We start from the raw sequence: 576716 nt of genomic DNA, 5'->3' as shown, positions 1-576716 counted from the left end.
GCATTCGAGAGAAGAAGGAGATGCAGAAGGAGATTCTATCCATCCTGGGGCTCCCAGGACGACCAAGGCCCCATCCGCCTCTACGGCCCCCTTCTTCTGCTCCACTCTTCATGTTGGACCTGTACCATGCCGTCTCCGCTGAGGGGGATGAGGGTCTAGGATTTGGCCTGAATTCTGAGGGAGTCATGCATGCTGACTTCCCCACACTCAGCACACACACGCCTCCTCTGGGCACAGTGGTCAGCGAGGCAGACACCGTCATGAGCTTTGTGAACTTAGGTAAGTGATGGCTTCACTGCATGAAGCCTCAGCTTTATTTCACCAGGCCCTCTGGACACGTGCTGCAGTTATTCATCTTAAGACTAAAACATGACAGTGACTTGTGTTCTGATTGGTCACCCTGCTTTGTGCTTTGTTTTAAGCAGTCCTGGCAGAACCACTCTTTATAACTGAACTGAAGTGAATAAATAAAACACCAAACAATAGTGGAGCTACACTGCCACACAGCTCTGCGGTTCTGAGATCGTGTGTTCAAACCCCACCTCGGGTGAGGAGTTTGTGGTGTTCTCCCAGTGTCTGTGTGGGTTTCCTCTGGGTGCTTCTGTGCCCTCCCACAATTTAAAAACACTTGCACATTCACCAGGGATAAATGAACACACTTTCACACACTCACCATTAGTGTTGATTTAACCCTTTAAATTTGCTGGGTTGATGGAATGACTGAGCAAAAGTAGCCATAGCTTTGAGAATGGACTTGCACCCCATTCAGGGTGTGTTCCTGCCTTGCACCCAATAATTCTGGGTAGGCCCTGAACAGGAATAAGTGTTTAGATATAAATGAATTAATGAATATCTATGATCAGCAGTATCATTTAAATAACCTCGTTTCTACACTTTGTCCATTTTAACAGGTGCTTTTTGTAGTCCTACAATTACAGAATGTAGTCCATCCTCATTATTTTTTAACCCATTTTACCCTGTTCTGCACTGGACAGAACTGCAATACAGGGTCATTCTCAGCACTGCATTGACGTTTCCAGGGTGGTGGTGTGTTAGTGTGTATTTGCGCTGTTATGGCAGAATCAAACATGGTAGTGTGTATATATTGACAGAGAAGTGCTTATGGCTGTTTTGTGCAAGGGTTAATGCCTTTTGTAATATTATGGACTGTTGTTAAGTGACCTGTGCAAATGATGTTTCTGAAATATTCTACATTTCAGCTCAGAGTTGGCCTCAGATACTTTGGCCAAATGGACTGTAGGGTGTATGGAGACAGACAGGATTTGTGGTCCATTGCACTGAGACAACCACACTATCTTTCCAACATCTCTTCTTCCCGTCTCAGCCCAGAGACGATGCTTATCTGTCGCAGAATTGCAATTAAATGTCCCATTCTCAGAAGCCTCCTCCCTTATCTCTTGCTCTCTCTCTCTGTCTCTCTCTTTCTCCCCCTCCAGTATCTTCTTTATAGGAGAACATCTGTCTCCTCTTAGTTTCATCATCACTGACATCATTAGCCAGCAGCCAAAGTCCAGAACAATACTTATTTTTTCTTTTTGAGGCACTGGATTTTTCCGCATTAATGACAGAAAAAAAACCTGTTGTTAATCTGTTATAGCCAGTGCAGAATCAGTCCCTAAGCTCATGTGAGTAAACCCTACTGAAGGAGTGTGTGATGATGCAGAGGGCACACAGCTGTGCGGAATTACAGGCTTCATTGCGAGGCAGAAAGAGGAGGAGGTAGAGGGAAATGAAAATAATGTCAGGCACTCCTCTAAAAATACACAGTGAGGCTGTAATTAGTGGTTGTGTGTTGAGCGGGAGCCGGCCCCACACTGCCTCTAATTACCCTCCAGCACAGGCCTGACCGTGGGTGTTAGTCTGACCCTCAGAGCTCTACAAGGACAAATGTTCATCTCTCTCTCTCTCTCTCTCTCTCTCCTCTCCCCTCTCTCACTCTCTGGCTTTATCCCACTCACCCCCTCCAGTTTGGCCCTTCTTCAACACACGGTCTCGCACCACGGCCAAACGCACTCCCTTTTTGATTTCATCATATCATCATAGCTTCCCCTGCTGAGAAAAAACACACATCTTTAAGTTGAGTTTCTCATCACTTTCACTCTTCATATTTCTTCATATATCACATAGAGCACAGTGAAACACAGAGCATGACTTTATTGTTGCTAAACACATTACAGTTTAAACAGTGAAAATGATGTGCTTTCATTTACATAAAATATAGGCTCACCTTGTCTCAAGTCCACAGTCTCAGAGGATGAGGGGTCTGTTGCTGCATCACTCTCTGACAGTTTCTGAAACTGATTACCATGCGTTTCACAAGTTAACTTTATTGTTTTCTTGGAAATATTCACTCATTTTGATTTTGACGCTTCTCTAATAAATGTCCTGGTGTGAGTGAAGGAATGTGTGTACGTGTGTGAGTGAATGTGTGTGTGCCCAGATATGGATTGGCGCTCTATCCTGGGTGAATCCCCAGTGCTCGATGCACTCCTCCAGATGGACGGCCGTTCCTGGTCGAAAGTACTCTGTGTGCGTTTGGCTGATGCTTCAGTGTGTGTGGATTGAATGTTGGATCGAGTGTTGATTGTAAATCATCCTTGGGTACCTAGGAAGGCACTATATAAGTTTAATGATAAATAAGTAAATAACTAATTAATAACTTGCCTTTGTATGTAGTTTTAGGATATTTAAATACGTGAGGCCAAAATCCAGGAATACACTACCAGTCAAATGTTTGGACACAAACTCAGGGAGGGTTTCCTTGGCCATTTTCTACATATTGTGAATGTACAGTACAAGTCAAAAGTTTGGAAACGTTCTCATTCAATGAGTTTCCTTTGTTTTTTATTATCTACTTCATTGTAAATTAATATGGACACAAGTGGAGTACATATATGCAGTAAACAAAATGATTGTTGAACAAACCATGTGTTTTATAATTTACATTCTTCAAGTAGCCACCTTGTGCTTTGATGACAGCTTTGCACACTCTTGGCTTTCTCTTAGTCAGCTTCATGAGGTCGTCACCTGGAATGGTTTTCAGTGAACAGCTGTGGCCTGTGGTTAATTTGTAGAACTGCTCGCCTTCTTAATGTGTTTGAGACTATATCTTGGGTTGTGCAGAGGTAGGGGCTGATACACAGTGCTGTAGAGTGAACAGCCCTACTCCACCAATGACTAATGGGATGAGGTGTCCAAACTTTTGATTCGTATAATGATATTCAATTTTTCCATCTTCCAATTATTTTGTAACATTCTGTATTTGTCCCTGAATCCTCTGTCCATTCTATGATGGTTTTTCCACATGCTGACATGTTGTTCTGACTCAGCGTCATCCTGTGGAGAAGTGTTTCTTTCTCCACCAGGATGACAGTGCCCCCATTCACAAGACACTACAGGTTGCTGAGTGGTCGGGTGATTAAGATATTTATGTAAATCATACTCTGTGGCCTTTGCACTTTTGGAGTGATGTGTTAAACAATGCTCTCTATCTTTTGGAGAATGGTCATCCTTTTATTCCCATGCACATGCACAGACGGGCTGAAGTTGTTTTGACAGTTTTCTGTGGCCCATTACTTTACTAAGGCAATTTGTATAGGTTTTGTCTATTAATGTATCATCATCTAACTGATCTCTTAAATCCGTCTGTCCTTTCTCTCTTAGTGGAGCATGAGAAAGACCTCCTGCAGTCTCGGCCGTACTGGAAAGAGTTCCGCTTTGATCTCACACCACTTCCCCAGGGAGAGACGGTCACTGCCGCAGAATTCCGCATCTACAAAACCTTGACCATGGGTCAGAGAGCAAACCGCACCCTCCACATTTCAGTCTATGAAATCCAGAGGGAAAAAAGACAAAGGTCTCACTCTGTCCTTCTTAGAGCGCATGTGATCCATTAAGAATGGATACTGTATCTGTTATTTTTATTAGACTTATAAAGTGCAGAATGTAATGGCCTTTTTATGCTGAATGTTAATAAAACCCCAGACATGTATGGTAATATATTTCATCTTGTTTTTTTCTAAATTGCACTGCACTGTTGTTTTACTGCTCTGTCCTGAATGTCTTAAAGCTACGTTGTGTAAAGTTGGTAAAAGACTGAAAAATGTACGATTATTAAACCAGTTGCAAAATGTGTTTCCACATGTTGCATGCAATTAAATATTTCCAGCAGAGAGTTCAGTAAACCCCAAAAGGGGTTACATAGTGGACTTTAAATCATCTTAAAAAGAGAATGATCATTTAAGCCTGTGTCTATAATGTTAATAAAAATAAAAGCAACTCACGCAAACACTGACATGGCTGTATTTCAGGGAGCCTGACCTGGTGTTGTTGGACATGCAGTCTGTTCCAGCAGGGCAGGAGGGCTGGTTGGCCTTTGATGTGACATCTGCCAGCAACCGATGGCTACTGCACCCACGCAGCAACCTGGGCATCCGTCTCTATGTGGAAACAGAGGAGGGTGAGCATCTATGGAAGCAAATCTGTCTCATCAGGCTTTGAAATATTACCACCTTCGAATTTGTAGCACTGAATTTTTTTTTGCACTGAATTTACGCAGCTGAATATAATTGCTCTTGAATTGAACTAGTGAATTTTCAAGAACACGTTTTCACCGTTATTATTCAGTTAATAAATTCAGATTTAAAAAATCAAGCTCAAAAAATTACAACAATATATTTCGAAGTTGCTCAAATTCAGTAGACGAAATTCAGATGCCACATTCTGTCATATCACATGCTATGTTCACAGGGCCATTACATAACATTTCCACAGTAAAATTTCTTCATCCTCAGGATGTCAATAGTCTGTTATATTGTGTCTTTAGTGAGCCTTGAGATAATATCCGCGGAAGGAAGCTAAACGTGTAGTTTTTCCACGGTATGGCAGCTGCGTTTGTATTTCGCCATCTAGCGGCGACAGAATGCAACTACTGCACCATTTAAGGTGAAACAGAAAATCCAAATGAATCGATTGCTCATCCTTGGTGACCCGGATGTGTATCTGAATTTATTTTGTAACTCGTATTTTGGTCTCTGGATTTCGTCTACGGAATTTGAGCAACTTCGAAATCTATTGTTAAAAATTGAGCTTGAATTTTTTTTCTGAATTTATTAACCTTGAATAATAACAGAGAAAACGTGTTCTTGACAATTCATGAGTTCAATTCAAGAGCAAATAAATTCAGATGTGTAATTTCAGTTAAAAAAAATTCAGTGCTACAAATTCAAAGGTGGTAATATTATAGTGTTGCTTCCATAAGCATCTTTTTAAACAAAATAGTATATATATATATACACACACACACAAACATAATTTTATAGCACTTGTAGGTGCACCAACACGAAAACATTTGTCAGGAACCTGGGGTTGTGGGTTCAAGCCCCAAAAAGCACATGTTTGTAGGTGGACTAGCTACTCAATAAGTGTCCATAGGTATGAGTGGTAAAAGACTGAGTGAATATATGAGTGTGTGTCACCCTGGAAAGGACTGGCTCCCCCTCCAGGGTGTGCTCCCCCCTTGCACCTAGTGATTCTGGGTAGGCTCTAGATCCACTGTGACCCCGAACTGGATAAGTGGTTACAGACAATGAACTAATGAAAAAACATTTGTCTAGATGTGTTCTTTGAAAACCTGTCCTTATATGCTGTAATCCCTGAGTGTTGCGGATGGGTGCTGACATATGCACAAGTCTAAAAACTGTTGTCAGAGATTACAGGCATTTACATATTCCCTGATATAAACTAGTCAGTATCCAATATGTTACTACAAACAAATAAAACTGACTGGTATTAAAGACATTCTCTTCAATCTTTTTTATTCATTCTGTTCTGTTTCCATCAGATCGTTCCTTATCCGCAGGGTGGGTAGGCTTGGTTGGACGCAGAGGTCCTCGCTCTAAGCAGCCATTCATGGTGACGTTCTTCAGGGCAAGCCAGGCTCCCTGCCGCCCACCTCGAGCCGTCAGACACAACAACCCACGCAAGAAAAAAAACAAATACGACCTGCCTCATCCAAACAGACCTGGCATATTTGGTAAGTGCAAAGTAGTTCTGTACAGGTACAGAGTTTAGGATTGGCACCTGTGTAATAGCTAATGAATTGGAGGTTTTGTTTGTGCCCTTGTTTTGTGTGTCTTCAGGTGTGTTTTATCAACCATACAAATGGGAATACTGCCAGTTGCTGGCTTAACAATAAGATAAGACTTGATGTAACATATAATTGGATTTAAAAAGGTGATTTCAATGTATTAACAATCAATGTTGTGGATCTACTAGCTCCAGTTTTTAAATGTTTTTCTTGAAATGTGGCAGCTGATTACCTCCTGAGTTTTCATGGCTAAAGGAAGAGCCTCAGCCTCTTTATTGTGTGCAAGAGAACATTAATTTGTTCACATAGTCAAATTCATTAAAATACTTTCTTTTTTTTTCCTCCAGACCAACATCATTCAAACAGTGGGCGGCAGGCCTGTAAGAGGCATGAGCTATACGTCAGTTTCAGTGACCTTGGCTGGAAGGTACACATCCTACATACATCAGATTTACATCTCAACAACAACAAAAAAATCATACTGTGTTTTTGCAGCATGGCTGTTGTCCTGAATCTTAAATGTGATGTGCAAATATCTTCTGACCCCAAAAGCATGGACATGTATGGACATATGTGCCATACAAAAAATCTATATTTACATTCACTGTGAACAGAAACCAAATGTCAAATCCCATTTAAAATATGATTTAAAAAATGAATCATATATTTTTTTTAACCTGAGAACGTTTGATTTGGAATTCAGCTAATACTTCACCTTCTTCTCTTACAGGACTGGGTTTTGGCTCCTCCGGGGTACTCAGCATATTACTGTGATGGGGAATGTGACTATCCTCTGGGCTCCTGTATGAATGCTACTAACCATGCCATGATCCAGCTTGTGGTTCGTACAGTAAAATGCTTCTTGTTTTATTTTTTTTACAAATCCATAACAGGAAAAAATCTTGTCAAAATTTTTATTGTAGACACAATGATACATTTCGTCAGATGTGTGTAATGTTATTAATAGACGTAGTATTCTGCCAGTATTTTCATTTCAAAATGTGAAGCTATGACTGATCATTTTTGTCAGGTCCATCTTATTAAACCAGACGAGGTGCCAAAGGCCTGCTGTGCCCCGACCAAGCTCAGCCCCATATCTGTGCTCTTCTACGATGACAACAACAATGTCATACTTAAGAAACATCGGAACATGGTGGTCAAGACCTGCGGCTGTCTGTAAACAGGAATCAGTGTCTGATCCAGGCTGTGCCAGTCTGACATTATGCCCTGCCACACTACTTCAAGCATACAGTGCTATTCATTTAAGTCTTTAACGCTGCTGTGACACAGTTGTTAGGATTTTCACGTTGGCGGAGTTAATGCACACTTATCCATCACAGTAATATTAACTTTATAAGTGTTTCAGATATCTAAAATAAGCTGATCACATGCAAATAGTCCACACAAACACAGATATTAGTTTGTAATCACTTATAATAAGCAGACATTCAAACTGAGTTGAATATACATCTGGTTTACGATCTTAGAAGTTATTGTTCAAGTTGTCGAAAAAAATTGAATCATCATCATCAGTCTTTTCTTTGTAGGAAGATGTGTACTAAGCCTTGCTTAGCTTTAGGTTTTTAGGTCAGTCCCTAAAATATTTAACAAAATTATACAGCAAGTGCACAGTTTTCTGTGTTCAAATAATTTTGGAGCCATTGTATATTTAATATTTGAGAATCTCAGTCCTTTGTGGATTTATAACTCTGTTCAAATGATACAGCTGAAGGAAAATGTCACATCAGGTGAAGCCGTTATATTGTGCTTGTGTATGTGTGTGTGTGTGTGTGTGTGTGTGTGTGTGTGTGTGTGTGTGAGAGAGAGAGAGAGAGAGAGAGATGAGAGAGAGTGATTCACATGCTGACAGTGATGGAAATAGAGTATATTAATGTATAGCATGTAAAACAACCTGACAAATCTTTATAAAATTGTTTGCCATAACTAAGGGGTCTCCTACAGAAACATGGACGGAATGCATACAATGACCAGAGAAGTCACAAGAAAATGAGTAAATTAGTTATTTGCTTAATACCTGAGACTGTAAGCTAAACTTTTTTTATTTCCATTTTATTACTTTCATTTATCATAACACGTATTACAGATTAAAGTTTATTTTTGTGTAAATTAGTTCACAGAAGCAAAGTGTAAGAAATCCTGATCCTGTCAATGTTACACCCCACTGAATGGGAGCAGAAGAATACAGTCAGTATTAAATGGCAGTGGAGGTTTATTGGCTAGAGCTGTATATACCACACTAGTATGGCCACTTTGACCGTGGCTACAGTTAAAGTCTTATTTAGAGGAGGCATCATGAGGGTTATTATTCCTACATTTATGGCTAAAGAGTAAATGAAGCCATGGCTCAGAACACAAAGTTATTTAAATAAATAATACCTCCATTCATTCATTGTCTGTAACTGCTAATTCAGTTCAGGGTCACGGTGCATCACTGGGCGTGAGGCAGGACCACACCCTGGAGGGGGCCACCAGCCCATCACTGGGCAACACATTCACTCGTGCATTTGCACCTATAGACTACCAGTGTATGTGTTTGGACCGTGGGAGAGCACCCGGAGGAAACCCATGCGGACATGGGAAGAACACTTAATATATTTTAAATAATATAAATAATACACACCCATTACACACAACATTACGATCACCTCCTTGTTTCTACACTCACTGACCATTCTCTCAGTTCCACAGGAAGTTCTACAATTACCGACTGTAGTCCACTTGTTGCTCTGCATACTTTGTTTGCTTACTTTCACCCTGTTCATTACTGGTCAGGATCACCACAAGGCAGGTATGATTTGAGTGGTGGATCATTGTCAGCACTGCAGTGGCACTGACATCGTGGTGGTGTGATAGTGTGTGTTGTAGGATCTGGCACAGCAGTGCTACTGGAATTTTTAAAGACCTCAAAGTCACTGCTGAACTGAGAATAGTCCACCAATAAAAAAAATATATCCAGCCAAGTCTGTCCTGTGTCCCACTGATAAAGGACTAGAGAACAACCACCACAAACTGCAGCAACAGCTGAGCTACTGTCTCTGACTTTACATCTACAGGTGAACACACGCGGGAGGTGGACAGAGTGTTTGGTCACAATGTTCTGACTGATCTGTGTATATATGACACTTTGACTAATTGGAATTAAAGTCTTTTTGTCACTATATATTTACAAAAGGCAATATTCTATAATGCTGCTTGTCTGAAGGCCTATTTGCTGAGTTATACTGCCACCTACCTGCAGAAAATTGATGAGACATTATATTTTCTCTTTATCTTAAATAATAAATGGTCCTTCGCATATTGTGGTACTGATGAATATCAAATATACATTTTTAAATAGATATCTGATAGAATGCACTGGAAAAGAAACTAAACTTTGAGTCAGATTCAGACTCTGACATTTAGCTCACACACACACAAACAAAAATCCATAGCCATTGCTTTTTAAGATCTTTCAAAGAAGGCAAGGACTGTTGGTTTTGAGGAAAGTGTGCAGTGTATATTCTATTCTTAGCTTTTAGAGGTCATGACCCAGTCTGCCAACCAAAATATCCAGCTGACCATAATGTTTATTGTCAGAAACCAACAATCAGTACAGAGCAAATATACAGTAGCAGAGATAAAGCCAGACAGAGACAGAGCCTTGAAAGAGAGAGCAGCTAGTGGAGATACACTGGGAAACTGAGAGGAGAGCAACAAAGCATAATTAATGCTCGATGTTTATTATGGAGTATTATTGCATAAAACTTGAAATAAAAACAATAACAACCTATTTCAAAGATTAAAAAATCAGCAATGATAAAATCAGTAATGCTCACAGTCCAAACAATCAAAGAACTGGATTTAAGGTTAAATCTTCATATTTTATTAATCAAATATTCACTATAATTAGTGGACACCTGCTCATCCAACATTTTGCCTGAAAATAAGTGCTGTATTTTGTGGCAAGAGCAGCTTCTACTTTTCTGGGAATGTTATTATTATCTCCTCTAGGGGTTGGACGTTAAAAATAAATAAATAAAAAGTTTTAGAAGGCTGCCCACTCAGCCTCAGACCAAAACTCAATACATACCAAGAAAATCCCACAAATAATAAGTGCAATAATTTATTGGTATTCAAATTCAGTATTGCCTAATTGCCAGCTTTAAAAGCTTGTTGGAAAACAGGATGATATACCTTCAGAGTGATCACAAGCCAACAATTATTCTAAAGAAAGAAATCAACTCTACTAAGTAAACATAGAGAAAAATAAAAATACAAATATCTGCCCTGTCTATTCTCACCAAAAACAGAGCCCAAAAGAATAAATAGAAAGGCAGATATCCCCTACAAATCCTGTTATAGAATCACAACCGAATGAAAAAAAAAAAAATAAGAGTTTGGTCTGACACTGTTGGGCAGTGAGCTGGACCAGTTTTTTGACCCAGATAGAAGAAACCATCAGAACCAACCAGTGGGAAGTAGGGCATGTGGGTGGAGCAACAGGCAGCAAATCAGCACCAGAAGAGTATTCACCTGCAATAATAATAGTCTCAGAAAAGAGGGAGAGACAGAGAGGAAAAAACCCACAAACTCTCTAAATAAATAAATAAATAAAAAATACAACACAGGACATAACTCTCAAAATTTCAAACCTGAGAAAGAGCATCAGCCAAAACATCATCTGACCCTTTTCTATAACGAATGTCAAGATTGAATTCCTGAACAATAAGTGCCCATCCCATAATTCGTTGATTTGAGTTTTTCAGAATACTCCAGGGTTAGGGTTAACACTAGAAATGATCATTAAACAAGAACAAACTCTACAAAGGAGAATCAGTGTACACCAAAAGTTTACTTGAGCTGCTTTAGACACGGAATTTAAAAAATGATTTGACTTAATATAATGTCTTCTGAAGGATATATATTTTTAATTCCTTTCAATGTGTACTATTTTAAATAACTAGGCTGAACACTTCTTGCAGTATTATAAATCGTCACATTGTTGTATTCAGGTGGTGCTGTAGAATTAGGTGTAAAGCTATGATTTTAACATGTCACAGCTGTGTATTCCAGGTAAACAAACTGGATTAGCACTTAGCTACAGCGGCTGTAATAGCAATGGCACATTTTTGATGATTGACTGTTCAGGGGATTTCCTGTGGGCATCTGTGAGAAGCCGTTATTCAGAATAACTTTGATTTCTAGTCCGGTTACAGAAAAAGTATGTTAAGAATCTTGCTAGAGAACCTTACTGTTGTACAATATTACCATTAAATAGTAAGAAAACTATCCCTCGCCTCCTCCAAAAAACAAAAATATATAATTGTGGGGCATGACCATCATCATGTTTTTATGAGATACACAACCACTTTAGAATTGAGTGAAATGGGTCTCACTGGTTGTTTTTACTGCACATCAGAGAACTGCAGCCATACCAGGCCTTACATCTAGAAGACAATGATAAATTGTATTTGACATTCTCTCATATTTTTAAGGGCTAGTTCTATCAAAGCATAACCATGTCATTATAACTGCTCCTTGCTAAAGAAACACTTTCTGAAAACATCTAGCATTCAGTACCTAAGGTATAATGTTGCTTGTTTAAGAAATGTTTCAGGCCAGTTTTTAAAAAGGTATAAAACACAGATGTATGATTCCTGTAAATAAGCATTTCAGTTTCTCTACAACAGATCATTTCATATCAAACCACACTGTGTGACTTTGTTCACATCTGCTATTGAAAATGAAATAAAACAGGAAAATGGTAATTTCCCTTTAGTGGTTTTGTGCAGTCTCTGAAGAACTGTACTGACAGCTACTGCTGTACCCCAAGAACAGCCAGCTCCATAAATATTCATATTTGTAGCTAACATTTATGCATTAGCATCACAAACAAGTGGGTACATATTAAATGTCTTTAATAGAGCTTTTAATTTTCACATTAACAACTATACAAAGTGAATTAAATGCTAGTCATCTAATTTTTCTGTACGTGGGGGGGGGGGATGTGTGGTACATACAGATTCTACAAAGACATAGCCTGATAAATTTGGCCAAGATTCCCAAAGCTTTCACAACAAATTACTGTTACACATTAGAAAATATAGCAAGTCATTCTACCGCAACACTGCAGTTGGGCTGCAAAGCATCAAGAATGGTCTTGCAGGGGTAAATTCCAAGTACTCCAGTGGATTCCTAAATTGGTACTGCATTTGCGTGCAGAGATTTCACACAACCATTTACTAATATTAGGTATGCAATAAAAGCTTTTATCATTCTTCAACTGTATTCGTCATATCCATAAACGCAAATATGAAAACAAACATAAGCCTGCTCTGTGAATTAAATTTCAATGGCTCTAGCATAAGCCTGAAAGCACTATTCCCCAAACATTTTTGAAACTTTAAAAAAAAAAAAAAAAAAAATCCCCCATTGTAATACCCTCTGTGAAATAGTGAGTTGCAATATTTACCGTCTAAAAAATAAAGAAATAATCCAAGTCAAAACACCAATATGCACCTTCACAAGGACACATTTTTGACTATATGTTCATACATTTATTGAAAACCATAGGAGTGGGGGGGGTCTCAAACATTAGGCAATTTCTGGGCGTCTAGACATCATCCAAAGTACTTTGCATAAGAACATAATTTGTTGCTTTGAAGATTATTCTTGCCAAACTTAACTGATCTAACTATCACAATCCTGGCCATTGTTGTTCATTTCCACAGTGATGCCATTCCTAACTATGGCTTATGTTGAAAGAACAGAAAAAGACATGAGTATCATTGAAGAGTATCTGAGATAATCTGTGCATTGTGGTTAGTATGGTTTCAAACCTTAAAGAATCGTCAAAGAACAGAAGTAAACTTGAAAGTTAGTGGTGTGTAAATATTGAGGGGTTCGATGGGGCATGACAGTGAGGCTGTTAGGGCATGTAGCACACTTGAAATGGCGGTCAGCCTAAATAAAAGGCAGGATACATATAAAAATATAAAACCAAACGGGTGCTGGTGTGCTTTAGTCCATCCATTAAGTGTCCTGTCACTATATGTCCAGATGAGTTGAATCAGTTGGCCAAGCTGAATCGCATCATTTCTTTCCGCAGGGTCTGTGAAATACATTAATGTATAATCAGTGAATTATAATCACTCACAGGACAAGATAGAAAGTTTCCATTAGAGCTTCACACAGGACCCACCCCACTCTCTTCCTACCTGCTGCCACAGAATTTCTGCCCAGCCCACGAGTACCCAAACCACCCGCTACATCACAATGAAAACTATATTCACTTTGCAATGACAACAAACGTACAAATAAAACTGCCACAGAAGAGAAAACATGAATGTAGTGTTTGACTCACCCCAAATGATAGTTAATTCCTTGTATCCTTTATGCCTGCACATCCACCAGCTCAGGGGGCATTGGAGACTTGGGATGTTTGCTTTCAAAATGCTGTTTAAATGTCTTTGGGTCTGGCATCTGTGTCTATAGGGAATAAAGCAGATTTTTTTTTTTTTTTTTTTTGACAAAGTCTTTCAACATATGGACTAAACATAACAGTTTATTTTGTGATAACATTATAGATTTACCCTGCAAACAGGGCATGTGTGGACAAGAGCAGCTTTGGCAGCAGTCTTCTGATCTGCTCCCTGGGCCTTTTTCTTCTCTGCTGCCTTTTTGGCGTTCTTCTGCTGGGACTGAATCTTCTGCTGCCCACGAGCCATGGCTTTCCCTAGAAACACATCATATACTGTCCTAATCAAAACAAGAACCTTTACAGCAAATTGTTAACAATTTAAACAAAGCATGTGGGGGAAAAAAACAAACAAACAAAAAAAAAAACACACACATTTTGGACATTTATATAGATTCATTTAGTATTCAATTTGAACACAACCTGAAGAACATTAAATTCGTTTAAAGCATGCATCAAAGGAAGATTGGATATTTGTTAAGAGTAGATGGTGTTTACTCTGAACAGTGTTTATAATGGGCTACAAGTTGTATTTATTTTTTAATGACTTTGTAACTATCAGTTACTCTTGCTGAACTTTATACATGGGCAATAACAATCATTATCATGAAACAACATTTCCAGTGGCGTGACCCTTGCCAAACACAATACTAGCGAACTTCCTATAACTAATGTAGAGTAAGCTTCTATTTTTAGATCGATAGCAGCGTTTATATAATTACCGTCAGTGTAACATTACCTAACGCCACTGAAGAGGTCCAACTCGGTTAAGGGCCTGCTAGCGCAGTTTTATACAGGTACCGTTCTCTATTATATCGCAGAAATAAAAACGACTTCACGTATAATGTAAAACAGACACGGAGCGGCGGTGTTATCGTGTACTAACACGACACTCTCAGACATGGAACCGAAATATAGGCCGACATTAGTGATATTAACGAGACCCATGTAATTGTCCATTAATCGACTCGTGTTAACAGAGAATAATATGTATCAGCCCTCGACAGGATGAAGCAGGCCAGGCTCGGAGAGCGGTGCGTGAGAGTTAAGGCGTCCGCCATAAAGAGCCGCCGCCATCCCCGTGCTCTCCGTTTCCTCCACCCCGCACTCACACTGCCTCCACAGCCAAGCACACGCTCCACCACAGGCTACCACCCAACAAATAGAGCACAAGCACACACAGACACTACTATAAGACCGAAACAAAGGCTTATATCTCTGAACGGTGTGATTAAGAAATGTTTTCGAGACAATACCTCGGCGCAGGAGGAGCTACAGCTGAGAGTCGCTGAGGCCAAGAACGTATAACACCCAACTTCCGCCAGAGATCCACAATAAAAGCCTTCCCTCCCGGCCTGTAAATGACGTAATCAATTTATCATTGTATATCTTTATCATTCAGAAAATCACTTTTTTACAGGTCCATTAGAGAAGAAGATAAATCCTATATTTCTGTATTCTATATATACAACTGTAACTGTTTAAAATGCCTTACGAAAGAAACATGTTGGTTAAAAGATATTAAATGTATTTACACACCTTCAATCACCCCCAAGAACACTTAAATAATATGCCACATATACATTGATCAGTCCTCTCGCATATTCACCATTAAATGTTCAATAAATAACGGAACAAAAATTAGCATTTAAAATTTATAAATATTTGATCTTAAAGCATTAAAATAAAAATACATTTGCAAATGATTAGGTCTGTACACAATATTTTCACATTTTTATTCCAAATTATAAAAATTAATTTTTACATTTTACACAAAAGAGTGTTTTTTGTGTGTTTTTGCTTAATGTAAAATAAAAATAAAATTGCTGATTGCTTTTACTTTGACTTAATCGGCGACCGGAAAGTGTCTGTGTGCGTCTCGAAGCGGAGTAAAGATGGCGGAGCGGGGCTACAGTTTCTCCCTCACTACATTCAGGTAAAACACTCATATATTCGGCCTGGATACCGCTAGCCACACCGTCACTGTCCAGTCATGTAAAGACTGGGATAGACTCGTAATCTGGCCAATATACAGCGCTGAGTAAATCTGTTGTGTGTGCCTTGCTCTGTGATGCAGTGTCACGCTAGAGAGAGACAGAAACAGAGTATGAAATAGAGTATAAGAGAACATGCAATGAAAAGAGAGAGAAATTTTTATAAACTAGAAGCAGTCAGTATGACTCCACTTTGAAACTGCCGGTCTTCTCCTTTCTTTCAAAAAGTGGATCAGATTCAGCAGGGCTAGTGTTCTTAGTGTCACTGCTGGACTGAGAATTTTCTAAAATATAATATAAAAAATGTATGTATGTATATATATATCTTATTTTTTACTACTGTGGGGACTACGCACCTATGTTTTTCCATTTCTGTTATGTGATGTGACAATTAATCTGATTGGATATCAAAATAACTGTTAAAAACTACAGCGACGCTGCTGTCTGATACACTCATAACAGTACAACACACATGATCCACCACCCAAATCATACCTGCTCTGTGGGGTTTCTGGCCATTGAGAAACAGGATGAAAGGGGGGGGGGGGGTATGCAGAGCAATAGATGGGCTTAGTATTTGCTTATGTGTCCTCCATCCGATAGTTTCGGTGTTGTTTAGACAGGTTACCTTACGGAGCCCGGGAGGGGACGTGGGTTAAAAAAAAATATGAATTTAAGTGAACGATTTACAATTCTTTCACACGTTTTAATTAGAGTGAACGAAGTGCAATTCGTGTGCACGTTTTAGTTCATTCGAGTGAATTGTAAATCGTTCACTTGAATTCATTATTATTTTTTTACCAACGTCCCCTCCAGGGCTCCGTATTATTTAGGCCCCTTTAACATTGTTTTTTTTTCTTTTTCCTTTCAGCCCTTCTGGCAAACTAGTGCAGATTGAGTATGCCCTGGCAGCTGTGGCGGCGGGAGCTCCCTCTGTAGGAATCAAAGGTAATTCATTCTTTTCTATCTCCAAGGTTTTGCAATTGTCCACCGAGGATCATTTTAGTACCATAAACCAGAACACTACCAGTCTGCTTGAAACATTGTAAAATCAAGTTTTTTTATTTTAATGCTTTTGTCCTTGTTTCCCTCACTGTTCAGCTTCCAATGGAGTGGTGCTGGCAACAGAGAAGAAACAAAAATCTATACTTTATGATGAGCAGAGTGTTCACAAAGTTGAACCAATAACTAAACACATTGGCATGGTCTACAGCGGTATGGGTCCTGACTACAGGTATGGAGTGTTTTTCTTCTTTATTCAACAACTGGATATTTAATCATGGTATGAAAATATAGTCTGTATAATTTGCCAAATATAATTTGATAGAGTTTTGCGAAAGTTAGTCAATTTATGTTAAGATTTAATGAATGCTTTCTCATCAAAGGGTGCTGGTAAGAAGAGCCAGAAAATTGGCCCAGCAGTATTACCTGGTTTACCAAGAACCTATTCCTACAGGACAGCTTGTACAAAGAGTGGCCTCAGTAATGCAGGAATACACACAGTCAGGGTATGATGTTATTTATAATACAGAAATCTCCATACATTGTAATTTGGCACTGTATGTTGCAGGATTGCTGTAACTTAGATATTATTACTTTTAGAGGTGTACGTCCATTTGGAGTCTCACTACTCATCGCTGGCTGGGATGAAGACAGACCATACCTTTTTCAGTCTGATCCATCGGTACATTCCTCCACAGCACGTATTGCTGTGATAATTATTTAATATTCTGTTTGATATTCAGCATGTTCTGTAATTACGTCTATAAATTGAAGACTAATGGTACTCAATCCTGCTGTTCTTACAGGGTGCATATTTTGCCTGGAAAGCCACAGCAATGGGAAAGAACTATGTTAATGGAAAAACATTCCTAGAGAAGAGGTAATGTCCACATGTGTGTGAAAATTTGAATATATAGATTTCCAGACGCAAACCTTAACCTTTTAACATCCATTAATGATACCTAAAAATGTACTAATTCCTCTACCTTGGTTTTGGGGAATTAATTCCATAGATTCCTCCATAAGTGGATCATTGAGATGCAAAAGTACTTATAGTGTACACATTAACTCATTAACTGCAGGGAAAAGTACTGGCTGATGTCTTTACAAATGGTGTTGATGGGAGCCAAGGATCACAATGTTAAAAGTACAGTGAAGAAGAATATCAAGTGTTGATCAATGCTTGTATATTTAATTGCAGATATAATGAAGATCTAGAACTTGAGGATGCTATACACACTGCAATCTTGACATTAAAGGTCTGATCTCAGCACTTTTTTTTTCTAAATATGATTTGGGCAACTACAGCCAACACTGTGTTATGTGATTAAAATGCACGAAACATCTGCTTATTTTGTGTATTTAATACAGTATATTTTGTAAATCGTTACACAGGAAAGTTTTGAGGGTCAAATGACAGAAGATAACATTGAAGTGGGAATCTGCAATGAAGCTGGATTCCGCAGACTTTCACCTGCTGAAGTAAAGGATTACCTTGCAGCAATAGCATAAAAATTGCAACCAGTGTTTCTTTACTTTGTTGTTACACACACAAAAACAGCATTTTTATTATTTGTGTCCCCTGTCTCCTTTGTACTAGAATGCAGATTATCAGTAAATATTATCAGCTCAAACCTGTTGATCATACTGATTCTCTTCTGTTCTTCACTGCTTTCACTTTCAAGGGCTTGGAGTATTCAATTTAGAAAATAAGAAATTAAGTAACTATAACTGTATGTTTGCAGGACAGTAGTTAACTTATGTAAGGGCCTATAAATCAGCACTGCTGTATACATGAGACTCAAGCATATTTTATCGATAGGAATCACAAAAGAAAACATTTAATTGAAGAGAAGCATTTAAGGAAATGTTTTTAAAAGCAAAAGTGTCACTGTTGTACAATACTCTTAAATGTAAACACCAGCTCTGATCTGTTTATTTCTGCATTACATTAATGCAAGCTCTTTACCACATCCAACATTTATCCCTTTATTGTAAAGTGTTGCACAAAGTCAGAAAGTGTATAAACTTTGCCACAGCCAATGTTAGCATCCATGCTGATGAAGTCATCAAGATTCATCTTAGACTCTACAAGTAGAGAGATATTTTACTTTTAAAAATATATTTAAACACAAAAAAAAACAAGTAGTGTTTATATATATATATATATATATATAAAATAGTGTATACCTGTCGTTTCTATGCAAGGATATGATGGTGGAGGCATGCGCCATGCCCCATTAGAATGTTTCATGTGGGATCTATCAGAAGCAAACTTCTTCAGGAAGGTGGCAGCTGGTATAACTCGCAATTTCCTAAAAGTAGTAAATACAATTGGTCCATAAAACAAACATAAAACTACTTGCAGTCAAGTATAAGAAACATGTTCAAGCACAAATAGTTTAATTACCTTCGAAATTGTGGTTTTAAGAACAGATCAGACTGAAACGCTTCCCTAGAATAAGTATCGAAAAGACATGGGAAGGGGAGGATTGTATCCAAATCATAGACAAAGCCCTGTCCTTGTTTATTGAAGTGTAACAATACAACATGGTAATCCTGTGGAGAAAAAATTAAGCTGTCATATAGAATTTCTTAGATTGCATTATTATCAAAGATAATCAAACTTACCCAGATCACAGGTTCAGCCCCTTTACAGGACTTTTGTTTCCAAATAGGGACCTAATTTACAGAACACAAAATTTAAAAAATAAAAAAGAAGCATACTATGAAAGCCTTTGTTATAACCAGAATACTCACTGTTCTTCTTTCATTTGATATGAAGACTGCATATACCTCGTCCATTGGACATGTCTGTTGATGCTTAATGTACTCACACAATTTCCAAACATTCTCCTCACTGTGGAGCACAAACCATTTTTACTTGATGAACATAAGCTCTGTTCACAAAACAAAAGCCTGCAAATGTGTATTTTGTATGTGTATCAAAGCTTGGTTTAATCAATTAAGGCATTTATTTAAAATAATAATAATTTAAAAAATAAATAACATAAAATTTTAATGTAAATACTGAAAACCATTTACCCCTCCTCCCTTTAATTACTTTTATCTATGTATTACTTACCTAACCCTGACACTAACCTTAAAACATGCATTCAGCTTAAATGTAATGATATATATTTATAATCCACAGGTCTAAACAGGTGTTTGTCCCCACAACGTGATATATTCCTGGCTCCCAGCACATGTAACACACATAGCTGAGATTTTTACTAGCTGTAGTGAAAGACTGGATCAGCACTGAACGTCAGTGCAAGAGTTATTTAGTAGATTTATACAGTGCAATCCTACCAGTAACAGCTCGTGTATACACACTCTTCTCTTAACGGAGCGATGCCAGTGTGTTCAGGACACACGGCTTCTTCAGACATATTACAACATCCAAAATACACACAAAATAAAATAATCTGTTATCTCCAAGTAGCTCCGCCCTCCTGAACTCACTCGCGTGGGTTACATTCGACGAGTCCGTACAGAAATATAGACCGGAATGTTAGTGCCGGTGTTGTGCCGAATTCAGCACCCCCGCCGCGAGATGCATCCCCGGTATATTTAGTCCTAAGGGAGGTTAATCGGCGTTTTATGACAAAACGGGCAAAATATCATGTTCATTTCCGTCAAAATAAAAATAAATCGCCTTTTCCCCAGTAGAAACACTCTAGATATTGAGATGTAAAAAAGAAAAGGTCGCTTGTAAATAATAAAATGATATAATCTACAGGCACCGCTGCTTTTTCTGAAGTCAGCTTCGACTTATTCTAAAACAAACGTGTACGTTCATTTTCTGACCACAATGAAACTCCTACATATCCTGTCGCAGTTTTTATGGAATATTTAAACACTGGAAATAAGTCCACCTGCCTGAAAAGGCACCCCCTCTTAATTCTGGCTACATTACTGTTATAACCATGAAACTTATACAGGTATTTTACATTGATCCTATAGGTGTACTGACAAAAGCAAACCATATTTGTGTGTACAGGAAGAGAGTTATGATGGGGTGCTTTTTAAGGCAGTCCACCTGCCTGAAAAGGCACCCCCTCTTAATTCTGGCTACATTACTGTTATAACCATGAAACTTATACAGGTATTTTACATTGATCCTATAGGTGTACTGACAAAAACAAACCATATTTGTGTGTACAGAAAGACAGTTACAGGGGGATGCTCTTTAAGGCAGTCCATCTGCCTGAAAAGGCACCCCCTCTTAAAAATGCTGTGTGTTTTAAAGTAAAAAGAAATAAGCACTGTCCCCTCCAGGGTGTATTCCCGCCTTGCGCCCAATGACCCCCCGCGACCCTAAATTGGATAAGCAGTTACAGATAATGGATGGATGGATGGATGGAAATAAGCACTTGATTCAAATAAGATATTTTTTGAAAAATACAACCACACATTTATTTTATAATATAAAAACAATATATTATGAAAGAAAATATATTATTTAAACTGCACATGCAAATAAACATTAGAATCTAGAAAGCTCCTCCTTGGATCACCACCTTAACGTGGTGGAGGGGTTTGCGTGCCTGCGTGAGCCTAGGAGCTATGTTGTCGGGGGCAATAGCCCCTGGTAGGGTCTCCCAAGGCAAATTGGTCCTAGGTGATGGGCCAGACAAAGAGTGATCCACAAAGACACGGATGAAAAAGACAAGAACACGGACACAGCCTCCCTTGCCCGGAGCAGGGTTACCGGGGCCTCACCCTGGAGCCAGGCCTGGGGGAGGGGCTCCTTGGCGAGCGCCTGGTGGCCGGACTTTCACCCATGGGGTCCGGCCGGGCTTAGCCCGAAGGAGATATATGGGTCCACTCTCCCATGGGCCCACCACATGTGGGAGAGGTAGTAATCCGGGTCTGGTGCATTGTGGATCGGGTGGCGGTCGGGGTCGGGGGCCCTGGCGTTCTGATCCTCGGTTACTGAAACTGGCTTTTGGAACATGGAACGTAACCTCTCTGGTGGGAAAAGAGCCTGAGCTGGTGCGCGAGGTTGAGAGGTACCGGCTAGATATAGTTGGGCTCACCTCGACACACAGTATGGGCTCTGAAACCAATCTGAAACCTTGAGAGGGGCTGGATGCTCTTTCACTCTGGAGTTGCCCAGGGTGAGAGGCGTAAGGCAGGTGTGGGCTTACTCATAGCCCCCCGGCTTAGCGCCTGTACGTTGGGGTTTACCCCAGTGGACGAGAGGGTAATTTCCCTGCGCCTTCGGGTTGGGGAAAGGGCTCTGACTGTTGTTTGTGCTTATGCACCGAACAGCAGTTCAGAGTACCATGCCTTCTTGGGGACCCTAGAGGGAGTGCTGGAGAACACTCATTCTGGGGACTCCATTGTTCTGCTGGGGGACTTCAACGCTCACGTGGGTAATGACAGTGAGACCTGGAGGGGCGTGATTGGGAGGAACGGCCCCGCTAATCTGAACCCGAGTGGTGTTCAGTTATTGGATTTCTGTGCTCGTCACAGTTTGTCCATTATGAACACCATGTTCGAACATAAGGGTGTCCACAAGTACACCTGGCATCAGGACACCCTAGGCCGCATTTCGATGATAGACAGAGGCGCTGAGCTGTCAACTGATCACCACCTTGTGGTGAGTTGGATCAGATGGCGGGGGAGGATGCCGGACAGACCTGGCAGGCCCAAACATGTGCTGAGGGTTTGCTGGGAACGTTTGGCAGAGGAACCTGTCAGAAAGATCTTCAACTCCCACATCCGGCAGAGCTTCGACTGCATCCCGGGGGAGGCTGGTGACATTGAGTCCAAGTGGGCCATGTTCCGGACCTCCATTGTTGAGGCGGCTGAACGGAGCTGTGGCTGCAAGGTTGTCGGTGCCTGTCGGGGTGGCAATCCCCGCACTCGGTGGTGGACACCCCGGGTGAGGGGGGCTGTCAAGCTGAAGAAAGAGTCCTATCGAGCCTGGAGAACATGGAAAACGACTTTCGGTCGGCTCTGAGAAGTTTCTGGCAAACCGTCAGGCGACTCAGGAGGGGAAAGCAGTTTTCCACCAACACTGTATATGGTGGGGGTGGGGAACTGTTGACCTCGACTGGGGACGTCACCAGACGGTGGAAGGAATACTTCGAGGATCTTCTCAATCCCACCAGCACGTCTTCTGCAGAGGAAGCAGAGCTTGGGGACCCCGGGGGGGGGCTCGTCTATCACTGGGGCTGAAGTGGCCAAGGTGGTAGGGAAACTCCTTGGCGGTAGGGCCCCGGGGGTGGATGAGGTTCACCCCGGGTTCAAGGCTCTGGATGTTGTGGGGCTGTCCTGGTTCACACGTCTTTGCAACATCGCGTGGACATCGGGGGCAGTGCCTCTGGACTGGCAGACTGGGGTGGTGGTTCCCCTTTTTAAAAAGGGGGATCGGAGGGTGTGTTCCAACTATAGGGGGATCACACTCCTCAGCCTCCCCGGTAAGGTCTATGCGGGGGTACTGGAGAAGAGATTCCGACTGATAGTTGAACCTCGGATCCAGGAGGAACAATGCGGATTCCGCCCCGGTCGTGGAACACAGGACCAGCTCTTTACCCTCGCTAGGATCCTGGAGGTTGCATGGGAGTTTGCTCAACCAGTCTACATGTGTTTTGTGGATCTGGAGAAGGCATTCGACCGTGTCCCTCGGGGTATTCTGTGGGGGGTGCTCAGGGAGTATGGGGTACTGGGCTCTTTGTTACGAGCTATCCAGTCCCTGTACAAACAGAGCAGGAGTCTGGTTTGTGTGGCTGGCAGTAAGTCCGACTGGTTTCCAGTCGGAGTTGGACTCCGTCAGGGCTGCCCGTTGTCACCGGTTCTGTTCACAATTTTTATGGACAGAATTTCTCGGCGTAGCCATGTGGCGGAGGGTGTCCGGTTTGGTGGTCTCAGGATTCCATGTCTGCTTTTTGCAGATGATGTGGTCTTGTTGGCTTCATCGAGCCGGGACCTCCAGCTCTTGCTGGACCAGTTTGCAGCCGAGTGTGAAGCGGTAGGGATGAGGATCAGCACCTCCAAGTCCAAGTCCATGGTACTCAGCCGGAAAAGGGTGGAGTGCTCTCTCCAGGTTGGAAGTGAGATCCTGCCTCAAGTGGAGGAGTTTAAATATCTCGGGGTCTTGTTCACGAGTGAAGGAAAGATGGAGCGTGAGATTGACAGGCGGATCGGTGCAGCATCAGCAGTAATGCGGGCTCTGTACCGGTCCGTTGTGGTGAAGAGAGAGCTGAGCAAAAAAGCAAAGCTCTCGATTTACCGTTCAATCTAAATGAGTTTTCTCCGCAGGATGTCTGGACTCTCCCTTAGAGACAGGGTTAGGAGCTCGGACATCCGGGAGAGACTCGGAGTGGAGCCGCTGCTCCTCCACGTCGAGAGGAGCCAGTTGAGGTGGTTCAGGCATCTGGTTCGGATGCCTCCTGGACGCCTTCCTGGTGAGGTGTTCCGGGCATGTCCAATGGGGCGGAGGCCCCGGGGCAGACCAAGAACACGCTGGAGAGACTATATGTCTCGACTGGCCTGGGAACGCCTCGGTATACCCCCGGAGGAGCTAGAGTCGGTGGCTGGGGAGAGGGAGGTCTGGGTTTCTTTGCTCCGACTGCTTCCCCCGCGACCCGGACCCGGATAAGCGGTGGATAATGGATGGATGGATGGATCTAGAAACAAGTTCAAGCAAACTTGTAGCATAATAATATATTATTATGGCAATTATTTCAATGACAATATATACAAAAGCATGTTAATAAACAAAAAACAAATATTAAAACTATTATAACAATCAAACATTTTTTAAATTATCTTAAAGTACTTTTATCTGAAAATGAACACAATACTGTATACATATATACATACCTTACATTTGCAAATAAACCAACTTTAAAAGATTCAAGTATATTTAACCAAAAAAACATGAGATGTTAGAAAGAAGAACACCCCTATTTGCATGCTCGACACATGTAGTCTCTATGCAGTGTAGCCAGAATTAAGCAGGGGTTTTTCATGTAGATGGACTGCCTTAAAAAGCACCCCATCATAACTCTCTTTCTGTACACACAAATATGGTTTGTTTTTGTCAGTACACCTATAGGATCAATGTAAAATACCTGTATAAGTTTCATGGTTATAACAGTAATGTAGCCAGAATTAAGAGGGGGTGCCTTTTCAGGTAGGTGGACTGCCTTAAAAAGCACCCCATCATAACTCTCTTTCTGTACACACAAATATGGTTTGCTTTTGTCAGTACACCTATAGGATCAATGTAAAATACCTGTATAAGTTTCATGGTTATAACAGTAATGTAGCCAGAATTAAGAGGGGGTGCCTTTTCAGGCAGGTGGACTGCTTTAAAAAGCACCCCATCATAACTCTCTTTCTGTACACACAAATATGGTTTGTTTTTGTCAGTACACCTATAGGATCAATGTAAAATACCTGTATAAGTTTCATGGTTATAACAGTAATGTAGCCAGAATTAAGAGGGGGTGCCTTTTCAGGCAGGTGGACTGCCTTAAAAAGCACCCCATCATAACTCTCTTTCTGTACACACAAATATGGTTTGCTTTTGTCAGTACACCTATAGGATCAATGTAAAATACCTGTATAAGTTTCATGGTTATAACAGTAATGTAGCCAGAATTAAGAGGGGGTGCCTTTTCAGGCAGGTGGACTTATTTCCAGTGTTTAAATATTCCATAAAAACTGCGACAGGATATGTAGGAGTTTCATTGTGGTCAGAAAATGAACGTACACGTTTGTTTTAGAATAAGTCGAAGCTGACTTCAGAAAAAGCAGCGGTGCCTGTAGATTATATCATTTTATTATTTACAAGCGACCTTCTCTTTTTTACATCTCAATATCTAGAGTGTTTCTACTGGGGAAAAGGCGATTTATTTTTATTTTGACGGAAATGAACATGATATTTTGCCCGTTTTGTCATAAAACGCCCATTAACCTCCCTTAGGACTAAATATACCGGGGATGCATCTCGCGGCGGGGGTGCTGAATTCGGCGTTTTATGACAAAACGGGCAAAATATCATGTTCATTTCCGTCAAAATAAAAATAAATCGCCTTTTCCCCAGTAGAAACACTCTAGATATTGAGATGTAAAAAAGAAAAGGTCGCTTGTAAATAATAAAATGATATAATCTACATGCACCGCTGCTTTTTCTGAAGTCAGCTTCGACTTATTCTAAAACAAACGTGTACGTTCATTTTCTGACCACAGTGAAACTCCTACATATCCTGTCGCAATTTTTATGGAATATTTAAACACTGGAAATAAATAGGAATATAGGACAAAAGCAGCGAATTGTAAATAAAATTACCACTTCATTACTGAACTTGCTAAATGTTATATCCATGAAAATATACACATGCTGCCACTGCCTGAACATAACTGCAATATTAATAGTTGAATTAGAAAGAAATGTACCCAATTTTAATTCTGGCTACATTTCTGTTTTTGCCATGAAACTTATACAGGTATTTTACATTGATCCTATAGGTGTACTGACAAAAACAAACCATATTTGTGTGTACAGAAAGAGAGTTATGATGGGGTGCTTTTTAAGGCAGTCCACCTACATGAAAAGGCACCCCTGCTTAATTCTGGCTACACTGCATAGAGACTACATGTGTCCAGCATGCAAATAGGGGTGTTCTTCTTTCTAACATCTCATGTTTTTTTGGTTAAATATACTTGAATCTTTTAAAGTTGGTTTATTTGCAAATGTAAGGTATGTATATATGTATACAGTATTGTGTTCATTTTCAGATAAAAGTACTTTAAGATAATTTAAAAAATGTTTGATTGTTATAATAGTTTTAATATTTGTTTTTTATTTATTAACATGCTTTTGTATATATTGTCATTAAAATAATTGCCATAATAATATATTATTATGCTACAAGTTTGCTTGAACTTGTTTCTAGATCCATCCATTATCCACCGCTTATCCGGGTCCGGGTCGCGGGGGAAGCAGTCGGAGCAAAGAAACCCAGACCTCCCTCTCCTCAGCCACCGACTCTAGCTCCTCCGGGGGTATACCGAGGCGTTCCCAGGCCAGTCGAGACATATAGTCTCTCCAGCGTGTTCTTGGTCTGCCCCGGGGCCTCCGCCCCATTGGACATGCCCGGAACACCTCACCAGGAAGGCGTCCAGGAGGCATCCGAACCAGATGCCCGAACCACCTCAACTGGCTCCTCTCGACGTGGAGGAGCAGCGGCTCCACTCCGAGTCTCTCCCGGATGTCCGAGCTCCTAACCCTGTCTCTAAGGGAGAGTCCAGACATCCTGCGGAGAAAACTCATTTAGATTGAACGGTAAATCGAGAGCTTTGCTTTTTTGCTCAGCTCTCTCTTCACCACAACAGACCGGTACAGAGCCCGCATTACTGCTGATGCTGCACCGATCCGCCTGTCAATCTCACGCTCCATCTTTCCCTCACTCGTGAACAAGACGCCGAGATATTTAAACTCCTCCACTTGAGGCAGGATCTCACTTCCAACCTGGAGAGAGCACTCCACCCTTTTCCGGCTGAGTACCATGGACTCGGACTTGGAGGTGCTGATCCTCATCCCTACCGCTTCACACTCGGCTGCAAACTGGTCCAGCAAGAGCTGGAGGTCCCGGCTCGATGAAGCCAACAAGACCACATCATCTGCAAAAAGCAGACATGGAATCCTGAGACCACCAAACCAGACACCCTCCGCCACTTGGCTACGCCGAGAAATTCTGTCCATAAAAATTGTGAACAGAACCGGTGACAACGGGCAGCCCTGACGGAGTCCAACTCCGACTGGAAATCAGTCGGACTTACTGCCAGCCATACGAACCAGACTCCTGCTCTGTTTGTACAGGGACTGGATAGCTCGTAACAAAGAGCCCAGTACCCCATACTCCCTGAGCACCCCCCACAGAATACCCCGAGGGACACGGTCGAATGCCTTCTCCAGATCCACAAAACACATGTAGACTGGTTGAGCAAACTCCCATGCACCCTCCAGGATCCTAGCGAGGGTAAAGAGCTGGTCCTGTGTTCCACGACCGGGGCGGAATCCGCATTGTTCCTCCTGGATCCGAGGTTCAGCTATCAGTCGGACTCTCTTCTCCAGTACCCCCGCATAGACCTTACCGGGGAGGCTGAGGAGTGTGATCCCCCTATAGTTGGAACACACCCTCCGATCCCCCTTTTTAAAAAGGGGAACCACCACCCCAGTCTGCCAGTCCAGAGGCACTGCCCCCGATGTCCACGCGATGTTGCAAAGACGTGTGAACCAGGACAGCCCCACAACATCCAGAGCCTTGAGGAACCCGAGGTGAACCTCATCCACCCCCGGGGCCCTACCGCCAAGGAGTTTCCCTACCACCTTGGCCACTTCAGCCCCAGTGATAGACGAGCCCCCCCCCCGGGGTCCCCAAGCTCTGCTTCCTCTGCGGAAGACGTGCTGGTGGGATTGAGAAGATCCTCGAAGTATTCCTTCCACCGTCTGGTGACGTCCCCAGTCGAGGTCAACAGTTCCCCACCCCCACCATATACAGTGTTTGTGGAAAACTGCTTTCCCCTCCTGAGTCGCCTGACGGTTTGCCAGAAACTTCTCAGAGCCGACCGAAAGTCGTTTTCCATGTTCTCCCCGAGCTCCTCCCACACCCAAGTTTTTGCCTCAGTGACTGCCGAGGCCGCAAGCCGCTTGGCTCCTCGGTACCTGTCGGCTGCCTCCGGAGTCCCCTGAGCCAACCAGGCTCGATAGGTCTCTTTCTTCAGCTTGACAGCCCCCCTCACCCGGGGTGTCCATCACCGAGTGCGGGGATTGCCACCCCGACAGGCACCGACAACCTTGCAGCCACAGCTCCGTTCAGCCGCCTCAACAATGGAGGTCCGGAACATGGCCCACTCGGACTCAATGTCACCAGCCTCCCCCGGGATGCAGTCGAAGCTCTGCTGGATGTGGGAGTTGAAGATCTTTCTGACAGGTTCCTCTGCCAAACGTTCCCAGCAAACCCTCAGCACACGTTTGGGCCTGCCAGGTCTGTCCGGCATCCTCCCCCGCCATCTGATCCAACTCACCACAAGGTGGTGATCAGTTGACAGCTCAGCGCCTCTGTCTATCATCGAAATGCGGCCTAGGGTGTCCTGATGCCAGGTGTACTTGTGGACACCCTTATGTTCGAACATGGTGTTCATAATGGACAAACTGTGACGAGCACAGAAATCCAATAACTGAACACCACTCGGGTTCAGATTAGCGGGGCCGTTCCTCCCAATCACGCCCCTCCAGGTCTCACTGTCATTACCCACGTGAGCGTTGAAGTCCCCCAGCAGAACAATGGAGTCCCCAGAATGAGTGTTCTCCAGCACTCCCTCTAGGGTCCCCAAGAAGGCATGGTACTCTGAACTGCTGTTCGGTGCATAAGCACAAACAACAGTCAGAGCCCTTTCCCCAACCCGAAGGCGCAGGGAAATTACCCTCTCGTCCACTGGGGTAAACCCCAACGTACAGGCGCTAAGCCAGGGGGCTATGAGTAAGCCCACACCTGCCTTACGCCTCTCACCCTGGGCAACTCCAGAGTGAAAGAGCATCCAGCCCCTCTCAAGGTTTCAGATTGGTTTCAGAGCCCATACTGTGTGTCGAGGTGAGCCCAACTATATCTAGCCGGTACCTCTCAAACCTTGCGCACCAGCTCAGGCTCTTTTCCCACCAGAGAGGTTACGTTCCATGTTCCAAAAGCCAGTTTCAGTAACCGAGGATCAGAATGCCAGGGCCCCTGACCCCGACCGCCACCCGATCCACAATGCACCAGACCCGGATTACTACCTCTCCCACAGGTGGTGGGCCCATGGGAGAGTGGACCCATATATCTCCTTCGGGCTAAGCCCGGCCGGACCCCATGGGTGAAAGTCCGGCCACCAGGCGCTCGCCAAGGAGCCCCTCCCCCAGGCCTGGCTCCAGGGTGAGGCCCCGGTAACCCTGCTCCGGGCGAGGGAGGCTGTGTCCGTGTTCTTGTCTTTTTCATCCGTGTCTTTGTGGATCACTCTTTGTCTGGCCCATCACCTAGGACCAATTTGCCTTGGGAGACCCTACCAGGGGTCACAACATAGCTCCTAGGCTCACGCAGGCACGCAAACCCCTCCACCAGGTGATGGGTTAAGGTGGTGATCCAAGGAGGAGCTTTCTAGATTCTAATGTTTATTTGCATGTGCAGTTTAAATAATATATTTTCTTTCATAATATATTGTTTTTATATTATAAAATAAATGTGTGGTTGTATTTTTCAAAAAATATCTTATTTGAATCAAGTGCTTATTTCTTTTTACTTTAAAACACACAGCATTTTTAAGAGGGGTGCCTTTTCAGGCAGATGGACTGCCTTAAAAAGCACCCCATCATAACTCTCTTTCTGTACACACAAATATGGTTTGTTTTTGTCAGTACACCTATAGGATCAATGTAAAATACCTGTATAAGTTTCATGGCAAAAACAGAAATGTAGCCAGAATTAAAACTGGGTACATTTCTTTCTAATTCAACTATTAATATTGCAGTTATGTTCAGGCAGTGGCAGCGTGTGTACATTTTCATGGATATAACATTTAGCAAGTTCAGTAATGAAGTGGTAATTTTATTTACAATTCGCTGCTTTTGTCCTATATTCCTATTTATTTCCAGTGTTTAAATATTCCATAAAAATTGCGACAGGATATGTAGGAGTTTCACTGTGGTCAGAAAATGAACGTACACGTTTGTTTTAGAATAAGTCGAAGCTGACTTCAGAAAAAGCAGCGGTGCATGTAGATTATATCATTTTATTATTTACAAGCGACCTTTTCTTTTTTACATCTCAATATCTAGAGTGTTTCTACTGGGGAAAAGGCGATTTATTTTTATTTTGACGGAAATGAACATGATATTTTGCCCGTTTTGTCATAAAACGCCGATTAACCTCCCTTAGGACTAAATATACCGGGGATGCATCTCGCGGCGGGGGTGCTGAATTCCGCACAACATAATGGGCCACATTCCATCTTTAACCTCCACATTAAATTAAACCACATTTTAATACTAAACACCGCTTGTCGCCTCAAAGAGGTACCAACTGCAGCATTCACTCATTCAAACCATACATACTGATCTTCCCATTTGTGAATACATTCCAGCAATCTGAGGAATATTGTTTCTCTCTCTCCATGTTAATTGATTGATTCACGATAAATATATCACACATACGTATATATATTTATTTACATTTAAGTAACACCTTACACCGTTGCTTAATTATTTATATGTTAAAGTTCTGCCCACATAATAACATTAAATAACTATTTATCTCCTGCACACTATCACTATCGTGCACTGTTCTCCTCATCTCTCATATGATCAGACTGTCTTTAACAAGCTCACAAATGCTTCTCTATTTTCATAAGATCTAAGACACCTTAAGCAGTAGGTGATAGGAATATTCTTGCTTAAATACAAACTGTATGTCCACGTATCCCCCAATGTTCATTATTTGAATACACCCAACACTTTCATGAAGTATGGTCTAATACAAGCATGCCAGAATGACAACTTTTTTCTCTTAAACGTACACAAAGTGTAAAGAAATGATCGTACATTCTGCTGTAAGTTGCCGTTTGTCAGATTCTCTGAACTGTTTTGGACAGTAACAATATGCAACACTCGCACTTTAAACAATTGCTGGGTAAAATTTATCCATTTATCTCTATAGTAACAAACAACTTTCTACAGGAGTTAGGAAAATAACCCTAACTTACTATAATGAAGTATACACTACCATAGAGCACTGTAGACTACTGTGAGTCAGTACTACATTAAACCTAATGTTTCCTATAGCATTACTATATATATTTTATAAGGGTACATTTTGGCTAAGATGTCATTTTATTTTTAATAAGTAGGTTGTAGTTTTTTAATGCCTTGTGGTAGTGATGTTGTGATCTGGTTCACTCTTGTTTACTGCTGATTTATGACGATGTTAACCTGTAGTTTCCTCAGCATAAATAACAAATATTTAGTTGATTTGGCACAGCAAATATCTGATACATTTTGGTCTGTTCAGGTGTTTACTGTGATCACTAACACATTCTTTGTATGTGAGACTTTACTAAATATGTATTGTTTACTAAATCATGATTTCTCATTATTTTGTTCTTCTTCTTTTTTCTTATAAAGTATAATCTGGGAATGTAAAATGAAGCAGAAAAATGATAATTACTTACATTTAATATATTTATAAAACAGATTCACAATTATAAAAACCTTATCCTTCAAGAGAATGAGGTTTGAATGATGTACAAATACACTACACTACACGTCAGATTAAGCAAGTTTGGGGTTGTCATATTAACGTTGTAAAAACATATAAAATTACTAATTGTTAAAAAACAATGCTTCCAATATTTTCTTTGTCCACATTCACTGTGTGGTGGTGGACAAACCAGAGACATTTTAATATTAAACACCCAGCCGCTAGTCGCCTTAAAGAGGTACCAACTGCAGCATTCACTCATTCAAACCATACATGCTGATCTTCCTATTTGTGAATACATTCCAGCAATCCGAGGACTGCTTACCTTTTTTTAAAAGCCTCATTAATTTCTCTCTCCATGTTCATTGGTTGATTCACGATTAATATCACATACATTTATATGTATTCATTTATATTTAAGTAACACCCTACACTGCTACATTGCTTCATTTTTATTCTAATAATTGAATGTAAAGCGAAATCACCTCACAGATAAAAACAAAGAGAAAGAGTGATTAAAATGGTAAAATGATACAAGCAGAAAAATAGCACAGAAAATAAAACTTATTCAATTTAATAGTACACACACACACACACACACACAATATATAATGTGTTTGAACTGGGATAATGTCAAATAAAAGAAGAAACACTAACACTTATAGGCCAAAACTAACATTAAAATCATGACCACTTTTATCTATCTATCTATCTATCTATCTATCTATCTATCTATCTATCTATCTATCTATCTATCTATCTATCTATCTATCTATCTATTTAAACATTTAAGTGTATTTCGACAGGCAGTGAACATTTCTATTAACAACCAGAAAATATTTGAATAAGGTAAACAAACTGCAGGGGGTGTTCTGTGCAGTTAACACTAGAACTACCAAACTTCTGCCATTTGGCAATTATACCTTTAAATCCCAAAGAACTCCCATTTGGCAGGTGTGAACAGCTCTTCTCACCTCCACTGTAAATGTAAATGTAACTGTAAATGAGGTCATTACATTTGAAAGGAGACACTCTACTGCACTCCACACTCTTCTCTGCTACAAGCTGGTGAACCCCCACCCCCCCAAAAAAGTCAACATTACCAGAAGTTTAGATTCAAGGTAGTTTTATTGGTATATGCACAGGAAAGAAACGTTTTGCTTTGTTTTCCTGTACAATGAAATAGTACTAAAGGAAATATTAAAAGATAAAATAAACATGCAACAATATGATAACAAAAGTATTTATAAATAGAAATGTAAACTATACAGAAACATAAACTATGTTCTTCATGCCACACTGTGCCATCTTTTGCCGTCTCTGTCAGCCACTCGTGTGTCTCCATTTGACCTCTTTTTCCTGGAGGTGGTGAAGTCTCCTCATCTACAGGACCATATGTTTGAGATTTGATTAGTGAAAGGTTGAAATAATGTGAAATTGACACAAACATGGTATTTGAATTATAATTCCAAAACATCTGAAGTATGCCTCCTTTGTGCTAATGTAGGACTGTTTTCACAGTGCAAAAAGTGGCATATTGATTAGTCAAAATAGCTCTGATATTTTGTAACCTTATTTTGAGTAGTTTTTGTCTTTTGAAAAGGTTCTCCAAACAAGATGCTGACATTCAGACAGGTAAGAATTGTAGACAACTGTCTCTAAACAAAACAAAAGCTTCTCTCTGCAGAGAGAAATTATTTATCTCCTGCACACTACCATGCACTGTTCTCCTCATCTCTCATATGATCAGACTGTCTTTAACAAGCTCACAAATGCTTCTCTATTTTCATAAGATCTAAGACACCTGAAGCAGTAGGTGATAGGAATATTCTTGCTTAAATACAAACTGTATGTCCACGTATCCCCCAATGTTCATTATTTGAATGCACCCAACACTTTCATGAAGTATGGTCTAATACAAGCGTGCCAGAATGACAACTTTTGTCTCTTAAACGTTCACAAAGTGTAAAGAAATGATCGTACATTCTGCTGTAAGTTGCCATTTGTCAGATTCTCTGAACTGTTTTGGACAGTAACAATATGCAACACTCGCACTTTAAACAATTGCTGGGTATAATTTATCCATTTATCTCTATAGTAACAAACAACTTTCTACAGGAGTTAGGAAAATAACCCTAACTCACTATAATGAAGTATACACTACCGTAGAGCACTGTAGACTACTGTGAGTCAGTACTACATTAAACCTATGGTTTCCTATAGCATTACTATATATATTTTATGAGGGTGCATTTTGGCTAAGATGTCATTTTATTTTTAATAAGTAGGTTGTAGTTTTTTAAAGCCTTGTGGTAGTGATGTTGTGATTTGGTTCACTCTTGTTTACTGCTGATTTATGACAATGTTAACCTGTAGTTTCCTCAGCATAAATAACAAATATTTAGTTGATTTGGCACAGCAAATATCTGATACATTTTGGTATGTTCAGGTGTTTACTGTGATCACTAACACAACAAATGAATGTAAAGTGAAATCACTTCGCAGACAAAAACAAAGAGAAAGAGTAATTAAAAATGGTAAAATTATACAAGCAGAAAAATAGCACAGAAAATAAAACTTATTAAATTAAATAGGAAACACACACACACAATATAATGTGTGTGAACTGGGATAATGTCAAATAAAAGAAGAAACACTAACACTTATAGGCCAAAACTAACATTAAAATCATGACCACTTCTATCTATCTATCTATCTATCTATCTATCTATCTATCTATCTATCTATCTATCTATCTATCTATCTATCTATCTATCTATCTATCTATCTATTTAATCATTTAGGTGTATTTTGACAGGCAGTGAACATTTCTATTAACAACCAGAAAATATTTGAATAAGGTAAACAAACAGCAGGGGGTGTTCTTTGCAGTTAATGGGCCTCTATCAATGAACCGTTAAAGCCCTGCCCAGATATTAACACCTTATTAGATTTTAAAACAGCAGCAGTTAGTCAGGATTGCTCAGGTGTAATCACCCTGTAGTCCTCTCTGTGTACAGTATATAAAGTTAAACCCCTCACTCTGTTTCTCAGTCGCTCTCTTCTTTCTGAAGCAAACACCATGACCAAAGCCGAGTGTGAGGGTCTGTGTCTGAGGGACGTGTCCAGAAGAGTTCCAAGAAGGAAATACAAACGACACACTAAGGGGACATATGTCAAGCTCCTTGTTTATATCATCCAAGGTTCCCCAAACAAGATGCTGACATTCAGACAGGTAAGCATTGTAGACAACTGTCTCTAAACAAAAACTTGTGAAAAGATGAAAGATCATGTGTGTAAAGGGATTTGTCTTTGCTTCTACAGATCATGGATAAACTGGGTGAATTTGTGTCTGGACACAGAAGGGGCCTGGAAAACAACATCAGAGTGTGTCTGTCGTCTAACAAATGTTTTGTTAAGGTGAGTATTTTTTAGATTACTTCATGTCCATTAACTAAATGTAGTATAATAATGAATGGATATGTAACAGGCCTAGCCAATGTGTATTTTGTGGGCCAAAATTATTACTCCTACTGAATTAAAGTTTTATGTTCTATATTTATGGCACATAGGCCACACAAACGTTGCACTTTGGCCCACTCTTGCTCTTTGTTAATATTTTGTGTAGTTAGCTTATGTGCACAGTATAAAGCAGAATTAACATGTTTCTGAAATTGTACAATAACAAGTGTCCTGAATTTAACCCATCCATATCAATAAACACACACACACATTCATGCACTAGGGGCAGTGTTCAGATAAAGCTGAGATATATTTTAAGGAGAGCTCTCAAAAAATGGAAAATAATATTTCAGGTGGTTGAGATTGTAATAATAATAAAAATATATATTTGTTGTTAACTATAATCATCCAATTCTCTTTTCAGGAGCCAATTGATCCAAACTTCCCACATGCCAAAAGAAACTTCTGGAAAGTGGATGTGAACCACATAACTCCAAAGATGATGCAGCGCCATTTTGGTCATAAGACGACTGAGCTCTCCATCATCAACCCTCAGCGGCAAGGAAAGTGTGAAACTGTGCTAGATTCTGCAGTACCAGCCTCCAGCAGCAAGAACAACAACCCACCCACCAAATTCAGCAGCTCATTCTCCATAGAGTCCCTGCTGAAGGAGGATCACAGCACTCAGCAGCAGATCCCATGTGTTCAAGACAGAGGAGTTCTTTGTGACTTCAGACTGACCTCTGCACCGACCTTCAGTAGTATTGTTTGCTTGGACAGTCCATTGAACAGCTTTACCCACCACAATTCAGAATTCTCAATGATCTCTGCAGAGAGAAATTATTTATCTCCTGCACACTATCACTATCATGCACTGTTCTCCTCATCTCTCATATGATCAGACTGTCTTTAACAAGCTCACAAATGCTTCTCTATTTTCATAAGATCTAAGACACCTGAAGCAGTAGGTGATAGGAATATTCTTGCTTAAATACAAACTATATGTCCACGTATCCCCCAATGTTCATTATTTGAATACACCCAACATTTTCATGAAGTATGGTCTAATACAAGCGTGCCAGAATGACAACTTTTTTCTCTTAAACATACACAAAGTGTAAAGAAATGATCATACATTCTGCTGTAAGTTGCCATTTGTCAGATTCTCTGAACTGTTTTGGACAGTAACAATATGCAACACTCGCACTTTAAACAATTGCTGGGTATAATTTATCCATTTATCTCTATAGTAACAAACAACTTTCTACAGGAGTTAGGAAAATAACCCTAACTTACTATAATGAAGTATACACTACCGTAGAGCACTGTAGACTACTGTGAGTCAGTACTACATTAAACCTAATGTTTCCTATAGCATTACTATATATATATTTATGAGGGTGCATTTTGGCTAAGATGTCATTTTATTTTTAATAATTAGGTTGTAGTTTTTTAAAGCCTTGTGGTAGTGATGTTGTGATTTGGTTCACTCTTGTTTACTGCTGATTTATGACGATGTTAACCTGTAGTTTCCTCAGCATAAATAACAAATATTTAGTTGATTTGGCACAGCAAATATCTGATACATTTTGGTCTGTTCAGGTGTTTACTGTGATCACTAACACATTCTTTGTATGTGAGACTTTACTAAATATGTATTGTTTACTAAATCATGATTTCTCATTATTTTGTTCTTCTTCTTTTTTCTTATAAAGTATAATCTGGGAATGTAAAATGAAGCAGAAAAATGATAATTACTTACATTTAATATATTTATAAAACAGATTCACAATTATAAAAACCTTATCCTTCAAGAGAATGAGGTTTGAATGATGTACAAATACACTACACTACACGTCAGATTAAGCAAGTTTGGGGTTGTCATATTAACGTTGTAAAAACATATAAAATTACTAATTGTTAAAAACAATGCTTCCAATATTTTCTTTTTCCACATTCACTGTGTGGTGGTGGACAAACCAGAGACATTTTAATATTAAACACCCAGCCGCTAGTCGCCTTAAAGAGGTAACAACTGCAGCATTCACTCATTCAAACCATACATGCTGATCTTCCTATTTGTGAATACATTCCAGCAATCTGAGGACTGCTTACCTTTTTTTAAAAGCCTCATTAATTTCTCTCTCCATGTTCATTGGTTGATTCACGATTAATATCACATACATTTATTTGAATTCATTTATATTTAAGTAACACCCTACACTGCTACATTGCTTCATTTTTATTTTAATAATTGAATGTAAAGCGAAATCACCTCACAGATAAAAACAAAGAGAAAGAGTAATTAAAATGGTAAAATGATACAAGCAGAAAAATAGCACAGAAAATAAAACTTATTAAATTAAATAGTACACACACACACACATACACACAATATAATGTGTTTGAACTGGGATAATGTCAAATAAAAGAAGAAACACTAACACCTATAGGCAAACACTAACATTAAAATCATGACCACTTTTATCTATCTATCTATCTATCTATCTATCTATCTATCTATCTATCTATCTATCTATCTATCTATCTATCTATCTATCTATTTAATCATTTAGGTGTATTTTGACAGGCAGTGAACATTTTTATTAACAACCAGAAAATATTTGAATAAGGTAAACAAACAGCAGGGGGTGTTCTGTGCAGTTAATGGGCCTCTATCAATGAACCGTTAAAGCCCTGCCCAGATATTAACACCTTATTAGATTTTAAAACAGCAGCAGTTAGTCAGGATTGCTCAGGTGTAATCACCCTGTAGTCCTCTCTGTGTACAGTATATAAAGTTAAACCCCTCACTCTGTCTCTTAGTCGCTCTCTTCTTTCTGAAGCAAACACCATGACCAAAGTCAAGTGTGAGGGTCTGTGTCTGAGGGACGTGTCCAGAAGAGTTCCAAGAAGGAAATACAAACGACACACTAAGGGGACATATGTCAAGCTCCTTGTTTATATCATCCAAGGTTCCCCAAACAAGATGCTGACATTCAGACAGGTAAGCATTGTTTGTAGACAACTGTCTCTAAACAAAAACTTGTGAAAAGGTGAAAGATCATGTGTGTAAAGGGATTTGTCTTTGCTTCTACAGATCATGGATAAACTGGGTGAATTTGTGTCTGGAGACAGAAGGGGCCTGGAAAACAACATCAGAGTGTGTCTGTCGTCTAACAAATGCTTTGTTAAGGTGAATATTTTTTAGATTACTTCATGTCCATTAACTAAATGTAGTATAATAATGAATGGATATGTAACAGGCCTAGCCAATGTGTATTTTGTGGGCCAAAATTATTACTCCTACTGAATTAAAGTTTTATGTTCTATATTTATGGCACATAGGCCACACAAACGTTGCACTTTGGCCCACTCTTGCTCTTTGTTAATATTTTGTGTAGTTAGCTTATATGCACAGTATAAAGCAGAATTAACATGTTTCTGAAATTGTACAATAACAAGTGTCCTGAATTTAACCCATCCATATCAATAAATACACACACACACATTCATCCACTAGGGGCAGTGATCAGATAAAGCTGAGATATATTTTAAGGAGAGCTCTCAAAAAATGGAAAATAATATTTCAGGTGGCTGAGATTGTAATAATAATAAAAATATATATTTGTTGTTAACTATAATCATCCAATTCTCTTTTCAGGAGCCAATTGATCCAAACTTCCCACATGCCAATAGAAACTTCTGGAAAGTGGATGTGAACCGCATAACTCCAAAGATGATGCAGCGCCATTTCCGTCATAGGACGACTGAGCTCTCCGTCATCAACCCTCAGCGGCAAGGAAAGTGTGAAACTGTGCTAGATTCTGCAGTACCAGCCTCCAGCAGCAAGAACAACAACCCACCCACCAAATTCAGCAGCTCATTCTCCATAGAGTCCCTGCTGAAGGAGGATCACAGCACTCAGCAGCAGATCCCATGTGTTCAAGACAGAGGAGCCCTTTGTGACTTCAGACTGACCTCTGCACCGACCTTCAGTAGTATTGTTTGCTTGGACAGTCCATTGAACAGCTTTACCCACCACAATTCAGAATTCTCAATGATCTCTGCAGAGAGAAATTATTTATCTCATGCACACTATCACTATCACTATCACTATCATGCACTGTTCTCCTCATCTCTCATATGATCAGACTGTCTTTAACAAGCTCATAAATGCTTCTCTACTTTCATAAGATCTAAGACACCTGAAGCAGTAGGTGATAGGAATATTCTTGCTTAAATACAAACTGTATGTCCACGTATCCCCCAATGTTCATTATTTGAATACACCCAACACTTTCATGAAGTATGGTCTAATACAAGCGTGCCAGAATGACAACTTTTTTTTTCTCTTAAACGTACACAAAGTGTAAAGAAATGATCGTACATTCTACTGTAAGTTGCCATTTGTCAGATTCTCTGAACTGTTTTGGACAGTAACAATAAGCAACACTCGCACTTTAAACAATTGCTGGGTAAAATTTATCCATTTATCTCTATAGTAACAAACAACTTTCTACAGGAGTTAGGAAAATAACCCTAACTTACTATAATGAAGTATACACTACCATAGAGCACTGTAGACTACTGTGAGTCAGTACTACATTAAACCTATGGTTTCCTATAGCATTACTATATATATTTTATGAGGGTGCATTTTGGCTAAGATGTCATTTTATTTTTAATAAGTAGGTTGTAGTTTTTTAAAGCCTTGTGGTAGTGATGTTGTGATTTGGTTAACTCTTGTTTACTGCTGATTTATGACAATGTTAACCTGTAGTTTCCTCAGCATAAATAACAAATATTTAGTTGATTTGGCACAGCAAATATCTGATACATTTTGGTCTGTTCAGGTGTTTACTGTGATCACTAACACATTCTTTGTATGTGAGACTTTACTAAATATGTATTGTTTACTAAATCATGATTTCTCATTATTTTGTTCTTCTTCTTTTTTCTTATAAAGTATAATCTGGGAATGTAAAATGAAGCAGAAAAATGATAATTACTTACAATTAATATATTTATAAAACAGATTCACAATTATAAAAAACTTATCCTTCAAGAGAATGAGGTTTGAATGATGTACAAATACACTACACTACACGTCAGATTAAGCAAGTTTGGGGTTGTCATATTAACGTTGTAAAAACATATAAAATTACTAATTGTTAAAAAACAATGCTTCCAATATTTTCTTTGTCCACATTCACTGTGTGGTGGTGGACAAACCAGAGACATTTTAATATTAAACACCCAGCCGCTAGTCGCCTTAAAGAGGTACCAACTGCAGCATTCACTCATTCAAACCATACATGCTGATCTTCCTATTTGTAAATACATTCCAGCCATCTGAGGACTGCTTACCTTTTTTTAAAAGCCTCATTAATTTCTCTCTCCATGTTCATTGGTTGATTCACGATTAATATCACATACATTTATATGTATTCATTTATATTTAAGTAACACCCTACACTGCTACATTGCTTCATTTTTATTCTAATAATTGAATGTAAAGCGAAATCACCTCACAGATAAAAACAAAGAGAAAGAGTGATTAAAATGGTAAAATGATACAAGCAGAAAAATAGCACAGAAAATAAAACTTATTCAATTTAATAGTACACACACACACACAATATAATGTGTTTGAACTGGGATAATGTCAAATATAAGAAGAAACACTAACACTTATAGGCCAAAACTAACATTAAAATCATGACCACTTTTATTTATCTATCTATCTATCTATCTATCTATCTATCTATCTATCTATCTATCTATCTATCTATCTATCTATCTATCTATCTATCTATCTATCTATCTATCTATCTATCTATCTGTCTATCAATCTATCTATCTATCTATTTAAACATTTAGTTGTATTTCGACAGGCAGTGAACATTTCTATTAACAACCAGAAAATATTTGAATAAGGTAAACAAACTGCAGGGGGTGTTCTGTGCAGTTAACACTAGAACTACCAAACTGCTGCCATTTTGCAATTATACCTTTAAATCCCAAAGAACTGCCATTTGGCAGGTGTGAACAGCTCTTCTCACCTCCACTGTAAATGTAAATGTAACTGTAAATGAGGCAATTACATCTGAAAGGAGACACTCTACTGCACTCCACACTCTTCTCTGCAACAAGCTGGTGAACCCCCACCCCCCCAAAAAAGTCAACATTACCAGAAGTTTAGATTCAAGGTAGTTTTATTGGTATATGCACAGGAAAGAAACGTTTTGCTTTGTTTTCCTGTACAATGAAATAGTACTAAAGGAAATAATAAAAGATAAAATAAACATGCAACAATATGATAACAAAAGTATTTATAAATAGAAATGTAAACTATACAGAAACATAAACTATGTTCTTCATGCCACACTGTGCCATCTTTTGCCGTCTCTGTCAGCCACTCGTGTGTCTCCATTTGACCTCTTTTTCCTGGAGGTGGTGAAGTCTCCTCATCTACAGGACCATATGTTTGAGATTTGATTAGTGAAAGGTTGAAATAATGTGAAATTGACACAAACATGGTATTTGAATTATAATTCCAAAACATCTGAAGTATGCCTCCTTTGTGCTAATGTAGGATTGTTTTCACAGTGCAAAAAGTGGCATATTGATTAGTCAAAATAGCTCTGATATTTTGTAACCTTATTTTCAGTAGTTTTTGTCTATTGAAAAGGTTCTCCAAACAAGATGCTGACATTCAGACAGGTAAGAATTGTAGACAACTGTCTCTAAACAAAACAAAAGATTCTCTCTGCAGAGAGAAATTATTTATCTCCTGCACACTATCATGCACTGTTCTCCTCATCTCTCATATGATCAGACTGTCTTTAACAAGCTCACAAATGCTTCTCTATTTTCATAAGATCTAAGACACCTGAAGCAGTAGGTGATAGGAATATTCTTGCTTAAATACAAACTGTATGTCCACGTATCCCCCAATGTTCATTATTTGAATACACCCAACACTTTCATGAAGTATGGTCTAATACAAGCATGCCAGAATGACAACTTTTGTCTCTTAAACGTACACAAAGTGTAAAGAAATGATCGTACATTCTGCTGTAAGTTGCCATTTGTCAGATTCTCTGAACTCTTTTGGACAGTAACAATATGCAACACTCGCACTTTAAACAATTGCTGGGTATAATTTATCCATTTATCTCTATAGTAACAAACAACTTTCTACAGGAGTTAGGAAAATAACCCTAACTCACTATAATGAAGTATACACTACCGTAGAGCACTGTAGACTACTGTGAGTCAGTACTACATTAAACCTATGGTTTCCTATAGCATTACTATATATATTTTATGAGGGTGCATTTTGGCTAAGATGTCATTTTATTTTTAATAAGTAGGTTGTAGTTTTTTAAAGCCTTGTGGTAGTGATGTTGTGATTTGGTTCACTCTTGTTTACTGCTGATTTATGACAATGTTAACCTGTAGTTTCCTCAGCATAAATAACAAATATTTAGTTGATTTGGCACAGCAAATATCTGATACATTTTGGTCTGTTCAGGTGTTTACTGTGATCACTAACACAATAATTGAATGTAAAGTGAAATCACTTCGCAGATAAAAACAAAGAGAAAGAGTAATTAAAAATGGTAAAATGATACAAGCAGAAAAATAGCACAGAAAATAAAACTTATTAAATTAAATAGGAAACACACACACACACAATATAATGTATGTGAACTGGGATAATGTCAAATAAAAGAAGAAACACTAACACTTATAGGCCAAAACTAACATTAAAGTCATGAGCACTTCTATCTATCTATCTATCTGTCTATCTATCTATCTATCTATCTATCTATCTATCTATCTGTCTATCTGTCTATCTATCTATCTATCTATCTATCTATCTATCTATCTATTTAAACATTTAGGTGTATTTTGACAGGCAGTGAACATTTTTATTAACAACCAGAAAATATTTGAATAAGGTAAACAAACAGCAGGGGGTGTTCTGTGCAGTTAATGGGCCTCTATCAATGAACCGTTAAAGCCCTGCCCAGATATTAACACCTTATTAGATTTTAAAACAGCAGCAGTTAGTCAGGATTGCTCAGGTGTAATCACCCTGTAGTCCTCTCTGTGTACAGTATATAAAGTTAAACCCCTCACTCTGTCTCTTAGTTGCTCTCTTCTTTCTGAAGCAAACACCATGACCAAAGTCAAGTGTGAGGGTCTGTGTCTGAGGGACGTGTCCAGAAGAGTTCCAAGAAGGAAATACAAACGACACACTAAGGGGACATATGTCAAGCTCCTTGTTTATATCATTCAAGGTTCCCCAAACAAGATGCTGACATTCAGACAGGTAAGCATTGTAGACAACTGTCTCTAAACAAAAACTTGTGAAAAGATGAAAGATCATGTGTGTAAAGGGATTTGTCTTTGCTTCTACAGATCATGGATAAACTGGGTGAATTTGTGTCTGGACACAGAAGGGGCCTGGAAAACAACATCAGAGTGTGTCTGTCGTCTAACAAATGCTTTGTTAAGGTGAGTATTTTTTAGATTACTTCATGTCCATTAACTAAATGTAGTATAATAATGAATGGATATGTAACAGGCCTAGCCAATGTGTATTTTGTGGGCCAAAATTATTACTCCTACTGAATTAAAGTTTTATATTCTATATTTATGGCACATAGGCCACACAAACGTTGCATTTTGGCCCACTCTTGCTCTTTGTTAATATTTTGTATAGTTAGCTTATATGCACAGTATAAAGCAGAATTAACATGTTTCTGAAATTGTACAATAACAAGTGTCCTGAATTTAACCCATCCATATCAATAAACACACACACACATTCATCCACTAGGGGCAGTGATCAGATAAAGCTGAGATATATTCTAAGGAGAGCTCTCAAAAAATGGAAAATAATATTTCAGGTGGTTGAGATTGTAATAATAATAAAAATATATATTTGTTGTTAACTATAATCATCCAATTCTCTTTTCAGGAGCCAATTGATCCAAACTTCCCACATGCCAAAAGAAACTTCTGGAAAGTGGATGTGAACCGCATAACTCCAAAGATGATGCAGCGCCATTTCGGTCATAAGACGACTGAGCTCTCTGTCATCAACCCTCAGCGGCAAGGAAAGTGTGAAACTGTGCTAGATTCTGCAGTACCAGCCTCCAGCAGCAAGAACAACAACCCACCCACCAAATTCAGCAGCTCATTCTCCATAGAGTCCCTGTTGAAGGAGGATCACAGCACTCAGCAGCAGATCCCATGTGTTCAAGACAGAGGAGTTCTTTGTGACTTCAGACTGACCTCTGCACCGACCTTCAGTAGTATTGTTTGCTTGGACAGTCCATTGAACAGCTTTACCCACCACAATTCAGAATTCTCAATGATCTCTGCAGAGAGAAATTATTTATCTCATGCACACTATCACTATCACTATCACTATCACTATTATGCACTGTTCTCCTCATCTCTCATATGATCAGACTGTCTTTAACAAGCTCATAAATGCTTCTCTATTTTCATAAGATCTAAGACACCTGAAGCAGTAGGTGATAGGAATATTCTTGCTTAAATACAAACTGTATGTCCACGTATCCCCCAATGTTCATTATTTGAATACACCCAACACTTTCATGAAGTATGGTCTAATACAAGCGTGCCAGAATGACAACTTTTTTTTTCTCTTAAACGTACACAAAGTGTAAAGAAATGATCGTACATTCTACTGTAAGTTGCCGTTTGTCAGATTCTCTGAACTGTTTTGGACAGTAACAATATGCAACACTCGCACTTTAAACAATTGCTGGGTATAATTTATCCATTTATCTCTATAGTAACAAACAACTTTCTACAGGAGTTAGGAAAATAACCCTAACTTACTATAATAAAGTATACACTACCGTAGAGCACTGTAGACTACTGTGAGTCAGTACTACATTAAACCTAATGTTTCCTATAGCATTACTGTATATATTTTATGAGGGTGCATTTTGGCTAAGATGTCATTTTATTTTTAATAAGTAGGTTGTAGTTTTTTAATGCCTTGTGGTAGTGATGTTGTGATCTGTTTCACTCTTGTTTACTGCTGATTTATGACGATGTTAACCTGTAGTTTCCTCAGCATAAATAACAAATATTTAGTTGATTTGGCACAGCAAATATCTGATACATTTTGGTCTGTTCAGGTGTTTACTGTGATCACTAACACATTCTTTGTATGTGAGACTTTACTAAATATGTATTGTTTACTAAATCATGATTTCTCATTATTTTGTTCTTCTTCTTTTTTCTTATAAAGTATAATCTGGGAATGTAAAATGAAGCAGAAAAATGATAATTACTTACATTTAATATATTTATAAAACAGATTCACAATTATAAAAACCTTATCCTTCAAGAGAATGAGGTTTGAATGATGTACAAATACACTACACTACACGTCAGATTAAGCAAGTTTGGGGTTGTCATATTAACGTTGTAAAAACATATAAAATTACTAATTGTTAAAAAACAATGCTTCCAATATTTTCTTTGTCCACATTCACTGTGTGGTGGTGGACAAACCAGAGACATTTTAATATTAAACACCCAGCCGCTAGTCGCCTTAAAGAGGTACCAACTGCAGCATTCACTCATTCAAACCATACATGCTGATCTTCCTATTTGTGAATACATTCCAGCAATCCGAGGACTGCTTACCTTTTTTTAAAAGCCTCATTAATTTCTCTCTCCATGTTCATTGGTTGATTCACGATTAATATCACATACATTTATATGTATTCATTTATATTTAAGTAACACCCTACACTGCTACATTGCTTCATTTTTATTCTAATAATTGAATGTAAAGCGAAATCACCTCACAGATAAAAACAAAGAGAAAGAGTGATTAAAATGGTAAAATGATACAAGCAGAAAAATAGCACAGAAAATAAAACTTATTCAATTTAATAGTACACACACACACACAATATAATGTATGTGAACTGGGATAATGTCAAATAAAAGAAGAAACACTAACACTTATAGGCCAAAACTAACATTAAAATCATAACCACTTTTATCTATCTATCTATCTATCTATCTATCTATCTATCTATCTATCTATCTATCTATCTATCTATCTATCTATCTATCTCTCTGTCTATCAATCTATCTATCTATTTAAACATTTAGGTGTATTTCGACAGGCAGTGAACATTTCTATTAACAACCAGAAAATATTTGAATAAGGTAAACAAACTGCAGGGGGTGTTCTGTGCAGTTAACACTAGAACTACCAAACTGCTGCCATTTGGCAATTATACCTTTAAATCCCAAAGAACTGCCATTTGGCAGGTGTGAACAGCTCTTCTCACCTCCACTGTAAATGTAAATGTAACTGTAAATGAGGCAATTACATCTGAAAGGAGACACTCTACTGCACTCCACACTCTTCTCTGCAACAACCTGGTGAACCCCCACCCCCCCAAAAAAGTCAACATTACCAGAAGTTTAGATTCAAGGTAGTTTTATTGGTATATGCACAGGAAAGAAACGTTTTGCTTTGTTTTCCTGTACAATGAAATAGTACTAAAGGAAATAATAAAAGATAAAATAAACATGCAACAATATGATAACAAAAGTATTTATAAATAGAAATGTAAACTATACAGAAACATAAACTATGTTCTTCATGCCACACTGTGCCATCTTTTGCCGTCTCTGTCAGCCACTCGTGTGTCTCCATTTGACCTCTTTTTCCTGGAGGTGGTGAAGTCTCCTCATCTACAGGACCATATGTTTGAGATTTGATTAGTGAAAGGTTGAAATAATGTGAAATTGACACAAACATGGTATTTGAATTATAATTCCAAAACATCTGAAGTATGCCTCCTTTGTGCTAATGTAGGATTGTTTTCACAGTGCAAAAAGTGGCATATTGATTAGTCAAAATAGCTCTGATATTTTGTAACCTTATTTTGAGTAGTTTTTGTCTATTGAAAAGGTTCTCCAAACAAGATGCTGACATTCAGACAGGTAAGAATTGTAGACAACTGTCTCTAAACAAAACAAAAGCTTCTCTCTGCAGAGAGAAATTATTTATCTCCTGCACACTATCATGCACTGTTCTCCTCATCTCTCATATGATCAGACTGTCTTTAACAAGCTCACAAATGCTTCTCTATTTTCATAAGATCTAAGACACCTGAAGCAGTAGGTGATAGGAATATTCTTGCTTAAATACAAACTGTATGTCCACGTATCCCCCAATGTTCATTATTTGAATACACCCAACACTTTCATGAAGTATGGTCTAATACAAGCGTGCCAGAATTACAACTTTTGTCTCTTAAACGTACACAAAGTGTAAAGAAATGATCGTACATTCTGCTGTAAGTTGCCATTTGTCAGATTCTCTGAACTCTTTTGGACAGTAACAATATGCAACACTCGCACTTTAAACAATTGCTGGGTATAATTTATCCATTTATCTCTATAGTAACAAACAACTTTCTACAGGAGTTAGGAAAATAACCCTAACTCACTATAATGAAGTATACACTACCGTAGAGCACTGTAGACTACTGTGAGTCAGTACTACATTAAACCTATGGTTTCCTATAGCATTACTATATATATTTTATGAGGGTGCATTTTGGCTAAGATGTCATTTTATTCTTAATAACTAGGTTGTAGTTTTTTAAAGCCTTGTGGTAGTGATGTTGTGATTTGGTTCACTCTTGTTTACTGCTGATTTATGACAATGTTAACCTGTAGTTTCCTCAGCATAAATAACAAATATTTAGTTGATTTGGCACAGCAAATATCTGATACATTTTGGTCTGTTCAGGTGTTTACTGTGATTACTAACACAATAATTGAATGTAAAGTGAAATCACTTCGCAGATAAAAACAAAGAGAAAGAGTAATTAAAAATGGTAAAATGATACAAGCAGAAAAATAGCACAGAAAATAAAACTTATTAAATTAAATAGGAAACACACACACACACAATATAATGTATGTGAACTGGGATAATGTCAAATAAAAGAAGAAACACTAACACTTATAGGCCAAAACTAACATTAAAGTCATGAGCACTTCTATCTATCTATCTATCTATCTATCTATCTATCTATCTATCTATCTATCTATCTGTCTATCTGTCTATCTATCTATCTATCTATCTATCTATCTATCTATCTATTTAAACATTTAGGTGTATTTTGACAGGCAGTGAACATTTTTATTAACAACCAGAAAATATTTGAATAAGGTAAACAAACAGCAGGGGGTGTTCTGTGCAGTTAATGGGCCTCTATCAATGAACCGTTAAAGCCCTGCCCAGATATTAACACCTTATTAGATTTTAAAACAGCAGCAGTTAGTCAGGATTGCTCAGGTGTAATCACCCTGTAGTCCTCTCTGTGTACAGTATATAAAGTTAAACCCCTCACTCTGTCTCTTAGTTGCTCTCTTCTTTCTGAAGCAAACACCATGACCAAAGTCAAGTGTGAGGGTCTGTGTCTGAGGGACGTGTCCAGAAGAGTTCCAAGAAGGAAATACAAACGACACACTAAGGGGACATATGTCAAGCTCCTTGTTTATATCATTCAAGGTTCCCCAAACAAGATGCTGACATTCAGACAGGTAAGCATTGTAGACAACTGTCTCTAAACAAAAACTTGTGAAAAGATGAAAGATCATGTGTGTAAAGGGATTTGTCTTTGCTTCTACAGATCATGGATAAACTGGGTGAATTTGTGTCTGGACACAGAAGGGGCCTGGAAAACAACATCAGAGTGTGTCTGTCGTCTAACAAATGCTTTGTTAAGGTGAGTATTTTTTAGATTACTTCATGTCCATTAACTAAATGTAGTATAATAATGAATGGATATGTAACAGGCCTAGCCAATGTGTATTTTGTGGGCCAAAATTATTACTCCTACTGAATTAAAGTTTTATATTCTATATTTATGGCACATAGGCCACACAAACGTTGCATTTTGGCCCACTCTTGCTCTTTGTTAATATTTTGTATAGTTAGCTTATATGCACAGTATAAAGCAGAATTAACATGTTTCTGAAATTGTACAATAACAAGTGTCCTGAATTTAACCCATCCATATCAATAAACACACACACACATTCATCCACTAGGGGCAGTGATCAGATAAAGCTGAGATATATTCTAAGGAGAGCTCTCAAAAAATGGAAAATAATATTTCAGGTGGTTGAGATTGTAATAATAATAAAAATATATATTTGTTGTTAACCATAATCATCCAATTCTCTTTTCAGGAGCCAATTGATCCAAACTTCCCACATGCCAAAAGAAACTTCTGGAAAGTGGATGTGAACCGCATAACTCCAAAGATGATGCAGCGCCATTTCGGTCATAAGACGACTGAGCTCTCTGTCATCAACCCTCAGCGGCAAGGAAAGTGTGAAACTGTGCTAGATTCTGCAGTACCAGCCTCCAGCAGCAAGAACAACAACCCACCCACCAAATTCAGCAGCTCATTCTCCATAGAGTCCCTGTTGAAGGAGGATCACAGCACTCAGCACCAGATCCCATGTGTTCAAGACAGAGGAGTTCTTTGTGACTTCAGACTGACCTCTGCACCGACCTTCAGTAGTATTGTTTGCTTGGACAGTCCATTGAACAGCTTTACCCACCACAATTCAGAATTCTCAATGATCTCTGCAGAGAGAAATTATTTATCTCATGCACACTATCACTATCACTATCACTATTATGCACTGTTCTCCTCATCTCTCATATGATCAGACTGTCTTTAACAAGCTCATAAATGCTTCTCTATTTTCATAAGATCTAAGACACCTGAAGCAGTAGGTGATAGGAATATTCTTGCTTAAATACAAACTGTATGTCCATGTATCCCCCAATGTTCATTATTTGAATACACCCAACACTTTCATGAAGTATGGTCTAATACAAGCGTGCCAGAATGACAACTTTTTTTTTCTCTTAAACGTACACAAAGTGTAAAGAAATGATCGTACATTCTACTGTAAGTTGCCGTTTGTCAGATTCTCTGAACTGTTTTGGACAGTAACAATATGCAACACTCGCACTTTAAACAATTGCTGGGTATAATTTATCCATTTATCTCTATAGTAACAAACAACTTTCTACAGGAGTTAGGAAAATAACCCTAACTTACTATAATAAAGTATACACTACCGTAGAGCACTGTAGACTACTGTGAGTCAGTACTACATTAAACCTAATGTTTCCTATAGCATTACTGTATATATTTTATGAGGGTGCATTTTGGCTAAGATGTCATTTTATTTTTAATAAGTAGGTTGTAGTTTTTTAATGCCTTGTGGTAGTGATGTTGTGATCTGTTTCACTCTTGTTTACTGCTGATTTATGACGATGTTAACCTGTAGTTTCCTCAGCATAAATAACAAATATTTAGTTGATTTGGCACAGCAAATATCTGATACATTTTGGTCTGTTCAGGTGTTTACTGTGATCACTAACACATTCTTTGTATGTGAGACTTTACTAAATATGTATTGTTTACTAAATCATGATTTCTCATTATTTTGTTCTTCTTCTTTTTTCTTATAAAGTATAATCTGGGAATGTAAAATGAAGCAGAAAAATGATAATTACTTACATTTAATATATTTATAAAACAGATTCACAATTATAAAAACCTTATCCTTCAAGAGAATGAGGTTTGAATGATGTACAAATACACTACACTACACGTCAGATTAAGCAAGTTTGGGGTTGTCATATTAACGTTGTAAAAACATATAAAATTACTAATTGTTAAAAAACAATGCTTCCAATATTTTCTTTGTCCACATTCACTGTGTGGTGGTGGACAAACCAGAGACATTTTAATATTAAACACCCAGCCGCTAGTCGCCTTAAAGAGGTACCAACTGCAGCATTCACTCATTCAAACCATACATGCTGATCTTCCTATTTGTGAATACATTCCAGCCATCTGAGGACTGCTTACCTTTTTTTAAAAGCCTCATTAATTTCTCTCTCCATGTTCATTGGTTGATTCACGATTAATATCACATACATTTATATGTATTCATTTATATTTAAGTAACACCCTACACTGCTACATTGCTTCATTTTTATTCTAATAATTGAATGTAAAGCGAAATCACCTCACAGATAAAAACAAAGAGAAAGAGTAATTAAAATGGTAAAATGATACAAGCAGAAAAATAGCACAGAAAATAAAACTTATTCAATTTAATAGTACACACACACACACAATATAATGTGTTTGAACTGGGATAATGTCAAATATAAGAAGAAACACTAACACTTATAGGCCAAAACTAACATTAAAATCATGACCACTTTTATTTATCTATCTATCTATCTATCTATCTATCTATCTATCTATCTATCTATCTATCTATCTATCTATCTATCTATCTATCTATCTATCTGTCTATCAATCTATCTATCTATCTATTTAAACATTTAGTTGTATTTCGACAGGCAGTGAACATTTCTATTAACAACCAGAAAATATTTGAATAAGGTAAACAAACTGCAGGGGGTGTTCTGTGCAGTTAACACTAGAACTACCAAACTGCTGCCATTTTGCAATTATACCTTTAAATCCCAAAAAACTGCCATTTGGCAGGTGTGAACAGCTCTTCTCACCTCCACTGTAAATGTAAATGTAACTGTAAATGAGGCAAGTACATCTGAAAGGAGACACTCTACTGCACTCCACACTCTTCTCTGCAACAAGCTGGTGAACCCCCACCCCCCCAAAAAAGTCAACATTACCAGAAGTTTAGATTCAAGGTAGTTTTATTGGTATATGCACAGGAAAGAAACGTTTTGCTTTGTTTTCCTGTACAATGAAATAGTACTAAAGGAAATAATAAAAGATAAAATAAACATGCAACAATATGATAACAAAAGTATTTATAAATAGAAATGTAAACTATACAGAAACATAAACTATGTTCTTCATGCCACACTGTGCCATCTTTTGCCGTCTCTGTCAGCCACTCGTGTGTCTCCATTTGACCTCTTTTTCCTGGAGGTGGTGAAGTCTCCTCATCTACAGGACCATATGTTTGAGATTTGATTAGTGAAAGGTTGAAATAATGTGAAATTGACACAAACATGGTATTTGAATTATAATTCCAAAACATCTGAAGTATGCCTCCTTTGTGCTAATGTAGGATTGTTTTCACAGTGCAAAAAGTGGCATATTGATTAGTCAAAATAGCTCTGATATTTTGTAACCTTATTTTCAGTAGTTTTTGTCTATTGAAAAGGTTCTCCAAACAAGATGCTGACATTCAGACAGGTAAGAATTGTAGACAACTGTCTCTAAACAAAACAAAAGCTTCTCTCTGCAGAGAGAAATTATTTATCTCCTGCACACTATCATGCACTGTTCTCCTCATCTCTCATATGATCAGACTGTCTTTAACAAGCTCACAAATGCTTCTCTATTTTCATAAGATCTAAGACACCTGAAGCAGTAGGTGATAGGAATATTCTTGCTTAAATACAAACTGTATGTCCACGTATCCCCCAATGTTCATTATTTGAATACACCCAACACTTTCATGAAGTATGGTCTAATACAAGCGTGCCAGAATGACAACTTTTTTCTCTTAAACGTACACAAAGTGTAAAGAAATGATCGTACATTCTGCTGTAAGTTGCCATTTGTCAGATTCTCTGAACTCTTTTGGACAGTAACAATATGCAACACTCGCACTTTAAACAATTGCTGGGTATAATTTATCCATTTATCTCTATAGTAACAAACAACTTTCTACAGGAGTTAGGAAAATAACCCTAACTCACTATAATGAAATATACACTACCGTAGAGCACTGTAGACTACTGTGAGTCAGTACTACATTAAACCTATGGTTTCCTATAGCATTACTATATATATTTTATGAGGGTGCATTTTGGCTAAGATGTCATTTTATTTTTAATAAGTAGGTTGTAGTTTTTTAAAGCCTTGTGGTAGTGATGTTGTGATTTGGTTCACTCTTGTTTACTGCTGATTTATGACAATGTTAACCTGTAGTTTCCTCAGCATAAATAACAAATATTTAGTTGATTTGGCACAGCAAATATCTGATACATTTTGGTCTGTTCAGGTGTTTACTGTGATCACTAACACAATAATTGAATGTAAAGTGAAATCACTTCGCAGATAAAAACAAAGAGAAAGAGTAATTAAAAATGGTAAAATGATACAAGCAGAAAAATAGCACAGAAAATAAAACTTATTAAATTAAATAGGAAACACACACACACACAATATGATGTATGTGAACTGGGATAATGTCAAATAAAAGAAGAAACACTAACACTTATAGGCCAAAACTAACATTAAAGTCATGAGCACTTCTATCTATCTATCTATCTATCTATCTATCTATCTATCTATCTATCTATCTATCTATCTATCTATCTATCTATCTATCTATCTATCTATCTGTCTATCTGTCTGTCTATCTATCTATCTATCTATCTATCTATCTATCTATCTATCTATCTATCTATTTAATCATTTAGGTGTATTTCGACAGGCAGTGAACATTTTTATTAACAACCAGAAAATATTTGAATAAGGTAAACAAACAGCAGGGGGTGTTCTGTGCAGTTAATGGGCCTCTATCAATGAACCGTTAAAGCCCTGCCCAGATATTAACACCTTATTAGATTTTAAAACAGCAGCAGTTAGTCAGGATTGCTCAGGTGTAATCACCCTGTAGTCCTCTCTGTGTACAGTATATAAAGTTAAACCCCTCACTCTGTTTCTCAGTCGCTCTCTTCTTTCTGAAGCAATCACCATGACCAAAGTCAAGTGTGAGGGTCTGTGTCTGAGGGACGTGTCCAGAAGAGTTCCAAGAAGGAAATACAAACGACACACTAAGGGGACATATGTCAAGCTCCTTGTTTATATCATTCAAGGTTCCCCAAACAAGATGCTGACATTCAGACAGGTAAGCATTGTAGACAACTGTCTCTAAACAAAAGCTTGTGAAAAGATGAAAGATCATGTGTGTAAAGGGATTTGTCTTTGCTTCTACAGATCATGGATAAACTGGGTGAATTTGTGTCTGGACACAGAAGGGGCCTGGAAAACAACATCAGAGTGTGTCTGTCGTCTAACAAATGCTTTGTTAAGGTGAGTATTTTTTAGATTACTTCATGTCCATTAACTAAATGTAGTATAATAATGAATGGATATGTAACAGGCCTAGCCAATGTGTATTTTGTGGGCCAAAATTATTACTCCTACTGAATTAAAGTTTTATATTCTATATTTATGGCACATAGGCCACACAAACGTTGCATTTTGGCCCACTCTTGCTCTTTGTTAATATTTTGTATAGTTAGCTTATATGCACAGTATAAAGCAGAATTAACATGTTTCTGAAATTGTACAATAACAAGTGTCCTGAATTTAACCCATCCATATCAATAAACACACACACACATTCATCCACTAGGGGCAGTGATCAGATAAAGCTGAGATATATTCTAAGGAGAGCTCTCAAAAAATGGAAAATAATATTTCAGGTGGTTGAGATTGTAATAATAATAAAAATATATATTTGTTGTTAACTATAATCATCCAATTCTCTTTTCAGGAGCCAATTGATCCAAACTTCCCACATGCCAAAAGAAACTTCTGGAAAGTGGATGTGAACCGCATAACTCCAAAGATGATGCAGCGCCATTTCGGTCATAAGACGACTGAGCTCTCTGTCATCAACCCTCAGCGGCAAGGAAAGTGTGAAACTGTGCTAGATTCTGCAGTACCAGCCTCCAGCAGCAAGAACAACAACCCACCCACCAAATTCAGCAGCTCATTCTCCATAGAGTCCCTGTTGAAGGAGGATCACAGCACTCAGCAGCAGATCCCATGTGTTCAAGACAGAGGAGTTCTTTGTGACTTCAGACTGACCTCTGCACCGACCTTCAGTAGTATTGTTTGCTTGGACAGTCCATTGAACAGCTTTACCCACCACAATTCAGAATTCTCAATGATCTCTGCAGAGAGAAATTATTTATCTCATGCACACTATCACTATCACTATCACTATCACTATTATGCACTGTTCTCCTCATCTCTCATATGATCAGACTGTCTTTAACAAGCTCATAAATGCTTCTCTATTTTCATAAGATCTAAGACACCTGAAGCAGTAGGTGATAGGAATATTCTTGCTTAAATACAAACTGTATGTCCACGTATCCCCCAATGTTCATTATTTGAATACACCCAACACTTTCATGAAGTATGGTCTAATACAAGCGTGCCAGAATGACAACTTTTTTTTTCTCTTAAACGTACACAAAGTGTAAAGAAATGATCATACATTCTACTGTAAGTTGCCATTTGTCAGATTCTCTGAACTGTTTTGGACAGTAACAATAAGCAACACTCGCACTTTAAACAATTGCTGGGTAAAATTTATCCATTTATCTCTATAGTAACAAACAACTTTCTACAGGAGTTAGGAAAATAACCCTAACTTACTATAATGAAGTATACACTACCGTAGAGCACTGTAGACTACTGTGAGTCAGTACTACATTAAACCTAATGTTTCCTATAGCATTACTATATATATTTTATAAGGGTACATTTTGGCTAAGATGTCATTTTATTTTTAATAAGTAGGTTGTAGTTTTTTAAAGCCTTGTGGTAGTGATGTTGTGATCTGGTTCACTCTTGTTTACTGCTGATTTATGACGATGTTAACCTGTAGTTTCCTCAGCATCAATAACAAATATTTAGTTGATTTGGCACAGCAAATATCTGATACATTTTGGTCTGTTCAGGTGTTTACTGTGATCACTAACACATTCTTTGTATGTGAGACTTTACTAAATATGTATTGTTTACTAAATCATGATTTCTCATTATTTTGTTCTTCTTCTTTTTTCTTATAAAGTATAATCTGGGAATGTAAAATGAAGCAGAAAAATGATAATTACTTACATTTAATATATTTATAAAACAGATTCACAATTATAAAAACCTTATCCTTCAAGAGAATGAGGTTTGAATGATGTACAAATACACTACACTACACGTCAGATTAAGCAAGTTTGGGGTTGTCATATTAACGTTGTAAAAACATATAAAATTACTAATTGTTAAAAAACAATGCTTCCAATATTTTCTTTGTCCACATTCACTGTGTGGTGGTGGACAAACCAGAGACATTTTAATATTAAACACCCAGCCGCTAGTCGCCTTAAAGAGGTACCAACTGCAGCATTCACTCATTCAAACCATACATGCTGATCTTCCTATTTGTGAATACATTCCAGCAATCTGAGGACTGCTTACCTTTTTTTAAAAGCCTCATTAATTTCTCTCTCCATGTTCATTGGTTGATTCACGATTAATATCACATACATTTATATGTATTCATTTATATTTAAGTAACACCCTACACTGCTACATTGCTTCATTTTTATTCTAATAATTGAATGTAAAGCGAAATCACCTCACAGATAAAAACAAAGAGAAAGAGTGATTAAAATGGTAAAATGATACAAGCAGAAAAATAGCACAGAAAATAAAACTTATTCAATTTAATAGTACACACACACACACAATATAATGTATGTGAACTGGGATAATGTCAAATAAAAGAAGAAACACTAACACTTATAGGCCAAAACTAACATTAAAATCATAACCACTTTTATCTATCTATCTATCTATCTATCTATCTATCTATCTATCTATCTATCTATCTATCTATCTGTCTATCAATCTATCTATCTATTTAAACATTTAGGTGTATTTCGACAGGCAGTGAACATTTCTATTAACAACCAGAAAATATTTGAATAAGGTAAACAAACTGCAGGGGGTGTTCTGTGCAGTTAACACTAGAACTACCAAACTGCTGCCATTTGGCAATTATACCTTTAAATCCCAAAGAACTGCCATTTGGCAGGTGTGAACAGCTCTTCTCACCTCCACTGTAAATGTAAATGTAACTGTAAATGAGGTTATTACATTTGAAAGGAGACACTCTACTGCACTCCACACTCTTCTCTGCTACAAGCTGGTGAACCCCCACCCCCACAAAAAAGTCAACATTACCAGAAGTTTAGATTCAAGGTAGTTTTATTGGTATATGCACAGGAAAAAAACGTTTTGCTTTGTTTCCTGTACAATGAAATAGTACTAAAGGAAATATTAAAAGATAAAATAAACATGCAACAATATGATAACAAAAGTATTTATAAATAGAAATGTAAACTATACAGAAACATAAACTATGTTCTTCATGCCACACTGTGCCATCTTTTGCCGTCTCTGTCAGCCACTCGTGTGTCTCCATTTGACCTCTTTTTCCTGGAGGTGGTGAAGTCTCCTCATCTACAGGACCATATGTTTGAGATTTGATTAGTGAAAGGTTGAAATAATGTGAAATTGACACAAACATGGTATTTGAATTATAATTCCAAAACATCTGAAGTATGCCTCCTTTGTGCTAATGTAGGATTGTTTTCACAGTGCAAAAAGTGGCATATTGATTAGTCAAAATAGCTCTGATATTTTGTAACCTTATTTTCAGTAGTTTTTGTCTATTGAAAAGGTTCTCCAAACAAGATGCTGACATTCAGACAGGTAAGAATTGTAGACAACTGTCTCTAAACAAAACAAAAGCTTCTCTCTGCAGAGAGAAATTATTTATCTCCTGCACACTATCATGCACTGTTCTCCTCATCTCTCATATGATCAGACTGTCTTTAACAAGCTCACAAATGCTTCTCTATTTTCATAAGATCTAAGACACCTTAAGCAGTAGGTGATAGGAATATTCTTGCTTAAATACAAACTGTATGTCCACGTATCCCCCAGTGTTCATTATTTGAATACACCCAACACTTTCATGAAGTATGGTCTAATACAAGCGTGCCAGAATGACAACTTTTTTCTCTTAAACGTACACAAAGTGTAAAGAAATGATCGTACATTCTGCTGTAAGTTGCCATTTGTCAGATTCTCTGAACTCTTTTGGACAGTAACAATATGCAACACTCGCACTTTAAACAATTGCTGGGTATAATTTATCCATTTATCTCTATAGTAACAAACAACTTTCTACAGGAGTTAGGAAAATAACCCTAACTCACTATAATGAAGTATACACTACCGTAGAGCACTGTAGACTACTGTGAGTCAGTACTACATTAAACCTATGGTTTCCTATAGCATTACTATATATATTTTATGAGGGTGCATTTTGGCTAAGATGTCATTTTATTTTTAATAAGTAGGTTGTAGTTTTTTAAAGCCTTGTGGTAGTGATGTTGTGATTTGGTTCACTCTTGTTTACTGCTGATTTATGACAATGTTAACCTGTAGTTTCCTCAGCATAAATAACAAATATTTAGTTGATTTGGCACAGCAAATATCTGATACATTTTGGTCTGTTCAGGTGTTTACTGTGATCACTAACACATTCTTTGTATGTGAGACTTTACTAAATATGTATTGTTTACTAAATCATGATTTCTCATTATTTTGTTCTTCTTCTTTTTGTTCTTATAAAGTATAATCTGGGAATGTAAAATGAAGCAGAAAAATGATAATTACTTACATTTAATATATTTATAAAAGAGATTCACAATTATAAAAACCTTATCCTTCAAGAGAATGAGGTTTGAATGATGTACAAATACACTACACTACATGTCAGATTAAGCAAGTTTGGGGTTGTCATATTAACGTTGTAAAAACATATAAAATTACTAATTGTTAAAAACAATGCTTCCAATATTTTCTTTTTCCACATTCACTGTGTGGTGGTGGACAAACCAGAGACATTTTAATATTAAACACCCAGCCGCTAGTCGCCTTAAAGAGGTACCAACTGCAGCATTCACTCATTCAAACCATACATGCTGATCTTCCTATTTGTGAATACATTCCAGCAATCTGAGGACTGCTTACCTTTTTTTAAAAGCCTCATTAATTTCTCTCTCCATGTTCATTGGTTGATTCACGATTAATATCACATACATTTATTTGTATTCATTTATATTTAAGTAACACCCTACACTGCTACATTGCTTCATTTTTATTCTAATAATTGAATGTAAAGCGAAATCACCTCACAGATAAAAACAAAGAGAAAGAGTAATTAAAATGGTAAAATGATACAAGCAGAAAAATAGCACAGAAAATAAAACTTATTAAATGAAATAGTACACACACACACACACACACACACACACAATATAATGTGTTTGAACTGGGATAATGTCAAATAAAAGAAGAAACACTAACACTTATAGGCCAAAACTAACATTAAAATCATGACCACTTTTATCTATCTATCTATCTATCTATCTATCTATCTATCTATCTATCTATCTATCTATCTATCTATTTAATCATTTAGGTGTATTTCGACAGGCAGTGAACATTTTTATTAACAACCAGAAAATATTTGAATAAGGTAAACAAACAGCAGGGGGTGTTCTGTGCAGTTAATGGGCCTCTATCAATGAACCGTTAAAGCCCTGCCCACATATTAACACCTTATTAGATTTTAAAACAGCAGCAGTTAGTCAGGATTGCTCAGGTGTAATCACCCTGTAGTCCTCTCTGTGTACAGTATATAAAGTTAAACCCCTCATTCTGTCTCTTAGTTGCTCTCTTCTTTCTGAAGCAAACACCATGACCAAAGTCAAGTGTGAGGGTCTGTGTCTGAGGGACGTGTCCAGAAGAGTTCCAAGAAGGAAATACAAACGACACACTAAGGGGACATATGTCAAGCTCCTTGTTTATATCATTCAAGGTTCCCCAAACAAGATGCTGACATTCAGACAGGTAAGCATTGTAGACAACTGTCTCTAAACAAAAGCTTGTGAAAAGATGAAAGATCATGTGTGTAAAGGGATTTGTCTTTGCTTCTACAGATCATGGATAAACTGGGTGAATTTGTGTCTGGACACAGAAGGGGCCTGGAAAACAACATCAGAGTGTGTCTGTCGTCTAACAAATGCTTTGTTAAGGTGAGTATTTTTTAGATTACTTCATGTCCATTAACTAAATGTAGTATAATAATGAATGGATATGTAACAGGCCTAGCCAATGTGTATTTTGTGGGCCAAAATTATTACTCCTACTGAATTAAAGTTTTATATTCTATATTTATGGCACATAGGCCACACAAACGTTGCATTTTGGCCCACTCTTGCTCTTTGTTAATATTTTGTATAGTTAGCTTATATGCACAGTATAAAGCAGAATTAACATGTTTCTGAAATTGTACAATAACAAGTGTCCTGAATTTAACCCATCCATATCAATAAATACACACACACACATTCATCCACTAGGGGCAGTGATCAGATAAAGCTGAGATATATTCTAAGGAGAGCTCTCAAAAAATGGAAAATAATATTTCAGGTGGCTGAGATTGTAATAATAATAAAAATATATATTTGTTGTTAACTATAATCATCCAATTCTCTTTTCAGGAGCCAATTGATCCAAACTTCCCACATGCCAAAAGAAACTTCTGGAAAGTGGATGTGAACCGCATAACTCCAAAGATGATGCAGCGCCATTTCGGTCATAAGACGACTGAGCTCTCTGTCATCAACCCTCAGCGGCAAGGAAAGTGTGAAACTGTGCTAGATTCTGCAGTACCAGCCTCCAGCAGCAAGAACAACAACCCACCCACCAAATTCAGCAGCTCATTCTCCATAGAGTCTCTGCTGAAGGAGGATCACAGCACTCAGCAGCAGATCCCATGTGTTCAAGACAGAGGAGATCTTTGTGACTTCAGACTGACCTCTGCACCGACCTTCAGTAGTATTATTTGCTTGGACAGTCCATTGAACAGCTTTACCCACCACAATTCAGAATTCTCAATGATCTCTGCAGAGAGAAATTATTTATCTCATGCACACTATCACTATCACTATCACTATCACTATTATGCACTGTTCTCCTCATCTCTCATATGATCAGACTGTCTTTAACAAGCTCATAAATGCTTCTCTATTTTCATAAGATCTAAGACACCTGAAGCAGTAGGTGATAGGAATATTCTTGCTTAAATACAAACTGTATGTCCACGTATCCCCCAATGTTCATTATTTGAATACACCCAACACTTTCATGAAGTATGGTCTAATACAAACGTGCCAGAATGACTACTTTTTTTTTCTCTTAAACGTACACAAAGTGTAAAGAAATGATCGTACATTCTACTGTAAGTTGCCATTTGTCAGATTCTCTGAACTGTTTTGGACAGTAACAATATGCAACACTCGCACTTTAAACAATTGCTGGGTATAATTTATCCATTTATCTCTATAGTAACAAACAACTTTCTACAGGAGTTAGGAAAATAACCCTAACTTACTATAATGAAGTATACACTACCGTAGAGCACTGTAGACTACTGTGAGTCAGTACTACATTAAACCTAATGTTTCCTATAGCATTACTATATATATTTTATAAGGGTACATTTTGGCTAAGATGTCATTTTATTTTTAATAAGTAGGTTGTAGTTTTTTAAAGCCTTGTGGTAGTGATGTTGTGATCTGGTTCACTCTTGTTTACTGCTGATTTATGACGATGTTAACCTGTAGTTTCCTCAGCATAAATAACAAATATTTAGTTGATTTGGCACAGCAAATATCTGATACATTTTGGTCTGTTCAGGTGTTTACTGTGATCACTAACACATTCTTTGTATGTGAGACTTTACTAAATATGTATTGTTTACTAAATCATGATTTCTCATTATTTTGTTCTTCTTCTTTTTTCTTATAAAGTATAATCTGGGAATGTAAAATGAAGCAGAAAAATGATAATTACTTACATTTAATATATTTATAAAACAGATTCACAATTATAAAAACCTTATCCTTCAAGAGAATGAGGTTTGAATGATGTACAAATACACTACACTACACGTCAGATTAAGCAAGTTTGGGGTTGTCATATTAACGTTGTAAAAACATATAAAATTACTAATTGTTAAAAAACAATGCTTCCAATATTTTCTTTGTCCACATTCACTGTGTGGTGGTGGACAAACCAGAGACATTTTAATATTAAACACCCAGCCGCTAGTCGCCTTAAAGAGGTACCAACTGCAGCATTCACTCATTCAAACCATACATGCTGATCTTCCTATTTGTGAATACATTCCAGCAATCTGAGGACTGCTTACCTTTTTTTAAAAGCCTCATTAATTTCTCTCTCCATGTTCATTGGTTGATTCACGATTAATATCACATACATTTATATGTATTCATTTATATTTAAGTAACACCCTACACTGCTACATTGCTTCATTTTTATTCTAATAATTGAATGTAAAGCGAAATCACCTCACAGATAAAAACAAAGAGAAAGAGTGATTAAAATGGTAAAATGATACAAGCAGAAAAATAGCACAGAAAATAAAACTTATTCAATTTAATAGTACACACACACACACACACACACAATATATAATGTGTTTGAACTGGGATAATGTCAAATAAAAGAAGAAACACTAACACTTATAGGCCAAAACTAACATTAAAATCATGACCACTTTTATCTATCTATCTATCTATCTATCTATCTATCTATCTATCTATCTATCTATCTATCTATCTATCTATCTATCTGTCTGTCTATCAATCTATCTATCTATTTAAACATTTAGGTGTATTTCGACAGGCAGTGAACATTTCTATTAACAACCAGAAAATATTTGAATAAGGTAAACAAACTGCAGGGGGTGTTCTGTGCAGTTAACACTAGAACTACCAAACTGCTGCCATTTGGCAATTATACCTTTAAATCCCAAAGAACTGCCATTTGGCAGGTGTGAACAGCTCTTCTCACCTCCACTGTAAATGTAAATGTAACTGTAAATGAGGTCATTACATTTGAAAGGAGACACTCTACTGCACTCCACACTCTTCTCTGCTACAAGCTGGTGAACCCCCACCCCCTCAAAAAAGTCAACATTACCAGAAGTTTAGATTCAAGGTAGTTTTATTGGTATATGCACAGGAAAGAAACGTTTTGCTTTGTTTCCTGTACAATGAAATAGTACTAAAGGAAATAATAAAAGATAAAATAAACATGCAACAATATGATAACAAAAGTATTTATAAATAGAAATGTAAACTATACAGAAACATAAACTATGTTCTTCATGCCACACTGTGCCATCTTTTGCCGTCTCTGTCAGCCACTCGTGTGTCTCCATTTGACCTCTTTTTCCTGGAGGTGGTGAAGTCTCCTCATCTACAGGACCATATGTTTGAGATTTGATTAGTGAAAGGTTGAAATAATGTGAAATTGACACAAACATGGTATTTGAATTATAATTCCAAAACATCTGAAGTATGCCTCCTTTGTGCTAATGTAGGATTGTTTTCACAGTGCAAAAAGTGGCATATTGATTAGTCAAAATAGCTCTGATATTTTGTAACCTTATTTTGAGTAGTTTTTGTCTTTTGAAAAGGTTCTCCAAACAAGATGCTGACATTCAGACAGGTAAGAATTGTAGACAACTGTCTCTAAACAAAACAAAAGCTTCTCTCTGCAGAGAGAAATTATTTATCTCCTGCACACTATCATGCACTGTTCTCCTCATCTCTCATATGATCAGACTGTCTTTAACAAGCTCACAAATGCTTCTCTATTTTCATAAGATCTAAGACACCTGAAGCAGTAGGTGATAGGAATATTCTTGCTTAAATACAAACTGTATGTCCACGTATCCCCCAATGTTCATTATTTGAATACACCCAACACTTTCATGAAGTATGGTCTAATACAAGCGTGCCAGAATGACAACTTTTTTCTCTTAAACGTACACAAAGTGTAAAGAAATGATCGTACATTCTGCTGTAAGTTGCCATTTGTCAGATTCTCTGAACTGTTTTGGACAGTAACAATATGCAACACTCGCACTTTAAACAATTGCTGGGTATAATTTATCCATTTATCTCTATAGTAACAAACAACTTTCTACAGGAGTTAGGAAAATAACCCTAACTCACTATAATGAAGTATACACTACCGTAGAGCACTGTAGACTACTGTGAGTCAGTACTACATTAAACCTATGGTTTTCTATAGCATTACTATATATATTTTATGAGGGTGCATTTTGGCTAAGATGTCATTTTATTTTTAATAAGTAGGTTGTAGTTTTTTAAAGCCTTGTGGTAGTGATGTTGTGATTTGGTTCACTCTTGTTTACTGCTGATTTATGACGATGTTAACCTGTAGTTTCCTCAGCATAAATAACAAATATTTAGTTGATTTGGCACAGCAAATATCTGATACATTTTGGTCTGTTCAGGTGTTTACTGTGATCACTAACACAATAAATGAATGTAAAGTGAAATCACTTCGCAGATAAAAACAAAGAGAAAGAGTAATTAAAAATGGTAAAATGATACAAGCAGAAAAATAGCACAGAAAATAAAACTTTTTAAATTAAATAGGAAACACACACACACACAATATAATGTATGTGAACTGGGATAATGTCAAATATAAGAAGAAACACTAACACTTATAGGCCAAAACTAACATTAAAGTCATGAGCACTTCTATCTATCTATCTATCTATCTATCTATCTATCTATCTATCTATCTATCTATCTATCTATCTATTTAAACATTTAGGTGTATTTCGACAGGCAGTGAAAATTTTTATTAACAACCAGAAAATATTTGAATAAGGTAAACAAACAGCAGGGGGTGTTCTGTGCAGTTAATGGGCCTCTATCAATGAACCGTTAAAGCCCTGCCCAGATATTAACACCTTATTAGATTTTAAAACAGCAGCAGTTAGTCAGGATTGTTCAGGTGTAATCACCCTGTAGTCCTCTTTGTGTACAGTATATAAAGTTAAACCCCTCACTCTGTTTCTCAGTCGCTCTCTTCTTTCTGAAGCAAACACCATGACCAAAGCCGAGTGTGAGGGTCTGTGTCTGAGGGACGTGTCCAGAAGAGTTCCAAGAAGGAAATACAAACGACACACTAAGGGGACATATGTCAAGCTCCTTGTTTATATCATTCAAGGTTCCCCAAACAAGATGCTGACATTCAGACAGGTAAGCATTGTAGACAACTGTCTCTAAACAAAAACTTGTGAAAAGATGAAAGATCATGTGTGTAAAGGGATTTGTCTTTGCTTCTACAGATCATGGATAAACTGGGTGAATTTGTGTCTGGAGACAGAAGGGGCCTGGAAAACAACATCAGAGTGTGTCTGTCGTCTAACAAATGCTTTGTTAAGGTGAGTATTTTTTAGATTACTTCATGTCCATTAACTAAATGTAGTATAATAATGAATGGATATGTAACAGGCCTAGCCAATGTGTATTTTGTGGGCCAAAATTATTACTCCTACTGAATTAAAGTTTTATATTCTATATTTATGGCACATAGGCCACACAAACGTTGCATTTTGGCCCACTCTTGCTCTTTGTTAATATTTTGTATAGTTAGCTTATATGCACAGTATAAAGCAGAATTAACATGTTTCTGAAATTGTACAATAACAAGTGTCCTGAATTTAACCCATCCATATCAATAAATACACACACACACATTCATCCACTAGGGGCAGTGATCAGATAAAGCTGAGATATATTCTAAGGAGAGCTCTCAAAAAATGGAAAATAATATTTCAGGTGGCTGAGATTGTAATAATAATAAAAATATATATTTGTTGTTAACTATAATCATCCAATTCTCTTTTCAGGAGCCAATTGATCCAAACTTCCCACATGCCAAAAGAAACTTCTGGAAAGTGGATGTGAACCGCATAACTCCAAAGATGATGCAGCGCCATTTCGGTCATAAGACGACTGAGCTCTCTGTCATCAACCCTCAGCGGCAAGGAAAGTGTGAAACTGTGCTAGATTCTGCAGTACCAGCCTCCAGCAGCAAGAACAACAACCCACCCACCAAATTCAGCAGCTCATTCTCCATAGAGTCTCTGCTGAAGGAGGATCACAGCACTCAGCAGCAGATCCCATGTGTTCAAGACAGAGGAGATCTTTGTGACTTCAGACTGACCTCTGCACCGACCTTCAGTAGTATTATTTGCTTGGACAGTCCATTGAACAGCTTTACCCACCACAATTCAGAATTCTCAATGATCTCTGCAGAGAGAAATTATTTATCTCATGCACACTATCACTATCACTATCACTATCACTATTATGCACTGTTCTCCTCATCTCTCATATGATCAGACTGTCTTTAACAAGCTCATAAATGCTTCTCTATTTTCATAAGATCTAAGACACCTGAAGCAGTAGGTGATAGGAATATTCTTGCTTAAATACAAACTGTATGTCCACGTATCCCCCAATGTTCATTATTTGAATACACCCAACACTTTCATGAAGTATGGTCTAATACAAGCGTGCCAGAATGACTACTTTTTTTTTCTCTTAAACGTACACAAAGTGTAAAGAAATGATCGTACATTCTACTGTAAGTTGCCATTTGTCAGATTCTCTGAACTGTTTTGGACAGTAACAATATGCAACACTCGCACTTTAAACAATTGCTGGGTATAATTTATCCATTTATCTCTATAGTAACAAACAACTTTCTACAGGAGTTAGGAAAATAACCCTAACTTACTATAATGAAGTATACACTACCGTAGAGCACTGTAGACTACTGTGAGTCAGTACTACATTAAACCTAATGTTTCCTATAGCATTACTATATATATTTTATAAGGGTACATTTTGGCTAAGATGTCATTTTATTTTTAATAAGTAGGTTGTAGTTTTTTAAAGCCTTGTGGTAGTGATGTTGTGATCTGGTTCACTCTTGTTTACTGCTGATTTATGACGATGTTAACCTGTAGTTTCCTCAGCATAAATAACAAATATTTAGTTGATTTGGCACAGCAAATATCTGATACATTTTGGTCTGTTCATGTGTTTACTGTGATCACTAACACATTCTTTGTATGTGAGACTTTACTAAATATGTATTGTTTACTAAATCATGATTTCTCATTATTTTGTTCTTCTTCTTTTTTCTTATAAAGTATAATCTGGGAATGTAAAATGAAGCAGAAAAATGATAATTACTTACATTTAATATATTTATAAAACAGATTCACAATTATAAAAACCTTATCCTTCAAGAGAATGAGGTTTGAATGATGTACAAATACACTACACTACACGTCAGATTAAGCAAGTTTGGGGTTGTCATATTAACGTTGTAAAAACATATAAAATTACTAATTGTTAAAAAACAATGCTTCCAATATTTTCTTTGTCCACATTCACTGTGTGGTGGTGGACAAACCAGAGACATTTTAATATTAAACACCCAGCCGCTAGTCGCCTTAAAGAGGTACCAACTGCAGCATTCACTCATTCAAACCATACATGCTGATCTTCCTATTTGTGAATACATTCCAGCAATCTGAGGACTGCTTACCTTTTTTTAAAAGCCTCATTAATTTCTCTCTCCATGTTCATTGGTTGATTCACGATTAATATCACATACATTTATATGTATTCATTTATATTTAAGTAACACCCTACACTGCTACATTGCTTCATTTTTATTCTAATAATTGAATGTAAAGCGAAATCACCTCACAGATAAAAACAAAGAGAAAGAGTGATTAAAATGGTAAAATGATACAAGCAGAAAAATAGCACAGAAAATAAAACTTATTCAATTTAATAGTACACACACACACACACACACACAATATATAATGTGTTTGAACTGGGATAATGTCAAATAAAAGAAGAAACACTAACACTTATAGGCCAAAACTAACATTAAAATCATGACCACTTTTATCTATCTATCTATCTATCTATCTATCTATCTATCTATCTATCTATCTATCTATCTATCTATCTATCTGTCTATCAATCTATCTATCTATTTAAACATTTAGGTGTATTTCGACAGGCAGTGAACATTTCTATTAACAACCAGAAAATATTTGAATAAGGTAAACAAACTGCAGGGGGTGTTCTGTGCAGTTAACACTAGAACTACCAAACTGCTGCCATTTGGCAATTATACCTTTAAATCCCAAAGAACTGCCATTTGGCAGGTGTGAACAGCTCTTCTCACCTCCACTGTAAATGTAAATGTAACTGTAAATGAGGTCATTACATTTGAAAGGAGACACTCTACTGCACTCCACACTCTTCTCTGCTACAAGCTGGTGAACCCCCACCCCCTCAAAAAAGTCAACATTACCAGAAGTTTAGATTCAAGGTAGTTTTATTGGTATATGCACAGGAAAGAAACGTTTTGCTTTGTTTCCTGTACAATGAAATAGTACTAAAGGAAATAATAAAAGATAAAATAAACATGCAACAATATGATAACAAAAGTATTTATAAATAGAAATGTAAACTATACAGAAACATAAACTATGTTCTTCATGCCACACTGTGCCATCTTTTGCCGTCTCTGTCAGCCACTCGTGTGTCTCCATTTGACCTCTTTTTCCTGGAGGTGGTGAAGTCTCCTCATCTACAGGACCATATGTTTGAGATTTGATTAGTGAAAGGTTGAAATAATGTGAAATTGACACAAACATGGTATTTGAATTATAATTCCAAAACATCTGAAGTATGCCTCCTTTGTGCTAATGTAGGATTGTTTTCACAGTGCAAAAAGTGGCATATTGATTAGTCAAAATAGCTCTGATATTTTGTAACCTTATTTTGAGTAGTTTTTGTCTTTTGAAAAGGTTCTCCAAACAAGATGCTGACATTCAGACAGGTAAGAATTGTAGACAACTGTCTCTAAACAAAACAAAAGCTTCTCTCTGCAGAGAGAAATTATTTATCTCCTGCACACTATCATGCACTGTTCTCCTCATCTCTCATATGATCAGACTGTCTTTAACAAGCTCACAAATGCTTCTCTATTTTCATAAGATCTAAGACACCTGAAGCAGTAGGTGATAGGAATATTCTTGCTTAAATACAAACTGTATGTCCACGTATCCCCCAATGTTCATTATTTGAATACACCCAACACTTTCATGAAGTATGGTCTAATACAAGCGTGCCAGAATGACAACTTTTTTCTCTTAAACGTACACAAAGTGTAAAGAAATGATCGTACATTCTGCTGTAAGTTGCCATTTGTCAGATTCTCTGAACTGTTTTGGACAGTAACAATATGCAACACTCGCACTTTAAACAATTGCTGGGTATAATTTATCCATTTATCTCTATAGTAACAAACAACTTTCTACAGGAGTTAGGAAAATAACCCTAACTCACTATAATGAAGTATACACTACCGTAGAGCACTGTAGACTACTGTGAGTCAGTACTACATTAAACCTATGGTTTTCTATAGCATTACTATATATATTTTATGAGGGTGCATTTTGGCTAAGATGTCATTTTATTTTTAATAAGTAGGTTGTAGTTTTTTAAAGCCTTGTGGTAGTGATGTTGTGATTTGGTTCACTCTTGTTTACTGCTGATTTATGACGATGTTAACCTGTAGTTTCCTCAGCATAAATAACAAATATTTAGTTGATTTGGCACAGCAAATATCTGATACATTTTGGTCTGTTCAGGTGTTTACTGTGATCACTAACACAATAAATGAATGTAAAGTGAAATCACTTCGCAGATAAAAACAAAGAGAAAGAGTAATTAAAAATGGTAAAATGATACAAGCAGAAAAATAGCACAGAAAATAAAACTTTTTAAATTAAATAGGAAACACACACACACACAATATAATGTATGTGAACTGGGATAATGTCAAATATAAGAAGAAACACTAACACTTATAGGCCAAAACTAACATTAAAGTCATGAGCACTTCTATCTATCTATCTATCTATCTATCTATCTATCTATCTATCTATCTATCTATCTATTTAAACATTTAGGTGTATTTCGACAGGCAGTGAAAATTTTTATTAACAACCAGAAAATATTTGAATAAGGTAAACAAACAGCAGGGGGTGTTCTGTGCAGTTAATGGGCCTCTATCAATGAACCGTTAAAGCCCTGCCCAGATATTAACACCTTATTAGATTTTAAAACAGCAGCAGTTAGTCAGGATTGTTCAGGTGTAATCACCCTGTAGTCCTCTTTGTGTACAGTATATAAAGTTAAACCCCTCACTCTGTTTCTCAGTCGCTCTCTTCTTTCTGAAGCAAACACCATGACCAAAGCCGAGTGTGAGGGTCTGTGTCTGAGGGACGTGTCCAGAAGAGTTCCAAGAAGGAAATACAAACGACACACTAAGGGGACATATGTCAAGCTCCTTGTTTATATCATTCAAGGTTCCCCAAACAAGATGCTGACATTCAGACAGGTAAGCATTGTAGACAACTGTCTCTAAACAAAAACTTGTGAAAAGATGAAAGATCATGTGTGTAAAGGGATTTGTCTTTGCTTCTACAGATCATGGATAAACTGGGTGAATTTGTGTCTGGAGACAGAAGGGGCCTGGAAAACAACATCAGAGTGTGTCTGTCGTCTAACAAATGCTTTGTTAAGGTGAGTATTTTTTAGATTACTTCATGTCCATTAACTAAATGTAGTATAATAATGAATGGATATGTAACAGGCCTAGCCAATGTGTATTTTGTGGGCCAAAATTATTACTCCTACTGAATTAAAGTTTTATGTTCTATATTTATGGCACATAGGCCACACAAACGTTGCACTTTGGCCCACTCTTGCTCTTTGTTAATATTTTGTGTAGTTAGCTTATATGCACAGTATAAAGCAGAATTAACATGTTTCTGAAATTGTACAATAACAAGTGTCCTGAATTTAACCCATCCATATCAATAAACACACACACACACATTCATGCACTAGGGGCAGTGTTCAGATAAAGCTGAGATATATTTTAAGGAGAGCTCTCAAAAAATGGAAAATAATATTTCAGGTGGTTGAGATTGTAATAATAATAAAAATATATATTTGTTGTTAACTATAATCATCCAATTCTCTTTTCAGGAGCCAATTGATCCAAACTTCCCACATGCCAAAAGAAACTTCTGGAAAGTGGATGTGAACCGCATAACTCCAAAGATGATGCAGCGCCATTTCGGTCATAAGACGACTGAGCTCTCCATCATCAACCCTCAGCGGCAAGGAAAGTGTGAAACTGTGCTAGTTTCTGCAGTACCAGCCTCCAGCAGCAAGAACAACAACCCACCCACCAAATTCAGCAGCTCATTCTCCATAGAGTCCCTGTTGAAGGAGGATCACAGCACTCAGCAGCAGATCCCATGTGTTCAAGACAGAGGAGCCCTTTGTGACTTCAGACTGACCTCTGCACCGACCTTCAGTAGTATTGTTTGCTTGGACAGTCCATTGAACAGCTTTACCCACCACAATTCAGAATTCTCAATGATGTCTGCAGAGAGAAATTATTTATCTCCTGCACACTATCACTATCATGCACTGTTCTCCTCATCTCTCATATGATCAGACTTTCTTTAACAAGCTCACAAATGCTTCTCTATTTTCATAAGATCTAAGACACCTGAAGCAGTAGGTGATAGGAATATTCTTGCTTAAATACAAACTGTATGTCCACGTATCCCCCAATGTTTATTATTTGAATACACCCAACACTTTCATGAAGTATGGTCTAATACAAGCGTGCCAGAATGACAACTTTTTTCTCTTAAACGTACACAAAGTGTAAAGAAATGATCATACATTCTGCTGTAAGTTGCCATTTGTCAGATTCTCTGAACTGTTTTGGACAGTAACAATATGCAACACTCGCACTTTAAACAATTGCTGGGTATAATTTATCCATTTATCTCTATAGTAACAAACAACTTTCTACAGGAGTTAGGAAAATAACCCTAACTTACTATAATGAAGTATACACTACCGTAGAGCACTGTAGACTACTGTGAGTCAGTACTACATTAAACCTATGGTTTCCTATAGCATTACTATATATATTTTATGAGGGTGCATTTTGGCTAAGATGTCATTTTATTTTTAATAAGTAGGTTGTAGTTTTTTAAAGCCTTGTGGTAGTGATGTTGTGATCTGGTTCACTCTTGTTTACTGCTGATTTATGACGATGTTAACCTGTAGTTTCCTCAGCATAAATAACAAATATTTAGTTGATTTGGCACAGCAAATATCTGATACATTTTGGTCTGTTCAGGTGTTTACTGTGATCACTAACACATTCTTTGTATGTGAGACTTTACTAAATATGTATTGTTTACTAAATCATGATTTCTCATTATTTTGTTCTTCTTCTTTTTTCTTATAAAGTATAATCTGGGAATGTAAAATAAAGCAGAAAAATGATAATTATTTACATTTAATATATTTATAAAACAGATTCACAATTATAAAAACCTTATCCTTCAAGAGAATGAGGTTTGAATGATGTACAAATACACTACACTACACGTCAGATTAAGCAAGTTTGGGGTTGTCATATTAACGTTGTAAAAACATATAAAATTACTAATTGTTAAAAAACAATGCTTCCAATATTTTCTTTTTCCACATTCACTGTGTGGTGGTGGACAAACCAGAGACATTTTAATATTAAACACCCAGCCGCTAGTCGCCTTAAAGAGGTACCAACTGCAGCATTCACTCATTCAAACCATACATGCTGATCTTCCTATTTGTGAATACATTCCAGCAATCTGAGGACTGCTTACCTTTTTTTAAAAGCCTCATTAATTTCTCTCTCCATGTTCATTGGTTGATTCACGATTAATATCACATACATTTATTTGTATTCATTTACATTTAAGTAACACCCTACACTGCTACATTGCTTCATTTTTATTCTAATAATTGAATGTAAAGTGAAATCACTTCGCAGATAAAAACAAAGAGAAAGAGTAATTAAAAATCGTAAAATGATACAAGCAGAAAAATAGCACAGAAAATAAAACGTATTAAATTAAATAGGAAACACACACACACACACACACAATATAATGTGTGTGAACTGGGATAATGTCAAATAAAAGAAGAAACACTAACACTTATAGGCCAAAACTAACATTAAAATCATGACCACTTCTATCTATCTATCTATCTATCTATCTATCTATCTATCTATCTATCTGTCTGTCTGTCTGTCTGTCTGTCTATCTGTCTATCTATCTATCTATCTATCTATCTATCTATCTATCTATCTATCTATCTATCTATCTATCTATCTATCAATCTATCTATCTATCTATTTAAACATTTAGGTGTATTTCGACAGGCAGTGAACATTTCTATTAACCACCAGAAAATATTTGAATAAGGTAAAAAAACTGCAGGGGGTGTTCTGTGCAGTTAACACTAGAACTACCAAACTGCTGCCATTTTGCAATTATACCTTTAAATCCCAAATAACTGCCATTTGGCAGGTGTGAACAGCTCTTCTCACCTCCACTGTAAATGTAAATGTAACTGTAAATGAGGCAATTACATTTGAAAGGAGACACTCTACTGCACTCCACACTCTTCTCTGCAACAAGCTGGTGAACCCCCACCCCCCCAAAAAAGTCAACATTACCAGAAGTTTAGATTCAAGGTAGTTTTATTGGTATATGCACAGGAAAGAAACGTTTTGCTTTGTTTTCCTGTACAATGAAATAGTACTAAAGGAAATAATAAAAGATAAAATAAACATGCAACAATATGATAACAAAAGTATTTATAAATAAAAATGTAAACTATACAGAAACATAAACTATGTTCTTCATGCCACACTGTGCCATCTTTTGCCGTCTCTGTCAGCCACTCGTGTGTCTCCATTTGACCTCTTTTTCCTGGAGGTGGTGAAGTCTCCTCATCTACAGGACCATATGTTTGAGATTTGATTAGTGAAAGGTTGAAATAATGTGAAATTGACACAAACATGGTATTTGAATTATAATTCCAAAACATCTGAAGTATGCCTCCTTTGTGCTAATGTAGGATTGTTTTCACAGTGCAAAAAGTGGCATATTGATTAGTCAAAATAGCTCTGATATTTTGTAACCTTATTTTGAGTAGTTTTTGTCTTTTGAAAAGGTTCTCCAAACAAGATGCTGACATTCAGACAGGTAAGAATTGTAGACAACTGTCTCTAAACAAAACAAAAGCTTCTCTCTGCAGAGAGAAATTATTTATCTCCTGCACACTATCATGCACTGTTCTCCTCATCTCTCATATGATCAGACTGTCTTTAACAAGCTCACAAATGCTTCTCTATTTTCATAAGATCTAAGACACCTGAAGCAGTAGGTGATAGGAATATTCTTGCTTAAATACAAACTGTATGTCCACGTATCCCCCAATGTTCATTATTTGAATACACCCAACACTTTCATGAAGTATGGTCTAATACAAGCATGCCAGAATGACAACTTTTTTCTCTTAAACGTACACAAAGTGTAAAGAAATGATCGTACATTCTGCTGTAAGTTGCCATTTGTCAGATTCTCTGAACTGTTTTGGACAGTAACAGTATGCAACACTCGCACTTTAAACAATTGCTGGGTATAATTTATCCATTTATCTCTATAGTAACAAACAACTTTCTACAGGAGTTAGGAAAATAACCCTAACTTACTATAATGAAGTATACACTACCGTAGAGCACTGTAGACTACTGTGAGTCAGTACTACATTAAACCTATGGTTTTCTATAGCATTACTATATATATTTTATGAGGGTGCATTTTGGCTAAGATGTCATTTTATTTTTAATAAGTAGGTTGTAGTTTTTTAATGCCTTGTGGTAGTGATGTTGTGATTTGGTTCACTCTTGTTTACTGCTGATTTATGACGATGTTAACCTGTAGTTTCCTCAGCATAAATAACAAATATTTAGTTGATTTGGCACAGCAAATATCTGATACATTTTGGTCTGTTCAGGTGTTTACTGTGATCACTAACACAATAAATGAATGTAAAGTGAAATCACTTCGAAGATAAAAACAAAGAGAAAGAGTAATTAAAAATCGTAAAATGATACAAGCAGAAAAATAGCACAGAAAATAAAACTTATTAAATTAAATAGGAAACACACACACACACAATATAATGTGTGTGAACTGGGATAATGTCAAATAAAAGAAGAAACACTAACACTTATAGGCCAAAACTAACATTAAAATCATGGCCACTTCTATCTATCTGTCTATCTATCTATTTAAACATTTAGGTGTATTTCGACAGGCAGTGAACATTTTTATTAACAACCAGAAAATATTTGAATAAGGTAAACAAACAGCAGGGGGTGTTCTGTGCAGTTAATGGGCCTCTATCAATGAACCGTTAAAGCCCTGCCCAGATATTAACACCTTATTAGATTTTAAAACAGCAGCAGTTAGTCAGGATAGTTCAGGTGTAATCACCCTGTAGTCCTCTCTGTGTACAGTATATAAAGTTAAACCCCTCACTCTGTTTCTCAGTCGCTCTCTTCTTTCTGAAGCAAACACCATGACCAAAGCCGAGTGTGAGGGTCTGTGTCTGAGGGACGTGTCCAGAAGAGTTCCAAGAAGGAAATACAAACGACACACTAAGGGGACATATGTCAAGCTCCTTGTTTATATCATTCAAGGTTCCCCAAACAAGATGCTGACATTCAGACAGGTAAGCATTGTAGACAACTGTCTCTAAACAAAAACTTGTGAAAAGATGAAAGATCATGTGTGTAAAGGGATTTGTCTTTGCTTCTACAGATCATGGATAAACTGGGTGAATTTGTGTCTGGAGACAGAAGGGGCCTGGAAAACAACATCAGAGTGTGTCTGTCGTCTAACAAATGCTTTGTTAAGGTGAGTATTTTTTAGATTACTTCATGTCCATTAACTAAATGTAGTATAATAATGAATGGATATGTAACAGGCCTAGCCAATGTGTATTTTGTGGGCCAAAATTATTACTCCTACTGAATTAAAGTTTTATGTTCTATATTTATGGCACATAGGCCACACAAACGTTGCACTTTGGCCCACTCTTGCTCTTTGTTAATATTTTGTGTAGTTAGCTTATATGCACAGTATAAAGCAGAATTAACATGTTTCTGAAATTGTACAATAACAAGTGTCCTGAATTTAACCCATCCATATCAATAAACACACACACACATTCATCCACTAGGGGCAGTGTTCAGATAAAGCTGAGATATATTTTAAGGAGAGCTCTCAAAAAATGGAAAATAATATTTCAGGTGGTTGAGATTGTAATAATAATAAAAATATATATTTGTTGTTAACTATAATCATCCAATTCTCTTTTCAGGAGCCAATTGATCCAAACTTCCCACATGCCAAAAGAAACTTCTGGAAAGTGGATGTGAACCACATAACTCCAAAGATGATGCAGCGCCATTTCGGTCATAAGACGACTGAGCTCTCCATCATCAACCCTCAGCGGCAAGGAAAGTGTGAAACTGTGCTAGATTCTGCAGTACCAGCCTCCAGCAGCAAGAACAACAACCCACCCACCAAATTCAGCAGCTCATTCTCCATAGAGTCCCTGTTGAAGGAGGATCACAGCACTCAGCAGCAGATCCCATGTGTTCAAGACAGAGGAGCCCTTTGTGACTTCAGACTGACCTCTGCACCGACCTTCAGTAGTATTGTTTGCTTGGACAGTCCATTGAACAGCTTTACCCACCACAATTCAGAATTCTCAATGATGTCTGCAGAGAGAAATTATTTATCTCCTGCACACTATCACTATCATGCACTGTTCTCCTCATCTCTCATATGATCAGACTGTCTTTAACAAGCTCACAAATGCTTCTCTATTTTCATAAGATCTAAGACACCTGAAGCAGTAGGTGATAGGAATATTCTTGCTTAAATACAAACTATATGTCCACGTATCCCCCAATGTTTATTATTTGAATACACCCAACACTTTCATGAAGTATGGTCTAATACAAGCGTGCCAGAATGACAACTTTTTTCTCTTAAACGTACACAAAGTGTAAAGAAATGATCATACATTCTGCTGTAAGTTGCCATTTGTCAGATTCTCTGAACTGTTTTGGACAGTAACAATATGCAACACTCGCACTTTAAACAATTGCTGGGTATAATTTATCCATTTATCTCTATAGTAACAAACAACTTTCTACAGGAGTTAGGAAAATAACCCTAACTTACTATAATGAAGTATACACTACCGTAGAGCACTGTAGACTACTGTGAGTCAGTACTACATTAAACCTATGGTTTCCTATAGCATTACTATATATATTTTATGAGGGTGCATTTTGGCTAAGATGTCATTTTATTTTTAATAAGTAGGTTGTAGTTTTTTAAAGCCTTGTGGTAGTGATGTTGTGATCTGGTTCACTCTTGTTTACTGCTGATTTATGACGATGTTAACCTGTAGTTTCCTCAGCATCAATAACAAATATTTAGTTGATTTGGCACAGCAAATATCTGATACATTTTGGTCTGTTCAGGTGTTTACTGTGATCACTAACACATTCTTTGTATGTGAGACTTTACTAAATATGTATTGTTTACTAAATCATGATTTCTCATTATTTTGTTCTTCTTCTTTTTTCTTATAAAGTATAATCTGGGAATGTAAAATGAAGCAGAAAAATGATAATTATTTACATTTAATATATTTATAAAACAGATTCACAATTATAAAAACCTTATCCTTCAAGAGAATGAGGTTTGAATGATGTACAAATACACTACACTACACGTCAGATTAAGCAAGTTTGGGGTTGTCATATTAACGTTGTAAAAACATATAAAATTACTAATTGTTAAAAAACAATGCTTCCAATATTTTCTTTTTCCACATTCACTGTGTGGTGGTGGACAAACCAGAGACATTTTAATATTAAACACCCAGCCGCTAGTCGCCTTAAAGAGGTACCAACTGCAGCATTCACTCATTCAAACCATACATGCTGATCTTCCTATTTGTGAATACATTCCAGCAATCTGAGGACTGCTTACCTTTTTTTAAAAGCCTCATTAATTTCTCTTTCCATGTTCATTGGTTGATTCACGATTAATATCACATACATTTATTTGTATTCATTTACATTTAAGTAACACCCTACACTGCTACATTGCTTCATTTTTATTCTAATAATTGAATGTAAAGCGACAGAAAATAAAACTTATTAAATTAAATAGTACACACAAACACACACACAATATAATGTGTGTGAACTGGGATAATATCAAATAAAAGAAGAAACACTAACACATAATCCAACACTAACATTAAAATCATGACCAGTTCAGTATCTATCTATCTATCTATCTATCTATCTATCTATCTATCTATCTATCTATCTATCTATCTATTTAATCATTTAGGTGTATTTTGACAGGCAGTGAACATTTTTATTAACAACCAGAAAATATTTGAATAAGGTAAACAAACAGCAGGGGGTGTTCTGTGCAGTTAATGGGCCTCTATCAATGAACCGTTAAAGCCCTGCCCAGATATTAACACCTTAATAGAGTTTAAAACAGCAGCAGTTAGTCAGGATTGCTCAGGTGTTATCACCCTGTAGTCCTCTCTGTGTACAGTATATAAAGTTAAACCCCTTACTCACTCTTCTTTCTGAAGCAAACATTTCAAGAAGTAAATACAAACGACACACTTATTATACATTGTATAGTTACACCAATTGTGTAACTAATATTACTGCAGTGAATCAGTACATTGACGTATAAACTTGAAGTACATGGCTGAGGCATACTGGTTAAAATGCTTAAAAAAACGTGATTCACTAAAAGAGTGTTTACTTTGGAGATTTTAAGTGGAGCAGAAAAAATAATTAATTACATAAAAAATACATTTGTATGTATAAATATACTATATATTTTTATACAACATATCCACGATTATAAAAATCTTATGATTCACGTAAATAAGGTTTGAATCATGTACAACTACACTGCACACCAGATTAACCAAGTGTGGGATTGTAATATACGTTGTTAAAATACATATCATAATATGCGGCACGGTGACGCAACAGGTAGTGTCGTTCTCACACAGATCCAGGGTCCGGTTTCATTCTGTGGTCCAAATACACACGTTGGTAGGGGGATAGATAGGTGAGAGTGAAGGTGTGAGTGTGCTTTGCCCTGCGAACTGACGCCCTCTGCAGCTTCCTAAAGTAATCCCAAGCTCCTTTTGCTGTATGTAGTATTATAGAATCATAGTTTCTTATGTAATGTATTTTGATACCTCATCAGTGAAAACATTGTAAACTTTTTCTCTCATTGATTTAAAATTCAGGAAATGGAGTTGTACTGTACTAATGATTTTTTTTTGCAGAAACACTAAAAACTAACATTTCTAAAACACACCTAAACGTCTTAGAGGTACATGTAATTTTTAAATGTTTAGATCTAGACAGAAATCCGGATATGTAAATTGTCCATTAACAGGTTGTTAATGATATTATAATGTGTTTTTGTTTACACCAGTGCTATGTTTTTTTCCTGAAGGTGGCAGTAGAAGGTAAATGAAAGAAACCCGCCTGTGATAATGGAAGATTAGCGTCAATAAGTAATCTGATTTAATAATGCTTTAAGCTCAATAAACTGTCGTCAACCTCAACAGATTTACATCTCTTAAGATTTATTTTGACTGGAATTAGGCCTGCTCAGTGCACTTTTCAGCACAGAGATCAGTGTTATTGTTTGGAGGAAAACATGTCACTTTAACAAATTAATTTACAATATTTTATTTATTCGTTTATTTATTTATTTATTTATTTGTTAATAGACCAGCGGTATCGTGCTCTGATTTTCAGGCTTTTTGTTACCTAATAAGTTTGCAGTGTCACCAGGTTGACAGACCACACACACACACACACACACACACACACCACACAACTGTACAAAGATCAAGGTTGCTAAATACAAGAAAGGTGAAATCTGTTTGCCTTTGCTCTAAAAAAGTCGTTTCTACATGTTCAAGTTCATGCCCTTTACCTTCTTTGCAGGCTATACAAACCTTGTGGGAAACATTGCGTCATGTGACCTTATGGCAGATGCTTTTGTCTCAGAAAATTGGTTGAATTTTCCTAGCACAGATTAGGCATGGTCCTAAAATAAGTCTCCATTAGCACAGGTTTATCTTGTCCAAAGCTAGACAAATTATATATAGATGACTGCTTGCCATGTTTTTAGTGCATAAATGATAATCATGGTATATCATGACAGAAGTGGCAGGCTGTGATTGTTGAGTATGTAAGAAATTATGAAATCCTATTGAGACGCAGTGGAGTAGCTGCAGGCATTGTGTATTTGGTCAAGGGGCCTGTGGGCGCTAAAGCAGGCACCATCAGCATTCACAGCTACATCCTACAACATTCCTTCAGTTTATGGGATTACTGATGACCGACCTAGATTGTTAGACAGCTACCCCCTCCGTTCATCCCACTGACCAATCAGCAGAGATTACCGGAGTCAAGTGGACAAGGATCCAGTTTATACATGTGACTGCGAGGGCGGAAAAAAAAAAAAACAACAACACTGTTTTCTTGTTGCCTATACTGCTATCTATATTCTCTTTTATTCCTAGTTGGCTAACTGATCAGATATTGTGTTAAATAATAGTAAGGCTCTGTTCAAGGCAATTGAATCTGGAATTTGCATATGCACATACTGTCTATCCATATATCTATTGAAAATCTATGGGTTTTCTGAAGAGGAATATACAATACGCCAGACCCAACAATGCAGAAGAGCTGGAGGCCACTATTAGAGCAACCTGGGCTCTCATAACACCTGAGCAGTGCCACAGACTGATCAACTCCATGCCACGCCCCATTGCTGCAGTAATTCAGGCAAAAGGAGCCCCAACTATGTATTGAGTGCTGTACATGCTCATACTTTTCATGCTCATTATTTTCAGTTGGCCAACATTTCTAAAAATCCTTCTTTTTTATTGGTCTTAAGTAATATTCTAAATTTCCGAGATACAGAATTTGGGGTTTTCATTAGTTGTTAGTTATAATCATCAAATTAAAAGAAATAAACACTTGAAATATATCAATATGTGTGTAATGAATGAGTATAATACACAAGTTTCACTTTTTGAATGGAAATAAATAAACTTTTTCATGATATTCTAATTTTATGACCAGCACCTGTATATTGTTGGTGACCACTGACTACAAAGGCTGTGGTGTGGTATGTGACACATTAGCTGGTGTAATTGATTTATTATTAATGTACTGCAGACATTATGGTAAACAAGCAAGATTTAAAAAAAAATTACCACGCAATGAGTTAACATGCAAGTCTGAAATGGGCTTAGGACATGTATGGTGTCAGATGCCAGAAAAAGAATGACAGACAGACCTTCCAAAACTAATATGGCTCTTTTCCCATCCAGGTTTTTAATTGAAATCATGTTCCTGGTAGAATAGTCCAGTGAACCCCAGACACCCTCCCACATTATCTTAATTTCAGCACAAGATATTGCATCAGAGCATTGTGACACAAAACATTTATTGTGATATGAGGATTACAAGAATGACTATAAATACTATCAAATTATTGCCTTTGCCCTGACTGTGAATGGACTGAGTCGGTTAAATCAGAAACTCTAAACGCACAAATGTTATAGCAAACATGTGTAAACTGAACTGTGTGATTTATGTTTTCCCAAATCACAAGTAAAACTAGGATTCAAAACCAACTGCACAATAGATTCTACAATGAGCTACTGCTCAGAGGAATGGCTTTGATTCTATCTACAACAATGAACCACAATGGGGTAAAAAAAAATATGCTCCAAACATTTTCTGCACCATTATGTGACCTTGAAAGTTTAACAATACCAAAAGTATACCTTTACTGTACTTTACTACCATTATTTCTAGATTACTGTTCGTTGGCATTACAGGCTTAGCTCTCCACTGGCTAAGGTCAAATCTTACTGAAAGACATCAATACATAACCATTGGTTATCATAATTCTTCTATTGCTCCTGTTGATCGTGGCATACCCCATGGATCTGTTTTTGGACCTCTCCTCTTTATCATATCATCTACCACTTGGTCAGATAATTCGTAACCATGGTTTAAAATCTCACTGCTGTGCTGGTGATATTCAGATCTATGTCAGCACTACCTCTACCTCTACCTCTGTCTCTGCCCAGGCTTTGAGCTCATGCATCTCAGATCTGAAAGTATGGCTGTATAATAATTATCTAAAACTTAAACCTAAAACGAGATAAAACTGAAGTTTTGTTGGAGCAAAATCTGCACTTTTCTGATTAACAAACATTTCTATTGACATAGATGGTGTTGCTATAAAGCCAGCCCAAGTCATTAAGAATCTTGGGTGCCTTCTTGACTCAACACTTTTTTTCGAGTCACACATTAAGTTATTCAGCAAAACTTCATTTTACCATCTGCATAATATTGTACGATTACACGCTATGCTTAAAGATAGTGATGCCAAAATGTTGATTAACACCTTCATCTTTTCCCATACTTCATACCACTCCCATATTTCATCAATTGCATTGGCTTCCTGCAGAGTCTAGGATTAAACATAAAATTCTTCTTTTAACTTTTAAGGCTTTACACAGTCTGGCTCCTACACATCTCTCTGACCTTATATCTTCATATTGTCTCTCTCGCGGTCTTATATCTTCTTTCTCTGGACTTCTTACTGTGCTTTCTTTAAGATTGTTCTACTCTGGGTGGTAGGTCTTTCAACTAATTATTATTATTGTTATTATTAATAACCACATTTGTACATGTATGTGGAAACCGTTACATGTTGTATGGATAAATGTAAATGTTCATTTGTACACATTTTCAACAAGGACTGAATGTTTTTCTTTTAATTTCCTTTTTTTTTAAACAATATATTCATATGTATTTTACTATATTGATAGTAACATTAAAGAGTAATTTTCCCCCTCTCCCACAATGTTAAACTGAGTAAAGACGGTAAACCGTGTTAATATTTTAACTTATTTGACTTACAGAATGAACTAACCTGCTTTAGAACTAAGTGTTTAAACATTCAGGACGGAGTGCTCTAGGCTTGGATTAAACTGTCCTCTGTACCGTGTAATGTTCTTACACTATTTTTACAGGGTGCCGTGGTTGGTTGGCACTGGACGGACGCCAAGCTCTTAAACTCTCAGTGTGTTGTTTACAGCAAACCCACGCTGCCGCAGCGCACAGTTAAGGCGGGAGTTCTCGCTGAGTCTCTCTGATCTTTCTAGAACAAACTGGGATAAACGGAGGCGTTAAGCCCCGCCCCCGCCGCCACGCCGCGCCGCGCCGCGCCGCGCACGTCCTCAGCGCGTGAAGTCAGCCACGTCCCTCCGTCACTGCGTAACGCCCACACGCACAAGTGACTGGTGACTGTACACCACTGGACACAGGTGAGCACAGACCTGAGCTCCACCAGCGCTGCAGTCCTTCACATAGAAGGCCGCGGTACAACACACATGCTCTACCGGGACTAACACGATCTGTTATAGTCTACACCTCACAGAGTACATTACTGATAGTCTAACTGACAGATCAAGGGGTCTTTTGAAAGAGCTGGAAATACAGTGTACCCTTTTCAAGTAATTCATTAATGTATGCATGCTGACATATGAAAACTAAGAAAAATAACCACTATCAAGTTTCTAATCTAATAATAAAGGGATTAATAACAATATTATATATATTATTATATTAATTATATTATATTATATTATATTATATTATATTATATTATATTATATTATATTATGCACATTTCTTATAATAATAATAATAATAATAATAATAATAATGATTATTATTATACAATTACAAATTTTATTAGCATATTTATACAAATATTTACAGATTATGTTTGACACAATATTCCGTGGCTCACTTGTGTTGCTTCTGTTCTAAAACTATTATTGGCATTGCACAGTCACATTCAGTTAATAATCATATTTAATGAATGGTAATGATCAACGCCAGATACTAAAGCCTCAGTGCTTTGGCCATTGTTTTTGATTGTGACCTTGTTTTGAATGTAAAAGGAAATCACCCGCGTCATGATTTTAAGGACAGGAGGTCAATAAAATGATTAACAGACATTTTCTGACATGCCGAGATGTAGCTTGCAGTAATCATTAACAAGATCTGTGCTACAGAACACACATGTAAAAGCACGTATCTATCTGTTCTCCCATCTACCAATTACTAGCAAAGTAACCTCTACAGACCTTGAGGTTTAGCTTGGGCCTGCTTTGCAGTGTGTTTGGCTGAGGGCCTGCTGCTGAGTGGGATGCGCCTTTCCAGCTGTGGCAGATGAACTGTGATGTTTATATTTGAGCTTGTTTTCCCAGAAATTCCCAGCGCTCTTCCTGTGTGTGGACTAATAATAATAACAGTGGCTGAGTATGCTGCTGTGTCAGTGTGATCTTATGCTTGCAGGCAGCTTGTTGTGTCCTTTTAAAATAATTGCCTATATATGTATTACATTTAATTAGTAAACAACGTTTGCTCAGTGAGATTATAATAAGATACATAGAGGATGTATTATGCTATACGAGAGAGGTAGGAATTTCTCTTGCACATGACATGTGGCATAACAACATTTAATTACTTAAGAGCATGACAGGTCTGTAAAGCTAGTTCGGTGGAGGTGCGTCTGTGACTTCTAGAGGTGTCGTGGGCTTAATTCAGCCAAACACAGATGAATGGAGGTGACCCCTGATGACCCCTGAGAAGAGCTAGAGATGTTGTGGTTGCTGGTAGGAACAGAATGAGCTGGAACATATGTATAGCTCTAATGGACTGGCATAGGTTATTTTACATCTTATCCTATGTAATTACAATTAAGTAGGATTGCAATTTTGGTTGTGCACCTGTCTTACATTCAGCCTGCTTTAGAAAACACGGTTACCTTGAACTCTCCTTTGACAGGTACTTGGTCAGTCAGTGTGAGATGTTTTCTTGGAAAACATGAACAGGTTTGGGTGGGTCAGGACAATTTTCCACCTCAGTAACTGATATTGTCTTATCTGCAAAAGCAGTGACCTGTAGCAAGAATGCTAGCATGGCTAGGGTGGACAGAGCAAGACAAACTCCTGTTATTTAAAATATTACCAAAATCTGGTGAATTTTTTAAACAGCCCACTTTTTACTGCCATAACATCGATCCAGTTCACAGAGTTTGTCATACACATGGAATCACCCTGATTTGTGTGACAACAAGCCTTTTATTTGGTGTCAAATAAAACTGTTGTTGTCATATAAATCAGAGATTCCATTTCCACGTTAGCTTGCTACTAGAGACCAGAAGGCTCTCTGTTTGTATGCTAAATTTGCCAACCGCTTTGTTTATGTATTTAATGATTTGTTTATTTTTAACATATATTTGAGAAGTCTTGTTGTTTTGGTGTAACAAAATGTTGTTGAAAAGGTATAATGTGAAAGTGAATCTGCCCACAAAAATATAGTATGAACAACAATTACTGCTAAATGTAAATGACATTACAATTATGAATAAATCCTACAGTTCCAATAAAATGTTTGTGTTTCAGAAATGTTGGTATTTCTTTAGGGAAAATAAATATTTGCTGTTGAAATTGTTAGTATGTTTTAGTGTTTTATTGACATTAAACAGCTACTTATTAATCCTTTGTATATATTTAGCTTCAACACTAAGCTTCATGTTTATCAAAGTACATTCCTTAGATTGAAGAGCAGGTTTTGTCTAAATAAAGATTTGACAGTTTCTTTTCCCAAGTTTTATCTGCAGGCACATATTGAGAAGATTCTTTTGACCAGGTGAAAGGTTTAGAATTGTTCCCAAAGTTGTATTGTCATATTTTCTTGTATATTTACACATGATATTGCTTTCCCTAAAATAAACATTGCTGGTTTCTAATGTGGCATGGCATTGCAATCCAAATAGGGAATGCTTATTTGAAATAAAAACAATACGTGGGTGTCATTAAACTTATGTCATAGAGAAATGCTTATACTTAATGTCTGTAAAAATCAATACTAGGTATTGATGCTTTTAGCAGGATAGCATCCAACAAGAAATAAATAACGTGTAAGAGACAAACCTGTTGTAAGTTAAACATTAAAAAAACCGTTGTGCTTTAAAATCCCTTGGAGGGCGCATAAGCATATGCATGATTTTACGCTATTATCATTATGTGTATCTCTGGTTTCTCTAAAGTTAAATGAATGAGAATGAAGGAAATAAACTGTGAGAAAACTTTTAACCATTCAGCCACATTTTTGAACTAGGAGCATTTAGTAAACTGAGCCTTCTGAATGACTGTCATAAACAAAGATTTAAGGAGAAACTATATTTTTTGTAACTGTTCTACTCTATGGATATGATACTGAGATGTATAACCATGGTGGTGTTCCTATGACATGACCCTTGTAAAGTAGTTTGGAACAACATTTTGGTTCTAAAACAATTACAATGAAAAAAGAGTTTATTACTTTCATTTTTCATAACATTCATTTTGAAATTCTTTGATTCTTCAGTCATTTATTGGTGAGAATGTAAACTGGAAACGTCAACATGTGAAATGTTTTCATTGTCTCAATGGATTTTATTCAGAGCGAACCAACTGAAATGAGTTTGGCTGCTGCTCATTGCCTAGTTTATGATTCACCCATGAACTGGACCCTTGTTCCACACTCATTTATAACTGTCTACCCTTTTTCCAGCTCAACAGTACAGAGGTCCAAAGGGTAAAATTCATCACATGATTTATTCCTCAACAAGGTATAGGACAAAGAACTTGTTTGATCACTATTAAATTGTGTTTACATTACACAGTTAACTACATGAGAATACCAGTTAGGATCAAATAATGATTTCAGTTCATATATCATTTCTACATTGATATTACAAACCCCAATTTTAAAAAATGGTGGGGCATTTTGTAAAGTGCATTAAAAAACTGGTGTTTGTTAATACTCTTGAAGCTTTAACTGAAAAATGTCACAAGCAGAATATATCCAATGGTTTTCAATGTTTCGATGAAAAACAGAACTCTATTTTATATAAACACATTTAGAGTTTGATGCCTGCAACACACTCAAAAAACATAGGGACAGATGCACAATATGAATAAAAACTTTATAGAAAATATATCTGAATCTTAAAACATTACATAATAAGCAAGTGAACTGGTAAGAGGCAAGAGAATCATGATTGGGTACAAAAGGAGTTTCCAACAAAAACTCTCTCTAATCAAGCAAAGAGGGCTTGTGACCAAACTCTGTGAGGAAATAATAAAGCAGTTCAAAAACAAAATTGTAACTTTTCAGTGCAAGATTTTAATATATTTCACAATCAGCTGTGCATAATGCTGTAAAAATCTGGAGAAATCTCTGTCTGTTTGTGGATTACTGTTGAAGTGAATTAATTTGACCCCTCAGATGGCATTAAATTAAAACCTGTCATGCTGCCATGATAAATAAAGAAAATGTGATTGGGAGTCTTTTGGGAATCCCTTGAGACATAACACAGTCCACTGCTTCTTCAAGAAATGCAACCTGAAACTATCACACATGGAGAAAGCCACACATCTGCCCGAGCTCATCTTAAATGATCCACGAGAAATGTGGAAATGTGTGCCTGGACAGAGGAGTCCATGTGTCCGCTTGTTTTCATAAAAGACGGAAGTAGTGTTGTCCATGTTAATGATGAAAGTGACCATGCAGGCTGTTATCAGTCATAGGTGCCAAAGCCAACATCTGGCATTGTGTGTGGGGCCACATCAGTGACCGCTGCATGGAGGACTTGCCTATGTGAGAGGGTTCCACTTATGTGGAGGTGAACATTGGGTGTTTAGAGAGACATATTCTGCCTTCAAGTTTATGTCTTTTTCTGGGAAGTTCATTTTTTTTATTTTATTATTTTAGCAAGACAATGCCAGGCCTCATTTTGTTTGTCTGTGAATACTTGTCCGACCTGCAGTCCAGATCTGTCTACTAGGCACCTCACAAAGAGGAGAAGCAGGAAAACAGTGACCAGACTGTTGAGCAGCTAAAGACTTGTATCAAACCAGAATGGGCAAATAGTCCACTTGCAAAACTTTAACAATTGGTATCCTCAGTTCCCAAAATATTAATAATGTAATTAAAAGGACAGGTGATGTAAAACTGTGGTAAACCTTTGTCTGTCCCAAACTTTTGGAGTCTGTTGCAAGCATCACATTCTAAACGTAGCTAAATGTTCTATCAATTTCATTCTTTTTTTTTTTTTTTTTTGTACATTTTCCCCATAATCACTGGGTGCAAGGCAGGAACACTTTATTAAGGGCAGGGTGCCAGTCCATTATACACTCAAACATTAACAGCTATAGACACTACTGAATACCGAATTTCCCCTACCTACATGTAATCTGACTGGGAGAAAACTAGAGCACCCAGAAGAAACCCACACAGACACAGGGAAAACACACAGAATGCTTCACAGACAGTGACCCAGGCAGTGCTCAAACATACAACCCAAGGAGCTGTGTGATAATGACACCATCTGTTGCATCACCATGACGCCCTGTTAAATTCATTCATTCATTTTCTGAAATTTCGCTTTTCGAGTTCAGGGTTGCATTGGGTCCAGAGCCTACCTAGAATCACTGGGCACAAGGTGGGAACACACCCTGGAGGGGGCGCCAGTCCTTCACAGGGTATCACACAATCACTCACACACACTTATAGACACTTTGAGTTCCACCTACCAACGTGTGTTTTTGGACCATGGGAGGAAACCCACGCGGACAACACACAAAACTCCTAACAGACAGTCACCCGGAGCTGGACTTGCACCCACAACCTCCCGGTCCCTGGTGTTGTGTGACTGCGACACTACCTGCTGTGAAATCATCTGAAATCATCTTTTCTTGGGCTAAAGAATAATTAAATCAAGATTCTTGTTTTACTGAATATTACAAAATTTCCTAACTTCTTTGAACAAGGGTTTTGTAGTTATGATGAAGTTGATGATGACTTCCTTTATATGATGACTACATTCTTTACTGAAAAAGAGTTTAGTGGTAAGTACACACCCTGAGAAACTATTCCAAATCAGACTGAAGACTGAAGCTGTATGACACCACAGGTCATGAGACTCTGAATCACTCCTTAGCATGATTCATATTATATCTGACTAGTGGCATTGCATCATATACTCCACCCTTTCATAGCTCAGAGGAACTGAACCTGATCTTAAATCCTAAGGTATTGTGGAAGATTGAAAACAATTCCGTCAAAATATATCACACATCACTCTTTATAAATTAGTTGCTTTAATTTCCAGTAGTTTATATATATATATATATATATATATATATATATATATTTTTTTTTTTTTTTTTTTTTTTTTTTTTTTTCTTGTTATTTGACAGAATGTTTGAATATAAACTGCAGAGGCCTGATCTTGCTCACTTCATACAGGCCATTGAATTAGCCCTTGCCAAAACCCTGTGAAGAGGGAAAGGTCATTGTTTATTTATTCACTCCGAGAAACGGAATACCTCCAATACAGTGCAAATCTTTTTGCCTCACTGTGAAAAAATAAAAACCTGGAGCTGTAAACTTGGGCCTGGAAAAGAACAGCATGCAAGCTCAGAGACCCGCTAAGCTGGACAGTGACCTCAAGCAAAGGTGAGAAACATATGCTGCTGAACTTCAAATGAACCTGGATGAATATTTTCAGAGCAAAAACGGAAATGATAACTGTTTTTTCCGATTCAGTCAAACAATTGGTTTGTACTGAAACTTTTGCAGCCACAATGCTTGAGTGAATAGGAAGTCTAATACTGTGAAATTCCACTTGCAAAACTGCAACAATTTTTTTTGTCACTTCTTTAAGTGTATTACAGGGAACAATTCCAAATTAGTTTAAAAGTTGCTCAGTTTGGAATCTCCAGATTTTACAGAATCATTGTTTATGTAGATATGAGGCGGGCAAATGCATAAAAACAAGAATCTGTGACATTAAATACTTTAAAAAATTTTATTTGACAAATCTGGAGAAAAATATTCCGAACTGAGCAAGTTTAGACTTGTTTCTTGCAAAACGCTTAAAGAAGTGGCAAGAAACTGTTGCAGTTTTGCAAGAGCAATTCCTGTGAGTTTCTGTACCCCATAATTTATTGATGATTTAAATAAATTAGTGTAAAAATGAATACCATTGTAACAAGAAAACTTCCCACAGTCACTTTGAACTGAAATTACCCACAATAAAGCAAATATATCTTTATGCAAATTCTGTTAACTCTGTGACACATCATGAAGCAAAGACTTGTTTTTTATTTGTTAAAACATTATATTGTTTACCTTTAGTCAATACCGTATGTCAATACGTTTCACTAAAATAGATTGACTCCATGACTCCATGTGCATGATTTGGAAAAAAAATACACATATTGGCATGCACTTTTCCAAAATCCTGTTAATAATAAGCCAGGGGGTTCAGGGGGTTAATTAAATGGGATGGTGTCTCTGAGCTTATGTGGCTTTTCTGGGCTCTGCATGATGAGTCCTTGATCTTGAAAAGGCAGGTGTAGGGAGGCAGACACCTAACATTCAAACACACCAATCTATCAGGTGAAAGTCCATCACTGTTATCAGCATTTTAACAGTCTTTAAACTAGATGTCAAAAGATATTGCACAAATTATATTTGTTCTACTGGGTAACTCACATTGGAATTTCTCAGAGGTTTTTATAATTCAGTGCAAAGCTGTTTTTGTTATGCTTACCAATATGTACAAAAAAACAAACAAACGTTCTCATTCTTGTGTATGCAAAATCATTGTATTCTCTGATCATGTGTTGTGACAGCAATGCCCTGAACATCACAAATATATTGTGATGAAAGATGGAATATTTGCACGTATATATTCCCTGTCACTGGTTCTCCCAGTCTCTGGAGCTGGATTATTTATAGTGGCATATGACTTGTGGTATTTGTATGCAGCATTTAAACAGAAACTGTTCCTAATATATAAACATGCTGGACTGTGTTCAACTATTAGAGATTTCTACCTCACAGTGCAGTAAAATCAACCTTATCAAATGCCATAAGTCTTCTGAAAAAGGAAAGGTCAGGGTTTATAGCCAGGGTTTATATCACACCATTGTAACCCTCTCATAGTAAACACAGTACATGAAGAAAAGATACTCGTCCTGTTTTTGAGTTGAGTTGGGTTCAGTTTGTGGTGTAAGTGGAGCTCGAGAGTTGATTGGCCTAATAGCTATTTCTATGCAATGGCTCTATTGTGAATGCGCCCAGTATTGGGCTTCAGTCTCCTCACACTGGCAGCATTGTACAGATACAGAAATTTCTCTCACACACATACACCCACACACCCTTGTGTGTGCAACACACACTCCAACATAACGTTGCATTAGCTTAGCCATGGATTGCGGAAAATACAAAATTTAAAAGAGGTCCCATTGAATGACCTTTATTAAAAGGACTCACAAACAGGGTTAAAATACACACAACAGTAGACTCTAAACAAAGACACAACTGAAAGTTTTCAGACGTGCATTCACAGAACTGTAGTTCTTAGCAAATGTTTTGGAAGCTCTGCAGGCCGTGGGTTAGAAATACCACCATACTTCCTCCTCCCCCATTGTAGAGCTGAAAGTTGCTTTGGCAACATAATGTTAATGAGTCACACACGTATGCTTGCATGAACACGCGCGCATGGACACGCGCGCACACACACACACAAACAATGTTATTATTATTTACTGGAAGATTTGTTTCTCTAAAACCTGAAACCTGCTATAATATCATTTTACATGTTCATGTGAATTCAGAACACCTACTTTTCTAAAGTATGTCATCATATCTCCTGTCTGCTGTAAGAGGGAGGTAAGACTGAGAGAGGCAGTGTTGCCCAATGACAGTGGGCTCGGCTCACAGTGGGCTGGCCGCACACGCCTTTATAAAACTGCCGGACACATCCTCATCAGGAGCGCGTAGTAAATACTGAAACACCCAGTGAGCACATCTTCAGCAACTGGTCGACTTTAGGGTTTTTTAGTTTTGCCTTTTAGTTCAGCCTTTCACTGGACAATCAAAGCTAAACGGTGAGTAATGAAATCATTCCATACTTAGGCTTAATTCTGAATGCGCTCTGTGATTAATAACTACACGTAAACATCTGTACAGTGTTCGTTTGATGTTCTTATTGTAAGGAACTGTTATAAAACGCCATGTTCTTGAGGCTTCTTGTGGTTTGGTTAACTGGAACCTCTAAATTACTGATTAATGTTGTTTTCTTATCTCACATCCGCCTTTGGGCTAACGTGTTTCTCTTTAAACCACCACAAATGAACAGCACGAGCATGTCCTTGTTTGTTTTATTCTCCACCAGTTTTCCGACACTCTCCGCCCATCCTGCGCTGGGATTGGTCAGTAGTAGTGCTAGTCATTCAAGCAGTCAATGCGTGAGCACATGAAGAAAAAAAGACATTTTAATGGTGACAACAATCCTGTTCCTGACCGACATCTATAACTCTGTCCCACCAGCGGTGTCGAGCGGAATAGTAGTATTGCACTTAAATTAGCACCAACCGATGAAGAAACAAACGCAGTAGGCGATTAAACTTCCAGCCAATCAGACCACAGTGGGCGGGGTTTGTCTTAAAACAGGTGGGATACAAAAATGTGCGCCTGAACTTGTGTTGATAAAAGTTAAGGTGTCTGCGTGTTGTGGCACGTGCGCCATGGCTTCGGCGTGAACAAGGAAAATTTGCTCTTAAACACAACTGAGTGTAAAGGTTTGGACTTCTCCGTTCATGTGACATGTTTTCTTGAATTTCGAAGTGAAAATAAGTTACACATATTCGACAGAGCACGAACTTTACAGAGGCTCTGTACTTATTTTCACTCAGTCTAAACAAAACATGTCATTTGACCAGATTGCTGCATTCAGTGCATACCATATGTTAAAATACGGCGTTTAATATGGTGTTTCAGGTGTTTTAAAATAATGTTAACTGTATTTAATACTTTCTTAACGGAAAAAAGGAATATACCACATTAGCAGGAAATGCCATTAGTAATCCCCTTTAGTTTCTAACCTCATTTCCTGTTTCCACTGAACGAATGTTTTTGGTTTAATGTCTACCTCAGTACATATCTTTTCTGATTTTTGAGCTGGAAGTATGTTGTGGTATAATATTGTTTGATCAGTGTGTTTATACACTGAGCACAATACGGGTTTTTATATTCATTTAAAAGCCCTTATTATGCTCACTGTATGTCTATACACATGTTGACGAAGCCCTTTTTCAGTATGAATCCATAGCCTTCCGTTAGTTAACCACTCGTCTCTCACACTCTCTAACATCCAGATCATTTTAACCTCAGGCTTAAAAGATTTGTATTTTTACAATGCAGTTGTAAATGTGACTCGGATGAAAACAGGGAACCCTCAGTAGAGTTCTGAAGGGTCTTTTAAAAGAGCTTGGTTTTGATGCCCCTCTCAGTCTGAAAATGTAGGTCTACAAAAGCTTAGCTGATTTATTTTTTAGCCCTCTGGATTTGACAGATTAAACGAGTTTCCAAAGATTAGGGCAGCAATCATTGTTTCTGCAGATGCTGAGCTTTCTGGACTTAGCTAGTCTAGTGTCCAGAGATGTCCTTAATTTTACTGCAGTTTGGTAAGTGTTCTCGAAATTAGTCCACACACAGGGACAAGCGAATAGATTTGATGAAGTCAATGCCAGTTTTGTCTGAATCCTCTTTATGCCATGATACAGGATTCCAGGGAATGGCTGGGAAAACAAAATATGCTGAAAAAGTACATCTAAATCTAGATCTTTCATGTGCTTGAATATTCTACTACCTTTTTGCAATGTGCTTTTTGCAATGTTTTACTTATTATTATTATTATTCATTTTTAGTTTTGTGCACATGACGTTTGCCACCATCAGTGTATTCACACATGCATACACTCCTTGGCAGTAAAAACACAGAACATTTAAACAAGAATCGCTGGGTGTATTTATGAAATAATTGGGGTTAATCATGAACCAAGTGCTGGTCCTGTTCTCACGAAGCACAGTGTTTTGATCTTGCTGAGTCTTTTGTGGTGGAACTTTTTTAAATCACCCAGGCAAACAATTAACTAGATGCCTCACATTGCCAACTCTGTGCAGTTTACAGCTCACAGCTGGCAACATTCATCTTTCAGAGCCTGAGGAGCCTGTTTAACCAGGGTGCTACACCTTTCAGTGGTGTTCTTGCAAATATGGTACTTCTGTATAGAACCATGAATTCTCAAAAGCCATATGAATACATACAATTATTTTGCCTGGTTAAAAGGTTTCCTACTGTGAAAATGGTCAAATGGAAAAACAAATGTAAATGGTTTTCGTAAACCTTTAAAAACTGAGTATATAATGTTATGAGTCAAAAGCCCTTTTCAGCACCATATAGCAAGAAGCATGTTTTCTAATAGATTGGTATGTGTATCGTCTTTTAACACACTAAAGTAAATCTAAAGTGAGTTTTAAATAGCACAGAAAATGGTTATATGATTATTACAAGTCAAAAGCCTTTGGTCAATACTAAACACTTTTCATTAAGATCGATTGGGGGGGGGGGCAAATGTTACAGATTTTTACATCATGATGTTTCTATATAAAATTATTCCCTTTCCTAAAAAACACATGAAGGCACTGTTTTTAGGTAAAAACAAATTCATCTTACGTTTGCTTGAATAATTAGTGTTCATCTAAAGTGGAACACCCACATGCTTCCAAACTTGAATTTTTGTGGGATGTGGCACTTCAGCCTCCACAAATGATATAATGAAATACAAGATAATCATGTGTTTCACGCCAACCGCACCAACTACTACTTTTTAGGACTAAATCCTCAGAGTGGATAAAACACAATGTATGTCAAATTCACTTTTCTGCCAAGCGATAAAAGGGTTTGTGTGAAAGGCGTGGAAAATAGGCGTCTGGCAATAGCTGTGTCAGTATCTTCCTGTGTGTGCTGTATCCAGAGCCGACGAGGAGGAAGAGCCTGACTTGTGACCTCTAGAAACCTCTGAGCAAACAAAGAACCTCTTTAAGTTCTCCGTCCATTTACATGCACAGCCACATTTCAGCTGCCAGCTTCAAGACCCTGTAATCTGCAGCATCACTGCCGTTTAACTTCATCATTTCCTGTCTTCTCTTGAGTCTGTTTAGTACAATTTGCTAAAAGTTAACTCTGGAGGTGGCTGAAAGTACAAAGGGCAAATGGATTGATTTTTCCAAAGTGTCTTAAGTTTTGTTCTTGAGTACTTATGCTGGTACCATTATTAGCTGTATTATTCACGCTGTTTGTAAAAAAAAAACAAAAAAAAAACTTTACCTTCCCAAAAAAGAACAAAAGGAAATATGTAACAGACACTTCCTGCTCAGTTGGGACCTGAATAATAAGAGAGATGTAAACAGTCGGAGAGAGGATCCTCCCTCTGCCTTGCCATTTGATACTTCCTTTTATTGCCTCTGGAGGAGTTTGAGACATGGTGCAACAACCGTGATCATAAACTAGACAAACTTTCTTTTGTTCCTAATTTGTATGAATTTGTAATTTCCTCTCTCTCTTATTTATTTTTCAGTTGTCCAAAGACTGAGAATGGAGGAGATCCAGATTGAGTCAAAACCTCTGCTTGTGGAGAAGGACCTCCAGGTGTGTGGTCATTAAAGTTTTGTTTCTGTAGATAGATTTCTGTAAGATTACTTTTCATGTTTTGCCTAAAACCACAACCTGTACCAGTGCATGCATGAGTTACATTGTTATCTTCTTTCCACCCAGGGCCTGAGGGATGCTGTCCAGCAGCTGGAAATAAAGGCAGGTCCAATTTCATGTTGACGTTTTAAACACAATAACACAATGATGTTTTTGCACTTGAGCGTCTATTATGCCTTTAGGCCTTAAAGTAGTTTGTGCTAAGTAAGTCTTAACTGGCGCCATCTAGTGGTGACACTCATCTGATGAATTGTACTATGCACTTCATTACAGCGGGTTGCGATTGTGACACTTCACTGAATGTCGCTGTTTTGTAGTGGGTCTCATTGAATATAAATTTTCCTGAATTAAGTTCATAGTGTGCTGATGCATAAAGAGCCATTCCTAAAGAATATGTTTAGAATGGTTCAGTGGCAGTGACGAGAATCGGAAAACTGAAGCATTTAATACCACTACGAGCTCCTTCACTGGAACTATCTTGAAGCCTAAAACACTAAAACAGTTGTGCAAAAAAGCTTTTTGAGCAGGGCACCGGGTGATTATGGATGGGTAATAAAATATATATATTTATCTTGATCAGTAAAGTGAAATGTCAAAACATTGACAAAACTGTACTTTAAATGAATGCTGATGGATCTGTATCTTCAGACACACACACAAAATAAATGCAGACATTATTAGCTGTTGTTTAGCTGAATATTTTCCATATGTCATTAAGACATCATACTTGATTGGAGGGCCTCATTTCAAAGTCAGGACCCTGGACAAGTCCAGAGTCTAACAGTAGAGCACTGGCATTTTAGCAGAAGAAAAAGGAGAAATGCCTTTACTTGATCCCCAATGGGATCAGATTGCTTCTCTGAATTTGACACATTTGTGGTAGTAAACACACACTAGTGAAGAATTTTTCACACACTAGGGGCAGTGAACACACACAACCAGAGCAGGGGGCTGCTACACACCTCCGTGCCTGGGAAGCAGCTTGAGGGTTAGGTTAGGGTCAGCCATGCTCAAGGGCACTTCAGTCGTGAATGAATTTTCTCCCTCTGGCCTCAAGCTCGCTCTAACCTCAAGACCACGGGTGCCCCATTGTGAATTTTAGTTCACGTTGCTAGTTCAAGCCAAGTGGGTCTTCATTTTATAGATTATGATCACAGAACAATGATCTTCATAACTACAGTATGTCAGAATCCACAAGCAAATTATCAGTCATATAAATTGCATGTCATCACTGGCAGCATCTGTCACTGATTTCCAAAACAATGCCTGCTCTTAGCCCTTTTTTGGTTCTAGTGCTGGGCATGCTTCTTCTGGGATGATTTAGCACAACCTCAGCTCTGCACACCAGTGTCCTGCAGAGGGGTTAGGGATTGGTGATGTGCGGTTATACAGCAGTTTGCTTTCGCGTGATGACCCCCACACAGATTACTCTGGTCATGTTTCCAGGCCATGTGTTGAGTATTTGCATATGTTGACGTGGGCAGCAGAGAGGTGCAACAGCCATCTGCCCAGAACTGGTTTAGGGCTGCTGACACGCCACACGTAAGGCTACTCTGCTTCCTTAAGGGATTAGCACCAATGTGCAGACGACATGTTTGCCTTCACTTTAGCAGCCAAGGAGGAGTGTAAGATTTTAGTTTATCTCCTTGGCTTGTGTTAAATGGGTTAAATGATTTTGTGCTTCTGTTTGATGGAACCCTCACTGGTTTCTGCTCTGTCAGGCTCTTGATCTTTAGCCAAAGCTCTTCCCTCAAGGAATCCTGTTCTTCACAAAAGTGTGCTTGCTCTTACTGAGAATTGTCCGTAGGTCATTGGGTTCACATTTAAATATATTTAAGTTGGAACAGTGTGTGGAATTTAAGGCCAGAGCTGTGTTTGAGAAATGTCAAAGTATTATTGACACTTTTTTTTTTTCTCCCCCTCTTTCGTTTAAGACCTTCCTATAAACAGTGACCATGTTGCTTCAGAGCTCAATATCAGTAAACAAACCAGATGATGAAATCCTGGACCTACTTGTAACACATCACATTGTCTCCACATGAATGATGCTGATTTGACCTAATGGCACGATTGTCAGACCTTATTCAGTATCATCGTGTGTTGGCCTGGCCACACTTTAAACTGACCTTAAAGTTTCCGTTGCTCCAATGCTCCAGTCGTCTGACAATGGCTGATCCAATTTACTGATCTCTATAACTAGAATTAGCTTGTTTTGGTCGGAGCACAATGCATGCTGGGAGCTAGGGGCTTATGAGGGAGAGTGGCAGGAGGGGTATAAAACGTTGCGCACAGATGAAAAGCAGCTAAGCACAGGCTGAAGCTTACCCACAATCGGATCTTACGGAATTACTACACAATTACTGAACTTCAAAGACACACTGTGAAGTTACTAGCACTAACCACACGCTGCAGCCATGGTTCTGGAGGACTCCGAGTCAGAGCCAGTCTTTGAGATTGAAGTTTCTGTGAGTTCTGTGAGTTCTAACTTGGTATTTTTTTATTTGGCCATTTATGGTAATGCTGATTTTTTCTGCTACTGGCAAAATAGCTTTAGATGGCACTTTCGGTAATAAGCCATTGAATTTCATGCATGTTCAGCCAGTCTGGTGTATGTGGATGTGAATATAACTTTTTCAGGCTTTTGTCTGGCATCATTTAATGGCATTAAACATGTCTAATTGTTTGTGATTTAACGTTTTCGGAATGGTTGGAGTAGGCAGTCTTTTAAATGTGTCAAAGATTTGTTCAGTACATGAATTCAACACGATGCACAAGGTTCCTTCAGTCTTAAATGTATTATCTGCTGCCAGTAAAGTATGCACATGGATACATATAAATTATTAAATTAAATTAATGATTAAGGAAATATATATATACACACACTGGTAAATATAATCTACAAAGATGTTTACGGTAGATGCTGATAAATATATTATTGTTGTTGTTGTAATAGGAGCATGATGTGGAGACCCCTTATGGCAGGGTACACTGTACCATGAAAGGTGTTCCTAAAGGAGACCGACCCGTCATTCTCACCCTTCATGACATCGGGCTGAACCGTAAGTGTTGGCCCAAAATCCTCAAATCGCTCTCATGTTCCTAATCTGAAAAAAAGCACAAATATATATTTTATTTATTTACATACTTTCAACAAAACATTTGCTTAACATAGTAACCATTTTGGAGACACCTGCTTGTACAATAATATAGTGTTGTTTCTTACCTGGGGAAAAAAAATCCATGTTTTTTGCTATGTTGCTCTTTTTTTTGAAGACAAGACATGCTTTGACAACTTGTTCAACCATGAGGACATGCAGGAAATCATGCAGCACTTTGCTGTTTGCCATGTGGATGCTCCAGGACAGCAGGAGGGTGCCAACACCTTCTCCACTGGGTGAGCGCTCAGCTGAGCTAAGTTAACCAGTCTATAGCCTTTCACCTTGTACCCGTACTTGCACAAATCTAATCTGGCACAGCACAGAGGTAACCGAGTTCGGTTTGGCAGAATATTCTCTATCAATTATTACCTTTGGCTTAACCCTAATAGTTGACCTCAATCACCTTATTTCAGTGCCAAGGAAACAAACATGTTGTCAGAATGTAGATGGTTCTTTAAACTAGATTTCCTTACTGACTTTAACTGTGACCTAAAATCATTTTTGTGGATTTTTGCATCAGGTACGAATACCCTTCCATGGACCAGCTCTCTGAGACACTTCCTCTGGTCCTCAAACATTTTGGGTAAAGACATATTGCAGTCACTTTTCTCTGATGTTATGGTTTTTTAAGGTTTCTGTTGGTTAACTGGCTTTTGTTTTATGACCCCTTAGTCTTAAGAGTGTGATTGGAATGGGTGTTGGAGCCGGCGCCTATATTCTTGCAAAGTTTGCTGTGAGTTGCCATTTGCTTTGTTCTTAAACACAATTTTTTCTTTAAGAAAAGTTAATCAAATCTAGATTAAAGGGAGCATGTGGATGTTGGCATCGTGGGTGTGTTTTAAGCTGCTGAAGAATTTTCAGAACTGGTTGAACGTCATAGTTCCTCACTGTGTGCAACAGAACATTGTGTGGTACATGATTGTTGTTTACATGCGTCAGAATAATTACAACTTCAGAATTCACACATGCCTTTAGGGAGGATGGTTTGTCTTTTGAGATTTTGACAGAATACATATGTTCCTGTTACAGCTGGATTATCCTACTATGGTAGAGGGTATTGTTCTGATCAACATCAACCCATGTGCTGAGGGATGGATGGACTGGGCAGCTCATAAGGTACTTCTGAATGAATAAGTCTGAACCAAGTATCTAATATCAGTGAGTAGTTGTAGCTGTTGTAAGCTAATGTATTAACTGTATTTCAGATCACCGGCTGGACCCATGCTATGCCCGACATGCTCATCGGCCATCTGTTTGGAAAGGTGAGTCAGCCTCTGCTCTTAATATCGCATAGAATCATGGTCCAATTAAACTCTTTCATTTATAACAATTATTCATTCATTTGATAGAAAATTGTAACAAGGCAAGTGGGAATGAATATTTTAAATGAAGTCTAAAGTTTTAAAAGGTTACAATTGTTGTTTTCCTGCATATAGGAGGAAATTCAGCTGAACCATGACCTGATCGCCACATATCGCCACCACATTTTGAATGACATGAACCAGTTCAACCTACATCTCTTTGTCAAATCCTACAACAGGTGAGTGCAGACATCATCTGCATAAATAAAATATGCCCACAAAAGCCACACACTGATGTGTTCTGTTTCTGCTTTGTAGTCGGAGGGACCTTGAAATTGAGAGGCCTGTTCCCGGTGGAGCCGTCCATGTCCGAACCATCAAGTATGTTTCATAAACTGAGAGGATTGTTCTGAATTTGAGTGTGAATCTGCTACATGTGTCTATTTTTCTTCGTTGTAAATGTCTGGTCTGTTTTCAGGTGCCCCTCTCTCCTAGTGGTTGGAGACAGCTCTCCTGCAGTGGATGCTGTGGTGGGTTTATGTTCACACTCGGAGTGTACTTTATTAACTAAAATGCTAATTCAGTATTATACTGGTATTCACTTTGAGGGGCAGAATTAATGGGGCTACATAAGTGCTACATAAGCCTTTCAGAAGAGTTGACATGAACAAACATTTATAAAGGCTGATGCCAACAAGCTAATGCAGCCCTTAAGAAAACTGACAGTTTTTGGAATACGCTTTTGTAAATGTAGACTTGTATCAGCTGTCATCAAATGATAATCAAGGTTTTGCCTTAAGATTTCCACACTTCAGTAAAAGAACCTTTTAGTAACTCACTGTATGATTTTTGCCAAAGGTGGAGTGCAACACTAAACTGGACCCAACCAAGACCACACTGCTGAAAGTAAGCAAAGTTTTGCCTTTTTTTTGGTACACTTATTTTAGGCTAGCTATTAAATAGGCTGGGTAATGGGCAGGATGGAAAAACAGGAACTGATTAGATTCCAATAGCTCAGCAGCTGGTGACTGATTTACCCAGAGAACACTGAGGCCGGTCTCCTTGTTGAACCCAGGGGCAGAATCCTTCTCTGGCTGACCTACTTTCATCAGCCTCACCCCTATGGCCATGAAGGGAAGCAGATTTATTGTGGCTCAAATGCCCGTTTGTCACTGATAAGTGCTAGGAATAGGCTAGTTAATGGAACACTTTATGATTGAGCCATTTATGTGGTTGGCTGTTGCCATTTCAAGTGTGTGAAATCTGTTTCACTCACTGAGCACTGCAGCATGTGCTGTGGCTGAGATTTTAACCCATTCTTGTTTTTTCCTTCTCCTTTAACAGATGGCTGACTGTGGAGGCTTGCCCCAGGTTGACCAGGTGTGTTGATCGTGTTTACTGCCACTCATTGGCTGGTTTCCTCTAGCTGTGAGATAATCGTTAGGGATGTACAGCAGCTTAAATGGCACACACTGCACAACTCTAATACTCTCCTAAACACCTGCTACTGACAGATGTCTCCTCATTTCACAACACATATTAAGGATTTTTTAATAGACACAGTGTGCTATTCATACTCCAGGGCTGACCCTTTCAATTTTTATCCACAGCCTGGGAAACTGACAGAAGCCTTTAAGTACTTCATCCAGGGCATGGGCTATAGTAAGTATTAATGGCTGCCACTCTTGATTAGTATTATGTGTAATGGGAAATCTGATTTGTAAAGATTACCTTACATTTTGTTGACATTTATTGAAATGACCCTAGTGGTGAAATTGTGCATAGCCTTCATATTGAACTTCTGGAGCCAGGCAATGGTGGACTATACATTTGTACACAGCTGGTCAGATGACATGTTTTGTAATTAGACCAGTGATGTTAAAACCATTGCATGTGACAAGTTTCTTTTCAATGGATATGCTCCCTTCAACATCCAAATTGATTCTAAGATTGAATCCTCTCTGGGGACGTTAAAGTCAAAATATGTAATGTTTACCAAATATCTAATGGTCAAACTCACATAGGTTTTCAGCCCATGGTCAGGAAATGGTGCTTGTTTGTTATTTATATTCCTACTCCTGTCCTCTCTTAGTGCCATCTGCAAGCATGACCCGTCTGGTGCGATCTCGTACAGCCTCTGGCTCCAGTGTCACATCCTTCGATGGCAACCGCAGCCGGTCACACACCAACGAGGGCAGCCGCAGCCGCTCGCATACCAATGAGGGCCGGGCTCGTGCCCACACGGCTGAGAACCAGCGTGGACGCTCCCATACCGATACCATGGACACCTCCGTGGACCAGGCGGTGATGAAATCCACTGAAGTGTCATGTTAGAGCAGCCCCCAAATCCCCTAAACCCCACCACACACTTCCTTTAACCCCTGATCTGTGTGTGCTGCGCTGCCACTAGAACTACTTTTAAAACAAGTGCAGGCCACCAGATTTCAGACCTACACCCAAGCCTCCCCAGTACGCTGTAATAATCCCCTGGTCAGAGTCTGTCGGCATGGGCGTGTTTAAAAGTACCCACTGGCCAGAGATTTTTGGGGATGGTGAAATACACTAGAGAAAGCCAATTTCTCCCTTATTCTGTGGTTCACTCACTCAACTGTTTGAGGGTGGCTTTATTGTTCTTAGGGGCAACGCAGCACAGGGACACTGTGATAGAGGGAAAGTCAGAGTGCTTTGCTCTTAAGGGAGCATACAAGTTTGTACATTTTGTTTTTGTTCATCTCATCTATCATCAATTTAGTTCCTTTGCATTTACTTGACTGTAGTATCACTCACTTCCAGAATGACTGTAAATGGCTGACTTTTATAACAGTTCTATTATTATTTGCTTATTAGTTGTAATACATGATTCATTTTCTGTATATGTTGAAGAGACTGCAATGAGTGATGACAAGAATAGGTTGGTTACTGGGAAGCATTTTTCTACAATGCTACCCTACCTTTTAAAATTAATGGACACGCACAGACTACTTTCCTTTTCATTTATCTCTGTGGGATTGCCCTGCATTTTGGGGTTATATTTGTAACCCAATGATTGTTGTTCTTTAACATGATTTTTTTTTTTTTTTTTTTTTAATCAATGATTAATGATCAAATGATTGTAAGCAGTACATTCAGAGCATTCCATGAGAGGTGATGCCTATTGTTCTTTAAAATGAAACAAACAATAAACCTGTAGGGTCTGTATCTGTATGCTGAGTATTTGGAAAACTGATTTATGCACCATTAATATTGTGAACCTTAATCATTTCTATGCAATTAAGCACAACAGAACAAAACGTGCCATGGAATCCACTGCTTGGAATTAATTTTTTTTTTCTTTTTTTTTTTCCCTGTGGTGGTTTTGAAAGAGCAAAGGGAGAGATAGTAATGCAGCTACTCCTGTACTACTTGCACTACAGTAAAGACCTGCAGGCTTTTTAGGATACCTAGCTTTGTAAAGATGCACAAAGACCCACTGCAGAGCACAGTATACATTTTTAATGGGATAACAGTTTGTATTTATTTAAAAAAGAAAATAAAAAAAAACAATGAAACTCTGCTTGTTGTTGTTCAACTGGTTTCTTGTCCAAATGTCTCTGTCCATAAATAAATGACAAGTCCACCTGAAAACATGCATATATGAAAGTTAAAATGGCCATTCACTCACCCTGATGCCTGTGACCTGTTTTAAAGAACACAACAAAACAGGTCATTACATCAAACCAAGACATATGTTACATTTCTTCTTTACACACTCATAAGTTAATGTTCAAATTCTATTTTTTTTTTTTTACAAATTGAACACAATTTATACAAATGTGCAAATTTGTCAGGTGTTCTTTTGGTCAAAAGCAGAAACCAATTAGACATATTTTAGGAAAGGAAAAATCTTTATGGAAATAAAGATATTAGAAAACAGGTCTAAATTATAAAGTATATTCCATTTCTTTCCAATAGGAAAAAGTCAAAGGTCTCATGAGAGAAAAATGTAGAGTATTTTAAGGTATAAATATATTTAATATAAAAATCCTCATTAATAATAAACAGAAAAAAAATCTGAGGTGTTGCTGGAGTCACATTAAAAGGTTGTTGTTGGATTTAGACTAAGTTTCAGAGTCTTCAAACTTACTCTTAGGATACAATAAAGCTTAAAGAGACATATGTAGGAACAGAAACAATAATCATGTATGAATCTTTCTGCTTACATAAGGTGTTATGAGGTTTTTATGTGTATAAAAAGTACAAGATATCAGTTTTTATGCTCACTAAATTCATAAATTAATTTATAGACTCACTGTGTCACATGGGCATTACCTCCCATTATGGTCATTTTTCTGAAATGGGACAATTAAAAAAAAAAGTGATACTGTGTCCTCAATTCATAACTTCTCGGTTTTCATAGTACTGTTCTAGATCAGTGAAGATGTCGTTGGGGTTCTTGCAGCTGAGGTTGCAGAAACAGGCGTTAATCCACATGACCTGCCAAGTTGCTACTCCTCCATTAGAGCACTGGAACTCCACCTGTATGGTTTTGGACTTGTATGGAATGCAGCAGCGCTCGTCTGTGCAGACTCCACAGAACTTGGGCCTATAGCTCTTCCTACTGATGCAGCCCGAAATGGTGAAATGGGTTGGGTGCTCCTCCCTGTAGATGTTCAGGCACTTCTTCCCAGGCTTGGGGAGAAATTCAGAGACAATTATTGGCTATAATAAGTTTTATAAATTTACATACCTTTTAAATCCCTGAACAAATGGGTTTATGCTCCCCGCAAAAGGGCAGAGGTGAGGTGTTTATGTTTAGAATAGTTTTAGTATAGAATCTGACACAGCCAGGCCACTAGGCATCAGTATATGAAATGTTGTGAACTGCTCTATTAAAGTGAAGAGTATGTCTACCTTAATGTGCTGTGTGATATCCACCTCACAGGGTCTAATATTGCAGAGCCTCCTCTCCTTGATCATGCGGCACTGCTTGTTGGCGTTAGTGATTCGTAAAGACACCCCTCGTCCACAGGTTTTAGAGCAGGGGCTCCAGGAGGTGGTCTGGGTCACACAGTTCTGCTGCCAGTTGTCTTTTCCACTAGAGAGTGCTGGCAGAAAGACAAATAATGATTTTCTTTCTGTTCCAACATATAATAATAATAATAATAATAATAATAATAACTAAATTAAAATAAACAATAACGTTTAAAATGTACAAAAATGTTTTCAAAATGGCTCTAGCTGTGGCTGTGACTTTTTGTAAAAGAAACACCAACACATCCATTTAATTAAAATGAGGGAATGAGAAGGTTATACCACAGTCATAGAGTTGACAGTTGGAAATGTACTTAAAATATCAATTTAATGTGCCTCTTGCTTTTTAAAAAACTATTTAGCATGCTATGCTACACACCATCAGAAGCAGTAATAAGCTGTTTACGTTGTACCTGCCATGGCATGGCGTGGAGCAGTCTTGCGCCCCCTCCTGGACTCATCACATATCCATTGCTCACAGCACTGTCCTGGGATCTTGATCTTGCGAGGACTCTGGCACCATACCCTTGGCGGCTGGGATTCATTACACAGTGGCACACAGCCAATGGCCCCGTTCACACACAGACACTGGTATTTACAGCTGGGCTGAAAACTCTGACCAGTGCGATAGATTACACCGTTGTGTTCGCAGCCCGAGCCAAGCAGATCTGAAGGTTAGTTAGCAAAAAAGTCATTTCTGAGAAGGTGTTAATTAAAGTAACTTTGCCTATGACAATATGCAGACATGCATTCTTGACAGACAAGATATAAACAGCTTTTGAAAGGGCCCAGTTATTATTCTTGTCTATGTTCACAAACATTTTTATAATCTATAGTTCTCATAGAATTAAACAGGGTGTACCCTGCACCTAATTTAAAAACCAGTTCATTCTGAAACCCCTCATAACTTTGACCTAAAATTAGAGCGCTAAACTTCTGAATAAGTGTGAAAATAGTAATATTTGTGTGTTTTTTTGACATCACAAAAACTGCTCTTTAAAGACAAGCTGTTTCTGCAGCTTAGGACTGAAATTTTAAAAGGCACAATTTGTAGAAACCCTGCATAATTATAAAAAATTATAATCATACTTTTTTTTCTGAAAATTTAAAAAATAATAATAATAATAAAAAAAACCCTGCTAACTACCCACTGGTTTTGTTTCTGTTTGTGCATATGCTTTCCAGCTTAATTCACCTCTTTAATCTTTAGCTAATCCTAGAACACAGTGTTAATGTGATTATTGGAGGCTGGAGAACAAGGACATGTTTTAGTGCAGGGGACACTTACATGCACACAGTCCTTTTTCGTACCTCGGCATGTCTGAGCTGTAGTCACAGTAGAGGCCACGGTGGTGGTCACAGTTTTCTGCCTCATTGCACTCCTCCCCAAACTGCTTTGCACAGGTTTTACAGCAGTCGCAGCCATCTGTGATGAGGCTGACCCCTGGGGGACAGCTTGGGGGGATCTTAGGACATATACATGGCCACTTGCAGTACTGAGTACGGTTGTATGGCTCAGCAGTAGTGGTCTCTGGTACAGACTGCATCATGGTGGAGTTCTGGGATACGGCCTGTTGGAAAAGCACATAGAATTACTTTAGTGAAAGTCAAAATATCATGTTCAAAAAAGCATGTAACAAAACATGCAGAGCAGACAGAGGAGCACAGTCACTAATCATAAACCTGCACCCACATGTTAATAAAGCTGATCAAATGTAAATCAGTGTAGAAAAATGCAGGGCATGTAAGGTTATGTATAGATAGATGTATTAAAGTTGTAAGGAAGTATACAAAGTCTCCAAACAACAGGATATTCCAGGCAGAGGTTTATCAATTGTGCAAGAACAGTGCTTTGATGTCATTACAATTACTTTCTTGATTCTATACTCATTTATCAGCTCAACTTTCCTCAACATATATATCACAAAACGACCAGTTAACCTATTTTTAACCTCCGTGTTTATAGTAATATTCCTTACAAAATACATTTTAAGCCAAAAACGTTCCTTTAAAGCATAGTAAGATATCTCAGCCAACAGTTAGGTTTAATGTCATAGTTTCATTTAATTTGCTATGAATGGGATTTTACACATATGAAATGCTTCAGAAGTCTTGTTCCTACCTCCATCATTGTGAACAATTCTGACTCTGCTGACATCTTGAATTAATTATGAAGGAACTATGAAAAATTGTGTAATTCGACTAAATTAACTGGAAAACTGACCTGTGGATTTTTCACATTTTTCTTGTTTTGGCATTTGACAGCTGCTGATGGTCTAAGCATGTAAAAGAGCATTGTACTTTAAAGATTAAAGCTCTTGATCAAATTTAAAATTAAACACTTCTGACATGAACATCAAGATATTTGCTGAAGATTAATTGAAGAGAAATAAAAGCCCTCTTAATCATCTTATGAATGCTTTGTATTTTCCCTTAAGCATGTTCTTGGAGCCTATCTGTCACTTTGGAGACTTTTGGGTATTTGCAGGAGTTGAAGGTTATGGTCATTAATAATGCTGCTGTGCAGTTTTACGATACTACAGATGATACATGAAGGGTCATTCCTTCGGGGGATTGGTTTGGATTACTGCTGTTAAACACAATTATTTCAAAGACAAGAAATACTCTCAGATTTATGAACTCTTCTTTTGTGCAGAGCAAACTAAAAGCAATTAATTTCACAATCTCAAATATTTCCTTTCCCCACTCTGACAGGCTTCTTATAGTAATCACTGGTATCATACTTTTAGGTAAACAAAACATTGATACATATGAATACAAAAACACAGAGCCTCTTAAAATTTATATCTGTGACCTTGCTCAAACACAGCATCTAGTACAACTCTGTCATATGTGACACTAGCAAATCCTGTGTTTACTTGTGTAGGCATTTTATTACTGAACCCCTACTGAACTAATTTTCATTGGTCAATCTACACATATTTCTAATGTTTTATTTTACATTCATTGTGAAACTAAATTCATGCCCTTAACATGTCACCATTTCATCACAGAGTGAAAACCAAAGTAGAATGAGTTCCTGTTTTGAGTCTTGGTTCCTCTCAAGGTTTTCTTCATCATGTCCTGAAGGATTTTTTAATGCTGCTGTTGTCTAACTTTGGGCTAGGACCTGGAAATCTATAAAGCTGCTCTGTGAACACACCAGTGAAAAGTGCTATACACAAACTTAATCTTAATAGAGACATTAAAAAATGGAGGGAGTACGGATTGGGCAAGTTCTCTCACTCATGCAATTTAGCCTGATTTCAGATATGACCTCTACATTCCTGAAATGTCCTTCTCTGTCTCTGTGTGAAATATCAATGTTTCTGATGGGTTCTGGCCCCAGGCCTCTGTGACCTCTGACCTCTTCCTGCCAGGCTGAGATGACCTTTTGAAACGATAGACAAAAACCAAAGCTACCAGTTTTTGCGGTCTTCAATATCAAAAGAAGCTGAGATTTTTATGATGACTTACATTTAACGTTTTAAAACATACTTCTGAGAACTGGAACTCAAAAGTGATATTCAGTCTTAGTGTTATAAAGAGAAACCTCCACTAGACGGCAGCATAGTCCCTAAGATTGCTTCACCAAATTCCTCAAATACGTCGAACGTAATGTAATTTAATGGTGAATAACTTATCTTTTATAAAATGACGCTTATAACAAAATAAAGGCAGAATACGAAGAGTATAGGTTTTTATTAATTCTGCCCAGTACCAGAAGTTACTGTATAAAGAAATACATACGAGAGAGAGTGAGAGATGCTGCTTAAGAGGCATAATTATTACATAACCTTACATTAAAGAAACGCAGAGGAACTTTTGCACAATACACAGCTTTACACAATACACACTGCTTCCCCATCACATTTAGAACGATATCTTTATGCGATTAAAAAAAGTTACAACTTTAAAACATTTCTGTTGTTTTGACATTCAGCTTTTTTCAGTTTGTTAAGTCTTATTTTGCTCATTAAAATGTCTTTTTGAATTTTTGTGCAAACTGAAATCTTCGATAAACGTTTAAAGTTTAAAGTGCTTGCATCAATCCTGCATTTACACTGAACTGATTACAATCACGCACTAGTAACTGACTTTAGGGTTAAAACCAGGCCACTAATAATTTGTATGTTTTCTGCAATAGAGCAAAACCCAACAGCAGTTATTTCCTACCTGGTGTAATCCGACATGAACCAGAAGGCACAGCAGCAGCCCCCTCATCACTGATCCTGAGAGCCAGATTCATCGAGTCCAGAATCAGAGGCTGGTTCAATGTGTTCTCTATCAGGTCCCATTCATTCTACAGACTCACAGGCCTCTACACTGCTACTGTACACTACTGCTCTCCCTCTTTCCCTCTCCTCACTTCTCCTCCTGCTCCACCTGTTTGGGTTTGACGACCCCCATGACGTCACAGTCTCAGGCATGTCCAGTGTTGTCTTTCTTTTTTCCGGTGTTTTCACAGGCCCCGCCCTTTCCACACCGGACTGGCCAGTAGTTTCCCGCCCTCTGCGGATTTGACAGACAGTCGGAACTTTATTTGGAAATTTCCGTGTTTTCAGCTCGAAAGCAACTGTGGATTGTAATCACACAGAACCCAGGTTTTATTTAACTGCTATTCATGTAAATTTACAGTTCTTCAATGTTGGAAAAGATGAAAGGCCATGCTGCCTCCAAGTGCTCTCTTATAAATTCATATCACAATATTGAATTTGTGCTAAAATGGTTTGAAGCAAGTCGGCTGCAAAATAAATCATGCTTTTTAATTTACTTTGGTATTTGTTCTTATTATTTATGCAGGTAAAATATAAAAAGTTGGACTGCACATTTTATGAGTCATTTACAATTCACTGTGAGACCACTCTAACATCAGTTTAGCATTAGCTTAAAATAACAGTAATACAAGTAAAGGTAAAATCCTTTTGAAAATTGAAGGTTGGAGGAACTTGTGAAAACATTTTGTGAATTTTTTTTGGGGGGTTGATATTTGAAGATTGTACAGGAAGTTCACACCCACACACACACACACACACACACACACCCACACACACACACACACACACACACACACACACACAGTATTTTGTGAATTCTGCTTCTTTTTCTTCCTCCAGATGATGTGATGATACAAACCTCACATACCATGTTTGTTCTATTTCTGACATTTGTGAATTTTATTTTTTTATTGTATTTTGTTCCAGTTACATTTTCTCACTCTTACCGCAATGCACAACATCCAACACACATCTGAATGCTTTTGCACTTGCACAGATGGACACTTGATAGCAGAGAGCAACATGACAAATGTGCGACTTTTTGTTTAAGGACAGAACAGATAAAGAACAAACCCAGAGCTGCACCTTAGGGTGGTCTAGTCTTCCTCCAGTGTCATATTTCCATTTAGTCATTCAGAATACAGCATTCACCTAAATACCACAGGGTTTTCCCAGGACAAAAAAAAAGCTGTTTCACGTTTTCAAGCTCTTACAAGAAACTCAATCTGTCAGGTCAAGAGCCACCAGAGTCAAAAAGCTGACTGAAAATTTCACAAATCACTTTCAGTACACAGTGTACATTTCTAGAAAACGTGACACGTATCTAAAAATGCAATAAAAAAATGAAATGTAATTTGTTAATTGATGTGAACATTTATTTAACAGATAATCATTTTGGAATTGAAGGTTAATTGTTGCAGTTTTGTAATTGGAACTGTTGTCTATTCTTGCTGTAAATAAAACTGGAGCTGCTCAACAATCCAATGTTTCTTCTATGGTGTTTTTTTAGCAGCAGCAGCAGCAAAGAGCTGCCATGGCAAAATGAATGTAGCCATACATGCATCATGTGCCATACATTGTCAGCAGGAGGCAAATGTGGACTTCAGGCACGGAAAGACAAATAAATGTACTCTGTCTATGAAGCCATGCTGATGTAACACATGTGGAATGAGGCCTGGCATTGTCCTGCTGAGATAGACATTTTCAGGAGATATTTCTGGGGAGCTGATATAAGATAACAAGGTTCTCCTAACTACCAAGACCTGTTAGACCACTAATAAACATAGGTTTTTTCTGTCCATCCTTCTACTGCTGGAAGACTAGTGAATGCTCTGGATCCAAAAAGATGTGCAGAAGACAAGGGGCTGTAATAGAAAAAAAGGAAGCTGTAATAAATGCCTAGGGACAAAATAAATAGAATGATATATTTGGCAGTTTAGCATTCTGTGTAACTTTCTGTGATGTGCATGTTTCTCTTCTTTCTCCTGCTGAAAATAAATTTGTTCTTAATTTCTTCACTCTAAAGTTGGCCTTTAATTTTTTGACCGTGCTCTATAATAGAAGAAAACGACAGGAGAATCACTGAACAGTGGCTAAAACTGATACTATAGTTAATTGAATGCATGCATTCAACACTGTATGACACCATTTACAGGCCAGATGGAAAACATTTTCCAGCATGATGTCATATGTCTTTATTCAACCAAAAAAGGGAATCCACTGGTGAAGACATTAAAAGACACAATTTGGCCAATAAAATAACGTGTGCTCGTGTGCTATTCTTGTGGAAAATTACCGAAGAAAGTCTAGTGTCCACATGATCTCAAGAGTTATTCCTTATGCAAAGAGCCACATGAAGGCAGAGGGAGGGCAGATGGAGCTCTCTTTAAACAAACACCACACAAAGGTGAAGAGAAGTTTTACTGAAGAAAAGGAACTTTTTAAAATCAAAACAAAGAGCCAGATAGATTTTTGAAAGTGGTTGTTGTGTATTATGTACAAATGTTATTGTAGATGTTTGAGGACTATGACTTTTAACTAGCCTCATACTTCTAGCCATTTAGGGTGGAATGAAAACTCAAATATGAAGCCAAAATGCTGCAAATTTTAAGGCGGTCAGGAAAAAAAATGGATAAGAATAATAAGAATAAGGTGAATATAAAGCTTATGTCAAACTTTGTTTTTTTGTAATGCTAAGGTTTTTTTTTAATAGAAGTTTTTTTTCATACATAGGGCAGGGAAACCTGAAGACAAGGGGTCAATTTATGCATACACTACATGGACAAAAGTATTGGGAAACACCTCCTGATCATTGAAAACATGTGTTACATTCAGTTCCTTTGCCACAGGTGTATAAAATCCAGCAGTTACACAGCAGGGTCACTGAGTTCTGAGAGGCAAAATCATTAACAGTCACCAATGCTCTGCATCAAGCACAATGCCAAACATCAGATGGAGTGGTGTAAAACACGTCCCCATTGCAGTGGAAACGTGTTCTGTGGAATGACAAATCACACATCTCTATCTGGAAGTCTGATGGATGAGTCTGGGTTTGGTGAATGCCAGGAGAACATTACCTGACTGATTGCATAAGGCTATGAGATTTGGCCTAAGCACCTTGGTCCCAGTCAAAGGAAATTAAGTGCTGCAGTGTGCCAAGACATTTTGGACAAGTGTGTGTATCCAATTTGTGGGGACAGTTTGGGGATGTGCACAAAGCATAGTTACATGAGTTTGGCGAGGAAGAACTTATCCATCAAACACCTTTGGGATGGACTAGAACATAGATAAATATCACCCAACATCCATGTCTGACTTCACAAATGCTTTTCCGGATGAATGGGCAAACCTTCCCACAGACACACTCCAAAACCTTGCAGACAGCCTACTCAGAAGATTAGAAGCTGTATTAGCTGCAAAAATGGGATCAACTCCATATCGACACACACTTATTCATACACAGACAAGGAGATATGAAATCAGTTTACAAATTATTATTGTTCCTAGATTATGTATGGTAAGAGCTCTTATTGTTACAGGACAGCCAAAAATCCTGCTATTTATCCTTATTAGTATAATCTTCCCAAGCCAACGCAACTTTGAAGTGAAAGTGATAGAGATGTTTCAGCTCATTCCAGGCATAGTCAATCCTGAGGCCTCAGAAAATACACATCCTGTCAACAAAACTATTAGCTCTAAATAAAGCTGTCTAAACTACCACAAACATACATAAATATGCTATATGTTATAAATCCATCATAGTTTTATAAGGACTTTTGGCCATAAACAATTTGAGCGAAGAAAATGTGACATATATTTGCTAAGTCTTGCCTTTCATTGTGAGTCTATGTTTGGTCAAAATATTCCTCATTTTTCCATGAGTCCTTACAGGACATAGTTTCAGTGTGAGACCGTATTTAGGAAATCCCTTCTGGCTTGTCAATGAAAATGTTTAATCCCTCCCCAAGTAGAGACAAATCAGTGTTTACAGTAGAAAAAGGTGCTGAGAAAGGAGACTAGGGCATGTAAAAATGTGCTATCTCACTGCACAGAGTCATGGGAAAGTTTTTACAAACCAGGCAGATCTAAATATCCAGTCTGAATTGTTTTTGGACTCCGAAATTTGATCAGTAGCAATATGCATACTGTACATTATGGTCCATTGTCTGTATTCATTGGATTTATATTCTATTGCACTCTTATCTGCTGTTGTTATGTGTTTAATGTATTGTATTAACTATGCCTCAATCCTCAGTCAACACATCTGAGACGAGATGGAATGACAGTAAAATGGACATTGATTATTAACTATGAAAGCTTTCTGAATAACATTTCATACTGATCACAAACATTTATTTGGCATTCTCTACATTTTTTTATATCTCATTTACAATTATGGCATTTACCAGATGCTCTTATTCAGAATGAGGTATATAAGTGACTTGGTGTGACCAGGGCTGAAATCTATTTTTTGTTTAAAGCAGCTTTGAGGAAAGAAAAGCAATGAAAATTGATTTGAATGCAAGCATGGTGAATACTATTTGACTGACTAAATGGCTATTGATTGTTTTATCAATAGTAATTTACATAATGAGGCAGCACGGTGGTGCAGCAGGTAGTGTTGCAGTCAAACATCACCAGGAACCTGGAGGTTGTGTGTTCAAGTCCTGCTCCAGGTCTGAGGAGTTTGGTGTGTTCTCCCTGTGTCCACGTGGGGGCGCCAGTCCTTCACAGGGCAGCACACACACACACGCCCACACTCACACCTATGGTCACTTTAGTAGCCAATCTACCTGGAGGAGACCCATGCAGACACAGGGAGAACACACCAAACTCATTGCCCAGTGATTCTGGGTAGGCTCTGGACCCACCACGACCCTGAACTGGATAAGCGGTTACAGATAATGAATGAATGAAATAACTTACATTATTCTTTCATGTATTTTGTGTAATTTGATTCCCTGAAGATGAATTATCCTGTGGCAACGTGTTTATTTATTTAACTCCAGTGCATGTATTAAAGATGACTGTTTCATTGTTGCAAGCCTTGGTAATTTGGTGAGAGAATGGGGATTAAGTGTAGAAAAAATTGGTGGTCATAATGTTATGGCTGATCGGTGTATATTTTAGAACAGAATATGATCTTACTTGTTATTAAACTGAGGTACAATCCAGAGTTTTATTTCCAACAGCAACATTCAGTCAGTGTTACCCACATATAGATCAAGAATAGAGGAACATCCTGATCTTTTTTCATGCCTCTTTCTGAACTGCAGGATATTATTTCTCCATTTAGTGTCATTGCCATGGCAGGAGGTGAAGGTGCCACAGTGCCTTGTTGCTTCTAACTGGACTTTAATTTCTGTTTTTTTTTTCCTTTCTGCCTCTAAAACCAAAATAGCTTGCTCCAAATTTTGCTCAGGGTTCAACTCTGTTGAATTTCAAGTCCTTTCCACATTAAGTCATGTAAAGTGTATCTTTTAACATGCAATGGCAGGTTCAAGTATAAAGCAGACAGTAGCGTGTTTGTGGCTGAAGTTGAACTCGCCTGCAAGCTTTCACAGTGTGAATTACCAAAGAATCCCATTTGCAACTCGAGCTGTTTAGTATGGTAGCACTCAGACGAGAGTCTGCTAGCTGCTAACGGTGAAAGAAACATTTGCTGAATCTTACAATAAGTGTATTATGTTAAAATCGTAGGCTGCAGTATCAACTGAAAAGTAATTTATTAAGGGTGGCAAGACTTTTGTCCAGTACTGCATTTTTAATCTTGCCTGTTTTTCATATCTGATGCTAAGTGAATTCAACAAAGCTAATTTCCTGCAAACCAAAACAAACTCTTGTTTTTGGCAGAGCAGGAGTTTGCACATGATAGCACAATGTGTTTAGAATTCCTGCAGGCCAGCAACTGCCCAGGAGTGTTGGGTTTTCCTTAGTGGAACTTTTCAGCATGATGCTTTTCGGGGAAGTCTAATTTAAATGACTGACTTCAGGGCTGTGCTCCCTACAGTCAGTAAAAAGGACAGACATGAGTAACAGCTTCAGCTAATTTAAGTTTGGGAAAAAGTGACATTCAAAGAGAAACTCAAAACCAGATCTGAATGAGGTTTTTGTCTGTCATTACTCATACCCAAAAAAAAAACATTTACAGAATCTACTACAGATTTATCTAGACTGAGCATCAGCATGGGGTCATCAAGTATTGAGGTTCTCTTCCTTAGACATCAGTGACATTTTATCAGTCCATTTACCTCTGCCTTGTGAAGTCGTTTAACAGAGCTCTGTACTGATCCAGTATCTGATTACAGCAGCTCTTATATCAGAATAGAGTGGGGAGTGTTCCCTGTAGAATGGGGATAATGAATTTAACATTAACAGTCTGTTTCTGGACATAGGAACCACAGGTGAAGATTCCAAACGGATGATTACTCAAGTGAATCACTGTTCCCAGGACTGGACACATTTTGAACTAGGAACTGCCAAATTCCTTCATTTGCTTTAGAGTGCCAGACCAGATTTTGAGTAGTATTTCTAGATCGTAATTACTGAGCCAGTTTTCTTTCACAGCTTCCAACCACAAATATGATCCAGACAATCTTTACAGGTCCATATGAGAGACGTTTTAACAGTTCGTTATGACAACACCCATTATATGAGTAACATATAGAGGAATACACAGAAGTACTGGAGTGCTTCCGAATGCTGGAGGTCAGAGGAACACTTAAAAGACTTGAGTGCTCCAGTGTATTCAGAGGATACTTCCAACTCCAAAATGTACTTTAAGAGATAAAACAGCAAAACTATGTACTCTTTATAAAAAATATAAAAGTAGTACTTTTGGGGGCAATATATTTTTCCACAAAATTTTGAAGGTCATTTCTTTTTGATATTCTTTTAAGTTTTATATAAATGATAAAAGGTAGAACAACATCAAGAACACTGCTTTTTAGTCATTAGCTTTGTTTTCTTTCTTCTCCACTTATTTTCTTCATATTTAAGCAGTATTTTTCTTTTAGGGCACTTTTTTGTGTGTTCCTCCATTTAACTTTGTCTTTGCAACCTCAAATAAACCTGGGTCCAGTACTGTGATTGAAAATTCAAAGACTGTTCTTTCAAACATCAGAACTGTCATCCCATCTGTGTTGCATAAGCACAAGTTTGCAAATACCCACCAATTCACGCCATAGATGACGTCAACACAATAGCACTCCACACCACCCTGACACAATTAGAAGAACTGTTTTATAAGTTATTTGTAAATTTCAGTTCCACAGTTAACAAGTCATCTCAAATAACTGCTCAAAAAACAGGAGATCTTGGTTCTTCTATGTGCTCAAGCTTCATGGGCTGACCACAACAAGGCAAAACTGGAAATCTCATCTCCTTGACCCTAATCCAATATCCAAGAACAGCAGCAGGCTGGGTCTCCACACATGATTGCAACATTTGGGCAATTTTCAGACCAGGAGAAGTCCTGAATAGTGTAAAGAAACAGCTTAAAAGTCTGTCTATGATTTCAATCCAATACACTTTTTGTAAAATTCAGCAAATGTTTCTAGCACTCTGGTCTGTTTGAGCTCTGGCTCCATAAATGGGAAACAAACTAAGTGGTTCACACCAAAAGCAAAAGGGACTGTGGACTATTGCATAACTTTGCATAAAAGCTTACAGGCAAGTTCAGCCTCAGCTGTAAACAAGCTACAGTCTACTTCTTCTTTGAACCTACCATTCCACCTTAAAAGATTCAGCAAGATACATTACTTAAGGTGAATCTGACTCAAAATTTAACAAAGAGACGGAATTCTGTTTCAGAATTCAATTTACTTTTGGGGTTTGACAGAGTTGGCAAGGAACAGCAAGGGGCACAGTGCTGCCTTTGGTGCAAAATTAGCAGAACTCCATGAACTGAACACCCAAAAACTAAATAATAAAAGCCAAGAAAAGAAAGTACATTTAGTGACATTGGAGCACTGAAGCACTTTCCACTCCTGATAGTCAACAGAAAAAAATACCTTGCAGTTCACAGTGTTGCATGAAAAGGGATGAGGATGTTGCTGTGTCCTTGCTCCATTGGTGGGTAACAGAGACTTTAAATTTTGTCTGGTCTGACCAGTCAAATATAGCTTCTAAGTTTAATTGCAAATTCTCTTTTCTAAGTAACAGTTTCATTTGAAATTTTTTAGAACTTTATCCTATTTATCCTTTTAAACACAAACTTATGTGTAATTTTATCAGAAAAAGGAAAAGTAATCCCCAGTTTAAAATACAATATGCAGATTAGCATGAACCTGAAGCCTTCACCCATCACTCAACTTTAATTTATCAGTGCTTTTAGTATCCTGACTAGGGTGACCAGACGTCTTCTTTATCGGGACATTTCCTCTATTTTAGATATCCGGGCGGAATTTCACAAATGTCCGGGATTTTGTTTTTCTGGAGCTTACAAAGAATTTCGAGAAGCGTTTCTTTCACAAACTAGTCCCGCCCTCCCCTACTCCGATTGGTTTGTTTGAGTGAGAAGGTGGCATGGTGAAGAAACCTAAAATCTTCAGATTGCACGGTCTGACTATAGATCTACCGTTATTGGTCGATAAACATGTAATTGGTCAGTCTACACATCAGTAGTCCTTGTTTACGTCAGGCAAAGCTCCTGTACCCCCCAAGTAAACTAGAAGCAAATCCAGGCAGAATTACAGGCCCAGCTCTCAGTGGCCCTGCCAGCTGCTAATGCTGATCATCTACACACTGAACAGCTTCTGATTAACTGAGTAGGTGTGTGTTGGAAAGTGATTTTTTATAAAATACATTAAATATATTAAATATATTTATATTTTCTATTCCTACATATAGGAAAATGTTCCTATTTTCCTTTTAGCGTGCTTGTCACATTCATTTCAGCAACATATTCAAATTCATATCTGTGTTTAGTAAAATAAAAAAGACATTGGTCTTTTAAGATATTTAAGTAAAAATCAATACATGGGGAGGCTTGGTGGTACTTGGTGGGAGTGTTACTGTCACACTGTTCCATTGTTCTGGGTTTAAACCCCACCTTGTGTCACTGGCTGTTTCCCTGTATGCATCCCTATGTGTTCTTACGTCATCATCCACTGCTGAATTTACGTTCCAATATTCAAGAACAAAACAGCACGAAAGATTAAAGTACCCAGATGTTGTTCTGGCTCTGAGGATACATATGTTCATGACTTGCCAACGAGAACAACCTGAAAATCCCATCATTTACTGCAGCATCTTGCAAGGTGTCTTCTCAAGAACATTTTTTCTGTTCACAATTCAAAACGTCATTGTGAATTGGTTATTCAAACGTGTTCACAGTGTGAGTGTATGGTGCACTGTGATGGACTGGCACCCAGTGCCGTGTGTGTTCCTGTCCTTCAACCCACCATCAACCACACCACCGTGTGGGTAGGATGTATGGGTTACAGAAAATGATTAAATGAATGAGTAATGAAGAATATGTATATATAGCTCTGGAAAAAAAGATCACTACAAACGTATCAGTTTCTCTAGTTTTACAATTGATGGGTATGTGTTTGACCAGGCTGAGCAGTTTTGTTTTATTCTATGAACTACTCTGAACATTTATTCCAAATTCCAAATAAAAATATTGTATATTAGAGCATCTATATTTTAGAAAATTACTAATGCTCCAAATATCAAAACATACACAGAAATCTCAGACCACAAACAATTAAAAGTAATCAACCTCATATTAATTTATAAACAAGAGTACTAATATTTCAGCTTCCAGAAATCAATATTGGTTGGAATAACCCACATTTTTGATCACAACTTTCATATGTCTTTGCATGCTTTCCACTGGTCTTTCACATTGCTGTTGGGTAACTTTACACCACCCCTAGCACAGAAATTCCAGGAGCTCGGTTTGTTTGGTGGCTTGTGAACATCCATCTTCCTCAGGTCTGAAGATCGGGCTGATCATGATAGGGTGGTCCCTCATCCACACTTTGACTGACCTGGCTGTGTGACATGGAGCACTGTTGAAAAAGCCAATCATCCGAATTGGGGAACATTTTCAGAGCAGAAGGAAGCAAGTTTTCTTTCAGCACAGTTTTGCAAGTGGCTTGATTCATGTGTCCATCACAAAGACAAATCTGTCCGATTACAGCCTTGCTGAAACACCCCTAGATCATCACTGATCCTACATCAAATTTCACAGTGTGTGCGAGACACTCTGGTTTGTAGGCCTCGCTATCTAACCATTACACAACCAGGTGTTGGACAGAGAAGATGACCTTAATCCAATCCTCCACAGTCCAATTGTTATGGTGTTTTTCAAACTTCAGTCCGGCTCTTCTTTGCTTCTCATTGATAAAGGGCTTTTTTTCTAGCTTTGCCTGGCTTTCTACATTCAGAAGGTTTCGAACCATCCTCGTTGTGCAGTTCACCCCAGCTGCCCTTTGCCATTCTTTTTGCATGTCACTTGACGTCATCTTACGATTGTCACTCAAATGAAGTGACACTCAAATAAGGTGGCGGTCATCACCGTCAGTAGAGAGTTGTTGTTGACCTGCCAGTCTGTAGCTTTGTTGTACCATGTGTTTGCTGCTTGACCTTGTTCTTATGAACTGCAGTTTTTGAAAATTTCAAGATGGAGGAAACCTGACGCTCACTGTATCCCTCTGCCAGTAAAGCTACAACTGAACCCTTCTCTTCCTCATTAAGAGCCTTTCTTTTCAAAGCTTTTGGCATCATCTGCAGTAGTATTTTGACTACACTTATTTAAATGCCCCTGGCAGGTGTAATACTTATTTATTTTGAACTGTTCAGATTCTGTTTCTGGTTGCAGTCATGGAGAGAACCTGAGTTGCATAACTGAATAATGACTTTCATTTCTCTCATTGCAAGCTTAAAACAGCTCTGACAATGACAGTCTCAGTTCTCAGTCCAGCTTCCTGTTCAGCAGTGTTCACAGTGTTTATATTTTGAGTAGTATTCTGTTCTGTGACTTATACATTACTAATAAATGGAGTCAGTAATCATGCTAATATGTTGTTATTAACAGTATTTTTTAGCATACACAAATTAAACTTAATTGCACTGTCATAAACTACACATAAACAATACAGTACTGGACACTTTCATAACTAGCAGGCCCAGCAATTTTAACACTCTCCTTTTTAGTCTACCAAAACAAAAAAAATGCAATAACTTAGCTACAACAAATTCAAACTTTTGCTGTACTAGTTCTCACTAAGTCCCCATCCACACAGATCCAGACATTTTTAAAATGAAGATTTTCCTTCATCCATTTTTGAATATATCCCTGTCCAGACAAATATGAGGTTGCTTTATCATGCCATTGCAGTAATATTCCACAAAGCATAAGAGAAACAAATCTCCACCTTCAAGAGTGTTTTTGAAAACCTCCATTTTCAGTTATCTAAAACAATGTTTTCAGGTGGACAGGAGGCCAAAGCACAGACAATAAACCTTTGTTTTTAAAAAATCTGGATTCATGTGGAAGGGGTCTAAAACCACAATGAGAACACATGGTGTGTCACCTATCTGATATCTAAGACATTACATGGTTTAGCACCAGCTTACCTCTGAGAAACGCTATTGGTTTATGAACAAGGAAGCCCTCTCAGTTCCTCTGGTTCCTCTCTCCTGACTGAATTATTTAATTCAGATTTATGTAATTTAGGTTTGAATGTTTTTACCATATTTTACTTTATATTATCTTAAATAAACTTGTGTTATGGTGATTCAAAGTGGGCAAAATAGCAGCTTGAATGGAATGTAACAGAAGGAGGTATGGATGAATGGATAAATGAATGAATGAAACCTGGATTTCAAAATTTGGAATAGAAACAGTCCCTAGATTTATGCCCAGATGTGAAGGTTGTGTGGATCTGACGGATAATAGAAAAAGGATGGCATGGATTCCTAGGCTTTCTTTTTCACCCTGTCTGTGCACTGTCAGGAATACTGTGCTGGGTTTTCATGAAGCTCCCTGCCTTTGTTCTACAGTCTGGATGCCATGCGAGAGGTGATGTCAAGACAAAAGGAAGGATTTAGGATTTTGCTCAATCTACAAAAGGAAGGCTTTCATACTCCATTCAGAAAGTAGCCTGCTGAGACCAAGTACATAAGCTACCTTTGAGTGTGTAAAAGAATTTTAAATGTCTGAGAGAGATGTACGTGTTTCACTTTTGTCAGAGCAGTATCTGATGATCAGTAGCACAGCTTTTGCTGGGAAGATCAGCCAAGAGTCAGTGAGTACTGTGTAGTATGAGGACTGTGTTCAGTGCCAGTTATAAATATACAGTCCTTGGCTGAGGCTCTTCCAGCACAGCACTATAATCCAGTGTTCCTGATGAGCTTAAAACGACCCGAGAGAAACTTTCCATTTTGATAAGATCATCCAAGTGTTTTCATACAGAAGACTCATATTAGCTAAACATAAAGGACAGAGGAATGAACAGAAACTAGCCATTCAGTGTGTTGTAAGTGGCCGTATCTCATGCACCGTGAGCTTGTAGGTATTTAACAGTAAAATGGCATTGGCTTAATATCAGCCATTAAGCTGTAAGCTCGTGTAAGCTGGGCAAAAGTCAGTGGCCAATGTGAAAATGATCTTTAATTATAGGTTATTTGTCTAGCTTATTTTTTGTATAATTATACAGAGGCCTCAGGAATTGAACAATAATACAAGCTGTTGCTGTTGTTTTCTTTTTAAAATATTCATTCTTTTCCATGATTCTTATAAGCATCTCCAAAGTTCAGACACTGGATGCATTTTCTGCTTCTCCCAAGGTACAAACCCAATATCCATGGTGGGACACGGGGCAGAATATAATTAAAAAAAAACATTACAATGATATGCAACTAATCTGAACCTTATATTTATGTTATAACTGATAAATCTTAATTTATTTTATTTTATGTTTCAGATTTTGGGATGGGGTAGTGTGCTGTTTCACTTCTCCTTTTAACTACACTATACAGGTACTGGTTATAAAATTAGAATATCAGGAAAAAGTTGATTTATTTCAGTAATTCCATTCAAAAAGTGAAACTTGAATATTATACTCTTTCATTACACACAGACTGATATATTAAAAGAAATAAACACTTGAAATATACCAGTCTGTGTGTAATGAAAGAGTATAATATTCAAGTTTCACTTTTTGAATGGAATTTCTGAAATAAATCAACTTTTTCATGATATTCTAATTTTATTACCAGCACCTGTTTGTGTTTGGGAGCTGAGGAGACCAACTGTTGTAGTTCTGAAAGTGACATGTATCCTAATTTCAGCTGCTAAGTTAAGTTCTCCATTATTGTGTTTTTCAATTCAAATTGCACTCATTGTTTGCTATGTGTGACAGGTCTAGACTAGTTTAACATCCAGACTCATTTACTAAGGATCCATGCTGTTGTAATCCATGCAGTATGAGGATTGGCCTTCCCTGAAAAAAAAAAAGATTGTCTGGATGGCAGTGCATGTATACTGTATATTGTTCAGCATTAACAGTGATTTTTCAGTTGTCAGAGTCACCCATGCCATGTGCACTAAAGAAATGTGCTCTATAAATAAACTCGCCTTGTCATGCCTCATGCATCCCCATACCATCTTGGATACTAGCTTTTAAACTGTGCACTTGTAACAAGCCAGATGGTCCTTCTCCTCTTTAGCCTGGAGGACATTCCATTAATGATTGAGAAAAAAGAATTTTAAAGATTCATCAGACCACAGGACCCTTTTCCATTTCACCTCAGTATTAAATGTGCTTGGGTCAAGTGAAGATGTTTGTGTTTCTAGACTCTCTGTATATTTAGTTACTTCTAGGCATTTGTGCATGCAGTTTGGAACTGGGTTCACAGACAAATGCTTTGGGAAGTGTTTCTGAGCCCCTGCAGTGATCTCAACCATAGTATAATGTCTGTTTTTAATGCAGTGTCACATGAGAGCCAGACAGTATTGGTTTTGGTAGAGATCTCTGTATACTTAGAAATGTTTAATATAATGTGCTCTGTACTGTTTTTGGATAAAGATTTGGCCCTTCTAAGTTGCTCTGTTTTTAAAATCAAATCATACCATTGACCTGTTGCCAATTTATTTTCCTGTAGTTCCTCAACCCAAATATTTGAAACTATTTTTTGGCATCAAATTAAAAATAAACAATTTCCCAGTTTCATCATTTTGATATATTGCCTTTGTGCTATTTTCAATTAAACACATGGTTTAAATGATTGGCACATCATTGCATTATGTTTTTGTTTACATTTTGTACAGTGTCCCAACTTACTGACAATGAGATTTCTAATTCAAAACACATTAGATGGGTTTGAGGTCTGGGCTGTAGGATGATCAGATAATTTTCTTTGCTTGGTGATTTTAGAGGGTGCCTAGTGTCAATATCCTAGTGTAGAATTGTTTCTCATTCAGATGTTTTCAGGTGATGCACATGTACTTAACAGTAGTCATGTACCCTTCAATCAAAAACAAATCACCAACTTTGTTATTAAGCTACAAAATGCTCTTTTATATATATACATACTGTTCTATATATACTATACTATATATATAAAACTATTCTGGTTGGAAGCAAGAGTGGTACTTGTACTATTTGTCTCATGGTGACAATATTTATGGTCTCTCAGATCTTGGGCATTTGTAAGAAATCAAAAGTTTTTCTTTATATTTTTAAATCAATTTATTCAAGGGGATTATCTTGTAGTAAATATGTACAGAGATATCTGTAAATCAATGCACATTGAAAAAGTGTTAGTAAAGCAGCTAAGGTGTGTATCAAGCAGCATGTGTGAATTTCTTATTTTTCCTCCATTGAAAATTATGTCCTTTTTTAAGGGAATCATTCCATAATGAAAATAATCCTTTTAATCTACGTTATTCCTGTGTTGAGCTTTCTAAAATGTAATAACATTTAAAGCTTAAAAGAGATTGTAAATCAGATTTAAGGAGCTAAGCAAAGCAACAGAATCTTGGAGTCCGTTTGGCTTCTGCTCAACTTGTGTGAGCCAAAACTGCTTTAAATCATTCGCTCTTATGCAACTGCTCCGAACCTGTCTAAGGAATCAGGTTTACATCTTCACAATGGGACCACAAATGACCAGACTGTGGAAGATCTGAAGCTATTGCAAGTTGTTTTATGTCTAGAACTGTCAAAGAACCAAACCAAGAGCCCAGAAGTTAAATATCCTGATAGCACTACTATACTTGAATAAGTTGTCACATTCATAGCTGCGTTGAATGGAAAAAGAAATAAATAACAAGGGATAGATGCAAAAATCAGTGCTTTAAAATTTGTTTATGCACGACAGGGAGGCAATTTGTCATTATCTACAAAGGAACTCCAGAACACTGCCAGATACAAAGGGAGCTCTATCATTCTGGGAGGGAAAGGAATAATAAATTGTCATCGAGTTTGACCATACATGGAGATATGAGTGACACTGTAAATTCCTCAGACTAGGGAGTCAGGCAAGAATTTTGGCATTGGTTCCTTTGGTGCATTCTTCTCATTTTTTCAGAACATATACAGTGTACACTGTTTCTGTTCAGTCAGGCTGCAATGATGCTGTCTAGATTGAGTATTATATATATTTCAGGTGGACACTATCATGCTGGTAATACATAATGTCAGTAATTACAAAACTAACTGGCAGCACATTATTCACACTTTACTCTTAACACTTTATTCAGCAACTGTACAATATTACATAAAATATTTAATATTTAAATATATATTCTTTATTTATTCTTTATTCACCTCACAAGACTAATGTAGGTCCATAAAGCATTTAATTAAATATGTGACAGCATCAACAAGAGTTTTCATGGATGAAAAATATAAAACATTGATAATCAAAATATTTTTAGAAAGCTGAAAATAGTAATTTTGTTGATCTATCATGTGTTAATTGTTATGCATTATAATATATTGGTCTATGTGACACATAAACTGTTTTTGATGAATCATGAAGATTTGTTTTCCAAATTCAAATTGGATGATAATTCTTATAGATGCTGCTGTAAATCATGGAATTTTCTGCACATCTACAAGTTCTAAAGTTACATCCTGGGCCAAAAGAACAATCTTGGACTGTTTGCTTGACTGCCCATAGAAGTTTACCTTTCTAAAATGCTCACATATATTCTTGACTGGATACTCAGGTGAAAGGAGTTATGGAACTTAGTCATTACTGTATTTTGGTGTTTATCACATTCAGTGTGATAAAACTATAACGATAAATAATCATGGTGAACACCAAATAAAGAGAATGGGGATATTGTACCTCCTCAGTTTGTGTAGTCAGCAAACACAACTGCATCATTATTCTTTGCAATTTTACTGGTGTCCAAAAGATTATTGATCTGCTCATTTAAAATTTCTAGTGAAATTAAAGGTACTAACAATGCATTCGCCCCTTTACTGCACTAACACTTTACAACAGATAATGGAACATTTTGCTAGGACTGTAGGGCATTCAGCCATGAGAACTTTAGTGAGGTCAGGGCCCTATGTTGGATAAATAGTTTTGGCCACAACACAGTTCCATTCCAAATCATGCCAAAGCTACTGAATGCAGCTCCATCACTCCATAGAACTCAAGTTTTATTGCAGCAGAGCACCTTGCTTTATTATCATTGAGAATTTCATCACGGTTTTAAATTGAAGTTATAAAAGCCGTGCATGCTCATTTGAACATCTGTCAACACAAGTTACCATTAGCCGTAGCCTAAAGGTATAGAGAAGCGGGCTTGAGACTGAAAAGACACCAGAGTGACCTTTTCCCCCACCTTCTAACTATAATTCTCAATTTTCTCAATCACTATCAGTCAATAGGCCAGTCTTTGAATGAAAACACCTTAAATATACATAAAGTGAACTGGGTGTAATGAGCAAGGTAATAACAAATGACACTGAGATAAGGGCAGTGAGACATAGGCTGAGTAATGTGATAAAGTAACTCATTATGGGCTGGACCTGGACTCAGAAATGTGGTTGGGTTGCATTTTTGACAGCTGAAAGTTTCACCCACAGTGCCATTACAGGCTAAAGAGGGACTGCCAGAACTCGCAGGTGCCCTAGTCTGCTATATCCAGTGTTTCCCTTAGCCTAATCCCTAACTACTGTTTACTCGCTCTCTCCCTTGTTGGAATATGTCTCTCCTGGTCATTTTTGGGAAAATCGCATTGAATAGCTCAACTAAGCTTAATGTCCCTCCAGAGGGTAGATGTTCCGTAAAGAACAGAAAAAAGAAATAAATGTGACAGCTCTGGATTTCTTTTATAGGATGTATGTCGTAGAAAAAATACCACAGTCTCTGGGAAAAACATTGACTTTGAGAGGAGAAATTTAGAGGCAACTGTTTCATAAAACATTCCTTAGAGAAACCTTCTACTTTTTGTCTTGTTTATCCTCTTTTTTGTAAACACCAAGACTTCCATTTTACACAAATTTGTGTGTTACACTGTACATCTTTTAAGTCTGAAATAAAAATCAGTATAGATATTTGACAAATCATTGCTTAAAATTAGCTGATTGGAGAGTTTCAGTTTGACAATAGTGGACTATGGGGAGAAAAAGTCCAGCATTATTCATTATTATGATACTTAATCAAACATAAATTAATGTCCTTACTAAGAGGGGGATTAACTCAAATAGTACAGCTCCTGCTCACCATGAGAGAGGTAGAAATGTCAATAGCTGCATTTTGGGGAGCAGAGAAGTGAGCTTGAGACCGGAGTATCACTGGATCACTTCCAAGGGCCAGCAGGAAAAAAATTAAGGCATGGCTAAAGTGGTCTTGAGCAAGGCATCAAACCCATAAACTGCTCATCAGACCTTGACATGGTTGGTAGCCCACTGCTTGTAAAGTAAAGAATTGCACATTTTCATGAGACACTTTTTGGTTACTGCAGGACCTTCACTAGAGATGAATGATTAGTGGGGCTAAGCTTTATCCAGTGGTGTCTGGGGTAATTGCCTCAAAGCAGCAGGTTTCTTTGACGAGGTACAGATTAAGCAAAGCTACAAGTAGCTGCTGCCTTTACAAAATAAAAAAAAGAATATCTCTCTACAGATAGAAAAACAAAACTGAGTTATTAACAGCTACTAACTGATTATATACAGGTATCTGTAGAATACATGGTCATAACGTCAGGAAAGTACATAAACATCAGTTCAGTCTGCCTCTAAATACTGCAGTGTTTAATGAATGAACATTTATTTGGCTTTTTCAGCAGGCTTACTTTACCTTCATCAATAATCCTCTCCCCTGTAGGTGGGACTGTGACTTAATTGGCTGCAGAACTGAATGATGGACAGATAATTGGATTGGATAAACAAAGGTTACAACAAATGAAAGCTCCTTCTCTGTTTAGGAATAGTGGAGAGTCTACCTTAGTTGTCACACTGTAAAAAAACTAGTTAAGCAATAAGTCATGACATCTCTTTGTCATTTACCTTAACATATCAAATTATGTTTTGTGATCGCAACTGGATATCATGTTTTTTATTTACTCCAATGAACAGGAAATTTGAAGGAGTGAAATTAACTTGAATTTGTGAGTTATTGTTATGGGCTTTGGTATTCTCAGGACAAGCTCCCAGCATGCACAGCGGGCCCACCTTTTTCACTTGTTTGGAGTTTATTTTAAGGATTTGTTTTCATTGTTGTGTGCTGTGGGTGTGGGAGTAATATATGGGATGTTTGTTGTGTTTGGGCCTGCTAGGTCTTTCTTTGTAGTGAAAACTGTGTTATGTCAGAGACCTCACCTTCAGGGAGAAACACAGCAACTTTGGTGAGGTTCTGGCTGACTCTCTTCATTTGTTGCATTTCTTGATGCAGAGGTGGACTGTGTAAATTAACAATAATTTTCCAAAGTACTCCAGTGTCAATGTGGTTAGATTCATCACAGTATCATGATTTAAATGTGCATGATAGTGCTGCTGTGTAGAAACTGTAACATTCTGGTAAAAATATTGTACTAAGACAACAAACCATAGAATATTGGCTTTACTGAAAAACTAGGCACAAATGTGTTTTTTTCTTTTTCTGAAGCAGCCAATAATCTTTGTCTCTACCAGTCAGTAAAGACAGGTCAGTTAAATTGATGTTTCTTTTCCCTTTTCTTTACATTATTCAGTTCCAAAACAGGCGAGCCTTCACTTGTCTATTTGTAAAAGTTGTTTACTTGTTTACTGTAGAATTTAACATTAATAATGTTTATTCTTAATCCATGACCTAAAAACATACACTATTTTATTCCTTATTCATATGCAGTGAATAGGAGCAAAGGTGTTAATAAAACTCTACATATATCAACAGAACTGGCACACTGGAGCAAATACACACAAGCTTAAGGTTTGCTATGCTGAATGCCAAGCATTAGCTGGAGGGCTGCGGATCAGTGGACTTCTGTTTTGTGGTGTGACTGTGCACTATTTAATACCTTTGGGATAAACTGAAGTGGCTGTTGTGTGCCAGAACTAATCATACATTACTACCTACTCTCACAATTTTTATATGGCTGAATGCTATTAAATCCTCACAGCAGTGTTCCAACATCAATTGTAAAGTCTTCTGGAAAACTAAATCCTTTTAATGCAGCAAAGGCGGCCAACTCCCTATTAGTAACATCGTTTTGGAAGAAATGTTGGATGTTCAGGTTTTCACAAAAATAATGCACATCCAAAAAAGCTTGGCATAGGGATAAACAACATACAACAATAAAATGAGATACTGGAGAAAGGTGGTCTGAATGCTCTGCCTTTATTCACTCAGACAGATACCAAACACTTAGTTCATTACAAGATGTTTTTAGACTTGCTAGCTTCCTCCTTACAGTAACTCACACCTGAATCATTAGGGCTAGCCAGGGGAGCTGTGCCACGTGGTGCTGCTTTAGTGCTGCAAGCTTAGCTATGTGGCACAGTGCAGGGTGCAGATTCTCACAGCTGCAGAGTGCAGTCTGCTCAGTGATATAATCAACACATATGTGTAAGAGTTTCCACTGAGAGCTGTGTGAATAGATGAGTCCTCCAGAGCTATTTGCTTCCAGGTCTACTGTGTTTCTGGCCTCGACTCGAACCCTGCCCCTCAGTACACTGCCTCATCACACAGATCTAAAAGAGAGGATTAAAATAGATTAAGACAGCCTAAATGCCTCAGAGGAATCCTGAGTGAATTTGGCCTGCATGAGCAGTCTGAAAGACCATGGACCAGACCTCACACAATTATCCTGCACTTCTGAGGTTTTGCTAATAAACGGTTAAGGTTCAAAGCTAATGCTGCAGAGCTATAATAACATTAATGTGACTGCATTGCCGTTGTTAAACCTAAAAGAAAATAACCATGTTTTCAGACAAATGGTAGCATTAGCATAGTGAGTTGCCTATTATTTAGCCATAATTCATGCTAAACCTGAAGACACATGGATAAACGCTAAAGAGAATGACTTTAGCAGACTGAAACAAGTCCATGTATTGAGCTCTATTTAGCTCTAGCTGTATGATCTAGATTTTAAAGAAGCAGGAGCTAAAATTAAGACTGAAGACAGAATAAGATAAGTAAGTTCTTGAAATTTGTAACACAGCAGCATGCACTAGGAACTTGAATCTTGAAATAGAAGAACATTTGTTGTGGAAGTATTATAGTATTTAATATGTAGTCTTGTGCATATACTCTGCACCCTGTCGCTGCACATGCACCTCCGAAGTTTTATAAGCTTAGCTTTGTACAAAACAAACACATTTAAAGGAACTTCTGCAAATCAAGAACAAATCCACAGGAATGTATCCCTCTATGAGAGACTACAGAGAGAACGTCAAATGTAACAACGTTCATAGAAGGAGCATGCATCAAAAATACACCTTACAGAATTGCGCAGGGCAAACTTCAGTGAACGTGCAGTAGTGTGCAAATGTCTTAGGCTCCTAAATTTACCATTATTTAAAATAATCTATCTTCTAAATAAGAGTGGTGCTTGTATACAATTATATATAATTATAAATTCAAAATAGGATATTCTTTTCTAAAGGTTTTCTTGGTCGTATGAATTTGTGAAATGAACATCACACATTATTTAGCAAAATGAAGTATGAAAGTACCTCAAATAAAACTGCCCCACCACAAGGAGAAATTTTAAAGGTTAAATTAATACATTAACACAGAATATAACTATATAAACAATAATGTTCTTTGTTTTTATTTTTATTCTCAATTCTCAATTTCTCAGGTGCCTGAAAACCTTTGCAACACACACACACACACACACACACACACACACACACACACACACATTGACATTATGGACACTTTTTTTAAAACTTCAATCCACCTACCAGTGTGTGTTTCTGGACTGTGGGAGGAAACCTGTGCACCTGGAGGAAACCTATGCAGACATGAGACAAACACACCAGACTTCTCACAGACAGTCGCCTTGAATGGAGGTTGAAACCACAAAACCCCAGGACGCTGGAGCTGTGTGACAGCAACACTACCTGTTGTGCCACTGTGCCACCCTACATTAAATGCAAGCAAGGAAAGAATATGTATGAAAACCACTGCAGGCTAAAACAAGTGAAGTCCTGATAACAAAATGACATCATAAAGTTGCTACTTCATGGACAATACAGTGAAAAAATAGGCTTTAAACCAACTATAGCTAATGACTGAAAGGTTACCTTATCAAGGTTAAAAAGAATCTGTACAAAAGCAGAAAATAGTGGGAATTAAACAATAACTATTTCCATAAGTCTCATACAAATAGCACTCAGTTGAATAAGCTAAATCAACAAACTTTTTCACTACATTTTAAGTTGAGTAGCTCAAGCTTGAATACCACTAACGTAAATATCTTTTTTCATATTTGCTATGAATGGTGAGCCCCTAATTTTTACCATACATTTAGATTTGTTTCATACATTTCAGAGCACAAAAAGCTTCAGACCTAATGGATTGGATAGAGATAAGCTGTAAGTCAAGTGCATAGTTGTATGAAACACACAAAGTGTATTTATAATCTTTCTTTCAGTCAGTTGACCAGTGCATTTCTGTGTTAACCACTGTGTCTTCCTGTCTGCCACAGATGACAGAAATGCCTACAGAAAATAACTTGTGCTAGGTTCATGTGGTGGCGGTTTATTCAGAAAAATTAAACTTCACACAAACAGGCACCATGAAATGTTTCCCTTTCATAACTGAAAAAAGAAAAAAGAAAAAGAAATTAATAAATTTAGTAGGACACCACTGAGGACTAAACAAGGACTAGTTCCACAAAAAAACCCACAAGGACTGGTCATAAAAATAGCACTCAGAAAACCAGGCTAAATCTGTCCTTCAAAATTTTGCAGTACAAGTTCGCTGAGTGCATATTTTAATAAAACAATATAATAATATACAATATAATTCAGTGAACAGCAATGTTAAATTATATTTTAAACATACTCTGTTAACCAGTTCTGCTTTTTTGTGTGTGTTTGAACAGCCATAAAATAAAAAAGTAGGCCCAAACCCATAGATGCCAGCTAGTTATTACACTGCAATTTGTTAAAGGCTATGACACACCAAAACTGTGTATAAACACGAATATTGTATTACTGTGATATAATAATAATAATAATAATAATAATAAAGCAAGCAGGAATTTAGGGGCTTCTCGCAGTCTTTGTGTAAGTTTTGCTTACATTTGCATGTATGAGGCCTTATATGCCATTGCCAAATTGCAAAGTTATTGAGTATTTTCATATATGCAGCATTTGTGAGTGGGATCTCTCTGTGCACCTCTCAGTCAGTGTTTGTTGAGAAGCAGAGAGTGGATCTAATATTCAGTGTGGTGAAGCAGCAGAGAAGAGAGAGGGAGAGGAAAGTGGGATTTGTTCAAAAAAACTTGTGTGGTTTGAATGTATTAAGGAGATGTGGAAATGTTGTTTACATTTGCAAGTATGTAGCCTTACACGCTATTGCAGTGTTGTGGGGTAGTGTGTTTGTGTACCATACCTTTATGACCACCTCCTTGTTTTTACAATCACTTTCTATTCTCTGATTTCTACAGACCATAGAGGTGCACTTTGTAGTTTTATAATAAAAAATACAGACCATTTGTTACTCTGTATACTTTATTTCCCCTCTTTCACACCGTTCTTCAATGATCCGGACATCCACTGGACCCCCATTTAGTAGGTATGATTTTGGTGCTGGATCGGTCTCAGTGCAGCTCTATCATCTAGCGATGGTGTATTAATGTGTGTTGTGCTAGGACAAGTGGATCAGACACAGCAGTGATGTTGGAGTTTTAAATCACTGTGTTCATTCACTGTCCAGTGTGTTAAACACACACCTTGTAGATGTAATGTCAGTGTGCTTGAACCCTCAGATAGCCACTAGCAGCTATATTAATAATTATTCACCACCCTCTATTTCACACGGTTCTAGAATCACCTCTATTTCCTCTCGATTCACACATTGTCATAGAATATTCTCCTCCCCACACGAGTTTACAATGTACTGATCATGTTCTAGAATGTTCAGTTTTTTTGTTCTTTGTTCATCAGCAATTTTAACACAAAATTAAACACACACACCTCATTGGTCCACTGCCTTTTAATTATTTTTTTTTTAAGAATCTATAGCATGGATCTTTGGAGGTCCTTAACTTGATCTAAGCATATTATATTATTTCCTGCTGTAATACTAATGGAATATATTTACAAACTAATCTATATGATTTAAAGGTTCTAATTAATCTGAAAGTAGAGATGTATAGTAAAAAAAAGTAACAAACAAAATAACGAACGGTAAATTCCTTTAAAGATATTTCCAACCAATGTAATGTCATAGTGAATGCAGAGTTTACTTAAAGCAACAAGAGGCAGGAAGGAAGAATACGGAAATAATGCTTCATGTGAAAATTAGACACAGTTTAAAAATAAGTGTCATTTGACACTTGAATGCTCTTTAACACGAGTAACTACTGGCATATCTATCCAGTTAGATATTTAGTATGAATTCATAGAATCCATAAAAATGCAGGAGGAACTGTCTGCACAGCAATGTTTATGATATTAATATTGTATGGATGTCAGTCTCTGGGCAGGGTAAGGGGCTCATGGGGGAATCCCAGCATGCACTGCAGTCATCCACTATTCATAGATTTGGTGGTTTATGTCGCTGTTATGTGGTGTGCGTGTGTGTGTGTGTGTTTGGGGTGGACGTTATTGTTTATTGTGTTTATGTGTGTATGTATGCATGTTTGACCTCATTTAATTTTTATAGCACATCTCTGTCTCAGTATCCTTTACCCAGTCTGCCACGATACGCTTTGACTGCATTATACAGGAAAGTATGAACATGGTTTTTCAGTTCAAAGAGATGATATCAAACTGGTGTCTTTCTGTTAACAGCACGAGTCATAATAAACAAAGCTACTCACTGTCTTGCAAAAATAAACTTTTATCTATCTTCCTAAATTCCAGCTGTAAAATATGACGTGACAAGTGTTAACTGGTAAAAGAATAAAAACAATCACCAGTGTAGAAAATAATCTCATGCTTGGGGAAAGAGTACAGCAGCAGGTAGTGTTACAGTCACACAGCTCCAGGGACCTGGAGGTTGTGGGTTTGATACCCGCTCCGGGTGACTGTCTGTGAGAAGTTTGGTGTTTTCTCCCTGTGTCCGCGTGGGTTTCCTCTGAGTGCTCCGGTTTCCTCCCACAGTCCAAAAACACATGTTGGTAGGTGGATTTGCGAATCAAAAGTGTCCATAGGTGTGAGTGTGTGAGTGAATGTGTGAGTGTGTGTGTGTTGCCCTGTGAAGGACTGGCGCCCCATCCAGGGTGTATTCCTGCCTTGCGCCCAATGATTCCAGGTAGGCTCTGGACCCACCGCGACCCTGAACTGGATAAATGGTTACAGATAATGAATGAATTTTTATAATTTAATGATAGTAGTGGGGTCACATGGGATTAATTACTCTGCACTCATCTGGCAAATACTCACATTCAGAGTAACCACAGGAAGCATTACTTTATTCTGAGGTACTGAAGTGTGCTCCCACAGATACTAAAGCCACCCTCATTCTAGTATAAATAGAATTGGACAGTTTGAAGAACTCAAAGCTTCAAGCTTCCTCTTTAGGTGCCAAGAAGAGTTCGGTTGAGGCATCCTCAGTTCTCCTCAAAAAGTTCATGGTTTTCAAGTCTTGTGTCTAGCTCTTGACCAACAGGCTTATCAAAATTCTTATATAAATGTATAAATGCCCTTTAGGTTGAGTTGTTTATAAACTATGCCATCATCCTCCAGAACAAATCTACGTAATCTCCATACAAGAGTTAATCAAGAGAATGAAGTTCTGTGCATGGGACCCAAATTGAGCTTGCTTATTATTCATATTTATCTCATTAATGTATGAATATGGTTTTATTAACACTTTTCATCTGCATTATCCATGGGGCTGTGTAGTACTGCTACCAATATCAGATGGGAGAATGTGATATTTTTGTTTTGAAATAAAGATGTTTTCTCCTTATGCGCAGTAAAACAAACTTCCACCCTTGCACATATTTTTGCTAACTCAGTGTTTGTGTATTGCATCAACATGAAAGCCGAGTCTAACCACTTGGGCTTGCTTTCTTACACAGATTTGTGTCATACAAATACACAGCCCTTAAGTTGCATTTTCCTGATATGCATTAAGCCCATTAATGGCTAATGCGTTAAGCTCATTAATTATTCATGGGCTGGGCTTAATGGGCCCATGTCAATGAGTACCCAAACCACCCACTGTATCACTAGCTCTTCACAGGGGTCATCAGGCAGACACTGCATCATTTACTACATCCTCAAATGGAACCGTTAACTCTATGAAATAAACTATCCATTTACATTCAGAGTAGAGCACCATGTCTGGCCTCAGTGTAGTTAACACAATGCACTCTAATACCTGCAGCTTTTTTGCTACGTCCACCAGCACTGTAGGGATAATTTCTTCTTCCATCAAAAATCTTCCTGCACAAGGTTTCCTTTGACAATTGACAGATTTCTAGACTTGCTTGGTTTAACTTTCAGCCTAGCCAACCTTAGATTATCATTTAACTTCTCCAGCAACTTCCGTGTGCAAGGCACAAAAGCTGTTAGCATTGTCATGTCATCCATGTAAGCCCTAATTGGGGGGAGCCGGGTACTGTCATGCAACCTTTCCTTGCCCACAACCCACTTAGAGGCCCCAATAACTACTTCCATTGCCATTGTAAATGCTAATGGTGAAATCATACATCCAGCCATTATACCTATTTCTAATCACTGCTATGATGTAACAAATTCCCCTGTACTAAAGCAAAATTGAATATGCTCAAAGTATGCTTTAATCAGCCTAGTAACCTTATCTGGCACCTGGAAAAATTCAAAATCTTTCCATATACGTTTATGTGGCACTGAGCCAAAGGCATTAGATAAATCTAGGAAAACAACATGTAAATCCCTACTCTCTTTCTTAGCTGTCTGAATCAGATGCCAGATCATGCTGCTATGTTCCAAACATCCTGCAAAACCAAAAACCCCTGCCTTTTGTACTACTGTATCTATTAATTTGTAACATATTTTCACTCTCCAATTAAAACTGTGTATCTCCATTTTTGTGGAGTATTTAGTTTACTACATCATTTGAACATAGCAGCTACCCATCACATTTTGGTAAAATTTCATGATATATGAACCAATAGAAATCCAAAAGTTATTTGGAATAAAATATTTTTATACTGATGTCCATTTAAAATTAAGGTCTTTCACTTCCCATGTAAAGTTGCTGTTTTGGGAGATACATGTTTTTATTGGACAGCTATGATATATAAATTTGTCCCATCAAAAAACTTGAAAACATAACTGCAAATACAAAACTTTCAGCTTGGATGGTGGTAATACTTTGTTTTTTTCTCAGAAGCTCCAAGCACACAGACATGAAAGATTTTTACCACTTCTCTGTCATGTACAAAATATAAAAGCATGTGATTTTTTTAAAATGAGCATTTTCTGCTGATGTATCGTTTCTGTTCACATAATCACTTCACTGGTTATTTCCCAGGTGCTTTACAGGGTCTGGTGGAAGTAATTTTCCAAGACTACTTTGTTTGGATTCCCAGTTCTGCTCATATTCACACTAAACATTTACTCATTTAATTACACTGATAAAAATCCACACATATTTATAGGTACATACATATAGTCAGGCCAGGAACTGGCGTTCTGGATCAAAAAGTAACTCAAACTCATCCAAGCTATTGAGCATTTCTTCATCACTCCAGGAAACACAGTTCCACAGTTAAACCCCTCCAGTTTGTGGGGATGTATAGCCATTGGGCTAAAATATGGCATTGAGCTTAGTGGACATGAATTCATCTGCAGCTGCTCCTGAGTTTCCCATTGTAATAGCCTTGGTCATTTCTCCTTCCATCAAAACTTTTCCTGCACAAGTTTTCCTTTGACAATCAACAGACTTCTAGACTTGCTTAGTTTAACTTTCAGCCTAGCCAACCTTAGATTATCATTTAACTTCTCCAGCAACTGCCGTGTGCAAGGCACAATAGTTGTTAACATTGTCATGTCATCCATGTAAGCCCTAATTGGGGGGTGCTGAGTATTGTCAGAAAGAATAATTGTTAAGCTATTCAAGAAGGCTGGATTTTAATTAAATACTTGCCTATCTACAAAGCTATCTTTGTAGGCAAAAAGGTGTAAGAAAGCTCACTAGGTGTAAATACATACTGATTAATAAAGTGTAGGACAAAGCACATTGTGCGAAGAGTTTATTCCTGAGTAGGTTCAAATAATATGCAAAAATTAAAATGTTATGGACAACATAAAGTTGCGGGGTATATGTAGATTCTATTTATCTCTCATGAGCTGTGTTTTCACACACAAATGGGTGTATGTGGTGCTATAATTCTGGTTTATTGCTTTAACTTTGGTAATCTGTTGTGTTCCTTAGACATGTTAGTTTGCATGACTACGCTAATGCTACACACTGAGTTATTATATAATATTATCAGCAACAGGAGTAGAAAAGTGCAACCTCCTTTAATTAGTAAAAAACTATGGGCCTCATTTTCTAGAAAATGAAACTAAACATTATTATTATTATTATCATTATTATTATTTCTATATAGAATTACTGTTTATACATGTATATTTACTTAGTCATACAGGCTACAGCTCACATATCTGATGAAACAATATGGTCAGTGGTTCATTTGCCTTCCTCATTTCACCAGAGGAAGTGTGCACCCAGACAGTGCTCACACATTTAGACTTGACGCTGATACTGAAACGGTCAGTACAGGGTGTTCAACAGGTTCTTCAATGTCTAATGCAGATCTTGCCTGTGTAGCTTTTGTTAAGCCAAATATTGTTTAATGAGAAACCTCTGCACTACTTCACCTAGGATGATAGGTCTGCTCTGACATTAGCTATCTGGCTATTGATGACAAATGGACATGTATCAGTTTGACAACTAAAGTAGAGGTGAGTAGCTATTTTTGTTTCCTGTGAGCGCTCAGTTTGACTAGCCATGTTCCTATCTCTTAATGTGGAGCTCAATAATCATTCTGTCAGACTCAAAATTAGCAAGGCCAAATTCAGCTTGGCTTTGTCATTTTCCTAGTTTTATCCTTTCATAGTTCAGTACATAAACATAAAGCTGTTGAAAATAGTGCATGCAGTGTGTGCTCCTTAAAACCTTGTTCTCACCATTGGGCTCCTTTGGTTTTAAGGCCTAAATGCTCGCTATTTCTATTTAAGGCTAGGTAACTGTGGGTGGAACTGGAATTAAACATTTAATAACTATAAAATTTTATTGCTAGTAAAAAGCCTCTATATTAATATAAATATGAAGTAACTCAAAAGGAGACATATCATGTTAGCAAGTTATTAACACGTAGGTTTTCGTTGTCTGCAACGAAACTTGGAACTCTGGAACTTTCTGAACTGTTTTACTTAAAAATAAAATTGCAATATTTATTTATTTATTAAATTTTTTGGGTCATGTTGCAAAGGGGTGTCCAGTGGAAAATTGTGGTATGGTCTGGCTCCCCACCGCTTCCCCATCTATCTGAGTGTGAATAGCAGGAGATAACACTGTAGACACTTTGGGGAAGTTACGAAATGGAAATGCCAGCAATGACAGATGCAGAACTTAAGTGCTATGTTGCCAAATCTATTTGGTTGCAAGCAAAATGAGTTAAATATCTGTGTGCCACTGCAGATTTTCTTCCTGTATCACCAGCATGGGGAATATGATTACAAGTCAAAAGGCTGAGGGACAGCCTGATTCTAATCAGCTTGATGCACCACTAAAAGGTAGGCTGTTTGGATTTTAATCAGATATCTACAATTGTAAATGACAAAGTCTGACTTGTTAGAATTTCTCAAAAATCCATTGTGTAAGAAGTGTTCTATTGTATAAAAAGAAGATTAGTTATTTTACAGCAGAATTTTATATGATGTCAGAGACATCTAATGATGTAAACTGATCAGTCAAAATTGTGATGGTCAGAGCATTTAAAAAACGGCCTGACTTATGGGGAGTTCCATGGGATTAGTACCAAAAGTGGTCCAAAGAGGGACAGCACAACAGCTTTATCAGTCCACAAGTCTAGTGTCACTCACAGCCAACATTAACAGAAATCCAGCAGTTTTAGCTACAGTTTTAGCTTAGTTCTTATGTGAGATAGACCAGACTTTATAGCTTTCATTTCCCATGCACTTTTGTAAATCTTGGGAGACCATGACCATTGTCACTTGTTCTCTGACAGCTTTTGGTACCTACTACTGCATACCAGGAACACATCCCAAGACCTGCTGTCTGGTAGATGCTCTGACCAAAACTATATGACCAGTACAATTTGGGCTCTGTTTAAATCAGCAATATTTTTATACTGGCCAATTTTTCTGCTTCCAACACATCAACTTGGTTCCAGCTCTGTACTCAATGCTTAATGTATCCCACCTTTTCATAGGTGCTACTGTAAAGAGAAGTGTAATCAATGTTCTTAACTTTATCTGTTAGTGTTATTATGATGAATCGTTGTATGTGTAAAATATCTTTTTTAGATATATTTTTAAATATATCCAAAATGGCAAATATTAAGCTTTTAATTAGAAAACAATGTATATAAACAAACTATATAGGAAATGTCTTTATATGTTGGAGCCTAGCAGACAGATTATACAGGAAGAAATGTCGGTATTGCTCCATTCAATGGTGATAAATTTAAATACCCGATGAGTTGTTAAAAACATTTCCAAGCCAGTGCGTGTTAAATGTGGGACCAAATATTCTTTGTAAATTTTAAATATGAATTATATATATTAGAACAAAACATAAGCCTGATGGACTGGTTCTTTAGAAAGTTCTTGATGGCCTTAAAGGCGTCAGCACTGGTTTGTTAAATTAAAAGTTAAAATTAAGTTTAATGTTTAAACTTAAAGTTTAAAATTAATTTCTGTAATTCCACCAAGAACTTCTGCAATATTCTGTTCAATATGTGTTGTTAATTAAAACCATTAAAAGCATAATTTGGGCTTTTTTGGTAAGGGTGTGAACAGACAAATTGCTAATTTTTTAAATATAATTTTCAACATTAGAATTTTTTTGACTTATTGGGTGTTGATTTTGGATAAAATAATTATTAAATGATTTATATTGTTGCTGTCCAATTAAAAACACGTATCTCTCAAAATAGTAACTTTACAGGAGAAGGAAATAACCTTAATTTTCAGTGGAAGTGAATATAAAAAGATTTTATTCAGAGTAATTCTGGAGCATTTCTATAGGTCCATTCATAATGACATTTTCAGACAGCGTAAAAACCATCTGCTGTGTTCAAATGATGTAGTAAATTAAAAATAGCCAAAAATGGAGAAACATAATATACAGATATTAAATATATTTTTGATCTGAGGATTTTCAAAGCTAAGACAATGGAAATATATAATTTGAATATGAAACTGTTGGCATGAAATACATTCAGAAATGTTGCACATATATTATGGACATAAAATGTTCTGGTGCAGACATTTTGATAGCTCATATTTTTGTGGAGTTGTGGAAATATATGAATTTGTAAATATAAATATTATAAAGTTTTCTTCTCTACTGAAGACTACATTCCTCAACATTAGTCCTGCATGATAACATTGACAGTATGCATCTTTTTGTCCTCCCTTAGTCTCAGAGTATGACAACTTGGTGGTACTGGCTGATTACCCCTGCCGTGACATTAGTGAGCCGATCTTTACAATGGGGGAGAGACTCAGGGGTCTGTCTGAGTAAGTATGAAGTTATGAGGATGTCTCTAAAATGACACTGTCCCCAGACTTAGACTCAGTTTTACTGTTTTTATCTGCTGATGTGTGATGTACAGGGAAGGCGGCTGGTGGAAAGTTTGTTCTTTACAGAGAGGAACTGAAAACTATATCCCAAGTAATCATGTGGCAAAGGTCTTTCATGGGTAAGTATTGCTAGTATGCAAACAAGTTGATAAATCACAAGACAATATACACCGAATGACATACTTCAAATGACATGCCACTTGTTATTTTTTTCTTAACGCTTTGAACTCCAATACAATATTAAGTTAATAATCTTAAAGCTCATATTTTGTCACGGCTGTTTATTTATATTTAAATAGTTTTTTATAATTTTGAATGTGAGTAGTCGTAATTGAAAATTTGAGTGCCCCGGGAACCCATAAAAACATGGGTTCCCTATTTGTTTAGCAAATGATATCAAATGGACCTTTTTCATTCAGATTCATCAAAATAGATTAGGTTTACATAATGAAATATTTAATCATTTCTGATATTATTGAACACTGAATGCTGATAGAGTGATTTACTCATACAGTTACTCTACAGAGATGTTCAACTTTCAGATTATTGCAATGACAATACAGGGACTTAGCGGGTTGAAAGGTTAAATTAAAAGTTTACATTTTAAAGCTGTACAATCAAAACAAAATTGTATTCCTTAATCCTGTTGCTGGTATTTTTAAGATGGTTGTTTGAGGGAGTTGTGAGGCAGAAAGCCGAGGAGCTGCTACGTTTACCTGGTAATGCAGTTGGCTCATTTCTTATTAGGGAGAGTCCAAACCAGCGAGGTGAGAACCCTCATAACATTATGACTAACACTTTGGTATGAAAAATAAATTAAACATGAGAAAATACATGGCATCGCTAACAGATGATGTTTCTTGCAGGTATTTATTCTCTTTCTGTAAGACACAGAGCTATTAAGCATTATAAGATCTTCCGTATGGCCAACAGCTGGTACTACATCTCCCCTCGCCTCACCTTCCAGTGTTTGGAGGATATGGTCAACCACTACTCTGGTGAGTAATTCTGAATGGTAACCTTGCCAACAGCAGAGGAATGGTCAGAATATATCAGCATTACACATACACGGCAAAACACTAGCAAAAGTGTGAGGATATTGCTTACTTTTTAATTGATTACTTATCAATAAATGTTAAAATAAAATTAAAAAATGAACTTTTCTGGTTAATAAAAGACATTATTCAGAGTTGTTTGGTGAAATAATCAATTCTGAATAAACAGTCTGAAATGTGTCAGACTTGTTCACAGCGATGTGACAGGAACAATAAATATGTATATTTTAATACCTCTAAAAGCTAACATATATGAAGTTTGAAAACTATATTTACATTTAAGACATTTAGCTGATGCTCTTATGTTAGGTAACAATAGTGCATCACTGTCTACTCAGAAAATATCCTAAGCTAGTTTACTTGAATCCAAAAATACCTCAAGCTTAGATGCACAGCGCTCACAAACTACACTTTGCCTCAATATTAACATTAAAAATTGCTGATGCAAATACCCTTGAATGAGAAGGGTTTTCAGTCAATATTAGAAGACAGCAAAAGTCATTTTACCAACCAGGTGAAGTTCGTTCCAGCCCTTAAATGAGAGGACAGAAAAAATTCTTGCATACACTGCAGATGCAATACATTTGCTCAACAGTTCTATGACAAATGTGGATGTAAGAAAAGTGTGGCAGAATGGGGTTCGGCACAATAATTGATTGGCTCAAAATTATCTTCTAGGTCGGTAATTTGGAACACAATCAAATAAATCAATTAAATTTTATTTATATAGCGCTTTTCACAACAAAAATATGTCACAAAGCAGCTTTACAGGGATCCAGGACCAGTAGGTTCATGGTAAAGCAGGGGCAAAATTATCTTGCAAAAAAGCTTCCATGTGTCTGACAAGAGAACCCAGCAAAAGACAGCGTGTTGGCGGTTACCAGAAAGCTAACTAAAAATCTGTAGGTATGGTAGTATGACAGGGTTAATACAAAGAAATGATATGAAAACCAGCTCTTACATCAGTAGAGAAGGAGTAACCTAAAAGTGAGTGTTTGAATAGGTAGGTCTTTAATCTAGATTTAAAGAATGAGAGTGTGTCTGAAGCCCGAACAGTAACCGGAAGGCTATTCCAGAGTTGAGGAGCTTTGTGAGAAAAGGCTCTTCCTCCTGCAGTGTTTTTCTTAATACGATCAACTAAGAGTAGATGGGTGTCCTGTGAACGAAGTGTACATGGTGGGAGATGACAACTAGAAGTTCAGCAAAATACAGCGGGTTAAGAGTATCTTAGTAGCTAAGTAGCTGAGTATTTTATAGTCAAAGCAAAATTTTACAGGTAGCCAGTGTAGGCACTAAAGAACTGGGGTGATAAGGTCAAATTTTCTAGCTCTAGTGAGCTCTCTGGCTGCCACATTTTGAACTAACTGAACCTTATCTAACCCTTTGCACAAATTCCCTGCCAGGAGCACATTGCAATAGTCTAGACGAGAAGTTATAATTGCATGCACTAGAATTTTTGCATCTTTTAAGAATAAAATGTGGTGAATTTTGGCAATATTGCATAGGTGGATGAAGGCAGTTTTGACTGTATTGAATATGGGTATCAAATGTGTCGAATCAAAAGCTACCCCTAAGTTTTTAATGATGGTACTGTGTATTACTGTGGAATTGTCAATATTAATAGCAGCATTTCTAAGTGAATGTTTCTGAGATTCTGTACCTAATAAAAAGACCTCCGTTTTATTAGAACTCTACAAAACGATACTTTGTTAAAAAGTCCTTGGCTTTATTGAAATGTTTCAAGTTAAGTTATCAAAAAAGCTGCATGGCCACATCTAAAAAAACAATGATTTAATAAGAAACCTTAATTCATGCTAAGTAGCTAATACAGTGCAGCTGTTCTCATTATTTTATTATATGATCCACACAAACACAATTAAGTATTCTCTTTTATCACTGTTTTTATTACATCTATATCACATTGGTATATTAAAGTTTAAGTACTTTAAGTCCAACATATCCATCCATTATCCAGTTCAGAGTCGCAGTGGGTCCATAGCCTACCTGGAATCATTGGGCGCAAGGTGGGAATACACCCTGGAGGGGGCGCCAGTCCTTCACAGGGCAACACACACACTCACACATTCACACCTACGGACACTTTTGATTCGCCAATCCACCTACCAATGTGTGTTTTTGGACTGTGGGAGGAAACCGGAGCACCCGGAGGAAACCCACACGGAATTCCAACAAAAGATAACACAATTATTAACACAAAACATTTAGATGTTAAATATTTCTTCTACCACAAAACCTGTTTTATTTGAAGCTGTCTTTGACTTTTTGTTTTCTATTATTAGTATAGTATATATATATATATATATATTATATATTATATAGTATTAGTATCTGCTTAAAAACAGGCATCTTAACTTTCAGTTTTATTTTCCAAGGCTATTTTAAAAAGCACACACAAGAGTTTATATTGCTTGAGTCATGTTATTAGTTCCAATGTAGCAGCACCAAAAAAGTCATCCTACCACTGTGGTTTCAAAGTGTCCCACAACTTTAAAGGAATTAAAATATGCTAAAAAAAAGGGTTAACCACACACAGTTGCTGTATTTGTATGCTTATTCCTTTGTGGTGTGACAGAAGCATAAGAGAAAAAAAAAACAGGAAATTATTTTTAAAGAACATATTTTTGAAAAGGACATCTCAAAGAAGAAAGATTCACACCAAAGTCCACAGTTAGTCAAATCTTAACATGGCAAAATACTGACAATTTAAATTTATACATAAAAATGATCCTACCTGGAATCTCTCTCTGTTAAACTGAAGCACCTGGAGGAAACCCACACAGTACAATGATAACAACATGCAATTATTTGTCATTGTACAACGAAATGTGTCTTCTGCTTTTAACGCATCTGTGGCAGCAAACTTACACACACTAGTGCACACTAGGGGCTGTGAACACACCCACGCCCAGGGAGCAGTTGTGGGTTCGCTGCCTTGCTCAAGGGCCCCTCAGCCATGAATTGAAGGACAAGGACAGTGCTGTTCCTTCACTCCCTGCTGGTCGTGGGAATCAAACCAACGACCTTTCAGTCCTAAGCCCTCTTGTCTAATCATAAGGGCACAGCTCCCCAGTCACGGGGAGAACACACCAAACTCTGCACACCCACCTGAGGCAGGGCCTGAACCTACAACCCCAGGACCCTGGAGCCACTTGACAGGGATACTGCCTGTTGTTTAACCTCGCTGCCACTGACAGGCTTCATGTGTAACATAAATATTATATACCTGTTGCTGGTCAAAAAGTATAAGAATTTTAACAGAAATATAGACGTGCATGATTGAAATATGAAAACTGACATAAAAAAGTGACCTTGCTATGAATATTTTTGTCAGTTTTTGTGTCACAATAATTGAATCTCTCTCTATAAATGTATTATATATACACATTTGAAATACATACCCAAATTTGTACCCCATTTGCCATCCCACAGGTAGAATAACCTGGTTTAGTCTCACAAATGTCACTGTCACCCTTACTATCTCTACAGATAGTTACATTCATTCATTATCAGTTCAACAAAATTAATTCTTGCTGTGTTGTACTTGGTGTTTTAAGAGCACATAAGTGCAATACTGAATACTTAAGCACTGGTATTGATACACATCAAAACAAACCTCTCTTTTTTGACTTCTCATTCCAGAGTGTTCGGATGGTATCTGCTGTGTTCTCTCTGCCCCGTGTTTATCTCTAGCTAACAATGTGATAAACCCCAATCCACAAGCGCCCCCTGTGGTCATGCGTCGAAACTTTGACTGGAAGAAAGTCAACAGGTGAGTCCTGGTAATTTAGTCTGGCCCCTGGACCGCCAAACAAAAAGGGTACTCACACTGAGTTTTCCCATTTTGCTGCATGAACATATTCTATTGTTAGAATACCCTCCAGATCCCTGGAGCTGTGTGACTGCGACACTACCTGCTGCACCACCGTGCCGGCCTAAATACTGATACTGATATAGCTATACTAATGAACAATGTTGTGTAGCTCTGTTGTGTGGAAATATTTGCATTTAACCATAAGAAGTGGATGGCTAATTAACCTGGATATTTTCCATTAACAGGACCCATTTACTGAACCCCACTGATGTGAGCACTGTGGACAGCAGACAGAGCATGGTGAGCTTTGGAGTGAGGAACAGCATTGCTGACTATCTCTCCATCTCTGAAGTAAAGGAACCGCGCTCAAAAGTCCTCCGCAACAAGAAGAGCAAGTCCGTCTACGTCATACCTGACTCCAGCCTTCAGGATACAGAGGATCTCAATTAACACATGGGCAGAGACTTCAGATTAACAGCTCATGGAAATGTGGTGAGAGAAAAAAGACCACTAATGACTGGAACAATGGTTAGGCAGTTGAGTGTAGTCTTCCTATGGAAACACTGGACTCCTGACTCACCCAAACAGTAAATAGGACTTGGGAATGTTTTGGATATGTGGACATAGATACACCGGGATGTTTTACACATTAGGGGGTACTTGACTCTTAACACATGTGTATGTAATGATCACAAGTACTGTGCAAAAGACCACCCTTCATTTAATATCTAGTCAACATGAACTTCAAATACATGCCATTTTTCAAGAAATGTTTCTCCAGTTATTGGTAACACTGAGTAAACCATCTGTGTAAAGAAGATTAAAATCAAGGAAAGAATTTTAAAAAACTCAGAAAAAAGTGTATTCCGAAGTTTACAAAAAAAAAAAAAATCTACAGGTTTTCTGCTGTCATTCGATTAAGACGAAAACACATTGCATGAGTCTGAAGCGATTACACAACTTAGATTGTGAAAAGCAGAAAATGCAGTGTGGGAAAATATTGCTGTCAATTTCGTTTTCTTTTTTCTTTTAACAAAGCAAATGGTGAACACACTAACCACTAAAAATTGCTCTTATATTTAGGTTTGAGTTTTACTGTTAAATATGTGGTTTCCTGAAGCAGAAATAAATTACTAGTACTTAATGGTTGTTTTGACAGGAAATGAAGGGTGGACTAGGACTTCTGCACAGTGCTGTACACATAAGTATTTACACGAATGCATATCTTCACATCAATGGTTTAACGATTTGAGACTCCTAAGAAGCACTTTATTCATGATTATATGAAAAACAAAAACAATGAGAAGCAAGAGGACCATTTATTTCAAATACTAGTCTGCCCCTGATTCTTTATTTTCATTTTCATTTTGGACTTAATAAGAAGAAGAGCTCAGCTATTTTTTTGTACTGAATTGTTTTGTACTGAATTGCAGTCGTGGGGAACACTGCCTCTGTACACAGCAAACATCGGCACAAAGAGTATGCTGAGCACTCCTTGGCTCACCTCAGCTCTTTGTTTATGCTCTGCTATTTTGATAAAGTGTGTCACATGCTTTACAGCGTTATGCTCAACAAATGGGCTGCTGATTAGAGACATTTGTTTGTGTGAAGCTTCCATCCGAGATGATTTAAGCAGCACTTTAAGCACTTCAAGAGCTTAGATAAGTTCCAGTCCTCTTCATTATTTTTTTGGGACACATGATTCATCGTTTTATAATTTTGGCACTGGATGAAAACTGCTTAACTGTAACACTTTTTAAATATAATAATTAATAGTGTCATTTCATTGTCATATTTTGAAATGTGTTTACATCACTCCTAATGCATCAGAGAGACTTAATCTAACATAAATATGTAGCTAATTACCATTAGCCTTTTATTAGTCTCTGCACATAAAGGACCCTGTTGTCATTTTGCTTATAGACTGTAAACTATTCTCATACAGTTTATAGATTTACATGTACATGTTCGTTTAAAGGGGGTGACAAGAATTTGTGGAAAACTATGTAAATGTAAAGAAAGCCATTCTGAATATTGTGTTCAGTGTCACTTACAGGAACAAAGTATCATACACAGCAGATTTACCAATTATGCTTGCTATCCAAAATGGCAATGTTGATGAAAATGTGTTGAAGAAAATGTGTTGTCTGAGATTTTGCATGTAATAATTTTACTTGTAAATTAAAATCCATGTATTATTTTGTCTTAAAATATTCTTATGGACCTGATTTCACATCAAATCACCCTACAGGAACTTGCTTACATTGTAGCAATTTAATTATGCAGAAAGTTTGGGGAATTTCCTTTTAATATGCCTAATAATTTACCATGGCTTATGCACAACTAGTTATTACACAGATTACAATATGTTTTAAGATATGTGTTTGTGGTTTTTTTTTTTTTTTGTGCGTGTGTGTATTCTGAGATTTGATCCATATCTTCAAATATATGACTTCTAATATTTTTGGATATGAATATTAAAATCACATCATCTCCCACTGGAATGCACTGGATAATCAGCCAGTTCTAAAAGTGGTTCAAAAATTAAGATGCTGTTTATGTGTTGACATGATTAAAGCAATGTCACTGAGTGCAGATCTCACATCTGGTGCAGGTGCTCTCAAACAAAACATTTAGTGAGTGTAAACCACAACTCTGCTGCATTACAGTGAATATAGATATAGCATTTACTATCTTTAGTTGCACTCGCAGGGTTTTTTTTCTTTGGAAAGTGTTGTGAATTCCAGTAAAGTGACAAATTAATAAAAGTTATATACCCTTTATATGGAGCACACTAGATGCTCTAAATGGTATAGAACCCCTTACAGGGAATTCAGCTAAATTAAGGTGCACCCATTCTGCAAAAATAGATGTATACCCATTAAATATAAATAAATAAATAAACAAATAAATAAAACGGGGTATTCTGGAGCAGATTGTGATCCTAAGGTCACCGTGCCTGTGGAGCGATATAACATCTCTGGAATGACAAAGCTCCATTCAATACTTTGGAATGAGCAGAAATGACTTTTTTGATCCAGAAATAACCATCTAACATCAGTGGACCTCACCCTACTGTTGAATAAAAGCTGGATGAGCAAATGTCGTTGTCGTGTAGGCCATTTATTGTTTGTTAAAGACCCCAACCATAAAGTTGGTTCTTACTTTTCGAACCACAATCTTATCAATCTTTAGTCTGTATGTTTATAGATATGTGTTAAAAAGCTTTTAGACACACACGAATGTCTATGTTTATCTGAACAGACCACAGAGTTGTAGAGGTCTCATGAGCCACAGAGATAATAAGAGGCCCTTATACGTTGGCTACAGAAATAATACAGATATGTAGTGCAGTTATGTATGCAGGGCACTAGCCTTATTTAACTTACATACAGCTCTGTAGAACAGTGCATAAACTGCCAATGAACAAACACCCATGAGGATATGACAGAGACAAAACATTTCACAAGGTGAGAGGGAGGAATATGGTTTAACACTAACAAAGTGTATACTTTCAAAGGACAGAGTATGTTACCTCTGATTCACAGATAATACACCTCATGCTGGCCTGGACAGGGCTTAGACAAGATATGTTTATTAAGTTCATTAAGGGAGGCTTGGAGAACTGGTTTGAGACCAAGGACAAGAAAAAAAGTTAGTTGGTATAAGGTTTTTTTTCTTATAGAGCTTTTAAAAAATATATTTTATATTGCAATTTTAATAAGAATTTTTTCTCGAAATGACATTAAATTTTTTATACATTTATCAGTGTTTATCTTTGGAAAGCTTTTACCAGTCTGGTTCCTGAAACAGTAGTGCTTAATAGTGTGCTGAAGTAGACCCTCGGGCCAAATTCTCCTCAGATGAGAGTTTAAAGAACAGAGATTTTCTCTCGGACAACACTTTTTAAAGATATGTTTAGTGCTCCAGCAGATGCCAGGGGCAAGAAAACCACTAAGAAGCAATACGTGATGACTTAGCTTTGCATGTCTAAGCTCTGAAAACATTCAATCTTCCTTTCCATACTGAATAAAAACTCACACCAACAGTGAACCGGTAATGATTAAACGTAATGTGGTCTGTATCACTGACTAGAGGCTAAAGCCCAATAACAGCTGCTGCTGCTGAATAAAAAAATACCCTTGCCACATTCACTCAGAATGGAGTTTGCTGAAAGTGCTGATTCTTTGTTTCTTTTTTGTTTAATTTAAACTGAGAAAGCTTATTAAGCAAAGACAGCTTAATAAGCAGTAAATGGCACTATCACATTTAGATGTTGTGTTTATTTTCTCCAGTTGCAAAAAAAAAAAAACTGATCACAATCTAGGAAACTCAAATTGACACACACTAATGAGTTCTGACATTGATAGTTTGGTTTAATAGTTAAAAATCGGTTGGCTATTTGGTGAATTGTCTATGTATAGATCAGGGTATGAATTACACACAGGCTGCACACACATTTAAATATAACTTCCACAAAATGGCACAATTCATCCTTTTCCATGTGGAATATGAAGGATACTCAAGAAAGTATGTTTGAATTAACCTCTGTTGGGAATGATCTAATTGTCTCAACATTTTGATTATAGCTTGCAGGCATTCCTTCTCTTAATGTGTGACAATAAACTTTATGACCATTTAACACTAAATGCTCAACACAGTTACAAAAAAAGCATATAAGAACTTGTGTGTTTAAGCTAAGTAATACTCTGAAAGTTATCTTGAAAACATGTGATGTACAGAAGCTTGTGTAAATGGAAAGAGAAAGTATTTTCAGGAGCAGACAGAAAAGCCTGACTTGACCAGGCTTACAAATACTACATATGTGTGAGTTATAGTCTGAATCTGCTGGGTATGAAAGAAGTAGGATCTTAGGAACTGCACTCTTCAATACTCTTCCCCTTCTCACTTTAAACAGCTGTGTTCCAGATGTGTTTAAATACAAATAAATAATAACCCAGAAACAAACACGTGGCTTGATGGCGACTGTCTCATTAAAAGATTTCATTTATTATTAAATAATCATCTATATTTGTGTCGCAGTCACACAGCTCCAGGGACCTGGAGGTTGTGGATTCGATTCCCGCTCCGGGTGACTGTCTGTGGGGAGTTGCTGCGTTCTCCCCGTGTCCGCGTGGGTTTCCTCTGGGTGATCCGGTTTCCTCCCACAGTCCAAAAACACACATTGGTCGGTGGATTGGTGACTCCAAAGTGTCCGTAGGTGTAAGTGAGTGTGTGTGTGTCTGTGTTGCCCTGTGAAGGACTGGCGCCCCCTCCAGGGTGTATCCCCGCCTTGCGCCCAATGATTCCAGGTAGGCTCTGGACCCACCACGACCCTGAATTGGATAAGCAGTTACAGATAATGAATGAATGAATATTCATTTATTATTAAAAGATCTTATTTATTGTTTTGTTTGTTTGGCTGCTTTAGTATCTCTGCAATTTCCCTACTCTCTTTCTGTATATATATATATATTTTTTTTTTTTTCTGGACTCTAAAAACAAACAGTGAAGAAGTGAATTTGAATCAGTTTTCAACCACCCCTCAGCTATTACTTCTATGGCCACAGGTGTGCTAAACCAAGCACCTAGGCATGCAGACTGCTTCTACAATTTCAGCGTGGTACCGTTGATAATACTGTATCCCACCAATGCAACGAGTCCAGTCATGAAATTTCCTCGCTACTAAATATTCCATAGTCCACTGTCAGTGGTATTATAACAAACTGGAAGTGATTGGGAACAACAGAAACTACTAAAATGATGCAAAACTTTCTGCATTGTCAATCACTACAGATCCCCAAACTTCATGTGGCCTTCAGATAAGCTCAGGAACAGTGCATAGAGAGCTTCATGGAATAAGTTTCCATGACTGAGCATCTGCATACAAACCTTACATCACCAAGCGCAATGCAAAGACGTGTTCTCTAGAGAGGCTAATTACACTTTTCTCTCTGGCGATCAGACAGATGGATGAATCTGAGTTGGGCAGCTACCAGGAGAAGAGTACTTGTTTGACTGCATTGTGCCAGCTGTAAAGGTTGGTGGAGGTGGGTTTATGGTGTGGGGTTGTTTTATTAGTTGAATTAGGCTTGGCTGCTTAGTTCCAGTGAAATAAACTCTTAATGCTTCAGAATACCAAGAGGTTTTGTCCCAAACCCTTTCTCTTCCAAAATCACTGTGCACCAGTGCACAAAGCAAGGTCCATAAGGACAGGGATGAACATGTTTGGTGTGGAAGAACTTGACTGCACTGCACAGAGTGATGGCCTCAACCTGCTAGAACATTTTGATGTGTTGATGAATTAGAGTGGAGCCAGGCCTTCTCGTCCAACATCAGTGCCTGACCTCACAAATGCGCTTCTGGAAGAATGTTAAAAAATTCCCATAAACACACTCCTAAACCTTGTGAATAGCCTTCCCAGAAGATTTTAAGCTGTTATAGCTGCAAAGAGTGGGGTGACATCATATTAAACCCTATGGATTAAGAATGGGTTGTCACACAAATTCATATGCGAAGGCAAAAAACTGAATACTTTAGGCAATATAGTGTATATACAGTGAAACATTCAAAGCATTCAGTTCACTTGGTTATCTTGCTGTGCAAGCATCTCTGTCGTGTCACTGTTTTTTGTAGCCTTGTAGCATTACATTTGTAAAGTGTAAATTAATTTAAGCGATAGTGCACGAAAAGGAAAACTCCCCCAACCTCTTCCACCAACTGGTGGAATGGAGTAATAGCATTTCAATTCATTTTAATGGGTAAATTTAATTAGATACATGAACAAATTACAAGCTCAGTCACAGAACAAATTAAACCCATAAGTCAAGGTATTACTGTAAATATGTAAAGCCTGACATTAATATATCAAACGTATAAAGAGAATTTGAAAAAAACAAAACAAAAAAAAACAAAAAAAAAAAACACTAAACTAAATAAAAAAAACAAAACAACAGCTTCTATTTCAGGTTCCTTAAAAAGTCCAAGAGGACATGCTGCTGTCCTATGTGACTAAAGGCCTGGTGTCTTCCTCCTTGGTTATCGGAAGTAATGCTTTGGTTGAAACCACAGAGATAAACACAGAATAGGAACGCATGACTAGAACAGAGTTTTTCAACAAGGCCACGTATGCAGCATGAGCGTCTGTCTCTCTCCTCTTTATGAGCTCCAGGTGGGACTCTGGCTAAGTTGATGCTCTTTTCTTGACTCTTAATCATTTCAGATCTGGCCTGCTTTGCTCTGTTCAGACTTTCAACGCACTGCTCCAGCCTCAGTCCCTCAGGAGTACAGCTCTAAAGTGGCGTCACAAGCCTATGTTCTGGGCTCAGACTATAACAGTGGATTCAGAGAATATGCATAATAGGAAAATGGCTCATTGTGGCTGGTTTTCATTTTCAGAAGTCTTTTTTTGAAGGAAAGTTTGAAAAGATCTAATCAGGCTTTGTAAACGTATGTCACAGTAGCTGTGGTCTTTTGTCTTGACTGACAGCTAGTGTAATAGCAGGACTGTTGGTGATCTGTGAGTGTGGCATTGATTAATCACACTTTAATAAGTCTGTCTGTTTCCCCACAGGGGTGAATTCTTCTAGAACAGCAAAGAGAAGCAATTTTTAAGGAACAGTGAACAAAGGTATTTTAAAGAGTGGAATCTATATGAGCATCTGACATCACTATATATTTTTAATCTTTGGTTCACTGCATTTCCTGTTCTTTGGTCTCCTGTGATAAAGTTCAATAGCCCTGAATTAAACAAGTCAAGTTAAATGTTATATATAAGAATCCAAAACCATTCCTATTCAGCACTGAACCAGCCCTTCAACTCTTTAATGTATTATCCTTGAAAATAGAAACAACTTGGTCAGTGGAGTGCCAACTGCAGTGCTTCCTGGACAAGCTGCTCAAACAGAAACACAGACAGTGAAATTTGGAGCTCATTTTAAGCAAAACATCAAAATGAATTTTCACCATAAACATTCAGTTTAACCATTCGCAGTTAATTATGTTCTATAAGAAATCACTCTATTCAAGAAAATAATCTTTAAACATGAATCTAAGTGCAATGGTATTCACTCAGCTTACTACTCCCCATTTGCTCAAGTGCTTCCATTATTCCATTATTTTTGCAGTTACTTTAGTAGACAGTACTTAAAACACAAGCTAGACTCTAAACAACCACACCAAAGTTCTCTGAGAGTGGCATGAATGTTTGGAGTCAGTCTCTACACACAAACACACATCAGTTTGTTCAGTTATGAACCCTGGTGCTGGAGCAAAACACTGCCCTGCATATTTTGGTAATTTTCCTGCTCGTAGCAACTTGATTCAGCTCATTAAGAAGGCCTTCCTGAGTTGTTAGAGCAGGAAAAGCACTGAAATTTGCAGGTGGCACCGTTCAAGTAATTTTGAATATTGTGTAATGAAAGAGTTAAGGAGTTCACTCAAGTAGAGACACTGAACGCATTTCCTGACAGATGCGCTTAAATTTTCTAGAGTTTTCAATTTACTGCCCTTGGAACAAACTCTACAAAGTGGCAATATTACAGAGGAAGGAAATAAGATTTTATTCAGTGCAAAGTTGCTTCTTTCCATTGACCTATTCTGCCTGAAATGCTGACACGTTGATAAGGGAAGCTCAGGGCCTTTTTTTATAGAATTATAGAAAACACTAAAAGCTAAAAAGTCTACCTCAGTATTCTAATATTCATTTTAAACATTCAACCTTACATAATTCTTTTATTGGATTTAATTTCACTCTGGTCTGTAGCTGACTGTGCTTGGGGTTTACAATGATATCATTTTTGTGAGTTTGTGGGACTTTATTGTTTTACTTGTTTTGTCTTTTCTGGGGTTCCTTTTGGTCTGAATAAAATGATATGGGGCCTAACATGTTTCAGTTCCTATGCTGACACGGTAGAGATCAGAATAAGAAAACAATTTGCATTTTTCAAATTCAAATTCACTACAAATTGTAAAAAAACACGTTAAATTTGATAAAATATTAATACTAGCTGAAACTAAGATTACACATTTTTTTATGGTTACGGCTTTCTCAAATGGCTAGGACAGAGAGGATCTTACTTTAAATGACTTCAGCGTATCTACACCCCTGGGTAATCACCAATTCCTCACAACGTTCTGGCTGATTTTGTCATATTCTTAAATGTAAATATAACTGTGCATTAATATTGGTCACTGTAAAACATGCAGTGACATGTGTCTTCTGTATTTAACCCATGTGTGGAAGTGAACACACTACTTGCACATGTGCACTACACACACACCCAGACAGGTGGGCAGACATCCCAAACTTGGGGAGCAGTTGAGGAGTTAGGAGCCTTGCTAAAGGGCACTTCAGCTGTGGACTGAGGGAGGAGTGCTTTTCCTTCATGGTTTGATCATCTTCCAGAAGTTGTCTGTCAGGTTTACATCAGGACCTCTGGCATGCTATTTTATTTTTTCAGTGTTAAGAGCTACACTGTCTTAACAAAATTGCTTCCTGATTGGGAAATCTTTGCAGGAAATAACCTCATGCTGGCAGTTTCTGAAAAAACATTAGCATTTACTTTGCCATGTAGCTGTATAAGAGGCACACTAAGAAAACATCCCCCAGATCCCCTTTGAGAGTCTGCATAACATCTTTTTCTTTTTTGTGTTTGTCTAATGCAGATGACCTACCTTCTTTAGGGACTTGAATGAATAAGTGTCATTTTAAACATTCAGTATTTTAGAAATCATGCTCTTGGATCAACAAAATGTTCTTGCAAGGGCTGAAAGAGTAATCCCATCAGCCTTCATTTAAACAACATCTGTCGTATGGTTTCAGTCATCTCAGAGCGGCTTGCCATCTTGATAAATAGGCTGTGTCTGATAATTAAGGAAATGATCACTAAGGCCAGATTAAAACCAACATTCTCTTATTCTGATCACAGTTAATTTTCCAATTTAAAAGGCATTTTATTTGATATAAAATATTTATAAGATATGAATAGCTAATTATTATAATTTTAATTTGACTTTAAGTTGATGAAAATGCAAGATCTTTAATCTTGATCTCGACTGTAGGTGTTAAACCTAGCTATGTTTCACTGTAGTTTTATGAGCAGTTAATTAGTTTTTTTTTTACTCCATACACTTTGAAATAGAGAGCTTGTACATCTCATTAAATACCACTTCCACTACAATTTCTAGTATTTTTGTGAGCGTGTGTATTCTGTAAAAAAATTCTATCATCCTCCATGAATGTGTAGGCATTGTCTGTGGTTGACGGAGTATGTAAAATAGGCAGGTACACTCACCACAGAAGTATCAAGTGCTTTCAAAGCAGTGATGCATACCTTAACTTTCCAGAGGCGAATAAACCACACAAGTTTCCATATAAACTTTTGAGTCACCTCTTCTCCACTTTGAGGGAAAAATATTATTTAAAAAGACATTCTACTCCCTCTCCCCCTCTGGCCAGGAGTACAACATGGAACACGGAAGCACAAAGCCTAGAAAAGGTAACAGCACTAATACCATTTCAACATTTGGCACAACATCTGAGAGTTATGCAATATGTTCCATACTTGACTGCAGTACTTTCCACAAAATTCCCAATTTTCCACATCAGCTCTGGTGCAAGTTCCAATAGGAAAATATCTGTGAATGTTTGACTGGCAACATGAGATGGGTCAATCCAGTTCCCTGACGTCAGGATTCAGCCATTGTAACAGTAATGTTTTTTACCACCCATACTTTGGGCCACAAATCTCTTGCACTGAAATTGCATGAAATTGCTGCCTCTGTGGTTCAGATAGGGCCCTCAGAACAACATGGCTGCTATATTCCAACATTATGTGAAACCCTACGTTATAAATAATCTTTTTTTTTTGGTCAGATGTTATAAGAATGCCAGTCCAGCACAAAAGTCGTCTTTATGCTGAAGTGATTCTGATGAATTATATTGCCTAGATAAGTTTCAAGTGTTAAAATGACTATGATACAGACTCATTAGATGAATTATAACATGGTTAAAATCTTAATTTACAGAGTTTTTCCACTTAGCCCTGGTGCAAATTATATTTCCTACATTATACTTCCTAAATTATACTTCCTACATTTGACTCTGCAGCTAACAAACTTTATAAGTCAAATCAGCTGAATCATTTTGTTTGTAAGTAAGCCCATTCATCCCATACTGTAAGAAATGCTTTACCATGTATTTGAATGTTTTGCCCAGTCACTTGGATGTGTGGGTTTACAGACATCTGAATTGTAGTGTTTGTTATCAGTGTTAGCATTGTAGCTCCAGGACTAAGCTAACTGGACATGATAGGCTAGCTACATCCTGAGTAATTAGAAAATGGCCTAAATGCTTTTTCCCACCCCCAAACCATTCATTTAACTTTTGGGTTGGACTGTATCAAAAAGAGAGGAGAGGTAATCATTCTGGAAACTTATTGATGGGTCAAAGAACACGTGCAGTTTGTGATGGCTGTAGATCTCTAAACATGGTCTTACAGTCAGAGGTAGGCTGGTGCCACCTGCTGAGCAAGAAGGGTTCTAGTATAGGCATGGAGCTTCCGAATGAAGGCCCGTGAAGAGTAGCTTTATATAAATAGCCTGTTTAAAAAAATGTTAAGAACCATTTTATGGCAATATATTTTTGTCATACACAAACCTGTTGTGATACACGTTTGCTATGATAAAGATATACTTTCAAACATAGTTGAAGCACATATCTGACAACAGTGACATACTCACTGAATATAAAAAACACTCATCGGCACCCTGCAGGAACTATGGCCGGCAGTGCCAAGAAAGGCAGATGAATGACTGCACGAGTTATCCAGTTTGCTATCTTTGCTTCAGAGTAGAAAGCAACTTCAAACCTGATAAGGCCTAAACCGGGCCATAATATCTACTTTCACTCGGTTTTCATTCAACCATCTCAACAAATTTAAGCTTCACAACATGGACACTAACTGCAATGGAACATAGTAACTCCTATCCTGTTAGAGAAGATTTTAATTTCCATTGTGACTGCTTCAGATGTAGTGAGAGTGTGATTTATTTTGTGTAGCAATCAGTTATCTAAGTGCTTTGAAACGTGTAGTGATTACTTTATGGTCTGTATTATGCCACAAAGACATTTTATGTGCAGACTGTAAATAAAATGCCAGGTCCATAGAGCCTCTCAAGCACTGTGTAATGCACTATGTCACCCTCCCTGAATGCTTAGACATCCACATTCTCTCTGGCTGACTGACTATGGAAAGGCCGTGGAAAGGCATGCAAACTGCACCACTAAATTGCAATGTTGCATTGGTCAACAAATCCATAATGAAAACGTTGTTTTGGAAATACCTTTGAATCAGCCAGGCGTCTGACCCCCTACCCTGAAAAATCCCTCCTTGATGAGGCATCCAGACAAGTTTCCACACAAACCTCTGGCAGTGAAACAAAACTGCTCTGCAGCCAGTAGTCAGTTTTGTAATAAATGTAATGCTTTAATGAATTGACTGATTGAAGCCACACACATATGCCAACAGCATAGCAGAATACTCTTCATGTATGATAGGCACTTCCTGAACAGCGTTTATAAAAGCTGAGAGAATTGGTTCACACTTACTCAGCAAACATACACAGAATGGGTAACACCTAGGTGCAGGACGCATTAGAATGGTTGACATAAATGCAGACATGCGCTCACACACACACTCACACCCCTACTACCTGCCTTGTACACAACCAAGATACGCAAGCATAGTGCACATCACAAAATTACACTACATACACATGAATAGAAAAAATAAAAAGCCCAAACTATGTGGACTAGAACTGACCTTCGGTTGATCATGAAAAAGGGTTTGTCCTTTTTGAACATTCCACCCAGTTAAGGGTCATACAAACAATAAATATGAATGAGCCCCCTGACCTGCACTGACTCAAAGCTATTTGAAAATGATACATGGTTTCAAGTCACTCCAAGAGAGAGGTATGTGAGTCCACTCCTTGGAAAAAATGGTTGTCAATAGTATGGGAAAATTTTATTGACAATATCCCACTTCTTTATGCCAGATCACCCCTGGGACATTATAAATACAGATTCGCTCTTTTAAGAATAATAATAATAATAATAATACATTTTATTTGTAATGCAACTTACATTTTAAGCAAACCTCAATATGAAGCAAAGTTAAACATTAAAAATTATTAACTGTAGTAAAAAAAATGTTAAGTCCCTTTTTAAAACTCTCAATCGTCTGTGCTGCCCTGAGATGATATTGTATGAGGTAAATATGAGAAAAAGAGACACCTAGTGGCAACTTTTAAGATAACACTTGAAGAATTGTTAACTATTCTAACAATTATAGAATAAAAGTCATTCACAGAAACACAAACACATCACACTAAACGTGTCGCAGAATATGTAGAATAAATAATAGTGTTAAAAAATATCACCACATGCATTAAGATACAGAACTGTAAAGATTAAGAGGAACTTGTGGTCATCAAATGTATATGGTCATCCCAACTATCTGAGGGTATGCAGTCCATTACAAATAACACAATAATATACAGGACTGTGCACAATCACAAGACATATTTCACTGTAATTTCTCATCAAAAATCGTTATTTCTTCCCCCTGGATCAGTTATCTAATTATACAGACACCTCAACAACTGAATGAAATATCATTTATTTTTGTATTTTGCCTTTGTAAGAGCTCTTTTGCTTTTCATTTTTTTAATCTGCAGGGCTTTTTTTCCACTCCTCTGAAGCTGAGTCTTAGAAGTTGGTTGTATTTTCAAATTTACATACTCTAATTAATCCCAAAGAGCAAAGTACAAAAAGATCTGTATATTTGAATGTGGTAGATGCTGAGAGTCCAGAGGAAGAGACTTGTGCTCTAGTTTCTGATGTGAGAAAGAAAGCTGTACTGTAATTTTAACTCAGGAGTTAGGTGTAGGTGTACCAGACTGAGCATCGTGACAGCCTGGGGGAAGAATCTGCTACCGAGTCATGCTGTGGCCTGGATGCTGACGTAGACTTCGGCAGATGGGAGAGCTGGTAAGGCTCCTTCAGTTTGCTGGAGGCTATGGTCATGATGCATTGAAGGGTATGTATCCTGAAAAGGAGGGAGACACTAGTGATGATCTCAGCTGTTTTGATGTTCTAAAGGGTCTTGCGTTGATAAAATAATAAAAAATAATAATAATAAAAGAAACACATTTTAATCCGTTAGTTTCTGACTCTGCATTCATGCAGCAACACTCAACAGACAAGATAAGCCTGGATACTAGGCCATACATAGCATGTCTAAAAATACATCTGATGTACAGTTTTTAGAACCAGTAGATGGAGCTAGATATTAAACCTGCTAGCACCATATTCCTCTCAATCATTTCATATCAGCTCTCATGTCTAAAATGTCAGAAATAAAAGTACCATGCATATTTCACAGTAGACAACAAAAGTGTGTTGACGAGCAAAAAATAATGGCATCAAAGAGCCATGGACTAATAATGTTTGACAGGAGCTCCACGAGTCGTGCTATTTTCTGACATCAGGGAGCGTGCACTTCATGTGGCAGATACAATATTCCAGTGAGATTTGCAACAGCTGTCATTATGAGCTGGCTGCAGTGAGAAATTGTCGCCATCCGCTGCAATCATAAAAAAAATTGCCCTGATACAAAGAGCTTAGAAGGCTTCAAAGCTCGTATAATCTCTAGTGTTTTCACATGACCCTGCACAAAAAGAAAGTTACTCCTCTAGGTGCCTTAGACCAGAAATCCTATCACCTATTCCTCTCACTATGTATTTGTTGCATTTAGACTGTCCAATCCCACACTGTTACTACAGTTGACCTCAGCTTTGCTGCCAAATGAAGGTCACCCCAAAAAACACCAGCAGACACAGATTTTCGAGTGTCTATGACAATTTTTGTCACAAGTGGTTTCCGTTCAGCTGCCTGATGGGATCATGAGGAAGAATCTGCTGTTGTGTCTGAGCCTTTGAGACGAGATGATTGATGACAAATGGCCAGAGAAAGCCTGAAGCACATTCTGACTCCTCATTATTTACAAAATATAAAATAAAAAAAAAATATAAGCGCGCCTGTGTGGCAAAAATAGTCATATTCTGACACAGGGCACAAAAACATAAAATTGAGATGACAGCCATGAAAGCAAGTAGACAACTGTATAGCAAACAATGCCTAAACAAATCTTCCAGTGGAGAAAACTTTAAAAATATCTTGTGAAAATGGTCGGGTGTACCTACAAAAACTAAGGTAATTGTTACATATAGTAGCTCTCTCAAATAACCATTTAAAAGCACCAGTGAACCCTATGATGTTTCTGTATGATGTCGTTTCATTTAAGAAATAGTTCAATAAAAGCACTAAAGCTATTCTCATAAGCCATGCATTGTATTAAAGAAAAATTTCACATAAATCAGTAAAAACAAAATCACCAAAGCATATGACATGATCTCATTATCTGATATATAACACATGACTCTTAGCAAAAATACAAGATTCTATGTACACTATAAGGACAGAAGTATTGGGACAACTGCACATTACACCTACAGGACATTTTATGACACTCCATTCTTAATCCATAAGCATTTTATATAGTTGGCCTCTGCAATGCAGCTTGTAAAGGCTTCTACTCTTCTGGGAGGGCTTTCTGCAAGATTTTGGAGTGTGTCTATAAGGAACTTCATCCAGAAGATCATTTGTAAGATTAAACATTGATGCTAGATCAGGGGCAATTGGACCAAGGCCCACAGAGTAAGCCAGAGCCAAGAACCCGTGAGTGCACTAGTGCGGACACACTCGCCTTTCTAACATTCCTGGAGTTGGATTCAGGGGGTTGACAAATGTTCCATATTTGAACACTAAAAGCTGTGTTCTGTTTTGAACTGAAATTGGGTGCATTTTATTCCATGCTTCTGTAACGAGGGATGAGTTTTTTGAGACAGACAGAAGCTGTAATGTTACTCAGTCTGACAACATGTGGCTGAGTTGCTGTGGTTGCTAAATACTTCCACTTTCAAAAATACCACTCAGTTTATTGTGGAATATCTAGTAGAAAATAAATTTCATGAAATGACTTCTTATATCGGTGGCATCCAATAGTACCATGTTCTAATGGTCTTTAGTATGTCCCATCATTTCACAATGTGAAATGTGTCAATGGGACTGAATGAAACGATTTCAGTGATTAAGAGATATACTTCTGTCCATTGTTTATTCTATTAGCTCTCGGATAGGATAGGATTCAGGAGCTAGACCTGTGAAATAATAACCTCTGTCCACAGATTAACTAGTCATATCATTTCCAATAAAAGGGATCAAATCTGTGAGAAGAAATAATCACTCTATAGACATCACTCTAAATTTCCCAGTAAGAAAGAAAAGAAGAAATATTTTCTTATAATATAGAGACAGGTTTTCACATGACTGGCCTAGTTCTAACAATCACAAATTTCCACAGCTATAAAGGACCTGTGGTTTTGCTAAGAGTGACAGGTGTGATGAAAATTTGATTATGAAAAAATATATATGGTCAGGTGCTTTTTTTTTAATTACTCTTTTTACGCTTTGGTGTAAACATTAACTGAAACAGTTCAGTGCCTTGAACTAAATAGCACATCTGTGAAAACTGATAATGGTTCTTTGCACTTGGTCATGTTTCTTGGGGGCATAGCCACACTTGCAATAGAGGTTAGAGGCTTGTGTAACAGGGTGTGAGGCTTTTACAATGTGGTGTGATAAATGCTTGGTGTGTCCCAGTTCATTCCTAGTGCTTAAAAAAGCAGAGGCAACCTCTGGCAAAAGCCAGAGATCTTTATTAGGCTTTAACCACTCCCTTTTGCTCTCACATAGCCAGAGGATTTTTTCTGCCTCCAAAACAATAACCTAATTAACTCCACTGACCAGACAGATGTGATATTTACTAGAGATAATTACAAGCAAAAAGAGGTCAAATTCCATACACACACACAGAACATGATTAAACTTCATTCATGTCACACAACACATGACACTTGGTCTACTCAAACCATGCCAACCAGTCACATTGTGTTTGAAAATGTGCCATTTAGCGTTCATATGCTTAAGTTTATAAGCATGATTGATTACATGTGACTGAGACTAAGGTTTAAAAGACCCTTATTAAATGTGTACTATATATATATATATATATATATATATATATATATATATATATATATATATATATATATATATATATAGTACACATATATACACATACATACATACACACACACACACACACACACTCTAATTTGTGTTAACATAAACAAGCAGTAATAACAGCCAATATGGAAGCCGAATTTGACACTGTAACAAAAATAGAAGTATTAATTCTAGCAGCTAAACAAATGATGGTAAATTTCTGTTAAAATTAATAGCAGCTGTTGGTACATAAATCTGTTCAAAACATCAAAAGTGAACCTACGATTTAAAAAAGTCCCTGGAGCTGTGTCACTACCTGCTGCACCACAGTGCCACATAGACAAAGTTGTGATACAGAAAATAAAATGCAAAGCACAAGAGCACCCTCTTGTGGAGCAGTACCTAAATGTAAGTAAGCACAATTAGTCCTCTACACATGGATGAGGTCCATTCTGAGAGCTAGTTTGCAAGTTCAGTTTGTTTGCAGAGATTACAGCAAACATATCTTCTGACTGAAACTTTTATTTTGCAGATTCCTATAGGTATACAGGTAAAATAAACAATATTTATAGAGACACAACATGTGCTAATCAACTTTAAATCTGCACCAGGGCACATGTATACATTTCTGCTGTTCTCAAAGGCAGCCACCAAGTTGTAAAAATGCTTTAACCTACACTTTATTTAAATTCTCGAGTACCACATTGTGTATGAGTGACTGAGGTACAAGCCAATTATGTTTGCAATTAAACCAGCTTTGTCTGTTGGAGCTCCTTCAGTCTGGTTCATACTTACTATGGACTGGGACGAGGCATGTTGGGTATATGTCGCATGCCATTCAAAAAATAAAACAACACACCCTGTCTTCATGGTGACTCAGACATACCTCAATTACTCTTTGACAGAGAAAACAGTTTGTGAGAAGTAGCAAAAGGGGTGGGACCAAAATAAGCCTGCTTTCTCGGAAAGCAAGTATTTTCAAGCCTGCAAAAGGGAAGAAGCTTACTATTAATACCCTTCATTTCAGACTGTATTTTGGATAAGCAGGTGTCCACAAACTTTTGGCCATTTAAAAAATGGTTTTCTATTAAATGATCAGCAAGTGTTTCAGAGAGCAGGAGATATAAAGCCAAAATGTTAAACTGCCCTATACACTGAAGAAAAAAGACAAGCAACTATTTTGGTGTAGGAGAAATGAAGGGGCATTTATGATGAGGTGCTCAAGCTCAGCAGCTTGGAATCTGCTTTTTAGAGAGAAAACATCTCCCAAAATGTAGTGATTTTAATAAGTGTGACATCTCACTTTTGACTTGTGTTTAATCAAAAGGAGAAATATAAAATGTTGTTATGAATAGGATTCAAACTAGTGCTAGGAAACCATTGGATTGTGAGTCAAATGCAACCCGAGCTCTGGCATAAAAGCACATGCCAGGGACAGTGACACGAGGTATGAACATCGAGAAACTCGGTCCAAATGAACCAGCTTTAGAAAGAAAGCACATTTAATACAGACCTGAATCACAGAAGCCACAAACATACTTGCACTGACCGGCACCCAATACAACTGAATCAGGGCTTCCAGCCACTTAATGGTAGTTGTAAATCAAATTAAGAAGATTTAATCCCTGCACCAGGACCAATCAATAATACAGAATGTTAATGGAATTAAAGGAAGAAAGTTCATGGCTACATTTTCTTGATAAATTAATGCACTGAATGCTAAATCTTTCACTGAAAACAAAAATACTGTACTGAGCTTAGTCTCAATCTGAAAGGCACACTCGACTTGACTATGCTAAAATGTACCATACAGACTTTCTGACAAGCAATCGCTAACTAAGCTGAAGAGTGATTTGGCCCAAGAGAACTTGAGTTATACACCTTGGATCAAAATTCTCAGTAAAACGCATATCCTATAAATCTGTTTCTAATTCTAGGGGGAAATATATTTGCTTATCCAACACTTTTCCTGTATGCTAACTCTCACTATTTATGAGCTTTACATTCTGCACACAGACTCTGCTCCTGGAGCTGAGCAACCAAGAGAAACTCAGGGAGAGCTAAACACCGTCAGCAGTTCTAAAAAATGAACAATCTGTTGAAAAGCTATTCTACTTACACTCTATATATTTAAATTGCCACAGCAGTGTGCAGAAATGTGGTCCCTGCTGTGCAAGGCAGCTGTAAAACTTAAATACAAGCAAAAAATAGTACACAGATTAAATGAAATGTGTTTTTTTTTCGTGGTCAAATGAATAGTTTTAAAAGAAAGATATATATGAGAAAATCACAATAACCATTAAATATACAGTCATCATTATGTCTTCTAAATAATTCTGTGGAAAACAGCCTTGATATGAAGTCATAAATAAAGCCTTTACAGTCAAATCAAATTTCTTTTGTTCTGCTGTAGTGTGCTTCAAACACAATTGGAGGAAACATCTGATATTAATGTGAGCTGTCTAAGCAGAGTGGTAAACCTCTGTGCTTGTGCCGGACAGAAATCAACCACATTCAGTTCCCGTCAGTCTGGTGTGGCTCTACGGCTGAGTTTACTTGGCCTAGGCTTCGTTCTCCCTACTTAGGGAAGTGTTCCTATGTCACCTGACACCCGTGACTCAGAGGAAACACACACCCCCTCAAGCCGCCTGGTTTACTGCAGGCACACTGCAACTATGCTGTGCAAACATGTCACTTGTTGCAGGATTGTTTGCTCTGCTCTATGATATGCCATTAAATATTGGAAGGTTATCAGCAGAACCAGAGATTTGCAAAAATGTCTTTAGCTTTGTGAAGAATATATATATAATTACAAATTACAGAGCCAAAAATTCCAAATCTTACTGAGTGTTCCTTTAAATCAGACTTCATTGATAATACAGATGACCATCCTGTAGTGTCCAACAGGTGTGCAAAACAATCATTAATTCTCAGACAATATAGAAAAAGCAAACAGGTCAACATTTTATGAACATCCAAATACGTATAGGGACACTCCAGTCATTATATAAGCTTTGCTACGTCTTGACTCCAATTTCTTGTTTCAAAGTCTAGGGAAACTACCTTCTGGTGAAGAATCTTGGAGATAGAAATAACTTTTTACAGACTATGATCGCTTTGTGTAGGATAATTGAAGGCAGACTGTTTGGGCATTATTTCTTTATTTAGCTAGCTGGCTGAACTGCTGCTTTTACAAGGGGGAAAAAAAAGACCAATTATGTGCAAAATCAATAATGCTTGCTAGGGCCACAATGCATTAATTAGCCTTTAACCTGCATCTATAAAGATTTGATAACTGCTTTAAGCCTGAGCTATGAGATTGTAAGTGATTTTCCTGTTCTGGAAATTGGTCTGATTTAACTGATATATGATGCTGCATATATTCTGAATGTGTGAGAGGAGAAACATGTCAATCTTGCTCTGGAGTGAAAAAAGGCCTCCCTATATTTTAATATAATGAAAACTGGAGTAATTCAGGTAATAGTCAATGAGAAAATTAGGAGAATATATATTTTAAATTGCAAAGAGATGCACAGGCACAGCACACATTCAGTACACCACAGAGATGGAGGATGCTAATTGAAGATTGTCATATGCATGTGTCCATAATGTGTCATGTAGCAGTGATCACAACTGGACTGACAATAAGAAATATCATCTGAGATTTCCTGTGTTTACTCATGTTATCTGTATACACAGAATAATAGTGAGTGATTGCAAGATTTGGAATGTTTGTAGGTTGTGCCTTGATGACATTCACTAGGTATGTGATACCCTCACTTCTATAATCAAGTGTGCGATATTTATAAAAGATAGACAACCAATTCTGTGAAACAAATTACAGCTAAATTGAGATGCTCAGTTTTGGTCATAATCATTAAAAAATATATATATACATCCCAATTTACTCCACAATTATCAGTCTTCACATATTCCTTCTTCTTTGACTCCCCAGTCAGACACAATGCTACCAACGTGCATCCTGTGGGAAGCCAGCCACAACCTCATTTCATTTCAAACTGCAGCTAACACTACATCACTGGACAGTTCAACTTCCTGGAGGAGAATATCACCTGATCAGTCCTGTTATGTCAGGTAACAGAGGCACGCACAGTCCAGCAATGTGCTTGTGCGACTAGGAGTGTGTCACCCACCCAGAGAGTGAGGCCAATGGTACTTACTGGTACTCAATGGTACAACACAGGGCGACACACACTCACACATTCACTTATTCACACACACTTATGGACAATTTGGGTCACCGATACCTGAGCCGGACCTCTCTCTACGCAGGCTGCTTAGGGCCCCACAAATTAACAAAGGCCCCCTCATCTCTCGTCAAATTAGGGAGAGCTAGTGTATCATCAGGAGATGTAGTGAAGCTATCCTTGAGGATATGAAAAGAGGAAAAAAGACTCCAAGAGACTGAGCTATGGGAACAGCAGTCAGGTAAACATATGACTGTTCTTCTCAAGGCTGGACTGTTAATAAATAACAGTGTACAAACCTAGCCGCGGGAATATATTTACAGGTGGCGTGCACTGCGCAGCTGCTTTCCACGACCTTAAAAGCCTCGCACTCTAAAAGTTTCTTACTATTCCATTCCACATTAAAAAATGACAATTACTGCCAAGTGCTAAATTGAATACTTCAAAGGGAGAATACTAGTGCAGAGTCAGGTACAACTGTCAAAAATTGTCACATTTTGGCCTGCAGGGTTCAGGTTGGAGGGCCCCTTATCAAAATTTATCTTAGGGCCCCAGGAAAGTCTGCACCCGCTCAGGGCAATCCACCCAACAACGTGTGATTTTGGACCGCAGGAGAACACAACAAACTCCTCACAGACAGTCACCCGGAGCAGGACTCGAACCCACAACGTCCAGGTCCCTGGAGCTGTGTGACTGCGACACTATGCCGCCACGTTTAGAAACAAAATGTACAATGTATTATGTTTATTGTTCGTATATTGCCGTATATCTTGCACTACTATTTGTCATCTAAAAGTAGGTAAAGCTACTCAAAAATGTACTTGTAAATCTCATCTTTTACATTCTATTGTTTTACTCCTGGTCCGCCCAACAACTGCAAGCCACAGGCAGAAGACCTCACTGTGTGTTGTATGCTGTGCCCCCCACATTGTGTGTGTGTGTGTGTGTGTGTGTGTGTGTGTGTGTGTGTGTGTGTGTGTGTGTGTGTGTGTAGTCCTGCCTGCCCAGCCTCTGGTCTGTGGTTTGCGGCTCCGGTCTGTCGTAGTTGAGTAAACTCCGTCAATAAGAACAGTTCACCCGGAGACGGTAATAAACAACCGTGGATTAAACACACACTGGGGGCTACTTTGGCGGGACTTACCACTCTGTGGACACGAAAGGGTGCGAGGAAGGAGTGTTTAAGCGAGAAACAACATTTATTGAAGCACCCTGTTAGGTTACGTTGACAAACACGCTGGTGCCGTAACCATTAGCAAAGAAGCCGAGAGAGAGGGAGAGAGAGCGCGCGCTGGGCGGGAATGGCTTCGTCTCCGTGCGGCTCCGGCGGCGGTAACTTTGACTGCGGACTGGAAATCAAAACTCGCTCCGTGGAGCAAACCCTCATCCCCCTGGTCTCTCAGGTGAGTCCCTTCGGAAAACTTACATTGTATGAAGGTGCTGGTGGACTCCAGTTATCCGTGCTCCACGCCTTCCATCGCACTGCTCTGGGAAAGCAGAGGAAAAGTGAGAAAATGCCCCTAACAATGTTCTGCTAATGAGGCTGAGTCCAAAACAACATGTAAGCGTACTATAAAGTGTGTCAGAAAAGAGTACTTCACCATTATGTGCTTTAATTGCTGTGGTGTGGATGTGGACGGCAGCTGTAGCCTAGCCCGCACTGCCGCAAGACTCTGAGATTCGCAGTTAGTTTTAGTTGGATTTATAAAACGAGGTTTATTCCTAACGTGGAGGAGAGAAAAGCCCCAGTGCAGCACAGGTAGTAAAGGGAGGACGTCCTCCAGAAAAAAGTACCGTGTTTGTGTCGATAGCAGGCTAAGCTAGTCTGTGGGAACTCAAAGGGAATTATCGCGAAGCCATTAAGTTTATGATGTTGATCTGGGACTGAAATAACTGTCACCTGCTTGTGTTTATATTTGAAAGATCATGAGTAGAGCTTGTGTAAAGATCTTCTGTGGAGCTGATTTTGTGATTTTTGTTGTGGGAAGAAGTTTAATCTGACAACTTTTACTCATTGAGAATCCACAAAAACATAGTCTTTTTTAAACACAGTCGGAAAAATATATATAAAATCGGGAAAAAGAATATCTGTCTCAGCCATCCCATAACACATTAAATATGTCTTTTAATGTCTTCAGTAAGTGAAACTACAGGGATCCAGGTTTTACCTCACAATTCTGGAAAAGTTTTTAAAACCTAAACGAATTAATTATAAAGAAAAAGTAATAACAAAGTAGGCTGTAATGTAAAGTTTATGTAACCCTTAATATTTTTAGTACTTTTTAGTTCAAAAGTAGTTAACAGTAGCTATTAAAGTTAGATTTTTAGTATTGACCTCAGTTTTATATACATTTGTAAATTGTGCCCAGAGGACACCGTTGATAGACCTTTCTTATATATATTTTTTTATATTCTAATATTTAAAAAGTCTTACAGAATTCTACTCTTGTAGGTAAAAAGAGAGTCCTCTCATATGAAGCTGTTACTCATATTGCGCTATATTAACAAAAAGTCCTAGATAGAGGCTGCAACTGTGAACTGGAGGAGACCCCAAATATCATGACCACCATTCATGGTAATGAGGCTTAAAGGTCAGTGATAGGAGACTCGTTGATTGTCTATTCATTGGCCCCCTGAGAAGCAGGACCCTTTTAGAGGCATGCAGTGTTCACACAATAGGTGGCCATGCATCCCAATCACGACCCTCCCCCATTCCTACAGGTTTGTTTAATTGGCCCTTGTTTTAAATAGAGTGAGAGCCGAGGAACAAGTAAACCAGTGAAAATGTTGTGTTGTATGAGGGGAATGATACATACATTTATCCCTACTAAATTGAGATTTTAAACTGCATGTGTTGAATAACACAAACACAGAGTTTATTAAAACATAATGTCAGGCTGTTAAACAAATGGCTGTGTTTTTTTTTTTCTTTTAAAAATCAAACTATTCTTCAGCCTACAGCTTTGTACTTGAAGCACCATGTAGTGAATATCTCCAAACAATAGTGATTTCATCCCTGGCAATGACCATACTGGAGTAAATGATCTGTGTAAATACAAGTGTGACTGTCTGGGTTTAGTAGCGATGGTGTGTGTCCTCTGTGGCTGAGGAAGGGAGCTACACTGATAAACAGGGAGGAAATGAAGTGAGAAAAGGCACTGTGTAGTGTGTTTGTTGATTTGTTGGAAGAGATGTGGTGCTAATCTTTCCCCAGTGTTATCAGTCTCACTCCCACAGCTGAGTAATAATTGTGTTTTTCAACTCAAAGACCATCATGAACCTGTATTTCTGTCTGCCTCAGCATCACGTTTGTACCAGACAGAGAATAATCCAAAGTCCCAAAGTCAGTTCTGGCTGATTTACGTTAATAACATCTAAAGATGTCTCGGTAGTATTTTTCCTTGAACTAGACCTATACCACAATTTAACCCTTGCATCTTAGCTGATTAAAAGGCTATTTTGAATTAAAACACTTCACATAGCATGGAGATTTCCCTGTCTCAGCCCCTTCTAACTCACTGGAATAAACACATATAAACAACAATATGACATCATGCGGTGTGAGCGTGTGCTGTTTCAAGAAAAGTTTGTTATGGATTGCTATTGGATTCTTTTTGTTATACCTTTGTTGACATGGAAAACACAGTGTTAGGATTCGCTTGTACTTAAAGGTTTAGAATGATAACCAGTTGTGTGTTAGATCCTTTTCTCTCTTACAGTTTGGGTTATGATTGAAAAATGTTATTCCTATGCTATTGGTTACAGAGGTAGATTAATTATTACTATGTTAAACTATTTATTTTATTCTTATCTTTTAGCCACAAAACTGCTTTGAGTATGCCACTACACAAGATAAAATAATACAATGATAAAATGACAGATTAAATATGACGTATGTGTACCCACTAAATGTCCAGCTCCCTGTAGTTCTGCAGAATGTTATACATTAGGTTTCAAGTGATACTTTAAGCTTATAAATTCACTTAAAATCTGATCTGATTCTGGTCAGCACTGTGCTGCTGTTGGAACATGGGCCTAGCATCTGACTTGTAGCAATGATAATGAGTGTAGCTTATTGTGCTTGTAAGTGTGGTGTGATCTTGGATCTTAATCCAGGATGGGACTTGTGAAAATTCTGCTGAGTCTTTGATGTGATCAGTCAGATTTTAAATTCCTGTGGCAAGAAAGGCTTGTTATTACATATTTGTACTGGCTCTGTCTTTTTTTCCTGCCAGGATAAGCACAGTTTTTTTTTTTCCCAAAAAAGATTTGCAGCTATAATTGGACTGAAAATTCTTTCTCTGTCTCATTTTGTTATGTTGAATCTTCATGCTTGTGAGTTCCATGCATGTTGTTCTTCTGTGAATATCCATTAAAGGGACATGGAAGTATGGTAGTCTTTTGTAAGTTAAGTGCACAACTTGCAAAAAAAAAAAAAAAATTAGATAGCAAATTCAAAGGAGAAGTATATGCAAAGCTGCTTGAACTAATGTTTTATAGGATCGCTTTGCTGTCTTGGTCCTTGATATTTGAATTATATGCAGAATATGCACATACTAATTTTCCTTGATGTTAGGAAAATTTGGCTGGTGAAACTAATCGGGGCATGATTACAGAGATGAATTACAGAGAGCAGGAAGGATAAACAGCATGTCTCCTGTGGTGATGGTGATGAAGAAGATAGATGAACCTCAGCTCTATGTAAACCACAATGGATTTCAAGGCTACATACCTTCCGGTACTAGAATAACACAGCATCATGTATGGTCTGTATGAATGTGGGGTGTAAGCTGTGTGTGAGTGCCTTTGCCAATGTGTGTTTGCCTCTCCTCCATTATAATTGCTTAACCAGTGCAGATACGAAGGGCAAATCCAGAGCTCTACAACACAGCCAGGATCATGTTAGTTGCATTATACATGAAGCTAGCTAACACCACTAAATACTCTTGGTCTCAGAAGGATATTGTATAATAGGCCTTAAAGTGGCAATCAGCCATTGAGTAATGTCTCCCGTGTCCCCAGTGAGACTGTGGATTTGCATAGCAGTTAGTAAAGTCCTGGATGTGTTTGTGAACAATTATAGATTAGCTTTCAGGACATCAGACCCCTTAAACACTGCATTATTTATGTCCACACGCACGTATTGGAAGTACACTTCTTCATATCTAATGCAATCAATGCCTATTACCAAAATGTGTGAAGAGATTTGGCTTGTTCACAGTGAACAGCTATTTCCTCCTCTTTAAATTTCTATTCACTGGCTTCCAGGAGAACAGTTATCACTTTTGGTGCTTTTCCACCGCATGAGTCCAGCTTTACATGACTCGGCACAGCTCGGCTCGCTTAGAGCTTGTCGCTTTTCTGCTAGCGTAGCTCCCCCACGAAATGGAGCTGGTGACGTTGCAAAACACTGTCTCTAACGGGAATCATGGGCTCTGAAAACCACAACAATGGCGACAGTGAACTTAGGTGCTGTTTACTCATCGTGTTGTTTTTGTTTTTTGGACTGAACATGGCACTGCACCCCAGTTATCACAGATCAGTTCTCCTTGTTGCACGTTCAGTTTTCGCTGGAAATTTTCATCTGCCGTTGGCCCATATATAAATAAATAAATGTGATAAATAAATATATCAATAAATGTGAAAGCTGCTGTAACTTAAGCTATTTTAGCTTGATTTGAATGAGCTCTGAATTTAATGGTGATTGACATGTCTCTCTGGCCTTGGTTTACACATCACCATTTAGTACCTACTAGGCATGATTGGAACCCGGCGCGAAAAGGGACTGAAAAAGTAACCGATTCCAGGGACCAGGTACTAGATTTGTCCAGTGGAAAAGCAAAAGAGCAGAGTCGAGGAGAGTTGTGTAGGTTCCATGCAGTGGAAAAAAGTCTCTATAAAAGCCTATAATAGGTTAATGGCATGTTGATCTGTTGTTTTTTCCTCACTAATATGCAGCCCAATTAATAATTCCTCACATCTCCTTTCAGTCGAAGGTTATTTATCAAGAAGGTCTTTACACTTACCTTTTGATTTTTGCATGATTCTCTTTGTGTTGTATCAGAGGAACAAAGGAAGGAGATATGTATGATAACTACATGTCAGAAGTTGTTAATGTTTGAATAGTCATTATATAGAAAATTAGGGTTTTGATATGGAAATTAGGTTCTCAGAGAACTCAGAGAGAGTGTAGACACAATATAGAACCTGTGTTTTATATTTAGGTCAGATATTCTTATCCGTTTATTCCAAAGAAGAAAGCAAAGCCAGAAAACTGAAGCTGTTTAAAGACACATTAGAATGAGAAATAATCCATCACAGCTCTGGAGGCTCTCGGGTATTGACGTGCAGTTGAAGCTCTCATAGAGTTTTTCAAATAATATTTATTTTGCAGTTAATTTAACTTTTCAGGTAATTATATACAATTGTAAATTGTGAAATTTGGCTAAAGTACTGGTCCCCTTTAAACAACTTTATTATGAATAATCCCGACTGCAGTGAAATGTTACATGTTATAGTAAGGAAAAAGAATATGACACATCTTGTTTGTTTTTCTCCTAATAGTGTACTGGTATCAAAATTCCCTGTGGTGTAAATCCATTTTTCTGAGTACATTGTTAAGTCTTGCATTTTCAGCAGCTTATCTCTCACCAGATTATCCTTGATTGGGCAAGTCCTGCCATTGTGGCCACTTTCAATGTTTTCTGAGCACTATGAATCCTGGCCTTGAGGGCATGAGTTTCCTGCTTCACGTTTTAGCAAAACTGACTGGGAGATGCATGACTTGTTGCTTTCTCTTCTTGGATCATGTGACGGCTTGGCACATCTCCAGGCTATATTTTTGTTTTACTGGCCTGCAGTCTGTCATCAGACAGGACAAGATCTTAATCAGTGCTGGAGTATGATGACACACTCTCATGTGTTTCAGGGCTCATATGACTTCAGAAGCCTGGGATAGAGAGAAAAGAGGTTCCCTTTGGACAGGTCTATATGCTATCTCATTGCTTCTTAGGGCTCTGGGGTAATACTGAGGGACAATGGAGTTGTCAGCTCTGAGGACAAGTGAAGAGCACTGTTGTTTTTCCACTCTGACCGACCACCGGAATTAGTTCGCTGACGTGTTAGTTAGGTGCCATTTACCTAACAAGGAAGAAGTTAAGAGAGAAATGTAATGAGTTCATTTTCTGATTTTTCTTTTCCCCATCCTTCAAAGGTGGGCAGAACATTCATTTGTATCATTCTGCAGTGTACTTTGGCACAGCGTCAGTGCTTGTCTGCAGTTGCTGGGCTTGTGGAATGTAAGGAGTTTGTGACGAATACCCCACTTACCTTAACAGTAATTACAAAACCCTTATTATTCTCCTGCCAGTCCAGCAGAGAGAATCGTGTAAGGCCCATGCATCTCCTCCCAGGACACCAGCACATGCCAGCAAGCAATGTGGTTTGCAGCAGTGATACATGATGATTTTATAACTAACCTCCTTACAGTCCCCTTTTCTGTGATGCAGTTGACTGGACAGTTGGGCCTCTCTGAATTCCTGGGGGTTTAATTGTCGCTGGGCAGCACTCTTCCTCCTCACAGAATAGAGAAAACCCAGATTAATAAAATGGCCCAAGCACCAGCTACATTTGAGCGTATAACTACATGATTTGCTTCAAAAGGATGAGCCATTTTAACAGAACATTCCCTCCAGGTCTCAGTGTGGCTCAGAGGCTGCTGTAAATAAAGCGCCTGATAGCAGACATGGGCTTAGAGCCCTTTGTGATTTTCTCCCTTCTTAGATGCTAGAGTTCCAAAAGTGCTTCATTAGAAACCACAGCCTTTTGAAAGTATAGCCTGGAGCCTCAGGTGATACACTGAAAAGAGCCTGCTCACAGGACTAGCTTTCTGAACACGAAAGGGGGTGTCTTAAAGAGGTGTGTTAAAAGACATTAATCAGTTCTTTAGAACATTCTTTGGAACAATCAAGTAGTAGTTAAGATGATAGATCTCCCCTCTGAGTTTAAAGCAACAATGTTAGAGTGCCATCTCCAATTATGGCATGTCATGGTAAGACTTATAGTGGCCCACAGAGTAATAAAAAACTATAATTGCCAAGGAAACAAAGGGTGACAGCACTGTAAACACAATGATTTAATGTCAACTGACTAACCATAAGTCGCAGTTATACAGGACTAAGGAAGATGAAACATGTACAAGAACACTGCATTGGTGAATGCTCCCACAATGACATTTTTAGCGCACAGAAATCTGAGGAATCTTGCAAGCAACAACTTAGCATGAAGAGTAGAGCTTAAGATAATATTTGAACATTGAAATGACTTAAAGCTAGAGTAGGTGATTTTTGAAGAAACCAGTGAATGTGGGTGGGGTTGGAAAAAAATTTCCCACCCCATTCTTTCAGCCCTCCTTCGAAAGCCACTCCCCCAATTTACATGTGAATAAATACGCAGAGATTAGTAAACAGAGAGAGTGCTGCAGAGGGAATATTTGTCGTACATATAAATAAACACAAATAAATCAGCCAGCTACACCACTTCAACTCACGTCCTGTTCAAAGCCTGTGTGCGTGTGTGTGTGTGTGTATTTAAGCTTTTCATAATGTATAGTATAAAACATAATATAAATACCAACAACCAACACTTGCTCAAACTACAGTGCAGATTACAAACGAGAAAACACAGCCAGATAGTTAGCTGATGACGTTACAAAGGAGCAGCTATTCTAGCTACATAACTATGACAATAAAATTTTACACACACACAAATCCCATATTAACAAAATGATAAATTATATAATTATAAGTAGAAAAAATTGACATGCCTTTCTGTGCTCTTAGTGTTCTCCACCGTTGGAAGGCTCCACTGATATTTACTCGGGTTTGTCCTCTGATTTATCCAACTTTTTTTTATTGAGTACCATCTCAGCAACTGGCTTTTGTTTCATTAGTTGTTGAAGTGCATGCTGTCATCTGTTTCTCTGCAATTTTCCAGCGCTCAGGGGTACAATGTATGTATTAGTGCTGGGCGGAATGACCAAAATTCTATATTACGGTATTTTTCAATATTATATCGGTTTCACAGTATTTGATGTTTTTTTCCCCCATGCATGATGTGTTAATTGCATTGATTGAGAGAAGAATTTCTGCAGTAGAGTGGTTAAGAAAACCACACTCCACTGTCATGAGAATTGTACATTGTACAAAAAAATAATTTTCACATTAGTATTACATGTAATACAGGTTTGCATGGCCCCACAATATCACATAATCAGTTTTCAGAGGGTGGCACTAGATTAGTGAAGGAATCATGGTATGACAGTTGCAGTGAAAATGTAGAACCTTTTTTTTTTTTTTTTCAGACAACTTCAAAACTATTGGCTAATTTTCACAACTTAGGTAAATCAGCTACACTCTATTAATGTTTTCAATCTCGCACCAGTTTTTTTGTTTGTTTGTTTTAGAAAACTTTACCTTCATACATTTACAACATATTTAAAGAAATAAGAGGTATTTAGATATAAAGTAGCCAGGGCCAAAATCCCAAATATCTTCATTAATAAAAACAATATTTTAACAAATAAATAATCACAACATTCATAAATACTAAATCAGTAATACTATTGATAATTTAACTCAACAGCATTTGCAGTAAGTGTTTGTTTGGTCCATGTCCGACCATTTAAATCCGAAGTAACAGGCTCGGCAAAAGTTCTTCTGAGTCATCTTCTACCTCAATATTTGGTACAAATTCTGGTTCAGAACTTCCCCTGTCCATTTTCATTACACCCAAGAACTCGAGTAATACTTGCACTCCATTCCATAAATGTTTAGTGGTGCACGGATTTTGGGCTGGTATGTAGATTGTTAGTTAAGCCATTCAATTGTTTTCTTTGGTCTGGTACAGTTTTTGATATTTTTTTGGCTTATATACACGACAAATCCCTTTCTTTATATCCCTTTAAACTTACTGCCTGTTATCAGGATGTTGAGTATTTTAAGAAATGTAATAAAAAATGTTAAGAAACTCACCTACAGTATCTTTATTAACAAAAATATACATTAAATAATCTTTAATACACATCTATTAAAGTTTCAAAACAATCTCCATTTGTTGAGTGTGTGTGTATATATATATATATATATATATATATATAACGGCATAAAAATCAGCCTTACTTACACTGCATATTAGCCCCATTTTTATTTTGAATTTATAATGAGTGTTTCAGCCTGAACTGCTTTTTTAGTACCAAGGTCTGCGGATTCAGTAATTATTATTGTTGTTAGACCAAAGACAATTTAGTGAGAGAATCACGGGTAAATCAAGAGCCTGTTTTAGAAAGACAATCCTTGCTTAAAAGCTGCTCTTTGTGGTAATTAGTTCCATCAATCATGTCAGACTCGGGCCAGTGGGATTAGCTGTGAGCATCCCTCTCCTGGCCTGATAAGCACTGATAATGCATATGCTAATAATGCTAACATTAGCCATCCGCTCAGGAGCTTTGGCTAGTGTGTCGGTGGATTCCCCGCTCGTCCTCATGAATATTCATTGAACACTCTCAGTCTGAGAGCCAGCTTGTTGGCAGGACGCTGGAGACAGAATCTCTCTCCAGAGCTGGATGATTTCCTCCTCAGCAGCAGCTTCTTAAACACCAACGCTCACTGTCTGCTGTCATCTGCGTTTTTGGTTAACAAAGTCACAAAAATAGTGAGATTTGCTTGCTCAGGACAGCTGCTTTTAGACATGTAGATGCTGTTGGAGCCATGGTGACAGGACAGCCGTTCAGACAGCTGGTGTTCGTATTGAAAGTGACATTTTAAAATTTTCCATTGGAAATATTTCGCCCTGTTTCCAAAACAGAGTTCTCTCAGTTACTGGATTTTTTATTGATTATTTCTGCCTCTTAGCTCATTATAACTACACATGCCATTCTTTAGAATGCACAGAACCAGAAATTAATTGGATATTGCATTCGGGTGTGTAGTCAGGGAAGTAATATATTATGGTTTTAGATAAGGAAGAGTTATTTGTTTGTTTAAAGCTGATAATGTAATTTTCTAAAGATACAGATATGATTCTGTTAACATCATGCATCCTTGGAGTTCAAACCTTAAAACGAATAGAACAAGAAGACTGGAACTTAACACAAAATTTGTAGCAAAGTTACCTTAGACTTCTGAGAGTTGTCCTAGACTCTGTTTGTAGATGAGACTTGGCAAAGAACAATGTTCCAATTTTCCTAGAGTACAGACGTACCTGCTTCAGAATGTACATTAGTATAACAACTAAAGTAAATGTGGAGCTTGTAGATACATAATCATTGTAATATGCCTATTATATAGTTAAGAATGTATAATTATTCATGCAGTATTTTACCAAAAAGTGCATCTACTTTCACTCACGTAAAAAGCATGTCATGTTTGTTAAAAATGTGTTTAATAAAAGTTCATATGTGATGTTTATTCACATGTTTTTGAGCTGTGACAAATGATTTTAACTTCTGCTGTCATCATTTCAATGTTCAGGCTACAATGATATTTTTAGATGTACAGACTTTTTATTTCTGTGAAATGTGAAATTCTTAAATCTTCTGTGAAAAGTGTGGATGTGCATAGTTGTCTGAGCTGTTTTGAAAGTGCCTGAGAGAGAAAGGTGGTAGTGGTCTGGTAGATTCCTCTGTGCAGACGATGGTGTGGCAAGAGCATTCCTGTGTGGGGATCAGGTTGCAAGAGTGAGGTTGAATGTTTATGTGAAGGCAGGGGTGGCTCTAGGAAACAGGGAAAAGGGTTAAAGGGCAAAACTTCAGGGCTAAGACCTGGATACACTCTTGTTTTGCCCGTAATTTGTGACTTATTGCCAAAATCCCATGGGCTTGAACTTCTAATTGCCACAGTCACAGTCTTCTGTGTTCTGCTGGTGATTGTTGCTGGGCTGATTCAGAGCTAGGCTTTTGTTCATCTCTTGAAGTAAATATTTCATTTAATTGGTGACTATTTAATGGCTTTTTTGTCCACTGTAAATAAAGAGTAGATGTCTAACGTTACAAAGGTGACACTTGGGCACTTGGCATTTTTCTTCAACAAAAATACACATGAAAATAATCTAGCAGCTTCATGGTTTGTTACATTTTTTCATTTTCCAAATTACTTTATTCTGATTCTGGTGCTACACTCCTAATGGTCAGCTGGAGCCAGCCTGAGCTGTTTCTTTTGACTCTGTTCCACAATTTGGTGCTGGTGGAAGCAGTTAGATATAAATTGTTTATATTTACAAAATAATTTTATGTTCAACTATCAATCAATTCTTGCTGTGTTAAGTTTTCGCTAAAAGGTTATAATAATTCCAGGGAAGGTTAACAGGTTGCAGTTTTGTTTCAGCATTGCCTGAATTACTTCAACATTAACTACGTCATCTGGTATAAATGAGTAAGATACTAAATCTGACTAAATGGTCTATGAAATCAAAACCGACAAGGATTCATTGAGCGGATAAATCTGAGTCATTCAGGGCCACTGATATCTGGTTTCTTTTTCATAAGGTAGTCAGGTAAAAGGTAATCACAGTTTGGAGTCAGTCAGGTTGAACAACAAAGTATTTGCCAGAGGCCAGGCTCTTAGCTTGATGTGATTTCAAAGGGAGCAGGTTGTTACACTGAATCCCCTGGCCTGGTTTTCACTAATTTGGCAAGAGGGAGAGCAGGAGATTAGCACGTGTCTAAAACATGCCTTTAAGTCTCAATGGCTTTCTTTTATCCCAGAGTAAGGTTAAAGTTTTTCAGGGGAAATGTTTAAATGCGGTATGTTGATATGCATTTAAGCTGAAATGGCTTAAGAGCCGCAAATCCTTGAACAAAAGCAATATTTCTGAAATTTTGAAAATGGCATACATAGCCATGTTAGGACTTCACTGTGTTCTCATTATTTACTCAGGGATAGTTTCTCAGGGAGAGGGTGGAACGTAAGGCTTTGGAGTTGGATAAAACAAACCCACATTGCCACAGGAAAACAAGGGCACAGTGAAATAACGTCTCATGCACACATGTGCAGAGTTAAGAGCTTGTTTGATGATGGCTTTCAGAGCTGTCTCATATGGTCTGAATGAACATGGTACACTCTGATTACAGCAACTGTAAAGAATAGACTGAAATCAGTGAAGAAAGGGCCCATTGTTTGAAACCGTAGGATGTCTCCTGAAAGCCTTGTAATTAGATTCAAGTTTGTAATCTAGAAGTGCCCAGTAAATGGAATTGGAGTGCCATGAAACATGTTTATTGGAACCATATGCCTCTTGTGGTAGAGTTTTGCCAAAAACAAAGATGGCATTGTATAAAATATTGATAAAGACAGCATATTTTAGCGTGAAATTTCAAATTTGCCTTTGTTTCCCATTGGTTGACGCCTGCGTTTTTTCCAAATTCGAAAGTCAAACAAATGTTAATTTACTATCCACTCAATGCCAGCCAATTGAGCTACACTCTGTGGACTTGCAGGCGTGAAATCAAACTAAGGTCAATAATTAATGGTAGCATCAAATATGTATGGAACACTAGCTATATGAGCAGGTCTTAATCAATAAGTGAGGAGCTTTGCAACCGGGATTCCCTATATATTGCATAATAAACCAGATCCATGCATTATATTCTGGGTTTCCAATGTTGTTTTCAATAAGAGTCTTAGGACATTGTCAGCATAAGAACATTAGCGGCAATTTACCAGTGGTTTATTTTCATGCTTTGTCATTTGAGGAATTATATAGAAGAGTGAGTGATTTGTCTTTTACATGATATCTAGTGCAGAGTCCTGCCCTCATCCATGGAAGTGAGAGGTCAAATTGGAGGTTTCTTTCTCTCTTCACAGCTCATCAGTCAGGGCAGATGATGGAGCATGACAGCCGAAGAGAGTGGGCAAAGCATGACAAGTCCTCAAGGTCCCTCTCGGTTCTGCTTTAACACTCTTTAACAGACACAGCCTGTGCTCTCCGGCTCTCGCTGCAGTGAGTCACCACCGAACAATCCAGCACTGCATTATGTTATCTCTTCACAGGAAGAGGCTTACAGATCATCCTCAATATGATTTTTCTTCAAGCACAGCCCCTGTGGGTACTCATTTGCAGCATGTTTCCAGGTCCCTTGCTTAGGGCCTCATAGATGCTCTGTTGTTTAGATTTGCATTGGTTCTGTGAAGCTGCTTGTGAAAACATTCTTTGTTTACTCACATATAAATGATAGGAATAACCTCAGCTCAAACAGATTATAAAATTAAACAGTAATTGAGAAGACTTATGCCATGTAATTGGATGAGTTTTCGAATTTATTTAGTCTATAATAAGTTTTGAAAAAGAAGAATAGAATAGAATAGAAAGTGGCCTCTCCATATTTTCTATATTAGAAGTTCTAAATAAATGTAATATTAATCCTTTATGATTTGGACAACCTGTGCTTTTCTTTCAGCAAAATCCTTTAGAAATCTTTCTCTTGTCAAGGCAGAATTTACATTAATTCCCTCACAATATTATTATTTAATTTATAATGTAGAATTAATGTACAATATAGAATTGTAATACACAAATACAGAAACCTGTTCATTTAATGCTTGTGGTTTGTAATGTATAGGGTCCTGGAACAAGTCTGTTTTTGTGGAGCAGCTGTTCTCAGTGAGCCATCTTATATCTCAGATTTAGAAACTAAAGTCACACCCTGAAGGCTTGATAAATGATCAGTCCCAGAGCACAGCACAAGAGAAAGAGGGAGAAAGAATGACCTAATGTAACACATTCAGGCGTCTGTTTCTGAGACCCTGCCATTTTTGCTTTATCATCTTTCATTTACTGCTCAATTAAGAAGATTCTGAGTCGTGCTTCATTTGAACTTCAGCATCTGCCTGAAAATAGACTTTTATGATGTCTTAGTCAGGTTAGTGTAATCTGACATGACAGAGCTTAGCTCAGTTCAGCAGGGTTCCATATATGAGAACACAGATTCTCGGTAGAATAATTTTTGTTCAGATATTCACTAAATCTAATTAAAAGGATGGAGCATGCTTTCTTTTTAATGAACCATATCTTGCATAGTGTTCCTTAATTTCGGCCATTATACAGTGGAGTGAATTTTGTTTCAAAAGATTTACAAAAGCAGAAAAAAAATCTGCAAGCAAAATTCAGAACTTCAGAAAAACAAATCACTAGGGATGCACCGATTTTGAAATTTTTGTTTGATGTGTGCTGCAATTAGCAGCAATGAGCAATTCTAGTTTAAATGTATTGGTTAAAGCGTTTTTATGAAGGTGCACACAGGAGAAAGAGAGGTGAACTGTAAGTGATCAGTGATCATTCATCCAGATGGCTCCTGTGGGAGTTCCTATATGTGCACTATACAGCACTGCAGCTATCGTCTTGGTCAAAGATGGGGGGCAGAGTATATATCTGAACTTTATCCGACCGTGTAATTTCTGCCAAGCTGGGCGTCCTCAGTGTGGTACATGAAGAGAGATGGTGCTGTTTTAGTCTGCTATGATGTGATATCATCCTCAAATGTCCTGCAGAGGTGTGACAGCTGTGTTGTTTAAATTGTTTGAATACTTGAATTTAAAACCAAAAACAGTGAATATTGCAGTGAGAATAGTTCTATGTTGTTATTAATAAGAAAAAAAAGGAAAAATTGAAAGTGCCATGTAGTTCAAATGTGCTCTTTTGCCCTTGCGGATAGGCATTATACATAGTCTAACTATGTCACATGTGGATAGATTTCCAATGGCCATTACATTTGACTTATTTTAATGTAAACTGGACAGTAATGTTGGATCATCTGGGTTGTCTCGACTACAGTGCTTTAACAAAACTATGGTCCCCTCATAATCTCTAGAGAAATGTTAAGAACACACTCAGATCCTCTCCTCTGCTGAAGTGATCATGGAAATTTTAGAGTCTTAAGTATAGTATAAAAATTCATGAGTTATATTGTACTCATTGAAAGATGTGCATGTGCCTTCATTCTCACAGAAAGATCCAAATTTGGCTTCAGATAAATGGGAAAGAAACTTTACTTTAAGCTTGGGCACTGCAGAGAGTAGATTACATTGAGTTTGAGTTCTTCAATTTGTTTTTGTAATTTGCCTCATTTGTTTTAATTTGTGGTAGTGTTTTACTGAATAGCTGCACCTGAATGCTGAAATATGCCTTTCTGCTCACTTTTTAACAGCATGGTCCTCTTTCAAGAGACAGGGTCAAGCATAGCTGTGTGTTTAGCATAGATGATTTAAGAATGCTCCGTGCCCAGGCACGATGCTGGCTTTCCAATACTGGACACCCCTCGGCATCAGTAATCACGCGCGGGGCTAACTGAAAGGAGGTATTGTGCTCCACTGAATGCACTGAATAGGAGGAGAGTGCTGAGGACCTGAGGCACAAACGAGAATGCAACATTCAAGCAGCCGGCACAAAGTCACCCACCACCAAGGACACACAGCCTTCACAAACCTCAGATGGCACAAAAACTCATAGCAAAGCCTGGGTGACTACAGTATGGATTTACCTTCTTGTGCTTATTCACAGTGTACGAACCAATCAATAAGAAAATCTTGACTCTAGTAGTGATTTTAAGAGGCTAAAAAAATTCAAATGTGTCAATCAATATTTTTCAGGGTTATCAAAAATTAAACAGACTTTAATAATTTACAGTCCGCCCTATAGACAGAGAGACCTGCTGGCAATACACTGAGAGAATTTGGCAATGGCTCCTAAAACTGGATTTGTGTTAAAAATCTTTCTAAAAGTTATGTGAGGCATGTATGGGTTAAGTCTGAGCAAGCATGCAAAAACACTGACAGCAAAAATTCACATGACTATGATGTATTAGTGACAAATTATTAACATCATCTTAGCATTCACATAAATGCATATTTTCCTGTTGACTTCTCTTTAGATTTCTCTTTGTACTGAGCATTTTTGAAGGCACCATTTCAATTTTGGCGTGTAATATTAGCCTACCTTACTTGCTAAGCAACTTTTTATGAGTGCACGTTGACGAACTGCCTGCTCAGTGATGTCTTGCTGCCATAGAGATAGCTTTACAAGGTCTGTGATAGGATGGCAGAAAGCAAAAGCCGATCACAAAAAATGAAGACGGATTGTTACAAAACCTCTCTGTCCAACTTAACGCACTGAAAGTATCAGACTCTCCATCAGCTTGTGGGCGGAGCGTCTGTGGCTGCAACTGCTTACTGAGTAACATTGTCATAAATCAATCTGCTTATTAATATTGCTGTTTGATCTGTGGTATAAATTTCTGTGACATTATTGTCAGCAGCTTTAAACATTTTATTGCTTGGGATTTAAGAGAATAGTAACGTGTCTGCTACTAATAAAAAATCCACCTGATTCTTTTGGATGTGAATAATAGCCTTTAAAATGTATGCAGAAAAAGTAAGCACCAAACACCTTGACATCTCTCTTCTGCCATGTACTCAGTGATTTCTGGAAATACTGAATGATCACAAATAATTCTGTGTTATTAGCTTGTAGTTTGTGATTTGTGAAGCTCACTCCTTTCCTTCCACATTCAGCCATACATCTTCCTGCTGAGGCCCATCCACATTAAATCACAATAAGCCTCAGCAGCTGCTGGATCAGAGTCCAGGATCTCTGTTGGTAAAGCTCAGAGATAAGACTGAGCTAAGAGACCGACAGAGAGAGAGTGGACTGCTCCTCTGCCACTGCTGTATCAACACGAGGGCCTTAGTGCAAATCATGATAAGAGCCAGCTTTTCCCATCACATCTTATCATCCTTTGCTTTTCATAATAACACTGTATTAGTACTGTGACAGCCCACAGTTCTTTGGGATTCAAGCGCCTGATAACTATAGCAGTAATTTCGATAACTCACTGAGAATGTCCATTTGTTTTATTTTGTCTACACGAACAGCCTATCTTTTTAAAGATAATCTGTAGGTCCATTTCTGTAGCTACGTTGTGGATATTGTATTCACTGAAACTGCAACAGAAAGACACATTTGAAAAGACTCTTTCTAAATCAGACAGCCTTTAAAATGTCAGTTGGAAAGCTGTGGCTCCACCTAAACCTTCTTCATATTTGGGGCCTCAGCCTGTCAAACCCACTGACAGAAAAAGTGCCAGGAATGCGTGTAAAGCTGGGCCCACATGCAGTGTGCTTCAGCACTGCCTTTTATATAGACCCTCATACTTTCCATTGTAGAAAAGACCTTTTCTTACTGTAAACTATCAACAAAATTCTTCCTTATGTATCCTGTTGAGTAAGTGTAACGGTAGTCGAAGTATTCTTCTGTAGAGTGTACTTTGGCACTTTTCAGAAGCGATGAGTTCCTAAAATATTTTATTGCATGATTTTAGTAACTAATAAATTTTCAATAGCTGGGTTTCCATAAAAATGTTCACAATTGTAATGTTTAATAAAGAAATCTATTAAAAGCCTGTGGTTGTAGGGTCAGTCCAGGCTCTGATGCATGCACAGCAGGGTTGACCCAACTGAAATTTTATTTGAAAAACCCTTTTGCATTGCGGTTTAACGCTTTGGCAATAATTAAACTTTTTCTCCTCGCCTGAGCATAAAACTTTTGTTGCTAAAATTTAGTGTTTTTGCAAATTTTCCACATAGGTTTATGCACATTTTCATTATTCAAAAACACAGTGGATAGAAAATGGGCTAATAATGAGAAGAACCACTCTTGGTAAGCTCTGAAAACTACTTAAATTGTGGTGAGTCCTCTGTGAGCCTGTTAACAAGAGCAATTAAATGAGTCACTCAGTTACCAGTCAGCTCAGAGTCCACTTCATATGCTTCATATTGTTGCTTTTTGAAAAAAAAAAAACATGTATCTTCAATGTTTATTATTTTAAGATTACTACAGCATTTTAATACTTGTCTTTCACACTGTGTGAAAAATTCACCATGAATTGACTTACAGAAATGCTCCAAAATGACTTTGAATAAAATCTTTTTTTACATTTACTTCCATTTAAATGTAGAAGGTTTTACCATCATGTATGAAGTTTCTATTTTGGAGATACATGTTTTACTTTGGACAGTAGCGATATATTAAACGAACAAGTCCCGAATTATTATTATTATTATAATTTTTTTAAAATTCAACAATCCTCATTTACAATAACATTTCCAGTTATGCTTTATGATCACCCTGACACTGTCCTTAATTTCCAAGGAAGAAATGGCATTTCCTTACTGTTAATGAACAACAGAACTCGTCTTTATACACGTATTCAGTTTAGTAAGAATAAAAATAGTGACAGGGATTTTTTTTTTAAATACTAGTGATTTGTCACCCTTAAACATATGTGTGCTGGGTTCATGCCTGACCGTCATCCTGCTGGGCAATGGCCATGCACTTTGCTGTAATGAGTGTTCTGGAATGCTTCACCAAGTCTTTGTTCTTTAACTACTCTCCCGCTGTCTCATAGTCCCCTGGCCTCTAGGGTAATCAGTGGGACAAGTGCCTGTGTGTGTAGGTAAGGAAGGGCAGTTCCTAACCAAGACCTGTACTTCACTTACTGTATGATGGATCTTGCTGGAATGTCTGAGAGCCCATTATCAATTAGCAATAATTGATAGGAAAAAGCTTTATTGAATAAGAGGGGAAAACAAACGTGGTTAGATTGTGGGTAAAGACAAAAGATCTCTGTTTTTAATGAATTCCACAGTCTTACAAGAGCACCAAAAACCTTATTAGAAACCTCCAGGTAAGATTCTCAAGGATGCCAGCTTACACCTAGAGAGGAGCAAAGTCAAAATGACTTTCAAGTCATTCCGAATTCTTTTGATGGGAATGGGTTGGTACTGTAAACCTAGCACTACATTAAATCCAAACAGGTGATTTGCTAAATCCTCACTGCAGAAGTTATATATAAAGATTGACAGAAGCTTAATGATCACATGTTGTTCTAATTTATAGTGATTGTATGGATGTGTGTCATTACTGCGATGACATATGTGCATGTTGAACTGAAAAATGAAAAGTGTCTTACTAGTTTACAGGGGTTCATAAAGGGAAAATAGAATTAGCTTTTGCGCAAATTGTTTACTATGTGAGCTACTTTCATTACATCATTAACACATTATTTGCTGCTTTAACTTTAAGAATTGTGCTTTAAAGAGTGTGATTAGTAGTTTTATTTATTGTGTGTTTTCACTGATTGTCAAGAATGACACACAAAAAAATGAGAAACCTACTATTAACTACTGTTTTGCTTTGAGACAAGTTATTTTAAAACTTATCTTATTTTAGTTTCTTTAGGTTATCACTATTCATTGCATTTAATGTCATTTCATCAAGTGGCTCCTTGGGGAGAAAACTTCATCTAGCTGATCATTAGTGAAGGAGTGATTCATTCAGTTAACAAGCCAGGTCTATGAGGTCCTGCCTGTCTAAAATATCCAAAATGTTCCTTTTTAAATCCTCATTTTTGAGATGCACTAAAACATACTGAGATTAGAACAGGTATCTCGTTACATTGTCTTATCATTTTTCCTCCCACTGTGAACCTAAGCAGGCTGAGAGTGTACGTTATGTGACCTCTTTAGCTGAAAGATAAGATCAGGCACAATACTAGACCGACTGGCCACTCACAATAGATTGCAGGTGCCGGAGGGTGAAAGGGAAAGAGAGATGTACTTTACTGCCCATTGACTGTAGTAGGCCAGCGGCTCTTGTGTACTTTGTGTCTTCTGTAAGTCTGGCACACTCAACTTTTATCCACTCTTTGTTAGTTATTATCTACTTTTCTTTAGACTGGCTCCAGACCTGCACACATTCCTTCATCTTATCTGAAATGTGTTTATTCATGTTGACCTCACTGCTGAGGACCAAGCTCAAGGGAAATGAGTTTTATTCCCTAAAACATTCCCTTAATGCCCCAAGAGCATTGCTCATTGAGAAACAAAGCCATAATATCAATATAATATCCCCCCACCACTCAAACAAGCTGTGTCCCACTTCTTTACCTATTTTTAAGACTAATAGTGAAAGTCACTATTTAGTGTAAAACTGCAATCTCATTCACCCATGAACTCTTGACATTTTGTTAGTTTTTATGCAATAACTGTAATCGTTTGCCTTCTCTGCTAGCAGTTCTAACACAGTTTTCATTACACAAATACGAATATATGTAAAACAACATATGGAAATTGTATGTTTTGTTTAGAGGGTTATTAGAAGGATAGTTCTATCAAAACAAAACTCCATGGTGTAGCGTGAAGGGATTTGAACTTATGATCACATACAAATCCATTTACAAAACTGTTCGAATCAGTGCTGTTTAGCATTGTTCATTTATGTCTGGTGAGAGAGAACTTTTTTTTGGCTTTGTTACCTGTTCATACATCCATATTCTTATGCTGAGTCTTTCAGTGTTTAATAATGTTTTTCTCAATGTGTTTTGTGCGTAACGCCAAAGAGTGATTTGTATTCATGAAGATGATAATATTGTAATAGTCAATAATAGTCATCAAATATGGCTAATCATGGCAAAGCAATTAGGCCTGATGGATGAAATGAAGTATCTTCTCAGAAAGATGTCAATATGAATGAAATGTGAACCTTCCGTGCTCTTTTGATAAACTGTTTCTGGAGAACAGAGTCAGTGATTTATACCCCAAACCCTTGAGCCTAAGTGAAATTCTTTAAATGACTTCAGTCCTGCAAACAGACATAAAAATTTATATTTTGATAGGGAGAAGAACAATATTGGCACAGCCAGAGGCTCTATTGTTCCGTTTTCTTTCAAAGCCAATCGTCAGAAACCATGGGAGGTTTGGCAAGTGCTTCCAGCTTTTGTTGCTCTGATTTGCAGTCAGATGCAAATCTTCCCTCTTGAAAGTGTGAGGTCCTTTTGATGACATGTACAGATCTGACGTGGATCAAAGTTGTGCTCTGGGTTCATAATGAGCAAATTTTCCAAAAACTGGACTTTGTGTAAGTGTTGGGGAGTGGAAGGGAAATACATAGGAAAAGTTTACGAGTGAAAATGTGGTCACTCCTTATTGTGTTGTTTTAAAAACAATATCCTTCAATTCATTTCAGTTCAAGTTTATCTGTATAGCGCTTTTTGTTTTTAATCAAAACCCAGCCACCAAATGAGAGACCCATGGCCATCAAAAAAACCCTTAAAACAAACAAAGACTCAAAAGGTGAGACCAAGAAAATCTCATCTCAATAAATTAGAATATCATCAAAAAGTAAATTTATTTCAGTAATTCATTACAAAAAGTTAAACTCATATATTAGAGTCATTACAAACGGTGATGTATTTCAAGCGTTTATTCCTTTAAATGAAAACCCATTATATCAGAAAATTTGAATAGTCAACATAAAACACACTAATGATTTCCTGCGTTTTTAAAAGATGAGCTTTTAAAGCAACCTGGGCTTCCATAATACCTCAGCAGTGCCACAGGCTGATCGCCTACATGCCATGCAGCATTGATGCAGTAATTCATGCAAGGGGAGCCCCGACCAAGTATTGAATGCCTATACTGTACATGCTTTTCAGTAGGACAACACTTCTCTATTCAAAATCATTTTTTAAATTGGTCTTGTATAATATTCTAATTTTCTGAGATATTGGCTTTTGGGTTTTCATTGGCTGTAAGCCATAATCATCAACATTATAAGAAATAAATGCTTGAAATAGATCACTCTGTTTATAATACTTTTATATAATATTAGTTTATTTTTTTAATGTAATAAATAAATTAACTTTTTCCGCGACCCTGAAATGGAGAGGCAGAAAAGAAAATGTATGTATATATGTTTGTATGTAAATTAACTTTTTGATGAAATTCTAATTTGAGATGCACCTTCATAAACAAATTTAGATGCTGAAATCAAGACCTGTACAATATCTGCCCATCAAGATCAGATCATCTGATCGATCAAGACCTGTACATATTGGTCTTGATCTACATCTGGAGTTTCTGTTTCAGTGTAGAACTTTTTGCTGCGTTGATTATGTTGCCAATGTCATATCTCAAGCAGTCATGACTTCTTTTCAAGATATTTTGCCTTTAGGTCTTTAGTAAATAAAAATTACCTTTGTGTGGGAAATATATGCCACCAATGATTTTTTTTTTTTTTTTTCATTTTCTTTGGGAAAATTTTTGTGGATATTTTAAGAAGAATATGGTAAAGCGATATGAAAACATGAGATCCATGTGCATATTCTAAACACTCACTTCAGAGCACCAGCTTTGTATCAGTGCCCTGTTACTCTGTTGACTTTGTTTCTAACTAATCTCACATCCTCATATTGCAGCACACACTTTGACTAAAGGCATCTTTCAAATGCTATATATTTTATGAAGCATTAAGCCATGGATTTAAATGGGCTGCCATTTAAACAGTTTAGAACAACACACATAATGAGATTTGTGCTGATATGTGCTTATATTTGTGCAAACGAATGCAGCATTTTTTAATTCCATGATTACTGTTAAGGGCAATAAATTACCTGCTTTCTAATCAACAGGAAACTTAAATGCATTCAACAAAAGCTTCTCAGGCCTCGGTCTGGGCCTGTTTTGCCGCTAATTTAGAGATATGTTTTTTTACATGGTGCTGTGGTAGTGAGAGTGGTGTTTAGAGGTAGTTGGCTCCAGCACTGTGTCACAGCACTGAATCAATATTATGTTTCCTGACCTAGCTTCTCTCTTGTTTACATAGCGCCAACTAGCAGTGTGCGTGACTAGCAGGAAGTAGCAGGTTCTGTGTCACCTGTCATTTCCTTTCACACCAACACACACACACACACACACACACACAAACTTGAACTTTCAAACACATACAGCTTAACCTTCTCTCTCATTCACAAACACAGACACAGACTCTTCACATTTCCATTTCCACATGCAAACACAGGCACTGTCTTAGCCCGACTGCTCACAGAGGCTAATTGAGGTGAAGACCTTTCTCATATTGCTGTGGAGCTGAAAGGCCAGACCTCACTGTGCAACACACACACATTCACACACTCTGGAACACTGCCAACATAGAAGGACATCTTAGAGTTACACAAATTACCTCCTGATTTTGACCTCTATCATGAGATTGCTGAACTTAAATGCATAAACACACACACGCATTCTACAAACCCCATTTCCTATGTAAGGATGCCTTGCAAAATGTAAATTAAAAGAGAATGCAATAATGTGCATATGATTTAAATCACATCTTTAAGTGAAAATAGTACAAACACAATATTTTAAATATTTAAACTCAAAAATAAGGCCTAAAACCAATACTGTCTGGCTGTGATCTTCAGGCTCTCAGGTGTCACAGCGTTAAAAACAGACATGATCCTGTTGAGTGTCCATGATTCTATTGAAGGCCAAACCAAAATGGGACAGTCTATGGCGGATTTCCTGTTTGACTGCTGTCCTTGTCCTTACCGTCACCGAACACTAAATCCTGTTCACTCCTGACTGCTGCTGCACCTTAAAGATGGAGGCAGAAGCTTTCATCTCCATTTCATTATTTTACTCCATACATTAGAGCTGGAGATGAAAGTGTTTTCTTGTAGTGGATTTCACTGAAAATAGTTTGATTATCTAAATTCTGAAAAAGTTAATTCAAACTTTTCATATTCATACATGTTTAAATGATATATTTTTAGTTTATAATTAAATAAATCATAAATTAATGTCTTCTGTCATAATTGGAATTAAAAACAGCCCTTTTAGTTGAACGCTTTATCCCACTGCGTCAACTTTCTGACTTTATATGTTTGTTTTTGGTTACCATTATTATTGATAATAATTATAATAGTAACACAAAAAACTTTTTTTTCCACAAAACAATTGACAGTGGACTTTTATTAAGTATTGAATAAAGAAAGAGTAACATTTCTCTCTCTCTCAGCTCCTTCTTGTCTGTCTCTTTTCTCCAACATTCTCTCCTCACAATAATTCTGTAACACAAAATACACACACAGTAATCTTTAAAATAAACAGTGATCATTTTAATCCAGTGACTGTGGAAAAGGAAAATACTCATTACATGAGCACCTACCACAGCTTTCTCAGATGAACAGAGCTCAACAACCCTCTCCAATAAACAATGATTTACAAATAAATAGAAATAATCACCAATCTCTTCTGCCTTAGCTTCAGTGTCTGTTTATTAACCTAAATCTGAGATATCTCTACTGGTGTAGGATAGTCCTGTTTCATCCTTTGATTCTCAGAAACATAGAAGGATGCAGTTGTTGGCTGTATATGAAGGAGCCTTCAAAATGGGACAGCTTTGTCTCGCTGCTGTGACGTAATCAGCCTATAATTGAGTCCTTCAAAGGATGCAGCCTCTGAATCGAGGCACACCTCGTGTCTTTTTCTGGAAAGGCCTTGCTTATTTCAGGAAAATGGTGCCAAACCAGATTCTGCATGGATTACAACAGAATTGCTTCTTAGTATGTGTCTGTATGTTGAAAGGATCCTGCCCTGTCACCCTTTGAAAAACATTTTTATGAAATGAAAAGACTACAGCTGTTTACCAACTGAAACCCTATAAAAACATTACACGTTCAAAACTATAGCAATTGGTCTCTTCAGTTCCCAAGCATTTACATAAGTTCACTATTGAGGAAAAACAAAAACTTTTTATATAATTCAGATGTTCCCTCATCATTTTCTAGCTCTCTGGTCTGTTTGCTTGCTTGAAACTGGTCTAATGTGTTTACGAAGCCCTACTCTCTGTAAATAAGCAAATAATCAATCTCTCTCTCTTGCTCTCTCTCTCTCTCTCTCTCTGTTCATCTCAGAGGCATCTGGAGTTTTTTAGACAATGGAGAGAACAAATTAATTTCTGTGGTAATTCAAACTGTGAATAAAAGCTTAGAGTCTCACAACTAGGGGTACCCAATACAACAAATATTGTTACAAGACATTTTCTTGTGCATTGCAATGTAAGATTTGTTTGATAAAATTTAACAGAGAATTGATAGCAGTATTTCTTCATTAAAAATGTTAAGTACCATATGTTTTATCAATACTGTATTTCACTACTGCACTTGTAGAGCCTGGGGGTCCGGGCTCATCTTTGATGACTGTGTTTGTGGTGCTCTATGTGTTCTCCCTATGTCTGCTTCCCAGCAAATAAGGATCACAGTGGTCAGTGTGCTCCGAATGCTGGTCCCAAGCCTGGGTGGTATAGGACATTTTTGTCAGGAAGGGCATATGTCCCAAAGCCTGTGCCAAGTTGACCCTGTGTGTTGGTTGGACCTCGTGGCAACCTTATGTGAGAGCAAATGAAGGTGACACCGCAGCAATATCTGCAGTAACGTCTTTCTGTTTGATGGTATTTGTAACATGCTCAGAAAAGAGATTTTGAATGATCATTTTCTGTCCGGTAATAATATCTAATTTGTCATTATAATGGTAAACACCCCCCCCACCCCACTCACATTTTTGATTTGCAACCCACATTTTTAGAAAGGCTGATTTATACCAATTTATTTCAAAAGGTAGGAATGTAGAGCATATTGCATGTAGTTGTGAGGTGGGGTAGTGAGCAGTAACTTCTTTGATCAGATTTCACTGAGCTGAATGAATAGGAATCCCAAGAGCGTACATTTCCCTTCTCAGGTGGGAGACGATGCTGAATAGGGGAAATTAAATGCATTTCTTTTTGCTGGCTGAATAGAGCTTTCCCTTTTTTCAACCCAGAAAATAGAAATAACTATTAATATTCATAAATGAGTAAGATTTATTATCCAGTGCAAATGGTGAAAGCCCTGACAGGGCAGTTGATGAATGATGGTCATAGTGATGGGTAGTGAAAGCTGTAGGGTTCTGATGAATTGCTAATAAGCGTCATGCGTGGTGTCTCTGTGTGCTCCACATGTCCTGGAGTTTTGCTTCAATTACAGGTGTCCTTTAGCACTGTGGCTGGCAGCTGGAGGTGAGGGAGCGCCACTCTTCCGAGAGGAAATTGAAAATGGATGTGTGATACATAATTGATGGGTTTAATCCCTGCTCAGAGGGAACACCTTTACTGTGAAAGTGTTTGTGAAGCTGAGAGTCAGTGTGGTTCTGAAGGACTACAAATAGACAAAGAGACCTCATCTCAACCCTCTCTCTCTTTCTCCCTCCTTTTTTCTGTCCCATGGGCACAGAGTAAATGCTTCGCAGACACAACAGCATAACTTGATTCCCTTCATATTTGTGTCCTCTTTATTCCAGATAACTACACTGATTAACCACAAAGACAAGGTAAAGAAGACCGAAAAGACTTTGCGGGCCATCCAGAAGGTAGGGCAGGCAGTCAGTGTAGCAGTGGGCCGCTTTGTGGCTGTGGGAGAGGCCATCGCGCTGGAGAATGAAGAACTGAAAGAGGAGATGGGCCATGCCTGTTTTGAAGCCCGGAGAGCAGGTATGTGTACCATTGATTCAGCCTATGCTGTTCAGAGTTGCGTAGGGTCCAGAGCCTACATGGGGTCACTAGGCACAAGGCAAGAATACACCCTTGGTGGGGCAACAGTCCAGCACAGGGCAACACACTCACTGACTTACAAACTCACACCTGTGGACTCTTGCATTTTTCCACCTACCAACATGTTTTTTTTTTGTTGGACTGTGGGAGGAAACCAAAGAACACAGACACAACAAGAGCACAACACACAGCCCAGAGACTGTAACTTCATACCACAACCCCAGCACCCTGGAACTGTGTGACAGCAACACTACCTGTTGCACCACTGTGCAGCTCAGTCTGTAAACTACACTGAATTTATGCTATTGATATTCCTCTATTCAAGTACATTCCTTCAGAATGCTGATCCAGAATTTAATGTTTATATGTGCTGTAAACTCACACATACCCATTTGTATGTTTTATACATCGCAACAAAGTTTATATGCAAGCATAAAGTGATCTTCACGATAGTTAAAGAAGTTTAGAGCCATCTCTCCACTCTCTTGCAATATCAGCATCTGAAGTTCTACACTAAATATCGGACCATTCCTGTGAGACTTTGTGGCATTCATCAAAAATGTTATTTAGGTCAAGTACTGATTGAATAATTAGTTTTCAATCACAAAAGCCACTCCAGGTCATTTCAGTTCTGGCGTTCCAGAGCCTACAGCCTACACTTAGCATAGGGCATGATGACCTTAGGCTCTAGAACGCTTCATTTAGTTTTATGTATTACTTGTACGTTATGGAAGCTTGTTTGAGAGCAATTAAATGTGTCTTCAGAGGGTGCACCGTAAATTATATTAATTCACTAATTATAAGGGGTGTTTGTGAGTTTTGGACATAGTGTGTTTCTTCCACAGAATGTGAGAAGGATTGTGAAAATAGTTAGGTTCAGATGTTTACATTGTTCAGTGGATAAACTACCTTCTCTCTTTAATAGATATGAATTAACTTTGGATCAGTCACAGTCAGATCACTGCTTTAAGTTGGGTGTATAAAGGAAGATTTTTATTTCTGTCAGCCTTTTCCCACAGGGGGTTATAAGGCAGCATGTACAGTAAAACAGATGTTATTTATTATATTCCAACCACATCAGGCTTTTAGATAGCCCTTAATTTATGCAATGTATTTAAAGTGGAGTGATGTGTTGAGAAATGGTTTGATTGCATCATGTCCCTCATGAATACAAAGAAAGTGGCTGTAAGAGGAGTTAGTATGAATGCCTTTTGTATGTAATTATGGCTGCCTGGGAAACAGAAAAAGTGCTGTGGCTTTTCTTCTCCTATTGTTAGGTGAGCTCTCTACCCTTCCCTCCACACCTCTAAAAATACCCCTCAAACACTCCATGTCTTCATATGTCTCGTTCCATTATTGCCCTGCTCATTCCGAATGTAACACACATAGCAGGGGGTTGTTTCCACATAGAGATAACTAGCTATAGAGAGGGCATTCAGTTCCACACAAGTGCTTACACACTTTTTATTGGATGTAATCATTATAAAAGTAGTTCACATTTTATATAACTGTTTTTCAGTGGGCTTCTTTTTGTTTGTAATTAGGACACCAACCGAAGAACCAAAGGATTATTTAGTCCAATGCAAACGAAGCCAGCTGCTGTCTAAAATAGAATCTAATTAAATGAATTTTTGGACATGTGTCAAGGCAGACAGTAATGGTGTAGGGGAGAACTCGGAGGTGTGTTCTGTGCTTAAATGACCAAACAAACTCCTCCAATAGAAACTCTTTCCCTCTGTTTTCAGCTGATGGTAACGTTGATCCTCTGTGATGATAGCTTACAGTAAATACAGAGGGCTGCTGGCTGATGTTCTCCACTCCTGTACCTCCCAGTGAGAGAGGCCTTCCACAGCACTGGGATTAGAGTGGGCTTTAGCACTAGCCAGCCCACTCCCCACAGCGCTGAGACACGCAGCCATGCGGCTAATCCTGCTGCTCATTCCCCTGCCTGTTCACACCAATGGGCAAATGTTTCACACTAAGCCAAGTGAAACAGGTAGGGGAACTCTCTGAGGTCCCTCTTAGGAAAAACAGTGACAAGTTGAAGAAGATAAAGGCTCACAAATAATGGTATATATAAAAGTGACATAACAGGCCAGAAACACTCAGCATTCTGTGTAGCAAGGAATGGAGTCTCTAGGCCTTATGTTGATGCATAGATGGATGGATTTGCTTTGAAAAATGAACAGGTATCTTCCAATTTTAGAGAGATATGAGATATGCAATATGTCTGTCATATATACACAGTAATATACAAACGTTTTTATGCACCTGAGAAAAAGAGATTTAAAACTATCCGAGTAGTACGAAAACACACAAAATAACCCTAAAATTAGAATAAAAACCAATAAGATTATAGTATACATAGTAACTAGTGACTATACTTTGTGTGAATGTGTTGGTTTAACCCTTTCCAAATCCATCCTCATGGCAGGCTATTATTATTTGAGGTCATCATCCAATACCTGATATTACCCAGGTTAATAAATACTTCATTCTTTTAAATCAACTGTGCTATTGACTAAAAAATCCATATGATCAAGGAGAACATCTGGAAACAAAACTTGGTCTTCACACTTATATATATATATATATATCACTTATTAAATCAACAGAAGATATATTTTGATCAGAGTTGTTTGAACTTTTGCGTACAGCTGTATGTTTTGTTCCAGATGAAATGAGTGAAAGGCAGAATAATTCTATGTGTAAGTAGAGATAACTTACTTAGATACTGAAGGCTGTTATTAATGAGTACATTGCTTGTGTTACACAGAGCCATTCCTTCCGAACCAAGGTCAAACCTTTTATTTTTTTAATTTTTACTCTTGTAAGGTGAATGTATAAACTTTGCTTAGTCAGCAGACGCAGATGATTTCCATTCCCCTTTTGTGGGCATAAAAATAAGAACACGTACATGTGCTGGAAGTTTGTTTCTCCTGAACGTCTTAGAGGAAAGAATAAATATAGCTTGAATTTTGTGGAACTGAAGATGTGAATGATGTTTAATATATGCGTCTTGGCTGTATGTAAACTGCAACTCTGTTTTAAAGCTCTCAAAGAGAGAAATAAAAGAGGAGGTGGTGAGCCACTGCTAAACCGTGCCATTTAAAGGGCATTGATTCTGGGGTCTTGGACTTTCACCTTCTGGAGCTTCTGTCTGGGCGCACAGCCTCAGGCTCTGTCCCTTTAATGCAGTTCAACTCAGTGACAGGAGCAGGGCCGGAGTGGCAACCATTCAGAGCAGCGCCCCAGGCTTTTCTCTGGTGCCGCAGAGGGGATTCACTCTTAAGCCTCCAAAAAAGACCCCCCCCCTCACACACACACACACACTTTAATGCTCAGGAAAGACACAGAGGTAGAAGAGAATCCCCATTCTGAAGCAGGAATGTATCAGTATGGAAGATAACAACAGAGCCCTGATTGTGCATAGCTCAGGCATTAGGCAGATGAATAAGGCTGTGTGAGCACTCATTGGCAACCTCATTTGGCCCATAGTGCCTCGTTCTGCTCTGTTCAGGCTGAATGTTGCAGCCATTCTGAGGATCTGGCAGTGAACAAGCTGCCGGATGCAATCACAGCTTCAGTGTGATGTCTTTTGGAGAGGAAGCCATTGCAGATACGGAATTGTAGCACTTTTGTTTGCAAAAAAATTATACCCTACTTCACTCCAAAATAAATCTCTGAAAAGATTTCCCCAGCTTTTTCCTCTCTCTTCTTAGTTCATGCTTCCAGCATGTCCCATTGTAAACTAGGCTTATGTTTTTGTTTTTTGGTTATCTACAACCAATAAAATGTCTGCTGTTAACTTAATACGAGAAATTTCTTAGTCAACAGAACAAAGAGTACTGTGTAAAAATGTCACACACAGAATAAGAATTTAAGACTGGTGGAAAAACTTCATTTGCCTTAAGACACAAGTGTTAAGGAATGTCAGGAAGACCTGAGGTGAGGAACAGAGTGAAGAGATGTGACAAGGAAGGCTTGTAAATTTATCAGAAGAAGTGGTGGACAGCTTTTGCCTACTTGGATCAAGTGGAGTATTCACATACTGCCCATATCAAGACTGGGTAAAACAAAGATGAAGGAACATGTACAACCAAATGCCTCTTTCACACACGAATTCCAGAGTATTGGGTCTTGGGGTGATCCTTTCACACATGGAGTGCACAGAGGGAGATTGTGTCAGAAACGTTCTCGGAAATGTTCTGCATTATTTGGCTTGGGGTGGTGTCTGTGCAGCGCATGCAGGAAACATTTCTGAATTGTATCGGCTCCATTGTCACATGTGCTGACTCAGACTTTACCCAAGAGTCTCTACTAATGGGGTAGTGGGATGGTGCGAATGGTGCAGGTGTTTGCATTCACAAACACAGCTCCTTCGGGTAAACTCCGGAACATTTCTGGGTTACCGTAGTATGAAATGGGCATTAGTGTGATGCTCTCCAACATGAGCACATATTTGTCAACTCAAAGGTAAAGTTAATGTTGCTTTGTCATTGGAGGAGAACAGTTTGAAAAAACTGAGAAGGAAGCAAGTGCTATTCTTTATACTGGAACTAGCAAGGACTTTAAATTGTGGGGACAAAAAAAATTATATTTATTTTGGGTTTGATTCAACACTGCAAATCCTCTATACTTTTAGTCCTCTAATTACTGATGTGTACATGGGGGTGGGCTTGTCATGCCCCAGCTCCATATGTTGACTGGTGGCACTGCCAGGTGGTCTAAAATAACTCTAAGCCATACATCTAGACAGTTTTATGCCTCCTGGGTCTTTGAGATGCTCACAAATGACTGCCTGCTGCTTACATACCACTATAAAAATCATCAAAATGTTAGCTACTAGCCTGTGCTCAAACAACTGCCAGGAGAAAGCTACAGGTCAGCAGCGTTTCTCACAGGAAAACGATGAACCAGAAAAATGTTCCTATGAGAATGTTTACTGGTTGCTTTGGGTGTGTGCATGTGTGGAAGATGCTCAATTAGAGAGGGAAAGAAAATCCATCAACTAGGAAACAGCAACAGTAATGAAGCAGTAATGAGAGGGTTTCAAAGCAGCGTGTTTACTTTTTTAATCTCTGTTTGTCTTTCTTTTTTTTTTCGAATCCCAACATCCAATTAGGAGCACTCACAGTAAGTGCTATATATGAGCCAAAAGTTTCAAAGCAGCGCTAGCACTAAATGATTTTTTATGAGATAATCGACAGTAATAAGTTGACATCATCTAAAAGATTTTATTTAATATGTTTTGTGATAGTGCTCAACTGATTCTAATTTATTTTACTTATTGTGACTAGTTAGGTTGTATTGCAGCCCTAATCATACCCATGTTGTTCTATTGTTCAAAAACTCCTTAAGGGTTGTTTACATAAATTATTCGTTAAAATTGAGGAGTCAATATAGCGGCTGTTTTTAACACACTGAAGGCTTTTACCTTGTAATGAGCTGGACTAACACTACATCATTGCAGAACAATACAGATATTACTACATTATCATACTAGATATGATTAAACTTGGTATAAATAAATATGTGTGGATAATTGCCTAAAGGGCGGCACGGTGGTGCAGCAGGTAGTGTCGCATTCACACAGCTCCAGGGACCTTGTTTCAGGTCCGGCTCCGGGTAACTGTCTATGAGGAGTTTGGTGTGTTCTCCCCGTGTCCGCGTGGGTTTCCTCCCATGGTCCAAAAACGCACGTTGGTAGGTGGATTGGCAACTCAAAAGTGTCAAAAGGTGCGAGTGTGTGAGTGAATGTCTGTGTGTTGCCCTGTGAAGGACTGGCGCCCCCTCCAGGGTGTGTTCCTGCCTTGCACCCAATGATTCCAGGTAGGCTCTAGAACCACCACGACCCTGAACAGGATAAGTGGTTACAGACAATGAATGAATGAATGAAGGAATAATTACCTAAAAAATTCCCATAGTCTTAAAATAACACTCCATACTTCAGGCTTGAAGTGCATATAGGGCCTAGGCCACAGGAAAATGCTGAGGCTGATACCAGTATTGATGTTTTGGGTCGTAATTTTGTTAGAATCGAATATATTGGCAAATACCAATTATTATTTTTAAGTTATGTTTTGTTTTATTTTGACACTCTCCCAGTTTTTAACCGGATCCAACTTGAAACACCTCATCAAGTTTGAATCTTAATGAAACTGATTTGAACTCTGAAATCAGTAAGAAAAACAGAAATATATTTAGAGACCAAACCAAACATACCCATCAAAACCCATAATGCTGACTACCACTGAACATTTGTAATATCCAGCTCTTGCAGAGCATTGCTGGGAAAGACTTATCCATTTGATAATGTGTGTGTGTGTGTGTGTGTGTTGCAGGCACAGCCATAGCACAGCTGACTGATGTGTGTGGTGTGGAGCAGACTGAAGCTGATGGACGCAGCACAGTGTTCAGTGACAGGACAGGAATGGTGAAAGCCGCCCGCATGTTGCTGTCCTCCGTCACCAAAGTCCTGGTCCTCGCTGACCGCATCGTAATTAAACAGATCATCAGCTCACGCAACAAAGTGAGAACGGTTTTATTTTATTTATAAAAGCACACCAACTCTCACACACACATACTTTCCTTTTCATGTTTTCACTATGAATATAGACTGTGTTTTCCACATCAGTCATTATGGTGAACCCTGTAACTCAGCAGTCTACTACACTTTTCTGCATGAACACACACAAAGCACTTGTTAAGCTTTTAGATCCTATCATAGCAGGGGCATAGACTCAAAGTCCTGCTTTTTTGGAGATAATTGAAGAGAAGCAGTGCACCCATCTCAGCAGTGCTGTGAGACCTGTTTTTACTGTCAGAAATAGCGTGTGTGAGCGTGTGTGTTTTTGTGTGTGAGTGTGCACTCAGAGCTGGAGCTAATCACGTCCAGTTACCGCTGTTTGAACAGACAGGCAGCAGAGTAGCTCTCCATTAGAGAGGAACCCAATTGAATTTGTCCCTGTCCTGGCCTGATAACGCCCACCACGAACTAGGAGCCTCAAATAGCAGCCACTTTATCTGTTTCCCCCAGTTCAGTCCTCTCACACTGTTTCCTCTCATTGTATCTGCCCATTCAGAGAGTTTCACTCTGAGACATTTGCTTCTTTTTTCCCTACTAATAAAAAGTATGACTGTGTTCTGGCTGCAGCTGGTGGTATATCAGCATTTGAAATGGCATTTCAAACTTCTGATGTTTAGCCTTAAGATTGTGACTTAATGTTATGGCCGAATTGAGTTTTTCTCATGGGATCTCATCAGGGCTTCATGATATTGGACTTTATTGAACTTTTAATTCTGCAGCATGTGTTGTGATAACATCATTGTCAATATATTTAGAAATCAAATTTGAATTTAAAAACAGCAAATGTTGACCAAAATGCTGTCCAACAAAATAGAAAGCACACACGCATCAGATAAAACATAGAAAGCAGAAAAAAACAATAAATAACATACTAAAGATAGAACACAGATATATTAGGATCCATGGCCATATATTAGGAAGTCATTCCATAATTTGGGATCTATAACTTCAAAAGCCCTATCTCCCCAGTGCTTCAACCTATATTTAGGGACCACCAGAAGAAGCTGATCAGCAGATCTGAGTGACATTGATGGAACATAAGGTTGCAACAGTTCAGAGAGGAATTTACACCAGATTTTAATGATCTAGCATGTCATGATGATGTTAATGCATGTTCCGAACCCTAAATAAGGGGCTCATCTGCAAATGAAGAAGGGGTTTCTAGAAGGGTTACAGGAGATTTCAGGAAACTACTTTGTATTCATGGTTAAAATAAGCTTAAGTCTAAAATCCTCAGTATTTCATTAGGGAATTTACATGAATGACAAAAATTTGTCATTTAACATTTTATTTTACCATTGAAATCTCTTTAAGTAGTAAACTTCTATTATTTATACAAATAAAAGTGCAGGTATTCACTGCAGTTGTGTGTCAGTCAACAACTAACAATAAAGATTGTGTGTCGTGCGTCTCAAAGATTGTAGAAATATAAATGATAATGGGCAGACAAATCATATTAAATCCGGTTTATTGTCACGATACATTAACATGTTTGGTGAGTGAAACATTTTGGTGCAAAATCAATACATAAAAATACTATATAGGTACAAAAATAAAGCACAGTATGTACACATTATCTTGCTCTATAAATACAATATTCCACTGGTAAAATAAAGATGTTATATAGAACTAGGAAATGGGCAGATGTATGCATTGCAATACATATGGCATTAGACACAGGTTTGGTATGAGTTCCAAATGTAGTGTGACAAAAACAAAGACTTTGTTGGGTGCAGTAATTAAGCACAGTTCCAGTAGTAAACACATAAATTGCAGGGTGCAGAAAGAGTTTGTATTATGGGGTGGGTAGTGATGAACTCTGGAATGGTTCACATATATCTGCCTCTAGAAGATATATCATAGTAGATATATCATGGAAAAGTGTGAACTGTCCTTTTGTTTCAAACAACAAAAAAGATGTAAACAAAGATATAAACAATAATCTTTCAAAAAAAAGTGTGGTTTTAGCCATTTGGCACTGAAGCACTTTAGAATGGTTTGTTAGCACAGTCAAACCTCTTTCTCTCACTCTCTCACATGACATTGTTGTGTTTGTGCAAGTCAAAATTACAATGCTGAAATGATATATTGTGCTGCTTTAGATCTCATTACACAGAGATTCTGTTTACCAGCAGCTACACAGTAACTGAGGTCTTCCTGCTCTGTTTTTATGAGGCATGGATGGGGTCCTCAAATCAAAACAGACTGCTGCATAAAGTAATGAAAAGGAATAGATTCACAAAATGTGTACCCAGTTTTCTCCTTGCCCCAGATGGAGTAGAGTAGTCAAGTTGTGTCTGATGTCAACGGTTTTCTTGTGTAGATTTACACTGTAGCTTCAAAGTTAGCAAACTTAACTAAAAATATACATTTTATATTTAAAGGGCATATCAGTAATATTAGAGTCAGTAACCGTAATGCTTTGTTGTCTATCCAGAAAATGCATTTCCAGCTAGTTCAAATAGATTACAGTCCAAAATACCCTTGGGCTAAGATACTGCAAGGTACTGGAGCCATTGCTGATGCATAGACCGAGAAAAACTAAATAAAAATAGAATTCTTTTTATTTTTTTTTTTTTTTGTCTGTTCATTTTGGATTTAGCACATGAGGCACTTGTAACAACATGTCATCTAGTGCCACGTTATGAGGTCATACCGCAATACATTTAATTTTTATTTTAACTCAGACGCATTCATATTAACAGAATCGAATTCAAATTTAAGTTCAAGTTCAATGCTATTAAAAGCCCAGAGGAATTTTGAAAAGTGCATTTGTAGCAGAGGACAGAATAAAACATTAAAAACACTTCTATGAAAGTAAATTACAAAAAAGTTTGACAAGTGAAATAGTCTAGTTATTGAAGGAATATCTGTATGTGCTGGTCTTCATTATGTTCACCTTGTAGCAAGTAGTTTAAGAAGGAATAATACTGTGAATGAGGACAGTCCAGAATTATATTCTGAGCCTTACCCATACATCTGTAATTCAAAAGGTACAAAGCGCAGCATTGTAAATGATGGGACTGTACACAAACAACTAATGACGATTCTCTGGAGGAAGGCAACAGGATACACTTTCTTACACAATGTTTGCTGGGCATAAATTACCAAAACACATTTTAAAGTCTATAAAAAAAATATCAATACATTGTATTACTGCGACCCTAAAATGGATTAAGCAGCAAAGATGATGATGATGATGATGAATACATTGTATTGCTGATTGCGCCGGTCCTTTCACTCATACAAACAACAGGTGAATGTGGTGCAGCTGACCAGTTACAGAAATTGTCCTAATGTTGTGAATGCGTGTGTGTGTATTTATATTTTTGAAGGTGCTGATAACACTGGAACAGCTGGAGCAAGTCAGCACCTTTCAAGAGTTTGTACAGATCTTCAGTCAATTTGGAAATGAGATGGTGGAGTTCGCCCACCTTACAGGTGACAGGCAGAATGTAAGTCCCCTCACCTGCCAACTCATAAAGGCTCTAGATCGCGTACACGTATATAATCCCATGGTAAAGAACTTTAGAGCTTGTGTAAAGTTTGTATAAGTTTGCCATATATTGACACAGGATAAATAAATAACAGACGTTTAAGATTGAAAAATGAACACCTCAGAACATCTGTCACATCAATCTACTGGAATATCACCAGAGTAATTAAGTGAGATTAAATAGCTGCATTTATGGAAACAGTAATCTTTTTTGTGTGCAGGAAAAAAGGAACACCTTAAAAGTAATAATTATGTCCAAAGAATCGTATGAGATTACTGTCTCATCAAGATTGAGAACATCTTGACTCACCATATGGAAGTCAACCAAACCAACAGTAATCCAATGTTTTGATGACACATACGTGTAAAACCTGTGGTTATGGAACCACATAGTGAAAAAGAATAAGACATTCAGTTTTACAGTGTAATTAAAGGTGATGGAAAAAAAACAGGAAAAAAATGGTATCTTGCTAAGATTTGTGAGGCCTGGTCTTCAGAGTATCAGAGTAAGGCCTGGTCTTCAGAGTATAAGAAGGATGTTCTATTTTGCAATCCACAAAATCAACTTTTTTTAATTGTATTATTTTCTTGTTAATTGTGCAAAGGAGATCAGTGTTTTGATTGACTCTTCCGTTGCAGGTTTTTTTTTTACATTTTTTTTTTTGTGAATTTGAGTTCCAAGGAAATTTAGTTTTGACAAAGACACATCTTATCCACATTTCCAGCATAGCATATGTGTCATTAATGTGTCTGTGAAAACCACAAATTGCACAAATTTACTTTTTAAAATCAGATTTGGGCCACTTTAATGTGTGGTACTGAAATCCGATCTATATCTGATCTGTGGCAATGTGACTGTCTGAAATTCTGGATTGAAATTTATTCTCAATTTTGCCATTGAGAATGATAGCTGTACACTGGTCCAAAGCATTTTCATTATAATTTGAGGTGTATAGGACATGGAAACAGCCTGGTCAAAGAATTTTTCTTTGGGAAACAAAAAACATGTGAAACAACTTAATCCAGGATCCTGTCACACATTTATTAGGGGAAAAAATGTGGAAAATAATGTTTTTATAAAAACTTAAATGATTAGAACTTTTTTCTTAGTGGTTCTTTATCAATTTTATATTTTTCATGTCGGTGTGAAGGTTGTTTCATGTCGGTTATTTAGAAAAGCTAGAGTTAGAACTATGTGTGCAAAGCTAAACTACATGTGTTCAATACTTTTTCAATGCTACCCACTGTGTATCAGTTTAATCAGTGGAGGTGTAATGGAGAGAGGAGGGCTTTGGAGAGCTGATAGGAGAGTCTTATTTCAAGCCGGAAGCTTCTTCTCTCAGCGAGTCAGTGTTTCACACACACATCACGTCTCTCTGTCTCACTGCAGAGCTATCCTGCCAATCTGCTGCTGCCTCCATCTATTCAGCTTCATAAAGGGAAATATAATAACAGATAATCACATCTGCTTTTGTGGGACAGGCTGGGAGAGCAAGCACAAACACACACACACACACACACACACAAATACACACATATTTAGATGCACATATAGCATATTGGCTCCTACATTTCTTCTGCAGGATAGTGTGCTATACTGATTGAAGTTCCTGCCAGAATGCTTCAGTTGAATCATATCTCACATGTCCTACCTTATCATGCCATGTGGTAGTGCAGTTTGCTCTCAGGCTGCTTGGTCCACATCAAAATCTCTAAAAATTGCTGGGGCCTATTGGTCAGATTCCATATCAGGTGAATGCAGGATTCAGTCTATTTTGGCACGGGAGCCAATTTGTGACAGCATGTCCCCATGAATGTGCACATCATACCTTTTTAGTAGTTTTGTTGTGCATGGAAACATTGCAAAATGCTAAAACCACTAACATAATCCACCTAACATAATCTTTGTCTGTTCTTCTTTTCGTCTCTCAGGACCTGAAGGATGAAAAGAAGAAAGCACGAATGGCTGCGGCTCGTGCTGTGCTGGAGAAGTGCACCATGATGCTTCTCACTGCTTCCAAGGTCAGTGCAGAGGGTACCACCTGCCTGCTTCTGGACAGTTTGATCACTATGTTTAGGTGCAGTTTGACTTTTAAAAGCCAGAATGGTCAAACTTTATCAAATATAAATTATAAAATGAAGATATTGTTAGAAACAGAGTTTGCCATCGCATATCACTTTCTTTGCTACAGGTAAATTGTTTTTGTTGTTGTGTAATTATTATTTTGGTACTTTAAATCACAATGTGTCATTCAGTAGAAAGTTATGTAATTGTTTTACTTTATTATTGTCAGAATATTGGTAATACTTTTTGGATTGTCCACTGTCAATGCAGTGTAGCCACTCAGAGTGTGACATTGTAACTCAAGTAAACATCATGACTCAAGTAAATATTGAGTTACATGACTTATTTCCCTATAATTTATTAATAACAAAATCATCTGTAACCCGTCATCAAGTTGAAGTGTAAGAAAAGGTCAAAATAATGCTTTACTGATCCCAAGGGAAACTGCAGACCACAGGTAATTGAACACATCTGTCACAAGTAAACACTTGCAAATTACATAATATTATACAACACACTTTCTTCCGGTGCTTTCAGTATTTGCAAAGTTCTTTCAATCAAAACGTCAATATGAATGTTTGCTTCAGTTCTAACTTTGGTGTTTTTCCTGTCCCAGACATGTCTTAGACACCCAGACTGTGAGTCTGCACGGATCAACAAGGATGCTGTGTTCACTCGCATGCGTCTTGCCCTGGACCAGGTCATAGAGATAGTAACCGATGCCAGGACCAGCGGTGAAGCCAAAGCACTGCCCATCAGCATCTATGCTGGGATTAAAGACTTCAAGGTGCAGGCATGGGTCAAGGGTTTCTGGACAGATAGTTCAGTTGACAGTGATAATGGACAACCCTTTATCTAAAAGGTCTATATAACCTCACCCATTACAGATATTTTCAGTAATCCTTCAAGTTTAAGACGGTTGTGTTGTCATTACCTGGTCCCTTCCCTTATTTGTTTTCTGATTGAAAGCAGTTAAGGATGTATTCTCCCTCCACTGCCAAACCAAATTTGAAGATTTATAGAATCACCACTTTGGGCCAGTGTTGAGGCTGACTTTGTTTCTGTATGTGTCTTTATGGTTTTCAGGGTAAAGTGGAGGGTCTGAGGAGCTCTTTGTACTGTGTTCCATGTGAGGCTGTGGCAGCACAGCTGGAAGCCCTGGTAGAGCAGACTGAAGACTTCACAGATTCAGCCTACACCAGTCATGAGCAGCGAGAGAGCATACTGCAGCTGTGCCACATCACACGACAAGAAACCCAGCAGCTCATCTCCTGCTGGACCCAGGCGGTATGACATATAGATGACATATGTGAAATCAGTAATAGACATTGGCGATGTCTCTCTATCCTCAGTTAAGATTGTTAGGCTCAGAGAAACTCATGATCTTCTGAATTACTCTGTCACTCATTAATCTCCCATATTAGTAGGCAGAACTCAAGTAACTTCTGTGTGCATTATGGAAAGAAGAAAATCAACATGAACCTGTACAAACAGGGTCTTGCATATTCCTTTATATTTGTACATAAAGGCCTGTAATATGCAGCATATTTGTTGCTAACTTTTATATATTACAGATATTACATATGCATATATTACAGATATGCAAAAACCATTCACTATATCAGAATAATAATACTTCAGGTAGATGGTGAAGATGATCCCACACAGTATAGCACAAGCTGTCACTGTGTTGTTGTTAATGAAGTGACAAGTTCACTATCATATAAGCAAGTCCCATATAAATATATGGAGATTTACAGCCATGTGCACATTTAAATGAGTTTTTCCTTTTTATTTCAGGAAAAAACTGAATTCTGTAGCTTGATTTTTTTTTTATTTTGAATTGCATAAGATTTATTAAATTATTTTTTTCCGCCTGTATTAGGACTAACATGTGCTTCCCTAATCTAGAATAAAAGAACACTTTTTTATGAAGTTATTTATTTCCCCCTGCTCTTATAGCTATTCCTGCCCCCTCATATCCTTCCCTTTTCTGCACATCATAAACAGTGGATTCATCTGCACTTCTGTACAGAGCTCTGCAGTGTAACAGTCCTCAACTATATATGTTCATTCATCCTTGACTACTCTATCGCCTTTTCTAAGACCTTCCAAATAGCTATTCAATTTTCTCTGTTGTTGTGGAGCAGTGGCGTCATCTGTGTGTAAGGTAAAGAGTGTGTGCCTAGCCATCAGGTTTGTTCTTTATCAAACCTAGTAAACGCTAAGGACACAGTCTATAGGTGCAGGAAGTGACTCATAGTTCATCTTAGGGAAGAAACACCACTTTAAGGAGCAAAGAACATTGAAGTTTTAGCAGGAAATACATAGTATTGAATCAGACAGATTATTATTCTTGAAAGATGTAATTGTTGTATTAAGACTTTTTTTTTTTTTAAATAGAAAATTGTGAAGCCTTCTTGAAGGATCGCATCTTACAAAATCTATCTGAAACAAGTTGTCATGCTACATCATTTAAAACAATTTAGGCTTCTAGTACATATATAATATCAGACATTTACTACAGATGGTTCAAGTAAATGCTATTAATGCTCCTACAGGCCTTCAGTGCCTAGATGTAGTGTTTACAGACAGACATGAGCAATAAGATTTGATCGTTTTTTTTTTTTTTTCAGTGTGTACAGATAAATCTATTTTTGTCAGTTTTAGAATTAAGCTTTCCCTCCCTGTTGAAACTCTGTGTATGAGAGGCCTTCTTACATTTTTTGAATTTGAAGAGACCTGTTTGTTTTGCTTTGCTTTCGAATTCCTCACCTTACTGTTTGTGTTCTACCTGTCTGAGTCCTGAGTGGCAGGAGCACTGCGAGTGCGTGCTCATGGAGGTGATAAGAGCTCATTCAGGCACACTGGGATTTCTCGGAGTAGAGTTGGAGGGGTTAGAAGACAGGAGCGTTTGTAGAGCTCCTGCAGGCTGCAGTGTGTCTGCTTTGTGCCTGCTGTTTGTGCTGACGGCCTGCTGTAATCCTCTTGGAAAGGGATCCCTCCCACCTGTCTGCCTGGCCTCTGAAGACAGCACTGCTCCGAGACTATCATGTTTTACAAAGTGCATCTCCCTGGCTACGACAAGCCCACTGACACCACACTGCAATTTTTTTCTCTGCTGTCAAAAAGCTTCCAGTGTTATGAGTGTTATTTGGCAAGGATAAGGCACATTCAGTCAAAGGTCATCTTTTAAGCAGTATTTTGACTGCTTGTTGCTTTCTATCTGTTTCTTCCTTACCATTTCTACTTTTCTCACTCTGTCTCTTTCTGTCCTTGCCAACAGCAGCAGTCGCTCAAAGCCAAAAAAGTGACGGAGGAAATGGAGCTGGCCATTCTGAAAACCTGTCAGAGTGTCAGTGAGCTCAGACGAGAGGTGAGCGATCTAGCAGCTATACACAGGAATTTTATATTGGATGGATCAGAGTCTTGCAAGGAGACCTTTCAGTCAACCCCAGGCAACTGTCTTTTGATCTGTTTTCATTACACCTTCTCACCCTTTGTGTCTATCTGTCTCCTATCCATCTTCCTCCCCCTCATCTCAATCTTCCATCTCTCTATGTGTCTCTCTTGCTCATGTTTCCATTATTGTTGCTCCCTGTTTTTTGTATCAATTGCCCTTTGTTCTCAGCTCCATAAGGTAGCGGTGGGCCGGGCGAGTGAGCTGCTGAAGCTACACTCTGATCATCTGGTGCTGCAGGCTCTAAAGGTGGCTGGTGGTGAGGGGAACCTGGAGGCAGTGGCTGAGTATGGACGCACACTGACTGAGCAGAGGGAGCAGCTGGTGGAGGTGAGCAAAAGCTAGAACTCTGAAGCTTCAGCATTATGATCTTCAGAGCTGCACACCATGTTTGGAATAGACACAACCTCAAAGTTGTCTTAATCCAGAAGTCAAAAGGGTTCTTTATCAATAAAGGAATGATTCGGCAAAAATACCATTTATTCATTCATTCATTATTTGTAACCGCTTATCCAATTCAGGGTCGCGGTGGGTCCAGAGCCTACCTGGAATCATTGGGCGCAAGGCAGCCACCCTAGAGGGGGCGCCAGTCCTTCACAGGGCAACACAGACACACACACACATTCACTCACACACTCACACCTACGGACACTTCAATCCACCTACCAACGTGTGTTTTTGGACTGTGGGAGGAAACCCACGCGGACATGGGGAGAACACTCCAACTTCTCACAGACAGTCACCCGGAGCGGGAATCGAACCCACAACCTCCAGGTCCCTGGAGCTGTGTGGCTGCGACACTACCTGCTGCACCACCGTGCCGCCCAAAAATACCATTTAATCAATGTTTAAAAAACTCTAAATGTAGGCATATTAAACAAACAAATAATTTGTATCTTTAGTTTAGTTAACGGTATTATCTTGTATCACAAGTCTGTAGCCATCCAAAATTCCCCAAAATTTCTCTCAGCCCGCTAAATCCTCACACAGGTCTTCACTGAGGTAACACAAGGCTCGTCCATGTGGTTATACACAGTACAACCTGTAGTTAAAAAAAATAAAACAAAACCATACTATGTAGATGAAGTGAGCAACTAAATATTTTAGATATCATATGTTGTGCCCTCCCCTGCAAAGTGTAATTCTCCTTCATGTTCAAGTACATTTAAACAGATCCTTGTGTTAAATTTAAGAAGTGAAATTTGAGTCAAAAATCTGTTTAAAAGAAATGTGACAATTTTTGGTGACAAAAATGTAAAAAGAACATGTGACATTTATTAGCTGTGCAGGCCCTTTACAGATTTTGTTTTTAGTAGCCAGTAAATTATTTTAACTGTTACTGGGGGAAAACCTCTATTTCTACAGTGGATGGCATAGCCATGTTGCTTTCGTTTAGCAATATTGTTGTTCTATCATTTAATCATCTGTAACTGGAGCTTATTTATGTGTTTTCAGACCTGTCGACTGCTGTGTCACATCTCAGGGACAGAGCCACTTGAGATCACTTGTATTCATGCGGAGGAGACCTTTCATGTCATCGGTCCACAGGTAAAGAAGAGCAGGGTCTGAGACGTTATCTTTTCTTGGGCACGAATACGTTATATAAACACAGAATTACTTATTCTACATTCTGATCCTGGATATTTCTTATGTTAAGGATAATTCTTGTTTTTCATCATTCATTTTGACAGAAACTGGGCAACACCTAGCTGATGATGAACTGGTAGATGCTCTACTTGAGACAGTTACCAAATTTGATTAATTCACAATGAAGGAAACATATATACATATTTTTTTCAAATTGTGTCATGACCTTTAGGCAAAATAGCGGGAAATGTATGATTGTGCTCATTTGTTTGTTCCATAAGCCATTTGAATTGCAGTCCTGCTCCAATCGAGAATGATCTCACATATTGAGTTGTAATGAAGCTTAAAGATCAGACAACAAATAAGACTGTATTAGGTAGCTATAGGGTGTGCATTTTAATCATCCTCATCAGTCATTTAAAAAGCCTCAGGTAGTAAGCACCTGAAATGAGTCCATAATTAGAGATGAACCACATCTTTGATTTTCAGTCCTGATTGCTTTATAGAAAATAATATGTTGTGTAATAGTTGGTATTGCTGTTGAAAAGTTGTTGAGACCGAAATTTACTTATTATGTGATCACAAGAAAAACAGCAGTTTTACTATGGATATTAAACATTTAGTCCATTTTAAGTTTTTAAATATGAATCACTTAGAACTTGCTTACTCTCACTCATTCATTCACTCATTCATTAGCAGGCAAGACATTCTCCAAAGGTGCAGTAAAACATTCATTCATTATCTGTAACCGCTTATCCAATTCAGGGTCGCGGTGGGTCAAGAGCCTACCATTGGACGCAAGGCGGGAATACACCCTGGATGGGGCGCCAGTCCTTCACAGGACAACACAGACACACACACACTCACACCTACTGACACTTTTGAGTCGCCAATCCACCTACCAACGTGTGTTTTTGGACTGTGGGAGGAAACCGGAGCACCCGGAGGAAACCCACACAGACACGGGGAGAACACACCAACTCCTCACAGACAGTCACCCGGAGCGGGAATTGAACCCACAACCTCCAGGTCCCTGGAGCTGTGTGACTGCGACACTACCTGCTGCGCCACCATGCCACCCGAGCAGAGGTTGGCTCAGTGTGACACTCTTCTACATCATGTCCTTATGCTGTATTATTCTCTGAATTTCTCTGTAGATAATCTCAGCAGCACAAACACTAGCCCTGCATCCCAACAGTAAAATAGCCAAAGAGAACCTGGATGTTTTCTGCGAGGCTTGGGAGTCGCAGCTGTGTGACATGTCTGTCCTCCTGAAAGAGATCAACGATGTGTTTGAAGGCCGTAGAGGTAGGCTACCTGTGCTATCACCAGCCTAATTCATGTCAGCCACAACATGATATTACAGTTCATGCAGACTTCTAGACCTTTTACTCAAATAAAACAGAAGAAGTTCATAATAAAACAGTTCACATTGACATTTAGATCTTTACATTCATCTCTGCACTATCTAAGAAGATCGGCCAATAGAAAAACTGTTGTGCTCTCAACCTACCCATCAATTCTACTGGGGTACAACGTTGTTATGAATTTCATAGCTGACATTATCCTAAAGCACCATCAATACGTTTTTTATTGATACACAACAAAGCTTTTGTTACTGATTTATGGTCAGAGTCCCTAAGGACAAAGATTCTTCAAAAGCTGCTGAGATCTGTATCACCTTTGACTATTGAGCTGTGCCTTCATGACATTTACTGTTGACACAAGCCATATAAATTTTCCCCAAAGTAACTGAAGTGGCATAAACCTATGTTGCTATTAGTATAGACATAGACAGCAGTGCATCTGCTGAGAAGTGGTCCTGCTGCTTGCTCCTGGGTATTTGAGTGCTGCCTGCTCCCCAGAGCATTAAACATTTGAAATGTGAAATTGTTTGCTTTTTTAAGAACTGCACCCAATGTGTAGTTCCTGTGACAGTGGTGTTTGTCACAGAGTGAGTGAGAGAAAGAGAGGGAGAGGGATTTAGTGAGCAGCAGGAACAGCTTTGCTGGAAACTCCTGGGGACAGTTTTTATTAGAGTGGAAATTTTCTATTGTGTTCAAAGCTAAGACGAGAATTTTCTATGTACTTTTAAAGATGTAATGTTGTTCTCCTCATTGATATGTTTCATCATCCTCTTGTCAGAATTAGCACATACTTTTGTTGCTATATTACTTGAAATAAATTCTCTACATTTTTTAATTCCTCTTTTCAGGTGATAAAAGAGCATATCTGTCATTACCCAGACCAGGGGTAAGTGTTTTACCCAGTTATCTTAAATCTAGCCAATTTCTGTACAGTTTCTCTTCTTTTGAGATTAAGACTTATTTCTAGACTAGATTTTTTTTTACTTATCCATTGTGTTGTTCCTGAAAATGATCTAACAATGAAATGAGTATTTCCTCACATATAACAATAAATATCTAAAAAATTTGGTATATTTACACTTGCCATTATATCAATTTTACAGTACAGTACAATAACAGCATTAGATCTCCTTAGGAAAATTGTATCACTTCATCGTACTCTTAAGTTCCATTCTCTTTCAGAAGCACTCAGCTAATCTGAAAACAGCAAAGCCTACCAAGCTTGATGCAGAGGTACACACCAAATAAACATTTCATGTTTAAAAGAGAACAGTTCTGTTAGAAAACAGCTAATTTGCTAGTAATTAAACAAAAAAGCTGTGCTATTGTGACACACTCCCCTTGTTGCTTATTTGTGTTGTTGTTAATTGTTAGTTTAAGAAATAGTAATGATTAACACTACGTATTAGACAAAAATACAGTATTTACCTGTAAACTGTGTTGTTCAGGAGCAGACTACCATTGCTAAATTGGGGCTAGAGCTTCGGCTTCTGACCTCAGATGTAGACTCTGAGCTGGAGCACTGGGAGGAGCAGGAGCATGAAGTGGTTCGGCAGAGCCAGAGTATGTCCAGCATGGCCTACTCCATGTACCTTTTCACCAGGTACTGACCTCAACAACACTGTGTATTTTAACAAGCTTTTAGTACATTAGCTAGAATATTGTTAACTGTAATGCCTTATTAGCAAGTCAGTTCACTGCTGCTTAATGCTCCAAAAGCTTTTTAGCCTTAATTTGCGCTTTATGGAAAAAAAAATTCTGAATTCTGTTGGTAGAACTTTAATGTTTTTTCTTGCCTACCTGCCCAGTGATAAGTATATTGACGTATTCCGTTTAAGGAACTGCCTTGAAAAACCAAATGTACACATTTTTTCTTTTATCCAAAGGTAACTGATATGTGAATGCATAGTTGTTGTCAGAAGTTTGCTTCTTTAATTTTGCTTTTGTATAATGAAAGTAATAGAAATGTGATGTTTTGAAGGAAATGTGTGATGATTGATTTTTACAAGCACAAGCATACATAACGTGTTAACTCTAGTGCTAAGACTATTAGCGGTAGGGCTCTTCACCAATCTGTCAAAAACAAATAAAGCCTTTATCTTTAAGAGATAATCCAGCTCTAGGTTGGCTTCAGGAATAAGCTTCAGCCAAACATGTGGTGCCTATTTGGCTTCAGGGTGACATTTTCAACACTTTTTACTGTTGTATTCTTTAACTCTCTTTCTTTTGGTCCATTGTTAAGGGGGGAGGGTCTGCTGAAGACTACACTGGACCTGTTCCACCAAGCCGAGGTATGCTATCTAGTTCAGCTTCTAGGTTCAGGCTCATCAGTAAGAGCAATGAAGTCAGTGGGAACGACTGATCGATATGTTATTAAAAGTAGGAGTCATCATTTGTCTGTGAGATGCAGTGTCTCACCCTCTGCTCTTGAGGGTTTTTGTAGTGAGACTGAGGGGAAACTGCTTAGCTGGCAGACTGTCTGTCAAACCCTGAGAGCTATTGGCCTTCAGCCAGCTCCACGACCTTCCTCTCACTAGCTTCTTCTTTGAGAGAGTAAGCCATTCTGCTTAACCACATAATAAAATGCCTAAGAAAATTGAGAACTTCCCCAGGTAGATTGCAGTCTGAAGCTGCTAAAAAGGTTCTTTGTGATCTGCCACAGATTGTTATTCATTCATGATGCTATCAGTTTGTTTGTAAAGTTTATGGGGTTACGACAAGTAAAGGTCTGTGTGCTTTCAAAGACGGCAAGCCTCTTCTGCCTTATTACATTTAAAATAATAAAATTCACAACCCAAAGCATGAAACAAAGGATTTGCTAAAATGCCAGCAGTTCCTTTTGATCACTATCCAACACAATCCCAATTTAATTTATTTCCCTGACTCGTGCCCTCCCCAGGGACCATTTTGGGTCTGTGTTACTGTTCACTGTAAGGAGGTTGTTTATCTTAAGATGTCACTTTTTTTATCTTAAAACAAGTTTAGTTTTGTTTTCATGAACTGGTAATATGAATATATAGTATGTACATTTTCAGTAGTACTAGTAAAATCTGTAAAACCTCTTGTATGTGGATAATATTAATTAACGTTTGATGTCTAGGGACAAAAATTGTGGGAATGTTTCAAATAAATGTATAGCTCATTTGTACAGTGTAGGTTATTTGGTGCATAGTTTTTTTCCTCATGCATAAAACATAAGTAATTAAATCAAACATACAAGGTGTGTCTTTTTGTTTGGTCATCGTTTCACCTAACAGACAAAATATCTTCTGCTTGTGCCCTACCATAGTTGTGGTTTCACAGCACAGTTAGTTAAAGATATGATTTATTTAATTTTCTTGTTTCAAATAACACTTACATTACTTGAATATCTTAGATTTTCCTGAATATAATCTTTGTTTGTTTTTAGGTTCTGTCAGAGCAAGGTCTTCGTCTGTCCTCATTCCTGCAGTCCTTCTCTTCTCAGGTAGAATGCTTATCACACTCTTAGAAGAGAAGTTACTTAACTGTCAGTGATGTGTTTCTCTACAGGGTATGTCTTCAATACATATAGTTGGGGATTCCATTGCAATTTACTCTCTAATATATTTATTGAATCCATTGATATCCAAATTTGTATTAACTGGTTATGAAAAAAAACACAAAAACACCCCTTTTATTTGTAAAAGGGATTGTGCTGTATATTAAAGGCTCATTTGTGCAACTTGTTTGGACCTTTGTTGTACCATTGTAACTTTTGAATGCACATTTATGTTGTATGAGCCTAAATACAATACCTAACAGTTACATATGTTTTTCCTGATGGTATACTACCATACTAATCATCAGCCTCCTCCACAGCAGCTCCTGAACCCCACTTTAATTTCTCTACCTGTCTCTCTGTAATGAGTGCCATCTATCTCAGAGGGATGGTGATCATGCAGCTATCAGTGTTGGCTAACCCTGCGTGCCTAGGCTGAGGCACTGTCCACTAATACATAATCACGCTGACCAGTGCCTCAACCCATTGCTCTGTTCATTAATATCCTCCAGCAGATCCACTCAGTAATGTAGCTTCTAAACCATTCAGATCCACATTAGGAGAAAGCATGATTACAGCATATCACTCTGCTCAGTGTGTGCCTTTTAGTATAATTAGCAGGAGGAAACTTTGTGACTCTGTGAGTGTTTGATGAACTGCGATGGACTAGCGCCCCATTCAGGGTGTGTTTCTTTCTGGCTTCCAGTGATTTTGGGTAGGTCCTGGACTCACTGTGACGCCGGAACAGGATGAAGCAGTTACAGATAATGAATAAGTGAATGAACAAACGAACGAACGGAAACTTTTAAGAGTGTTCTGTGGAAGTTTTCTTTCCTGGATGTGATCAGAGGCATAACATTAACTGAATGATTTAGAAGCTCGTTAAGGCTAGTCAGGTTCATGGCCCAATCCGCTTTGATGAGAACACTAGCTGCCCATTCTCTTCTGCGATATCCAGAGAATTTGGCTGCCAGTTGTTGGAGGGAACATTTAAAAAACTTCTGAAAATAAGTGAACTCGGGTAATACATTACAGTAATTGTATTTAACTTAGAAGCCTTTAGAAACAATATGTTTTTAAAAGAGGAAAAGCATACACCAAGTGTATCTAAACATTTGACCTGTCACCCAAAACCTGCATTCAACTCATGTTTGTTTTAACAGATACAGGGGAGAGTGCCCTGACTCTGAGCTGGCAGTAGTTTTTGAAGAAGGATGACGACATGTGTTTTTCTTCTTTTGTAGATGGCGGATGAGGAGAGAATGCTGGTGCTGTGTGAGTTGGAGAAGCTGGCGGCTTCCTGTCAGCAACTGCAAGTCTGTGCAAAGACACCTGTCCAGGGAAAGAGTGCTACCTTTCAGAAGGTGACGTGTATAAAAGAAACTATCCAGTATATGTTAATGGCTGGATTTACTGAATATAGACCATCAATGAACTTTCGTTCTAATGTTATCTTTCAAACACATTAACTTTTCCTTCAACACTGTTTGTCCTGACAAAATGGCAGTGTTGAGAGCCATTGCTTTGCTTTGATGAAGCAAAGGTCATAGCCAAAGGCTGGTGTAAATGGCTTTGCGGTAAGTGTGTGTGTGGTAGGGCTGAAACATTGGTCTGAAGAAAAACAAGCTCAATCAAGATCTCTGTGTGTCTCCTGAGGCCTCCTCAAGGTTTCTAGCCATATTATTTTGCAGAAAACTGCAGAGAAACTTATGTCTTCGGCAGCCTGCCTTGCCTATCATCTGTCAAAAAGACTCCAGATTATCGTCTCAGGGTGGGCATGATTACTTTTCAGAATCGTGAGCCCAAACAAGGAGGCATGATGTATTTGTTAAATGTATTTCTGGGTTCCTAACAGTTTGTTCACCTTTCTTTTGGTCTTGTTCAGGTGGATTTGTCCATACAGAACACCAAAGGCATTATGACAGTTCTGCTCTCTCTTCTGCCACTGTGTAGTAAGCTCATCAGAAAGGTGAGAGGACCTCAGGTGTTGGCTCAATAGCAGACATGATATATGTCCAAATATTTGTGGACACTCGCTCCTCCAGCATTTGTTTTAAAATCAAGGGTTTCAAGTGTTTTTCTGCTGCAGTGAAAGCCTGTATTTTTTAAGAAAGGACCTGTAGAACAACTCCTGTGAACGCTGACCTTGAACATTAGTCAGCTCATCTTGTACGGACGATTATTTGTGTATCACAGATCCCCTCCAACACACTGTGAATGTATAGGGAAGTGGTCTGTCACACCAAAGAATTCACAGATCCACAGCCTTTATGCCTATGCATCCGCATTGTGATCTTATGCACCATGAAGCTTCTTTCATTTCATGTTCTTCTATAGAGATGACACTAGCTGTGAGCATGTTTGAACATCTGTCAACTGTCTTAGACAAATAGCTGAATTCAGGGGGTGTTTACAAAACTTTGGACATACAGTCAACATTCATTTCATTAAGTCTTATTAAATACATTATTTGTAATTATAATTTAAAATGATCTGTCCATCTTTCTAATCCTTTTATTAGTGTAACTCAGAGCGCAGTAGTTTGGCCTCTCCTCAGCACTGGAAAGAGAATGACCAGCAGCTCAGCACTCCAGTTAGAGAGGACACGCTGAACGGCAAGGGCTCCAATGGCTTCGGAGTCAAATCCCTGGAACAACACATGGCTAATATGACCTTCCTAGAGAGCAAGTAGCTCTGGTGCCTCCTTCTCTAACAAGTCCTGGAGTATTATTCCACACACACACACACACACAAAGCACATTGCAGTATACTGGCCCATCGTTTGCCTGTATGTATGTTTTGGCTCATATGTTTTCGTGGTGTACAGTAGCTGTTAGCATTACCAGCCTCTCTCTTCTCATGTACACACACACACACACACCAATAAATACTAATCACAACACAAACATGTTCTCTCTCTCCCTCTCTCTGCCTCACACCCTCACTCACTCACCCTCCCTCACTCACATATGCATGTGTTCAGGTCAACTTCAAAACTATTGTGTAGTGGCTGGTGAACAAGCCACCATGAAGTGCATAATTTATCAGCATATATTATCATGTGTTATCAGAATAGCTTATTTGTAAATGCAAATGATAAGTCACCTCAGTTGTTTCTATGTAGGACACTCACACTGTATTTAATATATCTGCCTCATTTATACTTTGACGCCAAATATGTTGTCTATTATGATCACCAGTCATAAACTGGTCTTGCAGACCGTATGACAGGCCACCAGTGAAGTCTGCTAAGCAGCAGTCCATGGACGTTTTTTTTTAATGTGCCGAGTATTACTGTGTTTTAAAAGGGCGTCTCAAGCGAGTCATTTTCCAAAAGCCAATTACAATGGATCTTTCTTTGATCCAAAAGTGACTTTTGCGATATTAAAAAGGAAGATTTTCAGTTTATTTGATTTACATATGGTCAGAGGCGCTTCTTGTGGTATGGACTGCCCTGTAGGTCACTGTGATTTGTTTTGTTACTTGAAACACGATGGATGTTGAGGTCTGGTACGCTAACTCCAAACAGTCCGAATGAAGCCAGAGTATGAGAATCAATAGATTTGACTGGTGTGTATTTTAGAGCAATTGTTCATACAGCAAAGTTCTCTGCTACTTTTCAATACTGTGCACTGCAAAGGATCATGCTTCACTCAGCATTATTTGGCCATTTACAATAAGCTAGACTCCAAAATATTTTTACTAAGGCGTGATGTATGCAGACACACTCTTCAATGTAGTAAATCCTTGCTGAAACTTTTCTCAAAAGTACACTGCAGTCAAACCTTAAGCTTTAGAGATGATTGAGCAGCTATTATTGAGTGGAAATAGTTTTGGACCATTGATCTTTTTTGACAGTTGAATGATTGTTAAACTGAGAAAAAAGAAATAAATATACATTATTTTTTATTAAAACTTTGATTTTTGTCTTGTTTATTTATGCATTTACAAAAATAAATCTGTGTGAATGTTTCAATACTCAAACATTGTAATAAATGTGCATAAGATCTCAAATGACAAGTTCATTTGAACATATCAGGTGAAGGATGTCAAATTAAATGCATGTTTTTATGCATATTCTTTAACAGAATTTCCATAAAAAAAGAATTGCACCAAGAGATATATACCACAAATGAAAAGGTGAAACAAAACACAGCAATGGTGCATTTCTCATCAAATACACAACTAAAGGGAATTCTTCAGGACACAGTAACAGATGTCCAGTTGTTTCAGGTCAGATTCGATCAGGTCACTTTGAGGGAATCCCTTGGTCATTAGAAGGAACATTCCTAAGAGATCTTTAGGGCTGACCTCAGCAAGGCTCTGGCTGTTGCGTAGTCCGTTTAGAGACAACTTCATCATACTGTTCTCTAGTCAGAAGGCCATTTGTGACACACTTGCTCTCCTCCAGTTTGGGCAGAATGACAGCTATGTACCCTTCAGTAGAGGGCTGGATAGATAAAGAAAAATGAAGCATTAGGACACCTGCTGTTGAATGAACAGTGGTGGGCAGAAAAAATATTGAGTTTTTATTATTATTATTATTTATGGGTATATGTACAGTACTAAAGTATTTTAATTTTATGCAGCTTTACTACAGTTCTAAGTTAAATCATTATTATACTTTGTGATGAGGCAACAGTTGCCCATCACTAGAGACTGTGTATGTGAGTGTTATATTAGCCTGTATACTTATTTGTCTCTTTGCTATCAAATTGAGTAAGGTGAGGTTGATTGGACAGAGCCCACCTATGGGAGTAGCGTAGGGCCCACAGCTAGCTTATAGGGAGGGGGAGTCTTGATCACAACCCGGTAAAGAGATACTGTGGATGTATGTGCACTAACCGGTTAAGTTTCTTTAGGCCTTATTTTATATTTCTCATGTTATTTTGCTTTGTTGTTTCTTTTTTAAATAACTGTGTAGCCTATTCTTATGTGGATGGACACACCCCTGGGATTCCAAGGTTAACTCCTGGGGTGGGGCCAATTATATAAGAAGAAGGGGAAACATGTAGAGAGGGAGACAAGCTGCAGAATGCTCACCAGAGTTCAAGGGGGAGCTAGCTTAAAGAAAGAGTCCCAAGGTCTTGCGACCTGGAGCCATACTTACCTGTGCTGCATAAGAGTCAGGTTTACTGTTTTGACTCCGGTTTATTTTCACTTCAGTTTTTGTTTGTTTCTGTTCTGTCTTATTCTAATAAAATTACCCACCGTGCACCAGATACCCAGGAATCACAGTTTTTCCATCTATACCCATCCTCATTCTCACTTGACCACAACCTACCCGGTGACTTCGTGTCTCCTCATTAGGGATTCGGCAAAGCATCATCACATACTTTTACTTTCACAATGAATTTGTTATATTATTAGATACATAAGGCTAGATGGTTTTAAAAGGATTAGTGGGATTAAAACCTTCCCTTAAATACATACAGAATATCCAGTCTGAGCTTAGCAACTTTACTTAGGCCCCAGCAAATCTGAAATGCTCTCCGAATTAATAATATGCCATAATGTCAGGTGTGGAAGACTCTGATGACCAAGTACCACCTATCAATCCCATAATTTGCTTGAATATTTGTAATTTGTATTCATTACACAAAGTTCTTCTAAAGTAATTACTAAAAATTACAGAGCAAATATACAAAAAATAGGCTTAAACTGAATGTTTTAAACACAATTATACATTCATGAGATCATATACAATAATTTTTTGGGAAATACGCATTTTGAAAGAAATAAAATCGTGAAAGATCAATTTAATATATGCTTTAATAGACTATAGGTGAAAAGAGCACTGCACTTGAAGAAGGTGCTCACAGCAGGTGGGTGAAGGAGGTGTGGCAGTATTAAACAGTGTTTTAGGACTCTAATGATGTGAAGAGGGCGGCACGGTGGCGCAGCAGGTAGTGTTGCAGTCAGAGCTCCAGAAACTTGGAGCTTGTGGGTTCAACTCCTGCTCTGGGTCACTGACTTTGAGGAGTTTGGTGTGTTCTTCCTGTGTCCGCTTGGGTTTACTCCAGGGGCTCCGCTTTTCTCCCATGGTCCAAAAACACACATTGTTAGGTGGATTGGAAACTCAAAATAGTGTCCTTAGGTGTGTGTGTGTGTGTGTGTGTGCGCTGCCCTGCCCTGTGAAGGACTGGCACCCCCTCCACGGTGTATTCCCACCTTGCATCCAGGAGGGCTCCAGACCCTCTGCGACCCTGAACTGGATGTGTTCTCTCTATTTATGCCTCTAGATTTAGTCCTTCTCTGTTTTTTGCCGTTATTGCAATAAAATCCAAATTACTCACATCTTTCTTTAACCTTTGCTTACTTTCAGAAACTGGGCTTTCTTTACATGGATTTTGCAAAATACTGGGAGATCATGTTCCCTCCCTGGAAATTAAAAGTCGGGGAACACTGCACCAACTCTTCCCTACTGAATACCATTTCATTTACACAAACTAAGCTTAATTATGACAACCGTGAAACATTATGTAGTTTACACATGAATGTTTTTCAGTTTCAGATTTTATTTTAATTAAGTAGTAATTTTTATGAGGTCACCACTTGCTGCTTTACGTGCCACTAATGGTACGCGTACCACATTTTGAGAACCACTGTTCTAAGGTATTTAACCAGTTTGGCTGACTGCTTTATGATGACGCTGCTCCATTTTCTGACTTTTATCTACCACTGTTTTTATCCTTTGAGAACTTTTATTTGGATTTTATTATGGATGTAATGATCTGAAAGACCAAAACTATAGTAAAACTAACCAAAAAAGGTTGCAGGTCTTCATAAAAAGGTCAGATGGCTCATTTTCAGTCATGCATTCATTCATCGTCTGTAACCTTTTATCCAGTTCAGAATGGCAGTGGGTCCGAAGCCAACCCGGAATCACTGGGCGCAAGGCAAGAACACACCTTGGAGGGAGTGCCAGTCCTTCACAGGGTGACACACACACACACATTCACTCACACACCTAAGTTGCCAATCCACCTACCAACGTGTGTTTTTGGACCATGGGAGAAAACCTGAGCACCCGGAGGAAACTCACATGGACATGGAGATAACACACCAAACTCCTCAGAGACAGTCACCTGGATTGGGACTCGAACCCACGACCCTGGAGCTGTGTGACAGTAAAAGTATCTCCATAGCGACCGTGCTGCCCATGACTCATTTTTCTGGCTTATTTTACAAATAAAATGTGGCAGGCACCATGCAAAGCTCATAATTCCAGTAAAATACTAACTTAAAAATTACCTTCTGGAGTAGCAGGTCAGGCTGTTTGAGGATATCCTCATTGACTTCTAATAGACGTCCTCTGATACAACTGTGAGAAACGTAATAGATACAACAGTTAAAACGCCAGCAAGATCTTTAGGATTAACATATTTGCAATTATTGCAAGATCATTTTATCATTCTATAAAACACCCGTAAGGGTACAGTAAGTGTAACTCACCTGAAAATAGTGTACTCCATGTTGTCTGTACATGTTATTCTACACAGCGGAGCGAACTCTGTGAGAAACTGACCACCCTGCAGAGACCATTAAACATGTTATTTATTTTTACTGAAATGTTGTTGCTGCCCCAGTGTCAGAATCCTCCGCAGCAATAGCACTCACTCTCTTTGACTTCCCAGAAACTTTGTTGTTCAGACGGCTGCATCCATCACTGATGCGGTAGTTGATGCTCTTGATCTTTCTCCCGTTCTGAAGGATTGGGTGAGACTCTGCTAGAGTGATAACACAGATTCTGCAAAGACACATTTTGTTAGATGAGCCCCTCAAAATGAATTCATCACAAGAATTCAGAATGTGAAATATATCTCTACCTGTTTGAATGCTGAAGAATGCAATGGTCTTCACATGGTTTTCCTTTCATATCTAAAAATAAAAGTATAATATCTGAACACACTTGCATTGCTCCAACGTCCCAACATCTCATGAGTTCTCATATGTGGTGCCCAAAAATATTTCCTCATTTTTCCATAATTAAATTATGATGTCACAAAATCATTCAGATTGGTTTAAAGCAAAATGCTTTACTCTGCAGAAATTTACTGTGTATGTTAACAGCATTTAAGGACTCAAATATTTCTCCACAACAAATGATGACATGTATTGGCTGAGCAACTCTGCACAAACCCAGGATCGCTACACAACAATGACAAGCACTGGCCAGAATTTTGTAAATCACACTGGAACTGAACTAAGCAGAGGGCAACACCATACAAGTTTAACAAGTTTGGGGAACTGAAGACATCCCACTCCATACTCAGCTGTTACTCCTACAATATACCAGTTAGTTCTGCTCTTACAATGTGATTGGCTGAGAGACCTCCTAAGAGCCCCAGTATTAAACAATAACTACTGAGTATAATAATAATAATAATAATAATAAGTAATTATTATAAGTAATAAGTAATAATAAGTACTCTGACTGAAGCACTCCAATGATTACTCTGCCACATACACACATAATGTAACAACAATGCCAGCGTACAATTTTGCTGTTCCCCAGTGCCAATATCTTACATTATAGTACTCCATCTTTTGTATTAATGAGCCATGCTCCAAATACCATTAGTTAACCTGCCCAGACACTCACTTTAAGGCTGTGTGTGCAGCCTTTATACATAAAGATATCAAAAATTACCCCAAAAAAAATCCAACACCAACATTCAAATGACTATTTTTAGCAGATGCACTGTTTTGCCCAAAGTATTCGCTCATCTGCCTTTGCACGCATATGAATTGAGTTGCATCCCATTCATAATCCACAGCATTTAATATGTCAGCCCACTCTTTGTTGCTATAACAGCTTCAACTCTTCTGAGAAGGATTTCCACAAGGTTTACAGATGAGTGTTTATAGGTCTTTTTGACCATTCTTCAAGAAGTGCATTTGTGAGGTCAGACACTGATGTTGGATGAGAAGGCCTGGCTCAAAGTCTATGCTCTACTTCATCCCAAAGGTTTTCTATCGGGTACAGGTCAGGGCTCTGTGCAGACCAGTCAAGTTCTTTCAAACCAAACTCGCTCATCCATGTCTTTATGGACCTTGCTTTGGACATAGGTGTGCAGTCATGTTGAAACAGGAAGGGGCCATCCCCAAAAGTTGGGAGCATGAAACTGTCCAAAATCTCTTTGTATGTTGAAGCATTACTAGTTCCTTTCAGGGGCAGATCCCAACTACTGAAAAATAACCCCACAACATAACCCCATCCCACAAAACTTGGCACAATGCAGTCAGACAACTACTGTTCTTCTGGCTACCACCAAACCCAGACTCATCCATTGTATCACCAGATGGAGAAGCATGATGCCCTATAGTCCAGTAGCATGCTTTACACTACTACATCCAATGCTTGCATTGCAGTTGGTGATTTAAAGTTTGGATGCCACTGCTCAGCCATGGAAACCAATTCCATGAAGCTCTCTATGAACTGTTCTTGAGCTAATCTGAAGGCCACATGAAGTTTGGAGATCTGTAGTGATTGATTCTGCAGAAAGTTGGCAACCTCTGCGCACTATGCGCCTCAGCATCTGCTCTTCATTGTACGTGGCCTACCACTTTGTGGCCGAGTTGCTGTAGTTCCCAATCACTTCAACTTTGATATACTTCTACTGACAGTGGAATATTTAGTAGCAAGGAAATTTCATGACTAGATTTGTCACACAGGTATCACAGTACCATGCTGGAATTCACTGAGCTCCTGAGAGCAACCGATTCTTACACAAATGCTTTTAGCAGCAGTCTGCATGCCTAATTTCTTGGTTTTATATACCTGTGTCCATGGAAGAGATTAGAACACCTGAATTAAATTATTTGGATAGGTGAGTAAATTCCGTTTGCAATACAGTTTATGCTTTTCCTCTTGACTCGATAATGTGACATCTTTTAACTTACAAAATCTTACATAGTACAGCTTATATGCCAATCGTGTGGAAATGGGATATCCAACAAGTAAACACAGGCCTGAAGGTCAGTCAACAACAAGTGAACATCCATAACATTATGACAACATCCTTGCTTCTACACTCACTGTCCTTTGTCTCAACTCTGCTGACCATACAGGAGCACTTTGTAAATCTACAATTAGAGCCTGTAGTCCTTCTGTTCCTCTGGCCCATTTTACCTTTCAACAGTCAGGACCCTGACAGGACCACAGCAGAGCAGGTATGATTTGGGTGGTGGATCATTCTCAGTGCTGCAGGGATACTGATGTGGTGGTGGTGTGTTAGTGTGTGTTGCGCTGGCACAAGTGGATGAGACACAGCAGTGCTGTTGGAAATTTTAAACACCGTGTCCACTCACAATCCACACTTTGAGGGTCCTGCCCATTGAAAGGAGGGTGAAAGGTGGCAAACAACGTGCGCAAAACAAAGGAAAACAGTCTGTAATTGTAGAAGTACAAAGAGCTCCTGTATGATAAGCGGAGATGAGAAAATGTACAGTTAGGATCATTAAAGGAGGTGGTATAGGTTTCCCTACAGCAAAGCATTTCACATCAAAACATTAAATGAAATTTTAAATATTCAGACATTTAAAAAGGTGAACTTAATTACCCTTTACTGTGTGTAACAGAGAGAAGTATCTAATTAACTTTCCTTCATCTCAGTTTTACATAAAAAATAAAACTCGTCATTAAGGCTTTTAAAGTGCAAACACTGGCTCCGAGAGTGAATGAGCCGCATTTTCACTCCCAGCAGCAAACCGGTGGTTTATATATTTCATTTGTTACACACGCAAGAAATACAGCACAAGCAATACAAACCAAAGCACGTTACCTGTTTTATACCATCGTGTAAAATATCTGTCAATAACAGAGGGAGCTTTTTGATCTCCTACTTCTTCCATTGCGCACACAGAGGAGCCACTCTTCTCACTCCATGGCTGTGTCTCAAACCACTCCCTCTCTTCCACTTCAAAGTGCACTAAATAGGTCGTGAATGTTGGACTTCCATGGCCAAAAGTGTAATGATTTTAAAAAGAGACAAATACACACAAACGTTATATATACCGACCATAATGAAACGTTTCAGCGTATAAGCTTAAATATTAAATATTCCCTGACCTCCCTAGGGCACTATAAAGGCAATAGAGACTCATTTGGGATAGACCCCATGTGCCCTTCAATGATTACATTCCGACTGGAAACTAACACACAATTAGCAATTTATTGTTGGTTGTGGGTTTTGCAAAACGTTGAATATTTTTGTATTACTCTCTTTATAAATAAACATATAAAGCCTACTGCTGGAGAAAGAAGATTGAGTGTGTGTAGACTGTAAAGAGTAACGGAACCTCTGAGTGAGAGTGAGAGTTCCCCTGTTGTTTTGGGAGAGTGAACGGGAGAGAGCGAGTGAGAGGGAGGAGAGAGATATGGCGACTCCCGTGATGCAGTTGTGTCATGTAGCGTGCAGCGCTAACAGAGCTCCACACGTTGTCTCCTGGAGCAGAGAGGGGTTAATCTCCTTCGGGACCTGCAGTTCCGTGGCTCTGTATGACCCGCAGGTAAACCTCAGCTCTCGGTCCAATATTGTGTATCAGTTACTGAAACCAGAGCTCTGCACGTGTGGGGGCTACGCTAAAGTTAGTCTGGGGAGATGAGTTTAACAAAGCAGTGTTTAACATAACACAAGGTCTCTGACGCGATCAGGTCCCGGTCACAAACACTCCCTCCCTCCCTCACTCACTCACTCACTTACACACACACAAACACACACTCTCTGTCTGTCTGTCTTCATTCATTGTAACTGCATCTGGGAGTTGAGGTCTGGTGTGATACCTGGGTGCTCCCGTCTGTTAAACCACTTCTGTATAGACACCGTACAGTTGTCGTCTTGGAATACGGGGATGTCAGTGTTGTTTTTATTTGCACTAAACTAGTGGTAGTGTCAAAGAGAGGGAACTGTCCCACGAGACTCCTGTAATCCCCACAAGACAAATAAGGCAAATATTTAGCAATGTATTAGAGAAGAGATGATGTAAGCTATGTATATTTTTTATTGATTGACTGGTTCATTTGTTAATTATTTTGTCTGTAGCAAAGTTGTGTTTAAAGTAGATTATATGACAATGCACCAGGCGCAGCAGAGTTAAAGGTGGATTTACATATGACAGTGTTATTGTGACAACACATCAAACCAGGGTTGGTTTTGTGGTCTGGAACTAACCAGTGAATTAGAGGATCATTAAGAGAACTTACATTCAACAGGCTGTTTTCTTGAGGTAATGAAAATGACCTCTGATTTTTGTATTGTCTTATGATTTTTGTGTTTCAGGAGTATAAGGTTGTTGATCTTCTGAATAAACACACAGGGAGGGTCAATGCTGTCCAGTGGGTTCATAGAGAAGACTGTGGTAAGTATGCAGAGCAAAAGGTATTAGGTTGTATCAGGGCTTGATCAGTTCCTGAAATGGACTTGACACATAATCATACTGCTCCTTGACCTGTCCATTGTATCTGATTACACACATGCAACTCTCTTCACAGGTCCAGAAACTCACCTGGTGTCAGGAGGGTCAGATAATAACGTTATTGTGTGGGAGAAGCAAGATAGTAAGGTCCGTTTCTTTTTAGATGTTTCCTTTGTGATTGGATGATTTTCTGATAATGTAAATGCTCTCAAATTTATATTGTAACATGTGTTTTAATGCTGTGGCATCAGTTTTATATGATGCACAGAGTGCCACTAAAGAGTATTGTTCAAAGAGTATCTTGATCATATTAAAACAATCATGTTAATTTTTTTTACTCGTGCTCCAGTTTGCTTTTTCCGCAGTTTGTTCGGGCCACACAGGGCCAGTGTGTGCAGTGGACGGTTTATATCTGCCCTCTGGACAGTTACTGCTAGCGTCTGCTTCATCAGACTCAACTGTCAAACTATGGACTTACAGCAGTGGAAAAGGTGAATGTCAGCTGATGTCAATTTGTAATCATCTTGTAGTGATAAATGAATCATTAATCTGTAATACAGGTGTGAATTCACGTTTTCTCTTTCCCAGTTAAGACTACTGTTTCAAGTCTGACATCTGCTGGTAGACTGTTGTAAAGGAAAACATATGGCTTTAAGGCATACAGCTAATTGTAAGCATTGGAGTGTTATTTATAATGAGTGTGTCATTTTTGTGGTAGATGTGCAATGAGCATTGAAGTCCTTACATGTATGAACTGGACTTATTTATAGGGATTTCAAGTTTACAATCTCATATTCCCAAAGATGAAAAGTTGTTTCTGTTGTTGCTCTCTCAGTGTGTCGCCACCTGGCCTTGTAAACAACTTGAATGATTTAATTTGTGGGGTTTCATTAGCTGTTCACTCAGAATACAGAAGCAGTCAATCATTTTACAGTTTCAACATTTACGTTAGCCATGCTTTTGTGTTTGTGTGATTAATGCCTACAGAGTCCTCTAAGGGTAGTATTTTTAGGTGCACAATTTGTGGTAAGTCTGTTTTTAACCTAATTGTCAAGGAAATTGTCCCAAATAATTGACATGTCAGCTCCAAGGTCATGTAAGTCTAGACTTGATTGAAAGGGCACATCAATTGTTCCTTGAAATGTCCACACTTTCTTTGTCCAAGAGAAATGATGAGTGATCTTCTGTGACAGTGTGTGTGTGTGTGTGTGTGTCTGCAGGAAGTATGTGTGTGGTTGAAGGGAGAGCTGTGTGTGTTGATGTAGTCCGTCTGCCTGTAGGGATGGGATGCTGTGGGAATTAAACAAATTCTGACAGACATCCATCTGGTCTAATTTCAGAAAAAACACACTTTTTTAGTTGTTTATTTCTGATCTTTTAATTTATGTCATAGTTTTGAGGTCCACGCTATTGTTAGTGACTTTAGGGAAGGTGCAACTTATGGACACTTTTTTGCATCAGTGATGTGTCAAACAGTGAAAGGGTACAGTTTATTTTGTAAGTACTGTTGCTTTAAAAGCATGATTTTATTTGGCATAATATTAGCCTTTAAATGAGAAATCTGTTGTCTTAGTTGACCCTGACCCTATTGTTTGACATCATTTGACATTTGAACAGACCACTTTTCTAAGTCTGCATTATACCTTTATTGTTTTTTTGAATAGTAATAGTTCAGCTTTATTTTCTTTATCTGCAGTTTTTATTGTACAGAAGGCTGCAGTTTGCAAGTGAAACAGATCCATGGGGGATTAGAGGTTCATGGAAATAGAGGAGAGAAGTGTGAGGTGGTGGGATTTTGGGATAATTAACCAACTGTTATAAGACGCCTGAGGAGTCTGTAAAACCCAGAGCGGTGCGATCATTTAATGATTTCAGCAGTGTTTGAAAAAATAGCATGCTGAAAATGTGCAGGTTTTCCAATGGAATTTATGACCCAAGTTAAAATATCACATTGCAGTAGACTGCAGCCGTACTGATAACTACTTTAAACCTTTGAAGTGTTTATGGCCAAGCTCTGCATTTTTGTATTTGTAGTTAATCCTAACTAGCTACTTTCTTAACTGGTGTAAGAGAAGGCAAGGCATCCTGTTTAATATTTCAACATAAAGCTCCTGAAGTGCTGAAAATATCAACACACAACTCCTTTTCTCCTGGTTTAATACTGTTTTTAGTACTAATCTGGCATGGAGCCCCTTTCCATTTTGTGCTCTTCAAAAGCAGTGAGACAAGAGGACCCTAATTAATCTCCACAACCTTTTTTTTAACACTTCCTCCAACTCACAGAACATAGCAGTTGTGTAATCACTCCAGGTATTGTTTCAGTTGTTTTGTGCAGTCTGTAACATACCCAGAGTATATAAACTGTGTCTAAATGCATTTTTCCTAAGGACTAACATTCGTTAGGGGGTTGATCAATAGTAATTGTTGGTTGACCTTAGTGCTGACAGAGGATAGTGGCAGGCAGCTACAAAGCCAAGCTGTAGGAACAATAGACACAATCTTCCAGACAAGAATGAAGCCTAGTCTTGGACTAAATTCTAACAGGCACCCATCTGGTCTAATTTCAGAAAAAATAAATTGCATTGTCAGTGGGAACCTGGCCATATATATTAGTAAAATTAGATTACACTCACCAGAGACATGACGGATTAGGAATAAATAGTCTTATCTAGGGCTGCAGCAACTTATTAGACAATTAATTATTAAAAATAGTTTTCTATGAATTTTGTAATCAATTGATTGTAATCCATTGATATTCAGTTTATTACTCTGGGCATGTGCAGCCATTTTAATGTGGGGTATAAACAGACAACCTATTGTGGACCTGCAGGAAAGGATACGATCTAGAGTTTGTGGGTTTATTTTAGTTTATCACTTGTATGATGCTTGTGCATCCCTGGATCCCTGGCACTTCAACACCATCATCTCAGCACATCTTCTCTACAGCAGGCATCGTATCTTTAAAAAATAAATAAAGTGCACCAGCCTCATTCCAGAACATGTAACGTGAACATTTTTGCTCTTTAATTCCTGTAGAAACATGAAGGGTTGGGTGAGTGTAAGTGAACTGGGTGGGAGCATTCATCTGTGTCATCAGTGCAACTACAGACCCTCAGCAGGATGCAGTCCTATCTCTATCATTTTTTAAATATTGCTTAATGTAGGATATTTAGATTTGTCACTATGCCAAAAAAGGTTAAGTGTTGACTAATACAGAACTGCATTTTCTGTTTGGTTTGTATCATTTAGACATTTTACATATGATTGTTAATAACAAGTGCCTTTTATATGTACTTTCCAATAAACTGACCAATTGTTTTAAATAAATAACTAAAATACGTATCAGATTCATCAATTATAAAAGTAATCAATAGTGTTTCAGTCCATAATACTGCTTTCAGTTCCATTTTAGGGCTGCAATGGTTGTGGTGTTGTTTGAAAGAGGCCAGTAAGATGCATTAACTCTAGATAAAAGTGACCTGGATTTGACTCCTACTCATGTCTGCTTGTATCTGCTCTGTGCATTCAGACAGTGTGTGGATTAGAAATACATCAAAACAGCAGCTCCTTTAAAAGATTTGTCATAGCTAAGTGGGTTAATTTTTACTCATGGTGTGTTTATGATCTTTGTTAGCCGAATGCCTCCAGACCATATCTTTTGGGAGCGGATTCATGATGGATGTCTCCTTGGCGCTGTTGCCAGGCAGCGAAGGTAAGCTGTGCTTGCTGCTGTGAACTGAATTGCTTTTCCCTTCGTGCCATTTGTCTCCATTGCCTCTGTGTGACTGAATGTCATGTTAAAATCTCAATGCTTTCGCCCTGTAATGGAGCACCATTATGCAGCCACTAACAATCTGCTGTGCCATGCAAGGCATATGAATTTTGGTTGGCTTTTGTTTATAGGCTGAATCATTTGTCTGTCACATGAATGTGCCTGAGCAGTGAGTCTATGGAGAGTAACTGAGTCTCGTTGTTCATCTAGTGCCTGTCCTGGCTTGTGGTGGAGATGACAGTAAAATCTATATATATGTCCAGCTCAGTGAACAGGTAAGGAAGAGTTTTACTCCACAATAATGTTATGCTGGCTTTTAGTACATAGAGTTTACACACTTCACATTTCTGGATCAGTAATCTTACACCAATCAGCCGTTATATTACGAACACGTCCTTTTTTTTTGCATTTATTGTCCATTCTCTGAGCTCCACTGACAATACAATAGATCTTTGTAAATCTACAATTGCAGACTATAGTTCATCTGTTGCTCTGCATACTTTGTTTGCCCCACTCACCCTGTTCTTCAGTGGTCAGAACCCCATCAGGACCACCACAGAGCAGGAATGATTTGTGGGGTAGATCATTCTCAGCACTGCAGTGACACTGATGTGGTAGTGTGTTAGTGTTTTGTCCTGGTACAAGTGGATCAGCAGTGCTGCTAGAGCAGAAGATGATCCACCACCAAGATCATAGCAGCTTTGTGGTGGTCCTGTCGTGGTCCTGACCAGTGAAAAATAGGGGCCAAACAAAGTATTTAGAGCAACTAATAGACTGCAGTCTGTAATTGTAGAACCGAAATGTTTTCCTGTATGGTCAGTGGAGCCGAGAGTACGGACAGTGAGTGTAGAAACAGGGAGATGGTTATAATATGATATGACATATCTAATCTGTGTGCATATTAATGTATGTGTATAAGTTAATGCTTACAATATTTTGATAAAGTTAGAGATAATCCTTTATTAAATCCCAGTTAAAAAGGCCAGGTGAGACTTTTTTCAGGAGACACTTCTGAGGACATTAAGATACTCAATGTGGCAAAATAGGGGGAAGGTGAAAAGAAACTATGTCAAAGAACAAGAGTCAAGAATAATCTCCATGAGATTATACGGGTGCATCTCAGTAAATTAGAATATCATCAAAATGTTAATTTATTTCAGTAATTCATTTAAAAAAGTGAAACTCATATAGATTAGTTACAAAAAGAGTGATGTATTTCAAGTGTCTATTTTTTTTAATGTTGATGATTTGTGGCTTACAACCAATGAAACCCCCAAAGTCATTATCTCAGAAAATTAGAATAATCAACACAAAATACCTGCAAAGGTTTCCTGAGCCTTTAAAATTCCTTAGTCTGGTTCAGTAGGCTACACAATCATGGGGAAGACTGCTGACTTGACAGATGTCCAGATGGCAGCCATTGTCACCCTCCTGCTGTATCCAAGCGTATTAATGGAAAGTTGAGTGGAAGGACAAATTGTGGTAGGAAAAGGTGCAAAAGCAACAGGGACAACCACGGCCATGAAAGTATTGTCAGAAATACTTCCAGAAAAGTCCATTCAGAAATTTGGAGGAGATTCACAAGGAGTGGACTGCTGCTAGAGTAAGACCTTCAAGAGCCACCACACACAGACGTATCCAGGACATGGTTCACAACTGTCGCATTCCTTGTGTCAAGCCATGGATGACCCAGAGACAACGCCAGAAGTGTTTTACCTGGGACAAGGAGAAAAAGGACTGGACTGTTGCTCAGTGTCCAAAGTCTTCGTTTCAGATGAAAGTAAATTTTGCCTTTCATTTGGAAATCAAGGTCCCAGAGTCTAGAGGAAGAGTGGAGAGGCACACAATCCAAGCTGCTGGAGTCTAGTGTGAAGTTTCTACAATCAGTGATGGTTTGGGGAGCCATGTCATCTGCTGGTGTTGGTCCACTGTGTTATATCAAGTCAAAAGTCAGCGCAGCCATCTACCAGTAAATTTCAGAGCATTTCATGTTTCCCTCTGATGACAAGCTTTATGGAGATGTGGATTTCATTTTCCAGCAGGACTTGGCACCTGTCCACACTGCCAAAAGTACCAATACCTGGTTTAATAACCACAGTATCACTGTGTTTGATTGTCCAGCAAACTCGCCTGACCTAAACCCCATAGAGAATCTATAGGATATTGTCAAGAGGAAGATGAGAGACACCAGACCCAACAATGCAGACGAACTGAAGGCCGGTATTAAAGCAACCAGGGCTTCCATAACACCTCAGCAGTGCCACAGGCTGATTGCCTACATATCACGCCACATTGATGCAGTAATTAATTTAAAAGGAGCCCCGACCAAGTATGGAGTGCATATACTGTACATACTTCCAATTAGACCAAAGTTTCTGTATTAAAAATAAATTTTTAATTTGTGTTATGTATTATTCTAATTTTCTGAGATAATGACTTTTGGGTTTTCATTGGCTGTGAGCCATAATCATCAACATTATAAGAAATAAATGTTTGAAATAGGTCACTCTTTGTAATACATCTATATAATATGAGTTTAATTTTTTTATTTAATTACTGAAATATATAAAATTTTTGATGATATTCTCATTTATTGAGATGCACCTGAAGTACTGAAACTTTCATATTTGTATGAAACAAGCTTCAATGTCGTTTCTGTGAATCTTTCTTCTGTGTATAGTTCCTTTGCTCTCTCTGATGCTGAAAAATGAGTAACTTGTATTCAATTGGCATTTTGTCTGGAAAATTTACTTGTGCACAACATGACAGCTAAGTTTTACAGAAATGCTTAAATGTTTATCTTAATCTCTGTCTGCTGTGTGTGTACAGTTGCTCAATGCTTAGTACAAGAAAAGGAAACGTTGATTCAAAATAATTTATAATTATAACAAAAGAGTGCAGTTACTAGCACACCTTATAAAAATGTGAGAGTTCAATGTGTTTTTCAGTTTCAGAAGGTACTCACACTTCAAGGCCATGAGGATTGGATTCGTGGAGTGGAATGGGCAGCCAAAGGTAAGAGATTGTTTTTCTAAATATGATGCAAAGAAAGCAGTTCATGAACCTATATATACAGTAGTCTGTGTAGTTCAGGTTAAAACCAGGTATACTGAGTTGCAGATAGAACAGTATCTCTGATCAACTACCTTAGCAAGACTCACTCTAGTGAGAGTCTGCTACCCTTCGCCACTTGAACCACCTCCTACAGCAGGTAAAGAAATTAGACTGACACAGAAAAGGACAAATCACAAGTATGCTATATTGGCATGAAGTGTGGAGGCAGTCTGTCATATCTGATCAGTAGCAGAGCCAGTACAAATCGACTCACAGAAGTGCATATACGCTGAAACATGTCAGCCAATCAGAATGCAACTGGCAGAATACTCACAGCGAGGCCAGATTCATAAACTGAAGGTACCAGACTCTCCGTTATCTTGTGGCTGAGACTACATTTTAAATAACCTCTTATTAAAAATGTGTGGTAGTGTACTGACATGGTTCTGAATTTAAAATATTTCACCCACAGGGGCCTCTATCCAAACTGATTTCACTCTGGTGTGCCTTCATAATGCATGAAGCAAGCACATCATGTCAGCTAAAGGCTCCATGCTGAAGCAGCTAAAGCAGGTGTTGTGTTTCCTTGTGTGTGTGTGTGTTCAGATGGGGAGCTGATTTTGGCCAGCTGTGCTCAGGACTGTCTGATCAGAGTGTGGAGGTTAGTGATTAAGTGTGCACCACAGTCAGAGACACCAACTGAAGGAGTCATCAGGATAAAGGAAGACACGTTTGAGGTGAAAGGAAATGGTGAGGCTCAATTCGTTAAAACTCTTTTTCAGGTATCGTTATTGTTCTCTGGTTCCTAATTACTGAATAATAAGCTGAAGGTTATGAACATCCATTAAGTTTAAGCCCTTAAGTGAAAATTACCATGTTTAAAATTGGAAAAAAGTCCATGAAATGTCCCCTTTGAAGGCTGTTAATCAATAACTGTGCAGAATGGAGTGAGTAAAGCTGGGACATGACTGTTTAAGTGAGAAAAGCAAACTGCATAAAACAAGCAGAGACTTTTTATTTTTTTTCAATGCTCTTACTCTCACAGTGTATGCAGTGACCCTTGAGACAGTTTTAGCTGGCCATGAGAACTGGGTGTATGGCATCCACTGGCAACCCCCATTTAAAAAAGGTATCTGCACATACACCCACTACTGTATTGAAGATAATTATGATGCAGAATGTGGTCGATGGCTTTAGTGTTTTGTGATTTGCTGTTTGTCTCCCCCTGCAGGAGATTCAGTGGAACAGCCTCTCAGTTTGCTCTCTGCCTCAATGGACAAGACCATGATCCTTTGGGGGCCGGAGGAGGCATCAGGTGTGTGGGTGGAGAAGGTCAGTCTGGGCACTTAAATCTGCTTCTCTCAGTGTTTTTCTCTACCTCATTTCAGTTTGATTTGTGGCTGGGTTCCACTGACTTGCAAAGTCGCAGTGATGAACTCTGCTTTCTTTATGGTCCTCTGTTTTTAAAACGTTAGAACAGTAGAACTGCTTTTTTATGGGCATCTTTCCTGATGTCACATTGATTTGAGTGTATTCTTTAGGAAACAATGAAATTCATCATGAAACGTTCTTTTTTTTGTTAGGATTTGATTTTATTCAATTGATGACATTGATCAGAATTAGTTTTAAAATATGCAAAATCCATACAAGTGATTGACATCTTTGCAGAAAAAGGAATAACATTCAAAATTTTCCTGAAGTTCTTTATTTTGGAGCCCTTTCAATGATTGTATTTATGTATTGATCCTGCAAAAGATAGCACGGGCTTTAAAATTATGCAAAATAGGTAAACAAGAAAAAAAAAACAGAATTTTTTTTGTGACAACAGCTATATGTATCACAATATTTAGAGTTTCTTAGATTAAATAAGTGGGGGGCGGCACGGTGGCACAGCAGGTAGTATCACATTCTCACAGCTCTAGGAACCTGGAGGTTGTAGGTTCAAGTCCCGCTCCGGGAGACTGTCTGTTAGAAGTTTGGGGTGTTCTCCCCTTGTCCGCGTGGGTTTCCTCCAGGTGCTTGTGTTTCCTCTCACGGTCCAAACACAAAAGTTGGTAGGTGGGTTGGCGACTCAAGTGTCCATAGGTGTGAGTGAATGTGTCAGTGAACGTGACACCCTGTGAAGCACTGGCGCCCCTCCAGGGTGTGGTCCTGCCTTACGCCCAGTGATTCCGGGTAGTCTCCAGACCCACCGCGACCCTGAACTGGATAATTGGTTACTGACAATGCATGAATACATGAGTGGGAACAGAATAGTACAATATACTTAAGTGATTATTATTCAGTATTTTAGATACTTCAATGCTCTAGCTCCAAATAAGCATGGTTAATTATACTTATTGATAAGGATTCACCTAGTTATTAAAGTGTAATATGCACTTTGATAAAGCACAGAACTCTGTGTTGCCCACATTGCCTTCTAATCATTTCTGGAAATATTTAAGAAATGCTGGATGACACTGACCTCTCAGTGCGGGCACTACGCTCTCCTTTTCCTTTGCCTTCGTCCTCTGGCTCTCCTCTCTGCTAGTAGTGAAGCCCTGTGTCCACAGCAGGATGAACAGCGGTAGGAATGAGATCTAGAGCTGGAGCCAGATCCTCTACTGTGCTTCACCTTGTGTTCGCCCAAGAACATCTGTTTGTTCTCTTTGTCCTCTAGAAAGGTCGGCTTGTGGAGAAGCAATATGTTTTCTGTCAGGCTGTAAACTGACATCGCTGAAGGGAGGAACCTGAGATAACCTGCTGGTGTTCAGTGTCAGGCTCAAAGCAGGCCCGTCTTTCCCTTCAGCCATAACAAGGCTTTTTGATTGGCGTCCCAGCAGCAGATAACAGGCATGGCTCTATGGGTGATCAATAAGAGAGGCTACCTTTTGATCTTCCAGAGAGCAGGTACAGCTTTGTGGAGCTCAGATCACTGCTGTCTCCAGAAGTTCCTGTTTCTGACATGGTGTCTTAATGCCAGTTTTCAGCCATCTCCTGTGTGCCATCCAATTAAAACTGATGAGCTACGTGCCCATAGTTTTAAGGGATTGGTTGTGAAAATGGTAAGAGAAATTGTACTTCTCTCTTGTGAATTTAACGTAGTAAGAAATTCATGCACAAATCTTTTTTTTTTTTTTTTTTTTGGCTGCAGCATGGAAATCCATTCAGTTTGCCCTCTGAAATTTGTGATAAAGGGCATTTTATATGAAGTGGGTCATGAACTGGCTTATCAAATGCGACTTGGATCCTTTGAACTGACAGGTTCCCTGCCTCCAAAGGAAGGAAGCGCCTGTTCTCTCACACATTCGCTTGCATCCTCTCCCCACCAACCACTTTCCTCCATTTCACACTGAACTTGACTGGTTAAATACTGGAATTATGTTACTGCTGCCTTCTTATGCAATATCTCCTGACAAAAGTCTAGAATTATAGATAGCTCTGCAAAAGTTGTACAAGAACAGGTTTTTTTTTAAAAAAAGGAAAGGCCTAGATCATACCACATTTCAGTTTCAATAACATTTTGGGGTCATATGATCTGGGCATTTTACTCATAGGCCCTCTATCAGAATGTCACTAAGCAGCAAATGGCCAGCATCAGTGTGGCTAATTAATGCATTTAAAAAGGAGAGTCTCCTCCATAATGATTAGGGTAATTGGTGATTTAGTGGAGAGCTGGCTAGCAGTGGGGTGGCCAGACGGACCGCTGGGTAAAGTATGCCCTGCTAATAAGTCACATGGGCAGTTAGTGTTGTGGTCTGTTGTGGCAAGACCATCGTAAAAGTCTTGTCTGTTCAGAACCATAAGCTGCATGCTAATGCTTAATAAGCTTTGATGAATGTAAGTAGAGGTGGCGACATGGTGGCGCAGCAGGTAGTGTCGCTGTCCCACAGCTCCAGGGTCCTGGGGTTGTGGGTTTGAGCCCCACTCCGGGTGACTGTCTGTGAGGAGTTAGGTGTGTTCTCCCCGTGTCCACGTGGGTTTCCTCCGGGTGCTCTGGTTTGTTCCCACGGTCCAAAAACACACGTTGGTAGGTGGATTGGCGACTCAAAATTGTCCATAGGTTTGAATGTGTGAATGTGTGACGCCCTGCAAAGGATTGGCACCCCACTCCAGTAGTAGAGAGGTGATGAGTAGCTAGTTTAGTGCTCCAGCTCCATACAAAGTTAGGTTAGGTCTAAGTTGATTTGGCTCATTACTTACAGGTAAAAGTTGAGTTAAACAGCTTTTGGCAGTGGAGTTTTCACTTGTAAATAGTCGATCAGTCATTCAAAAATGTGTTGACTAATGATCATTGCAATAAAAGTAAATAAGTGAAAAGTATTTTATTAGAAGCTCACTATGAGGCTAATGGCCAGTGACAAATACAGTGGTTTGAGATGTGAAACTTGTATTGCAGAAAAGATTTTGTTGTTGTATGTTTCAGCTTCAGACACTCTACAAAGGCTGTCTAAATAAAGTGCGACTATAGATTACCCTTTTATAATTAAATTGACTCTGGCTATTTGTGATTTTGTGTACTATTTTATGAGACAAATGGGACACAAAAATTGTTGATCAAATTAAATAATTGTAAAAAGCAATTGCATCAGTTCACATCTTTGAGAGCAAGATCAAGACCTAATTATTGGAACAGAAAACAATTGTACTGTCCTGTTCAATTTTTTTTTTATTTTTGCTTAAAACCAATTCACAACAAAGTTAGAGCTGATGCTACATTTTAACATGACTTTGTATTTGGAAGAGGCCCCGAGGTACACCCAGGGCCCACTGCAGGGATTATATCTCTAGACTGGCCTGGGAATGCCTGGGGAACCCCCAGGAAGAGCTGGAGGAAATAACTAGGGACCAGGCTTTCGTCCTGTTGCCACTGCAAGCCTGAATTGGTCTAAGCAGTAAAGAAGATGAAGATGACATGTCACACTAAATGTCCTGTTTAAAGTCAACATCTATGTTTGTGGGGATCTGCAGTTCTCTCTGTTTACGTTCAGAAGTTTTGTGTCTTTTTATAAGGTGGGACTGTACGTTTGAGGAGGGAAACAACTGTTTTTGTATGTGGCTGTGAAGTTGAACTTTTCTGTAAAGATTCACTGCTTGAATTACCACAGAAACTCATTTGTAAGTCCAGTTTAGTTTTGTAGCATTTTCATTACTTTTGGTCTCACAAATTTAAAGCCAGTTCCACTTTAAGTACTCTGGAACATCAACAATAAGTCAATATTACCCACCTGTGGAACAGGAATAAAGCAATATCCTCATCCCTTTACATGATTTTCAACTTTGAATGGTTCTCTTTCATCTAAACACCTCCAGATGCCGTTTCTCTGCCATGAATAGAGAGAGACCAAGACGCTCATGTATTTTTGTAAACACATCAGACCTGTTTCAAGTGTGCAAACAGAATGGAAAGCTAGCAAATGATGAGGAAATATCCCCTATATCCAGAACTAAACAAGAGTGTTTTTTGATTAAAATCGTGAACATTGCTTTTAATCATCTTCCATAGAAATGAAAGTTAATTTCCTAACCAAATTTGATGTTCTTTAAAACCTGCTCAATCTCAAAAGATCTTATTTCAGCACAGTGTGCAAAGCTGGCAGTGTTTGTGGAATCTTAATTTGCATTTCTATAGGGTGGGCCATTTATATGTATACCTTAATAAAATGGGAATGGTTGGTGATATTAACTTCCTATTTGTGGCACATTAGTATATGGGAGGTGGAAAACATTTCAAGATGGGTGGTGACAATGGTGGCCATTTTGAAGTTAGCCATTTTGCATCCTACTTTTGTTTTTTCAATGGGAAGAGGGTAACTTTATTCTTTTATGAGTTATTTACAAGTTTCTGACCACTGTCAGAAAATGTGTTCAAAGTGCTGCCCCTTATCATTGTGTGAAGACTGGGAGAAGAGGGTTGCATTGACAATCCAACACAGTGGGCAGCACTTTGAACACATTTTATAAGTGGTCAGAAACTTGCAAATAACTCATGAAAGAATAAAGTTAAATACATTAAAACCAAGCACACCATTGTTTTTCTTGTGAAATTCCCAATAGGTTTAATGTGTCCATGACCCTCTTCCCATTGAAAAAACAAAAGTTGGATCCAAAATGTCTGACTTCAAAATGGCCGTCATGGTCACCACCCATCTTGAAAAGTTTCCCCCCTCCCGTATACTAATGCGCCACAAACAGGAAGTTAATATCACCAACCATTCCCATTTTATTAAGGTGTATCCATATAAATGGCCCACTCTGTACATATTATTTTAATCCTTTGTGTTTCATTAAAAAATACTTTTAAATTCTAATTTTCTGCCTCTTCACTGTTCATTTAAAATAAATTTTCTTCCGACACTGTCCCATATCCAAAGACTGGTTATGTTAAATTAATTTTAATTGCCAGTGTATGGACATTAAAAGACAGTTAAGTACCTGGATTAGAAGAACTGGCTTAAATGAAGGCCTGTCCCAGTTACCTTTGTTGCTTTATTTATTTTCAGACTTAAGTAGCTTCCTGTCCTATTTATCTCCTTTATACAGTGAAATATGCCTGCTCATGTTCCAGACCTCTTGCTGGGTGTTTGGACATGTATATTGCACCACAGATCCATACTGTTGTTCCCTCCATAAACAAGACTGATTACACATTTTGCTTGCAGGAACTTGGCATGATGTACGAGCAACAATGTGGACGGAATTCAAAATCAATCTGGTTAATGTTGCGTTGCTCTCTCCACAATGGCTCGCAGAGGTCTGTGCCACTCAAAGTGAAAGGCACACTATATCGTCGTCATTAGTTCCGCCATGTCTCTCAGCAAGATGGGTCTGTGAAGGGCATATCGGCTGCTGGGGCTAAAGAGCGCTAGTACGCCCACCGCTGATAATCAGATGAGATCTTGTATGTTTGGCTTGAATGTGTGAGGAAATAATAATCTTAAAGGTTAGTCACGTCTTCAGCATTCCGATTGAGATTTCATAATCTGCGTGACTGGTTGAAGTAGGCCTTTTCAAACATGCTCAGTAAATAGTACATGCACTGTGCTGTCACATGGCTCAGAATTTACAGCTTCTTTGCCTGCCATGCCAGTAGACTGCCTCTCTTTATTTGTAACCGTGGCACTGCTGACCATGTGAGAAGTGTTTCACTGGCCAAAGCAGCAACTAGTCACCTACTCAAGATCAGAATGTTCATTTTTAGAGCATTCATATTTAGCCTACTCAGAGTCATGGTGGGTGGCAAGTAATATCATCCAGAAACCACAACTTAGAAGGATTTATTTTGATTATATAATTTACACAAATGCAAGCTTTTTTTCTTGATTTTTGTTTTCTTTTTGTCTGGAATAGTTGCCAAATGCAAATGATCTCAATCAGTCTACATTAGTCCTTGCTTGTACACTTCCATAAACACAGGCAAAGCCAGGTTTGCCCTGATATCTTAATCATGACTAATTATCTTGTTTTATATGATGTTAGTGCCTACTTTGCAGTGCGACTGGCTTCCTCCATTAATGTGAGACACTCAAGCGGCATTAAGCATGTTAGACACGAGCCAGACAGAGGGCACAATGCTCTTTTTTTTTTCTAAAATTTGCTGGAGAAATGAATACAGTGCCTTGGTGTTCATAGCTCTGCCAGGTGAGGGGAATATTGTTTATAGTTGAATTCATCGTCCATGCAAGCAAAGCTATATTCTCAAACCTTTTGTTGTGTTTGAGGCACTCCCTTTGCTTTAATATGAACAGCAAATACATTAGCAAATTTGAAAGACTGCATTAACGTATTTTCTTTAATAGCCTCTACTTTTCATAATTCCTCCTTTTACCTGTCTGTTTGATTTATTTGGGGTGCCTCGTGCACTTTATGTTGCTTAATAATAGATGCCTAAACTAAGATGCAGCACAGCTGCAGTCTTCAGCTCCCATTGGCCAGGATTCATTGCCAGTAATTAGTGGCCTCTGTGACCAGCAAATTCATGCGGGGCAATGAGACTGACGCATTCGCTGTGACACCTCTGCTCATTCCTATTTACTGTCAAACAGAGCACGCTGCCGAGTGGCACTCAGCTTCCGTAATTGACAGTCGACGGGAGTAGCTTCACAGAATCTTGAGATGATTTTTCTATGATGGGATTTTGCTGCAAGCCTGTTTTTCACCCCTCACCACTATGAACGTGCTCATAAGACACCTACTTGAAATGATATTGGCCTGAAAGATTTTACTGTTTATCGACATTCCAGCCACTCTAGGAAAGTGGCCTCTCAGAGGCTGGCATTCTGTTCTGTTACTAACGGGACTTAGATGGTGCTAAAGAATGTACAAGTCTACCTTCATTCGTGAGCTCTGCACTGAGACAGATTTCCAAATTTACAACTTGTGTTGGCATGTCCCTAGGTGCGTGTTGGGGAGGTAGGAGGAAACACACTAGGCTTCTTTGGCTGCCAAATGAGTCCTGATGGCTTGAAGATTTTGGCTCATGCTTTCCATGGAGCCCTGCATCTATGGTGTAGAGACAGGGGCCAGCAGGTATGTCCAACACAACACATCAGTCATTTGACAGATCACCCGAGTTCCACACCACTATATTTATATACTTTATTATATTCAAGATTTGCTTACAACGCTTATGGCAATGGTTATGCTTCAAATTTTGCCAGAGTTCCACTTTAAAAGGTGTTTCTATTTAAAGCAAATAAAATGATGCTCACTGTGTCAGGGCTTGTGCGCTTGATATTTATTGGAGTTTAAATATGCTGTGCAGGGAGAATGGACTCCGGGAGTTGTGGTGTCGGGACACTTTAATGCAGTTCAGGATCTGAGCTGGGATCCAGAGGGAGAATTTCTGCTTAGTGTTGGATCAGATCAGACCACAAGGCTCTTCATGCCATGGAGGAGGAAAGACTGCTCACAGGTTTCACTTTTTTCAGCATATCTCCATGTTGAAGTGGTACTAGAATGATATTCCAGTCATTTTGTTTAGTATATCTTCAGCAAAATTTCAGAATTTTCAAAAATGATTCCAAAGTTTTAACAGTAGTTTTTACAGACTAGTGAAATGCTGCACTGTCGAGTACTAAAATAGATATGAGAAGTTAAATGTTCATGTAAATGTTATGGTCAGTTTTATTATATTTTGACTGTGATTAATTCATAAATGACTGTGTGTGTATGTGTGAGATATAGGTGACCTGGCATGAGATTTCCAGGCCTCAGATCCACGGCTATGACATGCAATGCCTGGCCATGGTGGGCCGCTTCCAGTTTGTCTCTGGAGCAGATGAGAAGGTGCTGCGGGTGTTCAAGGCTCCACGCAACTTTGTGGAGAACTTTGCCAACATAGCAGGCTTCTCTCTGGAGAAACTCATGGCTTCTACTGTAAGTATTCACAATGCTCTATTCTTGGAAGTATAATTATGCCACATGAATCCTCAGTGTTAATTACATTTTCTCTGAGTCTTGCAGCATGAATTCGTCTTTAACTCACTTTTCTTTATGTTTAAATAACATACCCCTTAATTAAAACTTCATATACAGTACTTAACATCAGTTCTGTTTTGTGATCACAAGTGTGGTTTATAGATGACATGTAAGTATTTTGGAATTCATGTTATAGAAAATTAACTTTGTACTATCGACACATTGTTAGTACATTTTTAATGTTAAAGTATTGTTAGCTTTAGCATAAAACTTGTTTTTGACTTTATATTTATTTGCTTATATATGATGACAGGATGCAGCAGACTTACCTGAAGGAGCCAGTACACCTGCTCTTGGCCTTTCCAATAAGGCCGTGTTTCAAGGTACACACTCGTTTTGGCATCAGTGATTAGTCTCTTTTGAACACAGCTGTAATGTCCTGCCTGCTATTGTACTGCTAAAGATGATGGTGTTTTATGAAGATTCTGTTTTGATTGATAGCTGACCTTGCCGTTCAGAACACCCAGGAGGAAGGGGATAATTTCAACAGCATGTCTGACCAGTACAAAGAGTCCTACTTCCACCCTCTCAGTCTAATAGGTAAGCTTTTTTATGTTAAAAATGTTCCCAAATTGCAGTTGGGTGTCCCAATTACATGTTTGTTTAGCATAGCAGCAATGAGGATAAACTTGCTAATAATCGTTTGAAGACATTCAAATATTTACATAAATACAGTTTCAAGAGATCCTCATCCAGCTTTTCATCAAGGTCACAACTTGTAGCCAGATTTTTACCTTGATTTTCAGTCCGGTCTGCAGACTCTGGTGTCAGTCAGGGGAATAATCGAGTAGTGTGCGAGGTGCTCAGACTCAGATTTTTTTTACCTCCAAATCACGTTTCAGGGCAGTCGCAGCATATCAAACATGTCTGATTTTGTTTTTACCCGTTTTTGGATGTAGTCGCGTAGTGTAAATTCTTCACCAACTCAAGGCTGAATGAGTCAATAAGAACAGAGCACAGAAAGTAAACACAGGTGCATGCAGGGGAGCTCTACACTGTAGGATGTAAACTATTAAAAAGTAGTTAAAACTATTAAAAACAACCAATCATGTAGAGAATTATCCCCAGTCATGTAGTGTATGCCTGACATTTTTCCCGTCTCCAGTAAAATCTGCAAAAAACAGTTGTGTAGTGTGAGATATCCAGTCTGTTTATAATGTGTCCTGAATTTAAATGTCGTGTTGTGTCTCCAAGACTTTAAGGTACAGTATGATTTACTGTAAGAATATACAAAACTTTATCTGCTTGAGAACAACTTCATGACTTCATGGTCATGACGTCACACAACGTCTAGTCTGATGACTTTGTTAGCAGTGTTAGCCTGGTCAACTCCAGTTATAAAATGAAGAAAACTTAGAACATGAAACCAAGTGTGTTGGTTGATCCACAACATTTGGTGTAAGGGAAAACTACTAATTTAATTAAAGTGATAGCTACAATTATGTGTCCAAAAGCTTATGGACATTTGGCCTGCCTTTACAGTCATGCTGATGGATGATGGATGAGTCTGGGTTTGGCGAATGCCAGCATTCTCTTTGTCTCTTTGTTCGAGTGAATGGAAAAATGAATGTTTCAGCATATCAAGATATTTTGGACATAGTTTCCAACTATGTGGGGGCAGTTTGGGGAAGATCCTTTTCTGTTCCAGATGACTGTGCCCCAGCATACAAAGCAAGGTGCATTAGGGCAAGACTGAGTGAGTTTGGTGTGGAAGAATGTGTTTGGCCCCCACAGAGCCCTGACCTCAACACCATAGACTGTTAGTGGTTGTCCAATTTGTTTGTGGTTTTCCCAAAAGACCAAAATGTTCAATTTTGGTCTTTGATCCTACATATGCCCATCTGCAAACACTCCCACAGACACTCTGAAATCTTGTAGAAAACCTTTCCAGAAGAGTGGAAAGTGTTATAGCTGCAACATGGGGACCAGCTCTATTTTAATGCTTATAGAGTTAGAATGGGATATAATGAAAGCTTATGTCCCAGTAAGCCTATACGGACATGACAACTAAAATAGAAGTGTATTACAGAAGTCTATAGGAGACAATGAATATATGATGTAGTCATTTGGACTGTTCTCTCAGCCTCCTTACAACAACTATTTCAAAGAAATTGAGTGCCATTGTCTCTGTACTTATTGCATTGCTTTCACTGAGGGCAGCACTCTCTGTAGTTATCCCTAGAGTCTGCCTCTCTGAAGGAAACAGAGCAATGAGAGAGCTCCACCTGCTTGAGAAATCTCAGTGCTCTGATGCTGTGTTCATCACTGCTGAACTGCATTCGCACTGCTGAAAGTAGACAAGACTAGGTATCTACTCTGAGAGAATGAGTTCAGGCCCAGAGAGCATAGATCCACCAGCAGCAGCTCTGCTGAGCTCAGCTGAGGCTCCACTGTCCTCTTCTTGGAAGAGACATTGATGTCCCATGTTTCTGGCAAGAGATTATTAGGGACTGCCTTCCCAGGCTTAAGCACATAAATGGGGCATGAATCAAAGATACTGTAGACAAATGTTATTACAGGAGTAGGCCGTGTGAGGGGGGGACTCTGTGTGTTTGTATGTGTGTGTGGTTAATGTTGAGAGGAAGGGGTTTATGTCTCTCTCGCTCCAGGCAAAACAGGCAGACGCTGTCAATGTGATTGAAAAAGCTCCTTAATCTGAAATCATAATTAGAAAGAAGGCTTATATAATTGCAAAGTTAAAATATTGATGACTCTGGGCTATGGGGTGTGCAATGAGGCAGACCTAGAGTTGTTAACAGAATAATGCGACACTCACTCACTCACTCCCGCTCGCACACTCTCTCTCTCTCCTTCTGGAGGGACAAAGAAGGGAATAATTAAAGGAAAATGACAAGCCAGGGTTGAATAAAATATGGGAGAGCTTTCGACTCAGTTTCAAAACCTATCGGGCACGTGTTGCTTGTGTATCTGTTTTTGAATGACGAGAGGCGTTCCCAGTCTCACATTAAGAGAAGTCAATTTGATTTGCTTCAAATTTGAAGCGCTAACAGCCATTGAAAATTGTGCAGAAAGCTTTCATTGTTGAAAATAGCTTTTGAGGTAATTGGTGAGGGATTATTTAGATGCTAAATAGATGAGCCTGGAGGAGAAAAAAAGGGAAAAACATGCCTTGAAGTGCTTACTATATTCTCACAGTATTTATGTGTGTGCTATGTGTTTCCAGAGCCCCCACCAGAGGATCACCTTCTGCAAAACACATTGTGGCCTGAGGTCCAAAAGCTGTACGTCCCATTTATTCTCATTTGTGATTCCTTAGCAGCCCTGATGTGGCTGGAACAGGCAGTAATATTGTGCAGCATCAGTACTAGAGCATCGGTCCTGTGCAGCGCAGCACTAATAATGCAGTGCAGGAGTCTTTTATAAATCACGAGTCCAGACCAAGCACTTTTTCTCCCACAATCTGCTGTGACACGAGGGAAGATAAATTCAGCTCTGCTTTATTAAAGGGAATGTTTTCCCTTTTTTTTTGAAAATGAATGTTGTAGACAAGGTTATTGGCTTGATGTGTCTCTGAAAATTCAACGGTTCTGCTTTATTTCCTACCAGGCTTGTGCTATCACAAAATAGTTCTCATTTGTTTCCTGAGCTTGTTCCATTGTTTCAGCTGTTATTGTGTGTAAAATGAGATTTGTACATTTAGACAATGAAAAGGCATGGCATTGCTGCATTCTCAGTGGCACCTGCAAAGGGAGGTATTAAAACAGCGAATTGCTCTTAACACAGTTCCTCTAATCAGTTATGCCTAATCTGTCTAATCTTATTTTGAGCAGATTAATTAGATTCATATTGACACTGTATTTATAAGAAATGTTTCACATCATGCAAAGACATCTTCCTACAGTGCCTTCATGTTTGGCTGAAATAAAATAATGTGTGTTAAGTAAAGTAATCAGTAGCCATCTCATTCTTTAGTGATTAGCACTAGTGAGCACTTTGAATGATGGCTGATTCTGGTGGTAAATTGAAAGACTCAGATACATTTGCTGAAGTCAGTAGCTGTGGGGTGTCTGTCTTTAGCTTATGGAGCTGTTTACCCAGCATCTTAAATGACTAAGCAGCCGGTATAATAGCAGGTGCAGGTGTAACAAGTGCAGAGCTGCCCCCTCACTCTCAGCCACGCTCTGCTTCCTGCAGGAATGAGCTTCCAGGCTGAAAATGTCATTCTGACAAGTTCTCTGAAGCACCCACTGTGTTAAGGTTTAGTATCTGTGGCAAGAGTGACAGAATTTTCATTAACATAGCCTTTCTTTCTCTCTCCAGGTATGGGCATGGCTTTGAGATGTTCTGTCTGGCATCAGACTCTGCAAGAACAGTGGTGGCCTCAGCGTGTAAGGTACTGTCACAACACATGCCAGACACATTAGCATTACAATATTCTCCCAGTCTCACACCTCCTACCCCACCACCACCCTGCCTGGACTGAACTAGTGCCTTTTCCAGTGTCCTAGTCAGACCTATGCGTTCACAGCTGTTAGCTGGAGAATTGTCTGTTTAACTCACCACTGCATTTTCTTATTCCCTATTGGATAAACTTCTTGTTCATTTTACCTTTTTTTTCTGTACATATTTATTAATCTTGCAAATATTATTCAACCAAAATGGTCCTTGTTGCTCCTCACTTATCCCAAAATAAGCCACTTCTTTTCTTAGTCAGTGTGGGCAGAAATGACTGCCTCTCCAACAGATGAAGCTCTATCACTGATTAGATCTCAAGCGTGCCAGATTCTTGAAAGAACCTGAAATCATGGCAAGTGAAATTAGTTTAGTGTTTGAGATGTTCACAAAGTAGGCACTCGTTGTAAATTAAGTCCAAATACAACCAAATATTTTTTCTCACTCTTACCTCACAGCTGACACACCACAGAGTCCACGTCATTGGCTGCGAGCCAGTTTCTTTCATAATGTGATCCTTATTTATCCCATTGAATTGCAGGCTTCTCTTTCAGTTAATAATAAGACTATTAACTACAATTCATTTTTCAGGAAGTACTGTGAAGCTTATACTTCAGTTATCTGTTGTGTGGAAGTGAAGTTTAGGGCTATGTACCAGTACGTACAGTTAAGGAGACAAGACAATCTTTAAGAAGTAGATGAAAAATCAAATGTGCACGATTTCTCACTTAAGCCAAATGAATTAAAATATTGTCACCAATCATGTCTCAGTTCATTTTTTTCCAAGTTCTGAGGCTACAAGATTGACGTTGCTAACAATCTATAGAAGTCAACAGGACACTTAGATCATTTTTAAATACATTTCTTTGTCCACTTCAGACACCCAGATCTTCATTAAGTTAGTGTACACTTATCGGTGTGATGTACAACATTTATCTACTATCTGTCTATTCAAATTCTGTGGAAGCTATTTTAGACATCAGGTGCTGAGCCAATTTCAAAATCCGTCTAGAGTATTTTTTTCCATGCCATTCCTTAAGACTCACTTTTCATTATGTCTATTCTGTCCTCAGCGACTGTGATGTTCAGCCTGGACACAGTTGACCCTGTGCCTCTATCTGGCCACACCATATACACACAGACACACACCTCGTCTATAATGGGCTCTGGGGTGTTTCTAGACTTTTTGTTGTACTGGGGCACCACAGCATTTAAAGCTGTATAGGGGCAGAACTGTACCCTTCTGCGTCCCAATCAGTCACTGGGGCACAACTGTGCATTTATTAAAAAGTCTGATATTTAGATGAATCTATTTAAAATTAATGTTGACATTACTCTGACATGAGAGCAAAATGAATAACAAATAATAAAGACATTTTTAAATGACATTTCTTTAAGAAATAAAAACTAACAGTATAAATCTCCTGAGTATTTGAGTGCCCCTGTTATGAGATAAGTATAAATAAAGCCTATGTTAATATAATAGATGCCTTCAATTAGTGCCTTTGCTTTAGTGATGTAATATGTAGGCTTTTTTTTAGTAAGGTATAATATTGTGTTTAGAACTAAAACATAGAGCTATGACCTATAATTACCTTGTCTGTTGTTTGGCGGACTTTCTTTTAAATATTTAAAAGAAAGGTCCAATAAAAAACCAAACCAAAACAAAACAAAAAACAATGGAAGTATACTGGCTTATGTAGTTCCTGGACTGAATCTGCTTGGCGTGTTCTCCTTAGCAATCCAGGATAAAACCACCACCGTGATTTTAGTTGGCACAGCTGGTAAACAAACAGTGTCTAGTGACACCTCTGTTGAGCTCCACTGTTGCCCACAGGTGTATGCAATGTAGATAACATACAACTTCAGTTAAAAGATCTCATCTGAGTGGGAAGCAGGAGTGGTTTCTTATGGTTTGAGCCCTTAACCGTTGTGTTTCTCATTAGACCCTTCATGTCTGCTTTTACGGCACTTTTAGTGGTTATTTTGAGTTTAACTGGAGATGATCTCTTGTCAGGGCATGTTGACTTCCAGCTACTGGCGTGATGCACATCGTCCTCAGCTGCCTTTCTTGTAAATATTAAGTCAGAGCTGTGGTCAATTTTTTATTTATTTTTTTTTTTTTTTCCTGAGACGTCTCTCAGATGGCTGAAATGTGTCTCTCATTGCCCACAGGCATCTAAACCAGAGCATGCAGCCATCTTGCTTTGGAATGCCTCTTCATGGAAGCAGCTGCAGGCTCTCCCCTGCCACAGTCTGACTGTCACTCAGATGGCTTTCTCTCCAGATGGACGTCTGCTCCTCGCCGTTTCCCGAGATCGCACCTGGTCACTATGGAGACGGGAGGGCCCTAACACTGATGACTCTGGTAAACACAGGCGTAGGAAATATGTTTTCCAAGTGTATGAGCTAAAGATCAGGACACACATGCGGTCATACAAAGAAAAAGAAAGTCTTTAAATATTGTGTAGTTACTTTTTACACTGCTGCCACCTCTAGGTAAACTTCCCATTCTTCTACTTTCTTCTGTTTCCTTTACAAAGTGTTGCAACAGATTGCTTGTCCTTTTCTCAAACTCAGCACTGTGTTATTAGTTTGGAGGCCAAATACTCCCTCATGTCAGGATTGACTCAATGTGAACCAAATTCTCCATAAAAGCTGCCGCTCAGTGCATGGCCTTCCTCTCTGTGTTGTTTTAAGCATCCATGGCTAAATTGCCACTGACAGGAGTTAAGTGGCTGAGCGGCTGCTTTGTTTTGCCTATTTGCTTGTGTGTGTCTGAGGCGATGGCGGCACTGAGGCCTGGGGAAGACTGCAGTCTGTTCTGGTTGTGGCTGGTATTACTCACAGCCTGCGTGCTGTGGAGGAGGCGAGTCAGTGTCAGTGCTGATGAGGCAGAGGCCCAGCATCAGCAGTGGAGACCCCTTGGCCACACAGATGTGGCATTAAGACCCTAACCTACCCACCTTATTCGCCTCACTCATTTTGGCATTGTGTTTCAAGCAAATGAGTTAAGACTCGCCAATTGGAGATGGACGATTGTTTAAATGTGTGTGTGTGTGTGTGTGTGTGTGTGTGTGTGTGAGAGAGAGAGAGAGAGAGAGAGAGAGAGAGAGAGAGAGAGAGAGAGAGAGAGAGAGAGAGAGAGAGAGAGAGAGAGAGAGAGAGAGAGAGAGAGAGAGAGAGAGAGAGAGAGAGAGAGAGAGAGAGAGAGAGAGAGAGAGAGAGAGAGAGAGAGAGAGAGAGAGAGAGAGAGAGAGAGAGAGAGAGCGCTTGTTATTGGCTGCTGTGATGGAGTGTTTGCTGGGGAGTGATATATGGTCTGAGACAGGCCTGGACTGTAGCTCTTACTGACAGCAGCTAAACAGAGGCAAACGTCGTATGACGTTTTATACTTTTGAACTTTAGAAATCTGGTAGAGACTTGAGCCTGTCACTTTCTTTTCTGGTATCCATTTAAATTCTGACGCTTCTGATAACTTCTCTTAAAGCACTACAGTGGTAACATATTACTATATAGTCCTCCCTTTGGAAAAGTAGCCCATCTTAAATTTAACCACTTTATTGAGAGTTGTTTTTGGCTGAACGTTTTTAGAAAGTGTACAAAAATATATTTAATCACAAGTGTTTAGAGACAAAACTCAGTGAGTGCTCAATACTTTTTTTGCTATAAAGTTATTTTTAGTTTAGTTTCGCAGACCTTTACTGTATGCAGGGTAATTATTGTCTGTGTCAGCCTTTCACAACAGATGTGGCAGGGATTAACTTGAAACAGACTGCTGTTCGTCTTAAGTCTCTGGTTAATGTTAGAGGCAAAACTGTGTTTTTCTATGAACACTGGAGAAAGCAGGGTGTGATTGTTTTTCTCTGTTTCAGAGCCCCGTTTCTCACTCTACACACACAGCACTAAGGACTCAGCTGTGCACACGCGCATCATTTGGTCATGTGACTGGAGCCCTGACAACAAGTACTTTGTGACATCGAGTCGGGATAAAAAGGTGATGTAGAGATTTCCATAGACATGCACAGTAGAGGGCCACTTCTCTGTAATCTGATGCATTCTGTTATACCTTTGTGCTCATAGGTGGTAATGTGGGGTCACAGTGGCTCTCCGGATCCTATTGCTGAGAACAACAGCAGAGATATTAACCCTTGCTCCTCTGTCCTGGATGTTGGAGACTCTGCTACTGCTGTGGCTATCTGCCCTTTCATTCTCACTGACCAAAGGTATAAAAATACATTACCCACAATCCACTGAGAGATTTTTTTTTAATACTTTGTGCCATAAATGAACTATTTTAGGCCCCTTGTTTGTAATGTAGTTTATCTTGCAGGTTTACTTATTTTCTTTTACTCTGATTTGTGTAGCTACCTCTTGGCGGTGGGGTTGGAGAGTGGCCAGATTGTTCTGTATAAATGGAGGCCGAAGGATGACCTGTCCTCTGGGTTAGACTGGAGCAAGTTTGCTGAAACTGACGCCTCGTATCCTTTCCACTGCACTGAACTCACAGCTCCAGCTCCTGTACATTCTTTGGAAGCAGCCATGCTAAAAGACCAAGGCCACAGGGTCCCAGGGCACAAGCACTTTTCACAAAACCTATTTGATCTGATTATGTCTGCTTTTGTGTGATCTGATAACAGCTCTGGGTCTGTCTGATCTAATAACACAGTGCCTCATGGGAGTTAAACAGAGCTGCAGTCATTCTGCTGCACATGTGAGTCCTGTGTACTGCAAATTGACTGAGAGCTGTACCTCAAATCCAGTACAAGCAATTGCTACTAAGCTAAATCTCCTGTATCTTTTCTGTTTAGATGTTTTAAAATATTGGATTATTTACTCTTGATTTTTTTCCTCCCTCCTTTTTTTTTCTGTGTACCTACGCTCCACCAAACAGTCTTATAAACTCCAGGGAGTCAATGGAGGTGGCTGTAGTTGACAGTAAAAGGCAGCTAGGGGCTGTGTGTGTGGGTATGTGTATTTCTGTGTGTGTATTTGTAAAGCAGAGGCAGTAGGCTGAGTATGCAGTTCTTGTGGGCAGGTTCCATGCTGTTGGGGACGTAGGGTGAATGAGGCACCACTAAGAAGCCTGAAAGGCCTAGTGTATTTGTGTATTTGTTTGTTCTCTTAGTGTTTTCACTTAGCCCTCAGCCTCCTCTCACTCTCTCCCTGTTTGCAGTTGCCTCTGAAATCCTTGTTCCACTACAGCACATTCAGAATTCACTCCAGTTTGTTAACTATAAAACCCGCACCTGAAGGTAGTGTGAATTTTCTTGCCTAATTGATGCTTGAACTGGGACCATGTAAAATGTAAAAATCCTTTTTTATGTTGGAGGTTAAGTAGGATATTATGTATTCAGCGAATGCGCGGTAGTGTGCAAATATTTTAGGCTCCTAAAATTATCATTATTTAATATAATGTATCTTCTAAATAAGAGTGGTGCTTGTGTACAATTATATATAATTATAAATACAAAATAGGATATTCTATTCTAAAGGTATATGTATTGGAGCAAATGTAAAAAAAATAGTTTGTTTCCAGATGATTTTCTTGGTCGTATGGAATTGTGAAATGACCATCACACATTATTTATTTAATGAAGTATGAAAGTACCTCAAATAAAACTGCCCCGCCACAAGGAGAGATTTTAAAGGTTAAATTAATACATTAACACAGAATATAACTATATACACAATAATGTTCTTTGTTTTTATTTTTATTTGAGCACATAACCTCTTACTGCTCAGATAATAGCTTCTTAAATCTCATTTTCTCAGGTGCCTGCAAACCTTTGCACAGCACTGTGTACCTCATCTTTTAGACGGCATAATCCTATACTTTCCCATAAGTGAGTAAAAAGTATACATAGAACGAAACTGAAAAGTTCAGATTTGTAAAGTGCACTTCAGTAAAATTGATTTCCGCTCATAACATTTGTTTTCTTTTGTTTTTCTATGGAGATTTTTAAGGCTTTTTGCTGCGGTTCCTCAGCCTGAGCGCTTCCTTATACCTTTGAAATTCATGGGCAGGGATTGCGGTAATGGGATGTTAATTGCAGGGCGGCACAGTGGTGCAGCAGGTAGTGTGGCAGTCACACTGCTCCAGGGACTTGGAGGTTGTGGGTTCGATTCCCGCTCCGGGTGACTGTCTGTGAGGAGTGTGGTGTGTTCTCCCCGTGTCTGCGTGGGTTTCCTCCGGGTGCTCCGGTTTCCTCCCACAGTCCAAAAACACACGTTGGTAGGTGGATTGTCGACTCAAAAGTGTCTGTAGGTATGAATGAATGTGTGTGTGTGTGTGTGTGTGTGTGTGTCTGTGTTACCTTGTGAAGGACTAGCGCCCCCTCCAGGGTGTATTCCTGCCTTGCGCCCAATGATTCCAGGTAGGCTCTGGACCCACCGCGACCCTGAACTGGATAAGCACTTACAGATAATGAATGAATGAATGTATTCCGTTATTGGCTTTGGTTTCATTGGAATTAAAGAGTCATATCACTGCTTGGTTGTATTTTCAACCAGAACATATCAATTAGATTATAGTAGTACCACAGTTTCCTAAGAAGAATACTGTTTTGTGTAAACTAATCTGATGCTTCTACAATTAAAAAATGAGTAAATATTAGGTGTGATTGAGTTGTCAGAAATCACTAGGCTTTCCATTTGTTATGGATTTTTTGGTATGTACCATGAAGCTTATATATATATATATATATATATATATATATATATATATATATATATATATATATATATATATATATATAAAATTGAAGTGTGAGCTCAGAAGGGTGGACCCTTCAGAATACTTCAGAATTATTTTCAATCTCTTCTCTTTCCACTGTATCTGTAGCAAGCATTTATTACCCTTCAGGCTGTTGACTCACACAGTTGTAATAGCAGTCAATGGTCCTTGAAGGTTGAAAAGTGCAGGAATACTCCTTTAAGGGGTTAACTGAGAGTCAGAAGAACAGGAGGGAGGACAGGGCTGGGCCTTTAACCAAAAGAGAGGATGGTAAAGTAGAGTGACAGCAGAGAGACTTGCCTGAACAGCTGTATTTAATCCTATAGCTCTCTCTTGGCTGTGGTTTCCTTGACTGCTCTTGTGGCCTCAGTCAGAGTCACTGTCTGGTGGTAAAGAGACTGCGCTGGAGGCCCAGAGCCCAGAGCCAACACCAGAGCATGAGCGAGAATGACCACCACGCCTGGGTCCAACTGGCCAGTGCCGGAGCTGACTACGCCGTCAAAATCTTCAACATCAACACACTGATTTTGTAGCAGTCTGACGCACACGCCCCCCCCCAGTGACCCCTCAGCCTGTCCGCCCTGACACACACACTGTCCAGCACTGGTCTGCTTCCACTCCCAGCTGTCCTCAGTGTGTGTGTGTTCAGTCATAGATCCACTGGTCAAACTCATGGACTGTGGTTCATAGCTCTGCTCATGGAGCTGGGTGAAGAGGGCAAAAGGTGCTGAAGCTTTGATACTGTTTCTATTGCTGAGGCCTATGAAATATTGTACTATATAATGATTTATATAAAGAAAAAAGTCTGTATTTGTAATAAATTGTTCCTTAATGACAACTAGTGTAAAGTGTATACACTGTCAGAAAATTTGTCACTGTGGTGGTACCCTCAAGGAAACATATTTGTACCTTTAATTAGGGAACATAATTGTACCTTATTTTATTTATACCATCTTTTGTACAGTGCTGTAATGATCACAGTATCAGTGGTCGATGGTATTGAAACTACTTAACTGAAAGGATTGTTTAATTAAAGGTTGATATATGGAGACAAAATAAGGTATAGTTTAGAGGAGTAATATGTAATACTTGCATTATATAATGTGTATATTACTGTACTAAATCATATAATGACCAGTCATCATTAAGAAAACATGCTCAGCACTAGCATCTCTGACAGCAGTGCTGCAGCCTGTTCGCTTTTTTGTTTTTCCTGGGACAAACAGCTTGCTGCAGACAAGCCAGCAAGCAAACTGAGATTTTTAATTAGTACTGTACCTAAAAAGCCTTGCCATTATAAAAAAAGCTCCATGACCAGAGTAAATGTATGCAATTTAAAAGATGGGTGGTGGATTAGAGCCCAGCAGGACTACAGGACAGAATCAGAATTGACTAATGTTCTCCTGAACAGGTAAGCAAGTAATTTCTGAAAAATCCCAGACCGGGATTAAGCCTAGTCCTAGACTATGTCCTCCTTTCAGTGGAAAATCACAATACAAAATGCTGTGTAGTTCAGGACTTGGTTTAGTCCCTGTCTGGGAAAACCCCTATGTATGTGTGTATTAAAGGTGTAAAAGGTGTCTTGTTTGTGTTTTAAAGAAAATGAGTATCAAATATTTCAAAACTAAATTCAGCCTTACAAGTCACCTGTTTAAAGTGGAACAGAAAATTCAAATAAGACAGTGGTGAATAACACCAAGGTTAACCTCTTAAACTGACCTATGCAAGGTGACACAAAATGTTTGAATACAACAGGAGGTCCTCGGGTTACGACGCATCTCCCATTTACTGTATAAAGCCTTATTTCGACTTAAGTGGTTTTGCGTCGTAACGCGAACGTGTTTGGTGTGCGCGGCGGAAGAATACACGGTTACGCGGCTCGGGACCGAGGAGGATATGTGTTAGGATAGGGTAAGTGCTTACAGTATGTTATTTACGTAGAGTATGTACGTATGTTCCGACTCACACCGAAAATCTGTTTACGACGCGACGTAGGAACGGATCAACGTCGTAAGTCGAAGACCCCCTGTACAAGTTTTGTGAATACGAAGCAAATGTCTGTCTCCTAAAATGACATTTTTGTTGGAAGATAAAAAATCAAGAAGGATAACATCGGCCATTTCTAATGAAACAATATGAAAATGGCTCGTTAATTTTTTTTTTTTTTTTACCTTTCTCTAGCACAGGCTTCAGTGAAATGAGGTACACTTTGATTACATTGATAACAGCACATTCGTTTTAGACATCTGTTGCAAAGATAACGAAAGCATCTTGCCCTCTCCCTGAAATGGCTCAGTATACACTATTCCATATATTGATCACTATACAGGGCACTATTTTAGGGGACAACATTGAGGAGGGTAGTGAATGATTTCTGACACTACCTTGTGGGATTTTGCCAAATAGAGCAGTGGATTATGGGTATTTAGACAATCCACTAATGTAAATGGGTTGTACATTTTCTTTTGTGAATTGTGGGATTGCTAGTGCACTGAAAATGAGCAACTATTTTTTGGACACTACTACTCAAGCGTGTGAACATGTTTTCTGTATTACAGATTGCTCCTTTAAAAATATCATTTTTACATATACATTAGACATTTTGGTTTTGGGTAACTGACAGGTTTTCGGTCCTGGTTGAGCCCTTTCTGTGTACCTGACATAAAGGATTTTAAAGTATCCCTGCATTCACATTCTACATCTGAAGTCTTCAAACCCAGTTTATGAATTTGGATGTTGTAATGAGGCCAGTCAAGCAGTTAATATAAAATACCTAACTGAAAATGTAAGATCTCTGTTGGAGACAGCTGATCACACAGGTCAAGCTTCCCCGTGGACTTCAGTGGTCTGCTTCATTAAACACACCTGATTCAATGCAGCAGTTCATTTGAAGCTTGAGGCGGTGGGAAAAACGCTTATCTCTTCGGAGCTGTGATCTGGAAGAAACCCAGTTTGACATGCCTGACCTATAGAGAATGTGACACAATGCAGCCAGTGGTAAAATAAACCATAACTGGTGTTTCATTTTGGTTTTATCTTCACTCTCCAAATATCACATGTAAGTGATGTTTATTTATTTTTATTTTATTTATTTTAATGAGAAATAGACTATACATAAGAGAAGGTTATATATAGGTTTCTCCACTAGCTCTGTTTTCCAGGGTGAATGGCCTGTCCAGCAGTGATTAGGAGCTGGACTGTGGTAGTGAGAGGCTTAGGGCTGGGCTCATCTGCTGACTTGCTAAATATTTGAGCTTGAGGGAGAAGGCACACCGACTCTGACATGAAGGCTCTGCACTCATTCTTCTTGCATCCTGTTTGCCATGGGGCCCTCGTTCCCTCAATTATTTATCACCCTCAGTGTACAGAGTCATTACAGATTCATCTTGCCCATGTCATCATCTGTGTGTGTGTGTGTCTTTAAGAAAGAGAATAGGTTCTGAGCATTACTAGTCAAGACTACTGACCATTAAGTCACCAGCAAAGACATCACTTCATTTTGATTATTTTATTAATAAAAACATTTTTTGCAATAATTTATTAAAAATGTTATGATCTCCATGCAGTTTAAGGGTACAAGAATATGAAATGAGCACATCCACTGATTTTTCAACAGCTCCTGTGTGTGTGTGCTAGTACAAACACACTGATCAGGACAGTTGTGGAGCACAGAAGTGTACACTGGCAAAAGTACTGGATATATAAAAAAAATAAATAAAACAAACAAACAAAAAATCATAACAAAAAAAAAAAAAAGTAAAGAAAAGATAAAAATCGTGATCTCTTTGATCTGGATGGGCACCAATGTTCTGTGTAGTCAAAAAAAGAGAAGTCTTCCAGCACAGAATAGATAGTTTCGAATAGCGATGTGTAAACTTGAAGACGGCACGTTTTTCACAGAGTGGCAAACAGACATACACACTCACCGTCAACATTCTGTAATTTTTTTTATCATTTGTAATGTTCCCCCCACTATCATAGATTAATACCTCTACAGAAAAATGTGTTGTATACATTATATACATTAGAAATAGTCCTTCATTCTCTTGGGGTATGGAGGAGGCCCTCTTATTGTTCCGTATTGTGCTAGTAAACGCACACTTATTACCTCAAAACAAACAAACAAAATAGTCCAGGCTTACATGTTGTAAAAGGTAAATATGTTTGCCCCAATATCTGTCGTCCAGTGTTAAAAGTTTTGTGGGTAACATGACAAAGCTGTGAACTTGGTTCCAGAGTTTATTGCCTGTAACAAGAAGACACTCCACAAATCAGGTCACATGCTGCACTTTATGAACCTCTGTGTCAATGAGTAAACCACGTGTTCAATCAATACACACATTCTCTCTCTCTCTCTCTCACTCTCACAAACACACACATCCATACACAGCGATTTAGATTAAAATTACATAACACTCTCAAAATAAAACCAAACAGGAACCTGGTTGTTTGGTCTCGCTCTGATTTCCCCAGAGAATCAAACAGAAGTCTGCAGGAATTCACAGTTCTTCTCATTGCACGGAATGACCAGCTAATCTCTGTGTGGTCAGCGTATGGACTGTGAGCTAAGAGTGTATGGTCAGTAGGGAATATTGTTTCATATTAGTTTCAAAGGGTCTGTTAATGTGCACAGTCACATTGGGGGGGTGGGGGGCATGCACCATATTCCATCCCCAGTCCCGTGTCCCGTCTCACCCTTCATGTATTACATTTTCAGTCCCAATGGCCATTAAGCAAGTTATTTATTTTTCAGTTTCAGGGAAAAAAAGATTCTCTTTAAGATTTGGATTGAGTTTTCAAAGAAACCTGCAGAGATCTTTTTCAAACCCTAAAAGGTGGATATGTGTTCAGTCCAAATACTCGACGTGTCCTAGACATCTCTTGACCACATAACTTCTTTCTAGGTATAGCACCGACTTGATGCTGTGTACTGTACTTACTATGTTTAGTTCTTACTAGGTATCAGCACCGGCCCTTGTTCTGGCAGTGTCTAAGCTCAAGGGGAGATTGGACTTAAACCTATCTGTAGTAGCTGTGATAAACTTTCTGCTTGAACACTAAGCACTTTTGTGAGTCGCTCTGTATCAGAATGTCTGCTAAATGCTGTAAATGTCTTGACAGCTACACATCCTTTCAGATCCAGAGTTCAGTTTTCATCTCAGAGTAGGGAGATGGTGAGAAACACCTGTACTGTTTTATATTTGTTTGGATCATATTTTAAACTCCAGCTTTGGAAACTATTTTGTTTTCTTCGCTTATTTTCCTGACATTAACGAATTGCATCTTGTACTTAATGGCTATTTTGACTGGGTTTAATTAAACAGAGGGTGGTTTCTGATCACACACATCACTGCCCCTTTATTCTTGGTGATGTGTTGCAGAAATGTTGATTCTGTGCATTAGTTCTCCTGCTCTTCATGGTTTTGTCTTTTTGTGAAATGAGTTATTGATGTAGATTTTGGACTCTCTCTCCAGTGTGATATGATTCAGAATGTGGGTCTCGACGGCCTGCTGGAGCTAATTATTGCCACTTTCATAAATGTTGTGCATTTGTTAGAATTTAATAAGGAAAATAAATTCTACAATGTATGCATAGTATACCATGTATGGAAGTGACAAAAATGCATTAGAAAATCAGTTCTAGACATATTCCAGCCCCTCCCACTTATCACCATGTAATGTTTAACATGTTTGTCATTGTATAATGTTTGTCTGTTAATGTATGAAAAGCTTAATCACCACCATCCACCATCCTCGTGATTTTAATGGACGTGAAACATCACCGGTCTGGGTTAAAGAGTTCTGCACCACTGCGGCTTCCAAGAACATAAAATAAACGTTCAAGTAAATAACACCAAAACAAGCCTCCAATGCCTTCCAACTGATCCAACTTTGCCAGGATTTTTACAAACGCTTCTCTAGATACAGTGTAAATATGCAAACTAATTTGGTCCAAATGAGGAGAATGGGTAAATATCACAGAATGTACCGGCTACAGCACCTGCACCAATCAATGATAATCATGTCTAATTCCAAATAAAGTGATGTAATTTAGACAGAGACGAGAACATTTAGTATTGATTATCCCTTCAGACTCATCTCTAACTGCAAAGCAAAGCAATTTTATCAGCTAGAATATATATGCTCCTAAACTTCAGCTTGCCTTCAATAAAATAACACATTCAGAACGTTTGCCTTTGTCCTTTCAGCATGAATCCAAAAAATGGCATATGTTTGCATTACTCCATCTTTTCTAAGTTAATCTAGTGTTTGCCTATTTCCATGCTGTTGGGTCAAAGTAAAAATCTGCTTGCAAGACATTCCAGCCTCAGCACAGCAGCCAAGCTCCTTTAACTCCAGAGGTCCACCCCGCAGAAGCAAGGCAATGACTCAGGAAATGATGGGGTGAATAGTAGTGAGCCCGTTTACAAGCACCGAACTTCACTGAACCTGCAGCTTTCTCTTAAGAGGGGGTACAAAAAGTGGCATAAGCTTTTCTGATTGAACAAAACTCCCATTGTGTGCTGTTATTTTTATTTTGTGAAAAATCCTTCTTTGATTGGTTTGTATACGCAACGCATCTTACTCAGAATCAGCACTCCAGCTCTAAGATTCCCTCCAAGCTATTCTCATTCATATAAACAGATACTCAAGCCGACTCATCTTCAGATTTTATGACATCCAGGCAGTGCGAATAACCACCGCCCCACCCCAAGAAAGGCATGATTTTGGAATAAAACTATAACGATAGTAAGTATTTTGTTTGTAATGACAGCTGTAGTTTAGTAACTTAAAGTGAAGCCACTGTTCATTCCATTCCTCCTTGGAAAAGTAAGTTAAGAGGTTGTAAAATATGACACTGAAACTCAAGGACAGTAACTGTCCTTTAGATAATTGCCATCATTCAGGGACGGAGACTGAGGTGCCGTGGCATTAGAGATTTTGCTTGACGTTGCTCTGCTTAAAAAGGTCTTTTCCTGTTCATACTGAAGGTGATGTGCACTAGCACTAACACATGGGCCTCTTGGATATTTAGTCTGACTGAAATGAAAACAAACAAACAAAAAAAGAATAGTAAGAAAACAGCTCATGTCTAGAGTTATTTCAAACCTTGCACAACAGAAAGGCAGTTCGGACAAAGCCGTGAAATAAACTCATGGTGTGTTTTACTCTAATTGTTACAGTTGTGTTCCTTTGACCGATGAGCTCAGTTTCTACAATGACCTCCAGGCTCCAAGTACAAGACCACAGGCACAGCATTTAACAAACATGACGAAAAACTAAATCCAAGACACCAACGGTGAGATATCTGCAGAAAGGAAATGTTCTCGAGAGGGATGATACTTAGCTTATTCCAGTATGTTGCATTTCAAATACAATTCCTCTTGTTGTCTTGTTATAGGTTTACAAAAAATAGTATGACAACAGATATACGCCTATGCTCCCTATACCTGTGAGACATTTGTGCAAAAGTTCACAGCACAGAGTTACATTTCTATAGCAACTATGAGGTATGTTCACTGTTGCTAAGTGCCAGGTGATATATTTCCAATGCCACTCGGGGAGGAGAGTGGAGCTCCTGTGCCTGGGGCTGCGGTTAAGTCCTTAGTGTGTGAGCCAATGATGTGCGGCCGACAGCGCGCTCTCCATCTCTGCTTCGCTCGGCTTAAGCTACAACAAGAATCACAGGATGATTCATTTTCCGTGAACAAAACTTGTGGCAGGAAAAAAGAAAAACAAAAAAACAAAAAACCACCACTGCACTGAAGGGCCATAATGAGGTTTTGCTCATGTGACCAATCTAAGACAGGCCCGTTATTGTGCTGCAGATTGCTAACTCCTTTCACCATCATTCCTCTTTCCACAAATGTGGGCTGCCCTGCTTTAACCAGTGGGCTTTAGGCGATGATACGCTTGTTTTTTTGTTTTTTTTTTTTTTTTTTTTGCTTTCAGTAAGTATTATCATCATCACCCCTGTTTGAAGCTTTTAGGCCTTCATGTTGAGACAGGACTTTGATTGCATGCCAAAGTCAGTTCATTGCCAAGGGCCAAAGTGCAAGCCTTGGAGGAATGACCCATCAACGAGTGGTTGTTTTTGACTACAGTCCCTATGAAAGAAGGCCCACACACTCAGCTGAAATGGAAGACTGGCCCTCTGGATTGCCCCAGATATCTCACCTGACCATAAGGCTTGTGCACTTCCATATTGGCTCCTGGGAGTGTGTGCGCTCACGCTTGATTTTACAGAGGGTCTCAGAAGGTCTCGCAGCTGGTCTGTAAGGACATCTCGAGGCCTCACTTGTGAGAAACAGTGTAGTTGCCTCTATCTGCCTTAGTCGTTTTTGCCGTTTTGCACCAAGTCAGTAGCATTTTAACGACTTTTAAGTTACCTAGATCACGTTGGAGTGATATTTTTACGTACAACATATGGTGCAAATCTAGCATTGTGACAAATCAGCAGTGTACTTCTCTTCACATAAAAGAGACAGCCTCTTGTGCCGCGTGATGTTTGCTTGCTGTGGTAAGCAGAAATTACAGTTGACTCACTTTCAATGATCTAATGTTTTTCACACCATGAGTGTACACTTAAACAGTGCCAGTAGGATTGGACCAACCAGCTTCTAATGCCTTTTCTGTTTTTAGTCAACAGTCACTATGCAAAGTTTTTCAGAGGTCATTTTCTGAAGTACCCAGCCTTATCTGAATCCAACGACCCAAGTAATTAATTTCACAGCATACTGAGAGCTTGCTTTGAGGTGGAGGATGGTATTTACATGACTGTTAGCATGGTCAACAGGATGAGTCCTAGGTCACGTGTGGAGTCATCACTGCTGTGGAGAGCCAGCAGGGAGCTACTAATGTCGGACAATTCGACGAGCTGATAGTGGGTCCACTTCTTCAACGACAAAAAATGGTGTCTTTATAAAAACTCCCTTGAAGCAGATAAGGCTACTGCACAGTTGGTGTCCTGTTGCTTCTCTCTGGTTGTTTGGGATTTGGGGGGGGTGATTTTAGGGGTGTGTGGTAGGGGTGGGGGGATGCGAGTGTTGGTGGACACTGTATGTGGGTGAGGACGTCCAGTGACCCCCCCCCCCCCCTCGCAGCCTGGAGGATCAGTTCTGTTCTGACATAGACCAAACACGTGGATGGAGGGAGTGGGGGTCATGGATGTATGAAGAGTCAGACCCCCCGTGTCACTCACACTCTTCCGTTAGCTGCTGACGTGGCTCAGTCTGTTGGACAGAAAACAGAGACTTTCTTCCTCTGAGTGTGGGTCCGGGGCAGCTCTCACAGGCCGGACACCATCACCCTGTAGGAGGGAGGCATGTGCTGTCTGTGGCGGGGGCTGGATGCAGGGCTGCTGGTAGGGCTGCAGCTGGCGTCCACTCCCCCTATGGAGGGTAAATAGGCGTGGTGCAGAATTGGTAGCTGCAAAGACAGCCTACGCTGTATGCTGTGGAAACAGAGGACACGTATCAGAAGGTGGATCAGAGATCACAAAGCACTAAAATACATCACAAAAAAACAGACATGCTCTTAAAGTGAAATCTAAGCCAGAATACATTTGATTTGCCAAGATGTATAGGTGATGACCATGATTCTAATCAGAAAACTATTTTTACACAATTAAGAGGATGGTTCCTCACCATGCACAGACTGGAAACCAGTCTAAAGTATTTGTTAGTAAATGGTTAAAAAAAGAAAAAAAGTGTCTCAGTCTGATATGCTAGGCATGTTTAGACAATGGAGAGACCTCCAAACTTTAAAAAGCATGACGAGAAAGAAGACTGCTCTATTCATGCCCCATAGGTGGGTGATATTGATTTATTTTTGCTGTTTCATATTACTTAAGGTGGAACTGACTTTAAATTTGGGAGACACTAACCCCATGAAAGTAAACACAGATGGAAAGTGTTAGAAAACTAGACAACCCGAGTTACAAATGTGCTTCTGTGGAAATTCAAACAGTGAATAATAAAAACTTCCAGACAAGTAATTTTTCTCCCCTCAAACACACAATTCCACCTTAAAAGATGCTGAGCTTCTGAACATAAACAAACGAGAGAACAACAGTTCCCCAGAATCATCAACATTCCCTTTAACTGATGTTCAATATTTGCCTACTTCCTTCTTCACTGGAGCGACAAGCCCAGTGTAGCTAACATACAAAGAATCTTACAGCCAATCAGCATTGTGGAAACTGCATAGATATTTGCTTCATGTTTGTTAATGAAATAACCCCCTATCACACAGACTGGCATGAAGTATCTAGCACAAAACACTCAACAAAGTTCATCAGAGGAGATTTCCCCAGGCCTGAAGTGGTAAAATATCTCTGTTGGGACCTTTGTTGCACTCTGTAAAAGGGAGCAGGTGTTTTTATAAACTTAATGTGGTAATAACTGTGTTTTTCGTTTTGGCGAGGCTGTCATGTTAAATAATTGAAAATAAACTTGCCTGACACTTTAAGACACATTTGTCTAAGATGATAAACAAAACACAGCAGGAATCTACCAAAATACTGTTTATATTTTTGCTCATTTAGGAACATAACCTCAGTTTTGCCTGAGGGACAATTCTAATGATTTATACAAGCAGTTTGCACAAAGCAAAAGCATTATGGCATTCACTTCCATTACCTGTTAGCTCTATTAGCCTCGTGGCTTTAGAGAACAAAACTACAACACTGCCTGGGCTAAATTTGAGATAAGGGAAAACCCATGTTTCACCTTTAATATTCCAGCTTGAAACCATCCATCCATCCATTATGTGTATCCACTTATCCAGTTCAGGGTCACAATGGGTCCAGAGCCTACCTGGAATCATTGGGCGCAATGCAGGAATACATCCTGGAGGGGGCACCAGTCCTTCACAGGGCAACACACACACATTCACTCACACCTACAAACACTTTTGAGTCGCCAATCCACCTACCAATGTGTGTTTTTGGACTGTGGGAGGAAACCGGAGCACCCGGAGGAAACCCACGCGGACACAGGGAGAACACACCAAACTCCTTACAGACAGTCACCTGGAGCGGGAATCGAACCCCTAACCTCCAGGTCCCTGGAGCTGTGTGACTGTGACACTACCTGCTGTGCCCAGCTTGAAACCATCAAAAAATTATAATAATTAAAAAAAAAAAAATAAAACTTACTAACTGCATTCATTATGTTATGTAACAAGGTGAAGGCAAACAACTTCTTCAGGAGTATTTAATGACTAGATATCCTCTCTTCAATCAATTTTCTGTGAAACGTAAGTACTTCGAAGAAAGTTTGAGACCCATTCTCTCTGGTACTTCATCATAACACTGTGTTCACTTCTATTTACATAAATGTGAGCCCATGTTTGTACAGGAGGGTGACAAATTACAGATTTTAAAGCTCAAGCAGCAGCAATGTTCTGGATGTAAAATACGTGACTGTGGTCTTAAATAAGCTCTTCACACACACAAACTCGCGCGCACACACACACACATTGTGAGTAGGCATAAGCAGGCCTCTGCTGCACAGCCCTCTAATCCACAGTGCTGCTGGCTCTCTGCATCCTCCGACATAAAGTACATTTCATGCCTGCACCTAGTGTCAGTCCTCACCCTGCACCCCAAGAGAGTGACACGCTTTCAAGTCAATTACGTAATCTAAATGCCAGTTACATAAAGGAACACGAACACACACACACACACACACACACACACTTCTTCCTGAGGACTTCCACACTGACATTTCTATAATGTGTTTGATTGAATTAGGTGTGTACCCTTTCACCGTGTAGGAGCCTTGGCCTGGTGGGGATGGGCTGCCCCTCTCTTGGTGAATATGTAATTGCTAGTGTAGGCAATTTTAGGCAAGATAGTGAAAAAGTAGGCCACTTCCAGTTTGTCTGATTGGCATTGATTGAATTTCATAGTGTTCTACTTTTAAAAAAAAACTTTTCTTTTGATGTTTAAGATATTTGAAGATTTTTCACTTTATTTTAAAAGATTTATTACACATAGAGAACTTTGAGGCACTGTTAATTTAATGCAAATGCACCAAATATAAACCAGTGCCTCTGACTGTGCTGCCCTTGTTCTCTTTTTCACAGGATGAAGTATCCTATTGGTTAAGAGGGACCATATTTATGTTAGAAAGGGAAGGATTCATATATTGTATTGCCTGTGCCTCGCTTTTTGGCCTGCAGTCCAAGCATTCCCATTTGAATTGACTCATGTTCTTGTGTTGTCTTTAAAAAGATGATGTATTATAATAAATCAAGTGTATGTCTGAGAACCTCTGAAGTTATTATGACTCTAAATCCATTTCTAAATTACTTCATCTATGTAGCACCTTTTGAGAGTTCATATTCCCCAGAAAAAGCAATCACCTTGAATTTTTGTGTTTTCTTTTACAATATTTTGGCAACAATTTCTGGAGTTTTCCCTGCATTGCAGATGAATCAGATTCCTAATGTAAAAAAAAAAAACAAAGAGTAACAAGTCTAGTTTTGCCGGACTGGAGAAGCCTTGGTGCTTCACATCAATGTCTTTGTGTATATGTGGTTTTATTATGTGATTGTGTTGTACAGAAAATATGGAGGGCAGGACTAATAAATGCAGAAATGAAAAAAGGAGCACAAAGTTTTGTTCATAACATATAACATGGTATCAGTGTTTTTCTTGTTAATTTATTACCAACAAAGAACTAAGAAGACCAAGAACATTATGTTGATTTTAAGAATTACAATTACTTATTTATTCAGTGTAACATGTTAAAGCACACAAAGTTTAAGGAGACTGTGCACAGCTATATGGAGTTTTATAAACACATTAACACCACAAAATGTCACCACTTCCCTTTATGATATTTCAGGCAAAGACACACTCGTGAAATAAGACAAATTGAGCAGTCCTCCTCTCTCTGTGAGATATAATACGTGTGTAAATGTTGCAGAGTTCTGAGCCATTCTGCTGAGCTTGTGAACTAACCAACACGGAGCCAAGGCTCTTGCCGACATGCATGATGTCATGCCAAACACAGCCCCAGAAACACACACAAACAGAGTGTATTCCTGTTTTATTTCCTATTATTCAGCTACGGTTCGCACTGAAGAACCTACTGTTGTTTGGTTCCAGCTGGGAGCAAATTTTTCTGGTTTGCAAAGCAGTTTATGTCGGTCTAAATGTGCCAAACGGTTCCAAATGTAATTTGTTAACTGGAATGTGAAATATGGCTGAACTAACAACAGACGGTGTAGTAGCACCACCTTAAGTTGTTTCTGTGAAACACGGCTGAACTAACAGTTCCTACTTGTGCATGCGTGTTTCAGCATTAGGAGCCAGGAATCATCATTTAGTCTAGGGTGCTATGGAATTATTTTACTTGAGACAGGGTATAAACCTGATGCCAGGCTTAGTCAGAGACTCAGAGTGAAGAAAACTACATTAAAGTTTCTAAAACTGAAAAGTATAAAGTAACTCCCAAAACAGGGAGTGATTTCATTAAATGTTGCTGTAGTTAAAGTAGAAAGGGTCAGGAAATAATGGGCCCATTAGTGACTTTGAATCTCAGCTGATCCTGAAGCGTGACACCTATATTCAGAGTTGGAGATATCTTGAAGGGCAAGGTGATATATTTTAATCTATGAGCAGTGACATGATTTGATGTCAGAAGGTTTCTGAATTACAAATGTGCACGTAACAGATACAAGAATATACAGAACACTAGAAAATATCTTTCTAAGCACAGGCCCGTGAGAACTGTGTGAAAGTATGGGGGGGCCATGTTGATGAAAAGGTAAGCACACTGTACCCTTCCTCCCCCTTGTGATCAAGCATTCATGGGCATTGGGAATAGCTCTAATATTCCTCTCCTGCTCTCCTGTCTATTTTCAGGCCTCGTTGCCTCCATTGCCTGCTGTAAATCACTGGTTATGTAACCTCTTTCTCTCTATGCTTGTCTCTCCTTCTCTCTCTCTGCCTCTCTTCCATCTTACTCCTTCACTCTCTGGGTTAATCTCCTCATGAAAACCTTTCATCCCTCTCTGTACATAAAGAGAAACATGTCTAAATGCTCTTATTATGTGGGTCAGAGGGAACGAAGCAGGTAAATTACTCACTGTTCTGGAGAGTTGATGTCCTCTAGTGGGCCTCTATTTATTCTAGATGGGTCCATAGATCCCCACTGTGCTTGGGGCTTCTGTTCCAGGTGATTTTTCAGAACTGATTTTTCACCATCTACAGAAAAGAAGCACTCCATTGATTGGCTGTTTTTCAAACCTTTAAACGGCAAAGTAGTGTGCACAGCCTTACACATCATTTATTATCAATTTCATAGAGATTGTTAAATACTTATAGTAGCTACCAAATGATTAACCTTAACCGTATATTGAGGCAATAATTGGGGAAGTTATATCCACAAAGATTTTCCTTATACTATATAAGTAACATACATAGAAGTAACCAATATGAAGTTAATGTGTTGTTATTTTAATACATTATGTCAGAGTATACATTTCGGACAATTCTAATAACATTATTTCTTAAAAGCGTGGACCAAGTGCATGTATCATCACAAAAAGAGCTTAATTACTTATTAGTGAATTAGTGCGGTGTGTGATAAGTTCATTAAGCATTATTGCAAAAGCTTTACACTGTATTCTTAAAATACATATAGTTTGATTGGAACATTTATTCTATGATAAATCCTGAGAAAATATCATAAAAATATATTTTAAATTTCATAACACAAGACTTTCTTTACCTTCATATTATGTGCAGGTTCTTTAAACCTGTAAAAGTTTCTAGATCCTTAAATATATCAAAAAATCACCCAACTGAAATGTTCTTTAACACACCAAAGTGTTTTTTCTATGTCAAAAAGAAGCCTTCTCTGGGTTATTTATTTTTAAGGGTGTAATAGCAGTGGAGAAGAAAATAGAATCCGTGTGAGAATGTAACTTTGGCAACAGTGAAGTTTCTGGTTCTGAAGGTGCTTTATTTGTACAGCACCTGACAGCACAGGTGTTGTCTTCACTCTTACACTAACTAAAGCAACACACTCTCTCAATGACGCCAGTCACAGATATGATCAAAGCATCCCTGACAGACAGTTGAGTAATGCAAGGTGTTAGATGAGCTCCACAAACCTTTCCCATCGGTGAAGTTGCGTATGCTCAGGATATTGTTGACGTCCTGGTAATGGTTCTGTTTGATATAAGGCGTCTTCTCTGGAGTGTCTTGGAGCTGCATGGTCACTTCCTCCAGGTCCTTATCCAGCTAAACAAACACAGGAGAGCAATCCTGAATTATCCACAGCTCACAGCTTTAACAGCAGAACTGTACCTCCAGAGCAGAGGCACGTGTGGCAGAGGCTGTGTTTTGTAGGTCATATCTCCCACCTCTGTGATTCTCATGCGGAGACTGTGGTTGTCCGTCTGCAGCATGTCCAGTCGGGATGTATTGGTCTGATTAACGCTGGTCACAGAGGTGGACGTCTTTGAGTCGTCCTTCTTCTGGTTCTGTGTGAACTTCAGTCGTCGGTTCTGAGTGGCTGCATCTGGATTTGTCCTCATTGTGATAAGCTGGAAATGCAGAGAAAGAAATGATTTAGTGGATGAGAGAGAATGTGTTTGGTGTCTAGTCTGGATCTTTAAATTTGCGCTTAGGTTATGAGGCTAATGTAGATATCAAGTGGGTTAAACAAATAGCATGCTATGTAGTGTCAGAAACCATGTGACACTTTTATGTTTAGACAAGATTATAGACAAGGCAAGAGCTTCTATTACTACATTATATATTTCTCCAGTAGTATATAACCAAATCTAAAACATGACATTCTGTTAACTACACATATGGACAAAAACAGCCTTATTGCTACCTAGATTAAACTCATATGTCATGTAAGCTTCAAACCCCACCTCCAGAAAAGCTGAGATTCCTCCTAAAAATGTAATAAAAAGTGAAATCTGTAATTTATTAATTCACTTTTAAATGTTATAGACAAAATGACTCGAAAAAAACATTTCTGTTCTTTTCAGTGAGGAACTCATTTCGGTTTGTTAATTATAAACACATTTAGAAATTGAGAATACAAAATGTAATCAAGTTGTTCAATGAAAATCTTCTCTGTGTACATTTGACAATTACATAAAGATGCAAGAGAATAAACAAATCAGTTTCATTTTATTGGATTTTACTTCACTGGATTTTATATGCCCTAACTTTTCTGGAAATGGGTTTTGCACAATAGCCTTAGACCTCCAGTGTTTTAAACTAAAGAAGGACATTTGGACACAAAAGTATTGGCTGACTGACTACATCTAGAGGAAGGGAACTTTATCTATTGCTATAAATCCATCTCAGAAACTAGAAAATCCATTTGTATTTTCCAAGAGCTTTGATGCAAAACAAATGGTTAACTGCATTGATTACAAAACAACTGCCTTTGCATTTTTTGGAAATAGTGCCAATTGCTCTGTAATCGTGAACTGTGACTTTTTTAGGCCCAAATGTTGTCTGTCTAAGCAAGTAAATGACTCAAAGGTGAATTTTCTTAAAATGGGGGAAGAGCTGAGTTGTGCAAGTTTCTCACCTTTGGCACAAACACCAGGCACAATGTGATGGTGCTGCAGAAGATGATGACCAGGGCTACAATGCAGAACTGCACATTGGGCTGATCCCGGGTCAGAAACGACACAGCCGCTCCAATGATGCACATGATGCCGACGTTGTACACACTCATCCCAATGTACTTGCTGTCATTCAGGGCAGGAATGCTGACGTTCCTCGTTTCCCAAGCCAGGAAACAACCAAACAACTACACAGAGAAGAATGAAAGAGTTTAAACAGACATCTGAGATCTGAAGTGCAATCAGTATTGATAGTGTGCATGCTCTGATAAATAGAATCTGCTTTGATGAGTCTGTCAGGATCTAAGAATCAGAGCTGATCAAATCCATGCTGTGATTAAGCTTTATTATTACTGATAACAATTTAATGAACACATTGATATAACAGAGTCAAAAATACCATGGCACATGCTCATGAAAATAAAAGACAGAAACTAATAGATGCATCAAGTAACTGCAAAAACTACTCAGTGCAACAGACCACTACAACAAACTACAGGTTTGTCATAACAAAACAAAACAAACAAAAAATACTTTTCTTTAACTCGCTTCACTTTGACTATGCAATAAAAACCAGAATATTATCAGTCAATTTTAATAAATATGTAACTGTCCATAACACATGTCTGTCCACACATCATTGACAGGGAATCAAGGTAGAAATGATATGAAAAATGTGGCTCAGGATATTGTCCACTTTAGTTATATGAACAGAATCGGTCACACCAGTCATTAACACAGTTTATGCGCTGTAAATCCCTGATGAGAAAACCTGGACTAAATACCTGTGTTTGTAGAAGTGGGGATCGAAACAAACATTTTATGTGAGGTGCATGATTACAACATGACATTTTAAACTCACTCAGGTTTTAGTGTATATATTTTGGTGTGTGTACTCTAAGAATAGCTGAGCAAAACTTTTGTCTAATTGAATCATTTTTGGTTATACATTAGGACTGAGCTGTTTATAAACACACTTTACTCAACAAGCTGATGAAATCTCAGTTTACATGCAGCCTACAAGTAATCAGATCCAGATCTACCCTAAGTGGCGTGTAGAGAAAGATTATGTAAACTTAGCCAGTGCATCTAAACATAGTCACTGTGAGTATGTGTTTCTGAGAAATTCAGTGTAATAACTGTGTGGTTTGTTTACCCTGTAAATGATTTTTTACATTCTATTGTGCTAAAAGAGATTTGAATTACATTGTTTGTCACTGGATACAATTACCACTGACATGATGTGTGACAATAAATAGAATCAGTCAATCAGTCAATCAGAAACGCTGGAAAACTTTACTATAAAACAAACAGCACTGGATAGTTACAAAAGCTAACAGCTTATCTCTACTCCCTGTACTTCATCCTCTCATAGCTCCCAATTTTAGTTCACAGCTCAAACTAAAATTCAAGAGAATGGAAAAGACCTGCAAAGCAATAATAAGAATATAAAAATACCCATCCTATCCTGCAAATTAAAGCTAATGACTCCTGTTTAGCTTTCAGCGAAATATGAAATTAACACACTATTTGTGGAATTTTGAGAAATGTGACTAAGTAAACTTTCTATATCTCGGAGAGTGCACGCCATCAGCACAGGCTTTAGATCTCATTACATCTCACACACATCCACTGATGTCTAAAGGGTTTTAATCACATGCCTCACTGACATTCTTTGAACAATATTTTTATTTCAATATTTTAAAAAGAGTATAATGAAACTAATCAAAACATCTCCTCCAACTCACTAGACTACATGACATTTTGCTCTTTATTAAAATAGTATAACAATATTATAATTCATATATAAGCTTCTCAGCTTCTATATAAGCTTATTTTAGTAAATTCTACTTCCTTACAGACATTTGTAGTGAAAACATCATGCTGTCATTTACTTCATATAAAATATAACAGTGATTCCAAACTTTAAATAGAATTGTTGTTTTTCTCTCTCTCTGCTCTGTCTCACCCTCTCTTTTATTCCCATTCCTTCCTATTTGCCCCCCTTTCTGTCCACATGTACATGTCAACACTGAATTATTTACTGACTGCACTGGCTAAGCTGGGGTTTTTCAAACACACAAAAAGCTCAGAGAAAGGCTGAAATTTTCATGTGTCCATTCCCTTTTAAACAGCTGAGGGTTGCAGGCCTTTTCAGGCACAATTCAGATATGTTTTGTTTGTGTCTAAATGCCTAGTTTAATAACCATACTCATGGAGAAACACATCTGAAATTGAGGGAGAGCCACAGACAAAGTGGGTGGGGATATTTTATACGCAGCTGAGATATTTTTGCTTAAGCAACTAATGGCGCCCATTTTGCATCATTTTTCCACTTCAAATCTATTGCTACCTAAACTTCTAAATACTAATATTCACTAAATTGTTAGGTGTTTTTAACATACTGGTATTGTCATGTGCATGAATATGTTAAAGAGCAGCTTGCCTCAGTAGAAGGAATGTTAAATTCAGGCATATTCTGATCACATATTGTTGTCACATCAGTGATTTGGCCATTTTGTGTTGGGGTGGTTGTGAGCCAATCACAGGGCATTCCCTCATATGAGCAGATGAAATAGTGTGAGTTTCTGTGGCTTGCCGCTGATCCTCACCGCTGCTTCTTTTCAGGGGCAAAGGGTAAAGACCTGTCAGCCCACTGAGACACACAGCACCATTAGAGCAGTAAGAATAAAAGACTGATTCATTTCAGCAGGCCACAGAGCCGTAAAAAGGGCAAATTTTATTGCCTTGTATTCCAGGATACTGCCATTCCTGCCTTAAATGTAATAGGCAATGCTGATGGCAATTGAATAACATTGCAGTATTTCGAGAAGCACCCTACTGTATGTAATATATATATATATATATATATATATATATATATATATATATATGTGTGTGTGTGTGTGTGTGTGTGTGAATACTGTATATAGAAGTGTATTCTGCATGCTGTATCTATGTAATGTATGTGTGATGTCCTATCCCATTCTTTTGAAATATTGTTTATTAGCACACATCTGTTACATTAAACTCTATATGTAAATGTGCTGAATATGAACTCCTGCTTGTATGCATTGAGACTGAGACTGCCTTTTACAAAAGTAAGTATGATGATGAAAAGCTGCAAGAAACAAATACGGGGTCATCCTTACATCATCACAACAAGATTGCCTGCTCCTCCCTAAAATAAAAAAAAAAATAAATAAAAAACTCTGACCTCAGTCCTATTCAATGAAGGCACTGAAACCAGTCAGATTTGGAGACAGTGTGGCACGAGGAAGCAGATGGCAGGCATGTTTCTAGAATGTTCTCACTTACCATAAGGAGGCCTTTGTAGGCATACACGATCCCCAGCCAAATGGTCATGTGCGTGTTCTCACAGTGCTCCAGGAAGGGCCGGATAGCAATGTCTCGGCCCTGAGGGTCCGCCTGTGGAGACACAGTGGGGGGAAGGGCTCTGTGAGCGGGGATAACGCTCTCAAAATCCACCATCATAATCAACAACAACAACAACAACATCCACAGGATACTGGCTTGTCATGAGCAGAAGCAACGGGCCGGTGGTCACTATCTGGCTCATTCAAAACATAAAAATCTCTTTCTTAGTAGAGTGAAACCCTTGTAACTATTGTACAAATTACAGTACAAATAACATTACAAATAACAGTATAGACTCAGAAACCAGCCTTCATTTAATTCCAGTTCCAGTCAAAAATGTAAATATATATCTGTATATACATGAAAATAAAATCATGAAAATGGTTGTTTAGAGACATTCATCATCATCTACCAATAAAACTCAAACCTGCATGAAGACATCAGTTAACGGTCATTATTGCTGGGGTATTCATGACTATATGTGATTCTCTTTCATTAAGATTCTGCTTCAGGCCTCTCACCTCCCACACCAGTACCACAATATCTCATTTCCTCATTGCATCAATATCTCAGTACCTCAGTACCACAGGCAGCAATGAATGCAGCTCTGGACACTATAGAATTGGGTCACATGACACAGCCTGGGGAGGCATCGCTCACTGTTTTTTTTCCAAAAGGCTGTACAAATAATAAGGCAATTACCTCTGCAGGAAGCCAGGGGGGTAATGCTGATAAACAATAAGACTTTATGGGTCAGAAATTGACTGCTTGACATATTTATGACCAAGTAATTCAAACGAGCAGATCTGCTGTGGAAAAGAGGTCAGTGCACCTCTGCCCGGTGTGAAGGGCACTTCTAAAGTAAATGTGGGGAGGAACAAATTTAACTGAGTTTGCCTCTGTACACAGGGCCTAAAAGTAGTCAGGCTCTAACCCAATTTAATTGCCCCACTTCAGAAAACTCTTAGCATGCCATGGGTGCAGTGCTTCCCCAGAGAAGCACAGAGTCCCAAACACGCAGCGACATCCCTCAGCTCGGCCAATTCTGCTCACTTTAGGCATGCTGTGCAGAGGCCAGCCTTTCATCTGCCCCTTGTCTAAGCACATCTGAGCAATAGAAGGTTTGCATCCTGCACACCAGGGTTTAGAAGTTGACTTTGCAAAGCGGCTGAAGGAGTGAAGTAGGGCACTCTATAGCAGCACTATTTATATATGATGCAGCACTTAACCATGTATACGATGCATAAGCTTCACCAAACTTATTGTCCCTTGCTTAGTCCTCAGATGATTCGTAAAATATGTTCCCTATTCACTGTCCAGTCCAGACAATATTTATAGTCCTCACTTCAGAAAAGGACATAATGTTCTTAACTTTTGATGTACATTAACTTTAAATTAATGTTCACATAAGGACTTCCTTATAAAACAGCAATAATATGCTTTTTTAAGGATGAGAACAAAGGGTGTGAATAACTCAAGTGGAAATGACTAAAAGCTACAGTTAGCGAGGGACCTTGAATATTGCAGCTCAGTTTTCTCTTCTTTGTATAAAAATTGTAAGAATCCTCTTTCTGGCATTCCGAGTCTAATGAATAATAACAGGTACAAGTAAAGAAAAATAGAAATAACATTCTCCTCAAATTAGTTTAATCAGAAGCAAACACAAAAAAAAGAGAATTCAGACCTGACAAGCTGAAAGGTGTCACTGGGGTAATGTTGGTGAACTAACATTAATATTAGACTATACCTTCTCTCTTCCATAATCCCACCACCACCAAATTCTGCAATGAAAGACTACAACAGAACCAAAACAAGGCCTACACCCTCATTACATCAAGCCTCTGCTTCAGATGGACAAGCTGTGTGAGGGTTGCCTGGCAACTGCCAACGGGCAGAGCTGCATAGCTGCTCATTGGTCGCTGCTGTCATTTATCAGCACATTAGGCCTCTAATGTAATTGTTCATCAGAGACTGGAAAGGGCGTGCGACTGACAGGGTGTCTGCATAAAGAGAGAGAGAGAGAGAGAGAGAGAGAGAGAGAGAGAGATGGGGGCATGGGCAGCCAAGCATAGAGTCCCTCAGAGAAGAAAGAGAGTGGGGGGGGCAGTAGAGAGAGATAGAGAGAAAAAGTGAGAGGCAGCAGGGAGAGATGCACAGACAGAGTTTACTTATGAGAGTTGGAACAGTTGAAGGAACAGAATGATGGAGATTTAGCAGAGGAAATGGAGTGTTCACTCACTGTCAACTGAAACAGCCTCGTGCAGATTGAGGGAGAATGAAATTGTGTGGGGAGAGAGAGCGAGAAAGAGAGAGACAGAGACAGAGAGACTTGAGCCCTCTTGACAACAGCTTTTCATCACCCATGACTGTAATATCGGGGGAACCAGGGAACATTCCCCAGACCTCCACAAATGTTGACCTGCACTGACAACCATCTAACACCTCACAATAGTTTGAGGAAAAGCAAGAATGGGCAAAGTCTCTGTTGTGTCATGTCTGTTGTGGTGCAGGATGGATTTGAGGAGAAGAAAAGCTTCCTTGGGTTGAAATATTTTACCCATTAACACTGGGCCTCATTCATGAAGCCTTCATAAAAACTGAAGACAGTATAAACTGTGCTCAATATACGAAGAAAAGGACATTCCCAAAAACCTTCCACCAGATTCATGAACGCTGCGTAAACACCAGATTTTTTAGTAAAAGGTGTGTATGATACTGAATACCAAATGTTCACAAATTGGGTGGGAGTGCATGTTTCATTGCAATCAACATCATTCATTCATTATCTGTAACCGCTTATCCAGTTCAGGGTCGGGATGGGTCCAGAGCCTACCTGAAACCATTGGGCGCCAGTCCTTCACAGGGCAACACACACATTCACACACTCATACCTACAGACACTTTGGAGTCACCAATCCACCTGCCAATGTGGATTGTAGGAGGATACCGGAGCCCCCGGAGGAAACCCACGTGGACATGGGGAAAACACACCAACTCCGCACAGACACCAGGAGTCACCTGGAGCGGGAATCGAACCCACAACCTCCAAGTCCCTGGAGCAGTGTGACTGCCACACTACCTGCTGCACCACTGCACCACAATTAACATCCCATTACCGCAATCCATCCATCCATCCATCCATTATTTGTAACCGCTTATCCAATTTAGGGTCGCGGGGGGTCCAGAGCCTATCTGGAATCATTGGGCGCAAGGCGGGAATACACCCTGGAGGGGACGCCAGTCCTTCACAGGGCAACACAGACACACACACACTCACACCTACGGACACTTTCGAGTCGCCAATCCACCTGCAACGTGTGTTTTTGGACTGTGGGAGGAAACCGGAGCGCCCGGAGGAAACCCACGCGGACACGGGGAGAACACACCACACTCCTCACAGACAGTCACCCGGAGCGGGAATCGAACCCACAACCTCCAAGTCCCTGGAGCAGTGTGACTGCCACACTACCTGCTGCACCACTGTGCCACCCTGCAATTAACATCCCATTACCGCAATCCCTGCCCATGAATTTCAAAGGTATAAGGAAGCGCTCAGGCTGAGGAACCGCAGCAAAAAGCCTTAAAAATCTCCATAGAAAAACAAAAGAAAACAAATGTTATGAGCGGAAATCAATTTTACTGAAGTGCACTTTACAAATCTGAACTTTTCAGTTTCGTTCTATGTATACTTTTTACTCACTTATGGGAAAGTATAGGATTATGCCGTCTAAAAGATGAGGTACACAGTGCTGTGCAAAGGTTTGCAGGCACCTGAGAAAATGAGATTTAAGAAGCTATTATCTGAGCAGTAAGAGGTTATGTGCTCAAATAAAAATAAAAACAAAGAACATTATTGTGTATATAGTTATATTCTGTGTTAATGTATTAATTTAACCTTTAAAATCTCTCCTTGTGGCGGGGCAGTTTTATTTGAGGTACTTTCATACTTCATTAAATAAATAATGTGTGATGGTCATTTCACAAATCCATACGACCAAGAAAATCATCTGGAAACAAACTATTTTTTTTACATTTGCTCCAATACATATACCTTTAGAATAGAATATCCTATTTTGTATTTATAATTATATATAATTGTACACAAGCACCACTCTTATTTAGAAGATACATTATATTAAATAATGATAATTTTAGGAGCCTAAAATATTTGCACACTACTGCACGTTCGCTGAAGTTTGCACATTTCACTTACACATTAATTGTCTGACTACACGAGAAAGAACATTATTCAGCAAGCAATTGATTTTTAGTCACTGGAAGTTGCTCTGAATAACAGGCTGTATTAGGAAGAGGTCTGTTTTGTGAAATTTCATTTGATTATTAAATAACGTATTGTTTATTTATTTAGTTTCCACATTTTAATTATTTTCATTCACTTTTATTTAAAGTTCAGTCAGGTCAGACGATACTTTCAGTGTCTTTCGGGCATTACACACACTTTACGCATTTTCAGGAGCATGTGTAAATATTGTTTGCAACTATTCACTTTTTGAGTCTATGAATATTTTGATGAATCCGGATATTTCCAAAATAATTGATTTATGAACGATTTACATGCAAATTCCTTCTGTGCACACTGTGTCTATAACATCTCCCTGAAATAGCAAAGCTTGGGTACAGCATCTCTGACAGAACATGGCACCCTCAGTGTGGCTAGGCCTGTGACTTAATGTGTGCAGTGGAGAGTGTTAACTGATGTTATACGATTGGCTCTCTCAATCTGACCACAGAAGCTCGAAAGACGAATCCTCAGTGTCAATCAAACAGGATTATGTGCAATTCACCAGCTATCAGTAGAGCCTTGAGAATCGATTTTGAAGGCTATGGTACAACAATGTCCTAAAAACAACATCCCACATAGAGAAGACTGTGGATGCTCAGGGAAACACTTCTAAACACAATGCGGATTAGTCAATTCCAAATTCATTCCAATATCATGACACATAAATGTCCATTAAACCATTAGCCCTGTAGCCTCTTTCTGCAGGCCCCTAGCGGCCATTCCATTAGTGGAATGAAAATCTATTTGGATGTTTTTAATTATTGTTTTAAAATAAACATAGTATCCGATTAACTAGGACACTGTTGTCTGTGACTGCATGACACTGCTACAGAAAAATGATGGATGAGGTATTTCCAAAAACAATGCTTGCAAAAGTAAAATGAACGACAGGCATGATTGAACTGAAAAATAAGAAAGCAGGTAAACACATTAAATGCTTCTGGATCTGTTAATCATACAGCATCCCATTAAAATATTTTGCTCTGAACATAAAGGCCATTAAAAAAAAAAGAGTTATAAATTGCATTCATTGCCTTCAGTGAGAAAAGTGTTAATTATAAATATAACACCTTTAGAGATACAAACTTGACAATATTGCTTACGTATCAGAATGAAAATTTATAATAGTTGCTTAACAACTGTATAATATGCCTAGGGGGGCTGAGAAACAAGTCAGTTAATCATTCACAATTGGAAAGTCAAATAAGCTCAGGTAAACGGGGAACACTCACTTTTGGTTGTGGAATATGCAGAAACCTTTGTATTTAACAACTTCTCTTCCGGTCACTGGTCAAAACGGACTTAAAGACATTTTTACTTAGTCTCTTTGGAGCTCACAGCATGCGGCTGAGTGACCACTCCTGCTGATTCCGGCCAGGGCGAGGGGCAGGGAGCCGGTGTGGCTTCTTTTTTCCCCCCAGTGGAGCTCCAAATGAGGTCTACCTGCTTTTGGCTGCTCTCAGATGGGCCTGCTGCAGGGAGCTTAGTCTCCACGGAGAGTCCTCCTCCTTGCTGATGCTTTTTTTGGGTCCACTGCTCTAAACTCTACTTCAAACACAGGGACTTCAAAGTGGCCCTGCTGCAGCACTGCCGGTGGCGCTCAGGAGCTGCCAGAACTGATTTATTAGGAGCTAACTGCATCATTAAACCAAGCAACTAACCCTGAACATCACACACATTTAAATATGCAAATGAGGTGCATGCCATGGTACATTTTGGGCTGCACCCTTTGTTACCGGAGTTTAAAAAAGCAGCATTTTTTTATTGCTGCCATTCTTTAATCTAACGCTCCGTCGTAACCCAGGTTTAATCACAACTCCCATCTGCTCTCTCTCTGTGAAACTCATGGCACAGGGCACAGATGACTTTCACCAGGCTGCTGTCACGTGACTGCCATGAGTATCCTTACTCGCATAATTACATACACTGCACCTCCCGCACACACACACACCCACACACACACACATGTACAGAGAGAAATAATGGGGCAGATAGATCAATACCAATAGGGCTTGCATTGCCTTGGAGAGTTCTACAGTGTGTCAGTGCTTCTTAAATATCAGAATTCATCTGTACTCTGTTCTGTATATGAACACATTGTCCACTATGTTAGAACTTCACACACACACACACACACACACACACACACACACACACACACACACACACACTCACACACACACACATATATAACACTTCAGTAATGTTGATTTGGAACTCAACCAAAGTGAGTGGCGCAGCAGGTAGTGACGCAGTCACACAACTCCAGGGACCTGGAGGTTGTGGGCTTGAGTCCTGCTCCGGGTGACTGTCTGTGAGGAGTTGGTGTGTTCTCCCCGTGTCCGCGTGGGTTTCCTCCAGGTGCTCCGGTTTCCTCCCACAGTTCAAAAACACACATTGTTAGGTGGACTGGCGACTCAAAAACTTTCCATAAGTGTGTAAGTGAATGTGTGAGTGTGTGTTGCCCTGTGACGGACTGTCGCCCCCTTCAGGGTGTGTTCCTGCCTTGCACCCAGTGATTCCGGGTAGGCTCCAGACCCACCTCGACAATGAACTGGATAAGCGATTACTGACAATAAATGAATGAATTTACTGACAGTTAAAACTGTTTTTGGATATAATTTTTATAGACGGCAATATAATCACAAAACTACCTTTTGCTGACTTTGATTCAGGTTCTGATTTTACACAGATTCTGGCACTGATTATACACACAAAGTCTTGCTCGTGCCAGCTGTCCAGCTTGTTTTCTTCTAACACATCAAACAAGATCTGTTGTCGTCGGGCTGTCCGCACATCCTTGTTGAGCCAAGGACATGCAGAGGTCCCACATACGATAAAGCCATCAGCCATGACACCTCATTAGGACCAGCAGTCCTTCCCCTGCTCGCTCCCGTGAACAGGACACACACTCTAAACTGTGAGGGATGGAGCGGGACTGTGCTCCATCACGCAATGCCAGCTGTCCCGAAGATTACACACACATGCACAAACACATGAACATACAAAAAGGGACTGTTGCGGAAATTACACAACAAGGTATCCTCAGAAAAGCACACAAAATTAATAACAATAATAATACAAACAGTTCAGACAAATATTATAGTTCTCTATCATATTATTTTCTGTGTACTATTACCATACTTCAGGCTGTACATTGAACAGAACAACACCAACAACTGTTGAGTTCCCAGACTGAAAAAATCAAAAACCTGAATGCCTTTAAGGAAAGACAAAAGGCAAATTTAGCTCAACACAAGAAAAACCAAAGTTCTGACAAAGAGAAGACCACTGACCACTGTTGTTACTTGGGTAAGTTATGAACAACAATGGATCCAGCAGTCAGGAAGTATGATGCAGAATAGCTCTTGACAAACAGCGATGAAGGAGCTTGATAAGATCCAGTAATATGTAATGGTTTGACTCTACAAACATCAGAGGATCTGAGCTGTCTATGCCATGATGTCTCTGTGGTTCTTCAGGCAAGATAATGGTCAGCAGAAAGCTGGCTGTTGACAGTCAGAGGAAGGTTAGTCCAGACCAGAGGTGGTCCGAACAATCCTATTTGTCTCTGTATGTAGGAATGTACCTATGTATGTTTATATTCTGGCAGATCAGCCTAACAAAACACAGGGTTTAGAAATAGATCAAGCTGCATATTAACCTTAGGCACAGATCTTTGGCCTTTGAATGGAGCTGCTTAATAACAAATGAGAGGCTAATTTGCTCCTCAAAAGTGCAATCTATTACCTCTGCATTATGAATCCCTCCATATGCCTCACTGCATCAGACACAACGTGTGAACTTCAAACACTCGGCCTGATCTAATATCTGCTCAACATTCCCCGTGTCTGCGTGCTGCTTCTTCCGAGTGCGAGTCTGACCTCATATTTTCCCTCTCCCATGGTTTACTTAGCCTCTGTTGATTCAGCAGGTACACGCTCAGTCTCAGGCTCGCAGGAAATTAGCCCTGTGTTAACATTAATTGAACAGGATTCTGTTTGGCAAAGCAGCAAGCGGGGTGTGATATCTTTCGACAATGTTAATGTGGTTCAAGATAGTCAGTGTTCCAGGTCATAATACTATCAAAGCGTCTGATTAAACAACACACACACACACACACACACACTTACCGTGACCTGCCCAAGTCTCTTTCACTTGACACTATGTGAGACTGTAAAATCTAAAAGAGTTAATGTAGGGTGTAAAGGGTTTTAATGAAGATGTTTGTGCTAGGACTCCTTGTCATTTCTCCACATTTAGTCTGTACTGAGAACAGATGGATGGGTAAAACACTCTTCTTCCACAAGAGAGGCAGTTTAGACACATATATTTTGCCTGTACCTCCCTCTCTCCCCACTCCCCCCACCCCTCCCTTCTATCTAATTGAGTCCTTGGAGGCTGTAGTTACCATGAGGCCAGTTGTACATGTAGCTGGTTAAGGATCTGTTTTACACTTGAATGTGGAGAGAAGAGGCCTACTTATTTACTATCGACAAACACTTGATCGCCACTCATCGCCAGGCCAACATAATGATAACCTTTATGTCCTAATGAAAATGCTTTTTTTTCCAGTGCGGTTGGAATGTAATGTATTTTGAATTGTTTTCTTTTTTCTTTTTTCCCCCCAGAGAGTCTAAACATGTGGTATAAATCATACATGCACACAGCCTACAGCACAACACTCTTTTAGACAAGCCATATTCATAGCTCAGTGCTGTCTCATTAGAAAGACTGATAAGCCCCCACCACTCTCCCTCCCTCTCTCTCTCTCTCCCTCCCTCAATATATAAGGAGTGAAATAACATAACAGTGCAGAATCTCCATTGTGGTTTGAAGCCTCTCCAACTGCCTGGGCTTTGAGCTTATGTATTACAGATTTAAAACTTTGGCTACACAATAATTGTTTAAAACTTAACACTGATAAAACTGAAGGTTTACCTGTCGAAACAAAATCTTCTCTTTCTCATATACCGTACTTTCCTGTTGAAAGGGGTTTCTCCTTGACTCTACACATACCTTTGAGCCCCATGTCAAGTCAGTCACCAAATCGGCATTTTATCATCTGTGTAACAATGCACGTTTACGCCCAATGCTCAGTGACTGTGATGCATTAATGTTGATAAACGCTTCCATATTTTCCCGTATTGATTCCTGTGACTCACTTTACCAAGGTCCTCCAGTTAAACTGATTAATCGTCTTCAGTACACTAACACTTCAGTAAACTCAGCAGCCGGAGTTCTGACTTCCATCAAACACGGCTCATATCACTCCTGTTCTTCGGCAACTCCACTGGCTACCCATTGAGGCTAGGATCAAGTTCAAAATTCTTCTCCTAACCTTCAAGATTCTTCATGGTCTGGCTCCTGTTTATCTCTCAGATGTCATTTCTCTGTATAAACCCTCTCACATACTCATTTCCTCTAACTCCAGTCTTCTAACTGTCTTCAACTAGACTTTGGGTAGCAGATCTTTCAGTGCTGCTGCCTCCAAACTTTGAATTTCTCGACCATCCTCTCTTCGTAACTGTACATCCCTGTTATCTTCCAAACTTAAAACTTTCCTCTTTTCTTCCCCCCCCCCCCTCCCTTTATTTTTTTTCTTTTTGGCTATGTAAAGCATCGCTGGATTTGTGAAATGCGCTGTATAAATTTAACTTATCATTATTAACTGTCCAGTTCTCCTGCCCACAGGCAAACACACAAGGTCATGCAACTCTATCTTTCTGGCTGTGGGGACACCTCTAATTGCTTTAACAGGTTCAAGGGAAACATGGTTTGACGATCTTCGCATTACCTGTAGCAATATCATTTTCAAGGTTTAACAAATGCATGAGAGATATTTCAGATGATTAACATAACAGATAATGACTGGGACAGATAGAAGAATGTGCTATGTCACTAACTGAATGTATACCTATATTGTTTTAAACACCTGCTTCATGTCTGTAACATAGAAAGTAAATAACACAGTGAGTTACTCTGGGAAAAATACAGCTTTAAAGCAGTGGGTTTAAGGTGTAACATGTGGTTACAACTGTCCACACATGGGAAAAAATGACAGGAATCCATACTCTCATTGATACAAAACACTCATTTTGGAAATGTTTTGCATATATTACTAAATAATGAACCTTATATCCAATGTAATGAAAGTATATTTCAGTTTATAGCTCTGCTACTGGAGCCAGTCTCTTTTCCCTAATCACAGAGACTTTAACCCTTTGTGGTCTAAGAACATTTTCTCAATTTTCTGAAATTCGTCTTGTATTTGTACATTTATTATAATATATTGCCCATATGTTTTATATCAAAATGTTCAGAACAATCTCAGCTCTCTCATTAAGAGAGGCCCATGTGCCCTAGAGCATTTTATAAAGAGTTAATCTGTCTCTAACCCTGAAAATCTTCTGAAGAACTTCCGATTTTAGAAAATCTTTATATCTCTTGTGAAAACATCCCTTTACTCATGTGGATGAATTGATTTGGTGATTGAAATAGCTATCAGAGTCTTAAAAACAAGTGAATCCACCAGTTAGATCAAGCTTATTCATTGGCTTGTAACTCGGGATGTACAGTATCGCGTACAGTCTTGCAATAACATGCAATTGAAAGAGCAGTTTCTGCAAATTCACAGTGTGTTTGAACTGTATTTCTGTGCTGTGCTATCACTAAGATATTAAGAAAAACATTGCAAATGGTCGAATTTGATGAGCTGGCACGTTCTTCAACCCCGGAGGGTTAATGAACACAATATATATTAAAGTTTGAAAGTCATTCTTATTCAATAAAGTGGAAAATATTGGAAAATGCTAGAAACAAAGTTCTCAGAGCAGACACAAGATTAAAGCCACTGACAGGTGAAGTGAATAACATTAATTGCCTCATCAGAATGGCACCTGTCATAGGTGGGGCACTTTAGGCAGCAATTGAACAGTCAGATCTTGGAGTCTGAAGCAGGAAAAATTGACAAGCATCCCAAATTTAGTGACTTTCACAAAGGCCAAAATGTGATGGCCATATTGTGAGAATCTCCAAAATGAAAGCTCCTGTATGCAGTAGTTGGTACCTCTCAAAAGTGGTCCAAGGATGGACAAACAGTGAAGGTTATGTCTCACCTGTCTGGTCCACGTCTATAGAAAAGCTGCTGTAGCACAAATTGCTTAAAAAGTTCTTGTGGGCTGGGACAGAAAATAGTTTCTACACAGTAAATTGCAATTTGTATTTTCGGTCACTTGACCATCTATGAGCCTTGGACAGCAATGACCCTGTCACTGGTCTGCACACACCTAGAGATAAAGGGCAGGAAGTAATTTTCCTTAAAGGGAGCTCTAATAAAGCCTGTGGTTTGTGTTGTTTACTGACTCTCAAATTTATTTTAACTGATAAACCACAAGGATTTTTTTATTATTATTAAAGGATTATTTCTTTAAATGTAGATAGAGTTAATTAACTTTGCTACAGAGAAACTTTTAAATGTAAAACACAGGTGCCAAACATCATTAATGAGGGAGAAAAATGCAGGGATTTCAGTGAAAAATGGGAGCGAGTACAGCTTCGAAGTCCCTGGCTGTGGTCAGAACGAGACTGAGGCAGCCTCCTTTTCAGAAGCCTCTTGTTTGAAGTAGCTGTGTTTCTGGCAGCTGTTTTAATTTTATCACCAGCGCAAAGCCACAGCACCTACAGAACAGTGCATAATACAGTACTCACTTCTAACAGCTCATTATTCGCCAAAGTCCCATTCCACCTTAAATAGGGCAGGTCAAAGTATGTCACTACTGCTCAATTTAAGGTGGAATGGGAAAGCTTATGCTATTGTGTGGTCTTTAAAGAGCAAGTATTGTGTTTTGCTCAGTTCTATGGGTGTCCACGGGTGATGATCTTAAAACCTAATGTCATGTTGATTAAATTAAGTTAAAGCGACATTAAGTAAAAAAAAACGTAGAGAGGCGTTGCAGCTCTAAATGTTTTGTTTCTCTGTTAATCCACAGAACAACAGAAGAAAACCACAAGACTGTCAATGTGAAGCACCTTGGTACCCAGGTAGACCCAATTGCTAAAATTGTATGCCTCAGTGCTTTTGTGAGCTTTCAGTAGTGTTCTCCATAACAGACATTACTTTCAACATATGTTGTGATTTTGTGTAAATTTCTCTTGTAATATTGTCTACCATAAGCCAAGAGTCCTCCCCGCCATTCTATTTTTCACCTCCTTCCATGCATATTCAACACCTGACTGTTCACTGGCTGTACAAGGCATCTCACCCCTTCAAATGGTGCTTTTCCACCACATGGGTCCGTCTCTACACGACTCGGCTTGGCGCACTTTAAGCTTTTTCCTTTTCTTGTGGGGCTTCCCTGTGAAATGGAGCTGTTGATGTTGCAAAAGCCTGTCTCTAACAGAAATCGTTGTTGTACTTGTTACACGTTCGGCTTTCACTGGAACTTTTCATCGGCCATCGGTCCAAGGATGTAATTTAAGAGAGCTTACAAGCAGCGGATTGTGCTGGATTTGAATGAGCTCTACATTTCGTGATGATAGACATGCCTCTGGCCAATCAGCTCTCTGCACGGTTTACAAGTCACCGTTTAGTCCCTACTTGGCACGGCTGGAACCCAAAGTGAGCTGGGACTGAAAACTTACTCAGTGCCAGGGGCCAGGTACCAGATTTCTCCAGTGGAAAAGCAAAAGAGCCGAGCCGAGTCGAGTAGAGTTGTATAGGTTCCATGCAGTGGAAAAGTACCAAATGGTTGTTCCTAGGAAATTCATGTTATTCCTTTCGCATCAGTGCATTTAACTTTGTGGCTGCTTAGCATATATAGGTTGTTTTATATCAATTTTATAAATAATTAATTTAGCTCAATATTATTTATCAAAAACTGTGCCCTGGACGGCCCTATACTTGATTAATAACAATCTATAACCACAGCTCTAGGCAGCACCCTGCAGAGCCAAGTGAATTATAGGCTTTGAAGGTCTAGCCAAGGTGAATAGGTATGTTAGCAAAAAAAATAAATAAAAAAAGGTCACAGACTGCTAACTCAGGTCTATCTAAGAGAAACTCAAAAAACATGGCTCCAAAAGAATATCTTTTTTTTAAAATAATTCCTCCCTCCCACAAGGATCCAGCACATATTTAAACCAAATCTCTGATCATTAGCAGCAGTCAGAATTAACGCAGCAATAATGGTGCCAAGTTGACAAACAATTACAATATTTTTTTTACCCATCAAACAGGGGAGGAGAACACAGATCTGAAAACAAAACACTTCAAAAAAAAAAAAAAAAAAAGGCTAATTGGAATTAGTGTTGCAGGGGGCTTTGGTAACACTGAAATCCACTGACTAACCTCAGGGGCTTCCTGAAGTGTAAGTAGAACTGCAGCGTAACAACAGAAGGGACATCAGTGATCCAAGACGGCTTAACAGACTTAGTGAATGATCAAAGGCTGAACAAAACAGCCCTTAACAAGAAATCCATAGGAGCTCTCTTTAAATTGCACTAGCTGCACAAGCTCAAACAGAGAAACATCCAAACTTGCTCAGTCTGCCAAATATAGTTGGTCTGTATTTCTCAGGGTTCGACAGCAGCCATGTTGTGTGTTTTCTCTGTCCCACAAAACTCCTGAAATTATGATACTTGATCGATGCTGTCTGCCTGGTTACCTACAGAACAGAGCACTGGACTAAGTTTTGTCCTGAGTGCTTTTAGGCTCAGTGACGCATGTTGTATCTCTGTGGGAGAGTGTAGCCATGCTGGCCCTGCACAACTGAGACGGGAGCATGATGCCTTATGATGACTGAGTGCTCCCATATGCTCTCTCTCGCGCTCTCTGGCTCTTTCACCCTGACCTGACATGCATGCCGATGAGAGCAGAGCCTTTGTCAGAGGACAAACCTTCACCCACTCTTGCCTCTTGTCACACAATGTAAACATCAAGAAATTGTGCTCCATTTTCCTGTGTATGAGGCGGTTTCATCATGAGTCAGCAAATCACATCCTGATATACAGCACAACTGTTGGGTTTAAATCCTCATCTGACATTCAACAATATAACATTTCCCTAAAATGTCCATCTTTATTTCACAAACAATACTGATAATGTTGTTCTAATGTGCACAGAGAGCCATGTATCCTCCATAGAAAAGGAACACTCCAAAACTGAAAACTCCAGGCCACCTACATACAAGCCTATGGTCACTATATCATCGCTCTCCAAAGATAAAAATCTAACAAAAAGAGTAGGAGCCTGAAGGATGAGTAACTTTCCCATAAACTGTCAATCATGTTTGAATGGGAAATTTCAGCTTCTTCCAAAGGTGGTTAGCACTGGCTGCACCAAGGCTGCGGCGGATTCAGGCCAGACAAGGCCGTAAATAAATCAGGGCGCAGTGCTTGGCTTCTGCCCCACTGTATTTGGACGTGTACTGATAGAATCTGCAAGCTTCCTTCTCCCTGCACAGCAGCCATGCTCTCCCCCCACTGGCCCACGTCATGAGGAGCTAGAACAGTGCCAAAAATCTGTCTTTTTAGCGTAGAAGAGCAGACGTGAAAGGCTTTGGGAAGAGCTGTCTCACGGCCACGCTGACGTATTGAACGCACTGCAGGTTTCAGGAGGAGATGCCAGTGACAGAACTGCACAGACTAAGAGACTGAGGGCGAGGATGAATCTGAGATGACGGAGAGAGTGTTCTGTAGATAGGTAAATAGATAACTATTGATCACTGATATAAAATAAATAAATAAAAAAATTAAAAACACACCTCAGGATAAAATGATTAGTCTAGTCACAGACTTCACAAATCTATACATATCAACTCATCCATAGTGCAACAAACTCACAATATTGCTTAATATTATTGATTATATTTTTGTCATGTCCACTTGGTTTGTTCAGTAACACGGGGGAAATATATTTCAGTAGCAATGGATGTGATTCACAAAAAAACAAAACCAAAAAAGAAACTTTCTCATTCATAGGAAATGCATTTAATACAGAATATAAAAATACATGGACTTAATTTCCAACTTGCTACCAAGCAGATATTGCCATATTTATCATGGTAGCATGACAATTTCCTGTGCCAAGCAATCTGAGGGCTCAAAGATGTACAGTATGTACAGTAGATGGTGAAATATATAGAAATCTTACATTGAACAGTTCAAATATTGGTTTTTGAGCCGATTGACTGGAAAACACTGGAACTCTTTCTTTGTGCTTTTTCAGAAACAAAACACATGAGGATTTCTAGATTATTGAAATTATATTTTCTAAAATGAATATAGGATTGTTTTTTTTTTGCATTTTACAAAATGTCCCAATTTTTCTGATAAATTCCTGATTTGCATTTTCAAAACCAGAGTTCAATTGAATTCTACCAGTGAGATAGCATTAGGGGCTTTGCAGAAAACAACATCACTGAACAAAAGCATTCACATTTAGCTGGGTGCAGACGAACAGCAGCTTAAATGTAGAACAGATCTGCGTATTGAAAACGAGTTCATTAATCATCGCAGACACTTCTGACAATTAGGAATTGTGAATTTCTGATTGGTGTATGTATATAAGAGAACGAGAGAGAAAGACAAAGAACAAGACAAAGAAAGAAAGAGACTGACAAATGACTTAATGATTAATACTATAGAACTCCATTAAGTCGTTTCCATGGCTACAGAGGGGCAGCTCGGTCCTGCTGGAACATTCTGCTCTATGAAGATAAGTGGGCTTTTCTTAACTTCCCTCCTTATGATAAATCATCCCGCACTGTCAAACGCTGAAATCATCTCCCATTCATGCTTTGTGTGTGCGCCATCTTGGATGAGACTAGGAGGTTTTGTTCACCATTTCACTTCTTACTCTGCTTTCATTGATGTTGATCATTAAAGCTGTACTGAAAGGGCTAGTGGTCATGCTCAGTGTGGTGTGTGTTGCAATGTGGCACAGGGGGCACTGATGCCCAGCTGGAGGAAAAGCCTCAGGCTGGATGTGTGTCTCTGTGCGCTGGCAAAGTGTCAGAAGTCCAGCGGAGGGCTCTGTGTACGTGGTGGGCTTCATCTGTGTCCGGCTGGCTGGCAGGCAGGCAGTTTTGCTGTCAGATGGTCAAAGCGGGTTTGTTATAGGACCTCAGCTGCATAGTCTGGAAACAGAGACGGTCACCAGGCGGGGACCACAAACAACTGTTTCACCAGAATGCCAGGAGGGGGCACTGGAGAGGTGGCACATTTTTCTTTGGCACAGCGTAAGAATGTGCCATCGGCAAAGGAGGGCAGAGCTGTTTAAATGTATTGCTGCTTAGGTAAAATAATGAATCAAGCAAGAAGAGCTTAAAAAAAATTATTGGACAGATTAACAAAAGTAGCAGATCCAAAAATCTACTTAAGTACTGAGTAACTTTAGAACTTCCAGCATGTGTCAGCACAGGAAGGGAAGCTTAAACAGCTGTATTGGTCTGGTTTGATGTAGTGTAATATAAAACAACAAATGTCAAATCAACACAGGAGCTGTCATGTAACACACTGAAAATAATGACAAAAAAAAGAATCAGTTATTAATACATTAATTTACCTGAGAAACACTTTACCTTTTACTTCCCACTTCTGAGCATTAGTGTGCTGTAGCTCTATGGGGTTTCCAATAATAGTGCACAGCGCATTATGTGAATGCATGCTGCAGAGAAGATGCCATCATAATCCATCACCCAGTGACTTAGACTACTCTCACTTAGAGCCACAAAACACACAGACTCTCATTAGAGGCAAAAGCTCATTTCACAGCCTAAATTAGTATTGCGCCAAATTACCGGACTGTGTCTGTTTCGTTGACATTCCAATTTCTCACCTCATCTTCAGTCCCGTGGCGGTGGCAGAGCACCTGCAGCACGTCACATTGATCTGTTTCTGCAGTTTATGCCGCAGCACTGGCCTCTCATTTTGGCCAAGCAACACATTTCATTTTCTCTCAGATACAGGCCTTATGAGAATAATGAAGAGCTGCAGTGTGAGCTCTCTGGCTCAGGAGGCTCTGAGGACCGCAAGACTATCGACCCATGTTTACAGGTGCGTGGATGTCCCAGTGTAGCAATATAATGTTCAATTAAACTATGGCACATGAATTTGAACCTTATATGGTGATGATGGGTGGTACATGGGAGCAGGTAAGGTATCAGGCTGAGTTTCTTATATTAAAATCTAGTTTGAGTAAATGTGAGCTACTACAGTAGCCTGCACAGGTGTATCATTGAAAGAAAGAAGACAATCTCCATAATAAGAAAATACTGCAAGACAACAATGTGAGGCTCATAAATACATAGAACACCCAGCTGGGGCAATGATAACAATATGGGTATAGAGAGGGGGCAGAGCTAAAGTGGAATGATGGAAAGGTGAAGGAAACTGACAAAAAGGAGATCTTGTTTTCGGGAATCAATACATATCAATAAGAGCAATACAGGAAATCTGATTTTAAGAGACACTCAGGATTTGTGTCAGTAAACTTGGAAAAACAAAAATTATACTTAAACTGTGGTGTTGTACTTGGAGCCAAGAACTTGCACTAAATTGCAAGTAGTTGCACTACTAATATATAATTTAATTATATTGTTATATTTAAAATATACTGTGTATGTTAGGAATGTGTGAGTGTGTGTGTGTGTGTGTTGCCTGGCGCCCCCTCCAGGGTGTGTTCCTGCTTTGTGCCCAATGATTCAGGGTAGGCTCCAGCCCCAAAACAACCCTAAGCTGGATAAGTGGTTACAGACAATGAATGAATGAATGTGTATGTTAGTTATAGGTTCTATTTCACCACTCTTCTAATATTATTTAAATATATTTATATGCTTAATATAGTATAAGTCATATACTTTCATTTACAAGTAATGTAATTTGTAAATCCATATATCATTTTATTGTGTATTACTGTTTGTTTTCAGTAATGACTTTTTTTTCCAGGTTCTGTTTGTTCATTTCTATTAGTGACATTAATATTTGTTTCATGTTTTATTAATCATTTAAGCACAGTTTGAATGTATTTTTAAAGTCCAATTGGGCAGCTCAAAAAATATTCCTCAACTATATTAGAAGAGTGATAAAAATATATTTTTTCAGTATATTTTAATTGCAACTTATAATAATTAAATGTCATATTTGTAACAATTTAAACATTAGTGGTTAAAAATGGCATATTTGCACAAATATTTCAGCAGAATTTAAGGTGGTGATCGCATCTTTAGCTGAAAAAGACACACTGACAGTTGTGGAACCTCATTATTGTTGTACCTTGAAAATATTTCTAACATTTCATGCTCTAATAATCTAGACTTAGTAAATATACATATTAGTACATAAGTGAGTGAGCTACTGTAGTTATAATGCATGACTCAATAGCTATGGCTACTTTAAAGAACAATCTACAAATGCATGACCAATTAAAATTCTAGAATATTACATAGCTAGAAACAGTATAATTGCGATACATAAACAGGAAGGAAAAGGAAACCGTAGAAATCCCATCATACAGTGTTTATTAGTTCTGACAATCAGGAAAGCCAAAGGTAGGACAGGAACTAGACAGGAAGCAGACAGTGGTTCTTATCAGATCTGGAGCAAAGCAACTGAAAGCAGGGCATAAATTCATTACTCTGGCCTGTCTCCAGACCCAGTCTGTCCAGCTCCTCTGGCTGATGGGATGGTTTGGGCTGCAGACCGTCTGTGCGATTGCATAAGTGTGATAAGGAGCAGAGTTTGCACTCTCAGGGGAGTAAGTCTCACTGAGGATATCTTACTTGAGGCTTCTAGCACACTGATGCCTAAAGCTGCTCTCCGAGCTGTTCTTTACACTGGAGTTGTCCTCTCTGCTCAAGTGAACTCAGTTTAGAAGATAACTTCTACTGTCACTGCTATGAAACAAGGGTGAGAATTAGGAAGAAGGGAGAGGATCTCTCAGCTGTGTATGACCTTCAAAGTGACCTGAGAAAGTCTGAAGCTCCACTGCAATGATTCTTCCTTTTAAAAATGTTTACTTTTAATGAAACAGTGGGTAAAAATCAAATGTAATTTTTAAACTGCTAAAAGTTAGGAAACGATTTTGAAAAGATTTTTTTAACTAAATTAAATTCTGTGGACACATAGCTGTGCTTAGTGCAGTTGAAGGTAAAATTATGTCTGAAACAAAACTAATATTGTCCTAATAGTAACTTCTCAGACTTCACTTGCAATGTGAGTTCATTAAAAATATTTTAACTCCAAGCAGTTTTAGACATTTTCTGTTTGTTCATTCACCATCAGATTTCACAAAGTGTAAAACCACCTGGTGATTTCACATTATAACAAAAACTATGTCACAAATTGAGCTAGGGCTTAAAGTTATTGGTTTTACTTGCAATTGTGTTTGAGATGGCTTGAAATGTGGGCATGCAGAGTGCACAGTGGTCACTGGTGAAGAATAAACATGTGTTACCTGTTAGTTACATTTGCCTCACAGCTCCAAAGCAAAACTAAAGTAGTAAACTTCAGGCACCAACACGTCTTGGCTGATAAGCTACATTTGGGAAAACGGGGAACTGTGTGGATTTGAATTTCAGCCAAATGACTCCTTTAAGAGGGCAAGGATCTTGTAGGTCAGCAGCAAACACACAAGCTTCTGACCAAAGGGACAAGACACAGCCCTCCCCATCCACTGTCCAGCCCCACCAGCAGATGGCCAGCCTGAAATGAATGACACTCAGTGGCTATATTTATCACCCAGTGCACGGCTCACTGCACTGCTGCCAAAAAAACAAGATATTTTTATTGCTTACAAAAACACCCCTGCAGTATATCTCTCCTTCTGATGGGAAATGTTAATGGTAAAAGTAGTAATTACTGCAAGATTAGTAAATTATTATTATTGTTAATTATATTCGCAGTGCCATTCATCAAGGTTTACTTACACATCTCGCATCAACAACCCAAGGAAAGAGTACACGTAACATTGAGAACGTCTGAATGTTTATGTAAGTGATTAATACAATTAGTTTTCTGTTTTACAGTATTCAGTGCAGCCTAGCAGATAATTGTGGCAATATTGGGGTGGGCTTCAGAGGGTCTTTGAAGCACTTTGATGTGACCCTGGTCTAAAGATGCAGAGCTCATCACATAGATCTCTCTGATGTGTCCATTCACTGATCACAAACATACATATCCGCTCACGCGCACACACACACATTACTGTACAGCCAATTCACAGCACAGCCTCACAACTGTATGCATCTCCCTTGAGAACTTATTAGGAAGAAACTGGAATTGTTTCTCTCCATTCTGAGTGTATGAAACAGACATGTCTGAAAGCAATGACAGATAATTAGGAGTGCTCCTGGTCTATGTTAAACACTCAACACTAATGAGTGAAATGCATTAGGACAAGGGTCACGCTGGAACACACTTAACAAAAACATGACCTCAGATCATCACTTCACACACAACAAGCAGTGGGCCTTAATAACAGCCAGACGTTAACACAAATAAGTATGTTCTGTCAGATATGTGGCAGTTGATGGGACTTGAATGTTCATGTCTGGATCAGAAGTTGTTCCCAAAACACATCATATATTCAAAAGACTGACACTCCTTATAATGAGTGTGTTCAGCTATTCCGCTCTGTACGTATTGTACTCATTAAGGTGTGTTCCATTGTGCATGCAGAGTGCACATTTTACAAAGCATGAAATTAAATGGGATGCACCATCCTTTGTCTAAAGGATGCGCTGAAATGGCTTTTGTGATGCAGAATGAATCATCTGACATCCGTACCTCACCTCACCAATGCTTACTTGGTTGAGTGCAATCAAATCCTCACTGCAGCAAAGGGGAACAAACCACCTAAGACCACCCTTCATTTAAAAAAATGTGGCATGAGCAGAGCTCCAGAAACCTTTGGGTAAATAGTGCAAGTGTCAGGCTTGTGATCAAATGTGATGTTAGTGTTGTGACAGAAACAGTGGTAAACAGATGCAGGAGGAAAGCGTGTGACCTCTATGTTATATATAGACACAGTTTTGACAAATCAATAATGATTCACAAAACAGAGACCAAGTGCAGAAAGTAGATTTTTATTTTTTGTGTTTTGGCCCAGCGCATCTTGAACTTCTGTTTATGCCAAGAATTTTTCATTTGCAGTTTACAAAGGCACATGCAAATATCAAAACTGCACTGTCATCTACTCAAAAATGCCATCCTCACCAGTACAAACAAGTTAGAGCCTAAATACCATTGAAATAAGGGTGTACTCATATTGGGTACATCATCACATTGTAATAGCTTGAGGGCTCCATACGTCTTCAGGTGGGCCCAGGCATGGTTCAGTGTATATACCACGCTGATACTTGACAAAGGAATGCACTATAGTGCAACTGACGATTATTCAAATCAATTTAAGGCGAATTTAAGCAAAATTATTGTTCCTTCACATACTGCACAATTAGAGTCTTCAGTCAGAGTTTGAAGTCAACAAGGGCCTGTTTGGACAGGAGGTGGAAGTTTGCTCTACCATCTGGGAGCCAGAATAGAGAAGAGTCCTCATGCTCGTTTTTCATGTGACTTGAAGAATGGTGGTTCATCAGAGTCGTACTTAGAGCTTGAAGGGCTTGGTGCACAGCTTAGATTTTCATTCACTGCTATCATGTAGCGAGCAGCTGATTCATTCATGACCTTGTAGACGAGCATCTGGGGTTTAAATCTGATGCGAGCAGCCCCTGAATGCCAGCAAAGGGAAGGTAGAATTGGAGTAAGATGCATGAACTTCAGAAGATAGAATATCAGCCATGAGGAGAAACTGTATGACCATGTCAGGTTTAAAACAAGTTAAGCGAGATCACATCATCAGAAAATGTAATCAAGCCTGGGTTCAGCTTCAGGCAGAGTGACCATGGAGTTCTTGAAGAAAACAATGAGAGAACCAGTAGATCCTGAGATGCAGAGCAGCTCAGAGTTGCTGGGGTTCAGCTTCAAGTGGTGGGCCATCATCCATGAAGCAATAACAGCCAGGCATGCAGAGATATAACTCCAAATCCAAAAGTTGGAACGTGAGAAAAAATAGGTGGTTTGAGCATTGTCAGTGCAGCTGTAGTAAGAGAACACATGAGAAGATATTGCATCACTGAGTGTAAAAGAGAAGAAGGACCAGCACTGAGCCCTGAGGAACACCCCTGTTACCTCAAACGATCAACCCTGGAGATAGGACTGGAGCCATTTCCATGCAGAGCCGGTGATTCCGAGGTTGGAGGGAATAGAGAGGAAGAACTTGTGGCTGACTCTTTTGATTCATAGCTACTTAACTGGACCGATAACCTCCATGTCTTTTTTCATTGCCACTGTACACTGTACACACACACACGCTTGTGGAAAATCAAGCTTGGCCAGCCCCTCCCGGCAGTGTGCTGTGGCACGCGGGTTAATGAGTGTGCAGATGGTGGACAGGAGGGAGAGCTGGTCCTGGGGTCTGCCTCAGAGCACACACTCATTTGAGACTCCTCTCCCTCTCCCTCCCACTCTGTCTCATTCCTCAAAGCCTGTCTCCTCTACACCTCTTCTACACATATTCCATACATTTAACACCTTTTCGTCTCCAGCCAGAACTCACACAGAGAGTGTTTGAGCGTGTGCATGCATGTGCTGTGTGTGTATGTGCAGACACACCTCATATCCCACCATTCACTTGATTTCACAGCTTTCCTAACAGGAAAGAGTGTGGAGGAAACTCACGTGCATTGTTAATGTTTCCTCACTCAGATCTGGGCCTATAGTACCTGTGGGGTAAATATGTTTTAGTGAGGCCCTGCTGAGCATCTGGGGAAGACTGGCTTCAGGGGTAATTTAGAGTGAGATCTTGGGGAAAAGTTTTAATATTTTATATATATATTTTTTTTATATTTTTTTAATTTGCATTAAAATATATATATATATTAGTTTTTAATAATACATTTTAGATTGAACCAATAAAATAAACAGAAATGTGTTCTCTGTAGAGGACATGTCTTTATTTGACAAGGATATCCAAACATTGGCATATGACTGTATAGCTGCCTGTAACAAAAAAGCAAGGTAAAACCAATTGTGCGCGCTGCTACTGGCAGGACTTAATGGCATTCAGACACAAGGACTTTAGTGAGGAGACGTACTGATGTTAGATAATTAGTTCTGGAGCTCAATACCTGGACAGCAGCTACTGAATGATGTGTTCAATCACGCTCAATCACTCCAGAGAACTCCGTTCCACGGTTCCCTATTGCTTTATACACCCTCTAGAATGGATTGCTCACTTTGCACTGGCTGCATCTAAGGGTTGTGATACATGGTGTTGAAAGATTTCTTGAGTTCCTGGTTGACTTCTCTCTTGCTGATTCACTCCTCGGTGTGCAGGGCAACATCTGCTGTATCCATCCCCATTTACTTAGCATTGTTATGATCTTTTATTATTTTACCCCACAAACCCATTTGTTTTCAGATGCCAGGGCCGGTACTGGGTCAGGGCAGTGGGGCAGAAGGGCAGTTTTGATAAGGGATGAGGCTTCACAGCTCCCTCTGTTCACCTCTCTCACTGTGTGCCACAGGGTTTAATAGTGCCATATGCTTTACAGCCCTCCACACACCATGCCCTTCCTCCCGCACTCACGTAGAGATCCATTCTCAGGCCATTCCCCTTCCTCTTTCTCTTTCTCTCCCTTTCTCCATCCCTCTCTCTGCTTCCGGAGAAGGGATTGCGCCAGCACACATTGGAAGGAGATAAGAGAAGTCAGGAATGGTTTACTGACCAGGGCAAAGTATCCATCTGTACTGGGCATTAGATCATTTTAACATGTACCTGAGTATTTAAACTTTTGTGCTTGCTCTACAAATTTACACTGTGATATGCATTTCAAATGATCATTTATGAAGGCGTAAATAAATGGCCTGCTGTAGTGTAGTCAGGTGTAATTTGTTTTGTAAAAAAATGGTAGAAAAGAGTTTGTAAAGACTGAACAAACATCTGTGTGTGCAATAAAAAAGTGATAATGATTAATGTATTTTTCAGATGCATCTGAAGTAAGTGATCGAAGCTGGTGTGAAGTTTTAAAACTGAAAAAGCCAAATGTCAAAAACTCTCAGGGGAAAACTTCCACCTACACAAAATATCTTCACTGTGCCAAAGGCAGCGGCCCCTCTTTAGAGAGTTTTCAAACCCTGAGCAAACTTAATCAGAGCTCGGAGGGCTTGGAGATAGAGCTCTCACAAATCATCACTGCACCCCACCCTGTTCCATCCATCACTCAGACGGGCACCCAAATAAATCCATGCTCTCCAAAAAGAAAAAAAAAAAAAAAACACACACACACACACACGCATGATGAATGAGTGAATAAGTAAGACCCTCACACTGGCCCAGCAGAGTGAAGGCCGGACTGTGAGAGAGGGCTTTTTCATAACAGCTTCACTGACTCAGGCGCTCTGAGACTCAGACCGAGGGGCCGGATGCTGCCCTCCGCCCTCTGCTCTGTGTCACCAGCTGTCTACATCACACAGTCCAGGTAGGCTGGAGTGGACGCTGCTGCCCAGCCACTGAGAGTTTAATTACCCTTGCCTCTGGGCTAAGGAGCACCAGTAAAATCAGAGGAGTGACAATGATGGGTGTGAGTCGGGACAAAGTGACCTCAGATAGCTGTAAAACAGAGGTGCTCCCCATCTCAGACAGTGTGAGAGACACATGCTAACACCCAGAGAAGCAAAACTGTATACTTGGCTGTGCTCTACTATTGAGAAACGTATTCCAGTGGAGTTAGGCAGAGATGGGGACTCGAGTCTGAGCTCGGACTTGAGTTGCACTTGAGTCGCTTCAGACTCGCCTTCAAATGACTCGTACTCGAGATTTGGGACTCGTGTACAATCCTTGTGTAATATGACAATAATTATTATAGTTATCATTATTATTTTTAATGTATATATTTAATGTTTATTTGGCGGCCTGTGTTCAGTTTCCTCCCTGCCATAGATAACAACACTGGCCGCAGAAACAGGAAGTTCACTCGCTGGAGCTGAGCACTGTATCATTAACTTTGGTTATAAAATATACTTCTTAATAAAGAATTATTCATTACTTTTTGGAGGATTATTATTTACAGTATTAAATGGTCTAAGCCTAGGCTGCATATTTATTTGTAATGACTGCTGATTATTTTTACTATGCGGTCTGCAGTAAAGTACAACCAACCGAAAGTAAAGGTACTAGATTTTTATTCTTGCTTGATATTTATTAAAAATAAGCAGCCCGTTTAACAATATATTAATGTCCACTCGCAGTGATGTAGCCCAAACTGGTCCAAGGCCTCCTCAGCCAAGCTCTCATTCACCACAAGAAGACACGCTTTCCTTGATTGTTCCACAGTCAAACTAGGAGCCAGAGCGGGAGGCACACAAGAGGCAAGCTTTCTTTTAGTTTCCACCAGATGCGGTAAACGTGCTGCGTGAGGCACCAATCAATCTAGCCCACACTTGGCACTGGGCATTCCACTTCATTTCATGTTCCTCTGTGGAGAGCAACGAGTCTCCATTTTAATCACAGAATGCGCCACATTACAAGTTATTTTTTCCCTGTGTACTGTAAACTAAATAGTTTGGACATATTTTCTGATAGCAAAAGTATTTAAAAAAAACTGTATCAGTTTTTTGCATCACTCTTTTGGACACAGCACTCAAAACTAATTTATGAGAGTACAGTGCAGTGAATATACAGAATACAATGCGGAATAACAGGCTACAGTTAAATGTCAAATCTTGTTCTAGAGAACAGCGGCAAAGATCCTAATAAGACTAGAGATGAGGAAATGAGTGAAAACAAACAACAGGAGAGAGTGAGAAAAACTGCTTCCAAACAAGGGAGAGTGTTCAGTCACAGTGTAAAAATCACAGTGCAAATTATTCTCTCACACATTGCTAAAGTTGGAAACACTAGCCTGTTTGAGGAGTTTAAATAAATTCTATGAATAAGCTACATTTATAACCATTAATGGTACATTTTCAGTTTAGGATATAAACGCCAGAACTCAAAATAATAAAAACCTATGATAAGGACTATGCCATGCTAGTATAATATTATTACATAACAGATAAGTTTTTGTCTTCTTAGTGTTAGAATTATTTAATTACTCCTGGTATTTGATCATTATTTTATGCAATATTTATGTAATATTTCATGGTACTGTTATTATCTGTATAGTAAAATTAGCGTGATTTAAGCCTCAGAAGCAGTGTTCCCAGCTTAACCCATACTCCCCTTTCTCTCTCTCTCTCCTCTTTTCTCTGCTCTGTTCTTTGCTCCTGTGCTGTGCTGCTGGCATCTGTATGCGGCATGCCACCACTCTGCTGATGCAGCAGGACAGCTCTGTGGATAACACAACACAACACACACTTCTGCCCTTGCTCCGACACACACTAATGAAGAGCAGTGTCTCTGTATGTGTGTATGTGTGTGTGTGTCTGTATCAGTGTGTATTGAGGTAATTACTAGTCCTCAAAGTATAAACACAAACACAGACACACACTTCCAGTGAAAGTGAGCTGTATCTCCATGTCTTTGTGATATCTCCTTTAAACTCCCACAGTGCTGCTGGAAAGTGTGTGTGTGTGTGTGTGTGTGTGTGTGTGTTAGATTAGTCAGCCTACTTTGGGCTGGTCAGTAAAATTTTCTTCTACATGCTCTCACACACTACCACTCTGAAGTAACCCCCCTGGACCACCACAGCCTTAATGAGCACAACTGTTACACAGCCTCTCACACACTGTGTGCACAAATCTGGGGGTGTACCTGCATGAACATATCGGATCTACTAGGTCTAGTATAGAGTATGCTGGAGTAATCTCTCTCTCTCTCTCTCTCTCTCTCTCTCTCTCTCTCTCTCTCTCTCTCTCTCTCTCTCTCTCTCTCTCTCTCTCTCTCTCTCTCTCTCTCTCTCTCTCTCTCTCTCTCTCTCTCTCTCTCTCTCTCTCTCTCTCACACACACACACACACACACTGAATGAAAAGTAGAAGAGGAAGGAGTAGGAGGAAGAGTAGAACAACAAAAAAAGAAATACAGAATAAAAGTGAGGGATAATATATAGTAGATTAAAAATATATGATATTATAAATAAATGACCGGTATAATTACATTAATTAAAATAAAATAAACAACGACAACAAGAGGAAGAAAAACTAGAAACAGAAAAGAGGAAGAGAAAGTGCAGGAATAAAAGAGGATAAGAAGAGAAGCAAAATGAAGAGGCAGAAGATGAAGACAAATTGTCCTTCTTATTGAAATAAATGACTCTTCTGTTACACAGAAAAACTAAACTAAACAAAAAACCCCATCGTACTCAGAGAAATTAGGCGATGGATTTCACTGAAGATCTGCTTATTGTGTTGAATGTGAGTTTAGGAATGTTTTCTGCTCCTGCAGCACTTCAGACACTCAGAGACTCGCGTTACAAATGAACCAGGAATGGAAGTCATAAATTACCCAGCGTTCAGCGAAATGCACCACACACTGCAGTGTTCATCTGCTTCTGCTGGAGAGGTTTTGGTGAACTCTAGTGAAGGTTTCTCATCTGAGTGTGTGCTAGTCTCCTCCCACTTCCAGCTGTGTGTCGTCCCCTCTCTCACGCGCTGCCAATCTCAGTGTCACAGTGAACTGGCGGACGGACAATACTCTCGTCTAGCTACAGGAACCCTTGACACCACTTTCATTTGGAACGCCTCTAATTGGTAAATTGTATCACCCTCGTGCTCAATCAGTGGTCGCCTAGCAACAGTGGGCAGAGACTAGACCAGATTTTCACACCACATGAGAGAGAGAGAGAGAGAGAGAGAGAGAGAGAGAGAGATCAGCACCATGGGTGAGGGCTGTTTTGACTCTATTACTACAACAAAGCTGCATTATATCAGTTAAGCTATATACATAAATATATGCAGTCCACCAAAACCCACAGCACCATCTCAGGTGCTACATGCTCGCCCTCGCCTCCCGTTGAGGTCTAGCTCTGAGTCTGACTCATGGGAATATGCGTGGAACAGCCAGGAAGGGGAGTGTATCCACATCGCACATGAACTCTCACGCGGGGATTTGCCATGAACGACTGGCTGGCCTTGGTCCAGTTTGACCTTGGCCAACCCGTAGACACCCTCCTGCCAAAACTCTGACTGGTACAGCAAGGTGTTCCTTCTCAAGCTGAAAACTGGACCTTGTCTACTGTCTGGAGGTTAGCACCATTGCCCACCTACATTTCCTTTTACCTAGATGGAGGAGAAATGTCTCACTAAGACTCTAGATACTTTTAATAACAGCCTATTGTGTGCATCCATACTCGACTTTGCTTTCTAATGGAAAAACAACATTCACATTGGAATGAGTTTCCTCTCCTGTCAGACCTGTCAATTAAGAAACCATAAATTCACATAGAGCGGATATATAGTTTTTCCTTTCGTAAAAGATACCGACTCAGTTTAAAGCTTCCCTTCTCTGTAGAACATGCAGTAGACCCAAATAAGCCCCAGTTTAAGCTTCTAGTCCATCCATACCACTCTAATTATAGTCAGGGCAGATGAGGTAAACCAGAGTTAAAGCCATCCCATCACGTATGGCAGCTAATAGCAATGTGCTGCTTAATGCAACACTTACTTTCCCTTCCTCCTCTTCCTGATCGATTCAGACCTGAGGTGGGCACCATTTTAGCCCTAAATGACTCTGTTTGCTTTGTAGAGCCATCGATTCACACAACCACTACAGCCATTTAATATCAAGAGCCACACAAAGTCCTTCAGATTTTCAGACACATACACTTGTATATGAATGCACATTCCTTTGAGGAAGTAACACTAGATGTTTAACAGTTTGTTATTTCAGCTACTAAATCAATGCATTATTTATAATAGTCAGTGCAAAATGATCAGATAGATATAACACATACGAAACACGTTATTACAAAACCACTTGGTCATAATTATTTCAGATGATCACAGCTACTAGACTATGGAATCAGTGACAGAGCCATAGGCTGCTAATGCTCACAAATACACAAGGGGAGCAAAGCTAGCCCTTCTTATCTGTGTGACCATGCTGACCCTGTAGCCATGGGCATTCATGAATCCATCACTGGTTCAACGTTTCCTTCCTTGGAACAATTCTGGTATCTACTTACTACTGTATACCACGAACACCCCACAACACCTGATGTGTCCGAGAAACTCTGAGCAGAACATTATGACCGTCCCAGTTTGGCTCAGGTCCTTACACATGCCCATTATTTCATTTCTTTAATATTATACAACTGATTTTAATTCACCAAACACAAAACAAGTGATAGCTGTGAGTGTTCTTGTGAAGAGAGTTTGCAGGAGGAGATTAGGGAGTTTAATCCACTGGTTGATTTACCATGACATAACTGTATTCTTATAGTACTCTTATCAGTGCAAAACATAACAAACCATAGCAAAGTAAACTGATCAAAATGATTGTAATTGGTAGTTCACTGGGCACCCAGAGCGTTAAAGGCAATGTCCATGACTGTGGGGAAATGCTGTTCTCATGTTTGTTTACATTGAGAAGCACAGTGTCTCTTAAGGGTAACAGAATGTTTCAGGAAAGTAACGACCGTTGCTTGTAGGAGGCTGACATTTAACTCGTCTAAGTTTTTATTCACAGTTTGAAATACCAAACTCATTAGTTACTCAAGTTGTTTAGTTTTGTAGCACTTCAGTTCTGTGATTACTTTCATGCAATTAGTGCTCTCACTAAATTAATGTCAGTTCCATCTACAGCAAAAATAATTCAATATTACCCACCTATGGAGCACAAATAGATCAATATCCTCATCCCCATGCCCATCCCCATCAACATTTAGGGTTCTCTTCATTGTCTTAAATCCCCTAGATGCGAGAGAGAAAGCCTAGCATACCAGACCATGAAACTTTTTTTTTTTTTAAACATTTACAGATACCAAAGTTTCGTAAACAAATTAGATTCCAGTTTCCAGACAGACAGACAGAATCATGCTCAGAATATTAGAAAAAAAAATTCAATTAAAATTGTGAACATCGCCTTTAACTTGCTTTATTTGACAATGATGATTAAAACATTTACTGCAGCCAATCATTTTTCATCACTGTACATCAAAAGGGGTATAAACCTATAGAAACTATTAAGAAAAAAATGCCAGGAAGTACTTAACTAGAGTGATTCACAATTTTAGGCATGCTTCAGCTATAGACAAATGTAGTGTATAGAGTATTGCCCAAGGACTTATTTATACAACTTACTTTGTTGGAGAGCAGCTGTGTTACCCACTTAACTTATTAGCTTTGAGGAAGAACTATTTATATCACAGTCAATCATTTACCTTTGTGTTGTGTGTGTGTGTAACAGGTCTGAACTCAGAGTCAGATGCAGATGTGCCCTTCATGTGTCATTGAGAGGATTCTTTTAGAGCCTGCTTAGTGTGGACAGCACAAGCATAAGATTTATGTGTGTGTTAATGCTGAATATTTATATATTCTGTTATATGCATGCACGTGTGTGTGTATGTGTTCTGAAAGTGACACCCATGCACGCGTATATACAAACACGCACAACCCTTTCCATTATTCAACGCGACTGTCTTTGACGTGGACTGCAGCAGTATATCAGCATTCAGCTTCTTCAAAAGCGAGGAGAGAAGACAGACAATGTGCCAAGTGTAAGTGAGTGAGCATCAAAAAGCCTGACAGGTTGATTTTCCCTTCCCATCCTGCTCCTGACCTGGCCTCTCCCATGGGAGTGTGTCTGTGTGCAAGTCTGTGTGTGTTTGTGTGTATTAGACAGCTCTCCTGCTGGGATTCTGGAAGATTCTGCATCCTCCCTCCAGCCTTCACAGTAAAGCAGGCCACACTCTGGAGTCCAGAGCATTTCTGGCGTCTCCACCAGCCGATAATGAGCGCTTACATGTTCAGACCAATTACTGCCTGTATTAAAGATCCATCTTAGAAAGTGCATTTGCACATCAAAAAAAAACATACTGGTGACTCATGCCCTGCCTGCAGAGAGAGAGAGAGAGAGAGAGAGAGAGAGAGAGAGAGGTGGGAGTAGAGGGAGAGCGACTGGAAGTTAAGAGAGAAATTTGTGGTGTGTGTGAGGGGGAGAGAGAGAGAGAGAGAAAATGGGTGGGAGTAAAGGGAGAGAGTGGAAGTTGATGCAAGTTGAGAGAGAGAAATTGGTGGTGGGAGAAATTGAGAGAGAAAGACAAATATAAGATTAAAAAGGGAAAGTGTGTGAGTGTGTGTGTGTGTGTGTGTGTGTGTGAGAGAGAGAGAGAGAGAGAGAGAGAGAGAGAATGAAGGTGTGAGAGAGAAAAAGAGGATGACAGATAAAGAGAATTAAAAAGCTGTGTGTAAGAGGACAAAGAGATACACTGAGATGATCACTTCAGACATTTATCAGACAACACTGATCAAATTTAGAGACACAACTTTAGGGTCTTTACAAAATAAACAGTCCACTGAAACTATAGAGATAAGTGTGTGTATGCATGTGTGTGTGTGAGAGAGAGAGAAATAAAGAAAATGAGGAGGTAAGAGAAAGCTGTATGACAAACGTTGTGTGCATTTGCATAAACCTGTGAAAGTGGCTATTTCTGTGCATGTACCGCACAATTCTACTGTGTGACTTGATCAGAGAAAGTAAATCTGGGCCAGGTTTTCCTCGGCCCCCACAGTTTCAGTTAAGTGCCACAATCAGCTCTATGAGCTTCTATACAAGCTGTGGTTTTATAACTTATGAGTATATAATACGATGTGTCCTACATTCTAAATTAGTCTGCGTTTGAATGTGACTTTGTGCATGTTACAGATACACGTTTGTCCTGATGCACATAGCCTTGTTTTGGTACGTGTCAAACTGCACAGAGTTTCTGCTGTGGAGTTTATTTCTCCCCTCTGTTTGCGGATCAGGGATGGCGATGCTGGTTTATGGATGTCAGAAACCATGGCCGTTGCCATGGTGATGGCTCCCTGCAATATTGTGTGCAGGCAGACTGTGTTTGCTGCAGCGTCGGCACGGGAACAGGAGCAGAGCAGAGCAGCGGGCACGGAGAGTATTGCAGGAGGACCCTGTAGAATGCTAATCAGCTCTTTGTCCTTCATCACACACACTCCAATACACACACACATAAAGTCACAGGTATTAGAGGTCTATAGGATCCTATATTGCCATGTGGCGCTCTCTCTCTCCCCTTCCCTCTCTTCTAGTCTCTCTCGCCTCATAGATTTTACATCCACAAAATAGTCATGCATTAGGCCACTCACGTTACATTTTTACTGTTTCTTCAATGTCATGCTACAATTCTATACAAAAGACCACTGGTCAAATTACACGTAAATTCAGCTCTTGTGAAAAACACGTATACTTTAATAATGCTGAAATAGTTATGTACTTACGTTATTTTTTAAACCATTAAATTTTCCTAAATCACTACATATTTATTTATTTAAGTTACAATTAATTTAAATTGAATAGTATTAATTAATTTATTAATTTAAATTGAGTAGTCATGTTTTATTTTTCTCTCATACAATTGAACTATATTTCTCAGCCCAACTCTAAATACACATTCATATAGTGCATAAATTAATAATACAAAAAATATACAATAAAAATGTGATTCCTACCACACACACACCTACGGACATTTTTTGAGTCGCCAATCCACCTACCAACGTGTTTTTTTGGAGTGTGGGAGGAAACCGGAGCACCCGGAGGAAACCCACGCAGACATGGGGAGAACACACCAACTCCTCACAGACAGTCACCCGGAGCGGGAATCGAACCCACAACCTCCAGGTTCCTGGAGCTGTGTGACTGCGACACTACCTGCTGCACCGTGCCGCCCTACCCAATATATATTAAGTGTAAATTAATATAATTTAAATGACATTATAGTAGAGGTTTAATACACATTTCTGGCTCCAAAATAAAATATGTACATCAGTATAATTTGAGTAATCTTTTTCACAATAAATTTTCACAGTAGAAATAATTTCTACAAGGAAAAAAAAAGAACCGTTTAACATATGGAAACAAAATGTGTCAAAATATTTGTTTATGCTACATCTTCTGGTTTAGTTCAAATGTTTTTTCCATTATGGTAAATTTAAAAAACAAACATTAAGTGTGCTTAACTACTAGAGTATTCTTTGTTTACTTCATGTCAGGAGTGAAGGCTAGCACACAAATTTCGATCCCAGAGAGGAGCTATTGTGGCACACATTTGGAAAAGTCTTAATGCTGGCTACATCAGAACATTTTCTGAACACACAATGCATTGCAGTTTATGCTACAACAGCTCTTCTTCTGGAATAGTCTATGAGCCTGTCACCAATTCACTGACTGTCCTTCTTCGTACCACTTTTAGTACTTAGTAAACCCTGCATACTGGGAACATCCTCAAGACCTGTTTTCAGAATCAGAACCAGGCTTATGTTACTGTATAACAGACAACTTAGTTATGATCTGTAGATTTAGATATCATCTAGCCTTAACTGACCAAATCACACCACTGTTCATCCCTCAGAATGCACTAGGGTCTATAAAAGCTCTCCATCTCCTTCTCCCAGAGCCTTGTGCTGGTAATGCTGCAAGACTCTGCACCAATGATAGCCCACTTTCCTCCCAATCGGCTCCTCCTGTTCTTTTGGCTGGATTTGTACCAGCACACGCCCAAGTGGAGCAGCTTGACTTTGCTGTGGCCCTGGCTGAGAAACTTTCAACTGAGCAGAGAGGGAGCAGAAGGCCTGCTGCAACTGGGCCAGCATTCTCAACACACGCAGAACACATACACAAGCAATCTGCTATCACCATGTAAGTCAAGCATCATTTACACTTCTGCAGAGACACATGTAAACATATCTGTTAAGAACCTCAGGGAGAACAAGTGCAGGGTAACTTACGTTTTTGTTGGTGTTGGCATGGACACTATCAGAATCCTAACTAAACAACATCCTAATCACACATGCAAGTCCTTCTATTTAGCTCTTGATAGCTTATTCACCTGAAGAACTCCCTGGTCTGTATCTGCCTCCATACCACAGGGAAAAAAAAGTCCTGATTGGACAATTTTCTATTATTTGTCTTAAGACTTACACATGCATTTTTAGGTTTAAAAGATGTTGTAAAATGCCTCCTTAAGTTCTGGGTTTGTGTGTAGAATAGTGGCGACATGGTGGTGCAGCAGGTAGTGTTGCAGTCACAAAGTGTTACCCCTGCTCTAAGCATAACATAACTAATAACTACATGATGCACATCATACATACACACATACACACACACACACACACACACACACAAACCAAGACCTTAAGGAGCTGTTTTAAACCTAAAAATGCAAATCACACAGCTCCAGGGACCTGGAGGTTGTGGGTTAAGTCCCGCTCTGGGTGACTGTCTGTAAAGAGTTGGGTGTGTTCTCCCTGAGTCTGCATGGGTTTCCTCCGGGTGCTCTGGTTTCCTCCCACGGTCCAAAAACGAACATTTGTAGGTGGACTGGAGACTCAAAAAGTGTCCGTAGGTGTGAGCGATTGTGTGTGCATGTGTTGCCCTGTGAAGGCCTGGCGCCCCCTCAAGGATGTTTTCCTGCCTTGCGCCCAATGATTCCGGGTAGGCTCCGGACCCACCGCAATCCTGAACTGGATGAGCGGTTACAGATAATGAATGAATTAATTAATTTATGCTTAGAGTATGCATTAGCTATGTAATTTTTTAAAATGTATTTCGTAATAGAGAAAAAAGACTCATGTTCAGCCCATAAAGTAGAACATAGGGACCCTATGGATTGGCCCTCACTACACAAGAGTAAGAACTTGGGCATCTCTTGATTGCATTACAATCAAGGGATGAGCTTAGGGAGAATGCCTGAAGGGAGGAGTAGTTTATTCTGTGCTTCATTTTGAGTCATTCCCTGGTGAGAACCCTTTTCTGCATAGCCTCATTGACACTGTTATGCTCTGACAGCACATGCCTTTCCCAGAGGTTTCCATTTTTTGTGAAACAGTAATCCACAAGCACATTTAAATCTACACACAAAAGCAGTGATAAGATCAGTGCAAGGACAAAACTTGATTGCTATTCATGAAAAACGTCTGTAATCAACCTTGACTTAATAAATGCACAGCCTGGAGATACAAGACCATTGTGTTCTTAAGTAACGGTCATAAGGTCCATGTCCAGTCAGGCAAGGTCAGCTCTGAAAACCTCTGAATGTCGCCTTCTCAATGCACCTATAGCGTGTCACATAAAGCATTGGAAATGGGGGGAAAAAGGGAGGGGGCCCTTTAAGTACCCAGAAGCAATGGTGGAATGAATGGGCCTTTCCTAGCATCAATAAATCTGCGCTAATCTTCCTGCCTAGACTTCTCCAGGGAGAGGACGACTATGATTCCATCAGCCTGATGGCACAGTCCACAATGGCTGCTTGTGCTGGACGAGTAATTCCCTCTTTCCTCAGCTTCTCTCTGTCTGCTCTGGAGGGCTGGGGGTAGTTTGGGAATCCTAGACCTCTGTGCTTCAGGGAGGCTGCTAAGAGGGGATTGTGGCACAATGGTGAACAAGACCCAATAAGAGAGATATAGAGAAAGTGAAAGTACCAAACAAGTCTCCTCCAGCGGTACTGTAGCCTCTCCATGTGGGTCCCTTAGTGATGTAGACACAGGCATCCACATTTCAGGAGAGAACCATTAACTTCACACACTCCAGAGGTTGTGAAAGAAAAGGCCTTATGTTGGTCAATAGTGCATCAAGCATGTATGTCACTGGTATTAGATTCAATGTGGCGAGGTCTGAATAAGTCAGAGCATACATTCAGCCTAGAGAGAAACTGATTTTCAGCTCAGCTCATTTTAGAAAGGAAACCTTTGTCTAATCAAAGAAATGATATGAGGTGACAGATGTACACTCCTATTCATTCAGCTGATCAGGGGTATCTTTTTCAGATTTTTGCCGGACCGTGTACCGTACAATGCGTGTTGGCCAGATCATCGGCTCGGTGTTGGTTGGTTCAAAAGCTTGTCAGAATGGCTCAGAACTCTGCAACATTTACACATATATTATTTCTCACAGAGAGAGGAGGACTGCTCAATTTGTCTTGTCTTATTTCAAGTGAGTGTCCTTGCCTGAAATTTTAACTGTAATTGTAAAGGGAAGAAGTGTTAGGGAGACATTTTGTGGCATTAATGTGTTTAGAAAACTCCATACAGCTGTGCACAGGCTCCTTCAACTTCACGTGCTTTAACCTGTTGCATTGAATAAATAAGCAATTGTAATTATTAAAATCAAAAAAATGTTTCTGCTGGTCTTTGGTGGTAGATCATCTAGTATTTATTCATTCATTCATTATCTGTAACCGCTTATCCAATTCAGGGTCGCGGTTGGTCCAGAGCCTACCTGGAATCATTGGGCGGGAAATACACCACGGAGGGGGAGGGGGCGCCAGTCCTTCACAGGGCAACACACACCCTTACACATTCACTCACACACTCACACCTACGGACACTTTGGAGTCGCCAATCCACCTACCAACGTGTGTTTTTGGATCGTGGGAGGAAACTGGAGCACCCGGAGGAAACCCCCACGCGGACACGGGGAGAACACACTAACTCCAGGTCCCTGGAGCTGTGTGACTACGACACTAACTGCTGTGCCACCGTGCCACCATCTAGTATTTATTTTTGAATAAAATTAACAAGAAAAGCACTGATGCATGTGTTTTTTAATTATAATCAAACACAAAATAATATATGTAAAATATCCCATGCCGAGCTTCACATAGGGCCCACCATACTCTCTTCCTACCTCCAGCCACAAAATTTCTGTGGTTTGAATCCTACACCTCAACACTAAGGTTGCTGTGGCTGTTTATGACCCGATCAGCAACCAGCTACATCTAACAACATTTAATAGTATCCTACAACTACCAATTAGGTATAGTGTTATATATTATGAACAAATATTTGTGCTCCTTTTTTAATTTCTGCATTTATTAGTCTTGCCCTCCATATTTTCTGCACAACACAATAACATAATAAAAACCACATGTAAACAAAGACATTGATATGAAGCACCAAAGCTTCTCCAGACCTTCCAATGACAAGGGAATGTATTTTGGGCTTTCCTGTTTTTGAAATGCCAGAAACACCAAAACAATGGCTATACGGCTAATGGTGGTCCAGTAAAACTAGGCTTGCCTAGTTTCTCTTTGCTCTTATTTATATATTTCTGTCCACTGTGTATTGCTTTTAGAGATCAAGTTACTTACTAAGACAAATACATAATGATCATTTTTTTCTCTTTTTCTCTTCGCAACAAAGTTAGACATATATTGAATATACACATTTTGACTGCCAATAATACTACATGCATGTTACTGAATGGATATCCAGTTACCTGCAGGAAAAACAAAGCAGCAAATAAAAACTAACAAATACAGGATCACTAGATTAGTTAAACCTTCCTTGGATCTACTCTCATCATCCATTTTATCAGCTGCACTGACCGTAAGGGAGCATTTTATAGCTCTACATTTACAGACTGTAAAGCATGTTTTCTCATCCTCATTTCAATGCTGTATCTGATCCACTGGCACCAGCACAAAACACACTAATACACCACCACATCGCTGTCACTGCAGCTCTGAGAGTAACCCACCATACCAATTATACCTGCTCTGGGGGGGTCCTAACCATTCAAGAGCAGGGTGAAATGAGGATAAAGTATGAAGAGAAACACATGGAATGATGTCTGTAAATGTAGAACAAATAAAAGTGCTCCTGTATGGTTAGTTGAGCTGATAAAATGGGCAATGAGTGTAGATACAAAGTAGGTGTTAATAGCCCATCCAATTATATCAAATTTAATAATAACAATGCACATAATAACAGCAGGATTTGCTGGATAACTAACAAAGGGGGGCTACCCCTTCAGATGAGCCAAAAAGCACTAAACTAAGATATTAAAGATAGAATGCTAATGAGACCTCATCATCTTGTACATGAGGCCGATTCTTCTCACTGGATGAGGGGAGCTAACAAGTTCGTTTGTCTGAGAAATATCTGAAATACCCAGGCATGTAGTATATATGTGTCTCATTAATAAGACTTTTCAAGCATACCCAAAACTGAGGCCCTACTGGTCTGAAAGTCAACTCTCAATCCTTCCTTAATGGGGTTCTGCGACTGAAGGAGGCTGTGGACTGAAGTGAACTATGGTTTGGGCTAATTTAAGTCTATAAGAGATTTAAGCAGTGACCAGTGTTGCTCGGCCAAGTCCATGGTGGTTAAAAGTCTTGTTGGTTTGAGATTTATGAGATTTAAACATTAAGTGATCTAGGTAGCACGAAATACTTTTACACTCATTTGCTGATCCACTTAGAGCATGTCAGTCATGATACTATGCTTCTCAATGCAGGTGTACGAATGGAAAAACACAAACAAACCCAAAAACACCAATCTGCCACAAAACATGATACAATAGCAGAACCATCAGGTCACTGACAACATGATCTTTCCTGGGAATGTGTTCAGTTAAACGTGGCTAATCAGTGGTGGCAGTGCCTGGCACATGACTGAAGCAAGCAGAGCTCCAAAATGTCCAGGCTATTCTGAAACCCTGCTTAATTCTTTTTTCCACACGTCGCCCCCTACACTGCAGTGAGAGGAAGGCTCATCCAAGTGTCTCTTTTCCGACAGCTTATGCCAATACGCCGCATCCCCATTGGCCGACCTCCATCGCGGACATGAGGGGGAGGGGCAGGATGGCTCACTTCCTGGACTGAAAATAACACCAGAACTGAGAAATCTCAGACTGAGATATGTTCATCACAGCTGACCACAATTACGCTTCCGACAGGTTGAATATTAAACCAAGAGCCCAGCCAAAAAGAAAGAAAAAAAAAAAAATACACGACATTCCTCTTAGACCAAATATAGCGGATCAAAGTCCAAAGGAGGCCAATTTTATTTCTTTCTTTAAGAAGACTAAGGAAGATTTTCCCTCATAATTATACGACTGAATCTCATGTGTAAGCCGTTTGTGTTACATATTGTGGAAAAATTTGCTCAGTTTGATAGCTACCCTGTTCTAGTCTCTTCATGTCTGATATAGATGGCTCCAAGGGAAAGCTTTTTAAAACCAGCTTTTTGGCAAAAGCAAAGAGAGAAGTGACAAGCAGCCCCAGACCCACCTCCAAGCTGTACTGTTCAACTGTCCTCTTGAGAGGATCCACAATCTGCCAGCATATAAGAATACACAGATCAATCAGCAGCATCCCCCCTACGATGATCAGCAGCTTCTGGTCCTTGATAATCTGGAGGAAAAGAGAAGAAAGGGATTGAGCAGGGGTGAATGGAGGAAGAGAAAGAGCGACAGTGGCTTCACTCGTACGCTGAACTTTGCAGGATGAAAGCGCTGGACCTGTCTGATCTTTTCTTTTTATTTAACAGTATTTGACCCGGACAGAATCAAAGGAAAGGTCATGGTGAGGAGGCACTGGGTGCACTTTAGAGGAATCGCAAGGGAGAAATGCAACGATTCCTTTCAGGTGCCCCAGCTCTGGGCTCAGAATAGAACCTTCGATTGGTTTTGATCCATGGGCTTTTGATGGCTTTGGAATTGGCCAAACAAAGACAGGCCAAAACCTTCCGTGTCATTGGAAATATTGCAATACATTAGGCTACAAAGACACAGTGAGTGGGCACATGTCTCAAGGGCAAGAGGTCCCCAAACACCCACCAATCAAGGTTCAATCATAACAAACCTGGCTTATACTTGGCCAACCAGTGAGAGTGGAGGAAAACGTGGAGACCGTCTGCCCGGACAGATTCCCTTTATCCACAATCAGACGGAGGTGGACAGTTCAAGTAAACACTCAAACATCTGAAATGACGGAGGATCATAACATTTCACATGGACTTAACAATGTGAAATGTGACCTGCAATTACCAAAGGGTGGTTTTCACCAAATTCTGCAGCTACAGTGCAGGCAATTGTTTACCAGCATAAAAAAAATTGGACAAACCTAAAAAGCAGAGGACATATATTTGCAACAGAATTACAGAGAAGCAGTAACAGAACCGCAGTGATTATCCTGTACTCAGTATTTTACAGACGGCAATAAAATCAAACAATAATATTTGGTACTGCAGCTGAGTGGTTAATCACTGAGCCGAGAAATTGGTGGTTTGTTTAGCTGGGTATAAACGCATATGAAAATGGAGCACGAACCGACATCTGGCTTCACAAATGTATGGGCATCATGTATGGCTCCTGGAACATCTAGAGCAGTATTTTCCAATGGATTTCAAATACAAAAACTGTGATGTGTCCAATCTTGATAAAATGTTGACATTAGTTATAGATTTAACAAAACCAATTCTCTGCACAAACATGTGTTTCTGTGAACACTGTGATGTGCGAAGCACCCACAGTTTAAAGTCGTATTCTGATGTACAACTAATATTTAAGCACTCTGTTGTGCAGTATTATGTTGTGCGCACACGTCCACACACACACACATTGTCTTTGTGGGATATTTCCACTGACTAGTGTAATAAAGCTGAAGATTTTAAACCTATTGCAGGTATCCCTAACGTGGATAAATGTGATGATCTGATGAGCAGATGATCTGATCTAGAACATGTGAGATGGTAGGAGACTGTTAGCAGTATTTTATGGCTGATATCTCCCTGTCTAGATTGAGAATCACATCTTTAATAAGAGCAGGAGATGGTGTCTATAACTGCTGTTCAGCTGCCTCAGAAGGACTTATTAACAGCAGTAGTCAAACCGTTCAAATATTTTGTGGGGACTACCCAAACATCATGGAATAATATGTGCCCTCAAAGATTTAAATACATGCCTGTTCATAACGTCACTGTCCAAAGAAAAAAATGTATCTCCAAAAATAATAACTTTACGTTAGAAGGAAAAAATCTCCTTAACTTTCAATATAATACAAAATTATAATAATTCCAAATAATTTTGGAGCATTTCTATTGGTTCCTTCATTATGAAATTTTCACTAAGTGTGAAGGTTAGCTGCTGCGCTCAAATGATGCAAATTAAGGACTAAATTAAAAATCCACAAAAATGAACATACAGATATTTCATTTCACTGGTGCTCATAGTTCTGGCAGCAGTCATCATTTGTAGCTACCAAAGCCCCAAAGTTTGAATAGCAGGAATCAGCTCACTGTCAGGGTCCTGCAGTGGGGGATCAGTCTTTAGATTAAAGAGCTGAGCCAAGACCCACACTGGCCTCTGCTAACTGCAGCATTAGTCTCTGCACTGATGGAGTGAGATGGATTAAATAGTGCTAATTAGGAGGGTGAGGCCTACACTTTCACAACAAATTCCATGTTATGCTCAGGAGGCACTGAGGTAAATCAGTGTAAAGAAGAGCATTAGAAGAGCATATCAACTTATACATTCTGATGATCAGATCAATGGACAGCCTGCTCCAGAGCTCAGACCTCAACAAAAAAAAAGCGAACGAGAATAAAAAAAAATCTCTGAAAGGAACGAAAGCTGAAATAATGATAAATGGTGCCAACCTTAAATACCACAGAAGGTATTATATTGTTATTTATTATATATTATATTTGAATTTTGTTTCTTCTGGTTTTCTTCTTTTTCCCAACTGACAGATTGAAAGCAGCATTGTCCTGTTTTTATTTTTATTTTTTTTTATCCCCTCCCTCTCTGCTAACTATGGGTTACTGCTGGTGTTGTCACTGCTGTTAATTAGGTGATACCCCCCAGTGTGATTTTGTTTTTATCCACTGCATCTTATTAGATGGCCTAGGGTGTAAACTGTGAGATATGACAAAGTGGTCTAAACACATGGTCTAAACACATCAAAAAGGAGTGTGTGTAAGTGACACTATTCTCTCTCAGTGTATGTGTCCACCGCTATCAGTCTTTCTCTCCTTCTCCATTCCTTTCACTTTCTTTCTTTGAATGAATGTTATGTACCCTTTTCCCCAGGCCTATAACAGACTATCTCCCCTTTTAATCTCTGTCTCTCCAGCTCTCTCTCTTCCTCTCTCCGACAGCTCGCCCACTCTTCCAGCCCCCACACTGAAACAGCAGCAGTAGAGGCAGAGGACTGTGTGTGTGTGTGTGTGTGTGTGTGTGCATGTGTGTGTGTGTGTGTGTGCACTCTATAAATAAAGCAGGGCAGCAGAGCAGTGCAGCTAAGGGCTAGCCATCTTTTACATAATCATTCGCACAACAAAGACACACTGTGTCATCTGCCTCACTCTGCACTCGCAAGCATTCTTATTTTATATCTAAAACTGAGAGGAAGTGGAAATAGAAAGCATGTCAGGAAGAGGTCGGGTTGGTGTGTGTGAAGATCTGATGTAAAAGCAGACATGGCCTTTAATGAACTGTGTTTGACTACAGTGTGAGTGAGTGTGTACAGACAGTGCTGTGAAAATAAGAGCCATAGATCTGTAGAACAGTAGCTGAGGTATGTAAGGGTGGCTGCTTGAGTGAACGTGGGGTGAATGACCCCCTTCGGGAACAGCCGATGTTGGGAAGACACAACTGTAACTCTTTTTTTAAATTGGTGGTTGATGTAGTGTTGAGACTTCTAACATTACATTCACTTATTCACCTTATTCCACCACGCTCCCTTTCAAAACTTTGATTTAGTACGATACAGATGCATGTGTTTTGTGAGTTTTATATAAAGATAGTGTGGAATAACAGTGGCAATAAAGGTGAAAAATCCATGGTCTCTGGGTTTTAAACAAAGAAATTAATTAGACTTGTTTGTCAAAAGATAACTTCAGCCTTGCATAGTCACCTCTTTAAGGTCGAACAGATAATTCAGATGAAGCTGCCGAATAATGGCAATATTATATATTAAATAAATAAACAGGTATAAATAAAATGAACATTTGAATATGACAGTTGAGAATAAGAAGTAATATGACATTTAAAATGATGTTAGGGGCCCATTTAACACTAGACGAGTTGAGAGCCAGGTGTTTTTTTGAGTGCTGAGAGTGAATAAATTTACTCAGAGCAGACAGTCACTGCAGTCACACAAGTGGCTCTCGGTGCTTCCAGGTCTCGGGGGGTTAAAAAGCATAACGCTTCTAGTGTTAAGGCGGAAATACAAATTTAAATATCAAGGTAAAATAAACTAAACTGGGAGAAAAAAACTGCAGTGGCTCATTTGATTTTGCATCACCATGTTCTCCCACTCCTACAGTGATTTCTCTCCATCCAAAGCGGCGGTCAGTTACACCTCCAACGACGCTACTTCAGCACTGTCAACTTTAACACGCACTCAATTTAGAGTCCGGTAAAAGTACAGCTCAGAAATGTAAAAAAATATATTTATTGGAACGTATGTCCAAAAGTATGTCCTAAACAGAAAACACGCTTTTCATTGGTCGTCACCTTTATTTAGCCAATCAGCAGCTAGAGCTATCTGTCCATCATTCAGTGCTGCAGCCAATGGAATCACACGCCCCTCCTACAGGGGGTAATTTTGCAACGGCGCTGAGAGCTGCAGGTCAGAGCGGAAACACTGGGAAATAGAAGCTCTGCTTTAGATAGAACCCCTCAAAACGGACCTGAGCGTCAATTCGTTTGCACATGCGTGGCTACACACAAACTAGTACCAATGGTTGCTAGAAAATGGCAGCAAAACAGACGAAGGCATGTACTTGCAAACTAAAGTCAGTGACAGAAATGGTAATCAATAAAAAAAAGTTGGATTAAGCCTCATAGCAGCAAATGTCTTTGATGAGGTACAGATTAAGCAAAGCCACAAGGAGCTAAAATAACATTAGTTAAGCCATTCAATCATTTTCTTCAGTACAAAAGAAATGATTGGATTAACTATTTACAGTTTTTGTTATTTTTTGGCTTATATAAACAACTAATCTCTTGATGTCATCAGATCTTAAAACTTATTGGCTGCTATCAGGATGTTAAGAGTATTTTGAGAAATATAACAAATGTTTTAAAGAAATTTCACCTACCCTAGCTTTAATGTCTACATTTAACGTGTAAAAAAAGTGAAAACCATTAAAAATGGAGATACGCGTTTTTAATCGGACAGTGAAGATAAGTTTATTTATCATTGCTGTGTGTGTATTCAGTATTAAGGGATCCGCTGTCTCACTGGAGGTTCTAACACAAAGTAAACAAGGGCGGCCCCACCCTTCATGTCATGGATAATAAGGTGAAAATCTGTAACATGAATTAATGAATGAATCTGTTAATTACGCTGGATAAGGGCATCTGCCATACGCCATGAATGTAAAATGCTATTATTAAGTTTGGAAGAATGGAATAGTTAAAAGTGAAGAAGGTTAACAAAAGTTAGGAGCAGATCAAACCTTAAACATTGACTGATTTAATATGGTAAATTAATGTTGAAGGACTGGGTGATTTTCTTTTACATTTACACATTTACATATGAATGAAATTTTGACCGAAATAAATAAATAATGTGTGGTCTCTGACCTTTGCACAGTCCTGTATATGAATGGGATGCGTCACTATTCTCATTGAAATGGTTGCATTTTCCCTTGGCAATGTGAGCAGTAAACAGATAAACAGTAAACAGTGCACGTACACATAAAACCAAAACACACACATTCATTCTGGTAAAGATGGTTAATGTCTGGTGGTGACTGTTCAGTCTGTTCACTTGTGATGATTCATGCTTTTAAGGGCAGCTGTGGTCACTATGTGAGCAGCCTATAGTCGGTGTGTGTGGATACACAGTTTCTGCTGAGAGCTGATTGATCTGAAAGTGAGTTATAGATGGATCTCTTTAGCTCTGAGGAAGTCAGAGATAACTGCTGAACTATGTGACCTTATTGATGATACCATGACCTGCCTGAACACAACTAACATGTCTGCACTGTTCCTCTCACTCGCCTCCATCTTTTTCCTGTCTGTCTCAGCCAACCATCATAGCTCTTTCTCTCCTTTTCCCTCTTCTGTCATTTCACTTCTTTCTCTTTCATTCTGCCCACCCTTCCTCTCTTTCTCCAATCTAACTTTTTACTTTTCTTCCTTCCTTAATTGTCTCATACTTCTTTCATATACGTCTTCTTATCCGTCTCCCTCTTATCTCCTTTCCTTCATTGATTGGACCACCCCTGACTAATTTTCTTTCCTCTTTCACCTTTTGTTTCTTCTTATGCACCTCTCTCTCTCTCTCTCTCTCTCTGATGAATGGTGTTGTATGTGAAGGTGCAGTAGATGTGTTGAGCAGCTGAGAGGAAGCTGTAGTTTAAATGGGAGCAGTGCTGCTGCAGCTGCTGTTAATTATCATCCAGCTCTGTGTTCTGTTCCACTGAACCTGAATAACAGAGTGTGGACAACACACCATCACAGTGCAGACCTCGCCATAGCACACACCCACAACTGCCTTTACAGCCCAAAAATACTGTGCATGAGTGTGTGACCGACATGTTCAAACTTCAACTGATGCCTGAGCTGCCTCTATTCTGATCGCTACAGGGATTTGGAAGGAGACTTTGTAGAGGTGAAATAAGAAATTTTTCATTAGGGGAACATGTCACTGCAGAAACACAACCTTGTATCTCCAGAATGGTATCTGTAATTTGAAAGAGAGCTGTGGAACATTATTTTGTCCAAGTTATATGGAACCATTTGTATTTGTCAATTTTTCTTTTCTTTTCACTCAAAGAAAAGAGCAGAGGAAAATGCCTACACTTGAACAATTTAAACAGGGCCTATACAAACACAAAAATTGAACATATTGTTTAATTGCTTAACAAGATACATTTTCAGTGTAACAGAAAGACTTTTATCACCAGTGTCATTCTTCTGAGTCATTCTGGAGCATTTCTACTTGTGCATTCATCATTTAATTTCCTCACCATGTAAAGGACAGCTGACATTTACAAATGGCATACAAAAAAAACCCCATAAAACCCTAAAAGTGTTTCTTAAATATTGTCTGCAAATATCCTAGACAGCTCACCTTCTTCTTCATCTTGACGTTCTTGAATATGGCGTGCACTCTCCAGGTCTTGGCGAACATGGCTCCGAAGGCAGTAGTGTAACCCACGATGAGAATCCACGTGCGAACCTGAGTAGCACACACATTTATTTAAATACAGTGACTACACTTAAGCCTCATTTGACTGACAGCTCACATTGTAATGGTCACTAAGGCTTTTTTCCCCTTCACTAAAATCCTTTTATTTCCCCCCGTGTGCTATCACACAAATGAATGGCACATGCTCCTACAGCCACAGTACTATTCAACATTTGAAACAATGTCACTATTTTCCAAGTATTAAACAAATTATATCGGTGTAATAAGTTAAATGGTAAGAAAGTTCTGTAGATTTTTTTTTTAAGAATTTCAGAATTGTTTTGTATATGGAAAGTCTTTTGAGATTCTCTGAAGAGTTGGCCTATAAAAGACATGATATGGACTTATAAGCTGAGAATTAAGCTGAATGATGCCCTGCATACAATGAAGAATCTTGAATATTTCTCTTTATTTTACTAATAATTTTTTTCATTTTTATAAAGCTTTTAAAATTCTGGTGTTTTCTGTTGTTTATTTCTAGATTTAAATTAAACTTATGTAGATTTTTTAATGTGGACTTACACTTCTGAATCCTAATCTAGATAATACATTTAGATTTTCATTTACAGTGTAATCAATAGTAATATTTAACATGTATCCAGAGGACTATTTATAGTGTTGCATAGTGTGTTTTGCCAGACAGGGCCCTAGTCTACTGCATAGAGGTCATCCATGTTTACTACTACACTATACCAACCATATATAAGAAACAATGTATTTCCTCAGTAAAAATAGTAAATATCTTTTAGCATTTTTGGTGAAAAAATCTATTACTGAACTGAGCATTGTGTATATCTAATCACATTGACAATACACTGTAGATATATTTCTGCCATTGCTGCTGAATACTGCTGGCTGTGATTGCTCTTTTCTGTGAAGGTATGGTTTGCACTCAAGAAATCATTTTAGCAGAGGGTAAATAAAAGAATTCCAACAAAGAAGGATTTGGCTCTAGCAAAGCCAGCCCTAAGAATAGAGCAGAATGCAGCAGGATCTTCAATAGAACACAACATAATCTTCAAAAAGGGAATATTATTCTTCTAATCTTATTAACTTTGAGGGAAAAATATCTCTTCAGGCATAAACACCTTCTCTTCTATCTGCTCCTGTTTAACCTCTGTTTGTACAAACCAGCAGCCACTAAAAAAGGAGAGAATTAAAAAAAGCTTAAGATAGAAACAATAACAACGTTGTTTAATTGTCTTCGCTTGTCACTGCTGCTAAAACGCTAGTCTTTACTTTCCAGACTGGAGTTAAGTTGAGCTTGGCTGTGGTTGTTAGCATGTACTTTACAGGCACATTTTTAGGACTCCCCTGAGGACTTACGCCTTCACAGCAATCACAGCTTCTTAATTAAACAAAGCTTCAGACTTTCCCGTTCTGACCAAGGCTAGTTAGAGAACCCACAGGATCCAGCCAGAGAAAAGGTCAGTGTTCTACATCATGTGGCTGTCTCCAAATGAAGGTGGCTTGTTTTTAATTACATATGGCCTGGAGTGTAAAAATGCACCAGAGCCTCATCAATCTAAGGATAAATGTTCACCAGCATGGTGGACAGGAAGCTGTATACGTTGAAGTGGTGGTGTTGTTGATATAGACAGTGGAAGTCCGTGCCCACTTGCATAAAACACCTTAGGTTTTTCCCTTAAGTATATAAGGGAAAAACCCCTCAGACGTTTCACTTAACTAAGGGAGAGGGGTAAGGGATTTACTCTAGTGACAGGTTTTGTTGCAGTCAAGTTCTACTGTTTCCATGACAATGACAATAATGCCGCAAACAAACGGAAAGCCCGGAACACCCCGGCTCTCCTGAAAAAATTCTGCTTTTATAACCTCTTTATTCATGTGGGATGAAAACTTAACTGCTTTATCTAGCCGTTGGCAAAGAGCGTCTGACACTCTGAACTGGAGCTGTAGAGCTATAAATCTGCAGGTAAAGTGTGGTTACAATGTGTAGAATGTAGAGGTCACCTTCTAGCTCACTAGTGCTAGTGATTTCATAAACTGAACAACGGTCAAATCTGTATTCCCTTAATAACTGTTCATCACTCAAATGGTCTAGAGAATTTTCTCTATTTCGAAAAACCCAGGTACACGATCATCTTCAAAAACCTCAAAAATACAGCCATGTTCTCTGGCTTCTGAGTGTTAAGGTGACTTTTTGCATCCCTTAAAAATCCTCCAGGGATCTTAGGGTTGTGGGTTCAAGTCCCGCTCCGGGTGACTGTCTGTGAGGGGTTTGGTGTGTTCTCCCCATGTCCGTGTGGGGACTGGCGCCCCCTCAATGGTGTATTCCTGCCTTGCGCCCAATAATTCCAGGAAGGATCCGCACCCAACGCGACCCTGAACTGGATAAGCGGTTACAGATAATGAATGGATGAATTTAAGGGGTTATGACGATTTCCCTTAAGAAAGCTCTTTGGTACCACCTAACGCGTATTTTTCTGCAACACACTTAACTTTAAGGGATGTTTAAGAGAAATCTTATGGTAAATTTTCACTTAAGGTGTTTTATGCAACTGGGCAGTGGTCTTTTGGATTATAATTATATTCAGTAAAGTACGTTCTCATTCCTGGCCAAAATTATATTTTGTTTGCACTTTACAAATACAAAGAAACACCTATAGAGTTTTGTGTATTCACTTATCATAGAATAAAAAATGTAACAGCTTATAATGTATATTGTATTTAACTCACTACTTTATAAATAGTTCTCTAAAATATCAGAAGTAATTGTCTATAATGAGACTGAGATGTGTCTGAACGACTACTCACAGTGCACAAGGTCTCAAACACTTTTTCTGAAACGAAGGAGCCATCCAGACCAAAGAGAAAGATGGAGGCATAAGAGAGCATCCCTCCAAGGATGATCAGGTTATTCATGTAAGGACTGGACATTTTGATCAGTCTGCACAGAAGAAAGACAGCAGAGTTTATACAACTGACTTTGCCTGTGGTGTTTTTGGATGCAAAACCCCTCTTACTACTACGATTATTCAGGGCTACACAGCATGCTTTACCACCAAAAGATGGGTGGGTGCCCCAAATGTAGACATGTTTAATATAGGTTCAGTACATAAGCGCTGACCGTGAAGGTGAAAAAGAGTGACTCTTTGATCCCGTCTACGAATTTGCACAGAACTGTGAGTATAATAAACTTGGTATCAAATTAATTTTCTTGTGGTGCTGTATTCAAGACTTAAGAGAATACGGAGACAATGGAGAAAATAAAATATTTTTTTGAATTTTTGGAAAGTGGTAAAGCTGTCAAATCTTGAATGAATAATTTAAGGCATTCCCCTGTATTCCAGTAAGTTTTAGACGACTGAACACTGATCCCAGAGTTTTAAGAGTTCTGAATGATTGAATAATGCTGTTTAAGCTCAGGCCTGACCTGTGGTTGCGGTTCTTGATGTTGAAGAAGAGAAAGGCTCCTGCCATCAGCATGCCCAGAATGGTGATGGTGGACAGGATGCTGTACAGAGGAACATTAATGTGGCGGCGCTGTAGACGGACGAACGTCCGGTCCTTTGGAGGCTCCACACCTGAGACATAAAAAGTAAATGGGACATACTCAGTGAGTCATCAGCAGCAGTGCCACTTTACTGCAGTTTCAGATTTTATAATGCCATGCCAAGGCAGGAAACAGAACAACCAAACATAAAAATGGCCACACTGCCACAGCAGGGATCAGATGGTGAGTCATGGTTACTGTGGAGATTAGCCAGGGTTTCTACAAGACATCAACCAGTGCTTTATTTATCGTTTCTACTTGGATAAAAGGTTATAATTGACTATAGAGCACAGAAACTACTCGCATTTACTTACAGTTAGTACTGTTTACCTCCTTAAATATTTGACAACATGCCAAAGGTTTCGGATTTTTACTCCTGAAATGAAGGATATTAAGAAGGAGTTGTGTCTTTTCTGCAACAACACTCTCCATGTCTTGGAATGCTTTAGTTGCTGGGACATTTCTGTGAGGGGTTGAGTTAACTTAAGACAAAAAAACTATACAAATGTAGAAGAAAAGTGCTGTACAATCTTCAGTTCTAATTCTGAAAAGTGCTGGAGATTTTATAAAAGAGTCACTGACTTTCTAAAGGCTCAGTATTTAAGCAGTTGTATGTACTTCTATTTGAATCATTATTTACCCAAGTAAGAGTAAATTTACTTCAGAATGGACCTTGACTGTTCTGCCCAACTCTGTATATGAGCAGAATTAGAGAAGACCATGAGAGTCAGAGATCCTGAGAAACAAACTGGCTTACTGCAACATAATGGCCTTAAACAGCATTCAGAGGCAAAGTATCCAGACTCTATTTATTTAGTCTTAGAAGTCTTTTCAAAATGGGCCTTTTATTCAGTGTTTGTGGTCAGTGACCGCAGTGTTTTCTCCCTTTTTTTCCTCCATTGCTTACTCTGTACCCTTTTGTCAGTGTTTCTATCGATTCCTAAGGCTTGTCTTACAAAGTTCTATTTGAGGAAGTACCTGACGTAAAACTGAGCGTTTTCCTTGAAATTGTGGTGTGTGTGTGTGTGTGTGTTTGGATGGGACAGTGTTAAATAAATAAATACTAAATAAATAAATAAATAAAAACAACCAGAAATCTCTGGGGATCAAACAAACGACAAAGAATGTCAAGTCAAATTAGCATTATAGAAAAAAAAGCTTGTAAATTATTCATCAGGTCAAAGCTGCAACAGAAAAATGGAGGGATATGTGTATCTCCCATGAGCACACACACAAACAAATACAAAAACACAAACATGAACACACTGCTGTTACCTTGGAACCTGATGGTGTTGTTGATAAGGTCCAGCACGTCTGCAATGGCGTTGTACTCACCCACCTTCACCTCCTGGCCCTCTGTAACAGACAGAACAACACAGCACAGCTCTGATAAGAGCCACAGTCCCATTCACTGCTTTAGTCTTAGCTCAAATAACACAGTGAATGGGGAATGTGTCTGTGGCTGCTCCACAGCACAGAGATAGTCTAATGTTATCTCCTGGAGTCTGTACTTTACACCACAGCTCTTTGTCAGGTACATAATGCTGCGTACTCCTTATTCTGTAAACACTGTTACGCCTGTCTCATATGACAGATCTTCCAAAGCCAGAGCAATGATAAAAATGTGAGGGACAAATATAAAACATAGTGCTAACTGTTTTTATTTATTTTTAATAGTTAAAAGTTGTCATTTACTGAAACTACCCTGAACTAAACACCACAAACTTTCAGAGGGTTCTCAGAAATAAACACACAGATCAGCCAGAGATCTTGGAGGATTTTTCCTAAAACTGTGTCACTTGATGATACACAATTATAAATAAATAAATAAATATATAAAAACAAAATTCACCCCCCCCCCCCAAAAAAAAAAAAAAAAACACAGACCAGACAGACCACAGCAAAGTAAAATAAAAAAAAAAACAACAACTTGAATTTCTTTCCAAGGCTGCTTATGATACAATGATATTTGCCTTTTCATCTTGACCCAGACTCTCTAGTCAGTCCCATTCACACCGGAACTCTGTTTTTCTTGGATAATGGTAATTTTCTTCTGTTTTTCAAAACCATTTTTGTTGTTACAGAAATGTTATGGTTTTGCAGAATCTTATTTTTGGTGTTCTAGTACCTTTACAGCATTTTGGAGAACACTGGTTGTTGCTGAGTCCTGTGGGAGACATCTTCTAGTCATTAAAATAACCTTCACGGGTTTGCAGAACCATATATGTTTCATTGTTACAATACTTTTTGAGTTTCAGAAATCTTACTCTCGTTTCAGCCGAATCCTTCTCGTTCTCATAGAAACCTTATTTTGTAGTAGAATGAATCTTTTAAAACTATAAAATCATTAGGAAATTCTTTACATTTATCATTATTCCCTGCAGAGAGGAAAACCAGTTTGAGATTACAGCTATAAGACAACACTAAACGTACTATTACAAAATGTGTGGCTTACCACTCTTAAGAGCAGTACGAATATCAGCTGGTAAAATAATCTCTGCAATGAGAACACAACCTCCCAGGAGGAAAAGATGTTAAAAAATAATGAAACAATAAAACAAGAGCCCTATTGCACATTAGCTCCAGTAACTAGATACACTTTGAGGTTATGAGTCTGCAGGTACCATAAAAATGAGTTTCAATGACAGTAAATCCCAAATCGAAATACAAGCACTATCAAACAGCCATATTAGTACTAAGTATTTGTCCCATGTTCATACTTTAATCCTGACTACATATTGACTGACACGCAATGAAAGGCCATCTTGTGCTTCCCAAAGACAGGAAGTTCACTTTGGAGATTAATAATAAAGGATTTAAAAGTCCATCCAGCTCTAATGTTTATGAATCTCCTTGAAATTCCAATTAGAAGTCTTAAAAAAGCCATGTAGTTAACTGCAGCAAATGAACATGTGAGATAAGACCGGCTGGGAGAAATAAATCAAATGAGTTCTTAGTGAAAGAGAAAGGATATTGCTCATTAAAGAAATATCTCCTTCAGCTGCATCATATGGTCACATTACATGGACAATCCTTTCAATAGGTTCATACGAGGCAGCTCGGTCCATGTAAAGTTTATCAGTTCAATTTCTTGATCATTTGAGGCTAAATACAAATATAGAAAATGGGGTTTAAAACTTCAGTTTTTCATTTTTAAACTTTGTTATAGTAAGAAAAAAAATTGGATTTCTGTTCCTCAAGAATTTCAGAAAAAAACAAACAAACAAATAAAAAAATAACTCGATTACATTTTCTCATTTTCACCTTCACTGTGTCTTGTAATCAAAGTGATAGGACTGTACCATCACAGTGGGGGAGACCAACCTGCTGTACCTCTCTGCACATTAACCACAGGCTGCTTACCAAAAAGAAAATAATGTCTTTTTACTCAGACACACTGCAGCAGTGTTAGCATTTACATAATACACAAACAATTTGATTTTACTTTTTAATATCTGGAGCAGTGTGAATTTCATTCACGTTTTGTGGTTTGCTGTACAGTTTTTTTCTGTGCTTTTCCACAAGAAACACAGCTATAGACGCATCCACAGAAGCCTACATGGCATGACTGTCTTTTCTTTAAGTGTAGAAGATTTGACCGCACTCTCCGAGTAAATGCTGGACCTGCTGCTCCGTGTGTCTCTGTATAATGTCAGCCCTTAAGAAGTATGAAGATGTTATCCGCTGTTTAGTGGAATGTCAGTGGTTTACGTATGTCTATGGTTTACGTTCAGAGAGCATGTTTCCCCCGCTGTGATGGTACAGTCCTACTACTTTCATTACAAGACATAGTAAAGGGGAAATTGAGAAAATTGGAAAATCCCATTCTTTTCTTAATATGACAAATAAAAAAAAAGAAAAAATTAAGTTTCCACCCAATTTCCTATATTTGTATTTAGCCTCATACGATCAGGAAATTGAACTGATAAACATTACATGGACCTTGCTCCAAAGTATCCAATGGTGTGTGAATACTTTAACACACCTGTCCACAATGAATGCACATTCAAGTAGCTTAATTCGCTGTTAAAGGTATGTCTACAATATTTTGTACGTAGAGTGTGTTTGTAGTTGTGATGCAAGGCTGGTGTTTGTCTTTTAGAATCACATTGATCAAATGTTTATTCATAGAATTCAGCAACTGCCCAATGCTTTCAAACATATGTGAAGTTGTCTTTCAGAGCTCTATTCAACACTGTGGTGAAATGTCGATTATAACTGGTGGTGTGATGCAGATGCAGCAGATAGAGGTTGTGTTTAAAAGCTGGAGTTTTACTTTAAGCAGAGATCACTGCAGGTCACAATTGAATCTTTGAAAATTGTATACTTTGTTCCTTTACTTTCTCTTTTTTTCCACCCCTTCCTGCTGTTCCCCTTTTTCCACTTGGCTGTAGACAAGTAGAGGTGGCCCAGGCTTTCCAGCTGTCTGTGCTAGTTATGGACCACTGAATGGTCAGCCATGCAAGCCAGCTCTCTCTCAAGTGCAGCACCAATACACCATTAAAGGCCACAGGAGCACAGCTAACTGCAAGCATCCTTAAATCTCTCTCCCTCCCTCTCTCTCTCTCTCTCTCTCTCTCTCTCTCTCTCTCTCTCTCTCTCTCTCTCTCTCTCTCTCTCTCTCTCTCTCTCTCTCTCTCTCTCTCTCTCTCTCTCTCTCTCTCTCTCTCTCTCTCTCTCTCACACACACACACACACACACACACACAAAATCACAGGCACGTACGCACATGCAGCCTCAGCCATTAGCCATCACTGTGCCAAGTGTGTGCTTTAAAGCCTCCTGCACCCTTCACCCTGCTTTTAGAATGGCCTTTCATGCAGGGTGTTTATACAGCAAGAGCGTTTCAGTGGCAAAACAAGGCCTGATGAGTTCATGCAAGCGTGCAGCGCTTAATGGCTTCTCCAAGACACACTGCTCTTATCAGGTGAGGAAAGCTATTGCCTAGTCATTGACCATCAGCTTCCACACATCATATTATCATGTCATTTATTACATGGAGATGGATGGACCCAGCATATGTCAAATACACTGGTGATTACTGCCTGTCACAGTTCATGATAGCATGCCTGATATTTCAGAATGATGAATTACTTAATATAGCAGGACCTTTCAGCACATACCGCGCAGAAATGTCCAGATAGATTAGGTTATATTGAGGCATCCGGGACCTAGGATCTTTCAGTGATTTTGAAACCGCTGAGAATACATATCAGAACATAGATGATCAGGCTGGATCCTGCGTCATCATACATCATCTGCAGTGATGCAGTGACACTACTACATTCCTCATTGTTTAACACTTTCATAATTATACAATACTTTAGCAAAATACTACTATCATATTATCATGGGTTAACATTAAAACATAACATATGTCAAATAAAGCTGGATTTAAAGGGAACGTCAATGATTGTGGGTAATTGCAGTCCTATCTGGTTGTTTACATTTTAGAATTTAAGTGACTTTTAAGGTGGAATGGTATGTTTGAGGTGGGAAAACATTGTTTTATTCATTGTTTGATGTTTCAGAAACACAGTTAACTGTCTCCTGATCTTTGGAGACATTTCCACCTTATCAATATTACCCGCCTATTAAGCAGACACGAGCAATATCCTCAATATGATGAGGAGGTAACATCTTTTGAACTTTATGAAAACGTTTTCTTTGATTACAATCATGAACGGTGCCTTTAAGATCAAACAGCTTTACTATATTTCATCATCTATCAGAATTTACAATTGGCACCTGCTTGGTATTTCAAAATTACGAATTTCATAATAAATCAGGACCTTTTACTCCAATGTCAAACACTCTTAATGTAATACTGAGGTCCTAAAAAGTTTAAAAAAGAAGTTCAAAACACATTGTTCATATTAAACAAAAATTAATTAAATCACCTATGTAGCTAACAATTATTCATTCATTCATTTTCTGTAACCACTGATCCAGTTCAGGGTCATGGTGGGTCCGGAGCCTACCCGGAATCACTGGGCACAAGGCGGAATCATACCCTGGAGGGGGCGCCAGTCCTTCATAGGGAAACACACACACTCACATCTATGACACTTGAGTCATCAATCCACCTACCAATGTGTGTTTTGGACTGTGGGAGGAAACCCAGAGTAAACACACGTGGACACAGGGAGAACACACCATACTCCTCACAGACAGTCACCTGGAGCTGGACTTGAACCCTCAACCTTCAGACACTACCTGCTGCACCAGCTAACAATTAAAAAAGCTTAAACCAAATAATTTGCACCATACCTATGTTATCACCACTTCCTCAAACTCATAATTAATAATCTCAAAATCCTTGTAACGGATCTTGACACTGCATAGACAGCTATAATAATAGATACAATAGTGGGCTCTTTTTTGCAATGCATCTCTGTTAATGTTCCCAGAATGCTTTCAGTTATATATCATAATAGATATATTATGAAAATGTCATTTTTTTCTGTACAATAGCCTGTTAATTTAGGGAATTAATTGTTGCTAATGGTGTTAATATGGTGGCTAATATGGTGCTAATTTCTGTAGCACCTACCAAGCCATAAACTGAAATAAATTAGCATAGTCACATAAACGTATTCTGGATTTGCCCTTGGACACGTAGCATACAGCCACAGATTTTCCATATGAGGGTTCTCACTACAGGAAATGTTCTGCATATTTGAAGCACAGGGGTGGCATCTGCACAGAAGTCTCTGTGTGAATTCACTGTGAATTCTTCAGAAAATTACCTGTTCTGTTCAAACACGTTCTGTTCACACTCAGACATTACCCAGACTCTGTACTAAGGGGCTGGCAGGACAAGCTGCAGGGAATCTCTGATACAAATTATTCTGTCATTTGCATTCACACTGGGTACTGTCTGAAAGGAGCTTAAATCTAAAAACATGCATCAAACAAGTCATTCTGATTTTGGTGCATCTTGTGTAGAGTGCAGGCACTTTAGAGCTGGGCTGCATCCTCATCTGAGAAACTCCAACCACAGCGCTGGACCCGCATTTATGTGAGAGCATACAAACAAGGTAAAACAACATAAAACAAACATAACAAGTGCAGAGAAATATATGCACTAAATAAATATGAGGGCAGAAATTGAGAACAGAGCGACAATGGCTAAAAACCAGAGCTTCTGCTCGTCGTTCCTCACTGTGGGGCTCTCTCGCTGAACAGAGCAGTGGCTCATTCTCATTTAATGGTACAGGTCCAGAAAGAGGTCGTTCTGTACAGGGGGAGAAGCGTGCTGCAGTGTTTGATCCAGCAAGTGAGGCAAGTGATGACTCAGGCAAGTAGTGTACAATATGCCATGGGATATAAGTACTCATAACTTGCTGGTTCCATAAATCTTGCAAATTCAGTTCAAAGCTAACAAAGCAAACTTGTGACACTTTGGACTGATTGGTTACATTTTTGTTGAGTGTGAAAGTGTATGAAAGAAAGGAATGAAACTTCAAGATTTTTTTTTTTTTTTTTAAGGAGAGGAAATCAGTCTCTAAAATAGAACAATGTGTTTGTGTTGTGATTGTGTGTGAGAGAGAGAGAATGTGAGAGAGACTGCTGCCTTGGGCCAGTGTGCCTCTCTGCTGATTGTTCTGGTGAAGCAGTAGCGAGTGCTCTCCACTGCTCTGTTGATGACATTTTTTTTCACCACTTATGCCCCCACTGCCAGCTGCCTTCGAATAGACAGTCAGTTCAATCACCCCACAGCTTAACAGGACTCCCTGTCCAGGGGCTTTACACACACACACACACACAGAGACAGTGACGTAATGGACTACGGGGGTTGCCTCTGCACAGAGGTAGATAAGACTGAGGAGTGTGTATAATGTTGTGGTTGCTGTGGTGTATGCATGTGTATGTGAGGGGGGAATCCCCTGCTCAGAGATTAAATCCTACACCAATATCTCATCTCATCCAACCGCACCCCACTCCACCTCCAGAAGCACACTGGATTATTAAGAGCCCAAAGCCCAGCAGTGCCAGGCCTGACCCCATTAAACTAAACAAAGCAGCAGTGCAGCTGTGATATACACCACTTACACGACCCAAACAGGACTCCACACACAACACAACACCATCAGCACATTCAACTGCAGTGATATATGAACACACTCTTAACTCTTTTAAGTGTAAATTATGAAAATGGAAGCTGACAAAAATGCACCAATGTCACACTATGTAAATTATGGGGTTTTGAAGACCTCTCTGGTGAAAATGCATAACTGAATATAATATAATATAATATGATATATGGGGAAGAACATTAATATGGGTTTTGTGCATTTGAACGTGAAGAGTTTTTTTTTTTTTTTTTTTTTTTTAGGGGAACTCAGTCGAAACCTAGTGTAGGGCATGCTTTCATAGGACAAAAGTGATATCTTCATCAGTGTAGTGCTGGTTTTGCATTTAAGTGCTCATAAACCTTAATCAAGTCAGACCAATTTTTGAGCTGTGCATGCATATGTGTGTGTGTGTGTGTGTGTGTGTGTGTGTGTGTGTGTACACATGTGGTTAACACGTAAAGACAAAAGATGTGGTCACAACCACTCCTAACAAATGTGACCTGACTCCTTGAATTTCTGAATTCAGAGTTTTCAAAGCAAAGCACATTTTGTGTCCTCCTCTCTTGACTCTATAACCCTACTCTGATTATAAACAAAAAACTGACATAGCACAGCTTTACACTGGTAAAATCATTCATCTCAGCAAATTCCTCAGCCATTGTACAGTAAAAACAAAACAAAACAAGGAACCATAAACTATATTACTACTAATAGTAATATAGTTTATTATTATTATTATTTTTATTATTATCATTGTATCATTGTATACATCTATAATCATAGTTCTGTACACAATGCTGATGCTTACCCTGAAACTGGGTGAATTTGATGGTCCCCATGCGCTCTCCATTCCTGAACATCACCTGACCCTGCAAACACACACACAAGATACATTTTAGAGTAAGTGTACATAAAGCCTACTTGGGAAGCATTCATTAGCAAAAGCTTAATTGCTCTGCATTTCATAGTCATTGGGTTAATCCCATATATATCATCTCTAGATGTTCAAACTTTTAACAAACTAACAAATCAAACTTAGCTGCTTTTTTTACAGCAGTATTGGGTTTAGGGCTAGAATTTATACCAGTTGTAGGATCAAGTTAATGGATATTTAGTTGAATGGAAGCTAAATGCTAGCTAAGTATCTACAAGGCCTCTGTAGTGGATTATCCAAATAAAGTGCTATACTCTTATAGTCTTACTGAAAGAGACAGACTGCAGTGTGTACCTACAAGCCTCCATGCCCCATGCCGTGGACCCCGTAATTAAATTAGCGGTCTATAAATTGATCTCTTCATCGAGGCCAGCATAATTAATAGTAGCAAAATGACTGGCTAAATATTAAGAGAACACACAGTGGTCCCTAAGGAGTTCATTCTGCACCAGTCCATGAGATCCCTTCCCTAGTAGTGATCAAAAAATGCAAAATACAGTATGAGGCCAATGTCATTTTGGATTGGGTGGAGACAAAAGCTAAAATGGGTCCCTGGCTGTAACAGATGGGTACAGAATGCATTAGCTCCACCATAGCGTGCATCAAAATACAATACAAAGCCCATCAAACATAATGAATTAATGGATATTTGACAGGTCACCGTGGACGAGCGATTGAATAAATGAAAATCAGGTACAGTAACTAGAGAGCATCATCCATAAAACCCCATCATTTTGTCAAAACATTGTCTCATGCGCTCATTATCTAAGTGTTAAGCAAAGGCCGTGTGCTATCTGTCTGCCCACTGAGCTGGCTAATGAGCCATTTAGCAGGATTGGGGATCACTAGCTCTGGCAAAATAACAGGTGAGAGGCATACAGCATTACCACGGCAATGATTAGAAGCCCATTAGTACCCTGGGAGGGGACTGAGAGCTCATCTCATCTCTAAAGGCGTCCGGCTTTGAAGTGCAGAGCAGGCTGGAGCCCTTTATCATGCTCCTCTTTGTTTACCATGCTCTGATGTGGCTGCTCTGGGTAAATGCTCGCTGTGGTTAAATACATTATAAGTAGACTCACTAATAAATGTGTAAATGCTGTGAAGTGTTAATTAGATTTCTCTCTATTAGATCAAACTTTTCATAAGTATGTTAACCCCTTGAACCTTAGCTTATTAAGATTAAATCATAACACTTAATTCCTTGAGTACTCTTAAAGTAATACATAAGTAATGTAACTCTAAGAGTAAGGAAATGGTGGATGGGTGGATTTCTGGCAATCCATTTAGAGAATTCAGCCTCTTAGTCGTATGAATCTTTTGAGTTTCTATGCTCTACAGTGCTAGAATGAGTATAAGATGCATGGGGTTTCTTTAATGTTTAATGCACTATGATGCATTCTGAGCAACCAACTGTGCTCCTGTAGATCCGTATTCAGCTCCCTACATGGATATTACAGTTGTAAAGTAGGAGTAATGTGTGATTTTTTTTTTTTTTCATTTTCATGTTCAAAATTCTGAATATAAACACTGATCAAAAAACACATTTCAAAAAACATAGCTTTTAACTGCAGTTCAAAGTAGAATCCAATGATATGCAAATAATATACACCCCATATTTAACTGAAAATAGTAGGAAGACAAAAATGTTAAATATTCAATAGATTTCTTTTTTTTTAATATTAATCCATTTTGAAATCGATGCCAGCATCATGTTCCAAAAAAGTTGGAATAGAGGCATGTTTACCACTGTACTGCAATCACACTTTTAACATCACTCTTTAAGTGTTTGGGAACTGAGGAGATCAAATGCTGTGGTTTTTAGTGTTAAATGTTTTCCAATTCTTGTTCATATAGTATTCATATAGTTGTTTTTTAAAGGGTGAAAAGTCTGGAATAGTTTAACACTCAGACCCTCTTCTACTAAGGAGCCATGTTGTAATCCATGCAGAATGTGGCCTTATCTTACTGAAATAAACAAGGTCTTCCCATAAAAAAGCCGTTGTTTAGATGGCAGCATGTTGCTCTACAACCAACAGAGTTGCTGTCAAAAACACAAATTTACATTTTTGTGGACTTTTTTTATTATTACAGTATTTGAACACAGCAATGAAAATATCATGACAAACTTACCCAAGGAAATGCTGCAAATTTACTTGGAATTAAATATTTTTATATTGACTTCCACTGAAAGTTAAAAAGGTTTTCCTTCTGCTGTAAAGTTATGTTCCTGGGAAACACAAGTATTCCCATGCCATCAAGGATGCTGGGTTTTGAATTGTGCTTATGACAGGTCGGACGGCCTGTTTCATCTTTAGGCCAGAGGACACATTTTCAAAAGGAAAAATGAACACTTCATACTGTAGCATTCATGTGCACCATCACATTTTTGCACCAATGGCTTCTGTGTGTTTATTGTGTTTGTGTGTGTGTGTTCATGCATTTGTCTTCTTACTGTTCTAATCTGTGTGTGATCTGACAGACTTCAATCGTCAGACTGAAAAATGCCCACAATTTCTATACAGCCTCTTTATCCTTGTTGTACAGCTGCTGTCCAATCACATAATCCCTCCATTAAAATGTGATCTCCAGACTTTATTTACACTCATCTACCACATCACAGGCAAGGAGCAAAATGTATAAATACACTTTGTTACAATTCATTTCTCGCCATCTGTAAGTGTATTTCAGAAATGTCTGTACTCTGTACATTCGTGAAGAAAGGACTTTTTACTAGTGAGCATTTAGCTTTTGTGTTTAATATTATTGCACACTATTTCTTTAGGACTTCTAGAGTCCTCTGTGACTTGTCATACCTCACTCTGTTTAAGAGTTTTTTTTGTTGTTTTTAATTGCAGAGCAAGCATGCATCAATAAAAAATTGTAAAGAAAAAAAACTTCAGTTCCAGTGCTAACAGATGAAGGATTTCCTTTAATTCTCATGAAAGTTATAATATATTTTCTTGAGATTACAGAGAAAAAAATAAATAAATAAAAATTAGTTACCACTCTACGTCCAATCACAATGACCATTAAGTATGTCACTCATTTGGAGGAGACTTCTAGAGATCAGAGATGTGAAGATTTACTCATTTAGAGTCTGAAGATTTTTAAACGTGAATAAAAATTATTCAAAGATAAAAATAGTGATTCAAAAAACTGTGCAAAGCCTTGATGACCACAAAACCTATTAAATAAACTGCAATTAAAGCTCCACTACTGTTCTAGATCTGGATAAATGCACAGGAAATTCTACCCTTCTACAGAATGTGCAGCAGTACAGACAAAAGTGAACACATTCATTACTAATACTTTATCTCTAGGTTATTTTTACGTGAAATAAAACATCGCTGTCCAATGAAAATCATGTATCTTCATTTTTGCTCATTTTTAGTTTACTACATCACTTGAGCACAGCAGCTGACCTTCACACTGTGGTAAAACTTCAAGATGAATGGACCAATAGAAATGCTTCAAAATCACTTGCAATATAATCTTTTAATATTTCCACCGAATGTTATGAAGGTTTTTATGTTCTCCAGTAATGTTACTATTTTTGGAGATACATGTCAGCGACGATAATGTCATGTTTTATTTATCTGATGATGAAAAATGAATAACATTCACGCTGTTTTCTGATGGGTCTATATATTTCTGCTTGCAGCAGATGGACTGTATACTCTGCTGAGCTATAGGCATCAGCTCTGCACTAAGAGGCAGACAGGCTTGATGAGGAGTATTTATGTACAGTGCAGGGCAATGGGGGGGCAGATGGGAACATCTTATTGATCCCCTCTCCCTCACACAACAGAGCAGGGCCGAAAGAGAGGTGTTAAAAATGTGTGCACACTGATGACGCTTCCATGAGTGCTCCACCTGGGTCTCTAAAGGGGTTTCCGGTTCAATAGTGGTCGCTCAACACTCACCTCACTTAGCACAAATGGGCCCGGTCGTGGTCTCAATATGCACTCGCAATGCATTTGAAATTACCATTCAATTTTCTGTGCTTTGGATAATCATGAAAACTGCTCATAGCTCTGCCTGAAAACACGCCATGCTTGTGCTGTTTTGAGGCAAAGTGAAATGTAGTCATCAACAAGCTCAGTGGAAACGCAAGTGCAGTAATAAACGAGGGGCCCCTTTCCTACAGGGGAAAATTCCACACTAGCTCAAAAACAAAATACAGAAAGTCAATGACTGCGCTTACACACAGACACCAGTAACATATCATTACTTTGAGCAGTAATCCGACGGTTCAAATGGTCATATAGACTGCATGCTCTGATGACTTAGACAGTATTAAAATCATTATCAGATTTCAAGAAATCCAATAAAGTGACTAGAGTTTTGCTTCAATTACTTTCTTTTTTAGCTGAAATGTGCCCTTCTTTTGTTATTCTACTAGAAGGAAAAAAAAATGGAACAAAGAAGAGCTAACCCAGGAAGTAAAGATTTATCATACTTTGTTGTGGTAAGTTTGTTGGCAAGCTTTCTTAAGAAAAATGTGTATTTAACAAAACAACTGATGACTTAGTGACTCATAGTTTTATCTCATTACTTATCAAACACTTACCAAAATCTAATTTTCTAAAGCCATCACATTATTTTGTATGGGTATAAATGCAAATCATAATTATAAATGGGTATAATTATGAAAAGTCTAGATTTCTGAGAATGAGTATGATGTTCTGTTTTACAGTAGCTTATTATTTAAGTATGTCTTCCAGGCCTGTTTCTCAGTCTAAATACTACGTCTGTCAGTACTGTTAATGGAAATCTGTTAATAAGCCTTTGAGACACAGACACTAATTTACACCTTATTTTAATAAGCAGAAGAAAAAGAAAAAAAAGATTTCTGGCCACAAAGCTTTTAGGGAAAAAGCCAGGCTTTCAACATCATTGCCCATTTCATTCCTCCTTCAGACACACACATGGAGTGAGAAATGCATTTGGTGCATAAGCTGCATGTTTAAGCGCATATGCCTTTACAAACCTAACACGCATGCCTTTTCAGTCTGAATGCATCCTATTAGTGTCAGAACACTGCGGAAAAACACTAGAAAGTACATTTAGCCTTCAGTGTGTCTGCCAGGAGCACAAGCTCCCATAACAGTCTCCAACTCTAGGGCTGGCACTCGTGTGAAAGAAAAATAATAAGGTTAATATACTATTTAAAAGGTAGTTTAGGGGTGTTAGAGTGTTAATACTACTTGTGTGTAACATCATACGGTTCTAATACATCATAAGCCTTTTATTACAATTTTTAGAAACTAATAATGGGCAATGGATACAGAGCCCATGTCTAGGTGGCTAATTAAATGTATACATATATAGAGTTGTGTGCATGTTTAACTATTTAGAAAGGGTCAATGTGTTTGACAGGTAGAAGTGTAGTACTATTAGCTCTGGGGAAGCATGAAGTAAATGAATGAGACTGAGGGTCAGCTTTAAAGAAAAATTTGCTGGCTCTCCTCCAGTCAAAAGCTCAGCAGTGATGCACCCCTCCACCTCTCATTCACAGTGATCTGGCCTCCCCAGAGGCTTCGCTAAGCTAATGTTTTACTTCCTGAAGCGTGCTGCCACTCGATCAATAGACTTGCTCGGCGGTTTGAGAGTCTGACGAAGAGAGAGACAGGCAAGTAGCAGCTATTACAGCACAACAACATGCACACAGCTATAAGCAGGGTGTAGGCATGCATGGAAACTATATGAAAATATGACAGTGTGAATAACTAGAACCATGATATAACTAGAACCATGATAAGAGCAGACCTCAGTACTATTCAGATAAACTACCTTCAGATGGGATTTAATTTAAGCAACTATTTGAGTTATATTTTGTCACCTGACCAAAAATGTGGATATATACACTCCGTTCAGCTGCTCACACACCTTAACATTTGATTTAATCTGAATTTTTTTATAAGCAATAAATGAGTTATTAGCACTGGCCTTAGCTTTAAGGATTTTACAGTTAACATATTCCCCATAGGGTGGCACGGTGGCGCAGCAGGTAGTGTCGCAGTCACACAGCTCCAGGGACCTGGAGGTTGTGTATTCCCACTCTGAGTGACAGTCTGTGAGAAGTTTGGTGTGTTCTCCCTGTGTGTGTGTGGGTTTCCTCCAGGTGCTCCCGTCCAAAAACACACGTTGGTAGGTGGATTGGCCACTCAAAAGTGTCCGTAGGTGTGAGTGAATGTCTTAGTGTGTGTGTGTGTTGCCCTGTGAATGACTGGTGCCCCCTCCAGGGTGTATTCCCAGGTAGGCTCGGGACGCACCGCGACCCTGAATTGGATAAGCGCTTACAGATAATGAATGAATGAATGAATGAATGAATATGTAGAGTAATACACAATACACTTGAAATGGTCTTTATATTAATGCTCTTCCTGATATGATGGAGTATTGAGTACATATGATAAACACATTATATGACGTTTTCCACAACTAGCCATTGATTTGGAAGGGAAGAAAATCATTACCAAATTCTGGTAATACATACAGTAATATGCGTGAGAAATCTGAGTGTCCCTAGTTGAATAAGAGTTTGTTTAACTTGCCTGTAAATTGGAATAAAGTAATTTCTAGACAGACCATATTTTGTCTAAACTTAATGCAAGGTTACCGTTTATTAACTGAAATGAATGAGGAAAAATTTTGTTAAAGAGTTACAGCACATTTATTTCATTTCCCCTAATATTAAACTCCGAAAACAAATCCAGAGTTTGCTGCAAAATGAGCAGAAAATCTAATGCGCCCTGGAGATTTAATTTAGAAAATCTACAAAACACTGGAACACTGGAACCCTAGGAACTTTAGCACTGGACTGAGCTTTACTGCATATCCAGGGTGTGTCTATGCATGGGGATAAATGAAAAATGTCATCGTTCAGTCGTCTAGCCATTCCAATCCCTACAACCCCATCACCTGCCATCCAATTTAATTACTGATTTAATTAATTTAACACCCCCCCTCAACAAAATAATCCAAATGTCCCCCGAAATATCATCTCCTAGTAGTGCCTCTGCTCCACCTCCCCACACATTTCCTTTCATCTCCACATGTGCACTTTGGGAAGCGATAGTGGGAATGAGCCTAGTTAGTATCCAGTGGTAATAGATGAGATGGCCCATATACTGAGGTAAAAGAAACCATCTGTGTATACACTAATGCTATATAACCACTCTGGCGTAAATATCCCACACAGCCGTTTGCTCTAAACTCTTGTTTTGCCTTTGTGCTGATGTTGCTGCTCTTTTCCTTCGCTGAGAGCTGTTTGTTTTGCTGCTGTGATTTCCCCTCCATTAGGCCTGCAGTGTGGAGGGAGGAAGGGAGGGAGGGAGGGATGGATGCTGGGGTGTGATTGTGCGGGGCCCTGGCCAGTGGTGCTGGCAGCCTGAGAGTCTGAGATGCGCTCCACCAGGGAGACAGAAAGAGGGCTGATGAGATATAACCTCTGGTTAAGAGCTAAAGAGGTTCTGCTATAGGATGATTCGTACCCACATTCTTCCCTCAGGATGATCCATCTTCTCCTCTATCCAAATCAGCAATCTCTATTTACTCTATATTAGCTCTGGTGCATTACACATTGCTCCTGCTACAGCTTTTACATTTGCTTTCTCCAAGCTTTGAAGGCCTTTTCCCCTCTGTCTCGAGACGTCTCCGGCAGCATCCCATTCTTTCAGTCACACACTCACAGGCACAGACACACACACAAAGCATGTCTGCAGACAGAACGCTCACTGCATACCAAATGTGTCCAGTGCTCTCTTGTTGTCGTTTTTGTACTCATCCTTCTACCCACACCTCTCTCTCTGTCTCTCTTTCACTTTAGGTTCTATAAGATTGTGTGTTCTGCCATTCCAGGTACTGATCTCACCCTCGCCAACCCCCCACCCCCATTCCCCCCCAACCTAAGCCCTGTGTACACTGCTAATATCTCAGCCACACATGTTGACAATGCCTCGGCTCTCTCTCGCCAATCACAGAATGGCCTTTATAATATTTGTGCCTGAGGAAATGTCGCTTGACATCTCGGTGCAAATCACCCCACATGGATCTCGCGAGCTGCTCGTAAAGAGGGAACACTTTTCAGTACGAGTAGCTCGCAGGGATGCCGAGAGTTCGAAGCCAAGACTCTTCAGACAGCTGCGAAGGCCCCTGGGCATAAAGGCATGTCTTCAAAGGTTGAGAGGAAATGTATAGAATCTGAGGCCTTTCTCTGCAAAAGACTTGTTCTTCAAGTCTCATTGGAGATGGCTGTTGTTTTCCCTAGCACACTGCCCTGATTCCATGAATTTAGATGAGGCATCCTAAGGAGTATCACAGTTCATTAGAGACCCAGCTGACAACCTACATTCCACACTCACATCAAAAAAGAATAAAAGAAAAGACAGAAGAAAAAAAAAAACAAGGTCTCACCGTCACTCCAAAGAAATTAGTTTCATTCATCACATCCAGCACCATCTTGCCCACCTCCCGGTCATCCACAGTCATATTGTGGTACATATCGTGCCGCCCCTGCTGCTTTTTGATAAGCTCCATCACACGTTTCAGGGTCTTTGCGATCACCCAGATTCCATCGTATGCGAAGCCATGGAATTTGCTGGTCTCCACTCCTTTCTGCTCCCTCTCCCTGGTGTACTCCAACTCATATTCCTGAGGTGTCTGAACACGGAAGGAAGAAACAAGAGACCTTAGAGGCAGCTGTTGCCTTGTGTACTCTGACAATGTTTAGCTAAATTAGTGATGTGGAATGGACATGTATTTGAACATAAAAAATATGAGAATGTAATTAACCCCAAATTGGTAAGACTTGGCTTTTAACTGTTTATAATTATTAAAACTATACATATCATGCTGCTATATGTATGAATTTGAAAAAAAAATACAACAAGCAAACCTTTCCAGTACCTTTTATAGAAAGTACTTAAAAATGTAAAAATGATAGAAGGGCTTTGGGATTCCATTCAGTGCAAAGAATTTGTTTTTAAATGGACATTGTGGTCAAATGACCAGTGCTTTGCAATTCTAGGCATAGGTAGGACAAGTAGGCATGGCACTTGTAGTGTTAAAAATCATTATGGATTCTTCTGTAAATGTACTGTTTAACAGAAAATAAGAATGGTAAAGGTAATACAGCCAATTTAATAATAATGGTGTTAGATCCATTTTTTACATTTTTTTCAATGTCAATGTCTCTCCATGAAAGCATGTTAACGAGCATGACTAGAGTGCTGAGTGATGGCTTAGGAGCGAGTTACTCTTTGGAAATCTGCTTATAGATACTTCTTAAGCTTGTGTTGACTTCCTGAATATAAAAAAATAATAAAAAATAGCCATTACAGTAAGGAGGGAAAATTACCAACATGGAGTCACAAGACTTCTTTCACCACATTTTAGTTTCTTATTGTAGGATTTGTACATCTACAAATAGGACAACAATATAGGTGTAGTTCATCTGGAGATGGACATGACAAAAAATGCATGCCCATATGTTAGTAAAATTACTACACTATTGTACTGCACTGCCCTGTGGAGAAATGCCACAATACATACACCAATCAAGAATTATGTTGACTACTTTAGCATATTGCAGCATTATGTCCCTGAAGCTTTGGAATTTTAAGCAGATTCTTTTGCACCACAGATTAAGGCCTTGAAGACTAAACAGTTACATATTAAAAGCCTTTGTTTGTTACATGTTCATCACACAGCACATATTTGGGATTCAGAAATAGGGCCCTGCACAGTATAAGTTTAATACCTATAACCCTTAACTATAATGTGCACCACTTGTTTCCTAACCAGAAAATAAGAATAGCACATACCCAAGGCCTTTCTATAGAAGCACTGTTCTATGTCAAATATTTATTTTATTTTGCTTTACTTTTTGCTTCACTTGGTGCTTCCCTGAGCTATATATATATATATAACAGAAATCTGTTACAAACTGTCGATGAAATCAGCTTCAGTACAGCACACACTCACCCTTCCAGAGATGCCTTTGATGCGCTTGGCACTGAGAGGCTCAAAGTCCACACTGATGTATCCCTCCATGGCGGTCAGAAGCTTCTTTGTGGTGCAGTTGGTGGAGTTAGCCTGCTCCCACCAATTGCCTTGGTACCACCCTGGGATGATCCACTGATACTTACTGCCATACATGTTGAGATTGTAGGCCTAGAGCGCACAGACGTACAGAAGGGATTTGTAGCAGAGATTCAATAAACATTTGCTTCATCTCCTAGTTGAGCTACAGAACCAGATGTATTGACTCTGTAATCTTCCGAAAGCTAACCCAGGTGCTCCCTAAAGCTGCATGTGTTTATGATACTGGCTAAAGGGTCAGTGTACTCGTCAGGTGTGTCTTAAATGCTAATAAAACATGAAGCCAGAGATACTGCAATGAAAGCCTCAGCAGAGGAAAATACTTACACAGCAGAAGACTTTAGAAGCCAGGTTTTCATCAAACTGCCCAATGATGATCCTCACATCATTGTCCTACAGACAAAGTTTAAAAACAAAGAGAGGATTCAGCTTGGCGCACTTTGCAACGGTAGGCAATAAAACATTGCAGATTTGCTGGAAAATGCTGGACAACCACTGCTGACGAGAGAAATAAGCTAATTTCTACGTCAAAGATATTGTAGACTCATTCCCATAGAGAATAGAGGGAGTACAGGACAGTGCAGAGCTGGGAAGTGTGCAGGTTCTGAAACTTGTAGGAGGGTGTTTAGCTTGGCTGGGCAGGGCTTTATTATGCTGAGGGACTCCATCCGTTACAGGGCAGACATTAATGTCAGTACTAAGAATTGTTTGATATCCAAAAGGGCCAGAGGAGAGCTCTCCATCAGAACCCCGACCACACGCTGCATGATTGAGTCGGTAAATAATTCAGCCCACTCTCCAGCATTGTTTCCACCTCGTCTGGTTCCGCATCGCAGAAGATCAATCTATCAGCAGCAGCTCGGTACGCTCCAGCTCTGCGGACACCCTTCAGACGCTCCTCACACATTCATCCACAGCAGATAGCAACCAGCCATAATCTACAGGGCATTCACGTTTAGGATGTCTGCTGCCACAGATGATGCACCGGTTCATTAAATATAACTGCATGGAGGGGCAGGACGCAGCTACATCTAATAAGATGTTTTTTGTTCTTGGATCTGTAACTGATGTATGGAGAGGATAAGAGAGGTTCTGGCTGATGCAAATTTAATGTAGCTGTTATGACAACATCACATATGAAACCCTTGAACTAATTTTCATGATATGATTATTGGTATTGATAATCATTGAAATATATACAGTAAAAATTATAATATGCTTATTAATAGTTTACACAATATGCTAAATGCATATGTGCTGCTTTGTAATGCTAATACAAGCTGATGCACAGTCTTTATGTGGTGCAGCTTGTATCCCATCAGCAGTCATCCGGACCTGGACCTGTAACTGATAAACTATAAAGAGCTGTTTAATTTTGAACAGAGTGTTTGTTTTACGTGGTCTGACTCTTCTAGTCATTACAGTTCAGGTTTAGCGCTCCAGGAAATTACCAGACTAATCGCACGCGTTTCTGCATATCACAGGTGAAGCTCAGCCAATCAGTTGTGTGCATTATGATGAGTGCTGTGACACGAATGAGTGACACACACAGGGCAGGGCTCCAGACACCGCTGTCCAGGGCCAGTGAAAATAGCTAAGGGACGTGATAAAAGCTCTTCTGGGACACTTTCAGGACGAGTGTTGTGCGAGTTAAAACTAGAAACTTTAAAAATAAGGGAACGTACACGGGTTGAAATTCTCATTACGCTGAACATGGATTCCCATCCTTTAACAAAAAGAGTCAATCAGCTTGCTGTTAACATATAAAGTCCCACCCTCCAGCAATAAGAACCAATCAGATTGCTGGTTATGTAAGACAGTGAGCCAACCGCAACAACACGTCATTAGGGACTTTAATTACATTTGCATTGATGTAATTATTGCTTTATTTGTAAATTTTACTTGAAATGGAAAAAATACGTGTTATTTAGGGTCTTTGTTTTTTATAAGATTTATAAATGTATTGAAATGTAATTTAAAGGGAAATTTGATTTGAAACTCCATCGTTAATTACATAAACTGTTGCTATAACTACAAGGCTACTTCAATATGCAGGATATGGCACTGATCACACTGCAGGTTATACATTATGTTCATGTAATAATATCATTACAAGAGTTGGTTTTGCAGTGTTGAAGAATTGTATCTGCCTGAAAGACATTCACTTTCTTGAGTAAGAAATAATGAGCCCAAAGGTGAGCTATTTAGATCTGCTTTCATATGAACTGCCAGAGCTATAAGAAACACCAGCCAAATTTATCAGAGTGCATTAATGAGCAGCTTCAGTTGGCCTCAGTGTAAATCTGGGCCACAGCCAGCACACACCAACAACACAATATAGCAAATTCAGCACAGAGCTGTGAATGGTGTGTGGCCTCAGAGTCTCGCTCAGCTTCATTCTGGCACCTTGGAGAAGCCTTCAAAAGACCCTCGCTCTCCACAATACCTCCCCAGCATCACACTGGAGCCACAGAGAACAGGAGGAGATTGGAGCTTTTGTGTGGAACGCTCCTGCTTTCCTTTTCAGGGCGCCGTGCTCGCCTCTTGGACCCCGGTGACTGGAGACCCCTTGCTGGCCCCTCCGCTAAGGACACTTGACCTCAATTCCAGCAGCTGCTCAAATGTTTCCCACTATCCTGGAGTTTTGTCAACAACTCACTCTTCCAAACCAGTCGAATAAAGCTGGTATCCATGCTGGTGCACAAAATGTTTTTTTTTCTTCACTGGCTTTATTGTTTTCACTGTCACTGAGACTTTCCCACAGTGCAGACCACAGTGGCATTGGTGGGGCCAAGTCACAACATTGTGATTTATTGATGCAGCTCATGCTGGAAAAGAGGGGTCTGACAGAAAGCTGAGGATGACTGAAGCTTTTTGTTTAAGGGGCCTCACATATTTACACCTATGAACACCTTGGCACAGCCAACCCACCAACCAGCACTTGTGTTTTATGGGAAGAATCCAGAGCACACAGAAGAAACCCAGGGACAGCATTAAACCCAATGTTCTGGGGCATTAAGGGTGTGTTCAGACTTGTAGTTTGGAAATCTTTTAGGAAAGATTGTTACATTTTAGTCCTGGTTTGGGTAGATTTCACACTGACACACAGCTGGTCTTAATGCACTTATCAGAGTTGTGTGTGTTTACCTGGAGGTAATTTTACCAACTGGAAACACAGCAAGAGGTGGTAAAACAACCCCAGAAATCCCTCCCCTGCAGAAACAGAGCAGCTTTGCTACAGAGAGCAGATGTTACGAGGTTTGTCCTCAGCTCGTTGTTTGTCTTTAAACACACGCTGTTCCCTTGTGGTGTGATTATTGTTACATATTGATACACTTGCTCAGGCGGTCTCGGGTCGCTTGTTTGGTGCGCACGGAGTTCGTAAGCGAGTATTCACACATACTCTAATGAACCATATTAACAGAGCAATTGTTCCGTTTCAATCGACCCTAAGCTGACGAGTCTGAACTCACGCTGAAATCAAAGCAGTAAAAATTCTATTTTATTGTGGATTGCTGAGCAGAACTACAGGACACGCCACACAAATTCACTCAAGGCACTTCATTTCCCATAATGCCCCAGTGACTTTCCAAAAGTTTCAGCAGCTAACACTTACAGTCAGGGCCATTTTTAAAATTTATTTATTTATTTATTTTGCACAGAGTAGTAATGGACATTCATAAATATTTAAATGTAAACCAGTCTTGAAACCGAAAGCTAATGATCGCTCACTGCTGTATGTTTTTTTTAGCTGCCTATAACAGTATAATCTACCAAATATTTATATTACACCACTATAGCAAATAGTTTGGCATTCCCCTTATATGCAAGCAGAGCTGTACAGCTGTGCCCCTCTAAATTCCGTGTTTGCCCCAGTACAACATGTGGTCTAGAGGTGCCTCTGCAGTGGCCTGAGGCAGGAACTGAACCCTCACCCTCCCACTCTGGAGCTGAGAGATAGCAACATTACCCGTAACATCATAGTTCATTTACAAAAAATCTGCCCCTAACAGTCTGCCCCAAAGCCATTGCTGTTTCTCCCAGAAGTGCTTCCCACCATCAAGTTAAATTTTAAAAAAGGGATTTCTCTCTAGTTTTTTTTAAAAAAAAGAAAAAAAATTAAAACCCGTTTTACAACTGTAGAATGTTAGCTGGCATGTTTACAACAGATGTAGCAATGCTTATAACACACAGCAATATTTATTTATTTTTGATTAGCTCGTTTTTGTGACATCAAAATGTAATTCAAAAGCTGATCTGCAGTTTCGTTTCCACATATGGACCAAAAAATTAACAGATATTTATGGCTGTAAAGCTACAACTGGCAATGCATTATTTCAGTCCTTGTATCTAGTTCACACTGTTTAGAATTAAGACAGGACAATTGCAAAATAAGCTAATACAACTCTCTCTCATTCTCTGCTCCAGCAGTTTCAAAAGTTAGCTAAACTGTTTTTATACTATTATAGCAGATCCAATCCAGCTCAGAAGCAGTGCGAGTGGTTTCCCTGTGTAATGTTCTCACTCTCTGAAGGAGGATGTCAAGGAGTAAAAAATCAGGGTCTGCTGAATTTAAAGAAACATGTCTGCGGCAGTTCTCTCCTTGAGGGAAATGGGTGCACAAAGGTACTCTGTCAATTCAGTAATAGGAGTTCTAATGGTTTCAGAGAGGAAAAAAATGCTAGGGCAATATGACTCTGCAAAAAATGGTTAGGACAGGCTGGAGAAAATGGAGCAGTTTGAACAGCAGGAGTGGTGGCCATGCTGAGGAAAACACAAAAAGAACAGACATATAGACTGATAGATAGATGTTCTCCATTTCAGCTTACACTGAAGGCTCACTCATTTTGCATCATTTGTTAATTATCAAATTATACCAAATTCCAGCCAGTCATCAGATTTCAGGCTAAAATTAAACCAGTTATTATCATTTATTGATTGATTTTCCCATTTCTCATGGTTAAAGAAGTGGGCTTGGAACCAGGGGATTGCTGGTTCCGTCCCTTTGACCGGCAGAAAAAAAATGGAGGCAGTGGCAGTAAAGAAACAATGTGGCTCACTCCCTACGTCTAGGGAACAGCTGCCTGCTCCTCCGTGTGTGTTCACTGTCATGGATGGGTTAAATGCAAAGGCACAATATTCTTGTACATTGTGCAATCACAATAAAAAGCATGTTTATAAGCATGTTGCTGTAAATAATGAACAGCAGCAGTGTAGTTCAGCACCATGGACAGTACTGAACACAGGCTATGACCTTTTTTGAAGAAGAGATTTGTGGTCTAAGTGCTTCGGTACTGCAGGCAAGTTGTTCTTGCGCTCAAAACAAATCTTTGGCTGGATGAACTCAGTGAATCGCTCAATTTCTCATACATCAAACATCTGCAAAAGGGAGCAAATCAAACTGGCCATCAATAATTGCAGCATGACCCACTGCTTACTAGAGCAGTTGCAAAGGAACACAGCTTAAAATATGACACTACAAACCTTAACCTGCCTTCTGGTGTATTTACATTTCACATATCATCAGGTCCAGAATCTGTTAAGAAGCATTCACCTTAATTAAAAAAAATTACGAATATCATGGGCGGTACATCTGAAGGAATAGGAAATATAAACAGTACTTTGTGTTGTTATTTAGGTGTGTTCTGTCATTTTGATTTCAGCATACTGGAATGGAATTTAATGCAGTAAACTCTGCATTAAAAAAAACAGTGTGAGGTGGCATGCTGTATAAAATGAAAAATGCGAAATCTATATTTAATACACTCTGAATGGGGTCTTATGAGATGCTTTTACTCAGGGAGTGATTAATGTCTGGCTCCTTACCTTTAGTTTCTTCACATTAACACAGGGGTCATTGGAGAAGCTCTCTGTGTCTGCTATCTGGATATCTGCCTTCTCAAGCTCACTGGTCAAATCATTTCGCACCTGTTTAAAATGAGAGAAAGAACATTAAAATAAGAGAGATGGTGGATGGTAAGGCAGCCAAAAACAAATCTGTCTGATTTATGTCTCAATTCGCTCTAATCTCTGGTGGATCTGACTCCAAAGACACTCTGTTCACATCTGCAGCAGCCTGAAGACTGAAAGCCTGTGGGGCCTGTTCTCCAGTGGTCCCCTGTTCTCCCACTGGGCTTTTCACAGAAGCCAGGAGTTTCCTCTGCCTCCCACAGCCATCATTTGTGCGTAATGTGAGTGTTTATGAGCAACTAACCATCTCACATACAGTAAACAAAACACCTGCGCACTACTTACGCAGGGTTCATGACTTTAATACACCTCCATTCTCATTTTTGACATCAGACAAAAATATCGAAATACCACAATAAACAAATCGAAAAGAACGCTCAAAATTCAATTGGAATAAATACCTGCTGCATTAACTGCCACTGAAAATTAAGACTTCTTTTCTTCCTTTATTTTGGAGAAAAGAGGCTTTGTTTCAGCAGTGATGATATACTACTGATGTTTATACGGCATGGTATAAAATCTTTTCAGAAAAGATTTTAGAAATCCCCTGATAGAAGCTCAGAACAACATATGCCCCCATGACAAATGGATCACAAATATTGCTCTAATAGGCAGGTTCACTCTGGATATCAGACACTGTGCTAGATTGGATTAAGATCGATCACCGGGCCTGGTCCTCCTTTCTCCTGCACTGGACTCCAGCCATAACTTTTAGTGCCTTCACAGGGCTTTCAACTTATTAGAGAAGCAGAAGTCAAAGCACGCTAACTTGAGAGATGGACTGTGAAAAGTCCCTTTCCCGTGCTTGGAGTAAAAAGCCTTGGGAACTGCACACGGAAGGCAGCAATCACATTACATTGGCTCATCCTCTGTCACAAGTAAACATGCCTCAAATGGTCAGCTCTCCTCCACAAGGGGGTCACTCTGGGTAAGCGAGGGACAAACCAGGCACGGGTCTTAAAAAGCAAATGCTACGAGTGCAAATTACAGCAGATTTATTTCAGTTAATGCTGAAAATAAATACAAGTATTTGTAAACTCACTGTTAATTATTTACTACTTGTAATTTACTTACAGTACACTGAACAATTCTGCCAAAAGTGCAAATACCAATCTTTAATAGATACCATGCTTAGGTTTTAAGCAGAAAAGGAGATTTAAGTAAGACTTGAATATGATAAAATATTTTTGTGCACTGTCTGTCTGTGCAGAAATAAATCTCTCTTTTTTTTGCCAGACATGAGACTACAAAAACGCAGAGATGTGCAGGAGTGCAGCTTCCCATTTGGAATGTGAATTAAATATAACTATAACTGTTACTTACTATGAAATTAAAGTTTTTTGTTTTGATTTTTGTTTGTTTTTATTGCTTCTGGGGCTCCCTCTAGTGTAGTTCATTTTTACAGCACCGTACTGAAATCAATGAAGAGGAGGGATGGGGTGGTTTCCTCTGATTGTTACACAGTGCAGTTCCTAGAGCTGGATGATATCGCCATCATTTTATATCACAATATATTTCTTAATTTCGGTCAATACGATATAATTCTGATATTGATATGAACAATAAAAAAACACAGAAAAACTGCCAAAAACTGAAAGCAACATGACATCACCATCAAACAAAAACCTCTTGATTTGGTCAATATTCATATTTTTAAACTAACTTTAAAACTGAGTGCAATGAACTGACTACAGCGTTATGTAATGACATCAGACAGTGACAGATGCTGTAAATAATGTCTATTGAAATATTGAAAATGTTTATAAAGATCCTATCATTGTTATTGAAACATTTTATATTGCGATATATATTGATATTGAATTATTGTCCTTCAGTGCAGAGCCCAGTATAGCAACGACAGAAGCCTTTCATTCATTCATTCATTATCTGTAAGCGCTTATCCAGTTCAGGGTCGCGGTGGGTCCAGAGCCTATCTGGAATCATTGGGCGCAAGGCAGGAATACACCCTGGAGGGGGCACCAGTCCTTCACAGGGCAACACACACACTCACACATTAACACACACATTCACACCTACGGACACTTTTGAGTCGCCAATCCACCTGCAACGTGTGTTTTTGGACTGTGGGAGGAAACCGGAGCTCCCGGAGGAAACCCACACGGACACAGGGAGAACACACCACACTCCTCACAGACAGTCACCCGGAGCGGGAATCGAACCCACAACCTCCAGGTCCCTGGAGCTGTGTGACTGTGACACTACCTGCTGCACCTTAAAAGCTGTGCATTTAAGGTAAAACTATAACGTATAAAGGAACACGTAGTGTTCCTTTAAATATATGATTACATTTGAATAGACAGAAAAAGTAAGGTAATAAAACTCAAATTCTTAGGGTTACATATGACAGCTATGAAGTGAATCCTCAGTTATTTACTTGCTCTGCAAAGAGCAACAAGCTACTTTCAAATTTGTTTTGGGATGAGAATTTCTCCACAGATTTTGGCTGTATAGTGTTATAATGAGAGCACCACCAACCTAAAAACCAGCACAGTACACAAGAGCAGAATTAGCTACATAAGTGCACAAGCAACACTTAATGAAACATGAAAAGGGACATGATGGAGACGTGAATGAATGTGAATCTGAATGACTATGACAAGGGCCAAACTGTGATGGACATAATGTTTTGGTCATGTCCAAAATGGCAGGACTTGTGGAAGGTGTACAGTGGTTAGTACCTACCAAAATATGTCCAAGAAAGGACAATTGGTGAACAGGTGACAGGGTCATGGGTGCCCGAGGATTACTGAGGCGCATGGGGAGTGAAGGGCACGCAGCACCATCTGCAGCAAGCTGCGATGCTGTGGGGATCTAACCAGATTGCACATCAGTGATGAACCTGTTGCATCAGTTGGTTCATCAGTTTTTTTTTAGTCACTAATCGTCACTATCCAGAGAGGAACACATATCTCTATTTTGTGACATTTTAGCTCATTTGAACACAGCGGTTGTCCTTCACAATGTGTAATTTCATGATGAATGGACCAATAGAAATGCTCCAAAATGAATTGAAATGAAATTTTTTACATTGACTTTCATTGAAATATCGGAGAAACGTTTTTCTTTAGACAGAAAAACACTCGCATGGTCATTGCTTGCCAACTGTTCCTGGGTCTAACTGTTCACATGGTGCCTACATCCCACCCCTTGACAGTGCCACTATGATGCAATTGTCAGTGCTTTTAAACCAGTGTAAATTCAGTGTGGAAAGTCAGTTTTTAATGAATGATTCGATGACTTAGCTGTCCTTTTAGAGGTACAGTGTCACCCTTGCGTCTTCATAAATTTATTAGCCATTTTGTGGATTCAGTAACTGATGCAAATGATTAACTCCACTATTCACACCTTCATCACAGTAAGTAGAAAGAAGTGGAAATAATGATGTTAAACACGTGTCTGCTCACCTTAGTGTGGTGCCAGACTGAGAAATGTGCACCCATGTGACCTTTCATACTGTTACTGTAAGTACGGGGAATGAATAATGTGGCTTGTTTCCCGCCGCAGTGTGAACTGTGCGCCAGACGAGCCGGGCTGCTCCACATTGTTTTGATTACTAATGTGGCGAGCACATTTGCAGCTTAATGGAGATCCAGATAATCCCCGTCTAGGTGAGCGCATGGGTGCCAGCGTGAGTGTGTGTGGGTATGTGTATGTGAGTGAGTATGTGTGGTTGCTTGGAGGTGTGTGAGAGAATACACAGAAACAACAGCCTCTGCATAAGTGGTACGGTGCCCCTGGACCCCAGGGATCCCTGCTGAGCAAATATGCGCCAGGCAACTGCCAGGTGAATGCCGAAGAGTAAAGGAGCTCCAGAGGATTACGGGATTTGGGTGCTGGTCTAAAGCTGGGGGTAGAGGAGTGTGATGTGATGAAATACATAATGCATTTACGCAGTGACCTGTCAGGTGAACCCGGCCTAAATAGAGTAAACAGGAAGCAGCGTGACTCAGGAAAAGTGAAGTGGAGCAGAGAGCTGGGTGTGAGCTGTTGCCGCTGGCTAATTTACTACAGTTACGACTATTCACGCCTTACACTCGATTACTCGAGCAAACACTACGTAACACACAGAAACCAAACATTACTGCCCCGTTACACTGTTCCTACTGTGGGCCTTTATGCCCTTCCCGTTCTTCTACTTCAAGGCAGGGCACTTATTGGAAAGAGCAGCCTGAAGTCATAGTCCAGGACTAGAAGTGCTGTATTACCTTCCAATCCAAGGAGCTCTGAGAGTCCAATCTAGAGCCTGAAGAGTGAGAGCGCAATTGTCACGTTGACTTTTCTTCCTGTGGCTCCACCTAGTGTAATTCATTTTTACAGCACTGTATTGAAATCATTGGGGAGGGTGTGGTTTCCCACCCTCCTCCAAAAGTTACATAGTGCTGTTTCTGCAGTGCTGAGCCCAGAGAGGCAATGACAGAGGCTCTACACTCCCTATTACAGGTCAGTGGAGAATCACATTCAATTTGAAGCTCTCGTTTAAAAGTTAAAATATTAGCTAATATTCCTTTAAGATCAGACTAAGCTTCAGTTGAATAGCTCTGAAGCGATTTAAAGTGTGTGTGTGTGAGAAAGAGAGAGAGAGAGAGACTGGGTGAGTGTTTAAAGCCCTTTGATGGACTGGCACACCTCTCCACGGTGTGTTTCCTGCCTTGTGCCCTGTTATTCCAGGTTGACTCTGGACCAAATGCAACCCAATCAGGATGAATCAGTGAACACCAAAGTTTGTGTTCAGATCCAAGCAAAAACACACGTCACCCATTCTTTTGGAACCACCCTGGGAATGAAACTAAATAGCGAACTATGTGTACAGTCTCACTCATAATAACTACCCATCTTTGCTTTAGAGAACACATTTACTCCCCAGAGAACCCACCAATACAAGCTACCCCTCAGTAACTGTGGCTCAGCTCTGTGATAAATGTCTGCTTGTGCTCTGTTGGTGTATCACTATTTTAGCATGTAGCATGTCCCCTGTGTATCCCATTCAGCCTGGCCTGGCCTGCCTGGTCTTCAGCTGATCTGAGCTCTGTCCTACAAGATTCACACACAGAGAACACTGAGATGTCAGGTGGTGTGTGTGCGTGTGTGTGTGTGTGTCAGAAAGATGTGCTTTCTCTCTAACAGGGCTATGAGGGCAGGCAGAGGACAGTAGCCACTGACACTGCACACTACTGACAAATGTCAGCTCTGCTCTATAAACACAGACATCCTGTAATGTTCACCTGCTGAGATACTACATGCATGTGGATGAGAGACCATGTGGAGAGGTCATTTTGTTGTATTGTAATATTTCTACAGCCCACCTACATTTATTTGTAACATTGTCACAAAATTTACAGAGGAAAAAAAGTCTAAAATTTAAATTTAAATTTCTGATTGGCTTGGATTGTGCCTCCCTCAAACAGCTCAGGTCTAAACAGAATCATCAGCCACTGCTTTTAGTTGTGTGGACTGAATGGATAGAGTTACCTCCCACCAACCAGAAACAGCACAACATGTATTTGTCTTCCCTACAATATATGCTCTAATAATAAACATTACTGACTGCATCTGAGATGTGAAAATATTAGAGTTATGGGCTGGAGATTGAGAAACAGACAATTCTAATGATCCATGCTTTATGCCAGTGAAATAATCCAAATGACGAATGTTTATTTTCTTAGATGTGTCAAGGTTTAGAAGGATATCCCTACTGTACCTTAGTAAACAAAGAATTTACCGGTGAGTGTTAGATGGCACAGTGTTTCTTTGAAATGTTTAGTTATACATTTTCTCATGTTTTACTTCATTATATTTTAAGGTGAATATATATATTAGGGCTGTTCGAAGTTAACGCAATAATAACAATCTAAATTTAACGCAAAAAAAAAAGTTCATGTTGAGCCTTGACCGAGCGTGGCATCTCCCATTAAGAGAAGAGGAGTAAGTGAGTGATGGAGAAAGGTCTGTTAAACGAGAAGTTCCATTTGAAAAGTTTTCCCAGATGGCTCACTTGAAAAAGAAAAGGCGAGCTGCGTTGTCCTGTCCTTAAAAGTGTCCGTAGGTGTGAGTGTGTGAGTGAATGTGTGTGTGTGTGTCTTGCCCTGTGAAGGACTGGTGCCCCCTCCAGGGTGTATTCCCACCTTGCGCCCCATGATTCCAGGTAGGCTCTGGACCCACTGCGACCTTGAACTGGATAAGCGCTTACAGACAATGAATGAATGAATGAATATCTGAAATGAGACTGTAGTATGTGACTACATGTCTTATATAGACCACCTCTCTCTAATCTATTACAAATCCCATTGTGTTTTGTAGGTTCAGTATTACTGCCTAGTATGTGAGTGAATAAAACTCCCTTACAGTTTTCTCTTGTCCCAGCAGTTTTTAACATAAAGTACATTTAGCATAAAATGTTTTCACCAGTTTAATTTTAACGGCACTTAAAAATCCTTATTTTCAACATTTACACAGATTAAAAGAATTGCGATTAACTATAAGATTAATCAGGATTAAATTTATACACACACACACACACACACACACACACACACACACACACATACACGTGTGTTTCATATTTCATTTTTGAAAGCATTGTGATTTAATGAAAGAAATTCCGCACCTGAATAAGATACATTATCATCACCAAGAGGACTCTCCTTCACAATAGCTCACCCTCAGCGATTTGCAGCTTGGGAACATCAGTGAATGACAAAATTCATCCTGTGGCCTTTGAACTGTCTTTCTCGTGGTGATTTATGAGCGTCGTGGACAGATAACAGCGATTGTGCTGCTTGAAAGGTTGTCGTTTTTTCTGCGACTCCATGCTGACAGATCTCCTCACGTACCATCCAATATTCATCTCAGTGACCTTGAAACAAATCCCTGCGAGTAGATCATGACTGTGATAGGAGGACTTGCAGCTCGTGAGGGTGCATACTTAAGTCCTTAATGAAGACTTCCAGCTATGGCAAAATGGCGAAAATTTACTCAGTGTCAATTCTAACCTTGTTTTCATTACATTCACTTCCTCTGCCAGCCTTGCAGGAGATCCCTGTTATATTAGGACACACAGACACACACACACAGGTACTAAAACCCCTCAACCCACTACTCAGAGGCAGAGGAAACAACGTAAACAACTGTGCAGACAAGCTAGATCAATAGTACTCGCTTTTGCTCTTCAGAAAGCATAACCACTCAGATCTAGACAAGACGTTACAGTTTCCTGTCTCCACAGATAAGAGCCCTACGCCAAAAGCAATCAAATAAGACGAGAGGCCCAACAGCTACTGGACTCACTGTTTGTCTGAGCAGAGTGAGAAGGACAACAGAGTGACCTTTATTTGCGTTTGATTTTGTGTTGCACTAGTCCCAATGGACAAACATAGCCATGTTTATGCGGATGGCTGCCGGAGAGGCCTGTGAAGGCTGGGTAAAAACAAGTGAGAACTAAAGCTAGGTTTATCACATTCACTGAGATTTTTTGGGAGATTTCTATCCATCCATTATCTGTAACCGCTTATCCAATTTAGGGTCGCGGGGGGTCCAGAGCCTACCTGGAATCATCGGGCGCAAGGCGGGAATACACCCTGGAGGGGACGCCAGTCCTTCACAGAGCAACACAGACACACACACATTCACTCACACACTCACACCTACGGACACTTTCGAGTTGCCAATCCACCTGCAACGTGTGTTTTTGGACTGTGGGAGGAAACCAGAGCACCCGGAGGAAACCCACGCGGACACGGGGAGAACACACCAACTCCTCACAGACAGTCACCCGGAGCTGGAATCGAACCCACAACCTCCAGGCCCCTGGAGCTGTGTGACTGCGACACTACCTGCTGCGCCACCGTGCCGCCCGGGAGATTTCTAATTAAAAATAAAATGATAGACATCACTTCACTCAAAAAAACTGTCACTGTGGTGGTACCTTTTGCTCCCATTGCTCTCAAGGAAACATGATGAATGGACCAATAAAAATGTTACAAAATTGATTAGAATTAAATATTTTACATTGGTTTCCACTGTAAGGCAAGATGTTTTTTTTTTCCTCCTGTAAAGTTACTATATTAAAGATACATGTTGTTCATTGGACAGTGACAAACTGGATTTTAAAACCACTGTTGCACCTTTAAATGTATATTTACATTGTTTGTAGCTTTAGTGACCAATATTGTACCTGTACACTATTTTTGTCTGAGGATATATGATCATGTATTATTAGGACTTCAGGGTCAGGGGTCCCCAGTTACTTTTCCTCAATCACAAAGGCAAGGGCCAGTGTGTCATTCTCATACTATCTCTAGTTTTTCTTGAGGCGTAAATATTTTTATTACGATGACTGTGACTGTTATTACGTCTATGTATATAGGTAGGCCTAACTAACTAAAGTTATTTGATTTTACTCACCATTCAATGAGAGAAGTGACAGTATGTTGAAACCTGAAATTGGGACGGGGCTCATTGACTGATTAGCTTTTTTCAGTCAATCTGGGTTTTTACATCTCACTCTGGCTGTTTCTTAAAACAAAGTACTTCAAGTTGTACAAACTTATTGAGCCCGACTCGTAGGTCCAAAGTTCTGAGGACTGGAGGATGCCGTACTTGATGAGACACTGTCTCAGTGGCGGGAAAAGCCATCATGCTGAGGTTGAGCAAAATGCATTCTGAGATATCTGACTCTCTCAAGTCTAAAGGAATCTTGTCCAAGTGCATCCTCGATAATACGGGTGGAGCAAGAACACATCCGGGTGTTTGGCCGCTAATTGGCTAGATGTGGGTTTTTTTTTTTTTTTTTTTTAACAGAATAGGACTTGGGCTGCGACTGATGACGTTTCCCAAGAACATAAGAATGAAAGAACACACAAGAATGTTATTGAGTACTAAATATTGAGTAGCAGCTTCAGCCTTGTGAAATGGGTGTGGCTGAGTGTGAGGCCAGCAGTCAACAGTTTCACATCTGAAGAGCGCTGGTATTCTAGCGGTAGCAGGGACAGGGAATTTCTGTCTTTTGGAGGACCCTGGCTTAGATAAAGTCTGGCTGACCTTGCAGCCCTCTGTCTGGCTGTTATTAGTCCTGACAGTCTTTGTGAGCGGGATACTCCACATAAGTTAATCCAAAACTTCTCAGCTTCAAGAGTGAACTGGAAGCATCTGAGCATTTAAATGATCAGGTTGGCACATGTCAAGTTTTCTACGCTCCTCAGTAACACTGTCCCACCATCTAAATGTCTCCTTCAGAAGAAAGAATGCTTACCTTTCACAGATTGTAAATATTCTAAGTACATTGTTAGCCCCCTTTCACCCTGATCTTCAATGGCCAGGACCCCACAGGACCACAACAGAGCATATATTATTCAGGTGGTGCATCATACACATCATACAGTGACACTGAGACAGTGGTGGTGGGTTAGTGTGGATCAGACCCAGTGCTGCTTGAATTTTTAAAGCTCTCTGTGATACTGCTGGACTGAGAATAGTCCAACAATCAAAAATATCCAACCAACAGAGTCCTGTGTCGTCTGATGATTAGGCTACTGTCTATGACTTGACAAATTCGAGATGGGCCAACGAGGTAAGTGTCTAAAAGAGTGAACAGGGATTGGACACAGGATTTAAAAACCCCAGCAGCACTGCTGTGTCTGATCCAGCCCCACAGTGACATTGACATGGTAGTAGCTAACTGGTGTTTGTGCAGAAGGGCACATGAGGATACCAGCCTATGTGAAAGCAGTGGGATTCCCCATCCTCCCAGAGCAGCAAACACGCCTTCTAATCCACAGAGGAAGACTTAGACCGGGGCTGGCTCAAACACAAACAAACAGCAGGGGTGTGAGTATATGTGTTTTTTTTTTCTTTCTTTCTTTCTTTTTGTGGGGGGGTGCTCATAATATTTTATGCATCACTGAAGTGAAGGGCATGTTAGAGCAATAAGCTTCTATTTTTAGAGCTTGTTTTAATGAGCCTTCCCACAGCAACAGTCACAGATGAGTACAAAGACAGAGGTACACAACACACAGAGGCATGCCCACCCACGCTTTCTCACACACGCCCACCAAACCGCACAAATATGACGGCAGCCCATAAGCTCCCATCAAAGAAGGAAGAGATAGATGACTTTTGCTTCGGTCATCTCCTCAGGGAATGCAATTAGCTTTGGTAAGCCGGGCTGTTGTGCTCGTGTTGCTAGAATGTTTAATCAGTGATCAAACAAGCAGAAACACACACGCACACACACACTCACACACACACACACACACCAAAATAGAGAGCCATTACTGAAAGAACTGGAGTGTATCATATAGGTCACTAATGGAGCACCTTGGTGTGAAAGAGAACATATAGAAGCAGAGACATAAGGTGAACTGGTTCAAAAGCATGCTCCCCAAACTATTCATTTCAGCATGGTCATTTAGTGAGGGAGTGTGTGTGCGTATATATATCCTCACATGTGTGCTGAGGTGTGTTAATGTAGAGTCATTTTTACACATACAAGACATTTAACAGCAGCAATATATTATCATTGGTGTAGTAAAACATCACATATGGAATACGCCAGTTTGAGAGTAACACTATCCACTTCTAAATTCCCATAATCACAGATAAAGCCTTAACAGGGATTTTGTTTCTTCTTATTCATATAGCTCTGACAAATATCATTTTAGACCATAAATGTCTGTGTAGATTCTCCACTCCCTGCATTATTCATTGTAAAATTTAAAATAATGAGTTTGTGTTAATGAGGTGTATAAATAAAATGTAATTTGAAAGAGATATGACTTTTTAATACAGCAAAATATTATACACCACACTGGACTCATACTTTTGTAAGAACCCTTAATTAATCTAGTCATGTATAATATCAATACATAATATCATATTTTGAATCGATGACATGCTTTCATTCATAATCTGTAAGTGCTGATCCAGTTCAGGGTCGCGGTGGGTCTGGAGCCTACCCAGAATCATTGGGTGCAATGTAGGATCACACCCTGGAGGGGGTGCCAGTCCTTTACAGGGCGACACACACACACCTATGGACACTTGAATCGCCAATCCACCTACTAACGTGTTTATTTTTTGTTTGTTTTTGATTTTTTGGACAGTGGGAGACAGTGGGAACCCGGAGCAGCTGGAAAAAACCCACGCAGACATGGGGAGAACACACCAAACTCCTCACAGACTGTATGTGTGACAGCAACCTACCTGCTGCGCTACCATGCCATTTCTAAAATTGTCAATTGTAAAATTTATAACTTTTTTTGTGTTTTTGGATCAATAAAATAAAGACTGTAAAATAGTAATGTTCCTTGTTGATTAAAATCTGCAACAGCACATCCTCCAAATGGCTTCAGATAATAGTTTAATAAACTATTTAGTTTATATATTTAAAAGATTAAAACAGCAAAACCATTACTAACAAATGTTGATGTTGGAATGAACACTGAATACGGTGTGTGTTTAGTAAAGTACTGTATATGCGAGTGGCACAGACAGTTTCTGACACTGAAATATAATCAACCACATCAGCCTGGCTTAGGTTTATGTTTTCTAATTTAAGTAATGTAAGCAAAGAGCAGGTGCCTCTCTCTGAACTCTCTGAATCTCTCTCTCTTTCTCTGACTACAAATTTTATCATTCTGTATTATCACCCTCCAGGGTCAGTGACAAGACAATCAGTCACAACGGGTAGTAATTCAGTAACCAGTTACCTTGCCTAAAAATAGCCACCTATGAGAGAGAGAGAGAGAGAGAGAGAGAGAGAGAGAGAGAAACACACACACAATCCTACCTGATGTGCAAAGCCTGACAAATAGATTTAATTCCACATTGAGGCCCTAGTCATCTAATCTTTCGCCACATAAAAAAGGCGGATTGGGGCTTAATCTGTAAGACGGCATGCTGGAGTGTGATTCAAAACAGCCCTTAATCCACTTATTGATAGACACTCAGGCACAACACCGCTGACAGCCTCCTGCAATGTGTCAGATATCAAACGCCAGGCAGGACAGGGGGGAAATCACTTCACAAGAGCAACTGGAATTATGGCAGAAAAGAGCTGCAGTATGCCCATGTATACATACATACATTCCCACAGTCACCCACATAATGCCCTTCAGAATTACCCACATCCCCTCATATTCTCTCTCAGACCAGTGGCTGTGTTCATGCAGCATCACAGAGGTTGAGTGCTGATGCAGGATCAGATTCCTCCCTTATGACACACATCCTAATATGGCTGCCAGAGCTTCTAGAATTGCGATCTTGTGTTGGAAGGAGTAGTCCCACTACATCACACATCCCCACCATACTTCAAAGTGGATATTAGGTTCTTACATGCCTGAATGTGTTTTAGTCAGGTGTTGTATGTTTTCTCTCATATCTGGCAACCATTCAAATAGTTTATGGAATAAAGGCTGAAGGTAATTGTTGTTTTGGAGATGTCATGAAGCAAGCGACTCCAGCAATCCTCCAACTGCGATCCACAAGAGTTCTGTCTCTCCACCCACGCTCCTTCCTACACTTGGGAGGTGGGGGGGTTGGTTGGGGGGGTATCCTTTGGTTCCTTTTTAAGGAATCACAGCTCCAGAAATTTCTTAATACTTGCCCTAACAGTACAGATGGCTCTTTGGAACTGTGAAGCTATTTTTATACCCATCGCCCAATATATCAAAGTTAACAAGTTTCTGACACCATTTCACACACATGTTGTTCAGGGAGCTGAATAAATAGTTCAGCAATAGAGCAGGGCCACAATAATCATCAATTATCTCTTAGTTCTCTAACAAATGTAAAATAGAAATGTGAATATGATGATAATTAGATTTTTTTAAACCCATTTAAGATAAAAGTGATATCAAAACAACACAACGCAGGACAGGTTTAATCCCAAATCACTCCATGCTCCCTATGTAGTTCACGTCATGAAAGTCATGAAACTTCTGAATCTATATCAAAATATCCATCCATCCATCGGTTATCTGTAACCGCTTATCCAATTTAGGGTTGCGGGGGGTCCAGAGCCTACCTGGAATCATCGGGTGCAAGGCGGGAATACACCCTGGAGGGGACGCCAGTCCTTCACAGGGCAACACAGACACACACACATTCACTCACACACTCACACCTACAGACACTTTCGAGTCGCCAATCCACCTGCAACGTGTGTTTTTGGACTGTGGGAGGAAACCGGAGCATCAAAATATTATATGTATTATAATACATCATTTGTATTTATTTATATGTGGGAATATGAAATCTAGTGATTTCCGAATGTATACATTGTAGTTTAATGATTTATGTAACTCACTATAGAGGAAATGAGGAGCTATTTCAATTTCAGCTAGAGACAGGACTGCTGCTTCGTTAGCTCCCGTAAACATGACACAACTGAAACTGAAGCTTTTAAAAATCGCCACATTTGGAGAGTGTTTTTTTGATAACCTCAATTTTCAGTCACCCAAAACACAGTTTTCATGTGGACCTTTGTTGTTAAAAATATCCAGATCCATGTGGATGGGGGTCCAAGTCTTATCTGAAATTCTAAATTACAAACTTGTTATTCAGGGTGGAATTATTTCCAGTCCCTAACTTTAATAATAATTTTGTGAAACTTCCACAAATCTGAAGTCAAACTAAAACCAAAACATGTAAGAGATGCAGTCACTTCTCTAGTTTCTAATATATCAGAACTATGTGAAATTATTAGCTACTATAAAAGACAACAGACTACTGTTGTTTGGTTTATTTATGGTCAGCGGTGCCTGAGAAATGCTTTGAAAACCTCTCTTCATTTCCTGTTTTTGCTATTGGTGGTTAGCAAACATTAGCTAGTGAAGGCTAACTGAGACACTCAGGTGCTGTAAATACATAAACGTAGAGGTGAATCACGTTTACAAATTCAGTTCTGTCACTATACAGCTATTTGTCAGTTAGTGGCATTCAAATCTATTTCTGATATATTTTTATTTTCTTATTTCCTTTTATGTTACCACCAACAATCAGGAGAACATGTGAGGAATATACTACCTGAGTCATGTCTCCTATACCAGTAAGCTCTGTCTGAACATACTGGCTCAAACTCAAATTGAGCCTCAAGGGATCTTGTAGTCAATGTACACTGCAGTTTTCAGATCTCTGCCCTTTCCCTGACCCCTGCAGTTGTGCCTTAAGTGGGGAACCTAACCCCAGATTGCTAGGCGAATGCTCAACATGGTTCCTCTGTATCCCCGGCCTCTCCCCTCGTCTCCACACAGAACGGCTTCTCTAGGGCTTTATCAAATATATATAAAGGTTAAAAAAATCAGAGCAAGTTAGAGTCTCTTTGCAAGTCACTGTCCAAGCATGTTCCCAAGAAACGGCCAGAAATGCTATTAGTCCAACAGCTAACGTCAAGCCCAGCTATCTTTACTTCTTAATTTGAATAAAACAACACACGACCTCCTTTCCTGCTCTGAAATGTCACATCTGGCTAAGCGGCTGTCCACATTGCTCTGGTGCACAGCTGATGGTGGCAGTGTGGTGCTAGTATAATGTGCTAATCAGGCTTCTGGAGCCCTCCTCTGCCAGGTTGATGGGATCGGGCCCTTCCCCTCTGTCTGTTTAAGCCCTGCAACTCCATCATGTTGAGTAAGATAAAGGGATTTACCCTTTCCACTGCTCTCGCACAGACTTCTTATTCCCTCTGCCAGTATATTGTGTTCAAGACATTCTCAAGATATTCTCATAATTTTTTTTTTATTAATGGAATGGAAACATTTTTAGATTTGGAAATCTGACTTTACATCTACAAGGCAGACCAAAGTATAAGAGTGTCTAGAGTAGACGATGATTGGACGCTGTGTTTAAAAACTCAGTGACACCTTTATATAACTATATCTTGTTCACGTCGTGAAGCGGCTTGAGATGGATTAATAATTAAAAGTAAATTTCAGGAGTGTCAGTTCTTTGTGCAAGAACAGTGTTCACAACACTGCAGACTGCTCTACTGCTGGAACACACTAATATAAATGAACGTTATTGCTCAATCATATTTAATTCAAATAAAAGTTTGATCATTGCACTTATGGAACAGTGTACACAGAAACTGAATTAACACATTTGCTCTTTCCATCTGCATCATGCATGTGATCAAATTCTAATAAAGTTAACTGAGTTACAGCCTGAGAATATAACAGCAGTGGTGCTGCAAACAACAGGACATTCTAAACTTCAGAAAAAAAACGATGCACAGCTGCAGATAACCCTCTCATACGCATAATATGATCAAATGTGGCTCATATTTCTGAGAATCACTTTTCCACAGTGTGTGGAGCAGCAAACATTTGTGTTGAGTGAAACACTATATGCGTCACTCTTGGACATTTCATTTCCCAAAAGAGAGAGACCTTAATCAGGCAGCAGATGGATTTCACAAATGAATAAATTAGAAAAAAAAAAAGAAAAAACTCTGGGACAGAAAGCAGTACACTTATATCCACTGTAGGGGGAAAAATACAGAGTACATCTGTACAAACGATTTATGACAAAAACAGTCATGGAACATCATAAGCTTCTTTTTCATTTAATTTGACACCGTTTTTGGCAACAACAAAAAATATTGCTCACGCAACCATGTCTGAATCAAATGGATGGCTGTGTGTTACTCTTCTATAAACAAAAATCACATGCTTGAAGTGGATACTGGAATCTTAATTTCATAAATACTAATTATATTTCTTTCAGTTCTCACCTTTCGCTAACCCAAATAGTAAAAAAAATGATCTGACGTGAGCAAAAATATATAAATAAATAAATTCAATAAACCACAAGAGGCCATGCGCTACAGGGATTTTATCACAGGGAAGGTTGGTTTTGGCACAATTCGAAGCATTTAAAATAAAATATAATAAAATACGCAAATGTTGAATTCATAAACTTATTTATTCATAAACAAACAATTCTCAATAAAATATCCTTCTGCCACACAGTGTAGTCCGTTACCGTCGAGCACTGTTGCTAAGCAACATGAGGGCAATACATAGCCACTCCATTGAACAAAACATGTTCAAGTATATTCAGGTATAAAAATACTTTCATTTCTGTCCTCTTTCTGAAGGGACTCTTACTCTAGAGGAGATGCTGCAGGAAGTAATAGGCTAGCCTTGGGCTGTATTTTTAACTCAAGAAACTGGCTGAGTAGCATTAGCTTAATCGAGCACTGTGTCATCTCCTGATTTCATGCTGTTCTTGGATAATTGAATAAAACAGTGACAGTGAACTTCAGTGTTCAATTCATAAATCAAATATGCGAGTAGTATTTGTAATGACCATTCCTTTACCAATGTAAACTCTGGTAGCTAAGCAGTCTAACATGAAAAGTTAGACACTAAATGAAACACCCACTTAATGATTAGGACTGCTGTTTATATTAATCTGGAATATTATAAAACGGAAAGTTCTGGTCCTAACATCTGATTGGCTGTGTTCGAAGCATTTGTAGAATACACAATATATGCACACCTATGACCTGCTCACAACATTTGAATTCCATATTAATGCACTACTGTTTTATGTGCTGCAAAATAGCTCACTACCAACCATAACTTTTGATATATTGGGTAAATATATAACATAACAGTGGATAAATGTTGTGAAGTAATTGACTAGATTAATATAAACAACAGTCCTAATTTTTAATAGGGTGCTTTGTTTAGTGTCTAACTAAAATGTACTGCTCATTATTGACCTGTTCTGTTCCCATGGGACAGTCTCACTAAGCTTTGCCCTATATACATAAGGAATATGATAGTCAGATGAATTTCTGTATAAGCATAAAAATGATCTTTCTTTGCTTGCTGAATTTAATTATTTACACCTACCTCTGAAAACCTCTGGACATCCTGGGTCAGTGTGCCAACTCTGCTCCAGTTGTAGTAGTTAAGGAACTTCACCACAGCAGGATTCACAGCGTTGTCTGATGGAACAGTTCTGAAAAAGTTGGGGTACTTTTTCTTGTCTGCCAGGACAGGTGTCGTTGCTGCAAAGGAAAGCTGAAACACACAGAGAAAATACAGTTGAGTACAAAACAACTAATTTATATTTAATCTTAAAAAAATACAGGTTCCTAAATCATTCCTGGTCTGGATTCACACATCTCTTAATCAACCACAACAGTTTCTAAGCACTACTCACTACTTCTAGGAAGAACTCTATAACCCCAAACTACATCTGCAGTAAGAAGTAAATGAGTCAGATGTATTTGGCTGGAGGGAGGTGGTGTTTATATTTCATCTGTAAAGCTGGAAATTATTTGTGATTAAGCCATCTGGAAGACCACACTCACAGTTGAGTATCGACACTAATTACACCATCCATTGAAAAGTTGTTTTGGGAACCAAATGTAAATGTTCTGAAGCAGTGGTTCTGAATCCTGGTAGTGCTTTGTACATTTTAGAGTTGAACTGAGCCCATCATAACTATACAACTAATGAACTGATTATTCGATCCTTCCAGAGGTGAACTTTTGGAGCAGGGAAACACTACGACATGCAGGACAGTGCCATTAAAGGAGCTGAACTGGGAACCAATTTTCAACAGAAACATTATTTCAAATGCAAAACTGCTGAAGACCTCGGTGAGCCACATACATTGCCAAAAGTATTACAGTATTACAGAAGTATTACAGAAGCACAGGTGTTCCAGAAGTGAGGTCAGACACTGGTGCTGGACAAGAAGTCCTGGCTCACAGTGTCCACACTAATTCATCCCAAAGAACTCTGTGCAGTCCAGTCAAGTTCTTCCACACCAAGCTCAGTCATCCATGTCTTTACGGACCTTGCTTTGTGCACTGGTGCACAGTCATGTTGGAACAAGTAGGAGCCATCCCCAAACATTTCCTTGGGAGCAGGAAATTGTTCAAAATCTCTTGGTGTGCTGATGTATTAAGGGTTCCTTTCACTAGAACTAATGATCTGAGCCCAATTCCTGATCAACAACCCCTCACCATAATCCCCCTTAACCAAACTTTACACTCGACACAATGCAGTCAGACAAGTACCATTCTCCTTTCAACCACCAAACACAGACTCGCACAGAAAAGCTTGATTAGTCACTCCAGAGAACATGTCTCCAGTGGCAGCGTGTTACATTGTCCTTGGTGATGTAAGGTTTGGATGCTCAGCCATGGAAACCAATTCCATGGAGCTCTCTACACACTGTTCTTTAGCTAACCTGAAGGCCATGTTAAGTTTGGAGATCTGTAGTGATTGACTATGCAGAAAGTTGGTGACCTCTGCACACTATGCACCTCAGCATCTGCTAAACCCGCTCTGTCATTTTACCACTTCCTTGCTAAGTTAATGTTGTTCCCAATCACTTCCACTTTGATATAGTACCACTGACAGTTGACTGTGGAATATTTAGCAACGAGAAAATTTCAGAACTGGACTTTTGTACAGGTGGCATCCTTTCACAGTACCACACTGGAATTCACGGAGCTACTGAAAGTGACCCATTCTTTCACAAATGTTTGTAGAAGCCATCTCCATGCCTAGGTGCTTGGTTTTATACACCTGTAACCATAGAAGTGATTGGAACACCTGAATTCAATGATTTGGATTGGTAAGTGAATACCTTTGGCAATACAGACTACAGAGTACAATACAGAATACTGTGTGGGACTCAGGTCTTCAGCTTTTGTGTTAGAATACACTGATATCATCTTGATGTAATTACAGAACATTATGGAGGGCTTGTATGCTAATGGCCCTGTGCATGTCCATTGGCTCTGTGTTTGGCCTTTTCATGCTGGATGGAGGGTGATGAGACAGGTCAAATCCTCTGTGTCAGGATGCTAGGAGTCCAGACTGCAGGTGTGAACAAATCAACACACTCACACATCTCTATAAAAAGACAGAGCTCACACCTTCTGAGGGAGCCCATGGTGACAGCAGCCACCAATGTTTGCACCACTGACAGTCGACCTCAGCTGTGTGCCTTCAGAGTGTCTGTGAGTGTCTGTGAGTGTGGGTGTATCTCCATTTATGAGAATGCAAACAAGGTCCTATTGAAAAGCTCAAAAGTGCTTGCCCAAATCACTCTAATTCACATTGCTATGCAGGGATTAAGATCTATTGCGCCTGTGCTCCCATAGAAAAAGAATTTAAAAAATGCATTTGATTCTCCAAACTAATTGAAGCCCCTTTTAACAACACATTCCATTTCCTGTCCAGAGTCTGCACTGTAAGCAGGTTGAAATCAATTTGTGTTTGAAAAAGAGAGCCAGAGATCTGGTGTTTTCAAAGAGTGTACAGTATAAGTTGAAAAGAAGAAGAGAGAGGGAAAAAAACATCTCTTTCATGTTGTCAAACACCACTGAGTGTATTTTCTGCCTTTGCCGAAGCCAAAATGGAGCAGAACACATCATGGTATGTTGTTTATGACAGCCCTCGCTCAGTAGATTAACACATGTTCCTCAGGCTTTAATATAGCCTGAAGGTTGTTAGTCTCTAAGAGATAAACATATGGAAATTCTTTGATTCTGAATAGCAAAGCAGCTTCATAGCTGTTAAAGGAGCACATTTTTTGCTTACAGTCATGGAGGGTGTGCGCAGGCCTGCACATACAGATTGGACAAAATTTGTATTCTGGTGCAAACACCACAATCCAGCTGAGGAGCAAATCAAAGCCACTTTTGTTCACATAAAAAACTGAAATAATTTTTTTTATTCAAGTAGCCAGGTCTTTGCATAATATTGAAGAATTATATAATATATGTTTCTCCTTATGTGGACAAAGGTGCTGAAATTACAGGAACACATGGACCACAATCAAACTTTCCTCTACTGCTTAATAATTTAAATAAATAAATAAATAAATATCCCCCTTATAACTGCTGAAAATTTCCTTCAGTTAGGAGTTTGAGAGCAGAATTTGTAATGTAGGTATTCGTGACCAGATTGCCAATATTAATGCTAGAAATATTGGATCAATATAATAAAATATAAATACTGAACTGTATCCAGTTAAATATTGTAGTGAGCTAAGATTAGCAACAATCATCATAGCAATTATCATTACAAAGCAGAGAAAGGATTACTCAACAAATGTCATGTCAAATGAAGAAGACAACAAGCTAGAAGCCACGGTTAGAGAAACTGACAGGGTAGAAAAGCATTTGAGATGAAAACATTAAAATGATAAAAGTTCAAGGATTCTTTAAAAGGGCTGAGGGATGTAAATGCTAAATCATACATAAGACACCGAATAACACATCTAACTCTAGTTTTAGGCCTGCATGCCCCCTTAATGGAGTCTTTAATGACTTTAGTGTACAAGCAGGCTTTCCCAGAGTGAAGACACGGTCTGTTCTATTCAGTTCCACTAGAGCATAGGACTTGAAAAGAAAGTGTTTGGAGAATTGAAAAAAGTGCCATTGGTCAAAACTGAATCAGCTGAAAGTTAAATTACATTCCCATCGTAGAAGAGTGGAATGGGAGCTGAAATGGAGTTGACCTTTAGCCTCTGCAGTATGTTGTATTATTGACCTTGCTGCCATGAAGTAGGACATGGGAAATGTGCCTCATCTGCTCTAAGTTCTGGCTCATTTGATAGGTGAAAGTGGTGATGTAATCAGGGGGTTTCAGTCTGTGGTGTCCTGGGTGTACCTCTGTATATTTACCGACCGAGAATGAAGTGGGAATAGAGAGAACGTCTGGCCTCCTGAGTGACAGCGCACACCACCTGATCCTTTTTCCCCGCACTTTTTCGGTTTTTGCATTCAGGCCCGCTTCAACAGCAATTAATGATAAAGAGCTTTCATTTCTCACTCTTTGTTTCTTCTCAGGTTAGGGAGTGTGAAGCAAGAGCGTTCAGAAGACAGCGCTGCTTAAATTACCCATCATCTCACTGATCACATCTCGTCATCTGTCTTGTCTTCTCTCTTGTTGCTTAACAACGTCACTCTCACACCCTCCCCTGCTGCTTCTCACTGAGATTAATGCACACAATCACTTTTGTCGGGTGCAAAAACCTCAGAAGAGCCCAGGAGAGATGGTCTGACTAAATTGATTTCAGAATTACCTTCATTAACATCTACGCTTCTTCGTAAAGGCCGGTGGGCTCATATCTCCTATTTGTTCCAAAGTGTGAGATTAGGCCCTTTTTCTTCAGTTCACCAGACCCTGCTGATGTCCACACTCCCTGACAGCTGAACGTGTGAATAGCAACACTTCTCCATACTGCATTCTGTTAAACCGTGTCATGAACCAGAACTAAAAATATTTAGACAAGAGAACGGAGACAGTTTCGACAAATTCAATTACACCGCAGCAGTGCGGGTAATAAAAGTCCATGATTTAAAGACATAGACAAGTCAAGCTGCTGTGGCGGAAAAAAAGGTGAGAAAATACTATATTTATATCAGCCATTTTGTCAAACACAATCCTGCCTGTAGACAATATGCATTCAGGTTTGGATTTTGACAGTTTGCCTTTCCCTCTGGAGTCTGACTGTCATTTATGCTGTTTAAACGTTTCAAAAGTTCTAGCAGCAAAAATAATAACTTCCTTTCATGATAATTAGGTTAAAACAGTGGGAAGCCGGCACATTCTCCGCCAGCCCTGATAAGTTGTTGTTTTAGAGACAGGAGGTGCTCTCACAGCAGTGAGAAATTGGAATGATCTAATATAATGATTTTGTGTCTTCTAGGAAAGTTATTGATGCTAATCAACAGTGGGTTAATTGCTGTGCTAGGAGAGATAAGACAGTAAGATTGCTGATAATGACAATGATTAGCAGGAGCTGGCAGCATGTTGGAATCTGGACAGACAGTAGCCTCTGCTCACCAGACAAAGTCCCCACTTAACAGTCTTTAAAAAGCTTCAGAGTGTTTAAGAGATATGAGAAGAGAAGATATTTCATAAAAGCACATCGCTGAAATACCAGACGTACAGAACAGAAATTCAGAACCTGGTGCAAAAATGATGGTGTAAAGTCAACGTTTGTTATTTCCCACTGTTATGGTCAGTTTCCCCTCTGCATTGCCTCTCATGTATAAAATCTGCTATTCGGCACCGATGACAGGTCTACAGGTCTCCATGCCGTATTGTATGATGAAATGTCACAATATGCAAATTAGCGAGCCATTGTTCTAACCCACTAATCACACCCTCCTCCTGTCTCACTTATATTGAGGAGATCTGCACTGATCTCCTCATGTGGGGGGTTTCTCTTGTGTTATTAAAAATAAGTAAATAAATTATATATATATATAAAAAAAATAAACAGGACACAGAGACAGAGTTTATCCTTATACTGAGAAACCAAAGCAAAAAATATGGTTTGGGTCTGAAAGTCTGTGTAGCTGCTAAGAAGCCATTACTGAGAGAAGTCAAAAAAAGAAGTCGCACATGTTCAGAACAACGGACTGGCAGCTCCTGACATCAGCATTACTGAATAGGTTTGAGATTACTTATGCCCCTTTCAGACATGTGCGTAATGTGAGAAGGAGCTGTATGTGCGAACGCGACTATATCCTCCTCGCGCCCTAGTAAAAACTCTTGGTAAAGTCAGAGTCAGAACTTCTGAGAACAGCACGGGAAATGTTTCGGAGTTTCTCCTGCACGTGCTGCACAGGCACTGTGCCACGCCTAAAGCATGTGTTTCATCTCCTGCTGCGAGACCACTCCTGAGGCAGAAAATCTCCTGCTGTGCCCTGCATGTATGAAAGACCACTCTGGGACATCTCTTGACCCGATACTCTGGAGTTTCTCTAGAAAATTTTCCGGAGTTCATGTGTGAAAGGGGCATTATACTGTGAGAAGCAGAAAGTGGCAACAACCTCTAATACTACACTCTGGATATGTGGAGAAATTACTTGTAGATGTTTGAAAATGTAAAATCAAGCCTCCCAAAATAATTTAAGCAGATCCTTAACCCTAACACATGTATTTTCAGAATTGAATACATTTCAAAATGGATAAGTTAAAATTTGAATAAAATCCTATTTTCACTGAAAAAAAAATACAAAAAAAATACAAAAAAAAACGCAAGAAGGACCTATGAATTTGCACCATACTGTACATAGCATTTATCCTAAAGCTCTGCCTTCCATTAATCACAAGTCAACCCAGAGATGACCTCTGTGTAATTTCATTTTTAAACCATGTGGCTCTGTAATCCTTATCTCTGAATCGCACACTACAGTAGTATACACTCATGTAAGCAGTTTTATCAGTGTGGATTATGTTCATGTCCTCCAAGTTCTCCATCTATACATTCACCATTATTGGCAGCGTAAAGGGCTCGTCTGAGAGACGGCACAATAGAATACAATTGCTTTCTTAAAGAACTCATGAGTAAAGAACTCCTTAACTAATCATCTATTGATGAACATCAACAACAACCTCAATACAATTTAAAGTCCATTTAGAATCAAATATCCAAAACCAAAGACTTTCTATAAACATGTAACACCTCAGGAACAACTCGTGTCACGCAGTGAATGGAGGTTTACCTGCATCATACGCATGTAATCCTGCTCTAGTGTGAAGAATCCAGAAATGATGGACAGCTCTGAGAGGAGTTCTAGTAGCCCCCTTGCTACCCATCCCATCATTCATTACTGCTCCACAATGTGACTGTTGTTCCAAACACAGGGATTAACGCTGTCAATTAAGAAGGAGGAGGGCCTTTATCATGCCGGTTCTGCTAAATCCAAATCCACCCACGAGACTCACAGAGCTTTAAGGGGTCTTTGGGAGGCCATTGTAAACTTTGTTTAGCTGGGGCTACACCAACACTGGGGGAAGGGGTAACACCAGGGCCTGAGACATGACCTTTAAACTAAAGCCCACCTTAAAATTAAAGACCCAAAACTGTTCTCTAGGGCAAAGCAAAATCAGCTCAAACTCCTAACTGAAGGAAATTTTCAGCTAAAAATTATATAATTATAAAATATATAAATTATATAACGGGGATATTTATTTACCCACCAAGATTCATCTTAATACTTTTACAACATAGACGCTATCTGCTGCTGACAATGCATTCCCAGAATAACCTGATTGTATTTGTCTGTACTAAAAAAAATAAAAATAAAAATAAATAAAATAAAAAGCCTGAATTGTAAGGGTGTTCTGAACAGCGGGGAACCCTCAGGGCACTGCCCACTTAGGCAGGAACATCACACTAAACTAATAAGTGTCCTTTGGCAAGACTCCAAATGCTGCATTAGCCTATCTTAGTAACATGATAACAACTGTAATTTGCCCTGTTGAAATGTCATAAATGTGTATATTCTCTTTGATAGAATCATTGTGGTTGCTGTGTTTAAACTCTGCACTACTTACTGACAGAGTTTATGGCCAATGGAAAAGCATCAAATTCAGATTTTTCCCACCATAATATCTAAGTAGATGCTGCAGATGAGCCATTATTAAGACATTTTAGAAGCTGGACCAACACATCAGATTAAACACTAACATAATTGGAAATGGAAGAGAAATCACAGTTGGATATAATGGGTAGAACCAATTACTGGGACAAGACATCACTTTAGGTCTTCCTAGATACAACAGTGACTGTAAATGCAAGCGGTAGCTTAATCAGATTTCAGTCAAGAAAACAGTGTCAGCAGCTCTTCTGCAGGGCTCTTTACTGAAAGAGTTATTAAGAAACCACAACATATATATGTGCCTCAGACATGGATGTCGTCACATGTTTCTTTAAGAATGGCAAAAATGTACATATAAACTGTTATTAATTTTATGCTAACATAACACTACAATCCCATAGGGGCACTGGGAGAAATTATTTTAAAGGTTTTTTATTCCTCTTTGTCTTTGACTGAATGAGATTTCCTTCATGGTGGATTAATAATATAACATTTATTAAATATAATAATTTGTGAATACTATACAATATCCGGTATTCCAAGGGTGCAATTATGTTTGAATTGCTTCATGCCAATTTTGTCTCATTTGTCCATGTACAGATATTCCTCAAAATTCAATCAAGCGATCAGTGTCCTCTCTGACTCTGTGTAATGACCTGTATTGCATCAGTGAGAGCTTTTGAGCAGTGAGCCCTCGTTTCTGGGGTGAGATTCATCCAGTTTTTCCTGCATTTTCTAGGAAGAGGCAGTACTTATTCAGATGGAAGGGTGAGGCAAGAAAGCCATCACACAGAATTAGGCTTCTTTCCCTTCCTTACATACACACACTCAGCTTTAGACAGGCTCCTTCCACACACCTGCAGCCCAGAACATCTTATTTAAAACAGCCAAGTCTCCACGGAGCGGGGATTGCTGTAGTCTTGCAGGGCATGAGTTTACACAACAACATTATGAGGAATTGTTTTTAATCAAATACTCTCTCTCTGCTACGGCACATGGGCTCTGTCTCACACGCGTAAGCATAAATACACTTGTGCATTACACAGTGTGTTTGTGGTGGGGGGGGGGATACACACAAATGCACTTACTGAGAACGCTGTTCTGTATATGGAGCTATCATGGGATCATGTAGCATTACTGAACACATCTGATTCAAATCTGACTTCTATATACTATCCCACACAAACACACACAGACACACACACACCACCCCCACACACAAAATCACATGCACAGACACATATGTCTATTTATATTACACTTAGTTTATTGTCTGGAATATGTATGTCTCACATGGATTACAAATATAGTCACATGTACACACACATTGTTTTTGTGTGAGGAACAGAACACTTGATTTAGTCATTAACACTTTTTCATTGCAGCCATAAAATAATTTCATGTTGCATTACAATCCTCTGCAAAGTGCACGTCTTCAGCAATAATGTCCAAAGTAAAACCATGCATCTCCTTTTTGTTGATTTTAAGTTTACCACATCATGTTTACCACACATGCATAGAAATGCGCCACCATTATTTTAAAATAATCTTTTTATGTTGACATCCATTAAAAATGTTCTTACAAAGTAACTATTTTGGAGATCTTATTTTTTTGGACAGCGATGATATACTGACAGAAATGTGTATGATATTTATATGTATATATAACCGTGCACCGCACCTTATCCCAACTTTAATAATAAAAATAAATAAATAAATAAATTAAAAAATAATATTTATTTGAATACATGAAATATGGTGCATTTCTAAAGAGCAGTTTATAAATCCAGGTCCATGTTTTTGTGGCTTAGCTCCATCTACAATTCCCATCAAAGCCAGTGCATATCCTGAAAATATATAAAACCTAGTACACACACACACACACACACACCAGCAGTCAGGCACATGGCCCTGCATACTTTATTAGCGGCTGGGAAGTGGTGAGGAAGAGCAGCAGGTGATTCTCCATCCTTCTCCTAATCCCTCTTTCCTTTCCTCCCTTGCACTGTCCCTCCATCTTACCGCTTCACCAAGGTTTTAATTGCCACTGCTGCCACCCCCCCCCCCCTTCCCACCCACCACACACCCCCCTCTAGGGGTAGCGCCGCTCTGACAACCTGCGTCTCCTTTCCATCAATCTCCCGGTGCCAGCGTTAATTAAAACTAGAGAGAAGCCACTGCCTGTCACACCTCTCAGCTCCACAGCCATGGGACTGGAAGGTCACACAGCTTGGCTAATAAGACCAATAAAGGAGATGGCGCTTTTTTTTTTGGTGAAGGAAAATAATAAATGACTTTGAGAGGTGAAGAGGGAGAGAGTGCAATACATCCTGATGCTTTGTGTGTGTGTGTGTGTGTGTGTGTGTGTGCTACAGAGTGAAAGAAGAAAGGAGCTGAAAAATTGAAGCAGGGCCAGTGGAGAAGAGACATTGTGTATTCCGAGCCTGCCCCAACCCTGTGAGGTCTGGTGAAGCAGTTTCTCCTGATGCTCTCAGCCTGCTTCAGTCAATAGACAGCATTTCATTCTCATTAAAGTTCTCCAGCCAATTCCAAAGCACTAGGACCTCACAGAATGAAATATTGACAGGCCAACACAACAACCTCTTAGTCGACTCTCTCTTTCAGCGACTTTCAGAGCAGTACATAAACCTTGAAATATCCTCAGACAAAACTCCACAATGTACAACTTACTGTCTTTCCAGCTTTCCATCCATTTAACGTTTTTTTTTTTAATGATGCTTCATGAACAAACTAAAAAACTGCTAAACCTTCTAGGCTTGTTCTTCTAAGGCCAGGACACCACAGGACCACCACAGAGCAAGTAGCACTGCTGTGTCTGATCTACTTGTACCAACACCACACACACTAAGACTTTACCACCAAGTCAGGGTCACTGCAGTGCTGAAAATGATCAACCACCCAAATCATTCCTGGTCTACGGTGGTCCTGAGGGGTCTCAGACCATGGAAGAACAGGATAAAAGTGGATTGACAAAGTATGCAGAGCAACAGGTGGAGTAGAGTCTGTAATTATAGAAGTACAAAGTGCTCCTGTATAATGAGTGGAGCTGATAAAATGGACAGAGTGCAGTTATTGAATCTTATGTATGAATACCTGTATGTGTATTTTCCTCCTGGGAAATATTTTCCTGTTTGCTAGAGCACTATTTGTTGTTTTCCTCACACAAATTTTAAGTGGATCCGATGCCATAGATTAGGCTACTTCTCTTAAATAAACACTCCCAAGGGCAGAACATTTTCCTCCTGGGAAGGCTCTGGACCCACCGTGACCATGAACAATGACAATGAACGAATGAACCTGCAAAACTGAAAAAATTCTGGCTTTCTCACTGTTACAGGCACTATTCTAAGCCTTCTTATGGGTTATGTGCAATATATTTACAGTTCAGCACTTAGGAGTGTTTTTTTATTTATTAATTTATTATTTTAAACTCTTCTTCATCTATTTTTTTTTTACCATTTCTGCTTCTTTAAACGCTTGATGTGGTAATGCCCTAAGAATTACACAAGACACAGATATCATTACATTTTGTGGTAAGAACATTTTAATGTTCCAGTGAAATCTTTCCTTATGAATTAGAGTAATGTACATACTGTATATACACACACAGACACAGTAATACCTTGACTTACGAGTTTAATTTGTACAAACACGCACTTATTGCCCAGCTCTAAATGTAATGCATGTTTACAACTTCATATAAGCATTTCTTCCACCATTTACAAATATTAATGTAGTGTTTTCATAAGCTATGAGTGGGAAATAAATGAAAATCAAATTCTGGCACCACTGCTAAAAAAAAAACAGCTGTAGAATGCTGTAATTTGAAGGGTTAAAAAGAAACATAGCCTGGGAATCCACTCCTGGAACATGACGTCAAACTGAAATGGCAGACATTGCCTTACTTTAGCCCTGCCAGTGGTTTTCACACATATTCTCCCTGGGCATGAAGAACAGCTTGGTGCCTGTGTCCCCGGAACCACGAGCTGTGCCAGCCAATCGGGTGTGTGCTTGGTCACATCAGGCAGTTGGCAGCGTCTTCGGTGTGCATCCAGCTGCTCAGCACTGCTGCGTGGCCAGTGACTGGGAAACACGCGGTGACTGGCTCCATGCACTTTGGAGGAAGGCATGTATTAGGGGGCAAACCTACAATATTCTGATGCTGGTTCTGTAAACACCGGTAGGAATTCCTCATAAAAAATGAAGTGATACAGGCAGCCTGTGTCTCCAGGGGGAAAGTCGACCTGGAGCTCTGAGGTGAGGGGGAGGCCAAACCGGTTAAATGGGATTTTTAAAGCAGGCGTTCATACTTAAGCCCCACAGCCTTGACATCTGACCCTTCAGCAGCCAGCCTTCCCCAGTATAAGCACCAGCATCAGTAAAGGAGGCAGACTCTCAGAATGAACCATGAAGGGTGATGGATCTGTTCAAAGGCTCAATAATCCAAAGCACTGGCCCTGTCTGACCTTAACATACACCTGCACAGCACAAGACATCAGCTTCATTAAGCCAGAATTAATTGAGCGTGTTTATTCAGTGACCAGTTCCTTAAACGGAGGTCACATTTTGATGATAATGATGTAAAGGTAGATTTTCAAAGATGTACTGAAGGCAACACAGTACAAAGCACCATATTACAGTAACACACAGCAAATTCTCCAGTGTAAAATCAACACTATTAGTGTTAACACTGAGAGTGTTAAATTATTACACTAACAGTGTTAGTGTCTAACACTGGTGAATTTGCTGTGCATAGTGCCTTATTAAAGTAATACATTTTTCCTGTAACTGTATAAGGTAAACTAAAAAAAGGATAATAAATAAATAATAAAAAATAAAATGTTGTCCTCATGTTGGATTACTGACCAACCAAAACTTACCTTAAAGTTACCTGTGTTACTCACACATCTCTAACACTGCAACATCAAATAAGCCCAAAGTATTTAATTTGTAAGTTTTAAAGCAGCTACTGTTTACTGAATATTTTTGCCTGTGTCAAGGAGCATCATCTATTCAGAATATTAATCAAGCATAACAAAATTAGGGACAATGACAGGCCTTTTTAAAGACTGTTTACTTTGATTGGCTAATTCCAAATAAATGACTAACAGGTTTTTCTGTGCACAGCTGTTACAGATGTGTGGGCTTGGATAATAACCGAAAAAAAGTAATTAGTGGTGAGATTTCATTTTCCAGGAGGTAAAAAAGTGAATTATTCCCGTTACAGTTGTATGTATAAAGTAATGGATTACTTCTGAGTATCGCTGTTCTGCACTGGCATAATGCTTGTACCATGATTCCAAGACCTCTGATACATAAACTGAAGGATCACTGGATTCGGAACACCTTATCCATTTTATCAGCTTCACCAACCACAGGGGAGCACTTTATAGTGCTACAATTACAAACTGTAGTCCACCTGTTTCTCAGCATACGTCCTTATCCCTGTTTCACCCTGCTCCTTAAATGGTCAGGACATCCACCAGACCACCACAGAGCAGGTATATGTGGTGGTGGTGTTAGTGGTGTGTTATGCTGGTGCAAGTGGATCAGACACTGCAGTGCTGCTCTGGATTTTAAATTCGCCAGTGTCATTCCTGGACTGAGAAAAGTCCACCAACCAAAAATATCCAGCCAGTCCTGACCCTGAGCATATTGAAGAGCAGGGGGAATTGGGCTAAAATACACAGAGAAACACACTCACACACACACACACACACACACACACAGTGAAACTTACAAGTGAATCAACCTACGAATTTTTCAAAATACAAGCCATCGCTCTGTCAATTTTTTTGCTTTAAGATGTGAGCCAAGATCTTACACCACCTGCCACTAGCCCAGCAAGTGTTCAGTCCACTTGGTCATCTTGCCGTGCCTCTCTGTTGTATTGCTCTTTTTTTGAAGCATTAAGTGTATAGTGAGTAAGTTAGTAAGTGTATAGTAAGTAAGTCTAAGCGATAGAGCACAAAAAGAAAAATTCTCCCAACTTCCTCTGTCAATCTCCTCCACCTCCGCAAGCATCTTCGTCCGATCTTCAAGGTAAATACACTTAATAGAACCAGTTTATTCTTTTATAATGTATTATTCTTTTTTATACATTATTTGTTATTTTTAAATGACAATTTTTCTTATTTAAAAACACATAAAAAAGGGTTTATTTGGGGGGTTGGAGTGGATTAATAACATTTCAATTCATTTTAATGGGGAAATTAAATTTGACATATGAGCAAATTGAGTTACGAGCTCAGTCAAGGTATTACTCTGTGTGTGAATATATATATATATATATGTGTGTGTGTGTGTGTGTGTGTGTGTGTGTGTGTGTGTGTGTGCGCGCGCAAGCATACACAAACTTAGAATATTATGATAGACAAAATGGCTAGATTCTGAATTACAGATGTGGAGTGGAATTGAATTAGTTCTCCACAGGGGAAACATAAGAAAACAGAGGTTTATGGGACATCGATAAAACATGATTAGTGTGTTGGCCTTAGGTCACTGTGCTGATTAATGATTCCAGTGGAATTCCCTAAACAGCTAGTTTCAGCATTAGCATTTATCAAATAGAGATTTACACACACTCACACTTGAACATAACCAATACAGTCAAACAAACACATGAGAGAGGAGTATAAATCCCATTCACTGTCTCTGTTCTACTCCATTCTTTTACAATTCACGACAGATAGAGAAGATATTCACACCAGTGGAAGATGTTAATCAGCGTCTGAGGAGTGTAAAGTCCATATTGAGTCAATTCAACATGCAACAGAGGAATCTGACACACAGCATGATAGCTCAGCTTGATGCTCAGGAGGAACACATTTCAAGGTCCTTCTCATTTTACTTCTTTCTGACAATTTAAATAACACAATTCTCAAATTGACCACATGTAAAACATGCCTCTTAATCACCAATCAGCCACAAGATTAAAACCATTGACAGGCAGCATGAATAACTCTGCTCTCTCTACTTTGAAAATTGTCAAGGCTTGGGATATGCTAGAAGGCAAGTGAACAGTCAGTTTTTGAAGTCAGTGTGTTGGGAGCAGGATAAAGGTGAGAGACTTGGACCAGAGCAAAGCTGTGATGGCCATAATCTTCTAAACTACAGGTCAAACTACAGTGAGGGGAATGCAATGGTTAATACCTGCCAAAAACAATCTAAGGAAATAAGGAAAGGAAAGATAACTGTGGAAAGATAATTGTGAAAGAGAAAATGTGATACAGCAGCAGGCACATGGGCACCCAAGTCTCACTGATGTGCAAGGGGAGCAATAGCTAGACCATCTGGTCTGATCCCAACGAAGAGCTGTTCCCGTGAAAGTCAGTGCTTGCAAATCATGCGAATGCTACCCTCTTCTCTCCCTTGAGTATCAATGGGTCTATGTAATATATAGTATAACGAACATGTGAGCATATGTATGTGTACCAAGTCATTTAATTTGGCGTCCACTCATTTACTTCCAGTTCTCATGCTGCTTCCTTTAAAAACAATAATAATAAATAAATAAATAAATAAATAAAAACTGCACCAACAGATTAACCACAAAAATAATTATTTTTAATTAAACCAAACCTGCCAAGTCTGAGCATACACTTCCAACTGGTTTCTATGTGACATGAGACACAGGGACATTGAGATTTGTGGTAGAAACAGAAAAAGACAGCAGTTGTCCGAGGTATCAGAGCTTTATATCTGTACCCCAATATTCAGAGGACAGAACCTGACCAGACACGCATGCAGCACAGCGCCTTCCACTAATGAAGTGCTAATTGAGGCCATTTAACCCCAATTACTACGATCTATCTGGCAGGTTGTTTAGATGCTTGCTGCCACAGAAATGACCAGCAGGCCCATGTTTCATGGCTTTATTTTCCAGCATGAACAGGGGTCACAAGGGGCGCGGCGTTTTTTCTTGTCTCCCTTCAGCTTACAAGATGTTATGTCACATTGTGTTGTTTACTTATTTATTTATTTCACGTTATTTGTGCAACAATACAAATCGAACCAAATCGTTTTCTGGTGTGTAATGTTTACATCTCAGAAAGCTACTGCATATGACATTGAAACATCTTACTATTTTCAAGATGTACAGTAATTAGAAATTAGAGTTTTAATTGTTATTTAAAATATGTACACTGAATTTACAAGAGTGAGATATTTTTTTAAGAATTAACTGGTCAGTGATAACAAATATAGGTTGAAACTCAATACTAAAATTATACCACGCATCATTCACAGACACAAGTGAAGCAATTCAGTTAGAAGAGTCAAATATATGTTGGTAATTTAATTATTTATTTTGATTTTATCATTCATTTTAGCAACTTACAACTGTGTTTACAGATGTTTATAGAAAGATGATCATTGCCTGATTTTACATTGTAATTTATAACGCATACAGACATACCACATCATCAATTCAGAATGTAAATCAGATGCATACATTAAATAACTTACTTTGTTAAATAAATAATGACTTAATTACAATGACATATTACAGTAAATCAAAAGCAATAACTCGCAGCTTTTCTAAGGCAAGGGAAAAAAACATTGTATTAATTATATCTCAAAATGAAAATCATGGAAGAATGTAATTCAAATTCACCTTAATATTCACCAAGAACAGTCCTTGGGCAAGGCTCCTAATGCTACATATATGATAAAAGCATCTGCCCTGTACCCCAAATGTCCTGATTAAGTTCAGTCCAGGGTGAGTAAACATCGCAGTGATAACTGCTCAATAACTATATGTTCAGTCTTGTTTTGAACTCAGCTCAAGTGCCAGGTTCTGGAATATTCTCCATTATCATCAATAGACCCATGGTCCATCAGATCTACAGGTCTACATATTTCTGGACTCCACAATCTGCATTATGTGTGCTGTCTAAGCAGTTTGAGTCCTGGATAATAATAAAAGCAAGCTGTAGCTGTCATTTCCGGAGGTTAAATTTTGCCAGACCTGAGACAAAAAATATGGCATCTGAAATGAGCACGCTCACAGCTTGAGAGAAACGCAATATCAGCAACGTCAAGGAGACAAAGCTACACACACGCACCCCGCACGCAGGGAGCTGCATGTACCAGGATTGTATCCAAATTAAAAAGTGAGCAAATACTTTTTTACTCTAGCTTTATATGAAGCAAGTCTAAAATTGCAGTTATTGTGTAGATCAACATTCAACATTCACAGTGAACTAACCCAGCACACCAGGCTAAATGAGGACGTATATATTCACGTTTACATTTATGACATCTGGCTGATGCTCTTACCCAGACAACAACATCTCTCTCAGCAGAGAAGCCATCAGGCTGCTGTGTGTTTCAGCAAAAAGCTGGAGAGGCCATAGTGCAAATCAGCACTGAGCATTAGCTTTTACTGACACTTTCCAGTGGAAAAGGGAGGCCCTGTGAGTGGATGACCTGGTGTAATAGCCCAGGAGTATTGATCACATGACTCTGGCGCCCTTCAGGATCCCCCGCTTCCCTGGCTGAGGAAGGGATTTCTCCTTCACCAAGGAAGGAGTGCTCAGGAGCCTTCATTTTATTAGCTTATTGATCTCCTCCGAAGAATCACATCCCCCTCCTGCACTCAGAGTACAAGTGCATGTCATTAAAAATGCATTTAAAATAAAGAAACCTCTCTCCATATGCCTGCAAAGCACATATATTAGAAACTCTTTGAAACAATTAGTAGACTGGGAAGTTTGAAAAGCTTAGCCTGTGCAGGTGTGATGAAATCTAAACTGTCTGACTGCGCTAGCATGCTAATGCTGAAAGAGTGTGGCAAAGCTCGCAGGAGATCAGCAATATGTAGATGCATAATTTATACACTTCTGATGTCTTTCTGTGTTCAGCTCTGTGGGGCACATGGTGAAGTGTGGGAGTGTGGAGTGTTCAACTGAAAAACTGGAAAGTGTGCTGTATATTTAGTATATATTAATACACATAAGGGAAGCCTCAGGGCATTCCAGGCCTTCAGAGATGACCCAGTGATTCCTGTTTAAAAACTGCATGTCATTTTAACTGTAGGTTTATTTAAAAGAAACATCACATTGTTTGCAATAAGGATTTTATTGCATTGTTAAATTTTGGCTACAGCCAATAGTTTACATTTTTAAAATGGCAAACAGCGTTTTCCAATCCAATATAATGTCCTCTGTGATATTTGGGTAGATACTCTAAAGCAGACTCACCCATTGGTCTCCCATTTCTGGTAGTTTTAGGAATGTCACCAACTTTGAACCCATGTGGAAGCCTGATAAGGTTTATGGACCTCTTACAGTCCATTAAAGGTGATAAAAAAAAAAAAAAACACTTATTATACACTTCAGAGAATGGTTCCTCTCTATTTACTAGCTCTCTGTGAGTTTGCCATTGGAAAAAATTCCAGTGTCTGTATATAGTTTTAGCCCATTAAATAGGGAAAAAACCAATGCATAAAGCCTGAGCCATGGCCAAGAAACATTCATCTGGAAAAACCGTATAAAGAGATGAGGATGTCGTACTATTTTTGCTCCGTAGGTAGGTAAAACTGACAAATTTTTGCAGTTACATAATATTTAATGTGGAACTGACTCTGGAACTGAATTTAAGTCTGTAGTTAACTATGCATAAAAGTAAACACTGAATGAAAGTACTACAAAACTCAATGAAATGAGTTTCTGTAGTTATTCAAACAGTGAATAAAAACTTACAGACAAATGTGTGTGTGTGTGATTGTGTGTTGCCCTTATAATCACACACAAATGCAATATGATTCACTATTTATGTTGTTGGAATGAATGCTTAGTAAACCTGCTAATGAAAATTATATATTCATCTATTGCCCCACACAGAAACAAATACAGAGCCCCATTGTTGATATCCCTTATTAATAAATATAACACGGACACAATTTATTAAGGCGTAGGGAGATAATTAATTTGTGATACATGTTGTGGTTAATTATATTGCTGCCATGCCCACAATCATAATTTAATTACATTGTACCCCGTGCCTTACTATATCGTGACCATACATTTTTGCTATTAGGAAGATATCCAAGTAGAGGGGATCTGCCACAAAACCATGCACACCATAGCTCAGTAAAATCAACTAATGACTTCCTGCACTTGATGATTTACATGTGCACTTTTGTGAGGTGAATGGGTTTGGGGATCATATCAGCAGAAACAGTCATAGGTCAGTTGTGCTTATTAACGGCATTAATATTGCACCTCAACACTGAGATTAATTCTGCTAAGAACATCTATTGATTTTTACCTGTGCAGTTTTTCAGGAGGTTCATCAAATTACCTGTTATCTCTGCACAGGAAACACCGGGCCTTAAACAGATGTAAAAAATGAAAGCAGTGTACTCAAAGGGAGATGAATGATTGTGTTCCATCACACACTCTATAACTATCTCTATTTATAAATTGAGATTTGATAGCATAACCTGAAATCGGACTGTGTTCCTGCTGCTGGCAGATCGCTCTGTATGAAAGATTAATGAGCAGATGCTGAACTGTAGAAACCATTATTACCCCACCCCCCCTCTTCCGAGTCACTCTTTCCTTCAGGGAGTGAGCAGATTACATTACATCAGCTACTATTTCTCTACTAAGATCGTCACACATATAAATACACACAAACAAAACTGAACACGCACACGCACATACAAACGCACCCACAAACACCAAATTGCACATACATGTGTAGACAGCGATTACCGTTAATGCATGGTGAAACTAAAATCCATTTTTGAGATGGACTGTCGTCAGGTTACTGTTGAAGTAAACACTTTATAGCATATATCACATTAAGCATGCATCTATAAGCTGAGTGTTTCTTTTCAAGACCCTCCCAGTCCCTAACTCAGTCTTTAGATAATTACCAAAAATGCAGGGATCTTTTTATTATGCTACTTAGACACAAATTGCTCAACCCAGTTTTGTCTTCTCTCCAAAAAAATGTTGTAAACTTGACATAGTATGGTGCTTCCTTAATTGGACAGAGAAACAGTTTATTTTGTTTTGACTCTCTGCTCCAGCACAGGGGTTCCCAACTTATCACCAAAAAATATAGATACACACAGGAAACAAATGCAAACTGTTTTTTTTTTGTATGTTTGTTTGTTTTTGTTTTAACTTTTATAACTGTTTCTGGGACATTTTCAACACCGTGATGACCGGAATGTGATGTGTGTCTCAGAACAAAACTCGAAGAGTGTGCTTATAGATGAAGAATGTTTCTGCAACACAATTTAACATTACTTAATTATAAGTGAACAACAAACACTAGGGCAGTAATTCACAAGCTTTTTCTACAGTGCCCTGCTTTTGTAGGTAAAAATATTTGAGCCCCCCTGCCCCAAAACACATGTACATATCTTTTGTTTCAAACCCCATTGGAATTTATTTTTCATTCATTCATTATCTGTAACCGCTTTTCCAGTTAAGGGTCGCGTTGGGTCCAGAATCATAGGTTGCACACACACACACACCTACAGACACTTTTGAGTTGCCAATCCACCTACCAACAGGAAGAAACTGGAGCACCCAGAGGAAACCTAAGCAGAGACTGAAACGGGACTCGAACCCACAACCTCCAGGTCGCTGGAGCTGTGTGACTGCGACACTAACCTGCTGCACCACTGTGCCACCCAGAATTTATTTAAACAATCTAATTAAAAAATAGCGACAGAATAAATGACAAATCACATTTACTATACAAGTATTACAAGTGACATGCATCATGTGTGTCATTCATGTGCCCCTCCCCCCAATTAATGTGACACCCTCATACATGGGGTGTGTAGATTGAACTGATTCATAGCTCGTGTGTAGAAACAAATATTCAAAAGTGGAGTAAACTGAAGGAGCATTCCTCTAGCTAGAGAATCATCAGAGCCAAAAGCAACCACAAGACACTGCAGCAACCACATCCCATTGGTCAAAAAATTATAAGGCGCACAATTAGATTGGGCAGGAAGGATCTTAGACTCGCCCCTGTTCTTCTGCAAGAATATTTACCCTTGGGTAGCAGGCTGTGGAATATAATATGTGCCTGAGAAGTAACAATGACTTGCCAAAGTCTTGGAGGCTCAGGCTGTAATTGGTTATATATCCGTGAAAGTGCTCCCTTGAAATCAATATAACTGGCAGGCCCATTTCCTCTCTCCATTCACAAAAAAAAGAAAAAAGAAAAAAAGAAAAAACCCTAATCCTCCATTTTCATTTATAATGTCTTAGAGATTGGTACAGCTCTTTCTACATATTACACATCTCCCCAACAGTAATTCAATTTAGAGTCCATCAGGCATCCCCCCCACCAGCCATGGAAAGATCTGTCTGGAGATGATGTGAATCACCAAAGGCACCACTCCAAACTTGTACCTCACACTCAGAGTAAACACTACAGACCACAGTGAAAACACTCAGCACAGAAGAGTACACTTACACTTAAATACACTGGATTACACTTAATGTGGAACTAAAACGATGTTTGTAAAATGGAAAAGGCTTTCAGGATTTTGACTTGCTATATTTTCTATGGTTTATTTGCAATTTTCTCAGAAGGTAAAACTGAATATGGTACAATGCAACATACTTAACACTGTAGCTGTGTTGCGTGATAAACATGCTCCTTCTGTTTTTGGGCTCTATAACAGTATCAAGGATTAGAACAGTCCAGTACACAGGCCTGGAGGCAGAATCAAGCGAAAAGACAAAAGTGACTTCACCAATGAACAACTTGTATATGTGAAATTAGGCTAACAAGTTAACCTGCTAGACATAACATAAACAACTTCAGCATAACACGAGACTTGACTTCCCTGGAGTGGGAGGTTCCAAGACCTACTGTAAATACCAAAATCTAGGGATGCTCAAACCTTATATAAAATTGAGGATTTGTATATAACCTACACACATTCTCCAGTATAATTTTAATCATGTTTAGATGACTAGGGGGGTGACCATACCTGACTGCAACAAAGTAATTATGCAGAATAATTTGATGAACCAATTATAGCCAAGACATTATAACATCATAACACAAACAACAACAACAAAAAGAAGTCTAATACAAATCTCTGCATTACAATGCCAAGAGTGTAAACTTGCTCACACAATATGACATAGTATTTTGCTACACATTATTAGTGTGATGAAGGTATATATCCTTGGTGGAATGGTCCAGATTACATTGGCTATTAAAAGAAATATGTTCCATACATCGAACAAAAAATGAACTGGGGACAGCAGTATGCAGCTATAAGTGGCTCACGTCGGGTGATATTGACTTAAAGGTCTAAGAAGCTCAGTTACAAATTCCCATGGGTGGCTATTATAGTGTAGGGTTACATTACAGGACAAAATAGTAACGCAAAACTAAAGACGGGGACATGTTCCAACTGAGGGGCACTGTCCTCTCATAGTAAGGAGGAAGGGCCTGCTAGTACTTACAGTATATCATATAGCTGGTGAAGGGCAAATATCAAAGTTCAAAACATAGTATAACAATGAAGTCATTCTTGAGTTCTGTAGACTCTGATTATGACTGGCTGTAATTTACAGTAGCTTTGGGAAAAGCTGAACACTAGAGACTTGTGTGATGTCTAAATTTAACCGTATTATGGATACTGTCACTCAGACATCTTGCTGCCATGTGAGTTTCCCCAGAACCAATCAGATTCCAATCTACTCTATTCCAGAGAGAGATTGCTTTGTGTCCTACCATCACTGTAAGAGGCATGATGTCTGGAATTGAGTTTACATGAATGATATTGGCTACTGAGCAGATATGCTATTCAACCTTTGCACATATGCCTATCTGCTTTGATAGCCATGCTATCAGCTGGGCTGTGAGATATTATGCAAATAATAGGAGTCTATAGTGCAATCCATACATAATTGAATGGTGGGAATTTTTCTGTTGTTGCTCAGTATTTCAGCTCACTGTGTTTGATTATGAGGTTAAAAACTGAATGTCAGCTTTAATGTGAGGAGATTTAAATCTATATTATCTGATCAATAAAACATCTTCATCTTATTATATGCTTAAGGCTGGATTATAGTTTCCATATTGAGTTTTGAGCAAATGTTGACGGAAGTGGCACATGTTCCTTACGAAGAAGAAACGTTTATGCTCACTTGTGGCATGTACTGGAGGCGTGACTACAGTCGCGACAGGCTCTCTTCTGAAATCTCTTTGGCTGTGTTCACACAGCAAGGAAAAGTGGCCAAAATCTAGTTTCATTATTAAATCTGAATGTTTTGTTCTGCTGAATACACTGTCTATATACTGTGACCTATATCTGACATAAGTCTGAACAGATCAAGCTTCTAAAGTGACCTGCTTGATGAGGCTCTGACCAGAAGGAAACGTCTGGCGCAGACAAAATAAGTTTAATAGTTACATAAACCCCATTTATGATGCTTCATACTGACATGAACAAAATAAACTATTAGAACTACAAAAAAATATAGAACCGCTTTTGTTTTATTAACATCGTTTTGTTTATATTTTTCTCATAAAGGAGAGACAGGAACCTGGATTAAAAATCTTCCCAATGTGTGTTACTACAGCTTTGGACTGTAGTCTGAAGATCATTCTCAGTGGCCAGAGGGATGTAAATGTCACATGAATTCCAATTTGGCCGTTCAGTCAGTCGCATATGGATCAGATCTAAATACCACATCTTTAAAAATCTGATTTTCAATAGTCATATTCAATGTGATTTGTGCTTTTCATACAACACATATTTGTCACATATGAAGGGACAGATCGGGCAAGTTTTCTGGTGTGTCTGTACATGTGACAATTTTAGCCATGTGGGCCCTCAAGAGTTTGCAACGTGTCATGCATAAACCAGGCATTAGTAAAGCTACTGTCTGTCTCCCTAAAGACCAAAGATGGGCTGAATTGCCAAAACCTTGTAGTATTCACTGCACAGAGAACAAATGTGATGAGAACGGACTTGTAACCGGATGATGGAATGTGGAAAACCTGTAAAAAGAAAGCACAGCTCACCTCATTTGTGACACATGAGCAAGTATAACTGCCAGCAGAATTGGCTCACTTGTCTTTACTGATGATGTGACTGCTGACAGCAGCAGGATGAATTCAGAAGTCTACAGAAGCATCATAAATGCTCAGATCAATTGCCTAAAACTCTGTGGTTGGTGCTTCATCTCGTAGTAGGACTAAGAGGCAAAACTTGCAACGACAGCAACTTTGGAGTTCAGGGCCAAAAACTGGGATGCTCTGGAGATTTCATGTTCAATAAACTGATCAAAAGCCTGCTGAGCATTCCTGAAGAAGAGATTGAAGACAAAAAGCTGCTGAAACAAGCAAGAACCCACAGTGTCCTTTGGCAGATTGCAAAAAAATGTAACAAATTCTTAGTATGACAACGTTATTTCAGATTATTTTAATTGCTATTACCTATGATTCCCTTAAAAAGCGGTGACTAAGTATAAAAAAGGCTGTAACTTCGGCAAAATTCAGGAAAAATAGATGCATGTGTTAAGACTGAAAGATTAAACACTCATCAATTTACAATTTAAAGAGTGATTGAAAAACGAGAAGCTGCCATTTAACTTTAATTGTGGGAAGTGCAGTTCTCTCAGGTTTGTTTATGTTCAGACGCTCTAAATCTTTTAAGGTGGAATGGTATGTTTGAGGGAAAGAAAAACAAACAAACAAAAAACAAACAGCTGCACCGAACGTAAGTTTAATTTCTCTGTAAGTTATTTCACTGTATAAATTACTGAAACTCATTTGTTACTTGAGTTGGAGCGAATTTGGTCTGTGTTTACTTTCATGCACTTAGTGCTTTCCTGAATTTATAGTCAGTTCCAACATTCGAACGGTTTCCAGCATGCAAACAAACTGCAGAGCTAGCAAATAGTGAAGAACCATCTTCTGAGTTTTTAACACCTCATTGTCTCTCCTGGACTGAGAATATTCCACCAACCAAAAATATCTAGCCAACAGCCTCCTGTTGCCCACTGTTGTCCTTTGTCCACTGATGAAGGACTAGACGACAGCCACAACAAACTGTGCAGCAACAGTTGAGCTGCTGTGTCTGACACATACTAAAACAACTGAGAGAATCAACCGTGCATGTAGAAACAAGGAAGTGGCCAAAATGTTATGGTCGATCTGTATATAGTGCCTTCGTAGATACCCAAGTACACTCTACAATCAATACTGCACAGAAAACCATTTCATTCAACACACACACAGTGGCAGCCAAATGCGCACAATGTACTCTCAACCAGAAACTCTCACCTGGAGGACTGCATCAGGCAATAGGGGGTTCACCCAGGATAGAATGCCAATCCATATCTGTACATACACACATATACAGACATTCATTCACATACAACCTTTACACACACACAAAGACAGTTTCTTTTTTTCCTTTTTTGATTCACAAATTCATCCAAACTCCATGTGCCTCCATGGACTGGCACCCCATCCAGGGTGTATTCCTGCCTTGCGCCCAATGATTCCAGGTAGGCTCTGGACCCACCGTGACCCTGAACTGGAAAAGCAATTACAGATAATGAATGAATGAATGAATGAATGAATACAACCTCCATGTTTTTGGACATGCAGTTGCAGGGAGAACATGAATACTTGAAGGACTTGAAGCCAAGACCCCAGTGCTAAGATAAGAACGTTCTAACCACCAAGGCATAAAAAAAAAATAATCATCACTTGTTCATAAAAAGTTGGTTTGTTTATTAGAGTGTTGCTAACTGCTCTGAATGTTTTCTATTTTATTCATTCATTCATTCATTATCTGTAACCCTTATCCAGTTCAGGATCACGGTGGGTCCAGAACCTACGTGGAATCATTGGGCGCAAGGCGGGAATACATCCTGGAGGGGGCACCAGTCCTTCACAGGGCAACAGACACACTCACTCACACCTACAGACACTTTTGAGTCGCCAATCCACCTACCAACGTGTGTTTTTGGACTGTGGGAGGAAACCGGAGCACCCGGAGGAAACCCACGCAGACACGGGGAGAACACACCAACTCCTCACAGACAGTCACCCGGAGCGGGAATCAAACCCACAACCTCCAGGTCCCTGGAGCTGTGACACTACCTGCTGCGCCACCGTGCCGCCCTCTTCTATTTTAATTTATATTAATATTTTTAGCAGTTTTAACAATGTGGCCTTGACAGTGCTGTCTCCAGGAGATGATAAACAACCCCAGTTATGCTCAATTAAAGCATGTGGTTAAGAAATTGGTGAGCAGCAATGACTTTTGTTCTACTAGCTGGATAAGAACCTTTACTTCTTGCCTCTATGGTATATACCATGTGTAGTGAAAAACTCATTTAGTCATTTGAGAATTCTTGCTGTTTGATTTTGTAAAGACACTTTAAATGCGCATGTTGCTTATCAATTGCTCAGAGAGAGTAATCTGAATACCTAATATCGCAGTGGGTGCTTGTGTGTGTTTGTGTGTTAAGCTACTAAGGCCAATTGCCATTGCTTCATCACACGCTTACCAAGTTCCAGGTCACTGAGGGAAGACCCAATGTCTTGTTCACAGTCACATGGTGACAGTGGTATTTGTAGTGTAATCAGTGCCGTGTGTGAACAGGCCGAGGGGAAGCAGCCATGCATGTTAACTTGAACAGCGCCATTAACCCAGCAGCAGCTGCTGATGCAAGCCCAAAGACTAAAGCTCATGTATTATACATGTCCTCACCGTGCATAAAGCTGTATACTTTTTTTGTTGGCCTCCAAATGTTGTACCAGTGCATCATTAAATATAGCACACACTCCCATCCACACCTCCTCATCCACACAGAGCCTATGACACCATTTAAGAATTTCTTAAAAAAGCTCACCATCTTTAATCAGCTTTGGTGGAGAGCGCTTCAGAAGGAGAGTCATGCATAGCTCGGCGGGAAGGGGCCAAATCCTTGTGAGCAGCAACTGGCACATGAATAATGCATGAATTTAATATCCAACCCTGACACTTACGTTGCCTCAATTTCCAGCCACATGCAAGAGCCTCAGCACCGCAGATTACGCTCGCTGGATTATTCCATGCCAGGGGTCTGAGTTTGGGTTACGTGTCATTCTGCGTGCAGACGGATCTTTGACCTAAGCGCCGGTGAGATACATGCTGCTATGATGTGGTAATGATGAGAAGAGAAGAGCTCTTCAAATGCAAATGAGGTCCTGGACTGACATATGGCATCAGCTATGGCAACTTGTCAAAGATGAAAGAGAAAACACTTCGATCTGTCTTCATTTTGGTTGAAGTACAAGGGGATTACATAGTGTTGTCCTGAAAACTGCATGTCCAAATGCTTACAGACAATATCAGGTTAACTGCTTATACACTCAACATTATCAGGTTGCTATATTGTCAGTTTAAAACGTACTGCTTAAAGTGTACATTATCAGTCCATTACATTAACACCGTAATTGTTTAAAATGTGTATGTAGTCAGTGCAGTACATCGCACTGTTCCACTGTTCACAGAGCGTACACTATCAAACAATAAAATAATCTTACATTTTTGGCTTGAAAAAGATGATAAGCTTTGGACCAGTGCTGGGCGATATGAGCGCAAATCAATATCATGATTAATTGTACCACAATTATGATTAATGAATGATTATTTTGTTTCAGTGACGAGGCTTGTACTGTAAATATGCTCCAGTACTAAAGATTGGATATTTTTTCTAATGTTGCTAGGAGCTTGTTCCTCTCTTGTTTTTAGAGCACTGTTTATATTTGGTGTGTGATTTTGCTTTGGTCGCTGAAAATGTTTTTTCTCAGCGTTTACGTTTGTTCATTGTTCTCTTAATTATAGTCAAAACAGAGCTGTGTTTTTCTTTGGTACAAGCTGTTCAAGTTGCTTTGTCAGCCTCAGGGTTTAGGGTGCTTCCATGTTGCAGATAGGGGCAGAATCATGTGACTACAGCTTGGTATCGTGGTTTTAAAGGGACAGTACATGAACACACAGTGGGGACATAACAGAATAAAAATACTCTATATAATCAATATAGACAATATAGAAGTTATGAATGTCAATTTCGATTAATTTTCAATTAATTGCCCAGACCTACTCTGGGCAATAGAGTTCAATAAATGTTCATTTCTATCCCCTCTTAGCACCGCCAATGAAGCAGTCTGGTCATGCAGCACACTATCAGGCAAATATGCCATTAAAATAAATTAATGTTAAAGTCTCATGTTCTTTCTGTGATTGGTGTGTATTTTTTTTCTGCACATATATTTGGCATAAGTATATAAGCACCTGATGGTGTGTTACTTGATCTGCTATGGCCACCCCCTGTCAGAATTTAAGCACTGAAACAACAGTGCAAAGTAAGTTTCTGCAAGTGAAAGTTTCCTTGTGGATTTAAGTAATCTGCATAATATGCGCGTACATATTATGTTCTGATAATACAAATTGAAATATTGCACAGTGATGAACATTTGGTGTATTCTGCATATTTTAGAAGGCTAGCTTGTAAACATTTAATATTGTGATTAATGTTGAGATTAATACTGAAGAATGATATCATCATGTTAACATTTTTTGGCCACATCGCCCAGCTCTAGCATCAGTCCAGTAAAATTGCACTGTCCAATCACTTAAAGACTGTACATTATCAGTGCACTGACAATTGCTTAAAGACACAAATCTGAATTGCTAATATCACAGTGAGCACTGTTGTTGCTGACATTTCTTCCTAAGGTTTGATACATACCAGTGTCAAATACCAGCTGTGGTATTTGTTTAGGTAGCAGTTCAACTTTAATTCTCCCAACAATAAATAAGATTCACAACATGTCAATGAAGGCCCGCCTCCCCGTTACTGTGATTGGTCACATATCACATTGTGTTGAAATACTCGTAAAACTAGCTAGGCCTAATATGTTGGAGAATATGCATCCCACATTGGAAATCCTTTAAACATGAACAACACTCTGGGTTATGACTGCCCTCCTTATCTTTTTTACTTTTTTTTCTTTTATACTTTTTTGTTTTTTCCAACAAATTCCTGATGTTCCCAATAGCAGCGCAGGCTCTTGTAGAGGCAGTCCTGTAGAGGCAGTGTCGGGACACAAGAGTTTGTAGATGCTGGAAGACAACGTGATATTGCTAACTGCATCTGACACACAGGTTTTGCATCTGCCTCCTTGGAGAGCCCATACATCTCCTGCTTGCTCTGATGGAAACTTCAGAAGCTGCTTTTCCTAAAATATAGCAGCATATGCAGCATTTATGACTGTGCCATGCAATGCACTCAAGAAGAAAAAGAATATACAGGAGGAAGCAGCCCCTATCTGGAGACTGTGCGAGGTTCAGGAACAGCCCAAACGATTTCTCATGCAACAGTAATGCAGCCACGCACAACGCTCCTCACTGGGGCTGCGCTGACAAGCTGGGTAATTATATAAGGCCTAGTGCGTGCTGGAGACACTGGAGAGCCTTATTTTAGGACGCAATGACGAGCCTTCGCACGGCTGCGCAGATGAAGAGCAGAAACTGTTGAGGCATGAGAGGCTGAAAAAGGTAAAGGTGGAAGGGATTTAAGCCACAAATTCCCAAATTTTGTAGTAACTGCACTGCAACATGAGAGCAAAGCTGACAACATCCGTTACTCTGCTGTTCTACCAGCTGGGTCTTTTTTCTGCCTGTCAGATCTCCTTAGGTCATTCCAAAATACAGATATGTGGGCTCTGACTTAGCAAACTGCAAGAGATGAACACTGGCAGTGTGAGACATTGGTAATAGAGAGGAGAAACAGGAGACAATGAGTAGCCAAATATAGTACAATGCAAAAGTCTGATGAGTCTGCTATTATCATTTCAACCAAAGCCTTTATCATTCACCTATTATCATTAAGATAATTAAGAACATTAGCATTCACACAAATACTACACAACCACACCTTAGCTGCCGTAGTCATTTCACAATGTACTCTAGACTAGTGATTGAAAAATCATTTTCCCAATCCCACAGTGTTATAAAGCATACAGAGAAAATTGGACTCCTAACAACTGTATAAACCTGGCAGGCCACCATCACTGTCCCCCTTCAGAAGCACCATATATGTAAGCATAGCTCCACTGTAGCTGCAGATTGGTAACAATAATCTGTTCATTCTTCCACCGTTAGATGCACCTCAACACAATCACTCTGAAATGAAACACAGCCTCCAAAGCGGCCGTGTACAGAAAAGGAAAAAGGATGCCTGCGATGTAGAACAAGGTCTTATGAACTGACGAATCTTGTGTGAGGAGCTGTGTACAAAAATATTTTTTGTTAGGGAAGAAATTGAAGTCTATGTTCTCAAGGCATAAGGCTTATGACTGTTTATATCTTCTAACCAATTAAACTTTTAAATGGAGTTTCCAATACAGGGTTTTGTTCTGGAGAAGTTAAAGGGGCTGTGGTTGGGGTGGGGGGGGGGGGGGGGGCAATGCCTCGTCTAATCTCTCCAGTCACCTTTGTGCAGGGTGGACTGGGGTTTGGGATCAGAGCCATGGCCATCATCTCAGTGTCAGCCAAGAGACCAGAGCGCAGTGAAGCATTAGGTGAGGGCCACTAGCACATGAAGGCAATAGACAAGCCTCAACAGGAGTGAAAACATGAACAAGAAAAACTCTCTCTGTAAAATATAAAACCCCCCTGTTTTACATAAAACAATCTTTTGAATAAAACAAGAGGCAGAGGGAGCGAGGGGGGGAGGGGGGGGGTATTCTGTTTGTGTATCAGAGTGAGAGAGAGAGAAGGAAGGGAGACAGATAGATAGAGAGAAAGAATGTGAGGGAGTGTATGAAAGCGAAAATGAGAGAGAGAGAGTGAGGGGTGGATTGGAATGTAAGAGTGACAGAGGGAGGGTGAGGGGTGAGAGAGAAATAGAGTAGGGTAAAAGCGAGCTAGAGAAAGAGAGCGAGGGGGTGGTGGAGGAGGGGAGTTCTGCAGTCCTATGACAGCAGTGATGATGCAGGTGATCTGGGGGGAAAAAAAGCTTCAAGGATTCTCCCCACATAAACCATTTCATTTTCATCAGGCGTCGGAGAGAGGCCGGCTGCAACATTGATCACGCTGATCTGAATCTGCAGACATATTGTGATTGCGCTTTGCAGTGCTATCGACTTTGTGTTAAATCCTGGACCATCACTGAAACTCCGAACAAGTGCCTCCCGCCTTGATTTGCTGCTTCTCTCTCCTCCTTTGCCTATCCCTCATTTTCTACTCATCCCTCTCAGGCATCCCACCACACACTTGCTGTCCTTTTTTACCAGCAGATTTCAAGTGAGGCAAGGGTATGTGTGTTTAATTAACGTGTGACTAACAGGACTGCTCACCCAGTATGATTTATCTCCTTACCCTCCAAAATGATGACCTGTCCAGATGTGTCTGCAGTTTGCTTCTTTAGTTTTGCCCTGCCAACTACAAGGACAAAGAAGCTAACAATAAAAGTAACAGTTGTTTAGATTCAAAGTAAAGTCCATTACTGAATACATTTTAACCCAGACATGCATTCAGGGTTCATCTGAAATCACCTAACCACACGGACTGACTCGATCACAACGCTAACTTCTGTCTTTTAGCACTTTTTATCTACATCAACCTCACAGTTCTGGCATATAACTAGCAAACCAAAACCTCAGGGACATATATGTGTTAACTAAGTTAGGATATTCTGTACTGGAAGGGGATGTTGTATTAATGTAGCCAAAGCATTTCTCTAAGACTATGATTATAGCTTCTTGTAAGCTCAGTTGGAGTCCAGGAGACCTAACATGCTTATATTTTGTATATTTTCCTAACCCAATACATTTTACAACAAACCATGGCCACTAACGATTGAATTTTTAAGAACTTGGCATAGCTTCCTTTTGTTTTAATGACTTTATGGACTCCACAAGTTTGCACAAATTCTCAGATGAGTCAATTACATCAGCCTCTGCCATCAGTCTCTGCTCATGAGTTTCAATGGTCTTAACTAGGGCTGTGTCGAAAACCATTTTAGTGCTTCACAGTTAAAGGCACAGTGTATGACCAGGTTAACCTTTGTGAATGTGGTCTGTTGTAACTTGAGGTATGAAGGTGATAAAATGAGCTATGGCTTTGCCACGCTTTGTTGAGAGGTTTAGGCTGATATAGAGTGCACGACTGTTTTAGGCTTCATTCGTACAAGGATTGGTATAATGATGAGCCCGAATACGGGTGGGATTACTCCTGAAGCAGTGTTTTTAAATAAATTAAACAAACAAATAAACAAACTGCCAAATATCAGAATTAAAAACCAAATATCTACCCAACTAATGAAAGAATGAATTCAGGGTCAGACCTAATCTTAACATGGTCAATATCAAAAATGTGCTTACATTTGAATAATGACCCAAAACATTCTGAATATTGCACCATTCCCCATTTTAATTTTCTTTGTTTTTGGGGGTTTTATTTCATTTTTTTATATTTTCACATTTCTAACACTGTGTATTGTTTTTTCCAGGTTACAATAAAAAAACCCATCTCCAGTGTTTAGCATGGTCAGAGACTAATGAGCCCCTCATTGTGTTTTGCACAAACTAGAATTTTGCTTACAATGGCCTTGTTCAAATGTCAGGCAACACTTAGCTGAGTGCTAAGAGCTAATTGTGAAGTTTTACACTGTACTGAGGTCAGTCCGGACTCATGAATACTGCTGTGTTCCTGAGCCATTATCCTAACAATCCTACTGTTGTGCCTCTGTGGCCTTTAACCAGACCTTACTCAAAAGGCCTCTGTTTTTCTCCCTTCTTCTTAGGTGCTAATTAAGATAATTATGTATTTCTGTTTCCAGTGCCATTTAATCTTGCTAATGCCAAACAAGAAAAGAGCGAAAGTGTCCAGTGGGTCAGAGAAGCACAAGTGTAATACGCAGAAAACAAGTGCATTTCTGTTGTTTGCTAATTCAATACAAAACAAAGCAATAAGTCTCTGAGATAAAGTTTAGTATTAGAACCCTTGGGCTTGGCTACACAATAGTCGTCTGTGTCTTTGTCTGTATTCATTGTGAGCGTGTACGTGTGTATGCATGTGTGTCCTGGATCTGTCAACACCACTGTAACATCCCCACACCATGGGTGTATTAGAGAATGGTGGTTGCTACACTGCTGCACAGGATGAAGCTATCAAGTTCCTTTACTGTAAGACAAGCCTGTTAGCTCCAAGCCCAACTTCTTTCAGACCAATGCAGTCCTTCAACACCTCTGTATAGTGCCACATCCCACAAGGCAACAGGGCTCAGCAGGAGACCAGGAGACGGATATTGTGCTGCAGCTCTCCTGATGGAGGCGGTCCACTGGGGGGTAGCTTCTGTCCCGCTACACTTCTCCCAGCTCTCTTCCTACCTGTCTGTCTGTCTGTCTGTCATGTCCGACCCATTCCCCGTTGCTGTGGAAGATAGACTCTTTATTCTGTATTGCACACAACAGAAGTAAGTCTCTGGGCCTAGAGACTGCACTCCTCCCCTCAGGCGTCTGTACAGCTGAGATGAACATTTGTTCTCATGCATGTTTTGTTCATGCTAAAGGCGCTAGCCTCCACTGGTCAGACATGGCTCTTGCTCATGTTGCACAGACGGCAACCAAGGAGTGTAGGAGGATTCAGGAGAGTATTTTAACATTTAGAAATCAAAATTTGTTGCTGAATTATTGAATAGTAATAATATATTTTTAATAACATTTTTATTAAATAACAAAAAAAGCGACCAAAAAAAAGACAAAAAATAGAGAATATTTTCCTTTTAATGCTAGACTATAGCCACCACCTTTCACAAAATTCAATTAGTAATTAATAAATACTATTTATTATTATTAATCATTTTAATTAATCATTGAACCTTAAGACTCTGCAGTGTTCAAAGATATTTTCTGCTTATTTGCCAATTAATTAATGTGATCATTGATGTCAAATACCATTCTAAATTCCAGGCACATGTAGTGATATTGACTGAATGATAAAACACTGAGAGGAGGCACTTTTAGGGTAATTTATGCTGTTTGACCCATTTTGTGATATTATTATTTTTATTGATCTATTTTGCAATAAATTTTGCATAAACCCTCACACAGAAATTTCATACAGTAAAATACACAGATCCAGGAGGTACTGTGAACATTAACCTATAACAAGCACACAATTTTGTCATCAGTTTGAGGACGTGCCTTATTTAAAAACAAGTTAGAAAAAACATGTAATCATGTATAGAATACTTCAGACACTTAAGCAAGTGTCACAGCCCTTTTTCCAGTTTTCTAAATGAATATTCCTCCTAAAAATGGTTACCATTACTGTGCTGCTGTGTTACAGTCTGCACTGAACTAAGAAAAATAATTAAAAAAGTTTTTTCTTTTTATTTTAAAGTGAAAATGTCTGTAGTTATTTCAGCAGCATTTTGTCAAATTGATCCCCTGCTGTCATGCACATGCCACTTCTTTTTTAATATGCTAATGCTGATACATCATGGAAATGTGCCTTGCCCAGTAGTCATCATTGCCTTGTATTGTTCTCTGAATTCAGCCTGTCATTCAAAGGGTCACTTTAATCCAGTAGACTACCGGGCAGGACATGTAGCACTTTGGCAGCCTGTGTTTTAGGACTGCAATCTTTGATGAGCTGTATTCACAAGGTTTTCTTTACCATTTGATTCCTGACACTCTACTTCTAGCCCTAGCATTTCAGAACTGGCTTGCCTCCTCACTTTCTAGTTAATTGTATCTGAACAGGCACATTTTGCTTTGTATTTGAGCAAGTTGAATATTAGACTGGTGCTTATTTTTTTTTACATAATGGTTGTTAAATTCACCATAATTTTACATTCAACAGTCATTCAACATGTTGCCCAGAATTACTTAGTACAGTGACAGAGGATGGACCACTGCCTGGACAAAACCCATGAAGTCTTAAGTAAAAATGACATACTTCTGCTTATAAAAATCATGTCAGTCAGATCCTGACTCTGATAGGTCTACGACTCACAACCTCTCTGTAGGATTCTGACCCAGTTGCTGCAGCATCTCCCTATTCAGCAGAGCGTCTGTCTGCCATCTGAAGACACCGCTCTGAACAGAGCTGCTAGAAATATCTCCTCACCAGGGAAATGGCTCTGCCTGTCAACCTGAGAAACCAATGTTCCCCCCCTCAAAGCTCAGACACACTCTCGAAATAGTCTGCCTTTCATCAGATGAGGAAAAAGCACATTTCTGTGATTCTGCTCGCCATGAAAGCCCTGTGGCAGAAGGGATGGGAATGGGTGACTGAGTACAGCATCAGAGGAAGAGGTGGAAATCATTTTCCGATAGACCACGGACTTGGAGGTTCAATTATTGACTGAGAATTTTTCTGCTCTTTTGAGCTGTGAAGTACCTTTTTCATTAATTTGCTTCACGTCGCTATGTTTGATAAAGTACATCTGACTGGGGGCAGATTAGCTGATCTCCTAACTTCTGCGCTGACCCATTTAAGCAGGCTCATCCTTTCAAAGATTCATGGATTCAAATGGCAAAAAGGAATTCATGGCATCTTCCAGTCAACAGCACCTAGCAGCTGATGCATGTAGAATGAGGCACTCATAAAAATGTTTTTTTTTTTTTAAGCAATCCCATAGAATAACTAATTTGGTTGTCAGATTGCTGCTGTCCAAAGGAAAACATGTATAGGAGAAGAAGGGGAAAATACAAATCTTCTTAGCTTTAAATGGAACTCAGTGTAAATGATTTAATTTCAAATAATTTTGGAGCATTTCTATTGCCTCATTCATCATGAAATTTTCACACAATGTGAAGGAAAGCTGCTGTGTTCAAATGATGTAGTAAACAAAAAAACTCCACAAAAATGAAGATGTTTTACTCTGGTCAGCGATGAAATCTGACCTCAGGGACCAAGATTTCCACAGGGTCCATGTTTTCACTTTATGTCTAAGTTGTATTTGAAACCAATGCCCTAATGCAGTGGTTCCCAAAGTGTGTGTCATGCCTCCAGGGGTATGAGTGAGATACATAATGTCACTTGTAATATTTTCATTGTAAATGTGATTTGTCATTTTATTTTGTCTTGTTTAATAAGCATTTGCAGTTTTGTATTTATTAGAAATTACAAAGTGTACTATAAATTCCAGTGGAATCTGGAAGCAAAAGACATACTTGAATCTGTGTGTGTGTGTGTGTGTGTGGGGGGGGGGGGGTTATTGAGTTATATTAAACGTCAATATTTTTATTAAAGTGAAAAAGCAAAAAAAGTGAAAAATATGATAAGACACTGTTTAAAATTCTACAGTACACAAGAATGAGACCCCCCCACTGTGTCTATAGTTCACTAAAAACTGCTTTATCCTGCTTCCATGCGGCAATGTCATAACGAAAGTAAGGTCCTTTTTATCTTCACTGCTGGATGTGCTTTCATCAAACTCTGGAGTGGACACATGGATGAACATAAGGAATATTCAGACAGATGAGCTGACCTGACAGCCAGGTTAGTGAGAGAGCAAAGCTAGTTATGCTCTCTTGGACAGCTAGATTAGGATGGCTGAGGCATCACCTGTGATCTCCAAACCACAGGGCCAAACCTCAGACAGCTGTGTCACCTGTGAGTCCCGGTATTCCTCATTTTTAAGAGTGTGGGCAGAGAGGACACCAGAACCTTTTGAAAGGGAAATAGTTGAGGGAAGGGATTTGGGGCACAGAAGTGTGTCCTGTGCCTCTATCAGTGAGGTGGCACATCTCAGAGGCTAACGCCCAGCCCATCTCAGGCAAACACCTGCACTCCGTCATCCGTTGCCCTCACTGCTAGACTGTGATTACGCCATGTTAGCTTGGTCCAACGCTAACGTGACCAGGCTGTCAATAGAGCCCTCCATCCTATCAGGGTATCAGAGCTCATCTGCAGCACACTGGCGCCAAGGACTCTCAATGTGAGACACGCCATCAGGCTCCTGTCCCCAAACACAGCAGACTACAACAGGCTGTCTGTTTTAGGCTGTGGATCTACGGGGTGTTTTATAATCAGAGCTACATAACTCTTTCAAATACAGTAGGAAATAGATTGCAGTTGATTGGAAGCAAATTATTGTTGTGCTCACATTCTCTGAAGCTGTGACACAGCTGTCTGCTGAGGAAGTGTTCATCCCTGACACAAATTATGCAAACAGTGTATATACACTTGACCAGAAAGGGTCCTACATTTTGGCTTAAACATATATTTCTAGGAATTTATGTCAATTTCTAAAATCATTATAATTTTTCCTGCAAAATTAGGGATTAGTAGTTATAATATATATAAACTGAAGTATTGTGTGTGAATGTTTAGAGTTATACTAACACTGAGGGGCTTCAGAGTCTGAGCCTCTCCCAGTGATAAATGTGTGTAAAAAGAAGTACAGACAATACCTGACAGACATGAAAGTATGACATTATTCAGAAATCATTATTCAGAAAAAGACTAAAAATGAGTTACACATTGTAATCAGTCAAGTCATTGTTGCCATTATCTCAACACAAATGCAGCAAGGGGTTAAAAAGGGAACGACCACACTCGAAGCCACATCATCCCTCAGATTACTCTCCCTTCCTCTTCCCCTTCGCTCATGCCTATGGAACACTTCAGACCCCCACCCACTTGCTCTCACACATCATTTCCTATTTCATGCTGATAGCACACTCATAATACAGGCATGTAAAGGGACTGATTAGCCTGGCTCCGGGAGCAGAGTTGAGCAAAGAACACAGAGCAAAATTAATTAACCCGGGTTTGGTCAATCAACAATGGATTCTCCATTACCCCCCCGAAATGCTGCTTATGAAATGTAGCCACAGGCCCCAAGAACAAGAAGTGAACTACAGCAATGGCTCTGCCGATGATAAACCTCACTCAAGGCGAGTTTAATTTTTCAGCAGTGGGTTTCAGATAGCATCTCCAGATCTGTCAGCCAGTCATTCTGAAGAGCAGAGGGACTTCACTGTGTCACAGAGAGACTTCAAAGCGGCGAAGGGCTGGGGCTCGCGGCTCAGAGTGGAGGGACGCTGCCTTTTCAATTTGCCCAGACCTCTGGGGGCAGGAGTGTCCTTAGCTTATGGAGAGGGTCTAAATATTTTAAATCCTTTCACCACTGCTTCTGAGCTAGACATGCTCAAATTCTCCAATGCAGGTCAGAGGTCTGGCGCTTATAAGACGTCAGAACGGCACCACAGCCTAGAGGTCCAGACGGGTCACAAATCACATCTCGACAGAGACATCACTCGGAGGAGTGGCGATTAAAATATTATTAGATTAACTACACAGAAATTTGTGATGCGAATCAAAAGACGCTAATGCTTATGCTTTGTCTCAGCTGCATGTAAAATTGCCACTTGCCTGTGCCAAAATCATTTGGAAGGTGATTAATTAGTTATAGCCAGTATTTATGCTTAGTAATAAAAGAATACAGCTTTAATGACTCAGCTTTGATTTTGCAATTAAATGTCACTGTACACAGTACTGTGCAAAATCAGAGACCAGTGTTTAGATAGTAATTTAATGTATCAATTAATATATTATCAACTGGGGGAGGGGGTGTTCTGTTGTTTTATTTTCTCAGCTAAGCACAGCAGCACTGGTCTGTCACAGGTTGGCACTGTAGTAAATTGTAGTGAGTTATCTCACCCCCACAACCCCCACCAATAACGAGAGTATTTCACACACTGTACCAAGTAAATACTAAGATCTTCCAGCTTCAAAAGAAATGAGAAAATTCAATTCCATCTCAGGACAATGTACTGTTCACCCCAGAACTCAGAACTCTCTGAACGTGTGTGGCGTACCTTACATCATGAGAAGATGAAAATATAACATACAACATACAACTACAATCAAACAAAAAACTGGCAGGACTCTCCTGAGCGTGTTTCCAAACAGATCGGCGTCATGTAAATGTCCGCGTGCATGTGCTCTCCCGCTAAGAGAAGGCTCACACAGTAAGTGACTGGAGATGTGTAGCTAATTGTGTTTGAAACAATTGTAAAGGAGCGGAGCGAGTAGCTAATGGCTGCTGCTTATGCACAGGCAGCTGCACACTGCATTACTCAAGCAAGGCCCCGCTGGCTTCCAGCTCCCTGTAGAGCTGCCGGAGGCAAAGAGAACACAGAGGAAAGAGCATGCTCACCCAGGAGCTCAGAGGAGCAGCCGGAATCAGCTCAGAGTCTATCGAGTGCATCGTTCCCAAATAATGCTGCCCCTCAGACACACAGATCAATGGGGTAAGGAGGGAGAGGTGGAGAATTTGTGAGAAGCAATCAATAGGAAAAATAAATACTTCACACTAGCAGACCGCTGGGACATGGAGTGGCTCGAGCCGTCTGAGTGATCTTTTATGCCGGTGGCATGATAGCCAGGGTTATGGGGTTAAAGGAGGCACTGCTACGTGGGCCAGTCATGATCAATCACAAACATAACTGTGGTTTTATTCTTGGTTTACTGTTCACCTATACAGTATGTGCATAAAGACGGAAGCCAGCTGATTAACACACTTAACATTTTCTGGGATCCTGGGATTCTCTTCAACAACCATCAATGCAGCAGCATCCACCTGGATGATGTGAAGGATACCAATCCACGTCAGTACACTCACCACATCATCAGCTGTTTGTAGAGAAGCAACAAGACAAGAAACACACACTGGACAAGGTGTCGGTCCACTGCCAAGCATCATACACACACCTCTCTCTCTCTCACACACACACACAAACAATTTTGCACAGCTAATCTACCTACATGTGTTTCAGGATTGTGGGTGGAAACCAAACACACCACAAATATCACAGTACTCTGCCATTTAAAAACATAATGAATGAATGAGTGAACTATCTGTAACTGCTTCATCTTGTTTCCATAAGAAGTAATAAACACATTTTCTGCTTTTACTGACATGTTTTAGCCTCATAACAGAGGATACAAATGCCCCTCACATTCTGTTGTTTACACCCTAAACATATAACATTGAAAGCTAACAGCTGTGGAAAACTGTGGTCAGTTCAAATAATTCCAGCGATCAGACGATTACTGTAATAATTTGTGACAGATCCTCTGCCGCCAACAAACACATGCCATATATTTATATTAAAATGTCTACAGTTGCGATAGGCCATAAATAAACACACCTGAACCTAAACACCAGCTTATTGCAAAACAGCCGACACACTCCGAGACATCTGCATTGTGCTCTTTAATAGAAAGCGGAACAAAATGTCAGAGGTATTCTCATCGTTCCTTTTTTAACTGTGTTTGTTAGTTCCGTTTTGATGTTCTAAAGAAAGTAAGGGTTACTTTCAATTATTTCTCTTATTCATATTTAATTGTGTTTATTGCTGGTAAAGGTCAGGCTGGCTGTTTGTGTGCATTTCCCAACATGAGAGGAGGAAGTCTTGCTGGTAAATCAGTGAGCCTCTTTAAAAATGCACAGGCTCCACCACAGGAAGCTCTGACCCACCAGCACTAACCTATTGAACAACAAATATCAGGTAACACAGCCAATCAACTGCCTGTGCTCCAACTGGCATGCTGGTAGGATATGATTGTCAAGGGATAATGGGCTCTCCTTCAGCTTTAAAAGTTAAGGGTGCGTTGTGTAACACCACTGATTGATATAAGGTTGAAATAAATAAGACGTGTAAAAGCAACTACAGTTAATAATTCCCTGAACGTTTAAGTTCAGTGGAAACACACCCTGGTCCCCAGTACAAGAATTTCTATGCAACTTAAAGTATAGCAGCATTAACTCACAGGATAGCTCTGACAAGTGTATTTATTTAATAAGATCAGTCAATTGATCTCAGAGCCATCCATTCAATCTAATAGGATTCTCAGAAAAAATAATAAAACATTTGCAAACACTACACAATTATTACAATTCTGAGAAAAGTAAAAGACAGCAGCAGATCTGAGACAGGCGTTTGAAAGCAGCAGGTAGTAACAGGAATCTACACAAGTAGGCAACACAGTATCTGCCACAGGGTTTAGAATGTGTAACTATAAAATATCCAGCATAGCTACAGTACCTGACACCTTCATAATAACTTTTAGTTATTTTTAGAGTACTGGTCGGCCAAAAGAAATAACCATTACGCCAGTGCAGGGCTGGTTTTCCCCAAGGCTTTGCAGCATGGAGAGCTTAATTAAATGGTAGAGTGCTCATCATTTTAGGCCCAGTCCCCATGTATCTGGATATTTTTGAGAAGAGAAATTTTACTCTAATTTTGAAAATATCCCTGTTCAAATGAACACGAAAACAGCTGCATTATAATGCCACTCCAGAAGGAGGCCATAGTATCTCTTCAAGAGAGACATCAAAACACCACTAATCATAAGTGAATCAGAGAGGTTTAATCTAAAAAGTAGCTCATAGTAGTTCATTACTTATTTCTAATACAACACTGATATTCATTCATATGTGGGAATCTGAAATCTAGAGCTACCTGCGTGTATACATGGCAGTTTTATGTTGCCTCTGTCCAAATATTTTAGGACCTAACTGTATTTTTGGCTGCTTTTTGGCCTCCAATTAACACAAAAACAGTGTTTTACGTTACCGAAAATGGAGGTTTTTTAAAAAAAACTTTCCAAGGTGGAGATTTTTTAAAACCCTGTCATCAGTGGTATCATATTTATGGGCAAAACCAAGCTTTTTGAAAATGCTGATATCACACAGCATGCCTGTTTCTGACTGAAACTGATATATCTTCTGATTCCCTATAAAGTAAAATTTGTAAGTAAGTTCTGTACATTACCACAATGAATTTTGAACAAAACAATTCAGATGCAGTTGAAGTTCAGACTTTCAGCTTTAATTTAGTGGGTTGAACAAAATGACTGCATAAAAATGTGATGAACTAAAGCATTTTTAAACACAGTCTCTTCATTTCAGGGGCTCAAATGTAATTGGACAAATTAAATAATTGTAAATAAAATGTTCATTTCCAATACTTGGTTGAAAACCCTTTGTTGGCAACGACTGCCTGAAGTCTTGAACTCATGGACATCACCAGACGCTGTGTTTCCTCCTTTTTAATGCTCTGCCAACCCTTTACTGCAGCGGTTTTCAGTTGCTGTTTATTTGTGGGCCTTTCTGTCTGATGTTTAGTCTTTAACAATTGAAATGCATGCTCAATTGGGTTGAGATCAGGTGACTGACAAACTTCTGGGGTGCTTTGGCTTTGTGTTTTGGGTCATTGTCCATCTGTTTTATGAGTTTGATTTGGCTGAGTTATCAGATTGGCTGCATTTGTCTGGATTTGAGCACACAGTATGTCTCTGAATACCTCAGAATTCATCTGGCTGTTTCTGTCCTGTGTACATCATCAATAAACACTAGTGACCCAGTGCCACTGGCAGCCATGCATGCCCAAGCCATCACAAATCAAATCAAATCAAATTTTATTTATATAGCGCTTTTCTCAACAAAAAGTCGTCACAAAGCAGCTTTTCAGAGATCCGGGTCCAAGCCTCCTATGAGCAAGCCAGGGGCAACAGTGGCAAGGAAAAACTCCCTCTGCACACGAGGAAGAAACCTTGGAAGGAACCAAGACTCATACAGGGAACCCATCATCCTCGGATCGACACCGGAGACACAACAGAGAACAGAACAGAAGTCACACTATGTTTTACAGATGATGTGGCATGTTTTGGATTATGAGCTGTACCACGCCTTCGCCATACTGTTTCCTTTCCATCATTCTGGTAGAGGTTGATCTTGGTTTCATCAGTCCAAAGAATGCTCTTCCAGAACTGTGCTGGCTTTTTTAGAAGTTTTTTTTTTTTTTTTAGCAAAGTCCAATCTTTTTATTTTGATGATTATGAGTGGCTTGGGTTAGGGTTAGTAAACGGTCTGTATTTACACGCAGTAAACCCTCTGTATTTACTTTCATGCAGTCTTCGCTTTATGGTAGATTTGGATATTGAAATGCCTACCTCCTGGAGGGTGCTGTTCACTTGGTTGGTTGTTGTGAAGGGGTTTCTCTTCACCATGGAAATTATTCTGTGATCATCCACCACTGTTGTCTTCTGTGGGAGTCCAGGTCTTTTTGCATTGATGAATTCACCAGTGCGTTCGTTCTTTCTCAGGATGAGATCAAACTGTAGATTGCCACTCCTAATATTGTAGCAATTTCTCGGAAGGGTTTTTTTCTGTTTTCGCAGCTTAAGGATGGCATGTTTCACCCGCATGGAGAGCTCCTTTGACCGCATATTTTCTTCACAGCAAAATCTTCCAAATGCAAGCACCACACCTCAGATCAACTCCAGGGCTTTTATCTGCTTATTTGAGAATAACATAATGAAGGAATGGCCCATACCTGCCCATGAAATAGCCTTTGAGTCAATTGTCCAATTACATTTAGTCCCTTTAAAAACAGGGTGGCACATGTTAAGGAGCTGAAACTCCTAATCCCTTTATCCAATTGTAATACCCTCAAATGAAAGCTGAAAGTCTGGACTTAATTTCCATGTATTATAAGTATAATAAAAAAATATAATAATCCATTATATAAGTATAACTTGAATGTTTCAGTAAACAGGTAAAAAAATATATATATATATTTGTGTCAGTGTCCAAATATATATGGACCTAACTGTATCTGGAAATGTGTGGACAGGACCTTAACCACTCTTTTCCAGTTAACATGATCTTAATTCTATTAAGCCTGGGAAAACTGGGCCCAGTACGGGAAATGTGCAGCCCTTGTGAAAAGGTACATCATGACTGTAAGTAATAAGGTGAGTCATGAAGTTACCTCCCAACTGTAGTGTTTACTCTATATACACTTTCTGCTCTGGTATAACACATTAGCTGAATTCTACAGTGTACATTCAACTGTTCTTTAGCTCTTCCTAAATTGCTCCTGTACATTATACCCCACTTCTCACATCATCCAATGTGCTAGTGTACAGTGTGTGTGTGTGTGTGTGTGTAGATTTACAGCAGAGAAACAGCACTGTAATGAGCCTCCCTGCTTTTGTCTCCAAGGCCAATTTCTCCAACTGGCTTCACTTGCCTCTGCTTGCTAAAAGGTTCTGATTAAATTTTAAACCAGGCCTCTGCCATGTGCCATCTCCGTGTTTATAATCAAATTGGGTTCTGCAGTATTTTCTCTTTTTTATATTCATTTTTGGGCATTAAAAGTGTTCTGTTTTGGCTTCATGTTCATATAGTGGCCCTGGAGGAATACATCTTCAATCAGGGCAAATTAATACAGCTATGATGCTGCATAGGGTGAATTGTCCTGATGATATGCGCCTGACAGGACATGTTCTCCCTCACAGTGTTCATCAACACAAAGTCTCTCAATGGAATCCTGCCTACATGAAAAAAATATTTCTCTGCATCTCCCTGTTTGTGCATGTTGCGCATGTGTATGTGAACCTCTGGTACATTAGCTTAGAACAGAACCAGGTTGCATTATTACTAGCCACTACTTATATTGTCATTTGTTACCTAGCTTACTGCTGGTTGCTGGTGAGCCAGAAAGCAGTAAGCCTCTCTGTCAGTATACAGCTTTGTGACTAGTAACATCAGTGGGACAGTGAAGCAGTATATATATATATCACACACTCACGGACACTTTTGAGTCGCCAATCCACCTACCAATGTGTGTTTTTGGACTGTGGCAGGAAACCGGACCACACGGACACGGGGAGAACACACCAACTCCTCACAGACAGTCACCTGGAGCGGGAATCGAACCCACAACCTCCAGGCCCCTGGAGCTGTGAGACACTACCTGCTGCGCCACCGTGCCGCCATATATATATATATACACACATATATATATATATATATATATATATATATATATATATATATTTTTTTTTTTTTTTTTTTTTTTTTAAATACACACTTATAATTAAGGAAGTGATGCTGTGAGGTACCTGATGCCACACTGCATTATACAAGTAGTGCCAGAGACTGTCACGTTTCCGTGTGAGTCAGAGTCACAAGTCTGGAGTATAGTGAATTTTATTTTAGTTTTGTTATTATCAGGACACGTTTCATTGTACAAAACGTAATATCTGTCTAAATACCTGGCAGATTACACATCACATAATGAGCATTTTATTGGGATTAGACCAACATGACAGGACTAGAATGTGTTAGCCTGTAGTTTAAAGACTGCATTTGAAAATATCTCGCCTGGTGAAGTTTTAGTAGGCTTTAAAGCAATTTGATCTGTAACTTGCGAAAGCTTCAGCTAGATTATTCCACAACTTTAGCCAAATAAGCTACTGCACCTCATTCCGTCCATCAAACTGAGGGTTCTACAATAAAAGGTTCAGTATTTGAATCTGTAGAGAACCTGATAGCACTGCAAGCTGTGGGAGATTAGCAGAGCGGTAAAGACTGCATGAATCCACAAAAACTAAACTATCCCAGGAACTAAACCTTACTTTGTTGCAGGCCAAACTTCCTGAAGTCTTCAATCTCAATTTCGAGCCAAGTACTGAGTCATTAAAAGTCCAGGTCATGTTTCGAATCAGTCACCATGTGAATCAGTCATATACGACTCGAGTTCCCATTTCTGCTGTATCTAAATGTGCCTCTTCATACAGTGGGTCTGGCGACAGGAGCAAGGCTGAATGTTCTCCAAGCTTCTGACCAGACCTCTTCATGTCAGTGGCACAAGACGATGGTTGCAGGCAGGCTGAGTGGCAGCTTCTTTTGGCAGACTTCAGAATGACTGAGCAGTGCCCTTTGGAGACCTCCATACCCATGCTAGTTGTATTGGTTTATAAATTACCCTGGAAACCACACTTGTCAGAATACTCCTATGATTGGCAGTGGACACTGGATCTTATTGACCACAGCAAAGAACTACTTTTAAAAATCTGTGAACTACTAATTTAACTTCAAAAGCTGTTTTCAGACTCACTAAAATACCAGAATGTAAGACGATATTGCCAAAATTATCACAATATATTTCTTAATCTTGGTTGATACGATAGAATATAAAAGCCACAGAAACATTGTCAAGAACAAACAAGAAACATGACATCACCATTTTCTTGGCTTCGTTAATATTAATATTTTTAGGCTAAATTTAAAATACAACAATCTAACGGCAGCACACGGTAATGAATGTCAGTGACAAATGCTGTAAATAATGTATAAAGAAATATTGAACATGTATTTACAAATCTTATGGTTGTTATTGAAACATTGTATTTTCCAAAATTTGTTGATATTGAGATATTTTCCTGCATTACCAGACGGTATCATGTGCTAAGTGGAATAATGACAGATAAAATAATCAAGCTGAATTTGAGAATTCCTCCCACCAAATAACATTTGTAGAATTAAAATAATAATATGGTTTTGTGCAACTTACAATTTAGACATTCCACTGTCACCCCTTATGTTTATGAAGGGTTTGGAAATGGGGAAAATGGTTCTCTGTTGGGTCTTTCATTGTCTGAATTCATTGGTTCAAAATTACTGTTTTCCACAAATCTGAAAGTAGGCAAAACTGTTGACATTTATCACACAACGGCTTCAGTGGATAACACCGGAAACTGCTCATTTCCACCATAAATGTATTAAACCAGTAACATGGAAGGCTATATGAGAGGTTTCTCTCTTGAAGCAGTTTCACAGAGATTTGCTAGGAAACTGTCACTGGAAGTCAGAGATCACAGGCTTTTGGTGTGCAAACTGGAGTTAGACATGGTTGTGCTTTTTAATATATTCCTGGTGAGACTACTTTGCTATGCCAAGGCATAGAGCAAGAGGCAGGCAGACGTAAATGCTGACTTCAGATTTCTGGGAAACAACTTCAGTATCAAAAGAGTACAGACCAGCACCAAACCCAGATCTGAGTGGATCATTGAGGTGCAGAATGCTGATGACTTTGCAGCAGCAGTTCACAACCCACATGCCCTGCAGCAAACCATAGATTCTGCTTCAAGCTAGAAAAACACAGGACTGAATTTCAACATGCCAAGATCACCTGCAAGAGATGTACAGTTCCCTGTATTAAATACCTTGGCGTTATAACTGGGCCTGTGTTAAATATGCATCTCAGAATTAAAAAGACTGATCCATGGTTTGATATGGCACTGGAATGCCAGATTTCTAAGTCTCTTGACAATCCTTCCATGTCCAGGCATGGCAAGCAGTAGCGTTTGGCTGATTCCCAAAAACAGCAATGCTGCATCAGTCTCTCTAGATACTGTCCGGCCTGCAGTTTACTCTGGAAATCGCTTTTTGTAGAGTAGACTGACCGCACAGAAACAAACCCTAGTGAAAGATCAACAAGTTCAAAATATGAAATATGAATAAGCAATAAGGAAAAGTTTAAAATACAATTTTTTTATTTTTTAAACTTTTTTCAAACTAAAACATATTAATATGAAATACATATATACTTATTATATACAGATAAAACATAACTCCTAATAACCATGCAAGATTTGGAGGAAAACAAAAACCATCATGAGCAGTACTTAAAGCAGCCTTAGTCTTTAGGAAAAGAGCCTGAGGTAAAGAGTAAAGTTTATAAACTGTTGTTGTTACTCTGTCAGTTTCCCCTATGACACAGATTCAACTTGGCAAAGGTCTTATGCTGGATATTCTTCCTGATGCAACCCACCCTTTCCACCGAGGCACAAGGGATGCACTGACCAGCACAACATCCAGCAACTGGGCAACAGACACTTGAAGAAAACACCAAACTCCACACAGTCAGTAACCTGAAGCAGGGGCTAAATAGCAGAACCCCAACACTGAGATTCAGCTCAAGGCTAAGCTTAGTCTTAATGCATGTCTGGGAGACTGGCCGCCGATGTTTAAAATACGGTACAATCCAGACACCTGTCTGAAACCCAGCCTAACACTAAGTGCTCTGAGGCACTTATGATCAGATCCCTCTCCTTCATCAGTCACTTCTACACTAACAGAAATAGCTGAAACCATGACGTGTCTTAGACTCTGTGGCCTTGAAAGCTGTCTTTTTAATAAAAGAAAGAGCAAGCAGAGTCAAGTCACTACTTTACAGATTTTCTCATCCTAATAAAAATGTCACCCGAGTCTATATTCTCTCATGGGCTCACTACTCTGTCTTACTGATGCTTTCAGAATTACAGTGGAAAAAGTGATGACACAAAATGTTTAGCATACATTTGTTTTCTAACTAAGATTCTTCTATCGGAGTACAAACTTGTAAATGAGCTGCTATTTTAATTAGTGAACGTTACTGCAGCATGTCTAAAGCTCTGGTATTCCACTTCCACAGTAATTGCTTATATACACTCAACAGAGTACAGTCCTGAGGAGTCCTCTTTCTTTACACGTTTGTTTATGCCATGGTCCTTTCAGGGAATTGTGTGTGTGTGTGTATGTATTTGTATGAGCACAGCTGTGTAAAGAAAACACCAACTGTCAGAGGAAAATGTTTGATTGACTAGAGGAGAGCAGCCAAGTATCCAAGTGTTTGGAAAATGGTCTAATTTTCCCAGTCTCCAATGTGGAAATAACAGCTAAATCCTTCCAGGGAGCAGCTTACTGATATTTCTTTTCATTCGGGTTACTTGCTTCTGTATCCACTCTTACTGGTCATTTTATTAGAAACACCATATTTGGTACTCATTATAAAATAACTGGAGGTGGGTTGTTTTTACTTTTAAAAAATTATTAGTCATTCATTTTCTCCAGTGACTCTTCTTCATGTTATAAACCTAGTGGCCTGAATGTGGCATAGATTCTGTACTGAGGCCATTTTAAAAATCGTTACTCTCATGTACGGACCCACGCTACACTCTCAGAGAAAAAGGTACAGTAGATGCACTTTATTGTTCACTAAAGGTACCTTTAAACGTACAACAGTGGTGGTCCATACAAGTACATTACATTCTCTTTCCAGGAGAAGTTTTCATTACAACTCTGTGTAAAATAAAACAACATAATATAAATCCCGGAGATGACATGGGGCGAATGATATCAAACCAATTTTAAAATCTACATCCCCTGAGGGTACCACCACAGTGAACCCAAAAGGTAACACCACAGTGACAGTTTTTCTGACAGTGTATGGATCATAAACTATCCAAAGAGTCCTTCTAACTTTATGTCCCTTTTTCTGCATTAAATACAAAAGTGATTGCTAATGTCCTGATTTGATCACCACCAAATTCCCATGGACTCCATCGCCATGGCAACATCTGATGCATGTCACCAGCGGTTGTGCAGCCTACATCCACAAAAATAAACCTAGCAATGCGACTGTGCCAACACAACACATTAACATTTTAGCATTGTCTTGCTATCACCGTTGTGCTGAGTGTGCTTCTCCGGGCTAGTTGGGGTCCTATGATGGTCCCTTTCCACTGATGGGGCAACTGATGAACACTTACAGATGGGCTAAAGTTAGCTATTGCAGAACTGCACAGTGTACCTATATATACATATATAACGGAGATGTATTTAACAAACAAAGAACTCTTCCATAGCAGTTTGATAGCAGTTCCATAAACATTGATATAAGCAAATGGCTGCTGTAATATTCCATTCCCATTGCCATACAGAGCCTCAGTGCTGAAGAAAGAGTGAATGAGGAGCCATTACAGCACTTCCACCCACCATCCCACTCACAGCACACACACAGCGCTGATGATGATTAAATCTGATACTAGTGCCCAGTGTAGCTTGCTGTTTAAGAGGAAGGGAGTGCACACATATACACACTTTTTAAATACATATGTACTGTGCAGAGTCAGAAACCAGCTTTCCATGCAGGTAAACCTTTAATTTTTTATCAGATGTTTCTCAAAATAGACGACAACCCATTTGCATAAGGAAAGGAAAGGCCAATAAGAATAATAAAGCAGGAATAAAATAAATAAATAAATAATAGACAATAGACATCACTGAATGTTTCTGGTTTTGCCTTGGTTGTGAGAAGCAGAAAATGCAATCGGCACCTAACCCAAAACATGCTGCATATTGAACAAAGTTCAAAGTGGACAGTAAATACTGTTAGGATACTGCATTAAGTTACTAAGTTCAGAATGTATGTTTTCAGTTTTTTATTTTTTCGAGTAGTGGAAAAAGGGTCTGGCATACATCAAAAGTTGCAAGAAAGTATATCATATCATTAGGATATGTGCAATGATCTGCCACTGCTCTATGCAACCTATAAAATGATTCATTACGGTGAGCTTCATAAAGCATTTATAATGTACATATAAACAGTATATCGAAGGCAGTGGGCTGTCACAGAGCATAATTTTAGGTGTGTCATCTCAGTCTGAGAAAGTCTCAACAAACACTACATTGATATTAAAAATGTTTTAACACAGGAATTATGCTATATATGTGTTCAGTACAAACAAGATTAAAGCCTGTAATATGAACAAGAAAAAAGCACTACTAACAATTACAAGCTGAGATTTATAAATACATACATATTCATATAGTAAACTATATCTACAGTCATTTTACAATTGGTTTGAGAATATGTTTTACACATTTTTTAATTATTTCAACCAAAAATAGTATTTATCCACTTGTTTTTGGTACGCCACAAGTGGAATATTAGTACAGTTAATTTATACAATCACTGATGTCCAAAGCAATTCCATTTTTGTCGAATGTTAGTTTACATAATGAATGGACCAATAGAAATGCTCCCAAAGTACTTGGAACAAAATCTTTTTACATTGACTTTGATTAAAGTTAAGATCCCCCCCCCCCTTTCTCCAAAAACGTTACTAATTTGAAGACATGTTTTTCTCTGGACAGTGGCGATATGTAAAGCATTCACTGCACTCACACTTACATTGCACTTGACTTCTAAAGGTTAAATATTCATGGACAGGGTTTCCAACGTGCACAGTGGTCTAAACATTTGCTGGATCATCGTTTGATCCACAGTGTAGGCATCTGTAAGCTGGCATAAATTTAAAGTTGTCTGCCAAGTGTGTTGAGCTATCTAATGGCACTGTGCTTGCAGTAGTTCAAAAAGAGTCTGTGGCTAGCTTCTCATGTCTTGGGGGAAGCATGTGCTTGCCCTCTTTGTGTGCAACCGGGGGAGTCCCAATGAACAAGTAGTATAATCGATGGCTTAATAGGGGAGATATTTAAAAAAATGTTCAAATGTGGAAAAGGAAAAAGGTTCTCCCAGAGAGGGGTAGGCAATGTGGGAATATTAGTATTTAATTGTGGTTAAGTAGATAACAACTGGCTTTCCTAAACTTGGATATCAGCTTTACTGAAAGACCAGCCACATACATATTTTTATAAAAAATATACATTTCTCCTATTTTGTTTTTATTCATATATGGAAATCAAGAAATGTTTACAAAATGTTTTTATTCATTTTTGTAGAGTATTTTAATGTAGCACTACTTTCTTTTTGTGTTCCAAACCTTAGAGACAGTAACTATTATAATACAGATCCTGATTCTGAAAACTGAAAGTATCATGATGTTCTATGCTGGCAGTATCGTGCACCTCTACTCTCCCATTGCAATAAGGTGCAGATAATTGGTCACGCAGCAGAACCCTTCTCAAAACGTCTTGCTGTGCCACAAAAAAGTCAGCAGCTGAATGCTCTGTACCACATTCAATCAGATAAACACACTCAGACCAGACTTTTCACATCAAGCGCTTTTGGGTTACAGTCAAGAATGGGAGCGTTTTTGGCACGCCATCGATTGAAGTGCAAATGTGCAGTGCATATAGATGTGAATGGCGCTGCTGCACACAAGTCATTAGCCTGAGCAGTGCAGCAAAGAGGTGGGCTAAATTGCTCAGCTAATGGCCTTCTAACACACTCTAAATGGACTATTATCACAGCTTTTCAAATGGAGCTCTCAACCTCACTCACAGAAAAGGAGAATCAAACCGCAGATCATATTCTTACATCTTATATAACTTCCTTCTCCATATCTGATATGAAATATGTATAATGAAGGGAGGGATTATAGCATTTCGTTTTTGCCAGTGGTGCAGCATAAGAGCTGAATTTTTTGCGTCACAGGCCTTGGGTGCTATGGCAACCTCGACACACAATAACAGAAAGTCGAGGATATTATCTCCTCAGATTCTGTCAAGTGTCATTTACCAAACATAAATCACTGGTCATAATATTTTAAAATACATGTTATATGCCATTATTATTCATATTGTATTATTACTTAGACAATAAAAGCCTAAGTATTTTCTATAAACTATGCTGATTATAAAAGTAAAAACGACTAAACTAATAATTATACTAATCTCTTATACTATACTACTATACTACACTCTCAGGTCCACTGAACAAAGAGGAGCCTTTCATAGTTCTATCAATGAAAGATTTTAATGCCTGTGTCCACACACTCTCCACTCTGTTAGACACACCTACCTCATTGGTCCATCTTGTGGTTGCAGAGACACAGAGACAGCAGCTCATCTGTTGCTGCACATTTTGGGTTGGTCTTCATCTAGTCCTTCATCAGTGGGCACTGTATGCTGTCTACATGATGCTGTTGGCTGGATGTTTTTGACTGGACTATTCTCAGTCCAGTTATGAAACTGAGGGGTTTAAAAATTCCAGCAACACAATCCAATCATACAAGCACAACACACACTACCGCCACGTCAGTGTCACTACAGCACTGAGAATGATCCACCATCAAAATCAAACCTGCTCTGTGGTGGTCCTGATCATCGAAGAGCAGGGTGAAAGGGAACAAACAATGTACAACAGATAGACTACAGTCTTTAACTGTAGAACTACAAAGTGCCCCTGTGTACAGTGGAGCTGGGAGGATAGACAGTAAGTGTAGAAACAAAGAGGTCATAATGTTACTGTCAATATGTGTGTGTATACATATATATTTTTTGATCGACATCTACCATCTACAACTTGGTTCATTATTCTGGAACACAACACTGCTTAACTATTTATTTTAATCCATCTTCCTACTAATTATCTTGCATGCGGAAAATGTTCATGACTGGTGTGATAATATCTTTTATTAATCATTTTATACACACCAAATTGTCATTTTGTTACTGAAATCTCAGATTCCTCTCATGGTTTGAATGGCAGTGTGCATATGCAGAAAGGCAGAGTTCAGATTACTGAGTGATTGAACACTGCTGGAGGTTTTAAATAGCTTTCAGTAAGAGAATGGGTGCTTAAAAATGTCGGTGACCTGCTGTGCTGAAAACATCCTCTTCTCAAATTCAACCTCAAGCATGCTCCAGGCCTCCGCATCCCAACGCTCAATAAAACCAGAGCAGGATGCAGTGAAAACAGAGAGTAGTGAAAAGGTGGCAGGAGATAAAGAGAGAGAAATGGAGAGAAAGGGGGAAAGAGAGGGGCTTGCATTCATGCTAATTAAACAGAATTGCCTCCGAGTGTAACTCAGAGAGGTAATCACCCATTTTGTCTGGGCTTCTATTGCACTGAATCTGCCTGGAGGAAGGGTGGGGGCAAGTGCGAATTAGAAATTAGCCTTAAAGGCCTATAATTGTGTGTGTTTGTGTGTGTGTGAGTAGTCAAGTAAAGATAAGGAAAGATTTACTGTACACAGGGTGGGTGTGTCAGAGAGGGGCACACCTCTACTCTCTCTAGTTCTCTCTTGCTCTCTTTCTCCGATTGTGCATTTATGTTACAGATATTAGTAAGCTGTGTCAGACGTTTAACCGCCCTTTATTGATCTCCAGCTTCGATCTAGCAGAAGCACTTTTTAAATGGATTGTAATGGAGCTGCACTCTGAAGAGGAACCTCTCTTTAAATGTGGTTCAGTCTTTCCTCTCATTTGCAGAGATGTTTAAGGATACTTTTGATAAGCAACAGGACATTTGCCTTGCCCCAGGGACAGATTTTCTTTTTTTTTTTTTTTTGCTCATATTCATGGAAAGTGACAAGTAATGGTGTGTCCTTGGTTGCTGGGTGTTTATTGAAGATGTGACCTAAAATAATCTCTTTTAAAATAGTGAGCTAACAAAATCTCTGCTATAAAAAGTGTCTGAAAGCAGCACTGGTCATAACCCGTTTCTCTCAGATAATTGTAGAATATGGATCAGTATGGTTCACTGAAGTTTACGCAACTGAGACCAGCCCAGTATCCAGCCCAACTGCGACAAGCCCAACTTCTGGAAAACAACCCCACACCATGATACCCCTCCCACCAAAATTGCACAATGCAATCAGACAAGTACTGTTCTCTTTGGCAACTGCCAAACCCAGAATCGTCCATCGGATCGCCAGACGTAAAAGTGTGATTCGTTACTCCAGAGAACGTCTCCACTGCTCCACATCTCCAGAGGTGGCATGCTTTACACCACTGCATCCAACGCTTCACACTTTGCTTGGTGATGTAAGGCTTGGATGCAACTGCTCGGCCAGGGAAACACATTCCATGAAGTTCTCTAGGCACAGTTCTTGAGCTAATCTGAAGGCCTGCAGTGATTGACTCCGTTGGCGATGCCTCAGCATCTGCTGACACCGCTCTGTCATTTTACATGGCCTGCCACTTCATGGCTGAGTTGCTGTCATTCCCAATCACATCTACTTTGTTATAATACCACTGAAAATTCACTGTGGATTATTTACTGGCGAGGAAATTTTATGATTAGACTTACACAGGTGAAAACATATCATGGTACCATGCTGGAATTCACATTCTTTCCCATTCTTTCACAAATGTGTGTAGAAGCAGTCTGCATGCCTATGTGCTTGGATGTATACATCTGTGACCATGGAAGTGATTGGAACATGAATTCAATGATTTGGATTGGTGAGTGAATACTTTTGGCAATATAGTGTGTGTGTGTGTGTATACACAGTACTATGACTACGTTTTAGGCAGATAATGCTATTTTTCTGCGCAGTAAATCTTTATTTGCTAAAACAAAACCAAATAACGCCCAAAATTAGAATAAAACCAAATATCATTACTCCAGTGAGTGTGATATTCTGAGTGTGAATGAGCTGGTTTAACTTTTTCCAAATTTCTCTCGTTGCAGTCCGTATTGTTTGAGGTCATCATCCAATACCTAGTTTTAGCGGTTAATATATAATGATTTTAATAATGTGTGCTGTTGATTTAAAAAATAAAATTCATGCAATCAAGGAGAATCTGAATAAACCATTGTTCTTCAAACTCACTCACACCTACTACTTTATAGAAAAAATGATCTTATATTTCTTTTTTGTTTTATATTATTTTTTGTCTAACTGCTATTAAACTGTATGTCTAAGAAATAGTGATGTCCCAATCAAGTTTTTTGCCCCAAACCCAATTTAAGCCTTTAAATATTGAGTATCTGCCGATACAGAGTCTGATACTGTATCCGATCTGATATATATATATAAATATATATAGACCGTTATATTTTTCTTTCTTTTTGTGTAAGAGAAACAATATCTCAATTCTTCAATGGCCTGGACATATAGTGAACAACAAAGACAACAAAGAGTCCTTGATCCTTGATATCTAAAATATAAACATCCAGTTATGTTGGTTGATATCTGTATCACTATCATGCACAAAAGATTCATACCAGAATGGCTTTATGTGGTTCCTCTGTAATGAATCAGTGAGGAGAGGCTGAGTGAAGAACTAATGCACACATTAATGTAGAAATGCTTAGCAAGGCCTAATTTGCACAGCGGTGTAGAATTAATTGTATCTTGAAATCTCCCAGGTGCTGCAGTACCTTAATGCAACTGCTTTAAAGCTGTGCATTGCTAATGTGGTGTTGTGGAAACAGTGGAAAAACTCTGCACTGCTCACAATTTTATCTGCAATTCCCATGTTGACCTCATGTACAAACAGCCGCAGGGAAACTCAGACGACAGACAGCTTTGCCTTAAACACTGGATTAAAATATACAGAACACTTGTTTGTGACACAGAATGTACTTTGAAATGTTGAAGGATCACTTATTGAGCATTATTGACTGAATGAACTGCACGAAACAAATTGTGGGGGAGGGGGGTGGACGACGTTGTCAAGGCCGCCCCAACTGTAAAGCACTGCGGGAAACACTGGTCTGAAAACAAGCGAACTAAGATGGGCTCTAAACTGCTTAGAAACATGGCTGGCCAACTAATAAGCACTTGTGGTTTAAACACAACAGCAGATGGTTTTCCTAGCAAACTCCAGTTCAAATTCACACAAAGTTAGAGAGAAATGCCTCATACCTGTGAGCACAAAGCAGAGACAAAGGGTCTTCTGAGTATTTAGTCTGTTTTCAGCTTCCTTTTCTTTCATTTAACTCAAACTCAGCGCTAAACTCACAACTGCGGCGAGCTACTGGGCTTGTGTTTTGTGTGAGACATCGGCAGTCAGTGAACTCCTGCAGTGCCCCTCCCTGTTATCTGCAGATGAATGAACTCTGGCCTTGTACTTAAAAACACTAATCAGAACAGGTGTCATGATTTTGAAGTACCGCACTCATTTTGAGATACCGTCCATATTTTTAAATACAGCAGGATACGGAATTACCATTATACTGTCCAATAATTAATAAATAAAATGTATTTATTTATTTCGATATTTTTATTTCCAATGATGAATGGACTAATAGGAACTATGAGGATTTGCTTTGGTCTGATACACAGATATGCAGATGCTTAATTAGCATCACTCACTGAACTACTCTTATATGCAAATGTGTATAATTATGTTGGATGTTGATATTTAATAAAGTAGAAATAAATGCACATCCTCTACTGTGAACACACTTTTCTGCACAACTGAATACAAAATCACTGTCCATTAAAAGACTTATTATACAAAAAAAAATAATAATAATAATAATAAAAAACCACAGAGGTTCATTCTAATTTCAAGGAACAGATGCTGAAACCAGCCATTCAATCCCTTGGACCCTTTTGGTATTTTGACCAAAAGCATGTCAGACATTTTCCTAAGACCCTGGAGAACTGTGGAAACTGGTGAAAAAGGGGTATAACATTTTGCTTTTAATTTAATATTATGGGGAGGGGGAGCAAAACTTTGCATTTAACTATATATCCAAGTGCAATTTTCATCCAAAAATATGGTGCTCTCAGTATATTTAGACAGTTCCCTTTTAATGTACGTTGCTTTGGGCAAAAGTGTCAGCAAATTTACTAAACGTAAATGAAATATATCAGACAAGGAATGCTTTCAAAATTAGAACAGTTCCTGCTAATTATTCTACAACCCACTCCTGATAGTGCAGTGATTAACAGTTATTAACAGTGTCATGTGAAATCCTGAGTGGCGTACTAATATCACATGTAGCTAACAAACGCACAGTCCCCGAGTAACAGCTCTTCAACAAGGTTAACGTGTTGGAAGATGTCATGATAAAACATCCACATAAGTCCATGTGTGAAACTTGTGTCTCATGTTCCCTGAACCACTCTTTCATAATTTGAGTCCGATGAATCCTGGCATTGTCTTCTTGGAATATGCCTGTGCCATCGGGGAAGAAAAATCCATTGATGGAATGACCTTCAGTATATTCAGGTAGTCAGCTGACCTTTTTCTTTAGGCACATAACGTTGCTGAACCTAGACCTGACCAACTGCAGCAACTCCAGATCATAGCCCTGCTCCCACAGGCTTGTATGGCAGGCACAAGGCATGATGGGTTCATCACTTCAGCTGCCTTTCTTTATACCCTGATGCGCCCGTCACGCTGGAACAGGGTAAATCCAGACTCATCAGACCACATGACCTTCTTCTATTGCTCCAGTGTCCAATTGTTATGTTCTCTAGCAAATTGAAACTGTTTTTGCTGGTTAGCCTCACTGATAAGTGGCTTTCTTAAGGCCTCACAGCTGTTTAGTTCCCTTCAAATTGTGTGTGTGGAAATGCTCTTACTTTCACTATTAAATATATCCCCAAGTTCTACGGTTGTTTTTGAATGATTGATCACGATTGTTCAAGATTTTTTCTGACCACATTTCTTCCTCATAGATGTTTCCCCACTGTCCTTCCCATTATAATAACACGTGGAACAGTTTAAACCCAATTTTAGTACTTTCAGCAATCTCCTTAGATGTTTTCTCTGCTTGATGCATGCCAATAATTTGACCCTTCTGAAAAAGATCTTAACATCTTTCGACATAGTTGTTTAACACAGGAGAAGCTACTCAGTGCATCACTTAAATAACTAAGTAACTACTTAAATAATTAAGGTTAAATAACTTGTTGCCACCTGAAAAATAATCACCCATGCAGTAATTATCCAATGGGAGGCTTTTACCTATTTGCTTAGTAAAATCCAGGTAGTGACATTTTTTTTGGCCAGGCAGTGTATTATAATAACATAATGTTACATAACACTGTATTACCGTAACATAAATGTTTACCTATTTAATTGTTACATCTGTAATCAGCTCTTAGAACTTTGATAAGGCTGTTTAAATTAATGTAAATTAGATAAATTATGAAAAAATATATATATTTTTGAGTGTACAAAGACAAGGTTAGATGGTTACTATCAGAGCTTTTAGTGCACTAGTGTTTCTATAACTGTCCTAAACATGAAGGAGGCTTCCTTTATTGTTGAATGCATTGTGATTTATCCCAAGGGAGCTTACAAGCTCTTTCAAGAGTTCATAATATTGATTTGTTTGATTTAAAGTGTATTGCTGGAAAAAAGCTTGACTTATGACTTATAATTATTTTAATTTTTGGAACAAATAATTTAAACACCTATACATGTTAGGCCATGTTAAACATGTTCCTAAAATATAAGAATAAAAATACTTAAGTCTTATGAATGTATCACAAATATTAGCATAGGGATATGTTATTATTATTATTATTATTATAATTATTATTATTATTATTATTATTATTATTATTATTATTATTATTATTATATTGTCAGCTATTGTACAGCAGTACCATGAAATTAAGACTCCATGTTAAACCATTTCATGGCGGTAAACACTCTCTCACACAAACACATGCATACAAATTAGTGTTTAGGTGCAGTTCACATACAAACACACCAGGAGTGGTGGGGCCCAGGGAACAGTTGGAGTTTAGTTCCCTTTGCCCAAGTGCACCACATTAAAGCACTCCAGCATGTTGTGTGGGAGGAGTAAACAGTGAGGAAGGAGAAATCTCTGTTCTTTCACTACCCCTGCCCCAACTTTATCCTGCTGGCCTGGGGGATAGAACCAGCAACCTTTCAGTCCCAAGACACTTCTCTAAACTGTAGGCCATGGCAGCCACCCACGACACTGTTATACATTGACAATGTATGAGAAAGATGAACATGGTCAGACTTTGCCTGTGTTGATGTTACCATGGTTATTTTAGCCCTATTCGAAACTCCTCTGTTAAGATGTCACTGAGATAATATTAACCTTGTTTTACATGTCAGTGTCGTAGAGTACTGAAGACGCTCAGGCAAATTATATGGCATTGACAAGAAGAGGGGGGAAGAAGAAGAGGGAGGAGGGAAAAAAAACAGCACACATTCATGTTCAGCATGTTCATCTTGGCATCATACCAGAATGTTTCTGAATATTATTTCCCAGCTCGTCTGTGGGGGGTGCCGTGTATGGGAGGCATTCATGGCATCCACAAGAAGCCTCTGACAGACTCTAAATACATCAGATTTTGTTTAATTAAACTGTATTATTGATGGATAGGCATTAATTATAGACTCTATTCACTGCTGTATTTCCTTGTTCGCTGCCGTTTTTTTCTAGAAGTAAATGATTCATAGCCCGCTCTTCAAAGTATTATGGAACATGTGACCTAAATAAGGAATATCAAAGCCAAATGCTAAAATAAGCTAAATTAAAACAGATCAAAGAAGGAAAAAATAAAAAGGTTAGTCCCTTAGGCTCACATCGCAGACACAGTTGTAATAAAGTAATGTGTTTTCTTTATACGTCTGAAAATGTACTTGATACATACAATAATGTAGAATTCTATTCATTTCTCAGCAGATTGTTTTGGTCAGGAAATCAAGAGTATACTGCTGTACTACAGGGCTAGAGCATGTGGAAATCAGGGAACATTAATCTATTCTTTCTGAATAAGCACCTATACCTTGTGTTTGTCCGGGGTGTGTGAGAGTCCGTTTGTGGTTTCACAGAAGCCTGGGCAGCATGTAAAGGAGCAATAAAATCATGATTGCATAATGAGGGGTTGACTATGTAACATGCATCTTCATGGAGGTGATGAAAGTAGTCTGGTGTAAATGCAGCACGATTTAGTAAGAAGATTAGAGCAGCACAGCAGGGAATTAGCTAATGTTGCTAATGACTGTGAAGTGGACACATTGCACCGCGAGACGGGTACAAACTCACAGCTAGAAAAGTCCACTGACTGCCACCAATTGACCTAGTGGTATCACACAACTGTGTTCAGTCTGTAGAAACGTATGCGTTCAGACGAGTTTTACAGAATACTAGCAAAAATGAGTAATATCTTAATCTATGAACTTAAGTAGGGTCTTATTAAACCCTCTCCAACATGCCAATATGACTTTCAATAAATTAAAATGTGACAATCATGATATATTGCTAAGAAACTGAATATGGATGAATCAGGACCCAACAAACATTTTAGCCCAAGTTCATTTGCCTTAAAATCAGACTGTTAGTGTAAGTGGCAGCAGTAATCTGCATGCACGTGTGCACATGTGCAAAGAAATGAATATGTGCCCTCTAGTTACGGCTGCATGCTCTGCAAGTTCTAATTGGCTCCTATTGCTTTGGCTCTGTGGCTGAATCTCTTGGAGGCAGGAAGAAGCCCTGGCCACTGCACCTCACACTAAAGGCCAAGTGACCATTCTAATGTGCTTCATTTATCCCATTCCTCCTATTACTGAGCAAAGGGAGACCACAGACCATTTCCTTTAGTAACATTCAACACTTATTTGGTGGAAGAGGTCACTGGCACTGGAGGAGCACCAGTGGGCCAGAGCCATCAAAATGCCCCTCAGCATTGCATTGCTAAAGCTAAGCCAATGATATGGACTTAAACTTGGAGCCTATGAAATATGGATACAGAACAAGAAAGGATCTGACGTCAGCTGAGCAGCATACAGCAGCAGCACATCTTTTATTTAAGAGTTTAGAATGGTGCTTAGAGGGACTGCAGTGAAAACCAGCTTTACTTTTCCAACAGCAGGAAAGCGGTTAAGGGGAAAGACAAGGAGAAAGCGCAAGAACGATTTCTCATTATAAAAGAGCCTATCTGACTGAGAAAACAACAACCAGTTGTCTGGAAGAGGAAGAGCAGTGCTCTTAAAAAAGTAAGCCATCCATGTAGAGTTCAGCATAAATGCCACAAACCTGGATTGGATTTGCTCATATTCTGTCTCTGCTCTTCATCAGGCATTGCTCAGTGTTGCATCAAGGCTGGTGGTGATTAAGGGATTGCAACGCCATGGTCATCAGAGCAGAAGAAGATTGGGATCATGTTCAGAGCTGAGAGAACACAGACAGGCAGCCTTGGCACCGTGAGAGGACACAGAGGCCTTTGGCCATTCAGTGGTCAGTATCCTAAAAGCAAGCATTCCACACCAGGGCTAGGTTTTTAACCGGTGCTTATCACACTGGAGGAGCAAGCAAAATTTAGCACATCACTTAGTAGCTATTGATAGAGCAAACAACTCAGAGATCTTGATGATGGCCACTTTGTCTAAATCTGCACGCTATATACACTGGCCACAGCGGAATACATCAGCTTCTAGATCCGGATCTAATTATGTGCTATCACATTTTCTATCACTGGTTTTAGATGCACAATGTTTCCTTTATTGTTAGATGCACTTTGTGTTTTAAGCTGAAGTTCTTTCCAGACACAATCTGAAAGAGCTAGAGCTAATTACTGGTTTGTATAATGAGACTGCAGATAAAAGTGAGACTTACATTCTGATCTAATGCATTTCCTTGTTCAAAAAGTTTGTGCGACATGAATATTGTATCCATCTTCAGCTTTGCTAGATCACATCATTGAGATATCAAATTCATGCCACAACAGCATTGAGACATGATTAATGAAGGAGAGAAGATTAACAGCAGAAACAGCCAACAGTGGCAGGCAAAGAGCCAAAAAAGACAAACACACAAATTCAGTTGGGTTTCAAATCAAGATTTAAAAAGGAAATGTACTTAACAACATAATACTGTATAAAGTTCTGGGAGCATAGTTCTGGCCTCTCTTTTAAACTGACGATTTTTATTTAGAATATGGTGCACCCATGTCATTGTATAGTATGAAGATGTCGTATGTTGTTGGTTTTCTGGGTGGGAGTGAGCTTAAAATACCAGGCCACATAAAGCATTCTCATGAGCTGACATGGGCCATCTTGGCAGACTATTGTTTGACCAGGCGTGAGAGAACCAGAATGGCAACACAAGTCAAAGCTTAGGGCTTTATAAAAGCTATAAATTAATTTCTGGCACTGAACACTGTACACGTATTTCACTGTTGACAGGACTGATCCACATTTGAAGATCAGGGTCAGACCAAGTCTCTTCCAAGCATTTCTTGGCAAAGTCTTTATGGGGCATGCCAACTCAACCATAAAGTAATGAAGTCGTGATTAGATCATCTGTACAACCCTCTGCCATAGGGGAGCCAAAAGGAAATGGGAAATGCTCTTAAATACGTGAAAAATAGCTCTCTAAGTTGGCTAATATATTGACCTTATTTGTGTTTTGTTGCCAGTTCAGTACACGGTTCTCTAGTTGTTGGTACCCCATAGTGAACTTCACCCACTCGTCATGGGTAGGTTCATCTCTCTTTATCACAGTATTAAGAAAGCTGTGGATGCCTTTCCATCACATAGTTACACAAGGCCTGGTAGAACAGAGCCAGTAGAGTGAGTGTGAATCTCTCACTGATACCATGCTTGGGCATCATGAGTCACAATCAGGATGCGAGAGAGCTGCTTGTGGATCAGTCGTTACATAAATCCGAGGGCAGATGGTGCCTGCAAAATGATCACTGCAGCACCCGTCACAAAGATGTGAGAGCGAGTGTGTGTGTGTGTGTGTGTTCTGAATTCCTCAAAGCAGACATCATGTGATTGTTTTATTCAATAAATGAAAGACAAGCTAATATTACATCTCTATTAAATTCATCTAATTGAAAGTATCATCTCACAATGATTTTCAAACTGGCAGCAAATATATTTCATACACAGTGACTTACATGCAGTGACTTCAAGTGCCTTATTTCAGATCCAGACCTGACCGTCCTAAACCTCACTCAGGTAAGTAATGCTCTCATCAGGATGAGCACATTTTTGACCACAGAGAGTGAACCTGTATGAATGCTGCACACATTTGGAGACATGGCAAAACAAATGAAAATGGTAGCTAAACGATAGACAGATAGAGTCCATTTAGATCTCAATAACAAAAGCACAGCCTTAGCACATGCTCACCTATAAATTTACAGTGGGAGGTGGTTGGGGGCGGGGGGGGGGGTGCAAAATGTATTTCTATTCCCTTGATCATCGCAGTGTTCTAGCCCTCTTGCATGTGGCTGCATATGAATGACTATGGAGCTGCTCTTCCCACTCCTGGTCCTGACGTCAGTGAGGAGGACAGAGTCTGCTGAAGTGTGTCGACAGCAGCCTGCTTCTGGCACCAGTTCGGCAGGGAGCAGATGAGAGTCTGTCGGCTCAGAGTGCAGCGCTGCCTGGATCTCACCCAACACAGCATACTTACTGAGAGCAGAGCCTTTAAACCATCTATAAATCCTAATCTCCCCTCATAAGACCAAAAGTCAGGTCTAAAAGAAAATACAGAGCAATCACTGAAACTGGAAGGAGATGGAAGGGCTGATGCAGATATATACATATCATTTACTAATCTCCCAGCGCCTGTACATGGAGTTAGAAATAGTACTAGATCCACTGAGCAAAGCAATGCAGAGCAATACAAAATTCATATGTTTGTGGTACTGGATGAAGTATGTCGTAAGAAGAATTCAGAATGGCAATGAGGTTAGCAAGAAATGAGATCTGAAAATTGTTATTTTTTTCATTAGCTCTGCAACACCTTTGCTTAACCACATACAATTTAATAAGAATTCCGGTCTTGCTATTTTGAATTCTGCAACCTGTATTCATATAAATTAAAGATTTTAGGGTTGTTGCTTTTTTCCCTTACCACTGAATGCACAGTAAGCAATATATATCTTTACTAATTTCTGTGGTATAGATCAAACTAGCTAAACTTCTGACAACATTTCTTGAGATATATGACAATGATCAACCTACAGTAAGACAAAAATGGACACAGCACAATGTTCAGGAACTAACCTTCACTTGACCTGCCTTGACAAAGATGATTGGCCTATTTGGAGTCAGTTCCACAAAGCATGTTAAAATGTCAGTGGCATGGTATTAATGTCTTGTCATGTGCCACATATAACAAATGTGACAGTTAAATGGGGCTTATTTCATACCAGTGACAGTAATGTGTACTGTAAAGGTTTAAATAGGTCAGTTTACTTCAGCATGTAATTAGTTAAAAAGCAGCTTTAATTATGCCTGACCCATGGTTGCCAATAGCAACAACAGTACATCCTATAGCAATATGCCTGCATAGCATCACCTCCCATCACAGTGGCTTAGATATACCACATGCTATGTGACCCATTCTGAAATAATAAACACACACACACGCATTATATATATATATAAATACCACTGGCTCTTTATCCAGTGAAGCATATACCATATGGCAAACATTTGGGACACCACTCCATCACCATCCAGTGATTGGTGCAAGTTAATGTAGCTCACAAATTAGAACTACTCACAAGTTCACAAATTACAAGGGGTGACGACAAGATTATATGCTCACTTATAGGTTCTTATATCCAAGGCACCCCTGGCCAAACCTGTGAATGTTTAATAATATTCTGTCTTTATTTGAAATAAGAAAACTTCATCTAAGAAATATTTCCCAGATTTTAAACAATAAAAAAATGATCATGGGCAATACTTATTTTGACCAATCTGTGATATTGATGGAACATTGCCGAGTACTATACCAAGTACAAGATCAGATGCGTGACCTTTTTCTCTAGAATGGTTTGGCCTGTACAACTGGAATTTGCTTATCATCATATAATATACATTATTAATACTGATAGTAGGTTGTTATAATTTAATAACCCCAAACCAGCATATCTTCATTTTACTTTCTCAGATGAAAGAGATCACTATCACACACGTTTTCATGTGTGCACCAAGAGAGAATGTAATGTCTATGCTGAATCTAATCATTCCTTAACAGTCAGGGTGACACTGAGTTTGATTCAAAGAGGCTTGACGGGTTTTACTGATGCACAGCGACATAAGAGTGGAGTCTTTCAAAGCCTATAAATGACAATCGACAATCAGAACACCACAAAAGCTGCATGGCACTATTTAATAATAGTGTGTTTTGTAGTAAAACATGCATGAAAGACAGCTTTTGTGATGGACATGCAGGTGCTTATGCCCAACTAGAATAAAAAAAAAATATTCAAATAACCAGTATATATTTAAGATGAGCGAAAGGAGCAGGAGCCGTGCTTCAAGCCTCAATTTAGATGGTTCTGTGAATAAATTCATACACCAATCATTCATTCATTGTCTGAAACCACTTATCCAGGTAAGGGTCGCAGTGGGTCCAGAGCTTACCTGGAATCATTGGGCGCAAGGTGAGAACACACCCTGGAGGGGGCGTCAGTCCTTCACACCGTGACACACACACATTCACACCTATGGACAATCTTCCAAGTTGCCAATCCACCTACCAACGTGTGTCCTTGGATCGTGGGAGGAAACCCACATGGACACAGGGAGGACACAAACTGCTCACAGACAGTCACCCGGAGCGGGACAGCTCTGGGAAGGCTTTCCTCAAGATGTTGGAATATTGCTGTAAGGAGCTTTTTGAATTCAGCCTCCACAAGATCATTACTGAGGTCACATAAGATTAGCTATTAATAATAAACACTCATCCAACTCATCTCACTGGAATTGAACTGAGCTCTATCACTCCATAGAACATATCCACAACTACAAGCCCAACGCTTTGGGTGGTAAGGTATATTCCTCTGTCTGACCTTCAGCACTAGACATGATGACCATAGACTCAAGGGCATCCTATTGTATTTGTGAAGGCATTTCTAAGGAAATTTAACAAGTTCTGTGTAACTATCAGCAATGGGTTTACCTTGACGAAGCGGAAATCACTCAGTATTTGGTGTCTACAAACATTTGAACAAAAAATGTATGCAACTGACAAATCATAAACATCAATCCACACTGACACATAGAGGAGGACTCAGTGACTTAGGCCCTAAAGTCCACTGAAGGCTATTAGTGAAGCCATAACACATCTCATTTGCAAGCACTGCCATATTTCCACTTTCACAAACCTCTTATAAGAGGACTTTTATTAAACCTAATTACCTGATCCATCAACAAGCTCCAGATCAAACATGTCTACTCTGCAATTTAGCATTCTTCTCAAATGTATTTTTGAATTAAAAATAAAGATAGCTTGCAGTATATAGGAGCAATGAGCTAATGCTCAGTTTCGATGGGGCTGGATAATGCTTGTCCTTAATGTTCATCTCCTCTTCTCATTGTGAAATAGATCAGGCTTGCACAGATTAAAGAAGACTAATTAGAGATCTAGTCTGCTGAGGTTAATGGAAGATTAATCCATGAGTTAGGGCATTCGCGAGCCCACCCCCTGTCCAGTCTCTCATGAGGAACTGGCCAGTCAGACTGAGTAGAATCAATTAGCCAAGCATGCTGTTCGTATTCAGATATGTTCTTGATTTAAAATGTTAGTCGGTTAATAAAATAAATACAGGAATTCCATTGGTTTTCAACATTTCTACATCTCAAATCATCCAAATTTGTTGTCTGATGTAAAGCATGTCATTCTCCAGAAAGTTACATGGACATATTTGTACACAGTAAGGCTCATAGGAACCAGATTTCCAATTAATTAATATTTTATTAAAGCTTTTAAGATTTCTTAGGCACTGTATAATAGTTATGAGGTAAAGTTTTGGTGTTATATATATATATATTATATATATAAATAATCCCTGTTGATGCCTCTGCAATTCAAGGCTGGGGAGTCAGAACACACAATTTCCTCCTTCCCTTGGTGGGTTGGATGACCCCCTCTTATTCTATCTGAACGCTGTGATTGCTAGCATGAACGTCTCTCAGCTAACATGATGGATCTGGGCAGTTTGTGTACGTCTAGTGAATTAAGCTATTCAGTAGCATTGTTCCAGCTGCAGTTTGAAAAGTAGAGGTGGTTGGCCTCAAGTGTTCAACCCTAAAACCCAAAATTATATCATGATATATTTCAGTCGATATGATATATCTTCTGTTATCGATATAAACAACATAAAAGCCACATAAAATCTCCCCAGAACAAACAACAAAAATGACATCACGGTCAGTTATAAACATCCTAACTTTGTCAATATTCATATTTTTAAGCCAACTTTAAAATTGAGTGTAGTGAACTGGGCAGCGCCCTTTAATGACAGTCAGTCAGTAGCAGAAGCTGTAAATAATATATAATGAAAATGTATTTTTTATTATATTGAAAATGTGTTTAGAAAGCATATTGTTGTTACTGAAACATTTTATATTGTGATATATATTGATATTTATTAAAAGCAGAGGACCTTTCTTCAGGAAATTGTAGTTGGCTTTCTACATACCATCACTAATGCTTCTGTCCATAAAAACAAACTTGCAGCTGCTGGAAGGGGATTCAGTAGCTGTATCTCCATTACTACTTTCCACACACCAGAACTGTCATTATTATATATACTTGGAAAACCAAATAAAAGCCTCTCCTCCACTACCCCTCAGGTTAGCCTTAATATTCCAAGTCCAATGTGGTCCACAATCCATGAAGACGTTTACAATAATATATAGAATGGGAGTTTAACAGTAAAGAATGACAGTGATCAGCAATCACATAGCATCAAGATTAAGAAAACAGAAATTGTTCTGTGACTCTTACCTGCACAAGATTCCAGCCCTCCAATGACTCCGCAATAATGGATGTCACTGATGGACACACTCCACCAAAGATCATTAAATGTTTCGGACCATAGCAGATCGCATCAAAGAAGGCCCTTAATCCTTTTGCATTGTCACACTGTAGGAGAGAGGGAATGAACAGGGGAGGGGGTGGGAAGAGGGAACCAAATAAGTCAGTGGAAAATGACCAAAATGTGTGCCAAAAAAGCATTTATATAAATGTTTAGCATCAGTTCTTCTAATAATTCTTATGATCAGTGCTACATTTTTTTTCAGAACATTTACATGTACATGTATTCATGGTATTCAGATCCATACAGGCCTCTGAAATCATGACAAAATCGCAATAATAATGAAACTTTTCTTTTTTTTGTGTGTGCTTTGGCAGTAAAACTCTAAATGAAACTTCAGCTTTCCATCAGTGAATATCCAAGAAAATCTAGGTCGTCCGTTTCTGAATGTGTCAAACACAGTCATCTGCAAAAGCGAATCACCCCACTGCTGCAGTGTGCAGCCATTTCACGTTGCCATGGCAACACTCTTTGCTCCTTGAAAACGCTGGAGAAAGAAAAAAAATGAAGTAAGGTCTATTGATTGCAATGTGAGTCTCTAAGCAGTTTTGCTCTGATTTTCTGTGTTTGTAATGGTATTCCTCTTCTGGAAAACACTTGTAAAAAGTGTATTATTGGTCAACCACTACACTTGATAACTCCTGTTCATAAACTGAGACACTGCCAAATATTAGAAGTCAATCAAGTTTTTTTCCAACCTTGCTTTGATTCTTGACATCTGACCACTAAGGCCCTCATGGAAGAAAAGAAAGCAACACCATTTGTTTAGTGCAAAGCAAATATTCACTTAAAAAGGACACCCTGTGCTTCCTTTAGCTTCAACTGACTTGTCACACTCTCACAGAAGATTGAAAATAGACTGAGACTTTACAGTATACTTCAACTGGCCATGGAATGATGTGAGGGGTGTATTCTGCTCATTAGTGAAGAAAGATCACAGTTGACTCCATCTTGTTAAATCTGAATTCCCTGTGTGGTAGTCATTTGTTTTGAGGCGACATGGTGGGCAGGTGGGGTGGCATGCATCTTGTTAACTGGGAGTCTGATTATGAGATGGGTGGGAGCACAAAGCACTAAAGCCCTGCTACTTAAGAAGAGCAGTAGCTTCTGCAGGTATTTGTTCTAGCTTTGCACAACACCACTTGATTTCACTAATGAGCTCTCCTCTGTAAAAAAACCTAATTAGGGAATCCAGGTGTTGTGTTTGTGGTTGGAAAAAACACCTGTAGATACTCTGGGCCTCGAAGGATTCAGCTGAGCATCTATTCTATATAGCTGGCTACATAAAACACTGCTTTGTTTTACCCAACTGTTCAATAGGTCAATCTAACTATATTAGCTCCATAATGGCTTCAAAATAACTGGAGAATAAGTCTTACAGTAGTTAATGGATATCATAGGAACTTTCTCTCACTTGCTTTTTAATAAATATGATTTTGACAGATCAAGTACAACTTTTAAACTTTTCATTCACTCCAGTTTTCCTATTAATTGTTTGGTGATATGACATACAATATATACTTCTACACCCTATAGAGGTTTGCCCTGCTCACTCACAATGAAGTTATAAAGAGTGTTTCAGCATGAACTGCTTTCTGAATGAAGCACAAATAGACAGAGGAATGACATCATTTATATATGTGGCTTAAGAGCAAATTAATAAAAAAGCCCATTTCATTCTAAGGGATAAAGAGAGGATGGTTTCAGTGCATAAACCTACACAAATATAAGTGGACCTCAGAGGAATTAAAAGAAAGAATCTTTAGAATATGGGTTTGAAAGATTAATTATTGAATAATAAGCCTAATTAAGGGGTTAAGAAGAAAGAGATGTCAAGTTCTCAAAGACCATCAAAAACTGCAAGAAGAAAAAGGCCAGAGTGTTTCAGTGCACGCTTAATTAGCAATCAAGTTAGTTATCACATCTCTGAACACAAAGGCCACAGCACCTTGATATGCAAAACATCTTCCCTTGGCTCAAGACTCAGTAACTCGCATTGTACCGGAAACTGCCCCAAGACTACTATCTTCCTTATTAAACCAACCACTTCAGGTCTGTTGCTACATTACAATGATGAGTCTGCTTTTGTGTCCAAAATAGAAATGTTGAAAATAGAAGTGGGTGTATAAAAGGAAATAAGGATGTGGTAAGGCTCTGTAGAATAACTGTACTGAAGTGATAGTGTCCATATTGATGAATAAAATCAGTAGATCTCATTTACATAATTTTCCCCATTCCAACTACCGGTAACTGTGAAATGGAAGCAAGAAAAAAAAATCAATCTGACATTAGCTTTTCACTGAAATCAATTGAGACAATCCAATAACAGTTAAAATGTAGCAAGCACAAAGGACATGCTTTAAAATACATTTTAACAAGTATAACATTGATGTACATTGCTGAAAAGCCATACATTTAGCTTCACAATTAACCAGTACTATTGTGATTTTTGACTTCTAATTATAACTTGTGGTGATCCTTTTTCAGCACATAACCACAGCACAATAAGTAATTAAAAATCGGAATTCATCATATACAGGGATTCCTAATTTTCATGCAGAAGCATGTCATTTGAAGGAAGTCCATTCATATTAGGCAACTCTACTTTTATTAAGAGAGCAGTATTAATGAATAAGGACAATTTTAAAATTGTGGCACTGTAATCACACACGGTAAAAAAGGAAAGGTTAAGATCATTGTCCTTTGAGTCTTTAAAGCCCTCAGGCTGCACATGGTCACTATGCATCAATCTGTCATGCATTTCCATGAAACTAGAGCATCATTCCCGTACAATCTGATGACATGCCAAGAACAAGTCATGTGACAATAGATTCCTGGCATTATCCTCAACAAGGACCCAATCAGTGAACAAAATACAGCATTCAAAGGCATAAAAAAATGGCCATACCTCCATAGTGGAGCCATTTACTCTAAAAATGGAGCTTCTGAATGACATCAAAAACATGTGGTCATTTGCCTTGTAAGGCACATATCCAGAATCTGCCTAGTGGGCTTCCAACATGTTGCCATGGGAACCAGCTTCGCATTTTTAACACTAAATGCGGAAGGAGCCAAGACCGGCATTGACAATTATATTTAGCACTGGTTGAGTCTCACAAGAGCTATTAATTGGAATTGATTCAGAAATTACTTTTGGGGATAAGCATGGATCTGGAGAAAAAAAATGGCAAACTGCTGACACAACACTCAACATCCTTATAGTTTTCTACTACATGGAGCTGGGGACAGAGCCAGAATGATATGTTTACTGAGCCCCTAACAGCTCTTTTTGAGAAATCTGGACCTGAGAGCCAGTGAGTATGAGTCCAACTCGCTTAAATATAACACCCACTACCAGTCAACAAATGGAAAGTTTAGAACTGTCTTTTGCTATAAGAAGTCATCAGTAACTCCATAAGATATGCATGTGCACACATCCATAATTTTGTAATGAAAATACTTTAAGGGGGGATGAAGTATCGCTGTATTTATGCCATCTGTGTTAAAGGAGAATTTAGAGTGGTTTATACCTCTTTGTTGAGAAACAAAACAACAAAGCTCTTTGCAGTGTTACAGACAGGAGCCAGAGGTCATGCTGTGTGTAATGCTAATACAGGCTAGCTGTTTTACATTTTATTTACTATCAAAACACTTCCCCTTTCCACAGAACTAGAGCCTGATTTATGGTTTGTGTGGATTTATCATAGCTTTTTATCAACGGTAACTAAAAGAAGAAATAAAAAAAAAAAACCCACACACTTCTTCTAGTTTTTAATAACACTGCAGCATTCAGTAGTGTTCATAAGCTCGATACACTTATTAGCTTAGCAGGTCTGATAAGAGGTAGGGCTGTATAAGGACACATTAATTGCTCAAATTTGCAACAGTAGCACTGAATGCCTTGGAGGGGACAGAGGACTAAGGATTACTAATGGAACTATTTCTATGAACATCTTCAGCATCACAAAATGGCCAGTCATGGCATTGTGGTAACATCAAGGCATAATCAAGGCTAGCTAACCATGATGAAACGCCTTGTTAGCAGTGGGGACGGTAGCAGCTGCACCTGTCTCCAGTCAATGGCAAATTACTGCACTCAAATAAGCAACCTGAGGCCCCCGGCTTAGAGAGTGAGGTGGGGTGAGGTGAGAGGGAAAGTGCGAGACTCCAAATGGGGAACAGCCCGTCACACACAATCTGCTTTTTGCACAGGGAGTTTGGTAATGGCATGTACAAAATTAGACCAAACAAAAGGGTTGACACACATGACATGCCAAAATTTGACCAGAAGGGAAATTCAGCAGCTCTGCTAAAGCCTGAGCTCAGAGAACCCTGCGCCTGCAGACTACCCGCAGAAAACTTACTGAGGAAATATTATATGAGATCAAAGAAAAACTGTTCATGGCTCAAACAAGTCTGTAATAAGGTGTTTATAAGATGAGGAAATCAGCTAAAAATTGGCCATACTGTATTTTGTTTAACAAATCTGTGTAAAAAGCTACAAAAAAAACTTTAAAATTAATATTTCTTCTTAACATTATAATCCCCATTAAGTCCGTTGTCTGAAAAAGATCATCCAGACCCTGGCCGCTGCGAGTTCACTACTATGGATAATTCATACTAAAACCAGTCTACTCTCCGTCTCTGTTTGTCCAAGTGGATTGTCCAGAAAGCCCTTTTAAACTCATGGCATGCAAAGCAGGGGTTTAGAGTGAGGCACGCGCCAAGTACTGCTATTAAAACAATGTGAGATTAAATGTTGAAAAGAATATCATGGCCAAATGTCAGTTCCACATCCAGGCGAAAGCTGATTATAGGTATTATACGGCTGATTAAAGTCTGGACCTGCCTAATTCTATCCACTATCATCACTTTCCACCTGGACTGTCCACTCAAGACGTATGACATGAGGAAATGGAAAAGATTGTAAGAGACGTTGCTGCTGTAAAAACAATATCTATACAACAGTAACTATATTTACTATTATAGTACTATTTATATGCTTTAAATTTACCGTACGTTAATTTTAGTTTGCATAGTTTTAGTTTTGGGCCATACTCGCCCATTCTTCATGATTAGATCTTCATTGGAGTTGAGCTAAAGTGTAGGTAACATTAGTCCCAGATTTTCATAGGGGCTTTTCTTTGAGATGAGGATGACGAAGAACATGGTTCCTGGAGTGAGACATGTATTGAGAAAGAGTATAAAATGTAAGGAGTCAGGAAGAATGTGCTATGCTAATACACAAGCACAGCACAGAAAGTGTCATTATGTCTGTACCCCATAACTGGTTTTAAAGACCCAGTCAGCTCCACTCACACAAGACAATCAGCCTAGAATTTTAGACCCTAAGACATGTGACCTGGGCTTTGAGATATCAGTGAGTGAAACCCGCCAGTGTGCTTGCTATCGGGATTTTAGTATGAGATATTCTCCCATTTGCAGTACATGAAACTGAACTGAACAGCTTCAGTGCCCTCTGGTAACATTTGTACAGCAGGCCCCAGAGTATTTGCTAAGAGGCTGCATTGATTGAGCAAGAATCACTGAGGCTGCTGGCACTCAGGGCTAACCTGAACAAATTCACACAAACTCTAGAGGTAAGGGTATGTATCATAATTTTTAAATGTTTCAGGGGGTTGCTAACGGGGCCTACCCTCCCGACAGTTAAATCAAGAATCTTTTTTTTTTAACCCCTAACTGCCCACTTGTCTGATGTAGAACTAGAGCTGGACGATATGGCCAAAATTCATATTACAATATATTTCTTAATTTTTGTCAATACGACATAATTCTGATATAATGAAATGAATATTAAAAATGCCACAGAAAAACTGCCAACAACTGAAAGCAACATGACATCACCATCAAATAAAAACTTCTTGGTTTTGTCAATATAAATATTTTTAAACTAACTTTAAAACTGAATGCAATAAACTCATGGCAGCGCCCTGTAATGACTGTCAATCAATAACAGATTCCATAAATTATATTGAAATATTGAAAATGTGTATAAAAATAGCATTGCTATGAAAACATGTTTATTGTGATATATATTGATGTTGAATGATTGGCCAACCCTAAGTGGAACTAAAGATTTTGCCCTGGCTTAGTTTTATTGATACAAGCATTAATGGCAAATATGCTAATGGTAAAAGAAGTCAGGTTTTTACTTACATTTTATTTACAAAAAAAATTTACACAGCATTTTGAATAATCTAATGGTCTAGCTTTTCAAAAATACATAACAATAGCAAGAGCATATCACATTGCCCACTCCTAGATAAAGGTACAAGGCATAAACAACTTCAGTGGGAATTAGCAAGCCCTATGTGACAGTCTGTGTCTCCTGTAAAAAAGCCAGAATTGTCCACTACATCAGGTATTCAACTCTGGCCTTGCATGGCTACAGCTAGACCAGTTTAATGGAGAAATGGTGACGTGGCAAAGCGAGGTCCGGATGATCATCAGATTGCCATGTTGCATTCACAGAGGGCTGAGAAGCCCACATCCCAGGATAAGCCCAAATTGGCTGCAAAAGTGGCAGCCAGTTCACTTCGAACACACTGAACCTTTATTAGCAGTCTGCGCTGGCCAGGAGGGCTCCAGAAGGCTTGACGGAATAAGCGTATTACAGGTTATGCTGCTTGGCAGCAGCACTTGCCATGAGAATATGCGTCATTAAAATTAAGAGGCAAACAAGAGCTGTCCTCCTATGAGTTAGATCCAATGCAGTGTTGACAGGGGAGACTATTAGATAGGAGAAGTCTTAAAAGCATGTGGTGAGAACATAATTTATGGGACAACAAACATTAGCAGACACAAGCACATGTCTAATCTGCATAGGCTAAGGTAACAATCTCAGTCCAGAAGATTTTTTTTCCCAAGAAAGCAGCGTAACATGGCTCTACAACTTCACAACATGTGAGAATGTAGGAAAATAAGCTATTAGTATACTGTATGAAAATGGACCAGGAACAATATACGGTATCTGTGTAATTAGTGGAAACGTGGAAAGAGATAGAATGAGAGGGATGGCTGAGGAAAGGGAGGCCATTATCAAGTTAATTATTTCTTGGCCCGAGGTCCTCCATTCTCCCCAGGATGCCTCCTCTGGAGAGCTAAGGAGGGGAGGCGGGGGTAATTACTGCCATTTTAGATAATTGTGGTGATGCAGTGCGTGGTGTAACATTGGGCCAGAATAAAAGGCAGAGATGTGCAGCCAACGTATCTCCGAAGGAAGGGACGAAAGGCTCAGGGCAGCTCCTGTGCTCTGTTTGGCCCTTTGGAGATTTCAAAAGTGGAACACTCTCTAATTCCCTCAGCCCAATCCTCATCTACCGTCCTCTTCTGCACTGCAATGCTACAAAGGTCTTTGGTGAATCTCCCTCTGTCACGTCTCAGCTTTCTTTCCTGTTTTTATATGCCTAATGACCATAATGCATGTAACACTTCCATGTCCACCATGTAATTATCTTCACCCATGCTCCTACAAGAGAGGAAAAAACAGCAAATAATTTAATGAATAGCCAATTAATACATTAATTTGTCTATTTTGATCTCATCAGCCCCAATCACAGCTTTCAGAACATCAAGCGCAGAACAGAGCCTCACTTCAGAGAGCTGAGAAAAGCTCAAAAGATTTGCTGTGCTGTCAAAAGCAACAGAATTTGAGTATTCAAGGACAGATATTTTTGTTTTCACAAATCTAGGTGCCAATAGGAGCTTTTTAGAACCTGATTCCTTAAGGAAACCACATATGATTCCTGTAAAGTATGGAATGTATGTTCCAGTGTAGTAAATGAGTTGGAAAAGAACCATCTTAATATAAATGGAAATAGAGCCGACCCTCTGCATCTGGTTTCAGGACCCTCCACAGATACCAAATATTGTATATAACCTACTTACAAACATCCTCCTGTATATTTTAAAACATCTCTAGATTACTTGTTATACCGATTACAATGTAAATGCTGTACAATGGCGTTATTAGTGCTGGCCCCGAATATTCCAACATACATTTTATTCATTGGGTATTTTGTTTTTTGGCTTTTTAAAATAAATGTTGCTAATCGATAAAGGGAAAGTGCCACTCTACCCGTTTTCATGCTTGTCAACGTAAAAGTCCTTGTACAAATGAAGCCTAAAGATTTACACTCACAATAAAGTATGGCGAGCTCACAGTTCATTTGTCAGCTTCATACCTCCAGAAAGCTCTGGTTAAGCCAGTCATACACCATGCCCTTAGTTGCACAGTGTACTCACAAGTTAGAGAGCGAAGCTACAATGCAGCCTCTGGTTTTTAAAGCAGTCATCGGATGTAAATTCCCTGGACGACCACAGTCTTGCCTAAATGGTGCAAATTCAACAAACAGTACATAGAGTGAACAATGCTCTTTCAACAAATGCTGGACAGAGACAGGGATCTGTGAAATGGTGACAGGATACAGGAGGGTATGTCCAAATCAAACATTGCATTCCATTTAGATTCAATTTATTGCTTGGTGGGAGGTAAATTCAAGTTTTGTTTTTTGGTTCGTTCTGGAATGTTTTTGTTGGAATATTTTCTTTCTATGATTGGTTGCATCTGCAGATGTGGAAAATGCAGCTACAGAGAACCAACTGTGACTTCTATCAAGACAGCCATCAATGAAATCTGTGAAAGCTCTAAATGAAAGCAGCTGGGCTTCAGGCTAGAATTACAGAAGATTCAAAAGGCCAACTATAAAATGCATCAAGAACCTCCATGTAATGTAAAGGTATTAGATGATATTGAAGATTCATCCTAGAACGGCTGGTAATATGCAAAAAACATTGTACGTATTTTTAAGCGAGTACAGAACTGGAATCCCAGTGAGTGACGCAGTGTTACGTCCCAATTGTTTCTGGAAGACTAGGTTCGGTTGATCCTTTTGATCCTTAGTTGCACTGGGGATGAGTGATTACTCACTCTACCACTCCCTTTCTGTCATGAAACTCCATTTCCCAGGCTTAGAGTCCACAGTGTTTGTGCGTTCCCCATTTATTTCTCATTACACCCACTGCATTGATGGAGCCCATTAAGCAGTTTGTGTAAGAGAGGGAAAACATGTTTCACAAGCTTTTCATCAAAGATTTTCAAGATCTGGCGAATCTTTGACAGAACCCTGTTTCTCCAGCACCACCATAGCTTTAAAAGTTGATGCAGTGCTGTGTCTGATTCTGGGAAGTGTATGATGCAACCGAGTGTGTTCTCTTTGTGTCGGGCACGAGCTGTGTATTTATAAGATGGGTCTGGTCTGCTGCTCCAGCCTCTTAAAACCTCAGGCCTGCATGGCCATAATGTCTGAAGTAATAGGTGTCATTCATCAACCTGCCTGCTCTGGGCACAGGCCAGAGCAAAGGGTGGACAGCTGAGTGGCATGACCATATTACAGACTGCACCCAAGCCCACTGCTCTGAGTCCACTTGCAACATGCAGCATCCATCCACATAACTCTGTATGAGAGATAAGGCCAATTTATTCTTTACTCTGTTTTCTTTTCCTATTCTTTCGAATGTGATCCAGCCTTTGGATAACGTTTTTACTCCATCGTTTATTCCTCTGTGAAGAAACAACGGCTCTGTGCCTCCTGGGTTTGAATGCTTTTTCCAACTCCTCTCATTGGCTATCTCAGTGTCTAGTAACAAGATGTAGGAAGGACCTTTTTTATGACCAGCTTAGCCCTTGTGGTCAGTCTGTAACATCTTGTTTTGCAGACTGGCATCTGGTCCATTTTGTAACAGTATTGTTTTCCTCCTTTTTCATTTTTCCTCTGGTACACGGAGTTCACAGCAGCATACCTATAGTGAAGGAAGGGGAAATGAAGCTTTGCTTGCTGATGCAGTGGAGTGAGAAATTATGCAGAGGCATTGTGCTGTGGAGGGCTGGAGAGCCTGTTCAGATGGAGGGCTTTGAGTGCTGCTGCTGCCGCCCGGCTCTGATTGTGAGGCACAAAGCCACCAGCACACAGATTCATCAGACTGCACGTTTCTACAGCGACTGGAGGAGCCAACAACGAGCTCCAGCAATCACTCATCAATCCATACAGCACTGAACAAACCAGCGGCCAGGTGGCCGGCTGATACACCATGGACATCTGCAAATTGAAGAGCACATGACTGCTTTGTATTTCATTAGGTTGCTGCAGTATGATTACAGGAGAGATGAGGGACTCTGGCTTAGAAAACACACACACACACACACTTTATTTAGCACTGGAAGTGACCACAGAAATTCTACTGTCCATTTGTTCCCACAGTACTACAGTACTGTCTCATTTGAGGAACTGGTGTCAGACATAGTGTTGCTATAGTTACAGAGAAAGAGGAGGGCAGGAGAGAGAGAGAGAGAGAGAGAGAGAGAGAGAGAGAGAGAGAGAGAGAGAGAGAGAGAGAGAGAGAGAGAGGGAGAGAGAGAGAGAGATGGCAAAAGTACTGCATTAGAGAGAGAACAGCAGAGAGAGGGAGAGCGAGAAATAGAAAGATGGTGATCTATTTTTCTAATCTTTTTTTCCCAGTGTCTCATCAGCTGTCAAAGGCCAACATGGCGTCTCGCTTTTGCTGAAAATCTCTGTAATGGTCAACCTTTTCACACTGTGTCTCTGCTGATTCTGTTCTCTCGTTCTAGGTGAGAGTTCTACAGCAGTCTCACTCATGTCACAGACTCACTGCTCACTAAGTCATGATTTAATCTTCATTAGATTTTAAAGGAAATAAAGTCATGTTTGTGCCTTAATCTGATCCATTTATTACTTTTCCTTATTCTCTCTCCAAGTCGCTCTCATGCACAGGGACGCAAACAGGAAACCCCCCAATATCAAAATATCGGTCTTCTGTTTCAGTCATTTCTGAGTTTATGAAGAACAGCAGGAACATGGAGCTTCAATAGCAGTTGAAGTAGGTCATGGAGCCTCTCAGCCAAACTCCTCCTATACTGCATCAAAAATGCAGCAATCCCTCGCATACGTAAACCTCACCACTGTGTCTCTGGGTGGCGTAAGCATATGTCCCGCTTTTTCCTGTTTCCTGTTCTAAATAAAGATGAGGCACTGGTGGTCTAAGCTGTGTACTCAGATTAGAGCTGCAGCAGATTGGGCTCACTCAAACACATAAGCGCACAATTCCAAGGTAACAAAGCAATCTAATCTATTCATATCCATAAAGAGTTTATAAAATATGGTAATCCTTTTAGTTCAAGTTACATTTCCTCACAGAAAGATACTGACACCAGCTTTCGCTTTGGACTGCTGTGTTGACTTAAGCGTCTCTGAAAATAATGGCTTTAAACATTTCTAACAGTCAAGCACAAGACAAATGTGCATTTTTTGTTCAGGAAGTTATTCATATATTCATTCGTTATCTGTAATCGCACTGGGTCTGGAACCTGCACGGAATCATCGGGCACAAGGCAGGAATACACCTGGAGGTGGCGCCAGTCCTTTAAAGGGCAAGACACACACCCCCCCCCCACACACACAGACACGGGGAGAACACACCAAACTCCTCACAGACACCTGGAGCAGGACTTGATCCCACAACCTCCAGGTCCCTGGAGCAGTGTGACTGTGACACTACCTGCTGCACCACCATGCCATGCCTCAAGAAGTTATGAACAGTGTAAATATGCCCACAAATAACAACAACAATCTCAAAGTGTAATTGTGTTCCCTAATTTATTTTAATTTCCTCAAAGCATTCGTACATGTAATTCATCATTTCACAACTTGTTATGCACAGCTTAATTCAGATAAAAATGTAGACTCAATGTAACACAAAAATAAGGTGAATGAAATAAGGTATAATTATGTACCCCAACTCCAAGTGCAGTAGATATTCCCTCAAGGTAATGAGGGGTATGACACTAGTAACACTAGGGCTATATCTGAGAATATTAACATGTTTACAAGCTTATATGCAAGTAACTTATTTTAGAAGTAAGTAACTAAAATAAGTTATTTTAGGAAATTGAAACCATGTTTTCCAGTTTGTAGACTCAATTACCTGAACTTGACCATAATCAAACTAAACTATAACATGGAACATGTATGAGTTTCTTGCCATATAAACCTATCATCAGTCCTCTTTTTCTTCAATTTAATTACCGGATTACACCTACTAATAAAGAAGTGTCTGAATCTTCTCCCAAAATGGTTTGATTATTTGCATGATGTTCTGCAAAAAATCTTGCATAAAATCCTGAGAGTGAGTGGGTCTCTCTTATTATTAACATCTTCAAATCAATCTCTGATAGTCTGACCAATATCAGCCTGGAGCGCATGTTGTAATCACAGCAAGCTTAGGGCAACTAAGGCTTGGACTATAAGAACAAAATCATTTTCACAATCAATCAAATGAAATGTGTGTAGTTGGACAACCAGTTATAGACCAACTTTCAATGGAAGTCAATGTAAAACGATTTCATTCCAAGTAAATTCTATTGGTCCATACCATGAAATTATTACACATTGTGAAGGACAGCTACTGTGCTCAATTTAACTGGTAAAATAAAAATCAGGAGACGCATGTTTTTCTGTGGACAGCGACAATATCAGAAAATGTTCTAAACAGAAATAGAAGCAGAAGATGTGTAGAGCCTAAATCACTGTATGAGAAAAAGATAAGATACTTAGGGGGATAAAAATTGATTCAACATGTACAGTCATTGTACAGTCACACAAATAATTATAGTAAGGTAAGAGTATATAATGCACTTGTGGAAAACAGATTTATTGCGAAATACACATAGCTACAAATATTAAACAATAAGTATGTACATGAGCACATGAGTAAAATATATCGATATATTGTCGACATAATTGTCAACAAAAAATGTTGACGTGCCTTCTAATAAAATTGTACTAGTTGATAATGTTAAACATTCTTAAAACACAGTGCAACACTCACATCAATTATTCAAAACTAATCCAACTACCCTCACACCGATTTTTCAGCCATCTACAATCGTTCTCTTTAGAAACACAAAACACACCCTGCTCTGTCCTGAGTGTTCACACCTGCAGCAAACTGCATTTTAAACCAGTTTAAACCACTGTTAACGTATAAGAGAACCCCAGATTCTGTTTCGTAAATCACTTACGGTCAGAAAAGAGGCGCCGCACAGGTGAAAAAATCCTAAAACATCGGTAAAGTTCCGTATTCACACACTCACCATGCCACAGCAAACAGGCTTTCCTTTCCTGCGTAAGGGTAACGTAGCATTCAGCCGCTCCAAGAACCAGGCAAAGGTACGTTTGGACTTCGTGAATTCAAAGTGTAGTGCGTCCCCCAAGGGGGCAGGGACTATTACAATTCACGGGGGGATGGGCGGGTCAGAAGTAAGTGACACCTTGATTGGTCAAACACCTTTTGGTGAAGGAATGGAACCTCATCGATATGAAAACATTTTAGCATAAACTTACATTTATGTGTTTTACCCCAAAAAAATAAATAAAAACAATACATTTATGTTATGTGACAGACTATTTTAAACGTTTTAGGCATAAGCAGCCCAACTTTAGAAAATGCTGTGAAACTCTAGAATGTTGTAATGTTTCGTTTCATTTTTAACGACAAATTAGAAGTCTCGTGCAAAACGTAAATAGATAAAAGAAAAGTAAAGAAAAAAATATTCTAGGCAGATTAAAAAATCACCACTCCATTCCACATTACAAAGTGCAGCAGCTTGCACCTTGTTCCACCTTAAATATTTTTTTGATTAACTTTTAATCGTTGATAAATTGATAAATCAAACAAATGACAAATTAACAATCTCCAGATTTGCCAGCTTAGTAGGTAGGTGGATTGGCTTATGATACTGCCTTTGACTAAGACCCTGTCCAGGGTGTGCTCCTGCTTTGCACCCAATAATCCCAGTCAGGCTCTAGACCCACCACAACCCTGAATGGGAAAAAGTGGTTACAGACAGTGAGTGAAAGAATAAATGAAAGAATGAAACATCACTAAATAGTTTGAATGTCATGTTATCTTAGACATTTTCCATTAATTAATAATTTGAAACAAGGGTGAAAGCAGGTTTGTAACTAAAATAAAAAGCTTAATACTCACCCATTTGTCAAGGGCAAAATTTGTATTATTTAATAATATTAAGCTATGATAGCACGCCTGCCTTTCAGGCCATATATCACTGCACATATATCAGGAAAACATTGAATTTTTTCAGAAATCTTACATCATGTGGAAGTCCTTCAAAACTTGAACCATCCCTAAGCCATCTACAAATGTAGTTTGTAAATATAAAAAAACAATGGTGCAGGGCAGATTTACCAGGCTCCCCAAAGCTCACTAATTTCCAACACATTCAGAGTAATCTTCAATAAATTACATCTGTCAAACACCTGAATAATAAAAGTTCAACTTTATCTCCAAAGTAGCACATTCAGCATGTCTGTTGTGTGATAACTATGACCAATGACTCAGACGTTCTTTACAGATTAATGTAGAAAGCCAAAGTGTTGGGTCTTAATCATGCCAGAACCTACAAGACACCACAGATGTAGATCCATGGGAGCAGGTTGGATTTCATCATGCTATTCAATCCAACATCCCCATACCTCTGCATCCCACTGGAGGAATAAGCCTGCTTTCTCCTCAATGCTATTCTTATGTTCCCCTAAGTAATAATACATAACTGAATGCACGTTATTGATTTCCAAGACACAAAAAGAAAGAGGATACATTTCTCAAAGCCACATAGCTAAAGGCCTCACTCATTCTGCAAGGTGTGCCTTATCAAAACAAAACATATCACTCAAACTAAGCGGTGTAAATATACAACATTTTAATGAATCATTTCCATGACTGATCTATAGAATTGAATTGATTGAATGCATCAAGTACAGGATTACTTTCACTCTATTGCCATAGTATAAAATTAATTTTTAATATATACTCTTTGCCCAAATGTCACTAACTGTATTAATGTATATGTTCATGAAACTAGGGAGATCTTTTTTATGCTTAAACAAGCCCAGGAATTCTGGTTTGCCCCAAGATACAAGCATACTTAATTTTACATGATTATTAGAATCAATTATAATTGTCCTTAAACAAGAGAGTAGAATCACTTTTACATTCATGTTCATGCAACAAAGCCATTTCCCATCCATACTAGGCCTGCATGGATAATGACCAGCCATAGTGTCCTTCTAAACTCTCCTGACAAGAAGCTCTGGGCATGGTGTGTTCAGAAAGTGACCGCTCAGTGTTCACAGGGCTGTGGCCCAGTTGGGGATCAGGGATTTGATCAGTGGGATCTCACACCATATGCTGTCATTATCTGACAGTGTACTGCACAAAGCCACACAGGATTATACAGGCACAAGTTTCAGTGATTTTCACCCTCCCTCAATGATGCCTGCTTTTCCCTAAAAAGAATTTCATCAGCAGCCATGAACACGAAGCATGAGATTGCAGAAATGAATCATATGCAACAAGAGCTGTACAGCATGGTACAACAAACTTCTGATTTAAATCTGATATTTGTGTGGTAAGGTGGCAGGAAAACTCAGTTTTGCTTGCACTAGTTTAAAATTAACCCACAAATATTAAAATAATTTATTTCCTACCAGGTCAATTTCCTATGGTGTTTGGATCATATATTAATATTAAATCAGTGAAGATGTATATCCATTTGTCAAATATTTCAAAGATGCAAATTTAGTAACAACGGCTCATGCAAGCAGGAAGGCGTATCCAGTAATGTTTCTAACTGATGCATCGGCATCAGTTATATTTCAAATTTTAATCATTATCCAGTTCTATCCAGTGCTGGGTCTCCAGGCCTTCTCCAGTCACACACTGCTACAAAGTTGGAATACTTAATATATCTCTGGGGAAGCAATTTCTATTCTAAATCAGTCTCCTTTTTTTAAGCTTCCACAAATGCAACATCTTTAGACAGTTCAACACTAACTGCTAATTGATATGTGATGTACCTGAAGCCCGCCAATACATTCAATATATGGCATTGTCTGGCAGGTTTTTTATGCATATTTTGAATTCTTCTATTTGTTGTAAGATGCTGTATCAAAAAGCCAAGTAAAATGAAGCAAATATATATCCCGCGTCAATTACTGCTATCATCCTCTTCAAGATTATTTCGAAGGGTGGTCAAATAAGCCCAGAGAGGACTCAGTTGGGTTTCACTTAAACCATATCAAATTTCAGCATTTATACATATTAATTTAACAACATTCGGGTTTTAAAAAATGAATTCGGCTTCACTCTTGGAGTGTTCCAGAACAAGCCTTGAAGCTAAATGGCTGATTCCAACACTGTCAGGCTCGTTCCACCCCAGGAAAACACCACCTGCAGTGAGGCAGAACCAACAGGGGGAGCCAGGGCTGCGAGCCGACAGCTGAATCTCCACGGTGGAGCAGAAAAAAACTCTTTCTCTCCCTGTGTGTGAAGCCACCACCCGCAACAGCACGCACGTGTGATCACACCACAGCTTGACTGACAGGCCATTACAAAATGAGGCCAGTCTTTGTCTCCCTCTCTCAGGAATATGTGATGAGGGAGACAGCTCTCTATCTCCAAGCTCACTATGTCAGCACTACTCTGGATTGTGCTGTAGTTACATATCAGACCCACCATGGATTGCATAATCAATCTTACATTTTTGAAGATGATCCTGGCAGCTGAACTGCACTGTATGGTTTATAGAATGACACACAAAAATGTTCGTCTGTAGATAAAAATAAAGCACAGTTAGAGATATCTTACTTTTTAAACCACCCAAAACTAAGCTTTTGTTTCCTTTGCTCAGACAAGAGCTGAACTTTTCTATAAAAGAAAAAAAACGACAGGTCCCTAAAGGTCCAAAGGATATGCTGCATTTTGAGAGGTTAGAGCATAACAGAGTTAGAATGTGTAGTTGAACTTTCACTTGGGCTCTTGAGCCTCATTAACTGAGCTGGGCACTGGTGAGTAGGCAAGACAAATCTTCAAGCATAGAATAGCACACCCTTTCTGAGTGAGCACACTACCGTGCAGTTCTACCCATATACAATAGAGCACTTCTAGGAAAATCCACTGTTTTGTTTATTTCAATTCCAGGGAAACAACCACTACAAGCACTGAAAAATTAGTCATTTGTCTGTGTCAGAGGTCAGATTAGTTGGATTTTGTGAAGCAGAATAATTTAACAAACTTCTAAGGATGAACTTGTTGATGTATAAATACTTCCCTGCAGATTCTATGACAAACTTTCCTGAAAAAGAACAGGAACTGTAATAAATACAATGTGTGGACACACTGGATAATATATAAATGGATGTCATATTGTGTGGAATATGTCAAATGCATCCAACAGAGTAACTGGAGCTAGACTAGACCAGTTGTACCCATTTTGTGTAACTACCTGCATAAATTAAAGTCTGGATATCTATATTAGTCCCTCTTGTGCTGCTACATCTAAATGTATCCCTAGTCTTAACCTTAGTAACTAAAGAGAATACTTGTCTCTTTTTTTTCCAAATACAATTTCCATTATATATAAAACACATATGGTCATAAGAAAAATGTCTCCATGAGGTCAGATGAAGTGAGTTTAACCGAGCACACAGACTCACTCTTGTAAGTCTCATTGGGCAGATGGGAGCAGGGTGAATGTGTTGGTTTTCTAACATTTTGTTACATACCAAGATGTTTTACTAAATAATTATTTTATAATATGCATCCTTCCCAGAAACTAAAGTGTCATGTGCGTCAGTTGCTATATTCTAAAATACACTTAGGCACAGTTTCTCCAGCCTTATGGCCCACTGTGGGAATGTGCCTATGTATAATTTACTGTGTCTGCAACTCAATTAAGTCACAAAAAAAGGTTTCATCTTAGCTTCAATGCGCATGAGAACCACTCGGTGTTCTAATTGCTCTGCTCTTCACTACCAGACAGTGACTCAACATTTTCAAACAAACACATAGCCTTACTAGACATGTAACTAGTGTGAAATTAAACATTTTACTTAGCCTAAAAGAATCAAGGTATAACCTTTTTATTTACATAAACAGAGTATAACAGATATATATAAACAGAGCAAAACCTAGGAAGCTAATTTAGCATCACAAAGACCAAGTAACTTTGTCCTGTGAAGGACTGACACTCCCTCCAGGGTGTATTTCTGGCTTGCGCAGGCTCTGGACCCACCGCGACCCTGAACTGGATAAGTGGTTACAGATAATAAATGAATGAATGAAAGACAAAGTAATGCAATATTATATAATGAGAGAGTATTAATTTGGGGGATCTGAAACGAGCATTATAAGGATTGTAATGGTAATAGAAAATATTTACATGATTTTAACTACTAACAGCATACGTTGCTGCCAAATTGCCAAATGTGCAAATTAAAGGTAACCTAGTTCTATGGAGATGGATTCATTGGAAGGATTCCTCAGGATCAGAAGTGATGTGCAGATCGATACTGAAATATTAGTACCTCCGATACCAGAACTTTATGCTCTAAAATCGAGTCTCAAATCAAAATATTGATAATTTAGATACTTCAGTCATTTGAGGTAATGTGTATCATTAACAGGAACACAGTGGTAAGTAACTAAAATACTGAGATCTTGTCTAAATGACATGAAATTAAATGATTGGTGGGAACTAATTTTTCTTCCGCCTGGGTAAGTCAATTACATAGACTAGGTGTCATTAAATTATAACTCAGTTATATTGTAAATGAGGCCGCTACCTCAACATACTACAGAGATTTAAACAAACAAATAAATAAATAAATAAATTACTTTGATGTCTTGTATTCTTATTGAAGCTAAGATTTGAAATACACTATATTTTAATAAGAGACGGCGGTCCACGGTTGGTCCACTGAGGGCAAAATTGGATTTCCACTGGCGTTTTGCACAGCATTTTGGTGATTGGGGATTAAACAGAATTTTAGACAAAATGCCACATTTTAGAACTTTTACATTCACAATCCAATTTACTATTTTTTCATTCATTGGGTTATTTTGTTATTCTGAATAATTATGAATTAGATTAGAAAAATAATTTTAATCCAGCACAGTCTCAACATTTTTAGCACAATCATTTTATATCAGGCTTATACTCATTATTATATCTCTCATAGTTATTGGTAATATTTGTATTAGTTTGTTTTCCAGAATAAAAGTCTCTGTGAAATTCAAATGAGTTTGAGGAGATTAAAAATGTGTTATATCCTGTGCACAGGACAGCAGTGGTCTACAGTCAGTGGTGTGCAAACATTTTTACGCCAATGGACCGATATATGATCACTGTCTGAGACAGTGGTGAAGTGTATTTGCACAAAGTATTGGTATCGCCGATACCAGATTAAATTGTACTCAGTATCGGGTCGGAAAGGAAATTGGTGGTATCGAGCTTCACTAAGGATCATATATCTTGTGTTTTAAACAGAGGAATCATAGACATTTTAATGGATGATCACCCCAATGAGTAAACCCATATAATAAATAAAGTATAACACACACATAAGTGAATATAATCAATAATACAGAATTCCACATATAAATTTCTTGTGTTGGTTTAGCAACAAAGTTTAGCAAGAAAGTTTAGCAACTAGCTAGCTTAGCATAGGCTCAATACAGGCTGCAAGGAAGTCATTTAATTTTTAAATATTATTAATAAAATTTATTAATGTATTTCCAAAAATATACTGTATTTTAAAAACCAATAAGAGTTAATACAACATTTAAGGGACCACATCATCTTACACCAGTGCCATACATGTAACATGATCATGTGGATGCCTGACTGAATCTATACTACATTCTAAACAAGGACAGAGAGTGAGAGTGTCCCCTTTTCAGCCGATCCCTTCTCTCGGGAACTCTGCCAATTGCAGCCCTATGGGACTCCTGGCCGAGAACAGCAAATGGTACTGTTCACATGGGATCTAAGTCATGGAGCGCATCTCTGCTTGTAGAGCTGTGTTTTACCAGCACGCCACCTGAGACACATATCTGGTGAGTGAGTTACGTATTCTGATGTTTGGAAGCTGACGTTCAACACTGGAGAGTGAGCAGAGCAGAGATGATCCCTCGCTGTGCTTTCAGCACTTAAAAACGTGTGTGTGATTATTCTGATAGTTCTAGGTCTGCTTCAGTTTGGGAGATGAGGCTCAGTCTGGGTTTTACAGGGACAAAGCTAAGTCTGCTCAAGATCCTCCCTCAAGACACTTGGCACTCTAATATGAATGAAAAATATTCTGGAACACTTTCACATTTCTCTTCATGTTTCAGCATGTGTCACTCATTGCAGTGCTACAGCTGTACCTTGCAGAGCTGGAGCAGATATGTTCCAAGGACAAACTATAGAGGTGGTATAGGACGGGTGATGTGGCAAATATAAAACATCATTTTATTAAATTTGTTAAATCATCATTTGTTATTTTATTTAATGTTGAGATGTGTGAACAATTTATAAAGAGCAACGTACATAAGCAGTATTTTTAAGGAGGTTATGAACAATTTAATCAATCTATATTGATGCATTTGACTATTTATATTATAATTCCAGATTTAATCCCAGCTAATCACATAATTATTTGGAAATAAAAAGACTGTTCAAACTATTTTAAATGGCAAGTTCCATTTATGGCTGTATTAATAAGTCCTTGCAATAGAACCTTATGGCCTGGTGGTTAGGTAACTGGAAGGTTGCTGGTTTAATCCCCAGAGCCGGCAGATCATGACTGAAGTGCCCTTGAGCAAGGCACCTAACCCCCAATTGCTCCCTGGGCACTGTGGCTAGGGCTGCCCACTGCTTTGGGAATGTGTGCCCACTGCCCCCTACTGTTCACTAGGTGTGTGTAAATGTGGGTTTCACTGCACGGATTGGGTTAAATGCGCTGAACAAATTCCTCTTTGTGGAAGCACAACTAAAGCATTTTTTGCTGAAATGTTGAAAAACTATTTTAGTGTTTTTTAAAAACGTCTTTAAACATTGTGATATGATAGAGGTAATAATTACTGCCCAACCCTACCACCGGCGATTGATGGCACTACTCTAAAACATCATAATACTATGATATATGTCACAGAGAAATGTATTATCATATTATGTTTTGACATATTGCCCATCATAATAATGAATTATAATAAATTATTATTGTGCTATCTGCACTAGCTGGGACATAGTGTACAGTACAGGAAATGGGATACACCAGAAAAATCCAACACTACAAACATTAAAACTGTAAGAGTGGAACAAGAGTGAGTACAGAAGTTTTCTGACCATTAGAAGCAGATGTGAAGCGACAGTTTGGGAGCAGTATTCTTTGCCTCTTTCATTAATCTGAGCTGGGCTCTTTCATTTTCTTTGCTGTATTTTTTCTGCTCTCTTTTGCTCCCTGACTGGTTGTTGTAGAATTTGCAAACTCCTTGTGTTTGATTTTCCTCAGCGTAGGCACACATGCACACACGCTTGCACACACACACACACACACACACACACACACATGAGCCTCTTATGTTATTTTGTGACCTATTCTTCACCACAAAAGCTTGCAATACTCTGATAGCCTGCAGTATATCTTTCGTTGACTGTTGGCAGTGTCACTTTTATCTAATTCGTTATTACCAACACAATCACTAAACACTTGTGTTTAGTTACTGAACATTTTCAAGTGTATAATATGCAGACACTACAGTGGCAACACACACTGGGGAGCCCTGAAATAGAATAGTTCAGAATGTTCACTGTCAACGTGAGGACAGCAGGCAGAGATAAGGGAAATAAGGAGAGACAGAAATAAATGTGTTTGTGTGTGTGTGTGTGCGTGTGTGTCATTAAAACAAACTCCATGTTTCTACGCTATCGCACCCTGTTCTCCAGTGGTCAGGACCACCACAAACAGGTATTATTTGTGTGCTGCTGGAGTTCTTGAACACCTCAATGTCAGTGTTTGGTCTGAGAAACTTCCATAAATATCCATATATCATCCACCAAACCTATATGATTTACCCACACAGAATAGACAGTGAGTGTTTGAAATCTCCAGCAGCCCTGCTGTGTCTGATCCACGCAAACTAGCACAACACACATTAACACTCCGCCACATCAATGTCACTGCAGCACTGAGAATGATTCAGCACCCCAGTGATACCTGGTCTAGTCCTGACCACTGAAGAACAGGCTGAAATGGGGCAAAAAAAGTATGCAGTGCTACATATGGATCTAGTTTGAGAGAGAGGACAGGAGAGAAAATTTAGCATTGAATGTGCTGAGATGATGATGTGGGTGGAAGAGCGTGGGCACACAGGCACAGCCTCGCAGGAGCGACACACACACACACACACACACACAGTGTAAGAGAAAGAGAGAGAGCTTCTGCACATATCTTGCTTTTTCTTTCTTTCCCTCCTTTTGAATGACTCCCTCCCTCTTTCAGTTCCACACCGCCTCATCTAAGGGGTACAGGCCATCTTCCCTTTCATGTCTTTTCTCTCTGGTGAGCGGCAACCTCATCCTAATCATTAAAGGCCTCCAACACAAGCAACAGATTGCAGGTAAAAAAAACAAGAAAGAAAAAAGCGAGGTCAAGAGAAGTGAAGGTGGGAAAAAAAAAGACTGTTCCCATTTAATAGAGGAACAAAGATGTATATTTGATTGAGGGAGATGGAGGGAACACCTCCTGTCAACTTACAGCTAGTTTCATCATTATGGCAGGAAATGACGGGCCATAATGCAACACGTCGCATTTGATGTTTGCCCGCGTCTTGTGGAAAAATCGGAGAGAGGCAGAATAAACCGACATTCTGGTCGGCACAGCTGTTGCCATGGCAACAGGATACCTGTTGAGTGGGTTAACCGGTTTTATCTGCATCCAAACCTTAAGCATGATCAAAGTAACAGAACAGTCCGAATTAGGTCGCCGAAGAACGAAGATGATGCGTGAAAAAAAGGGTCTCATTTGGTACGGAATCGTGTGCTTGTCCAAACACGAGTGTGTTCGTGAGAGCCTGTGTTCGAGTGTTCTTTGAATAAAATCTTATTTTTCTCCTCAAGTCAAGAATTGTTTCCATGGTTACCGCGCAACTAAAAGTCATATTTGCTGCGTTTTCTTAAACGACAAGGTCTCAAATTGCTTGCAAGGGCTTTCAGTAGGTGTGCCTTCTCTCCCGGGGGCCTCTCCCTCTGGCCTCAGCATGTTAGACACTAGGAAACCTCTGGAAACCAAAACACTCGCTGTTGCCGAACAATTACACCCTTGGCCCCGGCCAGGCCGCCACTTCGCACATCCAGCATGCTGCTAAGATGCTGTTTTTCTCACTCTGTAGCACAGCCACACAAATTACTGCCCCCCACCCACCCCTCTCACAGGCACTCTGCACACAAACACACAAAGGGTAGCAGGGAATACATTTGATGTCACACTATGAATCATTCATAAGCCATCTCCAACTTCACACAAGCAGAAATCAGTCTTTGGTTTAGTAAGCCTTTATGTACTGTCCTTAGACACTCTGTATCTGACTCTGTTATTGTAAGGCCCAAGTGTCCTGACAGCCACATGCAGCACGCCACTCCACATCACCATACTCTAAACACAAGAGTTATCCTGTGTGTTAGTACATAAATACTATACACCAACCACAGCACCTGGAAACCCACTGAATGTAAGCAGGTTTGAGTCTGGTTAGTCCTTGGAAGGGAGACCTTTGTGACGTGGTGTTGGTGGAGCCAACAGGCCAACTAGGGTTGCTCTCCCTGTGGTCTGTGTCAGGGCTTGGCTTAAAAATCCTGAGGAGACGGAACACAGAGAGCTGAGTGATCCAGCAAGCACACATTGAATGCAAATTCTCCAGAACCTGTTTACGATCTTGTTTTGTCAGTGTGGGGGCAGAGGGGGAAGGTACGCATGCTGTTAACAAACCTTGCTATATATGGACCAGGTAGTGGTGAGTTATAGGGGACAACATTTTTTTGAAACAAAAACACAGTGGTGCCAGATCCATGTGAGTAGGTTCTGGAATTTCTTGTGCTCCGGATATGAAAAGGTGTCAGATCTTGTTCTGACAGGGATACTGCACTGAACAAATGGACAATACAAACCAAGGCCTGACTTTCCATGGTCAAATAAGATCCCTGGACATTTCCTTAAAAACATTTCCACTGGCTTAATCACTCCCTCTATTAACATGAATGCTGTTACTACTCAATGAACCTTGGTGTGAAAAGACTTCACAATGACTGGAATATTCAACTAAATATGACAGATTCCCTGTTTCCCTGTGTCACACACACATTCACACTGAGGCACATAGGATCGCTTACAACTGTTTGTATAACTGAATTAAATAAATCCAGATTGGAGCTCAGAAGGCTCCTACATAAGACAATGAATATGATGTATTCTACATACCAATTCCATGGGCATGTTCTATAAGTGGTCCTAGCCCTAAAGTTACATGCATTAGTGATGTTAGACTGGCATACACATTTGGAGAGTCAATTTAACGCATCACTATTTTCAGCAGGGGTTATAAAGACCATTCACACAACAGGAAAAGAGCAGGGATCGATATTGTTTGTGCTTCACTCTGCTTTGGCCCCTTGCCTACACTTCATGCCTCTCTGAGAGAACATCAGCATCCCTGGAATTCCTCTCTCACACACTCAAACACACACAGAGTTTCAGTATCAGTGTTAGAGAGTTGCTTCTCTTTCCCCAGGTCTTGCTCTTTTATTCGGGCGCTGAATCAGACGACTCAGGGGGTCTCCTCCTCCTCACACTGCCTACGTCCATTGATCTCAATTCTTTCATCATTCCCTCCCATCTGCAAACTGCTACCAATCTCAGCACTGGTTTCTGCTCTACTGAACCCACATCTTGTTTCTGATGCTAGTAAGACCATCACAGAAAATTCATGCTAAGAGGAACAGTGAGTGGCTAGGGGTGGGCAACTGATGGTATGTGATATTAATTGTGATAAATGATGTCATATTTTCTAGTATACTGTGGGTTTATCAGTACTGAATCTGAAGAGCTGCATGCATCATAAAAAAGATCAATGGGCTTATCCATGCCCTACCCACGAATGTGCCCCTTCGAAGCAATTTTTGCAAGTTTGGGAAAGTAGAAGCAGGACAAATATCCCAGTATCAGCAGTGCTGCAGCCCCATTAAAATTATTAGCTTTAAACTTATTTTAAATCAGCTCTTTAATTTATTTTACCCATAAATATAGAGGTTACCCAAACCTCTACCCACACACTGATTGTGCTACATTGACTCATGAGGTTGAATGGGGTTCTGTGTCCACAATCTGAAAGCCTGTCTAACCTAGCATCAGTTACTATAAAATAACACATAAGCAGTCAGCATTTAAAAAACACTGGTGTCCTCAGGCTACTGCAGGTACAAAGATGTATATTTGAGCTGTATTTCTGACTGCCACTGGAATCCTACCTGATGCTCATCTTATGGATATTTGAGTGGACACCTCTGCAGACAAACCCACATGCTTGGTGTAAGCAGAATAAAATTTTCAGACTCTTAAAATGGATATTTCATATTGATCCAGCCAAAACTACAGTTTCTCTGCTGTGAGCAGAGAGAGAAAGCCTAGCATTCCGGAGTGAGACCCATTGTGTTTTTTTTAACCCATTTAGGTTTGGAGACTGGAGAACTAACAAATATTGAGGCAATATCCTCAGAATAAAAAAGAGTTTCTTGATTAAAATTTGTGAATGTTGTCTTTAAAATTTCTAAATTTTCTAAACAGTGAATTTAAAGGTTTTATTTTCAATGGCCTATTTAAAAAAGACAAATTACTCATAGGCCATTAAAAAAAACTTTCCATGTGACTATTGGGAAAGTCACCACTTAAAAACAAAAAGGAAGTGAGGTGCTTCATGATGGTTAGTTGCAATGAATAAGTCAGTGGGTGAGACACACAGGCGGAAAGACCCGGTGCATTAACGGCTCAGTATGAAATGTTAAAATCCAACAGCAAGCTCAGAATCTAAAAGCCACTTCGGCTGCAGCGTTTTCTCTGCCTCGGTACAGCACAAGTGTCAGCTGTGCTCCAGTCTTGTGATGCAGTGGCGTGGAACTGGGCTGCCCTGCCACAGACGCAGCCCTAATGTGAGATCAGGTGGCCAAGTGAGCAGGACCTTCCTGCCTCTCTCACCGGGTTCACCAGGGTTGCCACATGAACAAGGAAACTGAGAGCATTCACAAGAAAACCACTTACACTGACAGTGTACCACCCTCACCACGACTGAGAGGAAGGCCTTACTGAGTCTCACTTCTTAAAGGGGAATTTTAACTCTTCTGTGCACTTCAGTCATTAAGCTGTAAACCAAGTCATTTAGAGTGATCTGAAGTGAAATGCGGCATTCAGGACAAGTTAAAACATAAAGAGGTAATAAATATGTTGTCTGATGCCTGGGACAATGCTTTAAAAAAGTTTGCCATAATAATTTGTTTAAAAAAAGGTTATGGAAAATTATCATCATTATATGTCAAGCTTAGTCTTTAATCCCAAGTCATTATTCAATAACTGCTATAAATTGTATATTTACTATATTCAGATATATAGTAGTATATAATATATATATATATATATACATATATATATATATATATATATATAAGTGAATACAGAAAGTGTATAATATAAATAACAGAATGACATTTACATTTATATATCAACAGACTAAATTATTAATTCATTCATTCATTCACTCATTGTCTGTAACTGCTTATCCAGTTCAGGGTCACGGTGGGTCCGGAGCCTAACCGGATTTACTGGATGCAAGGCAGGATCACACCCTGGAGGGGGCACCAGTCTTTCACAGGGCGCCACATTCACTCACACCTACGGACACGTTTGAGTCACCAATCCACCTACCATTGTGTGTTTTTGGACCATGGGAGGAAACTGGAGCACCCAGAGGAAACCCACGCAAACACAGGGAAAACACACCAAACTCCTCACAGACAGTCACCTGGAGCAGGACTCGAACTCATAACCTCCAGGTCCCTTGAGCTGTGTGATTTCAACACTACCTGCTGCACTGCCCAGACTAAATTAAACAAATAAAATAATAGATTTCACACATTCAATAAGGGGTTCCATAAGATTCTGTTTATCTCAGTAAGCTAATGTATAAATACTAACAGTTAATGAGAAATAATTATTTTATTTACATTATTTTTAATCCGTTGAAATAACTGTAGCTTTAAGACTTAAATTAAGTTCAAATCTTCAATGGAGAATCACCAGTGACATGAACATTAGGCACAGTTTAATCTGTGTTAGGGGAACTAAGCCCAAAAGGCTGTAATAGATACGGAGTCAGAGAACCATAAACAGAGGCGAGAGAGGGCTGGTGTTTGGGACGAGAGTATGATTTTTTAGATGAAGGCTTTTTAGAGAAAGGAATGCTACAGGCTACAGAGAGGTGCTGTCTCTCTAAAAAAGCAGCGAGCAGCGGAAGTGAGGCAGAAGATTCGCATGAATTGAGCTAAAAATAAATACTGTAGTGTGTGTGAATAGGGCTGTAAATGAATAGAGCTGTCCGTGAAGCTGTGACACAGGGTGACTTGGGCAGACAGAGGATAACAGCCTTTACCACCCCCCACCCCACCCTCACACACCCTCCGTAGCTCCCCACAGAGCTCCTCCTCACGTCATTAACTACGACTCCCTCTGGGGATATCTCAGCAACATAACACGCCATGGAAAGGGGAAACACACTTAAAGGCAGAGGAGTTTATGAGAGTTCAACAGATGAAGTCGACACTCCTGAAAAAGAAGGTTCCTAAATGATTAGTGGCTTGGGCATATTTAACATACTTTTAAGCAAGGCTTTTAAGTGGAATACAGCTTTCAGCTAACATGGGACCCTTTCAGCTCCTCAGACTTCTCAACTTGTATCAAGAATTCTTTAAATGAACCATAAACTGACTGGTTCTCCTGGGAACCAGAAGGTGGTTCTCTTATGGCAGGGCTTTATAATAGGAGGCAAGATCCATCTACTTATCACTATTATGTGTGAAAGACCAAATAAAAACAAAACTAATTTGCGGCTCAACAGTTTCATTTCTGGGACATCTGTCAAAGCTAATTTATGTGCCATGTTCGCATGATGGATAGATGTTTTTTTTACTGTTTAAAACCATTTTATAATTCATTTGTACGGTTATGTGAATTATTAGGCAAAATACTGCTACAAAGTGACATTGATGGCTGACTGGACCCCACAGCACAATACCCCACCCCAGATTAGGCTCAATAAAACCTATAAAAAGGCTGAAGAGCCACTTACGAGTGCTCCAAGGCCACTTGTGTTCAACAGCCCCATGATTAAGAATCACTCTTCTTTGGCAATACTCCAGATGAACCTTTTAGCACCTTTTCTTTTACTGTCCATTTAATGAGTTCTTTCAATTAAAATCCTTAATGACACTAAATAATAAAGATAACCTTCATTCTCGTTACAGAATGCTGAATGATATTCATTTGTTCAACCTTTCAAAACAAGTAATTCAGCCAAGAGCCAAGTCAGTGGATTAGACACTGAGAGCTGGGCCCCATGGTCCTGAATTACATTGTTGGGTGAACGTTAGAAGAGATTAAAGAGTTGATTTCATCTCTGATGGAGCTGCAGCACGGCTGGGATCTTTATTGTCCAGTGATTTGGACTGTGCCAGAGGGATGTTTGCAGTGCTGCTGTTGTTGGCGCTTTTTCTATGGGGTGGATAAGCAGGAGCCCACAGCAGTCGAGGAGTGAGTTTCTAGCCATGAGGCTCAAAGCATTATCACAGCCTGCGAATCTGCTAGACAGGATAAAAAGTTCACCTCTTTTTTATCTTCGCAGAAAGGGCATGGTGACTAATTGCCAGCGTTGTTGAGACTCCTGTGGCTTTTTAATTCTCTCTAACCTTTACCAGAGAGGCTCCAGCCAACAGTTAAGAGGTCATCATATTTAAACCGTCATATTTACTGGGTGCTGTGTAAGGCTCACGCACTTCAAGCATACAAAGAAAGAAATAGCAGCATGTATATGTGAAAGGCAGATGAAATACAACATCAAACATTTTTTTTCAAAATGGCTCCTTAAAGTAATCATGGCTATATGCACACGCTTCCACGCCACCTACAACTCAAGCTAGCCCCAATCTCCTGAGTTTTCCACCCTCCTCGACTAACCCCAGGCGTGGTCAATGCTAGCAAAATAGGATTTACAAGTGAGAATTACCTTTATTTCACAAGTAATCTTCCCAGATCAAAAGGACGTAACAGTTATGAGGCGACTGACTAATGTTGGAAGTCTATTAGAAAATGATCTGGACTCCTGACTGCGTTAGACATATTAACTCATATTAACACTCAAACCCTCTTAAAAACACTGTTTACTAGACCTATCGTTATATATTTCTATACGTTATATGCAATAACCGTATAGAAAAACAACCTCCAAACAAGTCTATAATAGCCAATTACCTACTTTCTTTCCAATATATCAGAGCTTAGCAGCTCCCAAACAACACCAAACACAGCTCAAATAAACCAGCATTAGTAATGTCAGCCCTCTCAATGGAATATAGCAGCAAGTCAAATCTTTTTTTAATGTTTCATATGTTTAAGCTTTGACTCTCCAGACCAGCAGGGAAAAAAAGTAAGGTGGGGGTCTCCTTCAATGTCTCCTTCTGTCTCAATATTCATGGCTGAAATATCCTTGACCAAGGCATCTAACATCCAAATGCACCCCCGGCTTTGAGGTGATGTGTGTGTGTGTGATGGGTTAAATTCAGAATACAAATTTGGTTGTACTATTTGCAGTGATGATAAAAGCTTAAATGTTTTCAGGTTATTGTATTCTGATATTTTTTCACAATAATTTAGCTCTGTGCTCATCCATTTACTCTGTTCTATTCCACCGTTCAAGCAATAATAAGTGATAAGAGTAACAAGATCTTGGTATGACCGTATATGGATATTTGCACTGTAAAGGTAACATGGTAGAGATGAGTAAAAGTTAATATAACAGGTTTTATGAAGGGTTAGGTGTGCAGTGAAGGGCCTGGCAGCAGTGAAGCTCATTCTAAATCATGGCAGTAGTGCAGGGGAGATGTTTATGTTGTTGCAGAATATAAATGAATGAATCTGCACAGTACAGTAAATGCTAATGGACTGCCAGGGTATATTCAGCTGTTTCGTCAGCAGGAACACGTCAACAACGTCCTGACAGCAGCAGGCATATGTGTCAGCAAAGGAGCTCAGGAACACACTCACGAGCACACACACCCACACACCCGCACACACACTCAGGCAGAGCGCAATGCACTAGCAGGAGGCAAGAAGGAAAACAACAGAGTGAACTGTAACCTGGAGGATCACAGCCGCAAGCCCCAAGGATGCTGCCAGACAAGAGCAGCCACATGGGCCACCACACCGCATTATACTCCCACCACACACACATACATACACACACACACACACGGTGCCAAGTTTTCTTGTTGAAAATCACCCTCGCTCACCACCCCCCACACACACATTTGCTCTCTCTCTCTCTCTCTCTCTCTCTCTCTCTCTCTCTCTCTCTCTCTCTCTCTCTGTAGTGCCAGTGCTGCGACTCTGATGCCTAGTGGCAGTTCCATCTCCCTGTGTTTCATTTTTTCCCTTTGATAGAGCCTGAGGAGCTAGAAGAGAAAGTGAGAGAGGGGGAGGGCTAACTGGAGAGAAGGAAGAAGGAAGCAAGCAGAGAGAGATGGAGAAAGAGTAGTAAATGCAGAGGGACATGAACGAGAAAGGAATTTATAAAGAAATAAGAGGAAGACAGAGGAACGAAAGAAAGAATGAAAGAATTAAAGAGTAGTAGAAGAAAAAAAGACGGAGGAAAGACAGCATGATTAAATAAAGATTTAAATAGGGAGGGAGAGGAATGACAGAAAAACATTAAAAATTAAATGAGAAAAAAAGAAATAGGAAATTAGAGTAGAAGAAAAACAAATAGTATGGAAAGATAGGGAAAAAGGCAAAAGAGAGAGAAAGGAAACAAGAGGAAGAGCTGAGAAACAGGAAAGGAAAAATAATAGGTAGAGATGGGAAGGAAGCAAATGAGAGAGGGGAAGGAATGAAGAGGCAGCAGAGAGTGGAGGAAAAGAGTGAGTAGAGAAGGAGGGTGGAAAACGGAGAGAGTGCCAGCCTGACAGCCCAGTGTGGGCTCTGCGTCCCAGTGGGTGGTGTTTTCCTCACCGCTACCGTGGCAACGACATGTGACAGAGAGAGCACATGGCACACACACAGAGAGAGAGAGAGAGAGAGGATCTCAGTTCCTTACTCTGTGCCACATCTCCCCAAGCCTGTGATCACCCCAAATCCTCCTTCACTCACTCCACACACCTCAAGTCTTCTCCACACACTCATCCACCACTCTCAGACATTCCCTCCATCCAACAAGGCAGTTCTCAGCAAAAGCTCATGCTTGGGTAAAATTAGCGGCATGCGTGGGCACACACACTGCGACACACTCACAACACATCAGCTTTAACATCCCTCCCAACCGAAAAGCCCGCCCACTCCATCTCCAGCAGGTTAAAGATACGGCTCGAATTAAGCCAGGAATCTCGTCGACTGATATTATTAGTGAATGAAGATAAAAATGTGGGCCACCTTCAGACGAGGGGCAGAAAATCATGATAATGTAAACCAAAATATGCAAACAAGCCTTTATTTCATGCCTTCTGCAAATGTGCAGGTTGATTAGACGCCTTGTAAGGGACTTCCAAGATCCAGGTACAAGAGTTGGAATAGGGAATAGATTAATCTGCTCTGCGGAAACACAGCGAGACATGTCAATAAAATATTCCGCTCTTGTGCAGAGTGCCGTGCGAGCCGGCTCAGGTCCCAGCGCCGAGCCTCTGGCATCTGCTGGTGGCGTTAATATTTCAATTACACTCATGAATAAATGAATTAAATAGGTGCTAACACTGTTCTATGGCATTGTACTGGATGAATCCAGCAGCACTCTAGCTCTTTGAACTGAAACCTGGAGAGTCAAGATGAATAGATAAGCACTGGGTTGTGATTTGGTTTATATCTGTCATGTCTGTCATTAGGCATGAGCTAGACAGAGCTGTACTTGTGAAATTTACTATGTCATTTAAAAAACTAAACCCAAATTAGTGTTAGTACAGTAAGAGGTACTCTAACATTTATAGCAAGTACATGGTATTGTGCAAATGTCTGACACCATCACTTTTTGGGAAAATGACCTTTTATGTTATTAGGGGATTAAAGAGGAGACCGCCCACTCATATGAGGGAAAAAAAAACAGATAAAATAGGCCTTTTTACAACAACAAGCTCTGGTAGACTACTCTTGTCATTAGTTAACCACTCTAAGCTTTCACCTTTGAGATATAGGAGAGCATCAATCTCAATCTCCCTTTAGATTTGAGGTGTCTGTCTGTCCTTTCACTGTGAGAACTGTGAGTGCCATGGGAATGAAAGGGTGCATTACTATCAAGTATTCGTAGCTGAGAAAAGGAAATAGACTCCAGGGCGTCATCATCATTGGATGGGATTGGGATTACCTCAATCGCGAAAAGCAACTTATAAATATTGGCATAAAAAAAAACCTTTCAGATTCCTTTGAAAAGCTGGAGGTCTCCGAAAAAGAAAAGCTGTAATAAATATAAAGGATGGACACAATAAGCAATGAACAATTTTAATTTATTTTGATACAAAATATAATTTCCTGTTAATACTACCTTCTTTTTTTCCTGTGGAGGTAAGGAATTATTCATGTAAATTGCATATTTACTACAAATAAATGAATGAATTAATGAATAGTGATTTTGCACAGTGGTGATCCAAAAATATGTAAAACTGTAAAAAGCTCCTCATCCTATGTGTAATCAGGCCCAAGATGTGCCTTTAATTTAGCTTTTTAATAATATGTAATGTCCAGCCACATGTTGGTGCAATAAACTACCTACGATTTAAAGTTTTCTTACTAAACTTAAAGATAAACAAGTACTTCTGACTCCTGGTCCTGGTGGGCCACTCTCCTGCATGTTGTACTTTTCTCCTCGCTCCATCACACCCACTTGTTAATTAGCTCATTAGTTGCATCAGGTGCATTGGAAACAGAGGGGAAAAAAGTTTAACACTAACATTTAAGGCAGAGGCCTTAACTCCCTTGCCTCAAATCAAAAATTGTGCCAGCATTGGATTTGTCTGTAATTTAGTGCTAAATGTTTAAGTGTGGAATGATTTCTAGTGCCATGCATTGGTGGTGTAATTATATTTGAGTACATTTAACGTAACCCAGACAAGCTGAAGCTTTTCAAATAACAGAAACACACAAAGTACAGACATTTAATCTGGTGCACATACCGGTCATTTGACCTTCATAGGTTTATAATTATTGACTATAACCTATTGGTTGCAAAAATTTATCAACACCCCTCTATCCAACGATCAATAGAAAGGGACCGTTTCTGATGGGATATTGACTGGTGGAGTACTCTCAGTACAACAGTGATAGCAACATGGTTATGGTTGTGCTGGGAATGGTCTACAAACCAAATAAGAGGTGTCTAATTCGAGTTTGTACTGTGATGACCCCCTTCCATTTATTAACAGTGTAGAGGGGTGTTGATAAATTTTGTACTTAGTGCTTCCTGCACCTATATGATAAATATGCCATCCAAGCAGTATTAATATTTAATGTGTTGTTTCTGTTATTTTATACATCCCCTGTATCTCCACATCCCAAGAACCACAACTGTGGCACACTTTTGAGGTCAGGTTGAGTATGGCTTCAGCAATTACAGCTCAGTTATACAACATATCTGTTCTTGGCTAATGAGAATTTATTCTTTTCTATATATCTGCATTTAAATGGTTTGTTACTTGCTGCTTTAGCTGGTCAAAGCTCTTTAAATGTAGCAATACACTATATTTTGATTATGGATATGGAAGGGTTCTCCTTTGTTACACTTTTTGGGGGAGGTTGTAAAGCTGCACTGTGTTCACATGTCAGCTGCATGTTTCCAGTGTATACTGCAGTCACATCTTTGATAATAAGAGCACTCAAGAACGCTTATTAGATGCAGATCACTTCCTTGTGCTCTAAGACTTACTGGATGGCTGGCTTTTCAGGGCACCCTCTTCTGTCAGAATTCATTTAGTGCTCTCTCACAGGCATCTAGACCTTTCCGCAGCCTGACATACGTGACATTTACATTAGCCCTCTATCAGGGAAATAGAAGCAAGGGTCTGGATGCATCCAGTTTCATAACAGTTATGCTCAGAAAGGGTGTTACAAAGATGACCAGCCTTGGGAAAAAAAAGCCTATCAAGACTGCTGAATTACTAGATCTGTGTTCATGTGTAGAGGAGGGGGTGGGCCTGGTCCAGTCGATTTTCTCCAGTGTCACTGTTACAATACCCTGAATGTCCTTCCACAATAGCAGAATCATCTACTGCTGCAGATGCTTGGGCTGAATGGACACTGAATTGCACTCAAATAATGTTCATTATATCTTTCCATGTGCCTCTTTGTCATTGTTTCTTTTCTCTTCTTTGTGGGCTTCTTAAAGGAATTTAGAAAAAAAAAAGTAAAAGAAAGGGAACGTGACAACACTTACTGATGTTGCGCTTATCAGTGGTTGCTCATCCTTTGGGTATTACCATTTCAAAGAAGTGACTGGAGATAAAACAGCGACTGGAGGGGAAATGCTCAAACAGTTCAAAACGCAGGCTTAAAGGACAGAGAGAAATCAATAGAGCTCCCCTACGCCAGACAGAGACAAGAGCAGAAGTATCCGGCGCCTAGGCATGCAAATAATATTTATGAAGATGTCAGGGCCAAACAACCACAGGGAGCATATATAATTCTGATTCATACATCTAAGGAGAGATGATCTTGTAAATACACAACTCCCTCATTCAATACAAACAGATTTTAAAGTAGCAGGGCACTAGGGATAAGCACGAGTTCCCTGTTAATATTTTTCATGGTTACATACCATGATCTTTGGAGGTAAAGTTAGGAACTTGTTTAAATCAGTTTTAATTATACAAGATTTCAACAGCACAATGCAACTTCTAGCGGGACAAAATATTCAAGCCCAATGACAACAGTGAGAGCTATGCTGTTCTTATTTTAGTTTATATAAAACATGTTAAACTGTGAGTAATATGATTTATGACTGTAGCAGCCATATTACCCATTCACCTTTACAGATGGTATTGTTTCTTCATTTACAAACAACTCTACTGTTTTCATCTCCAGTGAAAGACTGCTAACATATTCCTGCTGATGTCGTTATAGCAATGCTAGTGCATGACTGCATCCCAAAATGAAGTGCTTGCAGTGGAGTATAAAACACAGCAAGCTGTTCTCTTCCACAGTAGTAGCACAGGCCTGGAGTGGTGTTGTAGATATGAGAGTGAGCTGAAATTAGGTATCAAGAGCAATCGTTATTTCTCCAGCAGATGGTCTAGAATTATCAGATGTGCATGCAATAATGAAACAACAATCACTTACTGAAGACATCCTATTGGAGTACAAAGACAGACAACCCTCATCTCTAATCTGCCTGCAAAATCACAAGCAGACATGTTTCATTTTCGTTATCAATCATGTTAAACTGAAGCCAAGAGAATCTGCACCACAGCCCAATAAACATCCCAGCAGGGGAGAGCAGTGCGTCTGCACGGCTGGAGAGGAGAGGTCATTACCAGCACAGATTTCATTTGTTCTACAGATCACACAGAGATCAGAATTCAAACAGGGCTTTTGTGCAGGGTGCTACAACTAATCGTAAAAATCCACTGTAAAAATAGTTGCCAACTAATTTGAATATCAATAAGTTGTTCTACAATTTATTCTATAGTAACATGAAAAAATATTAAATCCATTTGTCACTCTGGGCATGCACAACTCTTCATTCATTATCTGTAACCGCTTATCCAGTTCAGGGTCGCGGTGGGTCCAGAACCTACCTGGAATCATTGGGCGCAAGGCAGGAACACACCCTGGAGAGGGTGCCAGTCTTTCACAGGGCAACACACACACTCACACATTCACTCCCACTTATGGACACTTTTGAGTCACCAAACCACCTACCAACGCATGTTTTTGGACAGTGGGAGGAACCCCACGAGGACACAGGTAGAACACACCAAACTCAACACACACTGTCACCCGGAGCAGGAATCAAACCCAAAACCTTCATGTCCCTGGAGCAGTGTGACACTACCTGCTGCGCCACCGTGCCACCCTCATTCTTTCATTCATTCATTCATTATCTTCTCTTCATGGCGTGTCTGGAGCCTACCAGGAGTCATTGGGCGCAAGGCAGGAATACACCCTGGAGGGGGTGGCAGTCCTTCACAGGGCAACACACACACTCACACATTCACTCACACACACACACACACCTATGACCTATGGACACTTTTGAGTTGCCAATCCACCTACCAACGTGTGTTTTCGAACCGTGGGAGGAAACTGGAGGTAACACGGGGAGAACACACCAAACTCCTGTGTGACTGCGACACTACCTGCTACACCACCGTGCCACCTTAGCTCGGTTCTTTTGATAATCCAAACAGAGGAGAAATACTTGATTTCTCTGCGGAGTCGTTTCCAAATTGACCAATTCTTTGGCTCAGGGCATGTCTTAGGTCCTACTTATGCATCCCTAGCACTTCAGAACCATCAGAGCACATCTTCTCTACAGCAGGCAGCGTAGTTTCAAAAAAAGAGAGGCCGCCTTAACTCAGAACATGTGATGTGAAAATTTTTGCTCTGTAATGAAAAGTCCTGTAGAAACATGAAGTTTACCTGTGTCAGTGTCACCACCACAGACCCTCAGCATAGTGCAGCGGTACCTCCATCATTTTTCAAATATTTGTAAATAGAAGATATTTATTTTTCAAACAATGCCAAAAAAAAGTGTTGGCTAATACAAAACTGCATTGTCCACTTTGTTCCATGTATTTAGAATTTATCTTATTTTTTTGCAACATCGTATTAAGAGATGCAAGTACCATACTCTTATTTTATGTTTTTTATTTTTAATTTACTACATAATTTACTTTTTTTTTTAAAAGGAACATTGTTCATTACATTTCAGAGGAATGCTGCAGTAATGTTATAAATATTGTGTTTATATATTTTTTTCAAACAAACAATTTAAAAAATTTAAAATTCAATTGAAAATGGAAAAAAATGACAGATGAATGAATCTTTTATAAAAATAATTGCCTGTTGCAGCTACTCATGAACTGCCTAAATAAAATAAACTCTTTAAAGGACCCATATTACATTTTAATTGATTGAAGTTCAAAAACATTCCAGGATTTTGTGTCTTGAGATTTGTTATAATTTAGTGGATGTTTTTTAGCCAAAACACTGTGCAAAATGTGGCCCAGGTGCCTCTACACTCCAAAAGAATTCTTAAATATATGTTTATAAACACTATGTTTGACTGTAATGTTTAATGCCAGTGGCATCCTGGAGTGAAGCTTCTATGCTTTATATTCCAGCACAGAGCATTTGAATAAATTGTCTAATTCATAAAAGGCTAATATAGGCTATACCCAATATACTCATGTATAAAATGGCCACCCTGTTATGTGCATCATTCATGATTCATAAAGGGGTCAGGTCTGAATCATTCCCTATAAATTCAGCATTAATGTGTGGGGCTAAACAGCTGTGGGTTGAAGAGGGGGATGAATGAATGTCCAATTTCCAATTTCATGTCTAATTCAATACATTAACTTTATAAGACCTTTTCACAAATCAAGTCCTTTAACTTAAAATGTGGCATTCATGACTGCAATTTAAAAAGCAATTTTTATAAAATTCAGAAAATGTTTCCACACGATTTGCTAGCTCTCAGATCTCTTCGGATGCTGGAAAATGGTCTAATGTGTTTACGAAGCCCCAGTGTCTGTAAATGGCTAAAAGAGCACAGTGTCTCAGTCTGGTATGCTAGGCTTTCTCTCTCTGCTCATGGCAGTGAAAAGGCATCTGGAGTTTTTTTGGCTGCAGAGAGCACTATAAATGTTAAAAGCATGACTCTAGATGAGGATGTTGCTCTATTCCTTCTCCATAGGAGGGTAATACTGATTACCTAAGGTGGAAATATCTCCTAAAGTACAAATGAGTTTCTGTGGTAATTCAAACAGTGAGTAAAATTTACAGACGAGTTAAACTTTAGCCATGGACAGACAACAGTCTCTTTTTTTCAAACATACAATTCCACCTTAAAAGACACAAAGCTTCTGAATTTAAACAAAACAGAGAGAACTGCAGTTCTCCAGAATCATAGATGTTCCCTTTAATGCATTTAAATTGAGACGTTTTCTGTGATCCAAATGACTATTAACACAGAATACCACACAAATTCAATAAAATATAAAATTTTATAAAAGAGTGTTGAACTAACAGAACTGAAATATGCTGGTTTCTTAAGTATACACCCATCAAAGTCACTGCTTGGTAGATTCACTTTTGGTAGCATCTAGTTCTTGCCAAAGACTGGCTCACCCTGGCTTTGCTGATCTTCCCTGACTCCTCTTTCCAGAACTTTTCAAGCTGCAAGAGCTTAGATGTTTTTTTGTTTTTTGTTTTTTTTTGCTGATGGACAGCAACCTTCAAGGCATTCTGTAGATTTTTATACTTGTCTTCATCCATCCTCTCCTCAAACCTGACAAAAGTCTCTGCAAATGAGAAAAATCCCCACAATCACAACACCCATGCTTCACCATTGGGACAGTTATGTTTTAGACAAGACCCATGATGGCTTTTCATCATGTTTAAAAGTTTGGCATCAGAAACTCCTATTAAGTTTCATCAGACCAAGAACTTTCTACCAGTCTGTTGCACTGGGAATCCAGATTGACTTTTCTTTAATGATTGATTCTTTGATTGAGAAATGGCTTTCTTCTTGCCACCCTCCAAAAAAGGCCAAATTTGTGCAATATCAGTAATGTTGCTGTGATGCATGTTTTCCTCTGTTGGCCATAAAGCACTTTATTTGGTTTACTGGCAGCTTCTTTGACCAAGTTTCTTCTCTCCCAATCCTCTAGTTTTATTGGTTGCCCAGATTTTGGCAGACTAATTGTGCCATGCCAGGCATTTCATTTATTTTACTGACTTAACAGTGCCCCAGAGTGTCTTCAAAACCTTGGAAATGTTTTTATATCCTTGCATATGTTTTGGGAAGTCTTTGGAGCCCATGCCTCTGTATGGATTGGAAACTTGCAAACTGAAAGGACATAGTAAACAGCTGTTCCAGCCATCGGTAAATGCTGTGATTTCACACAAGTGTTGAAAAGATAAGTGACTGGGAGACCTTGAATAAAAATTCAGGTCTAGGTGGTGTATACTTATCAAACCAAGATATTGTTCCTGTTCATCTTAACATGATGTTAGCTATTCGCTGTCATACTAACTGTTAGGTTTGGTTAGTATGTTTGGTTATTTAATAAAGGATCCTAAATCCAGTTAATTGGCTAACTATATGTGAAAATATATATATATATATATATATATATATATATATATATAGAGAGAGAGAGAGAGAGAGAGAGAGAGAGAGAGAGCATAATGTTTGTGGAGGAATACAGATATATATTTTCTATGTTATATCATCTATCATCTGGTATTCTTTTTGAAAATGTGTTACATCCGGAATTGTCACAAACATATTGGAATGAAGCACGGCAAATGTAAATGAATCAAAACTGACATTCTGCACTTTAACTGCACAGTCATTGTTTAATTTGAAATTCAACATGATGGAATACAAAGCCAAAACAATAACAATTGTGTTACCATCCAATTATGTTCTGCACAGTATGCAGAGCATACACACAAAAGTATTAGTTTTCTCTTTAGCTGCAAAGCAATAGCGCAAGGCGCTTAGGGATGGTGAAGATGCAAAAGAGGGAACTGGAGGTATTCTTTGTCCTTGGACACGAACCAAGAAACTGCAGGCATTATGCCATTGCCTCATCTTTAGTCATCAAATCAATATGTGCAGAAGGGGAATTCAAATAGCAGAGCATTTCTCCAGCAGGAGGATGAGCAGTTGGAGGTAAGCTTACAATTTGTAAAAAAAAAAAAAACAGTCAAGGCTTCTAATCACAATGATACTCAAGGCCAGACGGACTTTATGAAACGTGGATTAGAAGGTATGGAAATGGATGTGAAATAACTTCTTCCTTTTGTACTGTTGGAAAGATCATTTATTTAAGGTGGACTGTCTCTGCCCAGGAAGCCCAAATCAGCTGAAGAACGAGAGTGAAAACAGAGAAAATGCTACACAATGCCTGCATCCCCATAGGGCCTAACCCTGATGCAGTTTTGTGACCTGAACAAACTGTATATGTTACTAAATAAAGCCTTGCTGTAGAGGCCAGTAATACTCATCTGCACTTTTACCTAGGTCAGGAGAACTGTACACCGCAGCCCTAAAGGAATTATGGGAAAGACAGCTTTTCAGTCAAATAAAAAAAGCAAGCTACACACAATGGGCAGGTGATGGGGAGGCTGGAGACAGAAGCCTTCCAGAAACACTTCATTAGCTAGAGACTGGCCTTCATTCACTCCATGAGCCAGGGCATCCATCACACACGGCCTCCTGCAGCTCCATGTTCAATGGCCTATGAAATTGTCCATTTAAGGAGGAGCCTGCTAAATAAATATTGCATCACTACTGTGAAAAAAGACAGCAGCCAAACTGTAGCCTATTTATTTACTATCACTTCAGCTAAATGAAAGATTATAGAGAGGTCTTCCACAAACAAGATTAGGATTTCTTTTTTTTTTTTCCTTTTATGTTTATCCCAGGTTTCACTCCAAAAGATAAGTTACCACAACTCAGGTGTTCATCTGAGCCTGCCATTCTTATACTTTGTGAAAATACTATTTTCACAGAAACACTCAGAGTGTGAAGTCAAATATTAATTACATAACACCGGCTGGCAATTCCAGTCAACAGCAGCTGACTCCTGATCTATCGGGACACATCACAGCAAATTCACAACAGTTTAAACAGACAGTGAGTTGAGTTTGTGTACACCTTTTTTGGAGAGTTCAAGTTTGGGAAAACACTGCCCCTAGTGGTCAGGAGAATCTGTGTTTTCTTGTTGGGTGTTTTATAAGAACTAGCAAAAAAGTAATTCTAAACATGTTTCCTTGGGTTTAGACCTTACAGAAGAATTCGGCTACCTGTGTACTGTCCGTCAAGCTCAAACTTATGGAACAAATGTTGGAAACAAAATGTTTTCTGTAATGTTTTTCTAAGGCAAAAATGCTAATGCCAAACCGTAAAACAGATTTTTCGTTATAGAAAATCATCATTTAAAAGGTAGAATATAATTTAATGGGTTTTAGTGGTTCTTCTAGTGCGTAGATTAAACCACACTGTAACAAAACACTGAATATTATTATTTTTTAATATTATTATTTATTATTGGGTGGCAGCAGGTAGCATCACAGTCACACAGCTCCAGGGACCTGTAGGAGTTTGGTGTGTTCTCCCCGTGGGTTTCCTCCGGGTGCTCTGGTTTGCTCCCATAGTCCAAAAACACATGGTGGTAGGCAGATTGGCGACTCAAAAGTGTCTATAGGAGTGAGCGTGTCACCCTATGAGGGACTGGTGCACCCTGCAGGGTGTGTTCCTGCCTTGCACCCAAAGATTCCGGGTAGGTACTGGACCCACCACGACCCTGAACTGGATAAGCGGATACAGACCATGAATGAATGGATTATTTATTATTGATCAGTACAATCTCAGATACAACAATAAATGGCATCAATATATTGCCAGTAAAATTGTGTTGTGTATTACTTTTTCAGAAAATTGCTGAAATGGTAATATCTGAAACTTTTTTCTTCTCAGAGAGAAAATGACCATGGATATGGATGCATGGCTGGAAATCACAGACTTCAGAGCAGAACTGGCTTCCACCATGATGCAAAGAATGTAGAAGCATTTTAGTGAAGATGCTTTAACAGCTTTTAGAGAAACGCATAGCAAAAGGACTGTAATACACACTGCACCAGTGCTTAGATGTCACCACCTTGCTTATTTGGCCAATAAACCAAAGAGTGCCAACATTCCTGGGAAATTCAAGTGTGATGAATAATAATAAAAATGAGTCAGAACAGACTAAAAGCTCTTGCAAAAAAGCCTATTGTAGTTGGTATCTCCAGTGCTCATGCAAAATGCAAGAAGACACAACAGAAGACATGTAGTACACTAGGTTATTTTCACTCCTATAAGCATTCCATTTATGGGGAACAACATGTTCCCTTACATTATAGTCCTATTTCAATGAGGGGAGTTCTAATCTCCCCCTGTATGTGAAGAATACGTGACTGTATGCAGAGGATTATCAGCAGCATTACCATCATTATACATTGCGCCTTCATGTAAAGAACCTGCCCTATGGCTGCACACAGTGGTACATCCAGTCACCTAGACTACAATCTGATGCAAAATCAGAGACCACTCTTAATTTACTTTGTTTTTTATTTAGCAAATTGCATGTTGTTACTTTTCTTTAGTGAGTAACAGCTTCATGACAGGCACACATCCTTTGAGAAAGTGTTCACATATTTTCACATATATTCTCACAATGGAAAGATGGATAAAAACACCTTAAGCAAGATTAGAAGCTAGCAAATGGCTAATTTCATCCTACCTCAAAGACGAATGTTTTAAGCATTGTTCATGTTAATGATGACAGCTTTGGAGTTCTAGCAGGTCTTGCACAGTTTTAGGTCTAGTTTAAGTCCCAATTTTTGTTTTTTCCCCTTTGACTTCCACCTTCTTTAAGCAGATGAAATATCCTGTGACAAATCTACCCAGTAACATCTCCTGAATTATAAATAAAATGTGCATAATGGCCATTTGTGGCTAAGCATTATATAAAGGGTGGTCTCTCATTGTCTTGTCATGAAAAAGTGATGCTGTCAATACATTTTCATCACAATGCAACAAACATGGCAGAGTACTATAAATAGTACAAAACAAATTGCACGGAAAGTCAGCGCATCTGGTGAGGGAACAGAGAAAGTCTTAAGCCTGATTTAACAGCCAGTCTGTCCACAACATTTTAGTAGTAACCAACACACACACACACACACACACACAAACACGTGTACACATATGAGTTGAATGAGTACTGGTTACTGCCAGCACCTGCACATGGACATTTCCACCACAACGGCCTTTCGTCCCAGAAGAGAGCCAGTCCCGTGGGTTAACATGCACAACACACGCAGATGCAAATGCACAAACACAAACACACACACACACACCGTCTAAGCAGTAGCAGCTCCTTTATTTCTGTTCAGGAATTACACAGGATTTAATGCAATTAAAGGACTGACAAGGGCAAACTTTCCGCTTATTACTCTTTGCAGCCCCTGGAGAAAGTCTGTGTTCACATGGCATTTGTCCAATCTCTAATGACAACACCCTCTCCCTTCTAAATCCTCTTATTTCAGTGCACTCTGCAGAGTTAGAGGACAATGTGTTTCATTACGTCTGGTCATGAAGGGAACATGTACTGAGCATCAAGTGAACATGATTAAAGGGGACATATGTAAAAAAAAACCCACACATTTGGATTCCAGTAGCACATTAACTTGGGGATCTGGAGCTGTTAGCCACACACATACTGTAAACTATCCAGTCAGTTTTTAGTGATTTGAGAAGTCTGAAAACCTGGGATAATACGAGTCATCCCTATTTTGTGCTGTGTCTTATGTTGTTGTCCCACCATCTTGTCCGAGTCTCTCCAATCACAGCACTGGGCCTGTGTTTACATGACAACACAAAGACGAGCTTAAATGAAGAGAAAATTAATGCATGTACAATGTACTGTGCTGAGAAAATATGGCAAAAACAATAGCAGAAAAATCAAGAAGAGAAAAGAAAGTGAACCAAGCAAAAATGATAAAAACCTGCGAATCTGCTCCTCGTGCCTCTCTGCTGGGCCGCTCACATTTGGTTACCCAGAGGCTCATTCTCATTTAAAGCAACAGGCACTGAAACTGGCCATGCAGGGTGAGAATAGTGCTGTTTGGTTTTATCCTTGTGGTATTTTGACTGGCACATCTCAGAGGTTTCTTTAACAGAGAACCGGGTTAAACTGTGGAAATAGATATAATATATCCCCTTTAATATTAAAGTTATTTGACATATAACACTGAATTATGTCTCTCCAGATCAGAGCATGTTCAATTCTTTCACCTCTACAATTGGGGGGAAAGATCCTCTATGTAATCCCAATATTAAAAAATTATTTAAGACAGAGGAGCTAAGGGCATACTGCTAAAGAAAGGTCAACCTCTTCCTCTATGCTGGAGAAAAGCCATCTACTAATTAGGAGCTCACATCAAACTATATAACATTCTTTGGCACAACAGCCCGAAAGTCCAGGGGCCAGGGTGGGGCAGAGTGTTCCAGTTCCACAAAATTATATTTCTCAGTTTAGCCAGACAACTTAAGCCTCAAGTCAATGTGTTCAATAAGAAAAGCACAGAGGGACAATTCTATTGGACATTTTTTCAACTCTGTGCTTAAGTTAACTAACTAACTCAGAATCCTACTTTGTGGAACAGCCCCCATGTCCTCTTCACAAATATCACTTCCCCAGAGAGAGAACACAGAATTTAAAAAATGGTTCAGCTATTTTTTAAAGTTACTTTCCTTTAAAAAAGCTGATTTTTATCAATTCAATAAGACTGCAATATAAATAAATATTGAATTATCTTACACTATACAAATCTCATAATGATACACATTAGACTGCATAGATTTCAGGAGATATTACTTGGCAGTATATGACTGTTTTTCACCTCAGACTTTATGTACTTGTTTAAATCCTTGAGGAAAAACAGCTTTAACTGGATGTTCAACTGTGCAAATAAAACGAGGAACTCTCTGAGGTTAGTGTTTACAAATTCACAGCCCAGAAGACAAGGCCAGATTCAGGCAGTGTCCATTTTGCCTGCAGCATTTTGGCGAGCGAGAAGAGGAACCAGAGTGTATAAGCACCTCCTGCGCCTTCCCCAGGCATTCCATCACACTTCACCCACCTCATCTTCAGCATCAGAACCAATCGCTGAGCAAATGTTTGTTTTATGTTAATAGCAGCCAGATGCTCCAGTCCAGCACCTTTAGAAACAATCACACATCTCATTTGCTTGATAATCAAAGAGGCACATGAAAACGCTAAAGAAAACCAGAGTGCTTTTTGCAAATCTCATTTTTTGTGTGCCTATATACTCTGTTCAGATTCAGCCCACATGGACAGCTGGTGAAAATACTAGCATTTTGTGAATATCAAATTATATTGTCTGATGTCAGTAACTCCATCACTCCTCATACATAAAGTACAGTGCCTTTGCAGCATAACATGATTTTATACAAAATACACCAGTGTTTTATACTATTCATATATTTGACAACGTCAGCACACATATTTATCAAAAAAAATATGAACATTTGCACTATTCACCGACCCAGAATCACTGGGCGCAAGGTGTGATCACACCCTGGGGGGGCACCAGTCCTTCACAGGGCAACACACACTCACACTCACACCTACAGACACTTTTGAGTCACCAATCCACCTACCAATGTGTGTTTTTTTTTGGACTGTGGGAGGAAACCGGAGCACCCGGAGGAAACCCACGCGGACACAGGGAGAACACACCAAACTCCTCACAGACAGTCGCCGGGAGCGGGAATCGAACCCACAACCTCCAGGCCCCTGGAGCTGTGTGACTGCGACACTACCTTCAGTGCAATATAATTTTTAAAACATAAACCTGTCAATGCTAATGTAATCCCAATTTAATCATGCATCCCTATGTGAAATAATATTCAAACCCAAGTTTTGGTGATGCTTCAGAATGCTAGGGTCCTCTCTCTTCATCACTAATGTGAAAAGCCAGGGTCCTGGGCTGCAGCCTTGTGCAGAGGTCTCAGCACATAGAGGTTATTTCTGAATCATCAAATGAGATTTAGGAGGACTTATTAAACTGAGGACACAAATGTTTAGTGCTATCTACAATCTTATCAATGCCAGAATAACAGCAGTGCTACTTGCTTTAAAGGCCATAAATGAATACTCAGGGCAGAGATCAGATTCAGAACAATAGCACGAACATATTTTCTTATCTCCTACTGCTCATCAGACATTGAAATATGCCTCTTGGAGCAGATGTTTTGGCTCTGATAGGACTGCTCTCCTCTGCTGCCACCACAGAACACACAAATACTGCTAGGAGGATGTCTGGTGGATATTTAAATGTTTTTAATTAATGATCAAGAAGAAATATTTTTTAAAAAGTACAAAATAAAAATAGCATTAAAACCCCTCGGCCAACAACATTTTGTCCCTTAAGACCTTCACAGCATGTCAAAATGTTTATACCTCAACCACTTCTCCCTTGAATGATAGCATGAAGCACCGGCGGCTTTCTTCTGACATGGTAGCAGGTGCTTTTCAGAGCTGATGAAATAGCCTATGCCACTAAAAAAGGGCCCAAGCACCACCCTGCACTGATGTTGTTACCCCATGCCCCCAGAGGTTGCGTGAAGCATACTTGTGTTAAATTTCTTGCTCAGCATCCTGCATGTACAGTGTACACAGAAGTTTTCAATGGTATGGTAGCTAGGTCAGAGGGATACTGGCAGAGCATTAGTCTCCTGACTCAAGGCTATGGCTATGATTCAGTGAAAGGTCAGCAATTAACACCATGCATCCAACATCCAGTAACGAACATTTAGCTTTGGCTGGGAGAAAAGGCAACACAGACATGTAAATGGGGAATTAGGCTTAGCAGAAGATTGTGAGGCTCGGTAAGGGAATACCACAATCATTAGGCCTAATTAGATGCAGCAAGAATCTGCCTTCTGTATTATCAGTGAATTAGATTGTGAAAAATGTATTACCATCTTCTTTTCATTTTTTCCATATTGCTTGACTATGATACAAGAGTATCACTGTCCATCTGTATTCAGTGTTTAAATCAAGGTTTACCAAAGATATCATCAATTTTGTGTCAAACCCCTTTATTATCATTTCATGACTGTTAATCATTAACTGGCTCACTCACTCACTCATTTTTAGCAGGCCAAAAACTCTCCACTTGTGGGTGAGAGTGGGAGACAAATTTAATGCCTCATATGAGCAGTCGTTTGGATTAACCTCACTGTCCTCAAATGTATACAATTTATTCCATTTGCCCATTATACTCTACAATTACAGTAAATTACAATCAATAAATATCATTTTATTAACATGCATTTTAGTATTTCAAGTTTTATTTCCTCAGATAAATTTACCATTTTCAAGATATGACAGCAATTGTATTTTTCATATCATATTCTTATCCTCTTCTGTGAAATCTTATAATGAGCAGTACTCAGATTATCAGTGTACACCAATATTGCAATCTATAATATAATATAATATATATTCCCTGAAAAATACAAATCCCACTCAGCTCTGTTTAATGCATTTGTGTTATTCTAATTTTTATTCCTTGCTGATTCCAGCTGCACATTTGATTTTCTGTCAGGAAAACAGCTACTGTACCTGTATTTAATATGGCTTCATAGGATAAGCACGGGGTCACAGGGGTCCAGCAGACATATAAAGAGGGATTTAGAGGAGGACTGTGATTGGGATTTTACGGCTGACCATAAACCCTGTCATGTGTCCATAAACAGTGTTGGGTCCAATAGAATTATGTCTTAGGCCTTGCATTGTCAGACCTTATTGAATGACCATGACGACTGCAAGAGTAGTTACTTGTTTCAATGCTTTCAGTCAGCTAAAGTAAGGTTAGTTTCTAAGCAAATATCCACACTGAATTTGTACTGTTACAGTTTATTCTGGTTACTATTTGCAAATATTAATATGAAAAAAGACATGGAAAACTAAGGACATTATATAAAACAAAGCGATATATAGTGCAGTTTTTAATTAATGTAAAATTCAAGCAAATGGGCTAGAAAAGCTGTTTCATTTTGTTTTGTATAGAAACAATGCATTTATAAGGATAGGTTAACAGTCTATAGCAAGTAAAAATCTACTCATTCACACTGTACTTATAAGAAATGTTTCAGCCTGAACCATGCAGGTCAGCCAATTACCACAGAGACTATTTATATGCATACCATACATACAGGAGCACATTGTACTTTTACATTTACAGAATGTAGTCCATCTGTTCCTCTGCCCTCTTTCACCCTGTTCTTCAAAAGTCAAGACTCTTACAGGATCACCACAGAGCAGGTAAGATTTGGGTTGTGGATCTTTCCCAGCGCTGCAGTGATACTGACCTGATGGTGGTGTGTTTGTGTGTTGCGCTGATACAAGTGGATGAAATACAGCAGTGCTTCTGGAGTTTTTAAATCTCTTGCTTAATAATAAAATTGACAGTTTTCTCGTGTTGCCCCTTAACAATAACCGTACATTTTCCACAATCACACGTTGTCTTAAGCTTTGAGTTCCAATAACCCAAGGCAGAGCTTTTCACAAAACACGTAACACACTGTGACATAAACGGTAAGCAAGTGAGGGGTCTTGGTCTTCGGAGGGGACAAATAATACATGGTAAGGGCACAGACCAATACAAAGGTACCGGTGCTCTGTGTGTAAACCTGACAAGATGCATTTGTTCCCTTGCGAGGCATAAGCACCAGATATATCTGTATGCATTACGCAAGGTCTATAGGGATGTGTTGGACTTAAGGAGGTCAATGGCTAGAGCCGAGCACAAAATGTTATGGATGAGAAAGGGAAATTGGTATTCCATACATGAGTCTGCGAAACCTCACTGTGGAAATCTTTTCGAAGGCTACACGTCCTGTTCTATACTCATCTTGGAACAACCAAGACGCTGTAGAATCAGAGCAAATAAAACTACAATGTTTCTGATATTACAGCCACTTCATGCTTCATTGATGTTTTCAAAGGGAATAATAATCTTCCTGAATCTTGAATTATACTTACATAAGTCTATTCAACACTGATATGCAACAGCTGTGCAAGCGAACATATGAACCAATAGATGACAATTTGCATGCAGACTGTTGAATAGCTATGACAAGAGTAACGTGTGGGTCACGCTGTACTTCCAAAAGGCTAATACAGGGATTCAGATTCTGCACTCCTCTCACCATCTCTTTCTCACACTGAAACACCCTCTACCTCCTTCACCTCACTGTACCACATGAGCTCCAGTGCTCTATGGGGGGTGTGGCCCAAGGCAAGTCACAGCTTCTCAGCGTAGAGCTTTCTCTGACTGTAATAATCAGTTTTACCAGACGAAGCAGTGCAGTGTGTGTAAACGTGTAGACAGTTATATAATCACCCAAAAATCAGCCCTTTACAAATTCACATTATGATGTCATCAAACAAAATTTACATATATTTACCGACTGAAGATTAGCCCCAACCTTTCACACCCAAGTTCTAAGGAGCGTGTCAGATGGGACCTCTTATTAAATGTATTAAATAATAATGCGAAAAAAGTCCAAGCTGTTTCACATATGGAACAGTGTGTTTCATCACTAAATACATTCCTCTAAGCCTAGAGAGTGGCTTTGTCATGTCCCCAGTTCTCTGTGCACGCCTCTGTGTTTGTGTTGGGTGCAGCTCTGTGGATTGGTGCTGTCTGGTGCGGTAGTGTCCCAGCCCAGTGAACGGATGGGTTCTGCATCCTCACGCTCCTCTGAGAGAGGATAAAGGGATAAAGAGACTCTGCTCCGGGACTGATTACTTACATCTGTCTAGTTAAATCCCTACATACATATACTACTAGCACTACTGCACGTTTTTATACTGTATACAAAAACATAGGTACACCATATAGGTAAAAGACAACCAATATTTCATTTCTGGAGCTGTTAATACACTACTAAAATATCTCTGAAGGCTCACGCACAGACTACTAAAGGTCTTTAACTGAATTTATCAGCATTGCCCTCTTCAGGATATAGAGCAATATTTAGATGTTATCAGCATTTCTAGCTCCACTCTGTGGTCTACAATAACACAAGTTTAATAATGATAAGTAAAAGTAGTCCTTCAAATTGGGCCATAACCATCAAAACGTCATGACAATGCCACAATAATGGACACATTTCTGCCAGCTCTATGTGAAATTCTGAAGTACGTTCATACTAACTAATGCACAATCATATGAATATATTTTGCCCATTGTAAATTGTGTGCTACCATCTATAATCATTGCTTTGATATATTTAACCAGGATGTCTACAAGTGGACATAGGAGTACAACCTTTAAATCTATCTTTAAATACAGGTTTTTTTATGATGTTTATTATATAAAAATGAACTAGAAATTGCAGATGTGATTTGTAACATTACTATGCATTCTTTAAAGGTCCAGATGTCCTTCCTATAGTTGTACATTCTTACAGTTCCTCACAGCCGCAAGCAGCTAAAGGCCCTGATCCCTGAGTGCAACACAGAGCTCTGAATTACGAAAGAACTGGGTAAAAGACTCAACAACTCTGCAACTGGCTGAGTTCTCTGGGAGATGTGAGGACAGCAGCTTTTCTATCACGAAAGCAGCCGATGGAATGATGAAGTCAGGGACTGAATGTCCTCCTGTAAGCATGCTGGAGCTTTCAAAAATGATATATAAATATTATGTTGGCACTGGAAATTGCTCATGATGTATAATATAGAAAATACACTCAGATTACGAGTGACAGAGGAGGTTATTTTTTTAAATATGATATCTTAAAGGGGACATATTATGCAAAACTCACTTTTTGAATGCATTTTCTGTGAGTCAGTTGAAAGTTTTTGGTGTCAGGAATCATATGCTTCTATGAGCCGTTTGGACGGTTCCCTTATTGTGACATCACATTCCCACCCTGGCACCACCCCTCACCTTCGTAAACATGGGATGGGTGGGGCGTTGCCAACAACAGCTTATAATAGCCCTTAAACGGCTCATTCTGAAAGGGACTGAAATTGGCAAGAATAGAGCAGGCGAGATCTCTTTATGTGAGTGATTTTGTGCAAAGAACATCATGAACATGTTTTGTAGAAGCCCATAGACCTATTCTAACTTGTTTAAAAAGAGTTATAATAAGTCCCCTTTAAAAAAAATCAGTACAAAAAAACAAGAATCTTTGATGTTCCATTAAACACTGCTTTCTGCTGAGGTAAAAAAAAAAAAGCCATTAAGTTTCAACACATCCAGTTGATGATGATTTGTCACATACTGCAAGGGAAAATTATTAGAACAACTACATCAGCGCACAAAGGCATTATGGGCAAATCCCAGGCAGAATAATTGAGTCAAGCAATCTGTGTAATAGTCTGCAATCTGGTTTATGCTGCACACCAGTCACCACATAAAACGCAAAAAAACAGGAGTTCAGATCAGATAAAAAGCCAGCTATTCTGTGTGCACCTCTCATTATAGCAACTTGCAAATGATGATTTGATCAACCTTGTGACCTTTACTGCAGTGCAGAATCACCACGACAGGGAGATGATTCAGTTTGATGCTTGTAGGTCCAAATTAGTCAGAGTGACAATCTGTTTTAATGAGCCAACTTTTACACATTCTTTACAGCCTGTGTAAATTGCACTTGGCTTTACGTCAATAATGAGCCTATATAAACCCCCTGGCAGAGCTGTCCCTGAGACTTCTCGTGTGCCGGGTCCTACATAAACAAAACAGTGGTGACAAATCCTAGGATCCTTCAGAAACCAAACCCTCTTTCAAAACCGAAGTCTCCATGTTGTTTACTGGCAGTCGGAGCATAAACTCTAATCATTCTAATAAGTCTGAGCATTAACTCCAATAAAACCAACACCTGGTAAAGTATTAGATCAGATATGCGCTCTGGTAACAGTAGCTCAAGGTAGATGTTTGGCTTATGGCATGTAGAGGTCAGTTTTCACTAATCTGTGTTGCCTAGTCAAACAGACGCTCAGGCCCACAGGCAAATACCTGCAGAAGAGTATTGACAAGCAAAGTCATCCACACTCCCACTTGGTTTCCTGAGCTCATCCGGTGCAGCTGACTGTTTCATCTGGGCCTTAACATGTCGAGGCTGCCATTACACTCCGATCCCTGTATCCTTGAAGGAGTCCAGGTCAGACGCAGCAAGAGAGAAACTCTAACAATTACTGCCATCTTCAGGTGTAAAGGAAACCAAGCACACGCAGGTGAGAGAGGAAGCCAAGCTCTGGGCTTTAACATGGGGAACGTGACTGAAGTGAAAGTGGGTGGGTGATGAAAGTGGCACTGTTTATTTTATTTTATTTTTTATTTCATGAAAATCTACATCATCAGGATGCAATAATAAATATACTGAAAAAAATATGGTTCCATGTGCTTGGACCCCTAATGAGAAAAGAAATGTTTGCAGAGATGTTGCTTATTGCACTGTGGCAATGAATGTATGTATACACACAGAGTATGAAGTATAAGTGCTCATATGCCACATCAGGGGATGATATAATGGACAAGGCTGAGCTTTCCACAGCTCTACCTGTGAGAGGAGGGGGACAACGGTGTCACGAGCCATGTGCATGTGGGGGGGGGGGGGGGTAACATGACAATATTTTTTTAATTCCCATCATAATAGGTTTAATTTGTTAGTTTGCTTCTTAGAATACATTGTGGATACAGTCTATACTTCACATCACTTGCATGTTTTGTTTTGTTTTGGTTTTTAAAGTGGAGAACATTCATTAGTATTGGTTTGATTTAATGCAGAGCAGCATGGGAAATATTTTCAATGGTAGTACAGATTGTTTCTGTGGAAAACCCTATTCCTTCATACCTAGTGTGTATTATGAAAAGGTCTATGAGTACTTTTGAGCCTTATACGGCACATATTCCACGGGGGAGGGGAGTAATGTACAGAACCTCGAAGGAAGGGAGGAAGGAAGTGGGTGCTGTGTAAATATGAAGATGTCTGATTGCTGTGATAGTGCTGTTCTGTTGGCTCTGCTTCAAGGAACGTATAACGTCAGATGTGGGACGCATAGCCAGTATATGGTTCAAGCAAAATGATCCCAGACAGGAACGGGAATGGGAATGACACTGGGATTAGAAACATAACACACGTACATTAAGCACGTACAATAAAAGGCAAACATGACGCTGGACGTGTGCGCACCAGCAACGGGACACCCCACCACACACACACACACAAACCAGCAAACAAACAAACAAACAAACTAACAAACAGAGAGCCCCAGACGCACCTCGGTGTCGTAGATCTTGGTGATGAGGGAGAAGGAGAAGCGGCCGGACTCGCGGATGTGGCGGATGGCGAGCTGCACCGCGGGCTCGATGCCCTGGCTGATGCCACTCATGAGCGCGGACTCGTTCATGGGCATGAGCACCATAATGGGCACGTCCTTGGCCGACCACGCCGCTTCCACGCCGCCGTGGCCCGAGTAGTCGTTGCAGACTTTGGCCGTGGCCGCGGACGCCAGGAGCAGCAGCAGCAGCACGCAGCTCGAGGCGAGGAGCGGCGCGCGAGCCATGCTGAAGCCGCTGCTGCGCGTGGGGTGGGGGGGAGGGGGGAGGGCGAGCGGGATGAGCTCGAAAGCTGCACCGGGGGCTCAGCGCACGGGCATTGCGGTGCTCTGGGAGAAAGAGAGGTTGGGGTCCTTTTTTTATTTTGTGGGGAAAGGGGACGGAGGAGGTGGTCGTAGGCGCGCGCGGTGCAGGTGGCAGTGATGACAGAGGTGGGGGGGAGGTAACACGGCAGAAGAGCACGACCGCTGTAATCTGTAATTTGTAATTCCACGACACGGTGAAGATGATAAAGGATGAAGATTCTGAGGAAGGAGAAGAGGACGGGGCGGGGAGGGGGTCTCGAATGCCGGTGGTCCTCAGGTCCTGTGTGTGTTTTCCTCTTCACATGCACACGCACGAGATTCCCCCTCCTCAATCCGCGCGAAGACGCAGAGCGCAAAAGTCTGAGGGAAAGGAGGATGCCGGGGATAGGAAGAGACGGACGCGGGTCCAGAGCGCGTGCACAAACCAAATATGAAGAAAGAATGATGTCCGCGAGCAGCGCAGCGTAGGGTCCCGGAGCCGAGGGCGAAATCCCGAGCAAAAACAAGAGTGAAGACAGAGCGAGGAGAGTGTGGAGCGGCCTGCACGCGCCGCCGCTGCTGCTGCGGAGAGCGCGCGCCTCCTGAGTGTGGCTCAGAAAAAACACGAGGGTGGGGGGGGGTTAAGATTATTTAGAGCTGGAGAGACAGAGAGAGAGAGAGAGAGAGGTGTACAGGAGAGTGAGAGAGATGTATACAGGAGGTGAGAGAGAGAGAGAAAGAGAGGGAGAGAGACGTAGAGAGAGAGAGAGGTGTGTACAGGAGAGAGGTAGATGTATACAGGAGAGAAACACAGAGAGAGAGAGAGAGAGAGAGAGAGAGAGAGAGAGAGAGAGAGAGAGAGAGAGAGAGAGAGAGAGAGAGAGAAGGGGGCGGGGACGTGCTTGCGTGGTTCAGTTACTAAGATTGTTGTTGTATCATGGATCGCGTGCAATGTACGTGGTTCCCCAACCTCTCTCTCTCTCTCTGTCTGTATGTTTTCTATTTAATGTGGAAACATTAAAACGGGCCATGACTCATTATGAACGTCATATGGACGAACAGGATCTGCAGATGTTCAAAGCGGAATTCCAGCGCCTGTGGCGTCCCACGGTTCCAGGACATCAAGCACATTTTCTCCATTTTACATTAAAGATCATATGAGATGAAGTTTGCTGATACAAGACATTTTTACATGCTTCTGACAATGTATGTTGGCTGTGTTGCTTTCACAAATCAGACGATTAAATATATTTAACTATTCCATTCATCAATAAAGATTCAAAGATTAGTGACTAAGTCATGACTTTGCATTTTCTGCTGTGGTGTGTATATATATATATATATATATATATATAAATAATGCAAAGTCATGACTTAGTCACTAATCTTTGAATCTTTATTGATGAATGGAATAGTTAAATATATTTAATCGTTAATATTAATAGTTAATATTAACGAGGAGGTTGTGGGTTCGATTCCCGCTCCGGGTGACTGTCTGTGAGGAGTTGGTGTGTTCTCCCCGTGTCCGCGTGGGTTTCCTCCGGGTGCTCCGGTTTCCTCCCACAGTCCAAAAACACACGTTGGTAGGTGGATTGGCGACTCGAAAGTGTCCGTGAGTGAATGTGTGTGTGTCTGTGTTGCCCTGTGAAGGACTGGCGTCCCCTCCAGGGTGTATTCCCGCCTTGCGCCCAATGATTCCAGGTAGGCTCTGGACCCCCCGCGACCCTAAATTGGATAAGCGGTTACAGATAATGGATAAACTACTAACATGTCCACGGTACTGTCCATGGTCCTGATTCAGAACCTATTCTGTGTTTGGACACAGGATTAACATTGTATTCTTTTTTAACAAATTGTTTAATTTTGTGTTTCATATATTGTTTTGTATGTTGTATTTTGTAAATGTAGTACTACAGTGCTGTTAGCAAATAATTTGTACAAATTTGGATTTGTATTATGAATTATTTTTCTATTATAAAATATGTTGTGGGCTGGAGAGTGGTGCCACAGTTGTAGCTGAGATTTGTAGTGCTATCGAGTCCTATTGTTACACTGGAGCCCCGGAAAGAGAAAGAGAGAGAGAGATCGAAACAAGAAAATGACTCAAATGTCAACTAAGAACCATGCCATATACAAAGTTATAAACTATTAGGAAAAACCAGAGTCACAAAATGGAACATCTATAAATGTCCTTAACAATTTTCTTTTAAAATTCAGTTGGAAATGGCTATTTTCCATGATACGGGCCCTTTAAACTCCTGTTAAACACAAGAAGAACACACTACAGGTACACAACCAGGAGCAAAGTTTACAGGCAAAAGAAGAGAATTCTTCTTGCCCATCACACACACATACACACATACACACACACAAACATACACATCTGCAGGCTTGTCTGACATGTCTCTGCTTAATAGAGATTAATAGGACAGCCCAAGGATATCCTTCAGTGTGCCTCTGACAATGCATTCCTGCCAGACGCAGTCTGAATTCTGAGTGTCAAATATTCAAAACAGCATGAATGAAAAATGAAACCTTAAAAATGCCCATTTCTAGTGTCTCTCTATCTAGTCATTTATTAAGAGAATCATGTCAGGACATGGCGACATGTTTTCTATGAATGATAATAATCCCATTTGATCCTGAGGAAAATAATTTTCATTCATGCATGAGATGTACAGCATGTCATTTGTATAACAGGAAGCTCTTTTTAAAAAGGTTCTTGGATACCAGAAGCAAACACTCCAACAAACCCTTTAGCATTCTGTGCGGTCTGAATAACAGCTCCATCACAGGAATGATATTTAAGGGGTCCTGGAAATTGCAATACAAATTATGCCAGGAGCACAATGATAAATTGCCTCAGATCCATAACAGCAAGGTCAGAGGTTCAATCCCCTGGAGGATGCATTAAAGAAATAAAAATTAAAAGACAAAGAGCTGCAATTTCTACTGCGCCTGGCTTTCAATTTACTGCACCTTTCAACAAACCGTGCCCCAAGATTTAATGAAAAAAATTAAGTGACAAAGCTTGGGTCCACAAATCCATTTTCAAAATTCACAGCATAATGAATGACTTATATGTAATTGCTAACATGTTTGGTCACATTTGGTCACTGAATTATGAGGTCAGACAGGAGTCAGTTTTGTTGAATATTGCTGCATACATGCTATATGCAAAGTTAACAATCCTGTGCATAGAATTTGTATTATACAATTGGCACATCCTACCCAAAATAGCCCATGGGCTTCAGCACATATTGACAGTAGTATTAATTCACTGTCCATGACAGTAGAACATACACATTGTGATCATATGCTGCCTTCTACATGATGTCTTTTTCGGGGCTGTCCCTGCTTGTTTCAACAAGACAAAGCTCAGTCACACTGTGCATGTGATTACGTGTTTAAACAGCATGGCTCCAATAACGCGTGCAGGTATGAAAACAGTCTGCCCACTGTAAATGTGTTTGAGCATTATGATGCACATTATATAAGAGTGAAGACCCCAGACTGTTGAGCAGCTGAAATGTTAAGTATATCAAGTTAGCAGGAGGAAAATAAACATTCTAGTTTCACACAACTAGTGTCCTGAGTTCCCAGATGGTAACGGACCACTGTTGAAAGGAAATGTGATGTAATGCAGTGGTAAACCTATCCCTGGCCCAAAGTTATGAAACATATTTCAGGTAGGAAATTTAGATTTTAAAAAAAGATAATTAGTTGAAACATTACATTGCTTTACATTAGTTCTGCTTTTAGTTGAACGCAGGTCAAAAATAGAGTTTGACAATCATGTTGTTTACTAGCTCTAGAGTTTTTTTATTTGGGCATGTTTCCGATTACAAAATAACACATGACCACAGAGGTCTATTGTGCATGTCCCAAATCAATACCAAGCAATTAACATCTACACTTCTCCCTTAATTCTAAAGGTGCCAAAAAGGGTCCTTTGAGAGATGTAGTAGAACCACTGTCTAAATAACTGTTCAATAAATGGCTAAATGAGATAAGTGAGTGTGAAGAGCCTTTAAAAAAAAGAAAGAAATCTTCATATATATTGTGAAGATTCTATATGAATTCAAAAATCAACAAAATATACATTCAAGCCAAAAATGATTTAGAATATAGTGTTATTATCTGTTAAAGCTACAGCGCCACTTTTTCACCATTTTAACTATCAGATGCATGTGATTAGTCTGATCTGTTTTTCCAATGACAACATCGGCTAACTATTAAGGCTGAGAAAGATCCAGTTGTGCACTTCATATCACCTCATGGCTGCATAATGCTAAGTATAGACAGGGGATTATATAACAAGGTGTCTCCTTATATGTTTATTAGGACCCTCTTTAACACTAACATTACTTCCCTTAGCTACCAGTTGAACAGAGGAATGAACAGGATTTAATGAAAAAAAAAATTACAGAAATATTAAACTAAAAATGAACAGCAGCACTGACACAATTCAAGTCTTAGGATCAAATGTAGGATTTGTATGAATGAATGAATGAATGAATGAATGATAGCTTTCCTAGACACTCAAAGCACTTTACATTTTCTTAGGGAGTTGCCTCAACCACCTCCAATGTGCAGCATCCATATGGATGATGCGACGGCAGGCATTCCGCACCAGCACCCTCACCACACTCAGCTATTAGGTGTAGGGGTAACGATTAAGCCTAAATGTTTTTGAATCCTGAGATGATTAGGACGTCTGGAGTGACAACAGTGTCAGATTTATTGGGACACTGGGGTAAGACTCTTCAAAGGACTGCACCATTGATTCAGTGAAATCCCTCTCACTGTGCTCAAGCATTGGGATCCACACAGACCACAGGGACACAGGAGGCCTCCAATACCATTTACTGCAGCCACCCAGGTTTTCCTTGGGTCCAAATATACAACACTGGTATGAGAACTGTTCCTTAAACTGGGTAGAATATAAATGCCAAACTTCTGACAGACCACACAATTAATATACACTCAAGGCTCAGAAAGAAACTATAAGGCACACAATAAACTAAAGTATTAAACAACTGTAGAGGCTTTGTTACAATTTACATCTGTGAAGTGTATCTTATGAGCACCAAGACAGCGCAATGTCTCCTTACTTCAGACATGCTTGTGATTTATGACGGATTTTTAGTGTTCTTTAGAATAATTGGTTTCTGTATCAAAAGTTGCAGTCTTCAGAGTTGAATGCATACGAGCCCTTTCTGAGAGATCCTTGCAGCAGACATAGCACCTTCTGAGAAAATGCAAGTTCCCTGAGCATGGAGCCTGAGTGCACTTCAGTATCATTGAATGGATCCAATAACCTACAGTGTTCTGTATAAAGATTAAACACAATCAGAATTTAGATATATAGCATACAGAGTCATGTGGAGGTATTCAATCTACATTGCTTTTTGCTCTGGATTATAAATGGTACTTATATTTTTCCAATTTGAATACTAATTGTGAATTCATAACTCATAAACTCTTATGAACTTATAAAACTCAAAATAGGTTATTTGTCTAAAGAGAACAACAACAACAACAAAGTATTCACAACCTATGCATCAATATTTGACTATATATATTAATAGCTGTAAAATATTGTGTAAGTTTACACTGTAGGTTACTAATATTGTAAAAACATTAGCTACATGTCTATATATCGAGCCATTTGTCTTTCTATCAGTGACTGATAAACTAACCACAGACTTGCAGTGATACATCACATCCTACCTATCAGTCCTGGCCCTGTTGCAGAGTTGGAGTCAATGATGCCGATTACCACAGTTAAAAATCAGGTGATCAGTAATTGACCAAACCATGCTCTGGTCACAAATGTGTTCTTTCAAAAACGATTCAGTTCTGCTCTATCAGAAACACTGTCTCTGTGGTGGTACCCTCAACGGCATATATTCAGTGCCTTTAATTAGGGAACATAATGGTATTTCCCTCAATTGGAAGAATTCTCTAAACCTTTGTCAGTGAACATTCAGTGAGTTAAATGTTGGTGGTGCTTTGAGAAAATGTTTTAGCCTGCTCTTCAAGCTAACATAGGCTTCTCAGGCTAAGGAGGGGAAGTTAAAAAAAAAAAGCTACATTTCCATCACGGTAACACAGGACACAAACACCACTCTACACAACCTGACCTATACAAGCCTTTCAAGTTACACTCAAGCCCTAGAAGAACATGGTTTTCACATTTGTTTCACTCTGTTAAAATAAGTTAATTTGGTTTAGATCACAGATTTAATAAAATGACAAACATTTTCTCATCAATGTAATTTTGAACTAAAACAAAGCTTTAAAATGAATATTACCAAATTAGCTTATTTTTTGGGGCAGAAGAAAAATGCTTATTTTTTAATCAAATATCTTGATCAAAATATTGTTATCATTAGAAAATTTTTGTTTTGTTTAATAATTAAATAAATTATGTGACATATTTATTAAACAATAAAATAAAATACAATTATCATAGTAAAATTGATTGAAGCTCCGGTTTCCTCCCACAGTCCAAAAACACACGTTGGTAGGTTGATTGGCGACTCAAAAAGTGACCATTAGGTGTGAGTGTGTGAGTGAATGTTTCAGTGTGTGTGTTGCCCTGTGAAGGACTGGCGCCCCCTCCAGGGTGTATTCCCGCCCTGCGCTCAATGATTCCAGGTAGGCTCTGGACCCACCGCGACCCTGAACTAGATAAGGGTTACAGATAATGGATGGATGGATAAAATTAAATGAAAAAGAAAAGTACATCCGTAGTATTTTAGGTGTTCTGTAAAAAAGCAGCGTAGAGTGTATTTAAAATGTTATATATGCTAATGTTTTAAGCTATTCAAATTTTACAGACAATTTACCTTTGCGCTAATCTTAGCATGTTACTTAAAATAAATAAATAAATAAATGTAAATATACAAAATAAATATCATGCTCTTAAATACTTATTTTTGTTATATATTCTTGCCTTCGGTTGAACAGGATTCCTCACTCAATTTTGTAAACGAAAGTATAATACAAAGAAACAACACTATGAAGTTGTGGGTGGAGCACTGATAAATCTGTTAATAGTTGTGTGGATGCTAGCACAGACATCACAGAGCAATCACCAATGAAAACAAAGAAACTGTAAAGTCCTTTATATGAAAGAAGATATTAAAAGTATGTATTCACCAATGTATCCTTTTCTTTAAGACTCATTTACATTTCAGCTAACATTCTTATTCTTTCTCCACTGTTTCTTAGATTATTCAAAGATTAAAGATTACATTGTAGTAGAGACTCAAGAGTGGCCTGTGATAAATAGGTCACCGGTAAGAGCGTCTTAAAAGGCCATGCTGTAGTGCTGTGCCCTTCTATTTCCTCTGTTTCACTGTTGGTGTGTAATCATGTGAGATTTTGGTAATCCAAGATATTTACATGACAACAAACATTATGACTTCCCTCTATGAGATTCCTGTGGGGCTTAAAGAAGTTCTAGCTACTGGACGTTTAATAAAATAAAATAACTGCCCAAATCTGAGAAGCAAGGGAGGGAGGGGGGAAGCATGAAGTGTGTAGTCTGGGTTCCCCTTCCTTATAAATTCTTTCTGTACATCTTCCAAAAAAATGCCTTATGGACAAAGTCAACTGCATTATGCATATATTCTCTATCTGGACAGACTGCATGCATAATCAAACAACGTGTACGTTCCATGTGCCATCAGCTGCTCAAGTAAAGATCAGGCTTGTCTTGCGATACATATATCGGATGCTTTTGAAGCAGAAAATATAAAGTAATACTGTGGAAATGGTATGTTTATGGTGTCTTGTGTTCTGCTACTGTGTGAAGAGTGAAACTGCACACAGATAAACTGTATACTTTCCTGAAACGAGTGTGGAATAAAACAGCAAATGAACTACAAAAGATTTTATCTACATTATTGGTCTTGTGTTGAATATTTTTAATGAATCTTTGCTACAGAGCAAAATGCATTCCCCCCTGACCTGATTCCCCTCTGACTGTTCACCAATAATGTCTCAATAAGCAGTGTGAGCAGTATGGTTAAGTACCTGAGGACCGTCCCAGAAGTGTCCTTCCATCTGTCACATCCATCACCTGCTCAGCTGAGCACCAGCTGCAAAAAACCCAGTGTATTCTGCTCAGTGCTACAGCAAGATTAAGGAGAAATTAGGTCTGAAACAAAACATTTTTCAGACACAATGGCAGGGAACATGTGTTCTGAACTGTACCTTCATCTAATTGATCCACTGATTCGCACAACGCTAATGTTGGCCTATGCTAGATTGCAACACTGTGCTGTATGTAGATGTCAGTATTTATATGAGGTCTTCCTAATTCTCTCCTGTTTTGTATCTAAATCAGTGTTTAATGGATATTTACTTCACAATCACATGTCTAACGTACTCACCGGAGATGAGACCTGGGGAATTATGCTCATTTTTGCAGCTGATAATCACTACCATCAATTATTTTTATGCACAAAGCTTGACAGTTTCTGAAATGTTAGTTGTGCAGGAACACAATGACCCAACAGATATGCAACATTTTCATCATTATATCGGTATTCTGCTTCTGTTTGTTTTAAGTCTAGTTCATCAACCATAACATTTCTACATTTATGTCAATCTCAGGACCCCACTGTCCTCTCGTATCAACACAACACACACTAACACACCCCTACCATGTCACTGCAGCGCTGAGAATGATCCACCGGCCAAATCATACCTGCTCTGTGGTGGTCCTCTCAGGGTCCTGACCACTAAAAAAAACAAAGTGCTCCTGTATGGTCAATGAAGCTGAGAGCATGAACAGTGAGTGTAGATTACATTAGTAATGTTAATAATAGTTCATTTTACTAACAGGGCAGAGTGGTGGCGCAGCAGGTAGTGTCCCAGTCACACAGCTCCAGGGACCCGCTCTGGGTGACTATCTGTAAGGAGTTTGGTGTGTTCTCCCTGTGTCCGTGTGGGTTTCCCCCGGGTGTTCCTCTCACGGTCCAAAAACACGTTGGTAGGTGGATTAGCGACTCAAAAGTGTCTGTAGGTGTGAGGTGCCCCCTCCAGGGTGTGTTCCTGCCTTTCGCCCAGTGATTCTGGGTAGGCTCCGGACCCACCGCGACCCTGAATTGGAGAAGTGGTTACAGACAATGACAATTAATTTAACTAACTATTTTAAGTAAATAAAATGTATGCCCTATTAAAATATAAATTTTTTATTATTGCATACAACACTTTGTATAAGAATTTGTTCAAAAGAACAACTCATTGAGAAAAGCCCACTGTGAGCCATGGCCCAGCCTGTGTATTCCTCTTGTAGGAGTGTAGGTGTAATAAACAGCAGCTCCTGTTCATTAGCACTCATGCTGTAGGCCTGCCCTGTCTCACAGCAGAGTAGAAGGGAGATGATGGCTATACTGTTTTCTTTGGAAGCACTGCCACTCATGAGCTCCACTGGGTGCAAGTGCCCTCGAAAAAACCTGCCGTCTATCTCATTATCATAGGACATATCGTGGAGGTCTAGGAGAACTTTGAACTGTTTGGGTTTCCCCTCGTTTGCAGGCTGTTTACTTAACTGATTTAAATATCCGTTCACAGGAACCAGGGCCATCATTACCCACATTAGAGAGGATTACTTTTACAGCCACAGTCAGTGCATGACTCTGCCTCATTATGCCGCCATTGCTTATCGGCAGTAGATGGTGGTACAGTAGGGAGGCGAATGACTAAGCAGTCTAGAAGCAATTAAACCCTAGATTCAAGCTTGCTAGTGCACCAGAGAAATGGCTTCAGGTTAGTACTGCAAACTAGGTACAGTATGATTAGTGGGGACTAACTGCAGGTACCACCAAATACTGTAATTCAAATGCCTGTGTTACTGTGCATTTATGATTAATAGAGGACCTCTATTTTAGATGTCTGCTCTGAACATTGGGGTAACACAAATATCATGTAATTAAAACATTCATTCATTGTCTGTAACCGCTTATCCAGTTCAGGGTCACGGTGGGTCTGCCCGGAATCACTGGGCACAAGGCAGAAACACACCCTGGAGGGGGCACCAGTCCTACACAGGGTGACACACACTCACATATTGACACTTTTGAGTCGCCAATCCACATACCAACATGTGTTTTGGACCGTGGAAGGAAACCGGAGCACCCGGAGGAAACCCATGCGGACACAGGGAGAACACACCACTCCTCACAGACAGTCAACCGGAGCGGGAACCCACAACCTCCAGGTCCCTGGAGCTGTGTGACTGCGACACTACCTTCTGCGCCCATAATTAAAGCAATTTAATCAAAAAAGAGCTTAGTTCCTATGTATAGACAGATGTGTAGATTACAAGTTTTCAAAGATTAACACAATGTCAACAGATTTTATTATAAAGCAAGGGAAAAAAATTATCTCTCTATGATACCGATCGTTTAAAACCATCTCACAAACTTATATCCATTCAAAGCTAAATGTACTTTTACAAAAGTCGCTTAATATTTGTTGCATCAAATGGGCAATCGATTAAATCCTGAACAAAGAGCAGGAATGATACACTGTAGCCATGAGCTCCTGACAACTATGCCCAGGGGAACACTTATAAGCACGAGAGTTGGCTAGTTTGTCAGACTCAGATCCAGCAGTGCTGTGACCGGCCTGGCTAACCCCTGCTTCACTCCATAGCCGCTCCAGAGGACTGACCGCTTCTGATGCTTTACATGGCATGTCGGAGTGTATCTACTGCTCCTCCACACACATACTCATTCAGAGAGGCAGACAGGAGCGGGCAATTAACCCTGCATCCTGCCAGGCCCAAAGGACACATCCCACCGACTGTCACCCCCAGCACCTCTGCTGTCAAACACTGGCAAACTCAGGCTGTGCCACCGAAATTACAGCCTACTGTATGAATGTACACACACACACACACACACACTCTGTCTCTCTCTGTCTCTTTTTCTCTAACAATGCAAAGTCATGGAAAGAAACTGTACTTCAAATTAATATTTCGGAAAATACAGGACCCCACTGGACCACATTTTATTTTAATGGTCCCCTGTAACGTAACGTAATGTTTCTGGGGAAACTGAGCTAGTTATGAGCAGAAATACGTTAAACACAACATGTGTCTCAAACAGTGTGCATCAAAGTACAAAGGCCCCGTGTTCAATTTTGGTTTAAATACACAGGAGGTCATTTTCATTTTTGATGAGAGCAGTATAATTATGCTGTATTATTATTTGTATTAAAAAGTCCATAGCGTAGATGGACAAAAAAATCATAAATATAAATAAATGTAGTCCCATTTATTTTGAAATAAATGCATAAATATATAATCTTATATTTTCAATTCAAATGGGCACTTTTCAGAACGAGGAAGCTTTGTGTCAGTCAGTGATGAGTGATTACCTCATCTTGACTGTTGTAAATAAAGACCCCAGGGAAGTGAGTGTTTTAACGCATGTGCTGCCTGGTCAATGAGAGCAAGACAAAACTCACTGTTGATCATTTGACTGAAGAACTGAGCAGATTTCATTACACATGCCATTGATCTGTTGCAGAGAGTTGAATGGAGTCCTGCCATTAGTAGATACATAGCCTCCTCATTCTGGGAAGTGTTCATTTATGAAATGTAATTTTAAAATATAGATCACCTTTCTGTGATATGTACTGGCAGTTTACCACCAGTTATTAGATATAATTAGTCACAAAGTCCTAATTGATTTAATCACGCTATTTAATTATTTATGAGCATGTCAATCTTGTATAACGTCCTACTAAATTGTGCTGTTTTTATACGGAAATTCATAATATTTTACTTTTGATTAACATTTATTTCTCTTTATCCATTAGACTTAAACGCATTTTTTTCATAATATTATACAAACGGCCAGGTTTTCACTCCTACCCTTCCTTGTATTCAGTTCTGGTTTCGCTTCTGTCTCGTTTCTCTTGTATTATTTTCTTTAGTAGTGTTCTCTCAGCTGTGGTTCACTATGTGCTTGTTTCTCACGGACATCTCTGTCTCTGTCTCTGTCTTTTCGCCTCTTCCTCGTCAGAGTGCCTTAACCACGCCCCTTCCATCACGTGACCTTCCTCTCGCAGTTTTGTTGTAGACCTGTTTGCAGACATTCTTTTTAATTCCTGGTTGTGCTTCCTGTGGAACTCTTGTCTGTATATTACGAGTTTTAGGGCCACAGCGGTAAAAAAAAAAAAAAAAAGATTCCGAGATTAAAGTCAGAATTCTGAGAAAAAAAGTCGGAATAATTCTGAGAAAAAAAGTCGGAATAATTCGCTAAGTATATTGAAGCAGACACAGTGTAAAAGAGTAGAACTCCGGCGCCCACGTGGCTCCATCGCGTTACGGCTCGGACTCGTACAAAAAACTAAAGCCTTTATGCATCTCAGTCAGGGGCTGCGTCATGTCTGTGAATGCGTTTAATAAATAATTCGTGCATAAGGCTTTAGTTTTTTGTACGAGTCCGAGCCGTAACGCGATGGAGCCTCGTGGGCGCCGGAGTTCTACTCGTTCTGTATCCATCATTTTCGTGATCATTAATTGTATCGTAAAACTACATGCCCTGGGTTCATACCCGATTCAGGGTTTAAACACTAATCACACTGTGGCCCTAATGTGGAAGAGAAGAGTGTTTATTCCTGAAATCTATACCATAGCATAACTTAAGCAACACATTGCGTTCCACAGTTACACTGTGTCTGCTCCATTACACGCAGCGAATTATTCTGAGTTTTTTTTCTCAGAATTATTCTGACTTTTTTTCTCAGAATTCTGACTTTAATCTCAGAATCTTGTTTTTTTTTTTTCAACGCTGTGGCCCTAAAACTCCGTCGTAGTATATCTCCTGTTTCTAACTCCTCGTATTAATGCTGGTCCTGGTCGTAATGTTTTTTTTTAAGTGTGTCTCTTGGTATGTTCTTTTATGTTGTTTGTGTTACCATTTTAGTAATATTTATGATTGTGTTTTGTCTCTGCTCTCTAGTCTTTGTCTCTGTAAGTGTATAATCCTATTACTTTGTTTTGGGTATATTCCCTATGAGTGGCAGGGTCACACAGCTCCAGAGACCTGGATGTTGTGGGTTCGGGTCCTGCTCCGGGTGACTGTCTGTAAAGAGTTTGATTTGTTTTCCTCATGCCCACTCTGGTTTCCTCCCACAGTCCAAAAACACACATTGGTAGGTGGATTGGCTACTCAAAAGTGTTCGGAGGTATGAGTGAATGTGTGAGTGTGTGTCGCCCTGTGGATGACTGGCGCCCCCTACAGGGTGTGGTCTTGCCTTGCGTCCAGTGATTCCGGGTGGGCTCCACCGTAACCCTAAACTGGATAAACAGTTACAGAAAATGAATGAAGGGTTATATTCTCTGTATTTCTCTAGATCCTGTCTTTGTCCTTATTTAGTTTTAAGGTTTATCTTTGTCTTTAGTTTAGTGCCTGGGAGTTTTTAGTGTCTTTCCTTGTTGTGTTGAGTTGCTTTTTATACTTTTTATGTATTCACTGAATATTTTCTGAACTAATGCATCTGTGCACTTACATCTTCCTCCTACTTTCTATGCCTCGGTTCACCCCTAAATGTGACATTTATGGTTTTGCAGCAAGTCATGCTTCCTGGTTACAGTGTTAATGGAACATTCTGAAGCATAAACAAAGGTGATATTGTCCATCAAATGTTTACTTAAATGCATTTTCTAAGAAAAATAAAATAATATGCCATTTAAATTATACATACTGCAGATGTGAAAAACATTATTTTTAATATACCTGTTTATTGGGGAATAAACATCAAAATAAATATAACTTGGTACCCATGAATGCTGCTGAAAAGCCAGTGGACTAGTTCATCATATACTGTTTTCCCAGGAAAATATACAACTTGCACAAAACTCATTTGTAGCTCATAGCTCCCACTACAATCTCTACATCTGATAATTCCAGTGTTTAAATTATAAGGTGATTATGCGAGCTATAAAATGTGCAACTAAATGCTGATATAAACAATGGGTGAATTTCTAAGTAGATTAATTTAAAAAGTGTCTGAGATTTTTGTCTTTTAGTGTATCCAAATTGTTTATATTTATGTGATAAAGTAGCCAGCACATTGGATTAATCATTACACAAGCAAGTCTGTTTTAATTGCACATGCAATGTTTGTGGTTTTCCTCCAATTATTTGCTTTTGTAAACCACTGCTTTCTTTTAAAGGCAATTTTAACCACAGTGTTCTCGCCCCAAACACGGGGCAATTGAAACAGACAATGTGTAGAATCAACAAAGGAGAAGCCATGAGGAGGAGGCAGAAGAGTGCAAGCCAAGCAGGTAAGTAACTCACAGGCTTTTGTGCTCTTCTTAGAGAGCTTGAAAAGCAAGTAATTTAGAACATCCAACATAACCTACTACAGACACCTTTATTCTCAGTTGTTTGAATGCTATGTGATGGCTGATGCTTACTCTTCCAGCACTTTCCAAACAGTGAATGTGGCTACAGTCATTAACTCTTCTAATATGCTCCAGCTTTGAAAATATCATTTTTAAACAGCTACAGATCAATGTGACATGCATTACTTATGCATTAGTTTATATCTACTTAATATGAGTTACTGAGTAACAGCCCTGATGTGTATTATGTCATGAGTGTGTCCAGTATCCCTGTGGAAGCTTATTCATTTGATTCAGCGCTCTGAAGCACGCATGGCACCCTCATGCTCAACTCTTATACACAACCATGTAGACTTTCCCAGTGCTAATAACAACTGCAAACGCTAAAGCAATCTGCCACCAGTCCACTAGAGATGGCCCTCCAGCATGTTGGAGCAGCAGCATTAATTATAGAATGAGTTGGATCCAAAGAGACGAATGAGCATTTGCTCCTGAAAGGTTAAAAGCTGGTCTATGATTTATACATGCATGCAAAGGGTGTGACTGGACAGGAGCACTGAGTGCAGGGCTGACAGTTTAAAACATGTCCCCACAGCTCTTTTTATGGTCTGTATTGAAAAAGGCATGGTTAGTGGATGCCATCACATTGCTAATGAGCTTGGTCTCACTACTGTCTGTTAAGCAAATACAGTCTAGGCACATTTAAGCCTACAATGACACAATAAACACTGAAAGATCTCTGTAGAGTTTAACCAGATGAAGGAGAATCCTCTGAAAAGAATCGATGCTGTAATAAAGGCAGAGTGTAAACACATTTAAAAAACAGATGACTTTTATAGAACGTTTTTTCATTTTCTTTTGTGTTTCTATGCTTTCATACTTCATGGCCTTTGTGATAAGAATAAATGAAAGATCTCAGAGAGTAAATATCTCATGGCTGACTGTACACTTAGTGGTAACAGGAACCTGGAGTAATTTTCATTTTTGTGATTCATTATTCCAGAATACTGAGGACTACATTACCATGTATGTGTAACATAAGCAGTGATTAATCTCAGGGAGGATATAGAGGTGATTAAGCCAGTCAGGCTAAAATCTGTGATGGAGTTTGTCACTCTTTGACAGCCAGTTGTGAATCTGAGATGGAGACAAAGACACAGTATAATATTAGCATGTAATTTGATTAGCATCTCGAACAGGTGTTGCTCAATCCAATTCTGATGTGTCAAAATATAGCCAAAACAAGCAGGATGTCGTCATGAACTTGATGAGACAAAAGTCATGCAAGATGAATGAATATTGGATTCTTATCCATAATTGATGATATTGCTAAGAATGCAGCATTTAAAAGCAAACATTACACTGAGACAATTAGGTGTTTTTCACCTGAAATTGAGCTTCACAAACACATTCTCCTCATTTTAAATCAAATATGCTCTGAATATCTCTCTCTCTCTCTCTCTCTCTCTCTCTCTCTCCACCACATGCTTGGTTCTTATGGATCTTCTCTTCTCTGTGTGCTGCCCCATCAGCCGATTAAAAGGCTGAGGAACGCATCAGGTGACGGGGTCAATCGATAATGATGCAGACTCCTCTCATTAGGAAGAGAAGCCCCCACAGCCAGACATCCTGCCACAGCCCCCACCCTCTTCATCTCAGCTCATCATCACCCACTGCTAAGATGAACAGTACACTCTAAACTGAAATGCATATCCTGATACCCAGTACTGTATATCATTCATCGCTGTAATCAAAGCTAGCTTTTCAGTTTTACTCCATTTCAAATGTTTTAAACAGTTAACATGTTGCACATCAGTTAATAATTAGAAAAAAGAAGCTTTTGCAATGACAATATATAACAATATTAATTGAATTCAACTGAAATTGTATCTGGATTATTTCAATATTTTCACACCAAACATCAAAGTAGAAAAATGTGATCTAACACAGAGTTCCTTGGTTCAGAATTCAGAATCAGAATCTCCGTGGATTTAAAAATAACAATAAAAATAACTAAATTTTATATATATAGACTGACAGTTCAGTGGGTGGTAATGTCACATTCATGAAAGAGGTCTGAGGAGAAAAGCCTGATAAGCTCAAGCTAACAGGAAGCCTGCAGTAACTCAAATAACCACTCTTTACTACTGTGGTGATCAGAATGCTGAAGTTGAACCATATCAGATTCCCCTCCTGTCAGCTAAGGATGGGAATTTGATGCTACAGTGGGCACAGGGTCACTGAAACTGGACAGATGAGAACGGGAAGAATGTCGCCTAGCTTGATGAATCTCAATTTCTGCTGCAACGTGCAGATAGAAGGGTCAAAATGTGACATAAACATCATAAATCCACAACCACACCATGCCTTGTGTCAACAGTTAAAGCTGGTGGGGGTGGGGTGAGCAACATTTTCTTGGCTCATGTTGGGCCCACACTGCCAAAAGAATGTTGACTTTTGTTGGGGAAATCCTTTATGGACCACAGCACTTCAGAGTCACTGCAGTGCTGAGAATGACCCACCACACAAAGGATTCCAGCTCTGTGGTGGTTTTGGGGGGTCCTGTATGAAGATGGAAAAATGTCTAAATGTAGAATGTTTTTTTGTTTAGTGGAGAAGATAAAATATAAATAAAATATGTATAAAAACAAGGAGGTGGCTTTAAGGTTATGGCTGATTGGTGTATGTAAATATACAAATAACTGGGGATATATTTACATATTTTGCAGCTTGGTTGGGTGGGTGTGACATGCATCTTGTTGGACCACTCTCCAGAAATAATGCATTTCCTTCACTGGTGGTCAGCTTCTGGCTTCATGATGCTGATTGCTGGTTAGTTTTGGTAGGTGGCCTGTATTCTCAGCTCTGCAGTGATACTGCTGTTCAGAGAGCAGTCCACCACATAATACCTGCACAGTTAAACATATTTAAAAAAATGTCAAAAAAAGTAATGTGTAAAGATTTCATTTAAATTTTCAAAGAAATTCAATACTAGGGCTATGAATTACATTAAAATCACAGGTCTTGGAACGACAATGATGCGCTGGCACTTAAAACAGATGAAAGCCAAAAAATTAGCACTTAAGGTCTGAGCTAGGGCAGATGAATGAGGTCTATTTCCATAACACTTTGAACCCCATTTCTTTGAAGCTTCTTTCAGCCCATATAGGGACATCACAGGTCCCTTCTGATTGCACTTAGCACTTTGTCTTTATGAAATATAGGGTTATTATGGAGATAAATGTACTAAAACCAACCAGGCCCCTGCTAAAAAAACACTGTTGTTTTGCTTTGGGGAAGAGTTTTTTTTTTTTTTTTTGTATTACACCTGTCACTTGGGAAGGGGTACGGCATGGATTTTCTCACTGTATAACTAGTTGACTTCAGCAGCTTTGAATCAAGTGCGTTGCCAAGTGTGGAAGCTAAGAGAAATGCGTTGCTCAGCACTGCAGGGATGAGCCATGTTCTATCCATGGCCAACACACAATTGACTGCTTTGATTGGAAGAGAAAGGTGTCAGGGTTGGTCTCTGCACAATCTCTAAGCAACACACCACCAGGTAAGTGAACGGTATAATTCAGCACATGACTTTCTCATCACTTACCAGTGCTACATGGCACTAGTGGACTGGAAAGAGGTGGCAGTAGTATCTTACTGCACTGGGACTAGGCTACAGCAGAAAGATGTCATATGGATGTAATCTGAATATGAAAAAAAAAAAGTGTTCGTGCGGCAGTGGCAGCCATCTGTGCAGAAGAGTGGGGCCTGGTTGGAAACTGCCGCTCCCCAGGGCTGTTGTGGACACACAGCGGGCTCCACAGGGACACACGCTCACACCACCTGAACCAAAACAGTGGGGGCGCCAGCAACCTAGGGCAATTAGCACACCACCGCTGTTTGTGTGAACTTCCTCTCTCCCACCTGACAGCCATAAATGTTCCGGAGCCCCTGGCGCTGGGCCTCATCGATTGCCTCTTTGAAAAGGTCGATATCTTGGCACGGCAGCGGTACCCCCTGCCCACAATCTCTTCACAGCCCACCCACCCACTGCAGAGAGATAGAGAGTGAGAGAGAGAGACTGATCCAGTGCATTAGAGAACACACCGCACACAAAGCCCTGCCTGCCGAGTCAAAGCTTAAACAGTGGTATATGTGCTTTACGCATTAACGTGAAATTTAAGTGAGAGAGCTGAAGTTCATCATAAGCCCTGGCCCACTTTTACTATCAAAAAAGGCAGAGAATCCAAGAAATAAAATGCACTCTTAAACAAATGCATATCACATATTCTGTGAACACGATTTTAATTTAAATTTTATTTATCATCATGGTTTAAAGCTATATTCCTGTGCATCAATGTTGTTGAGCGTGCCTTTACACACATTATTTACAGGCCAGTACCAATCTTCTTGTTCACAGAGTAGATGTAGCAAAGTAGCCAAAAATCCCAAAAACAAATGTTTTGTAAAGGATTTAATACTCAATGAGGAAGAAAACTATTAAATGGAAGCCAGGTAGCCCTTTAATGGTCTTAGTAAAAGATCTGTCTGCTGTTCATTTTGAGGTAAATAAAGGTACACTTTCATTTTGTTTGCTGTTGATTGGCAGCCATGTTTTCCAGACCGTTACTAAATCTTAGTTTTATTTATATCGCTCAGTGTCTAGACTAGCAATCAGGATTGGTTTATACCACAAGTATTTTGACGATTATATAACACCTTTGCATAATGCATGCTGGGTATTGTAGTTACACTGATGAATTAATGCATGAAATTATATAAAATCATGAATTCTGCCAAACCGATGAGGCTGAGTAATGTATGCATAACAGAGTGTAACATAAGTCTAGTTTCAGATCAGAATGCCCCTGAGGTATTATCCTGGTTGTATCTGATGGCTGTTTGGGCGTTAACAGTGTCCCAGTAAAAAAAAATCAAGGCTTTTGAAAGTAAAATTCTACTTCCTTGCCTTTCACTTGAAGGATATGTAAAAATAAGTAATTCTTACTGATTCTTTTTTTTTTTTTTTTTGGCACAGGGATTATCTTTTTTTTTCATTTACAAATACCTCCAAAGGACATAATGTTGCTCAATTAAGCGATTCATCTGAGTGGACGGAGAGGCAGATGCCTGCGGGCAGTCATGCCTGATATCAGCATGCTCTCCACATGAAGCAAAGCCTCATTCTGCACTATTTAGTCTGACTGTGCATCAATCCAGGCTTTTACAGGCGCATATGTGAGCATAACTCAGCTGCACATCCAATCTCATTAGAGACAATATCTAATTAAGCGCACATTCCATGAGACAACAATTACGGATGACCAAAACCAGTAATTTAAAGCATCGGTTTTGTAGGTTCAGTGCGAAGTTACATGTCTAGCAGACCATCTGCGAGAGGCAGAGGATGAGGATGATCCTTCTGTGCTGCACTGTAGTGGAGAAATATACTTTATTTTCATTTCCTTCAGCCACTTGTGAACAACACAGCTCCCCTTTACTCTTTCCACACAATCTGTGGTCCTCAAGGTCCTCTTGGTATAGATCTTTATCCAGGATGTGTCTTCTGACAAGGGCAGGCATGAATGCAGTTGATAATCTTTTTTTTTCAGCTGGAAACTCCCCAGCTTCCTCTATAAAGCCCTACACTTGAAGCCTAACATGCAGCTGTTGGAGAAGTGGTTTATCAGCGAGTTTGGATTAAGGGAAAGACACAGGCACCCAGAACATTTATACAACAGCTGGACATTAACACGCTCCACATTGGTCTTGAAATGTAAGAAGGGAAAGCCCAGAAGGTTCAGCTCTTGGCAGGTTCACAAGAGCCCAACTACCTCCCTGATCCGCAAAAGTCCTCCAGGGACTGGACTGCATTTCTGAGCCCGGAGGGACTCTCGGCCCCTCCCCTCTGACAGTAGATTCTCTGCTCTCAAGAACTGAAGAGACTGAGACCCCCCGGTGGGATCTAAAAGAGGAAAATTTCATCAGGCCTTCACTTGCATCATCTTTTCTATAAATAGACCTTTGATGAAGCGCTCATTTCCTGGCATTATGAATGCATGATAATGCATAAAGGAACACCAAACTATTTATACAGTAATTACAGCAGGTGTGAAGCAGAAGTGACACATGAACCTACATATATATTATTCAAACCATAATTTATACACTCTAAAACTTCAGAGACTACCGTTTTATTTTTAATATCATTTTTATTCTGTTTATGGTGGATGTTATAAATATCCCTGTTCCAATGTGTTTTTCAAAACCAAACAAGTCAAAAGGGAAATCTAGTCAAAAAAATTACAGGAAGTCAGTTAAAGAGACAAACATTATCTAAAAGGATTATCCAAAGATCAAACACAGTTTCAAGCTAAAAGCCAAAACAAATAAACAAACAAACAAAAAAACAGAAAGACAATTCAAGAATTATAGCTAACCTGCTCAGGACTGCAGACAGAAATCAAACGATACTTCACAACCTAATGAACAAAACTGTGAGCTGTTAATTAGAAACAGGTGAAAAAACTAGACAAATATTCTGAGGAGAGAGAACTCTGGTGGCTTGGAGGAGAACCAGCTTGAGCAGATGACAGTGTTACATAAGTTACTCATTTTTTTGCTGCCATAAAACCACTACCCACCATCTCAGATATATGGTGCAGCGTTGTGCAAATGTGCTTCATGAAGTCTATTTCCTTTTTTCAGTAATGGCTTCTTTACAGCTATACATAATTTTCAGAGCCACAGTGTTGTCTCCTCACAGTTGAAGGATGGATAGAAACTTTTTAAAGTGATCTAGAAATAAAAAAAGAATCCCTTAAATAGTTCTGTCACTTATTATGCTTTGATTTTCCCTGTCTTTAGAAAGCATACTATTTTAGAGCTAATTCACACATAGAGCTAATTCATTCAAGGTGTGTTCATGGAGAAATGTGATTGCACTCGCAATGCCTGAAATGACATTTGTATGCCGATAGATAAATAAATAAGTAATGGTTGGGTATAAATAAAATGTAACCCGTAAGACAGGTGTAAACCAAAACATTCCCATGGCTAAAAATATTCAAATACACTTGAACAGACCAGTTAAACACCACACATTGCACATGCATACGCCTTTAGTTTTGAAGTGAAGCGCCTATGATCCTCCATCAACCACCAGAACGAGTTGTTTCAAACGTGTCGAGTGAATTTTCCCCCCTCTGAGAGGGAAACATGCTTGTTTTGACAGGAAATGCCAGGAACATTCGTTTTGGGCTGGAACGATGAGCATACTCCATACTTTGCCCTGCAAGTGTGATATGTGTTCTGACTGTGCTCGTCTCTCTGTCACCATGGAAATGCTTTCTCCACTTTAGGGGGATTTCAGATTGCTAACAGTGATGCCATAAATGTCACTTAAGTCATCAGCGCTAACCATTTTTAGATTGGTGGGCTGCACTGGTGCAGTGTGGAAGCTTGATTTAAATGAAGGAGAAAACAGGAACATTGTGCTTCAGGCATACAGTATTTAGCTATGTATGTATGCAGGCATGTGCACTCTTTCATGCCTGTTGCGAATGAACAAAATTCTAAAAATACTGCATTAATATTATGCAACATTTGGATATGATTTTAATTTAACATCATTGCTCTGGCTTAAAAAAATGAATAATTAAAGTTGCAGCACCATTCAGACAGTTCACATGAACGTCACTGCCCAAACTAAAATAATAAATAAATAAATGAACAGACTTGAGGTATTATATCTGGATAATTCAGAAATACATTGGAGATTGGTGAGTCATTTTCCTTCTTCATTTATTTAGGCACTGACGTTATCTTCTCTGTCTGCAACCACTTGCAGATCATATCCATCTTCTTATCTCCAGTGCTGCAGCTTTTACAAGCCTTTGCTGCTAGACAGGCAGTGAGGCTTGTATCTGTAGGGTGTATGTGCCTTGTGTCCATTCAGGCCACCTCTGTGCTAGTGTATGCTCCTCAGTTTGCGGTAGAAGACTTTTACAGAGGAAGGACTGTGACCTGCCAAGATAAATGTGCTCCAGCGATGTCACCAGATGATCAGAGTACCACAAGCATCCCAAACAATTATACCTCCTCTCCCCACACATCTCACACAAGCTAATATTCCTGAGTGGATAAGCAGAGGGTCTGCGGAGCACGGAGCCCCCTGCGAGTAAATGGAACACTGCTGGAGACCAACCTGATTGGACAGGTCAGCTGGTGTGGGGAAATTCTCCCCTGTTGATGAAAGTGTGTGCTTCCTGATCTCACCTGTTGGTCATTGGATCTTCTGTGATGGAGCAGAGTTGAGAAAAGTCCCAGAGAGCCTGGACTTTGACCCAGATGAAGAAGTATTACCAGACATGTAATGCCCCAAGAGGCTCTCTGTTGATTTTCTCACAACTTGGACAGATATAGTGTCTATACAAGTTCGTCCTTATCCTAAATGTGCTGCTTATTGTATTTTCCTAAAGTCTTAGGAATAAAGAATAAATGGTAACACTTTAAATTACAGCCTGCTAATTACTGGGTAAATACAAAGAAAGCACCCGTTAAGTAAGCTGTAAGATCAAATAAGTACTGAGTAAGTAAATGGTATGATTCTATGACACATTAGGTGTAAAAATAAGTACAGTTAACGGTATGAGAGTAGATATATACTTTTATTTTCAGATATATTACAAATATTTTACAAATAAGGCATGTAACTACAATTCTGAATCTATTGAAATTCTAAGCATATGTATAATTTAGTACCCTGTACTTCTTTTATTTCTGTTCCCTGTAATATTGACCATGCAGTGCTTAAGGGTAGGTTACAGGAAAGTAAGCTGTACTAACATAACACTTAAGTCTAGAGAATGCACATTTATTTTATTTTCTGGGTTGTTCAAAGGATGTTAAACATATAAAGGCAATGGTATTTGCCATGGACCTCTTGTGTGAAGACGATGACCCAAAGGTAAGTCTGCTGAGCTGAGGAAGCAGGAAAGTGTGGAAGACAACACTGATGCATATTTTCTGCCATACCCACGTGAGCAGAAGAGAACCACCCATTTCATCAATAGTCCACTATGTACACAGAATGCCTCAATACAAATAGGCAAAGCAGTGTAAAGTATCTCTGAAGTATGTGATGATGATTGTTGTGATACAAAACACCATGAAACTCTACTAGTAGCTGGCCATGTCCTTCTCTGTAGCTGCACTGTAGATCATTTTAAAGGACCTATAATTACATTCAGAACTACAGTGAATTAAAAAAAGTAGCTGCATTCCTTATTTATAAAAAATGACAGTAATAGTCACTTGCATAAACTGTCATACTTCTAATTCAATTGTATAATCTATAATTATGCTCAGCAGTAAAATGGATTCGGAACATAGTTACGTGCCTTATTTGTAAAACGTTTGTAAGATGTTTTTACCCTGTAATTACCACATATTTCTTCTATAATACCCTTCACTTACTCTGCACTTACATTTTCTTACACCTTGCTTAATAGGTACTTACTCTGTACTTACAGCATGCCTTATTTGTAAAATGTTTGTAAGATACCCAGGAATAACCACATCTTTCTAGTATCATACCCTTACTTATTTTATCTTACGGTTTACTAACAGGTACTTCTTCTGTACTTCCCCAGTAATTAGCGGGCTGTAATTTAAAGTGTTGCCAAATAAAGTTCTAAAGTTTCATTATCAGATTGCTGATCATTCTTTAAAGAACAATCCATTGAAATATTTTTCAGCGAATGTGAAACTTTTATGGAAACCAAAAGAACTTATTGGAGTTTTTATAAGCGTATACCAACATCCTTGACCTTTAGAACAGAGTTAGCTGATGGTTAGTTAAAGAATCAGAAAGACAGGCCGAGAATAAGCAGGAATGCAGAGACAGAGGTCCCTAAAACTAAAGTGAGGTACCACTGCTCAGCATAAAGTGATGTTAACTAAAGAAAAAATTCACAACTGTTTAATATGAAGCTTCTTTAGAGTATTACAGACATCGAAAAGGCCACGCGTTTCCAAAAATACACAGTGCAAAGCAAAATAATGGCTTGGATTTGCTTTGACCTTTAACGAGCCTGTAAGCCTATAATGGTAAATCCATCCAAGATATAGGCTCTTTTGCTTAAGATTGATTGGCCCTTCGCCCTTTTTATTACATGCCAAATGTTTTCACAGATTCCTCTCAACGTGTTGACATTATATAAAAGGATATAAGCTGCATTGTAAATCAATACCTCTAACATAACACAACAACCTGTCAATTGCACTATACCCAGCCTCTCCTGTGATAATCTCCCCCAAATATCCCAACACAAGCACAAAATAATTTGCAAGAAGAGAAGATAAACTTGAACACTAAAATAAATGAGTGCAAGTAGTGAAAATATTCAAACATGGACATGGTGAGTGCAAGTATTGCAAATTTGAGTACGCACGTACTTATTGTGCACACAAAAAAGAAAGAAAAATATTGCGCTCACATTGAATTAAATACAATGCCAAAAATAAAAATCAGGCTCAGACAAATATGTGGACAACAGGGGTAACTGTATCTTCTGGGCAACTGTGGGAGGTTCAGGGAATTCTGTCTTCACTTTAATCCAGAAAGGTTTAACACACTAGACTAACACATGAATTAAATAAAAAAATTACTTAGTGCTTTACTTGCAATAAGTCACACGAAAAATGCAAATTAAAAAAAATAATAATGCCAATATATGTAGACAAATGTAAAGAGAACATAGGCAAGCCTAGATTAGCCAGCCTGCCATTAGCCATATAGCCATTTTCACAGGTTTTTCTGGCATTTCGAAAACAAGAAATACACACCCTTCTCATTGGAAGGTCTGGAGAAGCTTTGGTGCTTCATATCAATGTCTTTGTTTACAATAATAACAAATAACAAACTATAAAAATAGTCTACTTTGTCAGTTGTTGACAGTGTGTGTATGATCATGGAAAGCCTCTAATTTTCTGTTCATACAAAGCTACAAAACTGAAGCACCATGTTGAGATGACATTAAAGCAACTGGTTTTCCAGAAAGCAACAAGATTACATTTAAGTTTTTGAACATTTCTAAAACCAAGCACCTTAACATTTTATCAACCAAGTAATCTACACCTGATAAAGGAACAGGGCGTCACTGGAACATGTTATTTATTTCCTGACGTATATTTCTATAAGGGTCTGACTGACAAAACAGTGAAAACAGGTGTTATTTTGAGTAACACACCACTCTGGTGTTCGGGCTTTAATAATAAAGAGATTTTGTCCGTTCTCGTGTAAAGTTAAATAAAAAGCTGCACAGATGTATCCTAATTTACTCATCAGAAAGTCAGTAACGGTGAGATGTGTCTATGTATTCATGTCATTATATGGACAGACAAGATGACTTTGTTTGTTAAATCTATAGTAGAAAAAAAAAAGGCTGGGTCACAGAAACATTCTCCAAACATAAAGAAGAGACTGTGATGAATATTACCTCAACAATTTTCAGCACATTTCCGCTTGAGGCTCCAGTAAAACACTGCGCTGCAATGCAGTGATGGTAGAGCTACAGCGCTGAAGCAGCGCGAGTGTGTCCCAATTCAGCTCTCAACTCTCTGACCCCTTAAACACTTGAATACGCATTTTTTAGGTCCCAAAAAGAGCACTTGTCAAGGGAAAAGAAGACCTCTGGTCATCACCAAACGGTTCCAAATTTAGTTCACAAACTGGAATGTGAAATATGGCTGAACTAACAACAGACAGTGTAGTGGTGTCACCTTAAGTTCTCTCTGTGAAATAAGGCTGAATTAACAGTTCATACTCGCACATGCGCGTTTCAAAGTTAAGTGTCAGTCAGTCAGTCAGTAAGCACATATGCCTCTTCTAGGCCGGTCTGGCAGGCAGCAAAAAGTTGTAGTTGATGGATATGCTTTGATTTCCTCACGTGGATGTTGGCAGTTGTTTCCGTCAGAGCCATATATGTATTCTTTTACTGTCTTTTTTTCCCCATTCATATTTAGTTGGAGGCAAAATGTCAATGTTTTGTTTTTTTACCTTCAGTATTAAACCAGTATATATATATATATATATATATATATATATATATATATATATATATATATAAATAAAACATGTTATCAAAGGCCGTCTGCTTCAGTTGTCGTCCTTGCCTGCCTTTTCTTGGGAGGTTATTGTGCCATCAATTTGGAAGATGTTTGTAGATCAGTCAAGCTCTAAATATAGCAAAAACAGACATTATCTATAATAGCTGAGGCAGTGAGAGAGAGTCCAATATCCACTAAGAATAAATGAAGTATATTCAATGATTACATTATTGTTCAGAACTAGTCTTCCGGACACAGCTTAATTCAACTCTAAATTACCACATTAATAGAGCTGCTTTTTTCATCTCAAAAAGTTTCATTGTGAAGCACTGTGTCAAATGTCTGAAAAAAAAAACACTCTACTTTTTTTTTTTTTTTTTTTTAATTTTGCAGACACAAATGATGTAGATTTGTCCTCTTCAGAGTGGATTGGAACCTTTTTAAAACAGTTAAAATCTGAATAAACTGTAGACGTAAAAGTGAGGGTGATTTTGCTAATGAAGGGGTAGACTAAGGGTGCCCACCCTCAGCTTAATCAAGCAGCAAGAGGCAGGGAATGAAAAAAGGAAATGTGAAGAGGAAGAAAGACGCCATGGAATTGAAAGCTGATAATGCAATCTGTGCCATGGGGAGTTGGATTATACATAATGGTCCTAATAGCAAACCACAGAAAATGGTGTGGCCAAAAATGAATCTTAAGTGTAATCTTTTGCAGATAACAATTTGCCTCAGAAAGACCTTATGTACAAACCACCAATCACCGGATTTTTTTATTTCCTGTGAACAATTAATGAAAAACCTCCACCCTCTAACTGAACGTCCTTCACAACAAAGGCTAATATTTTTTTAGAGCTACAGTAGTACAGTTGGATTCTGCACAAACCCAGTGGTGTGAAGAGGCAGCATCATCCCTCTTCCTTGCTGCTATTTAAATTTTTGCCTCCTTGTTGCCCTGGCGACTGGAAATTTCTGTACAATTCTGACTCTGATGCCCACATTTCTGTGGAAGATTTCTGATTTACAGCATGACATGTGTATCTCTCTCCGTCTTATTTCTCCACTGATTCAGCCTGTAGAAATGTAAACCGACACCATAAACCCCCCCCAGAAAGTTAGGTTTAAACAAGCATATAACAGAGCACAATCTCCCCTACTTCTCCTACAGTGAGATGTAGTACTGTATATAAATACACCATTCATTCATTCATTATCTGTAACTGCTTATCCAGTTCAGGGTTGCAGTGGGTCCTACCTGGAATCATTGGGCGCAAGGGAGGAACACACCCTGGAGGCGCCAGTCCTTCACAGGGCATTATACACTCACACATTCACACCTACGGACACTTTCCAGTCGCCAATCCACCTAAAAACATACCCCAGTCAGCCACGAGATTAAAACCATTAACAAGTGAAGTGAGCACCTATCAAGGGATGGGATGAGGAAGCTAGTGATCAGTCAGTTCTTGGTGTTGATGTCCTGGGAGGAGAAAAAGTGACTTGAACCAAATTGTGATGGTTATAATATTTTAGTGAGAGCATCTCCATCTGGTCTGGTTGGGAGTTTCCTGTACGCATGGTTAGTGCCTACCAAAAGTATTTTCCCAGGGTCGACGAAAGGAGGACTGTTGAACTGCTAATTTGTGCTACAGGAGCTCTTCTGTGGGAGAATTACACAACCTAGCTTTTGTTCCTTTTGCGCATAAGTGAGCCTTGTGTGCCCCTGACCCTGTGTCGCCAGTCCACTTGTGGTCCTTCCTTTGTCCCTGGAAAAACCTGGTAGTTAGTATTTTGCATTTTTGGTAGGTATTAATCACTGCATACAGGGAACACCCCACTCCTTATGCATCTAAAACATGCAACACATCAAGGACTGACTGTTCAGTTGATGCCTAATGTATCCCACCCTTTGCAGGTTCCAGTCTAATGAGATAATCAGTGTTATTCACTTCATGTCAGTGGTTTTAATCCGGTGGGTGATTAGTAATATGTACTAAGTAATGGTTCCCCTGCTCATCCATATATAGAAACTAAGCGACAGAAACACACGTTTTAAATTCTTTTTTGCGATGTCAATAAAAACCAGCAAAAATGAATATATACAGGGGTTGGACAATGAAACTGAAACACTTGTTATTTTAGTGTGGGAGGTTTCATGGCTAAATTGGACCAGCCTGGTGCCCAATCTTCATTAATAGCACATTGCACCAATAAGACCACGTGCATCCAATGGTTCAAACATTGTATCCTGAAGACGGTGCCATGTATCAAGATGACAATGCACCAATACACACAGCACACAGCAAGACTCGTGAAAGATTGGTTTGATGAACATGAAAGTGAAGTTGAACATCTCCCATGGCCTGCACAGTCACCAGATCTAAATATTATTGAGACACTTTGGGGTGTTTTGGAGGAGCGAGTCAGGAAACGTTTTCCTCCACCAGCATCACGTAGTGACCTGGCCACTATCCTGCAAGAAGAATGGCTTAAAATCCCTCTCACCACTGTGCAGGACTTGTATATGTTATTCCCAAGACGAATTGACGCTGTACTGGCCGCAAAAAGAGGCCCTACACCATACTAATAAATTATTGTGATCGAAAACCAGGTGTTTCAGTTTCATTGTCCAACCCCTGTATGTATAGTATTTTAGCTCCACCCATTTACACTGAACCTAAAAAAGGCACGAGAGTTTGCTGAATGAACTCAGAGCTAAATTACCTGTATCCAAGTGCAGTAATGTAAACAGCCTTTTTAAATGGGACAGATGTAAGACACTGTTGGGGAATATAAAAATTATTTTTTTGTTTTGATACAGTAACCAACACAAACATTATTAGCATGGATATATACAGTTCCTTTTAGAAGCATACAAAAGGATCTTATTCATTTATTTATTTACTACATGCTGTCTGAAGTAATTAAAGTACACACTTAGGGTAGACAAATTGGGTAGACGCCTTGTATCTGAAATGAGAACATCAATACTTGCAAAGATATCCTGCCAAATTTCCCAAAGGTTGAACAGTTCGATTATTATTATTATTATTACTACTTTAACTCATACCTTCTGGTGTCTATGTTATACACGCTCAATGTTACACTTTATTATTACTTACTTGATATAAAACATTAAATAAAATAACAGGTGATTTCCAACATCAATGACCATGAAGACAAACGGATAGTGTGTGCAATCCTGAACCGGCTTTTCAAAGACTCTGCTCTAGCATTAATAAACTCTTGAATGGTCAGTGTTTCTCTGCAGATTCATTCTCAGAAAATGAACTGGGTTCCTCCATGTGTTGCCAGCTGAAGAGAAGGAGCTAAACGGCTGGTGTTAGTGAAAGGATATAGATTGGTCAGTGCGTGTCCTGTTTCCTCAGCCAGCTCCAGTTTTTGCAGCTCAGAGCGGAGCGGCTTGGGGTGTATACGGACCCTGCTCAACAACACATGGGACGTAGGCGAGCAAGCTGCCTCGATATCAAAGATCCCAAATGTATCACTCACACTGAGGTGTGAGCTACATTTAACAGAAAGATTATTTCCCTTTCTAATGCCATTTTCTCGGGCTTGAGGCTCTCAGCAGTATACGAGGTCATATATAATCCCATCCTATATAAACTACACCACATCAGTGTATGCAGTCTTTTTCTTGGAGTGAGATTGAGCAAATGCAAGGTTCTGAGAATAAGCATTTCTTCCTCAGTGCGTCACAGCTAGGGTACAGCAACACCTCTGGAATTAGAGGTACGCTCCAAAAGGCTTCCAGTGAAAGAGAGCAAGCTGGTGGGGGAAGAAAAATGAAGAAGAAAAAGAGGACGGCAGCTTGATTCTGGGTGCCGCTTTGCGAAAGCCCTCTGGTATGTTCTGTAGCAGTGTGGTTACGGGGTTCTGCTAATCCCCTCCTGCCGCCCGAGTGCGAGGCAGATGACACTAAACAAAGGAGGCCCACGCACAGTATGAAATATCAAACAGACGCGCATCATGAATGAGTAATTTCAAATGACTGCGGGGCAGAGCACAGAGCGAGGAGAGACTTGGCATGAGTGCTCCCTCATACTCAGCTGCACATGTTCAAACCAATCAGATATGCTGCGACTGAGGACTCTCTCCTCTGCTCCTTCCATCTTTTTTTCTGCCATCCCTCACAGTCTCTCTCTCTCTCTAAGCACTGCCATAAAAAAAGAAAGGAATGCACATGTGCTATACTTCCGAGAAAACTTTGGGATTTAGTATTTCTCCACTGCCGGGTTTGATTTCAGCTCCCTCATAATCCTTTCGCAAGAGAAAGCTAAGGAAGTAGGCCTGAGAAAAAAGGGGATTTCAAAGGGATGTTATGGCTGGGAAGATTAGTGTTCTAGAGTTCGTAGGGTAAGGGGAGGGGTGGGGGGACCAAAAAAAAAGAGAAAACCCATGGGTTAGATGGAAAGAGTCTCTCCATTCTAGTCCAGATATGAAAAGCCTCACACTCCCAATGTGTTACTGAAAGGTTTTATTCTCAAAGTGGACATTCAAAATACAAACACCACCCAGGTTCACCTGAAACAGGCTCGATCACTCAGAAAGCCTTACAACATCGTCATCTGAAATGTACAAATTACATAAGACAATCACTTGGACTTTAATTAAGATTTAATAGAAATATAAAATAGGTTTAACATCTTAAATAATGTTATGTTAAGGACACTTGGATTACAGCAACAAAAGTTACCTGAATTAAATCTCAGCATTTAGATTTTTCACAAACAACTTCATTGTACACCCCTCCCAAAAGATACTATATGTAAGCGACAGCCTGTAAATGATTGAGAATACGCAGAAGCCAGACATACAGTAGGGTCAAAAAGTATGAAACCATATTCAAAATCTGTAATGTCTTTGAATAAAAAAATTCCCAAAAATTACACAAAACATGAAAATCCATGAGGTCAAGCACAAGCTCTCATTAATGCAAAAGAGGGGACACACCAAATACGTTCAGGTACATATTTCAAATATTCTATTTCTCACTTTTATAGGTCTGCAATAAACAAACAGCTATGTACGTAATTAGTAAGAAATGCATAAAATGCATGTGCAATAGTGGTTTCAGACTTTCAGAGACCACTAACTGATCGCTCAGGTTAATGCTTCTGCTGTGATATTGCTTCACAGTAAAGTGCAAATTGTAAAACTATTTATTACCTATAGCCTTAAGAAAAAAAAAAAAAAAAAAGAAACAGTTAACTATGACCAGTACTTGAGTAATTTCTAGGGCATTTTTTAGATATTTTTTTATGACAGAATGTTTAAAATAAAAAAACTATGCTTACAAACTGGTACATATTTTTCATGTTGTGGATGTTATATATATTTTCTCCACATTGATGAATGAAAAAACCAAACTTAATATGTATGAAGCTGAATAGATTTCAACTATATAGAGATCACAACTGGTTTCCTGGAAACTCATGAGCTTCAGTGGAATCTGTCCATAGGCTTATCTTCTCCTCACCAGTCGAACCATTCTCTGCACATTAGCTTTTTGTGGCTTTGACAGGGGAGCTCCCCCATCACTGACACTATAGGCTCCAGTGTAAATCCACAGATAATCAATCAGGCAACCTCCTGCTTATCTGTGCACATTCTATGAACATCTGTGTATTGTGTATAAGGAAGATTTTCTTATCTCAGATGTAGAAATGATTGAGCAGTTCTGACCACCTCACCCAAAACCAACAAGAAACGCATTGTAGTTGCAGAGGAATTGTTTTAAGCCCTTTCCAGTCTCCTAGACCACTGAAAGAAAGATTTGTGTTTACCATAACGCAAAGTAAGGCACTTACATATGGGGGGGGGGATAAATTACATAAGAAATATGTGCAGTTCCTTGCTGCACAGAAACATCAGTTAAAGTAATAAAAATAATAAATACATTCAAACAACCAGTCTCTTCATTTGTTAATCTATGCACTGCGAAAATCAGCATCTCAAACCCAAGATGATAATGCAAAGAATCAAATGCACATACACCCTACACAAGTTATTATTATGACACAAAAAGAAGCCATTATTAGGTTAATAACATCACCTGATACCATTATTATATATAATTAATTAAATCTACAGTCCTTCAGTTTGGGACATTTCTTCTGAACACAACCATTTTCTCCTTCCCCATCAGCGTTTGTGTGACTATAAGAGACAGAGGGGCTAATGCATGCTTTTAAATGTCAGCATGATGATTAATCTTCCTCCTGAACTCTAAATGCTTCTGCACTCTCAAGACCAGCAATCTGAGCTACTGTAATCAAAACGTGAGTGGTGTAAATGATCAGTGTGAGCTGAGGAGAGAACATGGAGGACACAGCAGAAGGGCATTCAAAAGAAAATGGAGGAGTTGGCACCATCAAGTGGTTCATAATGATAATTGCAGCAGTGTCACTGTGTATGTTGCCATGGTTGTTTATCTCAATAACAAGCCCCAAAAAAAAAACACACACCAGAACCTGCTGGGAGGAGGGAGGGCTCTCCAGCTGCTGAAGAGGTGACTTTGTTGTGATATTCAAATTAACCATAATAAGTTACAGCAGTTAAGCCTGGACAAAAGTAAAGTTTAGAAATTGCTGAATATGTTTAAGCCCCGTATTGTTGAGCATTATGTTAAAGAACATTAAGCAACACTGAGATATTTTTAAAAATTAAAAGGAAAGGAATGTGTGTCAAAGTAAGAAGCTCAAGTTTAAAAAATATACAAAATACTCGCCCTGTAACAGGAACCAAAAACCAGCACTGATTTGGTCCACATTTACAATCCTTCTGTGCCTTGGCTATAAGGGAATATTTATTTCACAAATTACAAATGATGATTTCTTTATAAACATCTATCTGTTTTTGCAGAACACACTTGTAAATATCTCTAGACTTAAATACAGCAGAGTGACTGAGGTGAAATCACACATACATGAGTATGTATGAGAATGTGACAATATTGCTTTAGTTCATTCAAACCTGACTCTAGAGCTGGTGAGCTGCAGAACAAGCTCTGAAAGATTCTAGATGGTTCTCTCCTCAAAGAACCACTGCTGATAGGCTGAGCCACTGCATGGCCGCAGAGCAGGGCCAGGGCTGCCGTTGTCTATTTTCTCCACAGCCTCGAGACACTTCTGAGTTTGGACGTGGTGCAGAGAACCATCCTGTTCAAATAGAAAGATCAATGGTTAAGGCCAGGATTTGTTTCAGATCTTTTAGCAGAAGATGTTATTTTAGATGTCTTTCTCTCCTGTCTATTATTACACATATGTATTTGCTTGACCATTGTTCTCTCTTTGCTTCATTTTGTGCCTGGATGCTGAAGGTGTACAACAATTTCCTCCTGTTTATAGCCAACTAGAAAAAGGCTATAAGATGTAATTGCAAAACGTGTGAAGAATAATGCTTGTGATATCCTTATTCACTGCTCTCAAAACATTTCATTTCCCTGAAGAAATAAACAAGCCTTTGGTAGAACGTTTTTTAGAGTGCATTTACTTTAGGAAAAATCCACTAAATTATGATTCAACGGCACACATGACATTTGCCTGAAAAAAATAATTAGCAAAAATAATTTAGTGTCATTTTTATATGGAAATGATGAGCACCTTTAAAACTCAAGTCAATTCACATCATCCCCTGCAGTTTATACTGACTGCCCACAAAAACATTTTCACAACAAACATCAGAGTTACTGCACTTCTAAACTACCCCAATACGGTTGTCAAAAAAATCTGTATGTAGCTGTTTGCAGAGCTACATATTAGCATACGGGAAAATTGTTTGTTGTGTGTTAGAATGAAAGCCCCGCAGGACAGCCGAAGGCTTCTCATTCGTACGCTTATGGAATGAGAGGGGCCTAATGTCAGAGCTTTTGGTCTTTCTCTCTGAGCGCACTCCAAGGCCTCAGGCACACTCAAACACCGGCACCAGCCAAAAACAGTGTTTCACACTCTCTCCCAGTCCCCAAAGAAAGCCAACACTGGCTCTCCTCAGCTCTACCACAGCCAAAGTCCTCGCCTTTCTTTGCTATCCAGGCAAAGTCCCTGTCTGCTCACTTAGTGGATCTGAATTACCTTTGTCCTGGGAAAGTTTCATCTGAACTTTTCCCAAATATCTGAAGCCTTAGCATGCAACTGACCGCCAGCGAGGCTCCGGTTTATGTACGGTGTGATAATTATAGGTTCTGATACAGTTTAGGGCATCTCTGAGTTTATCTCACCTCCTTGAGCACAAACTTCTGGTGTTCAGGCACTGGCTCTCCAGGTTTTCTGCATAGGTTCATCGTGAGAAACGTGGAGATGGTATCAGCCACAACACACCCAGCAGGTTCCCTCGTGTTGTAGCGAATCTCACCGTCTGCAGAGTACTCAAAGAACTGGCACAGGGAGGGAGATATCACAGGGGTAGAAATTACGATATGATACAGCAAAGGATTTTAATCCAGGACTTTTCACAGTGTAGTGTCATGATAATTACGATGTGTAATACATCAAATTAAAACATAAGCAAAAGTATTTGGACGTGTGTTCAGAGTCGTATGAAAGGATTTCTGAAGTTGACTGTGTCCATCTGCTATTTATTCACATAAATATGACAGCTTTTTTAGTCCATCAAAGAATTAATAAAAAATTCATAAAATCATGGCAATGTTCTTGCTATGAACAGACTTTTATTATTACTCAATAATTTTGATATTACTCATCAGACCCTACATAAAAATGAAACATCGCTGATAGACTGGCCTTTAAAAATAAAAGTCCCAAACAGACCCAAATCATTTTAATGCCATTTGTTTCTGTTGCATGTTGAAGTTATATGACAATCGCATGTATATTAGGTTGCTCCTATGCATTCACCCATCTTGTGAACACCCCTTGTGAATACCCCTGAGAGGGAGGAACTGTTGGAGTCATGTTACAATGCCAGGCAACAAGGCAGTAAGTCTCACTAATAACAGGGCTGCTTTGATTTACCATACTATATAGTGAAGCATATCATTAACATACTCTATAACTGTTATCTGGAACCTGTAGAATGTCCTAGTAGAAACATCATTCATATTGCTTGGAATAGGTTATGCAGACAGAATGAGTTACAGTGATCAGACGTATTTTAAGAGATTTTAAAAAGGGTAAAACTATGCATTTTTTCAACTACTGCTGAAAAGTTAAAAAAAAAAAAAAAAAAAAAAAAAAAAAAAAAAAAAAAAGGATCCTACCTGATTTTGGCCCATTCCATGACATGGATACAAAATGATTCTCTGGCCCCCAATATTATGTTCATCTGGTGGATTGTAGTCAAAGCAATAGTTGTTCATACCTCGATTCTTCAACTGGAATTGACAAGAGCATGATCACTACGAGGAGCTTTAACTATAAAGCTATTTAACCAGTGTTTCACACACAAATGCTATACTTATGTGCTGCCCCACCAAACTGGATTGAAAGGCACTCAAATGTATTGTTAAACCCATTTCAATTATCCTCCATTTTAGCACAATCTTAGATATTTGAAGTAAATATGTTATGTTCTCATCAATAAACAACATCACTCAAAGTCCATGTGTTCCTTCAAAAGTAGCTGCATGTGTTGATTATTTTGACTGAAGTATTTTAATGCAGTTGGATTTAAAAAAAGACATCTGAAAATAACCATATAAACAAGAACTGGGATCAATCTTTTCACAGCATTCAAAAAAACAAACAAAACAAACAAACAAACCACTCACCATTCCAAACATGCCAGGTCGATCGTACGGGACATGGATATCAGGGTAGATATTCTCAAGGAACCACTTGAAATCCTTACAGCGTAGACGCATCCTCAATTTTCTTCTGTCCGTCACATCACCATATGCTTCCTACAAAAAAAGTACAGTTTAATATTAGGCAGGTGCTGACAAGGGATTACTTTCCACCCTCTGTATCCATGGGGGACTTGTTCCAAGACCCACATAGGTACCAACATTTGCAGATGCAGATATTTGTTAAAATATAATAATAAACATAGTATTTGCATATGACCTACGCATACTTCCCATACTTTAAATCTTCTCTAGATTACTTGAAATATCTACATAGTGATCATTAGTTATGTGGTGAACAATGCTTAAAAAACAAGTGCCGCAGAGAGTCTGATAAATTATAAAGGCTATAGCACTATATGCTTACACATCACTTCATTTGTGTGGTAGCTCTAGTCAGACAGGAAATTCAACGTTTTCTCTGGTTGGTTGAAACTGTAAATGTGGGACCCACAGATATACAGGTCTTACCCTTTAGTTTACTGCAGAATCCAATATGTTTTTAAAGGTTATATGTACAGATACCAATTCTTGTTCATTAGCATTTGCAGAAATCTAGCATCACATACCTATTCTAATTTTTTAGAACAATAAACACAAATAGATAAGGTCAAATCTAAACACCTGCAAATACATATATGATTCCAATATCATTATACATCCTTTGTGAACTAGATTTCAAACAGAGCGCGCTATAGTATCAGAAACGTTCCTTTTCAAAACTTGCTTCCTGTATTCAGATCACATTAAATTGTACACATACAGGCTGAACTATTGTTGTACAAGAGATTCTGTCCTCTATGGACACCATTACCTTTTTATAAAAAGAAATATATCTAAAATTATGTGCATGACACCCAGAAGACACAATGAACACAGAGACCTTCTTTACACTCCAGTTAGAGTTGAGCTATGAGAGAAAGTATAATATGATTTTTAAGGTTCCCACAGGATGTGCTTAGTCTCTCAGATATGTGACCATCAGTTAGACTAAAGCATGTCATAAAGAGAACACCAGTAGTGTGAAGAACATGAAATTAAGCTAAAATTTACTGCCTCATATAATTTTATTAATGTCATAAGACTGCCTGGAAAGAGAACTGCCCATAATGACAAAGTAAAGAACCCACTGCAAAGGGTATTGACCCACAGCAAGTACAACAATAAAAATAAGCTGAGGCTATCCATCAACAATGGCACTACCCTTCAAAATGGCTTAACCCTGCAGCATCATCTAGTCTACAGTTTCAACACAAAAAAAATTCTCTAGTTAGAAGAAAAAAAAATAAAAAATAAAAAAAAAAAACTGTCCTGCTGTTCTCACAACCAAGAATTTCAACCCAAAACCCAGCTGACGTATAGTCACCCACACAATGCCACATCCTATTTCCAACATAGAGAATGTGTGTGCTGCAGCCTCACCCTTTAAGCAAACCTTGCACAACCTGAAATGTGGCTTGGGACATGGGGCTTGTTTATGTGTGAATGGCTGCAGTCGGCCCACATTCCTGCCATCTCAGATTCCGTGTACTGCTGAGCTACAGCCCACAGAGGAGCACTGCCGATCCACTTATTTGCAAGCAACATCTGTTCGAGGCAGAGCCTTGTCTGAGGCATTTAGCAGCACTGTGCAATGATAGATGACTGCAGCCAGAGCCACTCAAAATGAGCCACTGCTTCTTGTGCTGACGAGATGATGATTCATCAGATTCGTGCAGTAGCCAAAGGACCACCTGGATGCCTAAGCATCATAAAAGAATATGAAAATACCTTAGACCTGTGATTACACTTAATTTTCCAGGTCTGGTGTGATTCCCCTGAAACATTTGGTCATTAAAATCAATAAAGTGGTCAAGTATCTGTCAAAATCAGACTGGTTAACCTAGCTGATAATGAAGATCCATCATTGGGCATCACTTTGTTGATCTCACACAGTCCACAGAGATTTGGGCTATTAATAAAATATGGCTTGAGTCTCTGAGAGTGAAAGAGAGCGAGATCCTTTTACAAAATTGCCTAGAGAAGGACAAGACTTTGTCACACTTGATCCACCCTGGCAGCACTGGTGTTTGCCTGTGGTACAGATCCAGAAAGAAGAAAGAGCCTTATCAGCTCCAATCACACCGTATTGATTTCCACCTGGCACTGCCAACCTGGCACAACCTCCCTGATGGGGAGACATGAGAGGCCTCTGATCCATTCTAAGAGCACCTCTTCCCTTAAATACCAGGCTCTGAGGGGCATAGAGCACTGGCACTCCTCAAGGGCAAATAGAAGACGTACCAACTACCATCTACTTCTCAATGCAGTAACCTTACACCTACCAAACGGTGTGTCACCTTGGGACAGCACTCAACTCAGTGCTGTCCGTCACTCAATAGGTTCATGCTTACAGCTTCTGTGCATAGGCAAGCATGCATGTGTATCCTGTTTCTCAAAGACCTCATAATCAATCAAGGTCTCCTTTATCCTGCTGTTAACCTGTCCCTTAGACAACTGAGTGATAAACATGTCCCATGAAACAGGGAGTCACATAAATGAACATGATAGCTACGGTAAACACAAAGTAATGATTCAACTAAAAGTTTTCCCCTTATGCGACAGGACAGGTTTTGTGTTCCCATCAAAATAAAAAACTAAGGTTATTTGCATAATAGCAAATGGCAAAAACCAAAATGAGACTACAATAATGCATCAATACTTGAAAATGTGATGCAGTGTATAATGACTTAGACTTTCACTGTTAACTGAATGCTATAAACATGTTGTCCTTGAAAGATACATTAGCCTCATAACTTGTGTGAAGTACGCTTTAAACTCTCTTTAAACTAGGGCTGGCCCATATCGCATTGTTCTTAACAACACTGTCGTAATTTTTAAAACGATAAAAAAAGCTGTATCGTGATAATAGTGATATTCTGTGTGAATAGTGATACCCATAATACAGCACACATTCTTTACATGAGTCGTTTAGGCCCAGTTTAGTATGGTGGAAAGTGATTTGCTCCAAAAAACTGGAGTGACTTGTGGGGGTGGTTTAGTTACAAAATATCATGTACAAAACACCATGGTATTCTGTTCAAAATTAAAGAAGCCTTTAATATTACTAATATATATTAAATATAATTTAATTACAATTATTCAGTGTTTTGTCATATATCCAAGAATATAGTTATCACCAAAATACCTTGAAATATCATGATATTATCTTGGGGCCTACTTTGAACACTAAACTTAGTCAGACCACTCAAACATAACCAGCTCAGTGTTCATCAGTGCTCATACCAGGCGTGCATGTGGGTTGCGGTGGTAATATAGCTCCTTGTACTCATCCATCCAGACCTCTGCTGCCCGTACACTATTGGCCAGAGCCTTGCTGCGAGAGTAGGGCGCCTTCTTAGGGAAGATGTGACCCACATGAGAGCACGGGTGGATCTCCAAACTTCCTCCACACTGCCAGATCTGCAAAAAGACCATGAGTAAGAAATCAGCGCACCGCATTTATGCAGGTAGGACTGTCTGTAGTGTATCATAAAACCGCAGAAGCAGTTTCCTTCCTGTCACGACACTGGTAGCATAGTCACACTATTGCTTGGCAAGCATCAATGTAAATGACAGATTTTTTTTACAAGTGTGTCAGCTAGAGCAAGTAATTAAAGGAACGAGGTAAACAAGCACAACACAAACATTAGAGTTGGGTGAACAAATACAGCACACACACACTGGAGCTTTGGTTAATCACAGAGCTGGCTGCCAAAGAGAATCTGACTGATCGCGTAAACACCACACGCTGACCTGGAGATTTTGAGTAAATAATCATATTTACTTCACAATAACACAGAAAGTCAGTGACTGCAGTATGGAGAAATATGAAAAAGCAAATAACAGTCCTCATACAGGTGCACATATGCTTACCCTGAAAGAAAACTCAAGGTTCTCTCCTCCCCAAACCTCCATTCCTGTGTCATATGTGCCCAGGTAATGGAAGTACCTTTTGCTCACTGCAAATAGGCCCCCAGCCATGGTAGGTGATCTAAAAGAAGTTAAGGTAAATATGAATTGTGCATGTTATGAAGGGGCAGATAATTTTATTCATCCCTGCATCCAATTTTCTTGGAATGAAGGCAAATTTATTTATAGAGCACTGTTCATACACAAGGGCAATTCAATGGGTTTCATATAATCAAAACAATCCGTAACAAGCAGTTATTTAAGAACAAAAATTTAAAAACATAAAGCATTTAAAAAAATTAATATATATTATATATTAATTGTATAATTATTTAATGAATTATATATTAATATATTATATAAACAATTAATAAAGCACAATAATAAAAGTGATTAAAAGGAATTTAGATTACTTAGATTTTGGCAATAAAAGGAAGAATGTGATTAAAATTATTCAAACAATTAAAATGAAAAGAAATGTATTAATTAGAATATAAAATGTAGAAGCTGTGCAAGAAATAAAGTTCATGAAATGCTGACTGAAAATTATCTTCAAATATTTGCTTTCATAAAACAGAAGCATAATTTAGAGCAAGTGTAAATAGCAACAGGGGTGCAACTACGTCAATGTAAAAAAAAAAAAGATTTTGTTAGGGCGGTGATTTATTATATATATTAAAACAGCCTTTATTATTTGACTTTACTGCCTATTGTTCTCTCAGGAGACCAGCCAAATAATAGCCACTTAGCCCACAATGAGTAATATACCTGATGACATCAGTAGGCGAGTGCCTGCGTTTTTGTTCATGATCTGGAACAGTGTGCCATGTGAAAACAAGACGCCAGTCAAAACCTCCAATCTGTGGCTCTCCTGAGTTCCCCAAGTATTGGAAAGTGTTCCAGTCAATGACGTCTATCACTGGGCAAACCACAGCTGTGGGTTCCTCCTTTATTCTGTAGGACAGGGATACGGGCATCTGGAGGTTAGCACAAAGGCTGCAAGAATGAATAAAAGAATGAAAGAACACAGAGGAGCTCATACCTGTGAAGCAAGGGCTCCAGCCACCCCTCATGACACTCACAGTGACAGTCGAGGAAAGTCAGCACATCCCCCGTGGCTATGGAGGCACCCAGGAGCCGAGCTCGGACCAGCCCTTCTCTCTTCCTAGCTCGAATCAGGCGCACTTTCCTCAGGTTGGCTATGTAGTCCTCCAGAGGTTGCTTCAAATGCACTAAATACATATGTACAAGAATTATCACACTACTGCAAGCGTTCCATGTTTTAAAACCCCTACTTATACATGTGCAAACGTATATTCTATTTAAGCACTTTTTTCATTAACTGTTTCAAACACTAATTTAACGCATCGACATGCATTAGACATCCATTATATGCACATATTTGGGCACCCTAGTCAAAAGACATGGGTTATTTTCTAGGAGAATAAACATACACAGAGAACCATACTAGCATATCTATTCCTAGTAGAAAAAACCTATTTCCACAAAGAAAAAAAAACACTGTAAAACCACATGGCAATTCATAGATTTTGCAAAGATTGCTGTCTGTGTTGGCAATTACACTAGCAATCCAAATTCAAAAACATGGAAATGGGCCAATTTAAACAAATATTTGAATGTATGTACATTGTACTGGTAAAAGGACTGGACTTATTAACAAATGAAGCTTCATATGGATTATTTATGGGCAAACACTTTGAACTGCACATGTACTACAGCCAATCTTTGGTACTTCTGAAATTTAATTTTCTATAACCCTTCGAAAAAGTGAGCAATAACAGATAACATTGGGGCTTAGTTCAGCTGTGTTCGGAGATGGACAGGGATGAGTGAACATCCTCAACATGAGTTGAGGACCTAGGCAATAAGATGATTACAACAGATAACACGTGTTAAAATACAATCAAACGCCTTCACAGAATAACTACTAGGTTATATTTTAACTGTGAGTTCTCTGAGCACAACAATAAAAACATTTACAGAAACTGCAGAGAAGGACACAATTTTATTTTATCCATACCTCTGTCACTGTAGTCATCCACTAGGATCACTTCTTTAAGCAGCAGGTCAGGTGATGTCTCAAGTACACTGTGAACTGTGCGAAGAAGTGTAGACCAGGCCTCATTGTAGAAGGCGATTACTACTGATGTAGATGGCAAACTCCGGTAATCATATTTCAGATTTCTGCATCTATAGGTAAAAATCATTGGGCATGAAAGGGAAATTCTGACACAGATCACAATACATTATTGCATCTTTATGTATCTTGGTATAATTTTGTACTGCTAAGACAAATAACATTACTACAACAAAAGCACACTCATAGAAATAAAAACCTTTTATCAACTATAAACAACCATTTTAATTATTTATCACAGGTCATTCACCATAGTGAAGAACCATTCAACCATAGAGAACTAGTTATGTGTTCAAGGGTTTCTTTGAGTTGTCTTGGTTCCATTAAAGTTTCCTTTACTGCAGCAGCTTTGAAGAAACCTCCCTTTCCACGGCTGTACTGTACAACCAGAGGTCAGTAGTTAGACTGTTTAAATAGGAATGCCTGTTTATTTTAAACCCCATTTCAATTGATTTTCAGTGAAAGCTTTCTAATACAATATACAACAAAAAATAATCACTAACCCCCTTTCCATCCAAGTTTGTTTTTTATATAAAAAGCAGTTTTATAAAAAATAATAATAATCCTGGATTTGTTCTTTCTGAATTATTTGAAAAACACAACATATTGGTTTTAAATATCAGTCATATCAAGACGTACAATGCTGATATACAACCCTTGTTCCCAGAAAATTTGAGATGGGTATCTATGCAGGCTGGTAGGAGGTAAAACACCAAACCATGACCTCCCACTTGCTGGTATCTGACTACATCTTTTCCACTTGTTGGTCTTTGCAGAGATATGTACTTTGAAAATTTGTTTTAAAAATGCTACAAAACATGAACCTGATATTTGTTCATTTTCTTGAATCTTTATTTAAATGACAAAAGAAAATGTGTTGTCACTTAACAACTTGATTGTATTTGTAAATATTAATTAATTTAGATTTTTTATTTCTGCAACACACTCCAATCACTGATAACTGTCAACAAATCCCCCCCAAAATACAAGTTGCAATGTGGACTTAATTGACCACGATTCAACTCTGCATTGAAGTGATGTATGGCTTTTTTAATCAAAAGTGCTGCATTTCTTGATGCAGCAGCGGACTAAGAAACAACACTTTTCTGTAGTCCTCATGAGCCCATGTGGTTGTATTTATCACATTAACGTGACAGTCTTTCATGTAATCCAGTCTGATGGCTCTGATGGGTCAGGCACATTCAAATGTGGTTTCAATCCATGCCCTATACTGGCTGAATATTTTTACACTATTTAATACAGCAGAGAGAAAGACCTAATCAGGGGTGCACAATACACAGCCTGGACCGCCAACGAAAGAACAGACGAATTTTTAATGAAATAACTCACTGGTCCCGTCAAATTCACTGGGGAGTTTCATGAAGTTACAGAACACTGCCGCCTAGCGTTCATCACAAACATTTGAATCTCCCCCTTCTCCACACAGATCACAATACATCACTATCATACCACTGATGCTCCATCATGTGTAATCCATGTGAAATTGACACTGGGTAAAAAGAAGTTATGCCCAGACCTAAATAATTTGCAATCTTGTGTTGATAGCTACTTTTACTGAACCCATGAGTTCTGGCAATAAGCGCACGATATTTTCTTGCAAAGACTGAGTCCTGGGCACATGTTCTTTTAAAATAGCTTAAAAATTCAATAAACTTTTAATCCTGCACTTGTTCCAGCATTTAGTATGATACAGACATCAAAATCAAAATGTGTCTGTATTTACAAAATACAAGCAAGTTGTTCAAAGAAATAAAGTGAAACATGGGAAATATTTTCTTGGTGTTTTTTTCAGTTAAATAAAAGTTCAAAGACACAACAAATAAAAAAGCAAAAACTTTTTTTTTTAATGTATTGCATTTTACAAACTGCAGTATGACATCTGTGGTTCTAACCTTGTGGAAAGGCAACATTTGTTTTTTCTATAGACAGTGGGAGCTGGTCTCCACATTTTAATTTATCAGGACTTGTATCAGCACTGGCATGAAAAACCAAATATGTACACTTGCAATGAACGTCCGTATCCGTGTATCCTGATTTTCTTCTAGACTTCCTACAGCTAGTTACACTACAACTGTTTGCTTAAGATTGCTGACCTTTGCACTGATGAAACTGACTTCAATATTTGCATTATGCTAAAGCATTATCGTGGAAGTCACTGCCAAGTCGGTAACGGTCACGTGTTATCATTTTTGTCTTAAGGACACGTGTTATATCTGAACACGTCTAGAGCAGGTTCCACTCCAATGAGTGTGAAAGCTGTTGGACTGAAAGAAACATTGCAGTGTGAGAATAACTGTTCAATATGCCAATGGTTGTAATACCTCTATAGCATCCATTGCTCCCTAATTTTGTGTCATTCACTGTAAATCAATAACGATGGGGAAAAAACGTTTGAGGGATTTTTTTTTAAATTATAATGTAACTTTGAAAGGTTAAGTCAGTAATGGAGTTTAAAATATGGGCTAAAGAAACTATATACAGACTGATTATAAATCTAACTTAATGAACGTCTACACTGAAAAATGAAGGTTGAAAAGGAATCACTGAAAGCAGTTTGTCTGTCTTGTTTTGTTAAATGTTGAAGAGGTAACGTTAACTTGACGTTTGTCCGTTAAATTACGAGCAGCAGTAGAGAATGACACTTACAGGGGGTTCCACCGCTCTGGTAGCCGGCGGTGTAGAGAGATTCTGTCGCTGAGATACGTGTTTATCTGGTGTTTGTTAATGCTCTCTGCTTGCTTTTGTCTCTCCTCTTCTGTCAGGTCGAGTTTAACGGCTGTGCCCAACTCTCCTAACGCGTTTATATCCAAAGGAGGCTTCTCGTAAACCGGTTTCTTCAGAAAGTCCAAGTCTTCCTCGGCTCCGTCTGAAACCCCGCGGCGATTCGCTCGGTTCCCATTACCCGGAGAAGGAGAGGAAGCATTCTTCCTGTGGAAAACAAAGTATCCGAGCACTGAGGCTCCGAGAAGACACAGTATTAACTTTGACCGACTTCTTCTCCCTCTCACGGCCATCCTCCCTCCCTCTCTTTCTCTTCTTGTCCGCTCCTGAAGCCGAGTAACTCTCAGCCGCAGCTCCCCAAGTTCAACTCCATAAGAAGTTCAGCAGTTCGCCATGCCCCATGCCAACAGAGACGGTTAACACACCCACATGGAAGAAGAGCTGAGTGGACTTTTCCTGCGAGTGTAGGAAATAATAGTGCAAAAGAAGCTAACTTCAATTACAGTCTGAGAGACAAACCGAAAACGAACTGACGACTCACCGCCGCCTCCATATCAAACCCTGCTCCATACTACAGAGGAAACCCAGAACAACCCGACTACAAACATAGAGCAGGATTTACCCGATTAGATTAGCTAACTGCTACAGCTAGATTAGGCTAGCACCGAAGGAAGAAAAAAAACAGGTCAAATCACAGAGTCTTCTCGAGTCTTTTACACAGCAAGAACGAAGTGCTAATCCAAATCCAGTTAGCGCCCGGCCATCTTTCTGCAGGGTTGGTGACGTTATATGAAAAACTTCACCGCCTTCCCCAAACAACCTGCGGCCCTAGTAACGACAGACACTGAAAGTGGCAGTATTAAAGTCTTCAGATTGGTCTCCAGGAAGTGTGTGAGTGTGTGTGTGTGTGTGAGAGAGAGAGAAATAGAAAGAGAGGCTAAATATTAACTACTCCCCAGTCATTTTCACGAGTATGTAAACCAAATTCGACAAGGTTTCCCTCGATTTTTAAACTTAAATTATAATATGGAAGTTTTAAAATATACTATTCCAAACCGGATGGAAAGGGTTAAAACTGCTCCTTTCACTTATTTGTGATGTCACAAAACACAAACGTTTGTCCATGTTTAGCCCCGCCCATTCGCGCTGAATTTATAAGTGTTTCAGGCCTGCTTTCAGAACGAGTCCCAACAGGGCAAAGTTCATTTACTGTCTTAAAGATAGAGCAACAAAAATGGTCATGAGGAAAATAATGTCAACTATAGACCATTTTGTTACATGAACCCACACAAACCAATAATTAATTAAAATCAAGGAAAAAATTCGAATATTATAAATATTGCACACTCTGTTAAAGCCCAGTTGTATTGCTTTATATATATCACATTCATTATCTGAATGTCATGTCATTGATAGTTCACTATCTTAGGGTCTAGTGAGCCATTTGAGATTCAGCTGTGGTTCAAGTTAGGAAAAGTCATATGAAAGTGTTAATGACCCATTTTTTTACACCCAGACATAAGACACATGAGTACAATCAGGAGAATATATTAGAAATTTTGAAAGAAATAATCATTGTGCTTAGAGTCAATGGCAAAAAAGCCAGTACGTCTGTTTTTTTGTTTTTTTTTTGTCCAAAATATTACTAATTCATGTTTTTTAAATGTGCGCTTATACATTTTTAAAGCCTTATTATACAACTGTCATGTGGCAAAGAAATAAAACTGTATTGGCCATGAAAGTAATGACCACACCTTCCCAAACTCCTCCTTTGAACTTTTATGGCTTATGAGGATTGCTTTAATGAGTATAAAAATGTGAGTATATTGCTATGGCTGTTAAATAGACTACAAGGAGCTACAAAATCATGCTACTAATTTTTTAAAGATCCTTTAGATGGATGGTTTGTACATGCAATGTATTAGCAAACAAAACACTTTCTGTTTTCTGTCTGTGGCACCTTTTACTTTGGTGCCACGTGCTCAAGATGGTGCTTCATTTTTTCCTCATCTGTAATTTTGATTTAATTTAAAAACATTTTTAAAATGGGATGTCTACAACACAATGATTTCCCATATGGGAAAATAAAGGGGGATTTAATAACTTTACAGTGAAAGTCTTTACAGTCTTGTTTTTATAAAATATTTTCATTTTATATCTAATGCTTGTAAGCAAGTCGTGCTTTTAGCTTAATCCAGAGCAGGAGATTGTGATTTTATTTCTTACACACCGTTATGTAAAACATTATTTCACCACTAGGTGGCACTGCAACAGAGCAAAATATGAAACAACACTGATGCTTCACTTCTTTATGGAACCTACAGCCAAAATGTGGAGAAAAAAAAAACATACTAAAAAAAAAATTAAAATAAACAATTGATTCAAATGCAACAATGAAAAACATTATTCTTTTCAATGAAGAACATTATTCTTTTTAAAGTCACTGAATTAAAACAAAATACGATTTAGCACAGTCCCCAAAACAAACAAAACCATTATTCAGCAAAAGGCATCACCAACATTTGTGCTTATTCAGTAGTTTTAAATATTCATATACACTTTATATCATCCTATGAAGGTCCCTTTAAACCATTTTCATTGACTACAGACAGACATACAGAAATACTATCCTCAAAAACCCATCAAGAGTTTGAATGCCATGCTGCAAATGGCCAAAATGTTAGTAATGTAGTCAGTTATGAAAAGTCTTTGAGGCTACAGTTGGTTTTGTAACATCTATGGAATCCTAACCACTCCCGTGAAGTCTTGTAAAATAATTCCCACCATTCCAAATAGGAAAGTGCAAGACTTTCTAAAACTATTCTGCTTCAAGCATAATATTGTACAGTATGTTATTTTGACAGCTGGAAGACCTTAGTGAGAAAAAAAAAATCTCTCAACAGTTAAATGTTTCCTTTGGCTAACATTAAAAAAACCCTTTTAAATTCTTAAGACACTGTAACACAGAAAGTAGCCAAGAGCCATAGCAGAAACAGTGTCTACCCACATGCTCACATAATTACATAGAAATCACAATTCATTCAAATCTGTGAGCAGTTTTCAGCACATTTTGAGAACTTTTAAATTTAGAATTAGACTTTGCATGTTACACTACTTTAGTATAATATATAATTTTCTGTAAAATATGTTGCAGGCATTGAATGTGGCTCACAGTGACTTTGGTGGTACAAGTCATATGATGAAAATGCCAGTAGACATTTAATACACCAACAAGGAAAAGTTCTTCCCTCCAATTCCCATGTAGACATTGTACAAAGTTCAATTGGACAGTGATAAAAAGAATGTGCTTCTTAAGTAAAGAAGGCACAGGTGGTTGTTAAAGGTTTAAGTGGTCAATAAAGGCACAGAAAATCACACTACTTGATCTTGTTTTGATCATATTGTTGTCTTTTCATCTAATTTGATAAACTCAAGTGCAGTTTTCAGCATGAGACAAAATGTGCTGCTACAAAATATGTTTGCATATTCTATGCAAATTATAACCATGTCCCAATGAAAAAATTCCTCCAGACATTGTACATTTACAGCCATAAAAATGTCAAAAAAAAAAAAAAAGAATCAAAGAAGTCCTAACCACTCCCTGAAATTTTCCATCAATAATTATATTCTATAAATAAAACCAAACAGCCAATGAATGGCAACCCACAAATCTGCTAATGGATTAATTCATTAAAATGTTGTAGTGCAACCATGTAAACAAAAATGCGATTCCAAAATAACAGTATATTCCCATGTTGCTTCAGAGATTTTTGGTACAGTCTTGCACCACTGTTTAAAAAAGTACATCAAATGTGTGGTAACACATCCAAATCATCACATAAGGGAAAAGATTAAATGACAGAAGATATCGCTCCAACACTGACTGACTTTTGGTTTGCAAAGGCACTAAACTGAAAGCCTGTTTTGGCCATTTTGAAAATCACAATTTTCCGTCCTTTCCAGTCCATTTCCGTTGGGACAGGCCAGTGTTTCAAACAACTTCTGCCAGCAAATAAACAACGTTCTTTCTAAAGGAACTTAATCAGTCATTGTTTTCCATTTTAACACCACGTTTTGGTGCTTCTCAGCTCCAGGCATTCTGATTGGTCAAACAATTCTACACAGTATAGAGGACTGAGGAACTCACAGTGCAAAAATAAAATTAAAGTCTCAGAGTTGACAAACCAGGCCTCTAAAGTGATGAGATCGTCTGTGTTGTTGAGGCCTTTCCTTAGTCTTTTTGTTCTGCCCCATGATTAAAGAGCCATCTTCACTGTAATTGCACTTGGGTTAAGAGTAATGTGGAATTATAGTCATTCAAACTTCCATTGCTGGTTTCTGTCTCCAGTTGAGCATTTATTCATTTTCACATCAGTGCGCCCCTCGTCTGTGCGGTAAGACGTTATGCACATATCTGAGTTAGGGTGATATATACTCCCATCCTGGAATGAAAAATAGAGACATATCAGCTTATGCCTGTGAAACAACGAAACAGTTTGTCTGAGAAGGGCTTGGAGGGACGCTTACATCTCGGAACTCCCAGATGAGGGTGGAAGGAACTGGCTCTCCGTCTCGAGAACAGTGCTTCATCCCAATGTCGTTCTGGCCCACTGGAACCTCCGCACACAGCTCAGTCACAGAGTTAAAACGGATCTCCTTATTAGATGTATACTCAAAATACTTATGGAGTCGGAAACACAAGGGGAACAAAAATGACAGTCTGTCACTTATAGGTTGATAATTCTTCATATACAGATTGACACTGACTTTTTACATCACAAAACATTCATTAATTCATTCATTGTCTGGAACCACTTTTCCAATTCAGGGTCGTGGTGGGTTCTTCACGCCAGTCCTTCACAGGGCGACACATCACTCACACTCATGGACACTTTGGAGTCACCAATCCACTCTACCAACGTGTTTTTGGACTGTGAGAGGAAACTGGAGCACCTGGAGGAAACTCACACGGACACGGGAGAACACAGCAAACTCCTCACAGACAGTCACCCGGAAAGGGACTTGAACAACTCAACCTCCAGGTCACTGGAGCTACTGCGCCCATCACAAAACATTCATTCATTCATTCATTATCTGTAACCGCTTATCCAATTCAGGGTCGCGGTGGGTCCAGAGCCTACCTGGAATCAATGGGCGCAAGGCAGGGAATACAGCCTGGAGGGGGTGCCAGTCCTTCACAGGGCAACAGAGACACACACACACAAACACACACTTTGGAGTCACCAATCCACCTACCAATGTGTGTTTTTGGACTGTGGGAGGAAACCGGAGCACCCAGAGGAAACCCATGGGGAGAAACTCCTCACAGACAGTCACCCGGAGCGGGAATCGAACCCACAACCTCCAGGTCGAACCCCTACCTGCTGCGCCACCGTGCCGCATCATCACAAAACAATTAAAAATAAAATACACTGAAATGGATTTTTATGCAAAAAAAAAAATCCTCAATTTTCTTTTTACTCCAAAGGTAGACAATTAACCAGTGCCACTCTGGTTTTAGACTTTTAGGCAGTTTTATAAGATTTTATTTTGATACGCTGTATGGGTTTTGTAACTCAAGACTGCTTAAGTAAAGAATAAATTGCTGTCTAATCATGACACGTTTGGCTTTCAAAAATATTTGCCAAAAAATAATGCATGCCTGTTTGCTTTTACTTTGGAGGTTAAAAAATAATAACAGTAATATTTATAAATACATATTTCAAACCAAGCTGCATCAGACTGTATGATATTTAAAAAATATATTTTATATTTAAACAACATTATTTACTTGTTATTATTTACAAAAATTGACAAAAAACAGTAGCAACCATAATAAAAATTAAATTCTACCCATATTTCTGTCTAGTTGTTCTAGTAGCTCCAATGCATAATCTACAAAAATAAATTCTGATACATTTTGGCTTTTTGTCATAACTGGAAAATATTGTAGCTTAACTATTTCTTTTACTCTGAGTCTGAGGGATGTGATCTTGCTTTTGCAACAAATAAATGCACATTCCACTGAAGAAAAACATGGTGATTATTAAAAGAATCAAAGAGTGGAAGTGAAGTTAATAAGTAGTAAGCAAGTAGACACCCATTAGCGTCACACGCGGACTGGACAAAGGTCAAGAGTGAGGTGGGGCCTGGAGTTATTCAAAGAGAGAGTTTCTTTTCTCACAGAGACTTCCACATGCAAATCCTGATTTGCCATATCAGAAATGAGCTCAAACCTGCAGAGCAGAAAATGAGTCATTCTGAAGCTATATATAAATTAAATCATTCATTTGAATCATTTGAGATCATTCCGCTCTGCAGGAAAGGTCATCAATCAGCAGGGACTGATCACTCTTCTCACTCACTGAGATCTCACATATCGTCTATGGTGAGTTTCTGTAAAGAGAGGGCCCCATTCGGAAGCAAACGTATTTACACAGCCAGGCATCAGCCATTCTGCTCAGGGACCCTCATGTATCTTTTAAGCAGAGACCTGTCTTTGTGGAGAAGTGTCTAAGGTTGCCCTTATAGTCGAGCCTGTGGAAACATTGATTTTCACTCACACATAATGCTTATTCAGAGACACCTGATGCACAGCATCAATGAGTAATCAGTGATATCAATCTCAGGAAACACACCCAGGTCTTGATGCCACCCTACATTAAATATACATCCATATGGATGATTTACCTATTCTACTGCAATGGAACTAAAAAGGGACACCATGCTTTATCACGGATTCCTGTTTCACGATACATAAAGCCTGCTTTGTTTTGTGGCAAATTAAATAAACCAGGTTTGATCACATGCCCCATAACTGGGGGTGAAATGCATCTCATGTGTATTCTGAGGTCCCACAATACCTCTGGCCTTCATAGAGTATCCCTTTTATGTTTCTGACAGCTTGTTGTCTGTTAGGTATCTGAACAGGAATATGACACCAATGTTAATTACCTGATTGCCTCCCTGCCCATGGCAGCCAAACAGAGACAGGTGAGCCCCTGTGGGGTTGTGCTCCGGGGCATTGTAGTCCAGGCACTCGGAAGGGATCCCACTACTACGAACCTGCACCAAAAAGTAGAGGAAATGTATGTAAGAAAAGAAACCTGTAATAAAAAGTACTACAGTCTTGCTTGATCTCATGGCCCTCTGATTTTTAAAAATGTTTTAAAACTGATTTGGTTACAATTATTGACTGTTTACGACAGCCACATAGATTGTAGTAAATAACAAAGTTTAAGGTTTTGGAAGTTTTATCAAGACACTCAAAGCAGGGCCATGATGTAGGCCATCAATGAGCAGAATGAGCATGATTTGACCCTACATTTTATATGAAAAGCTATTTAAATAAAACAGCCAATCACCCAACAGCTAAGCTATGAGGTAGGCAAAGACTTGATTATTTTCTAATGTTTGCCTGTGTTTTTTTTAAAGAAGCGAGCTTGCAAAATGAAAACTGGAAAAAATATCTTGTGGTACATTGACAAATCCTAGCGAGTTACCAGATTAGTGAGTATCTGTGCAGCTACAGACTGAGTTGCCTAATGCCATTTACAGCCTCCACCCAAGAGGAATTTGTACATTAGAAACGTCAGCGTCACAAACTTCCAGGTTGTCTGACAGGTGAGTTGACTAAATCAGTCTTATGTTCAACAAAAGTTGATTCATAATGCCTTAGTTAAGTCTAAGTGCCAAGCTGCTGAATGGTGGATGTGTTGGTTTTGTGTTGTGGCTCTCTTTACATAGAAACTTTTCGCTTCTTTTTTTTTGTGTATAACACCACAGTATTACGCCTCTAATTTAAAACAGTCTGATATATGTTTAATAATAATCAAACATTCACTGTCGCTGAGCTATATTAACAGGTGGTGAACTGTACATTGGCCTTATTACTGTCTGTAATGTGTGATGTGTTTTTTTTTTTTAAATGGTAGGCCCAGGCAGCTTAATCCAGTGCTATTATTCTATTGTAATTTAAAAAGACCAATAACAACAGAAAGGGCAGAAATCCCATTCAAAATAGAGGTTCTGATACCAGGGTGGACTCAAATGTGTGTAAGAGTAATTTTATACTTTTAACTCACTAAAATTCCACTTCAGAAACACTTACAGCTCCATGCCAGCTGGGTCTGTCCTCTGGCACATGGAGGTCAGGGTAGATATTCTTCAGATACCAGTCAAAGTTCTTGCATTTTAGTCGGTCTCGTAAAAGAATCCTGTCTGAGATGTCCCCATATGTTTCCTACAAGAGAGTAAACACTAGTTCTTTCATGTAGCACAGAAGTAGAAAGAGCAAGTCTCAGCATATCCTTTTATTTAAATTGAATCCGTTTGGTGTGTGGTGTTTTTCCATCTTAAATTTGGCACTGGAACTGGCAAACTTTTCATAATTTCACATCACACAAACAAATATACTTGTAATTATTTAACAACACAGTGTGGTCTGAAAATAGATTTAAGCATGCAGTTAGCAAACTGGCTCTACCTAATATATCATGGTTGATCATCTGTATTTTGGGTATGGAAATGGATTATGGGCAAATTTGACTGAAATAATGCATGAATTCACACTGCTTAATAAAAAATATACATACATTATGTGGTGAATAAAAGCAGAAATATTTTTTCTACAAAATTCAAGTGGTCATGGCTCACTAGCTAAACTAAACCCTATGTTCACTTCCAGATAATGCTGACACGTCCGTGACTCGACTGGTCTACCTACACGTGTAAAATACACACAGCCTTCAATAATGATATGAGGCAAGATTACTTTCAGGTTCCACACCCAGAACAATCACAAATGTGGGTTAAGGTGTTTACATTCAAGCAGGATGTAACACAATAACCTTTTTTCCACTCCCAGCTCCTGCAAGTACACCAACAAATATCCATCAGCATCGGTGTACACTAATCCAGGAGTGGAAGCCTGCCAATTTTACCTGCCAGCACATCCTTCTATGCTGACATGTGTTATTAATGTATTGCTTGATCAAAGTTTCCAGTTTTTATTAATGTAGACATAATCAATATCAATATGAATATCATATCAATTCTGGAATATGCACTAGGAGTTTTAAGCAACAAAACACAGCGATATACTTTCGTCAGAACACAAAAAGTGCCAAGCAAAGACAGCAGAACAAATAAGAATGCCAAAGACCAAAACTCTACCTTACGAGCAGGAGGGTTGCGGTTATAAAAGTGTTCTTTGTAGGAGTCCATCCAGACTTCAGCAGCTCGGACTGTGTTCTGGAGGAAATTTGGCCTGGCATACGGTGCCTTCTTAGGGAACACATGACCAACGTGGGAGCAAGGGTGAATCTCTAGGGTCCCACCACATTGCCAGACCTGCATGCCAGAAACAATCTATGTTTATGAGGTTTTACTTAAATGCATGCAAAATGCAAAAAGAAAATAATGTAGTAAATATCAGCCTACAAGACTTTCTAATGAACGCAAGCACAAGGTCACAATATAGATATTTCCATAACTGAAGTCTGTCACAGTTCTCTTCCTGAATTTCAAGTTTTTATTCTGTCACACACTATTTGTATTTTGTGACTTCTGTCTTTCAAAGCTGAAAAAGAGGAAGTGCCTTTGAGATGTTCAAATAACAGGAAAAATCCTCCTCTGATGTAAACAGAACGGAAATCCAGAGGAAGTAGATTATATTTTGTTGCAAGATATTATCCTTCCAATGTGTCTGTAAACCTGTTCCCAGCCCATCAATTATAAATTGAAGTTTCTTCAAGTCTCTTGAAGACATTGTACTGTACTCTGTTTCCACATGCATAAAACATTACTCAGAGTTATGCATCATCCATCTTCATTTTTATCCACAAGCCAAAAGAAAGGAATCCAGTATACAGGATGCCACTAATTATGCACAGTTCAAACTGTAGGGCCATGATACAAACATCAACATGCTCCACTGGAAAGAGAACACAAAGAAATCAGAAAATTTTACCCTAAAAGAAAGTTCTAGATTTTCCCCTCCCCACACCTCCATCCCCATGTCGTAAGTGCCCAGGTACTCAAAGTAGGCTTTGCTCACTGCAAACAAACCCCCAGCCATGGTGGGAGACCTGTGAAAAGCAGAGGAGCAGAACATTGGCAGCACATCAGAGATATTCATCAGCACATCTCTGCCAACTTCTTAGTTTGCACTCGCAGCCTCTGGAGAACATCTAGTCTTTCAGAAGTAAGACTGGACCTATTAGAGCATAGCGCAACTGCACATAAGAAATGTTAGACGGATATGTGCTTTGAAGCCCGGTTTTAGTACAATAACTAACAGGAGGGGCAAAGTAAGGATTATGTATTTCAAAGCCATTCAATGGCCACCACAAAAAATACTATTGTCTGACCCTCTTCACTGAACATTGCAGATCTGCTTCTTTAATTACCAAGTAATGTGGAAAGAGGAGCTCTTTTCAGAGAGGCTGACAAAGCACTAACCTAATGGGGTCAGTCCGGGAATTCCGTCTCCGGCGATCAACATCTGGCACAGAGTGCCACTGGAAGGTTAGCCGCCAGTCAAAGCCACCAACCATGGGCTCTTCAGTCTGCATGTAAAACTCAAATGAGTTCCAGTCAATTGTGTCGATCACTGGGCAAATGATAGTGCTTTCATTCTGTCCAATCCTGCAAGAAAGGACATAGGAAAAACATAAGAAGAAGTCAGTGGAAAGTGCAGTGAAAAGGCTCTCCCATGGTACAATAATGAACTTGTGAATCTTCATCCTCAGCACTGTTGAGTTTTGGCTTTGGCACTGCATAGCAATGGAGGAGAGAAAGCCCCTGCTGCAGTCTTGTTCATTAAGTTAGTAGACATGGATTCAAGGAGAACATTCCAGATTGAAAATAAAATATAATTACAGGGGTTAGAAACTGAAACACCTGGTTTTAGACCACAATAATTTATTAATATGGTGTAGGGCCTCCTTTTGCGGCCAATACAGCGTCAATTCGTCTTGGGAATGACATATACAAGTCCTGCACAGTGGTCAGAGGGATTTTAAGCCATTCTTCTTGCAGGATAGTGGCCAGGTCACTACGTGATGCTGGTGGAGGAAAACGTTTCCTGACTCGCTCCTCCAAAACACCCCAAAGTGGCTCAATAATATTTAGATCTGGTGACTGTGCAGGCCATGGGAGATGTTCAACTTCACTTTCATGTTCATCAAACCAATCTTTCACCAGTCTTGCTGTGTGTATTGGTGCATTGTCGTCCTGATACACAGCACCGCCTTCAGGACACAATGTTTGAACCATTGGATGCACATGGTCTTACTGGTGCAATGTGCAATTAATGAAGATTGGCCACCAGGCTGGTCCAATTTAGCCATGAACTCTCCCACACTAAAATGACAGGTGTTTCAGTTTCATTGCCTAACCCCTGTAGTAGTGTCAATCCAGACAAACTGCTTTTAAAGACTTTGCACGTTTGTCTGAGGGTGTGTACCTGTGTAGGAGTGGCTCAATCCAGCCAGGCACACATTCACAGTGGCAATCCAGAAAGGTGAGGACATCCCCCGTGGCAAAGGTGGCACCAATAAGCCGGGCTCTGACCAGCCCCTCTCTCTTATTGGTACGGATGAGACGTACACGTTCCAGGTTACTGATGTAGTCCTCCAGCTGGGATTTCAGGTAGCCTGTGGTCATCATTGAGAGAGAATAGCCACTTAATCAACATCTTAAGGTTAATCAGACTAACTACCATAATGCTCAACCGTACCACAGACCATTCAGGGCTCTCTTTAATTATTTTCTATAATCAAAAGGATTTCTAGAATTTGTATTTCTGAACTTTGTATGTCCATTACTTTATATTAAAACCAATTTCATAAATCAGTAGTTTTATTAATGTCTTATATAATCATTTAATCATTATTAGTTTTATATTCAAAGAAGACTTTGAAGATTACTGTTATTTTCTCTTTCCTATACTTGGCAATACTTAAAAAGAAATCACCAGCTTTGAGATATTATCATTGTAAACATGTGATAATGCAGTTTCTGCTGATATTTTTGTTCCCCCCTGGAGCCAAACATAAGGTTCCAAGGAATTCAAAATTTTATATCATCTGCGTGTTTATCAATTGTTTATCAATTCTACTTTACTCTGTCCAACAGGGTCTGCATAATTTAGTTGTAACTGCACATTCCTAGATGGATATAGTGGAGGTCAGGCAAAATGGCCTAAAATCAAGGGTCTGCCAAAGTGCATTTTTGGTGTTTCAGTAAGAGCAGCATGGGCTCAGCAGAATGATTCGGAGATTCCAGCTGAGCGCTTCAGGGAGGCCACTTGAGAGGAAATGGTTTCTTATGAGGTCAGTTAAGACTCAAGCCACAGGCAGCAGTGTAATGTCTGAGAAGAAGACAGTACTGGATCCACACCAAGCTGGAGATTAATGTTCATATTAAACACCAGGGTGTGAGTGGAGAAGTCCCAATCCTTTTTGGTCATTGAAACAAATACAATTTCTGTCTCACCCCGGTCACTGAAGTCATCAATGAGTATGATCTCTTTCAGCAGGACAGCAGGTGTGGTCTCCAGCACACTGTGGATGGTTCTCAGCAGAGTGGACCAGGCCTCATTATAGAAGGCTATGATCACAGATGTGGTTGGGAGGTGACGGATGTCATACTTCTGGGATTTACATCTGTCAATAAACAGAGTGAATATTCAGTAAGGAATAGTAACTAGCCCCAGTAACTTTCCACCATCCTCTTTACATCCATGACACTCAAATATCAGCCTTGTATAAGTGAATGGTTTTTGGTCCAGGAAAATTCAGCATTAAAAACAACTGACTGACTGTGTGTAAGAAAGGATTGAGGAGTATAAAGCAAAAAGGCTTTTAACACGTCAGCTAGACATGCCAGAGTGATTTTCACAGGAGTCTGGGGAACAGAAGCCAGTGCATGAGAGTGGGGGTTGGAGCAGTGGTTAAAGGAGAGAGGCAGCAGTATCCTTGACTAAATAGAGGGTGACAGCTTGTGTTTTGCAGACTTCTACTGGACTCACTCCAAAACACAACTACAAGGGCAGAGGCTCCACGCACTCACCAAGAAGCACTGAATCCCAAGTAGCACTATTTTCTTCAAGGATCACTCATCACAACAAGGAATACTTAAAGAAACACATCAAGGACAGAAACCAAGCCAAGGCATAAGATTAATGGGGCAATTGCTGCGTTAAAGACAAGCACTGACATGTTGAAGAGCACTTTTAAAGAGTGTCAAAATTTAGCAGCAACTGACAAGTATTCCAGACAGTGTTGAAAAACTGTTTTAGCGCAGCTTGAGAACTCCAAAACCCAGTGAAATTTTGCAGCTGGAACATAGACTTAAAACACTGACCAGGAAATTAAAAGCTCAATTTATGTCACTCTTCCATTTATTAATCTTTTATTTTCTTTCAAGGGATAACAAATGGGTCTCATAAGGCAACCCTCAGTAACAATGAGAAATCATTGATTAAACCAACATGGGCTAGATGTGAAAATGAGAATTGGGGGTTGGGGGTGAAGAGTTCCATAGACATACCAAATTTAACACAAAGATCTGTGTTTCATTAGAGAGAACTGCTTTGCATGAGAGGCAATGGAACATCTCATCATAAAACCACACAGTTCTCACCATGGGACAAGAGCACATGTGAAAAATTACTGGAGAATGTTTATAGCACACAATAAAAAAAGAATTGTTTCAAACATTGCACAACATGGTGACGTTCATGTTAATCAGATGTAATAACTTCATATGTTTATACACTTCGCTGTGGCATCCAAATCAATGAACAATGCATTTTCCCATTACAATGCACTAAGTCAACAAAGTTTTTCTTAAGAAACATTTGCTTACAGCATTTTATAAACTGACAGCATGAAAACAGACTAGGGCTGAACCGAGCAGTAATTCAGAGGCTTCAAATATTCCCACACATTTTCAAATGAGTTCTTCAAAATAAGTTCTTAAACTCACCCATGAAAACAACAATGCTTAAGTTTAGCAATTTGGTGGCAACAGTAAATTAACAGTCAGGCTGCAGCCCAGCAAGGCAGACACCATATGTTACTACTGTAGCTCTGGTAGAGAACTAGAAATTTCATTTTACTGATTCCCATCATAGCTTGAGTATTAGTTTATCAGTGTTTGTTGCATTTATTTACTTTAACAAGTTTTTTTTTTATATTACGGAAAGCAGATGTCAGCGTTGTAGGAAGTTACAAAGAGAGGAGCAGAGAACTAGATATTGTGGTACTATCCTGCTCAGCTGGTGCAGCCTGTCCTCCTAGACCTATTGTCTGGCCAAAAATAGAAAATTTAAACAATTTTCCACTTACCTTAAATGTAGTCGATCAGGCACGACTCGTTTAGTGTTTGAAGTCTGCTACTTTAGTAATTCAGTGGAAAGACAAATCTAATGAACCTAACAAGTAACTGAAGCTAATGGTCAGCGGGTCATTGTTTGTATTTCAGTACGCAAATTCTTAAGAGCCTATAATTGGATAACTGCTGCAAGGATTTAGCTTTTTCTTAACCCCAACTAATGCATTCAGTAGCGTCTCATTTTTTAAACAACCATGTGGAGGACATATCCCTTGGTTGTGGAATAGATGTTTCAGGAGGGTCAAATTATTGGCTTGCATCAAGTTAAGAAAACAACTGAGGACACTGCTGAAATTACTGGAACTGAGCTAAGAACTGTGCAACATATTATTAAAGCGTAGAAGGATAGTAAACCATCAATTTTGTTGAAGCAATGTGGTCAGAAAAAATCTTGAATGACCAGAGATGATTTAAACTCTTGGTTAAGTCCAATCATTAGGATTCTCGGCTAGAGAAAGTAAGAGCCTTTTAAAGTAAGAGTCACACAAGAAGAACTCACAGGATTGGCCATTAGGAATCCTAACAGACTAAATATTTCAATTTGCTAGGGACCATAAAGACTGGATATTTTCCTAATGGCAAGGGTTTATTCCAGGACAGCAATGCCAAGATTCTAAGGGCTGAAGCTATGAAAAAGTTCTGGGAGCATGAACTGGCCACTGAAGAATACTGAACGTAACTCCACCACAAGTCTTTAAGTGGTTTGACTCTCTCTTTCTTTCTCATTCTCATTACAAGATATAAACCAAGAAATAATACAGCTCTGGATGAAAGTGTGATGTTGCATAAGGTGAGCAAAGCAACGCCATTAGAAATGCCTAAAAAAAAGGTGTCCAACAAAATATCAGAGTGTGACTTTTTTGACAAGAATTAGACATCTAAATCTAAATAATCTCCCACTTACCTCAAATATAGTTGCTAACTGTCACAAAGTTAAATGTAGTGTCAGTAGCCATCTCTAAGTTATATGTTTTAAGTAAGCCAACTGTTTTTGATTACACCGTTGTCATAGATAAGGAGAAGTAAACTTACTCATGCATCCTGTTATCCATAATGTGGCGATGAAGGGATATCTTGTCGCTGACAAATATGTTGATGGCATAGCGTTCAATGCTGTCCTCCTCTTGCTTTTTCTCTTCAGAATTGAGGCTTAGCCTGGCAGCTTTACCCCACTCTCCAGGTGCATTAGGGTCTGGAGGAGGCTTTGTGTAAATGGGCCGCAGAAGGCTCGCTTCATCTTCTTCGGCCTGCTGTGAAAACTGCCGGACCAGGACATTATGGGTCGAGTCATTCTCAGACGGAGCCACAGTAGAGGAACGGAAAAGAAGGAGGTAGAAAAGCCACAAGACAGAGATTAAGAAGCAGGCCTTCGAGAGCAGATTCACCTTCTTTGACCAGCGTACCCTCATCTCCACGACAGCATGCAGCACACTGTGCTGCCACTCAATCAGCTCTGGGGCTACTGCTCACTGAAAGACAGGGCGAGCATCAACACAAATAACAGGAAAATTAGCAACTGTCCAAAAAGCAAGGGACTGATACACAAAGATCTTAAAACTGTGACAACATTGTGACATTATATTTTTTTTTTAATGCCACACACTAAAGTGTGAAGCATTAATGCCATGCATCAATAAGACATTGGCATTTCAAAGGGAATATATGCTAAAAATTATTCTAACACTGAATAAAGAAATTACAAAGCACTCCAAAAGTGGACAAACAGGCTTTTCAACATTAATCTATGTATTCCTTTGGTTAGTAAGATCTAGCGATCCTAGTCAATTAGCAGTATTTTAAAAGACCTGCCAAAGAGTGCCATGGTTATGTCTGCACAGTATCCATCCTCATCACATGCAACCTGCAGTGTAATCACATAATTGGTCTTCATTAATATTTCAGCAGGCAGGGATTTGGACAAACAGTAGCAGTGATAGACACGGAGACTGATTGTGTCCCTCAGTCTTAGATGATCTACTTGTAAACCTCATCTTGGGTTGCACAGCACAGCCATAATAAGCTTATAATATATAATCATTATACCATCGATATAATGACTGATATTTCTAGCCACAATGCTGAGTAACACACATAAAAGAGAGGAAAGCCGATGACAAATAGTTGATCATTGGTAAGTCTATTTGAAGAATGAGGTTTGGCACAATTACAGCACATTCCATTGTAAATAATGACAACTCGCAAGGGGAAGTAATGTCTGATAATACAGCTTTCACCTTTAGCAGAATCCTTTATAATGATTTAATATGCCTTACAATATTTGTCAAGGATTTGACTTGGTCAGTATTTGAATATTTTGACCAGGGAGTTCCCCTGGCTGGTATTTGGTCTTTGGGAAACTATTAAAATGTAAATTATAATCAATCCAGGTTAACAAAATAAAAAGTCTTAATTATAGTACAAATTGAAAATTGCAATCTGTTCTTATCCTCATTCACACTTTTGTGATTTCCTAGATCATTAGCAAATCAAATTAAGTATTATTGGGGTAACAAGCTGTCAGTGGTATTACTGTGAATGAGTCTCAACCGTCACCATACTCCCTTTAAAAAGTGTCCTGCACCAACCATACAAATATAACTCACACATCCATAACAAAAGATAAATGTAGGTTGAGGAAATTTTTCTGAATAGAAATGGCTTGTGTTAAATATATTTTCGTTTATTTACAAGAGCTGAGACACATTTAGTGTGATTCAGGTGTAGTAATGAACCCAATAAGGTTTAGTTTGTGAGCTCAAAATGTGTCGTATTTGACGCTAATGAGAAAACGTCAGAAGCACTGACTGGATGCTGTCAATAACGATAATGTACACTGAAAATATCATTCATAAGTGTTTATTTTACATGTTTATTCGTTTAACTGTATTACATATGTAAAAGAAACATACTAGAATTAATCATTTTACATTTCTCGACCTCGAGTCTGAATTTGGAGTGGTTTTGGCCCAATTTAGACTCGGTCCTGACTCCATCTCGACCAGAGACAGCCTTGACTCGGCAAATTAGGTCTTGGACACAGCCCTTCTACAAAGTGCACTACAGAGGGGCTAGGGAGTCATTTGAGATGCGGACGTTAAGAGCGCCCAACGGAAAGGAAAGACAAAACGACTGCCAGGGTTCAGCAGGGACACGACCAGTCGTGTGTGAAGACAGAACAGAAAAAAGGAGTTATTACAGATCAGGAAAGTGTTGCTTTCGACGCCAGCCTGATGGGTCAGATGAAGCTACAGCTGTCTTCCTGTTAACGTTAGAGTTGTTGTCTGTTACTATAGTGCGAACCCCCAACACACCAACTTTTCTAAATTATGGTAAAAATATCTTCTTACTCAAACTAAATGGTGCAGCATTTACACCCTGGTTCTGGTGCCATTTAAAAGTGTAAAATAGACTACAGATAGGAAAGCTGACCAACAAGAAGTCAACGTCATTTTCCTACTTCTTTAGCGACACCGAGCTCATAAAACAAAACACCCGGTTAAAGCCGTGTCGTACAAGGAAGAGTGAGAGCTAGCCTTGCAAAAAATAAAAATCCAAACATTAGCGAATGTTAGGTACACAGTCTGACAGAGTGTTGGTTTTATTTCAGGAGGCTGTAACATGTCCTACCTGCTGTCTGCATTCCGCGTCCTCCAGCTGCGTGTCAGATTCCTTCACGGAAAACAGGGGTGTTTAGCCTGTTAGCTTGCTGCAGAGTGGGTTGGAGCTGTCAGTTCTCTTTCAAAGACACACACAGCTTCCCTTTATCCACGCACACACACATTGCAGCCCCGAGTCTTATCTGAGAGGAAAGAGCTCCCCCCTGCATTTCCTCACATAACACCTTTAGAGGGTCACTTTAACCTCGATAAATAAACTTTTGCTATAAGCCCACACACAAGGCTGGGTTTACACTAAAGTTGCACAAACAAGAGACAGCGGTGAAAACGTCTGGCTAGACTGTGTTACTTCTGAAAAAAAATGAAAAATCGTTGCTGTAGGAAGTTGGCCAAGTTTCCATTGATGCCGTTGATCACGTGACGAGAGTTTCACGCTTCAAAAAACAAAACACTTGAAACGAAGAACCAGCTCTACATCTGATATATTTATGTTCTGAAGACTGGGCTAACATCTGTGTGTTTGAAAAAAGAGCGGGGAAATGACCAGCTGTTACAGTCGTGGTTGTGAGGCGATGGGCTACAGTATCTAGATCAACACCAGTTAATGTATTATTAATTTATAATCACAACATTACCCCAGTCCCAAAGATTAAATCTGAGATATTTTGACACAATACCTTGTTCTATAAATCAGCCCCCCACCCACCCCCCCAAAAAAAGAGATGGCTACTAACGCTACATTTAACTTTGTTACAGTTAGCAACTGTATTTGAAGTAAGTGGACGATTATTTAGATTTAGATGTCCAACATTTTTGTTTAGAAGTTGAATTGACAACCAGAATGGGATTTACCTACTGCTGTGCACCGCACATGAGCCTATCAAAGTTATATCATCATACAACTAGGATTAGGCAAGACTTGGTGTTTTTCTGCATGATTTGGGAAACCTTGTGCTGTCTGTGAATATATGGTCATGGTATTCTTAAAAAATCTGAAGTAGTTTTAGAGTTCGAAGTAGTCTTACATGCATATCTCATTCTAAGTCTAAAACCGTGTTGTGTTATTCTGACTGATGACCCACTGAAGTGGAAGCTCCATGTCCGTTCATACACAAAGCTTCAAAGAACCATTGCACCTTGTTATATGTAGTTAAATGTGAAAGTGGATTAGAAAGGCTTGATGTCTTATTGTTTAAGTGATTGATTTTAACATTTAAATTTGAACAATTCTCTGTTATTTAAGGTGGGACAAACTAGAAGTTCAAGTTAAAATATTATTTATTTAAACAGGAAATTATAAATATCACATTATGGTATTTATGACAAGAACTTATGATTCCACCTCACGACTGTAGTTCTCAGTAATTTCTCAGTCATTATGAAAGCTGAAGCAGTGTCCAGTGAGAAAGAAATAATTAAACAGGCTTGAACTTGAACTGCAGGTTGGCTACGGCAGGTTGGACTGTTCAAGAGAAAGCCGAGCTCTGTTTCCCTGACATTGCTCTGACTTTGAACTCCACTTTTGTTTTAAACTTTTATGTCAGTTCTAATCCATCACTTGAAGATAAGGGGCAACCTTTGTTTCTATACCAATCATTTCGGACTGATAAAGATCCTGTCCTTTTATTTGAAGGACACTAACTCTGACATTGAATGATATGATTACACAGGACCCTCAGACAAGCTTACACCTGAAATTAAGAAGGTTTGGATACAGAGTAGACATGAAAACTACAGTGCCATTTAGAATCACTGTTTCCTATCATATTAATCCTGATTGTTGATTATGTCTTCTCTATAAAATCATTGGAAGTCAGGCATCTGTAGTAATCTTAGATGTGTCCAGGAGGGTAAAGAAAGTTTTAGATGATTTTGTAATGACTGAGAAAGCTGAGGAATTAAGTTATAATACCATGTATGTTCAGATAGTGAGGAAATCCCAAGGCAAATTATGTATCATTAAAAGAGCTATAAATATATAATTACAGCATATCATTAATTCATTTAGTCTGTTCAGGGTTGCAGTGGCTCCAGAACCTACCCACAATCATTGTGCGCAAGGCAGGAACACACTCTGGGTGGATCACCAGTTCAGTTCAGAGCATTATGCACTCACGCATTCACTCACACCTACCAGCAGGAGATTTTGGATTGTGGGATGAAACCAGGGCATCTATACTCTCAGAAAAACTTCAGTTGTGGTTGTACATACTGAGTACATATTTAGTTAGGGAACACAACTGTGAAATGTTCTATGTAAATTGTAGGTTTTTTTGTGTACATTTACATTAAATATGTACATTTACACTGTTTTTACTTTTAGTCACAACAAGGTACCTGCACTGTACCATTTTCTGAGAGTGTAGAGGAAACCCATGCACCCCTCCCAGAACTTCACTTGAAGTGGGTTTGAGGGCCAACACAGAGCAGGGTTTGGGTGGTGTGTCATTAGTGCTGCAGTGACACTGACTTGTGTGTGTGTGTGTTATGCTCGTATGAGTGGATCAGGCACAGCAGTGGTGCTGGCGTTTTTAAACACTGTATCCACTCACTGTCTACTCTGTTAGACACACCTACTTAGTTGGTCCACCTTGTAGATGTAAATCAGACAGTAGCTGATCTGTCGCTGCAGTTTGTGGTGGTTGTCCTCTAGTCCTTCGTCAGTGGACGCAGGACGCCACCCACAGGACACAGTTGGCTGGATGTTTTTGGTTGGTTGACTATTCTCAGTCCAGCAGTGACACTGAGGGCTTTAAAAACTCCAGCAGCACTGCTTTTGAATATACTGTGTCTAGAAATGGTCTTGGATGGCAATGTCTGTCTGAAACGTCTGCTTCTAGACTATTATATAAATAAATGGTTTCAATGGGTTTTATAATACATTTGTTATTTATTAAAAGAATTATTTTTAGTAGGTGTATTCTTGAAGACCTGAGCTGAATAGACAAGTTATCTGAATATATTTGTGATCTTACATATAGTGAATTTATCTCCATCATCACCCAGTGTGTTTACACTGGAGGTGACTGACCGGTCCGTCCTCTTGTATCTTGTTAGTGCCGGATACCGTCTGGTGGCCACAGAGCATGGCAGCATTCAGGGCCATTGTTTGCCAGACACCTGTGGCACTTGGCATTTCCCCAGGTCTGGTGGTCTTTCTTTTCCTTGCTGAAAACCAATTGACTCTTTTTCATTTCCAGGAACGTCTAGTGAGTGCTAGAGATCTATTTACATGATAACATCTCCAGCAACCTTTACAAGGCAGGTGCTTTTATTGTATGTCTTACATTACTGACTTTCTTCAGTGCACAAACTTAATAAGCAGCCCTAGCCTTTGTGCTGGACCTTAGGGTGCATTCTGGAAAGGATAAGTGTTTACCTGTACTTGAGTAACAAATAGTGTGTTTTGTATTACAGCTGACTATGTGACTGTATGTGCTGTGCAGGGTAATGGACACATAAAACAAACAAATGTAGTCAATTCTAGCGAGTCCTAGACTTTATTTATGGATTTTAAGCTTATCATGATTATGTATTGAGTTTTTACACAGCATTCAGAGTCAAATGTCTCATACAGTTGATTCATCATTAATCTTAAATGGAAATTTCTGTACTGATTATTCGAGTTCACAAAGCAGAACAGGGCCAATGGAGTGTAATGATTCAGAGTATGCTGTCACCTAGTGGTAATGGCTTGGAACATATGAAAATGAGCTGTAGCATTAAAGTCGAAGCTGGTGTAAGTTTACATTACTACAGTAAATTGGTTCTATTTTCCTTAATTAAAATGGACATCACTGCTGCCAAAGAACACAAGGATATTCTCTAATACATTGGTCAGCTAATTTGCTTGAAATCTTGATAAAATGCATTTTTAACTGAGAATGGCAATCACAGCATAATGACAAAAACTGCTGTAATGTAATGTCACAGACATAATGCTCAAGGAATATGACGTTATACAGTTTGCCACAGTGTAAATGCAATCAATGCAGTGTCAAAGTATTAACCTATGCATACAATCATAGATTTACATCCATCGCAATTGATGAAATGGATGGTGATTTATGCTGTTTCCCTTGCCCTGGTTATCACACGCATAGATTTAGTTTCTTTCTAGAGGTCACTGTTCCTTAATTGAAATTGATTTTGGCCAACTGAGGCTCTCTTCATACACGGAATAATAATAACAGTGGTGACCTTGCAGCATCTTTGGCAATCACGACTGTCCATTCATCCATATCAGGAGGTATGTCCAAGACTTTTCTTTTCCAGAGTTACACAACAGGCCATGATTAACACATTGTGTTTGGTTGGTTTTCGGATGAGCATTTGTGAAGTTTATTTGCATGTCCGTCCATTAAATGTCTCTCGTCGTCTTAGCACGAAAAATGAATTACCTTCACAGTCCATATGTGTAATGTGAAAAAACAAGCTTGTTTTGCATTCACTTCACTGTCACACACACCGTTCCATTTAACCCTTATCTACCTGTTCAGACTAAAGCAATTAAGCGTCCCTATTCATGCTGATGTAATAATGAGTTTTTTTTTTATTCTTTTTTGAACGAGGCACAAAAATGATCATGTTAAAATCAGTTATGAGGGTGGTACATTCACCTTCATAACATTACATCACCCAAGCATTATTATGGGATACTGTAGGATGTGATGACATGAAGATGATCTTCTCCAAAAACAAAAAAAAGGGTCACCAAGGTCATTTTTGCTTCCTCACATTTAGCTTGTCCAAGGTTTCAGGAGGCTGGGCACCATCCAGTTTCTGCAGAGCAAAACATTCTGAGCTGTAAAGTGAAAGAACTCATCCCAAAAGGACCAGTCAGCAACTCTCTTATGTCTCACCCCTTTCTAAAGGTGTCAGCAGTTTGACCCCTCACACTGGGCTGAGAGCAGTTGTGCAGGTTCTATAACAAATGGCAGTAGAATGCTTTGTATTGGTGCAGCTTGTCCTGAGTAAGTGTAAAAGGGCAAGGTTAACAAATTGGAAGCCTTTTATTCTGCACTGGCCTTCTCTCTCCATTTACCCCAGTGACCCTTACCAAACGCCCTTCAGATCTGCACTGTTCCCAGCAACAACATGAGCTGCTTGTTTGTGCCTTAAAGTGTTCACAGTGTTAGTAAACGCTAAAACATTTCTCTGTTCATTATGCTAGGGTTTCTCTCTGTGGGCTCACATCAGAGAAAAGGCATCTGGGGTGTTTTAGACAATGGAGAGACCTCCAAAACTTGGAAAGCACAAACTGAGATGAGGATGTTGCTCTAATCCTGCTCCATAGCTGGGAAATATTGTAATAAAGTCTCCATATTCGGGAGTTCGCTAACTGCATCAAAATAAACACAGACTGAGAGTGCTACAAAATAAAATAATGAGTCACAAATGACTTTCTGTGGTATTTCAAAGAGTGAATAAAAACAGTTTTTACAGAAGTTAAACTTCAGCCACGTGCAAACAACAGTCATTTTATCCCTCAAACATACCATTCCACCTTAAAATGCAAAGTTTCTGAAAGTAAACAAACTAGAGAGAACTTTGTTTTCCCACATTCGTACACGTTCCCTTTAAATTTTCCTCCAACAAAGGAGGCATACTATAAACTTTTTACACAAGTGAACACAGTCCTGGGTGTGACATAGCTTGTAAATAACAAAAGGATGAAGCATCACAGCGCCGTTCTTTTAACAGCCCTGTTGAGAATGACTGGTTTTAGAGCCTGTTCCTTTAAATGAGAATGAACAACTCAGTTCAGTGCAAGAGCCATTTTCACTAGGTTATTTCTTCCTTAGTTCTAGCTTTCACCACCTTTAATCATTACTCTGTGTATATCACTCTGTATGATGCCTCACAAAATCTGAACAACTTGTTTTAACCCATTCATTCATTGTAATTTTATACCCATTCAGTAAATACAGACATACCTCATTTTGTTAGTGTTAGCAGTGGGATATTTCCCACTAATCCGGGGGCAATTTTGTGTAACAATATGCCATTTTTTAATGGATCTTAACAAATAAGGAGTCTTTGATTCTGCACAGGCCTTCTCTGTTCACTCACCCCAATTACTCATACCTATGAAACACCACACAGATCTGCACTTGGTGCCTTAGCAACAGTCCAAGATGCCTGTTAGTGCTCTGAAAATGAGAAAGAAAGGGGGACAAAAGCAGGGAAAATGGAATTGAAAGTTGGAAGTTTGACACTAGTGAGCAGTATTGGCACACATATGCATGAGGAAACTTTAGCAGGTTGCCAGCCAGTTCTATTGAAGAAAAAAGAAAAAAAATCACAGCTGGGCACTGGAGCTTTTCAGCTGTAATTGGTTTACACTAAAGGTTCTGTGACGGTTCTTTTTAGCTGCCAAAAGAAGCTCTTCTGCCTTAATAATATCTTAGCCATGTGGACCTGTAGCAGCACAGAAAAGCACCTGCTTCTATGACCTTGCTGACATATTTAGTGGTAGTAAAAAACAGGCACTTTTGCTATTGTGTATACACAGAGGTGAAAAACAACAGATGTGTGAATACTGTGGGATTTCATTACACCTTTATTCTAAAAAGAGAAGTGAAAAGCCCTAAAGGACCTACAATCAGCTTTAGTGTACACATAAATAAAATACCTTATAAATGCTGCATGAGTCCATATATATACACAGGGGTTGGACAATGAAACTGAAACACCTGTCATTGTAGTGTGGGAGGTTTCATGGCTAAATTGGACCAGCCTGGTGGCCAATCTTCATTAATTGCACATTGCACCAGTAAGAGCAGAGTGTGAAGGGTTAATTAGCAGGGGGTAAGAGCAGAGTTTTGCTCAAATATTGCAATGCACACAACATTATGGGTGACATACCAGAGTTCAAAAGAGGACAAATTGTATCAAGAGCCACGGTATCCAGGGTAATGTCAGCATACCACCAAGAAGGGCGAAAAACATCCAACAGGATTAACTGTGGACGCAAGAGGAAGCTGTCTGAAAGGGATGTTCGGGTGCGGATTTTATCCAAAAAACATAAAACCACGGCTGCCCAAATCACGGTAGAATTAAATGTGTACCACAACTCTCCTGTTTCCACCAGAACTGTCCGTTGGGAGCTCCACAGGGTCAATGTACACGGCCGAGCTGCTATAGCCAAACCTTTGGTCACTCATGCCAATGCCAAACGTTGGTTTCAATGGTGCAAGGAGCGCACATCTTGGGCTGTGGACAATGTGAAACATGTATTGTTCTCTGATGAATCCACCTTTACTGTTTTCCCCACATCCAGGAGAGTTACGGTGTGGAGAAGCCCCAAAGAAGCATACCACCCAGACCCCAGACTGTTGCATGCCCAGAGTGAAGCATGGGGTGGATCAGTGATGGTTTGGGCTGCCATATCATGGCATTCTCCTGGCCCAATACTTGTGCTAGATGGGCGCGTCACTGCCAAGGACTACCGAACCATTCTGGAGGACCATGTGCATCCAATGGTTCAAACATTGTACCCTGAAGGTGGTGCTGTGTATCAGGACGACAATGCACCAATACACACAGCAAGACTGGTGAAAGATTGGTTTGATGAACATGAAAGTGAAGTTGAACATCTCCCATGGCCTGCACAGTCACCAGATCTAAATATTATTGAGCCACTTTGGGGTGTTTTGGAGGAGCGAGTCAGGAAACGTTTTCCTCCACCAGCATCACGTAGTGACCTGGCCACTATCCTGCAAGAAGAATGGCTTAAAATCCCTCTGACCACTGTGCAGGACTTGTATATGTCATTCCCAAGACAAATTGACGCTGCATTGGCTGCAAAAGAAGGCCCTACACCATACTAATACATTATTGTGGTCTAAAAAAGGTGATTCAGTTTCATTGTCCAACCCCTGTATTTATATATGTGTGTGTGTGTATATTTTATTTCTTTCTTTATTTATTTAATTTATTTGGATCGTGTATATGTTAAACTTTCAGGGAGAATTTGTGTACAAAAAAGCATTACTTTATCAACTCACAAGAAATAACAATGCCACTGCAGGAGAATATTCTGTTGCTGTATTATACATAAATTAGACTTTTAGAAAGACAATTTGTCTGCCTCCGTCTCCTTTAGAAGTCCCTTGAGGGATAATTTGGTGCCACATCCTACAAAACAGATCATTTTAAATCCCAGATGATGATTTTTTCTGAGGAAAAGTTGTACTTTTAAAACAAGCATTTTTTTAGATGCAAGAGTGAAACAATGCAGAGGTCAAGTTGCTTGTAGATATTTAAAACAGCCTAGAGGATGATCTCTTAAAAATATTAAAATAGAGGTTATGTAACTGTGAAATAACCATTTTGCATAACCACTGAGTTATAACAGGATAAATTCACTCCCCTCACTGTCCATTTTTGTAAGTCCAGTTACCAAACGACTGCACTCTGCAGATTTACAAGAATATAGTCATTATTTTTCTCAACATAATTTCTTTAGCCTTTCTTAATCAGTGGTCAGACACCTCAGGACCTCTTACTTCACATCTACCAGGCAGACCAAGAAGGAAAGAGTGACAGTAAATAGACACAGTGTAGGAATTGTCATTTTAAGAAACCTTTCTGAAACAGGAACCACCACAGAAAAAAAGAGTGGTTATGCAGCAGTACCTTTGCTCTGCAAAGACCTGCAGCTGATGATCACAGTAGATCATGACCGCAGGAGATGCCAACCACAAGAACACAACACACTCTCAGCCCTTCATCCATAAACTCCATTAACAATGCTGGATTTGCTCCACTTGTCTTGCTTGTGGCACTGCAGTGCTGAGGATGATCCTGGGCTCAAATGTTACCTGCTCGCTGGTCCTGTCCATTGATGGTCACTTTCACTCACTTCTTCCTCAGGCAGAATCCTTGTCCACTCTTAAGTTGAGTCACTGAGGTGGACCAAAGGCTTTGTCTGTGTGGTAGAGTGTGACATTCCAGCACAGAATGGATGCTGATGTGAAATGTCAGAAACAGCACTGAGGTGTTTACATCTGAGGAGTTGTCACAGGCAGGTTCACTAGGGTGAAAAAGAGGACACGTCTGCCGTTGTATGCCTAGCTGAACCTTTGTGTGCTTTTAGGTCTTTTACGCCTTTATTTGCTACACATGGGAATTTCTTTTTTAATTCATCCGAGAGCTTACATTTACGTTTCGGCATAGCTGCTCGAGATGAGGGTGGGTACATGAGCTTTGCCTGACGTAAACAAGGACTACTGACGTGCAGACTGACCAATTAAATGTTTACAGAGAAGGGTATCAACCAATAACGGTAGCTCTACAGTCAGACCGTCCAATCAGAAGATTTTAGGCTACTTCACCACGCCCCTTCTCACTCAAGCGAACCAATCGGAGTAGGGGAGGGCGGGACTAGTTTGTGAACAAAACGCTTCTTGAAGTTCTGTGTAAGCTCTAGAAAAACAAAATCCCGGACGTTTGTGAAATTCCGCCTGGACATTGTTTTGTCTAAAAAAGAGGACATGTCCGGGTAAAAGAGGACGTCTGGTTCACCCTAAGGTTCACAGAATGTGCTGAGCGAGGTAGCTCCCTGTTTTGCAATTTCCAGATCCCAGTTTTTCTAGTTTTCTTATCCACTAATCACACTGTACAGTCCTGACCACTGAATGAGGTACAAAGGTGCTAACAAATTATGCAGGGAAACAGGATGAACCTGTATAACATAGACATGAGGGGAGATATTTTTAAAAGATAGGTGGGCTAAAATATACACTAATGTATCACTAAAAATGTGTGTGTGAGGGAGAGAGAGAGAGAGATGATGATGATGACGATGGTGATAAAAAGCCACTGACTTTGAATATATGGATGAAAGTGGGAGATTGTAGCTTTGGTGCCGTTTTCTCTCGCCTGTATCTCCACAGAAGAGACTCTTGCTGTGGGAGGGACTCCTGACTGTGTTTTCCGCTGATAACACTGAGGGCATTGTTTCTCTCTTCCTCCCCCCGCAGCACATTCATCAAAAGCGGCCACAGCCGCGTCCTGCCGCTTCCATCGAGGCGGTTTCAAACAGGCTTCCACGTGGAACTATTCCCACCACACCCCAACCCAACCCCCCACCCATCTTCCGCGCCCGTTTTCAGGAGAGCCCTGCCTCCTGCGCTACGATTGGCCAGACTCTGCGACTGGCTATTAGTTCCCTTGCGCCCGAAGCTTTCAGAAAAATGTCTAACCAATCCTAGTACAGGAGGCGGGGCTTGTCGTTAAACGGGTGTATAACGAGGTCAGAAAGAAAGCAGCCCATTCATTTCACAAGCCTCTGATCCGGTAGCTCAGGGTGACCAAACTTTTGTCTTTAAAGGGTCCAGTTGCAATGTCTGTGATGGGCCAATAAGCAAAATAGAAACAGTGTATAAATAAAGAAGACAGGTTTTTAATCATGTTAAATAATGTATTATATAAATCCATCCATCCATTATCTGTAACCGCTTATCCAATTCAGGGTCATGGTGGGTCCAGAGCCTACCTGGAATCATTGGGCGCATGGCGGGAATACACCCTGGAGGGCAACACCCTTCACAGGGCAACACACACACTCATGGTCACATTTTGAGTTGCCAATCCATCTACCAACGTGTGTTTATGGACTGTGGGAGGTAACCGGAGCACCTGGAGGAAACCCACACAGACACAGAGAGAAAGAGAACACACCAACTCCTCACAGACAGTCACCCAGAGCGGGAATTGAACCCACAACCTCCAGGTCCCTGGAGCTGTGTGACTGTGACACTACCTGCTGCGCCACCGTGCTGCCCCATGTATTATATCACGTTGCATTATTATCAATTATATGTGCAATCATAAGGTGTCTCAGTTTGCACATCCCTTGTAATCAGTGAACTTATCTATTTTAAGCTGGAACCCACATAATCAATGCCAAGTGTGAACCAGGTGCGTAGAAATCCTTGTTTGAATAAATTCCTTCATCACAGCAATGTTCCAACCTCTAGTCAAAAAATCCACCCAGAAGATAATTCATTACACACAGATTGATATATTTCAAGTGTTTATTTCCTTTAATTTGATGATTATAACTAACAACTAATGAAAACCCCAAATTCTGTATCTCAGAAAATTAGAATATTACTTAAGACCAATACAGAAAAGGGATTTTTAGAAATGTTGGCCCACAGTATGGCATGAAAAGTATGAACTTGTACAGCACTCAGTACTCCTTTTGCCTGAATTACTGCAGCAATGGGGCGTGGCATGCAGTCTATCTGTCTGTGGCACTGCTCAGGTGTTATGAGAGCCCAGGTTGCTCTGATAGTGGCCTTCAGCTCTTCTGCATTGTTGTGGCAGGTGTATTGCATCTTCCTCTTCACAATACCCCATACATTTTCTATGAGGTTAAGGTCAGACAAGTTTGCTGGCCAATTAAGAACAGGGATACCACAGTCCTTCAACCAGGTACTGGTAGTTTTGGAACTTTGTGCAGGTGCGGTTGGAAAATGAAATCTGCAAATCTCCATAAAGTTGGTCAGCAGCAGGAAGCATGAAGTGCACTAAAACCTCCTGGTAGACAGCGTCTGTGTGGTGGTGGTTCTTGAAGCACTGACTGCAGCCCAGTCTTTGTGAATCTCCCCCACATTTTTGAATGGGTTTTGTTTCACAATCCTCTCCAGGGTGCAGTTATCCCTATCACTTGTATACTTTTTTTCTACCACATCTTTCCCTTCCCCTCGCCTCTCTATTAATGTGCTTAGACACAGAGCTCTGTGAACAGCCAGCCTCTTTAGCAATGACCTTTTGTGTCTTGCTCTGCTTGTGTAAGGTGTCAGTGGTCGTCTTTTGGACAACTGTCAAGTCAGCAGTCTTCCCCATGATTGTGTAGCCTACAGAACTAGACTGAGAGACCATTTAAAGGCCTTTGCAGGTGTTTTGATTTAATTCACTGATTAAAGTGTGGTGCTAGGTGTCTTCAATATTGAACCTTTTCACAATATTCTAATTTTCTGAGATCAGTTATAATCATCAAATTAAAAGAAATAAACACTTGAAATATATCAGTCTGTGTGTAATGTATGACTATAATATGCAAGTTTCACTTTTTGAATGGAATTACTGAAATAAATCAACTTTTTCATGATATTCTAATCTTATGACCAGCACCGGTATATAGATTGCCCCATGTCCTAAAATGATTTTTAGATAAAATAAACCACAGCAGAAGTAAAAGAGCATGTCCCCGTCTGGGTCCCCCTATCTGCCACTGCTGACTTTTCATTCATCTGTTCCTCAGCCTGAAACCTTGTTCATTTAGACTTATGAGTCACCGCGGTGGACTGAAGGCTTTCACTTCTCCGGTGCTGAAGTGTGACATTTTCTGCCCAGAGCAGATGCTGATGTGAAATGTCAGAAACAGCACTGAGGTGTTTAAACCCGAGGAGTTATCACAGGCACGTTCATCGTATGTGCTGAGTGAGCCTGCTCCCTGATTCTCAATTTCCAGATTCCACAAAGACAACATATCGCTTTACTGACCTTTCTGTGGTTCCTCCATTCAACTCAACTTCTACTTCTGTTAAAAGTGAATGTATTTTATATATGTGTCAACCTCACACATACAGTCATTGGAAATATCTGAAAGTAGATTGAATTTCTCCATTTGCCTTTAGCGTCTAACAGCGAAATGGTGAACACATACCTGTTGTTTCCTCCAAAATGTAGTTTAGAGCAGACCTTTGAGTTACAGATATATTTTATATATTTTCATGTATATTACTTTCTCAAGTCCATTTAGGAAAGTTCATAATCAAGTCTTTCCAAACACACACAGGCGAATGGTAAGCACCTCAGATAGTTTTTGTAATACTTCCAATTGTGTATATAATCACAATCACAAGCAATATATAATCATAAATGTATATCTCTGCCTGAACAGCTGGCATCAATTTCCCAAAAACATGAGTTGTAAAGACATAAAAGTGCTGCTTGTATTTGATTTATTCAAGCATGATGTTTCTCAAATGCCTCAAATTCATTACATTGGTGTCTGCATCAGCTGAGGGTTGTGTGGGCAATGTATGAATTGGATTGCATGGATTTCTGGAATTGAATGGTCTCCAGTTGGAGTGGAAATGGAGGTATTTTAAAAGTTTTAACAAGTGATTCAGGCGGTTGTTGGCACCTAGAAATAATTCTAGTTCAGACAGACTCAAGTGGAAAAATAAATAATAATAAAAAGACACCATTATATATTAAAAATCATTTATTATTCAGCAGACTACACCCAGCTTCCAACCTGAACTCTTTGAATTTACTCCTTGTACATTTTTAAAACTGCACAAGCAGTGAACAAAAATATAATTTGCCAGTCAAACAGCTTGAACTTGTCTGATGTTCACAAAGCCATTTCAGCTCATCCCAAAGGTACTGTATGAAGCTCCATCACTTCAGAGAATGCATTTTTATGGCTCCACAGCCTAGCCTTTGTCAATGCTGTGATTTGTCATGTGGCATTGGGAATTGTGGCTCATTTGCAGCTGTTCCAACAGATCTGATTCTGTTGGCAACGCTTTTCTATGGAGATTATACAAGCTGTGTGTGCACAACGTGCGACGCATTAGAAGGGGTGTCTGCAAAATACGTTGAGACATAAATACACCATTATCTTGTTATATTTCTATGGCTTTTTTTTCTTTCTTGTGTGTGAAGGACCACTGGGGATCTTACATTAGTCACATTGCTGACTGGGTGTTGGAACAGTGCCATGTCTCTTTAAATAATTTTCCTTTCTTGCTCGCTCTCTGCTAGCAGCCCAAGGCCCACAGCACAGAGCAGATGGTGACGTGTACCTTATCACACTCAGGCTGCCACTCCAGCTCGGCCTGCGGGGCCACAGCTAAAACTACATCTGTCTGCGTCCTCCCTGCTTCACCTCACTGCCTTTACTGGACCTCTGCCACCTTCCACCGCTATGTCCTCCACTGTCCTCAAAGTCGCTCTGACCCCTAAATCCCTCTCTTACAGTTCTTTGTGCCATCTGCTACACCACCTAGGAGCTCTGTCGATGTCTGTCTCAACACTGTGGATCACATCTGTTACAGGTGCAGTGACTTTTAAAGAAAACCTGAGGGATTTAAACGTTATCTGTACTTTGTACGAGTAGATTACGGGCCACTGTGATTTACCTGTATTTACAAATGAACACGAAACACACAAACCAGCATGTGTTTTTGGATTGTGGAAAGAAACCAGGACAACCAGAGGAAACACTGTAAACTTTATAAAGACAATGAACCTGGGTGGTATTCGAGCCCATAACCCCAGTACCCTGGAGCGGCGTGGCAGTGACCGTATTACCTCTTTGTTCATATTTTTTTGCATAATATGTTAATGCCAGGTGCCATAAAAATAGTTAATGTTTCACAATACACAGAGAAATAGAAATGTCTCATGTCTGCATTCAATTCACATTTTTATTTATTTTCCTGTTAATTTCAAATTTTAAAGATATGACAATTTGTTGCAAGATTGAAAATACACATCCTGACTGGCTCCTATTATAAATCTGGTTTACATTTTTAGTCATTTTACAAGGAAATCGGCTAACCTTTTAAATGATTATAAATATGTAACTGAACACTTACGTAATGAATAATAAACAGCAAAGATTAACCAAAGCCTGTGAACTGCCTATGCTTGTACCAGCCCTAAATACAAGAACGTGTTGCCCATTGTAATCTGTCGTAGTCTGCAGATATGGCAGGTACAGATCAGGTTGAAAATGCAGGAGTGTCCCTTTAATAAATCACATTGAGTCCTCTCTGCCTTTGGACTATTTTTTTCCCTATATCTAAAAAATGGGCCACCTTTTTCCCTTATCCTCCAGGGAGGAACTGTATATTGAGTGACGATGCTGTCCAAGCCACGAGTCCTTGGAAAGCCTTCCCAGATGTGGACAGGTCTTTTCACTGAGGAGTGTTAGAGCAGGCTTATAATAGGCAATGGAGAGAGGACGCGGTCTTCACAGCGGCACAACCTATGTTGACCTTGCGTGTGTAAATGAATACAAAGGAATATCGCTGATAAAAAGCTTGATGAATGGATGTGCTGAGAGGAGACAGTGAGCTTCCACTCTGCATTCAGCTCAGCACTCGGCCGAGCGTTTGATGTAATGCAGTGACAGACTCTGGTTAAGTCTCTGTCTAAAGGGCATGGCAGTGAGCCAATAACCCTACTCCACCAATCAGAACATCCAGTAATCCAGCGGCTGATCCATGTTACAAGGTTAAGCCAGAGACAGGGGAAGACAAGTCTGAGTGTGATACTCATTACCTATGCGCTGCTATCAAAAGGAGCTAATGAAAACATAGCAGGTTTGATAAGGCCTTATCCAGTATTTCTCCCATGTTTGCCCCTCTGTTATCCCCTAACAACTTCTACTCTTCTATGAAACCTTTACACTAGATGGTGGAACACTGCTATGAGGATCTGATTGCATACAGCATCAAAACCATTATTTGTCTGAATTACAAATACCACTCAGACTTATCCCAGTGGTTCTCTCACTTACACATATACCCCTTTTTCCAGGACTTATCACTGGGCATCAGAGTCTTAGGCTCATGTGCAGCTGTTCCAGGACATCCCATGCTATTGATCAATGCACATATTGACATTACATTAACTGTTAACTTATTATAAGGAATGTCCACAAACTTTTGGAGATATTACAGGATTGAAACGTTTGATGGAAAGATGGAAAGGAGGGGGACGTTTCTCCAAAGAGCTTCACATAAAGGCATCAAAAAATTCAGCAGAAGCTTCACTGATTCCAAGCTTGTGGCATCTGTCACAAGTCTTTATCTAACGCTCCTGATGAATCCTGTGAAGTAGTTTATGCTTTGTGTTTTTGCTAAACAAACTTGCAAAACATGTCCATTCTGAAAAGATTTTACACTTGGATTCCATTTACACTGCCCCCCTCCCCCCAACACTCGACAGCATATGGTCGTCCCACACGTTCCTGTGTTACCACGTGGATTGGTAGAGCGTCAACCTGTGTGTTGTCACGCTGTGTTGAAAAGGACCTCTGTTCTCAATTGCCGTCAGCCTGAAAAGAGCAGCCGCTCCCATTATGCTGCATTCAAAACACGGGTCGCAATTCCTTCGACACAAACAATTCGGCGGCACCTGAAAAACAGCCCCGACCTCCTGGATCTGCTCTTGGTTTGAATTCTAATCAAGTGAAACCCTGACAGAAAATGACTTCATTTCACAAGTTTAAATTATGCCCATCACCCTGAACCTGCTCCCCTCAGCACAGCAACTCTCAGCTGGCACAGCAGCAACATGATCTGAATATTTACACCTGACAGCAAATAGCTCATAGGAGGCCACTCTTTCTGTCTGTTTGTGTGTGTGTGAGTGAGAATGAGAGAGAAAGAGAGAAATAAAAAAGAGAGCAAGAGTGAGTGCAGAAAAGGCAATCTTGTGCTTCTTCACCTGTGCTATTCATCCCTAACCTTGAGGGAGATAAAGCACCATTAATAAGAAAGTAGACAGAAAGTACACACACACACACACACACACACACACACACACACAGAGAGGTGCATTATTGTTGACCTTGTCTCACGCTGTTGCTCTGCAATAATGTTTGATTTTGCTAGTGGAGCAAAACATCATATTTCAGTTCAAGGTGGAACACATTTGCTGTCATTTGCTGCATCACTGCAAAAGAACTTAACCAGCACCTGTACACATTGTATGCCTTTTATTCCAGAGCAGGAAGAATTCCATCTTCCTGTAATGACAAAAAATAGTAATGACTGGAGAGGTCGAGAAGGGAGAAGTGCTGGAATCGGCGCTGGTGTTTTGTCCTTCTGATGTGCACAGCGCAGCAGTTCCACTGGCTGCAACACAAGACACGAGCGGGAGTCAGAGGCAGCTCCCATGTCCTGTGTTGCAGCCCCTGGCCCAGCCACAGGTCACCTTCAACTACTCCTCTGTCTCCTGCTGAGAGAGAGAGAGAGAGAGAGAATGAATAAGAAAAACAGAAGAAAGAAACATCAAATGAAAGAACACGAAATGAATGAGGAAAGGTAAGGAGAGGGAAAGCCAAACACAGATAGTGTGAAAGAGAGGGGAAAGTGTAATGGAGAGACAGAAGCAACACATACCAAAAGGACACAAAAATAGAGTGAGATAAACAAAACAGAAAGAAACAGAAACACTACGACAGGTCTTGAGCAAGACAAAAAGTAATTGACAGAATGAGGGAAATGCAGAAAGAGAGATGGAAATTGAGAGTAAGAAGAGAGACTGAGAAAGAAATACATCCACAGAGAGAAAAAGGACAGGGCAAAGAAGAGACAGAATGAAAGAAATAACAGCATGAAAACCAAAACAGGAAACAGGCAAAAACACAAAAACAAAAAAGTGAGAAAGACAGCATGACAGTCGAAAAGAGAGAGAGAGAGCGAGGGAGAGAGAGGGAGAGAGTGAGAGAGAGAGCGAGAGAGAGAGCGAGAGAGAGAGAGAGGGAGAGAGTGAGAGAGAGAGAGGGTGAGAGAGAGAGAGAGAGAGAGAGAGGGTGAGAGAGAGAGAGAGAGAGAAAGAGAGAGAGAGAGAAAGAGAGAGAGTGTGAGTGTGTGTTCTTCCATACTTGGACTCCACATTCATCAAATGCACTCAAAATAGCCTCCCTGTTTCACCTTGCATCTGAGGAGGGCAGCCTCTCTCCTGAAGCCACTCAAGAGAGAAAAAAAAGCTGCCATGGCCCAAATTGCCTGAAAGTGAGGTTAATGACATCTTAAGTCACCTTCCAACAAAAAGAGAAAAATCTCCTGAGAGCCTCATGCCTCGAAAATCGGTCAATGTTAGAGCAGTGTATTTCCATTTATATCTCTGTATTTAAATTCCCAAGGTGGTGGCAAAATAAAAACCTATTGCTTGGGAAATGTCAGGGCTGGAATCATTTTGACTCTGTTTCAGGGTTTTCTGACAATCTAAAATCACTTTCATGCTCTCCTTCATCTGTGAGGCACTTTGAGCACTTCATCTTTATAACGTCAGTGTGAAACCTTCCCTAGGGTCAATCCATACTACAGTGCTTCTGTTTCATTTTGACTCTCTCTCTCTCTCTCTCTCTCTCTCTCTCTCACTCTCTCTCTCACTCTCTCTCTCTCACTCTCTCTCTCACTCTCTCTCTCACTCTCTCTCTCTCTCTCTCTCTCTTTCTCTCTCTTTCTCTCTCTCTTTCTCTCTCTCTCACTCTCTCTCTCTCTCTCTCTTTCTCTCTCTTTCTCTCTCTCTCACTCTCTCTCTCTCTCTCTCTTTCTCTCACTCTCTCTCTCTCTCTCTCTCTTTCTCTCTCTCTCTTTCTCTCTCTTTCTCTCTCTCTCTCTCTCTCTCTCTCTCTTTCTCTCTCTCTTTCTCTCTCTCTCACTCTCTCCCTCCCTCTTTCTCTCTCTCTCTCTCTCTAAACATCCAAGACCTAGAAAAACATACATAGAAAAGAAGCAACTCATCAGCAGGAAACATTAGTACTTTATACTACTTTTATTTTAATATCAGTTCATGGAAAAAGAAACGATTTCATTATTATTACTGGCCTATTCCTCATGAAACATTTATCCCAATCTCAATGGGAGACCGGAGAAAAGGGCATATTAAATGGAGATAAAACGGTGAGCTTCTATATATTAAGGCGAAAGACAGCAATCAGTGAAACCCCGCAGTTCTCTGTGAAAACTGGTCCAACCTACTTCTGAAGCTGTGAGGCTGAGCACAGTGTGACACCAGGTGGCCCAAGGACGGCAAGGTGAACAGAAAGAGGAGTCGACCGGGGAAAACTTGCACACTGACAAAACAGCGAAATCCAGCCTGGGCTCTATCAGATAAAGCGGAAATGAGAGAGTGTGGATGTGCTCTGCTTGGCATCGTTGACATTGTGAGCCAAGACAAGCAGATTAATGCCGTGATGAAGTGACATCATATGTAACTGAGAATAAACAGTTGAGGTAAAAACGCTCCTGGCAATTTAGGTTAATGCTGCCAGAAGCTGCTGTCTGATTTGTTTTAAACTACAGTGTATGCTGAAGAGGTGGAGGCGAGATGCAGCCTTGCTTAAATCACTAAGCAAGTGCAGAATATGAGTGCATTTTTTTTGGAGACAAAACTAGGCCACCCATTAATGTATTTATTCCAATGCTTTTCAGAAATGCCTTTTGTTATCAGTGCAGAGCAGACAGATTTGAAATGAGCTTGCATGGTGTTAAATCGGTTGTGGGCGATTAATGAGACTTGTAATTAAAGTATTGATGCAAGTTAATAAGTACCACTTACACAATCAGGACAATGATGGTGCAGAATGGAATGGATACGTGTGCAGCATTGTGACTGTATAAAGAAAAAAAAAAAAAACATCGTTCAATAGTGGGCCTTTTGCCACATGCTTTATTCGACAGCGTGTGGTGACAATGGCCTACTGTATGGCCCACAACAATGGCTGAGGAAATTAGTGGCACCCATGCCATTGGGCGTAGCCACAGAGAAGACATTAGAAAGCGTTTTCCACCTTAGAGTGAGTGCAGCACAAAGCTGGGACAGAGAGTGTGGGCTGTGATCTAGGGATCGGTATGAGACTCCTTTGTGCTGTGTTCTCTGAAGGGCCCCATCACACACGGACCCACGGCTGCTCCTGCCACCAAAACAATACAGCGTACTGTTCCGCTAGCCCACTGTTAGCCCGATATGCACGGCCCTTGGCCGCCTTCTTCTGTACCAGGAACAGCCACTCTGCATATTTAGGTGACAGAAGTTTAATCTGTTTTTTTTTTCTCTGTCGAACACAAAGACAGGGAATTGTAGGAGCCCTCTGCGCTTTATCTAAGTGAAAAGTCAGAGTGCGTAGCATTAGCTATGGTTGACAAGTTCTGATTCATCACTCTGTGTTTGATTTAAGCTAATAAGGCTTAATTGGACACAAAAAAGGGGATTGCATGAGAAGCCCACAGTGCTGACATCAAAAGATGTACTACAAAATGGGAAAGCACTTTGTGTTTATCCATCTTGCCCTTTACTATCCCTGCTGATAAGAGCAATGAAAAGTCGGACACTGGCTGGGCAGCGAACCACATGACCCTTCTGAAAAGCCTGGCATCTTTATTCTTTTAAACCTGATTATGCATGGCAGTGCAGGGCATCCTGCAGCACTATTGCTCATGCAGGAAGACGCCGGGGAGAAACAGCCCCAAATGTCACTCTTTTATGAGCCGTTTAACTGCTTTGTTTTACCTACTCCCATAACCAGAGCGAGCAGGAGCATCTTTTACTTGGCCAGAAGACGGTGTTAAAAAAAACCCAGCAGAACACTATAAATGAACAGGTACAGCTCTGAGGCTGCTACGCCAGGAGTTTTTTCTGTCGTCTGGTCACTGAGGTCGTTACACTAAAGAAGCCATTAGATTCACCAGAACCTGTTTACTTAAACATGTATCTCTTTAAACTTGCATAAAAATAAGGAACATAAGGAACACTTAAAAACGCGTGTTTTGTTTTGGCCCCAAGCCTCTGTTTTTTTTTTTTTTAGTGGAGGTTAGTGGAGAAACATGTCTAAAAAGTGCTTCATTAAAATATGAGGCTCTTCATTCAGTTCTATTCATAACACAAGTGTCTCCTTCAGTTTTGCATCTCTCTCTTCTTGGAACAAAAGAGAGTCTTTTCAACATCTTCTCCAGTGTGCTTAAGAATCCTCAGCTATGCCAAGCACTAGACAGCAGATTTGAATGTCATTCTTTTCTCTGACAGATGTACTGGGAGGATGAGTGAATAGGCCTAAGCACATTGTTTTCACTCTGAATACAGAAAGGAAGGGCTGAGTGAGGTTTTTTAATTGTTCCCCTCAATTAAGAACAGATAGATGGAAATGAGGTGAATATGGGATATCTGCCTAAATTCTGAGCCCTGTAAACTATTCATGTGTTAATCATAATAGGATTTTACATAAACTACCTTTCACCCCACGTATAGCAAAAGTATCGTCGACCTGCATTAGGTATGCTGTATATAGGCTGTTTTGTCTCATAGTGCACTCAGCTAAATGAACTGGAAAGTGTGCAGTTTCCACAAGGAACCCTCCCACCTCTCAGGTCCTGCATCAGTGCCCTGGCTATCATTCACAGGTCTCAGCAAAATCAGAGGTGTCACGTTATAGAAATACAGCTTAGCTCTTTGCCTCCCAGCAGACTGTTTAGTGTGTACACTGAGCCTTCTCTTGCCAGGTCATGCAGGGGAAAAAATGCTTCTTTTGGCACTCTCCTGAAGCAAAGCATTTAGTTCAAAAGGCTACAGCATCTCTGAGAATAGCTGCCCAGATACTGCCACTTGGAAACGAACATACTGACACAGCTGGTGCAAGCGTTCAGCCAGCAGTTTTTACTTCAGGGAAATAAATCTAGGAAATAAGATACTCTCTCTGTGCTTAAATAACCTTCAGGGAAATGGGTGGATTAATAAATAGTGATTTAAGTAATGACCCCCCAAAAAAACAGTCTAGAAACAGTTAAAAAATGGAATTGCCAGTGTCAGTCTGGTTGCTATCAGATTTGTCTCAAATAAAACAGGGGAATAAGGGAAGAATGACGTGGATTTTATTGTTAATGAACATTGTGGCACACACACGTTACCTCAAAGGTATGTGACCATGAACGGGATAAGCGGTTACAAGCAATGAATGAATGAATGAATGAATACAACATTAGGTTGTCACAAATATTTAAAATAATAATAATCCTCCTCTTCCTCCTACTACTGCTACTAATACAATAATAGTAACAATATTATTATTAATGAAAGTTTGCCAGAAGAAAATATTGGTAACAATAATTATGAGGTATGGGCATGTAATGCCTTTAAAATAAGGGTTAAAAGAGCTTTAGAGGCTGGTGGTGAAATAAACGTATTTACCTGCAGTAAGGGAGAGAAGCAGGGGTCCAGTGTTCCCTCTCAGAGCTGCTGTGTGTTTCAATGGCTGTAGAAAGCGCTGTTCAGACCCGGACTGCAGGTGCTCTCCAGTTACACCACTGTTCTCAAGGCGTTAGGATTTTTACCACCCGTAATCTGACAAGACCCTCCCACTGCCCAATTGTGAGTGTTAGAATCTAGCCAATCAGATCCTAGGTGTGAGAGGAAACATTTCCAGCCAATCCTAGTACAGGAGACGGACACCACTACCCAATCTTAGTCCAGGGGGCGAGGCATGCCGTAATACGGGTGAAAAAAATAAGGCGTTCTCGAGAGCTCAGTCGGGCTTAACGAAGCCTCGTTGGTCCGTTATTCTCTGGCCAGTCACGTTTACACAGTCCATAGGAGGATGAGGTATTCTACTTAATGACCTGCACAGAGACTAACTGCTGTCCACTTCACACAGACACACATATGTACATTGATCTACCGGTAGGCTTCGGTCATGGCAGTATATTGTTTCCCCTGCGTCCGTTAGGGGCCACATCTGAAAAGACGGTGTGATGTCACTACTCAGATTCTGCGGGATAAAACGTCCATTTCCTGTCATTGAAACACATTTGTAAACTTAATCCTGACCATGACAGTCTTCATACTCACCAGTTTAATTTATCCTGCACTCCTTTATATCTAGGCTCATTCATAATTGAATTTAGCCCATCACAAATCTTTCTCCAAGTTTGCTTAACAAAATATGCACATTAAAGTCTGAGGTTGAAGATGACATGATTTATTGTTTTCTGACAAAAGTAGCTACGTTTATAGGAACTAAGCTTAAAAGAAAGCCCGCTTTGAAGTGGAAAAATTAGTGATATAACTTGATTATATGCAGTGGTGTAATTCGTTACTGTACTTAGCGATAAGTACTTTTTTTCGTGTATCTGTCCTTTACTCAAGTATTTCCATTTTGGGCGACTTTTTACTTTTACTCCACTACATTTCAAAGTCAAATAACTTACTGTTTACTCCACTACATTATGAAAACCTGCCGTTACTTTTTGGTTTATGTGTGAATAAAATCGTAACGTGTCTGAATAACTCTCCCCACTCCACATAGCTCTCCGCACGACACACAGCGGCACCGTTGCTAGGAGACGAACAAGTCGCACAGTCGCTGCGCTAAAACAAGTGAAAATATTTCTCCGCCTAAAACCAATAATATCAAATGCAGACTTTGTTTTTATCGAGTGCTTAGCGAGTTTGAGACTGCAAGTAGTCGCTTTCGGTTCTTGGAACCGTTATGAATAAATAAACAGGATTTGTACAGTTTAGTATTTGGCTGCATTTGAGTCATCACTAAGTATTTATTCATATACACGTTTCACGGATCTGTAGACGTCACAAATCACTCACCGACGGTGAGCGTCAGTTGG

At 39.1% G+C, this 576716-nt stretch overlaps 13 protein-coding genes and 2 long non-coding RNA genes across 25 annotated transcripts in view; 7 read left to right on the top strand and 8 right to left on the bottom strand.

The window, feature by feature from the left end:
• bmp8a (bone morphogenetic protein 8a) overlaps positions 1–9376 on the top strand; it is a 10571-nt gene extending 1195 nt beyond the window's left edge. Inside the window, exons 1-7 of the mRNA XM_066674820.1 lie at positions 1–279; positions 3685–3877; positions 4332–4480; positions 5864–6055; positions 6457–6536; positions 6840–6950; positions 7140–9376. The exon at positions 1–279 is cut by the window's left edge and continues 1195 nt beyond it. Of these exons, the coding sequence (XP_066530917.1) occupies positions 1–279; positions 3685–3877; positions 4332–4480; positions 5864–6055; positions 6457–6536; positions 6840–6950; positions 7140–7289 (1154 nt within the window). The 3' untranslated portion in view covers positions 7290–9376. The remainder of the gene's footprint in view (positions 280–3684; positions 3878–4331; positions 4481–5863; positions 6056–6456; positions 6537–6839; positions 6951–7139) is intronic.
• A 2641-nt stretch (positions 9377–12017) lies between these two features.
• Positions 12018–14938, bottom strand: zgc:91910 (Zinc finger protein 706-like). 2 transcript variants are annotated; one of them, XM_066675447.1, is made up of 4 exons: positions 14326–14346; positions 13702–13844; positions 13473–13597; positions 12018–13220 (listed from the first exon to the last, which is right to left on the bottom strand). In XM_066675447.1, exons 2-3 carry the CDS (start codon positions 13834–13836, stop codon positions 13502–13504), a joined length of 231 nt encoding a protein of 76 aa, XP_066531544.1. In that variant the 5' UTR covers positions 13837–13844; positions 14326–14346; the 3' UTR covers positions 12018–13220; positions 13473–13501. The 2 variants fall into 2 exon arrangements, with proteins under 2 accessions (XP_066531544.1, XP_066531543.1); XM_066675446.1 differs by lacking the exon at positions 14326–14346 and adding an exon at positions 14843–14938 and having other exon boundaries at positions 12019–13220.
• A 503-nt stretch (positions 14939–15441) lies between these two features.
• On the top strand, positions 15442–18115 carry psma2b (proteasome 20S subunit alpha 2b). The gene is made up of 8 exons (XM_066673983.1): positions 15442–15522; positions 16452–16528; positions 16682–16814; positions 16966–17088; positions 17183–17264; positions 17389–17462; positions 17784–17841; positions 17978–18115. The coding sequence occupies exons 1-8, from the start codon at positions 15482–15484 to the stop codon at positions 18092–18094; spliced, it is 705 nt and encodes a 234-aa protein (XP_066530080.1). The 5' UTR covers positions 15442–15481; the 3' UTR covers positions 18095–18115.
• Positions 18116–18372: 257 nt separating this feature from the next.
• ntaq1 (N-terminal glutamine amidase 1) lies at positions 18373–20064 on the bottom strand. Of its 2 annotated transcripts, none has more exons than XM_066673984.1 (6): positions 19895–20064; positions 19343–19442; positions 19214–19264; positions 18993–19141; positions 18773–18897; positions 18373–18670 (listed from the first exon to the last, which is right to left on the bottom strand). In XM_066673984.1, exons 1-6 carry the CDS (start codon positions 19972–19974, stop codon positions 18564–18566), a joined length of 612 nt encoding a protein of 203 aa, XP_066530081.1. In that variant the 5' UTR covers positions 19975–20064; the 3' UTR covers positions 18373–18563. The 2 variants fall into 2 exon arrangements, with proteins under 2 accessions (XP_066530081.1, XP_066530082.1); XM_066673985.1 differs by having other exon boundaries at positions 19379–19442.
• A 72209-nt stretch (positions 20065–92273) lies between these two features.
• ndrg1a (N-myc downstream regulated 1a) lies at positions 92274–104048 on the top strand. 2 transcript variants are annotated; one of them, XM_066673620.1, is made up of 16 exons: positions 92274–92404; positions 95938–96008; positions 96135–96170; positions 99022–99127; positions 99342–99462; positions 99747–99809; positions 99899–99959; positions 100256–100342; positions 100432–100488; positions 100663–100766; positions 100846–100908; positions 101006–101057; positions 101386–101433; positions 101872–101907; positions 102138–102189; positions 102620–104048. In XM_066673620.1, the coding sequence occupies exons 2-16, from the start codon at positions 95955–95957 to the stop codon at positions 102859–102861; spliced, it is 1182 nt and encodes a 393-aa protein (XP_066529717.1). In that variant the 5' UTR covers positions 92274–92404; positions 95938–95954; the 3' UTR covers positions 102862–104048. The 2 variants fall into 2 exon arrangements, with proteins under 2 accessions (XP_066529717.1, XP_066529718.1); XM_066673621.1 differs by lacking the exon at positions 92274–92404 and adding an exon at positions 93021–93097.
• Positions 104024–109926, bottom strand: ccn4a (cellular communication network factor 4a). 4 transcript variants are annotated; one of them, XR_010803619.1, is made up of 6 exons: positions 109714–109926; positions 106826–107108; positions 105951–106205; positions 105418–105611; positions 104817–105195; positions 104024–104144 (listed from the first exon to the last, which is right to left on the bottom strand). XR_010803619.1 is itself a non-coding variant. In XM_066673623.1 (5 exons), the coding sequence occupies exons 1-5, from the start codon at positions 109759–109761 to the stop codon at positions 104896–104898; spliced, it is 1080 nt and encodes a 359-aa protein (XP_066529720.1). In that variant the 5' UTR covers positions 109762–109926; the 3' UTR covers positions 104074–104895. The 4 variants fall into 4 exon arrangements, 3 of the variants coding, with proteins under 3 accessions (XP_066529720.1, XP_066529721.1, XP_066529722.1); XM_066673623.1 differs by having other exon boundaries at positions 104074–105195; XM_066673624.1 differs by having other exon boundaries at positions 104074–105195; positions 105442–105611.
• Positions 109927–138141: 28215 nt separating this feature from the next.
• sla1a (Src like adaptor 1a) lies at positions 138142–149070 on the top strand. Of its 2 annotated transcripts, none has more exons than XM_066674611.1 (8): positions 138142–138346; positions 139107–139180; positions 141052–141151; positions 141247–141333; positions 141878–141981; positions 142081–142212; positions 145930–146059; positions 146347–149070. In XM_066674611.1, exons 2-8 carry the CDS (start codon positions 139108–139110, stop codon positions 146549–146551), a joined length of 831 nt encoding a protein of 276 aa, XP_066530708.1. In that variant the 5' UTR covers positions 138142–138346; position 139107; the 3' UTR covers positions 146552–149070. The 2 variants fall into 2 exon arrangements, with proteins under 2 accessions (XP_066530708.1, XP_066530707.1); XM_066674610.1 differs by having other exon boundaries at positions 139086–139180.
• A 9638-nt stretch (positions 149071–158708) lies between these two features.
• Positions 158709–169382, bottom strand: LOC136700146 (uncharacterized). Its single transcript, XR_010803707.1, has 3 exons — positions 169099–169382; positions 168924–168984; positions 158709–160212 (listed from the first exon to the last, which is right to left on the bottom strand). It is a non-coding gene; the product is annotated as an uncharacterized lncRNA (long non-coding RNA).
• On the top strand, positions 168533–220940 carry ctnnal1 (catenin (cadherin-associated protein), alpha-like 1). Of its 4 annotated transcripts, none has more exons than XM_066675400.1 (19): positions 168533–168900; positions 194719–194908; positions 201313–201500; positions 204893–205012; positions 206986–207075; positions 207735–207905; positions 208205–208405; positions 210408–210494; positions 210750–210908; positions 212034–212126; positions 213323–213473; positions 214381–214418; positions 214715–214765; positions 214981–215135; positions 215775–215823; positions 216942–216998; positions 218297–218416; positions 218938–219021; positions 219574–220940. In XM_066675400.1, exons 1-19 carry the CDS (start codon positions 168799–168801, stop codon positions 219742–219744), a joined length of 2277 nt encoding a protein of 758 aa, XP_066531497.1. In that variant the 5' UTR covers positions 168533–168798; the 3' UTR covers positions 219745–220940. The 4 variants fall into 4 exon arrangements, with proteins under 4 accessions (XP_066531497.1, XP_066531498.1, XP_066531496.1 ...); XM_066675401.1 differs by having other exon boundaries at positions 210405–210494; positions 214718–214765; XM_066675399.1 differs by having other exon boundaries at positions 210405–210494.
• A 74-nt stretch (positions 220941–221014) lies between these two features.
• On the bottom strand, positions 221015–227955 carry abitram (actin binding transcription modulator). Its single transcript, XM_066675762.1, has 6 exons — positions 227840–227955; positions 224882–224933; positions 224673–224802; positions 224508–224584; positions 224307–224376; positions 221015–221502 (listed from the first exon to the last, which is right to left on the bottom strand). The coding sequence occupies exons 1-6, from the start codon at positions 227907–227909 to the stop codon at positions 221365–221367; spliced, it is 537 nt and encodes a 178-aa protein (XP_066531859.1). The 5' UTR covers positions 227910–227955; the 3' UTR covers positions 221015–221364.
• A 449-nt stretch (positions 227956–228404) lies between these two features.
• elp2 (elongator acetyltransferase complex subunit 2) lies at positions 228405–257883 on the top strand. Its single transcript, XM_066674440.1, has 22 exons — positions 228405–228566; positions 229337–229415; positions 229549–229619; positions 229822–229963; positions 233107–233184; positions 233455–233519; positions 236193–236259; positions 236905–237048; positions 237344–237427; positions 237530–237630; positions 244675–244806; positions 245042–245191; positions 245464–245655; positions 246011–246080; positions 246199–246297; positions 248942–248999; positions 250039–250111; positions 252346–252538; positions 254046–254167; positions 254254–254396; positions 254538–254651; positions 257277–257883. The coding sequence occupies exons 1-22, from the start codon at positions 228435–228437 to the stop codon at positions 257437–257439; spliced, it is 2472 nt and encodes an 823-aa protein (XP_066530537.1). The 5' UTR covers positions 228405–228434; the 3' UTR covers positions 257440–257883.
• A 2534-nt stretch (positions 257884–260417) lies between these two features.
• Positions 260418–490099, bottom strand: gabbr2 (gamma-aminobutyric acid (GABA) B receptor, 2). The gene is made up of 19 exons (XM_066675912.1): positions 489815–490099; positions 436395–436532; positions 368824–368994; positions 351809–351910; positions 346310–346375; positions 345866–346054; positions 344297–344542; positions 335753–335813; positions 328141–328221; positions 326746–326896; positions 326127–326259; positions 323235–323342; positions 316437–316559; positions 276836–276946; positions 273481–273705; positions 272288–272470; positions 272036–272165; positions 271007–271124; positions 260418–266360 (listed from the first exon to the last, which is right to left on the bottom strand). The coding sequence occupies exons 1-19, from the start codon at positions 490097–490099 to the stop codon at positions 266195–266197; spliced, it is 2787 nt and encodes a 928-aa protein (XP_066532009.1). The 3' UTR covers positions 260418–266194.
• Positions 490100–502895: 12796 nt separating this feature from the next.
• LOC136699099 (uncharacterized) lies at positions 502896–506328 on the top strand. Its single transcript, XR_010803606.1, has 4 exons — positions 502896–503076; positions 503760–503814; positions 504366–504479; positions 506072–506328. It is a non-coding gene; the product is annotated as an uncharacterized lncRNA (long non-coding RNA).
• Positions 506329–521134: 14806 nt separating this feature from the next.
• Positions 521135–536281, bottom strand: galnt12 (UDP-N-acetyl-alpha-D-galactosamine:polypeptide N-acetylgalactosaminyltransferase 12). The gene is made up of 10 exons (XM_066674684.1): positions 535244–536281; positions 532460–532629; positions 531461–531650; positions 531187–531372; positions 530383–530500; positions 529753–529929; positions 526393–526524; positions 525883–525996; positions 524884–525039; positions 521135–523825 (listed from the first exon to the last, which is right to left on the bottom strand). Exons 1-10 carry the CDS (start codon positions 535609–535611, stop codon positions 523685–523687), a joined length of 1752 nt encoding a protein of 583 aa, XP_066530781.1. The 5' UTR covers positions 535612–536281; the 3' UTR covers positions 521135–523684.
• Positions 536282–538449: 2168 nt separating this feature from the next.
• On the bottom strand, positions 538450–553567 carry poc1bl (POC1 centriolar protein homolog B (Chlamydomonas), like). Its single transcript, XM_066674085.1, has 11 exons — positions 553346–553567; positions 550751–551187; positions 547817–547986; positions 546786–546975; positions 545780–545965; positions 545289–545406; positions 544493–544669; positions 543429–543560; positions 542273–542383; positions 539846–539998; positions 538450–539760 (listed from the first exon to the last, which is right to left on the bottom strand). The coding sequence occupies exons 2-11, from the start codon at positions 551125–551127 to the stop codon at positions 539632–539634; spliced, it is 1743 nt and encodes a 580-aa protein (XP_066530182.1). The 5' UTR covers positions 551128–551187; positions 553346–553567; the 3' UTR covers positions 538450–539631.
• Between the last annotated feature and the right edge of the window lie 23149 nt (positions 553568–576716).

The sequence above is a fragment of the Hoplias malabaricus genome, chromosome 6, assembly GCF_029633855.1.
Source record: "Hoplias malabaricus isolate fHopMal1 chromosome 6, fHopMal1.hap1, whole genome shotgun sequence".
In the NCBI taxonomy this organism is placed as follows: domain Eukaryota; kingdom Metazoa; phylum Chordata; class Actinopteri; order Characiformes; family Erythrinidae; genus Hoplias; species Hoplias malabaricus.
Note: the sequence above shows the minus strand (reverse complement) of the source record. Positions and strands in the feature narration are given on the sequence as shown.

Excerpts from the sequence above, each read along its gene's own strand:
- zgc:91910 (XM_066675446.1), bottom strand. The coding sequence starts at position 13,836 with ATGGCTCGTGGGCAGCAGAAGATTCAGTCCCAGCAGAAGAACGCCAAA. Across the intron at positions 13,598-13,701 it reads ACACATGCCCTGTTTGCAGG|ACACAGATGCCAGACCCAAA; the intron begins GTAAATCTATAA and ends TATTCCCTATAG.
- psma2b (XM_066673983.1), top strand. The coding sequence starts at position 15,482 with ATGGCGGAGCGGGGCTACAGTTTCTCCCTCACTACATTCAG. Across the intron at positions 17,463-17,783 it reads AAAACATTCCTAGAGAAGAG|ATATAATGAAGATCTAGAAC; the intron begins GTAATGTCCACA and ends ATTTAATTGCAG. Across the intron at positions 17,842-17,977 it reads CTGCAATCTTGACATTAAAG|GAAAGTTTTGAGGGTCAAAT; the intron begins GTCTGATCTCAG and ends ATCGTTACACAG.
- ntaq1 (XM_066673984.1), bottom strand. The coding sequence starts at position 19,974 with ATGTCTGAAGAAGCCGTGTGTCCTGAACACACTGGCATCGCTCCGTTA. Across the intron at positions 19,443-19,894 it reads GTATACACGAGCTGTTACTG|TGAGGAGAATGTTTGGAAAT; the intron begins GTAGGATTGCAC and ends TGTGCTCCACAG. Across the intron at positions 18,898-18,992 it reads TTAAAACCACAATTTCGAAG|GAAATTGCGAGTTATACCAG; the intron begins GTAATTAAACTA and ends TACTACTTTTAG.
- ndrg1a (XM_066673620.1), top strand. The coding sequence starts at position 95,955 with ATGGAGGAGATCCAGATTGAGTCAAAACCTCTGCTTGTGGAGAAGGAC. Across the intron at positions 96,009-96,134 it reads TTGTGGAGAAGGACCTCCAG|GGCCTGAGGGATGCTGTCCA; the intron begins GTGTGTGGTCAT and ends CTTTCCACCCAG. Across the intron at positions 100,489-100,662 it reads TCGGCCATCTGTTTGGAAAG|GAGGAAATTCAGCTGAACCA; the intron begins GTGAGTCAGCCT and ends TCCTGCATATAG.
- ccn4a (XM_066673623.1), bottom strand. The coding sequence starts at position 109,761 with ATGAGGGGGCTGCTGCTGTGCCTTCTGGTTCATGTCGGATTACACCAG. Across the intron at positions 107,109-109,713 it reads TTCATGTCGGATTACACCAG|GCCGTATCCCAGAACTCCAC; the intron begins GTAGGAAATAAC and ends CTTTTCCAACAG. Across the intron at positions 105,196-105,417 it reads ATATCACACAGCACATTAAG|CCTGGGAAGAAGTGCCTGAA; the intron begins GTAGACATACTC and ends TTTCTCCCCAAG.
- sla1a (XM_066674611.1), top strand. The coding sequence starts at position 139,108 with ATGGGGAATATGATTACAAGTCAAAAGGCTGAGGGACAGCCTGATTCT. Across the intron at positions 141,334-141,877 it reads GTGGCAAAGGTCTTTCATGG|ATGGTTGTTTGAGGGAGTTG; the intron begins GTAAGTATTGCT and ends GGTATTTTTAAG. Across the intron at positions 141,982-142,080 it reads GGAGAGTCCAAACCAGCGAG|GTATTTATTCTCTTTCTGTA; the intron begins GTGAGAACCCTC and ends TGTTTCTTGCAG.
- ctnnal1 (XM_066675399.1), top strand. The coding sequence starts at position 168,799 with ATGGCTTCGTCTCCGTGCGGCTCCGGCGGCGGTAACTTTGACTGCGGA. Across the intron at positions 205,013-206,985 it reads TTACAGGTGACAGGCAGAAT|GACCTGAAGGATGAAAAGAA; the intron begins GTAAGTCCCCTC and ends TTCGTCTCTCAG. Across the intron at positions 210,495-210,749 it reads TCAGTGAGCTCAGACGAGAG|CTCCATAAGGTAGCGGTGGG; the intron begins GTGAGCGATCTA and ends CTTTGTTCTCAG.
- abitram (XM_066675762.1), bottom strand. The coding sequence starts at position 227,909 with ATGGAAGAAGTAGGAGATCAAAAAGCTCCCTCTGTTATTGACAGATAT. Across the intron at positions 224,934-227,839 it reads TACACGATGGTATAAAACAG|ATATGAAAGGAAAACCATGT; the intron begins GTAACGTGCTTT and ends TTTTATTTTTAG. Across the intron at positions 224,585-224,672 it reads TTTCTGGGAAGTCAAAGAGA|GGTGGTCAGTTTCTCACAGA; the intron begins GTGAGTGCTATT and ends TGGTCTCTGCAG.
- elp2 (XM_066674440.1), top strand. The coding sequence starts at position 228,435 with ATGGCGACTCCCGTGATGCAGTTGTGTCATGTAGCGTGCAGCGCTAAC. Across the intron at positions 229,416-229,548 it reads GGTTCATAGAGAAGACTGTG|GTCCAGAAACTCACCTGGTG; the intron begins GTAAGTATGCAG and ends CTCTCTTCACAG. Across the intron at positions 237,049-237,343 it reads GTTTGAGGTGAAAGGAAATG|TGTATGCAGTGACCCTTGAG; the intron begins GTGAGGCTCAAT and ends TTACTCTCACAG.
- gabbr2 (XM_066675912.1), bottom strand. The coding sequence starts at position 490,099 with ATGGCTCGCGCGCCGCTCCTCGCCTCGAGCTGCGTGCTGCTGCTGCTG. Across the intron at positions 326,260-326,745 it reads ATCAAGAACCGCAACCACAG|ACTGATCAAAATGTCCAGTC; the intron begins GTCAGGCCTGAG and ends TCTTCTGTGCAG. Across the intron at positions 266,361-271,006 it reads GACATCAACTCTCCAGAACA|CATACAGCGTAGGCTGTCTT; the intron begins GTGAGTAATTTA and ends CTGTTTCCACAG.
- galnt12 (XM_066674684.1), bottom strand. The coding sequence starts at position 535,611 with ATGGCCGTGAGAGGGAGAAGAAGTCGGTCAAAGTTAATACTGTGTCTT. Across the intron at positions 525,997-526,392 it reads GACCTGGCATGTTTGGAATG|TTGAAGAATCGAGGTATGAA; the intron begins GTGAGTGGTTTG and ends TGTCAATTCCAG. Across the intron at positions 525,040-525,882 it reads ATGGAATGGGCCAAAATCAG|TTCTTTGAGTACTCTGCAGA; the intron begins GTAGGATCCTTT and ends TCCCTGTGCCAG.
- poc1bl (XM_066674085.1), bottom strand. The coding sequence starts at position 551,127 with ATGAGGGTACGCTGGTCAAAGAAGGTGAATCTGCTCTCGAAGGCCTGC. Across the intron at positions 544,670-545,288 it reads ATCTAGAACTTTCTTTTAGG|GTCTGGCAATGTGGTGGGAC; the intron begins GTAAAATTTTCT and ends TCTGGCATGCAG. Across the intron at positions 539,761-539,845 it reads TCATCTGGGAGTTCCGAGAT|GATGGGAGTATATATCACCC; the intron begins GTAAGCGTCCCT and ends TTTTCATTCCAG.